The following is a 439,083-nucleotide window of genomic DNA, read 5'->3' on the forward strand; positions in this document are numbered from 1 at the left end:
CTGTTCAGTCAGCACCCCACACCTACTGAGTTGACCCTTTCCTGAACGCTCACCATGAGATGACTTTAAGAAGGAAGCTACATACAAAAAATGGGGGAAAAAGAGAGAGAAAGAGAGACAGAAGGAGCTGGGCCCATAACACCATTGGGTTGCCATTCTGGAGCTAGATCACCAACTTCCTTTCTTCATTTATATTGATAAGATATACACGTTAGTTTAAGCCACTAGTTGTCAGGACTTTTTTACCCACAGTGGAACCTAATTGAAACACCATTGGGCTCTTTTCACAGCTTTAGGCTGTTAAAGCATAAAACACCCTTTTGCTTATGAAAAAAACATTAGAACATTCATTTATTATCAAATCACAATGAAGAGATCTACTGTAAGCACTTCAGAGGACACAATTTTTATTTGTAGTAGTAATTGTTATAGTTAATTCAATAAAAGAATGGCCATTTATAAATTTGGTTTTTCTACATGATACACAACAATGGGAACTGATTAAATGACACAGTTGTTGGGGGATCACCTAACAGCCAGTTTATGTTCTCCTAATCTTTATTTATGCAGCTCCCCAGTCCCCAGGCCCTATTCTGACTCTCTCTTTTTTTCCCCTTTTATCTCCATAGCATTTGTGAATGCTATGCTCCTAATGTTTGTATCTCTGCAAAATTCACACATTGCAATCTTAATGTCCTATGTAACAGTATTAGAAGGTGGGGCCGTTGGGAGATGCTTAAGTCATAATGGTGGAGCCCTCATGAATGGGATTAATGCCTTTATGAAAGAGGCCCCAAAGAGATCCACCATATGAAGACAAAGCAAGGAGGTGCTGGCTATGAACTAGGAAGGGGCTTTGCCCAGAAGGCAGGTACCTTGATCTTGGACTTTACAACTTCCAAAACTGGGAGCACTAAGTCTTTGTTGTTTATAAGCCACCTAGCTTGTGGTGTTTTTTTGTTTTTTGTTTTTTTTTTTTTTTTAATTTTTTTTTTTTCAACGTTTATTTTATTTTTTGGGACAGAGAGAGACAGAGCATGAACGGGGGAGGGACAGAGAGAGAGGGAGACACAGAATCGGAAACAGGCTCCAGGCTCTGAGCCATCAGCCCAGAGCCTGACGCGGGGCTCGAACTCACGGACCGTGAGATCGTGACCTGGCTGAAGTCGGACGCTTAACCGACTGCGCCACCCAGGCGCCCCGCTTGTGGTGTTTTGTTACAGTAGCCCTAACAGACTAAGACAGTGACCAAATGATACATGATCTACCTCACTCATTTATTATATATTGTCTGCCTCACTCCACCAGAATGTGGGCTCCATGAGAGGTAGGAAATTTTGCCTGTTTGTTCACAGGTGTACCCCAGTATTCAGAACAATGCCTTACATATAGTATTCACTCAAAAACATTTATTGAGTGAATGAATATTTGATAAATATTATTTTCCAATTAATAGATAATGTAGGAAGTTAAAAAGAAAGAAGAAATTTTAAGGCTCTGTTTAGTGAGAGATCATCTTAACAAATGCGTTGTAGAATTATGGGTAGCAAATTCACAGAATGCTATCATTTTCCTACTTATCTTTAGAGCTTAAGAAAAGTGTTGATCTTCTCAAAGGCTGAAACAAACTGTTCAGTTCGTGGCATAACACAACTTGGCAAGAAATATCTTGCAATTTTTTTGTTGCATACACTGCCAGGTAATTGAACTAAAATTTTAATTACAAAAAAATGACTTGCAAAAGGTTGAAAACAACATCACTGTGGTTTTTTTTTTAATATATTTGGAAAGCTGATTCTCTCATATAAATTCCATGGTAATGGAATGACTGCAAATTCCAACACGATTTTAAAACGTTTTCCATATTGTTCTTTAATGCTAAAAAAATTTTATCATTCAAGCACTAGGATATCTTGAAAACTGAATACTTTTAACAGAAAGACAAAAATATACTTTTTTTGCAAGAACACCTGTCTTTCTGGTCTAAAAACACTTCATGAAATAATAGGATGAAATGACACAATCAACCGCTTCTACAGTTAACATTTATATCTAAAACACTGTAATATGGTTTCTTTTATTTAGAAAAGTAAAATGCAGTCATACTTTCCAAATTTCTATTCCAGTATCTGAAAAAAAAATAAAATGTGAATATAATTTAAATTTAAGTGAAGCACAAAAGAGAGGATAAATAGTGAAATTGATAGAACTACAGAATGATAAAGTGAGTTGTGTGATGGGAGTAATAAATCCTCCTAGAAGGAAAGAGGAAACAAAAAAGGAATAGAAACTCTATGTTATTTAACTAACTAAAGGTTAAGAGATAATCAAAAGAGAAGTACCATCAGCAGACATTAGCAATCTCAAAAGGAGAAGGGGGAAAAGGGGAAGGTAGTATTTTAAGAAATAATGAAAATATATTTCTAAAAATGAAAGAAAGATGACAGAACTCAAACAGAAAAAACCAATCAATGGTGATAATATTGGATAATGTAGGAATGCCATCGCATGCATAAGAACTACTTTATACTACAAATAGACAAATACACTAGAGAAAGTATATTTGACCAATGAAAGGAAGCTACAAATATAAATGAAGAAGTGTAAGATTAGAATTTTCACTCTTGTATGAAGACCATAATTTATTTCACGGTATTTGCTATTTTTAAAGGCTACCTTCAGACACGTTTTGTATCACTAATAAATCAACACGTTTATGACATTGAAAAATTCTTTCTGACAACCTTCACATTACATGCTTCAAATTCATTCTTCTTTTCCTTGAAGGTTATAAAATTTAAACAAAACAAATAACTGCTATTTTTTCTCTTTCTTTAATTTTTTTTTAATGTTTACCTACTTTTGAGAGACAAAGAGAGAGACAGAGGCGTGAGCAGGGGAGGAGCAAATAGAGAGGGAGACACAGAATCCGAAGCAGGCTCCAGGCTCTGAACTATCAGCACAAAGCCCAACGTGGGGCTTGAACTCACAGACTGCAAGATCATGACCTGAGCTGAAGTTGGACACTTAACTGACTGAGCCACCCAGGAGCCCCAGTCTCTATCTCTCTTTCTCAGTTTGATCTGATTACATGTAACATGTAATCAGCAAGTAGGTTTCATTTCTAGGCTCCGTTAGCTAGCAGGAACTGCAGGCTTAATGCAGTAAAACTCCAATGTCTGCGAAAGACCTAATACCACATTCACCACTCCAATAAAATTATAAAATTTACTTTAAAACTTTCTGTCCACCTCTGGTGGCTTTTTCCCCCCTTCCCCATAGCATAAAAAATTTACAATTCCTCCAATATGAATTTATTCTGCTTTTTTTCTTAATAGCAAAAACATATCATTAAAAAACCCACTGTAAATAAAATTGATTTGATATTTATAAGTGAATAATTTTATTATAAAAATAATACAGGTTAAATGTACATTACTTAAAACTAAAAATAAATTTTAAAAAACTTATATTCTCATCATCCAAACATAACTCTCATTTTGATGTGTTTTTAAACTCTTTTGATTAAAATTAATTTTTAATTACAAAATCTTAAAGTGCTTTTTCTTACTTAAAAATTTAAAACTGAACATTTTTCTTTGTCATCAAATATTCTTCTAGTTAGTTCCTTGTAGAATTTCTGAGAGCTAACACATTTTGTCTGTGTTTGTGCTAATCTTTATCAGTCTGCTGCTTTCCAAAATCATTACCCATATTGTTTTGAAATATCATTTATTATTACTTTCCCTCCTACTAGCATATAATTGTATAATTGAATTCAAAAAATATCTGTCTTAGCCGTCCTTGTATTGTCCATGTTTAGACCACATTAGGAAGATTAAGCCTATTATAGTTATTTGAACTAAACTGTAATATGGTTATATTATAATGATGTCCCTTGATGTAACTATTTCCCCTCTTCTTCTTCTTCTTCTAATAATATTATTATTATTATCATTATTAATATTATTATTATTATTAGCTTGTTATGGAAATTTTCAAATAGATAAAATAATGCCCTCCATGTTCCCTTCACCCCGCTTTACAATTATCAGTTCATGGCAATAATTTTTATCTATGTCCTTCTCCACTACCTGTGCTGATTTTATTTGGAGGCAAATTTCTCAATGATATCATTTCCTCCTCTTTAAATATTTTAGTATAAATTCTTAAATCTTAGAACTCTTAAACACAGCCACAAAACCATTATCACACCAAACATAATTTAATATTTATTCCTTAATATCATTTAATATCCAGCCAGTGAGCAATACACATTAATATTACTATGAATATACCTAGAAGAGACTCTCCATTCTAAGAAAGTTTGAAGTAAAATGTTAAGCATAAAATATCATTAAGATGGAAAATCAAGGTTTAGGGAAAATACATTTTGCTTACTACTTATATGAAAAGGCACTAAGAAAATGGTATTTAAGTTTGAATTCCCATAGTGTCTCTGCTTTTGTTTGTTTAGAAAAGCTAAAACCTTCGCAGCATTATTGCCAAATAACAGATTTCATCGTTGTGCTTACTACTCTAGAGTCAGACTGATTGGGCTTGAATCTGAGCCCTGCGACTTGGTTATAGGACATTAGACAAGTCACAGCCTATTTCTTTAACTATAAAAGGATTAAGGATCACCTTCCTCCCAACACTGTTGTGAAGAGTAAATGAGTTAATGCAAATAAACCATCCAGAAAAGTCCTCAATAAATGATGACTGTTATTTCTGTTTTTTTAAAGAGAAAAGACAAGAGACAGTAAAGATAGTTGAACATTCTTTACTTCATGAATGAAGCACACTGAGCAACATAGTTGGAAAATTCTTATTTGCAGTGGCTTCTTAACAATACACAGAAATTTAAAAACTGATACTGATGGGTAGTCTTTAGATAATTATGCAACACCAGAACTATCCAATAATTTCACATAAATTCCAAGATTATCAAAAAAATTAGCTTTTTGAAGAGCCCTAAGCAACCATCTGACCCATTTTATTGTTATATAAACTTGTTTACTTATTTTTAAATATACTATTACAGAAAGACTTTGGATTTTATCTTGTGGTTAATAGTGTTTCCTTAAAATCTACTTGTGCCACTATAGACTGTGCCTCAACCAAAATAGCTTTCAGAAGTCAAGGGAGGAAAAAATTCGTATTCCCTTGCACTTCCAAGGAGAGAGAAGCAGCGTGATCTATATCACTATAGGTGTAGTACGATTGGAGTAGCTGAATAAGTGGGTAAGATGCAATGGTGCAAATTTCAGCACAAACAAGGGGAGTTCACACTCACACATGAGTTCTTTACCAGGTGCTGTGAAAAAGACTGGGGGCATGAGGAGAGTGAGAGAGTCTTCTCGGTGATACACAAGTATAAAAACCAACCCAATCCTTAGACCCTTCTGCATACAAAGAAAAGCCTGGAAGAGGAGTGCAAATCATCCTACTCTCTGAGTCCAAAGACAAAATGCCTCAGTGTGGAAGAGTACAAAGAAAAGCTATTTGTCCCTGGAGGAGGGGCAGAACATTTACTCAGGTTTGGGACTGGGCACTGATAGAAAGCTGAAATCTGCTAACACTGGGGTGCAGAAGAAAACTCTTTCCGATCCAAGATTCCAAGATCATCCACCCCCAGACACACACACACACACACACACACACGCACACACGCATGCACACAGATAAAAGGATGAATTTAGCCGTTATGAGAGGGAAGGAGAGAAATGCTGAGAAATTCTATACCTGAGTCCCAAGTACACAGGGCCTAGCTAAGACTAAATATGGACTAGGATAGGCAAGAACTCTCCATCCTAACCATGAACCTAACACTGAGTAACAAGCAATAGGAGTCTGTCATTGGAAGTGGGCAAGAGCATGAAGACAACCCCTCATTGTGGCACATGTGTGCAGGGGCTGTTTGGAGGAAAGAGTAGACCAGAAACATAAAGCACCCCACGCAATACTCCACATCCAACATTAAGCACAAGGTCACAGTAGTCCATGTGTAAAAGATTCTGAAGTCTGTTGGGCACTGAATTTGGATATAGCAACAACAAAATCAAAACCCAGTTCAGCTACTGATTAAATGGCTTCAACCCCAAAACTAATGGCCAGAGAAGAAGGGATCACCGTTTCAAGAAGAAATAGTACTCATTATGATACACACAAAAAAAGCAAGAAAAAAAAACAATCAAGTGATAAAATATTTAACAGAAAATGATTCACAAATGACCACAGTGTTACAACTAGTAAATAAAGTCTTTAAAATAACTATGTTCATTATATTAAAACCTCTAATGGTAAAGAGGACAACATTTCCATAAAACAATTGGGAAATTCTGGCAGAAAGATGGAAACAATGAATCAAATGTAAATACTAGAAACAGAAACATTATATTACAGATGAATTCTCTGGATGAGCTTTTCATCAGATTGGACAAAGCTGAGGAAACACTCAGTAAAACTGAAGGCAGGCCATTGGAATTTATCCAAAGATAAAGAAAAAAATTATGCAAAATCATAACAGAGCATCTGGGAGTTGTGGGACAACAGTTGGTACAATATATGTACCATTAGGTACTAGAAGGAGAAAATAGGGAGAATAGGGCAGCAGGAATATTGGAAGACATAATGACCAGGAATTTTCAAAAGTTAATGAAAGACAACAACAAACCACAGATCTAAAAAGCTCAGAGAAATCCAAATAGGATATAATTTTTTAAAAAATAAGACACATGATAGTTAAACTACTGAAAAACAAAGATAAAATGGAAATCATGAAGGTAAACAAATAAAAAAAAAAAAAACATTACCTACAAATAAAGTATTCAATGGACTTCTGGTCAGCAAGAATGTAAAACCAGTCAATAATGGAAGTATTAAAGGAAAAAAAAAAAAAGCACTAATTTGAAAACAGAGATCCTAACCCAGCAAAAACATCTTACAAAAACAAAAACAAAATAAATATTTTTTTAGACAGGCAAAGGTGAGTAAAATGCATTGCCAGATGTGTACTGCAAGAAATATTAAACGAAGTTCTTTAGGCAATGAGTTTGAGGCAATGAGTTTGATCCCACATTAAAATTTTTGTCTATATAATGAAATAAAATGCTATAGAAATGGTAAAAAATGAGGATATGTATTTATATAAAGCCATTTTTATATGATTTTTAAAATTTATTTTAAAAATAATTGAGTGTCTAAAATTAAAATAGTAGCAATGTTTGTGAGATTTATGCATATGTCGACATGAAACCAATGAGAAAATGATCATAAGTGGGGAACACAGAGCAAGGGAAAATGTTATACAATGAATATCTAATAACAAATTATGATAAGTGCAATGAAGGAGACGTTCAGGGTTTTTTTCAGGGGCTGTCATTTATGATTTAATTTTAAACTTTACCTCAAAAGCATGGGAAAGTTATTAAGAAATGATAAGCTAGGAGTACAACAATAAAATTGTCATTTTAAAGGGGTTAGTCTAGTTAGCCCCTAAAAAATTGCTTGATAGGGCAATGAATTCAAGAACAACTGGGAGGCTCTTATATGGATTTATTTTGTTTTCCTTTTCCCAAATACTCTTTAACTTTCTTCTGCTAGGAAATTACCTGTGTGTCACCAGAGGAGTCTTGAATGACCTAGAGAGATAAAGAAACCTCATACCTCTCTCTCCATCACCGGGGACATTGATTTTACCTCTTTAATGTCTTTCAGATAAATCAGTCTACACTGCCCCCTGTCCCCCGCATCCATTCTAGGCCAAAACCTCGTTTGGTTTTAATACTTTTGTTATACGTAGATGTATTTGCTTTGACATTTCTAATGCTCTTTATTTATATTTCCCTCTCTTTGTGGGTTTTTTTTGTCAGACTAGCCAACTTGTTTTTCCTCAGAATATGCAAAGAATCAACCCTTGATATAAGTTATCTCAAAGTCCTGCCAATTTATCCCACTAAGTATTTCTTAAGAACTTGCACTTCTCCTCATCGTCATCATTATCACACTTGTCCAAGCTACCATCACCCTTACAAGGCAGCTATGAAAGCCCCCTGACAGTGCTATGGCGGCATCTCTCCTTGACTTTCCTCCAATCCGTCGTTCACATTACAGGAAGGTGGTCTACACAAGAACACACATTTTACTTTATCTCCACACCAGCTTAAAACCCTTCGGTGAGTTGCAATTATGTACTCATAGGGAAAAGGCAAACCTCTAACATGGCCTACAAAGTTTTGCCTAGTCAACACCCCACTGGTGTCTTTTCTCCAGCCTCATTTCACCCCATGTTCCCCACTTGTTTTCCGTAATTCATCCACATTGGATTTCTTTCAGTCATTTTTACTCACCATGCTTCCTTATCTCATGGAACCTTTGCAAAGTATTTTCCTCTGCCTGGAATGCTCATCTCTGCCCACTTTGGTTAGATAATGCCTACTTTTCATTCATACTGAAGCTCAAATGTTGTTCCTTCAGAGAAATCTCATATTAGGTAAATTCCCTAGAATAGTGTTTTTTGGCACCTTGTACTTCTTCCTACCGTGTGTCATAATCACAATTTTACATTTTTTGGTGGGATGATTTATTTCTGTTTCTCTGCCTCTCTAGAGGGCGAGCTCTAGGAGGACAGGCTTCCACTAATGTGGCTTCCATTTTATTGCCTGGACTTAGTAGAGGACCTGGTACACAGTGGACATGCATTAAATTTTGGTTAAATTAGTGACGATATTGACAAATCTGTGAAATTTTGTGATGAGATGGCACGGGTGATGAACACTTAGAATGTGAAGGTAAATGTTCTTCAGCTCTTGAATATCTTTCTAAATAAATTCCTCTCCCTCTTTTTCCTGATTTCTTTTTCTGATACTCCTAACAACTTGTTACTAAATATCTTGGAATTCATTCTCTAAATTTCTCATCTTTTCCCTACAGTTTTAGATCTCCTTGTATTTTCATTACTTTCTGGGAGATCTCTTTGATTTTATCTTTCTGGAATTTCACAATAGTTAGACTTTTTTAGGTTAGCTATATATTCTAATATGTAGGCATTCTCTGATTATCCCTGTGGGTTTTCTTTAATTTTTTATGAATAAGTATTATCTCTTTTGAAGTTTTCTTCTACTTGCTGCATTGCCTGTTTTCTCTGTGTTCATTTTCTTGTTTTTCATTTTCTAATGTTTATTTTATTTATTTTGAGAGAGAGAGAATGTGTGTGCGAACGAGCAGGGGAGGGGCAGAGAGAGAGGGAGAGAGAGGATCCCAAGCAGGCTCTGTACTGTCAGCACAGAGCCCAGTGTGGGGCTCAAACTCACAAATCCATGAGATCATGACCTGATCTGAAACCAAGAGTCAGCCATTTAACCAACTGAGCCACCCCGGTGTCCCCTGAGTTCATTTTCTACTGATATGGTTTGGATGCTGGATCCATATCTCAAATGTTTATATTTTTATTTATTTATGTCGAAGAGATAATAATGGCCAGATTGGAAGTTCTGTATGCATGAGTGCCTTTTATTTAGTGGAATGCAGCCAGTTTGCTTAGATATATCCAGATGTCAGCAACTATATGTCTCTTCCTGAGGAGCTATATAATTTCTTAAGGGAGGAAATCTGTTGAGTAACTTTAATCTACCAGCCATGTTGTGCCAAGACACATAAGTCCAAAAGGTACAAGAGGTCTAGGTGGTTTCACCATTCAGTATGTGGGGTTTTACATAATCTTCTCTTTTGGGTATGGCATCTCTTGCTTAATTCTGCTGTGTCTGCTCTCCCTAGACTGGAGTCTCTTTGTTCAATTTTCCCAAACAAGAAACCTCCAGATTAAAGCCAAACTCAGTGAGGGACAGGTTTCTCCCTGCATAGGATAGAAGAGGGGATGAGGATGCTTAATTGACCTGTTTGGACTCCAAAGCAATCCCTTGTTTTCAGTCTTCAGTCCCTACCATTGGAAAGTTTAATTACAATCATCATGTTAAATTTTGGAGCAAAGAAAAGAAAAGGAGGGATACCATAATTTTTAAAATTATTTTATTCTGGGGCGCCTGGGTGGCTCAGTCGGTTGGGCGGCCGACTTCGGCTCAGGTCATGATCTCACGGTCTGTGAGTTCGAGCCCTGTGTCGGGCTCTGTGCTGACAGCTCAGAGCCTGGAGCCTGTTTCAGATTCTGTGTCTCCCTCTCTCTGTCCCTCCCCTGTTCATGCTCTGTCTCTCTCTGTCTCAAAAATAAATAAATGTTAAAAAATTTAAAAAAAAAAATAAAAAATAAAATAAAATTATTTTATTCTATCCTGAGATTAAAAGTGCCTTTATGATCAATAATTTCTCTCTAGCCCCATGATCACCAGCTCTATCACAACCAGTGAACATAGAAGACGTGTTCCACATCTTCTATGACAGGACTTTGTGTTATAACTCAGCTACTTCTCTGACAGTAGAAACAATATGTGCAATTAGGTTTGAGGAACTCAAGAATTAAAGCCATTGTAGCTAGGATATTGTTTTCCCCTTAAGACTCCAGGTGGGTCATTGAGAAAAATATCAGACTAGGAAGAAAAATACCTACATATAAGTTCTATCTCTCTCAAACACTACTTCTGTATTTTTAGGCAACTCACTTAACTGCCCTAATATCAGTTTTCTGATCTTCAAAGTAATGAGATTGGATTAGTGATCTCAAAAATTAGTGACCTTTTTCTATTTCTAATATCATTAGGATTGACTGACATGACGTGATTGCACTTCGAATAGAAAAGAATAATAGATAAAAACAACTTCTGTACTTGTAGCAATACTTTAAAGAGCTTTGACTTTCTTACACTTTCAGTAATTAATTGCCAAGATTAATTACGAAGCTACCTAAAAACAAAGATATCACAACATAGTCATATTAACAGACAGAATCAAGGATATTGAACTTGTAAAAATTGAGACTTTTTAATTGCTGACCTTCTTTAAATAATAATTAGTTTAATTTATTTTTTAATACTGACAGGTCAATTGTGAAAAGCAGGGCTGGTTTCCATCTATAAATTTAGGGTAAATAACTTCTTATATTTATACAGTACTTATACCATTTCAAAGCATTTTCCCTCTAATTGCCATAATGACATCAATGACGTCAATAGGACAGGTGCTGGTATTATCCTCCTTTTTTAACATGGCAATATAAAGAGCCCCTTCGTGTTTTAAAGACAGTAAGTAGCAAAACTAGGACTTCTAACTTCAAGCCTGGTTTCCATATCTTGTTCTGCTTTTCCAGAAAGTCTCTAGAAGATAAGCATGCTATCCTTACACAGATATATCTGGGTGGTATATTAAAGACCAAAAGTAAGCAAAGATGATGAACTAGTAATTTTTGGGTCCAGTATCTCACCATCCTCATTCCACTATGACTTTCAGATTTCAGAAGTAATTTTCACTTCACAACCTAACTCACCAAATTCAATTATACTGTTCTGTGTTGGTAGAAGTGAAAATTATGTACATATGTCTAAACTTTGTTCAACCAAAATTGGAATACAAAGTAACATTTAGATGTACTTACTTCATCCATTCACACAAAGCTATGCATCCTCCTTTACAACTTCGCACTGTCTTAAGCCTTTAAAAAGGTCTCTAACCACTTGTTAGGTAGAATACCTCATACAGATCTATAATCCCCTCAAAAGCATTATCACAGCACTGGGTATTGTCCCTCCATGCCATCAACCACTTCCCTTCCTGGAGCTGAAGGATCACACCCCTTTGTTCCCTCAGTTACTTCCATAGGCTTCCTGAACTGTCCATGATGAATGTCAGGTGTGGCATCATCTTCATTCCAAATAGATGTGACCCCTGTATTAAGAAGAGAGCTCTGACTTGTCCTGGGAATGAGTCATTGGGGAATATGTCCTTCCTCAGAGGCTTAAGCTGTCAATGTCACAGGGAATATTTTGATCCAGAATTCACTGAGGCAAGCAATGAATTGAAATGCATCATTTAATCCCACCTCCTGTGAGTAATTTCCAACCACAATTCAGATCCTGGAAAATCAGTCCTTTTATAATCAAATTTACAAATGTAAATTTTCATCCCGTGAGATTGCCTAACAATATGGATACTATACTGGCTTTCATAAACTGAACTGTCTAGAAATATGACTGATAAAGTGGTCTGTTACACCCAGGATCTGTTTCTTTCCAAGTCTCCATTCCGCTTCTGCAGAGAAAGCACCAGCATCAGGCTCCACACAGTGACTGGCCTACAGTGATTGTCTGTGTGCTTCTAAAATGGCTGTGGGTTTATAAAATTCACATCTTCATATCCCAGCAAAAGTTTCCTTCCATTTCACTCACTCTGTCTGGGTTATTTACCTTTCCCTCAGTGAATGTCTATTGCACGTAATTTGGCCACTCCTGAGTTCAATTAAACCAGACTCAAATCATATTGAATTAGATGAGTATTTTTCAAATGGTAGATAATATCTCGTTTGTGGACTATACACTCAACACAAAGGACTGCAAGCAATTTTTTTTTTAAGAATAGACTAATATATGGGCACTTGGGTGGCTCAGTTGGTTAAGTGTCCAACTCCGGCTCAGGTCATGATCCCGTGGTTCGTGGGTTCCAGCCCTGCATTAGGCTCTGTGCTGACAGCTCAGAGCCTGGAGCTGCTTCAGATTCTGTGTTTCCCTCTCTCTCTGCCCCTCCCCCACTCGTGCTCTGTTTCTGTCTCAAAAATAAACAAACATAAATTAAAAAAAACATAGACTAATATAGAATAGAAATGGAAATGCAGACTGCATCACCACTAGTAATATTTGTTCATTGAAACTTGCTTAGTTTTATATAAATATATAGGTGTTTTAGTGGGTAGTAATGTAATTTTTTTCTGTGAACTACAGTGAAAATGTTTGAAAGGTAGTACTTGGAATAAGAGAAATTTGTATCCTTCCCAGGAAAGTCATGATGTTAAATGGAGATGGGAAATGATGCTGAGTAGAAGCCAGAAGATATATATGTACTACATGGTATTTATTTGTTACCCATTGATTTATAATCTTTCCAATATGCAAATTATTTGCTCTTTTTTCCTTTTTTACTAACTATAGTTTCCTAAGTAAGAGCAATAGCTGCTTGACAAATGTTTTCTGTGCATTTGGGAAAGCAATACTTTTTAAAGGCTATTTAAATCTTTCATCTCTGCCACCCTGAACAACAGGTATATTTCTCCATCTAACAAGCTTATTCTACTTGTGCAATGAAGTACCTTTAACTCCAAATGTTTCCTGCATGCTCAAATACCAAGTGGTTTCTTAATAATTCCAGTCTTTTTTTATTCACAATGGGTATTTTAATTTTTAATCTAATGTCTTGCCTACAGCCAATCTGTGTATGGCATCTATGAGTATAAAGAAGGAATAATGTAATCAGGAGGCCCAGATGCCAGCCTCAACCCCCACAACCAGTCCTACCATCTTGGGCTTTCACATTCTCTGTGGCTCTATTTCATGAAATGTTAAAAAGAAGGAAGATGGTGAAGTTCACTCCTAAGAGAACTTCCATTTTTACAAGACTCATTTAGGTAACAGGAAGTTGAACAGGATTTTTCAGTTGTTAAGGAAAAAAAATGTACAGCACCTTTTATTTCTGTGTCACCAGATCATAGCATAGTAGGAGGAAAGAAGTCTCCCAATGGATGAACATATAGGAACCAGCTACATAAGGCAAGGACATATCTGGCAAGAGAAAAGATACAATAGGCCAGTGAAAAAGGAACATACTCTTACCATATACTTGATCTGGGAACATTTGTTTTTCCTGCCCTGCACTGTACTCTTACCTTGATCACAAATTATCCCTCTGTTTTGTTGTTTTTTAATTTTCTAAACTGTTTCTCAGATCTGTCCTTATTTCCTCTTCCCAGGTGGTACTCACGTGGTCTAGGACCTAGAGTCCCAAGAGGTGATGGAGGCAGGCAGATAGAGTATGTCCCCTACTCACCTTATAACATTTGTTGGGTTACTTAAATCCTCAGTTGTAATAAAATAGAGATAATAATAAAAAATCTCGCAATCTCCTAACATAACAATGTTATGTTTATTAAATGAGTTAACAGGTATGGAATAGCTAGCACATTATCTGAGTGTTATTAGGTTCTCAATAAGTGGGAGGGAATATCAATAAATACATGGCAAATAATGTTTAATTTCATCAGTAACAAAGATACAATATAACATGATGATATACTATTTTTCACCAGATTAGTGAAGATGAATGAGGGTGACTATGTCCAAAATTGTTTCGGGTCTGAGATATAAACATGCAAAGCCATGAATATTAAAATCCCTGGAAGAATATATTAGCTATCTCTGTTAGAGATGTGGTAATATATGTGATATGTGCATGTTTAAAATATCTTTGATATTGCACAGAACTTATAAAATAAAATATTTGTAAAACACGCAAAAGTGAGGAGAAAGAAACTTGGAAATAAATTTTTGAAATGATTCAAGGATGGCCATTTCCTGAATAGATTGCCCCAGTGGCTCTATTCTGCTCCCAACATGATATAGTTTTTTGAATCTCATACCCACATTGTTCAAACCATTATTTAGAGCTTAATCTGAGCTTAATTAGAAAATATTTATTAATGTCTCCTCTCTGGCAAGTTCTGAGTTATGTGTTGTGATGGATATAAACCTAACGAATGTAATAGCAACCCTTAGAAAATGCATACATTATTGGGAAGACACGACTCCACAGAAGAGCAGCACAAAGAAGAAATCTAGAGATAAGGGGCAAAAAATGAAGTACAGATTATGTGATGCAGAATTAGGGGAAAAAATCAGTATGGAGTGGGTAATTAGGAAAACATTCATTGTATCAGATGAAATCTATTGTAGACTTCTACAGAGAAATCCCTGTGTCTCCGCTGGATTCTAAATAAAGCAAGGTATAAATTTATCATGTGTTTTCAAAATCCTCAGAAGCTTATGGAGGGAAAATAAATGAGAAAAGGGTCTTTGCAACAGCATTACAAAGCCCCTGCCACTCTAATAATTTCAGGCAGTATTGTCCTCAATTCCCCTCCAACTCTATAGCTAATAGACTATTCCTTGCTAGAACAATCCACATGGGTCACTAGACCATCTGCAGCTGTGAAGTGAGAAGCTCCTTCTGCTCCACTCCATATTGATGGCTGTCACATGTCAGGTTCCCCAGGAAGAAAATGCTGAGACAGAGTTTAGTGTGAAAGAGTTATTTGGAAGTGATCTTAGGTTCAATATCTATGGAAGGAGGGGGAAAAAATCAGAACTCGGCAAAAGGAAAAGTTGAATATTGATGCAATCTCAATGGAGGCCTCAGACAACTCTATGGAAAGTTGTAAAGCATGAATGTAAAGCTTCAGAGTTGTTCTGAGTTAAGGAGATAAAGCCAAAATTTTATCTCTCATGTAGATTAGTCATTGGATACAGGCCACCCCAGATTAAGCATGACCTTAGATGAGTTGCTTCTCAGCAGAAGCATAGAGGGATGACAGCTGAGGTTTTTCTGCTTTCAGCATTCCTAGTAACTGGGGGACTAATCTTTCAATCCTGAAGTGGAAATCTGGGTAGCATATCACAGTGACCACCACAGTAGTCTATGTCATTAATGCTGTATCACCACAATATTCCTGTGGGCCCCCCCGTACAGGGTTTTGCTGTTCATCTCTATGCATATTCCTCCATTTTCTCATTGATCCTTCTGCTTAAAGACCCTAGGATATACCCTGTACTGAAAGAGAGGCAGGGATGTGAGAAGCCTTAGCATAAAAGTCACATTCGGGTCAGAATTCTGTTATCAAGGAATCTTCGGCCATAACTTTGTGTTTCTGAAATTACTTTTTCTCCATACCTATCCACTGGATGATAAAGCATAGCTCCATGTTCCCTTGGAATAACAACATGACTGTTTCTCTTAACCACCTAAGTCCATTCAAGCTACGATAACAAAATACCACAGGCTGAGTAGCTTATAGACAGCAGAACTTTATTTCTCACAGTTATGAAGCTAGGAAGTCCAAGATTAGGGTACCTGTATGGTTGAGTAAGGGCCCTTTTCCTGGTTAGTGGCCAGTGGCCCTTTCATTGTGTTCTTACAAGTTGGAGGGACGAGGGATCTCTGTGGAGTTTCTTTTACAAGAGACTAATCAAAAGTCCCACCTCCTAATACCATTATATTGCACATTCATGTTTCAATATATGAATTTGGAGGGAACATAAACCATGGCATCATCACATCTGACTGAAAGAGAACCCCCAGGAAACAATTAAAATATGCCTTACCACTGCTATGAGGCAGTGCTTCTGCTACTATGTCATATCCTTCTTGGATCTAGAAACTTGAAAGGCCCAAGACCCTCTCCAGAGGGCATGTGGTTTCCTACTAACCCCGTCTCCACATTCCCCACCTACCCTGACAGAGAACACTCAGCAACTAAGGCTTATCCCTCCTATAACACAATCACATTCCCTTACAGCCCACCCAGGTTTCTCACATGGAATGGACAGATTTACTGTCTCTCACTCTGGATCCTGTGAGGAAACATTCCCCACATGTTTCAGCATAAATGACATCACCACAATGTGAAGGCCAACACTGCAGTTGTAAGATATTACAGCCATCCGAAGTGAAACTCCTGTACGTGGGGCTGGAAGTTCACCCCAGGAGCAGTCAAAAAGGATGCATCTCAATCTAGAAACACAACTGGAAATCCTCTTGAAGAAATTAAACATCATTCATTCTGGATTTCAATGTACCAGGAGGGCATGTGGGGAACAGATGTTAAAGAGGTTCACAGTCTAGAGGAAATAGGCCTGTAGCAAAGAAGGGAAAGGCTTAAGCTAATGTTTTTCCCAGTACTGCAAAATAACAAAAGTGACTGCTTCAGAATCAGATCCAGGGTAAAAGCCCAGCCTTTTGATTAATACACTATTGTTAGTTACTTTAACTTTCAAATTCAGTTTCCCAGTTTGCAAATGGGAGAAAATGTCATTACCTTATAGAATTTTTGTAAAGATTTAATGAAAATAAATAAATTTCACTCCAATATAGTAACTGGCAGATGGTAACCTCTCAAAAAACAGGAGCTGGGATTATCACTTCATATCAAATCTGATGGGACCTGTTATCTCCAAGGAACAAGCTATATCTTGCAAACAAGAATGTTTAGATATCATCTATACTGCATCTATTTTTCTTCGTTCTTTCTCACTAATAAGATGTTTGAAAACCACAGGTGTTCTCAGTTGTGTTAAGAAAAAAGTAAAGTCAGGATTCAAGTCGATGCAAGTGGCCCAGGAGGCAAGTGCCCACTAAAAGAGGGGTATGGGGCACCTGGGTGGCAAAACTGGTTAAGCATCTGACTTTGGCTCAGGTCATGATCTCATGGGTTCATAAGCTTGAGACCCACATCAGGCTCACTGCTGTCAGCTCAGAGCCCGCTTTGGATTGTCTATCTCCCTCACTCTGCCTCTCCCTGACTCTCACTCTCTCCAAAATAAATAAATGTAAAAAAAAAAAAAAAAAAGGAGTGGCAGAGTGCCCTGTGGTCAGTCACTGCAATGAGTGTACTAGTCGTGAGAGCATGGAAATATCAAGGAAAAAGCTGGGTCCTTGGGTTTCAGATTCCTCTTCCCAGAAGATTATCAAAGGTTTCATGTTCTAGGTATCATGCATTATATTAAGGATACTGTTGTTTTCTGCAATGCCTGTATTACACAAGTAAAATACACCATAAGGCCTATTTTGAGAGAATGGAAGGCTAACATGATGAAAAGAAGTTGGCTCCCAAATGTCTACAGGGACTTGGAAGGTAACATATAAGTGAAGCAGGCTAGATGTAAGAACAGTTTGAAAGAACCTTCTATTGTTCCAGGACTGTGGTGTTCAGGACAGGAAAGCACACCCTCTGTCCTAAAGGGGGAGCATTAACACCCTGGGAATGTGGACCAGGAACCGCTACAGCTTCCACTTTATTCAAGAGAAGACAAATACCAGAATTTTTATGGGAAATTTTCAGTGTTGGCCATTAAACTCAGTTTCATTCAATTTGTGCAAGCTCTAAATCTTATGTAGGAAGAGGAAAAAGAATGAGGCGATAAAAATCAAAATATCAACACTCTCATAACTTCAGTTATTACTTATTTTTATTAAAACTTTTCAGTATTTTATGCACAGGGAATAATTCCTCACCAATGAAAAACTGGTTTTCTAAATAAGGGAGTTGGAATGGGCCCTGGTCCAGGACCCACCAATCTTGAACCTTTAGCAAAACTCACTGAGTGAACACAAGAAATTCTATTAGGCTTCACAGTTAATAATTTGTAATCATACTAAACTACATGTTTAATTACACAAGTGATCATTTGAAACAAAATCTTACATACTGATGCTTTTTGCTTCTTACAATAGAGTCCTCTTGTATTTCTCCACTTCAAAATCTTTATGGTAAATCATTCATTCTCCAAATAATTGTCATTTTTCCAGAGTCAATGCCATTGAATCATGTATTCCATCTCTTCTAATTATAAACCAGAACCCAAGATCTAGGGACATAAATTTTGTTAAATTCATTGACTCAGCTAAGTACACAACACAATAGTTCACAGTAGATGGGGGTAGGTCTGAGCCTGAAGACCATCTTCCCTACTCAGGAAATAGCAATGCTAAGGATCATGAGTCATCCTCAGGTGGTAAAATTCCAGCCAGAAGGAAATACAATATCCAAAAGAAGATAACAGACTTAAGTGGAGGTCCAAAGAAGGGGTCAGGGCACTTTGCACATGCTATTTCTTAGAGCTGCCACCATGTAAATGCTGAGCTGATTCCCATTAGGACCAATTCACTATTGGATAATTCAATATAATGACTGAAAATGAGCCCCTGGTTGTTTTTCAAGCTCTTTTCAAACAAAGTTCTAAAAATGGCAGAAAATGTTTGGTCTCTGAGAATCAGAGGGAAAGAGCTGTGTGAGAAGGATTTCTATATTTACAGAATGAGTACTACTACTTTGTGGTAATTTCACAGGCAATAATGACACTGGTGGAAAAGCCATCTGCCAGGAGAAAGATGCTGCCGAAAACTTCTTATGGAAGCACACCAGTCCTGGTACCCTAAGGCAAATTTTTGGACCCAACGTAAATGGTTTTAGAGTTTCATCCATTCTGCTGACTAGCTAGATGGAAAACATGGAGTCTTTGGGCAAGTGAAAGAAGGCTCCATGGAAGTTGTAGAAGCCATGGAACACCAGCAATGCCAACAACAGTGAGGAGATCACCATTGTTTTAATGTGGGTCTTTTCCATACCCTCCTAATCTTCCTGAATTTGGAGAATCTATTCTCATACCCTACTATTTTGTGCTCTCACTTGTTGCCTTTCTTTGTGTCCTATTTTCCTCATTCTTTCTGTACGTTTAGCTGAGTTTCAGAATAAAGTTATGGCCACAAAATAGAAACTTTTCTTTAAAAAAGTCAATTATGAGGCTGGGTGCAGCTGGGGTGAGGGTAGCAAAGCGTACCATAAACAGAGACCATCAGAGAGTTCCACGTGGATGTAGAGGAGCTCAGTAGCCAGTATAGAGTTCTAAGGGAGTACAAAGAAACTAAAACACCTGACTAATTATTAAGATAGCATTAAGATTATTAAGACAGAAACCACTTACTAAAACCAGCATCCTCAAGGCATATCTGTTCTTAGAAACAAGACAAGTCTTCTTACCTTATATAGGACAATGCAAGCCTAGCAGAAAGGACCCCAGAATCCTGAACTAAGTACATAGTGTATTTCAGAAACTGTCTAAAAGGATAAATTCTATTAGATTGATGTTTTGGGGTAATGTGGACCATACAATTTTATATTTTCCAACTTCTACAAAGAAAAAAAATTCACATAAAATTACCAAATATTCAATGTTGGACACCAATTCAAACACGAGGCACTACTCATCCTAGAGTTAGAGTCTAAAGGTTGAGCTTTAGAGATTGCACTTCCAGGAGCAGAAAGTAAGGAAAGTTGTTATATCAGAAAAAAAAAAAAAAAAAAAGAACGAAAGAAAGATAGAAAGAAGAAAGAAAATCAGTAAATTATACAGAAATAGTTTACATTCCTAATATGAGGGAAAAATGGCTTTTTAAATTATGATTAAGTAGGGGAAAACACTTATTTCTTCTCGTGGCAATTAAGAATGTATAATTTGGCAAGAAAATCTAAGATATTTATTTTGTTTATAAGTTGATTAAAAATATTTTGGGGGCACTTGGGTGGCTCAGTTGGTTAAGTGTCCAGCTCTTGGTTTTGGCTCAGGTCATGATCTCACGGTTCATGAGTTTGAGTCCCGCATTGGGTTCTGTGCTGACAGTGAGGAACCTGCTTGGGATTCTCTCTCTCTATCACTCTCTCTCCCTCTCTCTACTCCTCCTGCATTATCTCTCTCTCTCTCTCTCTCTCTCTCTCAAAAATAAATTTTAAACAATAAAGAAATAAAAATATTTTTAATAATAGTCATTTTGAGTGAGTGCAGTTAGATACACACAATTGGGCAACTAAAAAGGATATTACCAACTCTTAAATTTCTCAGATTTAAACAAGAAATATACGTGTCAATTCAAAGATAATGCCAGATTTGAAATGTGACAGACTTCCCATAGAACATGATTTATAGATTTCCTGGGGTTAGTTAAATGCACTCTGGGCATAGAATGCCCTAGAACTGAAGAAAAGTTGCACTCTCAGGAGTTCTCATTTGGTGTTAAGTCTGTCACTGTTTCCAGTCAAACGGAAGAAAACGAACATGCTCTTTTGCCCTAAATGTGAAAGACTAATTGAGTTTTCTTTGAAAATGACTGAAGCACCTTGAGATTAATTTTCCCTAATTTTGAATTATTTCCAGTTCCAATATGATATAAATTACACACACCAAGGAAAAGAAATCAGTAGAGCAGAGCATCCCCATAGGAACACCCACTGAGCCCTAGAGAATTTGTTTGTATATCAGACTGTAATCCATTTCTCACTTAGACCTCACAGTCATATACTGCTGATAAAGCAAACTAGATTGTGAAATTCAGAAACTGCCAAGGTTGGCTAGCAATGTTGCTCAACACAAAAGGAAGCAATCTTGGTGCACCTGAGATGCCAAGGGACTTAGAAAACAAAACCTACTTTTTTCACTTGCCATTTATGTCAGGATGGGTTGGTCAAAATCATAAGGAATTTTTGCCAGTTGAACACTCTCTTCTAAAAACACAAATAATTTGTTTGTATTGGGAAACTACCAGATACTACCATGCTTGAAATATATACTTAAAATATATTAAAGAACACATAGGGAGAGGTATGAATACCAGGAACAAAAGGTACAAGCAATAAATAAAATTAAATCCATATCTATTGAGAACTGTGATAGCTACCAAGATTTATAAAACATAATCCCTTCCTTAAAGGAGCTGAAATTTAATATAGTAGGAAAACAATATAAAGACGTGACGTGACAAATAGTTGCACATGCTTAAAATGAAAATATTTTGAGGGCGCCTGGGTGGCTGGCTCAGTCGGTAAAGCAACTGACTTCAGCTCAGGTCATGATCTTGTGGTTTGTGGGTTTGAGCCCCACATCGGGCTCTGTGCTGATAGTTTGGAGCCAGGAGCCTGTTTCGGATTCTGTGTCTCCCTCTCCCCCTCTGCCATTCCCCTGCTCATGCTCTGTCTCTCCCTCAAAAGTAAATAAACATTAAAAAAAATTTTTAATGCAAACACTTTGAGAAGAGAGAAAGGCTTTGAGGTAACACAAAATTAATTACCAAAAGAAAGTGGCAATCATTACAAAGAAGAAATGAATAGCCTTAGCCTGAAGTTGTTAGAGAGAAAAGAAATTTGAGCTCAGTCTTGGAGAATAGGTGGAATAAGTGTGGTTGTAGTGACACGTTACATTTTACTGCCTTGGATATGCAAAAATTGTGAAATTACTTTCTTCAAAATTAAATACAGTCAATGCCTGTGTGTTCTCTTGGTGCAGGGGACTGTTTCTGTGCCAAGTTTGGACAGAAGAGTTATGGTTTATGCCACAGCCCTGACACCTAAGTTTTCTCTTAATTTGGTGAAATAGCAAATTCTTCACTCCTTTTCCCACTTTCCCACCCATGCTAGCATTGCCAAGGAGGTATACGTCCTCAATATTCTTTCATTGCTGAAATGTTTCCATTCCCATCCTTGATAGAATTCTATACAGGGAACTGAATAGTGTCCCTCACCTCCCCCAAAATTCATGTCCACCCAGACCCTCTGAATGTGACTTTATTAGGAAATAGTGTCTTTGCAGGTATAATTAGTTAAGAATCTCAGGATGAGATCATCCTGGGTTTAGGGTGGGCCCTGAATTCAATGTAAATGCTTTTATATGAAGAGGATAGGACACAGAGACAGACAGAAGAATACCATTGGATGATTGATGGAAGACTGGAGTGATATTTCTACAAGCCAAGAAACACCAATGATTGCAGCAACTACCAGAAGCTAGGACAGAGGCATGGACCAGATTCTCCCTGAGAGCCTCCTAAGGGAACCAACCCTACTGACACACTAATTTTGGACCTCTGTAATCCAGCACTGTAGGACAATAAATTTCTGTTGTTGCAATCCACCAAGTTTGTTAATTTTTTGCAGCAGCCCTACAGAACCGATACACTCTCCTTTTCTCTTTTCTCCCTAGCCTCAACACAGTCCTCTTCTTGCTCTCCCCCAATACCAAACATAAGCCCCTCAAGGATTTTGGCTTTCTGAATAAAATAAAATCACAAAAACAGTTTGTCTATCAACAGCTTCTATATTATGATTAGAAGAAACCCCTAGCCCCTCACTCAAAGACCTACAAAAGCCTGAGAACCTGTTTGGACAGGGGAGGGGAAAAGAGATAACAAAACACAAATTAATATCTCAACAAATTATATGGCCACCTGTAGAAAATATATGGACAAAAAATGCAGGTTGGGAAGTAAATATGCAAAGTACTGACCAGATATACAATAATCAAGAGATAATGAATGAACCACTCTAGAGATAATAGAGAATTAAAATAAGGACATGGTCTAATATAAATTAAAAAGAAGGCAACATTTAAACACTGAACACAAGGTTAAAAGGCTTAGCCAAAGATTCCCAAACCTTCTGTATTCATGGCACCCTTTCCATCTCAGTAATTTTTTCATGGCACCTCTAGACCAAAAGAAATTCCTAAGATCTCCATTTATTAAGTAATTAGGATCAAACAACTTAATAAATACTAATAAGGACAAGTCCTTAACAAGTCCTTTTATACCCTAACAAGTTAGTAATCATGTAAATGTAATGATGTGCAAATAAAATCTAGATAGCTGGCTTCTTTTGAACCCTCAGCTTATATTCTCCCTCAGCAAACAGCAAGACCAGAGCCACTGCTGCCCTCTTTGGATGGCTCACACACAGTAAATGAAACCCTTTGTTTTTTGCACCAGTCTGGCCCTTCTAGGATTTGGATTTACAACCCCTGATCTACATGATTGCTAAGCTCCCAATGTACCCTGAACATATACTGAGAAAAGAATAAAATATAATTACTCATGCATGTATGTGTTTGTATGCATTTATTTAATTCCCTAAATAATTTATTTTCTTTGTATATCTTTTTCTTTCTCAAATAATATGCCTTTGCTCTACAACTTTATCACTCTAAAGTTTAATCAACTTTGTGATTATACACATGATTTTGCTATAAGCAACTACAAAGGTGTTTTAGAAAAATAATAAATCACGTTTACATAAGTAGAGGAAAATGTAGAACATTTTTTATCAGCTAAACAAAAAGCAGTGAAGGGCTGGATCACACCTATCTTTATAGCAGATTCACTGAAACCATCAAATGCTGCATATGTTTTAGATAGTGCTATGAATCCCTAATGTTAAATATGAAATGGATGGGGCTTGAACTATGAACTGCAGAAAGGAATTATTTTTTCAAGAATATTTTAATAAATCATCAAGTCACTAAAACACAATACATGCATTTAAAACATTAAGATACATTTTAAAAGAAAAAAATCCATAATTTACATGTCTAAAACCAGTTATTCCCACTTTTTAGCTTTTCTCTCTCCAGTGTATATCCATATGGACTTGGGTTTATAGTTGTAAATGCATAAAATTTTGTTTTTTACTTTTTTGCCATTTAGCTTGATTATTGCAAACACTTTTCCATGTTGAACCATTTTCATAATTTTTTACTTAATGACACCAAAATCTGACATCACTGCCTACACCTTGATTTACTTAATTATTCTCATGTTTATAATGTTAAATTCATTCTCCATTTTTCACCATATTCTTTGGTGTAATGAGCTTCTTTTTGCCTATGGCTCTTTTTTCTTCTTTTGAAGAATTTCTTCAGGATAAATTCTCAAGAGTAGAATTACAGAGTCAAAGAGTATAAACTTTTCTATGGCTTATGATATATACCATCAAATTGTTTTCAAGAGATATATGAATTCACATTGAATGTACCAGCTTTATCGGGAATTTGCCAGCATTAAGCAATTACCAGTTTTAAGGTTTATACTAATTTAGAAGATGTTACAATTGCCTCATTATGGTTTATTTGCATTTCTTTGCATATTAGTAATGCCAAAAATTTTTAACATGGGACTCAATATCCTGGGTCATATCGTTAGATAATTATTTTTTCTTTTAATAAGTAAAAAGTAGAAGTGAGATCCCTTCATCATGAATCTTAACACTATGGGAATGCTGTAAAAAAACAGCTGAGTAGGAACTTTCCTCAGTTTATCCCAACATGCACTGCCATCAACATAATAACCTGTCATGAAATCATCTATCCATTAAGAATTATTTTCCTATAGGTGAAACTGATAACAGGGTATTCTAATATTCTAAATATACTCAATCGTCAAATAAAACTTTGCTCACGATACTTTCATTTAGTTCTGAAATAGTTCTGTATACTTCAATCATAGAAGTAAGATGCATTTAAAGTTCCTTCTTATGGCTGCCTTGAATTAACCATTTTTTTTTAATTGATTGGGCTCACAATAACTGGCAAACAACTCAGGATATTTTAATGCAACTTCAACTTTTCAATTGCAACTTAACACAAAATATTAATTCTAATCACTAAAGATAAGATGTCATTTGCAACCCCTTGCTTTCTGCTTTTTCTTCATATGCTATTGCAGTTAGATGATTTTTTATTAATATGACTTCATTGCAACTATGTAGAATTCCTCTTGACTTCAACAAAACCTGTTTGTCTAATTTTAACTAACAGTAATTTATAAGAGGAGTGTGTTTCCCACCAAAAGGATTAGTCATACTGAAGACTATTTGTAGATGTCCCAAAATTATTTTTCAATGTAGTTTGCCTTAACCAAAATAATAGATAATAAATAATAAATAAATAATAAAGACATGCTTAGGATAATTGTCATGAAATTGAGTTCTACAGTTAAAAAAAAAAAACCAACCTACTCAAGTGTTAATATCAGTTATCTAAATTTATTTCCCATTATTTTTTAAATAGTGTTTTAAAGTGCATTTATAGGGGTGCCTGGGTGGCTCGGTCGGTTAAGCGTCCGACTTTGGCTCAGGTCATGATCTCACGGTCCGTGAGTTCGAGCCCCGCGTGGGGCTCTGTGCTGACAGCTCAGAGCCTGGAGCCTGTTTCAGATTCTGTGTCTCCCTCTCTCTCTGCCCCTCCCCTGTTCATGCTCTGTCTCTCTCTGTCTCAAAAATAAATAAACGTTAAAAAAAATTTTAAAGTGCATTTATATTAAATGTGACTTTATATTGCAGAAAAATAAGGTTGATTTCTGCACTAATATGTGCTTTGTAGAAATTTCTTTATTTTTGTTTGATTAGACTTCCATGTGTCTTGTTAAATAAAGCTTAACTGCATTTTGGGAGAATTACCAGGTACCACAAAGCCAGTTCCTATCTGTACTACAGAATAGAGTTCTTTAAGTAGTTAATAAGTATATCAGTACTTTTTGAAGAATATTCCAAAGAAGTCATTATCCAATGAAAACTCCATTTCATCAACTATTATTTATAGTTAAAAATCTAAAAATTTACATTAAAAGAATAATCCATGACAGGCAGACAATGTATGTTTACTGAAGAAGGAAAGAAAGGAAGGAAGGAAGAAAAGAAGGAAGGAAGGAAGGAAGGAAGGAAGGAAGGAAGGAAGGAAGGAAAGAAGGAAGGAAGGAAGGGAAAAGTGAAAGGAAAGGAGGAATGACTATTCCAGTAAATAAGAGTTATTTATATAATAATTACATTAATAGGTCAAATTTGAAAATATAGTACTATCCCAGATGGTAAAAGGCTTTTGATTTAAAGTAAAGTAAGTTAATCTGGGAATAAAATGAACCATCCTTAATGTGATAAATACAACTTAAAAAATTACCCAATGCCAAATACCAAAGGCATTCCCATTCATACTGCAAACAAGTCAAGGTTGTCACCTATCAACACTAAAATCTTGTCTTGAAATTTGATATAGTGCCAAAAATAAACCAAAAAAGAAACAATGAATATATATTTCAATTGGAAAAGATCAAAATTATAATTTTTTATATTATACGACTGTTTGCCTAGGAAACCTCAAAGAACCAACTTTTATAAAACAGATTTTATGGGGACCCCTGGGTGGCTCAGTCGGTTGGGCGTCTGACTTCGGCTCAGGTCATGATCTCACAGTCAGTGAGTTCGAGCCCATGTCGGGCTCCCAGCTGACAGCTCAGAGCCTGGAGCCTGCTTCGGATTCTGTGTCTCCCTCTCTCTCTGCTCCTCCCCTGCTCATGCTGTTTCAAAAATAAATAAAAACATTAAAAAATTTAAAAAAATAGATTTAATGAAAAAATTCAATAAAGTACCCAAATAAAAATACACAGAAAAATAATTTTGAAATATCTACAAATAGCCTTTAGTGTGACTAATCGTTTTGGTGGTAAACACAGTCCTCTAATAAATTACTGCTAGTCAAAATTAAACAGGTTTTGTTGAAATCAATGGGATATTCTGTATAGCTTCAATGAACCAAAGAAATAGATTTAGAATCACCTAATTGCAATAGCACAAGGCAGACAAAAAGCAGAAACAATGTAAATATTTAGATTACAGTAATCAGTAACAAACTGTTTTATTTATTTTTTTAATGTTTATTTTTCAGACAGAGAGAGAGAGCACAAGCTGGTGAGGACAGAGAGAGAGGGAGACACGGGATCCGAAGTGGGCTCTGAGCTGACAGCAGAGAGCCCTTTGTGGGGCTTGAACTCATGAACCTCAAGATCATGACCTAAAGCTTAAGTTGTTTGCTTAACCAACTGAGCCACCCAGGCACCCTGGTAACAAACCATTTTAAAAGACCCCTATTCACAATAGCAAAATAGATATGAATATGAAAACATAAGTTTAATCTGAAGAGTCTATGGGAAGAAAACATAAAAACCTTTTTGAGAGAGATTTTTTTTTTAAAAGACTAACATAAATGCAGGCATATTCCTGAATGAAAGACAAAGCTCTAAATATATTAATTATCTCCAAATAATATACAGGTTTGAGGAAATTATAATCAATAATTATTGGTAAATATTAACATCAATCAAAATAAGCAGAAAATATTTTAGTTCTTGAAGAAATAATTCTGTAAAAAAACTTACTTGCAATAAAAATTTTTGAATTTAATGCTATTTATTTATTTTAGAACATGAACGTAATTACATAAAGAAGGCAGTCTCTTACCTGTTGTAAACACTTAAGAATTGATAATTTTCCAGAATATATGAAAGTAGTACATAGATTTTTCTAAGCAACTGGATATAAAACTTGTATTGTTATTTTGAATTTGGGAATTATTTCATCTATAAACTTCCTCTCATTTGGGAATTATTTAATCTATAAATTTCCTTTCATTTTTGTGGCTTTTAGACTTTCCTTCCAAGTCAAAACACTTGAATTGTATTATCATTTATTCCTGTAAAATTCAGCAAGTTGGTTCATGCCTCAAATCTTTGGTGACTTCATTATTAAAACAAGATAAGATCTGAATAACAAGTTTAGCAATTGGATCTCTTCCTTTCTGCTACACAAGGAACAAGAACTGTTATAAAAAGAAAATCCAGGTCATCGATCTACAAAAATTTTAGAAGTTTTCTTCTCCTGTTTACATCAGACTACTTTTTGACCTTTTAATTATAGAAACAGATTAAAAGATTTTTTAAGTACTTTAAAATTAAAACTTTGGCTCCTAAATAGATTGGTAATTATATTGCTATATATACAGCTATAATTGTAAAACACTGTAATACAGTCTTATCAGAAAATTTTCTTTTTACACAAATAGGAACAACTGTGTTTTCTATCAATGCAATGTATACTATTTAAGTTTTGGAACAATAAGCCTTTCAGTATCCAAATTACTTAACTGTCTTTCACATTTGACCTTTCAGCACATTGGCAGAATCAAACAACAAAAACAACAACCGCCTTGATGAGCTCATTTTTAAAAGGGCACTTGGAGAAGTTACCTCAACTCTGCTGATTTTTGCTATGTTAGGCATTCATACAAATATTTTGTAATTACTTATCTACTTTCAAAAAAGAATGCTTCTAACATTGGACACTAAGACAATCTAGAGTTTGACAATCCAAAGGAGTTTCGCAATCCTAAATTTAAAAGCATCAGGGAACAGATTGTATGCAAAATGTTTCCCTGAGGCTTAAAGTGAGATCACAAAGCCTTTCTCTGGCTTCTTAAAAACTCTTAATCCTTTGCTTGGCATTTTCTGATAAAATAGCAGTCAGACTATAATGGTAATACTCTATGGAGTGATAGGTTGGAGCAAGCTTGTCCATTAAGCCACAAGATAGTGTGCATTTATGAAGTTAATGACAAATGATCCTTTTCTATATTAATGCATTACTTTATTCACCATAATTATTGATCCTTAAAAGCCATTCTTTGTGCTAAAGTGCTTTAACCAAAGTGCCTTAATAGAAAGTTCATTAGTGACCTCATAAAATGACACACATGCAAAAGGAAAATAGAGACCTAAGTTATATATATCAAAATCTTGAAAATGACATACACTATTGGAAATCTTTCAGTAGAAATCACATATGAACAAGTAATATAAAGAAGAATCTAAACCTTGTATTTGGGTTCCACCCAAAATGGAATCTAACCCCAATTTCCTACAGGAACATTGCAATGATCAATCATATAGCAGACATCAGAAAATGGAAAAACAATGGTATATGTTAAAACACACTTTCAGTAGACCTAAAACCAAACCCTTGAAATCTACAAAATATGAATGGGACGAGGTGGGGAGAAAGTGCCCCTCCATAAAACAGTAATTCATCTTCATTTAATAAGGTATAGGATACACTCAGGTGTGAATGATCATTTTGTGTTTGTTCCATTTGTACAATATGTGGCCATTTGTACATTGTGTGGACATCGTTGATGTCAAAGAGAAGAAATATCACAGCAGTTAGACAAAGAAAGTTTATATTCCTTTGAGAAAGGTACAGAATTTACCTCTACTAATCTATGATCTGTAGTAAATTTCAAATGGCTGTTGGAATTAGAAAAATTACAGATGATATAACTAGAAATCTCATGTTCAAAATATGCCTCATGCTAGCAAATAATATGGCTTAGTAAACATGAAACAAAAATTTCAAATTCTAGCTGTTCTAAATTTACCACAAGTAATATCTTTTATTAGGTAATAAAACCATAGAGACAAATTCAATCAATCAAGCCTTGCAATCCTATCCTGCAGATAAAACATACAATCAGCAGATTGTACATTAATTATTTTCTAATAACTAATAATTTATTTGAAATTGTACTTTAAGTGTCTATCCCCAAGTTCTTTGCATACTTCCATATTTGGGCTAGAAAATTCCTTTCTTATCTGGTTTAAAGCTATTATGAGAAGGATTCAAAGAAAATACATTGCAGAAGAGCATATTGAACAATATCATGTGCCTAATAAAGAGATCACATATTTGATGAGCTCTTTATTTTTAATTTATTTTTAAAGAGAGGCAGACACAGAATCCAAAGTAGGCTCTAGGCTCCAAACTGTCAGCACAGAGCCCAATACGGGGCTTGAGCTCACAAACCATGAGATCATTATCTGAGCTGAAGTCTGTCTGACGCTTAACCAACTGAGCCACCCAGACACCCCTTGATGAGCACTTTTAAAAGGGCACTTGGAGAAGTTACCTCAACTCTGCTGATTTTTGCTATGTTAGGCATTCTTACAGATACTTTGTAATTACTTGTTTATCTACTTTCAAAAAAGAATGCTTCTAACATTGGACACTATGACAACTCTAGAGCTGTGATTTAATTGGTTGTTACAATCCAATATTTAACCAGTGATAAACACACCCTGAGAGGTACCATATATATGTATATGATTCAGATTTAGTTTTTATTGTTTTAACTATGCATTTTAGGAGACAAGAAAACTAAATTCTACTCCTGAAACTGTTATCAATACTGTATGTTAACTGACTGGAATTTAAATAAAAACTTGAAGAGAAAAAAAAAAAAAAAGGAAAGAAAAATCATTACCTCCTTAATTGGAAGCCAATAACTAAAGATAAAAATTTCAACTCTAACCCAAGTTCAGGGTCCAGGTTGTGAGAGTACCGTAATGATAGAGGGAAAAGGAAGATTAATGTTCAGGCAGTGCTTTTTACAAATGGCTAATCTATGTACCTCACATTATTCCCCAAACGAAAGTAATTATATTCTTTCTTCCTGCTTCTGCTAAAGCCATCAAACCGAATGTCCTGTTTTTACTCCTTTCCCATTAATATTATCTTTGATGAAAATTTTTAATATGATCTCTCCAGTGTAAAACTTTCAGCATATGAGCTATGAAGATATTTGGGGCATGGGAACAGGAAAACACAGTGTGATTGGTCCCAGGCCTCAAATATTATCTTAGATAACTGTGTAAAGCATACTTGAGTTTAGGTCTATATACTCCTTTCTTCAACTGCATTAAAAAAATGAATAAATTCATACTGTAGTTTCCTTATTTTTACAAAGGAATTATGTATTTTCCTCCTGCAATTCAGTCTGGATACCATGGGAGGATTAGGAAAAAAAAACATGTTAATAAGGAGCAATATTTTTTTAAAGCTAAAATACTACTCAGATGAATTTAATAAGAATCTCCTGCCTTTATGAAGCTTGTGTTACTTACAGAGGAGTAGAGATTTGTCATCATCTCTGATTTTAGTACCTCACTCAGTAATTTGATTTTATTATTCTGTTCATCCCTCTTCAGAGCCCTTCAATCATTCTAGTTTTATTTTCAGTGCTTTTCTTCAGTACCAAAATCTTGCTGAAATAAAACCTGACTGTGGAATCATTACAGGATTTGTTGGCAGTGCAGTCATTAAAATTGCGTGAGCATCTCCCTCATATAACTTCTTCTAAGGGCATAACATAACACTAATATTATACTTTTTATGGGAAGAAATATTTTTCTTTATGTGCTAAAATCAGAAGCAAGTGAAATCACATAGCACTAAATTCTGAAATTTTAGATAAAACATTTTGCAAATAAGTAAAATAAAAGCTGGCTACAATGTTAAGGTTAATCATTAACTATACTTACAGATTGTAATTTTTTTCATTTATACAGGTGATAATAATTTAAACTAACTACCATGCTCAAAAATATGGTATGTAAGGACTAAAGAAATGAACAGAGCTAGGGAATAAAAGAAACTTAAAATTCTGAAATATTTTATGGTTTCATTTTAAAGATAAGGAAAATTTAGAAAACAGAAGTAGGAACAGAGGATCTTGAACTTTAGATCACGTAAGAATCACTTCAGGTGACTAGTAAAAATACAGTTTCCCAATATATCCCCATCAAAGATTGTAATTTAATAGCTCTGGGCACAATTTGGGGGATCTGCATTTTTGCAAATATTCCCAATGAACCTAATTCAGAGAGTCTGTTTGAGAAACACTTGAATAGATGGGCAGAACTCAGGGCCCTTGACTCCAAGTTGAATATTGTTTCTCCTATACCACAACGTCTTTGACTTTTTTGTAATTTTTAAATTCCATTCTTAAAGGATGTGCAAATATTTGGAATTATAATTCCAAAGTGTCCATTGAGTTTCAACCATGATTTGCAGAAGTTAGTATGAGGAATGTCATTTCTTTCTTGCCAGTAGTAGTTAGCTCTACCTATTTAGCTACATGGATGTCTCTTTGCCTATTTCCATATTATGGCAGTTTTGTCTACAGAGAGGGACAACTAAGATCTGATATGTGTTTTTTGGTCAAAGACACAGATGGGAACTCAAAACATGACCCTTTGGTTAGAACAAAACCACTGACTGGCAGTTAGATTTACAAGGACACCATCACCTTGAAAAAGAACTTCCCTGGGAACACATGAGTGGCAGCATTTGATTTACCGTCGTTAAATGTGCTCTGGTTTAAAAAAAAAAAAAAGTGCTGTATCTCTCTGAAATTGGAAACTATTCTTAAAATGACAAATCACTGGACTATTTACCTTAACATAGAAGCTCAGTAAATAACATTGCAACAAAATAAAATTTGGACTTGTTCATCAAATGTATGAAGTAACTTGCCAAGGAAGAGGAAAAGATACATTTTTCCACTTTTCACCAGCTTTTTACTTTAGCTTCCTAGAGGCAATACCGTCTGCCCATTCTACCTTGATCCAGCAGAGAAGCAACTGTATCTACAATTGCTCCAAATGTAAGAAACATTGTAGAAAATTTCTTCTCTTTTTTCTCTTTTCAGAAAGTGAGAGAGAAAATTGTTGTTTTTTTTTTTTAGAGTAAGCGAGCAGTAGAGGGAGAGAGAGAATTAACAGGTTCTACGCGGGGCTCCATCTCTTCACTATGAGGTCATGACCTGAGCCAAAATCAAGTCTGATGCTTAACCAACTCAGCCAGCTAGGTGTTCTGAAAATAGTTGTTCAATTTAGGATAATTATCGGCTTCTTGAAATTTAAAAAACAAAGCTCTTTCTTTCTTTAACTTAATTACCTGGCATGGATTTAAAACACCAACCACTACAAATAAAAGTTCCATTTCACAAGAATAAGAGAAGTTTAATTTAAAGGACTTAAAGAATCAGAGTTGAAGGTTTCATTCTACTGCTCACTTGAATCCCTTAAAGCCTGTACCTTGAACCTCTGCTTCACTGGTAGATAATATAGTGAATCATCTAAGAATTTAATATAACTGGATTATAAAAGATTTTACAAACTGTAAGTCACAATTATAATCCCATCTATATTATAATTTTCTAGTTAGGAAATCCATTTCAGTGATTTGAAAGTTTCTACAATAGTTATGAGGATTTAATTTGATAAATTAAAAAAATTCCAACTCACTCCATGAAGTACAGTTGACCCATGACCATATGGGGGGGGAGGTAAGGGGCACTGAACCCCCGTATAGTTGAAAATCTGTGTATAACTTCTGACTCCCCAAAAACTTAACTACTAACAGCCTACTACTGATCTTAAGCCTTACTGATAATATAAGCAACTGATCAACAAATATGTTGTATGTTATATATATAAGCTGTAGTCTTACAGTAAAGTAAGCTACAGAAAAGAGGATATTATTAAGAAAATCATAAGAAAACACATTCACAGTATTGTATTCTAAAACAATACAATCTATATATAGATGGACCTGTACAGTTCAAACCCATGTTGTTCAAGAGCCAACTACACACTGGCATTGTGGGATCTTGCCACCAATGCTCCTGTATAGTGTAAAAGCACAGCTAAACATCCTGGGAGCATTTCAGAAGAGGAGCACCTCAATTTGGTTACCTAATTTCTGTGAAGTACTCTTGAACATAAAAGCCTCTGAGTGTTAATTGACACTTTCACCTTGAATTGGAGAGCCTCTGTAAATTATCATCATTTTCTTTTAAATGTCATGTTGTGCTCCTCACATCATTTTATCCAGTTTTCCTCATTTCTAAAGGAAACACAGTAAGATTACATGGACAGATTGCTTCCATCAATGACAATGTACATGAAATGCAATGACAAGAGCCAAGCCATACTTTCTTAACATGACTTTAGTTCAGAAGGTAAGGTTGCTATAAAATTCCAAAATTCGGGCTTTATGTTTCCTCATTTTATATATTGTTCTTAAATCTTTCCCCATGTATGAACTAAGTTGAAAATGATCCTACTTATTTTAATAAGTGGAAAATATAGCTAGTAATAGCATTTGGGCTGTATTTAACAGCTTAACTATCCAACAAAAATGCCTCTAAATCTCTACTCTATGCAGACCAGAAAACCAGAGGTAGCAATAAGAAAGTCTTATTGTAAGAAAGTAGCAGGTGCTTAATGCCATCTGATTAGTGTGGAGAAGGAAAGATCTGGGTGGGGGATGGAGAAAGCACAGAGGTCTAACCTGATCTAAGAGAGATTTCATAAAGAAGCTGAGAGTTCAACTGAACCTTAAAGGAAGGGTCCACTTAAGTGCACAGCAGGTGAGATCAGCACAGCTGGAGAGTTGAGTAAAAGTATGGAGGAGGGAGGGGTGCCTGGGTGGCTCAGTGGGTTAAGCATCCTACTTCGGCTCAGGTCATGATCTCCCAGTTGGTGACTTGGAGCCCCGTGTAGGGCTCTGTGCTGATAGCTCAGGGCCTGGAACCTGCTTTAGATTCTGTGTGTGTGTGTGTGTGTGTGTGTGTGTGTGTGTGTGTGTGTCTGCCCCTCCCCCACTTATGGGCACATGCTCCCTCTCTCTCTCTTTCTCTCTCTCTCAAAATAAATAAATGAATAAACTTAAAAAAAAAGTATGGAGGAGGGAACTATATAAGGATTGTGAAAAGATCAGCAAAAAGCACAACTTATATATGCCCAAAGTTAAGCAATGATCTTATCAATGAATGAAAAAGAAATCTAGATATTTTAGGTACCCAAAATAAACTTCTATATCAACAGACAAGGGCTGGGGATCCAATTTATATGTTTAGTTATTGAGGTAATATTTCTGAACACAAAAATAGATGGCCCAAGTTGACTTTTTTTTTAATAAAAGCTTAAATTTAATGAAAAAAAAAAGGATGGGATATTTTGTCTCTTTCATGCCAAATGCTTGTGTGATTGGATTTTTCACATGGCAAGCAGATGTTTTACAGTGACTTCAGTAAACTTTAATCTTAATGGCAGAGAAGTCATGACATTTAAATGTCACAAATATTTGTAGAGGTCTTCTTTTTCAAAAAGTGAGAAACAAATTCCAGTTAATAATATTTACTGAATCGTTTGGAATAGTTCAGCATTACAAGATAGAAAAGTAGAAAAGACAAAATAATGGCCTAAACAAGATAAATGGTTATGCCCACATAAATTTTCCCCTCCCCCAGGAACCTAAATCTTGTCTAGTTCAAGGCTCCACCATCCCAAAAGTGTGGTCCTCAACCTCCTGGCCCAGTAAAGTTGTAGCTGAGTTTTAGGCAATACAACGGAAGAAGACATGAAAGAGAAAGAGAGAGCAAAGGGTTTGTGCCAGCTGTCTCTGAAGGAGTATATTTATTATCAGATATTTATCATTGTACAGTTTCCTTAGGTCAGGAATACAGACCCAGCTTTGCTAGTTCCTTTGCTTAGGGTCTCATAGTGTTGCTATGAAGATATTGGTTGGATTGCATTCTCATCTGGGGGCTAAGTTGGGGAATAATCCATTTCCAAGATGACTCATGTCATTAGTAGAATTCCTGTCCTGTGATTGTGTAGGTAGGACAGAGGGCCCTGGCTTCTTCCTGGCTATTGGCTGGAGGCTGACTTCAGCACCTAGAGGACACAGCTCCTAAAGGCTGCTCACAGTTTCTTGAGACCACCCACAGTTTCTTAAGGACATCTGCAGTTCCTTAACACATTAGCTTCCCCAAATGTGGCCAGTTATTTCATCAGACCAAATATTTATCTTCCTCTGAATGACTTATTTTGCTTAGCACAATACATTCTAGTTCCATCCACATTGTTGCAAATGGCAAGATTTTGGAGGGGGTTTTTGTTTGTTTGTTTGTTTGTTTATTTTGTTTTGTTTTGTTTTGTTTTTTGATTGTTGAGTAATCATCAAGCCAGAAGAGAGAGCCTCTAGAGTTTGTCTAACAAGATGGAGTCTTATGTAACATAACCTAAATATGAAAATGACATCCTGTCACTTTTGCCATATTTTATTGGTTTGCAACAAATCACTGATCCTGCCCACCCTCATAGGGAGGGAGATTATACAAGGGACCGAACACCAGAAAATAAAGATAATAAGGGCTTCTCTCATATCTGTCTACCACAGGAAGGTTCCCAGAAACCATCACACAATCTACCCTCCTGTATCCCATTAGCTTAAGCTGAGCCACAACTAGTTGAAAAATGTAGCCTTTCTTTCCTCCAGACTGCCATGTGTCCTGATACCAATGTGATTACTGTGGAAGAAGCAGAGAGTGAATATTGGGAGACAACCAGCAGACTGTCTTCCAATCAGAGACCTTCTAGTGAGAACTTCTGCAACAATCCAGTGAAATAAGGAATATGACAGCATCTGGCATACATTAGTAGGTAGTTGGATGATGTTCTCTGATTACATTTACTAATCTGAGTACATTTACATGTTCTCTGAGTACATTTACATTTACTACTACTTGTAGTCTGATTATGAGAATAGAAATTAAGTTCCATTAAAGGTAGAAAAGTGTTTGAATAGAAAATCATGCTCAATTTACTAGTACCCCAAGATTTGGGTCTCAGGTAAATCAATTTGAGATAGCCTTATAGCTTTAATTATTATAAACATGATCAACCTGATAACCCTATTAAAAAAATTTTTATCTGTATAACCTTTTGCAAATTCCATAGTACTTTCTCACATATTGTATTTTATTCTCAATTCTCTCAATGAGTGTCCATTCCTCTCACTTAGCAGGTGAAGTTAAGTGACCAGCCCAAAGTTCAGTAACTGGCAAATAGCACACACAGCTCAAGCTAGTGTGTAGGTCATATACCCCTACATAGATTCTACTACACTGTAATGCCAAAAAACCCAATTTCACTGAAGAATTAAAATGTGAGATATTAAGCATTTGAACAAATGCTAGATGATGGTTAAGCTCTAGATATATGGAAATATCCAGATAATTGACATATTTTTGTTTTGGCCTCTTTGCTGTGTTTGACATAGCCTCAGCCAAAGGACTGATGAAAAGAAGGAAAGAAGAAGAGGAAGGGAAGGGAAGCCAGAGGGAGGGACAAGCGTTTAGTAAAGGGTTCTGTACTACTTAAAGAGCTTTAATATTTGAATAAGTGACTATGAAGAGAAATCCTTTGATTGTTTTTTTTAATTTTTTTAACTTTATTTATTTTGAGAGAGAGAGAAAGAGAGCATGAGCAGGGGAGGGGCAGAGAGAAAGGGAGAGAGAGAATCCAAAGCAGGATATGCACTCTGAGAACAGAGCCCAACATGGGGCTCCAACCCACAAACTGTGGGTTAATGGTCTGAGCCAAAGTCAAGAGCGTGACACTGAAGCCACTGAGCCACCCAGGCACCCCATGAAGAGGATTTGTTAAGTAAACTATTAGTTACAAAAGTGAATCCAATCCTTCAGAAACGTGGTTGCAAACACTGAGACCTTTCCAAAACAAGTTGTTGCTGGATTATAGAAATTAAACTCTTTCATGTACACTCTCCACCCTTCACTCTCTATTACCCTGGACCCTCTGTGGCTGTGACTGTGGTTTTTTGTTTCTTGCTTTTTTTGTTTGTTTGTTTTATTTTGTTTTTCTGGAGAACTAAAGAAAGAAATTAGGCCAAATGTCATGAGTCACTAAAAGTCAGTCCCACAGAGACCAAAACCCTAAAGAGTCAGTTTCTCTGACCCTTTACATGCCCTTACTCCTCCCCAGACTAGGTCAAGTTGCTTGATATTCACTCTCATTGCCCAGTATGTTTCATTGAGGCACTTAATTGTAATAATTATAAGTAATGTAATTAAACTAATTGTGAAATAATAGCTCTGTAATAATAATGTGAAAGTCAGGAGCTCAGGGTCCAGCTCACTACTGTATTTCTGAGCATATTATATACAAGTACATACATACCCCTTACATATTTGTTGATGGTCTAAGCATAACTAATCCATTGGGAAAGCATCACAGTATAATGAAATGAGCCTAAGTTGTAGAATTATATCTCTATCATCACTTTTCTTCTCCCTCTCCTCCCTACCCTACACCTAACCTACTTCAAAGGTCTCCAACAGTGTATAGACTTTCGAACTTAAATTACTTCACTTCCTAAACCTGGTTTTCTACTTGTACACAATGATAATAATACTTTGTTGACCTCTTATACAGGCTACAAGACACACCATATACACAGTTGCAACATGTGGCAAGTGCTCATCATGTTTTCTGACTCATTATCATCTCTGTTGCTATTTTTGTGCAGAGGTTCTATTATTACTATTTGTCCAAATGGTTAAGTTCTTAGGCAAAGGATCTGAAAAACAGCCACAGGTGGATACATCCATAAAATGACTAAGTCTGGCTTCAAGGAATGATAAGATATAGTTTATTATTTGTAAAGTAATATAAATTAAATTGATATGGTTTTCCTGGCTTTGTTTGGTTTAAATTCTATCTTATATTGAAAAACAATAGTTTTTCTATATTGAGTTACAGTTAAGATTCATAAGAGCCAGAAAACTGTTGCTCCCAGAGTAGTGAAGCTTGAATGAAAAATATTCCTGTTACCACTCCAAGCACTTTAACCAAGTTTTAAAAAATCTTTCTTTGCATAAATATGAAGTTATCACAAGGTTTAGAACTCTAGAGAGTCTCTGCTAACCTTATGCCCTGCCCTAATCAACAAGAGGATTAAGTTCTAAATGTATATTTTATATATAAAACTATAAGCATGGGGTGCCTGGGTGGCTCAGTCAGTTGAACATCCAACTCTTGACTTCAGCTCAGGTCATGATCTCATGGTGGTGGGATCGAGCCCACGCAGAGTGTGGAGACTGCTTAAGATCTTCTCTCTCTCTTTCTCTCTCTCTCTCTCTGTCCCCTATGCCCTTTTCCCCTGATCATTCTCTCTCTCACTCTAAAATTAAATTAAATTAAAACTATAGGCACAATTACTAATGGAGTCTTTCAAAAGTTATTCTTTTTTTTTAATGTTTATTTTGAGAAGACCACTAGCATATGTGTGAGTCAGGGGAAGGACAGAGAGAGGAAGAGAGAGAATCCCATGCAGGCTCTGCACTGTCAGTGCAAACGTGGACCCAGGGCCTGAATTCACAAACCAAGAGATCACGATGAGCCAAAATCCAGAGTTGGTCACTTAACCGACTGAACCACCCAGGTGCCCCTCAAAGGTTAATTCTTAAACAAAGTTTACATACACCTTAAGAAAAATAACATTTTAAGATTTGGATTCATTTGTCCAAACAATACTTATCTTTTCCAGAGGGCTGCACGGTATCCTACAGAGGAAAAATAAAATGCTCATGAATCCCCCAACGATTAAAATGAAACTTTGGAGAAAAATACTTTGCACTTAACTATTAGGTGTCTGTAATTTCATTCATCTAAGTGTATGCATTTGATTTTAAGTTTGATTTTAAGAAAAATGAATGACAGCATATACTACCTTTTCTCTCAGAATGCGAAAGATGCTAAGCAACACTTAAATTTAATGCCAGGTGAACAGAGTTTCCATTTTCATTTCTTCTATACTACTGAGGGCACTTGTTCATGTCTGAGGGAGAAAAAGTATATGCATAAATTTTCCCCTTACCAATTAAATTTTCATTTTTTATACCCACAGTTCTCTAATTCAAATGTTTGGTGGAGAAGTCAAAAAGCCTCAAGCCTAAAAATATTGGATTTGTCAATCCATAAGGTACAGGGCATCTCAATTTTCTCTGCTATTTCTCTTTTCTCTAGCAACTTCTCATATCACTATTTCAAAGACATTCTTTCAGAGGAGCAAAACAAAATTAATTCATACAACTCTTACTCCTTGAATATTTATTATTTTCTTCAACCTCTTGAAATCAAAGGATCAGATGTAATGGAGAAACATCATCCTAAAATGGAAGGGAATATATTCTGGGGTCTTTATGAAGCCTGTTTTCACACAATTTGAGAGAAGAATCACCCACTATGCTCTCACAGTGAATCTGTCTTATACTACATGGCATGAGGCCAAACTATAAAATGATGTTTTAATGTTGCAAGCTAGTTCAAAGAAACACCTGAATGATGTTTGGTCCTGCCCGAATATTAAGAGATAGATTTGAAGACTCACATAGCATGTTCTTTAGTTTGATGACTGCTTGTATTTCCCCATGAAGATGGAACAAAAAGCAGTTATTTCAACAGTTTACAGTAAACCTATAGATATGAATATGTTTACACTGCCAAACAGTCATCACCCTGGGCTTGTGATTGACTCTACAAACGTTATAACCAGCACAGAAGAACTTAAACTACTTGCATATAGAGAAAAAACTATTTCTAAGGACAAAGTATTTGAAATTAAACAGAATTGATGGAAAATAATGAGTAGAGGTACTTTTTGGCTACAGAATAAAAAAAATTTAATGACAGGATAAAATTATTTCCTTTATCAAGGACAGTATAAAACATTACCTATTAGACTAAGAAAATAACTTATTTCTCTTCTTTAGTGTATTTTAAATGATCACTGTTGTGCAAGACTCTACCTGGGGCAGTGAAAAACACAAAATGAAATAGTGAGGGAGGCAGCCCTCAAGGAGATAAGAGTGTAGCTGCCATTTGCCTGTTTCTAAACCTTGCTACTTCTTCTTAAAAAAATTTTTTTGATAGTTTACCTAAATGAATGTATGGGGGACCAATTAAAATATTGACTTTATTATATATTTATTATGAGTAACATAAAAACAGGTAGTTTTGAAAACCAAATTAACATATAGAAATAGATGCTCATTGTTACAGACCACATAAAGACAATCAGTGTTCTCAATAATGTTCCAATCCAGGGGGTCATAAAGTGTGGCCTCGGATAAGCAGCATCTGCATCACCTGGGGACTTGTTAAAATGCAGATTCTCAGGACCCACCCACCTTGACAAAATCAGAACCTCTGAGAGTGGGGCCCAGCAACCTGTGATTTATTAGGCCCTCCAGAGGAGAATGCTGTACCACTGAAGTTTGAGAAGCAGCGCTCTAACTTAGTCTACCAAGGTTTAAATCGCTGTTCTATAAAATGAGATCTGTATACCACTAATTCAACCTTGTATACTTTTCACAGGCAGTGTTTGCAAGGAGACCTGGAAGCAGGTAAAATTAATCGTTCTGTGGCTTCCAAGAAGCCTGATACCCCTTCCATTTCCTTTTCTCATAACCAATCATTTTGCTGAGATTTTTGGTTTTGATATATTTTCACTTTAGCATCTCTTGAGATAATAAATAGAGTTGGGGTACACTTCTTTGAGCTGAGTTAGCAGCTACCAGCTAGAATACACTTTCTTTTAAATCTTCATGCCTTGACTTTCCAACAGCTGAACAGTGTCACTAATTACTATAAATCCAAGCTGGATATTTTTCAAGAAAAGTGATATATTTACTAGCTATTTTATGTCAGAAATACTGATGTGCTCTTTATAAACATCTGCATTTTAAAAAACTACTTAGAATAATATATTGCTTTAATTTAGACATTGAAAAATAGAAGACGAATGCAAATTGAAATGACATTCCCAAAATTCTTTTATAATCATCACTTTCCACATAGAAGCATTTAGATGAAGGCCAAAGACCTATCAAAATATACAAATAATTTTTAACCTATTAAAAATTGTTAAATCTCTGTCACTGTGATTCAAAGCCTTATTCCAGAGTCATTAAATACAATAATTATTTCAACTTACAAAAGTGCATAATTTGTTTTTCTCTTCTTTTTAATGGTTTCTATAGGTATTTAGTTTACAGACTCTTTCTTTTGCATTTGAAGCTGTGGGTCTGACAAAAATATTTCATATTGTCTCAAGGCTTCTTGGAGGTTGCTAGAAGCCTGAACTTCCATTTTTTGAGGTCCTTGGTATTCATGTAAATAGTAGTAATAGATAAGCTAAAGGTGGCTACAAAAACTGTGGCATATCCTTAAAGTCTACACTAACACATTTGGCACATTAAAAAATACTGTATCAGCTCAGGGCAGCTGGGTGGCTCAGTTGGTTAGGCCTCTAGCTCTTGGTTTTGGCTCAGGTCATGATCTCACGGTTTGTGGTATTGAGTCCCACATTGGGCTCTGTGCTGGCAGTGTGGAGCCTGCTTGGGATTCTCTCTCTCCCTCTCTCTCTCTGCCCCTTCCCTGCTCTCTCGCTCTCTCTCAAAATAAATAAACTTAAAAAAAATTTTTTTAAAATATGATATCAGCTCATTTGGAGATGATTTGAGTTGCTTCACAAATGTGAGGCTTCGGATCAGACTGCTTTCTTCACCGCTGCCTCATCCACTGTTAGAGAGTCTTTGTTGTCTATAACTAGCATTACACTAAATCGGAAAGTCTCTCTGGAGGAAAAACTGTTTCCTGGCCTTAATGTTCCTGGGTTAGGGAAAGAAGATAGGAAGGAAAGGCTAGAGGGGGCAATGGCTGACACAGCTATCTGTTCCTTCCCTGCCTTTCTGCTGGGCAAGTGAAGAGAAGGGAAATATAGGCTGCATATCGATCTGCTACTACAGTGACCTAAATGTCATATGTGCACAGATGGGAATTTCTGAAATAGGGCTATAAGATTTAACTATCTCATAGGAAAAGATGGCATAACCCTAAAGTATCTGTACTTCCGGATGGATGGTTGGAAGTAGCAGTCACCCATGAAGGTAGCAGTTTTCCCCAAAGCATCGACAAACTTGATTGTGCCTCCATCACATCTAGCTAAAGAAAATGCCAAAATACAAGCATAAAAATACTAAATATCTTATTCTGTAGAAGTTTTCTTGATCTTGTTTTTTTTGTTTGTTTTGTTTTGCTTTGTTTTTGTGCAGGGAAGAAAAAAGAAGAAAGAAGTGAATGACATTTCTGAATTTAACTACATATCTGGAAACATTCAGAATGTATGGAATCATGAGTCATATCTATTTCCTAAAATCTTATAGAAGAGTATGGCCTCCTATCCCCACATCAATACACTGAAAGGCAGGGAAGTTTCCTGCTTTGCTTTTCTTTTATTTTTAAAATACTACTGTACTCCCAGGGTCACTTCATAAATGTTCAATGATTTTTTTGATAACTGAAATGATAAATATATGCTACAGATGAAATATCATATAGATAACAGAGCAGGCTTTTTTGAAAAGGAGTACAAAAAAAATAAATCCACATTCTTAAAATTCCCGAAAGGCACAAAGTGGGGGCACTAATGAAAAAAATTTTAAAAATAAACCAATCTAATACATGTCATATGGCCAAAGAATTTTATCATCTTGACATTTTTGTAAGCTACCAGAACCAGTAAAGGGTTCAGTCATTTCTATAAGCTCTCTGTCATTTAGAGCAAGAAGGATATACAACTTTCCAGCTTTCTAAAATCCCAAACTAACTCGGGGAACCTGGGTGGCTCAGTCGGTTAAGCGCCTGACTTTTGATTTCAGCTCAGGTCATGATCTCACAGTGGTAAGACAGAGTCCCAGGACCACTCCTCTCTGGGTGTGGAGTCTGCTTAAGATTTTCTCTCTCCCTCCCCTGCATGCACATGCTCGCTTGCTCTCTCTTCCTTCTCTCTCTCAAAAACAAAACCAAACAACAAAAATAAATAAATAAAATTCCACTCTGACTCTTTCAGGGCATGGGAATATCTAATCAAAGGTCCAAATGCCCTCATAAAGTTAATAAACAGCCCAAATGTTTAATTTCTGTATCATTTGGGTCTCTCATTTCCAATGGACAGAAATTTCAACTCAAGCTGCCTTAAAGCAAAACTGAATATATTGATTAATATTTGAAAAGTGAAAAACAAGATGCGATCTTGTATCTGGATTCAGAGCTTATATAGCCCTATCTGGGTTTAACTTTTCTCCAACTTCCAGGCATTCCTCATTTAGCTTCATTTTCAAACTTCATTACGGGGGCACAAGAGGTTCCAAGCTCACATATCATTCTGCAAAGTCCAAATAGAAGGCAGTCCACTTCCTTAGGCGGGCGTGGGGGGAGGGATGGCAAAAAAAAAAAGTCCCTGGATGGTGCCTTTACTGTCTCTGATTGGCCTGGCTTGGTCACATACCTTTCTGTAAACTAATCCCAGCTACTAGGAAGACATAACACTTCCAATGATCAGAGCTGAGTAACGGTCACCCAGTGGGTCAGAGTAGGTGTTTACCTGAAGCAGATGGGCTAAAGGGTGAGGCAGTGGTTGGACTCGCCAAAATAAACAGGCTAAATGTTTCCATAAAGAGGTGTGAGTAGCTGGAAAACAAGATCACAGACAGCCACTACAAGTAACCGTTAGAAGACCCCCACCATCCCCACTTAACAAACTCTCACATATGTTGCCACGTTTAGTGGATCAAAATGAGATTTAAAAAATTCATTCGATTGAGGCTCCTAATCAAACTCTAGTTTTGAAGGAGCGTAACCTCACACCTTGTACCCAAAATTTTGTTTCAATTGTTGGTCTTCCACTTGTCTTCAGGAACTGGAACACATGGCCTTTCAGAAAGCTGGCAAACAGAGACAACTCTGGTTTACAACCTGGAAGCCAACCGCCACACGCTGCCAGGTCAGGTCACCAACAGACGCCAAGACCAGAGGGGACGATGCAAGTGCGCCCCCACCTTCCTGGAGACGCCTCAGGGATTCGCACCCACTTCCCAGGAGGCGCGACCAGTCTCATCCTTGGCAGCCTCCACCCTCTGCCACCAGGGGCCGTCGGAACGGGCCGCCAGGGGCGGGACGCCCGGGATCCGCGCGCCTAGAGTGTGGCACACGGATCCGGAGAGTCGACCCCCGGCTTGAGGCGGGCGCACCGAGGCGCCTCCAGCCCGGGGCTCCCGCCCTCGTCCCCACCCCTTCCCCGGGCGGGCGCGCGCGCGGGCCGGGAGCGGGGAGGCGGCGGGAGGACGGCGGCGGCGCGGCCGGGCGGGTCCCGGGGACGCGGTGCGCGTCGGAGCGAGCGCACGAGTCCCCGGCGCGCCCGCCACGCTCGCCCCGCAGCCGCTCCCCTCCCCGCGCCGCCTGCGCTCCGGACCAGCCGAGTCGCCCACCGGCGGCGTCCGCGGGGACCACCCCCCGCCGGGCGAGGGAAGGGCGGTCTGCGTCGCCCCCCTCCACCCCCCGGCCGGCTCCCGCCACCGCGAAGCCTCCGGACGCCGCCCGGACCGCGGGGCCGCCCCGGAGAGTCGCCGAGGCCGAGGACCCCGGGAAGGAGGATCCCGCGGACGGCTGCAGCCCGAGGTAATCGCCAGATGACTGAGGGGGCCGGTCCTCGCCCGGACACCCGACCCGGGCGACTTGCAATGCGGACTCCGGAGGTGGCACCCTCGAGCCGGACAAGTTTCTCGCGGTTTGAAGGGGTCCTGAAACCGTTTACTCGTTTTTATTTAATTAGCCTTTCCTCTTCTGTTTTAAATAAGTGTATTTAGACAATGAAAAAAAAATAGCCTCCTGGATGACTGACTGTAGGTTTATAAATATAATCCCGAAAGTTTTGCAGGGTGTGGTTATTTGCTTATGTATATTTATTAACCTGTTAACTCTTCAGCTAGTCAGAAAATTGACATTTAAAATATTCTTTGAGGAACATTACAAGTTTGCTGTTGCGTTCAGGCATCGTTTTATTTATCAGCTTAGTTAGCATCTGTCTTCCCGAAGTGGTACCAAAGCCTGTCCCTTGGCGACGGGTCTTGCATGTGACACTCTTGCCCTCTAGTGCCTCACCAGCTTGGTAGCAGTTTGATGGCTAATATTAATAAGATGTTACATAACACAAGAGCACTGGGCCAGAACTGGTATTGTTGCCACTTGTGAAGCCCAACAGCCTGAGCCGTTGGTAGTGGATGCTGCTTGTTCAGTTTCCTTTATATCCATTGAAACTTTCGCAAGCATTTTCAGCGCTTTCAACTCTCATTCCAGGTAAGTGCATCTGTTTATTTACACTATCCATTAACGGCTCACCCATAATATGAGGGCTTTTGGTAAGAGATAGCAACTTTGTTTTCAATTAATCTAAGAATTTCAGGATTAAACAAGCGCCTGATTTTATTCTTGTGGAAGAAATAGAGTATTTCAATTAAGTTAAATGAGACACAGAAATATCTTATCATTCTGAGGTAATTTTAAAGCTTCTCTCCCTTAAGTAAAATTGAAGTATCAAGGAGATGATCCTTTATAATTGTTAAAGATCTCCACAAACAAGTTGTAATTATTCTGCATCAAAATTGTTAAACAGAACCCATGTCTATTGCTTGATGGACTAGAGATTTAAACTATAGAGATTTAAACTATAACTACATGTGTAGACAGTAATGATACTCACTCTTTTCTATTTGATGGAATTCATTTTATAAATATTATTTAAAATTACATAGTTAATAAAATTAGATGCAACTGGAAAGAAATTATCAACCTATGTATTGAATATAGAAACCCTAAAAGAAAATACATGTATCTTCCATTTAATATGTCCACTCCCCCCCCCCCCTCCCCCAAAAGAACCCGGTTAAAATTCTTTAAGAGGTTTACTTAAGCTCATCTTCCAACTAGTTCTTCTAATATCTGGAAACTATTTAAGCTTCAAACTCATTTAAAGTTGAAATTTTATTCATATTCTTTATATACACGTTGAAGTACAACATTTGTAATCTGGGAAGAGTTTTGAGGAAATCACTCCTAAGTAAACAGCTACATCTTCATACTAGAGTAAAATAGAAATCAAATATTGAGATACATATGAAACTGATCTCCAACCCACTTTTTCTTTGTGCTTAGATAATATCATATTGTCAACTACAGAACAATGCTATTCAGCGTAGAGGAGAATGATATGGAGGGCAAACTCTCAGACATCTGATATTCAGCTGAAGGGCATTTTCCCCTTTTTCTTCAACTATAGTGTCCTATTAATATTGTATTTGAGAAGGAGATTTCAAAATTAAATTTGAAAGAGACTCTTCTGAAAAATAGTACTGAACATATCAAGAGGCTTGCCCTAACAGAAGCTCTTTTTTTCTTTCTTTCTCCAGTTAACCCAGTATCTACCATCTCTCATATTTTTATTGTTTTTCTTTATGGTTCTAATGGTAAAACAGAAGTCTTCTTTCTTTGTATAAGTAAATATTGCTATTAAATTGGTCACATGAATTGATTTCTTCATAGGTTTTAGAATGAAGGATTCTTAGGTTACTAAAATGTTTTTAGATAAAACTTTTATCTCTTTTTGGAGAGATTTGTTATAGTTTAGTTCAGTTGAGTTTGGTATACCTTCTCTTTCAGTAGATTTTCTTGAGGAAAGTATTATTTCTGAAGATAACAGCAAGTTATTACAGTAATTTGTGGTGTAACTGAAAGGTTTGTTGGAAAAAAAAATACTGTGGAAGAGATAACCAGGCACTTGAGGTTCATTTTTCTGGACCATATATATTCTACTGAAGAAGTTATCATGAGCTAGAATCTAAACATTCAGTGGTCAACTTGCTATTTCAGAATTTCAAAACCATAAAGAAATGACAAATTTTTCTTTCAATTTAGGGAATCTTAAAGTGACTTCCTTGAAACCTGGTTAAGTCTTAACTGTTCTTTAGTGATTAGTGCCAACTTTTAAGCTTAAGTATGTATATGTTGAGGTATAAAATATAGTCAAAGAAAATGATATTTAAATACTTTGTGGTATATATGCACTATAAAAACAGAGAAATAGAATTGGTGATAAAAAACACTATTCTCAACTAAATGAATGTCTTGGATTTATAATTACTTAACAGTTTAGACAACAGGAAAGAACAGTAGAAGTTCGGTCTCCTGTGCTGTGGCTGTTGAGGACGAGCATATTTGCACTGACATGGCTGACCTCTGAGGACCTGTCCAGATTAGAGAATGCTGCCAGGCCACAAAAGTAACAGCTTACATTATAATGATAATTAGTTTGAAAAATGCTCAAAATTGTTTTATAATGGAATTTTTTTTCTTAGAGTGCCCAATAATTGGTTGTAGAAAACCAATTGGTTTCTTTTGTTTGTTTGTTTTCTTGCTTCTTTGTTCTTAATAAAAACTATATCCTTAGGTCTGGGATGTCAAAAGGACCTTCATGTTACTCTAAACATTCTTCATCAATTTTATGTAAGTTGCATAACAAAAAAAAATCAGGCTTCTCTATAATTAATGTGTATAACAAATTATTTCACAAAAATTCCGATACATTACTGAGGGCTGAAACTCTTTTTTTTTTCAAAAAAAAATTTTAATATTTATTTATGTCAGATAGAGAGAGAGAGCAGGGGAGAGGCAGAGAGAGAAGGAGACACAGAATCCAAAGCAAGCTCCCGGCTCTGAGCTGTCAGCACAGAGCCTATATGGGGCTTGAACTCATGAACGACAAGATCATGACCTGAGCCGAAGTCCAACGCTTAACCAACTGAGCCACCTAGGCACCTCTTGAGGGCTATAACTCTTGATTACCTATTGCCAAACATGAGCTTACAAATCAAATATTAAAGTCTTATACTAAAACATTTTAGCTTCTCAATGATGGGTATTCATTTTACATACACTGCGTTTTCAATTTTTTTTTTCCTTAGGTTACAATGTTTCAGAATAACATGAAGCACCATATAAATTCTAGGTCTGGTTCTGCCATGAGAGATGTACAACCCCTCTTGCTAGCTCTGGGCCTTGGTCCCTTACCTGGAAAATTATGTTCTCAGAGATGGTTTTCTGTCTTCTTTGTTGTCCAACACTGTGAAAATTGTTCTGAAAGATAGGACAAACAGACGTGAAAAAAATTAAAGAACAATACAAAACTTGTTGATTAGTACTGTTGTCTAGATATTTAGTAATAGATATGAAACTTTTAAAAATAACAGTTAACACTGCTAGAATGGTTACTTTGTACCAGGTACTGTTCTAAGCACTGACATACTAATTTTTAGCTCATGTAATCTTCACAAAGATTATTTGAGGTAGAAGCTCTAATTATTTCCATGTCATAAATGAGGAACTCAAGACACTGAGAAGTTACCTTTCTAAGATCATATCCTTGCAAATGGTAAAAATGGGATTCAGTTTGCGTCTGGCTCAATGCACATGCTCTTAATCACTATATTATCTCTATGTTTTCAAGTATTTGTGCTTGATATGCCTCTTGATATAACAGAGGCAATTCACATACCACTTCAAATCATTTCTACCACTTCTACCCTTACGTACTCCTACATATGAAATGATCATTTATTCCTTCAAGAGATACTTACTTGGCACCTATTATTGTGTCATGCTTAAACCAGTGCCCAAGACCATTACAGGTGGTGCCTTCCCTAATGGAGTATAGATGGTCCAGTTTAGGTGATTTCTTTCTTCTCCCGTGATATACCAATTGGATTGAGTGTCACTTGTTCTAAAAGATGCCTAGGGTAACAACGGAAGAATTTATCTGACTTCTTTGTTGATGCCTCCATAGGATAGAGGGTAATAGAACCAGGACCTCAGATTTCCTAGGTCTCCCTATTATATTTCTTCATTCCTCTCTGCTCTCTTTGCATTATCCTTTCTGCAGATTGGCTGCCTTTGCTTCTCCAGTTCATATAACCCACCCTAAAACATAGCCAAAAGCTCATCTGTAACTTTACATCTTATGATGCAGGCAAACAAGGAGAGACTTGGTTAATAATCTTGTTCCCATGACTCTGAAGAAGAATAAAAATGACAAAGGTTGTATTAGATCCTGAAAGCTGCATCGGCAGTAGTCATAATGCCCTGCGATTAGGCAGGAATACATTGCTGCATACATTGTAGCTCAATTTAAGGGGATTTGAGAGACATTTTCTCCTTTAAGTCATACAGACAGAACAAAGGGCAAGCAGTAGTGGGGACGTTTTCTTGTGTTACCTCGCTGGATGGCACAGCACTGAGAGAGGGGAACAAAAGTATCCTTTCCTTCATAATTTCTAAATACAAAGAAGGAGGGAAAATGGCAATAGAACAGCACTTTTCCATTTAATGTATCAAACAAAACTAATGCCCCCAAATGCAGCTATTTGCCTATCCATCCTAAAGTAAAACCACAGTTCTAGAGACAGAGTGTATTCTTGGTCGTACTCCATGCAAATCAGCATCTGCCTTGCCTACCACAGCGGGGTTCAATTAACATGACACAATTTCACACATTTTTTTTTCCCAGAGAAGAGCATGTTCTTTGTCAATTTTTAATACTACTAAATTACTTTTAGCAAATTCGTAATGTGTTTGAGGCCTCCCAATGCATTTTTCAACACCATAAAATACAGTTAATTTTGTGAAAAGAGAATGTTGTCAAGATCTTTTAAATATCTTTCATTTATGTTAGAACCTGAAGTTCTTCAGTTATTAATACTCATTTTCCAGATGGCAATCTTTTTCTCACATTTCTTGTACTGCCAACGTCAACGTGATTCTATTTCATTTAGAAATTGATTTTTACTTTGGGATAATGGTGGGTGTTAGTGGAAGAGAAAGGATAGGTTACGGAGTGACAAGTAGGTGTGTCACTGTGCAGATACTGTAATATTTTGCAACATGCATGTGTGCATAGATTCAGTTCTTCAGTATGTATATGGAATTGCTTATAATTCCAAAAAATAATTTCTCCCTCTGCCTTTTGTTAATGGCATATAATTAAAGAATGCCTAAAGTTTCCTTGGTAGAAAACAGGTGTTTTCCTTTTTAAAAACAGATGCATTGCAAAACAACCCCAGACATGCTGAATTCTGAAAAAAATATCAGAATGGGAAAAATAGATATTTGAGTAATATTCAATGAAAGGTGTATTCTGGATGTGACTGATTTATAGCTGTGGACAAAGTGGCTGCTGCCATTCACAGTGTTTATATTATCACCTGACTGAGGCCAATGTGATTGATGGAGGTACCCATTCATGGAAGATGGTTGGACTTACTGACTACTCTAGTTTGTGAATGCAGCTACTATTTGTAAAATTTAGTGCAGGCTCTTTTCTCACTCATTTAACAATTCAGTGGGATGTTCTTACTTCAGTCACTGTATTGATATCAAGAATATAGAGGTGATCAGGACAGGTACTTACAGATGCTTCTAACCTATGGAGAAATGCACACAGTCGCACATGACTAATTTTAAGTATTGGATATGCTGCAGAGGTAAACTAGATGGTGATGTGACAGGGTGTAAAGGGGAGACACAACAGATCTGGGGAATCAAGGAGGCTTTTGCGAGGCAGGAATATTTATGCTTAGAGCTGTGAGCTCTAGAGGATGGAGCCAGATGAGGAAATGGGAGAAAACTTCTAGACAAAGAGAACAGCATGTGAGAAGACGCTGAGTCAGAAAAGAGGCTGTCTCTTCCAATTTACCTGGAACTTGGAGGGAAGCACACCCTTGAATCAGACCTGGGATGTAAGAGTTGGAAGCATTCCTCACAGTGTCTTGTGGGGAATGTATAGAAATTTGCATTTTAATCAGTAAGTGAAATAGGCAGCCATGGATACATTTTCTGCTAGGAAGAATCAGTCAGATTTGTGCTTTGATGCTGGGCTGAGAAAAGTATAAAAGGAGCCAAGAGTGTTTATGATGAGGCTAGCTGTTGTGGTAGTTCAAGTGAGAAGAACATTGCCTCAGAAAGGAGAGAAGTGTACTGAAGAGGCGAGGTGAGTTTTGGGAAATGGAAATGAGAGGACTTGGGTTTATGTAGATGAGCCGAGGTGAGGGAAAAGAAGGTGTCAAGGATAAGGCACTACATGGTTGCAGGGAGATGAAGACAATTTTAGACAGTAGATCATAATTCAATTTTAGATAAGTTGAGTTTTCTTGTGACACAATTCCAGTAGAGCTAAACAGTGGTTGCCATATAATGAGAAAGAATAGAGTTACTGTGAGTTGTTGTTATATCAAGTTGATAGTTCAATTTGCAATCCTAAAGCTCAGAGGAAGGAGGGTGGACTTAAAAATAAACATTTGGAACTTATTGGAGCATGGATGGCAGTGAAAGCCATTGAGTGCGTAAGTTCATCTGGGGTAATGGGGAGGAATGAGAAGAAGCCCAAGGATGAACATGATGCTGGGTTATGCCTCTGACTGAGTCTCTTCCTCTGTTCTGAGACCCATCTAACTTTAGCTTCCTACATCAAAGGTGGACTTCCTATATCTCCCACAACTCTGCTTACACTGGAATGCTTGTAGCTGTCCCTTTAAAATTCTTAGTGAATTCTAATTGGCCATCTTCAGATATTTCACATTTCCTATGTTATTTATGTCATCATCATCATCAATATCATCATCATCATCATCATCAATATCATCATCATCATCATCATCATCATCATTAACATCATCATCATCACAGGTAACATGTAATATATTCATTCTATGTGTCTGACAGTTTTCTAAGAGCTTTCTGTAGTTTATCTCATAATTCTCATTAGAACTCTATTAATAGGTACCTCAAGTACCCCCATTTTCATATGCAGAAACTGCAGCATCTCAAGATAATAACTACCCAGTATCCATTTGCTACATGTTCCCAAACGTGCATGCCGCAGTTGCTTTCCCAGGTGTATGGCATCTTCAATGCAGACTGTCGAGTTCCAATTTCAGTTCAACCTCTATGAGTGGTGGCATCTTGGACAGGTTACTTAACTTTTAAAGGGCCCAACACCATGTTGGCATGTAGTAAGTGTTCACTAGTTTGGCTGTGTTGTTGTTATTAATTCTACCTTCCTATATGATGTGATTTCCTTTGGTGTGCCTCATAGGAAATCCTGATGAAGTGGTGATGTTTCTAACCAGTCCAACCTTTCAGCTTTCCTGTATCTGCTCTATTCCACAATGCCTGCCTAAGTGGTTTGTTGATTTTCTAAATTTAATTTACACTTCCTTGGTCATTCAGCATATTCCCCATCATAGGTTGAATAGGCATCCCAAAGCAACCACAATGGTCAGCTCTGTACTTGTAAAGACAGTTGTGTCCATGGAAACTCTCTGACATGCAAGCTGGTGTGTCTGTTCTTTAGTCATTCAGGGAACTCTTTCAGACCATGCAAGTCTGTAATTTCCAGTGTATTTTTGTGAGAACACTTCAAGAATACAATCATCACTATACTGAAGCACGTCTTGCTCTTTTTTGGCATTTAAAAATGTTGTTTATCCTGTTTCTTGTTTGAAAGATTACTGGGAATGACACAAACCCTATACCCTTGGAAAGAGAGACATTAAGCAAACAATGTTGCTAATAATATTTAGTAAGAGTTGTGATAAAGGCCTCAAACAAAAAGTAATTGTAATTAGATTACATAATCTGGGTATCTGGTCTAAAGGAGGAAGGGTAGAGTTGGTCAGGAAAGGCTTTCCTCAGGAATTGAGTTTGTGTAGCATATCCAGATGTGCCTATGACCCATTAATTTCAAATGTTTCCTTGTCTTTTTTGTCAACATCCAGCTATTTTATAGAACATTGTGATTTTGCTCTCTCTCCCTGTGCATCATTCAGTCACCTGTCTGAACCTTAGTTGCACATCATTAGCTCATGCCAATTTCCACTCTTCGCTTTTGTGTTTCTATTACTGGCACTTTTATTCTTCTAGTCCCCAAGCCTCCCTACTCCCCCAACCATAATTTATCAATAATCCTTTCTTTTTTTTCTCTCCTATCTCTTTTCATTTTCACTCCCCCTGATAACCTCCTTAGTCTGGACATGCACCACTCTCCACCTGGATTGTGCACCAGCCCCTTAGCTGGGGATCTCGACTCCATCCCCTTCTTCACTCTACAATATAGCATATACTCTCTCTGTTCATGTGAGTGCTATCTGTCCATTCTGGATACTACTGCTACACTAATCCTCTGTAAACATGATTTTTATTGTCTCTTTTCTGTTCAGACACATCTAGTGCTATTTCTAAGTTGACACTTTTGTGCTTCACAGCCCTTTCTAAGGACACTCATTAATCTGCAGGACTCCTTGAATGAAGTCTTATTTCTGTTTTCACCCCAACACATAGTATCTTATTATAGTCTCACTCTCAGGTAAACATTGTAACTATTTCATTTCTTCAAACTTGTCAAGTATTTTTTAAGTTTATTTATTTTATTTATATATATGTATTTGTGTGTGTGTGTGTGTGTGTGTGTGTGTGTGTGTATTTATTAGAGAGAGAGAGAGAGCATGTGTGCATGCACCAGTGGGGGAGGGGCAGCGAGAGAGAGAATCCCAAGCAGGCTCTGCACTGTTAGCACAGAGCCTGACTTGGGGCTTGAACCCATGAACTGTGAGATCATGATCTGAGCAGAAGTCAAACACTTAATCGACTGAGGCACCCAGGTGCCCCAACCTTGCCAGGTATTTTAATAAGCTCTACACCCAATGTGGAGCTTGAACTCATGACCCCAAGATTGAGTCCCATGCTCTGCTGATGAGCCAGCCAGGCACACCCTTCACCAGGTATTTTTCCTGACACGTTCATCCCATTCTCATATCCAGATCTTGCTCATCACGCCATGCCCCCCTCAAGCACCATCACTGTTAAAAACTGCTTTCCTAAATTTCATTAATCTTTCTTGCTCTTTGCTTTGAAACTTGTAACAAACATAGTCTGTACAGCATAAATCACTACCTAGTATGTGAAACATAGTGTTGGCTGTTTTTTCACAAGTCATGTTCCCCAATGGAGACCATGCTTCTGCAGACAAGAATAATTCTTAATACTACTTCTGTGGTGTCTCCTGCACCTAATACAGCACTAAGCCCAAAGTGAGTGTTCAACAAATTCCCAATGACTGATTGCAGAATAATCAATTGATCGGTATCTTTGGGCGGGTTCAGATTTAATATCTACCATAGTGGCTTTTTTTATCCTATGTTAGGATGGTATGATTATATTTTCTTAGTATTAAGTAAAAAAGACATTAAATCCAGCTAATGTATAGATAATTATAATCATATTAATAGTAATGTGTAACTTTAAATATAAATTATGACATTAGAATAAAGTAGAAGTGTCGAATTAACTTCTAAGGTTAATATGCCATTGTATTCAACTGATTCTACAAATAGTCATTGGGTGCTTACCCTGTGCCTGGCACTAGGGGCTCAATGATAGACAAAAGAGGCCTTATCTCCACTCTCTTAGGGTCTACAGTTAGACAAGGGAGACTGACTTTAAACAACATTTTAATTACAATAGTTGTCAAGAATTGCAAAGAAGGTATCATTTCTACAATGGCCATGTGTAACTGCTGGTCTTACCAAGTTTGGAGGGTCAGCTCCATCTGAGAAGATTTCACAGGGGAACTGTGTGGAGGGGCTTAGTTTTCCACATGTACCTGTCTTCCCCACCTGGTGATGCCCCACAAGTGAAGGGCTCAGGAGAAGCTGCTACAGCGTCATCCCGTGCAAAAGGAGTGACAGCAACATTGCAGTCCATTCTGAGATTTTCATAGCTAACAGACATACAGAGAATGGGAAGTAGTTGTTGGTGGATGAGGTTGCAGTAAGAACCGTAACTTTTAAGAGTCTGTACTAGAGACCAAATTCGGCCACAGCAAAATGAGATACGCTTACAAAAAGGTTTAGATGAAACTTAGAGAATCTTAATGTATCCATTTAAATATCTTAGACCAAATCCTACCCTCAGAGCCATACACTGGAATACCCTTGGCTTCAGGAGGAAACCTGAAGAGGTTAATGGAAAAGAGATGTCTTTCAGTATTTCCTATTTGCTAATGGAGAAGGTAGCTTTGATAGGTTCCTCATACCCATCCTACATACTGAGAGCAAATACTCCTCACCACTTTGCCTCATCACAGATGAGATTAGTATGAGTTACATGCCTTCACTTCTGACAATAAGAACAAACTAGGAAACACTGCTATCTGAAATGCAAAATGTGGTAATACGTTTTGTATCTATTCAAAAACACTCTGCAGCTAAAATTGAAATGGAGGCATAGAAAGATGTGAGATTTTGTATACTGCTGTTATACTCCAGAATATTATATTATTTATAAGTATGTACGTAACTTTTAAAGTGCAATTACTTTTCAAAATGAAATAACTACAATTACAATGGAAACTCTCAGTTGTCCTGGTAATTTTGATCTGCTTAAATTATACCTACATCTACACTAGAATGTTTAAAAGAGCAGAATGTTATCCTTTATATTAGGCTTATTTTCAAGCATGCCAGATCACTTGATGGCATTTTACTTGGCAGAGTGGTGGTGTACCACAGACCCACATGTTCTGCTCCTTCTTTCTTTGCAGTGTCCCTCAGACTTGTCCCTTCCCACGTTCTTCCTGACCTATGATCACTAACAGTGGCTGGCTTATGAGAAATGAGCCTGCACTGGCTTGCCAGCCTTGACTCTGACAGTGCTCTAGGATATCTTCCATGTATTGATTATCAGTTCATTTTCCTGAAAAATCTCACGCTTCTCATGTTATTCTCCAAATCAGGAAAGTATAAAGGTTCCATGTGGGTTTTCTCAACCATGAATTTCTGCACTATCAAATCTCTGCATAACCTGAGTTACCTATACTCTGTGAAAATTTATTTTTTAGGTATTTCATACCATTGCCTTCCACTCCTCATCAGTATTCCTTGCCCAATATGGTTCTCACTCCTGCCTCTATAAAGTTTCCTCTATCTCAGATGCCTACTTTTATTACCCTCCTCCTTCAAGGCTCTACCCAAATCCTATGTCCCCTTGATATAGCCTTCCCCACTTGCCATGGTCTCTTTTCTTGTCTCATTACAGTCATTTGTCTCTAATCAGCAACCATATATTATTGTCATGCTAGTTACTGTATCTATAATTTTGGACGCTTTAAAAATTCACTATGTTGACCATTTATGTTTTAAATAGAAATATAGTTATCCCATAAATATTTGAATGAATGACATAGGTACCCTAAACATTTGAATGAATAATTACAATATATAATTTACAGGATAAATATCCTACTTATAAGTATCCTATTTATCCTACAAACATCCTACAGTTATACTCCAGAATGTATTATTCATAAAGATAAACATATATTATTCAAAGTACTGTTCGCCGCTAATTTCATGGGTGAATATCACAGGATCTTAGAGCCAGAATGTTCTTGGTGATCATTTATTCTAACCTTATAATTTTACTTAGAAGGTACTGGGGCCAAAGTGACACAATTAATAAGAGGTAGAGGTGCAGTGAACCCTTTCAGCCTGCCTTATGGATAGTACCTTTCTTAATCATTTTTTTTTGTATTCTATGATATTTCCAGGACCATAAGACTCTAATAAACTTCTGCTCTAAGAAGCCCTCATTTTTCTTTCTTGTTATCTTTCAAAAGCTACTACATTTTTCTAAGATTAGTAAGACTTTAAAGGGATTCGAAACTATAGCATGACAAGGTATTTCATGAAGTTTTAGTTATTTTCATTGATTTAAAAAAAACACTTATATAGTACTTTTTTCATGTAATTAATGAGCTCTTTTCCAAAAATCAGAATCTAATGTCTTAATTGGAGCACTTAATGAAATATGTCCAAACTTCTTTGAATTTTCAGTATATGTAGTTAAATACATATGCAGTGTGTGTGCATTACATGATGTGGCAGTGTGTGGCTCCAGTGACCTCTTTGGGGTCTTAGTTATATATTACAGAGTTTGATGCAAAGCTCGACGAATAAAAGGAAATTTCTTGTTAGCCCAGTGTATTTTCTATACAAAGGATAGAGATTTTCCTGTTTCTGTCCCTCCCGTGTCCTCATCCAGATCTGGGCAAAAGAAAAAGAGGTTTTCTTGCTAACCATACACTATGGGAGAAACAAAAAGGCTTTCTTACCAACCATATACACCAGTCCATCTGCCTAACAGCTTGCCATTTGTGCCAATCAGCAGGACAAAACCTTGCTCACTTAATGCTGCAGAATGAATGTATGATATCCTATTCTATTTTATTCTGCTTTTCAGACTATATTTTCTGTGAGTCCTGATCAAGTGATACAAATGCGCTGCAATGGTGACATAAACTATCGACTGAGACTGGAAAAGTAGCTGAACACCATCTTTTCTTCTTTTTTATGGTGCTTCTATTGGAACAGTCTGAGGAAAGCATATACAGCATGAGTTTTATCATGAAGCTTCACAGACACTTTCAAAGGACTGTTATTCTGCTTGCCACATTTTGTATGGTGAGCATTATTATTTCTGCATATTACCTGTACAGTGGCTACAAACAGGAAAATGAACCCTCTGAGCTAATGTCAGAAGTAGACTGTGGGGACTTCCAGCACCCACCATACAGGCTCATGGAAGTCAAGACAATGAAGCTTTCTGATGCCCCGAAGACAGACCCCACAGTCCTGGTGTTTGTGGAGAGCCAATACTCATCACTTGGTCAAGACATAATTATGATTCTAGAATCGAGTAGATTCCAGTATCACATTGAAATTGCTCCTGGAAAGGGGGATCTCCCAGCACTTATAGAAAAAGCTAAAGGCAAATATATTCTCGTTATTTATGAGAATATATTAAAGTATATAAACATGGACTCTTGGAACCGAAGCCTGTTAGATAAATACTGTGTGGAATATGGTGTGGCTGTCATTGGATTCCACAAAACTAGTGAGAAGAGCTCACAGAGCTTTCAGTTAAAAGGTTTCCCTTTTTCCATATACGGAAATCTTGCAGTAAAAGATTGTTGTATTAATCCTCATTCTCCATTGCTTCGTGTGACCAAATCTTCCAAACTTGAAAAAGGTTCTTTACCTGGAACTGACTGGACAGTGTTCCAGATTAATCACTCAGCCTACCAACCGGTAATATTTGCCAAAGTAAAGACCCCAGAAAACCTTTCTCCTCCTATCTCTAAAGGTGCTTTTTATGCCACTGTCATACATGACTTGGGACTTCATGATGGAATTCAAAGAGTTTTTTTTGGCAACAACTTGAACTTTTGGTTGCACAAGCTCATCTTCATAGATGCTGTCTCCTTCTTGTCAGGAAACAGGCTGACACTGTCCTTGGACAGGTATATTCTTGTGGATATTGATGATATTTTTGTGGGAAAGGAGGGGACAAGAATGAACACCAATGACGTTAAGGTAAGGCTTTTTATCTCAAAGTTTCAAAGTTTAGGTTATCTCTCAGTAGGTTTACCAACTGTCTCGGATTTTCTGGGGCTATGGGATTTCCCAGGACGTGGGATTTTCATTTTATTGGAATGTCTTAGGCAAACTGGGATGAATTGGCTACCCTCAGCTATATTTGAGATATAGGGTTATTTCTCTCTGAATTAAGAAAAATGAAAGCTGTGCTAAAGGATTGAGTGTGGCAGGATCCTGAAGTGTTTTTCTATGTGTATGTAAAACTAGAGTAAAAACCAACTTGTTTACTTAACTTTCCAGAAACTATCTACCTTAGAAAACTCTTACTAAGACTTTAGTTCATTTAAATATGAAATCAAAGTGAATTTGTTTTAATGAAAATAAATACTCCCACAAATTTTCAAGAATTAAATATCTCATAAGTAGCAAGTTCAGATATTTTTGGAAGTCAAATGTGCAACTCATTTTCTCTTATATTTTTTTGAAACTGAAAATCAGCACTACTAAATATGGAGAGCTATGAATATACAAGCTTACTTATTCGTATATAAACATAAGGATTTAAATTAAGTTTCAGAATTCATTGAACACTTCTGGTACATATATGAAGCCCATTATGCTTCATTTAAATGCTATTCAATTTTTTTATTGTGTAAAACTACTGCCCTTAAATAGAAAACACTTATTTGAAGATAGTTGATTATTGTGAATGAATTGTGTTATATAAACAATGGGTTGTTTAATGTTAATAAAATTTAAAATGAAAATAATCTACACTTATCTTACTTTCCCACTCAAAATACTATAGGTTTCTATCTTCCTTGTACTGCATAATGATTTCTCATAAAAGTAAAAGGAGAGATTTTGATACATATTTTTTAAAATTCTGTACAGCTTTGACCTTCTGGTAAAATACAAAGGACTAAATCAGATGGAAAAAAAATCATGAAAACTGCATTCTTTTCTATAGACACTATACATCTGGCAAATAATAGTAATGTTCATCACACTAGTTAAATGAGCTAAGAATACCAGAGGGACCATTAAATGTTACAAGAGTGTGTGAAAACTGAAAAGAAAAAAATCCATATTTTTAACAATATTTTAGACTCTTCTTTTTAACTCAATAAAAATGAATTAATAAAGAAGTTGTACCTAATTTTTCATTAAGTCTTATGAAATATGCTTTGAAAATTGTAGCTAAATTAAAACCAAGTTAGTAGTTTAAACATTATGCACTTGAAAATTACAAACAGTATATAATTCTCTTCCAATATTTTCATTTCAAAATATTATGATAAAAATGTTTTTAAAGTTTTATTTCTGAAGTATAATTCTTTAAAACTGGCAAGATATGTTCTTATGCCATTTAAACATGTGCTAGATAAATCTCTGAGTTTTATATGCAAACCTACTATATCCCTAAAGTTATACAAAATATAAAACGCCTTTAGTACTCTCAAGGTTAAGCCATTTTTAAGGGGTATAAAAAATTGAACACATTACAATTGAACACATTTAATAAGAATTCAGCATGTACAAAATATTTAATGAATTTCTCATTTATGTGTGAATATATTTTCTAACCAATCTGAAGGCTTAAAGGAAAGTATATTTAGAATTATTTGAGCTTTTAAACTACTTGTAAGTTATATCTGTGATTGAGCATCAAAACATTAATTCATTGTATGCAGTTACCCTGAGAGTCTAAACATTTTTCCTTTCTTTCTTTCTTTCTTTCTTCCTTTCTTTCATTTATTCATTCTGTAACTAGTTATTAAGCATATACATGTGAAGTATTTTTGATAATATGTAGGTAGAATCATAAGCCATAGCCCCATTCCTTTAGAAGAGAGGGTGGGGGAAGGATAGTAATAAAGCCCAGAAAGCACATAGTTGGTGATTGGGTTGACCATCTACCTGCTCAGTAACTGATTGGGCCATACCACATGCCAGGCACAGAGGCACACACTGGGGATACAAAGGTAAATAAGCATTACTCCTCTCTTAAGAAGTTTATAGTCTTGGGGGTGGGTGTGGGGCGCTGATAAGTAGGTAATAGTTTGCTTGTGGTAAATACAATAGTAAAGGTGTCTACATGGGTTTATATAAGTAATGCTGTGGGAAACACTATACTATGTGCTATGTACCTGAAACTATTAAGTTCTATTAAGTAGGATTTTGAGGCAAGGCTAGAGAAATATGATGATTTGGGAGGCTATAGCAGTGATATTTCAGACAAAAGGAAATTTCTTGAAACTAGGAAATGATAAAGAATGGAGAGAAAAGGACCAATTGAACTATTTAGGAGTTAAAATTGAACAACTTACTGGATCAGTGGAGACGAAAAAGAATATAATCAAGGATAACATTAAAATTTTAGCATAGGTGAATTATAGTTGGTTATTACAGTGACAAAGAGGAGAGAGCAAGAAGATCATAGTGAAGGTAATTAAAAGGCCATATTAAAAATGCTAAATTATCGAAGTGCCTCTGAGATATACAGGTACAGATGTTTAGCAGGTAGTTGGCTCACAAGAGAAGTCTGGATAGCAAGTATAGTTTCTATCTAGGGAAGGGCTCAAAGCATGAAAGTATGTGAGATCATCCAGGGAAAGGGTTTATAGAATAATAAGGGACGAAGACTGAGTATGGAATCTTAAGAAAAAGCATCTTTCAGAAAACAAGTGGAGAGAGATGATCTCATTAATAAGAGTCAAAAAGAATAGTATCAGAGACTAAGAAACCATGATGTTATACAGTAGTCCTCCCTTATCTGTGGTTTTGTTTTCCATAGTTTTAGATACCAGCAGTCAACCATGGTCAGGAAGCAGATGATCCTCCTGACTTAAGGTCATGAGGTCAGTAATAGCCTAACATACATCACAATGCCTACTTCGTTCACCTCACTTCATCTCCTTGCTAGGCATTTTGTCATCTCACATCATCACAAGATGGATGAGGACAGTACAATAAGATATTTTGAGAGCGAGAGAGAGAGAGAGAGAGAGAGAGAGAGAGAGACCACATTCACCTAACTTTTATTGCAGTATATTTTTATAATTATTCTATTGTATTATTGTTGTTAATCTTTTCCTGTGCCTAATTTATAAATTAGATTTTATCATAGGGATGTATGTATACGAAAAAAAATAGATAGGGTTTGGTACTATCTGCAATTTCAGGCATCCACTGTTGGTTTTGGAATGTGTCCCCCATGGGTAAGGCAGACTACTATATAAGCCTTGGGGATAAAGAACTTCAAGGAGGGTGTGATCAGCAGTATAAAATCCAGCAGCAGAGGCCACTGAGGTAAGGACTGGCAAGTCTCCTTGGTAAAAGATGGAGGTTATTGGAGATTCTGGCAAACTCCAGGGGAATGCAACCATTGAGGCAGAGGCATAGTTGCAGCAAGTTCAGGAGTAAATTGGAGCGTTAAGACATGGAGAAGAAGAGTGTGGAATACTCAGTGGAGAAATTTTGATGTGAAGGCAAGAAGAGAAATTAGATGGAGGGAGAACTGGAGTTAGGGTGAGCAACCATCCTGGTTTCCCTGGACTGAGAGCATTCAGTGCTAATACTGAGTCCCAGGCAAACTGGGATGATAGGTCTCCCTAACTAACTCGGGTAAGGGAGACTTTACCATACTTTTTTTCCTACGAAGAGAGATCAAAGAGCATCTGATCTAGGAAAAGGTTGTGGATATGGTAATTAAAAGTATGTAATTAATAGAAATATTTTTAATCAAGTTCTTTTATTTCATTATTACCACTTATGAAAAATATTCAATTTTCCCTATTTGAATTATTAGGAAAATTGAAAGGAATGTGAGAAAATTAAAGGTGACATGGAATGTTTTCTGCAAAATTAGAAGGATGGTGCATAGCACATACATTTTAATTATTATACTAATCATTTCAAAAGTGTTATTTTTTTCGTTATGTGGAACCAAAAACAAAATGTGTTTCCTTATTGAATTGGAAAATTAGAATTAGCAATGTAATATCAGTGTTTACCTATTTACCTGCTAAATAATACAAGCACTTTATAAAGAGCCTCAAAGTGATAAAAGAAACTGAAATGGCACAAACTATATGACTCTTCATGAGGAAGAAAAAAATGCAGACCTAAGGTGTTGTCCTTATTAGTTGCAGAATTGATAAGCTCCAAGCCATAGCCCTTAAAGAATGAAGGAACATATAGTTTAGATAATTAATACGTTCTTCAAAAGTGTCGATACTAATTTCAGTCCCATTGAAGTCAGAAAAAGGGGTGTGTGTGTGTTTTATTGAACTGTGTGGACAAGACTTGTCTCAAATTCACCATGGACTAGTTTTGTGATATTCCTAGCTGCTAGTGTTCTAGGACCTGTCCTTAGACTTCCTGAGACCAAGTATGCAGAAAGGGTTTTGGCGAGGGAAAGTGGTGTATAAATAGATGTTTCTACCATAAAAGCATTTTAAAGCTATAGATGAAAGCACAGCTTGACCAAGTGAACATTAACAATTCACATTCTCCCTTAGAAGAAGAATGAATTCACTCTTGGCCTAAGATCCATTATACCTTTAGACTTAGACCACAGCCTATAACATTTCACCGCTAAGACTGTTGCGAAGTAGAAGAGGGAAGGGGGCCTTTCAAAGTATTACTGAACTCTCTGCAGCTATACTCTCAACAAACCAAAGAGCTATACAGCACTCTCTTCCTCCTGTGTTTCAGCCTCCTCCTATTAAGGTAAGCACACGTTGTCTTTTTGACAAACTTTCTAACATCCATGAGAAAATGAGGAACCAGCCCAGGCATATCAGCACACTAGAGGTGCCTATAGTGTGATTGGAAGCACTCAGCACCCCCTTCCACCTCCACGGTCCCCCAGTCTTTTCCACTAGTCTCTTATGTGTCCAACCTTAATTTGGCTGTTGTAGATTGCCCCTTAAAAAATCTACTAAAAGTGGCCTTAAGAGAGGGCAGTTCTTAAATCTTTAATACGATGTCATCAGTGACTCTATCATTATTTTCCTCAGTAACTAAAGATCCCAGAGTGCCTAGGGAAAAGAAAGTGCTGAAAATAGAAGTAAGAAAAGCCATAAAGGTCTGAGAAATAAGTGGTATCAGGCTCAGAAGACAGACTTGGCTGACTTCTCAGTGTTGCTAGGGGCCGACCCCTGGAGGCTGTAATTGGAGTGTAAAGGTGATCTCTATGCTGTCTGACTTCACTCTCATAAGAATATTCCCTACCCCAGCCAAAGTAAACCCAGAGGCTTCATAAAATCATTGAAAAAGAATCTAACATACCAAATGTCTGGCAACTGCAATCAATTATCCTGTCATACATAAAAATAGAAAGGAAACAAAAATTTCTCCAGATAGTTCACTATTTATAGTGCTCTGAATGGATGTCAGAACCGACATAGCACCAATCCCCCCTCTCCCTGACTCTCATATTTCTCTAATTCCTTTCTTTTTTCTCTTATGTTCCTTATCTTTTATTTGCTGATTTTCATTCTAATTGCAATTTGCTCTGTTGTCTGCTTGAAACTAAAAATACTTTAAATTTGCCAGAATCACTTTATTGGATATAATATTGCTTGTGTACTTGACAAAAACAAATATTTTCCAGTTAAAGTGTATCTATTAGTTCAACCTTGTTACCTGTGTTGTTCAAATCTTCTGTATTCTTACTGTTCTCATCTTTTTCTGGAGGTTGGGGAAGGAACAGGGTGTACTACTTGATGTTACCAAAGGAGGTGTGTTTAATTCTTCAACTCTGATAGTGGATTGTAAATATTTCCTTGTGTTTCTGTCAATTATCACCTTATGTATTTTAAAGCTATGTTATTTAAGTGTATATATACATATATGCACATTTATATTTATATAATATTTATACGTTAGTTTAATATTTTATCATTCTGTCGTTACCTTAATGCTGACATAGCTTTTTGGGGTTTACTATTTGAAAATTATACATTATCTCCTTTTTATATTTGTTCTCTCTTCTCTGTCTTTATATTATAAATTAGTTTAAAAAACAACTTGTCAACTAATTTTCTTTTTATCTATTTTGTCAGTATTTGTCTTTTAGTTAACAAGATCAATCTACATACACTTAATTTGTGTATGGATTAATTTGAGCTATCTTAGTTTGTGCTTTATATTTGTCCCACTTGTTCTGTTTCTTCTTTTTCTCCTCTGTTTTTTATTGCCTTTATTATCAGTTTCCTTCTTTTTTCTACCCACTCCTGATTTGAAATGTATATATTTTATTTCTGTTCTTCTATTAGTTTCTCCAGAAATTTAAACATATGTGCTAAACAAGTGCTAATATTAATCAGTATCTTCACACCTCAGTCAAAAACTACAAAGTACTTTATCTCCAATCATGTCTATCCTACTCTGGCTGATGAGCCATTATTACTTGTTTTGGACATTAACTGTATTGTTGTTGTTTAATCCAAGACTTTAGACATTATTATTTTTACCACCATGGAAATTTTATTAGTTTGGCCTACTCCTTTTCAGCAGAGAAGGCAGAATGGGGCCATTAACATAGAAATTAGATCATGTCCTTCTGCTCAGAACCCTCCAGTGACTTCTAATCTTACCCACACTAAAAGCCTAAATTCTCACAATCTTTTATAGCCTCTCACTTTGCTGTAACTTCTGTAGCCTCCTTGCTGTTCCCAGCTCCTGCTTCGCGGTTTTGCACTCGCTATTCTTTCTGCCTAAAATGGTTTTCTCCAAAATTGGTGCATGGCTCTCTTTATCACTTCCTTGGGTTCTTTACTCAATGTTACTTTCTCAATGAAGTATTCTCTGACCATTCTTTTTAAAATGGCAACCCCTAAACCTCCCCATCTTTTCCTGCTAATTTTTCTCCGTAGAACTTACGATCACACTCGTGTGCTCACCAAGATCTCACACAGGCTCACCAGGACAACTGTGTATCTCTTCCCCTGTGACATAGCCAGCAGTTGGAAATTTGGCATGGAGGTAGCAGTTATACGCAGAAATCGGCAAATGTACAGATTCAGGCTTTTCTTTTCCCCTAAAGAGCCAGTTAGTAAAGGTTTAACAACATACTACTACTACTACTACTGAATATACCGTATATATTTAGTTATTCATGTTGGTTTGTGACTTTGGCTACTAAAATATAAGCTCCATGAGGGTAAGATTTTCTCGTCTGTTCTGTTCACTGAGGTATTCCCTTAATTGTGCCTGGGTCAGTATATATTTGTTGAATGAAGAATCTCATTCTTCTTGAAGCACATCCTTTAGAACTTCTTTTAAGTCAATTTATTTAGATTTAGAGTTGATTCATGGTAAACGCTCTCAGATATTTTTATGGAATGTAAATGCCTTTATTCAGCCTCATCTTTGAAAAATAGTTTTCTTGAGTTTATAATGCTTAGTTAACAGTTCCTTCATATTTGACCCTTATGGCTGATCCTAGGAAGATTAGGGATCCCTAGAAGTCACCTGAATGCATATGCTACTGGAATATGTCAGAATCCACTGGTCCCTAATTATTTTACAATTGTCAAAAACTTAGGCAATTTGGGACTGTTCTTATGAATGTACATGAAGTATTTCTTTCTTTTTTAGTTTGGTGGAAAACATTTATAAATTTGATATAATGTGATTTATCATATACAGGAAAATATATCACTCTCAACATTATTATCGAACTCTAATAGCCATAGTGTGCTAGCAGTTATACAAATAATTATCTGGAAATAGTTTTGGACAATAATTTAACATAAGGAAATAAGATAATAGTTTAGGCAAAGGGAAAAACTATTTCATATCCATTATCAACATACACTTAATACATTTTGTTAAACTTGTTAAATTGTGAGATTGAATATATTTCTATTACTATTAATATTAAGTAGTTATTTGTTGCCCACTAACATTCTAAAGCAATGAGTTCTAAATCATTTAAAGGAGACAAATACTATTGCTGAACACCACATGAATGTATAAACAGAATATTTGGTGACTAGTTACATTTTTAAAGGCCTGATACCATGAGTCCTTTCCAAGCATGACAAAGAGCAGAGCCATCATACATGGTACTAGACGTCAACTGGGCAATGGCAGCTCCACACACTAGACCAGCAGATTAGAAGGTAAAATCTCTGAGTAAAGACCTAGATTCTGGAGAGATTCAATTCAGTTCAGAAAATTATTAACATCTATTCTGTCAAAGTGCTGTGATAGGGATTTCAAGGGCAACATTGATGAATAATGAAAGAAACATTCTTTTATAAAGGAAGTAAGAAAACAAAGAAGATTTTGCTATTTACCAGTTACTGGGTTGTGTCCTTCTCTGGACTGAGAGTTGAGTCATTAGAGTTTTAATTGTTTTAATATTCCATAATTCTAAGAAGTAAATCAAAATATAAAGGGATCTTCTTTTGTATTTCTGTGATGATGGCTTATAATGTTAGGCCTATGAAAGATGCAGTTATTTTATAATGATTTGCTTAGGGTACTTCTCTACTCCCCAGACAGGTAATACTTGTTGAGTTCATACATTGTTTTAAGTATTTTACATTTGTTGTCATTTCACACTCACAAAAATCCTATAAAACAATGACTATAAGTACCATCACTTTATATAAAGAAACAGATTCATATATTATGACTAACTTGCCTAAGATCTTACAATTAGCAAGTGGCGGTTCCAGAATACAAAATGCAGGTCTACCTGGCTCCAAAGGCTGAGCTTTTCCACCTCGTGTTGCTTCCCAGCTGTGTCCTAACACAGTACTGATGTCCATATCAAATCCTTCCTTCCAAATTCTACTTTATAGTAAATTACATCCATGACAAGTCTGTGATAGCCTATGGGCCATATCTGAAACTTTGCTGTGGATTTAATTATAAATGTGGAACAAAACTTAGTATCAACCACTTCTTGGAAGGCCTTGGCCTTTATAACTGCAATAATATGGATAAGGTAGAATTTACTTTAACAACATACTACACAGTTAACAGTATTTCTTTCTAGGTATTTTTGCCTGCAATTCTGGTAACTGTTATCAGTTTAGCAGTTTATAGTGAATTAGGGTGGCATAGTGACAGATATTTTTGGTACTAGATTAATTAAATAACAGAAATTGTCCATAATTTAGATAATTTAACTTTTTTCTATCTGTATGTACTCAGATTTTACAGTCCCTATAATGTTTTAATATGCTTTACACAGGCCTTTTAGCGTTTTTTTAAGTGCACAAAAGAAAAAAGAAAAGAAAAAATGAAGAAAATTCTGGTATATTGTCTCAGTCTCTGAGAAACGTGAACCAATAGCTAAAGCACTTTTTTTATTCTTAACTTTTATAGGCCATTTCTGCATAATGCAACTGTAGCCTGAGATACTAAAGAGATTTTAAAATCATAATGTTGATATAAAATAAATTATTAGATATACTTGACAATTTATGGACTGTTTATAGACAAAGGAAATGTCATCAACTTATTTTATTAAACTTCTAAGTGGACTAAATTTTTAAGAGTATTAAAATTTACTGATTTGGTTCATGTTGGAATTTTACCTTAAAAGATTAGGTACTTTTTCATTTTCATCTTAAATTACAATGATTATAAATAATATTAGTAATTAATTACACCAATAACTAAAAATCTGTGTATTTGTTTTCTATTGCTGCTGTAATGAATTACCACCAACTAGTGGCATAAAACAATCCCCATTTATTATTTTATAGTTCTGAAGGCCAGAAGTCCAACATGGGTCTCACTGGGCTAAGTATAAGATGTGGGCAGGGCAGTGGCCCTTTCTGGAGGCCCTGGGAAAGAATCCCTTGCCTCACCTTTTCCATCTTCTATAGTCCACCCACATTCCTTGGCTCATGTTCCCTTCCTTCATCTTCAAAGTAAGCAGTGTTCTATCTCTCTCTGCGTTTCTTTCATAGCCACATGTCCCTCTGGCTAAAACCGGGAAGGTTTTCCACTTTTAAGGACCCATGTGATTAGATTGGCCCACCCAGATAATCCCCATCTCAAGATTCATCTGCAGAATCCTTCTCACCAAAAAAAAAGTAACATATTTACAGGCTCCAGGAATTAGGACTCAGACGTCTTGGTGAGGGAGAGGAGAGGTTTTTCTTCTGCCTACCACAAGTTATGCTCTTCATGTAATCATGCCAGTAATTCTTATAGCTACTCAGTCCCCCAACTGATTTTACTACTGTTCTCACTGGGACATGAAATTTTCATGACATATATATAATCAAATAATTCATTTAGCTCTCTGAGCCAATAGTAATTGAGCCAATTAATTGAGGACAATTAAATTATTGTGCTTTTAAACTCATCATATCCCTTACACTCTAAAAGTTAACATGGGAGAACAAATAACCCTTTCTTCATTTGGGTAGTTTAAGAAATTTAGCTCCCAAAGATTGCTCAGTAGGAGTCAGTTAGGTGACTATCATCAATTTACTACTTTTTTCTAGAAGTGCATCCATTATTAGACTAATTAAAAAACAAATTTAAAAGTCATTAGGACTACCACACAGTTAACTAAAGCACTGGTCACCTGTTTCATTATGCTTTTTATTTTTTTCTCTTTTCATTTTATCTTATCTTACAATCACCTCAGATTTAGTACTTTTATTTTATCAGCCTTTCTCTCTTTGGAATCCCTACCCTAATTACCCTAATCCAAAAACCATGGAGATCTATTGCATGTGTTTATCCCTTCTCCCTTTTGCTACCCTGCTTTGATTCTCTGGTGTTTGGATTTGTATAGCATTGCTTCTTTTCTCCCAATTTAGATTTACATATTTATTTTTACGTAACTTTCTGTCTCTATTTTTCTTTCTCCAAACTATATATACTGAGTAGGAATAGCTTTCCAAAAAAAGAAAAAGAAAAAAAGAAGAAACATTGTTTGTAGAGATTAAACCAGCTGGTTGGGGCATTAAATCATCTATCCAAAAAAGAGCAGGGGAGGGGGGTGGTTCTTCACTATCTTTATCTTGAATGAAATAATCTAATACACCAAAACAACAGATAGCAGAGCCATTCCTTTCTTAGGAATCCTAAGGGATGAGGTATTTGAGTTCACCTAGAAAGACAACTTACTTGATACTCTCAAGTAATTGAATTGAGTGGTTTAGACAATAAGATGTTCAAAGGTTAGAGTTGCTGTCATCAAGATAGTTAATAGCTGTGCGCTGCCAGACATGGATTTCTGACATACTGAAAAAATACCTTTAAGACATTTTGTGTAACATTTTAACAAAAATTATCTGACAATATTTTCAAAACCAAAAAGGTATTATAATGAAAATTCATTTTAACTCGTATATTTCCTTTGCCAAAAATAGTTTAGGTTAATATTCAAAAGATTTTTGCATAATTTGCTAATCTGCTATAGAAATGTAATAAGCATTTAAAGGGAGTAAAAGAGAGAAAACACTTTCCCAAACTTTATTATTTCTTATCTGAAATAGGGCATTGTCAGTGATCTGACTGAGGGACAAATGAACAATGAAAAAGGAAATCTGTAATTTTCAATCTTGTTAGAACTTCCTCACTGATGCTAGATCTCCAAAATCATTGTCACTTGCAACTTCACAAAAACTAATTTGTATTCAGTCGTCATTCTCAGAGAAGACCCAGTTGTTCATTGTACTCAAAAAAGTTCTGTTTCCCTAAATGGGATCAGTCTCTAATGGATGCCAGTGACAGGAGGCTGTTCATCATCCTTTGGGATAATTCAGAGCAGAAGCAGAGGCCTAGTGTTCAATGCTGTGTACTTAGAAATTGACACAATGTCAATGCAACATCCCCAAGAACAAAGAGAGCCTAGGAAGATAATTAACTGCACATCTTTATTTTTAGGTCAGCAACAGTTTTCAGGCTATTTTAACTGAAAGTCTCTAAGGAGCAAAATCATTATTGGACTAACCCTTCAAGTCACCCACATTTTGTCATATGTGGCATACTCCAATCCATATTCAACAGTTTGTATTTTTATTGTTGATGAGCCTAAAATACAGGTGTATTTAAAGTCATCGGTGATTAGTCAAGTTGTAATTTACAAATGAATAAAAATCAGGGTGCTACAGTATTTGTTTTAAGGAAACAATCCAAGAATTTACCATTAGTTGCATCTTAAATAGTCACTCAGAGATGTTTAGATGTATTTATTCACTTATCAAGATGAGACTATTTTCATGAGTTCCTAATTCACAGAAAGGCAAAATAATCATTTCAAAATGCTTGTTTAAAAAATGCAGATTTCCCATGGGGCGCCTGGGTGGCTCAGTCATTGAGCATCTGATTCTTGATTTTGGCTCAGGTCATGATCCCAGGGTCGTGGGATCAAGCCCCGCATCCAGCTCTGCACTGAGCATAGAGCCTGCTTGAGATTCTCTCTTACTCTCCTCTGCCCCTCTCCCCTGCTCATGCTCTCTCTCTCAAATAAAAAATTTTTAATGCAGATTTTCCAATCCTACACTCATAGATTTTGACTTGGTAGATCTAGGGAGAGCCCAGGAATGGGTATATTTAGTATGCCTACCTAGATGATTCAAATGCAGTTGATAAACATGCCCATTTGGGGAAATACTGATTTAAATAAACTGGATTCAATATTATTGCAAAATACAAAGACATAGGTCCTATTACCTTTTTCTGTAGAGAAAATTATTTTATATAAAAAAATATTTAATTCTACATATATATATGCAAATATATAATGGAAAGAGACCATAACAGAATTAGAATTAATAGTTTTGTGACTAATTTCAACTTGATGCCAGAAGAATTCTTATTTTCACTTATTTTTTAGCCATACCATACAGTAAGACTGCATGACAATATTTTAGCAAATGTGTATACATGTGAAACTTCTTGTGCAGATAGAGTAGATTCTACATGAAGGCACAGAAGCAGAGGATTGAGGAAATGATTCCAACAAATGGATGGCCTAGTATGAGCTAATAAGAAGACTAATGGATAATTTTAACAAAGTAAAGTAATTAAAGATGCATTGCTTCTGTGATCTTTCAGGAACTTGAATATCAGGTCAGTCAGAAGAAAGACTCCAGAGGTAAAGAAGTCCCTGAGCAGGAGGTTTAAGAACTAGGATAGGGAAGTGGTATTTGGGGGGGAGCAAAAGAACAGGGAGGAAAGAAGGACCAGGGTGGGGAGGGGGGATGTGTGGGGGGAGGGGGAGAATGAGAAGGAAGTGTGGGATATATCCTTTTAAGTGTAACTGAATGTGCTTATAATGTGATATCAAAGAAATCACAAAGTTTTGGCTTGAATTATAGGTAGGACAGAGGTACCCCAGCTTGAATTATAGGTAGGATACAGGTTCCTCCAAAAATTGTTAACAAGGGGAATTTTTTTTAATGAAGAAAAGAAATTTTGTGTTAGGAAGCTCTAAACATTTGTCTCCAAGAAACTACAATTAGAGGGGGCTAGGTTTGTTTGTTTTGTCCAAAATGAAAATAAATTTTCATTGTATTCAAATATGTAAAATAATACATGCACTTTTTTCATTAATTTATTATTATTTTATTTTATTTCATTAATTTAAAAATTTTTAGATTTATGTAATTATGACAGTGTTAAGATGATCATATATGTTTATTGCCCGTTTGTTTTTCTCTTTTAAGAATTGCCTTTTGTCCATTTTTCCATTAGGATGTTAATTGTTGTTATTGATCTATACAGTACTATCTTTTCACAAAGAAAAAGACATGTACCAGTTGGAGGTGATGGTCTCTGCACTTTATTCCCCCCAATTTAACATGTCAGAAATTATTTTCATTCATTTAATTAAAGTGAGGATTTAGTTTCCTTATGCTTACAGTCTCTGTAGTCAGTTATCATTTTCCCTTTTATTTCACAGTCCATGAATAGAACAGTATGTTTCTAATTTGATATATAACCTTCATGTATCAATATTCCCAGAAAACCTCATGAAAATTCTTATAATTAAATTAAAAGAAACTTGGGGCACCTGGCTGTCTCGGTCAGTAGAGCATGAGACTCTTGATCTCAGGGTCATGAAGTCATGAGTTCGAGCCCCATATTGGGCATAGAGTTTACTTAAAAAATAAAATAAAATAAAGGGGCACCTGGGTGGCTCAGTTGGTTAAGGGTCTGACTTCAGCTCAGGTCATGATCTCCCAGTTCGTGGGTTTGAACCCCTTGTAGGGCTCTGTGCTGACAGCTCAGAGCCTGTAGCCTGCTTAGTCTCCCTCTCTGCCTGCCTCTCTTTTTCTCTCTCTCTTTCTGTCTCTCAAAAATAAACATTAAAAAAATTAAAAATAAAATATTTTTAAATAAATTAAAATAACCTCATTCATAGATAGGGAGAATGCATATGCAACCTCTTTCAGAAGATACCAAGTCACAGCACCCCACACACTGTCCCTGCAGTGACTGGCTCACTGACATGTAACAACTCAGAACCTCATTCTGCCCTATAAAGATGGGAATGGAAAAAATGCACCACGTTAGTCAGAGGGCCATTGTGAGAATGCAGTGAACCTATGAATGTGGAAACGTTACAAATTATAATTTCTGGGCTTAGTTTCTTTTTCTGAGATAAGGGAGTTGGATTTAATCATTTCTAAGGTTTCTACAAGTTCTAACTATGAATGTCTTCAAAGCACTACTAAGTTCCCAGCACCAACTAATCTGAACAGAGTAACTGTATAGTGAAATAGGGTGAGCAGAACATCCTTTTCCTGAGACTAGAATTCCACCATCGGCCCACCTGGTATGCTTTGCCTGACAGCTCTAATGAAGGGCATGTTGTGAGAAGGTGTGGGTGAGCTTTCTGACTTCAGCACGTCAGATGAGGGATATAATTCCAAGACACTCCGGTTTCCCTAAATAACCTACTATCCATCTATAACATAACTTATTAAATATCTAAAAGATCTTTATGTAATTATTTTCTACCATTTGTTGTTGCGATGCATCCCATAAGCTTACTTTTAATTTGAAATAAATTTCCCCGTCCCTAGCTCTTCCAAAATCTCTGATCATTTTGTTCTACCCTCAAACATTTCTAGACCTCAATCACTCTTCTCTTGGCTCTCACATTTTTATAGACTGAAAAGCTCACTGTCATTTCTGATTATTTCTGATTATTTACTTTTCCTTGCCAGTTACATAGCTGAGCATAATATGTCTGCCGAAAAGAACATGGGAGCTAAAGTCAGATAGATCAACCTGAGTCCAGATCTTAACTCTGCCCTCCCTAGTGGAGTAACTCTGGGCAATTTTCTTAACCTCTCTCACCATCAGTTTCCATATTTGTAAAATGAGAACAATACCAACTTCGTAGCATGTGTGTTACCTGTGAGAGTTACTGTGGCTGTCAAATACTTAGTTCCAATATGCCCTAAGTAAATTTAAGCAGTTCATATTATAAACATACCATGAACTGGGAGAGAATATTTGAGCAGCACTCTGGAAAGAGTTCCAACATGAGTAAAATTAGTTCTTCTAAATAACTTCGAGGTATAAGATAATGAGACCATTTGGCTCATCTACTCCAAAAATATTAATAGGTGTCTACTATGTGCCAGGCATTCTTGCAGGAGCTGGTGATATAGTGGTGGCCCAAACAGACAAGTTCACTGCCAGCATACACCTTACCTCTCTGATGAGAATAAACAGACAATAAACATATAAATGAGTGAACAAATAAAATAATCTTGGGTAGAGATGAGAGAGCTCTGAAAACAATGACTCACATTCAGTGAGGTTAAGAGTGGTGGAAGGTGCTGGGGGTAGGCACAGGGGAGTTCTGATTTGGAGAAGCTGGATAGGAAAATCCTCTTTGATGTGACATTTGAGCTGAGACTTCAAAGAGACCAGCCTACCATGAATACAAAGATCTGGAGTAAAAGAGTTCCATGCAAAGGGACTCTATGGAACAAGCTTAGTGTGGTTAAGGGAGAGAAAAAGGAGGCCAGCATGAATGGAGCACAGTGGATGTGAAAGAGCCTAAGGTGAGATTAGTTCAGAAAGGCAGGCAGGGAGAAACTCTATGGGGTCTGGTAGACCATGGAGAGGAGTTTGGATTTTATCTAATTTCAAGGAGCAGCCATCGGAGATCTTTGACAAAGTAGTGATAAGGTCTGATTTGCATTTTAAAAAAAAATCATACTGGCTATCATATGGAGAATGGACTATAGAGAAAATGGAAGGTGAGCCCCCCAGGTAAGTGGCCATTATAGACCAGCTAAGTACTGATGGTGCTAAGAAAGATGGTGAGAAGGTAACAGGTTTGAGACATATTTTCGAGGTACAGCTGGAAGCACTTGCTAATGGATGGTATGTGAGGAGCTTCAGGAAAGAGTAGAACTAAGGATAACTCTTAAGATTGGCCTGTCAGGGGTGTGTTCCCTGAGTTGGGGAACACAGAAAGGAGAGGAGCATCCTGCCGTGGTTGTGAGAGCATGCACTGTAGACAAAGACTAAGATGTCCCATCTTCACTTACCAGCCTTGGCCAGGCTACTTAGCTTCTGTGCCTCAGTTTCCTTTTATGTAAAACTAGAACCGTCATAGTAGTTACCTCCTAGGTGTGCCTGAAGGATTAAATGATTAAATACAAGTAAAGTACTTAGGACAGTGCCTGTCTCATGGTGTTACTTATTATGAAAGGGGAAAAAAAATCAAGAGTTCTCTTTTACACTTGTTAAGTGTATGATGTCTTTTAGGTGTCCAAGTGGAGATGGGCAGGCAGTTGGATATGCAAGTCTGGAGTTCAGGGAGAAGTCAGGTGGAAAGATATAAATTGAAAACTCATTAGCATATTGATGGTATTTAAAGCCCTAGCACTGGATGAAATCACCTAGGAAAAGACAGTAGAGAAGAGAATATAAGATGACAAGCCCTGGGGCACTTCATCATTAAGGTCATAGCTGAGATATATTTAGATGTCACAGAAATGGCTGAGACTCCGAATGAATTCTTTATCTCATTCTTTATTTTTAGGGAATGTCCTCTTCCTAAATTAATTCATGAAAGTCTCATTTGAAGTTCTGGATCACAAACTGTCCTCCATTTTACATTTCACATTATATATATGCTTTTCCATCAGATTATAGACTCCTCGTGGTAAGATTATGTGGCATTTTTTTATGTCCTTCACTCTGGCTACCACAAAGTAATACACATAGGTTCTCCCAATAAATGTCACTGGATTAATTAATTAAAGGAGTTATGATGGGGGCACCTGAGTGGCTCAGTGGGTTAAGCATGCAACTGGATTTCACTTCAGGTCATGATCTCGTGGTTCATTAGATCAAGCCCCATGTGGGGTTCTGAAGTGACAGCAAGGAGCCTGCTTGGGATTCACTCTCTCCCTCTCTGCTTGCCCCCGCCACACATGCACACACTCTCAAAATAAATAAATGAACTTAATATAAAAGAAGTTATGATGAATAATATGAATCCAGGATAATAAATGAATTTATCTTCCTAGAACCTCTCGTTCTCTATCACACAAGGAATAGTTGTATAGTAAAAAGATAAGGCTTCAGACTTGAGCAAACTTGTGCTCAAATCTCAAGTCCACAGAAGTTGTGAGACCTGAACAAGTTGCTTAATCCATCTGAACCTCAGTCTTCTAATCTTTAATGTAGGCACGATGATAATATCTACCTCATGAAGTCTGAAGAAGTCTAAATGAGTTTGTGCCTGACATTCATTAGATATTTACATGTTGGCCCCCTTTTATCTCCTACAATTTATGGGGCATCTTATGGAAGATTTTTATACTTATACATCCATTATTCTCAGTACATGTCACAATCATGTAGATTGCATTATCTGTAGATATAAAAGTGCATTGAGTTCTAAAATGTGCTGTTTAGTTTTTCACAAATTTACTTATTTCTAAATTAAAATGTCTGTATGACAAGATCTTTTACATATAACAGGATGGATTTGTTACATGTGTAGTAATTTGTTGCTCTTATACAGACTTAGTAAGATCCAGAGGCAAGGGCTGTTATGGTCTCATTATTTCCTGCCCCCCAGAGGACGAACTGTGTTAATTAAGTACATTTAATGGAAGAAAATGCCGCTTTGTTATATCCCCATTAAGACACTATTTCTTTACTTACTGATACTTGTTACAGTTTATTAACTGTGAATTATACCTCACAGTAAATTAACCCTTCTTTCTCCACCCAATTTGCCAGATGCATATAGTTACAAACCACCTTATTGGCTTTGTAAGAATATAGACATGAAAAACATTTCCTGCAGTGTTCAGTCTCAGAAGAATTTAAAAGCTTTTGTGAATATAGTACCGATGTTCATTTTCAAGCCAGAAGCAAACATATAAATCATGTGCAGCACAGTGTACCTGTCTTTAGAAAGCTGTTTACAGCCATGTTTATTTATTAGTTTTCCATGGTTTCAAGCAATATGCCTTCTACTTTTTTTTTCCATGTAGACACACAAATTCCTATCCAAAGCTTCTCTGGTTTATTATAAAGCACAGCCTTTGGGGATGATTTGTTTTCCCACCTGTATCCTTGTGCAGATGCTTTAGATAATACCTTAAATAAATTGGATCTTTTGCTGTCCTTGCATGTTTAATTTTCCTTTTGCCACGTGTTAAGAACTGTGAAGGGTCTGAGATTTCACCCCTACTTGCAAGCTAACTAGTCAGCCTGCCAGTTTCATGGATGATGACAAAAGGTAGTTTATTACTTACAGCAACAGCAGTAGCCAGAGTATCCACATATGAGCTGGTTCTCCAGTCTCAGTTCCTGAAGGGTGATGGGAAGAGTTCCAGATGATTAATATCTGCACAGGCAGTGAGTTGCATAATGGAGAGGAACCCTAATCTAAGGAAATGAATCTTTTATAAGGGGTAGTAAGCTTGCATGACTTTTGCCCCAGAGGTAGACAGTCTTTTTTATACTGGAAAGTAAGCAAACTTGCCCTTTGCTCACAAGGAGGACTGTCTCTGTCTTACAAGGTTGTTTGCTCTACAAACAGCTTTGAGAAGACAGTACAAAGCAAAGGCAGTCAGCGCTTCCTCTCACAAGACATGCAGGAATGAACATGAGAGTACTATGGAGAACTGGCTTCCAAAACCACCACAGCTTTTCTTCATGGAATTGTGTTATAGTTTATGAATGCTTTCAATATAGGCTTTGAAAGTTAATATGGATTTAGTACTTTGGACATGTAATCCCCAAATCACATAGTCTTCTTGCAAAGGAAGTCCCATATTCCCTTTTTTAAACTAAATTAAAATTCAGTTTTGAGGCACCTGGGTGGCTCAGTCAGTTAAACATCTGACTTCAGTTGAGTTCAGATTTTGCAGTTTGTGAGTTCAAGCCCCGCATCAGGCTCTGTGCTGACAGCTTGGAGTCTGGAGCTTGCTTCAGATTCTGTGTCTCCCTCTCTCTCTGTTCCTCCCCAACTTGCACTCTATCTCTCTCTCAAAAATACATGAAGATTTTTTTTAAAAAAATCAGTTTTTAACTTCTGCCAAATGTACTTAACCTCTGTGTGCCTCAGTTTCCTCATCTGTAAAGCCAATTAAACAGTAGTCCTAATTCAGTGAGTGGTTGAATAGATTGAGATAATACGAGTAGTTGAATAGGTTACATGAGATCATCTGTCCTTACCACAAAGCCTAATAAACATTAAATTCCCATTGCTCAATATATGTTAGCTTTAATTAGAATTGGCAATAAATACACTATGATGAGAGTTACTTTAAAAACCCACGTTACTAAACCAACACTACTGGACCCAATTTCAAATATACCTTGCAAGTGCTGGTTTGCCTTTTGTTGCTGTAGGAGCATTCATTAGGAAAGGTAAAGAGAAGAGGAAGTAACATTTGTAAAGACTTACTATGTGTTCTAAGTTGATTACTTGATCTAGTGCTTCCATGGACTATTTCAATCATTCTTCATAGCATTCGCATAAAGAGGTGTCATTCTACAAAAGAGTAGACTGAGACACAGACATACCCAAGGTTGTACAGCTTGTAAATGGAAGAGCATTAACCCAACCCTGTCTGACTCTCTGCCTTTTAAATTTTGAACCACTCAATCTTACTTCCCTCAACTATCTGTCTATCTTTGGGGGCAGTGATACTCACGATATGTTAGGTCTGAGGTGTACTTGTGTCCCAAATGCCACTGTTTGTACCACAGTCTATTGCCAGATCTACAGGCTCGATCAACATGTTTTTCTCCCTCATTTTGAATAGATGATTCCTAGTTTTGGGGACTTTCAGATCTCTGAAATGTTGGCTTTTTCAAGAGCCATTACATTTAACAAATTATAAAAGTAAATTATAGTAAGCCTACAATAGTAACAAAACCCTCATTAAGATAAATCATACAAACTCACTTTTAACTTTAGAAGATACACTCTTAATGCTACACTAACACAAACGAAGGTGAAAATGTGCCTTTTTTTACTTAGTCCCACAGGAATTTTCTTTCCTATCAACTCTGCACAGAAAATTGATTATATATTCTTTAAAGCAACTAATATAAAAATCAGGCTGGGGGAAATAATGATTGCTTCTTAACACTGGAATGAAGTTTGCTTAGATTTGCTACAGATAAGATTCTGCATTTTCTAAAACCTTTATTGACAGTAGCAGACCATGTTAGAAGTATTCTGAAATAATGCTTCTAGCTCTCTCAGAAATCCATCACATCAAGAAAACAAAAACAACAAAAAGTCTAGTAGAAGAGTTCAAACAACAATCCCAGAACTTCCTGGAGACATTTAGCATTCATATAGAATCTTTAAGCAGATATGAAGAGAAAACAGTACTAGTGGAAATTATTTTGGTGCTATAATTGAAAGTAAGCATAGAGTCTTTGAAAATAATAAATTTATATTATAGGGAAGGCCAATAAACCAACATAATCTGCAGAGTAATAGTGCACGAAAAAGTATTGCAATCCTTTGTTGATTCAACACTGTTGAATCCAGGCTCCTTGCTCATGTTGATCACACTTGGGTATAATTAACAGTTTCATATATGCTCCGCCCTTTTTTTGTTTTTGTTCTTGTTTTTTGCTCTGACCCCCTTTAAAATTTTTAGCAGGAAAAAACCCAACAGATATATAAGAATAGGATTAGGAGAAAACCAGAACACAAAGCCATGAAATGAAGAATTTCACTCTGTCAACCTGGTCAGTTTTCCCTGGGAGTTCAATTACTGTATTGGCTTTTATCTGTTCCACTGAGCATTTACTGAGAACATTGGCTATTATGAACTACCACCTAGATACTTGGCCTTTTTGTTACTTCATGTTTGTCTGAAACCATTTCAAGTATTTCAACAGAGATTTTTTTTTCTGTTCCATATCACTACCATTTGTAGGAAAGTTTCGTTATTTTACTTAAATGTGATAGGCACTTTATTTTCTCAGAAACATACTTCTCCACTCCTCCACTGTGTCTATTTCTAAAAAATTTCTGTGACTTCCTCATAACTTTCTCATACCCATAACCCTTTTGTCCCTTTACTACAGTGTACTTAATACTTCAGGTTATCATCTTGAAATCAAGTCTCATTCCTAGAACTTGTTTAAACTCTGGGCTGTTTTTTTAATTTACAAGTAGTTTTGGAAATTTCTCTTTGCACTGAGCTATGAAGTAAGGAGGAGGATTCAAATAATGTAGTAAAATCTTTTCAAAGTTTTCCTTTGATTCATTGACATAATCCTGAGGTTCTCATGTATGCATCTTCCTAGAAACCCTCATTTTTAGTTTTTTTCAGTACCCCTAACATCTTAAAATTTAGTCATTCAGACACCACCCACCCGCCCTCTGACACCTTCTTCCTGATTGAAAGAGGCATTTATGTATATGAGTCATCTCCTGCCAGCTTCACAGAATTACATAAAAGCAATCTGCCAACCAGGTTGGCCTAAGGACAGAAAATCACATTTAGTGTCAACTTGAAAGTCATTGTTGCTTGTGGAGAATCACAATAGGGTACTTTTAAGGCCTTAACTCAGGATATCAAGCCTTAATCTACACTCTCTACTGTAAATGAGTGAAGTTATATATGCTGTAGTTTCATCAGTTTGGCTTAGCTTCCTGGCCTAATAATACTAACTCCATTTTAAATGCTTTAAATGCTTTTTTTTTAACAGAAAAATATAAGGTTAATTCATACCCACAAAGATTGTGTGTGTGTGTGTGTGTGTATAATATGTAATGCATATATATGTGTATATATATATGTATATATATATATACACAAAAGATTTTATATAGAGACAATATAGATTAAGAAATAAACAATATAAGCAAGACACATTATCTTTCGGCACTAATACAAAAATGTTAGTATGAAAAGATTTAAAAGGCATGGTTTGTGGGCAGGAAAGCTGTTTTATATTCTTTAAAAAAAGAATTGAAAGACTTATCTATATCAGATATTATACTTGGAAAGTATATTAGTCAAGATATTTTTAGTTTTCTTGTTTCTAGACAAGACAGCTTAGACCATATGGAGATACGGGTTTAAATCCCCTCTTCTGCCTCTTATTTACTGTGTGGATTTAAGCAAGTCATTTAACCTATCTAAGCTTCAATTTCCTGAAATGGAAAGTGGTATCAGTAGTGTAGGCCCTGCCTCCCTTGTGTTGTGAGGATCAGATGAGATGATCTGTGAAAGCTTTTTGCAAACCGTAAGCAATAATACAAATGTAAAGTGACATTATTTTTATCTCAAAATCAGAATTACAGGATTCTAGGATTGTCATCATTCTCTTGGTAACACAAAATATAGTGCTCCATTAAAGCACATGTGCATGTTTGGAGGGCCAGTGCACCATTTCTCCAAGATCCTCTGTAGCTCCTGCCTTTCTCCTGGGACCCCTGGAGTTGGCTGCTGTTGTGCAAGATTACTTGGAAGGCTTAGGAAGTCATAATTCTTTCTACCTGATAAAGAGAATTCTAGAAAGTCTTTTGTATTCCATATTCCCTTCCCTTTTTACCACCAGTCCCCCACTCATGAGAGTCCCCCACTCATAGATTCATGGAACTGTCACTCTGCCATAATATCTCACAGTGGTAGCGTTTCGCTCAGCCATGAATAGCCCTGATGGGTTCTATCCTCGGAATTCAGTGTCACCCATTAGAATTGGAACTTTGGTTGCCAACCCATACTTGGCCTGTATGATTGGGTGGGGGCGGGTAGAGATAAGAGAATGTGTCTCTGAAAGGCATAAGTTATTGTCTTTCTGAGAAAAATTACTGTAAAAATTTTTTTAATATTTATTTATTTTTTAGAGAGAGAGAGAGACTGAGTGTAAGCAAGCAGGGGAGGAGCAGAGAGAGAGGGAGACACAGAGTCCAAAGCAGGCTCCAGGCTCTGAGCTGTCAGCACAGAGCCAGAAGCAGGGTTCAAACCCACAAACTGCAAGATCATGACCCGAGCAGAAGTCGGACATTTAACCAACTGAGCCACCCAGACGCCCCTAAAGATTACACTTTTTAAAATTATTTTTAAGTTTATGTATTTATTTTGAGAGACAGAGAGAGAGAGAGAGAATACTCAAGCAGAAGAGGGGCAGAGAGAACAGACAGAATTCCAAGCAGGCTGCACCCGCCATCAATGCAGAGCCCAATGCAGGGCTTGAACTCATGAACTGTGAAATCATGACCTGAGCCAGGGTCAAGAGTTGGATGCTTAACCGACTGTGCCACCCAGGCACCCCTAAGAAAGGTTACTTTTTTAGGATACTTTTCCAATTTGTATAGCAGAATCTCTATGTTACAAAGAACAACATACAGAGGACAATAAAAGTGTGCATACTTAAGGCCAAATAGAGACTTACTACACTTCTCCCAAGACACAATTCCAAGTTCTGAAACCTAGACCTTAATGCAAGGCAGGCTGACCTTAACAGTGGTGTACTAGGATAGGATCCCCCAAGTAGAACCTGTAGGAGATTGTTAGATACAATTGGAATATGGGATGTTGTCAGGCACTGGGAAACTCACTCTACTGTAGGGATGTTAGAGAATTATAGTGTTACATCCTTTTTTTTTCCTTTCTTTGGTTTCAGTTCCCACCTTGCCCAGAGTAAAATTGAAAATAAGCAGAACAGTGGGCAAAAACCTTAGTCACCGGTTGGGTTTTCCGTGAAAGTACCAGTCAAATAACAGAAATGACAGACATCTAAGTAAGCCCCAGTGATATCCAGTCTAAAAAGTACTGAGAATAAAAATAATGGCAATAAGTGAATTAAAAATAATATTTTAAACCATTCCTTATCAAAACAATGACTATTCAGAATTTGAGGAAGCAGATTTTTAAGGTTATCAGCAGTTACTAAAACCATGGTCAAAACAGAGTATGAGTTTTTCCCTGTGTTGGTCTTAAGGTATTTAAATGTGAATAACAAGCAAGCTAACACAGAATATAAATAAATATAAAACTCAAAAGTATCTAAACTGAGTGAATATTATTCTTCTCAGCTAACTCAAGTTAGGAGTGGCCAGGGTCTGACTGCTCCAGCTCACGTACTAGGCTGCCTGAAGAAATAACACGCCTACTATCAGTCTCCTTAGTTCCTTTACAGTTTCCTGGAATGTCAATTTTACACAATCCGGAGTAACAAGCTTCAAAAACAAAGAAATTGCAATTTGGTTTTTGTTAATTTTGTATAACTTTATTAATCTCTCTCTGAAATGTTTGCATTCAAATTAACACAAGATTCTACCTCTGTTTTCAAAGAGAGCCTTTCAGAAACCTACTTTTAAAATCCACTGTGCATATTTTCATTCATATTTTCTTTAAAATTTTTTTTTAATATTTATTTATTCCTGAGACAGAGACAGAGCGTGAACAGGGGAGGGGCAGAGAGAGAGGGAGACACAGAATCTGAAACAGGCTCCAGGCTTTGAGCTGTCAGCACAGAGCCCGACGCAGGGCTCGAACCCACGGGCTGTGAGATCATGACCTGAGCCAAAGTTGGACACCCAACTGACTGAGCCACCCAGGCGCCCAATTCATATTTTCAAACAGAGTCATAAAGAACAAAGGTGACTTCCTTGACACTTCAGTTGTGTCTTAGTTGAGAAGTTTAGGTATTAACTCACAGTCTCTATGTCCAGGCTGTGCTGGCTCTCTGATAGTTGCCTCTGTTATGATGTTATTCTTATATTCCACGTAAAACAAAGAGGGAGTACAGGTCACTGTAGATCAGTTCAACAAAGGCAGTTGATTTTCATAAGTTCAGAGAATAATAAGTTTCACTCTTATTTGGAATTTATAATATTGGAACAATTTGTGGGGAAATAATTTTTAAAGCTTTTTGAAAGTTTTTAATCAATCATGTAGAAACAAATCAAATACTCTGATTAGCAAGTCCTTTCTTCCATAGTAATGGGGTATATATGATATATTTTAGTGATGTGCAGACAGTAATGTAGAATATATGGGACCTAGGCAATTCTATGACTGATTATATGTTAATTTTAGCTTTATATTTATAAAGAAAAAAAATTTCCCATTAGGGAACTGAATAGATCGATGTTGCCCTGGACTCCTGGAGTAGTAAGAGGATTCCCATCTAGGTCATTGATTTGCATCTGAACTGGGTCACTGAGTACAAACAACTGTTTGGTGACCTAAATCACATAAAATAACCTCAATAAAGCTGAAAGAAAAAGAGAGTAAATAATAGCATCTTTTCCCAGTTTTAGAATCAACTTACCAATTATAGTTCAAAATTTAAATCAAGCCTCAGATTTATTATTAGAAGAGATGCTGAAAATAGTCTGAAGTCACAATGTTAGCAAATGTGATCTTAGATATTCTGTTTAATGATTTCAAAGACTAAAGCACTGAAGTTTCTATTCTGTGTTTTGCCTGTATACGTGTGAAGCCCACATGCCAATTACACATCAGCATCTGGTGAGTATTTCCACCTTCTTTTCAAACAGGAGGCCCACAACAGAACATTTTAAAACAAGTGATATATTTAAGAATAAATAGGGTTTTACATAACTAGGAGCCCATTATTGATCCTGAGCAATGAAGAGTAAGACATAAACTTTGAGAACAAGGTGGAAGCAGAGTGATAAGTAGGGGGAAAAAATCTAGTCAAAAAAGAAGGGATAGGGGTGCCTGGGTGGCTCAGTTGGTGGAGCATCAGACTTCAGCTCAGGTCATGATTTCACAGTTTGTGGGTTCGAGCCCTGCATTGGGCTCTGTGCTGAAAGTTTGGAGCCTGGAGCCTGCTTCAGACTCTGTGTCTCCCACTCTGCCCCTCTGCTGCTTGCACTCTCTCTCTCTCTCTCTCTCACTCTCTCTCTCTCTCAAAAATAAATATTTAAAAACATTTTTTAAGACTAAAAAAAAAAAGAAGGGACATATCAAGCTAACTCCATTGTGGAAATAAATGTCACCCCCCATTGTAGCTCAAAAGAGCATACCCAAGAAGAAAAAGCATTCAGAGTTAGAGCACCAATGGAGAGAGACCACCTGCCATGAATACAAATTCATAAAACAACTATATGCCTGGCCATAGAGCGATGATGACAAAGGACCATCTGATCCTTATGGCACTGTCTCACCAGTAAGAATAAGAAGCCACCTAAACTACTTTCTCCTTCACTGACTGAAGTAGCTAACACAGCCCTGCTGACAGAACTTGGGAGGGCACTGAGCCATTCTGCATTTGAGTCCACAATTCACAAAGAAGGGATTGTCAAATATTTTCAACAGAAAGCAAAAGTTTGAGAGAAAATCTAATTTAAATTAAAGGGTAGTTCTGCTTTGAGAAATCGTTTTTGAGGCATTTATAAACCACTGAAAGGCTCATTCTAAAATGGAATGGCCTGCCCCATCTTATTAAAACCCATGGGGTGAATATGAAGTCATGAGTCATGGGCTTTTTAACTCTGCATTAATTGGCTCTGGGTTCTTTGACCTTTAATTAATTAAAATAGACAAATGAACTTTCTAGTTTCAAAAGAAGCTTGAAATCATGTAGGCTGGGAGAGCAATACAAACAAGCTACTATTTATTTCATTAGCAAATAAATATTATAAAACAAGATGTTGAAATTTGCAAGCGCTACTTCTGACTGATTCTGATCTTATTATTTCTTTAAAACCTGTATGTTTTCATAACTTTTTCCATTCAGAAGGAAAAAGATATCAGGAAAGGAAGGAAATACTTTTCTTCAGGTAAATTAGTCAGGCATACTTTTCAAATGTCTCGTGACCTTGCTCCATAGTAAAAGAGACATCTTTAGTAGAGAATAATTGCAGGCCAAAATTCTAGAGATTTTATGAGATATAAGAGTTTTGCTAGAGGTATGATTAGATCAGCTATGAAGAGATGAAATTAAAATAATATACATGAGTAGAATTATCTTTTGCAAATTTGACAAAAATGATTTTTTCTTGTTTTGCTTTGGTTGCTTTTATAACTTAACTGAACAATTAAAAATATTCTGTTAAAATCAAGGTAAGTTATTGAAAAATTTCCCAGGATTTTTCAATTAAGCATAGATTCAAAGGCATCATGTTCTTTGTAGGAACCATGTCAATGTATAGAGCAAAGTGTCAGGAATATGAGGGATAGGCAGTAATATGTTTATCCTCCTGTTCAAAGACAGATGCTTCAATGCAACAATTTGAGAAATACCAGGTTTGGCAATCTGTAAAATATCTTCCACCTCTAACATTCTGTGATTCTACTCTGTGATTATCATAATTTATTATGTATTCTTAGCTTGATCCCAAGAAGAGGATTCTCTAGTCAGGTTCTGGTTGCCAAATACCTCTTCTTTCAACCCCTGAGGGAATAGAGGACCATCTCCAGGAAAAAACTCCTAGGGTGCTTCTTCTTTTCCAGTTGTAGTATATGATTTCCCCACCATGTCCACTTCACTACAGCCAACACAGACCCCATATCAGTGCCTAAAGTATTAACTGTTCATTTTTTATATTTGTACTACAGTTGACTCCATTTTATATTTCTATCATTTTTGCCTTTTTTGAAACCACTTATATCCACTGTTCATCACTTTTAATGTTATACATACTTTTTAGAATTAGGATAAGGCAGGGGTGCCTGGGTGGCTCAATCAGTCAGGCATCCAACTTCAGCTTAGGTCATGATCTCATGGTTCATGAGTTTGAGCCCCTCATCAGGCTCACTGCTGTCAGTGCAGAGCCCAGTTCAGATACTCTGTCTCCCTCTCTTTGCCTCTATGCCCCCTCAAAAATAAATAATTTTTTAAAAAATTTTAAAAAAGAATTAGGATAAGGCATTAAAATATTATTGTGATTATCATGTTCTAGGCACTAAACTTTACACAGACTACATCATCCAGAACTTATAACCCTATGAGGTAGGAATTGTCACCCATTTTTTTTTTTTAGAATAAGGGAACTGAGGCTCAGGAAAGGCATTTGCCAAAGTGAAAAGTCACTTAGTGTCCTTGGACCTGGGATTCAAGCCCAGGAACCTTTCCTCCAGAAACCACATTATTATCTTTTTTAATAGCCTTCCAATTAGACTATTGTCAGAAAGTCACAGTAAATTATTCTGGTAGCTTGACTTGACTTGAAGTCTTTGTCAGATGCTAGGCCATTTCTATTTCTGGTCTCTGTAAGTCAGCTGGCCTTTTCTCTCTTCCCATGTTTACAGTCACTGTCCTTTTTGTTTTTACTGCTGTTTCAGAGAAGCCTGACTGGTCTAAAGAAATCATTTTTTCTTAATTTTAGTTACTTCTTTGGTTCTAGAACTGTACTTCAGCTTCAGGCTCAACTACCTGAAATTCCAATTTAGAAGAATCCGTTCATTTGGGGCTCATAGGTGGCTCAGTCAGTTAAGCGTCAGACTTTGGCTCAGGTCATAATCTCACAGATCATAAGTTCAAGCCCCACATTGGGCTCTCTGTTGTCAGCACAGAGCCCACTTCAGCTCCTCTGTCCCCCCTGGCCCCGCCCCTCCCCTGCTTGAGCTCTCTCTCTCCAAAATAAATAAACATTTCAAACAAAATTAAGAGAAGCATCCATTCATCATTTGGCCATTCAACAAATTTTATGAGTGCCTACCACATGCTAGACACTGGGAAAACTTCAGTGAATAAAGCAGGCTAAGTCCCTGCTCTCATATTTTTTATATTCAGTGCGAGTAGACAACAATAAACAAGTATGCAGTATAGCATATTAGGTACTGACAGATGCTGTAGAGAAAATAACATAGGGCAAAGACAGGAAAATCTGGGCTTCAGGAGGTGGAGGTGTATTGTTGCCAAGTTTATAAGGATGGTCTAGGAAAGGCTCTCTGATAAGGTAGTATTTGAGCAGAGACATAAAAGAAATGCAAATTTAAAATGTAATGATCTGGGCAAGAGAGACATAACACTAAGAGCAAAGGCCCAGAAGCAAGAACAATTCTGGAGTGTTTCCCTAACAATAAGAAGGTCTTTGGGCTGGACCTGTGTGAGAAGAGTGAGCTGATGCCTAAAATTGTTTGACTCCTCCATAAGTCATTCAGAATGGCATTTGACTTGAAAGTATAAACCATCTTCCAGAAAATTCATTTTAGACTATATTAATATTTTTACACACTGTTTACCACTTTAGAGAATAAAAAACTTGTGTTAGATATCTCATTTTCTTCTCAAAATAATCTGTCATTGAGTGATGGGTCTAATTTGATTATCCCAACAACTAATAAAGGGCCTGACACATAGTAGGTACACAATGAAGGTGTATTAGTTAACTCAGTGGCACACTTTTAATTTTTCAGCTTTTTCATGTTCACTGTTATTGATCATCTGTGATTGGATTATAGTGCAGTGAAGCTTCTGAGGCTATGGAGGTAGACGGGGCCATTGCCTCCACCCTAATATGTATATATATTTAGTTTTTGTGTTGATGTATATTTTTTCTGCCTAACTCTTCCATTAAGTTCTTCAGCATCTCTTCTCATAGTCCATTTCTGTAGGCTAACTTAACTAATCTGCTGTATTTTTGGAAACCAGATCACAAAGCTTGTAGACCTATATGTAAAATAAAGTGATTGCAAGTGAGAGCATGAAAGCTTTTCTTAAAGTTCAGTAGCTTTCATACTTGCTTCCTGGTAGCTATTCTGATTTCATAGGCATCTTTCTTATTTCTGCACTTACAGTTAGCCTCCAGCAGACTAAGGTTGCTAGTCAAAGTATACACTTGTGCCTTTACCCTAGCTTTCATTATATATATATAGAGAGAGAGCATTTCAGTCCATTCCAAAAAGGATCCATGATCTGATTTAAAGCCACACTAGGAGGCTCTCCATTGCACCAAATTTGGTGTCTTTACCTGAAGCACACAGAGGTTTCTCTGGGCTCCATTTATCCAGCATTGAAGCAAGAGCTCCCATCCAAGGTTGATGATCCATACAGTTTGTGCAACATGATTATAAAAGTGCGTCTTGTAATGGAGCACCCTTAGTATGTCCTCTCCATGGAAGCCATCATCTCTGTTTACTCTTAACTTGTTCTACATAATTTTTAAGTCTTCTCGTCTGGTTGGAAATTATTGTGGCATACCATTCATTCATTTATTCTTTCATTTTTCAATAAGTGGCTATTGGGAGTCCACTATGTGCCAAGCACTTCTTTGGACACTCAAGATCAAGTATTGTAAAGACACAGGTTATATCTACTTTCTTGGAATGCTAAATGAATTTTTCCAGTGGAGTAGAGCTAAATGAATAGTTATAAATAAATAAATGCCAATAGTGATAGTAATGAGTTCTCCAAAGAACAAAATAAACCAAAGAAAAGCAGGAAGTACAAAAACAAAAACAAAAAAAATACACATATCTGTAAAAATCAGTCAAGAAAAGCACAATATAAAAGGATATAAAACATGATACCAAATATCTGAAACATGGAGGGGAAAGGAGTAAAGAATAAGTTCAAAATTAATAAACCATCAGCTTAATATAGACTGGTAACCACAAATCAAAAAACAGTAATAGATATGCAAAAAATAAAGAGTAAGAAATCCAAATATATATCACTAAAGTCACTAAAGACAACCAGAAAACCAATGAAAGAATGTGAAAAAGAACCACAAAACAAGTAACAAATGACAATAAATAAGTATCAGTAATTACTTTGAATGTAAATGGACTAAATGGTCTAATCAAAAGAATAAAGTGACAGAGTGGATAAAAAAAACAAAACAAAAACAAGACCCATCCATTTGCAGCCAAAAAGAGACTCATTTCAGACCTAAAGACACTGGCAGATTGCAAGTAAGGGCATTAAGAAACATTTATCATGCAAATGGATGTCAAAAGAAAGCTGGTGTGGCTGTACTTATATGACACAAAATATACTTAAAAACAAACTCTGTAAAAAGAGACAAAGAAGGACACTGTTTAAGAATAAGGGGGACAATCCAACAAGAAGATGTAACAATTGTGAATATATATGGACCCAACAAGGAGAACCCAAATCATAAAACAGTGAATAACAAATATAAAGGACCTAATCCATAGCAATATAATAATGCTATGGAGACTTTAACACCCCACTTATATCAATGGACAGATCATCTAAAAAGAAAATCAACAAGGAAACAGTGGCTTTGAATGGTAAATGGGAACAGATGGATTTAACAGATATACTCACAATAATCCATCCTAAAACAGCAGAATTCACATTCTTTTCAAGTACACACAGAATATTCCCTAGAATAGATCACATATTAGGCTACCAAGCAAGCCTCAAAAATTCAAAAAGATCAAAGTCATACCATGCATCTTTTCTGCCCACAACACTATGAAATTAGAAATCAAACACATAAACAATTCTGGAAAGACCACAGATCATGGAGGTTAAATAACATGCTATCAGTGAACAGGTCCGGGGCACCTGGGTGGCTCAGTCAATTAAGCGTCCGACTTTGGCTCAAATCATGATCTCACGGTTTGTGATTTAAGCCCATGTTGGGCTCTGCTGACAGCTCAGAGCCTGGAGCCTGCTCTGGTTCTGTGTCTCCCTCTCTCTCTGCCCCTCCTCCACTCGCACTCTATCTGTCTGTCTCTCAAAAACAAATAAACATTAAAAAAAAAAAAAAGAAGAATGGTTCAGCGAAGAAATCAAAAAGTACATGGAAACAAATGAAAATGAAAACACAACGTTCCCAAACCTTTGAGATGCTGCAAAGTGGTTCTAAGAGGGAAGTTTATAGCAATATAGGCCTAGCTCCAGAAGCAAGAAAATCTCTAATAAACAACCTAACCTTGCACCTAAAAGAGCTGGAAAGTATAACAACAAACAAAACCCAAATCCAGAAAAAGGAGGGAAATAATATTAGAACAGAAATAAATGATATAGAAACTAAAAACAAAAACAAAAAACCAACAACAGAACACAATGAAACCAGGAGCTGGTTCTTTGAAAACAAACAACAAAATTGATAAACTAGCCATTCTCAACCAGGAAAAAAAAAAGTTTCAAATAAACAAAATCACCAATGAAAGAGGAGAAATAACATACAACACCACAGACATAAATTCTAAGAAAATATTATGAAGAACTATATGCCAACAAATTAGATGACCTGGAAGATGGATAAATTCCTGGAAATATATAACCTGCCAAAACTGAAACAGGAAGAAATAGAAAATTTTAACAGACCAATTGCCAGCAAGGAAATTGAATCAGTAATCAAAAACTCCCAACAGGCAAAAGTCCAGGAGAAGTCCTGGAATTAACAGGCTAATTCTACCAAACATTAAAGAAGAATTAATACCTATTATACTCAAACTATTTCAAAAGAATAGAAGAGAGAACACTTCCACATTCATTCTATGAGGCAAGTATCACTCTGATATCAAATCCAGATAAAGACAACACTCCAAAGGAGAACTACAGACCAATATCTCTGATGAACATAGATGCAAAAGTCCTCAAAATACTAGCACACTGAATCCAACAATACATTAAAAAAATCATTCACCATGATCAAGTGAGATTTATTCCTGGAATACAAGGGGAGTTCAATATTTGCAAATCAATCAATGTGATACATCAATAAGAGAAAGTATAGGAGCACCTGGATGGCTTAGTCAGTTAAGTGTCCAACTCTTGGTTTGGGCTCAGGTCATGATCTCACAGTTTGTGGGTTTGAGCCCCACATCAGGTCCTACATGGATGGTGCAGAGCCTGCCTGGGATTCTCTCTCTCCCTCTCTCTCTATCTCTCCCCGCCCCGTACCCTCTCTTTCAAATATAAACAAACTTTAAAAAAAAGAAAAAGAATAAAACATGGGATAATAGACACAGAAAAAGAATTTAACAAAGTACAACATATATTCATGATAAAAGCCCTCATTAAAGAAGGTTTAGAGGAAATATACCTCAACATAATAAAGGCCATATATGAAAAACTCACAAATAACATCATACTCAATGGGGGGGAAACTGAAAGCTTTCCCCCTAAGGTGAGGAACATGACAGGGATGTCCACTCTCATCACTGTTATTTAACATAATACTGGAAGTACTAGCCACAGCAATCAGACAACAAAAATAAATAAAAGGCATACAAATTGGCAAAAATGAAGTAAAACTCTCATTCTTCACAGATGATATGATATTTTATGTGGAAAACCCAAAAGAGTCCAACAGAAAACTGCTAGAACTGATACGTGAATTCAGCAAAGTTGCAAGATATAAAATCAATGTACAGATCGGTTGCATTTCTAGACACCAATAATGAAGCAGCAGAAAGAAATATCAAGAAATCGATCCTATTTACAATTGCACCCAAAACTGTCAGATACCAAGGAATAAACCTCACCAAAGAGGTATGCTGAAAACTATAGAAAGCTTAATGAAAGAAATTGAAGAAGACACAAAGAAATAGAAAAGCATGCCATGTTCATGGATTGGAAGAACAAATATTGTTAAAATGTCGACAGTACCCAAAGCAGTCTACACATTCAGTGCAATCCCTATCAAAATAACACCAGCGTTCTTCATAGAGCTAGAACAAACAATTCTAAAATTTGTATGGAACCACAAAAGACCCCGAATAGCCGAGGTAATGTTTAAAAGGAAATCCAAAGATGGAGGCATCACATTTCCAGACTTCAAGCTGTATTACAAAGCTGTAATCATCAAACAAAATGGTACTGGCACAAAACTAGAGACAGAGATCAATGGAACAGAATAGAGAACCCACAAATGGACTCACAAATGTATGGCCAACTAATCTTCATCAAAGCAGGAAAGAATATCCAATGGGAAAGAGTCTTCACAAATGGTATTGGCAAAACGGGACAACAACGTGCAGAAGAATGAAACTGGACCACTTTCTTACACCATACACAAAAATATATTCAAAATGGATGGAAGACCTAAATGTAAGACAGAAAACCATCAAAAATCCTAGAAGAGAACAGAGGCAGTAACTTCTTTGATATTGGCCTTAGCAACTTCTTTCTAGACATGTATCCTGAGGCAAGCAAAACAAACACAAAAATAAACTATTGGGACTACATCAAAACAAAAAGCTTCTGCACAGTGAAAGAAATAATCAACAAAACTAAAAGGCAACTTTTGGAATGATAGAAGATATTTGCAAATGACATTAATGATAAAGGGTTAGTATTCAAAATATATAAAGAACTGATACAACTCAACACCCAAAAAACAAATAATCCAATTAAAAATGGGGAGAAGACATGAACAGACATTTCCAAAGATGACGTACATATAGCCAACAAACATGAAAAGATTTTCAACATCACTTATCATTAGGGAAATGCAAAACAAAACTACAATAAAATATCACCTCACACCTCTCAGAATCGCTAAAATCAACAACACAAGAAACAACGGGTGTTGGTGAGGATGTGGAGAAAGGGGAACCCTCTTGCACTGTTAGTGGAAATGCAAACTAGTGTAGCCACTCTGGAAAACAGTGTGCAGGTTCCTTAAAAAGTTAAAATGGAACTATCCTATGATCCAGCAATTATACTACTAAAAGAATACAAAAATACTAATTCAAAGCCATACATGTGGCCCCAGTGTTTACAGCAGGAGCATTATCTACAATTGTATCCACAATAGCCAAATTGTGGAAACAGCCCAAATGTCCACTGACTGATGAATAAATAAAAATGAGGTGTTATACCTCACGCCAGTCAGAGTGGCTAAAATGAACAAATCAGGAGACTATAGATGCTGGCAAGGATGTGGAGAAACAGGAACCCTCTTGCACTGTTGGTGGGAATGCAAATTGGTGCAGCCGCTCTGGAAAACAGTGTGGAGGTTCCTGAAAAAATTAAATAGATCTACCCTATGACCCAGCAATAGCACTGCTAGAATTTACCCAAGGGATACAGGAGTGCTGATGTATAGGGGCACTTGTACCCCAATGTTTATAGCAGCACTTTCAACAATAGCCAAATTATGGAAAGACCCTAAATGTCCATCAAGTGATGAATGGATAAATAAATTGTGGTTTATATACACAATGGAATACTACGTGGCAATGAGAAAGAATGAAATCTGGCCTTTTGTAGCAACGTGGATGGACCTGGAGAGTGTTATGTTAAGTGAAATAAGTCAGTCGGAGAAAGACAGATACCTTATGTTTTCACTCTTTGGATCCTGAGAAACTTAACAGAAGACCATGAGGGAGGGGAAGGAAAAAAAAAGGTTAGAGAGAGAGGCAGCCAAAACATAAGAGACCCTTAAAAACTGAGAATAAACTGAGGGTTGATGGGGGATGAGAGGAAGGGGAGGGTGGGTGATAGGTATTGAGGAGGGCACCTGTTGGGATGAGCACTGGGTGTTGTATGGAAACCAATTTGACAATAAATTTCATATTAAAAAAAAATGAGGTGGTATAGGGGCACTTGGGTGGCTTAGTAGGCTAAGTGACTCTTGGTTTCATCGCAGGTCATGATCTCACATTTTGTGATTTTGAGACCCACATTGGGCTCTGTGCTGACAGTGTGGAGCCTGCTTGGGATTCTCTCTCTCCTTCTCTCTCTGCCCCTCCCCCACTTGCTCTGTCTCTCTGCCAAAAATAAATAAATAAACTTAAAAAAAATTAAAAATGAGGTGGTATATATGTAAATGGAATATTACTCAGCCACAAAATATAAGAACGAAATCTTGCCATTTTCAATGACATGGATGTAGCTAGAGAGTATTATGCTAAGTGAAATAAGTCAGTCAGAGAAAGACAAATGTCATATGATTTTACTCACATGTGGAATTTAAGAAACAAAACAAGCAAAGGAAAAGAGAGAGAAAGAGAGAGAGAGAGAGAGAGAATTCAAGATACAGACTCTTAACTATAGAGAACAAAGTGATGGTTACCAGAGGGAAGGTTGTTGGGGGGGTGGGTGACATAGGTGATGGGGATTAAAGAGTGCACTTATCATGATGAGCACTGAGTAATGTACAGAAGTGTTGAGTCACTATATTGTACACCTGAAACTAATATAACACTATATGTTAATTATACTGGCATTAAAATTTTTAAAAACTTAATTAAAAAAAAAAGAAAAGCAAATATGGTATTTAAGGGATTTCCAACATACCTCTGCAACAATTAGTGGAAATCTAATTTACTATGAAATAATAGTAAGTGGGTTGACATGCCTCAGTCCCCTCATATGGCATCCTAGAGCTATGCTTCCTTTTCTGCTTTGCTGCTAAAAGCAAGTATTTTAAATTATTAAAGCATCAAAATTATGTTTTTTATAACTCGTAAAAACCTTTTTGTCTATAACTGAATGTGTGAGATATAGCTTACATTTTCCTAAAGATACCATATTGTAAGAAACTGAACTACTTTTAAAAAAAATTTTTTTAATGTTTGTTTTTGAGAGAGGTAGAGAGAGGCAGAGTTTGAGCAGGGGCGGGGCACAGAGAGGGAGACCCAGAATCTGAAGCAGGTTCCAGGCTCCGAGCTGTCAGCAAAGAGCCTGAGGCCAGACTCAAACTCACAAACCATGAGATTGTGACATGAGCCGAAGTTGGGCGCTTAACCGACTGAGCCACCCAGGTGCGCCTAAACTGAACTACTTTTTATGTTTATTTCCTTTTTTAAGTACATTAATATTTTGACTACTTTAGTATATCAACCATAAACTGAATAGAATATGCATAACAATTTCAAGTGAACACTTAGTGAGAATAGCACATACTTAATTGTTCTTTATTTTCCCACTCACATATCATTATTTGCCACTTTTGTGTCAACAAATGTTCTAGCAAAACCATCTCTCATCTGTATAATTTAGAGGTTATGTATAATGTATGCTCTGTACCAGTGTAAGTATGTAACAGAAATAATTTAAGATTACTATGTAACTATTTTCTCCTTGACTTTCACACAAACCTTTGTCCTTAATCTGTTCCGGCAAAACAAACAATAAAATACCTGAACATTGAGTGGGAGAATGAAGAATTCACTCAGAAAGGAATACAAAGCCTTGTAAAAGTTACTGTGATATAGCTACTTGCATCATCTTCCTCTTTTGCTTAAAATCCTCAGTGCTGATTAGACATCCCTGAAAGTACTAAGGTCCAATTTGAAAATACCATTTAAAATTTGGGGCATATGCCTGATTTAGGATAAGGTTCAGAGGAAGGGAGAAATGATTCCATCCACAGAGCTAAAACTCCACCTCCATGTGCTAGGAAAGGTTTTAGGGCCATATATCCATTTTCCCATGTGATCTTTATACCTAACCCATGAGCAGTATATTGTTGTCACTATTTCCCAGAGAAGGAAACTGATCTGAGAGGTTCAAAAACTTGTCCAGACTTGTGCAGTAGTCAAATGGCAGAGTCAGACTCCTACCGCATTCTGATTCCAAACCTGCTGTTTATTAATCATGCCCATGTTCATGAGGCCACACTCAAGGTCTAAACATTCAGCATATGGTGGCCATGACTTAATGTAATGTCAGTAATAAGCAGGATAATCTTTAAAACACCTGACTATACTTAGCAAATTCCCAGCTGAAAGTTCCGTATCCATTTTCCCAAATGTGATGAGGCTCATGTAAAATGTAGAAAACACACTCCCACCTTTGGTATTTATATTTTAAGTTAGCAGGATATAGTTTCCCCCTTTTTGTGTGTAGACTTCAAATTTAGAAAATAGTCAACTAAACACTGAATGATTGATTTACCATTAGGAATGTTACTGTCAGGTAGTACAGCTCTAGGTCTACCAGTTCCTTGTCAAGAGAGTTTAAATACTGTTACAACAAGTGGCCAAATCTTATGTACTCCACTGGCCTACCCAACATGCCTGCATCTCCTTCTGATTTCCAACCTCAGTGTCACTTCATAGGCAGGTCAAGTAATGTAGTTGGTCCCGGCTTTATTGCTCATTGTTTTCCTCTAAAGCTGTCTTCCCTCTAATTGTGCAAGATGCCTTCACTCTAATATTATGCCTAGCTAACTGTTTTCAGCAAATTTCGGTGTTTTTCTGGTCTGAGAACAGGTCTTCTATAGAAAGCCTTTCTAGTTCTATACCGGTAAGGAGACCAAGGTGCCAGCTATGGCGTTAAAGCCCTTCAGCATCCTACTGTCTAGCTCCACACAGGGTGCACTGAGTGACTGTTCTTTAATATGCATGCCAGTAGATAAACAATCCTAGTTTGGCTGGGTATTCACTGACCAATCTAGTCTTCCCATCCCCCTCATTCCTTTAGGATTTGGAAACTAAGAGTGACAATTAGTTGGCTAAAGTGATACAAAAAGCCATCCCTTATTTCCTTCTAGTGGATTTTGTCACCAGTGGCTCTGTATGCCAGTGGTAAGAGTGTTCAGTGTTAGTATCCTTGTTCTTTCTATGGACAACAGAAGCAGTGAGCTTTGCAATCCAAATCCTTGTTTGAATCACTTCTTCAACACTTAATTATGACTAGGGGAAAGTCACTTTATGTAAATCATGTCTATTGTGTCTGAAATGGGAATAATGATCTTTTACATTATATACCTGTGATGCCTGAGTGTGCATGTTTGTGTGTGGATAGATACATAGATAAATACAAGATTTTGCAATTAGCTGCCTAATTGTTCTCATTTACTTTATGAGATACAGATACATTGTATATATTTATATTTAGGAAATGTTTGATTAGGAAAATGTTAACTCTAAAAATTCTGTGCTGAAACACTATCTGTGCCTGCTGCTAAAAAACCACACTCAGCACTAAACTTTCTTCCCCAGTTTTAATTTGGCTCACCCACTCTTTCAGTTACCTTATAAAAGAGGAAACAGGTCAAAATATTATCTGTGAAGCATAGATAAGAAACACAAAATTAGCAAATGTTCCCTCAAAGAATGTCACACTGTAATGAATACTAACATGAATCTCCATATAAAACGTTTTTGCAGTTATTTTTAAACTTCGTCTCATTGATTTACTTTAATTGATATATTCATTCTGTTAAGGGAAGTTGGAGAAAATCCAAAGATATATAAAAGCTCCCATTTTGCTTAGTTCTCAGAGCTCAATGTCTTTAAATTAGATCTTCTTGGCCTTCAACTAGATCTTTTAATGCCTGCACGTGTTTTTGGCTTTGTAGAATGAAGCCTCAAAAAACTAAGTTAGTGGGGTAGCATATAGATTCAAGATTTGAAAGAATCATTTTGAAAATAGTCAAATTTTCATGTTAAACTATATTCATTGTGCAATTCTCTTGTAATTTTAACTGAATATTATGTTCTCTTTTAATGCTTTCATGAGCATCTTCAAATTTGCTGGAAAGTTGTTTTGTTTGCCAAAGAATAAACAGAATTATTCTTATCTTCTTATCTCCTGCAGAAATGGCTACTTCATTGGTATATAAATATGTATTGGTACACAGAGCAGTATTTATATTAGACAAAAAATATAAACAGCCAAAACATACAACAGTAAGATGAAATGGTTAATTATAAGGTACCAATTTGATGCAGTATTCTGCACCCATTAACAAATTTGGTTTGGGGAAGTTAATGTGACCAGAGAAAGCTCAGAATGTACTATTAGATGACAAAAGCAAAATTCAAAACTCTGTATTTTTAGTAATAATAGGTACAGTTCTAATTTTTGCCTCATGGCTCTAATCTCACTTACCTATATATCTATATATCTGTCTATACTTAGGTATATGTAGTTATTGGTAAAATTAGGAAAGAATTCATCATAATATTAATTTGCCTTAAAAGGTGGATTTATTAGTGATTTTAATTTTTTTAACTAGAAAAAGTAATGTGTTATTTTATTTATTTTTTATTTATTTAAATTCAAGTTACTTAATATATAGCGTAGTATTGGTTTCAGGAGTAGAATTTAGTGACTCATCACTTTCATGTAACACCCAGTGCTCATCCCAACAAGTGCCCTCCTTAACGCCCATCTCCCATTTAGCCCATCCCTCCACCCACCGCTTCTCCAGCCACCCTGAGTTTGTTCTCTGTATTTGAGAGTCTTTCATGGTTTGCCTCCCTCTCTCTTTTTATCTTATTTTTCCTTCCCTTCCTCTATGTTTATCTGTTTTGTTTCTTAAGTTCCACATATGAGTGAAATCATGTATTTGTCTTTCCCTGACCTATTTCACTTAGTTTCATCCACAATGTTGCAAATGGTAAGATCTCATTCTTTTTGAGCCAAGTAAAATTCCAATGTGTGTGTGTGTGTATGTGTGTGTGTGTGTGTGTGTGTACATACACACCACATCCTTTTTATCCATCCATCAGTCAAGGGACATTTGGGCTCCTTCCATAATTTGGCTGTTGCTGATAGCATTAGGGTGCATGTGCCCTTCCGAGTCATCATTTTTGTATCTTCTGGATAAATACCTAGTAGTGCAATTGATGGGTCATAGAGTAGTTCTATTTTTAATTTTTTGAGGAACCTCCATACTGTTTTCCAGAGTGGCTGCACCAGTTTGCATTCCCACCAACAGTGCAAGAGGGTTCCTGTTTCTCCACATCCACACCAGCATCTGTTGTTGCCTGCCTTGTTAATTTTAGCCACTCTGACCAGCGTGAGGTGGTATTTCAGTGTGATTTTGATTTCTATTTCCCTGATGATGAGTGATGTTGACCATCTTTTCATGTGTCAGTTAGCCATCTGGATGTCTTTGGAAAAGTGTCTATTCAGGTCTTCTGCCCCTTTCTTCACTGGATTATTTGTCATTTTTGGGTATTGAATTTGGTAATTTCTTTATAGATTTTTGGATACTAACCCTTTATCTGATATGTGATTTGAAAATATCTTCTCCCATTCTAAAAGTTGCCTTTTAGTTTTGTTGATTGTTTCCTTTGCTGTGCAGAAGCTTTTTATCTTGATGAGGTCCCAATAGTTCATTTTTGTTTTTGTTTCCCTTGCCTCCAGAGGCATGTCTAGTAAGAAGCTGCTGCAACCAAAGTCAAAGAGGTTGCTGCCTGTTTTCTCCTCTAGGATTTTGATGGTTTTCTGTCTTACATTTAGGTCTTCCATCCATTTTGAATATATTTTTGTGTATGGTGTAAGAAAGTGGTCCAGTTTCATTCTTCTGCACGTTGTCGTCCCGTTTTGCCAATACCATTTGTGAAGACTCTTTCCCATTGGATATTCTTTCCTGCTTTGTTGAAGATTAGTTGGCCATACATTTGTGAGTCCATTTGTGGGTTCTCTATTCTGTTCCATTGATCTCTGTCTCTAGTTTTGTGCCAGTACCATTTTGTTTGATGATTACAGCTTTGTAATACAGCTTGAAGTCTGGAAATGTGATGCCTCCATGTTTGGATTTCCTTTTAAACATTACCTCGGCTATTCGGGGTCTTTTGTGGTTCCATACAAATTTTAGAATTGTTTGTTCTAGCTCTATGAAGAACGCTGGTGTTATTTTGATAGGGATTGCACTGAATGTGTAGACTGCTTTGGGTACTATCGACATTTTAACGATATTTGTTCTTCCAATCCATGAACATGGCATGCTTTTCTATTTCTTTGTGTCTTCTTCAATTTCTTTCATTAAGCTTTCTATAGTTTTCAGCATACCTCTTTGGTGAGGTTTATTCCTTGGTATCTGACAGTTTTGGGTGCAAATGTAAATAGGATCGATTTCTTGATATCTCTTTCTGCTGCTTCATTATTGGTGTCTAGAAATGCAACCGATCTGTACATTGATTTTATATCTTGCAACGTTGCTGAATTCACGTATCAGTTCTAGCAGTTTTCTGTTGGACTCTTTTGGCTTTTCCACATCAAATATCACGTCATCTGTGAAGAGTGAGAGTTTTACTTCATTTTTTCCAGTTTGTATGCCTTTTATTTATTTTTGTTGTCTGATTGCTGTGGCTAGGACTTCCAGTACTATGTTGAACAACACTGGTGAGGGTGGATACCCCTGTCATGTTCCTGACCACAGAGGAAAAGCTCTCAATTTTTCCCCATTGAGGAAGATATTATCTGTGGGTTTTTCACATATGGCCTTTATGATGTTGAGGTATAGTCTTTCTATCCCTACTTTCTTGAGGATTTTTATCAAGGAACAATGCTGTATTTTGTCAAATGCTTTTTCTTCATCTATTGATAAGATCATATTGTTCTTACCCTTTCTTTTAGTAATGTGGTATATCACATTGATTTGTGAATACTGAGCCAGCCCTGCAGCCCAGGAATAAATCCCACTTGATCATGGTGAATAATTCTTTTAATGTACTAGTGGATTCAATTTGCTAGTATCTTTTTGAGAATTTTTGCATCCAGGTTCATCAGGGATATTGGCCTATAATTCTCCTTTTTAGAGGGGTCTTTGTCTGGTTTTGGAATCAAGGTAATGCTGGCCTCATAGAATGAGGTTGGAAGCTTTCCTTCCATTTCTATTTTTTTGAACAGTTTGAGAATAGATATTAACTCTTGTTTAAATGTCTGGTAGAATTCCCCTGGGAAACCTTTTGGCACAGATTTGTTGGGAGATTTTTGATTACTGAGTCAATTTCTTTGCTGATAATGGGTCTGTCAAATTTTCTATTTTTTTCCTGTTTCAGTTTTGGTAGCTTGTATGTTTCTAGGAATTTGTCCATTTCTTCCAGATTTCCCAGTTTTGTTGGCATATAATATTTCATAGTATTGTCTTATAATTGTATTTCTATGGTGTTGGTTGTGATCTCTTTTTCATTTGTGATTTTATCTGTTTGGTTCCTTTCTCTTTCCTTTTTGATAAGTCTGGCTTGGGGTTTATCAATTTTGTTAAATCTTTCCAAGAACCAGCTCTTAGTTTTGTTGATCTGTTCTACTGTTTGTTTGTTTGTTTGTTTGTTTGTTTGAAGTTTATTCATTTTTGAGAGAGAGAGAGACAAAGTGTGAGCAGGGGAGGGGCAGAGAGAGACAGAGGGAGACACAGAATCTGAAGCAGACTTCAGGCTCTGAGATTTGTCAGCGCAGAGCCCAATGTGGGGCTCAAACTCACAAACTGCAAGGTCATGACCTTAGCCAAAGCCAGGTGCTTAACCAACAGAGCCACCAAGGCGCCCCTCTACTGGTTTTGTTGTTGTTGTTGTTGTTTATATATCGTTCATTTCTGCTCTAATCTTTGTTATTTCCCTTCTTCTGCTGGCATAGGCTTTATTTGCTGTTCTTTTTCTAGCTCCTTTAGGTGTAAGGTTAGTAGTGTTTTATTTTAAAAGTAATTACTGATGCCTGGAATTGTAGATTACCTTGCTAATTATATACAAAGTTTCAGAACAGTTAAAAATACAAGTACCATTTTTCAATAATCAAACTATTTCTGACAATAGAAATCTGTTCCTAGGGTTCTTGGATTGGAGGAGACCACTGAATGGTACCTCTGCAGGTGGTTGTGATTCTTTACCTCCTCCGTGACCAACATACTCTACACATGAGAGGGTTTGCCTGCCCAAAATGCATTTGGTTTTCTGAATTTGATATGAGAACACTGATTTGGCTTATCATGATTATACTTCTAGATATTATCACAGCACTTTTGACATGTTGCACATAGAGAATAAAGCAAAAAATCATTTATATGATTTTTATAATACTTTGTTCATAGTAATAATAGACTAGCTCAGTTTTAAATAGACTAATGCTGAATAAAATCATTCTAGCAATGAAGAGTTCAATGAAAAGGATATAATCTAAGAACATTGCTGGGTGTTCTAGCTTCTAGCACTTCAGAAGCCTATTTTGAAAAGATGGAATAGTGGATGAACATATAACATTGTTTTCATATACCCCCCCCAAATCTGGCTTCTAAAAACAACAGTATAAGAGATAAGAAATATTATAGCTTATCTTAAGTATATAAAATATCCTCTAGAAATAAATTTCCCTCTTCCCCAGATATAAGCATAATGTAGTATCTACTGTCTGTTTCAGTATATCTTTTATGTGTTTTAGTGTTTGTTTCTAGAATGTCAGATAAATGTGTAAAATGCCAACTCAAATCTGCATAATCATGGCTAGTTCAATAATTTGAATCAATGTATTCTAGTTGATTTAGAGGTTAGTTCACAGGTACATTATTTAGCTTCAAAGGCCAAAGAACAAGCTAGGTTTGTTTGTTTGTTTGCTTTCTTATCAAGTATTGTAAAGATTAGTTTTAAAAGGCAATCAAGGGTCATATAGCAAAGCTCAAGGTTAGCTAAAGACTTTTTCAAAGAGACAAAAAGAAAAAACTTCCAACTTTAAGGTTAAAGCATTGAACACATAAGAAATTATTTTAAAATGAATTTCAAATCTATACTTTAACCATTGAATAAAGTGAGTAAAATGAATAAATGAAGTAAGTAAGATGTATAAAGAAGAAGACAAGATCTAACGGGAAGGAACAATAAGAAGAGCTAGCTAGAATATTCAAATGGGGAGAAGAAATTAAAAAGAAGGGAAGAGGGAAGCCTAGAGGAGACTGAAGACAAATAAAATGAGAAATGAGGAAAACAACTTTTAACTAATGAGACAAATAGATGACATAATTATTAGTAATATATAATGATATACATAAAATATATAATTGCTGATAACTATATCAACACCTAATACTTTAGGCCGCTTTTTTAAAAAGCTTGTCAAGCACTCCTACATATATTATCCCTTTTAGAATCCTCATCACAACTTTGTGAGTTAGATAATTATCTTCACTCTAACAAATGAAGAGAAAATTTCAGAGAATATTAATTGTCTAACATCACTAACAATAACAACAATCTTATTAATAGTACTGATAGTAGCAGCAGCAATAAGAGAGGAGCAGGAACTAATCATTGTTGACCACCTATTATATGCCAGTCACTATGTCAAGAGCATAAAAGCATGTAACCCTCACAACTGTGCTTTGAGGTAATTATTATTATTCATACTTTACATGTGATGAGTCTGAGGTCTAAAAATGTTAATAGCATGCCCAATACTGAATAGAGACAGATCCAGAATTTCAGCTGAGGGAATCTGACTCCCAAGTCTTACATGACTTCACGATAAGTCCCTGAGCTGGCATTTAAATCCATACCTTCCGGGGCACCTGGGTGGCTCAGTCAGTTAAGCGTCCAACTCTTGGTTTCAGCTCAGGTCATGATCTCACAGTTCGTGCCCTCTCTCTCTCAAAATAAATAAATAAACTTTAATTAAGTGAATAAATAAATAAATAAATAAATCCATACCTTCCTATTCTATACCTTATGTTCCTTCCATAAGGACAGAATGAGAAAGTCTCACACCCTACATCCAGGCAGCACCACTCCCCACCCCTTTATACAATAAGATTCTGTGTCCCATTACTCACTTTGTCACTGCTGAGCTGGCCAAATTCTCCTTTCCCTGTCCAATCCATGCCCAGGCCTTGCAATGACAGAATCTAACCTGTCCCTAATGACATTGCCATGATTAACCCTTTGTTTCTATACTTAGGTGTGGAAATCCACAAACAAACGTGTCTTCTATCTTTGAGTGCCCTCAGGACCCACATATTTTATGGTTCAGTTGTTCAGTCAAAGTAAGTTGTTCATGTAAACAGAGCAGTGATAGAAAAAGAAGACTTGGATACCTAAATTTTGGAAAATTACCATTGGCCAGACGAATTTAAATAGAGATTCAGAAGTCCTCTTCCTCTGTTTTTACACAATAAGGAGAATCACTTATGTCCACAGATAAGGGATAATCTCTGAATAAAAGGTGTATCTATTTAGCTCCCCAATAAAGACTGAGACCTTGAACATGATGGGGCAAGGCTTCCAGGTGTCAGCTATGCTGCTAAAATAAGAAGATTTTATTGTGGACCCAGTTGTAACTATGGAAAGTGGGAAAAGGGGTACCTAATATGGAATCAGGCAATCTATATCCTTAGTCTACAATTTACCACTAATTTTACCTGTGAAAATGGGCAACTCATTTCTCCTCAGTTTCCTCATGCGTAAAATAAGTTATTAACTAAGATCTTTCACAAATATAGTCTATAGTGTTACTTTCTGCCTAGTTGTCTGTGTAGGGAGGGTGGCAGGGAGAAAAGAAATATAAGAATAGGAATTTAAATAATGAGGAAGAAAAGAAGGAGCAGAAAGAAAATAAGTCCATTAAAAATTCATAGCATGAGGGTGCCTGAGTGGTTCAGTCAGTTAAGCATCCGATTCTCGGTTTCAGTTCAGGTCATGATCTCATGATTTCATGAGTTTGAGTCCCACATCGAGCTCTGTCCTGACAGTTCAGAGCCTGCTTGGGATTTTCCTTCTCTCCCTCTCTTTCTGCTCGTCCCCTGCTCATACTGTCTCTATCTCTCTCAATATAAATAGCCTTAAATTTTTTTTTTTAATTCGTAGCATGGTAAATACTTTATAAGATGTAATAATTAAAACTGTTTTAAAAAGTTTTACCTTCAAAAGTAGGACTGTTTGTTTTTTTAATGTTTATTTATTTTTGAGACAGAGAGAGACAGAGCATGAACGGGGGAGGGTAAGAGAGAGGGAGACACAGAATCCGAAACAGGCTCCAGGCTCTGAGCTGTCAGCACAGAGCCCGATGCGGGGCTCGAACTCACAGACCGCAAGATCGTGACCTGAGCCGAAGTCAGCCGCTCAACCGACTGAGCCACCCAGGCGCCCCTGTTTGTTTGTTTTTTAATGAAAGGCCGAAGTAGAGATTTACTTTATCATGATATCCTCTTTTGAAGAACAATCACTGCCTTGTGGGAATCTAAGACTTAAAGATTGAAAAGTCTTGGATTTTGAAGACCAAAGGCATATCTGAGAAATAACAATGTTTCCTTTCAACATATGTTCTTGCATAGTTTCACTTAAAGAGTGTCCTTCTTTTGACAATTGGTGATATATGTCCCTGAGAAATGAAAGGAGATATATTTTATGTACTAGATAACAGTTCCTTTAATACATGCAGAATAAACTTTTCATGTAACTTCCTTTTTCTAGCTGACACTTTTTGCTAATTTATTGCAAGCTGAAGGATAAATATGTGTATATGTTTATGTTATCTTGAAAGCATCTCTCCGGTTGTAAATTGGTAAAGACAGTACTTTCCATCATTTAATTCTCTCATGTATAAAGGAGTAGTTTTACCCTTTGAATGCAAAAGGAAGATATCTTTTAAAACTTCTCAATGACATTTTCTAACCTGATTTTTGTTTTTTAATTATGTATTTCAGGCCCTGCTTGACACTCAGAATCTTTTGCGTGCACAAATCACAAATTTTACGTTCAACCTTGGATTTTCAGGAAAATTTTACCATACAGGTAAGAAAAAGGCGGTTAATTACTCTCAAAGGCCTCTCTGACCACTGTATTTAAAAATAAGATAAAAACAGAGAGGAAGGCAAACCATAACAAATTCTTAAATACAGGGAACAAACTGAGGGATGCTGGAGGGGAGGTGGGTAGGGAATGGGCTAAATGGATGATGGGCATTAAGGAGGGCACTTGTTGGGATGAGCACTGGGTGTTCTATGTAAGTGATGAATCTCTGGGTTCTACTCCTGAAATCAATACTACACTGCATTTTAACTAATTTGAATTTAATTAAATAAATTTAAAATAATAAATAAATAAATATAAATAAATAAATTTTGTGACACCTTTTCTTACCTCTTCCTACATTCCATGTCTCTGTCCTATTCTATTTTCCTCATATTATTCAATTCAATTTAGCATATCATTTTCTTAATGTTTATTGATTTATTTTTGAGAGAGACAGAGTGCGAGTGGGGGAAGGGCAGAGAGAGAGGGGGAGACAGAATCTGAAGCAGGCTCCAGGCTCTCAGGTGCCAGCGCAGAGTCCGACGTGGGGCTCAAACCCAAGAACTGTGAGATTATAACCTGAGCCAAAGTTGGATGCTTAACCAACTGAGCCACCCAGGCGCCCCTTTAAGATAGCATTTTTTAACCTTTACAAAATGTTTATGGTTTGAACATTTATTCATCATGTTATTATATAATGGCCTTCCTTTTCTACTGAAGTATAACTTACATATATAAAAGTGCAATAAGTAGTAAATGTGGTGCTCAATGAATTTTAAGAAACCAGCGCAAATCAAGAGAGAGAATACTACCAGAATCCCTGCACCCACCTACCTTGTGCTTCCTCACAGTCACTAGCCTCTCTCAAAGAAAACCACTATCCTGGCTTCTAATATCATAAACTATTTTGCATGGCTTTGAGATGTGTGTAAAAGGAATCATACAGTATCAGCTCTTTTGTATCCAGCTTGTTTTATTAAGTGACTGAGCCACCCAGGTGTCCCTGTTCAATATCATTCTGGTTTTACACATATTATTGTATATAGTTGTAATTCTTTCATTTTCATTGCTTTATAGCATTCCATTGTTTGAATATATCAAAATTTCCTTATTCCATTCCTTTCCAATGTAGATGTTGGGGTTTTTTTTCTAGTTTTTGGCTTTTTTTGACTAATCATGTTAAGAACACTTTTGTACCTATCCTTCAGAGATTATAACTATTTTTTTTTCTCTTGGTTATCAACTAGGGGTAGAATTTTTAGTTATATAGCACACTTATGGTCAACTTTAGTAGAAAAATGCCAGGTTTTCAAAATGGTTGTACTGATTTTCATTCCCAACAGTGTATGAGTTTTCTTGTTATTCCACATTCTCACTAACATTTGATATTGTTCGTCTTTTTAAATTTAGCCTTTCTGGTGAGCACATAGAGATATTTTATGGTTTTAATGTACATTTCTTTCATGAGCAGTAACATTGAGCTTATTTCATATATTTATTGGCCATTTGGAGATCCTCTTTTGTGAACTATTTGAGATGTTTTTTCTGTTAGGTTACTTGCTTTTTCTTGTTGATTTGTAGAAATTCTTTGTGTATTATTTTTTTCTTTTTCTTCTTTATACATTCTTAATGAGCCCTTCGTCAGTTACGTGTGTTGCAAATATACATTCTCCTGTTTTTCAGGTTTCTTTTCACATTCCTAATGGTGTTTTTCGATGACCAAAAATACTTAATGTAGCCTAGTTCATCTTTTTGTTCCTGTATGGTCGATTTTTTGTGTCTTTTTAAAGATATTTTTGCATACTATAAAATCATAAAAATATGCTTCTATGTTCTTACAACTTACAAATCTGAAATCCATCTGGAGTTGATTTTTTTGTATGTATGAGATAGAGGTCAAGATACCTTCTTTCTTCCACAAAGATATCTAATTGGCACCAAGTATTAAGTGACCATCCTCTCCCCACTCCACCACAGTGTCATCATTGTCATATATAACCATATATGTGGACTCTACACTCTCCTGTTCATTGGATCTATTTGTGTATGTCACACGATCTTGTTTACTGTACCTTTGTAATTAATACTAATTTCTGCTAATAAATACTAATACTAATATACTTAATACTAATACCCAGTTTTGCTCATCTTCTTCAAGATTGCCTTGGAAATTCTTGGCCCTGTGCATTTTCATATAACTTTTTAGAATCAGCTTACCAATGTCCACAAAGAAATTAGTAGAATTTTTATTAAGATTGCATTAAATCTATTAATTTGTGGTAGAAATGCCATCCTAAATATTGAGTCTTCCAATCTTTGAATGCCTTTAGCTCATCTTTAATTGCACTTGATAAAACTTTTACTGTTTTTAGATTCATTCCTTGGTGGGGCTTTTTGATGCAATATCAAGTGGTGACTTGTTTTTTATTTCATTTTGCATTTCTTTGTTGATGGTGTGTAAAAATACAATTAATTTTGTGTACTGATCTTGTATCCAGAAACCTTGCTATGTTCACTTATTAATTCTGTACTTTGTAGGCTTTTTTAAAATTTTCTATTTATACAATCATATAAAACTTTGGATATAAAACAGTCCTTCCTCCTTTCTGAGCCTTGTGAATTTTTTTCCTTACCTATATTGCACTAGGTTAGCTCTCCAGTACAACATTAAGTAAAAGTGGTGATGATGACACATGTCTTATTCCTGACGTCAGTGGAAATCTTTCAATAGTTTTTTTTTCCCCTATTCTCAAGGGGAATTCTTTCAACAGACTAGTTTGTAGACATTCTTTATTAGCTTAAAGGAGCTCCTTCTATTCCTAGATTGCTAAGAGTTTTATCATGAGTGGGTGTACTTTGTCTTTAAGTTATTTATCTGTTGCATCTCTTCGCTTACTAAAATGAGCACTCCATGAAGTCTTCACTGTTGTAACACCAGCAACTAGAACAATGATTACTGAAAATGAATTAATGAACAAATGATTGACTGAAAGTAAAATCCCATTTAACTATTAGTATTTATATGAAACAAGGTCAGAGAATAAAATTTTACCACATTGCATTGTGAAAGAAATTCACTCTTGGAAACTTTCTTTCCCAAACATAATAGAAATAGAAATAAGAAAACACTTCTGGCAACTTATTTTTTTGCCTAATGCTGAATGTGAAAGATTGACTCTAGCCATTGCTCTCCTTCCTTTTTGTTTCTGAAATATTTGTCCTTTTCCCCTACGTGGGCATTTCCCACAGCTCACAGAAGAATGGCCACTACTTAAGCCAAAGAAAGTAGAACACAGGAGAAAGCTAAGGCCAAGGCTTGAAGGGATCTTGTTATCTGCGTATGATATGAAAGCTTCCACACAACTTAGCTAGGCTTATCTAAAACCAATAAAGTCATTTTTTAGTGGGAACAGATGTAAAGTTTAATACTCCTAATCTTTCAAAAATTAGATATTGTAAAGTTTAATTGAATTATATTGTCTTCCTAAATATGTAATTCCTTATCCTATTAAAAATTCTATTTTATTCAATCTCAAAGGGAAGGAGAAAAATAGCACTATCATAATAGTAAGACTTTCTTTCAGGAAGAGGTTCCATCTTGTTTGATATATATTTAGTTTTCGAAGCATTTGTGGATTTTTTGAGAAGTAAAGAGATTAAGGAAATAAAATCATAGTTCCCTTCTAGTGAGCAGCACCACATTCTAGGTACTTAGCTAATCACTTTTCATGTACCTTCTCAATGAATCCTAGGAGTTAAAGATTATGTTACCCTGTTTCTAGATAAGAACATAGAAACTTAGAGGGGCCTAAGGTCATACAGCTAGTTAAGTGCCAAAAACAGTCTTAACTTTAGATCAGGCAGAGCCCAAGTCTTATGCATTAGATAAATTGCATTTTTAGTATTTAATTGGCAATCCTTGATAAAGGAAGCTGAATGGCAAAAGGTTCCTTCCCCTTATCTATAGATACTTTAGGTTTGTATATTTCCCCAGATCATGGAGAACCAGCAGTCTTGGTAAATTCTAACTATATTACCGAATTAATTAACAATGTGAAGAGCAATATTATATCGAATTCGTAAATGATGATCTTATTTCTAAAATCCAAATTTGGTCAATGAATGATAGTTAAGGGCTCTGAATTTGGAGTTGTTTATCTGGGTTAGAATTTAGAGCCCATTATGGAAAGATCCCAAATTTCCATCAAATGATGAATGGATTAGAAGATGTGAGATATACATATATATACATATACATATATATATATATATATATATATATATATATGTATATGTATATATATATACACACACACAGAAATATATATAACATATATATATACAGAAATATATATATATAATATATATATATATATATATATATATATATATATATATATATATCCAGAATACTACTCAGCGATGGAAAATGAAATCTTGGGGCTCCTGGGTGGCTCAGTCAGTTAAGCGTCTGATTTTGGCTCAGGACATGATCTTGTAGTTCGTGGTTCGAGCCTGCATCAAGCTCTGTGCCGACACTCAGAGCCTGAAGCCTGCTTCAGATTCTGTGTCTCCTTCTCTCTCTGTCCTGCCCACCACTAGCACACTTGCTCACTCACTCTCTCTCAAAAATAAATAAACATTAAAAAAAGAAAAGAAAAATATTGAAATCTTGCCATTTGCAACAATGTGACGGAACTGGAAGGTATTATGCTAAGTGAAATAAGTCAGTCAGAGAAAGACAGATACCATATGTTTTCACTCATATGTGGAATTTGAGAAACTTAACAGAAGACCATAGGGGAAGGGAAGGAAAAATAAGTTACAAACAGAGAGGAAGGCAAACCATAAGAGACTCTTAGATACAGAGAACAAACTGAGGGTTGATCAGGGTTGGGGGGTGGGGGAGAAGGGAAAATGGGTGATGGGCATTGAGGAGGGCACTTGTTGGGATGAGCACTGGGTGTTGTAGGTAAGTGATGGATCACTGGAATCCACCGCTGAAGCCAAAACTACACTGTTAACTAACTTGACAATAAATTATAAAAATAAATAAATAAAATAAATTTCTAAATTAAAACAAAAAGAATTTATAGGTCAGAGACCAAAATTTGACCATGTTTTGTTGTGAAAGAAAATCACTCTAAAATACTAAGAATAATTAAAAGCTTCCTTTCCCAAAACAGAAATTTAAAAAAAAAAAAAAAAAAACTTCTGGCAACTCAATTTTTTGTCCAATGCTGAATGCTAAAGAATGTCTCTAGGCAGTTGCTCTCCTTCCTTTTTGTTTCTGAAATATTTGTCCTCTTTCCTTACTTGAGCACTTCCCACACCTCACAATAAAAATGTCCAGTAAGAAACTGGCTTCTGTACCAACCTTGTCAGTGACTTGGGACAAATTATTTCACCTTTCCAAATATCAGTTTCCTTATTTGAAGAATAGAGTTAGTAGTAGCCCTTACCTCATAAGGTTGTAGTGAGAATTAAATGAGATGGTGCTTATAAAACAGTTAACACAATGCTTGACAAAAGGTAGAGTCTCAATCAATGATGATTTTAAATATCATGGCAGGAAAAATTGAAGATAAAATACTGAAAGATAAGTTATTTAAATATATACAAAATAAATAATAATTTGCGCTAACTTTATTAGATTTCAGCATAGTTTTGTAACAATTTAAGAAATGACACTTAAAATTGGGGAATTTGACTTCTAGTTCTCTCTTCCTCCAGTTCTAACAAAGGTGGGCAAAAGTCAGGAGATAAAAGGGTGGCAAGAGCCCAGGACAGCCCATCACAGCTATGTTTGAACTGCTTTTTATCGTAATGTTTAAAATAATAAGCAATAGACATTTATTCTCAATATAATTCTAATATAAAATATACCCAAAGTAGGATTAAGTGAAATCAGATAAGAAAGAGTTATAAAGAAAAAGGGAAAGGCATATATTTATGCCTACTATGAATTTATATAAATCTATCAAAGGGCAGACATCATTTGTCTAATACCTGCATGATTCAAATGTATAAATATTTTAATAGCAGATTTCACCATGGTATTCAGGAAAGAACAACAAATGCCTGAGCTATCTTTCCAAAGCTACCTTTCCACTGTCTTGATAAATAAACTTTGTGTAAAGTCCAGGTAGAAAAAGGAGCAAAGGAGAGATGACAAGAAAGGTGCAGGAAAGATAGGTTACAGGGGACAGGGAATAGAGATTTAAAGCAGTAGGAGGAGTGACTTTTCATAATCTAGGAACTCTCATCTCCCTCTACCTACATTCACTGTATCCAGAAGAGGTGGAAGCCAGAAACAAACTGATTACTGGGAAACCCCACGAGACTTATGCCTTTTTTCAGTGTGGGACAGTAAAACTGCAATAAGTAACTGATTGTAATCTTCGCTAATATGGTATCCTGAGGACATACAAAATGCTAAGCAAGAGGAGAGTCTCTTGGATGTAAGTAGAGATGTTTAATTGTGGTGAAACTATATGACATCATCCTTGTGTCCAAAAACAAAAACAAAAATGAAACAAACAAACAAAACATGTATTTAAGCATCGCCAGTCCCATGTAACAAATGTTTCTTCACCAGGGCCACCATATTTATCACGTAAAGGTAGCAGTACTCAAAACCCTGCAATGATTGGGGTCATCAGAGATTCTAAACCCTGACTCCATATTCCCATTCCTTTGCATTCCTCTCTAGAAGTCTTCCCCGAGCTGTAAAATAATCACTCAGAAACCCGAAGCTGGTGACTCATTAATCAGGCCAGTCAGTTAATTATGATGCCTTGGTCTTGGCATCTGCCACATAACATGCAGGTGACACCTTCCCCCACACTCTAATGCAGTATCATTGTGAAAAAAATAAAACGAAACTCAAGGAGACCTGAAAAAGACACAAGAAGAACAAGAGTAGGAAATAAAAAAAGAAAGGAAAAAGGCATTTTAGATTATCCAATATGTGCCAGGATTATAGTACCACTTCTTCTCAAAAAGAATAAAATAGGTATTGCGATCCATCTTTTTACCTATATAAATACAGACATTAAGGGGTTATGTGACTTGCCTACAATCACACAATTCAAATGTATTGGAACCTATAAATAAACTAAAGACTTCTCTGACTCTAAAAGCTATCCTTGTTTCACTATATTATGGCAACATGGGTGTGTGATGAAGAGGGAAAAAATTAGGGAAATAAAACATTAAATTTAAAGGTGCCCTTTACATATAAAGAAAAAAAGTTCCTTTATATTAGCAAGTATTTAATCATATGAAAGTGAAACTGAAGTCTGTCCTTGTTGAAGTATTATGTTATTCTATTCATCCTACATTACTAATATTTGTTCTTCCTATATAAATTAGAACAAGGGGCTCCTGGGTGGCTCAGTCAGTCGAGTGTCCAACTTCGGCTCAGGCTCAACTTCTGTGCTGACAGCTCAGAGCCTGGAGCCTGCTTTGGATTCTGTGTCTCCCTCTGTCTCTGCCCCTCCCCCACTCACACCCTGACTCTCTCTCTCTCTCTCTCTCTCTCTCTCTCTCTCTTTCACTTTCTCTCTCTCTCAAAAATAAATTAAAAAAAAATTTTTTAATTAGAATGAGTGTGCAGCCTCATACTACACCTTTATCTTTAGTAAGTCACTTTCTTTGCCCAGTAAATCATAGGACCTGATTCTTTTCCTGCCAATGGACTCTGCCTTCCTTCTCTTGCAAAAATGAATAGAAGAACAGTAGTAACAGGCACAGGGCTTGGTTGGCTGGGTCAGAGCAGCAGTGCACCCTCCATCTTTAGCCTGTAAGGCACCATGGAAACCTGTCATATCAGAAAAATGAAATTTTTGAAAATATGAGAGAAGATTTTCTCCACACAGAGAGGACATCATTTGGAGAACCTACTATTCTATATTCTAGTAGTTTATTAGATTCAGTGTTGTGGCTGAAATTTCAGTGTGGTTGCATAACTTTGTGATGATTAATATCATCTTATGATATGCCGGGAAAGTGGTGAGGCACCTTAAAGTGCTCTCATGTCATGCTTCAGTGAAGAAACAAAGAGAGTCCCATACCCCTCAAGAAAACTGTGGAATTTCCCACACTCAGCTAAACTGCTGGTCAGGGAAAATAGAGGAAATAAAACATGACTAAAAAGGAAGAAATCAGAGGAATAACAACAGGGCTGACTCTCAAGGAAATAGGAGTTTCTTTTTGTTGTTGTTAATGTTTATTTATTTTGAGAGAGAGAGAGCATGTGTGCAAGTGGGGGAGACACAGAGAGAGAAGTAGAGAGAATTCCAAGCATGCTCCACAGGGTCAGCACAGAGCCTGAGATGTGGGACTGATCTCATGAACCCGTGAAATCCTGACCTGAGCTGAAATCAACAGTCTTATGCTTAACCGACTAAGCCACCCATGTGCCCCAGAAATACGAGTTTCTTGATGGAAAGTCTGCTTCCAGGAACTTGAGAAAAAGGTCAAGCATGAGAAACATGAGTCCACCAAGCTTGGCTTGTTTTACTATGACTTCATCACTTCTCAGCCTCTTTCCTTCACTATGAATTCATCCTTTCTCCCTTCTTCCCTTCTGCTTTCTCTAATTTACCCAATAACAATTCCTACATTTCCTTTTTTCCCCGTTTATGCCATATTTTTCATTAAATACTGAGTAGCTTCTTCTCAGAGCTAATGAGGAACCCAAATAAATTATAGAATTATTCCTTTGTGACTATGATGTCACAACCTATATCAGAAAGACCTACTGCTAGAGCTCTGCCACTCATTTCTTTACTCATATTCCCTTAATTCAATTTCCTACTCATCCCTCCATTTCCTCCAAACTACAGGTTAATACAAATACAATAAGAGAGTTCTAATGTCCTTGGGAATGGTTGTGTATTTCCATTTTGCAGTGATTTTATACCTATGTCTTATGTTGAAAAACTTTTAAAAGAGCTTTGTCACAGTCTCTTGTTGTTCCCCAAGTAACAGGTTTTCCTTTGCTACATTCATGTTCAAGCCTTATATGTATCTAAAAGAATATAAATGGTGTCTTCTAAGTACATATATGTGTGTATATAATTGGATGGATGGATGGATGGATGGATGGATGGATGGATGGATAAATAGGCAATTTATATAGATAGGCAGACAATCATTGCAACTGGGATTAACTGAATAATCTTTTTTTCTCCAAAGGAACTGAAGAAGAAGATGAAGGGGATGACCATCTTCTGGGGTCTGTGGATGAGTTTTGGTGGTTTCCTCATATGTGGAGCCATATGCAACCCCACCTCTTCCATAATGAGTCATCTTTGGTGGAGCAAATGATTCTCAACAAAAAATTTGCCTTAGTAAGTAACTCTCAATCAAAAAATTTGCCTTAGTAACTCTTTTGAATATTACATTGAGCTAGTATACACTGACATTAGAACAAGTTGGTATTTTAGCCTTTCAGTACGTGACTTTTGAATTTGTATGGGATGCTCAGTACTATGCCTAATACTTTGAGGGTTCTAATTTAGGAAAAACTTCACAAGACACTCTAAGACTTACCTACTAGACAGTTTAGTCAGAGCTCATAAGACATGGCTCTCTGTCCAGAAGGAGCTTCTTGCTATATCAGGAAGGCAAAATATGCACACAAAACAATTTTCCAACAAAATGAGATATTCCATAACCTACTACTAAACTGTACAGATATAAGAACCCACAGTTCAGAGAAATAAGTGTCATTGGGAGTGGCCAGGAAAATGTACTTGTGGAAACAGGACTCTAGGTACACGTGAAATAAGAATAAAATTTACGTGCCAGGAAGCACTGGAGTGTAATGAGGCTGAGGGAAAAGACCATGTAAGGAGACCATAATGTGGGCACTAGGTAATGAAGACTGAGTCAGAAAGGTAATGGAAATGGGAGGAAAACCATTTAAACACATTGCAAACATATATATTATAGTGATGGAACATTCACTTGACTGGTACACTGTTTTCTACTGAAGGCTTTCTGCTTCCTGACAGGGAAATTTACAGTAGAAGTTCTAATAAGTACAGTGTATGCGAAAATGTGCTGTAAGCAGCAGGGATGGTATATAGTGATTAACAACCCAATATAGCATGTTTGTTTCTGTGAATAATACTAATGGCACACAAACACACGGAGGACTCCAGATAGACATTTGTCTATTTACCCAGCATTCTCACACCGTGGGCAGGGAGTGCCTTGGGGTAGGAACTATATTCAGTTCATCACGGCATGGCAGCTCCTATATCATGAAGGTACTCAATAAGTATTTGTAGCACAAATGATCAAGGCAACAGAAATTATCATTCAAAAAGGATTTGAAATGTAATATATTTTTATCTATTATAGCATTTTTTATTTCCAAACCATAAAGCTGATATTACAAAGTTCATAAATTATTCATATTGAGAATAATTCTAAAACCATCATATCATGTTCCTAAGCAAATCCTACTAATTGTAGACTTATCCCAGTGTGTAAAATGAATTAAAATACACAATGCTGGTTAATTTAAATATGATTTTGAAAAACTTAAAATATAATTGCTCCCTTGACAAACAGAAAATGTTTTACCAGAGATTTAAAGTTCTAACCCCATAACTAGAAATGATCGATTTCAAATACAACTGCTCAACTTTGAGGCTTTTCCACATATATGCCTTTCTCATCATTATAGTCCTTAAACAGTATAGTTCCCAACATTATATGTTCTTAAACATTATAGTTCTATTTCTTAACATATTTCACCCTGAAATGACATAAGAGATTGTGGTTGCCAAGGGTTATGTCTCCCTTTGCCGGCCACCTGACCATACAACTGTTAGCTTTTTGGCCACTTAGAATTTCAGAGTACGGACACTCACTTATCATAGAGCGTATTCTATGTAAACTGCTGAAGCCAGGATGTTCAGGTAATTGATCCACATGGTACCTTACTTAAAGGTGCACAATAAAAAGTAAGAATTTATAAAATATATTTTTCTATTGAGGATATAGAAGGCCAAACACTTTATGGATAGCATTAGAAGCCCATACTTGTCTTTGAACTTCAGTGACTGCCCAAAATAGATATGCAGCTGCAAGTGCACGATGGGCATGCACTGATATTTTGTCAAGAAAATGAGAATAGTGTCCTCCATATTGATATTGTGAAAATGTTCTGATAGAATTTGCAAACTCTTGTGAGATGAAGAGCCTCCTTTATCCCCCTAGAATATAAACAGAAATAGCAAACAGCATGTAAGAGTGTGTAAACATTGTCACACTTTTTAATGGAGAGCACTAAAAATCCTATCGCGATGCAGCAAACATTAATTCTATCATCTTCAAAAGTCTAAGACTTGCTGATATAAGCAACATTAACCAGCATGAGAGGATGTGAAGAAGAAAATTACTTTTATTCTTTAATCTGTGGAGAAAGAAAGGAAATGGTGAAAGAAGAAATACATACAGTAAAAGAAAGTATTAATATAAGATTAAAAAGGAGAAGTAAGCAGGAAGGTTTTTGTTCTTTGTTGTTTTTGGTAGCTTTCAAAAAACTAGTTTATCAAGGCAAATGTGATGAACATGACATTAACTGCTATCTATATTCCTCTGCAGCTACATAGTATCTAAACAATAGTATCCTATTATTACTTGAATGGATGGATCACTGAATGTTATGTTTGTATTAAAACAAGTGTAAATATTGAAAGTACATATAATGAGAACAGACATGCACAGGAATTATATATATTTTTTTAGAATTCTCAACTAAAAAGCATCATGAGTTGAATAATTCAGAACTGAAATTTGGTCATTCTTAACCTCCTCACTCAAGTGCCAAGCAAAGGACATTTTCTTCAAAATTTTTTTCCTAAGTACAGGTTAACAACCCAAATTACAATCCTCAAAGCAGCAGAGAACAGTCATGAAGGATCTTCAGAAATAAGGCCAAATATGTTCTTTAATATTTAATCAATTATAGGACCCATGGATTTTTTTTTGGGGGGGGGGGTGGGGAGTCAGCAAAGGACAGATAAGAAAAAAGACAAATCCAGGACCAGTCCCACCCAGCCATAATCCCAAGAAAGATAGATATATATATATATGTAAAGCAATTGAGAACAGTGATTGGCACCTCACAAACAGTGATGGCAGCTGTTGTTTTGATTATCATTCCATTCACTATCAGAAAACTGCCATCTTCAATTTTTGCCTAGGCTCCTGGGAGGCATTTAGAGTGACAGGTGAGAGGAACCAAAATCCTCAAGTTTAAAAGCTTATTCTGAATTGCTATGACATTTGGCTAATGTGAATTCTACACATTTTCTAAACATGTATTAACTCTTCTACTTCCCATCAAGGCATTAGGGTTACAAAGAAGAGGCTTTGCTGCTAAATTTAAAGAGGTAATGAGAAAAGGGTTTTCGTTTTTTATACATTCCATATTATTTTCTTTAATTCTTATAGCAATCCTGAATTGTAATTATATTCATTCTCACTTTATAGAAAAGGAAACTGAAAATCAGAGAAATACAGTGATTCACTCAGGATTATAAAGCTTCGTGGGGGTAGAATTAAGACAAGAAATCCAGGTCTTCTAAAATGGCATATATTGTAACCACCCAGGCTTTCTCACTAGCCTCTCAACCCAGTTCGAAGGAGTAAGTCTAGATTTCCCTTCTGTCTGGTAATCCAAAAGAATATTTGATAATTCTGATAACATAAAGGAAATTGAAAACTAGAGGTGGAACTCATAGGGCAACTTTTTCCTGAGGTTCCCAGAGGTCCCCTAAACTAAGATAGGCAGAGTTTCTAAAATGTTGGGAAAGGAGACAACTAAATCTGAGGACCTTTCCACGTGAATGAGTTTCTTTTGTCATCTATAGATAGAAAGACTGCTTTAATTCAATGGAAATTATTCTAGAGGAAGTTTTGCCTCAACTACCAACTCACTAGATGAAACAAGGAAAAGCTTAACCTGTGCTAACAGTGCATTTCTAAACTGGATGGCATCCTGCTTTTCTCCACCAGCTTAGAGGCTCTGAATTTAAAAATCAGCATTTGTGTTTCTCCCAGTGAAGGAACTGAAAGAACATACAGAGAAGCAATGTGCTGGCCTGGGAGCAAATGGGTATTCAGACAAGACTGGAGCTCATGGATAAAATTCAATATTCAAATGAACGATTGAGTTAGAAAACATTTAAAGTATGTTTCCAACTAAGAGAATCTGAGACTATGATGTAAAGCCCTTTTGTCTGAGCGTTCTCTATCACCATCTATAACCAAATACCTGTTATTTTCATTGGGTTTTAGCAAATACATCTGATCTATTATCCTTTTGCACAATTGGACACTTCTGTCTCACAAGGGAATTTGATGTCCATTTTAATTTAGCTTTGAAAGCTCTAATAGCTTATTATGGAAGGTCAAGTAAATCCTTTAGGCAAACTTGCATTTGATGATTACAGCCACCAGGAAATACAGCTTTAGAGGCTGATTAGAAAATATTTTTAGTTGTCAAATATGGGCTGCTTCAGGTATTAAAATGAAATGTAAACAAGGGTGGTTTTTTTTTGCACGATACCCATATCTGAAGCAAGGATTAATTATAACATTTGTTAATGACCTACAACACAGTTTGAAATATCTATTGTACAGAAGTGCCTGGGTGGCTTAGTTGGTTAAGTGTCTGACTTCGAATCAGGTCAAGATCTAACCTTTCAAGAGTTCAGGCCCCATGTCAGGCTCAGATCCTCTGTCCTCCTCTCTCTCTCTGCCCCTCTCCTGCCTGTGCTCTCTCTTTCTCTCAAAATAAATAAAATAAACAGTTTTTTAAAATCTGCTATAAAGTATCTATTGTACAGCTTTTAAAATTGGACAAAATTCCATTTAATAAGTAAAATAACATTGCATTTAAGCCTCAAAACAATCATCAATATGTATATACTCTCAATTAAAGAATTAGAGCTAACATTTTTGATAAATTATGGTGGCTTAATTTTTAATGAAAAAATAATTAGTGGAAATTTTCATCAAAGAACTCATTGCCAATATCAGATGACACTTAACACTGTAATAGACAATTGTTATTAAAATTAGTAGTAGTAGAACAATGTTTCTAATCCTGAAAACATAAAATCTTGCCAAGTATTGTACTTTTTGACTGCATTATCATTACTCTTCAAATAGTGTCCTTTGCCTTTGCCCCCTTCTTTTCCAAGTTCAGCAGAACTGCTAATTCACATTAGCTGAAATGTCTATTGTCACAACTTTTTAGATTAGTGAGCACATTAACTTTTGTAATATGGAAATAAAGATTATAGTATCAAAATGTAATTTAAAATATATTTAAAGACTTGCTGGCTTAAGGAATATATGATAATCTTTTAATTAGTTTGCTTGCCAGCTAGAGAATGAATGAATTCTATCATTTTTACTTCAATGAAGCACTTCGTAAAAAGACACATTCGATTTTTACTTTATTGATATTGAAAACAAAGCACAGTTCTTGTGGTCCTAATAGAAATAGAGTTCAAATCAGGATGTGAAAGTCCACTTGGAGCTGGTAACCACTTCTTCAGTTACCCAAGTAGCACAGTTTTAAAAAGACACTAGCCATTATTCAGAGCATGATGACCAATATGGTGAAGTCTGTAATTTACTTCATAAAAAATACTGGCTGAAGGAACTTGGTAAGGCCAAGAGACGGAAGAGGAGACCAAAGGATGTATTATCAGGACAAATATTCAACTTAAAAGTTCGAGGATGGCCATCTCAGTGATTCCAATATCGAAATGTGTCAGTGCTACCACCCTTACCCCCGCTACCACCTCACATCCTCCCCCAGGATCCCCCAAATCTCCCAACTGCTCAACAACTAAAGGGGCCTGGCTCAGAGTCTCCAGCATCTATCTCCAGCTCGACCGCTGACAACAGTTTTCTGAATGATTAGTGGTACAGCATGCCGGCTGGTAAATATTTTGAATATTACTCCTGAGTATAATCAATCAATTATATGATTTAGAAGGAACTTAAATAAGTACATTCAGAAAGGAAGCCATAGGAGAGGGAATACAATCCTATATATTCAGGTAGCGTTTTTCTTCTAATCTAGGTTCTTTACCTAGAATGGTGATTGACACCTCATAGGTGCTCAATGTTTGGTAGATGAAAACATAATAAATTAATATTTCTTCCAGATCTTAAGATTTTATCATTACTGTTTAAAAATGTAGGTTTTATTGTTATTTGGGTATGGTGAGCTCATCAGATCAGGAGACAACCGCAATTGAAAAGCTGGTTTGTTACTCAAAGTTTCCAAAGAGGAGAGAGCACACCACACCATCCACGCCCCATGGTGTAGCACTAGAGTCAGTAGAGAGAGTACGGGGAATCCTGTAGTTCCTACAGGAAAGGCCAGACAAGCCATGGTAAACAGGTTTCTAATTGTGTTATACCTGGTCCTGAGATGATTAGGGAAGGGAGGTAGCTCCTCAGCTTAAGAAGGAAGTGATTGTGGGGCGCCTGGGTGGCTCAGTTGGTTAAGCATCTGACTTCAGCTCAGGTCGAAATCTCACGGTTCATTAGCTAGAGCTAATTAGGTGAGTTAGAGCCCTGCTTTGGGTGAGCCCCTCTTCTCTCTCTCTCTCTCTCTCTCTCTCTGCCCCTCCTGGGATTCTCTCTCTCTTTCTCCCTCTCTCTGCCCCTCGCTCACTTGCACCCTTTCCTCTCAAAGAAAACAAAAAACAAAACAAAAGCCAAAAAAATGGAAGTGGTTGAGAGTAGGGACCCTGAACAGGTTGGTTTACATTTGAAGAGCATGCTCTTGGATAGGTGTTTAACTGTCTCTAGGAACTGGATAGCCCTGGGAGAGGCTGTCTTTCCCGGGTCAGCAAGGTCTCAGATGTCAGAGCATCAGAAATACAGAAAATAAAAAGGCATGATTAATACAGTTACATATACCTCTAAGTTATGTATCTTGAAGCATTCCATAGGTTTTCAAATCCCCTCATCATTCCAGTTGCCATAATTGTACAACATCTAACTTGCCATTCTCCTTCCATATATATGTTGCCCCGTGTGACCATTATCAGAACAGAAAACAGTACAATGTTTTTCCTTTATGTACTTTACTTCTATTTATGTAGCCAAGAGCACATTTTTTGTAAACCATCATATCCCACCTGTGTCTGCCAGACCTTCTGCCCATGAGCTATTTATTAAGCCTTCAGGTAATTGTTTTTGTCCAATAGCTTTTGTAAACTGAATGCTAGCTTTGCGATTAAAACTCCCCCTTTAACATTTCATATTTGTCATGTGTTCAGTGTTTCAGTATATCACCATACTTGTAAAGATTGATTCTGTTATTTAACATCATTACTTCTGTCCTAGTTTTGTGTCATCCATATATTTTACAAGTATACTTTATCAGTATGACTTTTGCATCTTCATCAAGTTGTTGATCAAGTTGAACAGGCTCAGAAGAGCACGTCTTAAAGGAATTAAAAGTCTACAAGTTTTATTATTTCTAATTCCCTTAAGACATGCTCTTCTGAGCCTGGAAAATATTGAAGTACTTTAGTTCATTATAGTTAACAATTTAGTTCCTCATGTCTTTTATTCTAATATTATGTTTATACCATCATACGTATTTTGAAGAGTGGTTCTCTTTGATAGGGAAAGTAGAATCAGAAGAGATATTGGGCATTTCTGCTTTTCTTCCCCAATCATCAAAATTTTTCAGCCTCCTCCTTTCCAACTGTGAACATGGAATTAAATTCTTTGTGTATCTTTTGCTGATTAGAGTTGTTTTTAATTAGCAATTTATGAAAAATAAACTTATTTTGAGCTTTAGCCTCCTTCATTTTTTTTTACCATTTTTATTTATTTTGTTTTGTTAGTTGTTTTTGTCTTTGGTTATTTGCACTTGCTTTCATCTCATGTACCTGTTTTAAGCCTTGGTGAATGTGAGGGCCCTATAAGTAGTTTCTTTAAATAATAGCTAGTATTACTGACCCTTCATTATGTGTCTAGAACTCTTAATTAATAATCTTATTTTTTCTTTTATTAATCATATTTAATTCCTGTCTCAACCCTTGTGACCTCAGCTCTATTTTATAGAACACAAAAAGATGATATTTGAAGGGGTTTATTTAGTAATTACTCCCATCCACAAAGCAAAGCCACAGTTCTGGCACTCGAATTCAGAGATTTCTGACTCTTAATCACGATGGTAAACAGATGTTTTCTTCCTTGTTTTGAATAATTATAATTCTCTAGGACGCATTACATTTTTTGAATCCCCGATCCTTCTTCAGCTATACTCCTTTAATGTATTCCTAGTGTATATTCCTTTAGTGTATCGTTTCACCCGATCCTTCTTCAGCTATACTCCTTTAATGTATTCCTAGTGTATATTCCTTTAGTGTATCGTTTCACCTTTTTCTATCAGAATGTTTTAAAATCTGCTATCCTAAACTGAAATTTCACATCTAATTATTTTCAGAATTACATATTTTAAGCATTTTGAACCCCAAGATGACATTGTCATCTCCTTCCCAGAGTTCAGTCACTTCCACATAGACTGTAGAATCTGAGAATATTAGGGGTGCCTGGGTGGCTCAGTCAGTTGAGCGTCTGACTCTTCATTTCGGCTCAGGTCGTGATCCCAGGGTCATGGGATCAAGCCCTGCATCAGGTTCTGCACTGAGCATAGACCCTGATTAATATTCTCTCTCTCTCCTCCTCTGCCCCTCTCCCCAGCTTGTTCTCTCTCTTTCTCTCTCTCAAACAAACAAAAATCAGAGTATATTAGAGTGGGAATGTTGAGGATGGAGAGAAGCAGAAAGACTGGAGGTAAGTAGACAAATTGGATTACTATGGAAATAATTAAAGAAGAGGACATAAAGAACAGCTTTAAAACTAACAGCAGAAGTGAAATTATAAAGGAGAGAAATGTATAAACTATTTCTGAAATAGAATCAATAGGTCTTCTTATTGGATGGATGATGAGGAAGCCAGAGGAGATAACAAGTCAAAAATAACATCAAGGTTTGAGCCTCCCAATTTTCTATCTGTGTATACTTATTTAAAGTATGTAGGTATGAACTGCTGCTTTTCCTTAGAAGCTCTGTATACCCCCTCCTACCCATTCTACAGATGCACACCTTTTTTTTTTCTTATTTAGATACATCATTACACTTTTGAAAGTGGTTTTGATTACATCAGGAACTTAGAATCCTTTTCGTTGTAAATTCCTTTCCAGATTAATTTTTTCCATTCTATAGGAAGATTTCATGCTCCCTGATAAGCTGGAGAGTATAGAAAACTATTCTTCAATTCCTTTCCTTTATTTCTCTAGAGACAAAAAAAATTCTACACTGCATCTCCAGCACATGTACGGTAATTTAAACTGGTTTTGTAAAAAGAAAGATAAATTTAGTACATGTCCTACATGAAAATAGTCCCGCACTGCCCAAATTTATTTGGGCACAAAATGAACTAAAAGCCTTTATGAAATCTCCAAGAAACTCTTTGTGGTGAGCTGGAGTCAGATGCAGGGATGGAGCTGGGGAAAGGTTTATTTCCAGATCCATGCATGCTGCTACTAAATTTTGACTGCTCCTTCCTTTTTGAGTGCCTTGCATTTAGTTAAAATGGAAGAAGCATTTGTTTTCTGAGAGGTTATCACAAACATGGCAGAGATGGAAGTGATGGCAAAAGAAGACATGACAGTAAGGTCCACACACATGCTAACCCTTCATCCGCTTTGGCCTTTTCACGTCTCCCCCTCCATGTCCACAATCATTCAGCTATTTCCATGAGTTCTTTCTTTGCACCATATCCTGCTCCATTTCAGTGCTTTCGACCCCCACTCCACTTCCACATCTTTCACCCTACACCTAGATCCGTGCAGCAGCATCCAAACTCACCTCCTTAATGCCCCGTTCTGTTCAATTCATGCTCAAATCAGGGAACGTTGTGAAACTTGAAATTCTATTATGCTATTTCCCTACATGAAACAGAACTTTGCATTTCAATTAGAAAGCTTCTGGACTCTCTAGACAAAATGCAGGAAGAGAAATTTGAGTTCCATGTATTTACCAGACATTATGCTTAGTGCTTTTCACATGTCCTCAATATCCTCACAACCACTTGTGAGGCTGATCATCCCCATATTGAAAATGAAGAAAGTGAGGCTCAGAGTGCTTATATAATTTTCCTTAAATCATATAGCCAGTGAAAGCTGAGAAGGGGTTTGACCCCAGGTCTTCCAAGCTCCAAAGCCCATGTAACCAGCATGGCTGGTATAACTGAAAATTGCCATGTAGTTGATACTGTTATTGACTGCTGTTACCAAAATATTACAATCAGAATGTTATTACTTCCCTAAAGAGCTATTTTAAACAAATTCAGAATGTTAAAATCTGATTTTTTACAATGTTTTTCATTTAAATAGATGTTTATATAATTTATGTAATTTCTTGTGTTTGGGCAACCAGCACCACGAGTGTGAACTGTCCTGGTGGCTATTATAAATATCAGAGGGTATGCAGTAGTTATAACAAAGAGCAATATCAACTTTTTTATTCTTTCTGGAATAATAAACTTCAATTAAAACTGGTACTAGGCATAATTAAAGATTCCTACTCTAATCAACCCTGTGTATGTTCAGAAAGATTAAATGTGTTTGCAAGTACCTTGGGAATTTGAGCCTGTCCCTGAATTGTTTATAGCTTTATCACCTCTCAAGGACCCAAAGGTCCACATAAAACTCATCACTTCAAACTCTGAGAAAGCTGGATTAAACTAAACCCTCTGATTCCTCTATTGTGTCTGTAGATCATTTTATTTTTGGTTATTTTGCTACAGCATTAAAAAAAAACTTCATAAATTCATTTTTTTATATTTCTACAAACCCCTCCGTCTGTTTACTTAAAGAAATTGCAGCAGTTCAAAAAACTCCGCCTGGCCTGTGTAAGGTACAAGTGTTTACATCATTCCTTTGAGTATTCTCACAAAAGTACACCCCTTAGTGGCATGTTGACTTATGAAACACTCAACAGTGATATGAGGACACTTCACAAATTCTGAAGGGAACTCAAAGAGAGGAAAGCAGCATGCTCTGTTAAATAGAAACTTACCTGAAATAGATTACACCATTATTAGGGAAGACTAGAAAAAATTCTGTCCCCCCAAATCATTCCTTCTTAGAGGCTACCAGTGAAAATGAAGTTTAAATTTCAGTATTGGTGCTGAATTATTACCTTAAGTTTTGTCACTGGAATTTCTTAATGCATTTGGCATACTAAATTTCATTTCAGTTTTTCAACTAAGTTGTTAACTTGGACTAATGCCTGAAGGGGAGTATGTGATGTCAAGGAGGGTTTTTGCTCATAATGTTATTATAACCTTATCAAATTTATGGTTTGCCAAGAGTATTTTTACCTCCCATTTTATCCATAGTATCAATTACTTTTCCAGAAAAAAATATATAGTTTTTTGTAAAACATTTTTTAGATAAGATTGATAGTGATAGTGTATCTTCTTTAGGAATGTCTCTTCTTAAATAAGAATTCTGAAGAGGTTTTTTAAAGAGTAGAAGTGATGTGGAAGGATTCTTAGTTTACCTCTCTTTCCTTGTCTTTTTGTTGCTTAAAACAGAAAGAGAATATGTGGCTCGGTCAGTTGAGCATCTCACTCTTGATTTTGGCTCAGGTCATACATCAGACTCTGCTGAGTGTGAAGCCTGCTTAAGATTCTGTCTCTCTCCCTCTCTCCCTCTGCCCCTCCCCCTGCCTCTCTCTCTCTCTCTCTCTCTCTCTCTCTCTCTCTCTCTCTCTCCCCCTCTCTCCATCCCAAGGGAAATAAAAGAGAATATTAACAAAATGAAAGGAAATTAAATAGTAATTGACCAATAATATTGTTTATGTTATATCTGTCATTGTATACAACTCTTCGTAATTAATTTTATTACCCCTACTCAGCAAGCAAGGGAAGTGAGGCTTGGTGAGACCTGCCCAAGTTCCTAAAACTAATGAAGGGCAGCACTAAAGTTGAGCCAAGGACTCCTATATCTGTACTTCCTCCAGGATACCATACTTTCCCTATCCCTGAGATTGTCTGGTAGACACCAACCATTTCACTGTCATGGATTTCAGTATCTTTAAATATGAGAAGAATAAGATTATTTTCTCACGATGTAGTTAATGAAACACTATATATTCCTTTCCAGAGCTGAGTAACTTCACAATAATAAGGTCATACTTCCAATTTATTGAGTTACTATAATGTCACTCCATTTCACAAGGTTTCATTATTAACACCTTTAACACTTTAATCCAAAGACTTGTGTTTCTGTAGGCATGCGTCTTTCAGATCCAAACTATGAGACAAAGAATATCACCGTCCTGGGGTTTCTGGACCCAGGGAAGCTCATGTAGGCTTTGGTGTCCAGAGTTTTTATTGGGGTTTCATTTCATAGGCATGATTGATTAAATCACTGGCCATGTGATTGAACTCAATCTCCAGTTCTTCTCCCCTATCTGGAGGTCAGGCCAATATTATCCGGATCAAAGCCCCTCCCCTCTAATTACACGGGTGGCCTTTCTGGTGTGGCCAAACTCCATTCTGAATCATCTTGTCAGCCTAAGCTCAGATAGGGTCTCAGGGGCCCACCATCAATAACAAAGACATTCCTATCACTCAGGAAAATTTTAAGGATTTCAGGCTTATCTCCCAGGAACCAGGGATGATGAAGACCAGCCAAATTCTTTATTATACAACAGCTGACAACAGAGGATAAATTTAAACTCTTAAACCAAATGTATTAAAAACAACATGATGACCACAGCAGAGTTTTCACATACTAACCAGCAAGCAGAAATTTATATGATGAATTTAATAATACCATATAAAAAAAACTTAGAAATAAATTTATTGGCCAAATCTATAAAAATTAACCAAATTTATGTAAATATGCCAATCACTTTTTAGGAGGTTATTCCTAAATTTATAGGTGGAAAATTACACATGTTAGTTTAAGATTAGATCATGGATTAAAAACAGTACATTTATACTTAGCATCTGAATATAAGATCACTTCTAAAACCAAATAGATTATGTCAAAGAAACAGAATTTTAAATCTGAGCTTTAGTGACTACTTGCACAACTGAAAAAAATTAAAATATCACATTCCTATACTAAGGTAATTATTTCTTTCAGAATCTTTTATTTCAAACCATACCAGAGATACTATCATTTATCACAGGAACATATTTTAATATTGACAATGTTATCATTCAATTTCAAACCTTAATTCCCTAACCTAAAGATAAATCCTGACTTGCTTGGTTTCCTTCTAGGTGAAGAAGGAATTCACTTCTTTGAAATGGTAATTTACATCAATTGTAACTGCTACAGAACTCCTTCTCCAGATTGGAGAGAGGCCCCCTGGGCTCCCATAAGCTAAACTTTGTGTGTGGCCTGTTAGTTTCACTTTAGGAAAACAAATTGTCTTTAGAACCTTTAAAATGCTCCTTAATTCAAGGGAATCATTTTCTTCATATATATATTTTTTTTTCTTCATAGATTTAAGATATATATATATACACACACATATATATATGTATATATACATATATATATATATTTATACGTATATAGGTATATATATGTATATATACATATATGTATGTGTGTATATATATATACATATATATACATACGTATATATACACACACATACACTATATAGTGTGTGTGTGTGTACACATACACGTGTGCATGCACTCATATGTCTTTTATGTTAAAAGGTTCTAATTTCATTTTCCAAACATGCACCTATCACATGGAAAAATATATTCTTTTCTATGTGAAAAGCAATAGCTTTTAAAGAAGGCACTTTAAAAATCAAGGCAAAACAGTATTTTTTCTGGAAACAACTGCAAAATATACTACCAAATGTAAACATATAGAAACTGTATCATAAATCCATGTAAATTGTAAATGTAAATTCTCAGTACTATGAGATAGTTAACCAAAGAATGAACTTCTATGTAACTGAGGAAATGGGACATTCTAACCAAAATGAACTGTAGAAAAGCACTTAGAAGTTTTTCCAAATTATGTTGTAATGAACTTTTAGATTTTTTCCACTATAGAATACAGAATGTCTGTTTGGTTGCCTATCATTGTGGGTTTTCTAATTACATTAGTTTTCAAACTTGCTAATCTGAGACATGTGGAAACAGGCAACAAGTCTAGTCCTAAATGGAAATTTAAAAGGTTCTAGATTGAAAGGGAAAAATATTAAAAGTAAGTAAAGTACCATTCCATTATGCTATGTGAAATAAGTCAGACTGAGAGAAAGAAATACCATGTAAGTAAAATCTTAAAAAAAAAAAAAAAGAATAAACAAACAAAAAACCAAATCAGAACTATAAATACAGAGAACAAACTAATGGTTGCCAGAAAGGAGGGAGGTAGGGGGTTGGGCAAAATGGGTGAAGGGGAGAAGGAGATACAGGCCTCTAATTATGGAATGAGTAAGTCTCGGGCATAAAAGGTATAGCATAAGGAATACAGTCAATGATATTGTAATAGTGATATAATGGGACAGATGGTGGCTGTTCTTGTGGTGAACACAGCATAATGTATAAACTTGTCAAATCAGTAAGCTGAACACCTGAAACTAATGTAACATTGTGTGTCAGCTATACTCAAATTTTTAAAAGGTAAAGTACCATTCCTGTACTAACAAGAATTTAAGTAAACATTATCAAAGATTATAATAAACAATGATTCTTCAGTAGTGAAGTTAATTGAGCAGCTCAAATACCTGAATACCAAATTATTTTCTCTTCTTTTAGTTTTTTGGGGAATTTTTCTAAGGAACATAGGATCATTCTTGCTTGATAAAAATGTATTATCTTCACATTCTCTATTTGGAAGTATTTAAATGTATAATTTATGAAAATCTTAAAATTTTTATTCTATACAGTATAATTTAAATATATAAGTTCATAATAACAAATAAATGTGTCTATTTTGCACTTGAATAAAAATTTTTAGCTACAGTCTCAAAAAATGTTTTCATGTATTACTCATGTAAGTGTTAAATTTCCCTGCGAGGTACCATATGTCCATTCTCCAGGCAAGCTGAGAGTTTAACTGAGATCATTGAGAAAATGAAAGTTAAAATGAAGGGAGGTGGTCAGAATCAGTTCACAAACTTGCTCAGTAATATTTATTGAGTGCTTGCTATTGGCAAGATACTGGCCATGTAGCAGTAGACAAAACAGAACCCAGAACTTATGGAGCTTATTGTTTTGTGAAGAAGAGAGACATTAAGAAATAATTATACAGAACAATATTCACTTGCAAACTGTTCAGTGTACTATGAAAAAGAAACGAAGGCTACAAAGAGAAGTCTTAATGCAGACTTAATTTAGATAAGGACTTGTCAGTGAAGGCTTCTTTACAGATATGACAGGATGAATCACCAAAAAGAGGTGGCACATTTATCCCAGTGAAGAGCTGGAGTAGGGACATTCCAGGCTAAGAAAACCGTATATAGGAGGATGCTAAGGTAGGAAAATGCTTGACGGATTTCATGAAAAGATTAATGTGATGGAAATACAGTGAAGGGAGGAGGGTGGTGCAAAATGAGACTAAGGAGAGAAGTGTCATATCGTGCAAGGCTTGAAACTATCCTAAGAGTTTTGTATTTTACCATAAGTCAAGGGTAGATTTTGAATAGGAAGGTATAGGATCATATTTGCGACTTTTAAGTCTTACTTTGGCTGCTATGTAGAAAATTGATTAGGTTCAGCGAGAAAGGAAAAGAGTAGAAGAGTTAGGAGCCTGTGCTAGAAGCCCATGGAATAAAATGGTAGATTATTCTATGTAATGGTGATGACAGAATTAGAGAAAAGTGGATAGATTTAAGATGCAAACTGGAGGTAGTACTGATAGGATATGATAATGGACTGGATTTAAGACAGAATGAGGAAATAGGTGTCAAGAACAACATCTAATTTTTTCTAGATAGCCACTAGTTGGATGATGACCGATAGTGTCATTCAATGACATGGAGGAACCCTGGGGAGAGAGCATATCTGGAAGAGATGGGAGGTGGAGATTCATAGTTCAGCTGTGAGACTAATTAATCCCACTTGTGTTCTAAGTTTTTAACTTACATTTTATAGTAACAGAGCCATATTCCCCAGTCTTTTTGGTCCATGTCCTCCACTAGGAAAATCTTGGTGTGGATTGCCGAGTTCCTGGAACTAAGATGCTACTTTTAATCAAGGATTAATGAAGAAGGAGAATTAACTTTTTAAGCTAAAATGTCTATTATTTTAGACTTTTGGCCCCATATAATAAAATAATATGTGCTTAATTTCACATTAAAAGGTTTAGAAGAGAATATTCACTCGAGAATTAAGCATTATGGCTAAACCTTCTAAAACCTGATAGTCTGCCTTCCAAAATACACCACCTACATCTTAGCCCAAACTTTTCTGTGCAATACCATTTCAAGTGTTCTTTCTGGTATTGAATGCAAACTTGGGAGCCAATTTATGTTGCCCTAATCTAAAGATCTTTTTTTTTTTTTTTTTTTTTTTTTTTTTTTTTTTTTTTTTTTTTTTTTTATTTATTTTTGGGACAGAGAGAGACAGAGCATGAACGGGGGAGGGGCAGAGAGAGAGGGGGACACAGAATCGGAAACAGGCTCCAGGCTCTGAGCCATCAGCCCAGAGCCTGACGTGGGGCTCGAACTCACGGACCGCGAGATCGTGACCTGGCTGAAGTCGGACGCTTAACCGACTGCGCCACCCAGGCGCCCCTCTAAAGATCTTTTAAAGGAGATTTTCTACTAATGAACTGTCAATGATTTATGGGCTGGAGCCACATGGCACTGGTTGAGACAATTTGGACAGATCAGGCTGGGAAGCAGACACAAGAAGAGCTATTAGGATTCAAGTCACAGAATCCTCACAAGAGCGAATCCCAAAATCTGCATTGAAAATAGAAAAGAGGGCCTAGCTCTTTTACTGATAAAAAGGTGGCCCAGTGGTTTCATAATATCCACATTATAGTTGAGTAGTAGAATCATAGCTTACCAAAAAAAAAAAAAAAAAAAAAAAAAATGGAGTCAGATGAATAATGACAACAATAAACAACATACATTGAATGTGTATCATGAACTAAATGCTTTCCCTGTATAATATTATTTAATTTACTCTCAACCCCTTTGAGATAAGTACTCTATGACTAGCATTTTAGAGAATAGAACATGAGGCTTAGAGGTTATAAATCATTTGCCAAAGGCCACGTGGGTGGAGAAGGGGAGAGTGAAATGGCCAGATATGTCTGACTCCAGGAGTGGTGTTCTCTACCATTGTGACACCTGCACCAGCACACAAATAAAAGATGAGACTAAAAAGCCTCAGCATTTCTTCAGTGTTAAAAGTTGGAAATAAAAACAAAAATTGTGTATACAATTGTTCCCCCAGTATTGGGGAATACTCCAAGATAAGGGAAGTGTACTTGGTGTGCAGGACGATCCTTTTCTTACACGGTGTTCCTGAAGACATAGCCAAACACTTATGGGCATTTAAAACTATCTTGAGCTTTCTATTAGCATAATTTCTTACAAATTTGGAGATATTTGAATTTAATAGTACAGTTCCTATCATTGTGAATTTTTATCCTTGCTTCTTAGAAAACTGTCAACCTGTAATTGTTAATTTTTTCTTTAAATTTCTATGATTGAAATTCATTTTCTTTCACCAAGTCCATCATCACTGCACCCCTATTTTTAAACCAATTTAGATGAGTACTTCACTGACCTTTTCTAACACAAAGTATGCCTTGGTAAATTATTTTTAGTTGAAAAAAATTTGCTTTAGTTTGAGTTTTTAAGAAAACAGTAAAAAATGCAGTGAGATGTTTCAATTTAGTTTTTAGTGAAATTCTAAATGATAAAATAATAATTGCATAAACATGGTAATTTCTACAAAAACGCAAATAAGATGAACATGAAACTTTCTCTGTCACTCCTCAGAAACACAGGCATGGGCCACTCCACTCTAATACCACCCATTCTCTTTGTCATGGCACAAATCTGGTAGCTTCCCTTTTCAGCAACTCCAACTATACCTGCCTGAACTCAGCCTTCAATGATGAACAGAATTTACAAGATAAAGGAACGGGGTATTCCAATTGAGAAGAACAGTGTGTACAGTATACAGCAAAGACTTGAAGGGAATCATCAGACATTGGGGGTGGGAAGGATGGATGCTGATAGGAGATAAGGTCATGTAGATAGAATTGGGGCCAAATGTTGAGGGCCTTTTATGTTGTGTAAAGGAGTCTGATACTTAAGGAACTACAAACCATTGACAACCTGTTTTCTTTCTATGTTCAGGGGCTTCATATATGTCATCACCTCCTGTTGTTGTATAAGTTGGAAAAAAAAAAAAAAGCTAGCTATACAAACTAGCCAAACACAGCTAGCCTCTTTTTTCATATCCATTTGTAGCATATTTCTACAATACATTTAGCAGCCTGATACTATGGTTCTCTGTACGTGAAATTTTTCTTTGACATGAAGAAAAGCCATGACTAATTCAAGGAAAGCCTATTTAGGTGGAACTTTTGAAGACTATAAAGCAATTGAAATTATAGCTAGAAAAATAAACTATCTTTCAAGAGAAAAATACACATCTACTGCTGAAGCCATGGGCGATCTTTTTATAAAAGATACGTTTCATCTTTTATGCCTGTGCAATTTTCCTCTATGCCAAAAGATTCCTCTATATATCAGGATTAATGGACCATCTCAAATGAAGAAGAACAATCACATTATACAAGGTTTCCCCAAGCCCCCTGCAATATATCCAGATGTCACATAGCTTTAGTTTTGGAACTTTCTGATGGGGTCAGAATCAACTGAATAGAAGATAGTAGCGTGTGTGCATATATGCGTGTATGTGTGATTTCAAAACAATTTTTTTTAACTGGACTCATTTCATATACAAAATCTTGACTTCAAACCAACTAAACTTCCAGATTATTTGGTTCTTTCAGTACTTTCTACTTTTACCAGGATTTCAGGCTCAAGGAAAATTGCTCTGAAGATTTAATACATTTTCTCATTGAAAGTGCGTGTTTCTTCCAAGGCGGGGAACATAGTCTATTATTGACCCACATGCTGAGGGACCACCAGAAGTGTGGAAAACTTGGTAGAACCTGGGCGACAGACAAAATAAAATCCTATTAGCAGATCTAGCAAACTCAGAATGTGTTCTATTCCTCTAATAAAGGTTGGTCTTATTTTGTGGGGAGTGCTGAGTGTTGTTTGTAAGCAAGTGCTTGTCCTATCACTTATTGAAATTGTGAGAAGGGAGAACAGGTGGTAATGACAAGATGCACTAATGCAGACTCTTTCAAGTTGCTCACTAAAATCATTAGTCCTGTTCCACCCCCTCTTCAGCACAAATGTGTTAACGTCAAGACTGGTGGAATGGTTACCTAGGCTTCATGATGTCTAGAGGCCATCAAATATTAAATATTTGTTACTTTAGTTTTACAATACAATTAAATAATGATGGATTTAAACAAATGCATTTATACCACATTTGAAAGTCCTGGGGTAAAAACGGGATCAAGATAAATCTTCCCACGTTCTAATTCACATATGCTTGGTTTTAGGAGCATGGCATTCCTACGGACATGGGCTATGCGGTGGCTCCTCACCACTCGGGAGTCTACCCTGTACACGTTCAGCTTTATGAAGCCTGGAAGAAGGTTTGGAATATTAGAATCACCAGCACTGAGGAATATCCACATCTGAAACCAGCTCGATATCGGAGGGGCTTCATCCACAAAAACATCATGGTGAGCTTTCTCCGGTATGCATAGGGTACAACTAATTCTTCCAGATTTCCATTCTTCATTTGAAGAAAGAACAAAAGAGGCAAGCGAAATGTTGAAAGCTTAACTATAGCAAAAGCTGCATGTTGCAGGAAGTACATTCATCATATCTATGCAAAGGATGTTTTAATTAAAGTTACCTCTTCTCGATTCTTTAGTATAAAATGTTTTGTTTTGTTTTTACTGACACTACTACTATTAACCAGGAACTGATATTAAAATACTAAGGAAACACTACATCTGGCTTGCAGGTAATTTATAGAAGCCATCATTTCCTCAAAAAGTTATTTAGTATGTAAAACTAAAACCAACTCTCTGCGTATTAACCATGCTGCTCTTGTACAAGTCAGACTGTTCTCTTTACCATGTCAAACCAAACAAATAAACAAAAAATTCAACTACTTACAGCAAGAAGCTATATGTGAAGTCCTGCATAATCACTAACAGATCATAATATAGAGTACAAAAGTAACAGATGATGTTAACTAAGTCATTTACATCCATTGTCAGATTCTCCCCCAAGCTTCTCTGTTTTGTTTGTTTGTTTGTTTTGTTTTTTTTTTACCCTGGTGATAAATGCACACTGTCGAGATATGTTACTGCCTGATGCTTTGTGAGGCCTCCCAAAGTAATTAAATCCTACTTTTTCCCAAATTAGAAAATCCAAAGAGTGCTGGTGAAGTTAGGGATGGGCTTCCTGGGACACGTACTGGGAAGGAATACCACACAGAAGAACACTATGTGGTGAGGCACTAGAACTCTCTGTCAAACTGTGTTTGACCAGATGTCTGCTCTCTAGAATTAGGTGTAACTGACTTCTTTTCAGACAGTTTTCTAATGTCTGCAAAAATTACAGAATGGATAATGACATTTAACCTAGAGCAACTCCCGTCTTGACTTTTTCCTCAACAAAAACTGTCGTAAATGCTAGATGGGGACAAAATGGCTCTATTTTATCCCAGTCTGCCCTTCTTCTTTACTGAAAATAAACTCACTATGCATCAATCTGCTAGCCTTTTGATCAGACAGAGTTTAGGAGACTTGGGTTATATTATCATTTAAAAGTATGGAAGAGTATTTCAAATCATATTCAGGCTTAGTAGAATAGTAAACTTAAGTCTCTAAGGACTTTATTAAATGTTGTTCTCTTTTGTTTCTGTTTCTCTCAGTACTGCCAGAAAATTTTCTTGCATATGTCCCATGAGATATGTTCATTTTTCATTTCTCCTGAAAACATATTTTACCTGTATTATAAATGTACAAATCTTGCAGATAATAAAGGCTGTAACAGATTTCCTGTTTTGACAGAACTGTCCCTATCGCTCCAGTTTTGTACCAATCCATGGAAACCCTCTATATTTGTTTTGTAGGCTCTTGGATGAGAATTTCCAAGTGGGAAATGTTCAGCAGGCAGGTGATTATGCAGTAAAAGAGAGAGGACAGGGCTTGGAGGCATCCAAATAGAGATACAAGTGAAGACCACCAGAGCCAATACCCCCCTCCTAGGGAGAGACTGCAAAGAAAAAAAATCACACCCATATTTTGTTTTATGACATGAGGGAAACTTTTTTTTTAATATTCACAAATCAAATTCCAAAGGCCTTAAATGAAAGTCATTATCTTCCCATCAAACCAGCTTTTATTGATCCTGCTATTCCCAATTCAGTTCTACATTTCAAACATCACACTGGCCACTGCCTGCCCCCCCCCTCCCCCGCCAACTTCCAGTCTCGACATTCCATCAATAATTCCTTTACAATAAGTTTTTTCCCCCTGAGTTTCCTACAGCCTAATTCACTGCCTTGATTTCATGTGTAAACTACGTTGCTTGTTCCTACTTTGTCTGTTTACAACTTCTATCCACCTCCTGCACTGCAACCTAGCCCACAGATAGTGCCAATCTTTTCATTCCTTTTATTTTTATTTTTGAGCACAACCGGTTTTATGAAATAACTTTGAGTCATTTCCTCCCCTGTTCTAGCTTTCCCAGTCTGCCAACACACGTGGGTGGTATACAGTCTATGAAACTTAATACAAATTGACCCTTTGTATGGACTATTTTATAAACATAAAACTCAGTAACCAACCCTAACCCCTTAATCTTAAAAGTGTCCTCTTTGATTAGATGCCTCCCCTTGTCAGTGAAACAGTGTCTACCTGGCTTCCCTTTGCCCAATAGAATTAAATGTTTTCCCTATTCCAAACAATGTTTACAAACTGTTTCCCATTTGGGAATTTCTTCCTACAGGTGAATTTTATTTCCTTCACTTCTCCTTAAATCATCTGGTTTAATTTCTCAGTTTTGTAGCATTCTATTAAGTTGGTGCAGGTTCTAGTATTTTTTATTATTATTTAAACTCAAGTTAGTTAACATACAGCGTGATATTGGTTTCAGGAGTAGAACCCATTGATTCATCACTTACATATAATACCCAGTGCTCATCCCAACTAGTGCCCTCCTTAATGCCCATCACCCATTTAGCTCATTACCCCATGCACATCCACTCCAGCAACCTTCAGTTGGTTCTCTGTCTTTAAGGGTCTCTATAGTTCGCCTCCCTCTCTCTTTTTATCTTATTTTTCCTTCCCTTCCCCTGTGTTCATCTGTTGTATTTCTTAAATTCCACATATGATTGAAATTATATTTGTCTTTTCTGACTGACTTATTTTGCTTAACATAATATCCTCTAGTTCTATCCACGTTGCTGCAAATGGCAAGATTTCATTCTTTTTCATCACCAAGTAGTATTCCATTGTATAGATGTACCACATCTTCCCTACCCATTCATCAATCGATGGACATTTGGACTCCTTCCATAATTTGGCATTGTTGATAGCGCTGCAGTAAACATTGGGGTACATGTGCCCCTTCAAATTAGCATTTTTATGTCCTTTGGATTAATACCTAGTACTGCAATTGCTGTGTTGTAGCGTAATTCTATTTTTATTTTTTGAGAAATCTCCATACTGTTTTCCAGAGTAGCTGCACCAGTTTGCATTCCCACCAGCAGTGCAAAAGGGTTCCTCTTTCTCTACATCCTCACCAACCGCTGTTGTTTCCTGAGTTATTAATTTTAGAAATTCTGATAGGTGTGAGGTGATATTTCATTGTAGCTATGATGTATAGTTCCCTGATGATGAGTGATGTTGAGCAGCTTTTCATGTGTAAAGTTAGTAGCAGACCTGTCCACTGAAATTTGGCAGGCCAGAAGGGAGTGGCAGGAAATATTCAATATGCTGAATAGAAAAAATATGCAGCCAAGAATCCTTTATCCAGCAAAGCTGTTATTCAGAATAGAAGGAGACATAAAGAGTGTCCTAAACAAAAACTAAAGGCATTCATGACCACTAAACCAACCCTCCAATAAATTTTAAGGGGGACTCTCTGAGTGGAGAAAAAAAAAAGACCAAAGCAACAAAGACTACAAAGGACCAGAGAACATCACCAGAAATGCCAGTTCTATAGGTCAGGTAACACAATGACACTAAATTCATCTTTCATAATCACTCTGAATGTAAATGGGCTAAATATTCCACTTAAAAGACACAGGGTAGCAGAATAGGTAAAAATCAATATCCATCTATATGCTGCCTACAAGAGACTCATTTTAGACCTAAAAACACTTGCAGATTGAAAATAAGGGGATGAGAACCATCTATAATGCTAATGAAGGTCAAAAGAAAGCCAAAGTAGCCATACCTATATCAGACAAACTAGATTTTTTAAATGTTTATTTATTTTTCAGACAGAGACAGAGTGTGAGCAGGGGAGGGGCATAGAGAGAGGAAGACACAGAATCTGAAGCGGGCTCCAGGCACAGAGCCCGACACGGGGCTTGAACTCACAAACCACGAGATCATGACCTCAGATGAAGTCTGATGCTTAACCAACTGAGCCATCCAGGTGCCCCCAGACAAACTAGATTTTAAAACAAAGACTGAACAAGAGATGAAGAAGGGCATTATATCATAATTAAGGGGTCTATCCATCAAGAAGATATAACAGTTGTAAATATTTATGCCCCCAACTTGCTAGAACCCAAAGATATAAATCAACTAATAAAAAAAACATAAAGAAACTCATTGATAATAATACAATAATAGTAAGGGGACTTCAACACCCAATTTACAACAATGGACAGATCATCTAAGCAGAAAGTCAACAAGAAAACAATGGCTTTGAATGACACACTGGACCAGATGGACTTAACAGATATATTCAGAACATTTCATCCTAAAGCAGCAGAATACCCATTCTTCTCGAGTACACATGGTACATTCTCCAGAATAGATCACATATTGGGTCACAAATCAGTCCTCAACAAGTACAAAAAGATCGAGATCATACCATGCATATTTTCAGATCACAACACTTTGAAACTTGAAATCAACCACAAGAAAAATTGAGAAAGCCCCCAAATACATGGAGGTTAAAGAACACCCTACTAAAGAATGCATGGGTTAACAAGGAAATTAAAGAACATGGAAGCAAATGAAAACACAACAGTTCAAACCCTTTGGGATGCAACAAAGACAGTCCTAAGAGGAAAGTACATTGTGATTCAGGCCTATCTCAAGAAGCAAGAAAGCTCCCAAATGCACAACCTAACCTTACACTTTTCATACTTTTTAAAATGCTGCCTTCATTTTGGCCTTCCTAACCTTGATACTTCCAGTTTTCTCCATACCCCTTAACTTGCTCTTCAAGTACCTGAAAACAATTTAGACTAAATCTATCTTTCCATCTTCTATTTTCCTGTAGCTAATACAGACTCACTCCAGCCAAAAAGTTCTAAAGCAGTATTGCTGTGTCTACATCTTTGTCATTTTTTTCTACCTTGAAAGACTTTCTGAACACACTGTACCTATTCAAGATATTCAAACTGAATCCTAAAAATGATTCAAAATCATGCACTTTTAAAATATAAAACTAACCTAGCGTTTAATCATGTGGTCATTTTGTTATTTAGCTTTGGAGTATTTCTCATTATCCTGATATACCTTAAATCTTCGAGGGTAGAAAGTATAAATCTTTGTGTTCTCCCACATGGACTTACACAGAGTTTAGAATATGTATTTGTTTAAAAAAATGTATAAATGCTGTATAAAGTTTGGATTTCCAGGAAAAAGATATTTTCATGAATTGTTAGGGAACATATTTAATTCAGTTAGAGTATCTTTGCACTTAGTCCTTTTTTGCCATTGATTTTGTGCATAACATTATAAGAATGTGTAGTATTTTTAAATGTAAACATCACCAGAATGAATACTCCACAATAAATTGAAGTTCCTTTAACTATTTCATCAATATAGAATGGCTTCTGAGGATATTTCACCAATTTTCAAAATATAAATAGGAGATAAAGTTTTGAGTTATACAGCAATATATGATATACAGATTGAGCTAAGAATTATGTTTTCTAAGAAAACTTTCAAGGATAAGATTGAAATTTATTATAATACACAAACTAAAGAAAAAGAAGTATATTTGTAGAGGCTTGCAAAGCATGAAAAGTCCTATAAAGGTAATATTTTGAAAGCACTTACTGAGCCAAATGTGCTTCAAGAAAAAAGGCAGGAAAAAATGAAGATCAGTTTGCTGAGGACAATAAACAGAAGACTCATCTGTGTAAGATTCTGTAAGCTTGTAGTTCTCCAAAGTGTATTCATTAATTTTCTACTACTTCAAGTACACAGTGACAAACACAGGTCATTATGAAGTCATTATATAAGATTTAGCTAAAGATTGTACCATCCTGCACAGCTTTAATTCACACTTTCTTTTATAATTGCACTGTTATTTTACTAGGAAAGCTGTAAGAATTTGAAAAAAAATATCCTTATCACAGATGTGTACAATTGAAGCAAATAATGGTTTTCATGTACAAAGGATGAAAATAAGACTTTTTCCTAAGTGAGCTTGTATCATTTTGTTTGTGACAGTTTATAAAAATTAATAATCAAAAGCATAATCTCTTTTTTACTTTTGAAACTGGCAGGCTTCAGACTTAGAATTCAGGGCAATTTCTAAAGCCTGCAGCAGTCCTTTCAGAGTAAAGAAGATACTATGATTTGTGTCTCAAATATTTATTCTAATTTAAAATATAATTTCTTAAGAATCACATTAAGTTAATAATTGACCTTTTTTCTAGTGCATGTATAGAATTTGGAAGAAAGTATTATCCTTAAAATTTTTGCCTACTACACTACAGGATAACACAGACAATTCCTATATTTTTAAAGTATCATTTTTACTTCATTTTTATTTTTTAAGATGCTGGAACATACTAGGCTTCATAGCAGCAGTACTGACTTGGAGATTTAAAATAGATAAGTGGCTAAAATAATTCAAAGTCTATCTTAGTTTTAAAATATTTCTTCAACTTTCTTCTGTATTCCTTCTGTACTGATGTCATCCTTGCTTTCCCAGAGTGTGAAGGATTTTCTGGGCCTGAGTTAAGAGTTGTATAACGAGGGGTGCCTGGGTGGCTCAGTTGGTTAAGCGTCCGACTTCGGCTCAGGTCATGATCCCATGGTTCGTGGGTTCCAGCCCTGCATTAGGCTCTGTGCTGACAGCTCAGAGCCAGGAGCCTGCTTTGGATTCTGTGTCCCCCTCTCTCTCTGCCCCTCCCCCACTCATGCTCTGTCTCTCTCCGTCTCAGAAATAAACATTAAAAAAAATAATAAAATAAAATTAAAAAGAGTTGTATAATGACACCAGTTTATGCATCAGCTTCCATGAAAAAGAACCCACGGTTCAACAAATTAATTGGTTGAAAGCAATTTTTCCTTACTTGTTTATTCTTCCTTCAGGTTCTTCCAAGACAAACCTGTGGGCTTTTCACTCACACAATTTTCTACAAAGAATATCCAGGAGGTCCTAAAGAGCTGGACAAGAGTATTCAAGGAGGTGAACTTTTCTTCACTGTGGTTCTCAACCCAGTAAGTACTTTGATTTATTTTCAAAAAAAAAAAAAAAGAAAAGAAAAGAAAAGCAAAGAAAAGAAAAGAAAAAGATGAAAAATGACAGGTGACTGAAAATTACCTTGACAAAAAGGCCAGGGTTTGGGTAGTTTCAGCCAAATCAATATGAAGTTCTAGCTCCAACACAGAAAAAGACTAAATGCAACTACATATAGAGATGGGGACAAACTCATTCTACAAGAAGCAGTGACAAGTGGAACTTATGGAAAGCCAGGAAAGTGCTCCAGAACCTCCTTTGCATTCAAAAGTGTTCAGAATTTAGAGATTCTTGCATTTATGGAGAACAAGACCTTTTTTTTAAATTTTTACTTAAACTCCAGTTAGTTAACATACAGTGTAATATTGGTTTCAGGTGTACAATATACTGATTCAACACTTCCAAACAATAGCCAGTGCTCATCCCAAGTGTCCTCCTTAACCCCCAACACCTATTTGATCCATCCCCCCACCCACCTTCCCTCTGGTAACCATTAATTTGTTCTCTGTAGTTAAAAGTCTGTTTCTTGGAATAAAAGACACCTAAAGTTAATCCTAAAAAAAAAAAAAAAAGAGTCTGTTTCTTGGTTTGCCTCTCTATTTTTTACCTTTGCTTGTTTGTTTTGTTTCTTAAATTCCACATATAAGTTAAATCATATTATATTTGTCTTTCTCTGACTGACTTATTTCACTTAGCGTAATACACTCTAGCTCCATTCACGTCATTGCAAATGATAAGATTTCATTCTTTTTGATGGCTGAGTAATATTCCATTGTGTGTATATCCCACCTCTTCTTCATTCATTCATCAGTTGATGGATATTTGGGCTCCTTCTATAATTTGAGTATTGTAGACAATACTGTTATAAACATTGGGGTGCATGTATCCCTCTGAATTAGTATTTTTGTATCCTTTGGGTAAATACCCAGTACTGCAATTGTTGGGTCATAGGGCAGTTCTATTTTTAACTTTTTGAAGAAACTCCATACTGTGGAGTGGCTGCACTAGTTTGCATTCCCACCAACAGCGCAAGAGTGTTCTCCTTTCTCCACAGCCTCACCAACCTTTGTTTTTTCTTGTGTTGTTGATTTTAGCCATTCTGACTGGTGTGAGATGATATCTCATTGTAGTTTTGATTTGTATTTCCCTGGTGATTAGTGATGATAAGAATCTTTTCATGTGTCTGTTAGCCATCTGTATGTCTTCTTTATATCTATATATATGGATACCTATATATATATATATATATATATATATATATATATATATATATATATATATATCTTCTTTATCTCTCTATATATAGATATATATAGAAAGAGAGTGAGATATATATATATATATATACATTTTTTTAATATATTTTATATATATTCAAAACCCAAAAAAAGGAATAATCCAATTAAAAAGGAAAGAAGACATGAATGGATACTTTTCCAAAGAACAAGATTTTTCACCTATAAAACTCTTTTATTCCCACTATGGACCAGTTTTCTCATTTAAATGACCATTAACTCTATTATTCATTTTTTTCCCCCTCCTATTTAAAGTAAAGGTATAAGCGGGGCACCTGGCTGGCTCAGTTGGTAGAGTGTGCAACTCTTGATCTTGGGGTTGTAAGTTCAAACCTCATATTGTGTGAGAGATTACATAAAAATAATTTTTAAAGGGGCACCTGGGTGGTTCAGTCAGTTAAGCATCTGACTTCGGCTCAGGTCATGATCTCACAGTTTGTGGGTTTGAGCCCCACGTTGGGCTCAGTGCTGACAGCTCGGAGCCTAGAGCCTGCTTCGGATTCTGTGTCTCCCTCTCTTTTTCTGCCCCTCCCCTGCTTGCGCTCTGTCTCTCTCTCTTCCAAAAATAAACAAACACTAAAAAAATAATAATTTAAAAACATAGTTTTAAAAATGAAGTAAAGGTATAAGCAAAATGGAAGAAGAATTAGATAAGAAAATATGGTCATTTTGGATACATTTATGTGAGATCTTGTCTTGCTAGGTCTCATGCTGGGCAGAGCAGCCTGTTTAATTGGCTTCTGCCTTTCCTCCTTCACTTCTTGTGTCCCAGCTCCACAATGAATCACTTGCACATATATCTGCTTGAGGCAAGTATTATAAAGTTGTGTAGAGAAAGATGAACCAATTGAAGTAAGGTGTATAAGGAAAAGAAGGAATTTTATTTCCCTTCTGAAAATCACTAACATAAAAAATAAAATTGGGTTTATTAATCAGATAGATGTATGGGTTTGCCCCTGGCATTAGCAATACTCAAGAAGAAAAAGTATAATGTTCCAAATGTGAAAAAATGTCTATCAGCATAAAAATTGAAGAATGTAGAAATAAAGAGAATAAAACTTGAAAGGCCCACTCTGGACCCTAATTTTACAGGTCTTACAAATAAAATTGCAGGTATTTTTCATCTTCTTGTATGTAATGACTCTATTCATTTCTCAGCTTCGATAGGAATAAGGATAAGGAATAAGGAATAATGAGATTAGGAATAAGGATAACTCATCTTTGTGCAAAATCAGCATGTGTATCTAAAAATCAATAAATATAGTTTGGGGTAGTATGGCATCTTGCCTTTTTGAAGTTTATTCATCTTCATACCCCCAAAATATATGTAATTCTGATTTATACATCAGGAAAAAAATCTGAGTTTTCTAACATATCTATTCTCTAATACATTTATAAGAAATTTTTTTTTCACTATTTCAAAACCAAATTATTCTTTTTAATTAGATAAAAACCTTATAGTAAAGCTTGTGTGCATCTTGGATACTAATTTGAGCTAAATTAGCTGAGCAAATGCTTTACATGTTTAGCAAATCTTGCTACTTTTCAGGCCTTTATCGATAATATTTGGCAATATTGTTTGTCTTGATGAGAAGATCTATGGGGAATAAAGGGGAGAAAAAAACTTTCCCACAAAACTTGTGCTTCCTGATTCAGAAAACTTACAGTAGACAATTACTTTCAGATAAATGCTGGAATTCAAAATAAGTGACAGATCCTTGTCAGATACCATAAGATAGGGAAGGAATCCAAATTAATTTCATCTGGCTTGCCAACTCCAATTTTTGGAAGCAGCTATAGTTCCCTGGAGATTTCTGGTTGAGAAGCCCACTTCTAGACTCAGCCCAAGTCTCGCCCAAGGGAAAACTGCTATCATTAGTTAGTGATGTTTGCCTTTCAGAACAGAGTGAGGAGGAGTGACCTGTTTCCCATGAATTCTCCATCCCAAAATTACATGTTTGGGTAAAGCTTGTGTTAAAATTAAGAGAGGTCCAGGTGCAGTGAGGCATGCTACTAATTTGGCAGATGGCGCTCTTTTTTAGGTCAGAATGAGAATGAGAAAACCTTGATGGAATCAAAGTAGATATTAGCTGCAGGAAAGATATGAAATTTAATTATAGTGGATTTGAATGATACCCATTATAAGCTTAAGTAATACCCCAGTCTTTGATTTCTGAGAATGTTGAATGAGTTTGCTGTTTCCGATAAAAAAAGGCAGTTGTGTACTGGAAACATACCTATGTCTCTTAAACATATTCAAATACACTTGAGTTGAAAATGAAAATATAAGCAGGACTTTAATTAATGTATTTTAAAAGTTTTCTTCCTATATGTCAACATAATATCAAGGTGCTCCAGTAAGTTTTACCAGTATTGGGGTAACTCTGCAACAGAGTACCTCTCAGAGTTAAACTAGAGCAGATCACAGTAAAGATAACTAGAATAACTGTCTAGCCTGGAATGTTCTACTGTTACCAAAGTATTTTTTCTTGCTAAAGAAAAAAATGCCAACCAAGTAAATTTTTTTTTAATTTTTTAACATTTATTTATTTTTGAGACAGAGAGAGACAGAGCATGAACAAGGGAGGGGCAGAGAGAGAGAGGGATACACAGAATCTGAAACAGGCTCCAGGCTCTGAGCTGTCAGCACAGAACCCGACACGGGGCTCGAACTCACGGACCGTGAGATCATGACCTGAGCCGAAGTCAGACGCTTAACCGACCAAGCCACCAAGGTGCCCCGCCAACCAAGAAATTTAATATAAAGACAAATATTATCACCGTCTAGAAGAGAGAAAAACTCAGCCATCTCCAAATATATTTCCCATGTCATGGGGCCTAGCCTCCTCTGATGTGGGTTGGATACAGAGATTTTAATTAATAGACTCTGAAGTTCAGGTACAGTTGAGAGGTGGACCCATCAGGCTATTTGAGCCTAGGACCATTAAGAAATTGAGAATTCTTTTCATTTATGGGGCGCCTGGGTGGCTCAGTCAGTTAAGCATCCAACTCTTGATTTTGGCTCAGGTCATGATCTCACAGTTCATGGGATCAAGCCCTATGTCAGGCTTCACGCTGGCAATGTAGCACCTGCTTGGGATTCTCTGTCTCCTTCTCTCTCTGCCCCTGCCCCTCCCCTACTTATGCGCTCACTTGCTCTCTCTCTCTCTCTCTCTCTCACTCTCTCAAAATAAAAAAATAAACTTAAAATAATAGAATTATTTTCATTCTTTTTTCTTTTACGTTCTAAACTCAACCAGTGACTTCTTGATTATAGTTCACTTTCCTATACAGATCCTACTATAGGAAAAGAATATGTTGATCATAAGAATTTGTACTCACTATGACAGTAATTTGTAGCGCAATTTTATAAATCTTCTTTCAATCAGTGAATACTTCCCATGTAACCTATTTACCAGGAGAAGACCCCCTCTAAATTGTACATATTCTAATATTTCAGTTCCTCCATAATTTACAATTTATAGTTTTAAACTAATGATGTTCTATTTTTATTAATTTCATGATCTTCACTAATTTCCTTCTATCCCTAAGAAACGGATGCTCTCTGTTCGTGTAGTGAATCAGGTTCTGGAGCCCATCAGGCTGAGTAACAGATCCTGAAGTGTTTGTTGATTGATTCTGGTAGGTAATAATCATTATTTTATGGATATACCACAGGAGACAGCCACTGGAATGATCCCAGAATCACTGTTATCTATAGACACACAAGCACAAAATTTCTACACAAACGTGTAATATACCCAGACACAAATATTCTTAATCAATTCACAGTGATACAGGCACCTTCATTTATCCTTTAAAAAAGAGTCTACTTATTTTACATACCTATAAGATAATATGCAGAACTGAAACTTAGGAAGATGACAAAAGATATCCATTGACAATAACTGTATGCCCTCAACAAATAGAACCCCATTAATCTATGACATACATACTTATACAAAAGGAGCTAGCAAAAGTATACTGTTCATTTTAACATGAATTTCTGGTTCAACCTATCTTAGGAAAATGTGAAAATACTTAACTAGTGTAACAAATGGAATAGTTCTGGATTAGACATTGTTCCTCTGGGAGCCATATTATCTTCTATGGCTCCAAAAAAAGATGTCACCTTCTTGCTCCAGTGTCCTTATTAAAAATTACCAAATGTTCTAAGTCTTGGTTTACTCTCTTATTCAATAAACAGACTCTAGATATTGAGTCATTAACAATTGTATCTGTGGGATGCTGGGCCTCCCTTAAACCTTCTTGATAATAAAATCAGTGCTTGCTTCACGTATTAATCCAAAAGAGTTGTGGATTGCCATGAGATTCATGCACTTACCACACTCTTGGAATCCAAGTGGAGCAGAACCCTGACAGCACAGCAAAATTATACTTCCTTCATCAAACTGTTAAACATCCCAAACAGTTGATAATCCCTTTATGCCCATATTTTATTAAATATTATTGTCTCTCTGTTTGTCAAGTTGATATAGCATTCATCCACTATACCCTCCCTACCCTCTTACCCAAATTCCTTCAAGATAAATCTACATTGTGTTTCTCTCGTTAAAGAAAAATCATAAACATGGATGTGAAAAGAATGAGTATCTTAAACTGGGAGTAACACATGAGTGGATTACAATGAAAAGTAAAACAACATTTACACAAGATAGCAATATATACAGAAATTAACCCACATTGAGAAAAAAAAAATTAACTATAATTTACAGGTATAGGGGTTATGTGTGCTTATCTATAAAATTCATCTAAAAGGAAGCAACGTTTTTCCCTAATGAGAAATTTTATAATTCTTTCTTTTCTTATTTACTAATCCTGCAAAAAATTATGGTGACAGAAAACCTTATATTAAAAAATAAATAAATGATGGGGCACCTCAGTGGCTCAGTCAGTTAAGCATCCAACTTGGGCTCAAGTCATGATGTCACAGTTTGTAGGTTGGAGCTCTGCGTTGGGCTCTGCACTGAGAACTCAGAGCCTAGAGCCTGTTTTAGATTTTGTGTCTCCTCTCTCTCTGCCCCTCTCCCACTTGTGCTCTCTCTTTCTCTCTCAAAAATAAATAAGTAAACATCAAAACAATAAAAATAAATAAATGATAATAATAACAACTTTGGATAGTAGGAAAATGATTCCTGAACATGCCTAATAATGAATATTACTTGAGACACTGATTTTTAAAAATCCAGACTTTAGTGCATCAGAATCTCCAGGGAACAGTTTTGGGAACCTGAATATTTATCATTTAGGTGATTCCTTTTTTTAAATTAGTTTTTTAATGTTTATTTATTTTTGAGAGAGAGAGAGACAGACTGTGAGCAGGGGAGGAGCAGAGAGAGAGGGAGACACAGAATCCGAAGCAGGCTCCAGGCTCTGAGCTGTCAGAACAGAGCCTGATGAGAGGCTTGAACCCACAAACCCATGAGATCATGACTGAGGCAAAGTCAGATGCTTAACCGACTGAGCCACCCAGGCGCCCCTTGTTTAGGTGATTCTTATGATCAGGCAGACTTGGGAAATACTGCAAAGGAAGAAAATGGAGAAATAATTTTAGCAATCAAAGATTACCAAAAACTGCTCTAGAAATCATGGGCCTATGATTAAGGTATCAGAATTGAAAATGAACCCAAATCTCCAGTAGGGTTTAAAAAGCAATGAGAATAAATGCTTTTTCTTAGGGACCAGAGAACTCTAACTTGAATTGGAGTTTAAAATAAAAATAAAATAGAGATAACTCCTGTTTATCCTTTAAAGCTTTGCTTAGAGATCACCTTCCTCATGAAACCTCCTCGACTCTGGTTTAGAGGCCCCAACTTGTGTATCCATACCATCCCCTGCAGACTCTTTCGAAGTACTTATTACCTTGCTCTTATAATTATGAGTTTGCTATTAGTCTGCTTCTTGTGATAGAGAATGTCTTTCATCTCCAAAGCCATTCCCATGGCCAAACATTATGCCTTGTATCTAAGTTTTATGTAACATATATTGAGGAAGGGGAACTAACTTTTTTAATGACCTGACACCAAAAAAAAAGGGGGGGGGGGGAGAAAGAAAAAAAGGTAATGAATCCAAAAGGAAATCTTGGTCCTGGTAAGACAGCTCTCAAATCAAAAGCATAAGTAAAACCTATTTCATTGGTTGGCTAGGGCTGAATTATGTACTGTTATATACTGTGCTTCACATACATAATTGTCTCTTCTCTACAGAGACTTGTTTTTGTTGAGTTCCTCTGGTTGTAAGGACTAGAGACTCACTCAGGTTACCTCAAGTAATCGGTGTGTTGTTTGTAGAAAGCTGAACATCAGGGCCCATAGGACCTGAAGTGTTCTTCTGAGCCCAAGACATTTCTAGGGTCCATAATAATTAGAATTACTGATCTTGATCTTGTCTTAGTGCTTTAATATAAAAACACAAATGCTTCTTATGTGTCTGAGTATCTCTTTTTTCTACTACAGGCTATATATTCCTTCTCTGCTTCTATGGCTTCCACTAAAAAAAAAAAAAAATCATAAACGAATGAACTTAATTGATGACAAAAAGGGGTATGGGGTACTGGTAAAGCAAATTATGTTCCCCCATAATGGAATACATTCAGCTGTTAAAAATGTTGTTTATGTTATATTATTTATGATCAGGGATAGAATTAATATTTCCTCAGTTCCAGTTGTGTTCTCTATCTGTAAGTTTCATATGTCACCTAACACCTACCTCACCACATGATTGAGTTTATATCTTTTTTCCTATATAAGGGAGCATTCTTGCAGGAATGATCTATGTAGATTTCATTTTTGTGCTTCCCACTGTGTCTAGATCAATCCCTTGACTCAAAAAAGAGGTCACCAATTTTTTTCTTAAATTATTGACTTAATGCATGAATAGTTATGTCTTAGGGGCATCACTTAACTCATGATATATCCATGTGTGAATAATAACAAGACTGGTTTTAATAAAACTACATTCTGGAAGATTCTCTGCTTGGAAGTAGGTGAAATTCAAGATCCAGGAAATTTTTAACTGACCCTTAATGGGGGTAGTTTTCGCAAGTGATGATGAATTAGCTTGACATGGAATAATGTATAATTAAAGCTGGAAAGAACCACAAAGTTTATCTATTCAATCACCTAATTTTAGGCTAAAAGTCATTCCTGTAGTATTCTGTTGAGAACCCTGGCTTGCTTGACTCTGAGTTCAGTGCTTCTAAAACATGCTGCTTCTACATTCTTGGTTAAATTGCCCTTAGGGGCGCCTGGGTGGCTCAGTTGGTTGGGCGTCCGACTTCAGCTCAGGTCACGATCTCCCGGTCTGTGAGTCTGAGCTCCGCATCGGGTTCTGGCCTGATGGCTCAGAGCCTGGAGCCTGCTTCCGATTCTGTGTCTTCCTCTCTCTCTGACCCTCCCCCATGCATGCTCTGTCTCTCTCTGTCTCAAAAATAAATAAATATTAAAAAAAAAAAAAGTAAATTGCCCTTAATATGATACACATTACTCTTAATGTGACTCAGTTACCAGTTACCTGAAAAAAAATGTGTGAATGGTTTAAAATTTCTGGCCATTATCTAGCAAAAAGGAACCCATCACCAAGTTAAGTAAAAAACAAACAAATAAGTGCTTTGGGGGGAGTTGAGTTCAAGATGGTGGCCTAGCAAGATCCTGAACTCAGCTCCTCCTATGGACACAACAAATCTACAACTACATATAGAATAATTCCTTTTGAAAGGGACCTAAAAATAGAATGAACAGAGCCTCCACAGCAAAGGATAAAAGGGCAGCATTGAGAAAGGAAACAGAAGCAGAGACATGGATTCTTGAGGGAATAAAAACACACCCCAGCCACAGCAAATCACAATCAGAAGGGATATCAAGAGTACAGAACTTTTCCCTGAGGAGTTATAGATCAAAGCTCCACATCAGGCATTCCAACCCATAATTCCTGCACAAAAGAGACAAGCCCCCAAAACAACAGGCTTTGAAAAGCAATGGGAATTACATTCAGGAAAACTATAAAACGGTAAAGAATGGAAAATATTTTCTTAAAGGGCTTGTGTGTGAATTCACTTGACCCAGAAACCAGCCCAAAACACGAATTTGAAAAGCACGTAGATGATAGATAAAGGAGACCCATTTACAAACTTTAAATCATCCACTGGAGAGGCAGGACAGCAGGGACTCTCCCCAGGGACTAAGACATTTCTCCAAAAAAGACATACAGATGGCCAACAGGCACATGAAAAGACGTTCAACGTCACTAGTATTAGGGAAATGCAAATTAAAACCACAATGAGCTATCAGCTAATACCTCTTAGAGTGGCTATTATCAGATGGACAAGAAATAACAAGTGTTAGAAAGGATGTAGAGAAAAGGGAACTCTTAAACCCTGTTGGGATTATTGATGCAGTCAGTCTGGAAAACAGTATGGCGATTCCTTTAAAAATTAAGAATAACACTACCATATGACCCAGCTATTCCACTTCTGGGTATTTATCTGGAGAATATGAAAACTAATTTGAAAAGACGTTATGTACCTCTTTGTTCGTTGCAGCATTATTTGCAGTAGCTAAGATATCGAAACAACCTAAGTGTCCAGCAAGAGATGAATGTGTAAAGAAGATGTGGTACATTTATATAATGCAATACTACTTGGCCATAAAAAAGAATGAAAGCTTGCCATTTGTGACAACATGGCTAGATCTTGAGGATATTATGCTAAACGAAATAAATCAGATAGAAACACACAAATACCATATAATTTCCACATCTGGTGGAATCTAAGAAAAATAAACAAATGAATAAACAAAATAAAATAAAAACATATTCATATATACAGAGAACAAACTAGTGGTTACCAGAGGAGAAGGAGGTTCAGGGGTAGGTGAAATGGGCAAAGAGGGCCAACTCTATGGTGATGGATGGTAACTAAATTTGTGGTGCTAATCATTATGTAGTGTGTGCAGCTGTCAGTTATAAAGCTGTGCACCTGAAGTTTATATAATAAAAACAATCTAAGATCAAAAAAAAGTGCTTTTGTAAAAAGTTTTAAGAAGCACAGCTAAGGGAAAATGTTGGATGTACTTTTATTTTTTTTATTTTTTTATTTTTTTTTAACGTTTATTTATTTTTGAGACAGAGAGAGACAGAGCATGAACAGGGGAGGGGCAGAGAGAGGGGGAGACACAGAATCCGAAACAGGCTCCAGGCTCTAAGCTGTCAGCACAGAGCCTGACACAAGGCTTGAACTCACAGACTGCGAGAACATGACCTGAGCCAAAGTTGGACGCTCAACTAACTGAGCCACCCAGGCGCCCCTAGATGTACTTTTAAAGAACTATGAATAATAAACTATGTACTTTTATCTTGTTGATGTTACTTATAAATTGACAAGACTTTTAAATTTGTAAAGCCAAAATATTTTATTTCATTTATTTGCTATCCTCCATATCAGCCCCATTTTTCTATCAGTAATGTTCTTCATGACTAACTGTGGAGTTATGTAATTACTCGCCACTCTGTGAGATCAAGAATACCACAAGAAAGTATAATTAAGTCCCTTTGATTTCCGCAGTTAAGAAAAACAGAAATATGATTAACTCTCAAGTCATTGGACTATAAATTGAGAAATTTAAGAAAATAGGTATTAAGTTAAAGAAATGAATATGTTATTCCTTGTTTAGTCCTTTGATAGTTTCCCATAGCTTTCAGGATAAACAGAAAAGTCCTTCACCTGGAAAAAAAATTAAATCTGGCTCCCACCACTTTTATGGTCTATTCTTTCAATACTCATATATTCATCTTTCACCCCACCCCTAAATAGCACTTATTATTTTATTCTGTGCCTTAAAGAATGCTACTGGGTTCAAGCTGATTCTCTTCAGTAAACCTGAGTTCATATATCATCTTTTTATAGAAGACTTCCCTCAACTTTCCAGTTTCTCCTCTGTATTCTCAGGCATAACCCAGGCATAACTCTAACATAACTTTCCCACAGTACTACATTCAGTTATCTTTCTCATCCAATAAGTTTGTGCATTCCTTGATGTAAAGCATCTTATCTTATTCTATTTTATAATCACAATATATTGCAAAATTTGGGGCACATTATTAATTTTCAATAAATGACGATGGATTAACTTACCCTGCCTACATATGTACTATCCTTTGAATCTGAAGGGAAATCTGGTTGCCTGGAAAGTACATAATCACATAATCACAGAACTGACTCAAGAGCATTTGCATTACTGGGCTTTCATTCTCTCCCAACATGGCATCCAGACACATTCTTTGGAAAAGTCATTAAATCTATGAAAAGATGCTCAATTTCATTCATAGGAAGAAAAGTGCAAGGTTAAATATACTGAGATACCATTTCTTATCTACCATATTGAGCAAAATTCAAATTATTGATAAAATATGTTAACAAGGCTGTGGGAAAACAGGTATTCTCATACATCCTAGTGGTTGTACAAAGTGGTCCCTAATGTGATAATTTAAAATGGTGCAACTGCTATGGAAAACAGTAGGGTATTTCCTCAAACATTAAAAATAAAACTAGCATATGATCCAGAAATCCTATCTCTGGGTATTTGTCCAAAAGAATGGAAAATGGGATCTTTAAGAGATATTTGCTCTCTTATGTTCATGGCAGTATTATTCACGATGGCCAAGAAGTAGAAATAACTTAAATGTCCATTGACAGGTGCATGAATAAAGAAAATACGGTATATATGTACAATGGAATATTATTTAGCCTTAAAAAGAAAGGAAATCCTGTCACATGCTACAACATGGATGAAACTTGAGGACATTATGCTAAGTCACAAAAGGACAAATACTTCACGATTCCACTTGTTTGAGGTATTTAAAGTAGTCAAACTTAGAGAAACAAAGTAGAATGGTGGCTGCCAGGGATTGGGTGAGGGGAAAATGGGGAGTTGCTGTTCTGTAGGTACAGAGTTCCAGTCATCCAGATGAAAAAGTTCTAGAAATCCACTCTACAACAATGCACATATAGTTAACAATACTGTAATGTATATTTAAGATTTGTACATTATGGAATTATGTTATTTATCTTTTACCATAGTTTCAAAAAACTTAAAAAATACCTTTTTGTATTTTTGACAATACTTACTTTTATTCAAGAATAGTTGACACACAATGTTACATTAGTTTCAGGTGTACGACTTCATGATTTGACAAGTTTATTTGACATTATGGTGTATTGACCACAAGTGTAGCTACCATCTGTCCTGATATATTGTTATTACAGAATCATTTACTATATTGTTTATCCTGTGCCTTTTATTCCTGTGACTTATTCAATCCATAACTACGGCCTGTATCTCTCACTCCCCTTTGCCCATTTTGCCCAACCCCCACCCTCTCCCCTCTTGCAACCATCAGTTCTCTGTATTTATAGATCTGATTCTGCTTCTTGTTTATTCATGTGTCTTTGTTTTTCGGGGGTTTTTTTGTTTTTTTTTAGATTCCACATATAAGTGGAATCATATAGTATTTGTCTATCTCAGCCTGACTTACTTCACTTAGCTTGATACCCTCAAGGTCCATCCATGCTACTTCAAATGGTACAATCTCATCCTTTTTATGACTTTGAAATATTCCACTGTATTTATACCACACCTTCCTTATCCATTTGTCTATTGATGGCCACTTAGGTTGCTTCCATATCTTGGCTGTTGTAAATGCTGCTGCAATAAACATAAGGATGCATATATTTTTTTCAAATTAGTGTTTTTACTTCCTTTGGGTAAATACCCAATAGTAGAATTATGGAATCATATGATACTTCTATTTTTAATTTTTTGAGGAACGTCCATACTGTTTTCCACAATGGCTACATTCCTACCAGCGTATGCAGGTTCCTTTTTCTCCACATTCTCACCAACACTTATTTCTTGCCTTTTTGAATTTAACCATTCTAATAAATGTAAGGTGATATTTCATGGTAGATTTAATTTGCATTCTCCTGATGATTAATGATGTTGAGCTGCTGACCATCTGGATGTCTTCTTCAGAAAATGTCTGTTCATGTCCTCTGCCCATTTTTTAACTGTATTATTTGGTTTTTGGGTGTTAAGTTGTATATGGTTTCATTTTTGGTTTTTTGGGGTTTTTTTTTTGGATACTAACCCTTTATCAGAGATGTCATTTGCAAATATCTTCTCCCATTCAGAAAGTTGCCTTTTAGTTTTTTTGATGGTTTCCTTTGCTGTGCACAGGCTTTTTATTTTGACGTAGTCTGCATAGTCCATTTTTGCCTTTGTTACCCTTGCTCAGGAGACATATGTAGAAAATGTTGCTACAGCCAATGTCAACGAGGTTACTGCCTGTATTCTCTTCTAGGGTTTTTATGGTTTCATGTCTCACATTTAAGTCTTTAATCCATTTTGTGTTCATTTTTGTGTATGGTGTAAGAAAGTGGCCTAGTTTCATTCGTTAACAGATAGCTGTCCAGTTTTCCCAGTATCATTTGCTGAAGGGACTATCTTTTCCCCATTGCATATTCTGTCCTCTTTTGCCATAGATTAATTGACCATATAATTGTGGGTTTGTTTCTGTGAGTTTTCTATTCTGTTCTATTGATCTGTGTCCATTTTTGTGCCAGTACCATACTGTTTTGATTACTACAAGTTTGTAATATAACTTGAAGTCTGGAATTGTGATACCTCCAGCTTTGTTTTTCTTTTTCAAGGTTGCTTTGGCTACTCACAGTCTTTTGTGGTTCCATGAAAATTTTAGACTTATTTATTATAGTTCTGTGAAAAATGTTAGTATTTTAATAGAGATTGCATTAAGTCTGTAGATTGCTTAAGCCTTCACTGGATCCTGAATTTTTTTTAAGTAAAAGTCATTTTTCTAGGTGTTATTGCTGGATAACAAAATAATCCAAAATACAATGTCTTAAAAAAAAGTAGTCATTCTACTATCTCTTATGGCTTTTGTAGCTCAGAATTCAGGAAGGGGTAGCCTAGGTGATTCTGGCCTTGAGTATCTCTTGACATTGTAGACAGCTGATAACTAGAACTAGAACAGTAGGCAACTGGAGCAGCAGTGAGCTGACAGAGCATCAGTCTCAGGGCTTTTTCATATGATCTGTACCCATGGGCTTCCTTACCTCAAGATGGCCTCAGGGTAGTCATACAGCTTTAGGGCTCAATCAAGTGTCACAGCAAGCAAAGCAAAAGCACAACTGCCTTGGATTCAGAAGTCACAGCATCATTTCTGCTTCACAAAAGTCTGCCCACATTCAAAGGGAGTAGAATTAGATTCGACGTCTTTACAGGGGAGTGACAAAGTTCTAGAAGAGCAAAAAAATGTGGTGGTCATCTTTGGAAAATACAATTTGCCACAATTTTGGAACAATTGCGGAAATGTAAATATGGACGGTACAACACATGATGTTGAATTAATAATGTTTTTCTGGGTGTGATAATGAGATTTGATTTTATAGTAAGATATACACGTTCCTAGATGATGCAGGCTAAAGGATTTTGTGTTAGTATGTTGGTATCTGCAACTTATTTTCAAATGATTTAGCAAAATAAACCATATTTAAAGAGGGAAAGAAACAAAATATGAAGCAAATTGTAGTGAAATGTTAGCTACTGGAGAATAGGTAAAGGATACACAGATGTTTATTGCCCTAACATTTTGCTTTTCTATAGATTTCAAATAAGCTTCTCAAACAATTGAGGGGAAGCTAAAATATGAATCAGATTACATTATTTCTCCACTTACATCCTCCAAACCGTACTATTCAGAGTGGAAGCCAGACTCCCTACCAAGAGCTCCAGGACTCTGTGTGATGCCCAGTCCCTTACCTCCTGGATTTTATCCCCAGACAGAAAAACCAGCAAGTACAAAAGCCCCATGAGTGTGCTTGCATGTTTTGTAAACAGCAAGTCGTTTATAATACTCTATTTTAATTGATGCCTTTCATACATCTTATGCATAAATCTCTGTGTACAATTCTTTTATATATTTATATAAATATGTATATGTAAATATATAATATATATAAAATATATATATATAAATATGTATAAATATATATAAATATATAATATATAATATATATATAAATATATAATATATATAATATATATAAATATATATTTATATATATATAATTAGAGAAAACAATTAGTTTTCTCTAATTTTTCTTTTTTTTAATATGAAATTTATTGTCAAATTGGTTTCCATACAACACCCAGTGCTCATCCCAACAGGTGCCCTCCTCAATTCCCATCACCCACTTTCCCCACCTTTCCACACCCTATCAAGCCTCAGTTAATTATCAGTTTTTAAGAGTCTCTTATGGTTTGCCTCCCTCCCTCTCTCTTTGTAACTTTTTTTCCGCTTCCCTTCCCCCATGGTCTTCTGTTTACTTTCTCAAGATCCACATATGAGTGAAAACATATGGTATCTGTCTTTCTCTGACTGACTTATTTCACTTAGCATAATACCCTCCAGTTCCATCCACATTGCTGCAAATGGCAGGATTTCATTCTTTCTCATGGCCAAGTAGTATTCCATTGTATATATAAACCACATCTTCTTTATCCATTCATCAGTTGATGGACATTTAGGCTCTTTCCATAATTTGGCTATTGTTGAGAGTGCTGCTATAAACATTGGGGTACAAGTGCCCCTGTGCATCAGCATTCCTGTATCCCTTGGGTAAATTCCTAGCAGTGCTATTGCTGGGCCATAGGGTAGGTCTATTTTTAATTTTTTGAGGAACCTCCACACTGTTTTCCAGAGTGGCTACACCAGTTTGCATTCCCACCAACAGTGCAAGAGGGTTCCCATTTCTCTACATCCTTGCCAGCATCTATAGTCTCCTCGTTTGTTCATTATAGCCACTCTGACTGGCATGAGGTGGTATCTGAGTGTGGTTTTGATTTGTATTTCCCTGATGAGGAGCGACGTTGAGCATCTTTTCATGTGCCTGTTGGCCATCTGGATGTCTTCTTTAAAGAAGTGTCTATTCATGTTTTCTGCCCATTTCTTCACTGGATTATTTGTTTTTCGTGTGTGGAGTTTGGTGAGTTCTTTATAGATTTTGGATACTAGCCCTTTGTCCATCCGATATGTCATTTGCAAATATGTTTTCCCATGGAAAACCCAATAGACTCCACCAAAAGTCTACTAGAACTGATACATGAATTCAGCAAAGTAGCAGGATACAAAATCAATGTACAGAAATCAGTTGCATTCTTATACACTAATAATGTAGCAACAGAAAGACAAATAAAGAAACTGATCCCATTCACAATTGCACCAAGAATCATAAAATACCTAGGAATAAACCTAACCAAAGATGTAAAAGATCTGTATGCTGTAAACTATAGAAAACTTATGAAGGAAATTGAAGAAGATATAAAGAAATGGAAAAACATTCCATGCTCATGGATTGGAAGAATAAATATTGTTAAAATGTCAATATTACCCAAAGCTATCTACACATTCAATGCAATCCCAATCAAAATTGTACCAGTATTCTTCTCGAAGGTAGACCAAGCAATCCTAAAATTTGTATGGAACCACAAAAGACCCCGAATAGCCAAAGTAATATTGAAGAAGACCAAAGCGGGAGGCATCACAATCCCAGACTTTAGCCTCTACTACAAAGTTGTAATCATCAAGACAGCATGGTATTGGCACAAAAACAGACACGTAGACCAATGGAATAGAATAGAGACTCCAAAACTGGACCCACAAAACTATGGCCAACTAATCTTTCACAAAGCAGGAAAGAATATCAAATGGGAAAAAAGACAGTTCCTGTGTACAATTCTTAGAGAGTTTCTGATTTGATGTGAAACCTCAATTCCTGGCCTATTTACTTCTTTCTTGACTGTAAGAACTTCAGCCCTAGAAGAACTCAGTCAAAGCCAGATCATTTCTCCCTACCCCCCAAAAGGCCTGAGAGTTCAGCTTAGGAAAGGGAAATCTGGACCAGCAAGGAAAATTTAAGAATGTTCCTGGTTGGTTTAAAATTGGGATTTCACCAATTTTGTATTCCCCTCAGGATGCGAGATACTCCGTTTCAATCTCACCACCAGACCATATTGTGTTGTATTGTATTGTATTATATCTGAGGTTTAGATTGCCTAAGCATGCCCTGTAATAACTAGTAGGTTCTTAACAAGATTTTACTTTGCAGGATTTAATCTATTGGCTTTTTGCCTGGCTGCCTTTGGCTAATGGTCTGTGTTCTATCAGACTTCATTTGTCTGTAGCTCTAGAGTCTGGTGCCACCTGTTGTAGAAATTAGTAATTTCTGTCTTGGATGGAGGCCCTCACAGGAGCCATATTTGCATTTGAATATATTTGCTTCTAATGTTTTGGCCTTGGGTCTCAGTTGAATTTTGATTCTTTCTGAAGGTCATGTGATGCAGCCTTCAGGGGAGGTGTTAGTCACAGACATAATAGGGCCTTCTGGTTTCTAAGATGAGTGGGATGGCCACATCATTCCTTCCAAACCAGTGAACCTTGTGTTAAGTAGGGCTTATTGGTAAATTCAGTGTGTCAGGAGTTCACAGCCAGATATGAGGCCAATGAGCAGTGTAGGTCCTGGGACAAAAAAGGGAGCACATGCTCACCTTGGCCCTGCAGAGCGTACTCTGTGCTCTTTTATAAATTGTCAATAATACTGGTAATAATAATAATAATAATAATAATAACGCCAGGTCCCTCTTATTAGAAATTAGATATTTAATAGGTATTAGAAATCAGTGTTCAAAAACTATTATCAAGCCATCTGAATACTCATTGCATTGTCATGAGTAAAGTGAGCAAACCTCAGGTGAGATTCTCTATCCACAGTGGAGCAGAAGGCCGAGACATTCATTTGGAGAAAACAGGACAGTTAAATGCCAGAAAGGCTTGGCTAGGTGTCCTCTGTAGTAAAATCATGATTCTGTGATTGCCATTTTCCAACTTGGCAAAAGCTTTAAAAAATCTTTATATTTTCTGATACTGTAATTCCACTTCTAGGAATCTGTCCTAAAGAAAGAGTACTAAATATGGAAAAAGTGCTCATTGTAATGGAGAAATAAAATGGAAACAAATGATGTCCAACTGAGAAGAAATGTTTAAATAAATTATGTCCACTTAAATTATTATGCAGGTTTAAAAATTTATGCCTATGAATAATTTGGCAATAACATGAAAAGCAAAGGATTTATTTTATATAAGTAGTACACAATATTATACATAAAGTAGCAAAACTTTGTTTAAAAAACTACACATAAAAATGCTGAAAAGAAATGCATCTTTGGGCGGCAAGAAATAGGTAAATTTTTCTTTCTGCTTTTCTGTATTTTACATTTTTTCTTTAATGAACTTCCAGTTTCCATCACGTTTTACAAGAGAAGTAAAGCACTGATTTTTAAAGTGCTAATACAAAGGGGTACCTGGCTGGCTCAGTTAGTTGGTGGAGCATGCAACTCTTGATCTTAGGGTCATGAGTTCAAGCCCCACATTGGGCATAGAGCTTTTAAAAGAAAAAGAAAAAGAAAGATAACACAGGAGTTCTTATTAGCAGAAATTTATCAAACCAGTCTAATTATGAATTAATACTTACATAAATATTGTTAATATTTAAACAAATTATTTTAAGACAAAGTATTAAGAGATTCAGTTCAATAATACTTTTTGAGTATCTAAAATATATTTTTGTTTGCACTTTGAAATTAACACCTTCTAAAATTCCATAGGATAAATAATACTTTAATTAACCATGATTCTAATTTTTTCCTTTAACAACTGCAGCAAGAACAAGGAAATAAGCAAGAAGACCCCATGACAGGGAGGGAAGGAGACAAAGGGAACCTACTTTGTGCCAGGAAATGTGCTGCATGCTTTTTACACTTGGCCTTCTTTAATTCCAGCAATAACTCCATGAGATTTTGCATATATTATCTTATTTGATCTTAAAAGAAATTCTACAAGGCATTTTACAGATAAGGAAACTGGGGATCAAAGAGATTCCATAATTTGATCAAAGGGAAATAAATAGTAAGAGAATGGTCCTCATTCTTTCCACTGTCATTGTGCTTTGCTGACAGACTATCCTTGGCCCACACTCATACTCTTGAATGACCTCACTTTTTAACAGAATTAAGCCATGCTTCTATTTAATTTGGTTCCTCATCCTAAGAGATATATGAAAAGAGAGAAAGAATAATAACAATGGGAAATGAAACTTGGCAAGAGTAGACTCCCCACCCCAACAAAATATTTATTAAAAAGCACCCAAGAAATATTACTCTGCCATAAAAAAGAATCCAATCTTGCTATTTGTAGCAACATGGATGGAGCTAGATAGTATTATGCTAATAAGTCAGTCAGAAAAAGTACCATATAATTTCACTCATATGTAGAATTTAAGAAACAAATGAGCAAAAGAAAAAAAAAGAGAAAGAGAGACAAACCAAGAAATGAACTTACTACAGAGAACAAACTGGTGGTTACCAGAGCAGAGGTGGGTGGGGGATGGGTGAAATAGGGGATGGGAAAATAAGGAGTTCACTTGTGATGAGCACTAGGTATTTTATGCAAGTTTTGAAGCACGATACTGTACACCTAAAACTAAAATTACATTCTTAACTAAACTGTTAACTAAAATGTTGATTAACTGAAATTTAAATGAAAAAATTTTTAAAAGCACCCAAGAACTCAAAAGGCATAGCTGTGTGTTAGCATGGAACTATTTTGTGACAAGACCTACAACTCTATGCAATGCTGAGGTAATTATAAGCAATGCTTTATTTTCCATATGCTATGTAACATAGGAGGAATGTAATACCTAAAATTTACTTTGTTCAAAGCTCTCTTCTAAGGGTTCTGGACAGATGAGGTGTTTGTTGGTTAGGTTTGGTTATATTTAAGAATCTAGGAGAAGACCCACAAACACAAGGTGATTATTAAACCAAGGCTCCCTAGACCAGGTAATATCCAGATTCAGAACTTCTTTGCTTACCTAGCTACTAAAAGCTTACTAAAAGCTTAAGAATAGATTTAATAGTTACTTGGTTATCCCTATGCCTTGAAATATTTTGCTAGACAAGTTAAAAATGGAACTGAAGCATCAACTGAAGCTTTCTGTGCTACTGTGGTTTAAACTGAACGCTGCGCTTTGTATAAACATAATTTTTGTGGTTTAACTTTAGGCTGTTCTCTGCGGTCTTCCCATATAATGGGAATGCGTCAGAAGCACAGTTTGCTTCCTGTGTAGGCTGGAAACTGTTAACTGCAAAGTTTAGAGATAGTCTCATAGAGCTTTCTGCCATATGTTAAACTAAACTTGATATGAAAAATCCTATCAGTTTCCAGTTTCCCAGGGCATTAAAAAGAAAAAAAGGAGCTCAAGCTTTATAAATATAAAAAGCATCTGTCTGCACAGGAAATTCTACTCTGTTATTTTACAAATGATCCTTACTTATATTTACAAGAGATATCCAATCTGATGAACTATATAGAAAGTAATGCACCATTTTGTTCAAAATTTTTAAATTTGTATTCATAATTCTGAGCAGCTGACTGGACTGTGAACTAGCCATCATTGTACAAAGATCTCAACAGTGCTGCCAGCATGCTGCTACGCATTTATATTTCCAAGTGAAAGGAGATGAAATATTTCGGTAGCATGCTGCAAACTTAAACAATTCTACTGGATGTGATTTTTGGGTTTAAATGCCCCCACCACTTCAGGAAGACTCATGAGCATTCACAAAATGGCACAATTTTGATTAATTTTTTTAACTTCTCTTTATCTCCCTGAACCTCAAAAGTATTCTCTCCAGAGTCGCTCACCCAGGTGCAAGTATCCTTGAGTTCATCTTCAGTAGCCTTTGTAAGAATCCGTTTCTGTGACTGCCTCCCCACTGCCACCTATAATTTTGTCATTTCTTTTGCTTTGAACCACCTTGCTATGATAAAAGCCATCTTTTCCTTTCACACTGTTCTGTGACCCTCATAAAATTAACAGCTGAAATTCATGACCAGAATCCTGATCATTCATCACAGTCTACAGAGGATTTCATGCTGCCTTTAATAATACCCATATTTTATCAGCAGCCCTCTCTCAGACTTGAATATAAACTCTTTTGCTTACTTCATCAATTCAGAGCTCCAACATGTAGCCTTCATTTCCCTGATTGTTTTCTCACAAAGAGGACTCAAAAAATTTCCTACCAGAATCTGTTTTTTTTATCTAATAGCCTATCCATGCCAATATTTCCAACTAAACTCCCCTTAACCATAAAGCCATGAATTATTTTTTCTTCCAATTTCTTCCTTTCCCCACTTTGATCTTGCTTAGTTTTCACTCATTCATTCTTTTAGTAATTTAAGGCTCCTCTTTCTCTTAGTTCCATCCGTTCTTTTCTCAAGTATCATATTAATAGCATTAATAATTATTACTCATCTATCACCAAGTACTGCTTACATATATTACCTTCTTTGGTGTAAAAGTTGCTGTCTCTTTGACGTTCTTTTCTTTACTAGCCAGAGCTTTGGGATAGTATCTTTTCTCCCTCCATATTATCATAAAAGGATAGGTAAAAATTGTACCCACCCTGTTTTACCCTGCATACTGAAAGATATAAGCTATGGGCCCTCCTTCACACAGGGGGAAGGTGAACCATATCCCTATGGCAACTGGTAAAAACTTGAGTTGTGTAGTTTGCTTCTTCCTGTTCCTAACGATGTACAGATATACCACCCTTCTCTTTCAGCCTGGACTTTTGTGGGAACGGAGCTTGACAACTGTTAAAACAGCATTTCCACTGTGAATTAGAAAGCTTCTGAGGAGGAGGCTCATATAAACTTACGTTGTCAGTGTAGAACTGTTTTCCTATGTTTACAATTATCTGTGTGTCATTTTCTCTGTGGCTATATCTGAGGTGGTCAGAGGCTGATTAGCTGGTCTGTGTTTCCCTCCATTCCTTTTTGGCCAATATATTAGATGTTCTTACCCCAAAGTGAGGCAGAACTAGAAGTGTGTCATTATGTTTTATTAGCTCTAGTAAAAAGTGTGTCATAGAAAAGGCTGAGACTCCTGGAAATTTCTTTTGGCTTACTTCTGAAACACTGCCACTTTTATTTAATTACTCTAGTCATTATTGAATTTAAGATTTGAAAAAAAAAAACTGTGAGAAAACGGATTCCCTGTGTATTTTGTAATACTGTATCCATATATTTAACATTATAAATTCTTTTAAGGGTTTCTTCTTTTTTTTCCTTGAGAGAGAGAGTGTGGGGGGGAGAGTGGGGGAGAGGGGCAGAGGTGGAGGGGGGAGGGAGAGAGAGAGAGGGAGAGAGAGTGTGTGTGTGAAAGAGAGAGAAAGAGAGAGAATCTTAAGCAGGCTCCATGCCCAGCACAGAGCCCAATGTGGGGCTTCATTTCATGACTGTGAGATCATGACTCGAGCTGAAATCAAAATTCAGATGCTTAACTGACTGAGCCACCCAAGTGTCCCTAGTGTTTCTTCTTAAATTACTTTGCATAATTCATTATAAGAAGCATTAATAGCATTTTGTACAAATAGAAAGTTGCATATTATTATGATAAGATAATGATTATAGCAAAAGTCATTTATTATCGAACCTTCCATTTTGGTGCTGATAATGGTCAGTTCATCAAACCATCCTTCTCAACCTGTGATCCTTAAGGCCTAATGTCCTAATGAATCCATTGTATGTGATGAGCTCACTTCTCTCCTACATGTAAGATTGGTACTAGCTATGTACCCATCTTGTGAAAATTAAGAAAAGAGACAGTCAAATCATTTTCTATAGAATGGAAATGTAATACTTATTAAGCCTCTACTATGAGATACCCACTACAAAGAACTAGATAGAACTAGAAAGCTTTAGAAGCCATGATACCTTCCCTTAAAATTTTTACATTTTACTTTAGGAAGCATGAAATAAACAACTGAAAAAAATGAAAAAGTCAGAATAATAAGTAATTGGGGATTGAATTATTCACTATCAACCTGCAGTTTGGAAAGGGAAAAAAATCACTGTGAACTTCATCAGTAATGGAGGTCTTCAAGAAGAAGGTGGGTTTAAATTGAATATGAAAAGCGAAAAAAAGCAAACAAACAGTGAAGTCCCTGAATTGTGGGGAAGCGAGGGAGGATTTAGGACAAGAGGAAAGCCATATAGATGGTACTGAGCAGGTTGAGTGAAAGAGCCAATAAGGAGACCTGCCTGAGTTAGACACAGAGGAAAATCACAAGCACTTATTTTAAATAATCCGAATGTCAAATTTCTTAACTATTAAAAAATGGGATAAATATCATAATCTAAATATTACATATACAAAGGTTTTTGGAAATAAACACTGAAGAATCCTATGAAATCGGATTGGATTCCCAGGATAGAGAGAGATTAGGAAGGATTTCGCCATTTGCCTCTTTTTCACCAAAATGGTGTGCAGATTATTCAGGATCACCTATAATGTGAAACAAGAACCATTTCTGAAAATTAAGGAGTGAATCCAAAAGCATCTTTCTTCTCAGATTTTTTTTATCCTTGATAGAATCATTGGGTTCATTGACTCATTATTAGGTTCATTTTCCATTTTAAGAACATTTAAAACATTCTCTTATTTCTGTCTCAGCATCCTCAATTTACATCAGCCTATCTTCTAGTTTAGTTGAAGATTACAGAAAAACATCACTAATCCATGGGATATTCCATCACAACTATTAGGGACTGCCAAAGCCAGATATATTTTCACACACAAAAAAGAAAATAAATGGGAGTTACCTCTTGAGGTACCAAATAACTTCTAGTTTTCAGATCATGATGGATATTCAGAATAGAAGTAATCTTGGATCAAGATTAGAAAGTGTATCAAAACTATAATACAGAGTGCTGCTGGAATTTTTTAAATAAATAAGAAATAATTCATATGAATTTTATGAAGTCTTAATGAAAAATGGAGGATTTAAATGAATCTCCCTGAATGTGCATGATTCAATTAGGTGAAGAAAGGGAGAGGGCAATAATCTATAGAAAGAATATTTCTCAGGTGTTTAAAAAAAAAGCAGTAGGAACTTTACTGAAGGAGAAATATAATACTGGAGAATAATAAGAAATAAAGTTGGTTGGTTAAAGATGAATGAATACCTCAGCCACTTACAGTCTATTTTAATTTAAAGCATGTCCTGTGGGTCTAAGTTATATCTAAAAGGCATTATTCCCTTTAATAACTGTATCATACACATTATTTGTCTGTATAACAAGGATGAATCAGAATCTAGATGGTTCATGCTACTATTTTTTATTGTGGTAAAATATCCATAACTTTATAAAATTTACCATTTTAACTACTTTTAAGTGTACAGGTCAGTAGTGTTAAGTACATTCACATTGTTGTGTAACTGATCTAAAGAACTCTTTTCATCTTGAAAAACTGAAAATCTATACCCATTAAACAACAGTTCTCTATCCACCTCTCCCCTTGTAGCCCCTGGAAACTATCATTTACTCTCTATAAATGTGATTATTCTAGATACCTCATATAAGTGCACATTCAGTATCTGTCTTTTTGTGACTGGCTTATTGCATTTAACATAATGTCCTCACAGTTCACTGGTGTTGTGTGTCACAATTTCCTTCCTTTTTTAAAAAACAATTTTCATGTTTATTTTTTGAAAGAGAGAGAGAGAGACAGAGTGCAAGTGGGGGAGGGGCAGACAGAGAGACAGAGAGGGAGACACAGAATCTGAAGCAGGCTCCAGGCTCCAAGCTATCAGCACAGAGCCCAACACAGGGCTCAAACCCACAAACTGCGAGATCATGACCTAGGTCAGAGTTGGACATTTAACCAACTGAGTCACTCAGGTGCCCCAGATTTCCTTCCTTTTTAAGGATGAATCATATTCCATACCACGTTTTGTTTACCCATTCATCTGATGGACACTTGGATTGCTTCCACCTTTTGACCGTTGTGAATAATGTTGCTCTGAACATGGGTATACAAATATCTCTTTGAAACCCTGCTTCTAATTCTTTTTAGTATATATCCAGTAGTATAATTCCTGAATCATATGGCAACTCTATTTTCAACTTTTTGAGGAACCCCTGTTTTCCATAACAATTACACCATCTTCCATTTTTACCAAGAGTGCACCAAAGTTCCAGTTTTCCTACAACCTCACCAACACTTATTATTTTCTGGGTTATTTTGGGTTTTTTTTTTTTCATAGTAGTCATCCTAATGGATGTGAGGTGATTTTAATATTATTAAGAACTATGATTTTACCCTACTTGCAAGCTAACAAGTTAGCCTACTACAATTTATGGATTCTGGAAGAAGGTATGTGATTCCTAGATTAAAGAAAAAGGTTTTAATATTTATAGCAGTTGCACTAGCCAGAATGTCAATCAGCATTTGTGCTTGTTCTCCAAGCTCCAAATCTCACAAGAGAAGGAAAAGGGCCAGATGACATCTCCACAGAGTGGGATAGATTATATGAGAGGAACTCAAAGTTTAGGGAACCCTAATCTCATATAGTGAGCAGCAAGCTTGTCTGACTTTTGCCCCAGAAAGAGACATTATCTTTATTATGGTGGATAGTAGACAAACCTTCTGAGACCAAATTAGGAAGAAATAGAAAATCTGAACAGACCAATTACTAGCAATGGAATTTAATCAGTAATCAACAAACTCCCAACAAACAAAAGTCCAGGACCAGATACCTTCACAGGTAAATTCTACCAAACATTTAAAGAAGAGTTAAGACCTATCTTTATCAAACTATTCCAAAAAATAAAAAAGGAAGGAATGCTTCCAAATTCATACTATGAGGCCAGTATTACCATAATATCAAAACCAAAGACACTACAAAAATAGGAAATTACAGATCAATATCCCTGATGAACACAGATGGAAAAATCCTCAACAAAATATTAGCAAACCACATTCAACAATACATTAAAAGGATTATTCACCACTATCAAGTGGGCTTTATTCCAGGGGTTCAAGGATGATTCAGTATCTGCAAATTAATCAGTGTGATACACCACACAAACAAAATGAAGGATAAAAATCATATGATAATCTCAATAAATGCAGAGAAAGCATGTAACAAAATTTAGCATTCATTCATGATAAAAGCTCTTAACAAAGTTAGTATAGAGGGAACATACTTCATAATAAAGGCCATATATGACAGACTCACAGCTAACATCCTAAGATCAGGAACAAGAAAAGGATGTTCACTCTCACCACTTTTATTCAACACAGTACTGGCAGTCCTGGCCAAAGCAGAGAAGAAAAAGAAATAAAAGGTATCCAAATTGGTAAGCAAGATACAGATGACATGATATTGCATGTAGAGAATCCTGAAGATTTTACAAAAACAAAAAACAACAAAACACATTAGAGCTAATAAATGAATTCAGTAACACTGCAGAATACAAAATCAAACACACATAAGTCTGTTTTGTTTCTATACGCAAATAATGAAATAGCAGAAAGAGAAATTGAGAAAACAATCTGCTTTACAATTGCACCAAAAAGGATAAAATATTTAGAAATAAATTTAACCGGGACACCTGGGTGGCTCAGTCGGTTGAACGTCCGACTTTGGCTCAGGTCATGATCTCACAGTTCATTAGTTTGAGCTTCATGTTGGGCTCTGTGCTGACAGCTCAGAGCCTTGAGCCTGCTTCGGATTCTGTGTCTCCCTCTCTCTGCCCCTCCTCCCTTTCACTCTCTCTCTCTCTTTCTCTCTCTCTCTGAAAAATAATTAAACATTAAAAAAAAATTTTTTAAGAAATAAATTTAACCAAAGAGGTGAAAGACTTAAACTCTGAAAACTATAAGACACTGATGAAAGAAATCAAAGACAACACAAATAAATAGAAAGATATACCATGCTTATGGATTGGAAGAACTGATATTGTTAAAATGTCCATACTACCTAAAGCCATCTACAGATTTAATGCAATCCCTGTCAAAATGTCAACAATGTTATTCACATACATAATCCTAAAATTTCTATGGAACAGGAAAGACCCCAAATAGTTAAAGCAATCTTGAGAAAGAAGAACAAAGCTAGAGAGTATCACAATCCCAGATTGCAAGACATACTACAAAGCTGTAGTAATCAAAACAGTATGGTACCGGCACAAAAATAAGATACACAAATCAATGGAATAGAATAGAGAGCCCAGAAGTAAGCCCATGCTTGTATGGTCAATTAATCAACAACAAAGGAAGCAAGAATATGCAATGGGGAAAAGACAGTCTCTTCAACAAATGGTGTTGGGAGAAGTGGACAGCTACATGCAAAAGAATGAAACTGGACCACTTTCCTATACCATACATAAAAATAAACTCAAATGAATGAAAGGCCTAAATGTAAGACCTGAGACCATAAAGCTCCTTTAAAAAATATAAAAAGTAATCTCTTTTTTTAACTTAAAAAATTTTTTAAGTTTATTTTTGAGAGAGAGAGAGAGAACACAAGTCAGGGAGGGGCAGAGCGAGGAGGACAGAAGATCCAAAGCAGGTTCTGTGCTGACATTAGAAGCCAAATGTGGGGCTCAGACTCCAGAACTGCAAGATTGTGATCTGAGCTGAAGTTGCATGCTTACCCGACTGAGTCACCCAGATGCCCCTGAATATCAATCTTAGCAATATTTTTCTGGATATGTTTCCCCAGGCAAGGGAAACAAGCAAAAATAAACAATTGGAACCTACATCAAACTAAAAAGCTTTTGCACAGCAAGAAAACCATCAATAAAATGAAAAGCTAACCTACTGAAGGGGAGAAGGTATTTGTAAATGATATATCCAATAAGGAATTAATGCCCAAAATATATAAAGAATTCATACAGCTCGGCACCCCCCAAAATAATTTTATTAAAAAATAGGTCGAGGACCTGAAGAGGCATTTTTCCATAGAAGACATCCAGATGGCCAACAGACACATGAAAAGATGCTTAATATCACTAATCATCAGGGAAATGCAAATCAAAACCACAGGAGATAGTGGAAACCACCTGGCATAACATCAGACTCCATACGTTTAAGGGCATGGTTCCCAGCACAACTGCCTTGACTTCAGATATCAGCCATAAATGGTTGGGGGACCTGCAGGCCACCTGTACCTCTGACCAACTGGCTACAAATTTCAGATGTTTCCACTATCCCCACAGGTTCAACAATTTGCTAGAACGACCCACAGAACTCAGGAATGTACTACAGTTTTATTACCAAGGATACACATAGGACAAGGTCTGGGAAATAATAGTTTCTATACCTGCTCCTGTGGAATCAAGGCACGTCACCCTCCTGGCATATCAGTGTATTCACCAACCAAGGGGTTCCACTGAACTTTGATGTCCAGACGTTTTTGTTTTTGTTTTTTGGTGTTCAGAGTTTTTATTGGCATTCCATTACATCGGCATGATTGATTAAATCCCTGGCCATGTGACTGAACTCAATCTCCAGCTCTTCCCTTTTTTCTTCTCCTTTAGAGTTCAGCTGATATGCAGCCTACAGCTCCAGCCCTATAATGACATTTTTGGTCTTTCTAGCTTAGCCTATCCCTATCCTCAGTCCTCTCATTAGCATAAACTATTGGGACCCACCATAAATAACAAAGAACTCCTATCATTTGGGAAATTCCAAGGGTTTTGAATTTTCCTCCCAGAAACCAAACACAAAGGCCAGTCACAATCCTCAAGTGGATGAATGGCTAAATGTTCTTTACCACTTCCCTTGTAGGCAAGTGGTTTAAGATCTCACTCTGGAATTTAGGATTCAACGGCTATTGTCTTTGAGCCTCAAATGAAAATCAAACTAAAATAATTGCATTCTCACATCCTCTTGATTGTTCGTTAGTTAAGCCTGCATGGCTTTGTGAAGCCCAGCGGATCTGTGGGTTCTGTGTTTTGTCAGCCTCAGCCTGCACCGATGTCCCACTGATGTCCCATTCACTCAAGTGCAAGGTCCTGCCACTTACCCAGGGTAGTCAGAGGGGTGGCTAAGGCACCCCATCACTCACAAAACCTCTGTCCTATTTTTAGTTTTGCAGAGTCTCACATCTCTCTCCTTCTTCTTTCCTAGCAAAATCTTCTCAAAAAAGTAGGTGTGAGGAAAATGCATATGACACAAAATAATTTAATGAATTGTTTAGTTACACATGGTACTGAAAACCAAAATGAAACTTTTATTTAAAAAAAAAGTATTCATCTTCTCTGTGATGGTTAAGTTTATAAATTCCGTGGTAGGCCACAGTACCCAGATACTTGGTCAGACAGTATTCTAGATGTTTCTGCACACACACACACCCCACTCCACTCCCCACACATACACCACACACACACACACACACACACACACACACACACACACACACACACCACACACATACCCCATTGCTTCTCTTTCTCTGGAGAACCCCTCTTAATACAGTAATACACCCTTATTACTGTGTAATAGTACACAATATCAAGTGTGTGTGATTGATTAATATAAGTGTACTTTTATTTTACATTCCAAAGAAATAATTTATACTTACCTTCTCTAACCATGTGTATATCTATGCTTGTGATCTGAATTCTCACTTGTGCCCTCTGACCATGAAAGCTAAATGTTTATAAACCATCTCTAGGCCTTTACATGTTCCATGAAGTATCTGTTCTCCATCAATTATTTTTCTTTCATTCTTACTCAATTTGCAAAATGAAATGAGGCACAAATAAGATTTTTCTATTTTATTTCAAGGACAGTAAATATTAATTACCAAATTCTGTACAAAATACCCTGTTGGTTTCTTATATTTCTTAGGAAATGATAATGCTAAAGGAACATGTAATAGGAAATAGTTGTTTAACTACAATTTCAAAGAACATTAAAATATAACTGAAATAATATATACACATGCTAAAGTGTATTTTTAATGCCTATTAGATTTCAAAGAAATGAGATGTTTCATCATTACTTAATATCTAGAAAGCACTTTACTTCATTCCATATGTATATGCAAACTAAAACATTTTAAATAAACTTTATTCATTTTAATTATTTTACAAACATAAAAAAAAGCATACCAAATTTAGTTCACCTTAACAAGAAAATAAATCAACTGTACCAAACTTAGCATAATATGTAAGGTTTGGAATGATGATAAATCCCTGTAAATTAAAGTCAATAAGTACAAGATTAAGTCAAAATGGTAAATAATTTTATTATATATTTATTTTAAATTATATAACTTTATAATATATATTTTTATATATGTCTGTATACATGTGTATATATGTGCATATAAATAGATATATTGATATATAGACACAAAAAATCCGAAGATATTGCTCCTTCTTATAAGTGGTTTCTGCATGAGATTTAGAGCTTAAAAGCAATGGATATGATAGGTTTGGAAAACAGAGAAAGTTAGTGGAATTAATTCTTACATGAGACAGTTGTCTCCATCATGTTTAATCTGAAATTGAAGTCAACAAACCTAATGGTTTTTGAGCATTCACTCACTCTGTACCTGTGTACAGTTGTTTGGCTTGCTTATTATATTAAAGTAGCTTTCAACTTTACTTTCTTTTAACTCCAAAAAACTGTTAATTCTAGAAATAACTTCTTAATTTTGTTCAACTTCTTTTTAATTTAATAATATTGTTAATGTTACCATTGCTTCTGTTCTCTATGTGCTTAACATTCCTCTATAGTCCAACAGACCTTATCTCCCAGTTTATAATGATATCAGGCCATTTGTAAATAGGGTAGATTTATGGAGCTGGGCTTCAAGACATACAAACAGAAACTCAAAGACATCATTTTCTGAATACAGTTGACCCATTTACATGTTATTTAAAAGAATGGAAGTCTTGCTAGATATAATAAACCTTTCCCTGCCTTCTAAATCAGAGTATTCTGCACACGATTTACTTATTTCATTGTGCTCTAATACACTGACATCCAGAGTATAGGGCAGTTGCCTCTGCATTAGATAGTTAAAGTCAGTGGTGCTAATGTTCATATAACAGCATTTTGTAGGTTTTTTTCCTCCATCTTCAGAGATACAGTTCAAGATATTAGCCATTTCTTTCTTCCATTCTCTGCCAGATAGGTCAGTATAGTGTCCAGACTTGGCACACAGAGAGACCTGGGTTTAGATCCTAACTCAGCTGTTTACTAACTATATGCCTTCTCTGACTGTAAAATGGAGATCATAATATCTACCTCCACAGGGAGTCTTCTTATTAGTGATGAGATTACAAATTATAGTACCTGCCACATATTGGACAATTCAATACGTACATGTCTCTTGCTACCACCCTCTACAACACTCACATCAGGAACCTTGTACTATCCTGATTCTGACCTCTTCAGAGGTCAACTGTATTCAGAAAATAATGTCTTTGAGTTTCTTACCTCTTCCCCACCGCCATCTGTGAACTAGGCAACTATATAACCAAAAGGGTTTGAATTCTATCTAAACCAAAAGTCAATGATTATCATAGAAATATTTATTTATTACAAGTGTACACTATTAGCAGAATGAAGAACATACTTCCAAGGATTGACCCATTTACCTTTAAGTAGGTAATTAATATTTGAGATGGTCCTTGAAAGGTAGGTAGAATTTAGCCTGAAAGACACATAGGTAGAGAAGCATACTTTACAGAGCAAATGGATATCAGGCCTACAAACATGAGCATTTGAGAAATAGGGAGTAGTTGAATTTACTCCATAGAGAGTATGTGTGGTAGAAGAGAAGACTCAACGAAGAATATGGGCCAGTTTTGGTAAGCAGTCTCAGTGCCAGGTTAAGGAGCTTTATTTATTGGAAAATGAGTTAGTATTTTCTAAACAAAGGAGTGTTGCTTTAGGAAGATTTCTCTCATGTCAGCATTTGGGATATAACAGAGTTGGGAGAATACAAAAGAGAGGAGATCATTTAGGAATCTATTAGAGTGGTTCAGGGAAAAAAAGAACTGAGGCCTAACTCTTACACATTACTACTAGGAACATAAATTGCTACAATTTCTGTGAAAGGCAATTTGGCAGTACTTAATCAATATTATAAAGACACACATGTCAATATACATACATATCAATTACAAAGGCACATATGCCCATCAATATTACAAACAAGAGGAAAAATATATACTTATATATACATATACATACATATGTATACATACATATACATACATATATACATATATATGTATATGTATTTGTTTTTGTATACATAGAATATTTCTGGAAGAACACACACACACCAGTGGTACTGGTGACTTCTTGGTGAAAGAACTGAGTGGCTGAAGGACAGAAGTGAGAATATGTTCCACTGTTTACTTTCTTGCACCTTTAGAATCTTATATGATGCAATATTACATATCCAAAATAAGTTTTTTTATTGTTTTTAATTTTAATTCCAGTGTAGTTAACATAATGTTTTATTATTTTTGGATGTACAATATAATGATTCAACAATTCTGTACATTACTCAGTGCTCATCATAAGTGTACTCTTTAATCTCCATCATCTATTTCACCCATCTCCCCAACATCTCCCCTCTGGTAACCATCAGCTTGTTCTCTATAGTTAAGGGTCTGTATCTTGGTTTGTCTCTCTCTGTCTCTCTCTTTTTGCTTTTTTCATTTGCTTTGTTTCTTAAATTCCACATGAGTGAAATTATATGGTATCTCTCTTTCTTTGATGGACTGATTCATTTAGCATTATCCTTTCTAGTTCCAACCATGTTGTTGCAAATGGCAAGATTTCATTCTTTTTTATGGCTAATATTCCATTGTATGTATATACCACTTCTACTTTATCCATTCATCTATCAGTGAACACTTGGGCTGCTTCCATAAATTGGCTATTGTAAATAATGCTGCAATAAACAGACAGGTGCATGCATCCCTTCAAATTAGTGTTTTATATTTTGGAGGTAATATACCCAGTAATGCAACTACTGGATCATAGGGTAGTTCCATTTTTAACTTTTTTGGGGAGCCTCCACAGTGTTTTCCACAGTGACTGCACCAGTTTGCACTCCCACCAAGAGTGCAAGAGGGTTGTTATTTCACCACATCCTTGCCAACACTTGTTGTGTTTGTGATTTTAGCCATTCTAACAGGTGTGAAATACCTGATTTTAGTTTTGATTTGCATTTCCCTGATGATGAGTGATGTTGAGCATCTTTGTATGTGTCTGCTGGCCATCTGGATGGTCAACATATTCTGGATACTAACCCTTTATCAGAGATATCTTATCCCATTCAGTAGGTTGACTTTAAGTTTTGTTGATTGTTTCCTTTGCTGTGCAGAAGCTTTTTATTTTGATGTAGTCCCAATAGTTTATTTTTGCTTTTGTTTCTTTTGTCTCAGGAGACATATCTAGAAAAAAGTTGCTAAGTCCCATATCAGACCAAAATAGGTTTTAAAAGTAATGACGCCTAAGGTCAATAGTAGCTATAGGGTTGGAGAGATAACTTATCAAAAGTTTGTAGTGAGAGACAAACTTTTATAAAGGAAAAATACAGACATACGAAAACAAATTTGTGGAAAGCTTAGTATTGAATAGTATTGTACCATGGTATAACATAGCATGACGTAGAGAACCATTGGTCTGTGCACATTAAGCAGAAAGAGAATTTAAGAAATCATGAGTTACAACCTGAGCCTTTGGGGAATATAATTATTATCCCAACTTTACAGATGAGGCACCTAAACACCTGGCAGTTTATTGCCTCACCCAAAATAACACAAGTGTGTGTCATATGACAGTTCTAAGTAAAAATTAAATAGAAAATTTCCTCCCTAGCTGGAAGGAGAATCCTGTCCTCCTCTCATCTCCCCATTTACCCTTGTACCCTCTCTAATAGGGTGAATTTTCTTATTCAGCAGGCACTACTCCCTTGACATTGGTATTAAAAGAGATCGTTTATAAAAACCCTTGGAGTTCTTTCAAAAAATCGAATGTGTCCAAGGTTTGCCTTATTGTAATAATAATATCCAAGCAAACATTTTTGGAATTTTCTCTTAAGTCACTATGAAAATGTTTACCTTTAATAGAAGACTGAAACTACACTTCAGACTTCAAAACCTCATGAAGTCGCGTTGAACCTGTTAGGTTCAGTTCTGGGAAGTTGCTATTATCTACAAGGGTTGTAAGTTTTATTAGGGAAACATTTATAAACTCCAGTTCTTTTTATTTTTTTTTAAATAATGTATTTATTTTTAAATTTACATCCAAGTTAGTCAGCATATAGTGAGACAATGATTTCAGGAGTAGATTCCTTAATGCCCCTTACCCATTTACCCCATCCCCCCTCCCTCTACTCCTCCAGCAACCCTCTGTTTGTTCTCTATATTTAAGAGTCTCTTATGTTTTGTCCCCCTCCCTGTTTTTATATTCTTTTTGCTTCCCTTCCCTTATGTTCATCTGTTTTGTATCTTAAAGTCCTCATATGAGTGAAGTCATATGATATTTGTCTTTCACTGACTGACTAATTTCACTTAGCATAATACCCTCCAGTTCCATCCACGTAGTTGCAAATGGTAAGATTTCATTCTTTTTGACTGCCAAGTAATACTCCATTGTGTATATATACCACATCCTCTTTATCCATTCATCCGTTGATTGGCATTTGGGCTCTTTCCATACTTTGGCTATTGTCGATCACACACTATAAACATGGGGGTGCATGTGTCCCTTCGAAACAGCACATCTGTATCCCTTGGGTAAATAGTAGTGCAATTTGCTGGGTCTTAGGGTAGTTCTATTTTTAATTTTTTGAGGAACTTCCATACTGTTTTCTAGAGTGACTGCACCAATTTGCATTCCCACCAGCAGTGAAAAAGAGATCCTCTCTCTCCACATCCTCGCCAACATCTGTTGTTGCCTGAGTTGTTAATGTTAGCCATTCTGATGGGTATAAGGTGGTATTGCATTGTGGTTTTGATTTGTATTTCCCTGATGATGAGTGATGTGGAGCATTTTTCATGTGTCTGTTGGCCATCTGGATGTCTTCTTTGGAGAAGTGTCTATTCATGTCTTTTGCCCATTTCTTCACTGGATTATTTGTGTTTTGGGTATTGAGTTTAAAAGTTCTTTATAGATTTTTAGATACTAACCCTTTATCTGACATGTCATTTGCAAATACTTCTCCCATTCCATCGGTTGCCTTTTAGTTTTGCTGATTGTTCCCTTCACTGTGCAGAAGCTTTTTTATTTTGATGAGGTCCCAAGAATTCATTTTTGTTTTTGTTTCTCTTGCCTCCAGAGACATGTTGAGTAAGAAGTTGCTGCAGCCAAGGTCAAAGAGGTTTTTGCCTGTTTTCTCCTCGAGGGTTTTGATGGCTTCCTGTCTTAGGTCTTTCATCCATTTTGAGTTTATTTTGTGTATGGTGTAAGAAAGTGGTCCAGGTTCATTTTTCTGCATGTCGCTGTCCAGTTTTCACAGCACCACTTGCTGAAAAGAATGTCTTTATTCCATTGGATAGTCTTTCCTGCTTTGTCAAAGATTAGTTGGCCATACGTTTGTGGGTCCATTTCTGGGTTCTCTATTCTACTCCATTGACCTGAGGTCTGTTTTTGTTCCATCCAGTTCTTTTTAAATAAGCTAGTTTATACCCAGTTCCTAAGAAAATTAACTTTTAAAAAAATGTAATTCCTCATTACATAACAGTATTATTTATAGATTGGTTTATCTATAAATGAGGTATTTTAAAGGACTTATAGCTTAAAGCAAGAATAACAAATCATAGACAAAATGTGGGGCTCCTACTACAAAAAACTTTTTGAAATAGATATCTGGTTTAGTTGCAATCTTTGGTGGCCTTTTTTCACCTTTTATCCCTAGCATTAGAAACCTTTATCATGGTCTTGTTCTCACCAGACTGAAATAGCTCCTCCAGCTGCCAGCAGCTTTGGCAATAGGTAGCCTCTAGCTGTGCTGACTCATAAAGGTTTGGAATCTTTTGTATTTCTTGTTTTTCCCATCTCTTTGGAAATGCGTTTCTTAGTATCTTACCTTTAGTTATAATACAGTACCTAAGTTGACCCTTGTATCTGGGTCGGTCTTCTCCTTCTCCCTTCAAAGCCCTGAAAGGACTATTTTGCTAATATTGTCTTGTGCCAAACTTTGTTTCTTAAAATGTCTTTTTTCAACCAAAACAGTCATATATGACTTGTGTAAACTCAGTCAACCTCTATTTTCTCTCTCCTTGAAGGTATAGATACCTCGAGTGACTTTTTAATATCTAGTGACTGTTTACTCTTTGTAGTCTTTGTACTTTGCATCTTTACTCTCTACATAGAATTTCCATACAAAATTGACACACCCCAAATCTTTCAATATTTTACAAATCACTTTATTAAGGGGGCCGTCTTAAATAAATAGAAAATTTTAAATAGTCTTGGATATTTAGTAACTTGACAACAATTAGTCACTAGATTTTAAAACCTAGATTTTCTTTTACCAACCAGGGTAAATTCAGCTTTGTCAGCAAATACAATCATTGAAACCAGTTGATGATGAAGCTGGCATTGTGATTACCTAAATTTAATTCATTCACATCTGAGCCCAAATCAGATTTTCATGTGGGTTCGTTACTTCAAAGAGGTTTTTTTTTTTTTTCCAGTTAAATTAAACACCTTTAGGGAGCTTTAATTTCATTTTCTCTATATATCTTCATTATGCTAAGGAGGCAGTGCTTTAAAACAAAGAAACAATGTTTTCTACCAGAAAAAATATATATGTTTTCATTGCAAAATTGAGTATTACCTTTTTGCAACACTGTTGCTTAAATAAGGTTTTCTCTTAATTAGTCAATTTTAAATCTATCATAAGCTATAACCATATTCGTTATCCTGTCACTTTCTGAGTCTCATAGAACAAGAACAGCTGTTGTCTGGGCTCTAAATAACTGTAACAGGGCTGTTCAGAATAATGTAGAGACAATATCAGAACAGTACGCCTAAGGTACACAATGCAAAATTAATCAAAAATTGGTGGCCTGAGAGTTGCAGGTGCTCTTGTGACATGTAAACATTTGTTCAGCAGCTAAAGTAATGACAATGAATTAAACCAATAGAATTACTTCTCCTGGCACCTAGCAGAAATGTTACTTGATCATCAATCATTAGCTTGTAATAAAAGGGCTGAACTTGCAGTTCTGAATGTATAGCCAGAAAAATTAAGTGAGAGACATAAATGTGATAAAGAAAGACAAATGGTCCACGCTAAATTGCTTTAAATTACATTGACCTCATCAGTGTACCTTTGAAACCTGTTCCTAATTGAGAGCAATTGATTTACCCTTCCAGATTTCCTTTAAAGCCTATCAGATCCCAAATTCAAAATGTTAAGAGCCCTTTGCTAAATTGTTTTACAATTGAGCTTTCCTTTGGGTTCTTAAACGATGACTAAGCTACAAGCCAGGGAGAAAAACAGTACTCAATGAATTTCAGCCTTAGAAATGAAAGTGACATCTTTTTTCTCCCACTAGACAAGGTGATAAAACTAATGAAAGTAATTTTTAACCTAAAGCAGTTGTAATAGCACAAAAATATGAAAGGTATTAGGCACTTAAGTGAGCTGTGAGCAGGACTACTGTGAAAAGTGTCAAATGTTTCACGCACATCCAGGATAAAATGGTCAAGTTCCTTGAAGTTAAGGAGAATTTGTGAAGAGGATTTTTGGAAAGACTTATGCTGTGCAGTGGGCACAATCCCCACCACCCTCTATCTGTGCGAGAGCAGAGAGGTGAATGACGGCTCTGCTGCTCATCTCAGCTCTGGAACAAGGGTCCCTGGAACCATCAAAGAGCTTGGCATGTGTTCCCTGCACAAGAGGGACATATTAGGCTGGTGTCTGCCTCCAGACTGGTAAAGCTGAAGCATGAGACAGAATTTGGCTAAAATGGTCTGCGTCAGAAGAGGAGGGGCCATGTCTGGGAAGTATGTGCCCCCTATTCCCAAGTCAGGTCAAAGGCTCCTAAATCCTAAGCCCAGATGTGGAGTTCTTAGTAGGAATTTTACCCTGGAATCCATTTAAAAGGGGTCCTGCTCGGGGCACTTGGGTGGCTCAGTCAGTTAAGCATCCAACTCTTCAGTTTGGCTCAGGTCATGATCCCAGGGTGATGGGATCATGCTCTGCATTGCACTCTGTGCTGAACATGGAGCCTGCTAAAGATTCTCTCTCCCCTTCTCTCTCTATCTCTGCCCCTTAACCCTGTGTGTGCTCTCTCTCCCTCTCTAAAAATAATAATGATAAGAAGAAGAAGAAGAAGAAGAAGAAGAAGAAGAAGAAGGGGTCCTGCAAAAAAGGATTCCTGAGGAAGGACTGGGGAATATACTAGCCTAGTAAAGGAAATTGCATTGGTGGGGCCTGGAAGGAGTGTCTCCACAGATCCCAGATGGCCTTACACATATGCCATCATATGACCCTATAAGTCAGGGTAATAATTCCCTGTGTTGTCCTTCTTCCTTCACCTCCATGTTCCAAACACTAGGGGATCAGAAACCTCAGTAAGCAAAATGAAGAATGAAATCACCCACTGGAGAAGAATCAATCAGCCTCTCGTCCCATTCTGTCTTACAGAAAAAGAATACCCTCTAGGTGGATGGTTAGCCATGTTTAAAGTGAGATGGCTATGAGATATTCAGGTATAAATGTTAACTAGAAACTTAGATGTTTGTGTATAAAATTTAGGACAAATATATGAATGATAGTTAGAGATTTGGGGATCATTATGGTGCTTCCATCTAGGGGCAGCAAAGAACAAAACCCTAAGAAACACCAGCGATTAAAGGGGAACATAAAAAAAGGACTCGGGGAAGGAAATAGGTAAAGGAGAAATAAGAGAAAACAGTTTCAAAAAAGCCAAGAAAGGAGAAAAACTTAAGTGTCGTCAAAGGGAGCACTGCCAAATGCAGCAGATTGATAAAGACAACCGAGGAGCCATAGGATGATGTAACTTGGAGGACACTGCTCGTCCTTGACAAGGCATTTTCAGTGGAGTGGTGGGGACAAAAGCCAGATTGGAAGAGGAAACTGATAAGTAAAGACAGCACCTATACACTACTGCACTGTAGAACTTGGCTGGGACGGACAGTGGTTGGAAAAGATAAGCACTCAGGAGAGAGCCTAAGATGAGAGGGAATTAAAGCATGTTTTCAGGTATTAGGGAGGGACCAGTAGAGAGAATTAAAAATAGAGGAAAACAGGGGCACCTGACTGAGTTGGTTAAACATCCAACTCTTTCTTTTTAATGTTTATTTATTTTTGAGAGAGAGAGAGCACAAGTGGGGGAGGGGCAGAGAGAGGGGAGACACAAAATCTGAGGCAGGCTACAGGCTGTGAGCTGTCAGCACAGAGCCCGATGAGGGGTTGGAACCCACATACCTTGAGATCATGACCTGAGCTAAAGTTGGATGCTTAACCAACTGAGCCACCCAGGCATGCCTAAGCTGCTTCTGACTCTTGATTTTGACTCAGGTCATGATCTCACAGTTCATGAGTTTGAACCCTGCGTTGGGCTCTGCACTGACAGCACAGAGCCTGCTTGGGATTCTGTCTCTCCCTTTCTCTCTCTCTCTCTCTCTCTCTCTCCCTCTCTCCCTCTCTCCCTCTCCCTCTCCCTCTCCCTCTTTCTCTCTGTCTTTCAAAAATAAATAAATAAGCCTGTATGTGAATGAGATCTCTTGGGAGTTGAAAGTAGATGGGGCAAAAAGTACTGGGAGATATATTAGTCTTAAATTCAAAATAAAGCACCTCTTCCTGACCATGATGGCAACATAGGTCATTCCTGACTTACTCCCCTTCACAAGAACAACTAACATCTATTCAAGAACAAAATACCAGTGAGAGTACCCTAGAACATGGATGGTGGTGAGGCTGAAGCACAGCCTTAACCTCAGAGACCAAGACCGCATTAGAAGGTTAAGAGAAATGACTATATGTTGACCACATTGCCCTTCCCCCAGGACAGCATAGCATCAAAGAGATGTCTTTCCTGACCCTTCTGTTCACCTAATGGGAAAAGAGAACCCGAAGAGGACAACCAACCTCCCCAAGCATTGTGGGTCATTTATGAGAGCCCCTACTCTTATCTCATACCATGGGGATGGCAGGGGAATCTTCAGGGCCCAACCACTGGGAATCTAGTTGTGCTGAAGAAGTGGAAAGGAACTTGCAACCACCAGCACACAAATCTTGGCCAACCAAGTTTATACCTACAGTGCCAAGTAGTAACCCCAACCAGCTTCGCTCATATGCAGAAACAGGTTGGGGGCACTCTGACCAGGGAATATGGCAGGGAGCAGATCTGACTGATTCAGATCTTCAAGTGAGTAGTTCCATCAGCCCTAGAGCCTGGTTTACCCACCTGCAGGCAAAGTGTTGAGTCACAACCTCACTCACTATGAAGGGTGCCTTCCAACCCAATCTGACTAGAAGGCTGGTGACAACTTCTGGAAGCTGGGTGGCCAGCAGCACTGAGCCAAGAGGTGGGAGTGCTGAGCCAGTCACCTCCAGAGCAAAGTCAGAGCCAGACGTGAAGTCTTCTCATGCTATGCACAAGCAAGGGGATTAATTCATAGCCATAGCTGAAGGTGTCTCCTGGCCCCTCCCAACTAGACAGTCTGTTTGGGAAACTGAGAGGCCTGAGTGGCCCAGTCAAGGGGCTCCCACCCAGGCAAGGGGCCCAACACACTGTGGAGAGTATCTTCCAGCCCCATCTGACCAGAAGGGCTGAAATAAATACCCAAAAGCCCTGAGGCCCACTGACACTCAAGCCAAAAGAAGCACAGACAGAGCCAACAGTTCGCAGGGCAAAGCCAGTGGCCCTGTTCAGCCAGGGAACTTGGGATGCAGGTTAGCTTGAGTTATGACAACAAAGAGCTTTACCAGTTTTAGAACTGTTTATTCCACTGCTCCCATTCCAGTAATTTAATTTATAGTTCCACTTATTGCTAAATAAAGCCTTCAGCCTGTCTGACCAGAGAACCTAACCAGAGCACACAGGAAGCTGTATAGCCCATTCAACAGCCCTATGTGCAGTGGGATTGGAACACAGAGCACAGCCTGTGGCTTACCTGGTCTACAGAGCAAAACTGGTAGTTTAACCAGACCAGGGAATTCTATACACACTCAGGCCTGATTTGGGCCCCCAAACAATGAGCTATAGAGGCCCTGGGACCTGGTCTGATGCCCTGCCAGGGCAGAGAAGCTAATTCACAGCCCTGTCCACTACTGAATGTAGTCCCCTGTCCTGACCATCTAGTAAACATGACCAGAGAATTTAGGCAACTGCAAAGCCCATCTTACAGCCTTAATTGGGTATAGAAATAAGCCAGCAGTGGGGTATCTGGGTGGCTCAGTCAGTCGGCTTAGGTCATGATTTCATGGTTGTGAGATCAAGCCCCGTCAAGCTTCACGCTAAGTGTGGAGCCTGCTTAAGATTCTCTCGAAAGAAAGAAAGAAAGAAAGAAAGAAAGAAAGAAAGAAAGAGAAAAGGAAAGGGAAAAAAAAGAAAGAAAAGGAAAGAAAGAATCCAGCAATACTATCCAACTAGTATTGGATATCCAACTAGTATACTATCCCAGCTAGTGGCACAACCCCCTATCCCCATCCTCAGAGATTGAACAGTTGCCTCACCCATAAGTAGATTATAATAACAGGCTCCACCTTCCCAAAGACATTACCGGCAAACATACACAGAAACCCAAACTGAACTGGCTAGTGAAGAACTGTCTCTGCTAGGGCAAACTGTAAAGTCTGCAAGAGGAGTCCTATTACTAAAATGCACAGATAGAGTGTAAGGAATCAAGGATCATGAAAAATCAGGTAAATATGACACCATCACCAAAAAAAAAAAAAAAAAAAAAAGCAATATAAAGTTCCAATAACTTATGAACTGTCAGAAAAAGAATTCAGAATAATCCTTTTATTCCTAGTGAACTATAAGAAAACACAGACAACTTACAAAATTGAGAAAACAACACATGAGAAGTTTGACAAGAAAATAGTAACCATCAAAATAAAAAAGAGAGAGAGAGAAAGAAATCCTAAAGTTGAAAAATACGATAACTGAAGAATTTAATGAAGTTTCAAAAGTAGACTCAACCTCACAGAAGAAAGAATTAGCAACCTGGAATATAGAACATTGGAAATTACCCAGAGAAGCAAAAGAAAAAAGAATAAAAAAGATTGAACAAAACCTATGAAAATTATAGGACACAATAGAAAGAAACAATATTTGTACTATGGGAATTCCAGAAAGAGAAGAGAAAAAGAAAGGAGCAGTAAATATATTTAAAGCAATAATGGCTGAAAACTTCCCAAACCTGGAAAGAGGAATGAATATACAAATCCATGAGGCCCAAGGATCCCAAATAGGTTGAACCTGAATAGGTGTATACCAAAACACATTATAATTAAATTCTTGTCAGAGACAAAGAAAGAATTTTAAGAGCAACAAATTCAAGTGGAATCTATCCCTGTGATGCAAGGATGGTTTGACATATGCAAATCAATTAATGATACATCACATTAATAGAATAAAAGAAATATATGATTATCTCAATAGATGCAGAAAAAGCACTTGACCAAATTCAACATCCTTTCATGTTAAAAACTCTAAATAAATTAGGCAAAAAAGGAACATATCTGAACATAATATCTCAACATAATACATACTAAAGGCATATATGACAGACCTACAGCTAACATCACACTCAGTGGTAAAATGATAAAATCTTTCCTCTAAGATCAGAAACAAGAAAAGGGTGCCCATTCTCACCACTCCAATTCAACACAGTACTAGAAGTCCTTGCTAGAGCAATCAGGCTAGGAAAAGAAATGAAAAGTATCAGAACTGGAAAGAAAGAGGTAAAATTGTCTCTATTTACAGATGACATGATTTTATATGGAGAAAACCCTATAGACTCAATCAACAAACAAACTGTTAGATATAATCAATGAATTCAGTAAAGTTGCAGAATATTAAATGAATATATAAAAATCAGTAGCACTTCTGTACACTAACCACAAAATTTCTGAAAAAGAAATTAAATCAATCATATTTACAATAGTATAAAAAAATAAAATACTTAAAAATAAATTTAACTAATGAGGTGAAAGTTCTCTATGCTGAAAATTCCAAGATATTCATGAAAGAAATCAAAGGTGACACAAATAAGTAAAAAGATTTCCTATGTTCATGGAGTAGAAGAATTAATGTTGGTAAAGTGTTACTACTGAAAGCCATCTATGGATTCAATGCAATCCCTATCAAAATTTCAATGGCAATTTTTACAGAGTTTAAAAAAAAAGAAAAATTCCTAAAATTTATTGGGAATCACAAAGCCCCTAAATAACCAAAGAAATCCTGAAAAGGGAGAACAAAGCAGGAGGTATCACACTTCTTGATTTCAAGCTATAGTATAAAAGCTATGGTCATCAAAACAGTATGGTACTGGCATAAAAACAGGCAAATAGAGCAATAGAACAGAATAGATGGCCCAGAAATAAACCCAAGCATACAGAGTCAACTAATATTTGACAAGGGAGCCAAGAATACTCAATGGAGAAAAGATTGTCTCTTCAAAAAATGATGCTGGGATAATTGAATATTCACATGTAAAAGAATCAAATGGACCTATTTCTTTTTTAACATTCACAACAATTAACCCAAAATGGTTTAAGACTTAAATGTAAGACCTGAAACCATGAAACTCGTGGAAGAAAACATAGGAACAAAGTTCCTTGACATGGGTCATGGTAACTATTTTTTTGGATATGACACCTAAAGCATAAGCAACAAAATAAAAAATAAACTGGTGGGACTGCATCAACTAAAAAGCTTCTGCACAGCAAAAGAAGCAATCAATAAAGAGAAAAGACAACCTACAGAATGGGAAAAAATATTTGCAAAGTATATATCTAATAAGGAGTAAATATTCAAAGCATATAAAGAATTCATACAACTCAATAGAAAACAAAAACAAATTAAATTAAATAAAGATGGGCAAAGGACCTGAATAGGCATTTTTCCAAAGGAGATACATGAAAGGCTAATGCGTACATGAAAAGATGCCAACATCAATAGTTATTAGGGAAATGCAAATCAAAGCCACAATGAGATATCACCTCATGCCTGTCAGTATGGCCATTATCAAAAGAATAACCGATAGAGAATGCTGGCATAGATGTTGAGAAAAGGAAACCTTGTGAACTGTTGGTGGGACTGTAAATTTGTACAACTATTATGGAAAACAGTATGAAGAATCCTCAAAAAATTAAAAACAGAACTGCCATATGATCTAGCAATTCCACTTCTGGGAATATATGAAAAAGTAATTAAACTAACTTGAAAAGTTATCTGTACCCTCATGTGCATAGCAGCATTATTTACAATAGCCAAGGCATGGAAACAACCTAAGTGTACATTGATGGACTAATGGATAATAAGTTGTAATACACACAAATACTGGAATATCATTCAGCCACAAAAAGGGGGAAATCCTACTATTTGTGACAATGTGGATAGATGTTGAAGGGATTATGCTAAGTGAAACAAGTCAGACAAAGACAAATACTGTATAATCTCACTTCTATGTGGAAGCTAAAAACAAAAACAAACTCATAGAAAAAAAAAAAAAAAAAAAGATCAGATTTGTAGTTACCAGAGTACCAGAGGCAGGGAGTAGGCGTAAAGAGACCTGGAGACAGGTGGCCAAAATTACAAACTTCCAGTTATAAAACAAAGAAGTATTAAGCATGTAATGTACAACACAATGACTACAGGTAACACTGCTGTATAAGAAAAAATTGTTAAGAGAGTACATCCTCAGTTTTTCATCATAAGAAAAGTTTTTTTCCATTCAATTCTTTTCCTTTTTATTTTCTTTATAATGTATCTGGAAGAGAAGATGAATGTTAGCCGAACTTACTGTGGTAATCATTTCACAATATATGTAAGTCAATACTCCTCAAACTTACATAATAATGTATACAAATTATTTCTCAATAAAGCTGGAAAAAAAAGAAATATATATATATAAAGAGTTCCTGCCTGATGACCATTACTCCCTGTTAATCATGGGATCATTAACCAGGGGGATTAAGGAGAGTGGAGATTAAGTAGAAGACCTCAAGAGAAGGATGAAAGATTGAAATAGCTGCTGAAGGCAACTGAAGATAATGAATTAAAAGAATATCCAGTAGTACGAATGATTCATTGATGGGGCGCCTGAGTGGTTCAGTCGGTTAAGTGTCCAACTCTTGGTTTTGGCTCAGGTCATGATCTCAGGGTTTCATGAGTTTGAGCCCTGCATCATGCTCTGTGCATGCCCCTGTCTGCTCTCTCTCTCACCCTCTCTCTCTCTCTCAAAAATAAATACTTAAAATATGTAAGAAAGGAAGGAAGGAAGGAAGGAAGGAAGGAAGGAAGGAAGGAAGGAAAGAAGGAAGGAAGGAAGATTCATTGAAATTGAGGACCATGTGCTTATGTGACATTACAAGCTCCCATTATGTGGTTTTTCTCTAGTGTGCTGAGCACTCCATATGTGGAATGAAGAAATTGATAGACATGAATGAAAAACTGATATAAAGTCTTAGATTTGTAGAACACTGAAAGCAAAAAGATGATTTGGGAATCTGAAGGTGATAGTGGGAGAGAAGGTCGAATTGTTAACCACAGAATCTTGATGGCTAGAGGAAGTGATCAGATGGATGTTGACAGAGAAAAAAATGAAAGAATTAAGATACTAGAGGTATAGATAAGGTTGACAAACTGCTGGAAGGAAGCTATAAATGAGAAATAATGTTCCTCCAAAATAATAATAATATATCAATAATAACAACAATAAATAGCTATAATTTATTAAGCAATCACTGTGTATCAAGCAATGCTTTAAATGTTTTGTTTTAAGGGGAAGCTGGGTGGCTCAGTCGGTTAAGCATCCAATTTCCGCTCAGGTCATGATCTCGCGGTGCGTGAATTCCAGCACCGGGTTGGGTTCTGTGCTGACAGCTCAGAGCCTGGAGATTGCTTTGGATTCTGTGTCTCTCTGCCCCTCCCCTGCTCTCTCTCTCTCTCTCTTTCTCTCAATCTCTCTGAAAAATAAATGTTAAAAATAAATAAAATAAATGTTTTATTTTATGACACTTAATTATCACAACACTGTAAGGCAGTTACTATTTTATACCCTTTTTCCCCTCCTTTTAGATAAGTAAGTTAAAGTATTAAGAGTTTAAATGACTTACTGGAATCAAAAAGCCAGTAGGTGGCCAAACCCACTTTCTTAACCACTGTTCAGGCCAAAGTCAAAGACCTAAGAGTTTATTTACAAAGGAAGTTTCACAGGAAACAGAAGCAAGAGGGTGGTAGAATAAGTGAAGACTTGAGGCAGAGTTCAGGGAGAGGACTATAGAGCAAATGCAGATGAAGTTAGAAGAGACAAGCATAAATCATTGATAAGGCCAACAATATGAATGGTGCTAAGGAATCACTAGAATGAACAGCACTTAAAAAATAACTAACCCCAGATTTTCCAATTTTACAACTAAGATGACTGGTACCAACTCAAGGTGCATACATTGGCAGTTCAGAGAATAAGGCTGAAAGAGCCCCCTGTCAGCTCCAAGGAACTTAACAATCTAGATACAAAACAACAACAACAACAACAACAACAAAAAAAACACAAGTATTTTGTTTTTTAACATAATACAAGCCAGAGTAAGAAAAGGTCAGAAAGACTACACGGCAATGCTCTGGAGCTCAAATTTTTATAAGCTTGAATTTGCATAGAGAGATCTGAAAAGGTCGATGTAACAGGCTACATATACAGAACTGAGCTAGGTAGAAAAGTGAGGTTGTATATTCTAGACAGAAGAAACTGTATAAACCAAGCCAGGGAGGGTGGAGTGTCCAGGGAAACACTGGGAAGCAGTAAGCAAGGCAAGCTGACTGGTGCTCTGGGAACAGAGTGAGGACACAAGACAAGATTGAAAAGGTAACCTGGGACCGTGTTGTCACTGAGGATGACATCCTGAATTTTATTTAATGCAGAAGGCAGTGAGGAACTATGTGAGGATTCCAACTGGGAAATTATAGAATAGGAGGTTTAGGCCCAGAGCATGAATGGAATAGCTTTCTAATCAGGATTTTTTTTTACTTATTTTCCAGAAAGAGATGTGCTTACATAATGGAGTGTAATCTTGACAGTGGTGGGACTCATATAGTTTTCATGATAATGAAAATGAAACTTCCAGAGTTTGATCACTACTTTATAAAACTAACCTGTTTTCCTTATTTTTTCCCCTAAAGAAGTTAATTACAGTATGCTTGTCCTCTGCCACAGAACCTTTTAAATGCTATGAAATAAAATAAAATGAATATGAAAGACAGCCTTTTAAGTAGGGAAGTTAAAAGGCAATATGCATCTGAGAGGTACATATGGAAATGGAGAAGAATTTTGCTCAGGTTAAAAAACAATAATAATAAAATAAACACAGGATTGAAGGGGAATTAGGAACCAATTACACATGTCTATGTGGACCAGGTCTTTTTTTTTTTTTTTTTTTTTTTTTTTTTTAGCAATTTTCTGTGCATCCCCACACATATGTCAACATTACAGAAACCATCAAGAGGCCAAGGACACTTAACAATTGTTCTTTGTGCTAGGGATAGTTATGTGTCTAGGATGTTGAAACATATTTATGGACTTAACAGGACATGTTTGTGTTTAAAATGTATTCAAAAGGACCACTACAGAAAAGCCAATCGCTTTTGGTGAATGGACTCTTTCCTACGGGAATAAACAATGGGACTGGCCAGTTTTCCTCAAATTATATTTCAACAATACCTGCATCAAGACAACTAGGGATGATTCTCTAAAATGCAGGTAGCAGGACACCCTCCAGACCTAGCAAATCAGAATCACTGAGTGTAAGTTCTGGTGATCTGAACTTTGATAAACTTCCTGAGTAATCTGTTACATATGTTCAGGCTTTTGAACCTTTGGTCACCTGGAAGGACAGCAAAACAAAACAAAACAAAACTGGTTGACTTAAGAAGAGAAGTGGGAAGACTTTTTTCACTGTAAATTCCTTTGTGCCTTTTGAATTCTTAATTTTTCACAAACAACACTTAACAAGAATGAGCATGATATTTATATTTACACACCCAGAACCAGGCAGAGCATCTGGTAGTAGGATAAGAAAAATGTGGATTTAGTCATAAATGGCATAGTTTATAATAAATATTATAAGTAACACATTTTTTACACCCCTATTTCCTCTCCTCTCCCCCTGACCTTCTCAAAAGAAACATTACTGCATTGCCAACTGCCTTTGCACCGGGACCAATGTTTTGCTCCTTATTCGTCTTAGTAGTGATTCATGTATCTCCAATACCTGGCTGGAACTTACTAGATTCACATGGCTGAGGCTGTAAAGTGTAGATAAAGCCTCCCCCATTTTTCTCTTAGCCACGCTTTTACAAATGATATCTGTTTTCTCTCTCATAAATACCGGTGTATATGATATTTGTCATTTACCTTTTGCCTTTTACAGAAAAATCATCATAGTAAGTATGTTGTTATAGATGTCTGTGTCTATCAGGCTAGAAAGAGTTGTTTTCATCTGTTAGATAAATTTTGTACCTTTGGCAGAGTTTCCAATAAGTTGAGTTTTAAGCAGCTAACTAGTCTTTTTGGTAACACCTAATTACTTATAATATGCATGTAGCAAAAACTGTTGTAGAAATGTAATTGTAACTTCTTTGACATTTTATTTCTTATTGTATCTTGCATGTATAATAAAGATAACTTATTGTGATACATTTATCCTTTTTAAAAAGGCAAACAAATCAAGCCTTAGTTCTGAAGCACTCTTAAAGTTATAAAGGCATCCTCTTTAGGGAAAGACTAATGTCTATTTTCCCTGAACTGGTAACCCTTTCAAGCTTCGTGTCTTTCTATTCCATGCAGAAACAGTTGCCAAAAAATAAAGTGACATTATAGTTGTCTTTGGTTAGAACAGGAATAAGAAAGAAATACTGTCTGGATAGCAAGCAAATTATTTTACCAAAACAGTGTCACTATATGTCCGTTCTCACTAGCCCTGTTGTTTGTTGTGCATACCTTCCTAAGTAAAAATTAATAAAGACAACTTGGAGAGGTTACATGTGCAGCAAGAGATATAGAATATTCCATGTATAGAGAGAGCATTGTAATTCACATACACACCAAAAAAAGCAAAGTTTAAAAATAAATTATTTTATGTCCTGACCAATTATGTTCCCTTTATGGCCTTCTATTTCTTAGAAGAACAAAACAAACCCCAGGCTTGAGTCCAAAGTCTAAATGAGTCGTGAGGTAACACACATTACAAAACCATCACTTTGAAACAGTCGTTTTGCTTATGGTGCACTTTGCATTATGGTAAAGTAGATATACAAAAATAGAATTGAAAACCTGAGGAAGGTTGCATGACTGGTGGCTAAGTGGCTTTTTTTTTTTTTTACAGGATTAAGTTCAACAGCTTATAAATATTACCTTAATTCTTGCCAACTTTCAGGAAAAGCAATGTCATTAACTTGTTCATAACTCATTCTGAAATGCCTCTGTTTTTACCAGAAAGAGTAGCATTTTTTTTCTGGGACACCTGGGTGTTCAGTTGGTTGAGTGTCTGACTTCAGCTCAGGTCATGGTCTCATGGTTGGTGGGTTCAAGTCCCACGTCGGGCTCTGTGCTGACAGCTCAGAGTCTGGAGCCTGCTTCAGATTCTGTGTCTCCCTCATTCTCTGCCCCTCCCCCACACATGTTCTCTCCCCGCCCCCCGCCCTCTCTCTCTCTCAAAAATAAATAAACATTAAAAAAAAAGAGAGAGAAAGAGTAGCATTTTTTTTACCTTCTATACTCATATAGGTAAAAACAATGACACTCTGCTTTAAATGTCACAGAATAAAATGTTTTCTGGGTTGTAAAGTAAATTCAAATGGAGGTCGAATGTATTGGTACCACAAATTCACACAACATCTCCATATTTCCCATTTTATGCCCACTGCAAATGTTATTCAAGTGAAATATAGACACATAGATACATTGACAAATCTCTCATAAATAAAGCAAAAATTTGAACTAGTGGCTGAGTTAATATATATATGTATATTATATGGTATTAAAATTTTTCCTGTAATAGACAACTTGAAGTATCATTTTGCTATTGTTGTTGAGCTATACTGAAAAGTGTAGTTTTTAATATGAATGATGAGAGACTGCCTCTAACAAACATTAGAAAAGAACTTACACATGTAAGCATGATTTTCTTAAGTCTCTCAACAACTGACTTTTGATACATTTTGGAGAAAAGGAAGGGAAACAAAAGTCATAGAATTGAAGCTACTATAAAAATAACCAGAAGGTTAAATTTTAAAAGTCTCATTTTTCAGAAATACCCAAAATGGTAATAAAAGTCTTGCTTATTAATTTCATGACTACATCAGTCTGCTGGTAGCTATTTAAAGTTACCCTCAAAGTATTTTGTTTGTGAAAGTTCTAAGATTTAATATATGTTCAGGCAGAGTGAATAGAAATACAATTAAATATCCTTGATCACAGTTGAAGCTTTTCATATGAAAGCCAGCAGGACTTATTCTATAGAATAAAGGATATCACTGTTTCCTCTTATTCATAGTTGTAAGTAATTAGATTTTTTTCTAATTCATTGTATCCAGTTTTAATATAACCATTCCCTCATCTCTGCTACTTTACCTCAATAAATTTTCTTGAATATTTCTTTCAGTCTCTAATGAATGAACCCATTATATTCATTATTATGATGATTATAATAACTATTATTACTATTCATTCACATGACATTATATATTTTAGGAAAGTACTATTATCACATGAATTATTTTTATGATCTTTTTTATAACAGCATAAATGAGACAATGGTTTCTTTGCCATTGAAAATCTCATGCAGAATTATTTCCGTTTGTCAACACTTCACCAACAAAAACTATTTGTATTCACTTGAAGCAGTGGCTTTTAAAAAGCCCATTCTGCATTCCAGACCAATTTAATCAAACCTACAGAATTTACATTTATTATAAAGAAAATACTGTGATTTTGTTTTCGATGCATGGATTCAATCTAGGTCAGCTGCTTCCATAGGAAGAGTTGATTTTATCTAGCCAAACATTGAAAATTTGTCTTACAGGAGGTATTTGATGCTGGAAATAGTACACTCACTGAATATGGAAAAGGGTTTGACAGTGTTATTGATGGAAAATAGTTAATACTTATTTTAGTAAAAATTTAGTCCCTAGTCCTCTGGAATTATGGCCTTTAATAAATACAAATCAGAGGATATTCACTTAATGCTAATATTGGTGATACATTGATTATTTATATTCTTTAATTTGAAGTACTACATTAAAAGCCAAATTAAGTAGACTCAAATTATAAAATCCCAACCTCCAGAGATTCTGCTGCCACAAAGTATGAATAGGTCGCATAACATGAAGCCATTATGTGTGAGCATCTAGGACATTATTCAGCATCCAACTAATTGCACCAACATGGATATATGGCAGTTGGACTTGTTTTTTATTATGAAATATGTTAAAACCTCAGAAAAAAATGGTCACGTCTTACTAATAACACATCTTCTAATATGCATTAATATAATGAGAGTATCTGGGATATGTCCACAGTTCCAAAACATGTCATGAATTTAAACCCTGTGCAAAGACCACTTAAAAACTAGCATTGCTATGATTGCACTTCCCCCTAGGGTTGAAATAACTTGTGTTTACACTGAAGTTCATTTGCCTTTTTCAGATCAGCATTTTCATGACACATCTGTCCAATTATGGGAATGACCGGCTGGGACTATATACCTTTGTTAATCTGGCCAACTTCATGCAGACCTGGACGAACCTGCGACTTCAGACTCTGCCTCCAGCGCAGCTGGCTCACAAGTATTTTGAGCTCTTTCCTGATCAAAAAGACCCTCTCTGGCAGGTAATATTTGTTCAATAATTAGTATAATTAAGTAATTCCATAAACAAATTTTATATAATCCTATCTGAAAAGTGAAGGCATCTGGGGTGGGGAGGGGGCTACATTTTTGAAATGTTGGTAGATTTGAGAAACTATTTCCTCCTGAATTGCAGTTTTGTATTATTGCTTCGTAGTGGGCCAAATTCTCTGTTCCTATGCCCATTAGAAATTATGAAATTCTACAAGCTCAGTGGGGGGTTCAATGGAGTCATGTTTTCAGTCAAGAGCAGGGGATCAATTTGCAGACTGCAATAGGCTGAAAAGAGTAGAAGAATGGTAAGTAGGTTGTATGCTAAGCAAGTAGCCAGCTAGTCCTCCTAGAGCACATCTTATATCTCTAATGACTAAATAACATCAGAGGGATAGGGGAGAAGAGTTCAGAACTGACGTCTGCTTTCTGAACCACGGGGTACACCAGCAGCTGGAGAATATGGGCAGCCTTCAAAAGTATTAGTTGGGAATTACTTTGGATATGGGAAAAGTGTTGGGTGGCAAAATTACTGAGCTTTTTAAGAAAAAATATCACACACACATGGCATATGCAAACTGTTCTAGGCATAACCCAGATTTCAAAGCATACATGCTCATGTGTCCCAGAATTGCAGAAACATAATTTGAAGTTAAACTGCCTACTCCGTACTCTGGGGAAAGTAATAATCATGGCAAATAATTATTTGGTGCTTATTATGTGTCACATTGGGTTCTTTACATGTTAACTCATTTAATCCTTAAACTACCCTGTGTGGTAGGTATAGTTATGATCCCATTTTATAGATGAAGAAACCGAGGCAGGCAAATGCTAAGACACCTTTACAAGGCCACTGTGTGACAGAGTGGGAATCAGTTCCAGGCCATCCAGCTCCAGAGGCTGTGCTCTTCAGTACTGTTCTAAATGAGAGTTACTGAGCTACTAGAGAGTTGCTAATAGAGCTGATGGCACAGTGATAACAATCATCAGAAGGAGAAGGTTGCAGCAAGATCTGAACTACATACTCAATGCATTCAGCTTTGAACATGAGCTGATTACCACCTGAACATGAACAGGTAACTCCAAGAAGAGACATAACTACACATTTCAGTATGTGAAAGTCAGTGGTTGTGGAATTATCACTATATAGTACTTTGCAGTTACTATAATGCACATCTTTCTTCCTTAACCACTGCATAATATCACCAAATGTTAGCCACTGGAAAGACATGCAATTTTCCTGCTGATTTAACACCTTACTTTTAAACTGAAATCATTATTATTTTAGGTGACAGGTTTGAAACAACTTTTTTTAACAGCAGCCAAAAAGAATTAGTCATACCATCTGTTGCTTATTGTAAATAAGCAGAAAGTTCCTTTAACTGCACACATATGTAGTATTAATTGAATAGAAGTGCTGTCCTGATTGCCTATATCTGAAGTAGTATTAAAGGGAACTTTTAAGTCTTCACATAATGAGCACTTCGCAGTGGAAATTATGGATGTTCTAGATACATCTTGCATGGTGGGTTTGGTTTATGTACTATACACCAAAAGCAGATCCCTAAGATAGTATTTCACCTTCATTTTACCCTTTTGCTGAAATTTAGTGCTTTTTAGAATCATACTCTGCAAAGTTATAGTAATACATATCTGAAAGGAATCTGCTGTCTCTTTAAATAGTATCATTATGGCCAGATCTGTATCTCTTTGAAGCACAGCAAAACAGCTCAAAGTTATTTAGAATAAAAATCTTACACATTGTATTTCAATTACTTATGGAATGCTTAGAGTGTATCTTCTTTTAGGTTAGCAGGAAGCACAGTCCCTGCCCCACACTACATTGGAGCTCACTATTTTAAAACACACACATGTACACACACACACACACACACACACACACACACACACAATTAAGATGTAGAACGGCCAAAAGCAGAAAAAATACTAAATCTCAGTGCTATGAGGCTGTCTCCCCTCCCCCCAACCCCTCAGTAGACACTCAACTTCAGGATGGAAGGGTTGGATGGAAAGGGTTCAGGATGGAAAGGGTTACTTGAAAGCTTCCATGATGCCACTTCAAAGCTTTCATTTAAAAGAAGTCGCATAGCTTTGCTTCCTGGAATATCTTTTCAAGGACAGAAGTTGAAAAACTCTAGCATAGTGGCCACTTATCAAAAAATACATCTCTGTATTCTTCTCCCATTTAGAATCCTTGTGATGACAAACGCCACAGAGACATTTGGTCTAAAGAAAAAACCTGTGATCGTTTACCAAAATTCTTGGTAATAGGACCCCAGAAAACTGGTGAGAGCTTTTTGTTATGATTAACCAAACAGTATAAAATTCCTGATGACTAGACAGTGAGTTCTTGTCATAAACAGTTTTCAAAATTCCTATATATACTGATGGATGAATAACACATTGGTTCTCTGACATAATGTTTGTTTAGCTTGATAATGTATTTAAATGCTTGTCAAGGAATTTTTTAAAGTGAAAAAGATGAAAATAAATGTCACACTGTTTGAATATCCAGCAATTTGGTAGCAAATATTCCTTTTTTGCCAAAGACCTTAATTTAAAAATGTTAACGTTTTTAAATGTTTAACATGTTTAAAAAGTGACTGACAGGATTTCATCAAAAGTCGAGATAAACACATATAAGTATCGATAACTCTTTATAATAAATCCCTTCCAGAAAAACAGCCTCTTCCTGCCATCTTCCTGATACAGTTTATCTCTAAACTATTTCTTGCAGAGATGACTGTTTTCTAAAAATCTAAAGGATGTTTGACAAGCAGAATTCCAGACATAAACAAAACTTTGTGCTAACAAAGGCATTTACTCATACCCAGGAGAAATCTTAAATTGGCATGCAATTTTTGTGCCTTTTCTTAAATTGGCATGCAATTTTTTCTCCCCATAAACTTCTTGTCTCTTTAAGAATCAGTATTAAAATGAAACCCAGTGGAAGCTTTAAAATGCCAAATATCCATGCTCTTTCCTGCATGATAAATTATTTGGGGCTCTTGGATTCTGGCTTCACAGAAAACAGCCATTTCAACCATATCCCCTTCTAAGGGGAATACCTTCCGTCTCCTCATTTCTCTAAAAATAACTGGAGAAAATTTTATGTAATGTACACAGAGAGGTTAGCCTATTCATTTTCTCTTAGTCCCATTTGCCAATATCAATCTGAAAACAATAATGAATATGATAAATACTTTTCTTGTCCTTGTTTATTTCATTTGGCCTTATGTATTTTAAAGTCAAGAGGCAGCTAGAAAAATACCTAAAGTAAAGTCTTTTCAGCGAACTCCCACTGTCATTACTGATCATGTCTCTCTGAAGCGTGGCATATCGAGTTCACTCCAGAAAGCCCTGCAGGAAGGGCTGCCTCTTGTTTCATGCTAGATGTGCAGACATTTAAAAATCATGGTCAGATGGAAGAATCAGTACTTGCCATCTTAAACTCAGTTGTGTTTCCAAATGTTTATGTTACAATTATATATGACATTTACCTTTGGAAGAAAATTTTTTATCTCCTTTTTATGGAAACTAATTTTTTTCCCAGTTCTGTAGTGGTATAATTTACATGCAATAAAAATCACCAATTTTAAATGAAAATTCTGATGAATTTTGACAATTGTACACAGTTGTGTAACCACCACAACATTCTGTCTCAAAAACAAAACCAAAAAAACCCCACTTTGTCTCCCTAAAAAGTTTCTCCACCCATGTGCCTTTGCAGTCAATGCCCCTCCCCCATCCTCAGTCACAGGAAACTACTTTCTGGTACCATAGTTTTGCTTTTCTAGAATTTCATATAAACGGAAGAGTAAAATGTGCAGTCTTGTGCATTTGACTTCTTTCACTTAAGATAATGCTTTTGAGATTCATCCATGTTACTATGTATATCAATATTTTGTGAAGTTGATGTTTTAAAAGGATAAACATATCTTCTCATCAGTTACATAAAAATTAAATAGCTTCATTTTAACTTTAGTTTCATCAGAAGCATTTTTCTGAATAATTTTGCATAGATGTATATTCTTATGCATATTCAAATATTTTTAGTGTTGAAACTGACAAAAAATAAAACTGAAGCTTTATGGATGTTATTTGAATGTGTGTGTCTGTGATTAGGTGGTTGTTTTACATACATACACACATTAAACACATTCAAACACACACACATAGGACAGGTTATTCAGACCCAAGAATAAGTGTAGGTAAAGACAGAGTTCAGAAACCGCAATCTAACAATTTTCTGACCACTGATAAATTATATGATACCTTTTACTGACTATGCAAACAATTACATGTCTATTTTTTCAGTTTGTCTTATTAATGCTGGTCATGCTATTAAAAGCAAACAATATGATTGAATACAATTCTTAAAAATAAAATTCAGAAAAGAATGCTTTCAGTTGATCTAAGAAAGGAACTAATTCTCTTTTCTTTTTTCACATTATAATGGTCATACTTCCTATCCTCACAAAGACTTTTTTTTTCAATTTTTAAATGCATTATTGAATTTTTATCTCATAAAAGCTGTTATTTTAAAAAATACTTTACTAATATTGAGATATGAAGCTATTTAGGTACTTTTATACAGATTGTCTTACTTGACCCTCATAAAACCCTGATAGCTAAGTATTTTTCCCCCACTACACAGATAAGAAAACTAAGTCTCAGCTTAGATATTTTTGTTCACATTCACACAACTGATAAGTGTTAGAAATAGAATCCTGATCCTAGAATTTACCTGACTCTAAACACCATGTTCAAGAAAGCTTTACTCTACTACGGATTTCAAGTAATGGAACATTTTTCCCCCAAATAAGTTTTAGATTTTGTTACACATTTCTTTTAAGTTGTGATTTTCAAAGTGTACTGAATCAGAACCTCTGGGATAGGGTTCGATTCTCTGTGTTTTAACAAGACCTCCAGGTTAGTCTAAGGCATGCTAAAGTGTGAGAACCACTGTTTTAGGTCAAGCTTGTGAAGAGCATTTTTATTTTGTATATCATAGATTACTATGTTTCATTCCTCACAGGTACCCATGGGTATAGATAAAATGTTCATAGTTTGGCTAAGATATAATCTAGAAACACTGCCTCTTTCAATTCATTGTTTTAGACAATTTTGCTATTGACAGAGTTATTTTAACAAATTTTCTGTTGTGTTGATATACTAGATTTAAGTACAATATTAAATAGAGCTTGTCAGAGAGATAAGAAAATTCAAAATTTAATACAGATGGCAACATGACATTATTACTAAGCAAAATCAGAAAGTAATTTCTCCAAGTGAGAGAAATGTTATAAGGCCATGTCTGAAGACCACTGCTAGCTATTATTGACCTAGACTATAATTCACAGGTCCCGCTCCATCAGATTGTATAATGATATAAACCACATTAGAACAGAGAAGTGGAAACTAGAGCCTTAAGAAGACCGAATACATGGACCAGAAATATTTTAATAGTATGATTTTATAAACACAATTACAATTACAGCAAGCATGTGGTTAAATTTTAGGCAAACTGAACTCAGATTGTCTTTTTCTTGTAGCAACCTAATCTGTACCCTTTAGCTCATAATTTAGGCTCTAAAACACTAATTTTACAGTCTATGACATTGCTCATTTTGGAAAAAAAATCATACTCTTGATCCTCAATAGTCACAGATCCATATGGGCACTTGTGATATGCCATTCTCTTTCCAAATTGCAAATTTTATGTTATATCACTAAGAAAGGACACAATTTTTTTCCAAAAACCTATTTTTGATATCACATTTTTAAGTAAGCATATTCAAATTTAAACAAACGTGTTGAAAGTTTAAATTGTGTCTCAAATTTAATCAGCTTTCATAGGCCTTAGGAAGAACTTATAGGAGAACTCAGCTACATGATTTTAGTGATGTAATATCTTCTATTAAATAATGATGTCTTTCATTCATATAATGCCTTATTAATACCAAAATATCTTCAGGTTCAACATATCTTTTCATCCCCAGAGAAAGTCTATGAAATAAGCAAGGCAGGTGACTTCCCACCAAAAAAGCCAAGCTAAAAGCCAAGTCACAGACCAAATCAGTGACTGAGATGAGGTCAAAAACCAGTTCTCCTAGTCCCTGCAACAAGCCTTTTCTCACATCACACTTAACTCCATTTTTCCAACATGCCTCTTTTAAAATGCTGATTACCTATTCAGTTTAATTCAAGGAGTACTAATATGTATCTGTTTGGATCATTACAATACTTAGTATATTAATGACTTTGAAATGCTAATGGTAGGAATCTGTTTTCATTTAATTAATTTCTAAACCTCTATTGTCTTTTCAGGAACCACTGCTTTGTATTTGTTCCTGGTTATGCATCCTTCCATCTTTAGTAACTCCCCCAGCCCAAAAACCTTTGAGGAGGTACAGTTCTTTAATAGAAATAACTACCACAGGGGGATTGATTGGTAAGATGGGTTATTAGTATAAATCTAAAAGTATATATACTATGCACAGTATAAAAATTAGTGCTAATATTTATAAACATAGAAGCTTGTAGCCACAAATAAAAGTTATCCTCTGTACCTTGGAAATGGAGTCAATAAAATGAAGAAGCACAGAAATTATTCACAAGAAATTTTTCTCAGTTTGTTATGGGACTCATTGCTTCAAGAGGCCCACATGTAATCTGAATTTGCATTAATTATCTTTGATGCTTATTACAGATACGAAGTTAGAGAAATACTGTAACACCCAGAAATTTCATTCCTCTCTCTTCTTAAAACACTTTCATAGCTTTCTCTTCCTGTGCACTTTGCATTAAAGTGATGCTACAGTCCCTCTATATATTTTTTTTATTTTGCTTTGGCATTTTAGGTTAAAAAAATAAATAAATAGAACTAGAAATTTGTGTATATTTCATGAATAATGAAATAAATGAAATAAGTGAAATAAAGCTATCAGCAATATTTAATTTTTGGTCTTGAATTGAAATAAGAACTATATCAACCATGCAAGGAAAATAATTAAATTAAAAATAAAAGTTAAAATGTCAAATACATACAAAATATAATAATATAGTAGGAATATATGTTGCAAATTAACATGTTAATCACAAAATATATCTGCAAGTCTTGCTGTTAAGGTAGAAATTCTAGGCAGAAAGTGATATGAAAGAATGGAATTTTTATAATAATTCTAGGGCATGAGCATAAACATTTTGCATGTATTTTAGCATAAAGGGTTGTTATATATTAACTTCTGTTGTCAAATTGCATGATCTCAATTTCATAAGTATCACCCCCCCTCAAGAGTTGCTTGTGTGTGGTCCAAATGGAAAGAAAAGAAATGAGTTGAGGATAATTTGAGCACCTACTAGGAATTACATATATTCTAACTGCAATATATTTCACTGCCAACTCTTCAAACAGGGCTTGATATTGATTAATTGTATTGTGTTAAATAACAACTGTGAGAACCAAGAAAGCATCAACCACTTCAGCTGCTATTTGACCACTGACTCAAATATATATGCCTGTGTACAGTAGAATAAAAATATGTTAACATTAGGACTAAAGGGAGTGATTAAAAGCTGCTTTAAAAGGGGGGGGGGGGGCATGCCTGCATGGCTCAGTCGGTAAAGCTTCCAACTCTTGATCTCAGCTCAGGTCTTGATCCCAGGGTGGTGAGCTCAAGCCCCACACTGGGCTCCACTCTGGGTGTGAGGCCTACTTTAAAAAAAGAAAAAAGTGGAGAGGAATGCAATACTTGAAGTCCCTGGGATTTAAGAATATCTCTAAGAAAAGGGGTGCCTGGGTGGCTGAGTCAGTTAAGTGTCTGACTCTTAGTTTAGGCTCAGGTCATGATCTCACAGTTTGTGAGTTTCAGCCCCACATCTGGCTCCTCGCTGACAGTGCAGAGCCTGCTTGGGATTCTCTCTCTCCCTCTCTCTCTACCCCTCCCCTGCTCACTCTCTCTGTCTCTAAATAAATAAATAAACTTAAAAAAAAGAATATCTGTAAGAATAATCAATTTTTAAAAAGTTGTCCAGAAGTCAGTAATGTATATAAGGCACTATAACAGGACAAAATGTCCCTTAAGCAGTTTACAAAAAGATGACATAAATAAGTAGAAAGCTAATGATTTTAAGTCCAACTCACTAAAAACACCTCAATTGCAAACACTTTTGCATTGACAAATTATATGTTTATAAAAGACAACACAAATAACAAAAGTACCTGCAAATGTCAGTCTATTATCAGTAACTCTGGCTTTGCTGTCAATGATGTCAGATGTATTCACGGTCCTCAGGCTGGCCGTGTCTCTCTGTGAAGTGTCAGCACCTCCATAGTCCCTTTGGGACCACAGAGCCATAAAGTGGAAGAGTTTGATAGTAGGTCTCAGCATGCCAAGGTGGCTTACAGAATTAACACAGGCACAGTGAGTCTGGACCCATGGAACTGCTTTTCCTAGAAAACTGGGGAAAACCAGGGCTGCCTTAACTGACAGGCAACCTAAACACAAGCTGAGGACAAAAGCAAAGTAGGGCAGATGAAAATAAGAACACTCCATCTTTGGTAAAATAGCCAACATTTACAATCAGGAGATCAAGAGAAATGTTTGATTCATACAGACACTTAAATTTTATATTCTGTGGTTTGGTATTATTTTTTATAATTACATGGGGATGAAGTGAAGGCTTGGACTGGTACTTGGGGAGCCCTAAAATCCTGTTAGCACTTAGAACTTCTAAATGTCTTGATCTAGCTGTGAGTTAAATCGCTTAGAAATACTCACAGTCAACCCAAGTAACAAATAAATGTGGAATATTGCAAAAGTCACATCTTTCAGTAAAAAAAGATGGTGAGATATTATGAAAGTAGCCAAGCTTAAACGAGGCAGGCATTCACTTTTAACTAGAGTGGTTTACACTCTAGTTTGTTCACCAGTTCTTTAGATAATCTGAATTCATATTCCCCAGATGTTACCTATTTGTACCCTGAAAATATGAAGCTGAATTCTTATTTACCTGTTCATTCATCAGACATTTTACAAGTGCCTCTAAGTGCCAGCCACTACACTAGAAAAATGTGGGCATACTGGCAAACAAGAACTGGCCCCTGCTTTTTCCATGAGCCTCTGGGGCCAGGCAAAATCAATACATTATAGGTCCAAGATCCAGAACTTCGTGAAGAGGTTTTTAAGGTCTAAACTGTTACAGGTATAGAGAGGACTGCTGGGAAAGTGGGACCATTTTTAGAAACTAAAAGTTACTCAGAATTCAATACCTTCTGCCCTTCTTTTGTGATTTTCTGAGCCTTTCTCAGAATAAGCAAGGCTGAGACAAGCTTGGACCAAATAAGGTATCACTAGACACTTGGGATAACCTTAGCATCTCTGGAACCAGGGTGAGCATCTAACTTAAGAAATATCTTAAAATGTGGCACTTTCTACAAATAGACTATACACCAAAACAGCAGATCAAACTTTCCAGAAATTTTTATATATCTGTTTCCCCCTAAAAGGATGCCAGAATGACATATCACCAAGGCAATTTCCAGAAAACATAAAAGGATTTCTTTACTGCCCTGAGTTTCAAGACATCACTTTGTTGTACCAGCCAAACTTTGCAATATGTTAACAACTGGAATCCTACCAGAAGCTTTATCGTGTGAGATGACTAAAAGAAAACAACGTACTGCATAAAGAAGTCATCACAGAAATGCTAATGACTCTCTTGCTCAGTAACTACTGAACTACCCTATCTTGGTAGCCCAAAGTCATGATGGCTTATGAATTGAAGAGGGTGGGAGTGGAGGATGAAGCCATTATGATCAAATGTAAGAAACCCTAGAAGTTAAATTTGCACGTGCTCTCCAAAAAAGGCTCTTTTTCCTTTAAAAGTTGTCCCTTAGTCCCTCAGAAATATCTGTCATCACATGCTGAATTAGTTTATATTTGACAGCTTTTGTACAGATGAGACATTATACAAATTCTGTTATGTCTTACATTTCTGTGTGTAAGGCTTTAGCTATTCCTATGTTCATTCTGCTGGTGATTTACATTCTCACCCCACTTAAGGATATAGGACCTGACCTTGGGAAATTTGATAGGATTTTATATTTAGAAATATGTACATACTTTTTAAAATTTTATGAATATTCTAAAGAATATAAATGGCTCTAAATGGAAAAAAATGTTAAGCAAATAGGCAATGTTTACACCAGATGTGTTCTGCACTTAAACATTTTATAGTTGAATGCAACCACAGCACCACATTAGCGAGAAGGAAATTATTTCACTTGTGATGAAGTTAAAAACATTTTGTCTAAGTCCTTTTAGAATGTCTTTGAACTGAACATATCATCTGTTTTGATCAAATTTTCCTTTTGGTTCAGCACTCACACATTTTTCTCTGTAAAGTATTTCTGCATTTAGATACATTTTATATAGTTAGGATGATTATTGTTCCAGTTTGATCATTCTGTGTCTACATTTTTGCTATCTCCCGTACCTTTTTTTTTTCTGATAGTAAGCAAAACAAAAAGAAAATGTATTTAGGAAAGCATTCTCAAAATACATTATTAGTATTCTATACACTTTTCCCTTGCAAACTGTATAGAACAGATGTCTTATAGAAAAAGGCTTTTGTTTAGGAAACAAATGATTTGTGGGATACCTGTGACATCTACAGTCACCAGAGTATGAGTATAAACCAGTCTTATTTTGAGAAATATTTCTTTTCTAGGTATATGGATTTCTTCCCAGTCCCATCTAATGTCACCACTGACTTTCTGTTTGAAAAGAGTGCCAATTACTTCCACTCAGAGGAAGCTCCTAAAAGAGCAGCTTCTCTGGTCCCGAAAGCAAAGATCATTACCATCCTCATTGACCCCTCAGACCGAGCATATTCCTGGTATCAGGTAAGAAAAATACAGACAGAATCTAACAGGTAAGAAGGGGACTATGAAGAAGGGGAGATGGTTTGCAGCAATAGCAACCACCTCAGGTCTCAATAAAAGAGTAGATTTGCTAGTTTTATATCTGCATAAAAGTGGATAAAGTTTTCTTTGTTTCTGGAGATACTTTCTCAAGTTTTTTTTTTTTTAATTTTGCACTAATTGAATAAAATATATTAATGAAGTGAAAATATAACAAAATATTACATATTTGGATGTGCATATGTGCTTCTACACATCTGCATTTTGAAAAAAATAGACTAAGGGCCCCATTTCCTTGGAAACTATAAAGTTAAGATAAATGTGAAATGCTGTATTCAGAAACTCCTTACCTGTATTAGACTAGTATTGCTTCTAACCAGAGGTCTACACCAAGACACATAATAATTAAGATGGCAAAAAAGTAGTGATAAAGAGAGAATTTTTAAAGCAGCAAGAGAAAACAGTCATATACAAGGGAAACTCCATAAGTCTATCAGCTGATTTCCAGCAGAAACCTTGTAGGCCAGAAGGGAGTGGCACGATACATTCAGGAAAAAACCTGCAACCAAGGTTATCATTCAGAATAGAAGGAGAGATTGTTTCCCCGACAAAAAAAAAAAAAGTTAAAGGAATTAATCACCACTAAATCAGCCTTCTGAAAAACATCAAAGAGAATTCTTTGAGTGGAAAGAAAAGACTATAATCAAGAGTAAGAAAATTATGAAAAGAAAAAATTTCACAGGTAAATGCAAATGTATAATAAAAATAGTAGATTAATCACTTATAAAACCAGTATACAGGTTAAAGCACAAAAGGACTAAATCAATTACATCCACAAAAATCAGTTAAGGGATTCACAAGATAAAAGGATGTAAAAGTGTGACATCATATACATAAGATGGGGGAAGTAAAAATTTAGTGTTTTAAGATGGGTCCAAACTCAAGCAACCACCAACTTAATATAGACTGCTATATGCATAAGAGGTTATATATGAACCTAATGGTAATCACAAATCAGAAATGTATAGTAGATACCCAAAATGATAAAGAGAAAGGAATCCAAGCATAATAAGAAAGAAAGCCATCAAACCACAAAGGAAGAGGACAAGAGAAGAAAGGAACAGATAAGACCTATAAAAACAATTATAAAACAAGTAACAAAATGGCAATAAGTACATACCTATCAATAATTACTATAAATGTAAATGGACTAAACGCTCCAATCAAAAGACACTGGGTGACTGAATGGATAAAAAAGCAAGACCTATCTATATGCTGCCTGCAAGACACTCACTTCAGACCTAAAGACACATACAGATTGAAAGTGAAGAGATGGAAAAACATTTACCATGCCAAAAGAAGCAAAAAGAAAGCTAGGGTAGCAATGCTTCTTATATCAGACAAAATATACTTTAAAACAAAGACTGTAACAAAAGACAAAGAAGGATACCACATAATGACAAAGGTAATAACCAAAACAAAACAACAAAACCAAAAACTCCTTATCTGAAACCCTGCACCTGGGTTGGAACTAAGTCTGCTTCTCTGTACTAAAGTGAATGCACATAGCTCTGATCTTGCAGGTAAGAGTGGTACATTCCATTTCCACTGATAGGATTTCAAACAGATAATTCATGACAATCTATAATATTAGAGAATAAAGTTTCTCAGCACTGGGTCCTTTTGTTATTTAACAAAAGTAGTTTTTCCATATTCAAAAAAGAAGAACAGATTGTCAGGAAAGGTTTTGTGGCTGAGACAGAGTAGGGGAAAGCTCATAATAAAGCAGATGGAATCTTAGATAGGCAGATTGATAATAATCTGCATAATAGGAAGTGAGACAGCCTGGAAAGGCGAAATCCACAACTCCACACTAAGCATTGACACCAGACTCCTACAGCCATCTTTTAAATCATAGTATACAGCAAATTGTAAATTGACTGATTAGATTTTGTGCCTTTTACCTTTTCTACCAGGTATCTGGAGAAAAGAGAAATAAGCCTTAATTGACTCAAAGAGAAAAGAAAATTGGAACTTGGCAACCACTTATCCCCTGAGAAATTGAGAATTTACCATAAAAGGAGGTTTCAAGGCTGTAAGCTAACAAAATGTCCCAAATATTATAAATAAATCACTCTGTACTGGCAAAATGCAGGCCTTAACAAAGTCTAGTAGTGTTTGTAGTGTAGTAATTTGAATCTCAATTGCAGCAAATTTGCTATTCAACTAGATGTGGTAAACATCCACAAACCTACCACTAAGCCTGAATATTTATTGGTCAATTTAGGGAAAAGGTGATTTCTTCAAACCCATGGGCCTCAGCCTGAGCCATTATGAAACACTTTCCTATTTGGATTGCTGCTTTCTGCATTTCTGTACAATAAATGATTCTGATTCATCACAAAGGAAGGTTACCATTAGGTAAAATAATCTTGGCTTTTAGATGCTAGGTAGTATATGATAAAAGCTGTGCATTTCAGATAATGTACATGTCAGAGTTTTAGGTAGTTTTTCCATTTAAAATAGCCAGTAGGGCTTTTCTAATCTAAAACTGCATTCTAGATGGAGCAAAACTGTGGCAGAACCAGTAGAGTGCTTGTGTATTATGGATACTCAATGGACATAACAAATGGTTTGCTTATGGGCTGAAAGGGGGGCATTAATGCAACTTTCAAAAGTTTACATTCAGAATAAATATATACACTAAGAAAACAAGTCAGTAAAGTTAGTTAAGGAAGCCTATCAATAAGAATTCAGCCTCTGCCAAATAAGTTCTCAAAAATATTCCCTCATCAGTGTCATAAGTTTAAATCCTGATGCTCCAAGCAAACATTTTCATCCCTTATTAATTGCAAAACAAATAACTCTCCAGCAGTGAGTCACTCCTTCCTTTAGCTTCGAGACTTGTCGCAGAGATTGGTTTTTAATTATTCATGCCTATAGTTCAAGTTAGTTTAATTATCCACCTTTTCATCATAGCATCAGCGATCGCATGAAGACCCTGCAGCTCTGAAGTTCAGCTTTTACGAAGTGATCTCAGCTGGTCCCCGTGCACCCTCCGAGCTTAGAGCCTTGCAGAAGAGATGTTTGATCCCAGGGTGGTATGCCAGCCACATCGAGAGATGGCTTGTTTATTTTCCTCCCTTTCAGGTATTGAGCAATAAGAATTTCCATCATGTTACAATCTCATTAAGTTGATGACTTTGCCTCCAGGATAGAGGAAATTTTTACTCATTAAAACATTACTGGCTTTTACTCTTTAGTTGTAAATAATAAGACTGTGGCAAGGAATAATAGTTAGGCAGAGGTAGACACTGTTTAATTTTCTTTCTAAAAGTATTTCAGGATAATTCTCCCTGCTGTATTTTCCAGTGCATACCCTTTTTGATTGTCAAGAGCTTCAAAAGCTTCATATCCCTGATTCTTATTCTGTGAATAAAACTTGAGAACATCTTAACCAAACAAGGCAAATAATGTTTTTCTTAATTAAGTGTCATTATTTCCCTTTGAACCACCTTGCTGAATTTTTCATGAGCTTTGTGTTTTTCTTGCCTTCTTTGCTTCTCTTTTTTGCTAGACATCAACCTAGATTGCAAACTCAGCCCCTCATTTAGATAGCTTAAAGCAGTCCAGTCACATCGGACGTAGTGTATGCTTGTGTATCTAGGACTGTGCTGTCCAGTGTGATAGCTGCTGCCACATCTGGTTATTTAAATTTCTACTAAAAGTATATAAAATTAAAAATTTAGTTTCTCAATGACATTAGCCACATTTTAAATGCTCCATAGCTACCTTTTAGACACCACAGCTATAGAACAATGCCCATAGTCACAGAACATTCTAGGGAACAATGCCAGTCTAGACTGAATAGAAATATTGGAGAAGAGGTATGAGCAGAAGTTGCACTGCACTCTTTGTGGTCTTTCATTATGGTCACCTGTCATTCTATCTTCTGGGCCACACCCCTCCCTCATTAGAGTAACAAGCAAACTCTTCCCCTCAGTCAGTTGAAGAACTTCTGTCCACATTCAGGTTCTCTGGGAGTCTTGTCTTTTTCTCCAAATGGATTATCTAAGTATTTCTTAAAACTTTACAGTGCTACTCCTTTGAATGGACTCATGGAGAATGACATGTCCTCTGTGTCATTACACCTGGTCTTATTACAACTTTTCTTCTTTTCTACAGTGCTCCTTCCAATCTTGAATGATGTAATCATTGTTTTGCCTGTTGTTGGTGGGGTTTTCTTAAGATTTTTTTTAAGTAATCTCTATACCCAACATGGGGCTTGAACTCACAACCCCAAAATCAACAGTCATATGCTCAACTGACTGAGCCAACCAGGCACACCAGTTTTGCCTATTTTAAACTTGGTTTCCATTTGTGATGTGTAATCACATTTCTTAAGCTCATTTGGTCCCCTCAAATGGCTTTTTTGTTTTCATAGTATTTTGGGGACTTCTCAGATTACAAAACCTAAGTACACTTAATCAGTGTGATTTATTTCTTATTCGAAGTCATTAATGAGATTGGTCTGGTTAAGTCTAACAACAATGTATGCAAATGCCCTCAGTAGAATGTCTCTTATTGACTAAATTCAGAGTGCACGAATTTTTAATTATACAGTTACACATCTATCCTCAATGTGCATTGTCTTTTTTTTAATTTCTCTGGTAATTTAGTTGCTAATTATTGATGGGCAACAGCTAAGGATGGATCCTGCTACAGTGATGGATGAAGTACAGAAATTTCTAGGAGTCTCTCCTCATTATAATTACTCAGAAGCTTTAACGTAAGTTTATATTCTAATTAACTTATTGAAGTTTCATTAGAGAACTGGTTTTTTAAAAGTTGCAGTTTGGTGATGCAACTATTATGTTGGCTTCTCCTTATGTAACTTAATTATTTTCTGATTAGTTTGACATTAACTACTTGGGAATGAACTTTTCAGCAGTGTGGCAAAGAAATGTTCTAAATCCTCTGTTGATTTCTAACTATGAAAGATTTCCCCTAGAAGAAAAGCAGAGAAGCAAAATAATTGTAAATCTTAAAACCAAGAATTAACCCACAAAAGTGGCTACTTAAAAAAAGTCAGTAAGTGCTAAACCTGTTTAACAGACAATAGTGGGAACTCTTGCAAGCATGAAGAGGTGATTAACTGGATGGTTTATGAGCCCTGTCTTTTGTGCAATTTTCAAAAATAATGTCATGCAGCAAGAAATCACCCAGTAGGTGACTGAATAGGCAGAGAGATATGCTCTTATTACTCTTACACATACTTCCATGTTTTGCTTTTATGTCTTTTCCCACTGTGTATCTGACCCTGTCACCTCTCCTTTGAAGGCCACAGCAATTACAGCTCTGGTTTGGTTTTCTTTTGCTGCTCTTTTCTGATTTCCTTAGGTAACTAACACCATCTGGGCCAGGACAAGCATAAGGCAAGAGAGGCATTAGTACTGTAAGAAGGCACTCGTTCTCAGGACCCCGCAAATACCTGACAGTGAGTGCCTCCTGAAATTTTGCCCCCTAGGTAGCTCTCTTACCTGACTCTGGACTCCACTTAGCATTTGAAATAAGACCTCCATCTTACTTTGTTCATTATAATAGTCAGCAATAATATTCATGAGGGTTGTGTTTGTTCCTATTTCACGTGCTTAGAGCAACTGGAAGATAGAATTGAATGCGCCATGGACCTGACCTACACTATAATACTTTTTTTTTTAATTTTTAGACTCATAGACTGAGCCTTAAAGAAACTAAAAAACACTGTTACGGAATTCTTCCATTGTATTTCTCAGTATAAAACTCACATCTATAGATAACTGATTTTCTCTTTTCATTGTATACTTTATCTTACAGCAGGTTAGACATTGTGAGTGCCAGGATTCCTTTACCTTTCAGCATCCCTTACAATAAAGATTGGCAGAAAAACATCAAATACTGCTTATGTCTTGCAGAAATCATATGTAGAGACGTATGTAAAAAGGACATTTTGCTTTAGAGGACATAGGAACTTGACTTTTGAACTTCCTTCCCAAGAGCCATTTTCTTTTCTTATTACTGTTAACCTTCTGACCTATGTGTTTTTATACTATGAGTACTATTAGAGCTTTGTGGAGCGTTAGTTCAAGTACTAACACAGACTCTACTAGCCTTAGGTATTTAACTTCCGGCTTGACCTTAAAGAAAGCTGAGTGATTTTAGTTTGCAGTTAGAAATTGAAGTCCACTTTCTGCTTTATATCTTTTTAAGTATCTCTTAGAAAAGAAAGCTTTTATTTTCTAAACAGTTTTCTATTTCAAGTTGGCTTATCTTTGGGTCTTTTTTATACAGCATATAGCAAAGCATTGTATTTCAGAAAAAAAGAAGTGAAGTATTCTATAAAGACATAATTTCTTTTTTTATGGAATGGTCCTTGACCTGCATGCTGTGTATTTGTCCCCTTTGCATCCAGCTCAGCAGCAAGCTTTTTATTCCCCTCTACTGCCTAGAAAAGGGAGTGTAAACCTAAGAGAAGTAATATCAGAGCAACATACTACATACAAAGAACTGTGGATCGCTTTGCACCTGGGATGTACCTGGCTAAAATTGCCCGTTATGTGATTCTCTAGCCTCCTATGGAGCTCAGTGGGTGAAGTAGCAAGATAAGATATGTGTAGTCTCTAAAACCATGGCTTCTCATCTTGCAGGGCTTTCCAAGCTCTTACCCTGCTGATGGAGATAATGTATAGCCATTCAGTTTCTTTTTATATTTTCTTGTCAATCATCAGTTGGCTTTACACATCTTATAAAAATCAGCAGTGTACCTGTTGTAGAATATTTGGAATTTCATGTCGTTGTCTTAGTCTGAATCATCCTTCACCAAGCCTTTTGCAGTTGTTCTGAATCCTGCCCTGATAACTTAATTACTCTTGGTAAAATAACTGTACTGATAGGTTTTTTTCTGTGGTGCTTTGGACATATTGAGGATCACTGGGGGTCAAACAAAATGTATGTTCTCAGGAATGTCATTTATTGCTTCATATTTTTTTCTGCTAGTGATAGTGAAGACTAGATCTTTGGTACTTAAAAAAATAATTAAACTCCTCTAAGAATGTACTGAACTCCAAGCAGATATGAATTCTCAACTAATCACATAAATCCAGTTTTTTGCACATAGTAGAATAAATGAATTAAACCAGGTCTACATAAAGACTTTACTGAACAGGCTTGGCATGAAAGAGTACTCCAATTTAGGCACTCTATAAACTGATTATCTTCAATATAAAAAAGTCCCTATTTCAAAATTATTTTCAAGAAAAATGTCAATCAGCTTCCATTGTCAAGAGTGTTATTTATTCCTTTCCACAATTGCTAACGGAAGTACTCAAGAGTTCCAAATTTCATACACTCATTGGATAGTCTACGATGCCTTAAAATGACATAGTACTGTCATCATGAATTTTAAATGACGTATTGAATATGAAAAAAAATCTGATTTTCTTGGTCAGAATGGATGTGATTTAAATAAACAGTATAAGTTTTAAACAATATAAATAGGAACTTTTCATTCAATTATGGTAATCAGCATTTTACAATTCTAGTTCAACAAAACCTTATGCCTAAATTGTAAATTGGATTGATATACTGACGTCATTTTAGCTTTCATGTAGTGTGTTACATAGTGTTTTAGAGCCAACTAATCATTTGAGAGAAAGCAGTAAAAATAATGTGTAGCATGGAATTTTGCTACTTTGTATAAAGTAAAAGGAAAAGTATAATTTTTTTATTTTTCCATGAATATATGCTCTAATAGTTCTAGCTAGCTATCAATGTTCATGACAAGAGGTTTCACCCTTAGAAATACTAGTTAAGGGGAGCCTGGGTGGCTCAGTGGGTGAGGCGTCTGATTTCGGCTCAGGTCTTGATCTCACAGCTGGTGGGTTCGAGCCCCACATCGGGCTCTGTGCTGACAGCTCAGAGCTGGAGCCTGCTTCGGATTCTGTATCTCCCTCTCTCTCTCGGCCTCTTGCCTGCTCACACACTGTCTCTCTGTCTCTTAAAAATAAATAAATATTTACAAAAAAAAAGAAAGAAAGAAAGAAATACTAGTTAAATACCTGAACCTGATATCTTTATTTCTCAGTTAACCTGTTTGTAAACACAAAAGAGACCAGATTGAGTTATATCAATTTTTAATATTAATTTACTGTAAAAACTTTTATAAATGGACAATAAGAATTTGAAGGCCAGGGGTAAATAAAGACTGTGGGTTTGGTTCGGTTCTGTGGATGGGGCTTGACAGTCATAAAGAATTGAAGCTGCCTCAAAATTCAAGAAGCACTTCAATTGTTTCTTTTTTTTTTTTTTAATGTTTATTTATTTATTTTGAGAGACAGAGCATGAGCAGGGAAAGGGCAGAGAGAGAGAGAGAGAGAGAGAGAGAATTCCAATGTGGGGCATGAGCTTATGAACTGTAAGATAATGACCTGAGCCAAATCAAGAGTCAGACACTTAATAGACTGAGCCACCCAGGGACCCCAAGAAGGACTTCAGTTGTTTCTAATACCATTTCCCTGGCAACCAAATTTATATGCACCAGGAAGTCTTTCCCATCCCATTTTAGATGACTCTTTGTAAAAATGTGCCACATTAAAACCTTTTTTAGTAGCAAAAAAAAAAAAAAAATAGTAGCCACAATAGGGGCTCCAGGGTCATGATCTTGCAGTTAGTTTGAGCCCCATGTTGGGCTCTGTGCAGACGGCTGGGAGCCTGGAGTCTGCTTCAGATTCTGTGACTCCCTCTCTCTCTGCCCCTCCCCCACTCGTGCTTTGTCTCTGTCTCTCAAAAAATAAATAAATGTTAAAAAAAAAATTTTAAGTAGCCATGATGGCCAAAATGTGTTGTTCCCTAGACTACCCATGAAAGAGCATCTAGCAGTGGTTAGTAGTGAAAGAGAAGATAGTCTGCTCCAATTTCCTATGATGAATTTGTTTTTCAGAGTGTTCATAACTTTTCAAAATCAATATGCATGTATATGTTCTACATTTATATGTTTACATATATTGCTTCATACCAACACTAGGTGTGAGAGGTACTATTAGCTCCATTTTTCAGCTAAAAAAAAAAAAAAACAAAAAACAAAAAACAAAAAACAAACAAACAAAAAAAAAACGGGCACAGAAAGCTAAGCCAAAAGTCACTCAGCATATAAATTGAGGAGTCAGGACTGAAACTCAGCCAATCCACTGGAGCCTGCACTTCCAATCTATTAAGCTCTTCGAGTTGGCACGAGACGCTACAACTAGAGAAAAACAATATTATGAATTTTTATTAATGGATAGTACACCAACAGGAAGTACTTTCTTTAAAAGACTGAAACCTTAAAATGAGCGTTTGAAGTTGTCTCAGACTGTATTATAAAAGAATCCATCTTCAGATGCACAATCACTCTGCATAATAAATGTACAATCACAGTGATATGATTAAGTTAAAATCACACTGAAACACCACTAGAATGGTTGTAATCCAAAAGGCAATACCAAATGTTAGCAAGAATGTGGAGAAACTAGAACCCTCATATACTGCTGATAATAATGTATAATAATATGGCAACTTTGGAAAAGCAGTTTTGCAGTTCCTTAAAAATTAAACACAAGCTTACAAATAATCCAATTCTACTCTTAGGAGTCTACCCCAAGAAATGAAAACCTACATCCAACAAAGACTTGTTCACAGAAGCATTATTAATAATAGCCGAAAAATGGAACCAATCCAAATAGTCACCAACCAGTAAATGGATTAACAGAATTTGGCATATCCACACCAGGAAAAAAAAAAAATGGGGTGGAGGAGGATGTCCAGAAAAGACATATTAGAGACTGAAAACAGATCAGTGCTAGCCTGGGGCTGGAGGTGACAGCAGGGATTGTCCCTAGTGGGCTCTAAAGGTTTTGGGGGAATTATAGAAATGTTCTAACACTAGATTGCGGTGATAGCTATACAGCTATATAAACTTGCTACAAATCACTTAATTGAACACTTAAGATAGGTGTTATGATAAGTAAATTAAACCTCGAAAACTGTTAAAAATAAAATGGGCATCAGCAAAATGGTTCATTAAATCATAAAAGCATGTGTGTAGAGAGGAAATTGATTAAGAAAAAAAAAGCTAACAAAAAATAACTTCTGTGTTTGTTCCATAACACCTACATGATGGTGTTTTGGTTTTGAGATTTACCTGCATTGTTTTCAGTTCACTATTCTCCCATGGAAATGTTACTTCAATTTAAAGGCATTTTAAACATGCTTGAACCTTCTAAGTATAATTTGAATATTCCCTAGGATTCACCTGCCCAAGGGTAAAATTAAGGCCACATTATCATTAATATAGGAATGTTGCCAGTTGGAGGCTGAATCGTTGGAGAACTTTGATTGTCCCTACCTACATGTCTCTTCCAGTTATTTCTAGACATCAAGGTGATATTTTATAGATATTTAAGAGCCAATCCATTCTTGTTTTACTCTAATTCAACAAAGTTTTATTGAATGACTACTATGTGCAAGACTCTGGGATACAATGATTAACAAAGTATCTCTTCCTCCAGGAACGGCTAACTGTAGCGGTAAACAACACATAAAACTTATTTACTTCCTGAAATCCTTTAAAGAAGGGTCCTAGCCACGTCTAGTGCCTACACTTTAAAAAAGGATGTTTCTTGCTGTTCCATCAGATATCAGTGCCTGCAGTAACAGGATTAATCTTAAGGGGTTACTGTTGATATTCTAAACAGATGTAGGGAGATCTTTCTCCATTTTCTATCAAGCTTCTTCATGTGAGCTATGAAATTGCATTGTTGATGTCTTCAAACTCATAAGGTCAACATCAATCCCTTCACCTGTAGCTCAAGTCACCTGGAAAATAAACATGATCTCCCTTCTGCATTTCTCTTCCTTTCTTTTCCACTCCAGTACACATATGCCATTGCCTATGAACATATGCATACAGATGCCTGGGCTATATGTCACACACACACACACACACACACACACACACACACACACACAGTTTTTTTTTTTTTCCTCAATAAAGCCAAGCATGACAGCCTGCTGCATAAGATGTAACCAATTAGCAGAGATGAAAGAAAAACCTATTTTTATTTTGATTCTTAATTATATTATGTGTGAAGTTCAGTGTGTCTTTTAAAAACAATGTTCTTTCCTAAGGCATATGTATGTTCCAGACATGTATCTAGAGTTAGGTATATTATTAAAAATAATAATAATGGTCTGGATTCTGAATTTTGATCACTTAAATACTTAAAATGAGTCAGAATTCAATTGTAGAAATTGTTAAGGACAAAATGTTTATGAAAAATACTATATCAATAGCAGATTTCCAGAAATTTTGTTGTATTAGAACTTCCCAGCTTTCCAAGTGCCTGAGTGGCTCAGTCGGTTAGGCATCCGACTTTGGCTCAGGTCATGATCTCATGGTCTGTGAATTTGAGCGCCACTTTGGGCTCTGTGCTGACAGCTCAGAGCCTGGAGGCTGCTTCAGATTCTGTCTCCCTCTCTTTCTGCTCTTCCCCTGCTCACATTCTCTCTTTTTCAAAAAAATAAAGTAGAAATATTAAAAAAAGTAGAACTTCCCAGTTTTCAAATGAATGAATGAATGAATGAATGAATAAAAGAACTTTCCAGATTTCATGTACAGATTATTTAAGTAATAGTCTTTATTAATGCTTTTTTTTTCTTGTGCCTCTGAATATGGGACTACTTTATTCAGTTGTCTTACTGATTCAAACAAGAATATAAATAACATGAAGACATACCATGTTGTGTCCTGATCTCACACAATTGTGTCAGTAATGATGAGAAATAGGCTTTGCATAAGTGGGATGTGAATCATCCTTTAGTGTCTCTAATATCCAAACCAGTACAGAGGCAGAAATCTAGGTTTGCAATCTTTTCACAGGGCTATGTTATAAAAACTCTAGATTAGCTACATAAAGAGTACCTTCCAAATCACATCCATACATATACATACACAATCACAGTATAATTTGAAATAAGATTTATTGATGTAAAATTCATATTTAATAAAATCTACCTATTTTAATGTACAGATTGATGAATTTTGACTTATGCGTACATTGTATACACGACCACAATCAACATATAGAACGCTTCCATTAATCCAAAAAGTTTCCTCGTGCTTCTTTGCAGTCAATCCTTTTCGCCTCACTCCTGGTCCACTAGCAACCAATGACCTACTTTCATTTAGCATAGTGCTTTTGAGATTCCTCCCTGTTGTTACATCTATCAGTAATTAGCTCTTTTTTTAATCATTATTATTAACTTTATGGATATAACACAATTTGTTCATCCTTTCATTAATTGATAGGCATAGGGTTGTTTCCATTTGTGGCTACAACAGACATTTGTGTACAGATCTTTGTATGGACATGTTTCATTTCTCATGGGTAAACACCTTAAAATGGGGTTGGTGGGTCATATAGTAATTATATACTAAGATATATAAGAAGCTTTCCAAAGTAGCTGTAATATTTTAATTTCTACCAAAAAGGTATAGCAATTCTAGAGGTTCCACATCTTTGCCAACACTTCATATTAGTCTTTTTAAACTGTTGTTCTAGTGAGCGTGTAGTGGTATTTCATTTGTGATTTTAATTGGAATTTCCTAAATGACTAATTATGTTAAGCAATAATTCCATTTGTTTATTGGTCATTCACATATGTTTTTTTGATGAAGTATCTGTTCCAAACTTTTACCCAATTTTTATTGGTATTATCATCTTTTTTGTTGAGTTGAATTATATATTGTGATACAAGTCCTTTATTATGTTTTACATATGTAGTCCAGTCCTATGTTTTACAAATACCTTTGTCCAATCCATGGTTTCTCATTTAATTTTCTTAAGTTTTTTAGAAAAAAAGTTTTTAGTTTTGATGTGTCCAAAATTATCATTATTCTTCTTTTAGCATTCACCTTAAGAAATATTTGCCTAAAGGGGTGCCTGGGTGGCTCAGTCGGTTGAGCTTCCGACTTCACCTCAGGTCATGATCTCACAGTCTGTGAGTTTGAGCCCCACATCGGGCTCTGTGATGCCGGCTCAGAGCCTGGAGCCTGCTTCGGATTCTGTGTCCCTCTCTCGCTCTGCTCCTCCCACACTCATGCTCTGTCTCTCTCTCTCTCAAGAATAAATAAAACATTAAAAAAAAAAATCTTTGCCTAAATAAAGGTTACAAAGATTTTCTGTGTTTTGTTTTTTTAATGTTTATTTATTTTTAAGAGAGCGTGAGTGAGGGAAGGGCAGAGAGAGAGGGAGACACAGAACCTGAAGCAGCCTCCAGACTCTGAGCTGTCAGCACAGGGCCTGATGCAGGGCTCGAACTCATGAACCGTGAGATCATGACCTGACCTGAATCCGGATGCTTAACCAACTGAACCACCCTGTGTTTTCCCTATGTGTCTTTCCTGTTTACTTTGAGAATTTTTATAGATTTACCTCTTAAGTTTAGGTCTAGGATTGACTTCAAGTTAATTTTTTTATACAGTGTAAGTAAGTGTCAATATTCATATTTCCCATATAGATATCCAATTTTTCCAGATTAATTCATTTAAAACACTGTTCTTTCCCATCAAATTTACTTGGCACCTATTTTTTAAAATCAACTGATTGTAGATGTGTTGGTCTATTTCTGACCTTTATTTTGTTTGAAGCCCTGCATAGGGCTCCACAATGACCATGTAGAGCCTGCTTGGGATTCTCTCTCTCTCCCTCTCTCTGCCCCTCCCATGCTCTCTCTCTCTCAAAATAAATTAACTTTAAAAAAAATAAAAAGTAAAAACATTTTGGTGAACTAAAACATAAGTTTAGTATGTTAACTAATTGGAATTAAAATAAAAACAAAAAATATACTAAAAATAATAAATAAAATATAAATTTAATGTGCTACTATTATTTTGATTACAATTATGCCATGCAAATCCACATTTATAGGTACAGTTACTTTAATACAGAGCTCATACCGAAATAAGAAAGTGCTCTGGAAGAAAATTAAATGGATTATAGCCAGAAAATGCTAAAATTAGTCACTCCATAGCACACCGAAACCCTTTCTTTTCTATTAGTCTGCAATTGTATGGTACAAGTACTATGTAAGTCCATAAATATGGATGAAACCTGACTTGTCATTTCTAAACCCTACACAGGAAAAGAACTGACTTGAAATTTATAAAACTTTTTCCTTCCAGAGGAATAAGGTAGGCTTATTAATTTCTATTAATAGGAGACCTTCTGCTGACAATTTTTCTATTAGGAATCTGGCAAACTCACAAATATGACAGATGGACTCAGAATTTAGAAGTATGCCAAAAGACTTTATGCAAAATGACTTAGTCAAAAAATATACCAGTTTCTCTGGTTATAGATTAAGATCCAAAAATATATTCATGTTTTTGGTCATTATGTCTTATAAATTGCTTGCAAAATACTTTTTTGTGCTTTGTATTTTGAATTTTTTTTAGGTTTGATTCTCATAAAGGCTTCTGGTGTCAGTTATTGGAAGAAGGTAAAACAAAATGCCTTGGAAAAAGCAAAGGAAGAAAATACCCTCCAATGGATCCTGATGTAAGTACAGAGCTTATAAATGCAAACTAAATAAGCAAACAATAAGTAATATGTATTTTTTTATGAAAGTAGTTATAATAAAAATGTAGCCCCTCCAAAAACTAAAAGTGATATTTGTATTTCAATGTATCCAGGTTGCTTGTTTTGATTTTTCCAGTGATATATTACCTGTCATGCAAGAATAAAGGAAAACAACAGAAGTTTCTATTTTGAAGTAGAATAAAGAAGGCAACATCTCATGACAAAAAGTATGAAACATTCACAAAAATTTTAGCACTAAAAATGTTACCTGAAACCAAGACAGGAAATACATCAACTGGAAATTGAAAGTAGGACCAAAAGATTTCTATTTTTTTCCCACTAAGTTACTCTATAGTAGTAAGTGTGGCCTGCATAATATTTCTTTGGTGGTTTTCTTTGGTTGATTTTAAAATTTACCTTTGGAGTACTATGAGAAAAATCCTTACACATTAATAGGAACTAAAGGGCAATTTCTATGATATTTCAAGAATCTAATATAAAATATATCATTTTCATTTATGTCAAAGCTATGTATTATATTTATTAAAACTAAAATGCTTAAAAGACACTGTAGAACATCTTTCGTAGCATTTTATTTTACTCCTATCATACACAGACATACTGAGACATACTATTAGATTTTGTGGTAAAGAAAGAGAAGAAAAGCCAAACTTTTAGGATATCAATACTTCTATACCTCTCAACAAGGTTTCTGTGTAATAAATTCTGGACTGTTTTTAACTCAGACACTTCTAACACCAAATGTGTAGAGTTTCATAGCAAGCAATGATGCAAATTTATGCAATACAAATAGGTATCCTACAATTTAACTCAATTGTGATACTAATTACCCCAAATTAGTGTAGACACCACAGGTAAACGGCCTACTACCATAAGACTGCCCTCCCTTCAGGCTCCAATAGCAAGTAATGGGTTTCCAGGTTACTGACTTGTGTCCAAAGTGGCCACAAATCAAAGGCTGTCATGACCCCTTCCTCAGGTTTTATAATTTGCCATAACCATTCACAGAACCCAGGAAAACACTTTTACTTTCTATTCTTATAAAGCATATAAATGAATAGCCAGATGAAAAAGTGCATAGAACAAGGTCCAGAAGGGTCGTAAGCACAGGAGCTTCTCTCTGTGGAGTTTGGGGTGTGCCACTCTCCCAGCACATGGGTGCCTTTACCAATCCTGACATTCTCAAGTCCTTCATTGAAGGTTTTTATGGAGCTTCCATTTATGGAGGCGCAATTGATTAAATCACTGGCCATTAGTAATTAACTGGATCCACAGTCCCTTTTCCTTATTTGGAGATCAGAGGGGAGTGCTGAGTTCCAACCCTCTAAGCATGTGTTTGGTTCCTCTAGGAACCATCCCCCGCCTGAAGTCACCTCATTAGCATAAACTTAGGTATGGTTGAAAAGGGCTTATTATGAATAACAAAAGATACTCCTCTCACCCCTATTACTCAGGAAATTGCAAGGGTTTTAGGAGCTCTGTGCCAGGAACCAGAGATGGAAACCCAACACATATATTTCTTATATCACAGTATCATGTATATACTAGGTTTATTTGAAGGAGTAGAAGTGGTTGATTTTATGCAAATAGTGACCAGAGGAAAGAGAAGAGTAAGAAGCCTTCACAGAGATCACGGAAGCACAAATGTGTAGAACGGATGAGAGCAGGCAGTACCGTCACCACACTGCTTCTCTTCCTATTACAGAAAAATGTCAGTACCCAACTGTCACCAAAACATCATAGAAGACATTTAATCCAGGTAAATTAAGAAAGCTGTTGGCCTCCTTCTACTTGTACTTGGTTTGTGAAAATACAGTATAGAAAAAGAATAAAAACTGACATTCTAAATTAATACCACTAAAATCTATTCTCTCTCCAAATCAAAAGTATGTAATAGACTCTTTAATAATAGGCAAATAAAATACCTGATCTTAAATGTATTATATGATTCCTTCTTTTTATTATGGTTTTATATTATATAAGTATATATTATAATCTCCTCATGAGTTTGCATGAAATAGTCAGATTATATTGAGATATATTAGCATATCTCTTATCTGTGATTTTACCATCTAAAAAATTCCCCCTTATGAATGAGTGTCAGATAACAACGTATGTGCAATAAGTCTTGTGTACGACAAAGTTCTGTTCTGGTAACTTTTGGCCTGAATATATTAGATTCCAAAATAGAACATATTGTATTTTGCAAATCTCATAACATTTATCTTGCCATAATGAGGGAGCAGAGCAACAAGAGGAAAGAGTTACTTGATTAAGGTGACAGGATTATGGGGACACACATACACACATAATAGGGCACAGGACTAGGGTTATCTACATAGGCAGCACTGACAGAGGCAGCCAGGGTTAAAAATGATGCCCCAAAGGCCAATAAGTTGAAGTGAGTTTGAGATAATCCTCAGTATCAGACATTCAATCCAAACTCCAAAGGGATGGAGAGTAGAAGTGGATCCTAGGAGATTCAGTTCCAGAGTTAGTTAAGATGTTGGACAATCACTTGCTCTGTGGAAAGTTTAGGGAGCAGGCTGGCAGGAACTGGGTAGCCCCAGGCTGCTGTTGTTCCAAGCAGGACTTCAGTCATAAAGAGAAATAGCACAAAGTGAGCCATTAAGAGAGAACATAATGGGGAAGTTCAGAAACTCAAACTCTGCACAAAGACCTAGGGTTCATCCCTAGATTCCAGGTCTGGCTGGCAGCAAAGGAGGCACAGAATGATCAGGTTCCCAGAGGTAGATATCTGGGAAATATAATTTATCTTTACCTTTTTCGTTTTTTTTTTTTTCTTTTTCATTATTTATTTATTTTGACAAAAAGAGAGCATGAGTGGGGGAGGGGCAGAAAGAGAGAAGGAGAGAGAGAGAGAGAGGGAAAGAGAGAATCCCAAGCAGGCTCCACACTGTCAGTGCAGGCTCCATGCAAGGGGCTTGATCTCATGGACCATGAGATCATGACTTGAGCCAAGACCAAGAGTCAGACGCTTAACCAACTGAGCCACTCAAGAGCCTCTAGCTCTACCTTTTTCTTTTGCCTGAATATGCCAGCTGGGCCTGTTGGTGGTTTTAGAGCCAATGACTGAGGAAAAACAAGAGCAGAAATGAGACAGAGTGACACTTAAATCACACAGTGGTTTGGATTCTCCTTTGATCACAGTAATGGTTAGACTATAGCACAAATATTCTATTTAATTCCAATGAGCATGATTCCCATAAAAATTACGCTTACTTTGAAATTACCAATACAAAATGAGGCTTTTTTTCTATAACATTTAAAATGGAGTACCAGATATGACATTTTAAAAGATAGCACAAGGAATTAAATAAAAACTTTTTAAAGGTTCAGCTCAACCAAAAATCTCAGAATAGTACAAAGCCAGGAGGTACAGATACAGCTGCAGAAATCCTCCCTTTTACAACATTCCTAACAACAGGGGCGCCTGGGTGGCTCAGTCTGACTTCAGCTCAGGTCATGATCTCACAGTCTGTGGGTTTGAGCCCATCATCAGGTTCTGTGCTGACAGCTCTGAGCCTGGAGCCTGCTTCGGATTCTGTGTCTCTCTCCCTGCCCCTCCCCCCACTCATGCTCTGTCTCTCTCTCCCTCAAAACTAAACATTAAAAAAAATTAAAATTAAAAAACATTCCTAACAACAGTAATCCAACCTATTTATGAACCCCGTGAAATGCCATATATAGCATAGCCCTTTCCATTTTTGGCAGTTTCAATTACTAAAATATTTTTTCTTTGTTGAAGCAAAATTTGTCCCCCACTAAGTCAGGATAGTTTGCAAGGCATTCTTTTCCTTCCTTGGGTGAAATCATTCAAATATAGTTAGAGGTTTACCTGGTTTACCTACTGCATTTTTTTTTTTTTTTTGACAGAGAGAGAGAATGAACAGGTGAGGGGCAGAGGAAGAAGGACTGAGGGAGAGAGAGATCTTAAGAAGCCTCTCCTCCCTAGCACAGAGTCTGACATGGGGTTTGATCTCATGACCCATGATGGTGAGATCATAACCTGAGCTGAAATTAAGAGTTGGTCACTTAACTGACTGAGCTACCCAGGTTCTCTTACCTACTGCATTTTTAAGCTTACTTTTAAGCTTTATATGCCTTAAAACATCTTTTAAGACAGTATTATGGGAGTGCCTGGGTAGCTCAGTTGGTTAGGTGACCAACTCTTGATTTTGGCTAAAGTCATGATCTCATGGTTCATGAGTTCAAGCCCTGTGACAGGCTCTGTGCTAACAGCACATAGCCTGCTTGGGATTCTTTCCCTCTCTCTCTCTGTCCCTCCCCCACTCTTGCTCTTTCTCTCTCTCTCAAGATAAATAAACATTAAAAAAAAAAAGGATTGTGTACCTTCCAAATCTAAACGCAAATTAATGATGACAAAGGAGTATTTTATATTATGGATGTACCAAACTAACATTCTCCAAAGCTAGGATGATTTTAATAGAGCATAATATTAAACCCAATCAATTGTTACAGCTATTTTTCAAGCAACACAATTGAGTTAACATTTAATTCTGCACAAAGAAATCACATGCTTAATACAAAAGCTCTTTCCCTTGTAAAAACAGTGGATGTATGGGGCATGCTCTCTCTCTCTTAAAAATGAATAAACGTTAAAAAAAAAAGTGTATGTATGTAGAGTGTCTATTTTGAGGAAGAGAGTCACTGTGTTCATGTTGTGCTAAATAAATAGCCCACATTCTTAATATAAATTTCAACCCGGGTATGGTATACTTGATGCAGATTTAAACATCATCAAAATATATGAAGTATGCTTTAATCAACAAAGTGAAATGTACTTTTATGTCCCACCAGAGCAGAGCATTTCTATCAAGCTACTACAGAGATCACAACGTGGAACTCTCAAAGCTACTGCACAGACTGGGGCAGCCTCTGCCATCCTGGCTCAGACAGGAGCTGCAGAAAGTGAGATAGCACTGAGAAAACTCCTTGAGAATCCATCTTCTATGTGACATTCACCTTTCCCAAAGCTTCCAGAAGCTACCAAAAGGCTGTTTAAAAATATACCTCTTCAAATGAGAAAAAAGAACAAAGTTCCTTCCATGTGCTGGCATGTGGATGATTAGGGGGGGAAAAAAAAGAAAAGACAAAATATCTGTTATGAGCCTTGAGGCCTATGGCCTTTCTCTTAATCCATATCTGAGCCTGTGGGATTATTGTAGACTACTGTGCACACATGTGGAAGTCAACTGCAACCGATATAAGTATCAAACACAAATGCAGAATTGTCCATTTCATAGTAATATTTACTGTTTTATATATCAACTAAGATTGTGTCTCTGTAGGTCTTTAGAACACTGTTTGCCTGTATGATGTTTTCTTATTCTTTGATTCTATAAAGTGTCCTACAAAACGAGAAGCAAAAGAAACATCACGATGTAGCATAAAATGCCAAAGGCATAATACCCATGAAAAATGCTTGCCAAGATATAAATCCACTGAATATTTAGAAAGAATTGTAAATGACCATTTGTGCTAGATCAGAGAGTGGAAAGGTTATGTATGAGGTTTATGTGCATCAAAATAAAAAGGTAAGTGCTATAGCAAAACAAAAGTGATTTTTCATACACATACTCTAGTGCATTTATGTAAAAATTAATGACTCCTCTGTCATAATGTAATTGTTATACTGAGATACATTGTAAAGCCATTGAGAGGTGTATGGAAACACACTGAGTATACCAAAACAGTAAATAATAATGCAAAGTGTACTCACTGAATCCTCTAAAAGGGAGAAATTATAGGGGTCTCAAGATATATTATTGACAGTTTAAATCCTCTTTTTGTGAGCTACAAATCTACTCCAATAGTCCTCACTGGTTCTACAGAAATACTTGCACAGAATGTGAGGGATGTGTCATCTACAGAAACATATTGACTTTTAAAAGTGAATAACTTTTTTTAAAATTTTCCCCAGAACAAAATCTATTAAAGGAAAACTAAGCACAGTGTCTCTAGATGATATGTTATTTATTTACTTTTAAATTATAGAAAAACTACATTTTTCCAGAGAGTTTAAAATGAAATTGTGATATAGAGATTTGTAACAAAAAAAAACCCCACTGACATATGATTTATAATCTGATATTTCCCATGATACTTTCAATATAAGGCAGAAAAAATAAGCAGGGCTAAGTCCCATTTTTTAAAGAATATTTGGTGTATTCTCTTGTGGAGGACAATAAAACATAGTTAAATTTATGGATTATCTACTAAATTAAATAGAGGAGGTACAACGATGAGGTAGACACGATTCCTAAAATATATTTACGCTTAAGTTTTAAATGATCATATGACTAATCTTAAAAAAAAAATAATCATACTTATTGACCTCTGCTTATATTTACTTAATTTTTAAATTCACTATACACATAAAAAAAATCAAGTAGTACATAAATTCCCTGCTCTGATTATATAAGCTTTTAAAAATATTATGAAAAGTATGGTCAGAAGAAAAAAAAAAAGATACCCAAGGAAGAGCTACAACCCAAATATTTTCCTTGTCGTTACAATGTGTAAAACTAAACTCTATCAATTATTTGCTAATTAAAAACAAATTTTGAGATCCTTCCACTTACTACAAATTTGTTAAATTACATTATAATTATTAATTAAATATTTTTTAAAAGTTTTATGTACCCAAATGATACACTCATTTTTTAACAAACAAGCTAATAGCCAAAAGAAATGGAGAAAGAACAAGTTTTTAAGGCCCCTACAGTAAAAGAAAATCAGAGTCATTTGGACAAATACGGTAAACTCAGTCTCCATGCTTACTGCTGCCTTTCTCAAAGCAGCACTTGCCCAGCATGGTAGGGAAATGAGTGTAGTCTTTCAACTCCACTAATTTAAGAAAATTGGCTTGAGAGGGGCATGTGTGGTGAGAACAGGCGCCAGCAGTTACATATGGTATCGTGCTTTTATTTTGACAACATTTCTACTTGATAAAAACAGAAAAAGAAAAACTGATACATTTATGTTTTAATGATGAGATGTGCATTTAAATTTCTAAACAAAGCTGCTAATGGCATGATTTTGTCTAGGTAAACTGAGTTAGCTCTACAGCCCACCCTTTAAGATAAATGTTAAAAAAAGCCCTACTGGATGCTTGTATAATGAAAGAAAAAGGAAGAGGTCATACCAAAATTGACTCATTCACAGTACAGGTATTATGCTGTCCATAGAAGCAAACTTTTGAAAGAATTCTTGACCACTCAATGTATCTTGGAGGCAACATCAAATTCTAGAGGACATACATACTTTCTACATTATATACTCTGGCTGATTATTACACTATTCTAAAAGTAACAAATACATACGAGAAAAGAATGAGAGCTAATGTGATTTAAAACTAGCTTTGTATAGAATTCCTTTTTCATTGCTTAAAATTGGAACTTCCTTAGGAAGAAATGAAATGGTTATTTTAATGTTTATAGCTATGATATTCTTGTCATTCACATTGAATGAAAATTACTGGAAACATTTTTTCTCTGAGTTTTTTAAAATAAAAAACCTGGATATAATTCTGATAGTAGCATGGTACCTCATATATACAACAATAAACTGTGATAAGAAAATGAGGAGCTTGGGCCTGATGATTTTAGGTAATAAGTACATATTTGATTGTTTGTGTTTGCCTGGGACAGAGTGGGAAGTGGTTATAAAACACAGGTGCCACCAATATAACTCAAAATGGAAAGATAGATAAGAAACCTCCAATTAGGAAATAAGTAAGTTTATTTTTAATAATATAACCTCCCACAGATCCTTCTAATCAATATTAGTGATTTTTTTTTTTAGTTCTAATAGAAATAAAGCAACTCCTAGGGACACCCATGGGATCCTAGAGTAAGGGAATAAGAGAAACACACATGAGAACCTGAATGATTGCAACATTTTTTACTCCCAGCACTCTGGTCTGCTTCCGACAAATGGGCTCCTTTCTTTAGAGCTTTAAAAGGTGATAGCTAGTCTCTCTTTTATTAAAAATCTGTCAAAACAAACAATGTCTGGTAAAAAAGAAAGAGAAAGGAAGGAAGGAAGGAAGGAAGGAAGGAAGGAAGGAAGGAAGGAAAGGAAAGGAAAGGAAGGAAGGAAGGAAGAAAGGAAGAAGGATAGGAAGGAAGGAAGGAAGAAGGAAAGAAGGAGAAGGAAGGAAGGAAGGAAAGGAGGGAGGGAGAAAGTGGAGGGAGTTAACCACATTTTCCACAAACATTTTCTTCTCTATTCCAGCCCTTTCTTTTCTAGATATCAGATTTTCTCATGTTGTAACTCACCCTATCACCCCCATCTACATACACCAATTGATTTCTGCATAGGTTTGTCTCCCACACACATAGTTCTCCAGTCTGGAATACATCTGACCTCCCTATTTTCTGTCTATATGTGTCATCCCATGTTCCATCTACTCCAGGCCCAACTAGTGACTGGTTAATAAACCAACCCCATCAACATTAGTGGCTTATAATGAATTATAACTTTATGCTTTCCAGAAATATCAGTACTATAATTTCTAAGACATATGTTTTAACCTGAAGTCTCTAACTAATGGGGAAGCACTGAACTGCTCAAATATTTTGGTACGAAGGTATTTCTCCAATTTCAAATTACACTCTATAGCTGACTTCTATTTTGCGCAAGTGGCTCTGCTTGGTTACCACCCACAACATAGCTGCTGCCTTCTACCTGCCCACCACACCCCGAGCACACACACCGATCCCCAAATAGTTGGCAGTCATGGAAAGAACAATGACTACTTGTGGTGGATAATCCTTAAGAAATTATTTGTATTGGCTAGAAATGTTTACCTTCTCTTCACTTACTTTACCTAAGAGAAGACTAAATTTCAAAAGATCAAGCCATGTCTTGGTCACGCCAACATTTATTCCATTCCCAAGAATACCAAGACTCTACTTTCAGTATACCACTCACCTGTGGCCAAGGGTACCTAACAGAATTTGGGGGCCACTTCCCACCACCCAGTGCTACCACTAGTTCTTGCCATTTTTTTGTCCTCAATTTGTTGTCTATAAGAGTTCTCTATACATTCACTGCTGTTAAGAAATGTCACAAAGAATTTATTCAGTTATTTATTACTATATGAAATTTATTTTTTAACCTCTCCTTGCACCTTCATCCATTGATCCTATATGAATCTTAATCTTTGAGTTTCTATAATTTCTCAGCCTATTCCTAAAAGTTATAAATACAAAGACAGTAAATCACTAAAATTGGAACCCACTATATTTTCACCATCTCCTTTGGAGCATCTCTTAGAGAAAGTGATTTTGACTAGTGTCAATAAGTATTTAAGAAAGACATTTACTTGCCAGATTTAGGCAAATATTCTATTTGCCCAGCAAACCCTTTCAAGGAAATAAAAGCAAATTTTACAAATTCATTACTCGCAGCATAAAGTCTCCAAGATATTGTTAGGAAGAATGTATTTACCCACATTTTATCATACAGAAACTGAATTAAACTTAATGAAATGTGAAACATTTCCAAAACACACAGGATCTGTGACAAACCTTACATAAAACTGTCTACATCAAGCTGCTTCTTGGTTAGGAGGGAATAAATTAAGTACAGGAAATGCCTGCTGTCTACATATCTGATGCCAAAATGCTCTATTTCAAATCAATAACAAATGGATACCAGATCTTGCTTTTAAATATTATGCATAATTTATACAGTTGGACCAGAGAAGACTGGTCTTCTTTTCTCTATTTGGTAAATAATATTCTGAATCTTAATTTTTTTTTTTTAATTTCAACCACTTTAAACAGAAATGGAATTTCAAAACGTTATATATTTCTAGGGCTCTAATGTATCTTTTTAGAACTTAATTAATGTCCTTCAAAGCAAACAAAACTTTTAAAGGTGCACAAAACATACCATCAGAAAATAAAGTCTACATCATATGAAAATGAATATGTTCACAAACTTTTCAGAAGCTAAAGATTATAATTTTAAATATAATAAAAGGCGATGAAAATATAATATTGACAAATTCTCACTCCCATCTGTGATCAACTTGATAAAGCCATATTGTTTCTATCCCGAATTAATTATAGGGATGTCCTTGGTGCGACTAAAATAGCAAAGAAGATAGACTGGATGTAATCCAATATCTGTTCTTAACTAAATAACATTGGATAGGTCACTTTCCCAATTGGGGTCTCAAATTCCCTGTCTGTTAATGGAAGTCAAATGTGATCACTGTAAACCAGTTTTCTCCTTGCTTTGTTTTCTCATCAGTTTTTATAACATTTGACTCTCCCTGTCTCACACATTATGCCACCGTGCAGAAGCCATGAATTATCTAGGTGGTAATATTGCACGCAGAGATTGAGTCTGGGAAGCTCAACTTCTCGTTCCTCACTTTTTTTTGGAGAACACTCTGGTTTGCTTTTGGCCTGTGGTAAGTGCAGCAGAAATCTATGTTTAAGTACATTATTAAAGCCACAAACATAACAAAAAGAGCTTAGAAACAAAAACAAAAATTATGGATTTTGGAATTATAGAATAATGGAGATAATCAACAGAACTTGAACAGAAAAGTAAAAGCGAGTTACCTTTAATAAATGGGACTAGAGACCACCAGGGTGGCTCAGTCGGTTAAGTGTCCAACTTTGGCTTGGGTCATGATCTTCCGGTTAGAGTCTGAGCCCCGCTTTGGGCTCTGCACTGACAGCTCATAAGCTGGAGCCTGCTTGGGATTCTGTGTCTCCCTCTCGCTCTACCCCTCCCCCACTCGCACTCTGTCTTTGTCTCTCTCAAGAATAAATAAGCATTAAAAAAATAATAATAAATAAATAAATAAGACTAGAGTGTGGGATGAGGGAGAGATATTTGAATTTTTATTTCCAAATGTGTATACTATTTTTATCAGAACAATAATAATCTTTCATTAAAAAAAAAAGTCTAATATTCAGGTCCAATAGTGGCCAATTTGCTGGGACCATCACAGAGGAAGAGATCTAAGCAGCAGCTGGCTTCAGCATCAGATACTGGATGATATCCAGGAGATTAATAGTTAAGACCTATGTCATGGTGCATAGCCTTACTTAGTACAGTAGTAAGATGGTTCTTTTTTTTTTTTTTTGTAATTTTTTTTTTTAACGTTTTATTTATTTTTGACACAGAGAGAGACAGAGCATGAACGGGGGAGGGGCAGAGAGAGAGGAGACACAGAATCGGAAGCAGGCTCCAGGCTCTGAGCCATCAGCCCAGAGCCCCATGCGGGGCTCGAACTCAGGGACGTGAGATCGTGACCTGAGCTGAAGTCGGATGCTTAACCGACTGAGCCACCCAGGCGCCCGTAAGATGGTTCTTAAAGTATAGTCTGTGGACCTGTAGGAGAACAAAGTCCCCTTCATGGGGTCTGCAAGACCAAAACTATTTTCATAATAATACTAATTTATTATATTCCTTTGTCATTGTATTGATTTCCCCCCCTAATTTTGCAATAGCAATAATGGGTAAAACTGCTGGTGCTTTAACATAATCCAAGGTAGTGACATCAATCTGTACTTGTAGTCATTTTATTCTTCACCACCACACATTCATTAAAAAAAAAAAAAAGTCAGCTGCACTTAAGAATGCCCTTGAGGAAGAGGTAAGAATTATTAATATTATTAAATTTCAACCTTGAGTACCTGTCTTTTTAATATTTGCTGTGACAAAATGTAGAGTATGCCTAGAGCGTTTCTGTCACATATTGAAGTAGATCGTTGTCACAGAAAAGCACTTGAGCAACTGAGTTGCAAATTGAACTAACTACTTTATTTATTTTTTTTTTTTAATTTTTATTCAGTATATTTAAACTAAAAGAAAACTAGCTACTTTATTTGTGGAGCATCATCTTTACTTGAAAAACTGACTGACAGAGAATTGTGGTTATGTAGACTTGAGTAACTGGCAGACATTTGTTTTGTAAATGAACAAAGTGGGCCTGTCCATTCAAGAAAAACAAATGACCGTATTTATTGCCAATGATAAAAAGTGAGCTTTCAAGTGAAAATTAGAATTCTGTACAACTTGTATCTGCTACTTGTAACAGCAGACTAATATTTAAATAATTTTTCTGATGAGATTGATAGTGATATTAACAAATATTATTTTCTAATATTATATAATGAAATGTATCAACAGTTGAAAGATCTGCATAACTCGGTGAACCAATATTTTCCAAGTGACCATTGCATGAGGTTACAGAATCATTGCATATGGTACATCATTATAACAGTAAAAGATCAATTCTTAGGGTAAGACAAACTAATGGTTTTAAATGTAGCAGAACATGAAAAGTTCATTGATTTGGTTTCAAATTCTACATTACAAATATCCTTTAAGAAAATATCACTTATCAAGTTTTAATGTAGTATCAAGGAAAAATATACACAATATCTGAAAACTCCATAAATATACATTTCCTTTCCCAAGTACATATTTACATAAGGTCAGGTTTTCTTCATATACTGTGGGGAATAAGTTTAGGAATTCCCTGAGCTTGCACCAATGGGTTAACAATGCTTAGTGCAGAAAGCAGCCACAGGGCAAAATTACCCCCAGCTAGAACAAAAGTATAGAGCAGGAAGCCATTTCCACAGGAGGAAAGCACCCAAGAATAGGTAAACAGGTAAACAGGTAAACAGGGTGAAAAACCACTGCAGCAGGGTGAAATTGCCTGGAACTAACTAGCAAAAAAAAAAAAAAAAAATTCCTTATTGACCCTGAGGTAGCATGCTCTATCTATCTTATTCCCTAGGCAAGTTAAGATAAACAGACACAGTGCCTGGTGCCTGCCATAAACAACCACCTTCTCGGTGCCAGGATTTTATTTTATATTGACCCAAACCCCTAACACCGCATACCTTCAAAACCCCCTTTCTCTCACACACTTGAGTTAATAATCACTGTTTCATTGTCTCTTTCAGCATGTCCACCACGTTTGTAAGCCTTCTGATCCTAATAAATACGGAGCAAAGACCCTTACTTGGGGCTCTTGTCTTCTCCCAGACATTACCCTCTCTGGTATTCAATTCTGTGTCCGCTCTCTTGCTGGACAAGAGAGAACTCCAGACACAAAGTCTGGGACAATATACTTCAACAAAAACAATGTATCAAAATGGGTTGAAAGCAAAAATAAATACAAGTATCCAGCTGTATTCTATTAAGCTAAACATTAAAGAGATTTGCAAATGCCACTATTTTTTTGTTGTTGTTGTTTTGGAAAACAGTTATTTTTCTTTGAAACTATGATCTTATTATGGATTTGCTCTTGTTACTTTGAAATTATTAATACTTTTTAATTCCTCAATTTTAATTTCTAATACAATAAATATTGATAGATATAACCCTTATAAATAAAAGCCCTTTGGAGTCCTCATAATATTTTAAAATGTAAAGGGATCCTCAGACCAAAAAGTGTGAGAGCTGCTGGCATAGGAGTTGGAAGTAATTTAAGTAGCAAAGGCCAAGATTTATACCATTAAACAATAAACTAGAAAAAAATAGATGGAAAGCCAGGCTACCTCTCCTATCACCTTCCCATTCCACTACCAGACTGGAAGTTTCCTGGATGGAAATTAAAAAATACTAGAAAGGGGAAAGAGAGATGTGTACGTGAGAATGAGTTTCTTCTCCCCCTGTCGTTTCTCCTTGCCACTAAAGTGAGTTTTGAAAATAAAAGGACGAGAGATCTGAGAATCCAAAAGTAGAGAAAGCTGTGCCCTACTTTCTAAAACTCTGCAAAGCAGCAACCTCCTCTATGTGCTCTGCCCACCAATAATGTGGGAGCAAAATAGTTAAACTAACACATGGTATTCTAAGCATATATGATCTAGGATGGCACAGCTTCCACAGTGGCACAGGAGAACATACAAAAGTTCCCATTCTCTATGGAAGTTGCAGAAATCACTAACAGGCCTTTAGATCCAAAGGGAGTGGGCAGCTATAACCAGGAGGACACCTAACAACCTTCCCAGACTGATGACTGTAGGGATGGGAGGAAACCAGACCATGGAAGCTAGAAGCCACTTACCAAAGACGGAACTCGATAAGGTTCATCCAATGCCAGCATAGGACAGATGACAGCTGAGGCCCAGACATCACCCTCTCACTTCATGTCCATTGTCATGACTACCTTGGGAAGAAAGGGAGAGAAAAATCCTGAATTTGACTGGGCTTTCCTAAAATAGACTTAAAAGTTCCTAGTGATGAAATGTATCTCAAATGGGGACAGTTATTGAAAACTACATTTCTGCACAGGTTGTGGATTATGGGATTTATACCTACTATATAATAATTATATCCCAGGTTCAATTAGCAACAATGGAGACTCGGGGAAAACAGAAGTGACAGCCAGAGTTGAGACTATTGATAGACACAGCCTCAGTTAAGAAGAGTTGGAGTAGGCATAATGATGTAGTAGGTTTGAATCTGCAGACAGAGCACATCTGCAGACTCTGATCTTCCTCCAAAGTAATCTGCTCCATTCTGTGGTGAACACAGAGTAAGAGTCATGCCCTTATATAATATTGCCTTGAGAGTTGGCGGAATCTGTAAATAGGATAGTCACTCTCTCGATTAGCACATCCTACATTCAATCTGTCAAGAAATTCTATTGGCTCTATCTTCAGTTCTATCCAAAACCTACCCTTTCTCAGCATCTCCACTGCTGCCACTCTGTTCTGCGATAACATCATCTTTACCTTGAATATCTTCCCTGCTTCCGTCCCTGTCCCTATAATCTACTGTCACTAAACACCCAAAAGTAACCTTCTTACAAATTAAGTCAGAGCAATCTTCTACTAAAAATCTTGCAATATGGGGCACCTGGGTGGCTCAGTCGGTTGAGTATCCAACTTTGGCTCAGGACATGATCTCATGCTTCATGAGTTCAATTCCTGCATCAGGCTCTGTCATCAGCACAGAGCCTGCTTCAGATTCTCTGTCCCTCTCTCTCTGTGCTCCTCCCCCACTTGCACTCACTCTCTCACAAAAATAAACATTTTTTTAAGAAATCCTGTAATAGCCCACCTTTCCAGTCAGAGTACAAGTTACATAATCTGACATCCATTGCCTTTATGACGTTAGCTCTTCTTCTTCCCCCTCTCTCATTATGCAACAGTTGCACTGACTTCTTTGCTTACTATTTTAAAGCCTTTGTACTGACATGTCCCCAGATATCCACATAGCTAACTCCTGAAATTTATTTGTGTCATTGCTCATATGTCATCTTTTTAATAAGATGACAGCCTTACATGTAAAATTTTCATTCTTTTTCCTCCTTCCCTCTGCACTCCTGATTCCCATTATCCTAATTTTATTTTTTTACCATTATATTTATAATCTTATAACAATATAATTTACTGATTTTATTACATCTTCTAGTTCTACAGTACTCAAAGAAGTTTCTTTAAATTTTTTTTTTTTTACATTTTATTTATTTTTGGGAGAGACAGAGCACAAGGGGGGGAGGGGTAGAGAGAGAGACAGACAGAATCTGAAGCAGGCTCCAGGCTCTGAGCTGTCAGCACAGAGCCCAACACGGGGCTCAAACCCACAAACCATAAGATCATGACCTGAGCCAAAGTCAGACGCTTAATTGACTGAGCCACCCAGGCGCCCCTCAAATAAATTTCTTGAAGGCAGTTGTATTTGTTTTCTTATATCAATGTACCCCCACAATTATGTGTCTAGTCTCTGACACACAATAGGTGTTCAATAAATACTTTGTTGAATGAATTAATTTAGCAATAAAAACTGGGAAAGGAAAAAAGACAAAGGGTAATAATTTAAAATTGCATACTTTCTTACATTTAAGTGTTAGAAAAAAATACAAATCAATAAATTTGATTAAGATATTTCCCTAATCATGCAAAATTTTACAATTCTAGGACTTTCTTCAAAATGACAATAAACTAATTTAGACTTTAAATAATAATGAATTCCTAATAAAGAATTAAAATTAGCAAAATAATGTTTAAACACACACCAAAAAACCCCTAACCTTTTTATTTTATTTTAGAGAGAAAGAAAGAGAAAAAACATGCATGTGAGCTCCGAAGAGGCAGAGAGAGAGATGGAGAGAGAGAATCTCCAGCAGGCTCCATGCTCAGCATGGACTCCAACATGGGGCTCGATCCCATGACCCTGGGATCATGACCTGAGCCAAAATCAATAGTTGGTTGCTTAACCGACTAGGCCACCCAGGCACCCCACCCCTAACCTTTAAATGGTGCTATTTGCCAGATTATTCCTATAAATTTTCTAATAACAATACTAAAAAGGGAAGTACTTTTATAGATGTACTTTTTCTTCCTTTTATAGATGGCTTCCTTTTATAGATGAAGAAACAGGATGGAAAGGTAGATAACTTTCCTAGGGTCACACAGGAAGCAAACTTAAAGATTTGAGCCCAGATTTATATTTATCTTATACCCGGTATCATTCTTCTTCCTTTATAACACAACACTAATTAAGAATGTGGACTCTGAGGGGCGCCTGGGTGGCTCAGTCGATTAAGCGTGGGCTCAGGTCATGATCACATGGTTCATGAATTTGAGCCCCACATTGGGCTCTGTGCTGACAGCCCAGAGCCTGGAGCCTTCTTTGGATTCTTTGTCTCCCTCTCTGTCTGCCCCTCCCCTGCTCGTACTCTGTCTCTCTCTCTCTCTCTCCAAAATAAATAAAACGTTAAAAAAAGAAAAAAGAAAAAAAGAATGTGGACTCTGAGCCAGTCACACTACACTCAATTATTATTTTAGCCATTCTGACAGATGTGAGGTGATATCATTGTGGCTTTAATTTGTATTTTTCTGATGATGAGTGATGTTGAGCACCTTTTCATGTGTCTATCGGCCATCTGTAGGACTTCTTGGACAAATGTCTATTCATGTCCTCTGCCCATTTTTAATGAGATTATTTTTTGGTGTTGAGTTGTATAAGTTCCTGACCTATTTTGAATATTTACTCCTTATTGGATATATCTTTTGCAATTATCTTTTCCCATTCTGTAGGTTGCTTTTTGTTTTGTTGATGGTTTCCTTCACTGTGCAAAAGCTTTTATTTTTGTGTAGTCCCAATAGTTTAATTTTGCTTTTGTTTCCCTTGTCTGAGGAGACATATCTAGAAAAGTATTTCTATGGTCAATGCCAAAGAAATTACTATTGTCTATGTTTTCTTCTAGGCGTTTTATGGTTTCAAGTCTCACATTTAGGTCTCTTACCCATTTTTTAGTTTATTTTTGTGGATGGTGTAAGAAAGTGGTCTAGTTTCATTCTTTTGCATGTAGCTGTTCAGTTTTCCCAATACCGTTTATTGAAAAGACTGCCTTTTTCCTGTTGCATTTTCTTGCCTTTGTCATAGATTAATTGGCCCATAAAAGCATAGGTTTATTTCTGGACTCTTTATTCTGTTCCATTGATCTAGGTGTCTATTTTTTTTTTTAATATTTATTTATTTATTTATTTATTGCCATACCATACTGTTTTGGTTACCACAGCTTTGTAGTATAGGTTGAAATCTGGGATTTTGATACCTTCAATTTTGTTCCTCTTTTTTGACAGTGCTTTGGCTATTTTAGGTCTTGTGTGGTTCCATACAAATTTTAGGATTATTTGTTCTAGTTCTTGGGAAAATGCTGTGGTATTTTGATAGGGGTTGCATTAAATCTGTAGATTGCTTTGGGTTGAAAGTACATTTTAATAATATAGTTTCTCCCATTCCACAAGCATAGAATATCTTTTTATTTTAATTTGTTTGTGTCATCTTCAATTTCTTGTATTATGTTTCAGAGTTTTAGGATTTTATTTTTAAAAAGCAATGTTAAAATTTTTTCTAGATTCAGCCCAAACTGAAATTTTTCCAATATAATCCTATCTCATGAAGAATATAAACTTCTAATACTAAGATTATAAAGATAATGGAGATCCATTCCAATTATAAATATTTACCTATAAAGATCATTTTCAAACTTTGTCATAAAATTTTCTCTGTGAAATGATTTCCATTATAAAATTTAAAATATATCCCCGCATAAGAAAAAAAATAACAACTCAATTTAAAATATTTGGCAAAGACAGAGGTAAGATGTGCCCAGGGCCAAAAACCACTTGTTATTTTTGCTTAAATATACTAACTTACAATTCATTTTTCCTTTTGAACGTTGTGTATAATTTCCCAGAATTTTTTTTCACTTTTATCATGCCAACTTCCTCATTCAACAAACATTTATTGAGCATGAACCATGAACCAAGTACTGCCGTAGGTAAGATGAATATGATTATATCCTTGTCCTCTAGTAGATTGGGCAAAAATATTTTATTCAACAAAATCATTGTCTACTTTGATACACTTCAGATTAAAACATATATCAACTTAAATACTTTAGACAATAGGAAATGAATTAAATCTTCACTTGATTGATCCAATATTTTTAAAAACTTATACATCAAGTTCAAATATTAAAAAAGCTCTGTGGTTTTCAATCATATTCTTAGAATCTGCATCTGGGGGAAAGCTGTTCCTTTCTAGTAGAAACTAAGGTTTATTTCTGGAGTCCAGAGGGTAGCTTGGTAGACTCATTATTATGATGACATTTTCATGTTATTATCTACACATTCATTTATATATTCATGCACAATAATACATGAATGTGTTTAAGTTAAAACCTTATAGGGTTTAAACAGACCTAAATAATAGGGTTATAGAGCCACCTAGTGGCACCTTATAAAAATTGGTTGCTTATAATTTTCACTCCATTAGGTTTAAGGAACATAACCTTATTTAGTGAACATAAGCTTATTTATTTATCTTTTCACTAATACAGACATTTATAATTATTATGGATGATGGATCAAAAAAATGGGGGTCTGAATACTATAGCAAATGTTTGATGTCATGAAACATGTATAAAGTGTATTATAGGAGAATATAAAGAAAAATAGGATTTTAGCAAGTAATTATTAAATTTTCAAATTGCTGGGGTGCCTGGGTGGCTCAGTCAGTTAAGCACCAGACTCTTGATTTCAGCTCAGGTCATGATCTCATGGTCATGGCTCATGGTCATCGAGCCCCGTGTTGGGCTCCACACTGAGTGTGGAACCTGCTTGGGATTCTCTCTCTCCCTCTTTGCCCCTTACTCCTCCCCGCCCCCCGTCTCAAAATAAATTTTAAAATGTCAAATTTCTGTATGTGTAGTATAAAAGAATTATATATTTTACAAATATAGTTTATAAATACTCTATAACAGTAATAAGACCTTCCATTTTAATGCACTATATTGCTGTATTAAGTATTATATAATCATCTTTTGCACAAAGGCATGAAAGCCCTCCAAAAAAAGCCTCATTAATAAACAGATTAAACCAAAGATCAAGGATCACAAGCCATCCGAGAATGGAAGAAAGAAAAAGTAGAGCTTTTGAGATGTTAAATATTTAATGAAGTATGAGTGCAACATCTCACTGACATGTGCATTTCTACAACCAAGTCAAGCAATCACTCTTGAAGTGATGAAAGCCAGTTTAAGATCACAGAACAACTGGGCAACTCCAATATTTGTCATGCTAAACAATAAAGGGCTCAGTATGTTGCTTGCTAAACTTCCCCAAAAATTTATACATTATAGATGTTTCATGGAGTCATTACTCTAGTACCCAAGTTCCAAAATTACTTTGACCCACTATCTGCTCAAAATTCATTAATCCTACTCATATTTTCAGTGTCCCTCACTATTCTAATGTGTTATCATCCCTCCTTAACTAGTTTAAATTCCATGGCAAATCAATACAACGACTCCCTGCATACATTCCCTTTCCCACCACTCACTTTGTTTACTTTCCTGGCAAAGTCAGTTAGTTCCAGTTCTTTGTCAGCTTTACACCTATACCTATGTAGCTGAGCTTGGTGTGGAGAAAATACACAATCATGCTGATATTTTAATTTAAGTGAACTTAAATTAATTATAAGAACCTTAGTGGGTCCCTATATGTCCCAGGAATCCTACTACATTTCCTAGTCTATTCACATTGTCACCTAACTATATTCTCCTCTCTCCTAAAATATACAACACTCCCTCCCCCAACTTCTCAGTTGATGAGTTTGCTATTACTGTGGGGAGAAAAGAGAAGAAATTAATAAAAAAGAATATTCAAAAGTTCACAACACATCACTCACCTACTAGCATCTATATCCATACACTTCTGTTTCCATAGATTACCATCTTAGGCTCACTCATACTTTGTGCACAAGATACCACAAGCAATTACACAAGAAATTCGTCAAATCTCTCTTGCGTCATCAATTTTCCATTTCTACTGAATCTTTCCCCATTAGAATATAAACATGCTTTATACTCTCCCATGCTTAAAAAATAATACATTTTTTTTTCCATTTTTAAAAAATTCAAGTATAATTAACATACAATGTTATATTAGTTTCAGGTGTAAAATATAATGATTAAACAATTCTACACATTTCTCAGTGCTTATCAAGATAAGTGTACACTTATCCCCTTTATTTATTTCACCCACCCAACCCCAACCTCCCCTCTGGCAAACACCAGTTTGCTCTCCGTATTTGAGTCTGTTTTACTGTTTGTCTCTTTTTTGTTTGTTTGCTTATTTTCTTAAATTCAGCATATGAGTAAAATCATATGGTATTTGACTTACTTCACTTAGCATTACACACTCCAGATCCATCCATATTGTCGAAAATGGCAAGGTTTCATTCTTCTTTATGACTGGGTAATACTCCATTATATGTATGTATATATGTACGTATGTATGCATGTATATGTGTGTGTATGTGTATATATATACACGTATCTATTGTAAATAATGCTGCAATAAATATAGGGGTGCATATTATCTCTTTGAATTAGTGTTTTTATTTTCTTTGAGTTAATGCCCAGTATTAGAATTACAGGATCATCTGGTAATTCTATGTTCAATTTTTTGAGGAACTTCCATACTGTTTTCTGCAGTGGCTGCACCAATTAGCCTTCCCACCAACAGTGCATGAGTGTTCCTTTTTCTCCACATCCTTGCCAACACTTGTTATTTCCTGCATTTTTATTTTGGCCATTCTGACAGGTGTGTGGTGATATACCATTGTGGTTTTAATTTGCATTTCTCTGATGATGAGTGATGGTTAGCATCTTTTCATTACTGTTGGCCATCTGTAGGTCTTCTTTGGACAAATGTCTATTCATGTCTTCTGCCTATTTTTAATGAGATTATTTTTTGGTGTTGAGTTGTATAAGTTCCTGACATATTTTGGATATTAACCTCTTATCAGATATATCATTTTCAAAGATCCTTTCCTGTTCAGTATGTTGTCTTTTTGTTTTGTTGATAATTTCCTTCACTGTGTAGAAGGTTTTTATTTTGTTGTAGTCCCAACAGTTTAATTATGCTTTTATCTTGCCTGAGGAGACACATTTAGAAAAATGTTTCTATGGCCAGTATCAAAGAAATTACTGTCCGTGTTTTCTTCTAAGAGTTTTATGGTTTCAGGTCTCACATTTAGGTCTTTAATCCATTTTGAATTTATTTTTGTGTATAGTGTAAGAAAGTGGCCCAGTATTCCCAGCACTGTCTGTTGAAGAGAGTGTCTTTCTCCCATTGTATATCTTGCTTCCTTTGTCTAAGATTAATTGACCATATAAGTGTGGGATGATTTCTGGACTGTTTTTCTATTGATCTATGTGTCTATTTTAATGCCAGTACCATACTATTTTGATTACTATAGCTTTGTAGGACACCTTGAAATCTGGGATTGTGGTATCTCCTGAAGAAAAATAATCCACTCTTGGTCCCACATCCCTCTCCAGATACTGTCCCATTTTTCTTCTCCTTTCTAGCATAACTCCACAAATTTATGGTCTTCAATTCTCCCATTCTCTGTGAAGCTGTCCTCAACAAGGTCTCAAATGACCTCCATATTGCTATATCCAACTGTCATTTCTCAACTTCCATCTTACTTGTACCATGAACAACCTTTTATTTGAAAAACTTTCTTCTTGACATTCAGGATACCACTCTCCAATGGCTTTCCTCTGTTCCTCACTTCTCAGTCTCCTTTACTGGTTCCTGCTACGTTTCCTGGTAGATAGATGTTGAGAATGCACAAGAGCTCAGTCTTTGATCCCTTTTTCTATCTATCCTTTGTTCTTTGTTATTAGCATTCAATCTCGTGGCTTTAAGTGGCTTCCACACTTTGAGAGCTCCCAGACCAGATCTCTCCCCAGAACTCCATACTCATATATTTAACTCTCTACTCAAAAATTCTACTTAGATGTCTAAAACATATCTCAAACTTTACATGTACAAAACTGTGCTCCTAAGTACTCCTTCCCCAAAACCTACTCCTGCAGTCATCCCCATCACAAGAAATAATCAAAAACCCTTTGAGCTATTTTTTTTCATATTCTGTATCCATTTCTCTTACAACCTATATTCAATTATCAGATTCTGTCAGCTCTATCATAAAAATATATCCAGAATTTAATCATTTATTTCCTCTACTGGGATCCCTCTCTCTCATCACCATTCTCTCATCTGCATTATTACACTAGCCTAACTGGTTTCCCTGCTCAAACCCTATCCCCTGTATGTCTTCTCAATAGAGCTTTGAGAAAAAAAACGTATAAATCCTGTCAGATAATGTCACTCCTCTACTCAGTACTCTCCAACAGCTACCAAGTTCACTCAAAACAAACAAACAAAAAGACAAAAACTAAAAATCATTTAATGACTCATAAAGATCTAGAAATCCTATTGTCTCTTTAACTTTACTTGCTGCTTGCTTATCCCACCCCAAACTGGTCTCATTTTTGTTCCTTGAACATGCCATGTATATGAGTTATCAGTTGCTAAATAACAAACTATTCCTAAATGTACTGATTTAAAACAATATTGTCTGGTTTAGCTGGATTCTCTACTTCAGTGTCTCACAGACTACAATCAGCATCTAGGACTGTGGTCATCTTAAGGCTCAACTGGTTAAAGATCCACTTCCAATCTCACTTATGTGGTTGTTGACAGGATTCAGGTCCTCAGGGGCTATTGGTCTTATAGCCACAGTTCCTTACTGGATGTTGGCCAGAGACCACTCTCTGTTCCTTGCCACATAGGCCTCTCCAATATACCAGCTTACTTCATCAGAGCAAGCAATCCAAAAAGACAAGAGAAGGAATGGGAGCAAGAAACAAGTCAGTCTTTTATAACCTAATCTCAGAAGTGACATATCACTTTGCCATGCAAAGGAAGGAAATTACATAAAGCAGGGAGTAACATGAGGTGGGGATCATTGGGACTCTTATAAAAGGCTGTCTACCACACCAGGTATGGTGCCACTTAGGGAGCATCTAATACTTAGAATATTCTTCTTCCAGATATTAGCATGTTTCATTCCCTCACCTTCAAGTCTTTGACCCAGTGTCACCTTCTCAAGGAGATCTACCCTGAACACTTTTTTTTTTTTAATTATTTCTATCCTCACTGCAAACATTTCTCATCCCCTTCATTTTTCTCCATAGCACTCACTGACTTTAAATTTTCATATAAGTTACTTATTGTGGTTCTATTTTGTCAACTTAGCTAAGCCAGTACTACATTTCCATTTCTTTTCCTGAAAAGTTCCAGGTTAGCATGGGCCACAGAGACATTTTGCATAGTAGATGGAGGTGAAACAGCCATCATATAATTTCACACTTGGAAGGTCAGTATAGGGCATAAGGCAATATTGCTAATTATGTAAGTTGTCACTTATCTGCTAGCTCATTTTGTAGGTTGGGGCAGAAGCCAGGTCTGTATCTTCTTTAACCCTTGCAGGATCCTCTATTTCAATGTCAGCAACTCAGGTCTGTAACAAAAGACCAACTCCTCCTGCAGATCAACTCCATCATCAAAGTTGAACCCTTGGAACCAGGGAGAAATCAATGCAGATTCCACTCCATTCTCATGGATTTCAGTTCATTCTTGCAATTGCCAGTTTACCTTGCTTCCTCCACTTGACAGCTGTGATTTACCTTACACTCGATATATAAATATCTATATCCTAGTAGTTCTGCTCCTCTGATATAACTCTAATACTCTTATTTACATGTCTTGTACCACAAAAATATAAACTCCATGCATAAGAAATTTTGTCTGTTTTGTTTACTGCTCTTGCCCCAGCACTAAGAACAGGGCCCAGTGTATAGTAGAAAACCATATAGCAGGCACATTAAATATTTATTGATGAACAATTTTTAAAAACAAAGGCAATAAAGGGAAGAGACCAATATTCACTAATATTTTGGATAAAGATTCATGTAAAAAATAATTAAGAACTGAGATGTGTCTTAATGGATGGGTAGAAAAAATGGGAAATATAGTCTATGCTATGAAATAGAATGAATGAAACTAGGAATGAGCATGGTAAGTGTACCATACATTGCAATATGTCCAGAGATTAGAAACTTGACCTGATGATAATCAGTGGAGAAGCCATTACAGTTTCTGTAGCAAGTGACAAACAAGGAGAAAATAGTATTTCAGGAAATTTAATATTTCAAAAATATCCTGTTGAGTGGAAATGGGAAATTAGAAAAGTAGGGAGCCAATTCAGACATGTTGTCCTAGATTAGTAGTATGACAATAGAGAAAAGGAAAGGAAAAGTTGATCTTAAAATAATTGACAAAAAGGTTATAACACGGCAACTGCAGAAATCACTAATGCTGTTTACTAATATTTCTGATTCTTATCCTTAGAAGCACATAGTAGGGTTCCATATCCCCACCCTTTTGAAGTTTGGTATAGCCATGCAACTTGCTTTTGTCCATGGGATATGAAGCAATGTGAGGATTGTCACTTCAGAATGGAAGCCTTTAAAAGCAAGTATGTGATTCTCTACCTTCTCATCTCCCTTCCTGTTGCCTAGAAACATCACAAATGGTAAAGGCCTCATTAGTCTAAGTCACTAAAATGGAAAAGAATATGACAAGAAACAAACACTTGTTGTTTTAAGCAACAAAGATTTTGGACTGTTTGTAACACCAACACAACCTCACCCATTCTTACTGAGGCAGCTTGAACTTGAGTCAACAAATTTTTATATTCCCTCAAGAGATAGAGTTTAATTTCTCTCCCTTTTTGTGTGAGCTGGAATTAATAACTTGCTTCTAACAAGTGATAGCGAGTAACTTCTCAGACTAGGTCATAACATCATTGGTACTTCCTCTCCTGATCACTTACTTTGGGAGAAGCCAGCCGCCATCTCATGAGGACACTCCAGCAGCCCAGTGGAGATCCACATGCTGGGGAATTGAGGCCTCCTACCAACAATTAGCCTTAACTTGCTAAGCTTGTAACTGAGCAACCCTGGAAGAGGATCCTGCAGTCTCAGTCTATATCCTGATTACAACCTCATGAGTGAGATACACTGAGACAGTTAGGCTGTACTTGGACTCCTGATTCACAGAAATTATGTGAGATAATAAATGCTTATTGTTTTAATCCACTATGCTTAGGCTAATTTGAAACATAACAATAGATAAAAAGTACATTGACTAATACAGAAATACACTAAAAACTGAAAATGGAGGATAGGGAGAAATCAAAGCTGACTCCTAGGCTTTGAGCTTTGAATAGTCTGGAAAAAGTGTGACATCATTGATTGTAAGTTATTCAATTCCATTGGAGTTTTGAGGCAAGGGTCACATATACTCAATAAACATTGGACAGAGTCTTGTAAATGTTTAACAACTGAGCAAAGTGTTCAGAACCAAAAAGAATATTCCAGCAGAGATAAGGGAGAACTCTCATCTGCTCTCTTCTAGACACTATACTTGTATTTTAATTTTCTTACCAGCACTATCACGCTGCTAGTACATACCAACTGCAAGTTTAGGTACCCTAAGTATCTTAAAATGTAAATAAGCCCACAGGCCATTTCCTGATATTTTCTCCCACTTATTTCAACATTCATGAGAGCTGTGCTGTTGTGTTAATTTTGCTTCTCTGATGATCACTGTAGTTTCTACATTAAAACCACAAAAGGAAAAAGGAAATAGAGTAGGGAGAAGTAGCATAGTTGAAGAATGAATATCCTATAATGAACTGTTCCAGTTAGTATATCAAATGCAGAATTAAGTATTGTCCAGCCATCATTTTATCAGTTCTAACAACTTCACTTTGCATTCTACCTTTAAAATCCTTAAACCAACCTTTATTTACAATAAAATTTTAATTCTATCTATTACCACATAATCTCTACCTAGTATTCTAAGTCTCAAAGATTTGGCTTGAACAGCCACTGAATTCATTAGGTTTGATCTCAAATTCCCACAAATTTAGAAATATCGCCATCTCAGCCACAAATTTCACACTAAGAGTATACAGAAACCATCACTAAAGCACAACTTGTCTTAAAACAAAAATAATAGACTATAAACTTATAACTGCTTTTTTATTAAGCTTTATTTTAAAATAGTTTTAGGTTTACAGAAAAGTTGAAAAAATAGTACAGGGAGTTCCCACATATCCCCCATCCAATTTCTACGATTGATGTTAACAATCTTACAATACCATATACATCTGTCACAACTAAGAAACCAACATTGGCACATTACTATTAACTAAATTTCACACTTTATTCAGATTTCACTAGTTTGACATTAATGTCCTTTTTCTGCTTGAGGTTCCCAGACAGGGTATCACATTTAGTCATCATGTATCATCTCCTCTGGTGTGACAGTTTCACAGACTTTTCTTGTTTTTCAAGATCATGACAATATTAAATACTGATATATAATTTGTAGATTGTCCATCAACTTGATTTTGTCTGATATTTTTTCTCATGGTTTGACTAGGGTTAGGGCTTTGGAGAAGAATAACACAAAGGAGGTGAAATGTTTTCATTACATCTTATCAAGGTACACATTATCAATATGACTTCTTGCTCACGTTACTATTGATCACTTCGTCCAGGCAGTGTTTGCTATATTTCTCCACTGTACAGTTATACTTTCCCCTTCTTTCCTTACCCACCCTTTGAAAGCAAGTCACTAAGTACAGCCAATACTCATCTTGGTGTTGGGGGAGAGTGGGGGGATCAAACTCTACCTCCTGGAGAAAAATCACTTTTTAAGATAAATGCAAAACTTTCTCAACTCCTATAAAATATATATTAACTGCCTCAAAGCATTCAATAATCCAACTGAGTGTTTCTTTAATATGAGTCACTCTGATAGACACTTCAAATGAGAGGTGACGCAGTCCCTTCACAAGAATTTTATAATATAATAAAGATACCACATGAAAAATCCAAGTACTATAGTATGTCAAAAAGGGAAATCAAATTCAGTTAGAGTAATGAAAAATTTCACATAACAAGTGATGTTCAAGCAAAGCATTCAAAGCTGAGTAGTATTCTGACACATGAAGATTTATGCAAATTCAACATTCATTTATGATTACAAACTGAACAAAGTGGGAAGTAGGTATAGAAGGAACATACTTCAACATAGTAAAGGTCATACATGACAGGCCCACAGCTAATATCATATTCAATGGTAAAAAGGTAAAAGCTCTTCCTCTAAGATCAGGAACAAGAAAGGATGCTCTTACCACGTTTATTCAACACAGTACTGGAAGTGTTAGCCAAAGCAATTAGGTAACAAAAAGAAATAAAAGGCATCCAAACTGTAAAGGAAAAAGTAAAACTGTCACTATTTGCATATGACACGATATTACATATAGAAAACCAAGTGACTCCACCAAAAACTGTTAGAATGAATGAATTTCAGTAAAGTAGCAGGATACAAAACCACTATATGAACTCTAATGCACTTCTATTCATTAATAATAAACTATCAGAAAGAAATTAAGAAAACAATTCCATTTACAATTGGAATAAAAAAATACTTAGAAACAAATTTTAATGAGGAAGGTGAAAAACTTGTATACTGAAAACTATAAAACAATGATGAAAGAAATTGAAGATTAATATTTTTCCATTATATAAATAGTGGACAAATATTCTGTGCTCATCACCTGGAAGAATATTGTTTAAATGTCCATACTATACAAAGCAATCTACAGATTCAAAACAACCTCTGTCAAATTCCAATGGCATTTTTCACAGAAATAAAGCAAACAATACTAAAATTTGTATGAAACGACAAAAGACCCCAAACAGCCAAAGCAATCTTGAGACAGAAGAATGTAGGGGCACCAAGGTGGCTCAGTCACTTAAGTGTCCAACTCAGGTCATTATCTCAGTTTGTGGATCAGGCTCTGGGCTGACAGTGAGGAGCCTGCTTAGGATTCTCTCTCTCTCTCCCTCTCCCCCTGCCCCTCCCATACTCACTCTCAAAATAAATAAATAAACTTTAAAAAAAAGAGAGAGAAAGAAAAACAAAGCTGGAGCTATCGTGCTTCCTGGTTGATAACTATATTATGAAGCGATAGTAATTATGTTTTTAGAGTTTATTTGAGAGAGACAGAAAGAGAGATAGCAAACTAGGGAAGGGCAGAGAGAGAGAGAAAGAGAATCCCAAGCCCCAACGTGGGGCTCAATCTCATGAACTTGAGATCATGACTTGAGCTGAAATCAAAAATCGGATGCAGGGGCGCCTGGGTGGCTCGGTCGGTTAAGCGTCCGACTTTGGCTCAGGTCATGATCTCGCGGTCCGTGAGTTCGAGCCCCGCGTCGGGCTCTGTGCCGACAGCTCAGAGCCTGGAGCCTGTTTCAGATTCTGTGTCTCCCTCTCTCTCTGCCCCTCCCCTGTTCATGCTCTGTCTCTCTCTGTCTCAAAAATAATAAATAAACGTTAAAAAAAATTTAAAAAAAAAATCGGATGCCTAACCGACTGAGCCACCCAGGTGCCCCACAAAGTTATGATATTGTATGATACTTAAAACAGTTTGATACTGGCATAAAAACAGACACATTGATCAATGGTACAGAATAGTGAGCCCAGAAATAAACCCATGCATATATGGTCAATTAATTTACAACAAAGGAGCCAAGAATATACAATGGGGAGAGGACAGACTCTTCAAGAAATGGTGCTGGGAAAACTGGACAGCCACATGCAAAAGAATGACACTGGACTACTATCTTACACCATACACAAAAAATGAACTCAAACTACATCAAACTAAAAAGCTTCTTCACAGCAAAGGAAATTTTCAACAAAATGAAAGTCAAACTACTCAACAGGAGAAAAATATTTGTAAATCATGTTCTAATAATGGGTCAATATCCAAAATACATAAAGAACTCATACAACTCAACAGCAAAACACTAAACAACCCAATTTAAAAAATGGGCAGAGTATGTGAATAGACATTTTTCCAATGAAGACATCTAGATGGCCAACAGACACATGAAAAGATACTCAACATCACTAATCATCAGAGAAATGCTAATCAAAATCGCAATGAGATATCATCTCATGCCAGTCAGAATGTCTAGTATCAAATAAATAAGAAATAACAAGTGTTGGCAAGGATGTGGAGAAAAGAAAACCCTTGTGCACTGTTAATGAGAATGTAAATTGGTCTATCCGCTGTAGAAAACAGTATGGAGGTTGGTCAAAAAACTAAAAATTGAATTACCATATGATATGGCAGTTCTACTTCTGGGTATTTATCTGAAGAAAACAAAAACACTAATTCAAAAAGATGTAAGTACCCCCATGTTCATTACAGCATTATTTTCAGCCAAGATATGGAAACAACTTAAGTATTCATCAATGAATGAATGGATAAAGATGTCGATGTACATACACAATGGAATACTACTCATCCATGAAAACAAATGACATCTTGCCATTTGCGACATAATGGATGGACCCTGAAGACATCACGTTAAGCGAAATGAGTCAGAAAAAGACAAATACTATATGATCTCACTTATATATGGAATATAAAAACAAAAACAAAAAACACCAAGTTAATTGATACAGAAAACAGATTGGTGCTTGCCAGAGGCAGTGGGTTGAAGGGGTAGCTAAAATGGGGCAAAAGACACAAAATACTAGTTATAAAATAAGTAAGTCAAGAGAATGTAATGTACAGCATGGTGAGTACAGTCAATAATACTTTTACATATTTTAAAGTTGCTACATATTTTTTTCTTTTAATATTTTGAAGTAATCTCTATACCAACATGGGGCTTGAACTTAAAACCCTGAGATCAAGAGTCCCACATTTCACCAAATGAGCCAGCCAGGCTCCCCTAAGACAGTAAATCTTAAAAATCTTCAGCACAAGAAAAAACTTAATTCACTATGTATGGGGGATAGGGGTTAATTAGACTTAATGTGGTGATCATTTAGCAACATACACAAATATCCAATCATTATGTTGTATACCTGAAGCTAATGTTAATTATACCTCAATTTTAAAGAAAGGAAGAAAAAGATGGGAAATAGATGGGAAAAAATTTAAGATGGAGAAAAGAACCTAAAATATGGGAGCAGAGACTCTTCACTCTGTCTCAGGTGTTTCTACACCTTAGCCCAATGGAAATATATATTTAAAAATCTTCAGTGTGTCTTTATAACTTACCATAAATGGATGGTCATATGGGCTGGATTGTGTCACCCAAAATTCATATGTCAAAATCCTAACAGCCAATATCTCAGAATATTACAGGATTTGGAGATAGGATCTTTAAAGTGACAAGTAAGGTTAAATTCGGTCATTAGCACAGGCCCTAATCCAGTATGACTGGTGTCCTTTTCAAAGAGATTGGGATACAGACAGGTACAGAGGTTAAAGGATGTGAAGTTACTGGGAAAGGAGGGCCATCTACAGGCCACAGAAGGTCTAAAAACAAACCGGTGAGTGCCCTGATCTCAGAGTTTGTCTCCAGAATTGTGAGAAAATAAATTTCTGTTGCTTAAACCACCCAATCGGTGGCATTTTCTTAGGACAGCATTTGCAAAGTAACACAGATGGCTACAGGTTCTAAATGAAATCTAATTTAGCAAAACTCTCCACTGTGATTTGGTATTTAAGCCTTGTTACAGAATAGTACTTTTCGTTCATTAGTGAGATGGAGTAAAGTAAAATGAAGTGAAAAAAATGTAGGGTGAAAGGTGAGCCTCAGAAACTTTAGTTCTAATTAAAATTCATTTCCTATAAATTGAATGTTTGCTCTTACTAATTAAACTATTTCTCCCAGAATAGTATGTAAGGATTTCAGGAAGCTTCTGTAGATCCCTACTGTGGCACTTTATTCCCCAACTTAGTCTGGGGAATACATTTTGATACCGTTTTTCCTGGCAGCAATTGCCACAACATACCTTCCCAATGGTCCACTACTAAGTAAAACCTCCCTTTTGTTTCATATCAGAGGGGAAACAGAAAATAAATTTAATGGCATTTAATAAGCACTTGACTAGAACTAAATGTATTCCTAAATATTTTTAATTCCACTTTACAAGGGTTAGTTCTATTATTTCTATAATTGCACCCTCAACAAAAGGTACAGCAGGGAGGTAAGAGGCAGACATCTGCTTTTAAGAGTCAACGAAATCCAGCTGCGGCCAAACACGTACAGCAAACTGTGGGTGAGTCTGCAACACGGGAAATGTTCAGACACACTCGTTAAGTGGGTCTCCCATACTCTTCCGGCTAACGTCCTTTACTTTTTTTAGTCTTGTGTTTAGTCTTTTGGCTAGGTTTTCAGTAATGAGTGTAAATACTCTTAAGAGATTTAACAACCCCCCCCCCCCCGGCCCTGACCCCGCCAAAAAAAACCTCAAAACAAAATTAAAAAACCGCAAATCACTGACAACTACGCTTGAGGAACAGCAACGCCAGCGGAAAACGTAAGTCCCAGATCATTAATGGACCAAAAAAATCAGTTAGTTCCATGTATATTTACCTAAAGGTTTAAAAGCAGAGGACTATATAACCTGGCGTTTCGGTAACAATGGCAACTTCTAAGTAACTGTCCTTTATGGAAACGGAAAACAAAAACTTTTCACCTCCCGGGTCAGGAAGACAAACCCAGCGTCAGGATTTCCTCATCTCGCGACAACTTTCTGACTCTCCCTGTAGGCGCGTGCGTCAGAATCGAGGGCCCGGGGAGCCGCCCAGCCCAGAGGGTGGAGCAAACCGTGTAAGGAGGGAGGGGCCATCAGGAAGGGGTGGAACGGAGGAGGGGCTGGAAAGGGCAGAGCGGAGGGAAAACTCGTGTGGGCCCCGCCCCTCGCGGCACTTCCCCGGAATAGCGTCAGCCGCTCTATAAGAAAGCGTGCGCTGAAGTGCTCGGCCTTTTACATCCGGGAAGCGCCAGGCTTAGGTTACGAGGTTGAGGTACGTTGTATTTTGTGCACTAAGGTGATAATTGAGGCAGAAGTTTTTGGCCTAGTTAAGATGCAGGAGTTTCAGGGATCTTGTAGTGGCCGGTCTACGACAGCTTTGGAAACCTCTAGGTTCGAAAACCTGAGGTATTCTTTTGATCACGCGGCGGCCACGTGCCACCCTGGCGCTGAGTCAAAAGTCGAGCGCGCACGGGTCACGGACCCTCCGACAAAGGATCGGTGCACCTGATGACCGGCAAAGGTCGCGAATTCCGCTGTCGGTGTCAAGTGGCCATCTTGAAGCTACTCCGCCACTGTTAAATAAATAGTAACACCGAATCCTGATACCCGCCACATTTAGATCCAGAAAGTGAGTAATCTCTGTAGTTGTGCTTGCTTGGGAGTTCTGGGATTGTGAATCTCCATGTATCTTTGGGACCTGTCAGCTGTGGCAGTCTCCCTTCCTAGCCATGGAAGAGCATATTCTTGTTTATTGGCAAAGCTGTCACCATTTAATTGGTATCAGATTCTGACTTGCACAAGTAACATTAATCACTTGAAAACCTGAAGGGTGCCGGGTTATTGGGCACATATCTAACTATTGCTTAAATGTTTTTAGGAAGCTGAACTAATCGTTCCAATGGATGACAGGAAACATGACAAGGTATGTTCCTTTTTATTCATATTTCGTCGTTAGTCCGGAATCCTTAGTGCTAAGTAATGGGAAGGCCAGAATAGGCCCAATTTGCTGCTACTTTGTAATTTGAAAGAGTAAATAGCCAACTAAGTAGAAAGTAACTGAAGTTGTTAAGATTTCAGCACTGTGACTTAGGACACGGAGTTTACAAAACTGGTTTTCTTCTCTTGCAGATAATCAAGAAATTCAAAATGTATGGGTGAAGTCCTGTTTATTTAGAATCTTGTGGTGCACTGCCAAACGTGATTTTTTTTAATCGCAACATGTTGCATATTGAGTGGTGAATAATCTGTAAGATATCAAGTTGGTGGTCTCCGTATAGGCCAGAATATTACTTTGGCGTAAGTATGACATTTAGTAGAGAATAAGTGAGTGCTTGCTTGCTATAATTAAATAAAATGCTTGATTTCATCTGGAAAAAGTCGTGTTCTAAGTCACTACAGTATTTGGGTGGGAACTACACGTGAAGCCACCTTACCCCTAAGGGACAACAGTCATTTTTATACCGTACAAAAGATTAAGGCTACTATACAAGGTGAGCAGCTAAGCACTTTATTCACACAGATGTGCACTGAACACTTGTGTCTTTTAAAGGTCACACTTAACATTTAACAAGAAAAAAAAATTAGCTATTATCAAGGCATATTTTATGAGCCAAGTAGTTTCCCGATCCAGTCTATTAAAATTTCAGTATAAATGTTGCTTGCATCAGCACTATACTTTAGTTATAAAGGTGGCCTGTGCGAAGTTTCATTTTCTCTCCTGTATTGCACATTTTCTCAGCCCTTGTGCAAGTGTGCACTGTCTGTACCACTATCATCACTAGTTGTAAATGCTTGAAAAGTTCTGCCTTTATCAAAACCTTGAGCTTTGGGGCGCCTGGGTGGCGCAGTCGGTTGAGCGTCCGACTTCAGCCAGGTCGCGATCTCGCGGTCTGTGAGTTCGAGCCCCGCGTCAGGCTCTGGGCTGATGGCTCGGAGCCTGGAGCCTGTTTCCGATTCTGTGTCTCCCTCTCTCTCTGCCCCTCCCCCGTTCATGCTCTGTCTCTCTCTGTCCCAAAAATACATAAAAAACGTTGGAAAAAAAAAAATTTAAAAAAAAAACAATTAAAAAAAAAAAAAAACCTTGAGCTTTTACAAAAGGTTTAACGTTATTCTGCCTGACATAGCATTGCAGTTCTGCAAAATCGTAAACTATAAAGCACCTTTACGTTAGCACCAGTTTTTTACAAAGCTGAGGATTTACAAAAAGGATACAAGTAGATGCAGTAGGGAAAGGGGTGAAGTCCCCTCCATGTTAATACAGCCATTGAAAAGGATTACTTAACATGATCTAATCCTAAAGTTCACACTGATTTTCTTCACCTGTTTTTATGCATCTATTTCTTGGATGGATCTACAAAAACTTTAAAACACTGAAGGGCCCTTGATATTAGCAATCATTGTGATTAAGTAGCCTGAGAGGCAAGCCTTTTTTGTTTGGCCTAAGATTTTGCATTGCTAATCAAGAATGTCCTGAAAGGGTGCATAGTAAAGCACCCTTAATTGTCCCTTAATTGTGTTGAGAAATAGTCAGAGGGAAAATTTGCCTTTACTCAGCAGTGGAGGCTGAAAATGACCTGGTCAGCACTGGGGCTCCTGAAGTTTGGATCCTACTGTCTCACCTTGGCCTCTGGGCCTGTTTGAAAGCTAGGGATACTATAAAACATTACCAGCCTTTTAAAAACGGTCATTGAAGGCCATAGCCACTTACAGCAGTGCCTAGCATATAGCTGGTGCGTTAATTAAAGCGGTTGAAACAGTTAAATTATTTTAGAGCTTTTTCTCACTAAGCAGAGAAAGCATTTTTAACAGTATTTTTATTAGCTGGGACTATCAGGATAGTGGAAGTCTACAGATTTTAGTCATTACAAGAAAGTTGCAATAGATGGCACTCTTAAATCATGGTCCAGCAAACCACATGATGGCAAGGAAAAGTTTTATCAAGTTGTAAATTTGAAGTAGCTGAAAGTAATTGCTAGAGGATGTTAACAAATAAGGTGGATAAATTAGGTTGTACATCCAACAACTTGAAGGCATTCATCAGGAATTCTTCCAAATTTTTCTGGGTAGTAGAATGTGTTGCCATAATGCATAGTACAAAGGCTTCATTCAGGAATGTATGATCACTGATCCTAGTCTAGGTTTATAATGGAATTCCTTCACTTTTTTGGCCCTTGATTTCCTCAGTTGTTAAAGGCTACAGAGATTCAATGTGTGAAGATGTCTTAGCCTTTTGAAGAAAATCTGAGCTTAATTAAACAATGCCACTCCTTGACTCTAGTGTAAACAGTATTGATTGAGTTATAAGCTCTAAATCCAAATGAATGTAAAAACAGCCTTACTGCACTATTGATACACAGTAATCTCTGGAGAATGCTAATAAAGACTCCAGAGTAGTTTTGGGGTGGGCCACAATGCTAGTTAAGGGTAATTAGTAGTACTACACTGAGGTATCTAACAGAATATTCACATCACAAATTCTCAAGCAGCAATGGTGCACATGATTTAATCACAACACAAAAGAAGGAACATAGCTCTCATCTCCGTTGGCTGGCATCTCTGGCTGAGTGCTAATGTGGATGTTGAACATTTTCCAGTATTTTCTCTTGAAGCTTCCATGTGAAGAATTACAATTTGGTGACACTTTTTATCCAAGGTACAAAGGCTGAGACTTTGGTATAGACACCAGGTGAATCCTTGACTCCACAGCCATACCCCCAGGAGGTCACCCCGTACACGACCCAACTCTCTCCTGACCGAACACACATGAGTGGTCCTCCGCTGTCTCCCTGGCAGCTGTCAACACGTTTGTGTTCATGTAGATTTCCAGCGCAAAGCATCCTTCCTGTAAACCGACCCTTGTAACGTTCTTCACAAAACCTCTTGGGAAGTAAGGGGATGGCTGCTTGTTGTAGAGTTCTTGAATAGGCTCGTCCTAGTCAGACCAAATAATCTGAGTTAGATGCCAGCCAAAGATCTTACACAAAAGCACTACATTTAACAGTCCAATGAACATTTAATTGAAAATAAAACCCTATTGTGGCATAGTGTAGTTTGAGTGAGTGGTAACTATAAATGGTATAGAAGGACCTGAGTGGCAAGAACTCCAAATATGGCATCTGATAAAAGATTGAGAAGCTAAACATTCCTGTATACTAACCATTTGATGTTGGTGTACTCCCTGGCAAGACATTAACTGTTCAGTGGCTAATATGTATAATTGATGATGTCCTCTACAATAGTCCTTTCTTGGATCTAAATTCCACCTTTTTTTCTTGCATCCTATTTACTCAATTGAAATAATTCATAATAGAACATTCTGTAAAACTGACATTGTCATTTCTGTTAACTTGTATCTAAAGGTGAATGAACCTTCCCTCCTGCAGTAATTGAGAATGGATACACTTAAGTATTCTCAGACACTTGATTTGCCTCATGGTTCCACATAGTGTACGGAAAAGGCATTTACTCTGATCTGATTTTACTGTTTCATTCAGCAAATGTTTTCTTTGTGGTTTATCTAAGGAGTGGTCAGTATGTGCTTCTTCAGTATTCTATATCTGCAACAGCTATTCTACCTTTTTTCAGCTATGAAATAATACAAATATAAAGCCCAGATTTAATGCAGTGTGTGATGAACACAAATACTCTGTAAATAAAACACTGAAATTATCACCTGTAGACATACTTACTTGATGCTCTTTTCAAGAGTATAATTAGCAGTATTGATCATATTTAGTGGAGAGGGGTCAACCTGTCCTTTCTCCTTATTTAGTAGCCATTTGGGAATCAAGTACCCAATCCAGGTGAGCCCCACATCTGTTGTTTCAAGGACCATTCTGAACAAGCACTAGCTGATACACACTGATAAAATTCTATAGCAAAATGATACGGGAAGTTGTCATTCAGCCGGCCAGGCCCAAGTGTTGAAGTAGGATCTTAAAATCATTTATTTCTTCTGTCTCCTTACTAGTGTGGGCAACTCAAAGTAAGGAAGGTTTCTCTACCAGCCCTTAAGGTGATTGAGTTCTGTCAATTTGTACTAAACTGAATGATAACCAATAGTACCCTTGGGATACAAATCCAAATTGCATGCATGCATCACAGGCTTGGCAGAATTTCCAAACTACTAAGCCTGAACCCATGTAAGATTTTACTACCCATTGTACACCCAAAAGTACTGATAATCCCAGACACAAGAAAGGTGCCCAGATGTCATTTGTATTATCTACATTACCCGTGTCTCCCCATCCTGTTATGTAACAATTGGAGGCGGTTTTCTGTGGCCTCTCTCTCCGGAGTGGCAAACAGGCCGGCAAAACATGGCTGCTAAATCTGACACACTGCTCTTCTGGTCCTTCTAATCTAACCAGGGCGATGTCGTAGTCACTGCTGTCAGGTCGATACTCCCGATGAATCACAATCTGCTGAACTCCAATTTCTTCTTCAAACTCTTCTGGCACCAGAGTATGATAATCCCCAACCCGAACAGCATAGCTCCTTGTACTGTTACCGTACCTGGGAGGCAGAGAGCTAGTAAGAGGCTAGAGATTGTTAAACTGGCAGCAAGGAAGGTTAACATACTGTAGGCCTTTCCTCCTATTCCTTATCCCTTTCTGTAAGTTTACTTTTTGCATTTCTCTGATCCCAGTGCTCTCAGTCCTGTACTCCAAACCCACTTCGTTCATATCACTGTTTAATCCAGGTTCCTGGCCTGGTTTTCTGAGAAGGAGCAAATATGCAGCATGAGTGGAAAATAACAGCTAACCATTAACCTGTTATCTCCCTACCATGAAAAAGGATCAAAACAGGAACAGATAGAATAGGGCAAAATTACTGTCTTGTTATTTGCTGTCTTCATTTTTCTATCATTTCCATGATAGTAGCTCATCACAAAGCTCTCTGAGGGCAGAAACCATGGCTGGTCTAACTTTGTATCCGTCAAAGCACTTAACACATACCTACTTTACTCCCCTTTCCTGTAAACAATGCAAACCAAAACTGTATTTTCAGGGCAACATACATTTATTATATTCTCACATCTCTTAAATCCTTCTCCAGATGTCACCTCAGTGAGATGACTGCAGCCCACCTTTTGCCCTCCTATACCCCAGCACTCCCAATATCCTTAATCACTTTTTTAACACCACTTTCTAACAGATTAATTTATTATGTCTCTTGTCCCCTGTCTCCCCTGCTTAAACAAGAAGTAACTAAGGACACAGGGATCTTTATGTTCACTGATGACTCTAAAACACCTATAATAGTGATGCCCATTAAGTGAGAATGCAGCATATATATGTCTTTTAGTGAATGAATGAATGGATGGATATTTTTAATGTGTATGTCTTTTTTCCTTAAAGTATTCAGTTAAAGTAGAAATATTTACTAGATTGATAGTTCTCAGCCTGTTTTTTCAACCAACATACCTTGATTCTGGTGCATCCCCCTAAAGCAGAGTTTCTCAACCTTAGCACTGTTTTCACATTTGGAACCAGAGCAATCTTTGTTGTGAGAGGCTGTTATGTGCATTGTAGGATGTTTAGAAGCATCCCTGGCCTCTCTTCACAAGGTAGTGAAGGTATACACACATCCAGACACATAAACACACACCCCAGTTGTGACAACCAAAAATGTCTCCAGACATCTCCATATGTCCTCTATGGTGCAAATTAGCCACAGTTGAGAACTACAGACACAATATATGATCCAACCCACTTCCAGGTTACTCTTTCTCACTTAAGATTATATAGCACCTTGCTCACTTACCCCCTACCAGTACTTAAAACATCTTAAAGGCTTAACTTTCAATACCATGTCCATTTACTTCCTTAACTTCCTCACTTGCATTGAGCCTATTCTCCATCTCAGCCACCTGCTCCCATCATGAGACTTAGACAGACCTTGTATTCACCAAATACTACACATTTCTGAAGTCTTGATTTAAAGCATCTCCTACTTTCTACCTCCTATCCTTACAGTTTTATAGCTCTACCATTCTTCAACCCCATTACGCTTCAATCCTTTGACCCCGCTAGTTTTTTCATTTCAATCTCACTTTGCCTATGACTTCCCTTCTTACCAGGCTTGGATTCCACAATCACTCCTTTGCAAAAAACTCAGTCCCTCATTCCTTTTATCTGCCAAACTCTAGCTATGGTTTCATCAACTTAGCACCTAGTTTGTGCTAGCGTCTGACTGTTGAGATAGAAATATGTACATTTTACAGCTCTCACCTTAATTTTCTTTTTATGAAAACTTGAAAGTCTTACACTAGATATGAGACCTGTACTTGAATGTGAATTTACAGAAGTCTGTATTGAAAACTTGAGTTTTCTAATGACTGCCTATTTAAATACAGCCTTCCATTTCCTCCTGTAAAATTACTGGAAGTTCTAAGCTGTTCAAACACTCTAACACCCCTAAGTGGGGCTTGCAATATATAGAGTAAGTTTCTTAACTATGTCAGCTCAAAAAACTGAACAGTGCTACAAAGATGATTTAGCTTATACATCCACCTGTTCTTGATCTATAATACTAATAATTCCCTGTGCTTCCTTGATTCCCCTTTTCCAACCATAAGTCATCACAGACCTTTTAAATTCAGAAAGCTTCTTATATATTGTTCCCAGAGAAGATCCTCTTGTGGGTTCTACTTCAAAATTTAAGTAAAGTTTGGGATTATTTCACATCTTAAAACAGTGAAAAGTAATAGTCATGGAGAAAGATCAGATTTACTTCTCACTCCCACTTTCTGGGTACTGATACTATATTATAAAAATTCAGTTTGTCTAGGGGCCCCTGGGTGGCTCAGTTGGTTAAGCACCCAACTTCAGCTCAGGTCATGATCTCCTGGTTTGTGAGTTCAAGCCCCACATTGGGCTTGCTGCTATCAGTGCAGAGGCTGCTTCAGATCCTCTGTCCCCCCTCTTTCCATCCCTCCCCCACTCACGCACTTGCTCTCTCTCAAAAATAAACTTTTTTTTTAATTCACTATGACTAATTAATGTATTCAGGTTTTAAAGTAAAACCTCAAGTGATTTAACGCCTTTCTAAAAAGAATAATTGTGAATGCATCCTTGAAAGTGGTGCTGAAATGTTTCCATATTATCTTTAGAATGGAATTGAAGAAATTCTCTTGAGCTTCATTGTCCAGTGCAGTAGCCAGTAGCCCAATGTGGCTACTGGAGTACTTGAAATGTGGTTGGTCTGAAGTAAAATGTGCTAAAAGTATAAAATATGCACTGGATTTTGAATACTTGGTATGAAAAAGAATACTAAATATACTGTCTCTATAGATAATAAGCATTAAATATCCCGATTTTATATTATATTTTGCAATGCTATTTTGGATATACCAAGTTAAATAAAATATTAAAATTAATTCCACCTGTTTGGATTTTTTTATCTTTTAATGTGGCTACTAGAAAAAGTCACATTTGTTGCTCACATTGTATTTCTGCTAGACAGTACTGGTCTAGAGAAATAGTTTGGCATAAACTAGGCATCCTATTTTATTATATCTCTTTAATACAGTCTCTCACATTGTTTATTACATTGTTTATAAATTTTAAGCTTGGATTATGAGACATTCCCTTCATACGTGAACTTTTTATATCCTTTCACATAATTACAGTACTGTTCAACCTGAAAAAAAAAAGTCACTACAACAATATTTTCCACTCTTTGAAAGAGCTGTGTCACTTCACTAAAATGATCCTTGTATCTAAACTAACTGTATAAATATATTCTACATTATCTGAAAATTGGGTCTTCAGCGAGTAAACAAAGAAACAACATTTCTACAACAAGGAAATTTCGTTTTAAAATACCCAAGTGTTAAAGTCTTGTGCAGTCTTGCCTTTAATGTGCCCCTTCATTCCTGGACTACTGCAATAGTCTTGTCCAATGGCCTTGCTGCTTCAGGTTTTAACTTTTTCAGTCCCTCCTTCACACTGCAGCCAGAGTGAGGTTTCTATCTGACAATATAACTACTCTTCTATATACCCTTCAAGAGTTCTCCACTATCTACACAATAAAGTTCAAATTCCTTAAATGATATGCAAATTCATCCAAGAATGGCTCTTGCCTACCTGACCTCAGCCTGGTCTCCATGCCCCTGTCATTTTAGCTGCTTGAAGAGGTATCCCACACACCTGCCTTTATTCGAACTATTTGCAGTATCATCCCCCACCTCCCATCTTAACATGACAACTGATTTTATCACTCAAGTCTCAAGTCCAGAACCTCCTAGGAAGCTCTTGCTGCCCTGCCCGAAAACTGACCAATCCTGCCTCTGACACTCTCACTAGCACTGTCAGAGCATTTATAACAATTTCTAAGACAAATTAAGATGTCAGGTCTCCCCAGGTAAAGGCTCCTTAAGTGTAAGGACCATGCTATACTCACTTTCGTATCTTCAGCACTAAGCAAAGTGCTTGGCACAGATAAAAAAGTCTTAGTGTATGTCAAATAACTTCTTTTCAAAGGCATCCACGTGCACATATATAATACTGTCATCCCTAACTTACTGAAATCAGAGTCAGCTTCTCACCAGTTCTCATAACAATACCATCACTAAAGTTTCTGTTACACTTGTTGAAATCCTCCAAATATCTAATGTTCTTGTTAAATGCTGGCTGTTTACTAGAAGCACCTGTACCACTTTTAAAAATATAAATGCCTAGGGTGTCCTGGGTGGCTCAGTCGGTTAAGCGTCCAACTTCAGCTCAGGTCATGATCTCAGTTTGTGGATTCGAGCCTGTGTCAGACTCTGTACTGACAGCTCAGAGGCTGGAGCCTGCTTAGGATTGTGTCTCCCTCTCTCTCTACCCCTCACCTTCTCACACTCTCTCTCTCTCTCTCAAAAATAAACATAAAAAAGAATTTTTTTTAATATATAAATGTCTAGGTCACAAATCTCTGAAAATATTAAATTAATAGGGCTGATGTAGAACGATAGGTGATTCCAATTCACAGTCAGGCTTGAGAACCACTGCAACCAACACTTAAAGGCATAGTGATAACTCCTGCCCCTGCATGTCTAGAATCTCTCCAAGTGAAGTGAGCATCGTAAGAGATTACATAAAGGTATCAAAACCCAAAACTCATACACGTTACAAACATATTCTGTGTTCTCCAATCAAGCAGATTTCAGCCAGTAGATTTAAGTCTACTCCAAACTTAGCATGCTCACCAATCAGGAGTTGATATTAAACTGAAAATAAAAATAATATATATACCTGACTAGAAGGGGGAAAAAAACACTATTCTTGTCAAATGAATCTCTTTATTGGTACCTACACTTTTAAACTTGTCCTGATTTAAGGAAATGGACCAGTAAACCTAAGCAGTGATTCCCACGCTCCTTTCACTCCAATTATTTTTAGACATAATCACATGCTTGGAATTTGAAGAGCATCCAACAGAAGACTGGATTAGTTTGCTAACCAAATATTTGTCTTCTACTGTCACCTCTCTTATACTTCAGGGATAATACTTTGGCTGAGGTTCCCAATATGACTGCAGATTTTGAAAACATTTACTGTAGTTCTAGGCTTCTCAAGAAAACATATCAAGGAAACTTTTTTTTTTTAACATAAAAACTAGTCCAGCTTTTGTTACTTAGACAAACTTTATTGTATTCAAAAATGCTTCTAAACCAAACATTTCAGGTTTCGGCTGACACACCATTCAGTTGTTTGCTTTGCTGAAATGCCTTCGACTACCCCTCAAATAAATAGTGGATGAAATTACCAGACAGGCTTCAGCAAGAAAGGATCTGAAACACAGCAGCTTAGTAAGATCCAATGTCCTCATTTTTCTGAGATTCTGAACAATAAAGAACAAAAAATTACTGGAATTAAAAATAGAAGAGTTGGGGCACCTCGGTGGCTGTCGGTTAAGCATCTGACTCTTGATTTTGGCTCAGTTCGTGATCTCACGGTTCATAAGATCAAGCCCCAGGTCGAGCTCTGTGCTGGCAGCATGGAGCTTGCTTGGGATTCTCTTTCCCTCTCTCTGCCCCTTCCCTGCATGTGTGTGCATGCATGCACACACATACATGCGCACACGTGTTCTCTCGCTCTCTCAAATAAACATAAAAAAAGTGATTGACTAAAGTTACTTGTATAAATGATTACAGTTGCTTAGAAGCCTCCGTAGAACCTTGCACTGTCATATGTGTGTGTGTGTGTGTGTGTGTGTGTGTGTGTGTGTGTGTATTCAGGAAATGGTTTTAGCATGATTGACAGTATTAGGTATACCACCAAAGAGCATGTTCTTAATGAACTCTACTAGATACTAGGTCATGATGAAGCATATGCTAAGCATCTGATACTCTGTGTCTTTAAAACGTGACTCCATTATCTCTGTGCCTCATCTTTGTAATTACAAAGACCTAGACATTTCTGATTTTCAGAGCAACAACCTTTAACAATTTCCAGCTGCTATGGTGTTTCTAGGAAAAAAATGAAACATAAAATCAGGTAAAGCTATATTTTTGATCAAATCAAATTTGCAGTAGAATCACAGAAATCAGAGAGTCCTTGATTTGGGTACATTCTTCCCTCCAATACGATGTCTGTTACCAGAACAAACAACTAAAAGGAATTAGTGTAACATTCAGGAATTTTTCTCTCACTTATATTGCTGCAGCACCATAGAGAGAGGGTCATATCATGATACTCATAATTTAGAGTATCAAAGGCAAGCAATTTATGTCATATAAGAATCATAGGAACTCCAAAAACACTTGATTTATCCCAAGTTTCCACTTCAAAATGCCAACAGGATATTGCATTCATTCCAACGTCTGTATTGCATTAACACTAGGGAAAAATGTGAAGAATGAGATAGAAGACCTTTAAATGGTGATTCACCAACTATCTCAGTTTTTGTGCTGGCATTAAAATAAGTGTTTAGAACATATCACAACATGTGAAAGTTATAAACAAATTAGAATTTGATTACTAGAACTGTCGGCCTTACAATAAAGTATCCTTATCATGCAAAGAGACTATATAAAATGAAGGTAACAGCATAGTGGATCTGAAGTAACTGCATTGTGATCTCAACCTCCCAGGCCATCATTCTTAGATCGTTCAGATATGAGGATTATATAAAAGAATGACTACAAAGGCAAAAAAAATTAACATAAAGAGCTGTCATCCCATAGTATAAAATAACACAGATGGGAATAGCAATCTAGGCCTTATTCAGAAATAGGTGTTCAAAAGCACCAGCCTATATCATCACTGCAAGAATTAGGCACCAAAAAAGGCCTGATGAACAAGAACCCATTATATGGAATATGCAGAAGTCCACTAGTTAAAGCAGTAGAGATACAAATAAAAAACAGGAGTGAAAGCTCATTCCAAAATATACCCAGGGTGCCTGGGTGGTTCAGTCGGTTAAGCGTCTGACTTCAGCTCAGGTCATGATCTCACAGTTCTTGAGTTCAAGTCCTGCATCAGGCTCTGTGCTGACAGCTCAGAGCCTGGAGCCTGCTTTGGATTCTGTGTCTCCCTCTCTCTCTGTGCCCCCTGCTCGCTCACTTGCTCTCTCTCAAAAATAAATAAACATTTAAAAAAAAACAAATTTCCCCTACCAGTAGACCTTAAATTACACTCCCAAGAAATCTAAAAGGAAGGTAACCTCTCAGAACATGACAATATTGCTTCTACGTTGCAGTCTCTGCAATTCCAGAGGAAATCTGTTTTTGCAAATTTAAGAGTTTCTGATGATTAAAGGAGGGTTGTTTTAATCCAAAGTCCTTGAACCCAGAAAAGAAACAAAATTTGGAGCTTATTCTAATCACTAGTAACTGTCCTTATGCCTTTTAATGAGCTTACTGCAATAAAGATGTGAGCTGTAGCTCCTTAGGCACTTCAAAACAGGAAGTCTATGAAATCTGGTAAAGGTTACAGACCAAGGCAGATGGATATAAAACACATTTGCAAAATAATTTTCTCCCTACACGCATTAAAAGAATCTTGCATTATATCTAAAATACATCAAAATGCTGCATATCATAATCTGCTCCTCTGCTTTTTAATCAACTGTCTTTATCTTCTGTGCAGATAAAGGGAAGAAGTTCAGAAATGACATATGGAAGGAATTATCTGTTGATCCAGGTTTAAAATACCACCATTCTCTAAAGAGTCAAACATTCTTAAATATATCCACTATCTGGCAACTAAGCCCTCACTTTCATCATGCAACAACCATTTAGGAGTATATCCTATGTGCCAAGTAATATATTAGACACTAGGTTTATAAACAGAAAGGAGATGATTACTGACTTTAAGCAATCATCTAGAAGGAGCAGGCCAGAGGAGGAATAATGACATGTACACAAACAAACCCAAACCCAAACATGTAGCAAAAAAACAAAAACAAAAAACAAAAAGAAGAAGAAGAAAGAAAGAAAGAAAGAAGGAAAGAAAGAAAGAAAACAAAAAAGACCTTCCAAAAGTCAGATCAAAGTGTTCAACTCAAGTGGAATTTTTGGGTAATTTCCCTACTTAATACTTTAAGCCTTGAACCCTGAAGTCTATAACTTTTAGCAGAGACTTAAAAGATGAAGCATTTAGAAAACAGGATAATCTAAACTGAACCTACTGAATTATTTTGCCTAACCTCTAAACCCTAAGACAGGCTTCTCCAGGTTCCTTGTAGTTTCCTACCTTATTCTTCTCCAGTGGTCAGTGGAATAAAATCACCCAGAATTTTCTACTGTTGAAAATAATAATCTTTGATTCTCTTTTTGGAACCCTAACATATAACAACCAACATTTGTTTTGAATTTCACATTTTATAAAATACTTTCAGACATGTAGCAGGTCATTTGTTCTTCACTGTGGAATATTATTGCCTTCATTTCATGAGTGGGAAAACTGAGGCTCCAAGAGGCAAAATAATTTTCACAAAAGTGAATAGTTAAAATTGGAGAACTGTGACCTTGGTCTCAATGGCCAGATCCAAGTCTCTTGTTACACAGTACCAAGTTCTACTGACTTTTGTCACCATGACTCTACCTTCTCTCCCTCCTTTTCTTTTCCATCTTCTATTTCTATTACAATAGTCCCCCTCCAGTTCCTACCATACTGAGTCTTAATCACTTGGTAACACGGACCAACTGGAGTCACTCCAGTAGCATGTGTGCAAAGATTCTTCATCTAATTTGAAGCTCATTCACAGACTCCTGGATTAATAATTTTGCTTTACATCCTCAGATCAATCCTATATATCTCCCAATGACTTGTCTTAAAACCCCTCTTAGATCACATTTCAAGGCTCAAAACCTTTAGTTGTTTCCCACCACCTAGTGAATGAAACAAAAATTCACTATTCCGGCATTTCAGACCTTTCCTGCTTCTCTCCCTCTCTCTCTTTAAAGTTTACTTATTTATTTTTGAGAGAGAGTGTGTGAGAGTGAGGGGAGGGTCAGACAGAGAGAGAGAGAGAGAGAGAAAGAGAATCCCAAGCAGGCTCTTCGCTGTCAGTGCAGAGCCCAATGTGGGGCTCAATCTCATGAAACATGAGATTGTGACATGAGATAAAATAAAGAGTTGGACATTTAACTGACTAAGCCACCCAGGCACCCCTGGGTCTTTCCTGCTTCTCTACTGTAAGTCCACTACCAAAACTCCAGATCACTATCTTAACTAATAACTCCCATTGTTCAAATATGTCTCATGCTTCTTTCACCACTATTCTCTCAACATTAGATGGTTACCCAGCTCCAGTCTCTATCAATCCATGAATACAACCTCTTGTGCTTGGACACACTTCATAACAGAACTTAGTCTTCCTCCCACATACAGCCCATTCCATCTTTGAATTGTCCTAGTGTTAAGTAAATAAAAAATAAACAACTCTTTGGTTAAAATGAAAATTATATTTTCTCCCATTAACATCTGAAGTATCTGTAGCAACAAGTAACAAATCTAATCTGATTCCACACAATCTCCCCTGTCTGTTTGCCTTCCCTGGTGTACCATGTCATTTTTTTCATGATGTGGCCCCCAGAACTGAGCCAAGTTCTCTCTGTTTGATAGTGAAAGTGCTTTTGTCTCTGACAATAGCTTGAGCATAGTAAGAATAGCTAGGCTCATCACTGCTTTGCCTTGACAATATTCTTTCAGTGCTGCTCAAAACTGATAAACTTTGTGAGCAGCTGCATTACATCACTGACTTGTATTAAGGCTGCAGGACTCTAAAACCCATGCGGTCATTTTCATGTGTGCTACATTTAAGCCACATTTCCTGGAACTAAAGTCAGCATTTTACTTCCTTCTTATTCTGCACTGCTTGTTAGGATCAAACTATCAAGACCTTTTCCCATCATGTATCCTATCTTCCAATATGTGTCTCTCCCAATCTTCTGGCATCCAAAAATATATTAATTTACCATCAGTGTCCTTTTTTAGTTTTGTGATTAATATGTTGAATAGGACATGGATAAGTATCCTACGAGCTCTATTACATTCTTCCTCATCATCATTCTTCAAACATATCCAGATCATATTCTGTTTTATCCACTAGGCAAGTGGGTCTTAACCTTTAGTGTTGAGAAGGATCATCAGAGATGCTTGATAAAAATGCCAACTCCTGAGGCTTGGCTCTAAAGATTCAGTAGATCTGGAGGAGGGGCCCAGGAATCTGAATTTTTAACAAGCTAAATGTATCTAATATTGTGGTGGAAAGACCACACTTTAAAAATTGTGCCCTGAATTTTTTTTTGATACTATTTTATCAGCAATATCAATATCTCCCTCTTCTGGGTTCCTATAGCTACACTGAAAATTCTTATCATAGCAATGATCCTTATCTGTCTTCTCTCCACTATATCCTATAGCATATTCCTGGGAATATTAAATTTTTGTTAAGTCAATGAATGAATATAATCTTTATTGTGTGTGCCGTTGATGTAACACATGAATGTATTAAACCCACTGATATATAGGTGAACTCTCAAACTCAATTATTATCCCAGAAATGACAAAGGCTATGTAAAATACAGATATGTGTCTTCTGCACACTTTACAAATGGAAGATTACTTCATAAATATTTACCAAAATAGATAAGAGGAAATGAATAGAGATCCTAGAAACAAAGATATATGAGAACTGAGCATACAAGATAATTGACATAAATCTTTGGGTAAAGAATGTAACGTTCATAACTAAGATTTAACTTAAAAAAAAGAAGAAGAAAAGAAAAAATAAAGCTCCATCATTAGATACAAAAAAATATTTAAAAATTTTTTTTTAATTTTTTCTTAACGTTTATTTATTTTTGAGACATAGAGAGACAGAGCATGAACGGGGGAGGGTCACAGAGAGAGGGAGACACAGAATCTGAAACAGGCTCCAGGCTCTGAGCTGTCAGCACAGAGCCCGACGCGGGCTCGAACCCACGGACCGTGAGATCATGACCTGAGCCGAAGTCGGACGCTTAACCGACCGAGCCACCCAGGCGCCCCTAAAATTTTTTTAAAAAGAATGTAATGTTCAATACAAAGTGCTGGTAAACTAACTATCCCTGAAAGTAGAAAATGAGGCTCCTTTCTCATACTATGTATACAAAAAATAAACAGTAAACAGATTAAAAACCTAAACATGAACAAAATTATACATTTTCTTAGTGAAGAAGTAAGATAAAATCTTCATCATGTGGGGCTAGGAAAGGATATTTTAAATTTTTTTTTAATATTTATTTTTGATAGAGACAGAACACAAGTGGGGGAGGGGCAGAAAGAGAAGGAGACACAGAATCGGAAGCAGGCTCCAGGCTCCGAGCTCCCAGCTGTCAGCACAGAGCCTGACGGGGTGGGGGGGGGCTCGAACTCACAAACTGTGAGATCATGACTTGAGCCAAAGTCGGACAGTTAACCGACTGAGCCACCCAGGTGCCCGTAGGAAAGGATATTTTAAATAAATATAAAAAATTTTATCAAACTTAAAAAATTGACACATATTAAACATATTAAATGAAGATATTAAAATATCTTCATAAGAAAAAGATTTTAAACAAGTGGACAGGACATAACCCCAGACTGAGAAAAGGTATTTGTAACACATAACAACAAAGACTCTGTACACAGAACAAATTTTTTAAATCAATTTCAAAAAGACAATCCAATAGAAAGATAAGCAAAGAATATGAACAAAGAAATTCATGAAAGAGGAAGACACTAATCAGGGAAGTGGAACTGAAAAGAAATCCAAAAAGTCTAAGATTGACAAAAACTAAAAATGTTGATAGATAATATCAAGTTGAAGTGGGGACTTGAGGAAATGGACTTACCTACTGCCATGATATAAATGGATGCAATTACTTTAGAAAATAAATTAATAGTGCTGAGTAAAACTGAATTGTGCCCATACTCTAGCAAAATGCTCCCACATATGTGTACCCAATGAGACATACAATAGATGTCTATTACAGCATTGTTTTTTCATAGTGAAAGAATTGAAACCAACTAACTATCCATTAGTAGGGAACTAAATAAATTGTGATTTAGCCTTACAATAGGAGTTAAAATTCACATGGTGGTTAAAGTGAACAAAATCTATATGGATAAATTGTAAATATATAGTGAAGCCTTGTATCACATATGGAAAAATATAAAACAAATTCTTGCTTGTAAGAATTTTTCAATGACATGTTATACATTTTATATAAGACTTTTTATTATGACCATTTTCAAATATACACAATTAGAATAACACAGTGAAACTCCTGTACCATCACCTTGCTTCACTAATTATCAATATTTTGCCAAGGATTGGTATACATTTTTAAATCCCAAAATTCATGCTGAGGAAATGGCCATTAGTCAGGCCCACAAAAGAACACAGGACAAGAACAAAGGAGAGCCAGGTCCTAGTGCAGACACTGCCACCATGAGCAGTGTGACTCTGGCACACCATTTTTCTCTGTATGGCCTCCCCTCTCAACTGGGAAGACTTCAGACTGAAGTGATAAAATGTTTGGGAGATGAGGAAATAATCAGGATGCAACCTGGACTTTCTAGAAGGTACAAATAGAGAAATCTAAAAGACACAAAACACCAAGATCCAAAGGATCAAAAAACAATAAAAACTTCACTCCCTACTCTTAGTATCCACTACTGGGTCATCTGAGATCTCCTCTAGGTCTACTGGGATATGATTTCACCCTCAGATAAGTTCTTGAGGGAAGCACTAACATAGCTACCTCCCCTCCCAAAATGCATCTTCTCTTCCCCCAAATACAGAGTTTGCTTTAACACTGGCGTAGCAAGTGGCTTCCAGAGGGCTCTCGTTGCTCCTTCTGTTACCTCCCCCACTTCCACAGTGCCGTGGGCACAGGTAAAGAAGACTGGTAGCCTGGCTCTGTCACCCCAAGTTTCTAGTATGCTATGGAGCAGGAAGGAATTGGAAGCACTGTCAAATAAGAACCCAACGGACTTGTTTGGAAAGGTGGACACATACCTCTTGAAGCAGTGTGCTGCTGTAAGGACCCAGCAGCTACTCAAGAGTGTGGCCCCACAAAGGAGCCTGCCATCTCCATGGGATGACTTAAGCCGGAGGGACACTTGCCAAGGCCAACCACCCCTAAGAAGAAAGTAAGCCACTTGAGTCCGTATAAGGGAGAAAAGCAAAGAAAAGCATCCATTAAGACAATGAGTTGGAAGGCTTGCAGGTGGGAGGAAAGCCACATAAAAGGGACCCTAGCAGGTAAGATATCTCCCTACTTTGAAAATGGTACCCCTACAACCTGGAGCAGACCACACTGAAGATCTGCTTATGGACATTTGTATGCATCCCACCCACCTCTGACACTCATGGAAAAAACTCAGTCTTCTCGATATTTCATTGCTTGAAGTGTATTTTCTCTCCTCACAACCTCACCTAAGCAGCCCGAAGAAGTATTTCATTAAGCAAAGTACTGGGTTTCCATTAGTAAACGCAACAAAAAAAAAAAAAAAAAAAACAAAAAACAAAAAAAAAAAAACACATTTAAAAGAGTCAAGTCTAAAACAAATATATTCTAAATTAAATGAATTTTGTAGTTACATATTTTTCAGACCTCCTCTTAGTGAGATTCAACAACATAACTTTTCAGCAACGTACTTATTGTATAAATCAGGAGGTAGTGATCTAAGAACACAGTCTACATAAAGTAAGTGTAGATTAAAAGAAAAAAAAACATGTAATCTGGATTTAATTTAGGAAATTAAGTAAGTAAAATAAATCCCTTATATCATAGTAGAAAAACCCCCAAATTGTAACACTGTATGTACATAAATAGTTTTGTAATATGTAAAATCTCTGAAGGACCTTTTACCTTAAAGAATTTTTCCCACCAATGATCCGCTTCTGCCGACGGTGCAGTAATCTCAAACCACAAACAGATGAGAGGGATTCTGAAGCAGACAGAGGTTATTAATCAGACTGTCGTATTGCTGACAGTGTGACAAAGACACAAGTGACACAGTCTCCTGCCGTTTCTTTCTCTATTTTAAAACATCTTTTCTCCTCAAATTATAGGATACCTTCTCTTATAATAAAAATTAAAAGTTGGGGTGCCTGGGTGGCTCAGTTGGTTAAGCGACTAACTTTGGCTCAGGTCATGATCTCACAGTTCATGAGTTGGAGCCCCGTGTTGGGCTCTGCGCTGACAGCTCAGAGCCTGCAACTTGCTTTGGATTCTGTGTCTCCCTGTCTTTCTGCCCCTCCCCCGCTTGTGCTCTGTCTCTCAAAAATAAATAAACATTAAAAAATTAAAAAAAAAAAAAAAAAAAAGAAAGAAAAGTCTTCTCATTTAGCCAAGGCAACAAGAATTCACAAGCAGACAAGGAACTTTATGAGGTTTCCCACATTCAGCTGTGACCCTGTCCGGCATGTCATCCCACGGGCGCCTACAGCTGATTACAGAGACTGTTTTGGAGTGCAGGAACATTAAACAAAACAAGAGAATTGCAAAGGTATTACAGGTCTAAGTAATTTGCTTTTCATATACAACACTTTCCAGGCCACTTATACAAAATGTAACTTAGAATGGGATTCTGATCTATATCTACATTTATATTTACTCATATAGCATATTATTATATGGAAAGGGTTTACTAAACAAAGTGGCATTTTAGGAAATACAGTCAAATTTCCCAAGATAACAGACTCTCACAAGAGCATAAAAAAAGAATTAAGAACGAAAATATATGAAAAGGTGGTATACAAAAGAAAGTAAATAAAATAAAGTATAGCTATTTAAAAAAAAATTTTTTTAATGTTTTTATTTATTTTTTGAGACAGAGAGAGACCGAGCATGAGCAGGGAAGGGGCAGAGAGAGAGGGAGACACAGAATCTGAAGCAGGCTCCAGGCTCTGAGCTGTCAGCACAGAGCCCAACGCGGGGCTCGAACTCACAGACTGCGAGATCATGACCTGAACCAAAGTCGGATGCTCAACCAACTGAGCCACCCAGGTGCCCCAAAGTATAGCTATTTTAAAAATAATTTTAGAAGGAGGGGAATCTCTACAGGGGTATTTTGTTTCTTTGGTTAAGTACATATGTACCAAGTATAGATTGACACTTTTTCTATCTGTGTACGAAGAGAAGGTGGGGAATTGTGCCAAGAGCATGAAAATCTAGTCTGCACTAATATTCCCCCATAATAACCAGGTAGAAGTGAGCTCAGTAGGGGATCAACACTAGTTATTTTTTCATGGAGAAAAAGGTTAAACAATGTTTACCAAGATCACCAATTTGCCAAGTGATCTCAGAGGCATGCTGTCAAACTTTAATTCTCATCTCTTAGGATATGAATCCTCTAGATGACACAGCAAATTATAAGATATTAGAAAAACATAAGTTTCAAATAATGGTCCAAGTCAGGTCAATGTATATAAGGCCAAGATAAAGAATGATGTAATACTGAGCAAGCAAAACTGAAAGTTTACATCATTCCAGGGCAAAGCACCAGATCGCAAAAGTGTAAAATCTAGTAAGGCGTAAAATCCACGGCTACAAAAAAAAATTTTTTAAGCAAAATGAAATTCATTTATAAAAGGATCCCATCAGATGACCAATAACCAATGCCTTGAGTTTCAGTCCCCTTATAGAAGTCACTAGGTCTTGAGCCTCAATACAAAATCAGTAGGTTAACAAACCAAATTATGTAATCCAGCTTGTCTAAGAGGAAATATTTTTTTTAAGTTTACTTATTTATTTTGAGAGAAATAGTGTGCGGGAGAGGCAGAGAGAGAGAATCCAAAGCAAAAACATTTTACAATTATTGAATTTTTATGTTTTTCTACCACTTAAGAAATTTGACATAATCCAAAGAATTATATTCAATTTTTAACTATAGTTTAAATTACTGAAGGCACTTTAATAAGCTATAATTACTACTTGTATATAAGTATACTATTTAATAATATTAAATATATGATTTAGTAAGCCGATTATGTGTGTATGTGTGTGTGTGTGTGTGTGTGTGTATAAAACAAAGCACAAAAGGTTGTAAGTACTCTTCATACTCAAAAGCTCCTCAGACAGTGAAGAATCATATTAACAACATCCAGTTCATTTTTGCATTGTCTTTAGCAATTAAAAGATGTTAGAGGAAGATAATGTTTAAATACAGATACACCTACTTTTCAGAAAATCCAATGATCAAAACTCTGAGCTTTCAAAACACATAAAGAGATCATTGTTCTATTCATAAAATGTAACCACAGTTTTCTACAAAATAGCTACTTCTTTATTCTAAAGCAGTATTTGTTTCATAAAAGTTACACTCAGCTTTCAATGACCTTTCTATTTAAGTATAAAACACCTATTACTGTGTTGTACTGAAAGATTATTTCTCATTTCCCTTACATTTTTTAATTTCAGAGAATAAAATCTACAAAAGATAACCTTTTTGAGAGTGGAAGAAGAAGTTCCTTTCTATGCCATATCTTTAAATTGTCATTTCTGGCCTTGTTTTTGTGAAGTAATTATCAGTTCTAAATCTTCAAGGATACCGACAAGTTTGACAGTTTTATTACATCCAGAGAAGGAATGGTACAGAAATGACTGAGAACCTGGAAAGGGCCGAATGCCAGAGATTACAAATCCTGTAAATCCACTCTTGCCCCTGAGCTCTGCTCGCCCTGTAAGCCCCATCCAGTCAGATTTGTCAGGAAACCACTGCCTCTTAATACAAGCACAAGGAACCAGGGATTATATACAGTCTTATGAAGGAGACTTTTGTTATCAAAGTACTGCTGATACTAATCAAGTGAAGAACACTCTTTGACTTGTACAGGCCCTGGAAAATGACTTACCTTTATTACTGTTACCTGTTGCCTTCTTGCCAAAATAATCACAAATGACTCCTGCATCTTCACTGTGGCGGCAGTTATGTCTTCCAATATCTTGTTTGATACAGTCAGCTAGGGACCGCTCATTTCCTGTGCACTTCACATTATCCACATGGATGGGGCCTTTCCCTTCCCCAAAGTAAGCCATGGTTCTTGCTCTGGCAGGGCCCCTGGAAACAGAGCGTTCTTGAGGATGTGGAGAACCAGTCACTCATACGTTTTAACACATCACAACATATACTCTCATTCAATTAATTTTAGTGTATTAAACTTAGCATCTATGTATGCTAAAAAAATTTTTATTTCATGACTATCAAAAACAAGCTTAAAAGAGGTAATAACTCTACCTTCTTTGTTTTGCTAGCTCACAGTTTCTTTACTGCCCTGGGTGCCTCTAATTTAAGTTCTGCTAAGAAAGTCACATTTAATGGCATGTCAAAAATTAATGATAGTCTTCGACTCTAGTTTTTGTTTTTGTTTTTAATTTCAATTTTTTATTTTTTATTATTTTTTAATTTTTAAAAAATATTTTATTTTTGAGAGAGAGAGACAGAGTGTGAGCAGGCAAGGGGTAGAGAGAGAGGGAGACACAGAATCTGAAGGAGGCTCCAGGCTCTGAGCTGTTAGCACAGAGCCCCACACAGGGCTCGAACTCAGGAACCACGAGATCGTGACCTGAGCCAAAGTCAGATGCTTAACCGACTGAGCCACCCAGGCACCCCTAATTTCAACTATTTAACATTTTTTTATTTCATTTTTATTCTGTTTTGAGAGAGAGAGAGAGAGAGAGAGCGAGAGAGCACACATGCATGACGGGGGAGAGAGGTAGAGACAGAGAGAGAATCTTAAGCAGACTACACGCTCTGTTTTTTGAGACAGAGAGAGAGAGCACATGATGGGGGAGAGAGGCAGAGAGAGAGAATCTTAAGCAGGCTACATGCTCAATACCATGATTGGGGTTCAATCCCACAACCCTGTAAGATCACGGCCTGAGCAGAAATCAAGACTAAGACGCTCAACCAACTGAGCCACCCAGGCACCCCTTTATTTTATTTTTTATGAGGGGGGAGGGGCTAAAGGAGAGGGAGAGAGAATCTTAAGCAGGCTCCAACACCCAGCCTGGAGCCCAAAGTGGGGCTAAATCTCACAACTATGAGGTCATTTTTTTTTTTTAATAATAAAGTTTATTTATTTACTTTGAGAGAGAGAGATTGAACACATGCACATGAGCAGGGGAGGGACAAAGAGAGAGGGGAGAGAGAGAATCCCAAGCAGGCTCCACGCTGTCAGCACAGAGCCCGACCCAGGACTCAATCTTGCATAAAATGTGACCTGGGCTGAAACCAAGAGTTGGACACTTAACCCACTGAGTGACCCAGGTGCCCCTTAAACTCTAGTTTAAGCAGGAAAAAAAATCATCTCAAAATTTTCTTAAAGAACGTAACAGTGTTTTTAAAATTGGTTAAAATTGCTAAGAAAATTATGAGGTTAGATAATAACCCAGGGAACATTTTAAAGACTAAACATTTTAAAGACTACTTTAAAAGTAAAAACATCTGATTTTTAGAGGAAAAAGAAAACCAGGAATCACAAATAGAAGGAACATTTACTTTGGTATGTTACTTTTTTGTTGTTTGTTCTTAATTACACAGTACTTCTTTTTAAATATCCAAATATAAAAGCTGAAAGTGAAATATTTCAAACTAACACCACATTCAAAACTCAATTCCTGATAAATAGATGGCAAAATTACGAAAGCAAAGTTTTATTTTGAGTTATCCTTACAACTTCAAATAGGGAAAGATTTATTCAACAAGACACAGATGGTATACTTTAAATTAAAGGACTAGTATATTCAATAAAAATTAAGAATGCTACTTTACTAAAAACCACCCTAAGGAAAGTTAAAAGATAAATTAAAAAGTTGATGCATATATTGTATTACATATTCACAAATATATTTGTTGGTGAATCTATCCAATAGAATTGATTCTCATACAAAATAAAAAGAATTCTCAAAATTCATTAAAAAAAGTTTTAAAACCTTAACAACCCAAGAGAAAAACCGGCAAAAGGCAGGTGTCAAATCAAAAGAAACTGACTCATTAAAAATGACAATTTGGCCCAGATTTCTGACATCAAAATATATTCTACTTAACTAAGATAAAATTATTATACTTTCCTTATAATTATGCAAGAAACTTAGCAAAGTTTATTGATACAAATCATCTGAGAAATTAATTTGAATGACCCTCTTCAGCAATGAGAACTGGTCTCACATGCTTGTGGTTGGCAACACATTCACTTCAAAACTGACACAGGGCACCTGGGTGGCTGAGTTGGTTAAGCACCTGATTCTTTATTTCGGCTCAAGTCATGATCTCATGGTTGTGAGATTGAGCCCCACATCAGGCTCAGTGTGGGGTGCGAAGCCTGCTTGAGAGTCTCTCTCTCCCTCTCTCTCTGCCCCTCCCCTGCTTGTGCTCTCTCTCAAAATAAATAAATTAATTAAAAAAGAAAAGAAAACGAAAAAAACTGATACAGCTACTAGTAAGTTGTAAAAAACCCCTATGCCCAAACAGATGATTCTCACAGTACTCTTAGAGTAAATCTTTTTTAATATAAAACTTATTTAATAACTATAGAAGTTAATGCTCACTGTATCAAATTTACAAATAAAAATATAAAAATTCCCAACAACACACTGTTAGCATCCGGGTACATTCCCTTCCTGTACATATTTATGGGGAAAAAACTAACTATAATTTTTAATGGTTAAAAAAATTCATTGTACACATTAGTGTAGTGGATCTCAAACTTCAGAGTACTTAAAAGACCACTTGGGTTGATTCTGAGTGAGTGTATCACCAGTGGGACTTAGAAATCTATTTTTTCATAAGCTCTAGGTGAATCCTATTCAGGGAGTTCTACATCAAACTTTAACATAGAAAAATTAGAGTTTATTTCCCCGCTGCTGCACATTTACTTTTAAAATTCAAGACTTTTTATAATTATACACACACACATACTTTCTTTTTTTCTAAATGTAATTTTATTTTAAATTCCAGTATAGTTAACATACAGTGTTATATTAGTTTCACATCTACAATATCATGATTTCAGTTCCATCACCTGGTGCTTATCCCAAGTGCACTCCTTAATCCCCATCACCTATTTCACCCACCTCCCCTCTGGTAACTATCAGTTTGCTTTCTTTCTTTCTTTTTTTTTTTTAATTTTATTTTTTTAAATTTACATCCAAATTAGTTAGCATGTAGTGCAACAATGATTTCAGGAGTAGATTCCCTAATGCCCCTTACCCATTTAGCCCATCCCCCCTCCCACAACCCCTCCAGTAACCCTCTGTTTGTTCTTATTTAAGAGTCTGTTACACACACACACTCTTAAACAGAAGTTTTTGTAGACAGCTTAGATTTCTTCCCAGAAGTAGTATTTTTGTTCAACAGATATAAACATTTTTTAAGGTTCTGGATATATATTGCTGAATACAGGGCAAGTCTTTGGGAAGCAACTTATTCATTTGAAATATGTATAATTAAAATGTGATTATTCAAAGAAAAGTTTTTCTGCTTTATTTTGTGCATCATAGTTCTGATCTATCTGGAATTTATTTCTGCTTAGTGTTAGTATGGGATATAGTTTTATTTTTGTCCCTAAGGTCATTTTCCCAATAACTTTTCCCACTGATTTGAAAGGCTTTTTAAAAAATGTTTTTTAAATGTTTTTATATATTTTAGAGACAGAGAGAGACAGAGCGTGAGTAGGGAAGGGGCAGAGAGAGAGGGAGACACAGAATCCGAAGCAGCCTCCAGGCTCTGAGCTGTCAGCACAGAGTCTGACGCTGGGCTCGAACCCATGAGCCATGAGATCATGACCTGAGCTGAAGCCAGCCACTTAATCGATTAAGCTACCCAGGAGCCTCTAAAAGTCTTTATAATTTAACATTTATCATGCGTACATGTACATAAGTCATTTTTTGGTCTTTACGATACAGTAATCCCCAATCTTGGCTACACATTAAAATTACCTTTGGAAGCTTTTATATTATAGCAAAACCTGAACCCCACCTGACATCAATTAAAGTAAAATCCATGGGAATGGGGCTGGTCATGGGGGTAATATTCTTTTAACTCTCAATGTGATCTTAGTGTACACCCGAGGTTGATAATCACTGCTGTAGTTAGTATCGTTTGATAATCACTGCTGTAGTTAGTATCGTTGACTTCTTGCCTATTCCTGTGCCAGTACCACATGGATTTGATTCCAGATGACTTTTGAAGTCAAGTTCCTCTCCCCACCCCTACCCTCAGCCACACCAAGAAAAATAAAAAGATTTTTATAAGGGCAGCATTTAATGAATAGATTAATCTCTATTCTGTCTTCCCATTCAGGATTGTTGTATATCACTTATTAACTTTTCTACCTTTGTAAAGATTTACTTTTTTTCAATATAGGTCTCAATTCTTGTGATTATTCCTAGTTGGGTAGTGTTTGGGTTTTTTGTTTGGTTTTTGGTTTTTGTACCTTCTAAATGATCTTTTTTTCTTTTTATTTTCTACTTAGCTTATAGGAACTATTGCCTTTTAAAAAATAACACTAGTTCTAGTGTCTTTCCCATTGATTCTCTTGGGTTTTTTAGTTGGACAATCACATTATTCATGTAACAATTCTGACTTCCTTTTCAATACTGGTATCTCAATGCTTAATGATAGTGGGACTTTCAGATAATACTGAGTCACTGAAGTAATAGCAGGCATGCTTGCTTTGTTCCTGTTTGATGAATGTGATATAAAGGTAAGGTAGTTTTATTTTATCCTAAGCTTCCTAAGAGACATAAGGAAGAAATGGTGATTTTTAACATATAAAGTTTTGCCATTATTAGTTGATCATATTTGTTTTAATTTATAGACAATACACTGAAATACATTAATTGAATGCCTCACTTTGAACCATTTTTATATTCTTGCAATAGACTCCCATTTCTTCAAATCTGTCTAAATACACCATTGGATTAAATGTGCTAATATTTTGTTTGAATTTTTGTATGTAGATTAATGAGATGGAATATAGTTTTCTTGATGTGTGTGTGAGTATACTTGGATTATCTAGTCATGAAATAAATTTATATTAGCCTCATAAAATGAATGGAAAGATTTCCATCTTTTTTCCCACTCTGCATCAATTTATATAACTAGGGAATTACCTGAATTGAAGACCAGTCAAAACTCCTCAGCAAAAAAATCAGAGTCATTGCTTCCATGATCATTAATCTATTTAGGTTTTCTATCAATTTTCATAATTATATTTTTGTTGAAAATGTGGTTTCCTACATAATTGTTCATTTCATCTAGATTTCCAAATTTATTAGCTAAAAGTAGTTCACAGTATTCTATAATTTTTTAACCTGATATGTGTATCTGCTCATATTCCTTTTCTTTTCTCTAATGTATATTTGTATTTTTGTATACTTGTATTTTCTCTCCTTTTTCTGAGTTGGAATCGCCAAATATTGCTTATTTTATTAATCTTTTTTTTAAAAAAACAGAAATAATTGTTGACAATGTGGTTGTATAATGTTAAGCCTTTTGAAATTCAAATAGGCATCATTCAAAGAAAATAAAAAATTAATAGCATTCTGAAATTAAAATCCCAGGTGATTCCCATCAGTGTGGGAAGTGCGGATGAGTGGAGGTAGGAAGTAAATAATAGCATGCTAAGGGAAACTTACAGATAATTTCTGAAATTGGTAAGAAAATATGCCAGCATGTTTGCTAAAATTTTAACAGAACTTCCAGTAAAACAATAAGAATGCTGAGTGTCCAACCACTAAAGAAAGGAAAGAATGAAAGTAGAAAATAGGGTTGCTTGCATATAAAAAAACAGAAGAGTACACAAAGAACAGACAAAAAATCATCATAAATACCATAGAAGTAGATGATAGGTAGAGATAAACGCATAGAAAATAAAATTAGACCCATTAAATAAAATGAAGGATGATTTCTTAGAAATTTATCAACTTACAGACTAAAAGAATGCACCATTTTAGATACATTAGAAATAGAAGTTAGGGAACATTTTAACTAATAACAGTGCATAATTAAATAAAGAGATTCTCAGCAATGTAGTGGAATTTAAAAAAAACTTTGTTGATTTTTTTTTTTTTTTTATCAACTAAGGACTGTGTCATCTATAGAAAAAAGGGAAGGGACTTCCCACTAGGCTACAGCCAGGCAGTAATTCACAGCAGACAATTTCAATACATTAGACAGTCTTTAAACTGGGATGTAAGTGCTCCTGGGAGTAGCAGATGACTTTCTAAGGATGCATGGCTTTATGGGAATCAGTATTTAGATCCTCAAATGACATGTGTATTTTCGCCTAAAACTGGTTTGGCTGAAATGAAAATCAACTCTTCAAAATTTTCCTCTCCTACTACACAAAAGAAAGACATATTTTTCACTCATCCCAAATCCTACCACAATGCATTACCCCAAGATTTAAAAGCCTCTGAAGTGGTCAAAAGAACAATTCAAAATATATGATAGCAATGAAGTCTCCTTTAACCAAGCACCATAAACCCAACTCATCAAAGTTAGAAATGGGACCTTTCTTCAGTTTTTATTTCCTATATTTAATACTTACCAAATTTTTGTTTGTGTTGTCTTTAATCGGTTGTATACTAGAAATCATAAACTCTAAAGAGGAACTTTTTAGAAGGATTTAATTTCTCTCTCTTTCTCTTGCTCTCTCCATATACATATACACATGCACATACACACAGGCACACACACATTTGCATAAGTATGTATATATGTATATACTCATATACACGTGTTTTTTAAAGCATTGCAACTTTAGGATACTATGGAGAAGGAAAATTTTAAATACAATTTCAAGAGAAGGAACTATGTAAAATTTCTCAAGGTCAAAGAAGAGCTTGTTCATGTATTTTTTTTAATTTTTTTAAAAGTTTATATATTTTTGAGAGAAAGAGAGAGAGAAAGACAGAGTGCAAGCAGAGCAGGGGCAGAGAGAGGGAGACACAGAATCAGAAGCAGGCTCCAGGCTCTGAGCTGTCAGCACAGAGCCCAACACAGGGCTCAAACTCACAAACCACAAGATCACGACCTGAGCCAAAGTCGGACGCTCAACCGACTGAGCCACCTAGGTGCCCCTCATGTATGTTTAAATAGATTACAGACAGTATCAAGTCACTATTATACTGATATTCCATTGGATTATAATTAAGAGTGATATAACTGTTCTATTTTTAAATATCATACACAAATATGCCAGAAACTAAATTATATCCTTTGCAGCTATTTAATTATAAGGTAAAAACTAGATATACTTAATTTTAGGTCTCTACTAATTCTCTAGGGACACACAATTTTGCAAATTCTTTTGAGGGGTACTAAAACAAATATGCAGTACAAGAACAATGTCATCTTGAGAACATATGCTAATGGATTCACACAAAGTTCAAATAGAATGGAATTTCCATCAGAGCTATTTAGTCTATCTTGACGAGTGTAACTGATATCAACACATTCTCTCTGAGCCCTCTAAAAATAATATGCTCATATGCTAGACTTTGTCAGACATTATGTAACATGTAATACATAATTAAATAATCCCTTTTACTTTCTGTTCACTCTAAGTATATCTACATTAGTTACCATTCTTGTTTCCTGGTTTTGTTACTTCATTTTGTTTCTCTCATTGTGGAAATACTGTCTAATGCTATTTGGATTCTCAGTATTTCCAAGGAGTATTTCCTCAGTATTTCCAAAGCCTCACATATAATATAGTTGGCTGGGGTACAGATCTCTGAAACTTCTATTTCTAACACCCAAGCCTTTTGACAGCTTAAAAGTCTTCTGGATTGATTTCTACAAAGACATGCCTTATTAAAGAATTTTTAACAATTCCAAGTAGACCTAGGGGAAAAAATATTCTCTAGTCACATACTTGTTTACAATTATATATATGTTCTTACATGAAATCCATTTCCCCTGAGTGGAAAATTATAAAAACATTCAAGTGTATTTAGATTGATCAAATAGCCACATGATTCTCATGTAAATATTATTTGATGGTAAATTATACCCTGTGCACTAGAAGATGATTATCCAATTTGTTATAACGTTTAATTACTGATTTACTTATTAGGAGACTTTATTTTAAAGAAACAATTACACAGTAAGCTCTTCTTTCAATGCTTTTCTTGATAATTCTTACAGAACCATTATTGAAAATTGCTACAAACTTTGTTCACTTAACCTATATTATTTCTTACCGAAATTCACCATTTAAGTTAAATGCAAAATAGGGGCACCTGGTGGCTCAGTCAGTTAAGTGTACAACTCTTGATTTTGGCTCAGGTCATGATTCACAGTTGTGAGATCCAGCCCCGCATCGGGCTCTGCACTGACAATGCAGAGCCTGCTTTGGAGTCTCTCTCTCTCCCTCTTTCTCTACCCTCTTTGACTCTTTCTCTCAAAATAAATAAACTTTAAGTTAAATGTAAAATGGGCTAACCAGTAAGTTAAAAGCAATAAAAAATGTAGAAAGAAATTAAAGTGAAAATGTATTGATGGATATGCTTATGAACTTTTCCTCTCATTGATTAGACACACAATTCAAGGATCAATTTGATCTTTCCCTTCCTATTTCCAAAGATAACACTAGGTTTCCTGGATTATTCTGATAAAAAATAAAAGTTAGCCAAGTAACCAGTCTCAAACAGCAATATACAGTAAAACCTTGGATTGCAAGTAACTTGTTCTGCGAGTGTTCCACGAAATGAACAACATTTCTAATAAATTTTAACTTGAGAAACGAGCGATGTCCTGCAACACGAGTAGTACGTGATGCTAAATGTCACATGATCATGACTGAGTCAGTGGTTCTCTCTCACTGGAGGATTGTGGGTGATCATCTCCCATGCTCCCATGCTTGGTCTCAGGATGCGGTGTTTGGCAGAAATCAGTGATTTTTTAGAACATTGGAAGGTGCCCACAACGGGACTAGTGTATTTTTTGTCACTTCAAAGTACCTATGGACAGTCCTTTACTTTTCCATACAAGAGTAAGCTTAGGAATGCTTTGCTTCATTCAAGGTCATTGGATAGGTTCCAACTTGGTAAAGTTGCACAAAAAGAAGAAGATTCCATCGAGCCAATAGGTAGCAGTTAGTGACAGTGAAAGTAGTCCTACACAATAATCCTCCTCTTGTCTCCCTCACACCAGCCACAAAGATTTCCAAAGGTAAGTGTAGGTTAGTTTATTTTTCTTTATATTTTGTAGTTTCTTTATTATTTTGTATTATATTACAGTACTGTAATAATTTTCATATGAGTATTTTTGGGTTGTGGAACGAATCATCTGAGTTTCCATTATTTCTTATGGGGAAATTCTCTCTGACATACAAGTGCTTTGGATTATAAGCATGTTTCCTGAACGAATTATGCTCACAAACCAAGGTTTTGCTGTACTTTAATGGCTGATTTTGGATAAATTCACTCTGAATGCAATGTAAGAAAAATAATATATTTTTTTCAAATAAAGGAAGGAGTGTTAGAAAAGTAGTTAGCAAAGGAAATAAATCATTGACAGAGTTCACCGAGGCATCTAACATAAACTCTTCCTATCTTACTTCTATCCCTCATAATTTGAAAGCTGAAAATCTATGTCATATACCTATTTGAATACTGAAAATCTAGATCCCAAATAATGGACCCATTTACCATAAGACAATTGGAATTACAACTAGGTCCAAAACTGAGCAGGAAATTGAAGTTGTTTCTGGGTAACCAAAAACAACTTTGAATTAAAAATTAAGAAAAAACATTTGAATTTTTATTAAATTAGAAATACTTTTAAAATAAAAATGTATTGGGGCGCCTGGGTGGCTCAGTCAGTTGGGCGTCTGACTCTTGGTTTCGGCTCATGTCATCATCTCACAGTTTCGTGGGTTTAAGCCCCTCATCAGGCTCTAAGCTGGCAGTGTGGAGCCTGCTTGGGATTCGCTGTCTCCCTCTCTCTGCCCCTCCCCCACTTGCACTATCTCTGTCTCTCTCAAAATAAATAAATAAATGTAAAAAAAATTTTTTTAAAGAAAAATGTATTCTGCATAGAATAACCAGTTAAATTTATCAATATTTAAGATATGCATAGATGTATAATTAAAGATTTTTTAAAAATCCAAACCAATATTAGTAATCTGAGTTCATCAATTCATTTCAATTTCAATATTCATTTCAATTTTATATCCTCTATACTGTAACATGTTACATATATTTGTAGCTGCCAAATCAATACTCACGGTGCTTTCAGTCATTTGCAGACATGCACAAAGCCTCAAAAAATGTGCATTGCCCAGCTGAGGCGTCAGAAGAAGATAATGTGCTTGTTTATTTCAGCTCTCAAACTGAAACAAGTGTCCTTTCCCCAGTCTATTTAGTGCCATGTTTATTGCACTATTACTCATGCTTCAGTGAAACTTATCCAACACCTGTATTTTCTCCATAAGGCACATCACAATCATAGCCTTCTTCCACTTAATGATGTTAGGTAGCACTAGATAGCACTTCAGCACTGTGCTCAGGGGGCATTTTAAACAGTGAAATGATTAACAAAAAAAGCATAAAAATGCAAAATAAATTTTAAAAAAAGTACTAACAGACCACAAAATTCTTAATTGTTTCCAAGATTGAGAGCTAAAATGAGAAGGCAGAGCACTGCCTTGTTCAACCTTAACTCTAGAAGCCATGGCTGAGCATTAGCTAATGCAGTGTTTTACTGTAATTTTAGAGAGTGGAACTACTGTGAATAAGGAGAACTAAGTACAATTTCAGAACCCCAGAGTCTCTTAAAAGGCTAGAGTATTGAAACCTAAATCATAGAGAAAAGGTTAACACCTCTGCCTGACACAAGCAGTATTATGAATATTAGATTATTTGCTATTATATAAAAGCTACATTTTTTTTTAAGTAAGCTCTAAGCCCAGGGCACCTGGGTGGCTCAGTTGGTTGAGTGTCCAACTCTTGATTTCAGCTCAAGTCATGATCCCCCGGTCATGGGATTGAGTCCCACGTTAGGCTCTGCACTGAGTGTAGAGCCTGCGTAAGTCTCCTTCTCTCTCTCTCTCTCTCTCTCTCTCTCTCTCTCTCTCTCTCTCTGCCTCTGTCTCTCTGCCCCTCTCCCCTGCTCAAACACCCTCTCTCTAAAATAAAATAAAAAATAAAATATAAAATATGTATTTCTAAAAAATAAAACAATTACATTCTAGGCCCAACGTGAGGCTTGAACTCAGGACCTTAAGATCAGGAGTTGCATGCTCTATGGACTGAGCCTGCCAGGCACTCCAAAAGCTACATTTCTTATATAACAGTGTATATGGCTTATAGGAGAATAGAAAATTTTAAATAGACTCTTAATTAGTATCTCTTCACAATTCTGAATCAAGTCAGCATGCTGCCAGTATTTTCAATTGATTCATAGAAATTAATTTTAGGTAAGAAATAACTCATTAGAACAAACCTGAATAGTTAGAAATGTTCATCAAGTAACCATTCCAAATAATTAGGTTTTTCTTACTTGTAGCCAAGCTGGCGACAAATCACAGTTGCGTCCTTATCAGTCCACCCATCATCACAAATTGTTCCCCACTGGCCATTGATGAAAACCTCCACTCGTCCTTCTTTCTTATTTTCTCCATCCATCAGTCTGATAGGAAAACCTAAGTCATGATTCAAAAGTATTAGAAAAGCCAAAACAGCAAACTGATGTCAAAGTATGAAAGACTTTGTAAAACACAAATCATTTTTTTAAATTAACTATAAAATTAGCTGGGTAATATGAAAGAGTGAATGAGAGAGAAGTGTTAATAAAAAACCATATCCACTTTTGCAATATCTTTTGAAGTCTTTGGGTCAGAGTACTCACTTGCTCAACTATGAATTCCCAAGCACTTGGAACAGTGCCTCACATATAGAGGACATGCCATAGCTGTTTGTTGTATGAATGAATAAATGAATGAATGAATAATTAGCACTGTAATTTGTGAATGGTTTTATTACCACTAACTTCTTTTTTTTTTAATTTAGGTTCAATTTATAGTGTAGTATTGGTTTAAGGAGTAGAATTTAGTGATTCATCATTTACACATTAACACCCAGTGCTCATCCCAACAAGTGCCCTCCTTAATGCCATCACCCATTTAGCCCATTCCCCTGCGCACCTACCCTCCAGCAACCCTTAGTTTTCTATCATTAAGAGTCTCTTATTATTTCCACTACCTTCTAAATAGTAAAAGATATTGCCTTGGAGTTGTTTTTGTTTCATGTCTGGTCATTTATCCTTGAACACAGCTAAAAATTTATACTCCAAAGCTGAGATTTTTAAGAAGGCATAAACATATATACCCTTGACATGTAACTTGAATGCATGGGGAGAAAAAAAACGAAGGCAGCTAACAAGGACAATTTCCATCTCAGGCTTCTCATTTACTATTGCTTTCAAAAGAAGGGCTTAAATCATAAAAATTACTAAGATAACTAAAGTTGAATGTAAATGTTATGCACAGCATGGTGAGTATAGTTAATAATACTGTATTTCATATTTGAAAGTTGCTGAGATTAGATCTTAAAAGTTCTCAACACAGGAAAAATAATTTTTTGTAACAATGTAAGGTGATGGGTGTTAATTAGACTTGTGTTGATCATTTTACAACGTATACAAGTACTGAACCATTATGCTGTATACCGGACACTAATATAGTATGTCCATTATGCCTCAAGACTTTAAAAAATGTTGAAGCTTGGGGCGCCTGGGTGGCGCAGTCGGTTAAGCGTCCGACTTCAGCCAGGTCACGATCTCGCGGTCCGTGAGTTCGAGCCCCGCGTCAGGCTCTGGGCTGATGGCTCGGAGCCTGGAGCCTGTTTCCGATTCTATGTCTCCCTCTCTCTCTGCCCCTCCTCCGTTCGTGCTCTGTCTCTCTCTGTCCCAAAAATAAATAAAAAATAAAAAAAAAAATGTTGAAGCTAGAAAATAAAAATAATAAAAATTTAAAATAAATAGAAGACATTCCTTTTTTTTTAAAGTTGAGAAACTGATCTCTAGCAAACTGAGGTTTATCTAAGTTATGTAAATGATTTATAGAATTTCATGTATCTCTATTGACACCATTAAAGATGGTGCTATTTACCAAGAAGCATAAAATACCTAGGGATAAATCTAACCAAAGATGTAAAAGATCTGTATGCTGAAAACCATAGAAAGCTTATGAAGGAAATTGAGGAAGATATAAAGAAATGGAAAAACATTCCCGGCTCATGGATTGGAAGAATAAATATTGTCAAAATGTCAATACTACCCAAAGCTATCTACACATTCAATGCAATCCCAATCAAAATGGCACCAGCATTCTTCTCGAAGCTAGAACAAGCAATCCTAAAATTCATATGGAACCACAAAAGGCCCCGAATAGCCAAAGTAGTTTTGAAGAAGAAGACCAAAGCAGGAGGCATCACAATCCCAGACTTTAACCTCTACTACAGAGCTGTCATCATCAAGACAGCATGGTATTGGCACAAAAACAGACACATAGACCAATGGAATAGAATAGAAACCCCAGAACTAGACCCACAAACGTATGGCCAACTCATCTTTGACAAAGCAGGAAAGAACATCCAATGGAAAAAAGACAGTCTCTTTAACAAATGGTGCTGGGAGAACTGGACAGCAACATGCAGAAGATTGAAACTAGACCACTTTCTCACACCATTCACAAAAATAAATTCAAAATGGATAAAGGACCTGAATGTGAGACAGGAAACCATCAAAACCCTAGAGGAGAAAGCAGGAAAAGACCTCTCTGACCTCAGCCGCAGCAATTTCTTACTTGACACATCCCCAAAGACAAGGGAATTAAAAGCAAAAATGAACTACTGGGACCTTATGAAGATAAAAAGCCTCTGCACAGCAAAGGAAACAACCAACAAAACTAAAAGGCAACCAACGGAATGGGAAAAGTTATTTGCAAATGACATATCGGACAAAGGGCTAGTATCCAAAATCTATAAAGAGCTCATCAAACTTCACACCCGAAAAACAAATAACCCAGTGAAGAAATGGGCAGAAAACATGAATAGACACTTCTCTAAAGAAGACATCCAGATGGCCAACAGGCACATGAAAGATGCTCAACGTCGCTTCTTATCAGGGAAATACAAATCAAAACCACACTCAGATATCACCTCACGCTAGTCAGAGGGGCCAAAATGAACAAATCAGGAGACTATAGATGCTGGAGAGGATGTGGAGAAACGGGAAGCCTCTTGCACTGTTGGTGGGAATGCAAACTGGTGCAGCCACTCTGGAAAACAGTGTGGAGGTTCCTCAAAAAATTAAATATAGACCTACCCTATGACCCAGCAATAGCACTGCTAAGAATTTACCCAAGGGATACAGGAGTACTGATGCATAGGGGCACTTGTACCCCAATGTTTATAGCAGCACTCTCAACAATAGCCAAATTATGGAAAGAGCCTAAATGTCCATCAACTGATGAATGGATAAAGAAATTGTGGTTTATATACACAATGGAGTAGTACGTGGCAATGAGAAAGAATGAAATATGGCCCTTTGTAGCAACGTGGATGGAACTGGAGAGTGTGATGCTAAGTGAAATAAGCCATACAGAGAAAGACAGATACCATATGTTTTCACTCTTATGTGGATCCTGAAAAACTTAACAGAAACCCATGGGGGAGGGGAAGGAAAAAAAAAAAAGAGGTTAGAGTGGGAGAGAGCCAAAGCATAAAAGACTCTTAAAAACAGAACAAACTGAGGGTTGATGGGGGGTGGGAGGGAGGGGAGGGTGGGTGATGGGTATTGAGGAGGGCATCTTTTGAGATGAGCACTGGGTGTTGTATGGAAACCAATTTGACAATAAATTTCATATATTGGAAAAAAAAAAAAAGATGGTGCTATTTAACTGAAAGTGCCCTCACTGCACCTTGCATACTGTCATGGGTTGAACTGTGAAGTCGTCACGGTGGGCCCTAATCCAGTATGACTGATGTCCTTATAGAAAGGACAGATTTGAAGAGTGAGATACACAGAGGGAAGACTAGTGAGGAGGCACAGGGAGAAGATGGCCATCTATAAGACAAGGAGAGTGACCTGGAACACAGCTTCCCTCTTAGCCCTGAGAAGCAATCAATCCTGATGACACCTGGATTTTGGACCCGGGAAATGTGAGACAACACATACCTGTTGTTTAAGCCATCCACTGCATGGTACTTTGTTACAGCAGCCCAAGCAAACCAATACACTTTAGATCACCTAGTTACTGAAAGGGTCTTCAGCTTTGGGGCCCCTAAGATTTACTGGTACGGATTTAGGGAATACCATGAAGCATGTGGAACTGATTAGAGCTAAAGAGGTGAAGTAAGCAGCTAAAGAAAAAATATCATTTCTCTTTAAAACAACATATGACATTGCTAGATTGGCCTTTGTTTACTGACAGAAAATACTGTTGGCAAGATGAACATACCCTACTTTGATCCTTCTGATCCATTTTTATTTCTCCATCCTTCTTTGTTTTATCCCCAGAGTTGTTGGCACTTTGGTTTCCGTACCTGTCATACTCACTTCGTGGGGCGGGCATCATAGCAGAATCAAGATAGCAAAATCAAAATCAACAAATGTTTATGAAGTGCCTACCCTATGCATGGCTTATGTTGGGGTTTTAGCCATGTCACAAAACACAGTATATTTGAAACATTACATTTCTTATTAACGCATCTGAAAGTTTGGAGTTTTTTCTAAAAGGAATAAGGTAGAAAAGTGATCCTCAAAGAAAAAAAATCCAAAAAGGTGAAGTTCTTTTCTTAAAGTTCTTAATTTTTAAATTTTGGGATGTTTGGTCCAAAATTAAGTAAACATATGTACATGGAATTAGATTTCCACATTCCATTCTAGTCATTTTATGGGCAGTTTTTCATATACCATAAAAATAAAAATGAGAAAGTGTTTTTAAAGCCTCAGTTGCATGCTTTGTATAAATAATGCATGCAGTATTTCTGAACCTAACTTTAGCCCTTCATTTTACAAAATCATTGGATTTTCAATGCTTGAAGGGCAAACTGGATGACAAAAGCCATTCTATCAACACCATCTTACTGTTTAAGTTCTTTTCATTATGGTAGCAATAATATACATGTTTTATTTCTAAAATCTTAAATATAAAATGCTCAGGAAAACTAAATAGTCCTCTGGGCATCTAAGTATCTTTAATATATAATTTAATTATATATTTCAAACTTGGACCTCCAAAAGTTTTAATTTTCCTGTAACACTGATATAATACATTATTTTTAGAAAATAATATTTTTATTAGAAGATAAAATTTAGCTTATGTTAAAAGTCAAATTTTTATATTGTAAAATTAGGCAAGAGACCAGCTCACTGTGGATAAAATCTCTCTAGGATATAATATTCTGAAATACAGAATTGGTGCAATATTGAGGCACCTGGTTAGCTCAGTCAGAAGAGTATGAGATTCTTGATTTTGGGATCATGAGTTCGAGCCCCACATTGTGTGTAGGGATTACTTAAGTAAATAAAACTTAAAAAAATGATCAGTGCAATATTAAAATGAGAAATCCATATATTTACCATTCTGCATATTTCCCCCAATTCACATAAGTATTAACTACATTCTTATTAGAATTACTTTTATTGAATTAGAATATTACTTTTCAACATTCCACCTACATGTCTACTGAACAAGTATTAATTTTGAGAACACTTTCATTCACATTCAGAGTTAAGGTACACAAGTTATCCTTTAAATACTTGAAAATAGTAATAGTCCAACAGCTCATTATTACAGTGTCAAAGGAGTAAAAAAATCTCAATTGTTTTTAAAAATGCTGCTTTGTATATCACTATTCCATGATTTCCTTCTCTAAGCTTCTGTTTTAAATATGTAGTCCTTTTTGATAAGTGGGAAAATAATAATCTCTTTGGATGGATAAATGGTAATATGATTCTATTCTAAAAGTATATTTGGCTCAGACATAATGCTCTTCAGACAAATGAATAGTTAATAAATGTATTACTGAAATTAGGACTCAAGACATTTACAATAATGATCACATATTTTATTAATAATTATCATCCTCAGCTTTTTAAATTTTTAAAAAATATGTCTAGAATCCTAGAATTAAAGATTTTCAGGGTAACTGAAGAGATTAGCTGCCTAACCATATGCATGTATTTAACCACACGGTCCTTCAGATAACTCAGATTATCATATTTTGTATAATATTTATAGTAGTTCATCGCCTGGAATACTGATGAATAACGTGCCTGAATACATCACTCCATAATCGAAATACCTGCTATCTAGGGCTAAGGGTATACATTTCTAGCAAATGTTTTTGTTTTTTTTTTTTAATTAAAAAAATTTTTATGTTTATTTTTGTGAGAGAGCACACAAGCAGGGGAGGGTCAGAGAGAGAGGGAGACAGAGAATCCAGAGCATGCTCTGCTGTGCTTTCCACTGTCAGCACAAAGCCTGAATCCACAAATCCTGATATCATGACCTGAGCTGAAGTTGGACATTCAACTGACTGAGCCACCCAGGCACCCCTTTAGCAAATAGGTTCTATCTCCCCAACCACATACAATCTTTCATCACATAATCCTGGGAGGATTACAATCCCCCAGAAGAAGAAAGGATTAAGAGAAGAGGACAAATGAAACGCAAAGTTGGAAGTATGGCTTGTAAGGGATAGAGTAGAATATTGTATTTCTACTTGGTATAATGCTAGATTAGTGCAGTGAGTTCTCACAGTTTAGAATACAAGGAGGAATCAACTATGTACTTTGACAAACTTAAATATACAATACAGTTAATACTGTGAGATTCAACAAGTTATGTTATTTTATAATGTGAAGACTTAGGCTTCACAGTCTCAAAACAGAAGGATACAAAAGGGGTTGATTCAACTCTAAGGTGAAAAGTAAAGACCACTTGGGATTATTTTAACATCTATTCATCAAAAAATATGTGTTTGGATATATAATAGAGCCATGGTAGTGTCTTGACAAGTCTTTTTAATATCTCCCTGTGTCTTATCCATTCATATTTATTCTGCCATCCTCAAAAGATGTTAAGATGTTAAGAATAGTCAGATGTTAATTAAATCTGTCAAGGACATGTACGTGCTCTCTGCTCACAAAAGGATCTTTATCCATAAATATTTCCAGACTATTAGATGAGCTACTTACCTTTTATCCAATCAGAAGTCTAGAGAAATTTGGAACTGGGGAACAGTATAAGACACTGATGGGTTTCTAGAGTAACAGGGTACCTTAAAAAGATGGATTGACTATTTTCTTCAGTGAATCCACTTAGGAACCCACTGAGAAATTTGAAAGATCTAGGTTAGGACACAGCAATGAATGGCTGGTGACCAATGACTGACAAGACCTTGGAACTAAAGAAGAAATAAATCATAGGAGAGAGAGCTATTGTTTTGTTCCGATTTTTTAAAATCCTGTCCCCAATTTTTCCTTAGAATTCAAGATGAATGAGAATCAGAATAGGGGACCGATGAATAGGGCAACAGACATTATAGCTTCTTCACTCAATATTTCAGATCCATGTGACTATAAAGATTTTTAGTGAGAAATGTAAGCTTCTAGGTAAAGAACAGTAACTTTAGGAGCAAAAATTTTATAACATTGGTGGAGAGACTCAAAAGTTGATTTAGAGCATTATTAGAAAACTGACTTAAAAAAGCCAAAGCTGAGAAATGTTTCACATGCCGGACCAGTGGATAGAGGTGCATGGGCTATTGAATTATGGATACTCAAAAGCTGTGGCCAGTCCTCACCCAGTGATAGTCTGTGTCCATTGCCACCAGGGTAGCAGGTGATACCAACATCTTCCCGATGGCTGCAGTCATGCTTTCCCCACTGCCTCCGGGAACACTGAGTGAAACTTGTTTCCTTTCCGGAGCAGCTGACATCATCCAACCATATGGGCCCTGTGCTTTCTTCAAAGTGGTTTGCAGAGGCTTGTTTGCCATATCTGTGGCAATAAAATAAACGCTGTGCATGGAACTGCTGTCTCTTGTGTCAAGGAACCACAAAACATAAACACAAACAACCTAATTAAGCATCACAACTCGAGGATATTTGTTCTTTCTCCTATCTTAAGGACACAGTTCTTAGAGCAGTGTTCACTCCAGCACACATTTTGATCACGTGAAAATTTCTGATAGATTCAACAGTCACCTAATGGATAATTAACTCATGAGAGAGAATGCAAAACAAGATAGAACTCCAATTTCTGACAATGGAAATAATATCATGAACCATAAAACCAGAACAGTTGTCTTGTCTCAGCTCTGAAGAGCCACCTGATTTCATCACCTTCTCTAGACCTCTTTGGTATCATCCCTTCCAAAATAAAACTGTGTATATTAGTTCAGTGATTCCTCAAACACTACACCCAGTCCATCATGAGACTTGCTTGGATTTCGGCCATAAAAATCAAATAACAGCAATGTTCTTAGCTTTTCATAAGGTTACATAAATCTGATTTTTAAATTTTTTAGAAATTATCTTTGTGTTCCAATTGACCTTAATTATAACAATGCACTACAAAAAATTATAATAAATATATACATTATAGAACTCGGTAAAATCTACAAAAAAAAAAATTGGTAACTAAGTCATTCATCCTTCACCAATTTTACTTTCTTTGTTCTGTAAAATCCAAATCTCCAGAAATCACTGAGCTAAAAACTATTTAAGGTGCCTTTCAGGCCTAAGAGTCTATGTAATTAAACTCTTACTCTTAAAATTTTATGTCAATCACTTCCCTCACTGAATGCTTTCATTATTTCTGTACAAAGAATATAAAGAGATCTTTCTGGCATGAAGTTTCCCAATTATTTTCCTTTGCACATATTTGATACATTTATCTAAGAAGATGAACATTTTAATAGATTAAAACAGTGCAGCTTTTAATTAATTATTCTAAGATTTCCCCTATTTTGCTGACTAATCAAATCTGAGCTAGAAAAAAAATTATCCTAAATCTCATATTGCTACCACTTTCAACTTATACCATTTATCCAAATAATGCATCATTCTGATTGCTGTCTGTCCATATCAACTATAGAACAGATGACAAGAGGTCATTTTACTTTGGGATTTTATTTGTGCAAAGAAACTTAAGAGTTCACCCATTCCTCATTCCAAAATGGTATTCTGCTTTAGAAATTCTCCTGTAAACCAAAAGTACATGTGGTACATGCCTATTTTACCTTCCAACACAATCTTATAGAACTGTTAACAAATATTAGTGAGAATACTTTTTGAACCATTAAATTCTGATTCTCTGTATATACAAGAAAAATTGAATATATTTGTAAAACAAAATTAATAAAATAGAAACACTAAGTCTCATTCTGTTGTTTTTATTAATAAGGAAAAATATGAAGATAGTGACTAATAATATTTATGAATCTTTCTAAATCTGTGAAAATAGAATGCAGTTCTCAGGTCTAACATTCACTTAAAGATGAAATAGTATTTATTAAATAATTCTTATTAATTAAGCATTAATATTTATTTGGTTTGTACATCATACCCCTCAACCCAATAATTATAACTGCACTGTCCATGAAAATTCAAAATATTGGGCAATAATATGTATTTATATCTTCATGATATCATTAGTTATAACAGGAAAAATTAAACTAACCTAAATATTAAGTAAATTATGACATGAATATTCAATGGACATTATGTTATCATTAAAAATTATGACTGTAGTACTATAAAGGTAAGAAATATGGATAGAAAATGCATGTACTTACTATTAAAGTTGTTATAAAATTATACACACAAATATAATAATAATGGCTTAAGAATGGAAAAATTAGGGGTAGTTTTTAATTTTTATTTTCTAAAATCTAATATTTTACATTACTTTGACAAATTTAAAAAATATGTTTAAACACGATCATACCTAGCTTGGATGAAAGTATATTTTTAAGGTTTAATGAGTATATGCAATTAGCTCTGTCTCAAGCATGAAATAATTTTGCCAATTTTTCCAAGCCTGAGAATTAATTCAAGCATGACCCAGAAATATGAAAAACAAGAAAGAATGGGCATTCATAAGCTTCATTCAAATATTAGCTAAAAGGCATCATTTGCAGACCAACTGAAATCTTTACTCTGGAATGCATTATGTGTGTGACATGAAATATATTGCCCAAAGTGTGATACTAGCTTTTAAGAGAGTAAGGTCAAGGGTGAGTTCTAAAGGTCATCTCATGACAAGAAGGCTGTTTTTCTCAAATAAAAGTGATAATTATCATCACATTTAAGCAAGGGATTGACACTGGGCTTGCCTGCAATTTTAGACACAATGATGTCAGAACTAAGGACATCTAGTAGCAGTGATGCGTCAGAAGAAAGTTGAGCATACAGTCTTACTTGAATGGACACAAAGAAAACCTAAAAGTCACCGATGGCTCCAATCAATTACTCAAGAAGAGGGGTGGTGACAGGAAAGGTAATGAGATAAAAACAAGGCATGGTTATTTGTCATCACAGAAAATGTTATTTTTTTTAATTTTTATTTTTTATAGTTACTCCATATATAGATAGGTGAATAGGCAGGTAGGTAGGTAGACAGATGATAGAGAACATGCACTTTTAGTATGATAGAAATTATAAGTAAGGATTGTAAAATGAGAATTTAAAAAATGTAACTTGCATTGAGCTGCATCATATCAATGGACCTTACTTAAATCCCAGTTGTCGGCAAACCACATATGTATTCAGCTCAGTCCAGCCATCATCGCAGACAGTCCCCCACCGTCCCCTATAATACACCTCCAGGCGACCCTCATGGCTGCCTTTACCACCTCCAAGTCTGATGACCCCATCTGTGGTAAGAAGGAGACACAGAGACTTAGCAAACCACTTATCAAAAAAGGAACAACATTTTAATTTCACTAAAATTATCACCTCTCTCTCTAGGCCTTTTGTTTAACTTATTTCAAGACTGCTCAGTGATCTGTCATTGGACTGTTTCTGAAGTATGACATAACATATATTTGTCCTAACAAAATATTCTTTTCTCCTTATTTGCACTTCTAATTTCTGATCAGAAAAATATACTCTGATATAATTCGAAAATAGTTATTTAGATTTCTCCAGATTAAATAATATTTGGGAAATTTCCTATAGCTTCAATCTCCAGAAGTATGAGAAAATTAGTCATTTAAACTTAAAAAATAAGAAAACATCGAAACTTGGAAATGGTTCAAAATTTTAACTGCAAATGAAAAAAGTACTGAAATACGAAGACAGAAAAAGCTATTCTGGTTAAAGTGTGGTCTATCATGTCAATGCATTTATTATTCCTTAGGCATTCATAAATTATAAAAACTGGGGTACACGTCTCACTTGTGTTCTTTTATTGATAATACAGATCTGAATTTGAAGCTTATGAATTCAATGAATAATTAATTCCCAGAAAACCCTGTTAAGAGCTGCATAGCAGATATATAATACATTTATCCCCCCAAAAGTAGATTTAAAAGCCATTTCCATGCAAGATAATCCAAACATCCCCAAATGAAACATATAAATAATCCTGGGGAAAGGTGATACTTTTCATGAATCTCTGGGATCTGTAAAGTAAATGGTCTCTTAGCAACATAATCACTTATTAATGTAATACTTTACAGTCTGCAAAACACTGCTACACATTTTACCTCATTTGACCATCACAGTAACACTACAAAATTACACTCATTTGAAAGAGGAGGAAATGGAGACCCAAAAAGATGATGTTCTCTGGCTTAAAATCTGGTATAAATTTTATATTTGTATTGTATATAAACATGTTATTCTGCTAATAAAAACAACAGCATGTATAGAACTATATAAATAAAAAGGTATAGGGGTGCCTGGGTGGCTCAGTCGGTTAAGTGTCCGACTTCAGCTCAGGTCATGATCTCACGGTCCGTGAGTTCAAGCCCCACATTGGGCTCTGTGCTGACCGCTCAGAGCCTGGAGCCTGTTTCAGATTCTGTGTCTCCCTCTCTCTGACCCTCCCCCATTCATGCTCTGTCTCTCTCTGTCTCAAAAATAAATAAACGTTAAAAAAAAAATTAAAAAAAAATAAAAAGGTATAACTTCAGCACTTCATGGGCCCTCCAAAGTTTTTATTTTCATTTTTTAAAGAAAGATTACAAACCCCACTTATTTTCTTCAAGTTCTTTTTACCATAGAAACAATGGATTTGTGATGACCCAACTTCTTGTCTGTCCCTTTCCCCCTTCTTCCCACAAAACATGTAAGTACATATGCAAACGCACTTATTTGTACTCAGACATGCCCTTCTTTTAACACATCCTGACCAGCATGCTGCGATTTGGAACAGTTGGAGAGGTGAGCGCTGGCAAGTTAAGTTGGTTCCTTTACTAGTGTGCTTTACCCGACAATCCCATCAATATGGTTTCACCAGTTAGGAACGTATTCGGAGTCAAGGCAGGTCAATAGATAAAAGAACTAAATATATACCTAGTATATGAAATTTATCATTGCACACTGATTTTGATTATTGGATTTGATTATTTCATTATATATTGCAACAAAATTGTATTTTTAGGACTGTATAGCTTTAGGGTGACAAATTCAGAAATATTTATGGATAAGAACATACCATTTTAATACACAGCTTGTGTTCATTTGGGTTTTTGTTTTTGTTTTTTAGTTTTATTTGTAGGATTTATTTGCATGCTCATTTATATTATCTTAAATTGAAGAGAAAAAAAGGTAAGCCCAGATGGTGGTGCGGGCAAGAGTTGGTAGATTAATGGGGTGAAATTCTTACCTGTCAGAGGGGTACAGGACACTCCAGCATCTTCTTTATGGTCACAGTTATGCTCTCCCCAGGAACTCTTTGGACATTGTTCAATAGAAAGCTCATTCCCAGTACAGCGTACCTCATCCAACATTATTGGACCAGAGCCTTCCCCAAAATATGCCTGGTTCCATGCTTTGGCAATGCCACTGAACAAACATAAGAATTCTGGATTAGACATTAAAAGTTAGTCTGACATAATTTCTTTTACCCCAGTAAAGGCATATTTATGATTAATCCATACTTCCCCTTACCAATTCACTCCCATAGCTCATATATGACTAGCTGTATTTCTTTCTTGTTCATTTGTTACTCTTTATATTTTTGGCCATCACAAATGTTTTAAATTTTTTTTTAAATGTTTGTTTGTTTTTGAGAAAGGGAGACAAAACATGAGCAGGGGAAGGGCAAAGAGACAGGGAGACACAGATTCCTGAAGCAGGCTTCAGGCTCTGAGCTGTCAGCACAGAGCCCAACATGGGCTGACCTGAGCCGAAGTTGGAAGCTTAACCAACTGAGCCACCCAGGCGTCCCGGCCATCACAAATGTTTTAGACTGCTAGTTATCCCCCAATATTTACTCTCCTTTTCTTCATTAGAAATGGAACCACAGATTTTTAGGAGGGCAATGGCTATCCTGAGTAAAGACCACATTTCCCAGCCTCTTCTCCTTCCAGATAACTGTTTGTTTTAAAATACACAGAGCATAACATTTACCACTTTAACCATTTTTAAGTGTACTAAGCACATTCTCATTCTTGTGCAACTATTACCACTACCACCACCCATGTCCAGAACTCTTTAATCATCCCAAACTCAAACTCTGTACCCATCTTAGATGACTAAGTTTTGACCAATGATATTTAAGTAGAAGTGTTGTCCTATATCACTTCCAGGAAGTATTTTTGTTCCACTCTCTCCTTTCTGCTGACTGCAAGGCAGAGGTGATGGCTAGAGCTTGAGAAGCTATATTGGTCCATGAGGTGCTATGTTAAGAATGACAGAACTACAAGCAAGAAAGAGCCTGGGCCCTGATGATTGTGGAACCACCATACTAGCCTTGAGCTGGCTACCTCTGTTCTCTTGAGAGAGAAGTAAACTCTTATCTTGCTTAAGCCACTGTTATTTTCAGTTCTCTGTTACTCACAACCAAACATATTTCTAACTAAAACATCTCTTGACCAAATTTATTTGTACTAAATTTACTTCTGCCACAATTCAAAGTGATACCACATTCTAGAATGTCAGATTTCACTCAAGATGATCATGATTGACTGTCAAAATGATTAATAACTTCAGAAATTGCAATTTCAACACCTTTTAGCCTTTTAATTTTTAGAGTAGAGCATTTATATTTGTGGTTATTCCCCATTATTTTAGTTGCCTTTTTCTCACATCATTATAACTACCTTGAGAATTTAAACCAAAATATATTGAAGGGGAAAAAAAGTTTGCTAAATGTGTATAATACCCCAGCAATGGCAAAGTTTTAGATAATCAACTTCATGGTTAAAGAAGAGCTTATTTGACTAATCTAGATACCATGGAAGTTTCTTCTAAGAGAACGTGCCTAAAACAAACCCGAGGGGTGGCTAGGTGGCTCAGTTGGTTAAGTGTCCAACTCTTGGTTTCTGCTCAGGTCGTGATCTCATGATTCGTGAGATCAAGCCCCGCACTGGGCTCCACTCTGACAGTGCAGAGCCTGCTTGGGATTCTCTCTCTTTCCTCTCTCTGCCCCCTGCCCTGCTCATGCTCTCTCTCTCTCTCTCTCAAAATAAATAAATAAACTTAAAATTAATTAATTAATTAATTAATTAATTAAACAATAAGGAAAACCCCCAAACATCTGAAAGTTAAACCCTTTAATACCCTTTATTAAAGGTATTAATAAAGTTAAACTTTTTAAATACCATTAAAGCAAATACTTCTTCCATTATCACTTGACCCACTTCCTCTTTAATATCCAGAGATTCTGCAAGGGGAAAGATAAAGGAATGTTTATAGGAAGAGGTGTGAAGAAAGCTGGAGGAAAGGAAAAATAGGTAGCTTATGCAGCATATTTTGGTGGAGTTAAAATTTTTAAATTTAGAATCCTGACACTTGAGTCATTACCTGATATTTGTCATACAGTAGCCTCTAAGAAGACTGCCCCAACAAATATTAAAGATTAATATCTAGAGCTAATCAGACAAATGTGAAAGGAAAAAAAATAATCCTAACACAAATGAAATTACCAAATGATACAACTTGGTGAGTGAATTTGTTTTGCTAAGGGATACATATGGCAGAACAAAAAGCCATTTCTACTCTTCTGGAAAGAAGGAATAAATGCTCAATTAATAGGATTTTTTTAAATGAAGTTTTCAGTTGTTTCAATGTATGTCTATGTACCCACAGAAGAGTGTAATATGGACACACATATACATGTTCATATATTACTGACCATGTCCAAAAGCTTATTCTTTCCAAGCTGAATCTTTGAAGAAGAAAAGCAGATGTGGAGACAGGCCTTCAGATTCAAATCTGGGCTCTATTTTTACCAACGTAAGCTGCCCCGGAGAAGTTACAAAAACCTTCCAGGCCTGAAATGCTTCTTTTGAACATAGGGATGATAAATGTTCCCTTGCAGGGTTATAAGAATTAAACTGATGCAAAGTAGGAACTGAATAAATGTTGGTACCTTTCCCAATCTGGCACTTTCAAGAAGCTTCCCCTTCATGGTTGATGAAGAGCATATTTTTCACTGCTAAGCAATTTATTTAAAAACCATTTGGCATTTGGTTTAAACAAACAGCATAGTTTTTGTTCTCCCTGCTCCCCAAAGGTAGAGTCAGGCAAGTGGTGGGCAGGGTTGAATCAATGAAAATCTTAACATTTTCTGGTTTTAAGGTTGCAAACATGGTTTAATTAATTAATTAATTAATTTGTTTTGAAATCATTTAAAAAAATTACTTATGGAAGTAATCTGTAGCCTGTAAGATATTGGACAAGTCTACGTTGTTTTTTTTTAAGGACCGTAAGATGACGGCCCAAAAGATCATTAAGCTATGACTTACATCACTCAACTTGGGATTCTTGCGGCAGAGACACAGATAATCGGAGGCCAAAAATTTCAAGCCTTTTAGTGCACGTAAGGCATTTTACCAAAACAATTGTAGTAACCAAAAAAAATTTTTTTTCTAAAGATAGCATTTATGCTCCTAGAAAAATATATTCTATACCCAAATGATCTTGTAATAGTAGTCTCTAAGGCTGTGAATAAATTAAAATGTTTTAAGTTGCCCATAGTAGAATAGATATCGCCTTCCAAAAGAAAGATTTTCATATAACATTCACACGAAATTGAACATGGGAACAGTGTAATACCCACTGAAAATAACTCTAAAGTCATGTACTGATGGTGAGTTAGTCCAGAATTTGGAAGCCCGAATAACTGAAATGTATTATTTTAAATATGTTAATATATTTACTAAGTTTGGTTCAAAGAAGGGAGGTGCTTGGAGATGCATTCCTGAGACCTGCGGCACCTTTTTTAACAGGACAGTCCAGGATGAAAGCAAAGAATCTGATCCCTTGCTGTGGCTCCTAAGCAGAGATCAGCAAACTCCCACCCAAGGGGTAAATTCAGCACACCACCTGTTTTTATATGGCCAGGAGTGAAGAGTGGTTTTTACACTTTATAAATGGTTGAGGAAAAATCAAATCAAGAATACAGTTTTTGACACGGGAAGGCCATATGAAATTCAAATTGGACTGTCCAGAAATAAGGTTTTTTGGAACAAAGCCACACTCATTCCCAACTTACTATCTATGGCTGCCTTTGTACTACAAAGGCACAGTTGAGTAGTTGCAAAGTCTAAAGTACTTACTATCTGGCCCTTCACAGGAAAAGTTTGTTGACCCTTGCTCTAAAGGAAAGAGATTAATGAAAGCAAATATGAAAGCTGATGTAGAGAACACTGAAAGTTGGAGAACACAGGCAGAGGAGACAGGATGACTGATGAAGGTCATGGGGAAGCCAGATAGGAAAGCTTTGGAGAAAGGAAGATTAACAGCCTCCTTGGATCATTGCCCTGGGATAAATGCCAGGAAAGAAAAAGATCTACTGAAGAAAATTTCAATGGGTACAATTCACTGAGCCAGGATTAGGTGCTATAAGGAATATGGAAGAATATAAAATTTGATCCCAACTCAGAAGCAAAACGTAAATTTCAGAGGGTTTAAAGAGGTAAATATTGAAAGAAAGAAAGAAAGAAAGAAAGAAAGAAAGAAAGAAAGAACAGGAAGGAAGGAAGGGAGGAAGGAAGGAGGCATCTGGGTGGTTCAGTCATTTAAGTGTCTGATTTGGCTCAGGCCATGATCTCATGGTTCATGAGTTAGAGCCCCATATCGGGCTTTCTGCTGTCAGCACAGAGCCCACTTCAGATCCTCTGTCCCCCTCTCTCTCTGCCTCTCCCCAACTCATTCTCTCTCTCTCTCTCTCTCTCTCTCTCTCTCTCTCTCTCAAAAAAAGAAACACTAAAAGGAAAGAAAGAAAGATAGGAGAAAGGAAGGTTAAGAAGTCACTAGAATAAAATAAAGACCATAGTATAAGAATAACATCACCTTGGGACAAAGAGGATTTCCTGAGCAAGATAAGAAACCCAAAAGTCAGAAAAACTAAAAAAAGTGTAATTTAACCACATATAAATTTAAATACTGTATAGCAAAACACACCATAATCATAGTCAAAAGGCAAACCAACAAGCAGGAAGAAATATTTGTAATATATAACAGCAATCAAAGAAAAGAACTCCTAGAAATTAATAATAATGTTATAATTACATTATAATGAAAGACAAAACAACCAACATAAAGTAGGGGAAGGGAGAAGATCAGGCTATTCACAGAAGAAATATTCATGGCTATTGAACAAATGACAGGTCAAATGGTCAGGTAATGGTCAAATTAAGACAATAGGAATGCATTCTTAGCTAACATATATTTTTAGAGATTTAAAAGATTAGTATCATTTTTTGTACAATATTTAGGCTAAAAGGTTACAGACTAAAGTCTTTTTATTCCCTACCCACCCCACTCCAAAACCAACCCTAAATTAATGATTAGCTGGGAGTGATTCAAGATAGGCTGGGCAGAGTAACTGAAATATACTGTGTTTCAAATATGTTAAAGATTATGTGATAGAGGTCCTAGGGAAAAACGAAAGGCCTGATTAGTTGCCTCTGAACTGCGTCCCTTCCTTAAGGGAGAACACAAGATACAGAGGAATAACCCCCTAGTCGTGACTCTGGGGAAAGTCATCTATGATAAAATGCTCTTAAAACACTACTTGGGTGTTTTATGATCTTCCTTATATATTTCCATATTTTCCATTATTTATAAATATTATTTTAATGATCACAAAATGTTTAATTGAAATAAACTAGTCAGAAAAAATTGAATAAATCTGATGACAACAACAAAAATGTGAACCAGGAAACTATAATGCAACACACACTAGGTTTTTCTGGCTCATTTTCGAGTTTATTAAAATTAAGAAGAATTTTACATATACACATATTCCTTCAGAGCCCATAGTATTTCCTGGTATCCTCGACTGTGCTGGCTTTTAGGGAACATCAAAGAAGCTGATGACTCTGCTTTTACAGAGATTGGGCAATACTGGGAAAAGCAACATAAAACTCATGGACTGTTAAAGTCAAATAATTGCCACGTGAATTCGATAAAGCTGTGTGTTCTTTGTCCTTCCCTTATGGAAATTATTCCCACACCAACCCCCAGCAGTTCATTTGTAGTAAAATTTCCAGTGTGGCCCACTTTCTTACCCTCTGACCACAGAATAAATTTGTGGAATAGGGGTGCTCTAATATAATACACTGATTTAATAAATCAAGGTTGTTGTTTTTTCTGTAAAGCTATTTGACCTACATAACAGCAATGCCCAATAAACACTAAATTGATTCTACCTCTGATCCTTATCCAAAACATTCTTAAATCTATTTAGCTAATCTGATTGTATTTGTGTGAAGTTTGTTTTCATAGAAAAAGACCAAATAAATAGCACCATCTAATTCAATCCCCAGGCTTAGTTACTACTTTGAGTAGATGCAAAATAGAGTCGGGCAATTCTATTGTGCAAGATTATTGTTTGTTAGGTTATGAAAAATTAGTCCTTTCACTTCAAATATCAGTGTGTGACACTTATAACCTATGAGTGAAAAACCTCGTCTTTAATGATCAATATCCTAGGTTTCTCTCTGGAGAACAAATCCCCTGCCTTTCCAATAGTGATATTTGATGTACACTGAATGATTACTGCATGCCAGGCACTGGTCTAACAGCTTTATATGTATTAACTCATTTAATCCTCCCTACAACCCCATATTATGATCCCCATATACAGATGAGGAAACTGAGGCCCAGAAATTAAGTGATTTGCCCAGCGTTATACCACCACTGGATAGTAAAACTTGTCTGGCAAAAACAGAGCTAACTCTGAAACATTTTGCTATTTTACAGCCTCTTGGGGCATTCTCAATGAGGTATCTATGGCACCTCAAATGTAGTCTATCTAAAATGTGTCATCATCATTTTCTCCCTACAATTTACCTTTATCTCTTGACTTCCCTATTTCTTTCAGGTCTATATTGCTATTTATTCTTAATAACACCTGGCTATTTTGCAAATACTATAACATGAAAGAAAAAAATTCTACAGTGGGAACCATAAGTCTCAAGATTCTAGTTCTCATTTAACAGTATGACTTTGGGGCTTCAGGTAATCACAGAGGGACTAATTTCCTCTTCTGCTAGACAAGGTCTCTCTCCTGCTCAATAACTCCCTGTACCAAGTTTATCTTTATGGTAAAATCTATAAAATGTGAAAAAATTAATGAACAGTAAAATAAAAAAAAGGAAAGAAGTATTTTTTAAAAGCAATTTGTACCAGATTTTTATTCTGATCACTCAATAAAATTGTTCTGTAGATAATTTCATAGCCAAAAATAAATAAATAAATAAAACCCTAAGAAAGATGTGTTCACAATTTTTAAATTCCTATGTAAATTATGGCATATCCACACAATAAAATATGATGTCATAGTTCTAAGATATGCTTTTAAGGGTTTTGAAAGACACAGGAAATGTTTTAACTTTAACTGCACAAAAGGAATTCTGATTAAAATGTCTCCACCTGAAACTTCACTGTGTACATATGCATTCTCAAGTCAACTTTCTGACATCTGGCTGCCTCTTTTCCTGTTCCTCATCTTTCTCCAAGCTGTGAGTTAATCAAATTGAAGTATCAAAAGTACAGTAATTTCTTTTGTATTTAGGAAGCTTGCCAGCTCCAAAAACTCTACAGACACCATTAAAAGATGAAAGTCAACAAAAACAGCGTCTCGCAAAGAAATTGTAACTACCACTCCAGGGAGGCATGATGTAGTTTCCCTCTGGGAATTCAACAAACAAATAAGACTGAGATGAAATTTGCTTAGGAAAAAATCATAAATCCAGACAAGCAACAATTACGCTGTTATCAACCATGTGCCATTAAAAACTATTTCATCTGAGAGGGCTGTGCCATTAAGTAAGCAAAACAGATTCTAAAGGAAGCACAGTTGCAGAATACTGCTTTAATGCAAGCTTATGAGGTAATTATTAAATCAAGTGAAAGAAATCCAGCAAACAATATCAGCTCAGGGCCTCAGAGTACTTACAATAAAAACAAATGTCTACCAAGCTGAATTGTTGCTTGTTGCCTAGGCTCGTGGAGGAGTTCTGCTGCCTTGTATATTGGGACATATTTTTCCTTTCTTTTACTTTTCTAAACATGAATCTCCTCATACAAAACAAAGCAATAAGGGGCACCTGGCTCAGTGGGTTAAACATCCGACTCTTGATTTCGGTTCAGGTCATGACCTCAAGGTTGTGGGATCAAGGCCCACGTTGGGCTCTGCACTGACAGCAGGGAGTCTGCTTCAGATTCTCTTTCTCCCTCTTCTCTGCTCCTCCCTCGCTTGCACTCTCTCTCTCAAAATAAATAAATCAACATTTTTTTTTTAAATATAGCAATAAGCTAATGCTCAAGAAAGATATAAACACATGACCCTCACATGCGTTCAATGCTAATATAGTCTTCCTGGTGATTCCATCTCTACATTCTTTCTATGCAATAGACTATTGTTTGTCAAAATGGTCCCTGTTTAATGTAATGTGAAAAAATGTAAGTGAAAAAACTTTTTGGCTCTCAAGAAAATTGTACATTTCAACATAAATTTTTAGGGTCATTTCTATGACTGTAAATATAATTAACATTCACAGTGTGTCTGTGAAATTTTTTTGCATTTTTCTATGCAATAAAACCTGCCTCTTCCCCAGAGAAATATATTAATAATTAAAAAGCTTTATAGCTTAAATACAGAGTAATCCATACTGCAACTGGTAATGTTAAATATGCTACTACTATACCCTTAACGTTCTTAAAATTTTTTGCAAAGATGTAAGTTTTTAGTAACTAACATGAAAATCAATTAGTACACCAATGATTACACAAGCGATAGCCCAGTAAATATACACATACAGACCCTAGAATGTTTTAAAATATGAAATTCATATTTTAATTCATAAAACAGCTAACTAAATAGAAGTTCTGCATAGAAAAATAGTGTTTGATAATCTTGCCACCAAATACTTGGTTCACTTTGAATGTTAATAATATCTTTCAACTAGGGGCGCCTGGGTGGCTCAGTCCAGTCGAGCATCCAATCATGATCTCACAGTTAGTGAGTTCGAGCCCTGTGTCGGGCTCGGTGCTGACAGCTCAGAGCCAGGAGCCTGCTTTGGCTTCTGGGTCTCCCTCTCTCTCTGCCCCGCCCCACTCGTACTCTGTCTCTCTCTCTCAAAAATAAATAAACATTTTTAAAAATAATGATAATATCTTTCAACTATAACGGTCCCTAATTTGACTGACCTTGATAGCTGATGTATATTATATACTTGTTACATGTGCTAACTGCTCTAGTACCTGTGTTAGACAACAGCCCCAATATGTTAGGAGATATGTTATAGATGAGGGAATCTGACCAAGAGATATTCTATAACTCTTCTCATCTCCAGAAGTAGGACTCAAATCCAGGTTGTTTTGAGAACAGGGCACATGCTGATAATTTTATGCTGGGTTGACTCCAACAACACCTGGACACTTTTAAAACCTAGTCTCAAAATTTAATGATTAATAGCAGTTTTCTCAAAGGGAACTAGTTGGTCCTATTTCTGACCCGCCCAAGGAAAAGGATCATACCAGTAAACTTAACACCAGTAAACTTAACAGTAAATGGATCATTATAAGACCCAGAGACACAGGATTTGCCATGCTGTTCCCTTCCCACACATAAACGGTGAAATAGCGGATAGGTCCCAGAATTGGTTACAGGGGGACTATGTATCTTCACAGTGAAGGACTGGGCCAATGACACCTTAACCAAGTGCTCGTGCTCAAGCTTAGCCTCAGCAGTGGGGAAGACCCCTGGTTGTTCTGTGATGCAAGAGGAGAACACATCCCTTTTGATGGTTCCTGGCCAAAATACTTGCTTTGATCTAATCAAGCATTTGGATCTAGCCTCCTATTTCAGGAATTACAAGAGCCAGAGGAGTAAACTAAATGACACCAGCAAGAAGAAATGAGACAAATCCAGAAGGTAGGACATTCCCCAGAACAACTGGTTCTGTCTCTTCCGCAAGTCAGTGTCATGAATAACAAGAGGCTGTTCTAGATTCAAAGAGACTTCAGGTACACAACATCCAGATGCACTGCATGATCGTGGACTAAATTCTGCTTAAGATAAACTGTTGGTCAAGGACATTGTGAGAGAACCACGGGAAACTGAATGTGTGAGGTATTAGGCAATGTTAAGAATGATTACCAATTATATTAGTTGTGATAATGTTGATTTGGCCATGTAGCACAGTGGTCTTACTTTTAAGAGATACATACTGAAGTATCTAGAAGGGAAAATGTTAAGATGTCAATATTTTCCTTTAAATTGCTCCAGTATAAACACAGAGTTTTGAAAAAGAGGGGATCAATTGCAAAACAAATGAGTATAAATGGTTTAAGTTTCAAAAATCATGCTTCACTGTCAAGGATTATGCTTAATTGAAAAAAAAAATGATACATGAACAGAGAAGCTTTGATCTCAAGAGGCCTCTCCCATCACTACCACCCACAAAGTGCGAAATGAAATTTACAAACTTGAAGTAAAGTATCAATTTTGAAATTTTTAGGCTTGTGAAACCAATGTTCAGAATCACTAAAGAAAAACAGATTAAAAATCCAAAATTACAGCATGCTATTGCAGAATAATCACAATTTGGGCAACATGGTATGTTGATTTTCATACTGCTGTTTTTATTGTATATGCTTCATTCATTTCCACACCTTCTGTGGGAATTATTTTCCTTGCACATTAATAAACATCCTTTGTCCTAAGCACATACCTAACAAATAAGAAAGCAAAGTCAAAAGTTTAGATAATATTTGGGGAGAAGAACCGAACTTCAGTCAAAGCCTAACAACCAGTTTCATGAGATGACTTCGGTAAGTTGCTGTGACTGAGGATGCTGGTTATTACCTAGGAGCAATGTAAAGGCTACTAATGAACAGTAGTAAAAGGCTGAGATTCTTAGGGTATAAAATCAATTGGATTCAGACACAGACAGGGAGACCTATAAGTACACATAAATTTTCTTCAGGGAGCCTACAGCCTAGTACAAAGATCACCAGGTGGCTTTTTCTATTCCTCTGAGGAAATGTGCAATTTAAATACATGGCACCTGCCTCTGGGTATGGAAATAACAGATTCCAAAATTTAAAAACAAGAATAAAAACAAACCTCAGGCCCAGCTGCCTGCAGATCACTTCTGCATCTGCTTCATCCCACTGGTCATCACAGACAGTCCCCCACTGACCAGCATGGTAGAGCTCCACTCGGCCTTCCCGGGCGCTGCTCCCACCCACGAGGCGTATGACGGGAAATGCCGGGCCTGTTCCGCGTGAGATTAGAAACAAATTAATTAGGCCAACATATTAACATTGACTGATAAGATTAGATATATTCTATTTATTTGCCATTCTCAGTAATTAAATCATACTTATTAAGCCATGTATTTGGACATACACATGCACGTGTATTATGTATTATGGTATTCTTGACCAATTAAAATATTCCAAACTGGGGCACCTAGCATGCAACTCTTGATCTCAGGGTTGTGAGTTCACAAAAAAAGTACTCCAAATTGAATTATGTTCATTTAAATAGCTCTTAAGAGGAAGTAGTCTAGGGGTGCCCAGCTGACTCAGTCAGAAGAGCCAGCAACTCTCGATCTCGGAGTTGTGAGTTTGAGCTCCACGCTTAGTGTAGAGATTACTTTAAAAAAAAATATTTAAAAGAAAAGAGGAAGTAGTCTAAATTCACTTTTCCCCCAACAACCTCAGAAACCAGAAAAAAACACGCTCAAAACTGTAGTTTACTGGAAACACATTTGATTTTAATGATATTGTAGTAGTGACACTGATTTTTTAATTTACAGTGACTTGAGCATTATCAACATGTAATTTTTTAAATTATTTTAGAAAGAGAGAACAAGGGGCAGAGGGAGAGAGAGAATCTCAAGCAGGCTCCACACTCAGTGCAGAGCCCAACATGGGGCTCAATCCCATGATCCCGCGATCTGGGGTCATGACCTGAGCTGAAATCAAGAGTCAGGTTGCTTAACTGACTGAGCCACCCAGGTCCCTTTTTTTATATTTGCAGAAATCAAGTTGAAGTTAACACCTAACTCATTATAGCAAGGTAGTGAACATTATGGCCAATACCTGTAAAAAACAATATTGAGAATTCATTTGGATATGAATCAGTTCATATTCATTTTCTAAGAACTACCAAAGGTTTCTCATTGCAAATTCCTTATTATGGTCCACAGTGCCCTGATCTAGCCCTTGTCATTATCCTGAATATCTCTCTCTACTCCTGGCCTCCTTCACCAGGGTATATGTATGATGCCCTCATCCTTCTATCCTCAAAATACTCGAAGTTGACTTCCACCTTAGGGTTTGTACACTTCCTGATTCTTCTGCTTGAAATAATGTTCCCACAGATCCTCCCCTGGCTGTGTCCCTCAGTTTTCAGCTCTGAATTGTCCTTTGCTTAGAAGGCCTGCCCTGGCTACCCTAGCTAATGAAGTACCTTAAGGTATTTTTCACTGTATTGCCTTCTGAGTATTTACTTTATCTAAAATTATCATTGATTTATTGGTTTACATGTCAATTGTCTGCCTCCTAACAGCTAGAACTGAGGACAGAGATAGTGCCTTTCTCTTTCACCTGGGTATCTCAGGTTCCGGGCATACAGAAGGCACATAATGAATATCTGTGGGCTGACTGGCTGACAAGTGATAGCTAAAAACCTAGAAAGAATATCCCAAACATGGAAAAATAATTAGCAATATTCATTCACTCAGTTCTGTTTAACAAACAGATATTAGGCACCTGCAGGGCTGCAGGGCATTCACAGGAGCACTAGACAGACCCCACCTTCACGAAGTTCACTACCTAAGGACATGAACAAAGTGAGTACAGAGAAGAGATCATCAGGAACCTCCAGGGATTCAGAAGCAAGGTAGTCTGGGAATCTCTTCTGAAGAAGCTGTTATCTGAAGAGGGCCAAGGTGGATGGATGGGATTTCAAAAGTCAGAGATGGGGTAAGTGCATTTCAGGAAAAATGAACAGGATGAGCAAAAGCACAAAGAAGCACAAAGGTGAATGTGTTTGGGAAATAGTAAGCCAGGATAATTTTTCCAGAATAAAGGATGTAATATGGTAAAAGGTTCAGAATAGGCTGGGCCCCTATTCAGAAATTTAATTGCAGCTTTTGCCAAATGCTAATCATTTATCCACATGAAATAGTCTTCTAATTCCTCCATAGTGTAAGCAGCTGTCTGTAAACGGTATTGGGATATTCATATTTATATTCAAATATCATACTTGAGTTTTGCAGCACAGATTCAGACCAGTGAATATTTGTATTTACTCATTCTGATCTTTAGAATATAGCTCATTTATATAAATCAACTAGTACTTATAATTTGTAAAAGGATAAAGATAGTTTTAATAAATATACATGTTCTCAATATTGTATACTAGCTTCTTATAATTAACTGATGGCTGACTGGTGGTAAGAAACTTAAATTTGCATATTATGTTTATTTTTCCCTTAAAAAGCTTGGAAAACATAGAAAAAAATGATGGAAAAATGTGTAAGTTTTTTAAGTTATTATATTCTCCCCTGCCTCCCCTCCCCCTGCCACTGTGGTAAGCTTGGAGATAACAGAAAAACAAAAATTTTTAAGAGGAAACTTAAAATCACCTACAACCCAGAACCATATGGCATATTACCTTATTTTGTGTGTGTGTGTCATGTTTTATTTTAAAACATGTGGGCATTTTTCTGGCTGTATAAGTAATTGTGAAAATATTAAAAAAGCTCAAAGACCAAATGACATCAACATCCCACATCCTCCCGACAAGCACACAGAAAATCATTTGAAAGAGAATTCAATGAGGTAGTTGACTCATGTTTAACTTATGGATAAATAAAACTCCCAGACATGTTCATTAAGATTACTACTTCCTATACCCAATACTGCTACCCAATCTCCTACTTAGGAAGTGTTGGAAAAGCAACAAAGACTAGGTGACAAAACACTAAATGTAATTTGCAAACTAAAAAAAGTGTATTTATGATCTATCACTGTGCCTTGAAGTAGACTCAGCATTTGCTGATTTGAGCCTTTCTCATTCTCATTGGATCTTTTTTCACTCTCATTGCTAATTTATCTCAACCTCCTACATTTTTATAGATGCTTATAAATGACCTTAAATTTATCTTTGCAGTCTGAGTATAAACAGGTGGATAGATGACAGAGAGAAGAAGGAATTCTCTTAAGTAGATAGATATCCTGAAAGAAAAATAATTAGTTTTCAACATATTATTTACTTCACTATTTGAAAAATGTTAAACATTTTACCAATCAGGTTGAACATAAAGTACAAGTAATAATCTACAAAAAGCAGTGCATTATTGAGCCCAATTTACATCATCCTTGAGGCAGCAATGCATAAACATGCACTGCCCAAAGCAGCATTACCCAAAAGTGGAGAATCAAAGGAAGAAAAGGAAAAATTTACAAAACACCAAGATTTAACACGCACCTGGCCCACTCAAAAAAGAACTGTGGTTCTCTGAGCACATACCTGTCCCCTATCTTCCAACTAGTTCTCCCAGCCAATTCATAGGAATTACTTTAAATTGAGACTGTGGTTTTTTTTTTGTGGTGAGAAATTTTTCCATTCTTCCCCTGATATTTGTACTCCAACAGAAACCAATGCCCTGGGCTGGCTGCTAGCTTTTTAGGACCTGGGATATCTGATCATGCTTCCGTCTCCAAGGAGAATGCAAGAAGGGATGCTGTGACAGTGTGCTGTGACAGTCAACTACCTCACTGAATTCTCTTTCAAATGATTTTCTGTGTGCTTGTCAGATCATTAAAACATGATCCCCAGGGGCACGTGGGTGGCTCAGTTGGTTAACTATCCAACATCGGCTCAGGTCATGATCTCACGGTTTGTGAGTTCAAGCCCCGCATCCAGTTCTGTGCAGACACGTTGGAACCTGGAGCCTGCTTCAGATTGTCTCCCTCTTTCTCTGCCCTTCCCTTGCTCACACTCTGTATCTCTTTCAAAAATAAACATTAAAAAAAATTAAAATATGATCCCCAGAAAACCCATCAGCCGTCATGAAAAGCAGCTAGTCCGTCCTTTACTTATGTTCATATGAATATATGCATATTTTTGTGCACTGAAACCATACAGTTCATCATCTCATGACGAGGGTGTGGTGCATGGAAGGAGCCTTTATCCAAGGCAGTTATCCATATTATGGAATGTGCTGTCTACAACTCAAAGGAGAATAATGGTACCATGATGATATTCTATCCTATAAATATAGTGACAATATTTTGTTGTAGTTTCTGTATTCTATATTTGATTTCAAGATGATTTTCCATCTTGATTCTATCATGACTTTCCATTAGCAAAATAAATGTTTCATATATAATATTTCTGTAAACAAATTAGAGAAAATAGAAAACACATTAAAAGTGAGATACCATTTGAAAGTCAAATGGAATTCAGAATGTTAGACGCACTCCTAACTGAAGACTATTTGACTGTAAAATATGATGATTCAGGCTTATGTCTGTATTTAAACCCTTTTACGAAATGGTTTAACGAAGACAATTTTATCATCTGGAATTTTGTTGAAAACATAATGAAAGTAAAAAAAAGAGGCTTTTTTTTTTTTTACCATGGGAAAAGCTACATGTGACAGCAGCTGCCATCTTCTGAGGACACACCCCACCCTGCCAGATGTCTTTTTCACAAAGCAGTATATTTTCTTCATCTCCTCGGCAACGGACATTGCTCCAATAAATGGGAATAAGGCCCAGTCCAGAAAACGGGGTTTGTTTTGCTACTCCTTTTCCTCTGGAAATACAATGATTGAGGTTAGGTTTATCAAATACAGGTCAATTTTTTTTGTCAAAGTATTTAGATTTTTAAAAATTGAAGAAATCAATAAAGATGGATGTGGAAGGAAAAGAAAAACAAAGAAAAAAAAACTACATAGGTTTCAAGCAAATCAAAACTCAGGAGATCAAAATTTGGGTTGATTACTTATGAGTCTTTTTAATCAATCTTACAGGACTAATGGTATGCATGTGCCTTTACTACCTATAGCTAATTTTAGGGGGAAATGGGTAAATACTACAGATATTAAGGAAAAGCCTGGTGATTTTGTAGAAGTGTGTCGTGTGGCTCTGTGAGACTTGGATTCTAGTCTGGACTCAGCTGCAAATTACTCTAAGCTGCAAGTTTCTGTAAGCTCTGCTTTCTGATGTATAAAAGGAGGGGTCTGGATGCTTAAAGATTCTTTCCTACTCTAATATTTTAGGCCAGCATTTTCAAAATGATTATTATTACTACATGTAAGCAAGATAATATCAAGAGAGGTGATCATTCATAATTTTTAAAGCCTTATATATAGTATTTGCTAGCAAGACTTTGAAACCAATGAATAAAATAATAACATGCAGATGGGCTCTGCTTTAACTCACCTAATCTACATCTTTTATAAGTGACTTCTAATATTTACAAATTGATATTAAATTTTAAAAAGATTAAATGCTTATCTGATTAACAGGGTAATCTCTAGAACTGTCTCCATACAACAGCTTCCATCAACCCAAACAGTAAACATTCGGGATATATCAAAAATACGAATATGTCTTAGGGCACCTGGGTGGCTCAGTTAGTTAAGTGACTGACTCTTGGTTTCAGCACAGGTCATGATCTCACAGTTCGTGGGATCAAGCCCCCACTTTGGACTCTGTGCTGACAGCATGGAGCCTGCTTGGGATTCTCTCTCTCCCTTTCTGTCTGCCCCTCTCCTGCTCACGGGCACTTGTGCTCTCTCTCTCTCTCTCAAATAAACATTTAAGAAAAATATGAACATGTCTTAATAGCAATAATTCTGAGCTGCTCTGATCTAATTGTACAATTCTTTTTTACAAAATGGACTACTGAGGGGCACCTGGCTGGCTCAGTTAGAAGAGCATGCAACTCTTGATCTCAGGGTCGTGAATTCAAGCCTTATTTTGGGTGTAGAGATTATTAATAATAATAATCAAATAAAAGGACAACTAAGAGATAATATAAGTAATCAGAGTAATCAGATCCCCTTACCTGAAGTTCTGTTTGCAAAGCTTCCTAGTGGGAAGACAGGAGGAGGCGGGCAGATTAAATTTCTTACTGATCTGACTGCAGTTGATTAACCTTTTCATTTCTATCATCATATTAGATATTACCACTCACTGATTATTAGTCCAAAATATTTGTAAACTGCAAAATTTTCTTTCAGTCTTTTGGACCTGTCTATTCAAAACAAGATATTTTCCACACTTTCTAAAGATCTCTAGAGATAAAGGCCAAGAAAAACATCTGGCATGTGTACTTAGAAAAAAAATAAATGAGACACAAAAACAGAACAATAAGAGCAACCACAAAAGCAAAACCTTGTGTTCCGAAATGGAGCCTTCTGCTCCTGGTGAAATCCCCTGGCAATTGGCATAAAGGTGCCAGGGCTGTTGGAAGTTGGAATGTACAGACTGTTTCACAGAGAGCGCTTGGAGCAGCCAAGAAGCCCACGGTCACCAGGGCACTGCTGGGGCTGATGAAAGCAGCCATTCTCTAGCAGGACCTCCTCAGCACAGAACCCCCAGGCCTGGACATCACCCCTTACCCATTTCGGGATGGAAGCACAGGTAAACACCGCCTTCTTCACGCACAAAAAGATGTAAGCTGTGGATGGCTAAAAGTAGACAGTTAAATGCAAATGACAGCAGTCTAGGGCTGCATGAGCTACTGAGAAATTACAATTCTCAGAATCAAATTCTTTATTTCCTAGGACTAAACAATTAATGTTAAAGACAAAGAGCAAAAGACGCTTTTGACTTTTGACCACTTAGCATTTGCATATTTCCTGGTTAGCATTCCTTCCACATGCGGCCCTTTCTTTATAACTCTTGTGAAAAGGGAGAATAAGGGACATGAGAAGGAAGGAAGACGTCATCTTTCCACAGCAGTGACGGGTGCCCACCATTATTTGCAAATATTAGCGGCCTGATGGGGTCAAGGATGGGCGAACTCACCCCTGCTGCAGCTGGTGACAAATGACTGATGCATCGGAATCATCCCAGTGGCTGCTACACACTGTGCCCCAAACTCCATTCGCATAGATTTCCACTGTGCCTTCAAACTCATTTTTGCCACCTCGAAGTCGTACTGACCCTGAAGCGGAAAAGAATCCCAAAATCCCTTAATAGCAAATCAGCATCTGAACATTATTACTTCACCATTCTTTAGTTAACATGATTTTCCCACATAAGTGGTGAGAGATCCAGTCAGAACAATTCAGTGTCCATGTTAATGGCATGCGCTTCTTTCTTTAAATGAGGGTTTAGCAGATTCTTTTTTATTTAGTTTATTTTTTTTTTGATAATTAACTTCATGGTGTCAATACTACTTCTGTTTTCTTCTTTAGCTAAGCAAACAGAAAGTCCAATTACATTTTAAAAGGGGACAATGTGGAAGAGTATGACTAATGTCTGATGTTACATCCCAAATATTGGATTATATCCCATACAAAATGCTTATCATTTGTGTATCATCTTCCACTTCACATGAGGTCATAGATAAGAAGCAGAGAAACAAAATTCAGTGCTCTATTTACAAATTAGTTGTAACTGACTGTGTTATATATTCCTTCTATGGGATTTGTTCATCACTAAAGAGCAAAATGCTGCTGCCCCTTTTAACTTCAAGCAGTAGTCATGAAATTCTAAAGATTATGTCTATAATTTCAAAAAGGTGGTGGTGCTAAAAACATTGCCTAATGTCAATCTTAGGAAAACTGCCACTAGGTAGAATTGTTTGGTATAATGAGTGTCCCTGGAAATTTGCCTTCCCTTACACACCATCTTCACTCAGCTGCTGCAGAGATCACGACTTGAGTCATTCTTTTCAGTCTTGAGAAGAGTCAAAATTAAAATGCGAGCACCCTCATGGGGCACCAGGGTGGCTCAACTGGTTAAGCAACCAACTTTGCTCAGGTCATGATCTCACAGTTCATGAGTTCGAGCCCTGCATGGGGCTCCGTGCTGACAGCTCAGGGCCTGAAGCCTGTTTGAGATTCTGTGTCTTCCTCTCTCTGCCCGTCCCCTGCTTGTGCTTTGTCTCTCTCTCTCTCTCTCTCTCTGTCTCTCTCTCTCTCTCTCTCTCACAAATAAACATTAAGAAAAAATTTTAAAAAAAACAAATGCAAGCACCCAGGAAAAATAACATCCCATAAAAGTGAGGATGGATCAGGGTGCCTGGGGGGCTCAGTTGGTTGAGCGTCTGACTCTTGGTTTCAGCTCAGGTCATGATCTCACGGTCTCAGTCTCATGAGTTCGAGCCCAGCATAGGTGTCTGGGCTGACAGCTGGGAACCTGCTTGGAATTCTCTGTCTCTCCTCTCTGCCCCTCCCCCGCTCGCACTGTCTCTGTGTCCTCAGAATAAATAAGTAAACTTAAACAAAAAAAGTGTAGATGAATTCAGGTTTCTCTTCTAATTGCCATTGGTTTGCAAAGTGGCTACTGGGAGGCCACAAGTTGGGCACTTAAGCAGAGATAGAAGCACTTATCATTTCACAGATAAAGAAATCAAGAAATTAAGTTCTATCAAAAAACTGTCATATTTTGCATATTTCAAAGTTGTTTCAAAGTCTGACTTCAAAATAATTTTTCCAAAATATTAGATTCACAAATTACCCATTGACTTCATTTGGAGGGGCCCAGGCATCTCCCACTATTATTTTCCAAGTCATCATCATTTAAAAATATAACTATTTAAGAAACACATATTGTATTTCTCATGATAAATACAAAGTGTCATTTAATTCAAACAATATTAAGACAATATTAAATGGAAGGAACACATTACACTGCCAAATCCTGATTATTCAGGAGAGAGCATGGGCGTGGATCATTCACATGGCAGATAAATCTTAATCACTCACACATTCCAAACCTCTTTAGTTCACTAAGCAGGAGGAAGCCCTGTTTGGCTCAATGAAGAGTGTGAACTGCACAACATTTTTAAAGAAATATGTCTGAAGAGTTTAACTGAGCTTTAATGATTTTTTAATCACAAAATCTCTTCCATAGAGACCTACATAATATTATGCATATTGCAAATGCCAGCATTTTATTTCAACTCAAAGAATTCACTTGCTCACCTCAAACATTATTTGAAATGATATTTAAATTAATCTATTATCTATTAATCCTCCTCCACTAGATTACTCGAGTCAAAGGGTTGGAAGAAAGTTCTAGCAATGAAAACACAACTGGAATACTACTTGTGCGTGTTAAAAAAAATCATAAAAAATGTAATATACTGCCTAAATCACCAAAAAGCTACCAATAAGAAATGATGCATACATAACATCTAAAGATTAAGGCATCTGGAGATAAGGCACAGAAAACTCTGCATAAAGTATATCACATCATTAGAATGCAGTGACGGAGCTGGAAACAGCTTCCAGGTCAACTATCAGTTCCTCCATCACTCCTCAGATTCTCCAAACATGCTGTGAAAGCCTGGATTCATTTAGCTGTATCTGCATCATGGCAAGAAATGTGGAGTGTTCATCCAATTTCTCTTTAACAAGTGAATACAAATATTTGCAATTCTGGAAAGTCAATTTGCATGTCAATGGCTAATGACCTCTCCATTGGAATCCATTCCCAACACCAAACATTTGCAAGGCACACACCTTTCCAGTAGTGCTTCCATCCCCCAGCCCTCAAAGTAGTTTATCCTTTTCTTAAGGCCATAACAATTTCTAAAATGTTCTGAGAAATTATCTACTTTGGAATTAGAGTGAGTAGTTGTTAATGGTACATAATTCCATGCAGTTCATAATTCTTCAAATAATTATTTGAAAGAGCACTTTAAAAACTATCAGTATAATACATGCTCCAAAATAATAAAAGATTGACATACATTTAAGATAAGTAGTTTTTATTGGGTTTTGGTTTTACTCTGTTCTTGCTTCATTTATTTTCTTAGAATGGTTAAGGTGGTCAAAATCTTTAAAAATGTATGTAACACATTTCCCTCAATTTATGGATGATAAGGATTTGGACCAAATCAACTGACAGGACCATTTCCTCAGTTCCCATCCTTCCTACTGTTCCTCTGTTTCCAACTATCTCCTAGATTCCTGTCATTTCTACCATCTCTGAACCTGAGCAAAGACCCTGCCTTGTTTTTGCATCTTATGTCTTTTTCATGTCTGTGCATTTATGTTCTTTGCATAATGCACTTTATGCATTATGTCATGTTGGCTTTCACCATTCTATTTGAAATATTCTATTCTAATTTGAAATACTGCAACTAATCTACCAAACATTTTATGGGAATAAATTAGCCAGGCAGAAGTGTAAGACAGCCTGAGGAAGTTTTATACACTGCCAACAGGAGAGAAGTGACTTTCCAGGGATCTACATCTGAGGCTGGCCCTCCAGTGGAGGACCCACTTCATGGGTTGTGCAAATTTGCAGGACTATACATCTGCACAAATTCATAGGTGAACAATTACAAAGTGAAGAAAGGGAAATATCCTTAGCTCAACAAAAAAAAAAAAAAGATAGGATGGAACAATGAAGCACTCCACAAAGGTCAAAGCCTGGTAAACTCATTTATACTGCTGTCCTAATAATAAAGTTCTTTTATTACCTAAAATTGATCCCTCCTCCTTCCCTCACACTCCCCTTCCTCCAGCCAACTACTTTGCCATGTTCCTCACAGTCTCAGCTAAAGTCTCTGTACAACATGGGCTGCCCAGTCTTAAAGCCCCTCAAGTGACAATTTGATGGAAACTATTCTATTCTAAATATTCCTACTTTTAAAATGTGTTAATAATAATTTAAATTTTGAAGTCTTAACCGAGGTTTTAGGTCAACTATAACAGGCACTACGAAATTATAAACTGAACCAGTACTAGAAGGAAGTCTGGAACTGTAAAGCTGTGTGTGATATCATGTCATGGAGAGGTGTCCCTGGAGTTCATGAAATGGATTGCCCACTCCTCAAAAAAAGTTAAGTGTCTGTTGGTATTACAATCACCTAAAGGCGAAATGTGCCAATGTACAACAATGCTCAGAATTCTACTATCTTAATTCCCTGCTAAAACTGTTGAAACTATTGTCATTTCAGTTTACTCTTATTTTTCTTCTATGTAGTTATACCTCTAGTTTTGTAAAAGAAAGGGAGCATAAAAGATGCATGTTGCTCAAATTTGCTTTATGGGAAAATTTGCTAAAAACCAGGAATTCCTTGGGTGCCTGGTTGGCTCAGTCAGCACAGCATGAGACTCTGAATCTCAGAGGGTCATGAATTTGAGCCTCACTTGTGGAATAGAGTTTACTTAAAATAAAATTAAAAAAAAAAATTTTTTAAACACAAGAATTCCCCAAATGGAAAGACATTAAAGAAGGATTCTCTTTAACCATTTTATCAGTCTCAATGGACACAAGAAAATCTTCCAGAAAACAGGTGACTAGATTAAAATTCCCTTCATACGTTTCATTGGTTTGTCAATTTTTAAGGCTATTATGATGGGTTGAATTCTATTCCCCCCCAAAAACTTCCACTACCTACAGATGTGACCTTATTTGTAAATAAGGTCTTTGTTGATGACAAAGTTAACATGAGGGCATAAGGGTGGTCTCTAATCTAGTATGACTGTGTTCTTATAAAAAGGAGGAATTTGGACACAGAGACCCACACAGCAGGAGAATAACAGCTGAAGATGGGGTTTACAGTATGACAAGCCATGGAACTCTCAGAAGCTAAGAGAGCCCTGGAAAAGATCCTTCCCTGATGTCTTCAGAGGAAAGGTGGCCCTGCTGATACCTTGACCTCAGACTTTAAGCATCCAGAACTGTGAAACAATACATTTCTATTGTTTAACCCACTCAGTTGTGGTACTCATCATAGCAGCTCTAGCAAACTAATAGAGCCCTTAAGGTATTACCCCTCCTTGGACAGCTAGCAAAACCACCCTTTTCATACTCCATGCTTCAAGGACACCTAAAAGAAATATTAGGAAAGGAACCAAGTGGGTCAGTGATCTTTGTTCTGTAAGTCCAGCTCATTCCAAAATAAACCAAATGACAAGATATGCTTATTTAGTTAACTAACATGTACTTAGAGAATGGCATTCGCTTGTTTGAAGAGAAAGAAAAAACAGCAAAAAAAAAAGGAAGTAGTGTTTTCTGAATAGAATTAATAATAAATATTTTTACATCTCTTAAAATCACAACTCAAAAAATGAACAAAATAAAATTACTATTATCATACAAATCCTTTCTCATCTATTACTGAACTTCACAGAAGCACAAAATAATTCATTTTAGTCATTGCTATTGTTCTGGTGGAATCAGAAAGAATGCATGCTGATGACATCAAGTTATTGCTCAGATCTTTGACACAAAGTATACTTAATGCTGAAGTCATAGAGAAAGTTCAGTTAATGAACCATTCAGAAGAAAAAAGCCCCATTACATGTTGGATGGTTTAGTACATGTATTTCACAAATGAATTAAACATAATCCTATGTCTTATACCAAATGCAACCCTTGGGAAATACACTAAATGATCATTTCCTATCTTAATTATAAAATATACAAAAAAATCCACATTGCCTAGAAACAACTGAATTGGGAGGTTGTTAGTTGCATTTTTCAAGTACAGTACAGGAGGCAAGTTTAATTTTGATGTTATTTTCATCCTATACCCTATTTGATAGTACTAAGGTATACTATTTTTGCTTATACTTGTATTCACCCATAACTGGCTTTAGCATTGTGAAATAGATTTTATTCAAATCATGCCATGTCAAAATGAAATCAAATCCATCTTTTAACATATGAAACATTCCCCTGGACTGAGATCCAACTGAACTATATCTACCTCCATTAGATCACATCTATAATTCATATTAGTTGTTCATTTATTATTCATGTAGATACCTTCAGTGCTGAGAAAAAAAAATCTGGTCTAATTCAAAACGAGATAGTATCAAAACAATGAGAGTATCCTTTCAATAAGCAATTCTACTCACTTACATTGAGATTATCAGAAATTCAATTATTCCTTCATTTAAAATATTACACAGTATTATGCAAAAGAAGACTCTATCCATGGTTTAATTATGACATACTAACAATATATAGATAACCCTAGAGGGAAATTTCACCAACTGTGTGTCTCTGAACTATTCATATATAAGCAATGGTGTGGGTATTAGCATTTTATTGTTCAGTTCTGAGTGATGAAATTAAACTACTCCTGGTAGTAATCCTCTTATCTGTCTCCCAGAATAGGTATCACAGGAAAGGTAAAGAAAATGCTTAGTATTCTTCTGACATCTCAACCAGAGAGTGGGTGTCCTCAACCAGAGGATACAGGTGATTTCTTATTCATCGTTGTAATTGCTGCTCCTACTGTGAACTCACAAAACATTTAATGAAATCTACTTTTGCCTTGTTAGAAGGATTGGCATTTTCCATTCTTTGTGTCCTTCTGGTAAGCCTAATAAAAAGTACTGAGGTTGTATCTTGTAGTGGGGCGGAGGGGGGGGGGGAGGGGGGAATCTCACTACTTTAGTGTTCTGCATATAATAAATTTTTTATTAATATTGTTGTGCTGACTTGCAGGAAGAAAAGGGAGGAGGGGTGAGGGGGGATGGCTCTAGAAAAGTAAGATAATAAGAGGCAAAAAATAAACATTTCCTGATTTTCTAGACAACAGGGCGTCAATCACATACAAGGCAGTCTAAATCAATTGCTAATATAGATGCACTGAATGCCTGTTTACAATGCAGACCAAAGGAAGAGACTTCAGAGAACAGCTTTCTTTACAAGTTAATTCAGGGATGGGGGAGGCTTAAAAATTAGAATTAAAAGTGTTTACCAAGCAACTGAGTTAACTTCCATATTCTTAACAATTATGGGATTACTCATTTCAGACATAAATTTACTAGACCTGCAAACTGCATCTTAAAATATGCAAAAAAGAAAATACGCTTTTTCAATCAAATCAGGGTCTAAATGTGATTCATCTAGATACAGCTGAAAAATGAATGTAACATTTCACAGCACAATTTTTAAAATTACTACTACTTTTTTAACGTTTATTTTTGAAAGAGATTGCACAAGCACAAGTGAGGGAGAGGCAAAGAGAAACGGAGACAGAGAATCCAAAGCAGGCTCTGTACTGTCAGCGCAGAGCCCAATGTGGGGTTTGAACTCATGAACGGTGAGATCATAACCCAAGCAGAAATCAAGAGTCAGATGCTTTACCTAATAAGCCACCCAGGCACTCCTACTTACTACTATTTTTTTTTTAACAGTGTCAAGTTTCCCAAATGGAGGGACAAACTCCAACCATACTTCTTAGCAGACCCTGTTGGTTCTCCTCAACAACCATCTCACTTTGTCTTGGTAGGAGAGTCCCCAGGTGTTCAGAGGTAAATCTTGATTAAACTATGCAATTGTGTTAACTGAATTTCCCCTTCTAGAGAGTGCCAGAGGAACATGTGATCCAGTCTTAGCCAATGAAACACAGGAGGAAGTCTGTGGGGGAATTCTAGGAAGGTTTCCTTGCTCTTTCAACGGGACCTACATGAGGAGGGGCCCTCTCTTTCTACTGCAGGCTATCCTATCTCAACATGAAGCCTGGAATAACCACTAGCCTAACAATAAAAGCCACATTTAGAGAACAGAGGAGGCAAGAGAACAACAGAAACAGAGTTGTACAATGTTGGAGCCCAACTTTTTGTAATATGAACAATTAATCTCCTTATTGCTTCAGTCATTTTGAATTGGGCTTTCTATTCTTTGCCATCAAAACCACCCTTACTGATCCAAGCCACATTCATACCCAAGTTTGTAATTATAATTTGTTTTCTCTTCTAAAGGCATATTTATTTTCATAGTCATAATATATATAAATTTGGTATCCATCTTTTCCCATTAACGTTATCATCAGCATTTTTCCAGTTTTTATATGTAATCTTTACAATTAGCACTTTAGAAACTACCTAGTATCTATTAAATGAAGGGACCTCTCTGTAGTATCTTATTGCTGGATATTTAGGTCTGCCTCCACAATTTTGAACCAAATCACTTTTACAAATATTACCTTAACACACACACACACGCACACTCAAAGACAGTGACCACATGTGTATATACACTTCGAGATAATCATTCATAAAAGGCAATAGCAATGGATGTCTTATTTTCTTCTTAAAAAAAAAAATCTTCACTCTAATAGTCAGATAATGCCCCAAATCAAAGCATTTTATATCTGCCTTATCCTGAAGAACAGACTGAGCTCAAAATTTAAAATCCAGCCAGGAAATGTATCAAATTTGGTATTGCTAATGTTTTTCAGAACCTGTTACATAGAATCAAGATGCAGCATTTTTTTTTTAAATGCAAGGGACAGCTTTCAGCCAACTTTTTAATTAACAATCATTTCAAACACCAGATGGACTTCAAAGAGTACAGCCTGTAAACAATTGTCCCGCAAGTCTGCTGCCTCCGTTTCAATCAGGAGACTGGAGTGGGTACGTGCATATGAACAGCTTAGCATGATGACATGACAAAAAGTCAGATCTACGCATCATTCTTTCTGGTAAAATCTCAATTATTAGAGCATTATCATTATATACAGTACCTGTTTTACCCAACGGCCATCGGTCACCTATGGGTGAGTTCCACTCAGCTGCTTGTAACAGAGAGTATTAGCACAGCATCAAGTTTCCCCATCTGCCATGCCAACCAATGACTAGAAAGTGATTTTGCCTTCCTAGTCAGGAAGCTCTAAATTACTGCAGGGTACTGGGAGGAATCAGTTGCCTGTTAATTCTTTCTCTTGAAACAAAAATAGGGGCGCCTGGGTGGCTCAGTCAGTTGAGTGTCCGACTTCCACTCAGGTCATGATCGCGGGGTTCGTGGGTTCGAACAGCTCAGAGCCTGGAGCTTGCTTCAGATTCTGTGTCTCCCTCTCTCTCTGCCCCTTCCCCACTCGCACTTTATCTCTTCCTCTCTCTCAAAGATAAACATTTTTTTAAAATTTTAAATAAATAAATAAATAAAATAAACTGAAAAAGAAACATAAAAGCAACCTAGTTCACATGCAGTTAATACTCATATTCTGGTGAACTAGGTTGTTATTACCCCCACACTAGTCAAATGAAAAAGCGTGGTGCTATTTCCTAGAATGACACAAAATTACCATAGATAGGCATGGCGTCTGCTTGATCCCATGCCTGGCAGAATTAAGTCACAGAATGATGGACTCAGTCTACATAATCACCCACCACTCCATTCTAGATGGGTTCTGATGTCCTCCTCTGGTTTTCCCAAGTGTGACAAAGGGTCTTCAGCATCCAAACCACCTTGACCTGACCATTCAGTAGAAAAAGCACATCCCTGAGACAGATGTAAGGATTGCTCAATCAGGGTTTCTGAAGGCTAGAGCCTAGGTATCTGCATTTTAACAAGTCCCTTAGGTACTCATTACGAGAACAAACTCCCTGGGCTGATTCAGGGTATTCCAATTCACCAAACGATTCTTTACTACTAATTCATACAATTAGGGCCCAGGCATCATCTTTCTCACTCCAGACATTTGAGCCACTGGTATTTCCACACCCTGCCCTAGCTCACCTGCGATCCCCCCAGCGCCCCTTCAACTAGGCTTAGACCAACTTTCTACCTTGAAGGCACCAACTTCCTCATTTCTCTCAATGCAACTGGATACGTGACTCTGGCCTCCAGTTTATTTTTTAAAGGAGGGATCTCACTACTATAAATTTTCTTTCCTTTTGTTCTAGTTTTTTTTTTTTTTTTTTAAGAAAAAGAAAAAAACTTTGGACATCTTAAAATCATAAGATACAGGAAATCATGTGCATTGAACCAAAAATAATTCACTTTTTCTTTCCTTTTAGACTAGTCCTTAAGCTACAAAAATGGGGTCATCAGACAGCACATATATTTCTACATGTTTATATAATTAAAGAACCAGAGCAAAATGAGCTGTGACATGAAAATGGACACTACCTTCTAATGTTGTTATGAGAATTAAATGAGAAAACTAATATATAACCTGCTTAGCCCAGCATCCAACACGGAGTGAATGCTCAATAAATTCTAGCTGTTACCAGGCCAGGTCATTTTGGTACAGGCTCAGAACTGGAAAAGTTCTTTGAATTAATCTATTCAAAAACTGCTTTTCTGCAGCTAAGGAAACCAAAACTCTGGGAATTAAGAGTCTTACTCAACACTACACAACTACTGCCAGAGCCAAAACAGACACAAGTGTTTTTTAAAGCACAAATCCATATTCTTTTCACTACTTCATGACAGCTTTGTTCACCCTCTGAAGGGTATTGTAGGACCAAGACCAGAAAGCCATAAAGTTCAGAAGATGCCAGTCATTTTGAAGGTATGGATCATGCCTAATCAGAACGTAAGGGGTAAAGGACAGGATGGGAAGCTTCAGTTATCAAGACTGGGTCTGTGAAAGTAATTAATTATTACATAGACAGCCAATTGTTTTCCTGTACTTTTTTGCATGGGGCATTTATCTCCCATCTTGGGTGGTTTCTTTTGTTTCTCTTGTGTTCAATTGCTTTGCCCCAGGAAGTACTACACATACAACTATGCAGTGTTTGGGATTCTGTCTGGTGAGAATTAGCTATGAACATAAAAACATCGCAGAGTCTGTGCTGCTGTTAGATTTAAATTTCTATTCAACACAAGATGGGAAACAAAGAACAACCTACTGTCCTCATTTGGAATATAAAGTTAAAGGAGTTACGTGTCAGAGAGCAATTTACCACTATAGTGTTTTCACTTTAAATTCCACTTTTCTTTCAGTATATATATATATATAGAGAGAGAGAGAGAGAGAGAGACAGAGAGAGAGAGAGAGAGAGAGAGAAAGAGAGGTTTCAGTATATACGTATACACACATATTTCCTAAATATACATTTAAAGATATGAAATATAGTACAATAGCAGGAAAGCAAAAAAATTTCCAAGGTTTACTAAACACGATATTTTACTACAAATAATCTTACAGTAAATAATGAGACAATGCTGGGGCTCTTTGCCTGATATCACCTCAATTTTTTTTATAGCCACATTGGCATTCTGTCCATGAAACACGAGTATAGCAATGACTTCATTCTCTAGGATGAAGGATAATTGATCTTAACCTTCCTATCACTTTCCTTTAACTCAAAGCTAATGCAATTCAGATAAATAAAAATGTCTGCAGGAAAAGAATGGCACTATGAAAGCTAACCTCCAAATCACCTCCAAAAGGTACCAAGTACAACATATTTCAGAATCCCAATTCATGAAATCCCTGCCCCATAGCTGAGATGGAGAGCTGCCAAAAAGATGTTTGAAGGGAAATTCGAACTTTGAAGGACATGAAGTTTTTCTTTCCAGCTATTAATGGGGGGGGGGGGGGGGGGGGTGCGAGCTAATATTAAACAAAGCCTCAACAATTCAAAATGAAGCACTGTTCAAAGGCAGATCATTCACTTACATTAAACCTATTAATATGTTATCATTATACCATAAAACCAAAACATCTTACCAACTTTATCTCTTGATGTCACCAACTAATCCCAAATGCCCACAAATAACATATGGAGCTAAAAAAATGGCATTCTTGAAAACTTAATTTGACTATGTCACGTTGCTTCTTTCCTAAGATAGTTACTATTCCTATCTCTTTTTCCTTTCTTTTCTCTTCTCTCACTAATCATATTTACCATATTGTGCCCCAGAACTGAACATCACTTTGGCAAGTTGTATTCTGGCCAGGAGACTTTGCCATACTTTTTCAAACAGAGGCCAATGGTGAGAATAAAGGCAAAAAGATATATCACATTCTTCCAAATCGGAGTCTATGGGGTGGGGGGAAAGTTATTGGTTGTATATTAGATTTAATATTTCCCTTTCCAAAACGAATAATTAGAAACTTTATCTCCGCCCTTACTTTGCCTCTTTCTTGTAAATATGGTAACGCCCTCACGGCAAACTACCCTAGAGAACACACATCCACCTGACGAACACGCACACACAAACACACACAGTGGCCAGAGACGGGATCCAGGAACCCAGAGTGCAGCACCTCTCACGAAAACTACCCTCACGACAACCTTCACACACAAAGCTCGCCTCGCTAATTTAAAGTCACGGTACCAGGGCGCTTTGCCGGTGCCTCCGCGGCAGCCAGCCATCCCGCCGGGCAATACAAACGCGAACTCTCTCACACACTCTCTCACTCGCTCTCTTCAAGGAATACCTAAAGCCCTCAGCACGCCAGGCTGGCTCCCCGCCAGTCCCGAGCTGCCGCCGCCGCTGCCCCGGGGCCACTCACCGTGTCTGCAGTCGCAGTAGCCCCAGTCCACCTTGCCGTGGGCGTTCCCATAGAAGCACCAGGGTCTGCCCGCACCGTCCGGGCTCCGGCAGAAGTTGTGGCGCTGCCCTCGCAGCTGAGCCCAGCTCGCCGGGGGCGACCGTTCGAGGAAGGGTGGCACCTCTGCCCAGAGCAGACACGGGGCGCCGAAGTCCGTCACGTTGACCCAGGGCTCGCCGGCCGGGCAGTCCCCGGGGTGCGGCCCGGGCGTGCGCCCGGCATGGAGGGCGTGCAGGCGCTGGGCATGGGGCGCGGGCGGGGGGCGCGGGACGCGCGGGACGCGCGGGAGAGAGGGCGACGGAGGCGTTCTCTGTTGCCGCTGCTGGGTGGGAAGGTAGTAAGGGTGCGGGGGACCCGGAGGGAGCGAATGGCGATGACGGTGGTGGAGGGGATACCTGAGGACTAGATCAAAGCCGACCACTTCGGGGAGCGCCCCTAAAACCAGAGCCACCACGAAGCGGGCGAGCGTCATGGTGCCAGAGCAGCAGGGTTTGGTCCATGCTCCCCCGCTCCTCCGGTTCTGAAGAGGAGGAGAGGAGGGGGCGGAGGCGGGGCTGCAGCGTCCCTCGAATCCCCCACTCGAGTCCCCTCCCGCCCCCCGCGTGCCGACCGCCTTTCCCTCCCCACCTCGCCTCCCGCCACGGGTCCCGCGACGCGCCTCCGCTCCTGCCCCTCGGAAGCAACAGTGGGCCGTGAAATTTTGAGCTCGCTGAGACCAGGCTAGTGCAAAAGACTCGCAAAGAGAAGGCGCGGACTCCGCCGGGAGTGGTGGGGCCTGAGCCCCAGGTAGCCAGCGGTGGCTAGAGCCCGGGAACTCTGCCCCCTGGCTGCGGGCGCGGGACGCGCAGTCTCGCCCAGGAGCCGGACCTCTCCGCTTGGCCCCTACCGGGCTCCCGGCTGTCGCCGTCTCGCCGTCCGGGCCAGACCAGCTGCTGGCACCGCCGCAGCCTCGCTGTGCCGGAGCCAAGCCCGAGGGTGCCAATGCGGGGGAAGGTCTTGGCTGCCCCTGGCCGGCAGGCAACACGACCAGAGCCCCGCGTCTGGCGACTCCCAAGCTTGGCACCAGTCCCTGTAGCCGTCTCTCCTCCACCCCCATGCCCCCATGCCCTTCTCTAGTTTTCCTGGTTTTTAAATCTTCAGAAGTGTGGATGGATTTAGCTACAACTCTCCCCTGACAAGTCCCAGTATAAAAGTTAACAAAGCACGAGGAATGTTGAAGACATTTTACTGAAGTGTGAGCTCCTCAAGGACAAGACCACGTTTGATTTAGCCTTATATCCCGGTGCTTAACACTGTGCCCAACACTTATTAGACTCCAATAAACATTTGTTGAAATTAAATTCCTGAACTGACCCAGGGAAAGGAGCTTGAGCCTTTCTACTTCCTGCCTCCCACTTTCCACCGGGTGCCCTGGACAACACCAGTTGTTTGGTTATTACTGGGATTCAGTGAGGCCCTCTTAATACCAAATTTCCTTTCTAACCAGAGAAGACTTCATCCGTCCGGGTCTCCATCCTATCCAAAAGTCCATCCCTCTAACACCTGCCTCGTTTTTACAGGCCAAGCTACTTAAGCCTACACATTTGCCTCTCCAAAGTGGCCCCACTGCTGGCAATTTTGAAGCTGCAGTATTGGCTTGGCCTGACCTTAGTAGAGCCTTTCAACAGCCCCTCTCCCCCTCCCCAAAGAAGTTGGTTTGGAATTTTTTTTTTTTAATTACTGGAGCTGGATATTTTAGGATTTCTCCTTTCAGTTGTTCCTGACCATGCCCCTGAAGGTAAACAAGGAACAGGAAGGCCAAAGAGATGGTAATATTTTACTTTCTGGTAACCATTTGCAGGACCATATTGCCCCATAATATAATGTACCTCGAAGAAAATGTGAGCGTAACTTAAACATTTATTGTTAAAACCTAGGTTTCAATTAGAAACTGATTTAATTCCCTAACCTCGCTCAAATAATCCATTTTAACTTTCATGAATCATTTTATTGATTTTTTTCTCCACTCCTATTTAACAAAATATTTGATTTCATTTCACAATGAATTGGGTAAAAAGAATCTTAGGAATCCCAGACTGTATTTGTCAAATCTTTATTCAAAATGTTTTCAGGGGCGCCTGGGCAGGTCAGTCTGTTAAGACTCTTGATTGCTGCTCAGGTCATGATCTCATGGTTCATGAAACTGAGCCCTGTGTCGGGCTCTGTGCTGACAGAATGGAGCCTGCTTGGGACTCTCCCTCTCCCTCTCCCTCTCTCTCTCTCTCTCTCTCTCCCTCCCACTGCTTACTCTCTAACTCTCAAAATAAATAAATAAACAATTTTTAAAAAGATGTTTTTATCCAAGATGCTTTTATGCATTATTTTGGTTTTTTTTACTGATACTTTCCTGGCTCCAAAACCATAGTTAAAAATGGTACTTGTGAAAGATGAAATAGATCTCTGGAAGAGTTTGATTTACTTATTTAGGGTTCACCAATCACAGATTCTTGATATAATAGGGGACAATTCCAATAGAAGTTGTCCACTTGCTTCTCCACCTTCTGCCACCCGATTGGGCAGGGAAAGCTCATTGTGGGATTCTGGCTGGCCTGCTTAGATCCTGCCGCACTCCCTCACCTATATGGCTCCTCAACCAATTGTTTTCACACTTTGTGGGGGGTCTACTGGCAAACCTAGTTCTCACACATTTGTGTACCTTGAAGAGAGGGAAATAATGAAAGAGAAGATAGTAAAAGGGAAGATTGTTGGAACTCAATTCCAGAGAGGAGAGATGCTTGGGCAGGCTGGCCTCTCCTCCAGCGCCTGTATGACTTAAGAGGAGCTTGAGATTTCCCAAGGCCTACTTACATTTAACAGATTATAAAGCTGACATGTACAAAGTGGACTTACCCACAGAAAATTCCACATCTGGATTTAATCATCTACATTTTAAAATATCTTTCCTACACAATAAACTGGCATTCAGGCAGTTGGACTGTGAATTTAGGGGCCTCCATTTGGGCTTTGTCCTCTATTTTACAGGCAAAGTATGACCTAAACAGACCTGTGCTCTACATATTACTTCCCTCTTCTGTTAATATCTTCCTTTTCTCTCTTCTGTCATTCCTCTTTGCTGCTACCAACATGCAGATGTTTAGGATTTCCAATTCCCAATCCAATCCCTGAAATGCATTTCTTTCTCCCACCTCCACCACAGCACAGTGTGTGTTTGTGGGGAGGAGGGGTGTTTGCAAGGAGAAATTCTCTCCTTCTGCCTGGATTAGGCACTACCTAGCCACAGCACTCTCCTCAGATTCTCATTACCTCTATCAAAGCCAAAGGAAAGGGGGAGGCAACTCCATCTGGTAACAACTACAAAAACCCCACTGCTGATATTTTTTTTTTTTTTCCTGTCTTGCAATCCCTTCAGCAGAAACAAAGGAGCAACAAAAAGGAACTGACAGAAACAAGTATTTGACACCTTGCAGGCATTCCCCACCACAACACTTAGGAGGCCCCAGGAGGTCCCCAAAATACCCCTTGTCAGTTCTGCGACCTCACTGATTTCAGTCCCCAGAGCTCCACTACCCACAGCCTCAAACCCTAAAACCTAGAAGAGTGAACAGGGGAGTCTGCCTGCTCATATCACAGCAGGAAGGGTGGGCAGTCTTGGGGGGTAGGGGTGGGATACATGTATATCTGCATATCTGTATTTCCTATGCCAACTATGTTTTATGTATATAAACATTTGGTTTTATGGTTGTTTAGGAGATGATTTTACTGCACATATGTGATGGGTTGAAGAGCTCTTGTGTTGTTCTATTTGGAAATACAACCACTATGCATATTATTTTTACAGACTTCCAAAAACCAGTATACAAAATAACTTTTGGGAAAGTTCCATTTGCAATTTGGGTACTGCCTGTATTGGAAAAGCTAGGAGTTTTTGAACTTACGGCATAAAATCAGCATTTACTTGTACAATACCAAGTGCAAGAAATGTGTTAGAAGAACACTGAGCATTGCTCTTTCATATAAAAGGGGGGTGGGGATCAAATATGAAAGCCTGTGTAGGAACTGTTGGAGATTTGAAATTATAAGACATTATCAGGCTGATCTTTTAAAAATATTTTATGTTTAGTAATCTCTACACCCAGCGTGGGGCTTGAACTCACAACCCCAAGATTAAGAGCCGCATGCTCCACTGACTGAGCCAGCCAGGCACCCCAAAATTTTTATTTATTTATTTATTTTTAAATTTTTTTTTTAACGTTTATTTATTTTTGGGACAGAAAGAGACAGAGCATGAATGGGGGAGGGGCAGAGAGAGGGAGACACGGAATCTGAAACAGGCTCCAGGCTCCGAGCTGTCAGCACAGAGCCCGACGCGGGGCTCGAACTCACGGACTGCGAGATCATGACCTGAGCTGAAGTCTGCCGCTCAACCGACTGAGCCACCCAGGTGCCCCTTTATTTATTTATTTTTTTTTTAATTTTTTTTTTAACGTTTTATTTATTTTTGAGACAGAGAGAGACACAGCATGAACGGGGGAGGGGCAGAGAGAGAGGGAGACACAGAATCGGAAGCAGGCTCCAGGCTCTGAGCCGTCAGCCCAGAGCCTGACGCGGGGCTCGAACTCACGGACCGCGAGATCGTGACCTGAGCTGAAGTCGGACGCTTAACCGACTGAGCCACCCAGGCGCCCCTATTTATTTTTTAATGTTTATTTATTTTGAGAGAGAGAGAGCCCGAGTGAAGCAGGGGCAGGGAGAGATTAGAATCCCTTCACGCTATCAGTGCAAAGCACAACTCGGGGCTTGATCTCACGAACCTTGAGATCATGAGCTGAACTGAAATCAAGAGTTGTAAGCTTAACCAACTGAGCCATTCAGGCGCCTCTCTAACCTTGGTATAAAATTTATCTAACCTTGGTAATAAAAACCCTATATGGAAACTAATTCTATGGATTCATTTTCAGGACTACTCAAATAATACACACTAGTAGATAAGGAATATATATATATATATATATATATATATCATGAATTTCATATATATCTCAAAAAAATAGTTCCTTCAGCCTTGGAATCAAACTGATGCTCAGTCTGGCTCTAGCTCTAACTGTAGGATCTTAGATGAGTTCCCTTACTTCCCTAAGCCAAACGCTTGACAAAAGGGACAGTAATGGTACTGTAATGATAAATCCCTGTGTGGAATAATTGAGATAATGCACATAAACTGTTGAACACAGTACTCAATAAATGCCAACTATAGTATGGTAGTATATTATCAGTAACTGCCTTTGAATTCTTAACCCCTCAGATTTAGCCACCCCATGAAAACCTATGAACAAAGCAGGAAAATTTATTCAGAGCTCCCGTCCCACCAAGCTTGTGCCTCTTAGTATACCTCAGTAATTCCCCTCTTGGATCAGGGACAATCATGAGCATGCTCTAAGCTCCACTCACCTGAGAGTTTGTCCTCTCAGAGGTCTCTCTACCTCTCAACAAGTTTGGTCCCCAAAAGTCAATGAAACACTAAGTATTTTGGGTTAAAACACTTTTCCGGGGTGCCTGGGTGGCTCTGTCGGTTAGGTGGCCGACTTCGGCTCAGGTCATGATCTCGCGGTCCGTGAGTTCAAGCCCCGCGTTGGGCTCTGTGCTGACAGCTCAGAGCCTGGAGCCTGTTTCAGATTCTGTGTCTCCCTCTCTCTGACCCTCCCCTGTTCATGCTCTGTCTCTCTCTGTCTCAAAAATAAATAAACGTTAAAAAAAAAAATTAAAACACTTTTCCTGAGGAGTTTGCCAAAGTACGAGTGATTTTCAATTCCTCAGTTGCAAGTGGGAATAAACAGATTGGAGGAAAAGCAACACTAGAACTGCTCGTGAGTGATCTGGGAATCACAGAACCCAGTGCTGAAAAAGACTTAGAGCTCCAATTTTCTGTCAAATGCAGAAATCTTTGCCCAAAACCTCCTGATGAGTGGACTTCCAGCTATTTCTTGAAAACTACTGATGGGGAAAATTCTTACTTGGGAGCCAGCATACTCCATCTCTAGAAAGTCCAAATTGTTGGAAAAATCTCTGCTATTGAGTCGGAAACCTACTTTACCTAGCTGTGATTCTGTTTCTGTTCTACTGATTTAGTATTAGACCTGGGTTCAAATCCCTATTAAGTTTTTTGTTTCTTGGCCTCCAGGGGGCACAAAAGACTCTCCCTCACTTCTCTTAAAGGACCTTCAAGATAGAGATTTGCTGAAGGGGCAGATCCAAGAATAGTAATTAGTATACACTACTAGAGTCCTATTATCATTTAAGATGTAAATACGTCTGTATTCACATAAATAATCAATGCCCTATTTTCCTTCCTTATGCTTAGTGATTTTCCTCACTTCATCTTTGGATTCTTAACCATAATGTTGAGATTTGATTATGGGTTGAGGTTGAAAGGGAGAGACCGAAACTGGTTACCTGTTTGGCCTAGCTACTAGGAAAATATTTTGGGGTTTGGGGCCAAACCCCAGCTAATTGTAAAGAGCCTGCATTTGCCTGGATTGTCCTCAATGCAAAAATGTCCTCTGGGGAATGAACTGCCTGAGGCAATGCATGTGGGTAGGGGTGGAGATAGGATAAAGGGATCCTGGCTCCTAGTCATCCATCATTCACTACTAACCTTTCTAAATACAGTTTGCTTCTCTGTGATATAGAGAGAACAATTCCACTTAACAAAGTTGTGAGAATTAGAAACTGTTAATTAAGTGCTGGACAATGAGCAAATGACTAACATTTGAGTGTGTGAAGACAATTATCAGGACCCTCCTGTTTCTTCTAGCAGCCAAAATGGCAGGCAATAAACAGTCATTGAACAAATGAGACCTTCAGATAAAATGCAAATGAGCTTATAAATTTTTTTATAATATGGTAGCATGGCGACAACAAGAGAGATCACAAACCAGCAGCCAGCAAGATGGATGTGCCATCCCAATATATTTTATTTGGTACAGAATTATTTTTAAATTAATTTTCATGCATTTTAAAAATCAGTCGTTTGGGGTGCCTGGGTGGCTCAGTCGGTTAAGCGTCCGACTTCGGCTCAGGTCATGATCTTCTGGTACGTGAGTTCGAGCCCCACGTCGGGCTCTGTGCTGACAGCTCAGAGCCTGGAGCCTGTTTCAGATTCTTTGTCTCCCTCTCTCTCTGACCTTCACCCGTTCAAGCTCAGTCTCTCTCTGTCTCAAAAATAAATAAACGTGGGGTGCCTGGGTGGCTCAGTCGGTTAAGCGGCCGACTTCGGCTCAGGTCATGATCTCGCGGTCAGTGAGTTCAAGCCCTGCGTGGAGCTCTGTGCTGACAGCTCAGAGCCTGGAGCCTGTTTCAGATTCTGTGTCTCCCTCTCTCTGACCCTCCCCCATTCATGCTCTGTCTCTCTCTGTCTCAAAAATAAATAAACATTAAAAAAAAATTTTTTAAATAAATAAATAAACATTAAAACAAAATGTTTAAAAATCAGTTGTTTATCCATAAAATTATGGATCACCAGCTTCCCTAGTGTATCTGTTAGAATGCTTTTGGCTTCAAGTAAAAGAAACCTCAAATCCAACTGCCATAAAAGAAGGCATTTTAACAGATTTTATGACATCTTACAATAGGAAATACCAATTTCTCCAGGGTTGATGGCTTCAGTGCCTTACTGTGTCCTTGAAGCCCTAGGCTCTTTATCTCTCTGCTTGTTCATCTTCGTGTTGGCTGCATCTTAAACTCTCAACAAATAACAAGATGTTACAACTAGATAGAAAAAGGCTTGTTCTTTCTGTGCCTCTTTTCTTGAAGCAAAGAAATCTTTCCCAAAAGCTTCCTAAGAGATTTCTCCTCACACTCTTTTTATTACTAGATCACATGCCCATTCTTGAGCTGGCAGATAAGATAGACTTACTGTGATTAGCCTGGTCGAATTATCTGGAGTGTATTGGGTGCTTGGGAAGAGACTGAGCTATATATACTATACCTTGAAAAATGAAAAGATCTAGCAACATGGCAACCTAAATTCCCACAATTCCCAACAAATATCTATAACTGTCTCCATCCTTAGGCCTCGGGAACAGTCTTCAGTTTGTCATGGCCACGACCTGCCTGGATTTTCTAAGCATTTATGTTTATTCATCTAGTTTATACTTTGTTATTTGGCAGAAATTTCATGCTATAAACTATGATGTTTCACAGGCATTTCAGCTGACAGATTCTGGTGACTAATGAATGGGCAATTGTTCAGTATCTATAGCAAGATAACACATTTTTTGTCCCATAACTTAACAGCTTAAAAACAATAAGCATTTATTATTATCTCACAGTTTCTGAAAATCAGGAATCTGAGACTGGGTAAGCAGGGTGGTTCTGGTTCAAGGTCTCTCATGAAGTCACAGTCAAGATGTGGATGGGACTATAATCATCTGAAGGCTTACTAGCCTAGAGGATTGGCTTCCAAGCTCACTCATGAAATTGTTGGCTGAAGGCCTCAGTTCCTTACATATGAACTTCTCCATAGGGCCACTCACAACATGGCACTGGCTTACCCTAGTGCCAGTGACCCAGGAGAGCAAGAAAATGACCAAGACAGAGGCTGCAAAGACTTTTATGATCTAATCTCAGAAGCGACACATATTCTATCGTTCACGTAGTAAACTAACCCCAGAACAGTGTGGGAGACAACTACACAAGAGTGTGAATTCTGGGAGGTGGGGTCATTGGGTACCATCTCTAAGGCTGGTTACCATAGTTATATTCTGCATAATTGCTCTAACAGAAAATTTAAACCGATACTGTATTTGTAGGGTGGCTCTATGTATTTTACAAGTACTAAATATCTTAGGGAGTGCATTGTCGATTAAACAAATGTTTTACATAAAATACAGGGTCAGCTGCAAACAAAAGTGTCTGAATTTCCCCACAATTGCATCTCCCATGCTACTTTATGAGCAGATTCATTCTCGTTCCTCGTCTGGTTGCAAGAAAATAAAAGATTTTATCAATGAGTTCAAGTATCCAGCCTCCTAGTTAAAAGACTCCCAAGTGTATTAGCTACCTGATAAGACTACCTGTGTCAACCAGTCTGGAGTTATTAACATTTTAATGGGACAAAAGAATGCATGGAATGGACAAAGGAATTATGGGATTTCAGATATCCCTGAACTAAGTCCAGGAGAGCAGTAATTTGGATAAGGAAGATGCCTTTTGAAACTGTGTCATTTATAAGGCTGTCCATATTAGAATACATACAAAGAAACATAAAGCAAAACACAAATAGCCATGGTTTAATTTGATGAGAAGACTATAATCCTTTTCAGTTAAATTGTATTCACTATCTATAAAACAAACAAATCCCAGCTTTTGTAATGCAACAAAGTTTCTTGTTCAAGAAATTAAGCTACATGAGGGTGCCTGGGTGGCTCAGTTGGTTAAGCGTCCGATTTTGGCGCAAGTCATGATCTCACAGTCTGTGAGTTCGAGCCCTGCATCAGGCCCTGTGCTGACAGCTTGGAGCCTGGAGCCTGCTTCTGATTCTGTGTCTCCCTCTTTCTCTGCCCCTCCCCCGCTTATGCTCTGTCTCTCTCACTCTCAAAAATGAATAAATGTTAAAAAAAAATTTTTTTTAAAGAAATTAAGCTACACGCATTTCTGTTGTTTTCTATACACCCTCATCTGAACAAAAAACTCAAGGCATCAATAGGCCTATATTTATGCATAATGCTGCTGTAACAACTAGAAACAAAATTTGCTGGTAGAGCTGAAACTGAAATCAGAAAGAATTTTTTTCCCTCTCCTTTCATAAAACAGTTATATTGTGAAGGACATATGCCTTCATTTTTGTACTGAAAGATAGATACAGTTTTGAAACAGAGACTCATTGGCAGTATTTATAGCTAAGTTATGTAATAAAACCAACTCAGGGCATTAAAAATATGACGTTACTCCAGACTTGTCTTTATTTTTAGAAGGCTTAGAAACTTCTACCCAGTGTAGAAAGGCTCTACATATGACTCAATGTTCTTTGCTATCAAATGGTCATTAGAAAGATGAAATGTGGCCCGTCAGTCAACACGCAAAACAATACTTGGCACGTAGCATCACTTATGTTGGAGCTCACAGCTGAGTCTAAGCAGAGACAACTTTATGAAGATCTAAGATCCTAAAATAAGAAATATTAACTAGGAAGGTTTTGTTCAGTGATAGAATGGCTGTTAATGCAATGCGTATGTCTTGTGGAATGCCTGTCTTCAGAAATATTTTAAGTATATTATTTCAAAAAATCAAAAATAACTTTGAATGATGTTAACCTTTGGAACATAACTAGCTCAACAGGGCATATAATGATTAAAGCAGAAGGAAGAAACCTTCCAGAAACAGACCTTTTGAAGCGAAGAGTTTAAAATGTTTAAACATTGAAAACCAACAAAAAAACCTGCACAATAACATCAGTTTTAAGAAGATAAACAATGCCATGATTTCCAGTTTTTATCGTAATATGTAATAGTTTTTGAAAGCTATGATTTTGTACCTTATAGTTTTCTATAGTCTTTTTATTCTCAAAAGGTGTTTGACAAAGATTCAGAAAGAGAGCACAAAGACTAAAAAATACCTTTAATGTACACTCATTTAGTAACATCCGATCAATCACTTAAAGATATATTGACTGCTTCATAATGAAGGATAATTCTTCTCCAGTGGTTGGATGAATTTGTGTTGGTTGTAAGTAGGACCTTGAGTGAGGTATTAGATATTATTCATTTCTGGATCTTCACTATCTAGTACAAGCTTCTCAATAAATATTTTCCACCGACTACCTCCAGTCTCTTACCTAGTTCTCTTAGTGGTCAATGGCTTACCTTTGTGATATGGCTGGTTGGAGTTAAGTATATGAAACACAGTGGAATGCAGAGGGTTTTGTGGTTTTCCCCCCCACAAATTTGATGATTTTTATGAGAAATGTTAATAAAAACAAAGAAAATTTACTTTGTTTAGACTATTTTATTTTGCTACAAATATGCATTTTCCTGTTACATTTTAACTCCCTCACAAGATGAAATGGAACAATAATTCTAGAGGGATTATAACCTATACAATTTAAAGTTGTCTGGAGGGGCACCTGGGTGGCTCAGTCAGTTCAGCATTGGACTCTTGAATTTTGCTCAGGTCATCATCTCACATTTATGAGATAAGGTCCCACATCAGGCTCTGCGCTGGCAGTGCAGGGCCTGCTTGGGATTCTCTCTCCCCCTCTCTGTGCCCCTCCCCCACTCTTTCTCTCGCTCAAAACAAACAAATAACCATTAAAAAAATAAAATAAAATTGTCTGGAGACGCATTTGGGGCAACTTCAACACTTTTTTAAAAAGTGCTTTTTGTGAGGAGAATAAGTCATACAAATGGAAAATCATCAGGGAACTTATACAATCACAATGCATTTCTCTCTTATGAATGTAGAGAATTCTGAGATTTCACTATTTTTATTTTTGTTTTTATTATTCTTTTTAATATTTACTTATTCTTGAGGGAGAGAGACAGAGTGCAAGCAAGGGAGAGGCAGAGAGAGGGAGACACAGAATCTGAAACAAGCTCCAGGCTCCGAGCTGTCAGCACAGAGCCCAACATGGGGCTTGAACTCATGAGCCATGAGATCATGACCTGAACCAAAGTCAGATGCCTAACCAACTGAGCCACCCAGGCACCTCAAGATTTCACTGTATTTATATAGCTTCACTATAGCCCACTGTAGCTCGTGAAGCTGCAAGATTGTAAACAGTCTTACAAATAATTTTGAATGAAAAGTAAATTATTATGTTTAAATCAGCAAAAATGAACACATGCTATGTTCAAGAAAAACAAATAAATTGATCCAAGATTTTTGGAAGTTATAAAGTTGAAAAAAGATGTTATTAACAACATTGCTATATTTAAAAAAGAAAGAAATGGCATTAATAATGGAAAACCTCTCATTCTACCTCTCAAAGGAAAACCCTCATTCTCTACACTTGATTATTCATAAACCTAGGTAACTTTAAAGGGGTTGAGAATTTTTATGGTTGCTTGCTTTTTATTTGCCAGTAATGGAGCCATGACTTTTCTCTTTTTGTTTACCTCCTTATCTACCATGATGTGCTCTAAACTGAACAATGTTGCAAATGCCAAATCAAACTTTAGATAACCTAACACAGGAGCAAACTATAAGAAAGAGTTATAAATAATAAACCTGATATGTAAATATCAGATTTTAAAATACATCTTTATTTTTTCTGATTTGTCAGCTAGTTGAACTCTAGCTCATTTTCAAAGCTTACTTTAGCAGCGTAAAACATTTTTTTTATTAAAAAAAATATTTTTTACATTTATTTACTGTTGAGAGACAGAGTGAGACAAAGCACAAGCCGGGGAGGGACAGAGAAAGAAGGAGACACAGAATCTGAAGCAGGCTTCAGGCTCCGAGCAAGCATTCAGCATAGAGCCCGACGCGGGGCTAGAACCCATGAACCGTGATATCATGGCCTGAGCCTAAGTCGGTCACTTAACCAACTGAGCCACTCAGGCACCCCAGCAGCATAAAAGTTATAACAGGGGAACAGTCAAAGTACTTTCTTGACAATTTAGGCAATAATAAGGGTTGATATTTATTGAACACATTCTGTTCAAGTTCCTGCACTAACCACATTATGAATCATTTATTTTATATATATTAATGCTTTCCATATTCTGTAATATAGCTGTTATTATCCTACTGAAAAAAGAAAAGAAAAGAAAATGGAGGCATAGAGGGTTTCATCACCTTGCCCAAATCTACACAGGCACTAAGTGACTAGCATGAGACGCCTCGGCAGGCCTGTAACCACTACATTATAGAACAGAAAATAAGTTTTATTTTTAAGTGACTTCTCCTAATTGTTATCTTCAACTATAAATTTCAGTACATACATTCAATTCACCATTTCGCAAAGGCAAAGATCCTGGTAGACCTCACTAACCTACGAAGCTGTGTAAAGCTGACAGCTACAATCAGGCTCTAGTGACTGCAGCTATGCAGCCATACAACTCAGAAAAGCAGATCTGAGGGACTTGAATTCTTCGGGCCTAGTGACTGAGTTTATCAGGCAGGTTTCCACACTTGAGCACCAGCTGAATATATATACGGTATATGGCCTGTTGAAAAGAGGGACCACTAACTGCCACTGAGCTGAACACCTGACCTGGTTACGATTTTTATCACATAGTTCCAATGGCTAGTTCTAATGGCAGAAGTTGGCACTTATCAACGCAGCCTCTGGCCTCAGGATAGCTTGGGTTCAATTCATCTCAGCAGCCTGATATCAATTTGATCATTTGGGCAAGTTACATAACCTCTCTAAGTGTCCTAAAATTATTATGAGAATTAAGTGGGATAATTTTTGTACAGCACTTACTTGGGACCTGGCCTTTTTTGTTTGTTTGTTTGTTTGTTTGTTTGAGGGGGGATCAAAACAGTATTAATTAAAGAGAAATTGAGGAGGGTTTAGTTCATAAATTATTATTATTGAAAATAATAAATGGCTATTTGAAAACTGCTGGCCACTAACAGAAACACTTTCAAAGAAATTGTGTATTTATTATGCCATATTATGCAATGCAGTTATTAAGGGTTAAGCTGTTCACCCTGATTCTGCTTCTTACTACTCAAGTGGCATCAGGCAAGTTGCTTACTTGTAACTTTTAGCTCGGTTTACTCATGTATAAAATGAGGATAATTCTAATACCTATCTCAGAGATGATCATTGTTTGATGATTAAACAAACTAACACAATAACAACATGGTACCTGGCATATAGTAAGTTCTGTATAAATGATGGCTATTGGCATTATTTACTATTATTATTATTATTAAAAAAACAAGTACAGAATAAGAAATCTCAAGTTCTGGTGAGGGGAGATGAATATTGGCTTTTCTTTACCACTTTTAACTGAATATGGCCACTCACTAGGTCATTAGGCTGTCTTTTAAGAAAGGGGCAGGAGATGTTCTGGATGTGGTTTATGAAACCACAAGTTCACTTAACAAAGTTGGCCTGCTTAGGAGCTGGGTAAACACTAGGTTCTCTGGCCTCAACTCATTGATATGCTCATTAAGAGCAAGCATAACAATTTTCTGCCAAAGGAAAATATTGATCCATTAACATAAATGTTACCTGAAAGAGCTCCAATCTATCTGTGCTTACTTTCTTGTTAAGAAAGGAAAAACAAAGATTGCTTGTTTCTGAACATTTTAAGATACTCACTCTAGGCTTCTGCATGAATTACTGGGTATTAACACCAAAGGAATTAAACTCCCTTTGCTCAACCCTGGATGGATAATGCTTTCAATGCTTCCTTGCAGGGTATAGTTAGCTGCAAACTATTTTATTCCCCCCCCCCCCCCCCTTCCTGGGCCTCCTTCATCACAAACACTCTTTGAAAAGTATCTCTATCCTAGTTTCTACTAGTTAACTTTATCAATGGAAGAAGGGAGTGTTACAATTAATGTGACCATTGATAGGCTGAATTACTAATTTTTTCCTAACATTAGTAATTAAAATTGTTCTTTGTATTGTCACCATTCCATCTAAATAAGAGGATACTATGCTGTCTGGTGGACAGCACATAGATTGATGACCAATGGTCATTATGTCCAATTCTATGCAGCTATGTGACAGCTCAGATCTTTGCTAGCTCCTCTCTGAGTTACAACTGTGGTAACAACATCACCTCAGAGTGATATTTTGCAGAGACATGAAAAGTGCTGTGTGGACTATTTCATTGGCACTCTACAGATGGTATGTCTTATGCTCCACTTTTTTTCACCTTTGTAAATTTTGGGGTTTCTTTTTTAATGTTTAATTATTTTTGAGAGAGAGACAGAGCATGAGTAGGGGAGACGCAAAGAGAGAAGGAGACACAGAATCTGAAGTAGGCTCCAGGCTCTGAGCTCCAGCCCCCTGACGCAGGGCTCAAACCCAAGGACCGTGAGATCATGACCTGAGACGAAGTCTGATGCTTAACCAACTAAGCCACCCAGGCACCCCCATTTTTTCCCCTTTGTATAAGCTCAATGTTTGCTCAATATTATTAGAAGTCTCATGGTTTTTTCCCTACCAAATCACGTGTCAAGAAACATTTTCATAAACAGTTCAGGAAAAGTCGTTTGAAGCCCCTTGAGAACACACTAACTTAAAAACAAACAAACAAAAACAAAAAACAAAAACAAAAACAAAAACAAAAACCCCTCACCCAGTGTGTTTTTGGAGTTCTGAAGTTTAGTAAATACTATGTACTTAACTAAAATCTTAGCTTCTTTGGGAAAGAAATGAACTTTGTCTTTTAGATTGGTAGACAAAGGAATTAAAATTTTTTTAATGCTTATTTATTTATTTTGAGAGAGAGCATGAGCAGGAGAGGGGCAGAGAGAGAGGGAGAGAGAGAATCCCAAGCAGGCACCACCCTGTCAGTGCAGAGCCTGACACAGGGTTCAAGCTCACGAACCTGAGAACTGAGCTAAGACCAGATCAAGTCTGACATTTAACCGACAGAGCCACCCAGATACCCCTGGACAAAGGAATTTAGACCAAATTAAAATGTTACAAAGCCTTTGAAACATAAAACAAATAAAGTATTTGTAAGTGGTAAGTTCTATGAAGAAAAAAGAAAAGTTTAAAGGGACAGATAGTGACTTGGCGGGGGGTGGGGGGGTAGGTTTGATGATGAGTGTTTTAGGTAAGGAATGGAAAGACCTATCTGTGGAGGTGATATTTGATTGAAGTCTAAGACAGGAAGAGCTGGCCTTGTGAAGACCCATGCAAGGGCATTCTTAGAAGAGGGAGCAGCAAGTGTAAGAGGCCTGAAATAGCAATGAACTTGATGAATTTAGTCCTCTAAGGACTAAATTATGCATTGGTACTTTTTTTGCTTCCCACACAGGAATTTTACATTTTTAAAAAATTTATTAAAAATATAAAACAGGCCATTGAATTTTATATTAGGTGGTGTGTGTGTGTATGTTTGTGTATATATATATGTGTGTGTGTGTGTGTGTGTGTGTGTGTATACACACAATGAATATTGTATACATGAATACAATGAATATATACATATGTATGTATATGTATACATATGTGTGTGTGTGTGTATATATATATATATATATATATATATATATACACACACACACACAATGAAGAAATCAGTGGTCATCATCTCCATTTCCCTCTGGATTTCAAGTACTAACTGTGGCAAGTACAACATCATAGTTGGGGTGGATCACTGGGATTCCTAACCTACTGGCAAGAGAAGCAGTGAGGGTTTTGTTTTTTTTTTTCTGGGGCACAAATCTCTAAATCGAACTTTACTGACATTGGCTGTCACCCAGGTTTTAGCTCTTATTTTCACTGTTATATGGGCTCTATACCCCAGCTACCCTCTTTTCTCCATATCAGCATAGAATAATGCTAGTTTAAGGGACTTTGGCCTTTTCTGATTCTTCCCCGGGCCACAGCTGTCCTCTACTTTAATTTTCCCTTTAAGTTCTTTGTGATTAAAAGAAACTGTTTCTGTGTGGCCTACCATGATGACTTTGTCTTAGACATTTTGTCCTTTGTTTACTTTCTTTGGCTATGCTGTGTTTTTACTGTTGCTGTTTTTGTTGATTTTGTCCTTCAAATTCATCAAGTTCATTGCTATTTCAGGCCTCTTACACTTGATGCTCCCTCTTCTAAGAAGGCCCTTGCATGGGTCTTCACAGGGTCAACTCTTCATATCTTAGACCTCAATCAAATATCACCTCCACAGATAGGTCTCTCCATTCCTTACCTAAAACACCCATCATCAAACCTCCCCCCAAGTCACTCTCTGTCCCTTTAGACTTTTCTATTTTCTTCATAGTACTTACCACTATCTGAAATAATGCTTGCCTTTTACTATGTTTAATATCTGACTCCACACTCTGGATGGTAAGCTCCATTAGGGCAGGGATCTTGTCACTTTTGCTTTTACAGAATCTCTGTTGTTTGGTACAAGGGCCATAGATATTTCACAAATGTTTCTCAAAGGAATAAATGAATGAATGAATCAATAACTGTCTTCTACCTCTTCTCTATCTTAATCTTACCAATTAGTCAAAGTCCATTTTTCCCCCTATAAATATCCTTCCAGAGGATTCTAGCACACAATGTTGATTGAAACAGTGGCTATCATTTAAAAAAAATTTTGTTAATGTTTATTTATTTTTGACAGAGAGAGACAGAGCATGAGTGGGGGAGGGGTAGAGAGAGAGAGAGAGACAGTATCTGAAACAGGTTCCAAGCTGTCAGCACAGAGCCTGATGTGGGGCTTGAACTCATGGACAACAAGATCATGACCTGAGCTGAAGTCAGATGCTCAACCGACTGAGCCACCCAGGGACCCCTCTCATTTTTAAGAGTACTAGATTACCTGTTAGAAATCCTCACCACTCTGCCGCAAGTTTTAGTTGCTGGTCAACTCTGACCCAAATGACCCCCTTGGTTTAGGTTGGAACCAATCAGTTATGATCCCCATCAGTTCTCAGAGACTATTCAGCAAGTATGTAATCCTTCAAGGCATTTTGCCCCACAATGTAGCTCAGAACTCTCAAGAGTGCCACCAGCCTATTCTAGACAAGTGACTCTGAAGAACAAGAGCAGTATAATTAATCTCTAACTTTGTTTGTTTTTTAAGTAATCTCTACACCCAACGGGAGGCTTGAACTCACAACCCTGAGATCAAGAGTCACATGCTTTACCAACTGAGGCAGCCAGACTCCCCTAATCTCTAACTTTTCAACCAGACTGCTCAAGACAGTGAGGAACCCCATCCAGGCCCATTCTAGTCTTGGCTATCAACAGGCACCAAACCAAGTATGTAAAATAGGTAAGTTAAAAAAAAAAAAAACAAACCTCTATACTTCTTGCTTTTCCACATTCTTCACTTTGGGTACCCTCTGGATCCCAGGCTTGCTTTCTTAGGTCTGGTGCTTTCCTGCTATTTAGAAGGTAGCTTCAGTACAACCATTAGGCTACAAGCTTTCCTCTCGGGCAATTCCCTAAGCACTTTTTGATGAACAATATCAAACGCTTAGTGTTTGCAAGTGGTTAATTTGATAAATTCCTTTGTGCTAGACTAAAAGAACCCTCAGGGCCTCTTCTCCATTTCCAACAGTCTTAATTGTAGCTTTTTAAGATAACCATCCACTTTGGTGTGTCACCCAAAGGAATGAGAAAAGAGGTTAAAATTCTAGACCAGGTAAGAGGTGAAGGCGAAAAACAGGTTGAGACAGCTACTTCTGATGAGTAGCTTGTTGAGTAGCTCAAATTCTTCTGGGTATATAGCCAACAACTTTCACAGATTTCCAGAACTTCAAAAAGAATCGACTTGAACATGTTCTTTGGGGGAAAAAATAAAGTTATCCACTTAATGCTTTTGATTTTTATGGTGATTTCTAAACATCTTTACTCCCAATTGTTCTCTCCTAATTTCTTCAGCATTTTTCCCCCTGAATGCTTTTGTTGTCTCTTCCCACGCCCATTTCAGTGATATTTTTTCTACGCAGATTACTCAGCCTGAAATTGTTCTCCCTCTGCACCGTCTGTATTTTCTCCTTTCACATAAATGCCCTTCATTTATAAAAATCCCTCTTTTGAAATCTGTTACTTGTATATTGGACACACCAGCTCTGAAATTTTCCCCTCAGGAATGAAATAAAGAGAAATACAGGAAGAATAAAGATGAAAGAAGCATTGGATCTGTTTCTCATCTTCCTCTATGGAGCTAAGGGAAAGGCAGAAATAGAAACCAGGCCCTCCCACTCTATGAAAAACCTACTAACCTTTCCTCATCCCTCTTGATGGACTGGAACCTTAATTATCTGTCTCAAGTCATTAGACTATTAAAGAAATAATTTGCCTTTTATTTATGCTCTACTCTATTAATATTAACATTACTGATATTGATCGTAATAAAGAAAAAATAATGAAATCACCTATATTCTTTGCCATTTACTTTCTTTAATCTGGTCATCATTTTTTGCTATCATAAAAACAGGGTAGTATAAAATATCAACAACATTAAAATAAGAAAACTATTGCCTCTTTTAGTTAGGCATGCAATGAATATTTTCACATATTAATAAAACTGTTTACTACAACATAACTTTTCACATAAACTTAAAATGAAATTTATAAGTTCAGCTTTTTTTGACTGAGACAAAACCACTTTGAGATTTAAATTATAAAATATGTGTGGTGTGATTGTGAGATGTTATCTCAACTTTTCTAGAAAGCATGAAAAATGCAGCTCATTTTTACCACAGTGACATTACAATTACTTGGTCTGCTGAAATTACAATCAAGAAGAGCCTTTTGTCTCTGTCTATAAACAGCTCTGTAGGACAGCAGTGTATTTCTTCAAGCTATTGAGGATGGGCTTGTTACTAAAGAGATTTAGGTTGCTATCTAGTGAGGCTTAGTTAGTGTGATAATGAGGGCACAAGGGAATTTTCAAAAACCAGTTGGTTTTAAATAGACAGTGGGAATTTAGCTGGGAAGAGGCACAGACTGCAAACATCAAAAGACAAGAGGTGTGTTTTAATAGCACAGTGGCCAAAGGTAGTAGTAAGTGAATAATGAACACTAATGTGAACGAATTCAATGCAGAGTGCCAAAACAGTACTCAAATTTCTCCATTTAATTAAGGTGTCAAATACAAAGATAAGAAATCACTTGTTTTTTAGAAAAATACTGACTATAAATACATTAATAAATAAATTTTAGTGGAGAAATCATATAAGCACTATTCTGGCCAACAGCACTATTTATTTATTTATTTATTTATTTATTTAATTTTTTATTAAAAAAAATTTTTTTTATTTTACAGAGAGAACAGGAAAGCAGGGAGAGGGGTGGAGGGAGGGAGAGAGAGAATCTTAAGCAGGCTCCATGCTCAGCATGGAGCCTGATGCAGGGCTGGATCCCACGACCCCTGGGATCATGACCCGAGCTGAAACCAAGAGTGGTAAGTTCAACCAACTGAGGCACCCAGGAACCCCCTAAAGATTTTATTTTTAAGTAATCTTTACACCCAAGGTGGGGCTCGAACTTACAACCCCAAGATCAAGCAAGAGTCACATGCTCTACTGACTGCACCAGCCAGGTGCCCCTAATAAGCACTATTTTGACTAACAATCTTAAAAGTCTGCTTTACGTGTTGTGCTATTTAAATAATAAGTCCTGATCACTTGATTAATTCCTGGTAATGATAAATATATATTATCTTATTTAATCAACTCCGTAACCCTTTCAAGACAGACATTTTGTATGAGATACTGAAGTTTGGTGAGATTAAATAATGTACTTAGACCTTAAGAGGTGAAACTGGGACACAAAGCCAAGCCTTATTAGATGCTGAAGCACTTGCACTTCACCGCTGCCCTGTGTTGCCCTGCCCCATATGTGGGTAGCTTGCAGGCAGCTTATAGGCAGTAAGAAGGGCACAGGATTTCTTCTTTTGAACAGATATGTTCAGGGGCGGCTGAGTGGCTCAGTAGGTTAAGTGGCCGACTTTGGCTCAGGTCAAGATCTCATGGCTCGTGAGTTCAAGGCTTGTGTGGAGCTCTGTGCTGACAGCTCAGAGCCTGGGGTCTGCTTTGGATTCTGTGTGTCCTTCTTTCTCTGCCCCTCCCCTGCTCTTGCTCTATCTCTCTCTCAAAAAAAAATAAAAATAAAAATGTGAAAAAACAAAACAAAACAGATATGTACAGTACTTTGTGAGCTCACCAGTAAAAAACTAACCAAAGCAAAGTATAAAGCATTAAAGTTAAAAAAAAAACAAAACAAAACAAAACCTAAACAAAGCCAATGGATTTCAGAGTCTGAGCTTCGTCTGGTTTCTCTGGTGATGAAACATAGTTGCACTTGTGAGCCTCATGGAAAAATGGAGACATGCATGGGAGAAGGTATGCAAAACATGATAATCCTTAGATGGTTGTGCTTATAAAATATAGCCATCTCTTTCAGACAGCAACATTAGTTGTAACTTATACATTCTTTTTAAAATATATCACTAAGTCCATTTAAAGTTCCAAGATGTATTACTCAGCACAGAAATAGAGTAGCAGTTGTTATAACCAAATTAAGGGCTCCCTTCAGATGTCTTTTATTGACATTATGTTGGTACACAGGAATGTTAAAAAGCCTTTACATAAAGTGGTGCATTCTCAACCTAGAGGATTTGGTGAGAAATAACTGATGTTTCAGTTTCAGTTATTCAATTCCAATGAATGTCTCACGCAAGTGGTTTTCTAGTTAATGAATATATTTATACATACTTTAGTTCTTGCTTAATGCGGTGTTTGTACTCTATTCTAGAATTTATTACAGTCCTGCAATTATTTGCTTCTCTATCATTCCCTCACTAAACTGTAAGCCATAGTGGTGCAAGAGCTGTGTGTGTGATCCCTCTTTGTGCAGCCATGGTCTTGGCAATGCCTACTAACTAGTAGGCACTTAAATTCTTATTTTTTGGAATATGTACATAGAATAGTTTCTCAACCTCAGCTTTGTTGGCATTTTGTACATCGTAGGTACATAGCAGCATCCCTGACATTTACTCACTTAATGCCAATAGTTCCTATCCACTCAACCCAAAATATCTCCAGACACTGCCAAATGTTCCCTGGGGGAAAAACCACCCCCACTTGAGAGCCATTGACATAAAAGGATGCAAACACAGAGAGATCAAAACACAAATAAAGTCTATAGGATCAATAGTGATGTCCCTCTTTAAAAAGAAAAATAATAAAGTCTATAGGATCAATAGTGATGTCCCCTCTTTAAAAAACAAAACAGGGGGCACCTGGGTGGCTCAGTGGGTTAAGGGTCTGACTCTTGGTTTCGGCTCAGGTCATGATCTCACGGTTCGTGAGATGTGAGGATCGAGCCTCACATCTGGCTCTGAGCTAAAAGCACAAAGCCTGCATGGAGCCTGCTTGGGATTCTCTCCTCCCCTCTCTTTACCCCTCCCTGCTCGTGCTCTCTCTCTCACTCAAAACTAAATAAATAAACATTAAAAAATTTTTTTAAACAAAACAGGGGCACCTGGGTGGCTCATTTGGTTAAGCATCTGACTCTTGGTTTCAGCTCAGGTACTGATCTCATGGTTCCTGAATTCAAGCCCCATGTTGGGCTCTAGCTGACAGTACAGAGCCTGCTTGGGATCCTCTCTCCCCCTCTCTCTGCCCCTCCCCTGCTCTCTCTCAAAAAAAAAAAAAAAAAAAAAAAAACTTAAAAAACACAAAAACAAAAACAAAAACAAAAAACCCAAAGTACAAAAAATATATAGTAAAAGTAAAACTCTCCCTCCCTTGTCTCCTAAGCAGCTTCATGTATATTATTCTAGACCTGAGATATTCAACACAGTTGCCACTAGCTATACATGTGGCTATTGTGCACTTGAGATGTAGTCTGTTCTGAGATGTGCTAAGTATAAAATACACAATGAATTTTGAAGACTTAAATGAAATAAAGAGACTTAAATGAAATAAAATATGTCATTAATAATTGCTTTACATTTACATGTAAGAATGATAGTTTTTGATAATATTTTGGATATTTGGATAAAATAAAATATACAATTAAAATTGATTTCACCTTTAAAAAATCATTTTACTATGGCTATTAAAAAATTTAAAATTACATACGTGACTTACATTGTATTACTATTATAAAGCACCCTGTTCGAGAAATTTTCTTTGGGGTTCTAAACACACAAATATGTGCATTTAATGTTGTTAAACTTAATATTTTTATATACATTTATATGTATGTTTTATTTTTTGTTTTATTTTATACTTAGCATAAACATAGCATATGGTACTTAGTAGATACTTAATAGATGTTTGTTGATCAAGTCAGTAAACAATTGAATGATTACATGTATACATACATAAATATGTGCATACCTATTCATACACATGTATAGCGTTTTTTTTTTTACATAGGACTTTCACATACTTCATTTTGATTCCTATAACCTTGAATATAAATATTTTATTATCACCCTCATTTATCTTGTGTGTAAACTGGGTATAATAACAATATTGTTGTGAAGATTATATGTGTATTTATATAAGTACTCAGTTTTTTTTGTTTTTTTTTGTTTTTTAAGTAGATTCCACATCCAATATGGGGCGCAAACTCATGCATGAGCCTGAGATCTAGAGTTGCATGTTCTATCAACTGAGCCAGCCAGGTGCCTGTAAGTACCACCTTACAAAAACTATGTATCATCATCCTTCTCTTCTTTGTTTATTGCTTTTTTTTTTTTAAGTTTATTCATTTTGAGAAAGGGAGAAAGCAGGGTGGGGGAAGAGAGCAAGGGAGAGAGAGAGAATCCCAAGTAGGTTCTGCATTGTTAGCACAGAGCCCTACACCAGGCTAGAACCCACGAACTGTGAGATCATGACCTGAGACAAAATCAAGAGTTGGTCACTTAGCCGACTGAGCCACCCAGGCGCCCCTCATTACTGTATTTCTGTTAACTACTTTTTTCAAATGATGACACCATGCTGTCACCCTCATCCTTGTACTCTCATCTTGGACTTTCTAGCTTTCAGAACTGTGAGTAATAAATTTCTGCTGTTCAGTCTACGGTATTTCATTACAGCAGCCCGAATGAACTAAAACACATGTTCTTATTCTTACAGTTTTCAAAACATACATAGGGAACTTTCAATTGTCCTTGGGAGACAGATAACGATATAGATAATGAAAACATTAAGGTCCACTGATTTACACAAAAGCTTGAATCCCCTCACTCATTTAAGATTTTATTAAATCTTTTAAGAAATAGCAAAATGATGGACAATGTGATCCTCTGCTTTACTATCCCCAAACCACTCTTGGCAGATGTGCTAATGATTAGTGAAATGGCTGAACAGTCAGCAAAAGTAAGGCAGAGTAGAAACAAAATGCTTGTATAATTCCCAAACAGGATAATCAGCCACTAAATAATTAAGGTTTGACTATGTAATAGATGTAAATTATGTCTAACAAATCCCTTCTGCTCAGCCCTTTCATTATAACATGCAAAATGGATTGTATAGGGCAAGTCTTCCCACAAATGGTTCACAGTAGAGGATGTGCTGGGGTTTCAATGGGGACTCTATATGAATTAAATGACCTAACTACAGAGAAGAGAAAAAAGATAATTTGAAATGTGTGAAATGATTGGCCAGTACTGAAATCTCTAATACCTCTTCAGAGATTGCCTTTATGTTAATATCATTCTTATAAGGAAATGATAACAAATCAAATAGATTAATTACATCCACAGAAGGCATTTTACAATCACACAAGTGTCCTTAAATGGCAACTTAAATGAAATAAATCAAGGCTTTTTACCTCAGAGAGTCACAACCCACGGTTTTCTTAATGAGCAGAACTGCTATTGGGTCTTTACAGCTAGTCTTCCCACTTTGAATCTCTAAAGACATGAATGTGTATTGTTAGGCCAGTAACAATTTCCTAATACATTTCCTAATTTTTTTACTTAAAATATATCTAAAATATGTTCACTTGTGTGTGTGTGTGTGTGTGTGTGTGGGTATTGCGTGTATATCTCAAAAGAGGTGTGACAGTCCAGAGATAGGTCAGGAAGTTGAGAAAATAAAGTTATCCTTTAAGATCCATATCCTCTAATGAATAACAGTTGTTTACATTCAAGATCCCAAAAGTTTATGAGAAGAAATCAACATTGACCTTTTGATGTTACTCTCTCTATATATCTGGATCCATGTCTTTTTTGTTTAAATGCAATTACCAATTTAGATAAAATTTATTTTGTAAATATCATAGGGTCTGAAAGCATTTTCTTTTCTCCTTAAGCTATTATGTAATTTATGATTTTAGCTGTAATTTTAATGTGAGACCTCTTGATTTAAAGTGTTATATACTTTTGGAATGTAACCAATTACATCCAAACTGAGCAGCAGCAGGATTATTGACAACATTCAGCACAATGAGGCTGATTTATAGATTTAGACATTTGGTTTACTTCTAATTGAATATAGCAGTTTTAAATTTACCAAATTATTTACCTTTGAAAATATTTTCCTTTTACTCTACTAGATCTAGTTCTATTCATTTTTTTAGTATTGGTCATTGCTACATTATCTTTCCTTTCCCTTAAGGTGATGCATTAAAAATTAAGCAAACATTTAATAAGAGTCAACCACACAACTTGCTTAGGGTAGGAAAAAGTCCATATGATTGAGTTCTGGAAACTTCATTATAAAGTGGAAATCTTGTAAAGGAATCTGCATGTTCAAATTTGGAGGTATAATATTACAAGTGAATTAAAGAGTTTGTCATTTTAAAAAGTATAGAAAAATGTATTATGAATATCTAGCAATTAAAAACATCCTGGGGTACCGGGGTGGCTCAGTCGGTTAAGCTTCCGACTTCAGCTCAGGTCATGATCTCACAGTTCATGAGGTCAGGGTCCCACGTCAGGCTCTGTGCTGACAGCTCAGAGCCTGGAATCTGCTTTAGATTCTATGTCTCCATCTCTCTTTTCCCCTACCCCACTCACACTCTGTCTCTCTCTCAAAAATAAATAAACATTAAAAAGAATAAAAACATCCCAAACCAGGGGTGCCTGGATGGCTCAGTCAGTTGGACATCTGACTCAATCTCAGCTCAGGTCTTGATCTCAGGGTCATGGGTTCGACCCTGTGTTGGGCTCCACATCAGGCATAAAGCTTACTCAAAAAAAAAAAAAAAAAAAAAATCTAAAATCAGTAAAATTGGGCTCTAAATTTATGAAATTATAGATTTGATGCTAGAGGAACTTTGTTAACCTATCTAATTTAATCCCCTCATTTTACAAATGAAGAAACTGAAGTGCAAATAAGTGATTTTTTGCAAAGCTATACAATTACATTGTAGTGAAGATGGGACTAGAAACCAAGACACCAGACTCCCAGTTTGATGCTCATTTTAGTGCCACTTACTGACTCCCTGGTATCAGTAGTGTATATTTATATACCAAAAATCCATTAGGCTCAAAAGTAAATGTAATAATAAGTAAATAGATGCTGATATGTTATATTATAAAGAGCACTTCTAAAAACAGAATTATTTATGTAGTCAAACAAAATATATTAAGAAAGTATATAATAACTTTAGTAATGGCTATCTTAAAATTAACTACTTTATGCATTTCTCAACTCTCAATAATCTTTCAGGAGCAAGATAAACTTTTCAGTCAATCATTCCTTTTCAAAAGACTAGACTTTGCAATATCTTAGAGGAATCAATAATATGTATTGAGCATCTATTATTGGGCCAGAGACTATTCTAGGCAGTGGTTAGACAAGGCAAAGAGGGTTCTTTTTTTTTTTTTTTTTAATTTTTTTTAACGTTTATTTATTTCTGAGAGACAGAGACAGCAAGAGTGGGGGAGGAGCAGAGAGAGAGGGAGACACAGAATCCGAAGCAGGCTCCAGGCTCTGAGCTGTCAGCACAGAGCCCGACGTGGGGCTCGAACTCACAAACCATGAGATCATGACCTGAGCCAAAGTCGGAGGCTTAACTGACTGAGCCACCCAGGCGCCCCTAGGGTTCTTGTTCTCATACAAGAGAATGTTCATATTCTTCATACAATATGGAGCTTGTATTCTAATAAGTGTGTATGCGTGTGTGTGTGTGTGTGTGTGTGTGTGTGTGTGTGTAAGCAAGCATGTGTATATTGGGGGGAGAGTCAAACAAACAAAAAAATAAGTATCACAGAATGCATTTCACAGAGGGCTGTGAAGAATAAAGAATGCATAACAGAGAATAGCAATAGGCTACTTAGATTGAGTGGTCAATAAGGTTTCCAGAGAAATTAAGACCTAAAAACAAGAAAGGGCTAGTCAGGAAATACTGGGTAAAGAGTATCCTAACCAAAAGGAAAAGCTAGAGCAAAGGATTTAAACTTGGGATAAGGTTGATCCACTCAAGAAACAGTGAAAGAAGTAAATTCTAAAGATTAAATAAAATAGAGAATAGGAAAACAATAGAGAAAATCAGCAAAACCAAAAGTTGGTTCTTTGAAAAGAACAAAATTGACAATGTGAGTCTTCTTTCTTCTTTCCCATTGTCAATCTAGTTAAAGATTAAGACTCACATACTAAAATCAGAAATAAAAATGGGAACATTACAACCAAGTCTGCAGAAATAAGAATTCTGAGAGTATTATAAACAATTGTATGCCAACAAATTGGATAACCTATACAAAAAAAACCACAAAAAACAACATAATAACATAAAACCTACAAAGACTGAAACACAAAGAAATAGAAAATCTGAATAGACCCACAATAATTAAGGAGATTGAATTAGTAATCAAAAACATCCTGACAAAGAAAAGCCCTGGACCTAATGGCTTCACTGGAGAATTCTACAAAGTATTTAAAGAAGAGGGGCACCTGGGTGGCTCAGTCGGTTAAGCATCCGACTTCGGCTGAGGTCATGATATCACAGTCAGTGAGTTCAAGCCCCACATCAGGCTCTGTGCTGACAGCTCAGAGCGTTGAGCCTGCTTCAGATTCTGTGTCTCCCTCTCTCTCTGCCCCTTCCCTGCTTGCACTCTGTCTCTCTCTCAAAAATAAAATAAAAACCTTAAAAAAAATTTTTTTAATGAAGAAATAACATCCAATCTTTTTCAAACTTCAAGACAATTGAAGTAGAGGAAATACTTCCTAACTCCTTCCATGAGGCCAGAATGGCCCTGATACTAAAGTCAAAGATCTTATAAGAAAAAACTACATACCAATATCCCTTAGGAAAATTGATGCAAAAATCCTCAACAAAATATAAGCAAACATAATTCAGCAGCATATGAAAAGGATTACACACCATGACCAAGTGGGACTTATTGCTAGAATGCAAGGCTGATTCAACATATGGAAATTGATCAATGTAATATACCACATTAACAAAACAAAGGAAAAACACCACATGATCATCTCAATTGATGCGGAAAAAGCATTGACAAAATTCAATACTCTTTCATGATAAAAACACCCAACAAACTAGAAATAGTAGGAGACTACCTCAGCATAAAAGCCATATATTAAAAACCCATAGTTATTATCATACTCAGTGGTAAAAGACTGAAAGCTTTTCCTCTAAGAGCAGGAATAAAACAAGGATGCCCACTTTTACCACTTGTATTCAACATAGTACTGGAAGTTCTAGGTAGAGCAATTAGGCAAGAAAAAGAAATAAATTCATTCAAACTGGAAAGAAATAAAATTATGTTTGTAGATGACATGATCTTATATGTAGATAACCCTACAGATTCCACACAAAACCTGTTAGAACTAATAAACAAATTTAACAAAATGTAGGATACAAAATCAACATGTAAAAATCAGTTGCATTTCTATTAAAAATGAAGAATTGAAAAAGAAATTGAGAAAACAATTTCATTTACAATAACATAAAAAGGAATATTTAAGAGGCACCTGGCTGGCTCAATTGGTGGAGCATGCAATTCTTGATCTTGGGGTTGTTGAGTTTGAGCCCTATATTGGGTGTAGAGATTATTTAAAAATAAAATCTTAAAAAAAAAAAAAGAATACTTAAAAGTTAACCATGGAGGTGAAAGACTTGTATAGTGAAAACTACAAAACTGCTGAAAGAAATTAAAGATAGAAATGGAAAGATATCCCATTTTCATGGATTGGAGGACTTAATATTGTTAAGATGTTGATATCACCCAAACTGATATATAGCTTCAATGCAATCTCTATCAAAATCCCAAGGACATTCTTTGCAGAAATAGAAAAAGCCATCCTAAAACTCAGATGGAATTTCAAGGGACCCCAGATAGTCAAAACAATTTTGATAAATAAGAACAAGTTGGAAGACTCACACTTTCTGATTTCAAAACTTACTGCAAAGCTACAGTGATCAAAAGTGTGGTGTTGGAATAAAGACAGATATATAGACCTATGGGACTGAATGAAAATACTGAATATAAACCCTCATATATATGTTCAAATGATTTTCAGCAAGTATGCCAAGATCATGCAATGGTGACAGCATAGTCTCTTCAACATGTAGTATTGGAAAAACTGGATATCCATATGCAAAAGAATGAAATTGGACCCTTACTTAACAGTGTATACAAAAATTAGTTAAAAATGTATCAAAGACCTAAAAATAAGGGCTAAAACTATAAATTCTTAGAAGAAAATTTAGGGGGAAAGCTTGATGACATTAGATTTGGTAATGATTTCTTGGATATGACACCAAAAACACAGGCAACAGTAGAAAAAATAGACAAATTAGACTTCATCAAAACCAAAAACTCTTGAGCATCAAAGGATACTATCAACAGAGTAAAAAAAGCAATCTCCCAAAATATTTGGAAGTCACATTACCTGGTGAAAGATCAATAGTCACAATACATAGAGAATTCCTAAAACTCAACAGAAAAAAATTTTTTACATGGATAAAGGACTAGAATAGACATTTCCCAAAGAAGATATTCAAATGGTCAATTACCACATGAAAATATACTCAACATCACTAATCATTAAAGAAATGCAAATCAAAACCACAATGAGATACTACCTCATGCCCATTAGGATGGTCACCATCAGAAAAACAGCAACAAAAAGAAATACACGTGCCCATGAGGATGTGGAAAACTGGAACCCATGTGCATAGCTGGTGGTTAAATGGTACAGCTCCTACGGAAAACAACATAGTGGATTCTCCCAAAATTAAAGATAGAATTACCATATGATCCAACAATTCCACTTCTTTATATATGCCCAAAATAATGGAAAGTAAGATCTTGAATAGATAGATATTTGTACACCCATGGTCAAAGTATTATTCATAATAGGCAAAAAGTGGAACTAACCCAAGTGTCCATCAGTGGATGAATGAATACACAAAATAAACAAAGAAATCCTGCTACAACATTGATGAATCCTAAAGACATTATATTAAGTGAAATAAGCCAGTCACAAAAAGACAAATACTATATGATTCCATTTATCTGAGGTACCCAGAGTAGTCAAATACATAGAGACAGAACTAAAATGATGACTGCCAGGGGCGCCTGGGTGGCGCAGTTGGTTAAGCGTCCGACTTCAGCCAGGTCACGATCTCGCGGTCTGTGAGTTCGAGCCCCGCGTCAGGCTCTGGGCTGATGGCTCGGAGCCTGGAGCCTGTTTCCGATTCTGTGTCTCCCTCTCTCTCTGCCCCTCCCCCGTTCATGCTCTGTCTCTCTCTGTCCCAAAAATAAATAAAAAACGTTGAAAAAAAAAAAATTAAAAAAAAAAATAAAATAAAATAAAATGATGACTGCCAGAGGCTACAAGGGGAGAGGTGAATAGGGTATAGAATTTCAGTTCTGCAAGATAAAAAGAGTTTTAGAGACAGGGTGCAGAACAATGTGAATGTACATAATGTTATGTAACTGTACACTTAAAAATGGTTAAGATAGTAAATTTTATGTTATATGCTTTTACCAAATTTTTTTAAATTTGTATTTTTAAATTTTTTAAGTAACCTCTATGCCCAACATGGAGCTCGAACTCACAACCCTGAGATCAAGAGTTGCATGCTCCACTTACTGAGCAAGCAGGTGTCCCACCAAATCTTCTTTTAAGAGACTATACATACTTTTAAGAAAAGAGACATCAGATAAATATTCTGTTATTTTTTGTTATTACCAAGTCTGATGACTTTGTGCATATTATTTACTCACTTTGCTCTCCATTTCTTCATGTGTAAAATGAGGGAGTTAGATTCAATTATTGGTAAGACCCTGAAACTTGTGTAATTCTGGCCCTAGTTGTATGATATGATTCTCTTGTTCGTCTTCTTTTTTGAGTTCAAGAAATATATAGAGAAGACATAATACAAGATACTCAAGAGATACAAAGATGAATATGAGTGGGTTCCTACCTTTAAGGAGGTTTCAATCTAGTATGGTTGGAGGAGGTAGGACCATAAAAGACACACTTGGTTTTTGTATTAAACATTTGTTTCCTAATCTCCACTAGGCCAGTCCAAAATCAAACTCTTTTGTCCTGTTCCCCACGCAATTTCTAAATCCTAATTAACATGCTTTTCTTATGCACAGCAATTTAGAATCCTCAAGGCAAGCTCAATAGTAAATCTCAGGGGACCCACAGGTCAGGGAGATGCCATCTCAGATGAGATTTACAAAGCATTCAGCCATCTAGTGGGTATCTTATTATAGGGGGATTCATATGACCCGTTAAAGCAAGTAAGATTTTTCCAATATTGTTCTACATAAAAGAAGTAACAATGGAGTGCAGAATGAGTTAAGTGCAAAATAAAGACATAAAAAACATGCTATAAAAATGTAGATAAAAAATGTTTGAATCCTGGCTGGGGAATTAAGAAACGTTAGGTAGAAATGTGGCATTACTGGGGCTTGAGTAGCTGTAAATTTATTGAAAGCAGTTTTATTTCATCTTTACATCTCTGGAACCCTACTGAGTGACTGGTACATTGTACATAAAAAAACTCCATAAATAAAAGATATGTAAGATATCAAGAGTTGGAAAAGAGAAAAGACATCGTAGGCAGAGGGTTCAGCATGAAAAGTAGAACAATCTCCCACGCATGGCATTTTTGGAGCAGTAAATAGTCTAGGACCCCCTTAGTATGGAGATATTTAGTAGATCAGACTAGAAAAGGAAGGCCAGACATTTATACCATAAGCTCTTAGAGAGCAGAGAGAACTTAATCTCCCACCTACTGCAGAGACTACCATGTGTCAGGTACTTAACAGAACTATTAAGTCAATGAGTAAAGATTATGGAGTGAAATTTCCATATCCACTAACATGTCACACTATAACCACAGAACCTTCACATTACAAAAATTAAGACAACCTGGATAAATATAATAAATGCCCTTTTAATACACAGATGAGCTCAGAAGAAAAAAACCTCCAAGGATCAAAAATTACAGAAGAAATTGCAAACCAGAGGAATAAACACATGAATTTTTGAAACTGCTGTTCTGAAAGTTTTGCTGGATTCAGTAATGAAGGAGCTTGAGTTTTAACACTTAGGTAGGATCATAAGACAAGATTTTAGGTAGGTGCTGCAATTCCTGTCCAAAGCTGAGGTTTCATCTCAATAAAAGGATAAATTAGGAAAAGCTACCCTGCCAGCTCAGGAAGAACAAAATCTACCCTGGGAATTCATAAAAGCTCATGAAAAGGGAATCTGAGATTGTGTGAAGAAAGTGGAGAAGGAAAACAACTTCCCCTTTTTGTCCTGATCATGGTCAGCATGATTACAGGGTAACTTCATGAGAATAGCTTTAGGGTTAGGTTATAAAATATTCCTACAAGGAAATGTGGGGTAATTTATTTAAACAATTTATTACCACTATTTAGGTTGCTTCTACTTTCTTGTTAGGATAATATAGCAATGAATGACTCTGTGTTAATTAACTATTGCTGCCTAATACACTACCCCAAAATTTATTGGTGAAACAACCATTTAACACAAGTCTATTGATCAGCTAGGTCATTTTTTTTTTTTTTTTAAGATTTTATTTTTAAGTAATCTCTCCTCTCCCAACGTGGAACACAAACCCACAAGCCCAAGATCAAGATTTGCATCCTCTACCAACTGAGCCAGCCAGACACCCCTAGCTGGGTCATTCTTTTGGCTCAGGCCAGATTGAACTGATTTTAGCTGGACACATTCATGAGTCTACCCTCATGAAAGCTGTTGGGCAAACAGCTTTGCTGACATCTCTCATATCACATGAGCAAACTAGCCTCTGGTCCATGGGGTCGTTCACTTTGTAGCAGGCTAGCCCATTTGTTTACATGGCACCTAGAGAGGATTCCCACAGCCAGCACAGACATGTGCAAATGCTCTTGAGGCCTAGGCTCAGAACTGGCTAGCACACCCTCACTTTCCTTGCATTCTGTTTAAAACTTATCATAAATACAATCTTAATTCAAGGAGAGGTTAAAATAGATTCCACCTCTTACTGGAGGGAGTTGCAAATTTACATGAAAAAGAATGAGGATATAGGGGTACGAAAAGCTGTGAGAATTTTGCAATATATTGTAGCCATCTTCATGTTTGTAAGGAACATTTATCTTTTTCCGGTCAGCTACTGTATATTTGTTCTACTTTCACCAATAATATTCTACTTTCTTTTAGGTAAATATTTCCTGCCCAATGTGTGTACTCTTGGTAGGACTGTAAATTAAGGTGTCCTATGCTCCTATATAATTTCACTAGATGTGACAGAGACTACTAATTATCCCCAGCATGGTCAGAACTAGGTACAAAATTTAAGGAACACATGCATCTGCACAACACTGAGTGTCTCTTTACATTTTGCACCTAGAGCAACTTACTTGCCTCTTCCTAGTCTGTATTCTGGTCCCCAGCATCCATTCTCTTCTTCCTTCTTTAAGAGAGTATTTCCAAGTTTTAGTGTGGCACAAGGGACCACATTTCTTAACCTCACTTCCAGTTCTGTGTATTTGTGGCTAACTTCCAATAAATGGTGGGAGATGAACAGAATCATTATATATAATTTCTGGGTCATATCTTTTAGAAAAGGAAGCTTCTTGTCCCCATCCTCTCTATCCACCTTTCTGCAGGCTTGGATGCAAGGGTGTGACCAACCTATGACCCTGTGGATAATGTCAATTCTTCCTAGGGATCTGTGGAACAATAAAACACAAGGAACTGGAGTCCTTGACTGGTGTGAAACAGACTGCTAATCTGCCTTGAACTGTTACATGAGAGATTTCTTTCAATTTCCAACCCATTATATTTTGGGGTGTTGACTGCTCTAGTACACAAAGACAATGAGATGCCCTTCCCACCCACCTCGCCCTGCTTCCATGGATTTTGATCTTAAGTCCACTGAAACCAAGATAGGAAAAGCAGTTGGAATTGGCTAATTCTAACAGTAACACACTGGAAATTCTTGTAGCTTGGACCACCTACCCTAAAGCTGTTTTTTTGTTTTTGTTTTTGTTTTTTTAGCTCCTGTCCATTCCTGAACTGATTTTACACATTTTCCATTAATTTTGTCACTTTCCTGTTACCTTTAAAATAAATTTTCCTATTTGCTTAATTTTGCCAGAACTTATTTTGTTATTTGCAGCAATGCTTTCCATATTTTGGAAATATTTTTTAGGATAGATTTGTTACCATTGGGATTATTGAGTAAAAATTCTTGATGGTTTTTTGGCCTTTGATGTAGATAACTATCTATGTGATTTCAGAGGCCAGACTGAACAGAAAAATTATTCTTTCTGCTCCTGCAGTAATATGAATGGTATGATACCTGTAGGAAATGACAAAAGCAATTGCTGTCTTCACTAGGTAGCCATTTTATAATAAGAAAAGAGAATTACTTTTTTATTCATATGCCTTTCTGTGGTAATGAGCAGTTATTGCAACTGTTCTAATAAAGTAATTGTGACTAGGTCCTTCACTAAAGATAACCTGCCAACAATAAACTTAAGACAACAGCTTTATACCAAAGACACACTAGTGCATGTGTATGAGTATGCGATGTGCTGTGTTGGGAGAGGTAAGAAGGGATCTAAAAAGGGAAGGCTAGAGTGGAAAAGAGAGACAAAAAAGAGATATAATGGAAATGTGCAGGGCATTGGTATATGAATTGGTTTACCTCTCAAGGATGAATAAAGACTTTGTTTATAAGACTTATTGATGTTGATGAATCTTTTTCTATTATTTCCAACCTAACTTGTAGTTCCTTTTATAAGTTACAATGAAAAGTTATTGCTGCTATTGTGTATTTAAATTAATTACTCTGGGGGCGCCTGGGTGGCTCAGTCGGTTGAGTGTCCAACTTCAGCTCAGGTCATGATCTCACAGTCTGTGAGTTCAAGCCCCACGTCAGGCTCTGTGCTGACAGCTCAGAGCCTGGCGCCTGCTTCAGATTCTGTGTCTCCCTTTCTGTCTGCCCCCTGCCCTGCTCACACTCTGTCTCTCAAAAAGTGAATAAACATTAAAAAAAAAGAAAATTTAAATTAATTACTCTGCTTTGGAGGTCCAGTTACCACAATGAATACAGTTGTGGATTTTAATAAACATTTGTTTAATAAACATTTGTTTAATAAATATTTAATAAACTGTTTAATAAGCATTTATTAAACAGTTGTTTAATATAATTAAATTTTAATAAACATTTGTTTAAACATTCCACTTCCTCATTTAACTTTGGGAACTTCTGGTAAACACTGTGACCAATGCATTCCTATGACTAACAGTTGTGGGAAAATAAAACCAGAGTAGGTTTGGCCCTGGCTATCTTATTATTTCTTTGTAGCTTTGTCTCTCCAAAAAAAGACCAAAGAGTTTATTTTTGAATTAAGAATTCTTACTTTCAGAAGATTTGAGTTATATATCACTCATTTATAAGGGCAATTTTTTAAGGTGTTAGAGGTTTAACTTATTTATTAGGAATATAGCAAATGAAGTCTATAATAAATGAAAAACATATTTATGACTTTTCCACGAAGGTCAAGGAAACCACATTCTACAACCATTAACAATGCTGCTTGGTTGAAAGAGTTATGTCTTGAGGCACCTGGGTGGCTCAGTTGGTTAAGCATCTGACTTTGGCTCCAGTCATGATCTCAGGGTTTGTGGGTTTGAGCCCCGTGTTGGGTTCTGTGCTGACAGTTTAGAGCCTGGAGCCTTCTTTGGATTATGGGTCTTCCTCTCTCACTGACCTTCTCCCACTTGTGCTCTATCTCTCTCTATCTCTCAAAGATAATAAACATTAAAAAAAAAATAAAGAGTTATGTCTCTGTCATATCTTTTTTGAAGTAAGCATTATGCCCAAGGGCATAATTCACAACGCCGAGATCAAGGGTTGCATGTTCTATTGACTGAGCCAGCCAGGCACCCCTCTCTGTCATATTTTTAAGGCAAAATTCTTTAATTTACTTAGAAAGAAAAAAAAATGTCATATGAGGCTTTGACATTCATATTTTTTTCCTCTACAGATTTAGGCAAGATTTGGCTAACAAACACTTGTACTTAGAAAGAAAAAGAAAAAAAAAACATGTCATATGAGGCTTTGAAATTCATATTTCTTTCCTCTACAGATTTAGGCAAGATTTGGCTAACAAACACTTGGAAGTGTTTTTAAAAGTTGGGTTTATTTACAGAATTTTCAATATTATATATTATTTCTATTATATCAAATCTAAAAACAAAGAATCTTCACTGTTTATTCATTCAATTTTCATTCATTCAAGTAAGACATTTATTGAGCATCTATTCTGTACTAAATGGTAAATAAACAGAGAATAAAAGAAATGTCCGGGGCACCTGGTGGCTCAGTCGGTTGAGCATCCGACTTCGGCTCAGGTCATGATCTCATGGTCTGTGAGTTCAAGTGCCGCATCAGGCTATGTGCTGACAGCTCAGAGCCTGAAGCCTGTTTCCGATTCTGTGTTTCACCCTCTCTCTACCCCTCCACCACTCATGCTCTGTCTCTCTCAAAAACTAAATAAACATAAAAAAGAAAAAGAAAAAAAAAATGTCCTTTTCTCATGGTGTTTAAAATCTAGTGGAGGATGGCATACAATAAATATAAAAACATTTAAATATATTATAAGCCAGATGGTGATAAATGTCATAAAAAATTAAATAAGGAGACAGTCACAACAGAGCTGACAATACTATTTTATATAGTTTGCTCATAATCTTCACTGTTATGATTTATAACCTTTTTTGAAGATCAACATAATTTAAGGGTTTTACTAATTCCAACGCTCAGGTCCTTCAAAGAATCTGCCATATCTAATATCTGATGTGCACACACACACATACACACACATCTCTTAGAAAGATACTATGAATTGTATATCTAAGCCCAATGTTATCCAGTAATATATGGATTATCAATATGAGGTTAACTAAGTATAGTTTACTTTTTAAACTTGAAGTCCTTTAATTATAAGCAAATTGTGTTGTCAAAAGTTCACTTGTAAGTACACATTTAGATCTTTGAAGTTTCCCCACAGAAAACAATATTAAGTATAAGAATATATAGCCAAGTTTGTTATTTAGCTGAAATGCAATTTATTAAAATTAAAGATGTAGAAAATAATATTGCCTCAGAATACAGTATTAAATAAAGTGGAACATTTATACAAAAGAATCAGATTTTCTTCTTGAAGGATGATATTCATGAAAACTGGGTTCATTGAAAGGAGAACAGAAAATGAAGAGAACACTCAGGAGGAGAACACTCTTCAGAGGTTGCTTGAATTGACTGTATTTTAATATTACAAAATAATTATATTTTAGGGAGGTTATAAAAAGGGTTTCTTAATGAAATATAAAAGAAAACATCACATTGTTTAGGTAAATATAGCTCTGTGAATTTTTTTCAGTTAGATATGTGTTTGTATTTGATTATTATTTTAAATTCCAGTACAATTAATTTTTTTAATATTTATTTTTGAGAGAGACAGAGCATGAGCGGGGGAGGGGCAAAGAGGAAGCGGCACAGAATCCAAAACAGGCTCCAGGCTCTGTCAGCACAGAGCCTGACACGTGGGGCTTGAACCCACAAACCATGAGATCATGACCTGGGCTGAAGTTGGATGCTTAACAAACTGAGCCACCCAGAGGCCCCTAAATTCCAGTATAATTAACATAGTGTTATATTATTCAGGTGTACAATATAATGATTCAGCAATTCTGATACATTTCTCAGTGCTCATCAAGATTAAGTGTACTCTTAACTTCCTTTATTTCACCCATCTCCCTAACAACCTTCCCTCTAGCAACAACTACCAGTTTGTTCTCTGTATTTAAGAGTCTGTTTTTTGTTGTTGTTTTTGTTTCATTTTGTTTATTCACTTGTTTTGTTTCTTAAATACCACATATGAGTAAAATCATATGGTATTTGTCTTTCTTTGACTGACTTATTGCACTCAGCATTATACCCTCTATGTCCATTCATGTTGTTGCAAATGGCAAGATTTCATTCATTTCAAATAACTGGATTTTAAAGTTCTAGTTTTCCATTATTTTTAAGAAGCCATGTCTTTAGCACTACTCATATTAAGTCATGCTTAAAACTGATCCCCCCCCCCGCTCCCCCCCCCCCCCCCAGCCAACCAATCTAATTAAGTAAGTAGAGACAAAAAGGGGGTAAGAAGACTTTGCTTGAGTTTGGAAACAAAGAGGCAGGAAAAGCTTATTTATAAGACTTAACATTTATTTGAAATAGCAGAGTTGGTATAGACTCAATGTCCAATAGTACATAAATGGGAAAGAAATTTAGACTTGAAAAACATTAAAACCACCAAAGGGACAGTTTCTGAAGAATATTTAATGAACTATGAAGAAAACAAAATATATTCAATGGTATTAAAACAAAACAAAACTATTGACAAGACTATGAACCCATACAGGTTTTTCTGTAAGCTTTTCAACTAAAAATTCGAAAGAATTATTTCTGGCTGGTAGAATAAGTCATAAGTTTTCTCTTTGTGTTCTTTATTTCTAAAATGTGCAATGTTAATTTTATTACTTAAGGTTGTTTTCTTTTTTTTTTGTTTTTTTTTAGTATGCCTTGCCTAATAGGAAAAGTAAATAAGAGTTTTACTGTATCACATACATCTTAAATAATGTAGGTGGAAAATAATATTCTTAAGAAAGAAGCAACTGTCAAAGACCTGTTTACTTCATTATTCCATAAATGAAAGAAACAGCTTGATGATAAAGACACTATGGACAGGGCCGCCTGGGTGGCTCAGTTGGTTAAGCATCCGACTTTGGCTCAGGTCATGATCTCATGGATAGTGGGTTTGGCCTGCATGGGGCTCTGTGCAGGGCCTGGAGCCTGCTTCAGATTCTGTGTCTCCCTCTCTCTCTGCCCCTCCCCAGCTTGTGCTCTCTCTCTCTCTCTCTCTCTCTCTCTCTCTCTCTCTCTCAAAAATAAATAAACATTAAAGAAAAAAAAAAGACACTATGGACAGGAACTAGTGGCGGCCCCAGATTTCAGGACCTTTGTAACAAATTCCTATATTAAATTCCATCTATTGTACTACCTCGTGTGGGTACTATTTACCTGACTGGATCCTAATAGGGGTACTTTTTTTCTAAAAAGCAGTACTCCCTCAATAACAAAACTGAGATGTGCAAACATCCACAATTGTATATTGAGCATTTGTCTGTCTCTCTTCCCCTGTACACACCCTGTACTCTCCTTTGTGCAATGTGTCTTTGAAGCATCTGCCACCTGCTGTCTTCAGCCAGCAACCAGTGGCCCTGGACCAAAAGTAAAATCTGGAGTGGAATCAAAAAGAGTTTCAATCTAACTCAGAAAGAAGATTATGGAGGAAGAACACTCACTTAAAAGTTGTCCAAAAATTCAAAATGGGAGCAGCAGTTTCCAGAATGCAATGCCTGTTCCTACACACTGTTGCCAGTATAATAGGTTATCAGGACCAGCCGATCTAGGCTCATGTTTCTGTTTGGCAGCAAAATTTTCTCTGGCACCCTCACCTTAAATGAGTCCCCCAAATTTTAGGAAACATAAGATAACTGTCATATATTTCCTTGTATTTTCAAGTTTCTTTCAATGCATCTTAAGAAGCAGCAAACTTTTTTTTTAAATTCATGTCAGTGGTTTCTTTAAAAAAAATTTTTTTTTAATATTTATTTTTGAGACAGAGAGAGGGAGAGAGAGGGAGAGAGAGGGAGAGAGAGAGAGAAAGAGAGAGAGACAGACAGACAGAGCACAAGCAGGGGAGGGGCAAAGAGAGAGGAAGACACAGAATCTGAAGCAGGCTCCAGGCTCTGAGCTGTCGGCACAGAGACTGACATGGGGCTTAAACCCAAGGAGATCGACACCGTGACCTGGACCTAAGTCAGACGCTTAACCAACCGAGCCACCCAGGAGCCCCCATGTGGGTGGTTTCTAAAACATGTCAAAGCTTCAATGGATTTCTTTGTTCAAAATATTGAAATAGAGGGGCGCCTGGGTGGCGCAGTCGGTTAAGCATCAGACTTCAGCCAGGTCACGATCTCGCGGTCTGTGAGTTCGAGCCCCGCGTCAGGCTCTGGGCTGATGGCTCGGAGCCTGGAGCCTGTTTCCGATTCTGTGTCTCCCTCTCTCTGCCCCTCCCCCGTTCATGCTCTGTCTCTCTCTGCCCCAAAAATAAATAAAAAACGTTGAAAAAAAAAAATTAAAAAAAAAAAAATTGAAATAGAAATATAGTTTCCTCTGTAGTTTTTTTTTCTTTTTATCTTTCTAAACTGAAAAGAAAGGCAATACAATAGTAAAAATTAGTTACATTAAAGATAAAAGTTTTAAAGCACTGTCCTCCATTTTGTTCCATCAATACACAGAAAACTAAATGTTTCACTTGGTGGACTAATGTAAGAGAGGTGGGATCAAAAACCACCCTTCCATCTAAAATATTGCTGCCTCAATGCTGTGTATTTCTTTTTACACTCCTGGTAGTGGAACTTAGAAACTACACCAACATTAAAATGGTGTAGAAGCAGAATAATTTCTAGAACCAAAAACCAAAAAAGCAGCATGCATAGCAGCCTTGCATCTTTGAACTAAAGTGGAACAACAGTAGGCCTTGTCTCTGCGGATGCAAACTCATCGCCACAGTCACAGATTGTTGATCTATGTAAAATGCAGATAGATGTTAGAAAGAGACAGATTGGACATCCATCATCTCATCAGAGCTGCTCTAGATTCTTAGAATTTTCACTCTTTACAATTTCTTTCAAGTTTCCCAAATTTTAATTCACTGAAAATTGATCAGTTGTGTCATTACTTTATTACATACATATGTGTGTGTGTGTGTGTGTGTGTGTGTGTAATTTATTATAATTACATTATAAATTTGGGGGGTTTCAAAGAATTTTAGTTTTTGTAGAGAAAGTCACATCTTGAGCCATTCAGAAAGCAGCATTTCCTTATTTTAAATTCCTGTGAGGTAGGCCCATTCCCATTCTAATTTTGCAGAAGTTTGGAGTGGGCCAGTGTTAACAACCCGTGATGAAGTGAAAGAGACAGGATCTGGCCCAGAACTGACTCCAGGACTCTTGGAGTCTTAACACCTATAATTTGCTGCCTCACTTTGGAGACTTATAATTTTTTACCACACAATCCAGATTGTAATAAAAATATTTTTAGAAATATATTTGATTATGTACCCTTGGAATAAATTCATAAAATGACAAATATAATTTAGAGGGCTTTGTCTACAGCCGTACTACCCTGAATAGGTCCAATCTCATCAGAGAGTTCTTACCTCTTACTACACACAGAGATCAATGTAGGGGTTGCAAGCCTGGCCTCCAAAGCTAAACTACCTGCATTTATTTTTTTTTTTTAATTTTTTTTCAACGTTTTTTATTTATTTTTGGGACAGAGAGAGACAGAGCATGAACTGGGGAGGGGCAGAGAGAGAGGGAGACACAGAATCAGAAACAGGCTCCAGGCTCCGAGCCATCAGCCCAGAGCCTGACGCGGGGCTCGAACTCACAGACCGCGAGATCGTGACCTGGCTGAAGTCGGACGCTTAACCGACTGCGCCACCCAGGCGCCCCAACTACCTGCATTTAAAGACTGCACTGCTACTCACGGCTGTATGTTCTTGGATGAGTTACTTCATCCCAACAGTCCCCATCTGTATGATGAAGTTAAAATTAGGACCTAACTCAGGACTATTGAGAGAAGCAAAGGAATTAATTCTTTTAAGTCCTGGCACATAGTTGGTTGTTAGCACATTACCAAATTACCCTCAAAACAGTGCATATGAATTTGCACTCCCTAGCAGCAAATATTCTTAGTATATTAAGCCACTAGAATTTTGGGTTTGAATTTAGTTCTCTGACTCATACAACCTCATGAGTGCATACCTAATTCCTGACCCATTTTTGGTTCTCAAGTTCCTCATTGTCCCTGTCCTCTCCTTTTAATGTTCTCACAGTAAATCACCACCCACCTTTCCAAAACTGCCACCTTCACCATAGCATTCTATCACACTTGTACAGATTGTTTATACTAAGGATGCAAATGATTTGCAAGCTTTTGATCAGCTCCCACCCTTTGAAGACACCTTCAAGCAGTCCTCGGGATCTCTTTAGTTTTAGCCTCGTCATGGAGAGTTTACTGATTTCCCAAATCAGCAATGCCTTCTGAGTGTTCCATATATAACCGCATGGACAAGGCTTCACTTGGCATTTATTCAGCATGTGTTTACTGAGCACCACTATGTTTACTGAGCAGCACTATGCTGAGATAGGGATGGAAAATGAGGCAGGCATAGTCCCAGCCTTCCAGAAGCTTGCAATGCAGTCTTCTAATCGTGTCCCACCACTGTCTCCAATTTATCAATTAATTCTAGGGAGGAAGTTGTATTTGGAGTGCATAACAATGCACTAGGATATCATAGTCTTTCACGAGCCTCCAAGATGGACCTAGATTCCTTCAAGCGGTTTCAGTCCGGAAGTAGAAGGACAGGTTCACAATATTCCTCTATCCTCGAAGGTGAGGACTACCATTCCCCTTTCAAAAGGCCCTGAACACTTCTGCACATTCTCAGAGGTCATCTCATGTGTGCTCAAGAATTTAATCATCGCACTGATCATTTCATGCCCTTTGTTGTTCTTTCTTTCCTGTGTTACTACCCTAGGAGGCTGTGCCCAAGCCAAATGGAGGGGTCCCACCACATTCACTGCTGACATTGTGAGAATCACTCCTCTCACTTTAGCAATAAATTCTAGTATCTAGGTCTCAAACAGTAATGAAATTGGGTTTTTCTTTGCCAGTTGGTTGGTTAGTTGGTTGGTTGGTAGGTTGGTTGGTGAGAAGGGTTTTTGATATCTAGTCACCGTCCTCTCTCCCTAGAATTCATCTGTGGGTGAGTGGGACTGGAGGGAATCCTACCTCAGAGTCCCACCTTATGATTCTCTCTCCTAGCAGCTTCAGCAGGACCTAGAGATGTGCCCTGACATGTCTGAGTTCTGTTGTACTCACAGATTACTCTGAAATTGGAAGTTTTGCTCTACATGCTTATAAAAACAACTACGTACACAAAACTTGATAGGAACAATTATACCAAATGTCTTCAAAAGACTGAATTAGGGTAATGGTATTGTGTATAAAATGTGTCATTATTTCCTAAATCTTCTAAGGTTCTATCATGTAATTATATGGCTTTTATAATGAAAAAAAAAGGTATAGCTATATTGAGGAAAGGCATGGTAGTTCTAGAAAATTGTACCCTCCATGGCATGGCTTCAGCTGTCCTGGACATATCTGATTCAGTGTTCTAGGGTTGGTGCTGGTATAGTGTTGCTGATCCAGCCCATTTGTGATAGACTGAGGTTCTGGGTAGAACTCTAATTATAGTTGGGAAAGGAGTGTTAAATACAAAAAATTGAGGCAGAAAATGAATTTTCCAGGTCCTGGGAACATATCCCTAGCATGCTAAGTTCCAGACCAATTGTCAGAAGAACTAATCCCAAGTGTCACCAGCCAGTGAGGTATATTTCTTGCTGGGTTAGGAGCGGCTCAGCACTTGCAGGTGGGGCCTTTCAGTGACCCTAGCCCACAAGCAGAAGCGGAATGGAGCACCTTGAAAAGCTCTGCTGGCTACCTCCCAATCCCTTCACAACTCAACCCAGTAGAGACAGAAATACAAGGAAGCTTGGTGTTTGCTGAGTTTTATTCCTATCCTCTGAACATATTTTAAGCTGTCTTTCATCAATTTCTTTATCAAAAAAATAATTCTTATTTACTATTTTTTTTAAAACCTATTTTGATGCCTTTTTATGATACATTTACTTGTATTAGAAATTCAGAAAAGAAATAGGATGCTACTAATAACTCATGCCAAGTGTAATGGGATGACTTGATAATTTTACCCTATTTTAAAATGTGACCCAGAATTAAGTGTGGCTAGTTTATCTATTAGCTTACTTATGTTGAGTTTGTGGTCATTATGTATATTTAGACTTTGTCATTTATATCAACTTTATATGTATGACTTCACTTATTTCTTTTCTGTTTATAACTTTCACAGTCTATGGAGATTGCTTGGAAATTTTGAAAAATTAATTATTTTTATTATAAAAGCAAAACCTGCTTATTGCAGGAAACTTAACAAGTAGCACAACATGAAGAAGAAAATTTAAATAATCCATAATCTTACCACAAGAGATAATCATATCAATATATTCATGCATCTTTCAATTTAGTGGTATTTTTAAAAATCACAATGCAATTTCTAGATTTACTAGATAAGCAAGACTCAGCATGCTTGCTGTGTTTATAACATCCTTCTAACTAGTTTCTTTCACCTAAATTACTCTGGTGCTACAATACAACCTTGACCCCTAGCTAGGTCTGATGGATCAGAATGGGCACTTCTCTAAAGGGCAGTATGCTATGCATAACAAGCCCCCTCCCCTCAAATATGTACACATCCTAGTCTCTGGAACCTGCTGGTACATGTTACATGGCAAACGGGAATTAAGGTTGCAGACAGAATTAAGGTTGCTAATCCCCTGACTGATTACCCTACATTATCCACATGGGCCAAATTTCACAATTCCAAATATACATCACAGATGTTGCTGCTGCTGCTACTACTACTACTAAGTCATGAGAAAAATCTCCAGAGATCTTCCTGAGTTATCCCCACTCTTTGAAGGACTATACTACTTTACCATCTTTTATTCCTTCTAAATCCTTTAGAAAAGAGGAAATCTCACTATGTTCTAGAACTAATCTTCCTCTAGGGGCTAGAAAAGTTCTGTCTTTCAAAAAATCCCAGAGAATTAAATCAGAGCTTCCCAATTGGGTTGCTGGAGCACATATAGTTGTCAAAAGTGTGTGTGTAGGAGGTACCCCCTTCAGCCACAGAGGGGCAGGACCACAGGGCAGGTGGTTGCCTTGGCTACAGCATTTTCACAGGGTTTTCCATGGGTGGCCTACAATATTACCATATTTTGTATTGCCAGGACGTGAAAAACACTGGAAAGAAGAACATTAGTATTCTCAAAATACTCATATACTGGCCCTTTTCCATGGGATAGAAAAGAATATGAACATTGAATAAAGAAATCACATTAAAAAACACTAACATATATATAACATTTTTAGAAACATTTTTGACAAGCTGTCAGATATTTTAGTAGAGATATTTAACTATGATTAAGGGATATTATTTAAAATATTAATAATGAAAATCATATTATTCCTAAAATATTAATGGGTCATAGAAAAAGGTGATTATATTGAACACTTACTTTCTTTTTAAACCAAGAGAAACATCCATGAAAACTTCTAAATGAGATTGGGGTATTGAAAAGTAATGCCCTGGGGCGCCTGGGTGGCTCAGTTGGTTAAGCATCTGACTTCAGCTCAGGTCACGATCTCGCGGTCCGTGAGTTCGAGCCCCGCGTCGGGCTCTGGGCTGATGGCTCAGAACCTGGAGCCTGCTTCCGATTCTGTGTCCCCCTCTCTCTCTGCCCCTCCCCCGTTCATGCTCTGTCTCTCTCTGCCTGAAAAATAAATAAACATTAAAAAAAAAAAAAAAAAGAAAGAAAAGTAATGCCCTGGGCACCTGGGTGGCTCAGTCGGTTAAGCGTCCGACTTCAGCTCAGGTCACGATCTCGCAGTCCGTGAGTTGGAGCCCCACGTCGGGCTCTGGGCTAATGGCTCAGAGCCTGGAGCCTGCTTCCGATTCTGTCTTCCTCTCTCTCTGCCCCTCCCCCGTTCATGCTCTGTCTCTCTGTGTCTCAAAAATAAATAAACATTAAAAAAAAAAAAAAGAAAAGTAATGCCCTTTGAGTATTTCAGTCCACTGACTTCAATCTTTGATTAATTCAAACTATTAATTAATCAATTAATTATTCACACTATTGATTAATTAAGTATGGCATTGATAGAAATGACATAATACATAAGAGACATTATTAAAGAGCCTAAGATTAATACCAAAAACACCAAAGCTATTGAATAACGCAGTGTGTTAAGCATGACAAAGCAGAGTCTGCAAGCTATAATTTGTAGTATATTGTTCACACAAGAGGTAATGATGGGGGGGATTTTATTAATGAATAACTGTCTTAGTCAGATGAATAACTGACCTAGTCAGAAGTCATGTGCAATGAGGTAATACTATAAGAACAAAACAAACTGATGCATTTTAAACTATTGCCTGATAGATTACATGGAAACCTAACAGAAGGCAAACTTTTGACAGAGTACCTTTGTATTTTCTAGATTTACAGAGCAATTCTCTTTGAATATTAAATAACCACATTTTTCAAATTTGTACTCCTTTCTTAGACTGATTGCTGGAGGCAAATTTCAGATTACTTTCTAACACTTCTGCTGGAGGAATGTATTTAAAGCAAAGAATTTATACTAATCAAATATCCATCTGTCTTCTACATTAAGGTCATTCAAACCCTCCAGAATCTGTTTTAAAACATGTGCATCCTTTTACTGGGAACATTAATTATTCCTCCTCCAAATTAGGACAAACATGCTAATTATCCAGGAGTCAAATGGGTCTCAAACACACAGATTTCATATTCCACTATCATTAAAAGCCCATGAAATGTCCCTCTCATTTTATTTCATTATTCTTTCCCCTTTGTCTTACCCATTCTCATTTACATTGTCCTTCCCATCAGAGATGTTCACACCAGCATATTCAGTATATGGCCTTAGGCATCTGAAAATATATCCCTGAGAAATCATAGATGGTTTTCTATGTGTATATGTGTTTTGAATGTACATAAATTGTTTTTCCCTACAGAATTCATAATTGTATTTCTAAGATCTATTACCTTTGCTATATATAAAGATGGTTAATTACTTTTTATGGCTGTATTGCATTCCATTGCATGTACACACAACACATCGTGATTATCCATTTTTCTAGGGACAGAGAGTAAGGCTTCCTGTAACTTCTTGCTAATACAAATAATGTTCTGCTTTTATCCTCATAAATATCCCCTTAAAGACTTGTACACAGTATAAACCCAGATGGGGGAATGATACATATATAGAAAATACTGATAATTTCACTAAATAGTAAAAGTTTATTCTCCCACAAATAGTGCATGAGATTTCTCATTTCAGCTCCTTCTAGTCAGCACTTGGTATTAGCTGACTTTTTAAATTTTTACCAATTCTATGTTGCCTTATTTTGAATTTCTCTGATTTCAAGTGAAGTTAAGCATTTCTTCACATACATATTAGCTGTTTAGGGTTCCTCTTCCATGAATTATCTATTTTTATTCCCTGTCCAATTTTTGTTTATTTCCTTGCAGATGTGAATGGGTCCTTAGTATATTCTATCTGTTAATCACTTTTCAGTTTTACATTTTGAAAACATCTTCTAATCTGCCACCAGTCTGTTATGTTTATCTATCATGTTTTCTTTGTATAGAAATAACTAATATGATCACATCCATTGATCTCCACCACCTACCCTTAAGTTCTGTACTTTTAAAATCTTATTTGGGGTGCCTGGGTGGCTCAGGCAGTTGAGTGTCTGACTTCGACTCAGGTCATAATCTCATGGTTCATGAGTTTGAGCCCCGTGTTGGGCTCTGTGCTGACAGCTCGGAGCCCAAAGCCTGCTTCAGATTCTGTGCTTCCCTCTCTCTCTTCCCTTCCCCTGCTCGTGCTCTGTTTCTGTCTCTCTTTCTTTCAAAATAATATAGGGGTGCCTGGGTGGCTCAGTTGGTTAAGCATCTGACTTCAGCTCTGGTCATGATTTCATGATCTCATGGTTCATGGGTTCGAGCCCCGTGTCAGCCTCTGTGCTGACAGCTCAGGGCCTGGAGCCTGCTTTGGATTCTGTGTCTCCCTTCTCTCTCTCTCTCTCTCTCTCTCTCTCTCTCCCCCTCCCCCCATTCATGCTCTGTCTCTCTCTCTCTCCTTAAAAATAAACACTAAAAATAACAAACATTAAAAAATTTTTTAAATGTTTTAAATTTTATTTAAACATCCTTTCCCACCCCAAGTTCACAAAGATAGTTCACAAAGATATATTTTAATAACTTTATATGTTACCTTTTATAGTTGGGTTTTTAATCTATTTGGAGTTCATTTTTGAATTTGTTGTGAGGGTGGAATGTAAATTTACTTTCCCTATCTACTGAACCATATACTAAATAATCCCTCTTTCCCCCTCTGATTTGTAATGCTAATTTCTGCTACATTACACATTCTCATATATAACATGGGCTTGTTCGTTTTTGTTTTTGTTTTTTTATTGTTGCATCAATTTTTATCTGTGCCTATACCAGAACCATCCTGTTTTCACTGCTGTGCTTTTATAAAATGTCTTAATACATCCAATAGGACAATTTCTCTTTCTTTGGCCCATTATCCTTCCAGTTCCTATTGGTCCAGTTCCTGAAATTTTCACTAAAACTGCACTGAATTTATAGATGAACTTATGAAGAATGGTATTTTCACAGTGTTAATTTTTTCCTACCCAAGAACTTGGTATTCTTCTCTTTTTACCTAGATCTCGTTTTATGTCATTTAATACAACTTGAAAAGGTCTTTGCGAAGTACATTCTTCATTAGGTTATACCCTATGTACTTAGCAGTTTTTGTTGCGATTGTGAGTGAAGTCATTTTCCATACTAATTTCTAGGTCGTTGCTGCTGACATTAAACAATGTTTGAACACTTACATGAAATTTAAATATATATAAAATATTTATAAAGTTTCTTATCTAGTACTTAGTATTCACTATTATTATAGTTGTTGTTGCCTATTATTGGTCTTGCATCTCCACAGTATTTCTGAACTCTCCTATTAGTTCTAATAGTTTGTCTGTTGATTCAACAGGGTCTTCTCATAGAAGATCTAATAATCTGCAAACAGGGACCGTTATCCATTCCATTCAATGCTTATACCTCCTATTTTTTCTTTTCTTGTTTTATTAATAACCCCTTACTAAACTGAATGGCATCTGTGCTAACAAGGCTTTCTTTCCTATTCCTAATCATAATGTGTCACATATTTGCCCCACTACATTTGCCAGGAGGTTTTTGCTAAAAGCTTTTATCAAATTAAAGAAATCATCTTTTATTTCTATTTTTTCTAACACTTTAAAAATGTCATAAATGGATGTTAAACTTTATCAAATGCCTGTTCTGTATATATTCAGGTAATTTTGTTCCTCTTTAGGGCATTAATGTGCTAAAAGATATCTTTTCTGGTGATGACCTTCCTTACATTTCTGAAATGAAACTTATATTACCATGTTTTGTTTATTAAAACATCATTGAACTCAGCTAATATGTATTCAGGATCTCACATTGTATGCATAAGGGAAATGGGCTAATAATATATTTCTTGTATTGTCCTCATCCACTGTTGGTCTGAAGATTATAATTAATGAAATAATTTGAATTGAGACTCAAAATGAGTTGCATAGCTTTTCCATGTTTTTTTTCTGGAATACTTCATATCAGCTGGAATTATCTTTACCTTGAGAGTTTTAAAGAACTCAAAACTTTAAAACTATCTGAGCCTGTGGAATAATTTTTTCAAACTCATTCTAACCCGTTTGTAACATGTAGAAACTGAAAGTAAAATCTACATATTTCAGATTCCCTGGCAGTTAGGATTTCTCAATGTGATTTAAGTTCTGACAGTAAGATTCATGTGGGAAATTCTGATTGAAGATTGGGTCATGTGAAAACAGGGTACAGTGCATTCATTTTTATGGTACAGATCGTGGAGGTAGAGGTGTTAGACTAAAGCCAGTAGTGCTGGCAGCAAATTCCTGATCAGAGTAGTCATCATGGTTCTTTTAGTTACCAAGTTCTGCTGGGTTTTTGAGATCATTTTTGAAAGTTCAGCCAGAGTCTATTATGTCAGTCTTTCCAATAATTCTGTGGTTTATATACATTCCTTAATAAACCCTTTTCAGATTATATTAGAGTGGATTTGCTTAGCTAAAATTAAGAACCTTAACCATAATTAAAAAAAAAAGAATTGACCATAAAAATTGCACTTAGACTGGAGGCCTGGTGAATGATTAAAAATCTCTTTCATGGTTAATGGGTGATCCAAGTTTTCTATTTCTTCTCAGGCAAAGTTTTCTGGGAAATTAATTTTTTTCATTTAGATTTTCTTTCTTTCTTTTTTTTTTTTTTTTAATATTTTATATTTAAGTAATCTCCACACCCAACATGGGGCTCAAACTCATAACCCCAGGATCAAAAGTCACAGGTTCCACCAACTGAGTCAGCCAGGTGCCACTCATTTAGATTTTCAATATTATTGCTATACAGTTCATAGTTTCCCCTTCCCCTTCCCTTTCCTTTACTTTCCAAGTTTATTTATTTGGGGGGTGGGCACAGTGAGGGAGAGAGAGAGAATCCCAAGCAGGCTCCACGCTGTCAGCACAGAGCTCAACATGGGGAATCTATCTCACAAACTATGAGATCACAACCTGAGCAGAAATCAAGAGTCAGATAGACGCTTAACCAACTGAGACACCCAGGCACCCTTAACTTACAGTCTCTTTTATTTCATTAATCACCTTTATCAGATATTTTATTTTTTTGTTTGTGTTTTGTAAAATTTTTTTTTTGAGTAAACTCTACCCCCAACATGGAGCTTGAACTCATGACCCCAAATTCAAGAGTCCTATGCTCTCCTGCCTGAGCCAGCCAGGCACCCTGATGTTTTACTTTTTAAAATCTCTTTAAAGAAATAAGGTTTTGATTGTTAATCATCTCTATTTATTTCTTTCTTTCCTACTGACTTTTCCTTATTTGTATTATCTTTTCCCTTCTGACTTGTATATGTTCATTCCACTGTTTCCTTTTCTAGTTCTTTGGGTTTAATGCATGCTTTATTTTCCTCAATCTTTCTTTTTTTCTGATAAGTGTATTTAAAGTCAGTCATTCAGCTTAAAGAATTTCCTGATTTCCCTTACAATTTTTTCCTCTTCTTTTTAATGCAAGGGTTGTTAGTTATTTTTAGTTTCTAGACTTATGGGATTTTTTATCCAGCCACTTTTTTTAGTGTTTAGTTTTAAATTGTTAAATGATGAAAGAACATAATCTACATTACATGGATTTTTTGAAATACATAGAGCTTTCTTTATGACTTAATTTTTGGTTAATTTTTGTGGATATTCTATCTGTGTTTGAAAACGCAGCTGACCCTTGAACAATGCAGGGGTTAGAAGCATTGACCCTTCATGCAATCAAAAATCTGCATTTAGGGGCACCTGGCTGGCTCAATAAAAAGAGCATGTGACTTCTGATCTCGGGGTCATGAGTTCAAGCCCCATGTAGAGATTACTAAAAATAATAAATAAATAAACTTTTAAAATTCCATATACAAATTCTGACTCCCTAAAAACTCAATAGCCTACTATTGTCCTGAAGTTTGACTGATAACAGTCAATAAAAACATTTTATATATTATATTTATTATATATTGTACTCTTACAATAAAAGTAAGCTATAAAAAAATGTTACAAAGAAAATCATAAGGAAAATAAAATATATAGTACTATACATGTTGTTTTGAAAAAATTCACTTATAAGTGGAACTGTGCAGGTCAGACCTGTGTTGCATGGGTCAACTGTAATATATGTTGTCTGTTGAGTGTAAGATTCTATATCTTCATTACTTCATTTCAATTTATTAATGTTATAATTTTATATAATTTTGATTTCGTTGTTGGCTTGTTCTATTAGTTTTTAGAGGGATGACTCAAAACCTCCAGCTTCAATTGACTTACTGATTTCTCCCATACTTTTTTATATATTTCAAACATACATTGTTCCTAATACATTCATATCATTATTTTATTGGTATATTGCTGTTTAAGGGGAGCCTGAGTGGCTCAGTTGGTTAAGCATCCAACTCTTGATTTCAGCTCAGGTCATGAGATTGAGCCCTGCGTCAGGCTCTACACTGACAGCATGGACCCTGCTTGGAATTCTCTCTCTCTCTCTCTCTCTCTCTCTCACTCTCTCTCTCTCTTTCTCTGCCCCTCCCCTACCTCTCTCTCTCACAGTAAATAAATAAGCTTTAAAAATTTATTTTTAACTTTAATTTTATTTATATTTTTATTTTACAGAGAGGGAGAGCAAAAGCTGGGGAGAGGGGCAGAGGGAGAGAGAAAGAATATTAAGCAGGCTCCATGCTCGGTGCAAAACCTGACATGGGGCTTGATTCCACAACCCCAGAATCATGACCTCAGCCAAAATCAAGAGTCAGAGGCTCAACTGAGCCACCCAGGCACCCCCGAAAATTATTTTTAACTTCAAATTCTATTTTGCTATCATGGATTTTTTTTTTAAGGGGGATTGGTTCTTATATGTCTGCTACATCTTTTTCTATCCTTTAACACATGATCTTTATAAATATATTTGAGGTAGGTTACTGAAATTTTTCCCCCCACATAAAGTCACAGGGTGGCTCAGTCAGTTGAGCATACAACGTCAGTCTAGGTCATGATCTCGTGGTTTGTGGGTTCGAGCTCCATGTTGGGCTTTGTGCTGACAGTGCAGAGCCTGCTTCCAATTCTCTGTCGCCCTCTCTCTCTGCCCATCCCCTGCTCACATGTGCATGTGCTCTCTCTCTCTCTCTAAGAAAAAAAAAATAATAATAATAAAATAAACTTTAAAAAAAAAAAAAAAGAAAGGACGCCTGGGTGGATCAGTCGGTTAAGCATCTGACTTCAGCTCAGGTCTTATCTCATGGTTTGTGTGTTTGAGCCCCATATCAGGCTCTGTGCTGACAGCTCAGAGCCTGGAGCCTACTTCATATTCTTTGTCTCCCTCTCTCTCTGCCTCTCCCTCGCTCTCGCTCTCCCACTCTCTCTCAAAAATAAACATTAAAAAAAAAAAAAAAAGAAAAGGTAAATGGGCAAAAGGGTAGTTAATAGTACCTTGGGCTGTGGCCAACTAATCTTTGACAAAGCAGGAAAGAATATCCAATGGAATAAAGACAGTCTCTTCAGCAAGTGGTGCTGGGAAAACTGGACAGCGACATGCAGAAAAATGAACCTGGACCACTTTATTACACCATACACAAAAATAAACTCAAAATGCATGAGAGACCTAAATGTAAGACAGGAAGCCATCAAAATCCTCAAGGAGAAAACAGGCAAAAACCTCTTTGACCTTGGCCACAGCAACTCTTACTCAACACTTCCCGAAGGCAAGGGAAACAAAAGCAAAAATGAACTATTGGGACCTCATCAAAATAAAAAGCTTCTGTACAGAGAAGGAAACAATCAGCAAAACTAAAAGGCAACCAACAGAATGGGAGAAGATATTTGCAAATGACATAACAGATACAGGGTTAGTATCCAAAATCTATAAAGAATTTATCAAACTCAACAGCCAAAACACAATTCAGTGAAGAAATGGGCAAAAGACATGAATAGACACTTCTCCAAGAAGACATCCAGATGGCCAACCGACACATGAAAAAATGTTCAACATCACTCATCATCAGTGAAATACAAATCAAAACCACAATGAGATACCACCTTCACCTGTCAGAATGGCTAACATTAACAACTCAGGCAACAACAGATGTTGGCGAGGATGCAGAGAGAGAGGATCTCTTTTTCACTGCTGGTGGAAATGCAAACTGGTGCAGCCACTCTGGAAAACAGTATGGAGGTTCCTCAAAAAACTAAAAATAGAACTACCCTACGACCCAGCAACTGCACTACTAGGCATTTATCCAAGGGATACCGGTGTGTTGTTTCAAAGGGGCACATGCACCCCAATGTTTATAGCAGCACTATCAACAATAGCCAAAGTATGGAAAGAGCCCACATGTCCATTGACAGGTGAATAGATAAAGAAGATGTGGAGTATTACTCGGCAATCAAAAAGAATGGAGTCTTGCCATTTGCAACTATGTGGATAGAACTAGAGGGTATTATGTTAAGCGAAATTAGTCAGAGACAGACATGTATATTACTTCACTCATATGAGGACTTCAAGATACAAAACAGATGAACATAAGGGAAGGGAAGCAAAAAGAATATAAAAACAGGGAGGGGGACAAACATGAGACTCTCAAATATAGAGAACAAACAGAGGGTTGCTGGAGGGGCTGTAGGAGGGGGGATGGGCTAAATGGGTAAGGGGCATTAAGGAATCTATTCCTGAAATCATTGTTGCACTATATGCTAACTTGGATGTAAATTAAAAAGTAAGTTAATTAAGAAAAATAGTACCTTGGGCTGTCTGTTTTTAGAACACTTACATAGGTCTTACTCAGCTCAATAATGATTTGTCTAGGGAATTTTTGGTTTCTTTCTTTTCCAGTTGTACTTGGCCAAGCACTAAGATTGGAACAGAAAACATCTCGTTTTGTCCATGTTGACAATGATATCTCAGTATCTACAGAATAATGGGAAACCATTAGAACTCTCCTTTTGGACTGAACCAAATAACACACCTAAAAGGACTCAGTCACAAAGCTGATCTGGTTCACTATGAGCAGAAGGTAAGGGCATAATTTCTCATCACAGCTTTGGAAATTTGCTTAAGAGTTGGTCACTGTGACCAACTTCTACCATCAACTCCTATCATCTAGAAACTGTATTCTCGGGAACTTCTTTCAAGTTTCCCAGTCATCTTCATCAAAAGGATGTTAAACAGACAACTATGCCACTGAGCCAATCTTAATGAAAAACTTAAGCAGGTCTGAAAGCTAGTCAGATGTCATATATCAACTGGAGTTAACAGAGGCATTGAAATCCAGGTCATATGTCCAACACTGGAAGAATTAGAGGTACTTTCATCTATGTCAGCAATGTTATCTATGTACACAGTCTTTCTAATAATATTCCTTGGCAGCTTGACACTTCATTATTCCCTAGGATATTTAGATGAAAGTCCCTCATGCTCCTATTGATAGCATCTTTCCTTATTCCTCTTGATGACATTCTTTTGATTTTGTTAGACTTTGGCTCTAGTGCATGTGGCTTCCCTGAAGTCTGCAGCACTGATAGGGAAGGATTGGAAATGGTGCATAGTGAGCTTGTTGCTGTTGTAAGATCTATCCTTGATCACACTGAGAACTGGAATTAGCTCGAAGACCTCTGAATGGCCAGTCAGTAATGAGATGGGAGAGGGAGCTCCCCTTTTAGCAGTTTTGGCTTTGACAGCAAGGGGCATGCTCGGTCTGACAATTACTGTATTTAAATTCCTTCTCAGTGCCAATTTGTCATCAGCTTGCAGTCTCCTATTTTTGTGTTTTTTTGTTTTTATTCTTTTTGTTTTGTTCTTTTTGAATGCATACATGCATGTGCTCTGGAGGGGGAGAGGGGCAGAGGGACAAGGAGAGAGAATCTTAAGCAGGCTCCATGCTCTGCACAGAGTCTGATTCGGGGTTTGATCTCACAACTGTGAGATCATAACCTGAACTGAAATCAAGAGTTGGAAGCTTAACCAACTGAGCCACCTAGGCACCCTGTCAATCTCTTGTTCATAACACTGTCTTTTTATTCAGGCAGTCCCAATAGTTTTATTGATGTGTTCAACAGACTTTGAGGCACTTTTCCATGTAAATCATTGTTTCTCAGAGTTTGAGGGCCTTATATATACCAATTGATGTGCTTCTAGGAGTGGGAGCTCTGAAGAGAACTTTTCTGATGTAGAGTTCAACCTCAATATTGAGGTTTCCAGAAAGCTTTGGTAATCATCTTGACAACAAATATGGTTAAATTGAGCTTGACAGCAAATACAGTTAAATCGAGCTGTAGGTTCCAAATGCTCAGTAAAGGTGCAGAGAAGTGCTGTGTACTCTAGTGGGGATACAAAGCTCACCCATGTACCTCTCTGGGAAAGAAAACAGTCTCTTTTAGGAAATGTGTTTCATAAATTGTTGTATTTTTTAATCCAATTTGAAAATTTCTGTCTTATAATCTGTGCATTTAACTCACTGATATTAATTGAAATTACTGTAATTGAAATCTTTTCTGACACACCTTATTTACTGTTTTGCAATTACCATATTCTTTTCTTCCTTTTCTACTTCCCATAGGATAATGCAAAGATTATCTTATCTTTCCATAGGATAATGCAAAGATTATTATCTTCTGCTGATTGGAAAGTTACATATTGTGTTATTTTTGTTTCTTTTATCTCTTCCTAAAACCTACATGGTTAGACTCAATTTTCCCTACCAATTAATTAAGCTTACCAATATGTATGTCTTGTCCCAAACAATATGAAACCTTAAATTAGCATATGCCCATTTCTTTCTGTTCTGCCTCAGCCCTTCACTTGGCCACATTGGTGTCATCTAGCATTTTTGTTCAAAATTGATATGGATATATTTAAAATTTTTCTTTCCCATTCTTTTTTCTTGAATCAATGCTTAATTAACTGCTCACCTTTTAAAAAAGTATTTTGCTGTTGGGGCATGTGGGTGGCTCAGTTGGTTAAGCAGCAGACACCTGATTTTGGCTCAGGTCACAATCTCACACATCATGGGATTGAGCCTCACAATTCTCTCTCCTTCTCTCTCTGCCCCTCCCCCACGTGCTCTCATTCTCTCTTTCTCTCAAAATAAATATTAAGAAAATATTTTGTTGTTTTCTTTAGGATTTATTTCTCTCTTGATTCCTCCAGGAGTACTTTCAAGAAAGATTTTTGAGTGATGAACTGTTTGTCTCCTGGTACTGTTAAGCTCTCACATGTGAATGTAGTTTATCTAGAAGTAAAAATCTAGGTTAAAAGTTATTTTGCTAAAATCCTTTGAAATTAGTACTCCATTATTTTCTTGCATCAAGGTCCTGGGCAGTACTCTTTCCTGAAACTGTTTCCTTCAGCTTCAATTATCTAGCCAAAGAGTTGAGGTGAAGGGAATGGAGGGGAAGAATAAATGCTCAGAACATGGCCACCCTGCCTGCATTTGTTGCTATATGCTATCATGTCATTGCCCTGGCTGGCACTGAGCTGATGCCACTGTTTTTCTGCCCTGCAGAGGCACTGAGATGGGAAATGATTGGCCAGAACAATGTAGGAGAGGGAAAAGGGCAACTCTTCCTCCAACCAAATCTCTATTCCTGATGCCTAGCCCTTTTCACCTATAAGCTGTCATTCCTTGTTATCACTTCCTTCCTTTCACTCCCCTCTCCCCTCTCCCATACACACACATGCTTTTGTATTTCAAAACAGGTACATACAGCCTTAGAATAAAAATTTTTTAAAAATATCCTCAGATGATTCTGAGACACTGAGAGGTATTTAAATGTTTGGAGCACAGATTAAGTTTATTTGCTCATGACTGAGCAGGCAATAATTGGACAAGAGAAAATGAGAGAAAGCAGCCACAGGAATATCTGAGACTGAGAAAGAATGAAATAAACAGCGAGAACAAGGCGGACCAAAAATCTGAGTAGGAAGGTTCCCAGAATGAGGTCCAAAGCATGTACCTGTTGTGCATTCACCATTTATCTTTATTATGAAAGTAGGTGGACTTGCTGGGTCTACGTCCATGAAGAACTGTAAAATCAACTGGATGGTCTAGCTACTTTTGATAGCTATTCTCTGGCTCAAATATAAGGTCTTTAAATCATCAGAGAACATGATCCAATCTTTGACCCTTTAACTAGATTTTAACTAGATTACTAGATTGAAAAGATGGATTGAAACTAGATTGAAACTCTCAACATGGAGAATGGAATACAGCCTTTTTGAGGAGTATGTCTGTCCTAATGGCATAGATGGATGAGGAGCAAGGTGTGTCTTTAAATCAAGGAAGAACAAATGATCAGAGATTTTGTAATAGAGGACCCAGGAAGCCATTATTATCAGGAGGAGGGAGGCTGCTAAGAGGGGACGAATAATACTTAGAAGGTGAAAAGATCTACAAGATATATTGGGTGCTTCTTGGTTCTGAAAAATCTAGAAGCTAGGTTCCCATGATTCTGCTGATAGGATTTAATCAGAGCATTATTCTATTTTTACTATTACTGTGACTGTATCTAACCACCGTTATTGTTCTACTCTCTCCCTTCCCCCACCAATCTCCTTATATCTTTCAGTTTGGAGACACTTACAGAATTTCACAGACTAAATTAGTTACCATTTTACGATAATATCTAACTACTTATCCAATTTTCTATCTACATAGAGACTGTCTTATTATTTTTTCTACCCTTGAGAAAATTCACCAAAAATAAATATTTTTATTTATTTATTTTGAGACAGAAAGAAAGGAAGGAAGGGGCAGAGAGGGAGAAAGAGAATCCCAAACAGGCTTTGCGCCATCAGCATAGAGCCCAACATGGGGCTGGATTTCATGAACTGTGAGATTATGACCTGAGACGAAAACAAGAGTGGAACACCTAACTGACTGAGCCACCTAGGCACCCCCTAAATAAATATCTTTTAAAAGTAAAAGAATATTCAGTGATGAAAAGTAGCTAAATAAAGATAAAGGGGAAAAATGTCCTTATCACATCACACTGCAGTGGTATACTGAAGGTGGCACAATCTCTGTAAGTTTTTTCAAGCCACTCCCCATTTTCTTTAATGTGAAAAATTCATTACTATGGTTTTAGGTTTCACATAGCAACTAGGCTTTGAGAAATTACCCATGTCAAGTTTCCATGTAATACAAAGAAGAACATCCATAATTATCTGAAAAGAATATTAAAGTTTTAAAGGCTTAAATTTCTTTCCAAATATCTGCATGAGGCCAGATTTTCTTCATATAATTCAACTAAAACAAACATACCACAGCAAAATGGATGCAGAAAAAATATGAGAATCCAACCAACCTTTAATCCAGACATTAAGCAGATTTGGAAAAAATGTAAACAATGCCACTCTTCAAATTTTTTTTGTTTTGTTTTGGAAAATAGTTATTCTTCATAAAAATTACTTATGCTAATATAAAATGGGATAGTTATTTTTAGATGAGTAAGTAAATATCTCAAATTTTTCTCAGTTTTACTTTCTAATGTTGTAAAAAATGATTAATATAATCTTCACAAACATATATTGAGCTCTTTGAGGTCCCCAGTTTTTAAGAATGTAAAGGGGTCCTTGACCAAAATGTTTGAAAACTACTTAATTATTTCATTCCTTTTGAATTGCAGTTGAGGAACCTGGAATACAAAATGGTTAGATGACTTGATCCAAGTCACAGAGCTAAGTCATTTACATGGTTTTAAATATTTGTTAACATTTACATGTGTACGTGTGTGTGTGTGTGTGTGTGTGTGTGTGTTTGTATATATACATTTTTTAACTGTTTATTTATTTACTTAGAAAGAGTGTGTGCACAAGCTGGGGAGAGGCAGAGAGGGAGGGAGAGACTCCCAACAGGCCCCACTCAGAGCAGAGCCTAAAGCCGGACTTGATCCCACAACCCTGAGATTGTGACCTGAGCCAAAATCAAGAGTCAGACACCTAACTGACTGAGTCACCCAGGCACCCCTAAAATTTTTTGTATTTTTATATTTTTATAAATATTTTTACAACTATTTCACAAAATACATTTTTTATTTAGCTTAATTCTCTCTTCCACAATAGTGCTCCTAGTTATAGTAAGATAAGTATAAGGCTCTTCTGACATTTTTTAACTCTTTCAAAAATTCCATAAAGGCACCTTATGAAACTAAGTATTTGAAGTTCCAGTTTCTTTGATGAAGATTAATAGTATTATATTTTCAGAATCAGAGTTACATCTTGGAAAAGTTGACAATTCTTTTTCCAGTTCTATTATTTTGCTGAGTTCCACAGGATCTCAAGTAAATGAGTACTAAAAATATCAGGAAGTTTTTTAAATTTCAAATAAGGAATGTGTCTGCAAAGTTCTATTTATATATTCATATACATACAAAACCGTATATAAGTTTATGAGGCATATTTCATTGATTTTTCTACTAAAGTTTGGAGCCTATCCTGAGTTATCTAAGAGTCCTATTCTAAAAACACAATTAAAAATTATTTGAGACAATTTTTCAGTCTAGCTAAATTCCAAATTCATCTTCATTATAACCACAACACAATCCCCAAAATTAATTTGTCACATGCAGTATAATCCCTCTAGTATCTCTAAGAATGTGGCATCCTTCATGGCATGGTCTTTTGATACCATCAAATAATAAATGTGTGCTCCACACTAATAGAGACACAAAATCACACAGTACTTGCAATAAATAGAAACTGTAACATAGCATCTTGATGAGGTAAGCTTGTGTTATAGTCTTCTAACAGAACAAGAAACTAAGCTATAAAGGCCTGTTCAGACTTGCCTAGGGTAAATCATAGAATTACTGGTGAGGCCAAAGGATAGGAATTTCTACAGTTTTTGGAGCTTGCGACAACACAATGATGGTATCCTCTCTTATAGTTAGAATCAAGATATAGTTGAGATAATATTTTGCTCTACGTTATATCTGTGCACTTCACTCAACAACAAATAAAGGGCATGACTTGGTGGCAGCATGAGTTGGATTTATCAGAAATCAGAACTCACTTTTCTTTATTCCCCTAATTAATTAGCAATATTATAAATAGTCCCTTCTGAGGACATATTGACTCTACTAGCAGTTGAATAGTCCAAAGGCAATTTGCTTTTTGGAAAATAAATGGAAGTGTTCAACATTTAATAAATTTTTTTTTTTTAATTTTTTTATTTTTTTATTTTTTTTTTATTTTTTAATATATGAAATTTACTGTCAAATTGGTTTCCATACAACACCCAGTGCTCATCCCAAAAGGTGCCCTCCTCAATACCCATCACCCACCCTGCCCTCCCTGCCCTCCCTCCCACCCTGCCCTCCCTCCCACCCCCCATCAACCCTCAGTTTGTTCTCAGTTTTTAACAGTCTCTTATGCTTTGGCTCTCTCCCACTCTAACCTCTTTTTTTTTTTTTTTTTTTTTCCTTCCCCTCCCCCATGTGTTTCTGTTATGTTTCTCAGGATCCACATAAGAGTGAAACCATATGGTATCTGTCTTTCTCTGTATGGCTTATTTCACTTAGCATCACACTCTCCAGTTCCATCCATGTTGCTACAAAAGGCCATATTTCATTTTTTCTCATTGCCACGTAGTAACATTTAATAAATATTAATTGACTGACCCCTATGTGTTAGGTATTTGAGATGTGATGAATATGATAGGCAAGGCCTCTGCTCTGGTAGATTACCTCTGAATGGGGGAAAAGTAAACACATAACTTCAGCCAGTAAAGTACAAGATAATAAAACAGAGTGATGACACAAAAAGACAAGAGAAAAGCAAACTTCTTTATATAGGGCCATCAGTGAAGGCGTCTTATAGCAGCTAACCTCTGAATTGTGGAGTGACTTGAATGAGGAGAAGTAAGGCCTACAAACAGTGGTGGGGGCAAGGCCAAAAGTGTGAAGGAGCTTGTTGGTGTTTGAGAGGCACACAAAAGGGAGCATGCGTGTAGTTCACAGCACCAAGGTGAGATGAAGGGAGGTCAGAAGTTAGTGCCCAGGATGAGGTCAGAGAAGCTAGGCAGGCCAGATGTGGCAGGTTCTCATAGGCTGTGGTAGAGTTCAGATTTTGTTCTTTGTTCTAAGCCTAATGGAAAACTTTGAAGGATTTTAAGTTAACGAGCTACATAGTATAATTTATAGTTTTAAATTAAGGGCAGGGGAGCACATGGCTGGCTCAGTCAGTGGAATGTGTGACTCTGGATCTCGGGATTGTGAGTTTGAGCCCCATATTGGGTGTAGAGGTTATTTAAAAAAATAAAATCTTTTAAATAAGTAAATAAATAAATAAATAAATGGGAGGAAGAAGGAAGGGGAACCAGTTAAGTGAATGATGATGGTGATCTGAACCTGAGAGACAGCTGTAAAAATGGAGAAAAGTAGACACATTTAGGTTCTATTTTAGAAGTGCTTCTTACAGGAAATAATGTTTGGACATGGGAGGTGAAGGAAAGAGTGAATGTATTTATTTCTACACATAAAATGTTAACTACTACTTTACACCAAAAGTATAACCCATAAAAACAAAACTTAGATTTTATCAAAATTAAAACCTTCACTCTGTAAAAGGCTCTGCTAAGAGAGGAAAAACAAAGTATAAATTGGTAAAAAATATTTGAAAGACATATATGTAACAAAAGACTGATACCTAGAATAGATACAGAACTCCCAAAACTGAACAGTAAAAAACAAACAATCCAGTTAGTACATGGGCAAGAGACATGAGGAGACATTTCACCAAAAAAGATACACAGATGGCAAATAATCATGTGATGTTCAACATCATTATTCACAAAGGAAATGCAAAATATTTTTTTTTAATGTTTATTTATTTTTGAGACAGAGAGAGACAGAGCATGAATGGGGGAGGGTCAGAGAGAGAGGGAGACACAGAATCCGAAGCAGGCTCCAGGCTCTGAGCTGTCAGCACAGAGCCTGACGCGGGGCTCGAACTCACGGACAGCGAGATCATGACCTGAGCCGAAGTCGGACGCTCAACCGACTGAGCCACCCAGGCACCCCAGGAAATGCAAATTAAAACCACTGTATGTGTATGTGTGTGGGTGTCTCGGAACGGGTAAAATAATAAAGAGTGACACTGTCAAATGCCAGCAAGGATGTGGAGAAACTGGAGTACTCATACAATTCTGGTGGGAATATAAACTGATACAGATGCTCTGGAAAACAGTTGGCAGTTTCTTTAAAAATTAAACATGCAACTACCATACAATGCAGTAACTGCACTCCAGGCATTTATCACAAAGAAATGAAGACACGCATTCATATAAAAACCTCATATGAATGTTTATAGTCAGTTTTTCTTTTAAAGTTTACTTATTATTTATTTTTGAAAGAGAGAAATCATGTGTGCACAAGCAGGAGAGGGACAGAGAGAAAGAGAATCCCAAGTAGGCTCCACACTGTCAGCATGGAGCCCGCTGTGGGGCTCAAACTCACAAACCATGAGATCATGACCTAAGCCAAAATCAAAAGTCAGACACTTAACCAACTGAGCCATCCAGGTGCACCCCCTCATCATCATTTTAATGCACAATAACAAAAACTGGAAACAAACTATATGTCCTTCATCAATCATATCATCAGACATGTTACCGCACATGAATGATTGAACAGATTACGGTACATCCAATTCATGGAATACTGCTCAGCAATAAAAAAGGAACACACTATTGACACACACAACAATCTGGATGAATCTCCAGAGAATCATGTTGAGTGTAAAAAGATAATCTCAAAAGGTTACACACTGTACTATTCCACTTATATAATATTCTTGAAATGACAAAATTATAGAAATGGATAACAGATTAGTGGTTTCCAGGGGTTGAGGAGAAGGTGTGAGTGGGAGAGAAGTGAGTATTGCTATAAAGGAACAACATGAGGGAATGTGGAAAGTGATGATGGAAATGCTCTATCAATGTCAACATCCTGGTTGTGATACTATATTACAGTTTTAAAAAATGTTACCTCTTGGGGGAAATGGATAAAGGATCACTGGATCTCTCTGTATTATTTCTTACAACTGCATGAGAATCTATAACTATCTCAAAAACAAAGTGTTTAATATATATAAAAAGTTTAATTTAGATACACAGAAGGACATCTTCCACTTAATGTAAAACAGGACTTGTGGAAGTTTTGGCTAAGACCCCAAAAGAGTAAATACTACATTCCAAAGTGAAGATCATAACCACCCTGTAAAGATTTGTACAAAAAAGTTGAAGATAATTGGATGTAAGACTCTGAATGACTTCACCCACTTCAAAGGTCTCAAATGACTGAGAATTAAAGATTGGAGGAGAAGGTTTTCAAGAATCACTGTTGTTATGCTGTAATAGCATCCTTCCTCTCAAGAAGAGAAGTAGATGGTAGTCCCTCTTCATCCTAAATGAAGAGAGAAGCTTTAAGGAGGCCATTAGCAGAACTTAAGGTCTGGGGGACATGGGTGTGTTTACTTCCCATTTGGAAAATCCAGAAAGCTAGAGAATGGCTGGGTAGTCCTCAGAGGCCAGAGACATGCAGGGGTAACATGGCTGTTGTCGAGTGGTAACTCTGTAACAGGATTTCTACTTTTCCTGAATTCCAGGAATAAAATCCTATTCCCAGAGTTTGTTGGGGCAAACAATGTGATTTCCCAGTGAACCAAATGTGTACCACTCACTTAAGAAAGCCAGCATGGAGTTTTCGTAGGTCCTGCCCACACATGGCTAAGATGGGTAAATAGTTCTCTGCAAAAAGGGGGAGCCTGGGTGGCTCAGTCGATTAAGCATCCGACTCTTGATCTCAGCTCAGGTCATGATCTCACGGGTTTGTGAGTTTGAGCCCCACATTGAGCTACACGCTGTCAGTGCAGAGCCTGCTTGGGATTCTCTCTCTCCCTCTCTCTCTGTCCCTCCCTTGATCGCTCTCTCTCTCAGAATAAATAAATAAACTTAAAAAAAAAAAATAGTCTTCTGCAAAAAGAAGCTAAGTAAATAATAAAGCCAAGGACCAGAAGGACAACATGCATTAGCTCTTGTTATCAGAACCCACAGGGAGAGTGGAGTGGGTCTTGGAAGAACCCATGAAAATGCTCATGAGAACAAGAGTCTATTTTAAACATCTGCCAAGTCCAGAAAGTGGCAATGCTAGATCAAGAAGACAGTACTAGTTTAGCAGGAAATTTTCCTGTAAGCTGCTTCCAATAAAACTCCTCTGTCCCCACACTCCAACCTTGGGAGGGCCTGTAGGCCTAACCAAGATGGAGTTGGAGTATCCTTGTGGAGAAAGAGAAGCAGCAGACTGTACTTTCCTTTCTCTACCTCATGGACTGATAGCTTTAGGCCTGCAACTCGCCTGGAGGTGGGCAAGGAGAGAAGCCTTAAACTCAAAAGCCAGAATTAGATTTTGACCTTATACTGTTATTGTTAAATGGAGACTGAAGCTTTAACATATAACTCTTCCTAATACCTAAGAATGACGAGAAAAAAACATGAAAACTGCTTAAATTTTCATCCAGGGATAGGGGAAGAACCAGCCTCCCAGAAAGGCTAGCAGAAGAAAATAATTAATTTGTTTGATGAATGAATCCTTATTCAGTATTCTAAATACAAAAGTACTGTTCCTATACATTTTAACATTTTTTTTTCCAAATTGTCCTATTACCACATATACATATGTGCATATATGTGTATACACATGAGTACAGAATTATGTACTTTTTCCTCCTACTATGAATATCTGTTTTCAGCAAAAACCAATCTAGACTTAGAAATAGATGTGGGAGAGTTGCTTCTTCATAATATGATTTCCAGTTTTTCTGAATTATTTGACTTACTGAACAGTAAATACAGTACTACAAAAGTGAAACTGTACATTTTGGCTTGAGATAAGTCTTACCATATGCAAGGTTCAGTTTTTAGAAGAATACCAAACCATTTTAGTTGGAAATTTAAGTTAGAAAATAGCTACTATCCAGTGTGAGAAAATGTCCATGTTTTTCCCCTGAGTAAAGATTTTCAAATTTTTGTGGCCAATGGCCAAAGCTGTATTTCTTTGCTAAATTTCACCAGGATCAACATGCTTTGATTTATTGTATATGTGACCCATAAATGGATGGGAGAAAAACATTAGAGATAATTCAAATCAGAGTGAATTCTGAATAACCAATGACTGGCCAGTAAACACTAATTCTGCACATTCCTAGGTCATCTGACATAAATGCCCAGAGGAGAATCCTGGGAATGGAGAATGAAGGGTGACTCTAACGATTTCTTTTTCATGCACTCCTTTATAATACGAAACAGATTTGGCATGTTAGCCATAATTTGCTTTCAATATCTTCATTAGGATTGCCTTTTAATATTCATCTGAAACAATTCTTTGCAATTCAGAAATTTAATTCTAAATTTTATAAAAACTACAGTATTTGCATTGGCTACAAAAATATGCCACATGCTTTAAAGAATGTATACCACTAAATCTATTTTTACGGTAGTTTAGTATAAAGTTACAAAAATAATTTTTAGTATTTTTCTAATCCAAATTTCTACACTAGTACCTTTCTTTATAATAATATTTTTTTTAACATTTATTTATTATTGAGAGACAGAGAGACACAGAGCGTGAGCAGGGGAGGGGTAGAGAAAGGGGGAGACACAGAATCTGAAGCAGGCTCCAGGTTCTGAGCTGTCCACACAGAGCCTGACGTGGGGCTTGAACTCACAAACTCCAAGATCATGACCTAAGCCGAAGTCGGTCGCTCAACCAACTGAGCCACCCAGGTGCCCCAATAATAATTTTCTTTAATGGTATAAAGTTCAATAGTACTTTGTAAATTCTGAGAAGAGATCTTCTACCTTTTCTTTTTTTAGTTATAAAATAATAGAAATATCTTAAATCCCAAATAGATCATGAAAAAAATAATCAGTATTTCATGATGATATTATACCATTAATCTCTCTTTATATGTGGGTATTATTTTTGACTCATCACAGAGTACACTTTCTTTTTCTAATTGTTTTTACCATTTCAAATTCTGGAGGGAGAGAATACTCAATTTCAAAGTAAGAATTAAGTTGTAAAAACAAACAAATTAAAAACAGCATAAGGCTATTAATAAGTCATAAAATTTCATATTCTTTTAAGAACTACAGAATAAGAATATGATGTGTTTGTTTCATAAACAATTTCATCTATGTAAATAATTTTATAGTAATCTTCTTAGAGAAAAATCGTACATGCTCTTATATATTGTATTTCACTTAGACAAGTTTTTAACTCAACATTTTCTATAATACTAACAGATACAGCAACCTATTAAAGAAAATAAATTATAAAAGAGATAAATTAGGAAAAAACTACTTTAATTACAAAGGGATATTTACTTACTTAGTCTTCTATCTCACAGATCTTTAAAATAGTTGTAATTTTAGTGTATTTAAATAAGAATTGATTTACAGGAAATGTTTCAGAAAATGTGCACAAATAATAAAAACTTTTATAGAAACTAGTGTTCTATATGCATTCCTTCCTAATTATAAGTAGTTTTAAAGCCTCTTTCTTTTCTTGACACTTTAAATGCTTTAAAATGTAATGAGCATTAAAAAAAACCTATTGCAATACTATGTAGAGTGAATTAAAAAGAATTTCTAGGATTAGTCCACTTGTTGGAAGAGCATTTCCCTTCATTTGGATTTTGTTGTATTTACCTCTGATACAGTTATTTTGGTCACAGCAATAAATAAAGTATAATTGGTATCAAAGATATATATGCAACACTGTCAAAACTCTGAGTCTTTCCTTTGTCTTTTTCCCTTTTCCATTAATCAATTTAGAAAAAAAGAAATATTTTCCACATTTTACCTTTTGGTTTGCTCTTTACTTGCCTATTTTTGTCTTTTAGTATCTAATGGATACAATTTATGACTTCCTTCCTTTCCCCTTCTCATACAACATTAGCTTATGCTCCACAGTTCTATGTTGTTATTTTTCTAAGTTTCTCCTAGTTGTCATGGGGAATTACCTTGATGCAATGGTGGCCTCCAAGTACAATGCAAGCCAAGCTATCCCAGGGGTCACAGAACAGACAGGCTCAAAGACCAAATGGAGATTCTCAAATCACACATCCCTGTAAAGCAAAGAGGAAAGAGATGGGGTAAGTTACCACACTTAGGTTGCAAGTGGGAAGGACTACACTCCATGAATCCCAAGGTATGCAATGTTTATATGTGTACGCTCTCCCTGTGTGTGTGTGCATGCATGCTATATCAGCCTTCCTCACTGATGAGCTGGGGACAGACTGACATTTAGGCAGGGAGGTCAACAGAGAGAAGGTGCGTGGGGCCAGTGATAGACACTTGTTCTGTAGAGAAGCAGTGACAAATATTCTTGTCCATAGCTGCAGTTTGCCAGTTAGCCTGCCAACATTATAGGTATCATTAGCAATTCTTAGGCAGAGTACATTTGGGTCCAGAATATAACCATGGATGGACCACATAAGGGTAACACTGATAAGGGATAGAAGCAGAAAAATGTTCACCTTTAGCCCAGTTGGCTAACCTATAGGCTGCATAATTTCGATAAGGATCAAATACATGCTGGTTGATACATCCTTAAAGGGTCTCATGACTACCTGTAAATCTTACCCATAGTTAATATTGAACTGAATGATAAGTACCACAGAAATCTTGCAAGAGCAATGTTATGATTCAAAATTTGAAGACATTTTATGATCCAATATGCTCTGCAAGTGCCCCCACCCCTTGAGCACTAAGCATATAACCACCAGCTTCATACAGCAAAAATGCAGCTCTTCCTGCCCACGGGTCCTATCCCAAAGCTACTTAAATTAGAGACTGTAAAACGTCTTAAAAATTCTTTCTGGACCATGATGCTCAAAGATCCCACAACAACATGGCTGTCAGCCTAGAAATGGCATGATCATAATTTGGTCTTTCCATCCCTTTCTATCTATAAATAACACTTTTGCTTGTTCCATCATATAGTCATTTAGTCTATCTGGCTTTATATCTATCAGTTACTTAACATCTATTTTTAGCACATCTTATGAATCCTGCCTATGTCTCACGACTACTTGCTTATTATCGATACTTACCACATCCTATGGGATTCATCCATTCCATTCTGTGCTCTCTAGCAGAACTGATTTTCTCCAATAACACAGTAAATTAACATTTCAATAACCAAAATTTAAAGTTTTCTTCATCTATTCAGTGAAATGTATTGACATTATAAAGTCTGTATTATTTTACTCTTTTCACCTTGCCTTTTCTCACTTTCCTGTCAGTTTTGGTCATTTTGAACAAAACAATTGGGTGTTTTGTGCAAATTCCCCAAATAAATCAAGCTTATTCAATTCTCCATACATTTCCATTTGATAATGACATATAGTTTCTGAAATGTATCTCTTCTTACTTTATACTCCAGGAAATCAATGCTTTAAGATGTTTTTATGTAATCACAATACTCTTAAAAAAAAATCTATTGACAAGTGATAAGAAAAACAATCTTCACTCCTGTTTCTTACGTAGTCCATGTATTTGACAAACAAGGCTTGTAAAATATTCTCTTGTGCCACAGATGCACTGGATCTTAGCAACTGAGCACAAAAAAATACACAGACTTGGAAAATTTCTGCACCTAATGGCAATAAATGAATTTCCAACAATGATGTAGACACAGAATGCTAACTGGCAGTCTCCTATCCCTCCCTAACACAGCTACTCACAACCAATCTATCCAACAAAGCTCAGGTAAGTTAGAGAGAGTTAGCCCTAATCAACAGGTTCATCAATAAGCATCTATTGAGTGTGTTCTTTACAAGGCACCGGGAGAAAGCAGAAGTTATCACCAGATTCTGACATTCATTTTACCGTTAGTGCTTTTCTAAGAAGTTCTACTTACCAAATATTGTAGTTTTTAAAGTCATTTTGGAGCCTCTCTAATTTAGGAGAATTTTTCTCTTATTCAATTATAAATTCATAAAAAGGACAAGAAAGAGGCATGTTTGGGGAAAAAAGACAAAACTTTATATGCCTGAAAGACTGGGTTCATACAGAACAGAATGAAGCTGGGCAGGGTGGCAGAGGATTGCTTAGCATGTAATGCCATGTGGTTTAGATTTTGAACCCCTTGAACCTAAACCTGTGCTGTCCAATATGGTAGTCATAGTCAAATATGATTAATTAAACTTAGTCAAAATCAAATAAAAAGTCAGTACCTTGGGTACACTAGCCAGGTTTTAAATGCTCAGTGGATACATATGGCTAGCAGCAACTAAATTGGTTATGAGGTCAAATATGATTAATTAAACTTAATTAGTCAAAATCAAATAAAAAGTCAGTATCTTGAGTATACTAGCTAGGTTTCAAATGCACAGTGGATGAATATGGCTAGTAGCAACTAAATTGGTTATGAGGTAGCACATTTCTATTATTATAGAAAGTTCTATTGGACAAGTGCTGCCCTAGACATTGAGGAAACATGTAAAAATTTTGAGCAGAGTTGGAAATGATAAAATCATAGTTTTCCAAAAATCTCTGGGAAGAATTTGATAAACTGGAAAATGGTAGGGCAATTAGGATATGAACCAGGACACATATTATTCATAGGTTATGGTTGACTATTATGTGTGTTGGTGTTAGGGCTGGCGTCAGGGAGAATGCTACAGTCACAGAGTAGATATGGAGGGTAAAGGAGAGGCACAGTGCTTCTTATTAGGGAAAATGGGTGGAGATATGTATACAAACATATATACATACATATATATATATATATATATATATTTTTTTTTTTTTTTTTTTTTTTTTTTTTTTTGAGAGGACAGGGGTGGATGATAAATTTAGGCTATATCCCTGTGAAGTTTGAGATTGTGAAGGACATTCTAGTAAGATATACAATAGGACGTTGGATATACAGGTTTTGAAGATTCATTCTCAAGGAGTTGAGGAGGATATACAGAAATTGTTACATCAATTTCTCATTACTTCCTTAAAATAAGTATCTAGAAGTAATTTTTTTTTCAAAAAGTATAAATTATATGTGGAGACTTTCCAAATTTCTTCTTCCTCCTTTCCCCACAACACACACTCCCTGGAGACCTTTAGGTTGCCGTGATGAACAGATATTACTGATAGGCATGTACAGTACTCTACGGGTGAGCTGATGTGGTCTGGAGTTTTAAAGTTCATTGGTAGGGAGAAAGATTTCAGAGTCATATCCCTTTATTTGTAAAAGCTACAACAATCCTCCACTGGATTCCAACGGCTGTGTAAATACTATAAAGTAGAACATATTTGCATCTTTATAAGTCTGAGTGCCAGGCAAGAATACAGAAATCATTTTTAAAATTCTAAACAGACAGCATTTGTTATGGGGAAGCGTTAACATGGGAGCTGAAGGCTAGAAGAGCAAAAAGGGGAAAGTGAGATTAAATTAGAAATTCTTAACTGCTGCAAGTGACTACCACTTCTAAAGTTGGTAGAACAGAGGGTGGGGGTGGTGTTATCAAAGTAGAGAGCAAACTCAGTGCTGGGGATGCCACATGAGGATGGGAAAAGGGAAGACAGACCCACCAAGGAGGGGCTGCTACAATTGGCTCTGGGACTTTTTAAGGGCAGAGATATTCCCCTGGAGACCAGAAGCAGAGAGTGAGAGGAAATGAAGAATAACAGCTTTCCGTGTTCCACCTTTTGCTTTTCTGCCTATGCTTCCTCTTGGAAGAATCTTACAGAAAGCCATTTGACAAGGCTGAGAAATGTAGTTTGCAGACTCACACTCAGGTCAACTATGACCACAGAGCAGAGTTTAGGTGCATATGGGGCTCAAGGACCACGGGCAAATGACCTACACTGCACTTTGCCAGAAAAAAAAAAATAGTAAATTCTACAAAAACAAACAAACAGCAACAACAACAAAACAGACTTATTTGGTTTCTAGTCTTTGATAGACTTTATAGACTCTAGGCTGTATCACAGTTAAGTGCAACTTAAAATGCTCAGTAAATATGGATAAATATTTGAATGAACAGATGCCTATTCCTATCCTGTTAAATAATTCAAATCAGTACTCAAATGATTGGCAGGAGATGCAACTGATTTTAAAGAAACACTTTAATTCATATGTACAAATTAGTACTGTCTTTTAAAGTACTGGCCACTTGAAAGTTAATATACTTTCAAACAGTGTTGCTATTACCCAAGGGATTTTCAGAACACGTCTGAAATTGCCATTCAGAGCTAGTTCTTGAGAAACACATGATAATTAGTAGAATCTAGTCCTGCCCACTTTTGGCCTCGTCTGAGTCACCTGGTTCTAATCTGGAGGATTTAATAAATTTCCAAAAGAAAATTCACTCTCACAGAATAAAGACTTGTTACTAATGGTGGTAAGTACTTGCCACCATTTCCAATTAAACTTGAGGCAACATGATGTCTTAGTCTACTTCTGCTACTTTGAATTTGGAATAAGACGACAAATGTGGTGGATAATAATAGTAATAATTTAAGACTTTGGCCTTTGTTGCTGTTCTAGGGAGAATCCCCACTGTGCCCTGCCCACCCTCACCCTCCCTAATTCCAGTAGGGTGTTTCTATATCCCAGGGTTATTTCCAGCTAAGACAAATGTATAAGCACAAAAGTGGTCCCCTAGTCTCTGACGTCTAGGACATGAACCAAGACCACATTTTACTATGCTCCACCTACTTCCCTAAAGGGAAGAAACCATGTAGTTTTCCATACGCCGTATCCATACGGCATTATGATGAAATAGGAAACTTCTCAAGAGCTAGTGAGGTAAGGATCACAGGTTGTTCCCAGCTTGAAGGGAAACATAAGTAATAATAAAAATCTTAAACATCTCCATGGTGCTACGTGCCAGGCCCTTTTTATGCTTTCAATCTTCACAGTTTTGTGAGATAGGCATTTATTATTCCCATTTGGCAAATGACAAAGCTGGGACTCAGGAGGCGATTAACTAGACAAGGCTATTCATCTAGTAAAGGATCGTCCAGGGTTCAAACTTCGCACTCTGCTTCGAGTTTGTGCTTCCAGTGAAAAACTGCTATCTGGCAATTTTTAAACCGTCAGTACTGGCAACTGGAGAATTAATGGAAAAAAGAATTACGAAACGCCCCACACCTCGTAAACAGTGCTGATACACCACAGAAGAGAACGCAACCGAGAGGTGGGCTGATGGGCCCACACGGTACCACCTCAGAGAGACGCGGCGCCTAACCTCCGGGTGCCTTCCGAGACTCCTCCGCCGCCACAACATCCCTCATTGGGCCCCTTCCTGGCGGCGCCAAATCGCGGGTGTCCAGAAAGAGGTGGGACTTCCGGCTAAGTCGAGCCAATCCTGGCCGCGCCGGAAATACCTATTGAGAAAGGGCTAAGGGACATCCTGCTGCTTGAAGGTCCTGGTGAATCTTGTTCCACAGACTCCGGTGAAAAATTGGGAGGGTACTCATCTGCTAATTGTCAAGTTTTCGGGGCAGTGGGAAACAAGAGTTGGGATATGGACAGCCGCTTGCAGGAGATCCGGGAGCGGCAGAAGTTACGGCGGCAGCTCCTGGCGCAGCAGGTCCGCGGCCCAGGGAGGGATCGCGAATGCGCGTGCGCGGTTTCCGCTTCTCTCCCCTGCCCTCCGCCCGGCTGTCTTTCCCTATCTACTGCGGAACCTGCCTTTCTGGTCCCGCGACCGTGATCCTAGGGCCTACCTACCCTTGTTCTCATCTAACGCAGTACCCGGAATAGTCTCCATTTTGTGCAGCGATTGTGGTGTTGCTAAACCGAATGCCACTCTTGGTCTTCAGCAACATTATGGAATCGCCTAGTGTCTGGCGCAGGGCTCAATGATGGGGATACAAAGATTTGGTCTTTGTAAATAAATTACCGTAGTTCACGCAAGGAGTGACTTGTTATCCACTAAGTTTCTTTTCACTGTTCACATCGTATTCTGTGTTTTGCCTTTCTTCTTAGCACCTCATTGTTGAGATTGTGGCTTCCTTGTGAAATAGATTCATAGTATTTTCTTTGGGATCATGTCTAAAGACTGCATCGGAAGTAGCCTGAACGTAAATTTTAGATTGTGCATCTTTTGTGTTGCAGTCCACTGTGCTATGTATGGTGTCTTCGTCATCACCCACCGATCGTGTATGAGTTCGTAACTCCTATCAGTTGTAGCAAATCCTTGAAACAGGTAGTATTATGTTCACTTACCGAATAACGAAAGAAAGGCCAGAGAGGTTAAGTAATTTTTGCTTCATGTCACTCATCGCTAGGCCAGAAAATTGACCCCAGGTTTGTCTCTCCAAAGCGTGTTTCACCGCTTCTTGTGTATAAGCTAACACTTGATTAGGAGAGTACACATGCAGAAAATGCAGATGTACACTTCTACTCTTAAGAGGCTGTGTTTCCCATTCTGTCATTCATATTAGTAAAAGTGATGGAGGAAATGCTAAGAGGCTGTAATGAAACATCTTAATGTTATTTTTTTTCAGTAATGAGACTTAGTTTTAGTAAATGGAAATCTGAAACCTATACTCTTTTATGATCCAATGAAAAGGTTTATGGTATAGTGTTTAAAATGTGGGAATTTGGAATCAGATCTGTTCTGTCCCTCTGGCATGATCTAGGACAAATCCGGTATCTTTTCCAGGCCTTCTTTTTCCCAATTTGTTTTAGCATGTTGTCTTCAAAATGTTTAATAGCTTTGTTACCACGGAAAAAGGTTCTTATTCTTTAGTTTTCAATTCAAACTTCTATTTGAGTCAAAATGCATCCATAAACAATTATTTTTTTAGTGTCTTACTATGTGCCAGGGGATCTAGTAGTCATTGGCAATTCAACTGTGAATAAAAAGTAGTCGCTACCCTAAAAGAGCTTACATAGTGCATAAAATTTAATAATGGGTGCTGTTTATTCTATGTATCCCTTCTATGTATCAAGACTCTGCTAAGCTTTTTATATACATTATCTTATTCATACAAGTCAGATACTATTTGCATCTTATAGATGCAGAAAACAGAGCTCAAAGAATTTAAGTTGCATGACTAACGGTTGCCTGAATGACCCAGTCAGTAGAGCATGGGACTTTTGATTTTGGGGTTGTAACTTCGAGCCCCATATTGGGTGTGGAGATTACTTAAACAAATATTAAAGAAAAATTAAGTTACATACTGAAGTCCACAAAACTGGTAAGTTTACAAGCTGCAGTTTTAGGCCTTTCTAGCTCTCTCTAGTACACTAGCTGCCTCCTACTCTTCTTGTTGGATAGGAACCATTTCACTTAAGTAAAAATGTCCAATATCATTGACAGACTTCCACTTTACCAGCTAATTTCAGCCTTTCTTTCAGTTGCCCTTCTCCAGATGAACAATACAGAATGGTTTGTTACTCTCCAGAATGTGATTTGTGCAATAAATACTTTATGATTTTTGTAAAAATTGTCCTCCTAACTTTCTGATTCTGTCCATCCTCTATAGCACAGCTCAGGTCAGAACTTTGTAATGAAAGCTATTGTGATCTCTCTCTGGCTTATTAGGCTCTTCCATGGAGCTTATGTTGTCCTTACTGTTAAGTACGTTATTTATGTTACTTGTTACTTGTTGTTACTTGTTAAACATCAGCCATTTATGCCTGCTTTTTACTTAGCTGTACCTACCTTTATTTTAAAAAATCATACAAGGGTGCCTGGGTGGCTCAGTTGGTTGAGCATCAGACTCTTGATTTGGCTGAGGTCATGATCCCAGGGTCATGGGGTTGAGGCCTGGGTCAGGCTCCATGCTGAGGGTGGAGCCTGCCTAAGATTCGCCCATTCTCTCTCTCCCTCTCCCTCTCCCTCTGCACCCTGAAATTTTTAAAAAAAATTTTAAATCCTATATACTTTTTAACGTTTATTTATTTTTGAGATAGAGAGAGACACAGCATGAACGGGGAGGGGCAGAGAGAGAGGGAGACACAGAATCGGAAGCAAGCTCCGGGCTCTGAGCCATCAGCCCAGAGCCCGACGCGGGGCTCGAACTCGCGGACTGCGAGATCGTGACCTGAGCTGAAGTCGGACGCTTAACCGACTGAGCCACCCAGGCGCCCCTAAATCCTATATGCTTTTAAATGATACCAAATTTTCCTAATTATTCAAATAATATATTTAGTGCTTCCATAATGGAAAATCTATGATTTACCTATTCCAGTCATTCCATGATTTTGGAGGGGGGGGGCATGAGATAACAATTATATATGAACAGAATTTTGACTTAAGGCATTTCTATTGTAATACATTGTATTCTAATGTAGGCTCTAGTAGGAAATCTAGGTTCATTCAAATATTGAGCATCTACTATGAGTCAGGCATTATACAAGGTGCTAAACATACAAATACAAAGAAGACAGAGTTCATCCCTTTAGGGAGCTTACATGTCACTTGGGGAGAAGTAAACAAAAGTAAAGATAAAATAATTGAAGTATAAAAATACTTGGAAGTTGTGATAGACGATGAAACAATATAAATAGGGAATAAACAAAAGTAAAACGTAAAATCATTGAAAGCTGTATTAAGTGCTATGATCTGAATAGGAAATAAGATAAAAAGGAGAAAAGTGGAAGCAGGCTATTCTATGTACTCTTTAAGGAGCTAACTTGTACTCATCCAAACAGAGAGAGGAGTCCGTCATGGGAAAAAAGTTAACATTTAACTATGGAAAGTAGATGTGTCTTCTAACTAATGAGAATAGGGTTCAGGAAGATTTTATGGAAGAATTAAAATTTCAGCAATAGTTATAATTGGAAGAGATTTAGTATTGGAGAAACCTTAGGGAGGTCATGAAGTGGGCAGACTAAAAAGGCAGTGACAATTATTTAAGATCAAGGCTGGGGACTAGAAGCTCAGATATTTTAGTGTGTCTTCTTCCCTTTCCTGAGCTAAAAGGCTATTTAGTGCAGATTTCCTCCTGTCCTTCTTGTACTTAAAAGTATTAAATGGTTCTTCATGGCCTGCAAATTGCATTCTGCACTTGTTGGTTTTGTATTTATTTATTTACTTATTTAAGGTTTATTTATGTATTTAGAGAGAGAGAGCACAAGTGGGAGAGGGGCAGAGAGAGAGGGAGAGACAGAATCCCCAAGCAGGCTCTGCACTTTCAGCACAAGCCCAAAGCAGGGCTTGAACCCATGAACTGTGAGATTATGACCTGAGCTCAAGTTGGACGCTTAATCAACTGAACCACTCAGGTGCCCCTGTTGGTTTGGCTTTTAAAGTTTTCCATGAACCGATCCTATGTAGCCAGCCTATCTCAACTAGTAATTTGTTGTATTTTGCAAAATTTCCCCAACTGCTAAACATAATTTTCATACCCATTTTTTAGGTATTAAAATTCAGTATTGTGCCTGTAAATCACTATATAAAGACTTGGCTTGAATAAAACTGGATAGATATTTATTACAGCATGGGATAAATAAGGTATAATATGTGAGCTGATGGACGCAAAGTGTTTAACATAGTGCCTACCACCCTATGTATACTATATGTTAGTTGCTTTTTTGTTGTTATTGCTCCTACTACCAAATTATGTTTTATTATTTACTTAAAAAGTAGAGGATTGGCTAGAACGGTCTTAATTTCAAATATAATGAAAGTATAAAATGCTTGCCAACTCTCAGATTTGTTCTTAATTAACATAGTTTTGTTCCAAGGTATTTCCTGTTTTTCCTGCAAGGTAATTAAGCCATTTGCTTGCTGAGGTAGTTAGGGTTTTTGGTTGTTTTTTTTTTAAATACTTGATATATTAAATGTTGCTACAAATGTCTGGAAAGGCAATCCAATGCATTATGATCTAATTTTTCATTTTGCCTTTTCTCAGTTGGGAGCTGAAAGTGCTGACAGCATTGGTGCTGTGTTAAATAGCAAAGATGAGCAGAGAGAAATTGCTGAAACAAGAGAAACTTGCAGGTCAGTTGAATAGTTTTTGTTTGGGTTTTTTTAGTGATGTTACTGTTGTGAAAGGCTTATTGTTTTAATAAACAGATAATCCTAGGTATGAAGGTAAGTAAATCATAGATTTTCCATTATGGAAGCATTAATGCTTGTTGTGACAAGCATCAAAATAAAGATTTCAGGGGTGCCTGGGTGGCTCAGTCAGTTAAGCTGATTTCAGCTCAGGTCATGCTCTCATGGTTTGTGAGTTTGAGCCCCACGTCAGGCTCTCTGCTGTCAGCACAGAGCCCACTTCAGATCCTCTGCCCCCCTCTCTTGCTCTGCCCCTCACCTGCATGCGTGTGTGCTCTCTCTCTCTCAAAAATAAATAAACATTTAAAAAAACAAAAAAATAAAGATTTCAGAAACATGGGTTTTTATTATTCATGAATTAAGAAATACTTATTTTTCTGAATATGTTAAGTTCCCATTCATAAAGTAGTTAGAAAATGGAATGTTAGACTAAGGGTTAGCTTAAAAACCATAAATAAATAATTATATTTATAAGTTTCTTATAAAAGAAAACACACTTTACCCTAAAAATGGTATTCATTTGGTAGTTCATAAAACACTTCAGAGTTTTTCAGTATTCAAGTTCTTAATTTGAACATCAATTTTGCTTAAGACAAATTATATGATACGTAATATGGAAGTTTATTTTTGCCATACATTCCTTATAAAAGCTTAGTTTCTGATTGGGTTGCTTTCTCATAAAAGTAAAATACAGAATTATCAGTCAGGTTGTGTGACTTTTTAAATTTATAAACCAGATGGATAGATTCTATTTAATCAGGAAAAATGTAGTTTACTCTGTTTTTATAAACTGTTATTTAATATTAATAGCTGCACTGGTACATCTTTCTGTATCTGTGTATGATACTTCAGTTTTAATTTTCAGGGCTTCCTATGATACCTCTGCTCCAAATGCAAAACGGAAGTATCAGGATGAAGGGGAGACAGACGAAGACAAGATGGAAGAATACAAGGCAAGTAGAGAACAGGGAAGTTTTATAGTCAGGAAAAAATAAGTCCTTACAATAATAGATTGTTATCCAGGAAAACAAATTTTATTAAAAACTTAATTTTAAATTTTCTAAAATAATCGTCAGTAGCATATGTATACAGGCATACCCCAGAGATATTGCAGATTTGGTTCCGGACCATCACAATGAAGTGAGTATCACAATAAAGCAAGTTAAATGAAATTTTTTATCTCCCAGTGCATATAAAACTTAGGTGTATACTATCTTACAGCCTATTAAGTGTGCAATAGCATTATGTCTGATAAAACAAGGTATATACCTTAATTTAAAAATACTTTATTGCTAAAAAATGCTAGCCATCATTTCAGCTTTCAGCAAGTCATAATCTGTTTTTGTTGGTGAGGGTCTTGCCTCAATATTGCTACAGCTTCTGCATCAGCACCTGCTGCTTCACCTTACACTTTTATGTTACTGAGACGGCTTCTTTCCTTAAACTTCATGAACCAACCTCTGTTAGCTTCAGACTTTTCTTCTGTAGCTTCCTCACCTCTCAGCCTTCATAGAATTGATGGGAGTGAGGGCCTTGCTCTGCATTAGGCTTTGGTTTAAGGGAATGTTGTGGCTGATTTGATCTTCTGTCCATATTATAGCTTTTTCCATATCAGCAATACTAACTGTTGCCCTTTCTTACCATTTGTGTGTTCACTTTCTTATCATTTGTGCATTCACTGGAGTAGCACTTTTTAATTTCCTTCAAAAACATTTCCTTTGCATTTACAACTTAGCTGTTTAGTACAAGGGACATAGGTTTTGGTCTTTCTCAGATTCTGCATGCCTTTCCTCATTAAGGAAAATTAAGCTAGTAATTTCTAGCTTTTGACTTAAAATGAGAAATGTGCAATTCTTCCTTTTACTTGAATACTTAAAGGATGTTGGAGGGTTGTTAATTGGCCTAGTTTCAGTATTGTGTCTCAGGAAATAGGGAAGCCCAAGGAGAAGGAGAGAGGGGAACAGCCAGTTGGTGGAGCAATCAAAACACAACATTTATTAAGTTCACCATCTTGTATGGACTCGGTTCATGGTGCCCCAAAACAATTACAATAGTAACATCAGAGATCACTGATCACAGATAACCATAACAAATATAGTAATGAAGTTAGAAATATTGTGAGAATTACTAAAATAAGATACAGAGACATGAAATGAGCAGATACTGTCAGAAAAGTGGTGTCAATAGACTTGCTCAATGCACGGTTGCCACAAACCTTCAATTTGTAAAAATTGTAATGTCTGAAAAGTACAATAAATTGAAGCACGATAAAATGAGGTATGCCAGTAATCGATTAAATTAAGATCTTTATTTCAGTTTCCTCATTTTAATGTAAGAGATGACATATAAAGCATAAGGCCTAGTAGCCATTGACAGTAATATTCTTTAGTAAGAGTAAGGAAGTGTGTGTATCAGAAACTTTGGATAATTGGATCAGGTTTCAAGTGGCTAGAATATGGTCTTTTTTGAGAGTTGCGTGATTCCATGTTTATTATATTGGGTAGTACAGTTAAGATGTTTTGACATCTCATGCGCTAGACAGCAATGTAGAATTGTCTCTGAAAGAGGCTGAAGGAAAAAAACCCAACTTCTAAACCTATAATTGCAATATTTAGTTGAAAAGAAAGTATTATGGGGGCACCAGGGTGGCTCAGTGAGTTGGGGTTCCAGATCTTATTCTCAGCTCAGGTTGTGAGTCCAAGTCCTGTGCTGGGCGTGAAGCCTACTTTAAAAAAAGAAAGGGGGCGCCTGGGTGGCGCAGTCGGTTAAGCGTCCGACTTCAGCCAGGTCACAATCTCGCGGTCCGTGAGTTCGAGCCCCGCGTCGGGCTCTGGGCTGATGGCTCGGAGCCTGGAGCCTGTTTCCGATTCTGTGTCTCCCTCTCTCTCTCTGCCCCTCCCCCGTTCATGCTCTGTCTCTCTCTGTCCCAAAAATAAATAAAAAACATTGAAAAAAAAAAAGAAAAGAAAAGGGGCCCCTGGTGGCTCAGTCGGTTAAAGCATCAACTTTGGCTCAGGTCATGATCTCATGGTTCTGTGAACTCGAGCCCTACATCAGACTCTGCGTTGGCAGTGTGGAGCCTGCTTGGGATTCTGTCTCTCTCCCTCTCTCTCTCTGCATCTCCTCTGCTAGTGCATGTTGCTCTCTTTTTCTGTTTCAAAATAAATAATGTCTTGAAGTTATAAGGTGTCTTGATATTTTGAAGATATAAAATATAGATATAAAGATATTTTGAAGATATATAAAATATTTTGAAAATATAAAATAATAATATTTTGAAGATTTTAAAGAAAAGGATTATGTTTAAAAAGCCTATCTCCATTTTTTAAAGTTGATTGTTGTACAGCTATATTTAATAGAGAAGGGAATAAATAGTTTCAGTAAATCTCTAGGAATTTCAGTGATATAATTGGCCAATCTCATGAATACAGTTTTGTGCATTGCATTTTGGTATATGTTAATATGCAACTTAAAATTAGTGATTATTTTATTGTGATCGTTTTATTTACTTACTAAATATTGTGATTGTATAAATATGTATATTTTACCATATACAGTTCCTTATATTTTAACATTTTTGATTTATAAAAAGAGTTTCATATGGTTTTTAATAGAAATAAAATTGCCCCATTGGTGGTCATATCTTTCATGATTTGAACTAAATTCTAATGTTAATAGTATGATATATGAGATAATTCTAGACAATTCAGTCAACAAAATTAGTAGTTATATTGATTTATCATTTATTGATAAGATGAAAATTTTTACTTATTATAAACATAACTAATTGGATGATGATGAGAATGCAGTCTTCAGTGTTTGACTGTAATGATAATTTGAAAAACTTATTGTATCTCAGGAAAAGAAAATATTTATATTGAGTCTTAATACTCAAGATATCATAAATATATAAAATATTCCTCATATACATAAAATGTCTACTTAATCTTCCTTTTCCAAGGATGAATTAGAAATGCAGCAGGAAGAAGAGAATTTGCCATATGAAGAAGAGATTTATAAAGATTCTAGTACTTTTCTGAAGGTAAATTTTCAAATCATAACCCTTCACATTTCATCTCTGCATGAAAAGATTTTAAGTGCTTATTTTCAATATTTTTTCAGTTATTGAGGGATCATTATTTTAGAATAATCATTTAAAATTATTCTTGAAATAGTCTGATATTTGGCTATTTGGGATGAGATAATGCTGTATTAATGTCTGTAGCTACTGAAGAGTAATGCTGTCAGTTACTGTGTTTTCAAATATTACTAAATTTTTTTAATCTATCAATTTTGATTTTGTATGGTCTCATAATAAAAAATAAAGTACAGAGTTAGTGCATCTGCCATTAGAGTAAATGCTCTTAATTTAATTTTGACTTTTTCTTTAGGGAACGCAGAGTTTAAATCCCCATAATGATTACTGCCAACATTTTGTAGACACTGGACATAGACCTCAGAATTTCATCAGGGATGTAGGTACGTTAGATTTGTTGGGAATATGCTATTGCTAACCCTTGATTACGTGATTTATCCATTTTGTGGATTATTTCTAACAAAATTATTTTTCCTGGCTTGGCTTCCCGTTTCCAATCTCAGTACTTCTAGTATCCCTCCTTTCCCATCTAGCAGTGTTACTCTCTCCCTTCCCTTCCGTCCCTCCTTCCTCCTACCTTCTTTCCTTCTCCAGTTTGGTTCTGTGACTATACTTGCATTTTTATTTTATCTTCGTTGATTCCCTCTTCATTGCTTTTCCTTTCTTTCTGTAGATCTGATTTTCTCATCTATATTATTTTTTTTTTCATCTCTCTGAAGAATTTCTTTTAACACTTCTTGCAAGTCAGGTCTGTTGGCAACAAATTCCCTTAATTTTTGTTTTTCCAAGAAAGTCTATTTTTCTTTTGCTTTTGAAGAATAATTTCACAGAGTATAGAATTCTTGGTTGGTGTTTAATTTCTTTCAACACTTTAAATATTTCACTCCAATCTTTTCTTGCTTGCATGTTTCTGAGAAGTTGGATAATTGTTATCTTTGTTCCTCCATAGGTATGGTGTCTTTTTCCTCTGGTTTCTTTGGGATTTTTTTCCTTTATATTTGATTTTCTGTAGTTTGAAAATGATATGCCTTAGGTTTAGGGGTTTTTTTTGGCATTATCCTGCTTGGTGTTCTCTAAGCTTCTTGAATCTGGTTTGATGACATTAATTTGGGGAAATACTATTATTTCAACTATTTCTTCTGTTCCTTTCTTTTTTCTGGTATTTCTGTTATACATCTTAGATTTTTTGTAGTTGTCCCACAGTCCTTGGATAATCTATTTCGCTTTTTTCTTTTTTTCTTTTTTTTTTTTTTAGGTTTTGTTCTCTTTGCTTTTCAGTTTTTGAGGTGGCTGTTAAGATATCCTCAAGCCCAGAGATTCTTCCCTCAGCCCCTGTTCAGTCTACTAATAAGCCCATCAAATGCATTATCCCTGCATTTACAAAAACAGCTTTATTGAGAGAATTCATAGAACTCACCCATTTAAAGGATATAATTCAATTTTTTTTTTTTTAGTAAATCGAGTTTGTGCAATCATTACCACAATCTAATTTTCATCTCTCCTAAAGAAACTCAGTACTCATTAGCATTCGGTTCCCATTCCCTCCCCTGCTACTCCCCCCAGCCTTAAGTAACCATTAATTAACTTTCTGTCTCTATCAATTTGCCTATTCTAAACATTTCATATAAATGGAATTAGACAATATGTGGTATCTTGGGACTGGCTTCTTTCACTTGTCACCTTGTTTCTGGGATCACTGATGTTGTGGCATGTGTCCGTACTTCATTTGTTTTTACTGCCAGATAATATTCCATTGTATGTATATACCACATTTTATTCATTAATTTGGACTGTTTGTACTTTTTGGCTGTTATAAACAGTGCTGCATGAGTATTCACACAAGTTCTTGTGTGAACATATGCTTTCATTTCTCCTAGGTATATACCTAGGAGTGGAATTCTTGGGTCATGTGTTAATTCTGTGTTTAACTTTTAGAGAAACTACACAACTGTTTTTCAAAACAGTTTATATTCTTGCCAGTTTCTTCCTGTGCTTGACATTTACTATTATATATCTTTTTGATTATAGCCATCCTAGTGAGTATGAAATGATATTTCATTGTGATTTTGACTTGCATTTTCCTAGCGACTAATGATATTAGGCATCTTGTCACATGCTTGTTGGCTATTTAAATACCTACTTTGGAGAAATATCCAAACCCTTTGCTTATTATTTTTTTTTAATGTTTATTATTTTTGAGAGAGAGAGAGACAGAGACAGAGAGCAAGCAGGGAAGGGGCAGAGAGAGAGGGAGACACAGAATCGGAAGCAGGCTCCAGGCTCTGAGCTCTCAGCGCAGAGCTCGACGCGGGGCTCGAACTCACAGACCGCGAGATCATGACCTGAGCTGTAGTCGGCCGCCCAACCGACTGAGCACCCAGGTGCCCCCCTTAGCTTATTTTTTAATTGGTTATTTGTCTTTTTTTTTATTACATTATAAGAGTTCCTCATATATTCTCAGTATAACTCTTTTCTCAGACCTATGGTTTGGAAATATTTTCTCCCATTCTGTGTAGTGTCTTTTCATTTATCTGATGGTATGATTTGCAGCACAAAAAAAAATTTTAATTTGATGTAGTCTGATTTTTGTTGCTTATAGGCACTGTTACTTTTGAAGTAGAAACTGATTTTAGTGTTTTCATGAGTAAAATTTAGATGCAGCATAAAAAGTCATGATAATGCTAAGTGAAATAAGCCAGTCACAGAACAAATATGCAAGTACTTACAGAAGTACCTAAAATAGTATATGTAATATGATAAATACCTACACTTTCATGAGTACCTACATAGATTTCTAGAAGCAGAAAATAGAACAGTGGTTGTCAGAGACTGGAGGAAGGGGAAAATAGGGAGTTGTTAATTGGTGTAAAGTTTCGGTTATACAAGACGAATTAGTTCTAGAGACTTGCTGTATAGCATAGTGCTTATAGTCAACAATGTTATTGACTCTAGTCAATAAAATTTTTAAAATTTGTGAAGGGTAGATCTCATCTTAAGTATTCTTACTACACGCGCATGCACATGCGCACCCTCACACACACACACACACATACACACACCAAGAGGAATACAAGAAAACTTTTAGAGATGATGGATATGTCTGTTACACCTATGAACGTGGTAATTCATAGGTGAATGCATATATCTAAATTCATCACATTGTGTACATTAAATATGTTTGGTTTTTATATATCAATTATACTTTAGGAAAGCTGTTTTTTAAAGACACCTGACTCTACTGTGATTCAAACCTGACTATAATAACATCTTCAAACTTGCTTTATTTGAAATTTGTTTTATAACCACTGATTGAGGAGGCTTTACAAAATCTTTCATTTTTACTCTTTGATGTTAAAGTTATTAATGTCTGTACTTTTGGTTTTTAAATTAAGTTGCTTATATGATTTATACTGTTAGGAATATGTTTCATGTGGGGGGGAAAGAAAACCAAATAAGAGCTTTTAGGAATCCTTGATATTCGAGTGCACTTATCCCTACAGTTTTTTTTTTTTTTTTTTTTTTTTTAATTTTTTTTCAACATTTTTTATTTATTTTTGGGACAGAGAGAGACAGAGCATGAACGGGGGAGGGGCAGAGAGAGAGGGAGACACAGAATCGGAAACAGGCTCCAGGCTCCGAGCCATCAGCCCAGAGCCTGACGCGGGGCTCGAACTCACGGACCGCGAGATCGTGACCTGGCTGAAGTCGGACGCTTAACCGACTGCGCCACCCAGGCGCCCCTCCCTACAGTTTTTTAAATAGGCAATATGCTGTTTTACCTAAAATCTTTTCTGAGCTCAAAGATCTAAAATATTTTTGAGGACATGGGAACAGAGACTCTCCTGTTTTTAAGTACTCTTTGCAGTACTTATACATGTTTTTTTTTAAGATCTTAAGCCTGAAAATACATGTGAAGATTTGGTTTATAATATGGAGATGTGAAATCTTTACAGTTATAAATATTCATAGGAAAACAATTTGTCTTGGAGGTGAGAGCTGATCGACTACTAGGGACTCATTATCTTCTTTACTAGATTTGTTCCAGGATTGTGTCCATGAGCCATAGCCAACTAATTTAAGATCATCAGCAGGGTTTCTCTTACCTGTAACTATTCTTTGTTTCTCCTTGTATGTAATCACAAAAAAGAAAAGAAATATTGTCTATGCTTTTAATAACTATTTAAGAAGCTAACTACCAACCTCAATAATCACTAGATTTTTAAGGGAAAAGAATTCTTCTAGCTAAAAAAAAGGGGGAAAAACTTGATAGAAGGCAGTGTTTTTTCTTTTCCTTAGAACAGAATGGTGAAACTTAATGCTGTGTATGAGCAGATTTAACTTAAATATGAGAAATTAAATGGTGTATTGATTTGAACTGGGCTTTAGAACATCTGGACCTTTGCCTGCATATGGGATTAGGGTCATTAGATATGAACTGTTTTAAAAATACTCAAAATAGGGGTGCCTGGTTGGCTCAGATCATGATCTCACTGTTCATGAGTTTGAGCCCACATCAATTAGCTGCTGTCAGCGCAGGATCTGCTTCGGATCCTCTGACACCCTCTGTCTTTCTGCCCCCCCCCCTCCCCCACTTGTGCTCCCCCTCTCAAAAAATCAACAAACATTTTTAAAAAATCAGTGCAAAAAAATATTTAAAATTAATTTTTTTTTAAAAGGACAGGAGACTAAAGTGGTCGTTGTCTATTGTTTTGTTTCTTGAGAGGGCCCGTAACCCTTTGAATTCACTGATATTAACTTAAAGAGTATTAAAATTTAGCATTTACTACTTTTTCTCCTCAGGTTTGGCTGACAGATTTGAAGAATACCCTAAACTGAGGGAGCTCATCAGGCTCAAGGATGAGTTAATAGCTAAATCTAACACTCCTCCTATGTAAGTGTGTTTTCTCAATTGTTTTTTATTCCCAACTCAGCCTTAAAATAGCAGTCTTTTTATCCTGTAACCTTTCTATTTGAAAAAAGTTCAGCACCTATATGGGGTTAACACACTGTGGTTTTCAGTTTGGTAAAATAGATGTGTTTGAAACTCCAGTGCTGAGTACACTAGTAGGTTCTCATTTCTTTTTTTTTTTTTTTTTTTTTTTTTTTTCAGTTAATTTCCTGAAAATGTCTTTAAATGTTTTCTTCTTAGAAAAATCATTCATATTTGTTGTATTCTTGAGTTTCCTAAAATGTTTTCAAGTGATTTTTTCTCTCAAAAAGTAATTTATTTATTGAAGGAAGTTTAGAAAACTTAGATGAAGGAAAAGAATAAAAATTAATTATAACTCAGCATTCAGGGATACTATTCATAGCATTTTGGAATATGAAAATTCATGTTAACCTTTGCTAACCAGAACGTTTTTCTCAGAAGTGTATAAAAAGTCTTTGAAATTGGAGAATCTGCCTATTTCACATTTAGCTTACTTCGAACAGTTTGCTAAAATGTGTACTGTTAGTGATGAAGAGCCGCAAAGAAGTCTGTGTGAAGAAAAATATTAGCAGACTCTAATATCTAATTTAAAAATAGTCTTACATTTAAAGTAGTTTATATTTAAATTACTTTCATACTATGTGGAAATAACTTTTCAGTAATGACTAGTTGTAACATACTAGTTAGCCATATAAGACTATTAATAGAGAAATAATTTTACTAATAAACAATAAAAGAAAATTACATCCATCTCTAGAAACAGTGTTTCTAAATTTTAAAGCTTACAAATAGTTTTTCTAACTTAATTAAGAAAGAAATAATGTGATATTCCTTAGAGAATTCAGATGATGATGGAATGGGGCTCAGAGACTTACATAGTAGTATGAGTTTTCACTGTAAAAATGAGAGAAGTACATTCTGGATATACATGGGGGAATATGCTATTGGCTGGTAGTGTGATTATATCCATCTTCTAGGGAAGAGTGTTGGTAGATGGTTTACTATCTATACTGAAGAAAGATAGTCCTGCATAAAAAAGGTATTCAGTAACTAGTTTATGATTACTTTGTAAATAGTGTTTAGTAATATTTACGAAATTCCTTTCTTTATTATCTGTAAGGTATTTGAAAACTCTTAGTCACTTTTTATGCCTTAATCAAATAGGTACTTACAAGCAGATATAGAAGCCTTTGACATCAGAGAACTGACACCTAAATTTGATGTGATTCTTCTGGAACCCCCTTTAGAAGAATATTACAGAGAAACTGGCATCACTGCTAATGAAAAATGCTGGACTTGGGATGATGTATGATGAAACTTTCTACATTGTAATTAATTATTTATTTTTCAAATGAATATATATTATTTGGTGAGAAGATTATAAATATTCTTACATTTTTAGGAATCATAATTGCAGATTTATAGCGTATAAAGTGACAGAAGATCCAGGGTACATTAACAAATACTATAATATCTTTGGTCTGATTCTTCTTTTTGGGGCTGAAGTTGAGCCGGCAGTGAGTTAGTAGTCTGTAGAAGACTCACAATTCCAGTCTTAGAGTCCTAGCTAGAAAAGTCTAAAAACTAAATGATTGATAACTCTTTCTGCATTTGCCTAGTTTTAGTAAACATTAGAGTATAATACAGAGATAGATAGGTAGATATAAAACGATTTCTACTTTTCAAGGAACTTATAATGGATAAAAAAGATACGTAATTTCAGTATAATTGTGATAAAGTTACATTTTCCTAAATAAAATTAAGCAAGCTGATAACTACAGTTAGTTACGTAAAGTCATCTGTTTTTACTGATCAGTAACAAAAATAACAAATATTTGTTGAGTACCACTCTGTACTAGGCAATGTGGTAGGTATTGGAGATTCGAAGATGAATAAGACTTGGTACTTGGACTAAAGGAGCACATAGTTAAATGGGATAAATATTGATCTAAACAGATAATTGCATTATTATTTTGTTCGATAATAGAGGATTGCATAAGATGATCTGAGACAAACTGACCAAGCCTTGGAGGATGGGTCCCATGAACAAAGAGGAGGTGACATGTTAACAATATAAATAGACTAGTTGGAATTGGCCAGATGAAGAAAGGGATGGGCTAGTGATTCCAAGTGAAAGGAACAGCAAGAGCAGAAGGGATGGTGGGAAAGAATATCTGGTTTGTAGGTTGATGTTGTTAGAACACAAGTTGGAACTCTTCTTGAGATGATGTCTTCTTAGAAGCTTAGACTTTTTTCCTGAAGACACTAAGTTGTCTTTGAAGGGCTTTAAACAGCTTAGTTAAAGTGTCATATTAGTGTGTGGAGAATGGACTAGAGGAAAAGTATGGAAAAGAGAGAGCAGTTAAAAGACTGTTGCAGTAGCCCAGTTAGGAGATGAAGGGACCTTGAATTAGAGTGATGGTAGTAAGAATAGAAAGGTGATAAATTTAGTAATGTTTTGTAGATACTTGGGTGAGATCTAGTGATTGGACTGAGGGGGAGAGTTAAGGATGATGCAGAGGTTTGAGTCTTGGGATAAGTGGGTTGAGTTTTCACCAGCTGAGAAAGAGTGGATTTAAGAGTTGGATTAGAGGGGTACCTTGTGGCTCAGTCAGTTAAGCGTCCGACTCTGGACTTGAGCTCAGGTCACAGTTTGTGAGTTCAAGTCCCGCATGGGACTCTGTGCTGACAGTGTGGAGCCTGCTTGGGATTCTCTCTCTCTCTGCCCCTCCCTGCTTATGTTCTCTCTCTGTCTCTCAAAATAAATAACAATTAAAAAAGCTGGATTAAAGGGATTAGATCATATTGAATATGTTGATTTTGACGTGTATGTGAGACATCCGTGTGGAGTCGTGATAGAAATATGTAATTCAAAGGACAGACAGATCTGGTCTCAAAATACAGATTTAGAAGATTAGCACATAAAACCCATGAGAATGGATGAATTTGTCCAGAGATAGTGTCTCAATTAAGATAAAATGTGGATTAACAGTAAGGCCTCAGGAAACTTTTACATTTAAGAGGCACATGTAAAAGAAGATCAAAAGCATGGATCAAAAATGAATAAGGAAAACCAAGAATATGAATGTCCTAGGTGCCAAGGGAATAGGGAATTTCAAGGAGAGAGTAGGCAAGAGTGTTAAGCACAGAAGGGAAGCAGGGAAAGGAAAGGACTGACACTGTAAGGCTGCTGTTTCATAGGAAACCATGCTGAATCCTTGCATGTCCTCTCTGAGTTAATGATAGTTACTATTATTAATATTATTTAATCTTCAAGATACACCTCCAGTTTTTCCTCCTGGAAGCTTTTCCTTTTATCTTTGATCCCACTGACATTTTTATTTGTATTTTTATGGCTCTTACCACTTTGAAAAAATCTCATCCTCTGATGATGAATGTAATTGTGCTTATTGTTGAAATTCAGAAAGTTATACAGTATATTATATTCCCAAGACTTAAGGTAAAAGACCTACTGCTCTTGATGCTTATTGCTGAGAAGTTTTCCAGATAGGTTGCACAAATTTACATTCCTTCCAGCAGTGTTTAAGAAATACCTATTTAACCATTTCCTCATCAAAATTGATTAATACATAAAAACAATCTTTGTGAGTTTAGTCAGAAAAAAAAAAAAAAATTGAAAAAAATAAATCTTTATGTCTTTGATTAGTATAGTTGATCCTTGAACAAAGTGGGCTTGAACTGCATGATTCCTTTTTTGTGTGGATTATTTACAGTAGTGTAAATGTATTTTCCTTATGATCTTCTAAGTTACATTTTATTTTTTCTAGCTTACTTTAAGTATAGATTATACAATACATATAACATACAAAATGTGTTAATTGACTCTTTATGTTATCAGTAAGGCTTCCAGTCAACAGTAGGTTATTAGTCGTTAAGTTTTGGGAAGTCAGAAGTTACCCTTGCATTTTCTATGGGCGGTAGGGGTTGGTGCCACCAGCCCTTGTGTTATTCAGGGGTCGGCTGTAATTAGGTTGAACTTTTTTCTCTGGCCAGTCTCTGAGGTTTGGTCACTGAAGGCACAGGAGCTTTAATTATATGTGACAGAACAGACCAATAGGATTTCTGAAATAAAGGAATTCCATTTTATATGCATATTCTTGATTTCAGTCTAATTTCACTGAACAACTCGGGCTAGCATATTGAAAAGTATTGTCTGGCCCAAGACCCTAAGTTCTTAACTTTTATATGATAATATCCTAAAGAAAGTGCCAGTAGTTAAAATAATAAATAGAATATAAATAAAGAATATGAATAAGAAAAGTGTTTGGAGGGGCGCCTGGGTGGCGCAGTCGGTTAAGCGTCCGACTTCAGCCAGGTCACGATCTCGCGGTCCGTGAGTTCGAGCCCCGCGTCAGGCTCTGGGCTGATGGCTCGGAGCCTGGTGCCTGTTTCCGATTCTGTGTCTCCCTCTCTCTCTGCCCCTCCCCCGTTCATGCTCTGTCTCTCTCTGTCCCAAAAATAAAAAAAAATTAAAAAAAAAAAAAAACGTTGAAAAAAAAAAGAAAAGTGTTTGGATTTCACAAGGCATTCTCTTTCACATTAGAGAGTCAGTAGTGATCAATGGATTTTGGTAAAGGATATTAAAATACCAACTTTTTAAAATACTAGCACTTAGCATTTAGAACTGCAGTGTTGAGAGAGTAATTTGCTTGATGCTCTTCACTGTTGTGTGTCATCACTTATTTTAGCTCTTTCATGTATAAATATGTAGGAATATGTGTATGTGTGTATTACATATTTACTTATTCATATTCCTATGAGAATATTAGATGAGAGATTTCAAGATTTTAAAAGAAGTATAAAACTCAGTAGGTTAATACATATTGTAACTTATTTCCATTATTATTGCCAAATAATGTTTTTCTATTTAGATTAAGTTAGAGATGATACGGTTATAACTCAAATGGATGTTACTAAAGTTAAAATTTTTTAAATAAATGAAATATAAGTATCTGCTTGAACCATGGTCTGTCTCTGAAATGTGGCAGAAAGCTAGAAGAAAAAGAATGTCATAAAATGATTGGTTTTATAGTCTTTTATATGAGTATGTATTATCCCAAAATTTACAGAATTATTGAGGAACTTTTTTTTTTTAATGTGAATACTCAACACATAAAAGGCAAACAAAATTATAGACTGTAATTTTTTTCTTAGTTTTTTATTTAAATTCCAGTTAGTTAACATACAGTGTAATATTAGTTTCAGGAGTAGAATTTAGTGATTCATCACTCATATACAACACCCAGTGAGCGTCACAAGTGCCCTCCTTACTGCCCATTTCCCATTTAGCCCATCCCACCACCCACCCCTCCTCCAGCAACCCTCAGTTTGTTCTCTGTAGTTGAGTCTGTTTTATGGTTTGCTTCTCTCCTTTTTCCCCCTATGTTCATCTGTTTTGCTTCTTAAATTCCACACATGAGTGAAATCATATGGTATTTGTCTTTCACTATTTCACTTAGCATAATACACTCTAGCTCCATCCACATCGTTGCAAATGGCAAGATTTCATTCTTTTTGATTGCTGGGTAATATTCCATTCTGAATACATATCCCATCTTCTTTATCCATTCATCAGTTTATGGACATTTGGGCTCTTTTCATAGTTTGGTTGTTGTCAATAATGCTGCTATAAACATTGGGGTGCATGTATCCCTTTAAATCAGTATTTTTGTATCTTTTGGGTAAATACATAGTAGTGTAATTGCTGGATCCTAGTCTATTTTTAACATTTTGAGGAACCTCCATACTGTTTTCCAGAGTGGCTGCACCAGTTTACATTCCCACCAACAGTGTAGGAGGGTTCCCCTTTCTCTGCCTTCTCACCAACACCTGTTGTTTCCTGTGTTGTTAATTTTAGCCATTCTGACACGTGGGATGTGATATCTCATTGTAGTTTTGATTTGTATTTCCCTGATGATGAGTGATGAGCATCTTTTCATGTGTCTGTTAGCGATCTGTAGATATTCTTTGGAAAAATTGGGCTGTATTTTTTTTGGCATTTTAGAACTAAAATGGTCATTATAATAAAATGTGCATATTGATTTATTTTTATCTAGAATTTCTGTAGATGCTGGAAACTAAATATTCCCCAAATATTTACTATATTTCATTTTAATTTTGCCCCTCACTTTGGGATAATTTAACCTAACCTCTTTTTTCAGTTTCTTTTTCTGTAAATCATAAAGTATTGCACTCAAATTACATCTTACAAAAGTCCATAATTCTATAAATATGGTTCCCTGTAACCTCTTTCTGTATAAAGTCAAGTGTATGTATATGTGTGTGCATGTGTGTGTGTTTTCTTAATATAGAATAAGAAAACAGTAGAATAAGTTCTAAGGATAAAATTTATTTTCTAATGAAAATTAGTACATCTAAAAATAGATCTACTGAAAGTCTTGATAAATCTCAGGGGTTATTCTTTTGGATTTAGAATGACTGGGAAACAAAATACTTTTATGCAATATTGTTTTGGTTTCCTACAGATTATGAAGTTAGAAATTGATGAGATTGCAGCTCCACGATCATTTATTTTTCTCTGGTGTGGTTCTGGGGAGGGATTGGACCTTGGAAGAGTGGTAAGATCATTTTTTTAAAGTGGATTTTTAGTCATAAGAAAAAATATAAAAAGTTTGAAGATAGATGTTATTTTGTCCTTTGTTTCTTGAATATTGCTAAAATACTCAGAAGGAAAAAAATGTGATTAGAAAAGAATGTACAAAAGGCAGTAGTACCCTTTGGTTAGCTAGCATTAGGGTTCAAGAAGTCAAAATATGATTTATTACAACTTCAAGAGAACAGTTTAGGCATTTGATACTGCAACTCAAAAACAAGCTGCTTAGTGTCATTTACTGCTCATTATGAATAGCTAAAAAGTATTCTGAATAACATTAACTCCTGAATTCCACATAGAAGCCAAATCAAATTGGAAAAATAACAGAGCATCCGGAACACATAGTTTGAATAATTGAGTAAGAGTGACAGGGAAGTTACATAACACCTCTTTTTTAAGCGCCTTATGTTTACTGTATTTCAGAACTCTTTTTTATTGCAATATTTTGAATTTCTAAATGGAAACAAAATAGTGTATGCTTTTTTACCTAAGAATAATGGGAGCATTGTAGCTAAGTATTAGAAGGCTTCATTCAGTTTTGGTCTCAGTTCTGCTGTCCAGCAGTAAAACTTTGGGTAAAGAGATATTTACACTTGTGGGTTTCAGTTTCCTCACTTGTTAATAGATGATACCTTCCATTTTTAGGACATATTACTTGTTATACAGCACACGATCTCATTTAATCTTGGCAATTTTAGGAAGTATCCATTTGACAGGTGAAGAATTTAAGTAGGATTATATTGAGATAAATTTGTTCTAAAATCCTGAAATTTTACAGTTACTTTGTATTTATAAAATAGCAAGTTTGAGACTGTTGAATAATATTATTGCTTGTGTCATTTATTAACTCCCAAGGTAAGACTATAACTATTCTGATTGGGAATAGTTATTTTTTTGCTGACGCCTTTCCAAGATGTTCTGGAAAAGCTAAGAAAATAGAAACATACTATATGTTTTTACAGCTATGTTGGTATTTACCTTTTGTAGCTCTAATGCCTGGCTTGGGGCTTGCCTTCTGCCTCCCGAATTAGTTTGAAAATGATTAGGAGGTTTTATCGTTTTATTCATGCAGCAGTCTGTCATATTGGTAAAAGCAGATTTGGGCCAAAAACGATTACAAAAATAATTAAGCATAAGAAATCCTGGTGAGCTTTTGTTAATTGATTAGGGCACGAAGATATAGACCCTTGTGATGTATAAGGAATTTCCAGTGCAAAACAGATAATTGTCAACAGGAACAGATACTGATCTTGATTTTTAGATTTTAAAATAAAAATCCAGGTTTTCGTTTTGAGGTGTTTCTCATGATAAGAGTTTACACAATAAGAGCATTCCTGACATGAACAATACCAACATTATCGTCTTGCACTATATGCTTATTTCCCCCTACTTTACTCTTAAATCAATGAGGGGGTAAGGACATATCTTGTTTTTATTCCCACCAGCTACTCAGCACCTATATATGGTAGTAGCCCTCAGTATTAGCAAGTAATAAGGTACGTAATTTTAAGTATTTTAGTTTTTTGAAGTTGTTAGTATTAAGTATATAAAAATAACATAAGACTCATTTGAAAACAAGCTATCAATTAGAATATGTTCAATAGTTTTTAGCTTTGTCAGGATAGGAAATTGAGGTGCTAGGAATCAAATCATCTGTTGAATTATTTTATGATTAAAGAGGGACTGAGTGCTTTATGATTTAAAACCCACTTTCTGTTGATGACAATGGAAGGTAGTATTAAAGAATTGGAGTACTATGTAATCCTTTCTATGTTTTGATACTTAACTATATAGATTATATTAATATCTGAAAGGTATTTATGCTTTCTATATAATGGCCATATATTTAAAGACTTTAGTATTTCCTTTTTTCTATTTCTGCACTAAAAATTACTATAACATCTTGGATTTAGTGTCTCAAACCTCTAGGAAGTTTTTTTAATACTGGTTGGTTATTTTAAGTACTGTTTATTTCTTTTAGTTAAGGATTTTTTTTTTTTAATTCTTTCATTTCTAGTGTTTACGCAAATGGGGTTACAGAAGATGTGAAGATATTTGTTGGATTAAAACCAATAAAAACAATCCTGGAAAGACTAAGACTTTAGATCCAAAGGCTGTCTTCCAGAGAACAAAGGTATTGCCTTTACTGTTTTGTTTTCTTTATTTTCATTATTTTTCCTCAAGCTTTTCCAAATGACTGTATACTGTTTAATTTTGGTAGAAAGATTTTCTTAGATTTGCACAAATGGCATTGAACAGTATAGAATTACATCAAGTTTAATTTTTCAGTTCACTATGTTTTGTTCACTGTGTTTTATTCACTATGTTAAATTCAACCTTCACTGTGCGGGAGAAGGTAGTATATATTTTTGTATGTCCTAAACTGCTGTTAATTCTAAATCACTTTATGTATGGGCTTTTGGTACCTCTGAGCCCCACCAGACTTTTTCCCTTTCTCTGAGCCCACAAAAAAGAGGCAGTAGCAAGACTCATAGCTGGCTGCCTTGGAAGCATATTTTTCTCCTTCCCTTTTTCCTATATAAGAACCCTGAGAACCTACACAAGAACCTTGAGAACCTCTGCTCTATACAACTTCCCTGTTACTTCAGGCTTTAAAAGTTTGTCCCCCCAGTCTTTTACTCTTTAGGGAGCCATTCGTGGGAGTCTTTCATATTAAGTCTTTCTTAAACTGGAAAATTCAAAATTCTTTTGAAAATTCTTTGAAGGGAGCCTAAGCTACTCTTGCCATGGTTCATGGAGTCAAGTGAGAGATTAATTTAACCCATACTCCTGCCAGATTAAATAGAGAAGGTCAAAAAACAAATGAAAAAAAAAAAAAAACTGTTTGATTTTCACATTTTCTTATGTTATTAGAAGTCTGTATCCATGTTAAAAGGCCCTTCTCCATATAAAAAGGCATCTTGTATATAGTTTTGATCTTGGATTATTTGAGGCCCAGTATAACACCCTTTTAAGATTCCAAGGTCAAGTGCCATGTTTCCATAACTGGTAGAAACAAGTTATTATCTAGTATTGCAGAAAGAAAGACTCTATGGTCATTGATGCAGTTCTAAAATGTGATGGCCCCAAGTTTAACACTGTTGTCTCTAGCTTCCCTGGCAATCTTCCCACATCCAGAAATCCAGGCTTTCCTATAGTGTTTTTGCCCATAGAACTATATCCCAAAGATTTGAAGAAATGAAGTCTGTTTTAGAATTGGGGACATCAGAAATGTAAAATGTTGTGAAATATGACTGTTGATGAAGAGATTAATTGGCCTGCTCTTATTGTTTTTTAGGAACACTGCCTTATGGGGATCAAAGGAACTGTTAAGCGTAGCACAGATGGGGACTTCATCCATGCTAATGTTGACATTGACTTGATTATCACAGAAGAACCTGAAATTGGCAATATAGAAAAGCCTGTAGAAATTTTTCATATTATTGAACATTTTTGTCTTGGTAGAAGACGCCTTCATCTATTTGGAAGAGATAGTACAATTCGACCAGGTAGGACCTCAGAAAAACTCAAAAAAATCTTTTTGGTCCCTTGGGATATAGGTGTCAAGAAATGGTACAGAGTACTCTGTAATATAAAATTCTTACGATGTATTTGATTCCTCTTGCTGTACTTCACATATGCCGAGTTCGTTCTTGTCTCTTCATGGTCCTCTCCTTTCAAATACCTGACAGACCTTTTCTCACACCTCTGTCTAAACTGGCCAACTTCCTGCTCCATTCCCCTCCTTCCACTCCTGTCTTTCCCCTTACTCTGTTTTCTTTTTCTTCATAGCACCTACCATTAGATGAATTACACATTCATTTGGGCTTACGTTTATAATCCGTTTCGCCAACATGCAGTCTCATAGAAGGCAAAGATTGTCTTCCTCACTTCTTTATACCCCACATTCAGATTATTCAGTAAATAATATGATGAAGAAATGCATAAATGAATGAATCATCCTGAAGAAAATAACCATATATTTGTGAAATACAGACCTTTGTTTTATTAGTAACTAAAATACCTGGCTTGTTTGCTTACATGTATAGTGGTGGTGTCTTTTCAAAATTTTAACTTTTAATAGTGTTCTTTTAATATTTATTTATTATTGAGAGACAGAGAAACACAGAGCATGAGCAGGGGAGGGGTAGAGAGAGGGGGAGACATAGAATCCGAAGCAGGCTCCAGGCTCTGAACTGTCAAAACAGCCCGACGCGGGGCTCGAACTCACAGACTGCGAGATCATGACCTGAGCCGAAGTTGGTCGCCTAGCCAACTGAGCCACCCAGGCGCCCCCAAAATTTTAACTTTTTGTGAAATCAGTGTAATGTGAATTTACTATTTTGAAAAAAAGAAAAAGACTTATGTTTGAGGGTGGTGGTAGAGATGGAAAAATGGGATTGAATAGGAGCAACATGGAGGTTAGTGGTTGAATTTCTAGCACCTATCATCTGGGGTAATATTGTTGAGAGTAGAGGCAAAAGTTGGCTCCAGGATTTTAACCAGAAAACTAATGGTATCATTTCCCCAATTAGGAAGGTGAATAAAGTTTATTACATTTACACTGAGCCCAAACTCAGTGTAGTGTGTAATTTTTTTCTAAGTGCTACTCTCACAGAATGTGAAACAAGGATGGAGATGAGGAAGATAAGTTACAGTCATGCAGGTGAAATAAAGATACATATCTATGAAGTCTGTATGACCATTATTAAATACCATGTTTTCTATAAAAAGATGAATATCAGGTGATAGGGGCATCTTTAAAAATGCATTAGAGATTTGAAATAGGTCCTAAGGGACCAGTAAGAAAGAACTGGAAACAAAAAAGATAATCTTTCTTTCCCCCTATTTCAGGCTGGCTTACAGTTGGACCGACTCTTACAAATAGCAACTATAATGCAGAAACATATGCATCCTACTTTAGTGCTCCTAATTCCTACTTGACTGGATGTACAGAAGAAATTGAGAGACTTCGACCAAAATCACCTCCTCCCAAGTCTAAATCTGATCGGGGAGGTGGAGCTCCCAGGGGTGGAGGAAGGGGTGGAACTTCTGCTGGCCGTGGTCGAGAAAGAAATCGATCTAACTTCCGAGGAGAAAGAGGTGGCTTTCGCGGGGGCCGCGGAGGAGCACACAGAGGTGGCTTTCCACCTCGGTAACTTTGTTAAGACACTGGTCTATTAATGCCCCTCCACCTTCTTTACTGTAGTTTGAGTTCTCATTGGGAGACTTAGTGTAGTACTCACTTCCACCTGGCACTCTGCTATAGTTTCTCTAAGCTGCAGGAACACCTTAGCCAATCTCCCGTGCAGTTGTCACACACACTGTTGTGTGTCACACACACTGTTGTCCAGGATCAACATCATCCTGCCTTTGGTCGTGTGCATGTAACTGAACGATGCAACAAATACCTTCCTTTCAGAGACCAGTTTATTCTGATAGATTCCAAGTAATTACAAAGGCTTTTGCTTTTTAGAAGTAGTTTAAGTGAACAGTGAAAAAGAGCCATCTGTAGTATCACACCAGTGCCAAGACAGATGATAGTAGCCATCCTGCCACTGCTGTCACAGCAAATGGAAAGCTCTTTGGGAGCTTTGATGGAATGGATTTGGGACAGATGGTTAACTTCTGTCAGGGTTTTAACATTTTCTTGATGAAACAATAAAAAGAAACTTTTTTTTTTCTTTTTTAAGAATCTTGAACTCATACGATTTGACTGCTACTCAGACATTGAGAGACTCTGAACAAAATCACCTCCTCCCAAATCTAAATCTGCTGGGGGAGGTTGGTGCGCCCAGCGGTGGGCAGAGGGAAAGGTAGAATTGAGTAGGCAGACAAAAAAAAGAGAAAAAGCTCATTATAATTTCAGTTGCATTGCTACAGATGGCTGTTAATCACACTTCTTAAGCAAAGAAGGACAAATCTCCAGGTGTTAGAACTTTGGTGTAGACTTGAACTTGGATTGACCTTGAAAGCAGCTTCATATCCCTTAGCAGAATAAAGAAAATGGAGGCAACAACAGAGAGACCTGGTTATCAGGTGTTTTGGGGAATAAAGTAATTGGTGATGAGGAAATAACATCTTTAAAATTGTTATGGAGAAAACTTAATATAAAAACTAATTACAGAAAACCCTTAAGACACCTTAGAAAATGGAACTGTAGTTGCCTTTTATTAAAACCATATGGTGTGTTGTTTTTAAGACACTGGTTTTGCAGATCAGTTGGTTGTATACAACTATGCTGTCATTTCTCTTCCTGTACTGTAACTCATGTTTTAAATGAATTTGATGAATGAAATAATACCATTATTCTTGAAAAATATATTTTTTATTCTGTGTATAATTTTTCTAATGAAACTTTAAACCTTTGAAATGTGGTAGTATGTTTTCTGTAAGTGGAATTGCCTTTGTTACCAAATGAATAAGGACTGACCTAAGATCAGACTTTTGTTTTGGTCTGTGATGCATGTTAGTAGCCATTCTGAGCTTTTCATTGGCTCGGATCATATGTAAAATAAGGTTATGTTACACACACTAAAGACTCAGTTTGAAGATAAGGACTGAAAATAGATACAGGGTTGAGATCCTAAAAAGCCTGCTGAATTTAACTTGTTCAACCTGTTAGTACTTTCTAGTACAACTATTGCCTTTGACTAATGCCTTTCTTGATGTAGATATGATGATATGAATCACAGTTGGTTAGGCTTTTTACTGAAATGATAGTTAATTTTCAACTTATAAAGTATCTATAGAGAACTGTATTTGTCAAAGTTGATGTGAGAATAAAGAAGATAGATGTTCTAATTGCCCAATTTGGATCTTTAGAAATACTAGTTAGGAGGTGACCCTGTCCTGTAAATGAGACTCCCTAGTGTGATCCACACCCCAGGCCTAGCCAAGGGAAGGCAACATTCTTAGTGCTTATATGGCATGTTACCTGTGAGATGTGTATCACAAAGTCATCTTAGAGTTAGGAATGGCTGCTTTGTAGGTTGCAAGTTAAAGAGAACCACTTCCTACCTATTTAGAGCAAATAAGAAAGGAGTAGGTGATGGGAAAAAATGCAAGGCCTAGAATTATCTCTTTGACAATGTATTGTGGAATTTTTATAGCATAAAATGGTTTTGGCTCACTAGTTTTGCTACCCTTCACTTTCAATAAAGGTTAGGGTATCATTTTTATCATAGAATCTTTATTCATTGAGGAAAAGTTTCCAATGAAAACTCATTAATCTGACCTCTTCTGACTTCTGATCATCTATACTTACATGTCTTACATTTTCAACAAATTATCTAGGAATTACCCCAATAATTTATAGTTGCTTCACTTACTGATTCCTAATTGGGGACACAAGCTAATAACTGTGAAATAACCCTACACTTTTTTTTGTTAAATTTTTTTTTTTTTTTTTTTTTTTTTAAAGTTTGAGAACAAGCAAGCAGGAGAGGGACAGAGAGAAAGGGAGAGAGAGAATCCCAAGCAGGTTCTGCACTGTCAGTGCAGAGCCCGACGCAGGGCTCACACCCACAAATTGTGACATTGTGACCTGAGCCGAAGTCAAGAGTCAGACGTTTAACCAGCTGAGCCACCCAGGAGCCCCAATTGAGTTTAAAAATTCTAAGATCAGCATACCTATTATATATAATTACAATTCTAAGTATGCCAGTCCAAATGTTGATGTTTATTTTCATTGGCAACAATTCTCTCGCTGTTAACCTATTTCCCTTCAAAGGATGAAGATTAGGGGGCCTAAAGTACCGCAGTTCTTTTTGACTTTTCTTAACTGTGTAGAATAGAAAAGGGGAAGAGGTTGATGCTGTCAGCGACAACAGATTTTGTGGTGGAGAATATTCTACCCAAACACTGCTGAACCAGATTAGACCAAGGAATTATGGAGATGTCAAAGAGTAGAACGGTTACCATGACACTGCACAACTGGGGAGGAGGGATCAAGCATGGAGGAGAGTCTAGTATGGCAGCCAGCTCACATATCCAGAGTTGGAATGGGTCAGCCCTGCAGCAGCAACGTACTGTTCTAAGGCTTTGGTAAGTCAAAGAGCCACCTGAGCCCTTAGCCCATAAATCTGGAAATTTAAACTACAAATCTCTGTGTTCTAAAGCTGAGTAAGTGTCATACCATAGTTTGATTTTAAGTTGATGGAGCTGTAATGGCAAGGTGCCTGTGGGTTAGTGTGCTGTCCATAGCTGAGATCCTGTCTTGGCTGTTACTAGGAACGATTCCTTTTCGTGTCTTCCAAAATACTTCCTACTCATTTTAGTTCCTAAATTACAACTTTCTGATTAGTTTCAGCCGCTTATTTTAAAAGCTGTACTGCTTTCATCCTGAATTTAACTACCAAGATTTGGTCTTTGCAGTATAGTTCCAGATTTTACTGATTTGTTTAATCTTTACTACCTTGACTGAATGATGGCCCAGTGGGACTCATTCTAAATAGTTTTTGATCTAAAAGTGTCTTTTATTTTTGTGACCTATTAAAAACATAAACCCTTACTTATAAGAAGGGCCTTCCTTAAAACAATCCAGTAATCTTGGGGTCCACATAGGACTTTTAGCATTATCCTGTCTTTGATATTTGGCCATAAGGACTGAACTTTAGCTTGGGTCTTAAGTATATGTAGTCAGTTCTGAAGCTATAAATCTAGGACTTCAGAGCCATGGAAGACTCCATTTCTGGGAAAGCCACCTTGCTTCTGTTCAAAAGGCCTTCATCATTTACTCAGATATAAACACTGCTAGCTATAGTGAACACAGAGAAAACTACCTCATTTAATCTAGATAATTCTTTTCCAGCAAACCCTCTTTCCAGTATTAGATAAAATGTTAAAATAATCAGTTTGTATATGTGTTACACTTCTTGTCTCTGAAACTTGAGGTGCTAATAGTGAAATTCGGTAAGGTAGGTTTTTTCTAGATCATGGAGAATCTAGAGGTCAACAATGTAAAATGTATATAGGAACCAAGCATATACAGACTGGTGAAGCAAGCCATGAGTTTGTTTATAGTGGAATAGTTATCTTTTTAGACATATTTTGTTTGCATATTAAACATGGAAATATTTACTTTCATTTACTTTCTCACATTTATCTCGTCTGTGCTGTTTTCCCAATTTGATGTTTTTTTCAACTCCTCTCTAAGAAAAGCAGAGCAGCACAGAGTACTCTAATAAATAGCCACTGACTTGATCTCAGGCCCGTGGAGACTAGAGAGAAAGGTAGGGACGGGAGAGCTCCCACCCTGAGTAAGGTGGACATCACTACTCAGCTCTCCATAGGTGTCAGCACACAGGGAAGACAGTTTGAGAGATTTGTGTGAAATCAACCTAATTTTTAGACAGTGTTGGCAATTAAATTTGTGTCCTTTGCTACTTTTCATGGAACTAAAATTTTGTTAAAATTAGCTTGGCTAGCTAAATCTTGTGTGCATATTTTAAATTTTGGCCTCTAAACACCAGTGACCAAATTTCTTAAAAGAAGAGGTAAAAAAGTTACTCAATTGGGACAGGACACCATCAGCTTTGGAAGCATGTGATACAGTCAATGTACTTTGGAGCGTACATAAAAGACTGCAGACGTGGACTAATTACTTTCAAGTTGCACACAGTGATGTGACTGCAAGCCATTTGTCCAGTGGGAGAAAATACAGAGCTCTAAGCCCCTGTTGTCGCAAAAACACACCTTTTATAGAATCCCATACCTATTCAAGATTTTAGTTTACAATTACAGTTGTGAATATCATAAAAGAATAACTACATTATTTTTTGTCGTAAAGCAGAGGACAAAAAATCAGTTTTGTTCAGAAATACAGTTTAGTAGTTTATGCTAGTTGAATTACTAAGGTAATTGCCTAAATATCTTAGGGAATTTGCTGTCATTTCATTTCATAGGTTTATGCTTCTCAAGACAACTTCTGGGTAAGTACATACTTTAATATTTAGTAAAGGAGAGGTAATAATATTGGCTGTAATTCATATGAACTACACAGGTGGATGGATTATTTGGCCTTGTCCAAAAAGCTAGCCTTATAAGGCATGGTGAATAGGAGCTCAAGCCTACTTTTCTACTGCTCTGTCTTATTGAACAACAATGTGTAAGCATATAGCAGTCCCCCCCCCTTATCCATGGGGGATATGTTCCAAGACCCCAGTGGATACCTGAAACCAGGAATAGTCCCAAACCCTATATATACTAAGTTTTTTCCTATGCATACATACCTAAAGTTCAATTTATAAATTAGGTATAGTAAGAGAGGAACAATAATAGAACGATTATAATAATATACTGTAATAAAAGTTACATGAATGTGGTCTCCCTCAAAATATCTTCTTGTACTGTACTCTCCCCTTCTTGTAATGATGTGAGATGTTAAAATGCCTATGTGATGAAGTGGAGTGAGTGATCCAGGCATTGTGATGTAGTGTTAGGCTTTTGCTGACCTCTGACAATATGTCAGAGGATCATCCGCTTCTGGACCATGACTGACCTCAAGTAACTGAAACCATGGAAAACAAAACCACAGATAAGGGAGGGATACAGCAGCATCATGATTAAGAATACTGTATAGGAGCACCTGGGTGGCTCAGTCAGTTAAGCGTCTGACTTCGGCTCAGGTCATTACCTCGCAGTTTGTGAATTTGAGCTCTGCATCGGGGTCTCTGCTGTCAGCACAGAGCCCACTTCAGATCCTACATCCCCCCCCCCCTCTCTCTCTCCCACTTGTACTCTCTCAAAAATGAACATTAAAAAAAAAAAAAGAATACCATAATTATAGAAACAATTCCAAAGGAAATTTTCAGCAAATACAAGCACAAATGTAAGCTCACCAGCCACAAACTTCCTGAATCTTGAAACCCATCTCTGTGAGGTGATGCTAACGAGAACTGAATCAAGACGGCATCAGGACCTCTTTGGGGATCATGCCCACTTCTGATTGCTTTCACTTCTCCCAGATCAGGTGAAAGATGGTCACCATTCCAAAGATTGCCTTTGTCTACTCATTTAGACCTTACAACTCTGCTGCCTGTGCTCTCAGAAATGAGTCTTTGTCATTCATAAAAAGGCAACAGTGTGCTTTCTCAGCTTTTAATATATGGCTCATAGTGCCTAATAAATAGTCCCATACTCCTTTGCTTGCTTAATAATTGGAAGTAAGGCCCAGAGGATTTTTAATATTCTTCTCTTGCCACTTCCTTTTCCTTCTACTGGTGCTTTCTTGGCCACGTAAGAGGACTGTGTTTTTCTAATAAGGATTTTTTTTTCTCTCAACATTATTTTTGAGACTGAAGAAATAGTAATTTCCACTGACTTACCGCTTAGCAGATTTATAGAATGAATTTCCCCTCATCTGACTTTAAAGACACCTGATTCTTTCCTCAGATAATAATTTTTTTCTCTACCAAATGCAACCTACAAAGTAAAGAGTAAGGGAAATGGTTTAACTCCATCTGTATCACCTTGTTGATTATAGCTTAAGTAAAAAGTTACACTACCTTCCTCCCATAAATAATAGTGGAACTAAGAATAGGTTGCCCAAGAGTGGGAGGACAGGATAGTTGAGGACTGGCTTAGGGTGACACTCAGAAGTCTTGGGAAACTGCTGCTGGCAGTTAACACTGCCTCAGAGAGGGAGGGCCTCACTGGGAAATAGCTGAATGGTGTACTTAGGAAAGTGATGGTCCCTAGACTACACATACATTTCCCAGAAGCACACTATGGAAGCAGAGAAGTCCTGAAATTCAGGAGCTGTGGAGAGGCTTTGACACAAGTCATCAGTGTGAGCCAAAGATAGTAAACCTTCCCTGCCAGTCCTGTGAAAAAGAGATTCAGATAAAAGATTCATTTTTAAAACGTGACACCTTTTTGCACACTAGAGTTTACTGCTGTAAATTCATATCTGCTATATCTGCTTTCCCGTAATTCATAATGTAGTAACCTCTTTTTCCAAATAGGCATATTGGGCCCTAAAACATTGATTGGGTAACATTAAACCCCATGGGATATCCTAAAACTGTATTTTTCAAACATGAGTAATATGTATTTAAAGAAAGTGTTTTGTGGACTCACGAAATAACCTGTTTGAAAAATACGGACTTAAGAAACTGAAGTCTTATATAAAATATCTTAAAATGGGAAATTCTTATTGCAAAAGAGTTTTGTATGTGTAATTGGTAAAAACTTTATAATGCTCTCAAAATAAAAAGCACACCCTGAAAGTTTTCGCATAACCATGTACTTGAGACCATCTGCAGTCAATATTATTGAATGATAGTTTCCTTAACTAGACACTGGCCATTTTGCTTTCCCAAATTGACTTTGTTCTTTATGTGAGTTAAAACTGGATTTTCATGTATTAAGTTGGGATGACAATGGCTCTGGAAATCATGTTTACAAGGAAATGCTTTGGGAATTGGGAGGGTTTGGCCTGGAAGGGACACAATAGTAATATATGTTAGCTTTAAACTGAGAACTACTATCAAGTGAAGGAAGACTTCACCTGTGGCCTTAAAACACAGCTAGCACCAAAAAGAAAAATTTAAGGAAAACAATGTGCTAAATATAATTTTCTTACAGAGTTGTTCATAAATGGCTGTTTGGGAGTAAGCAGTAGTAAGCTTCTTATCAGTGTCTTAAGAGGCCAGGAAATACCCATTAAAGATGATGACTAAGGGATTTCTGTTGCCTCTTTCCTTGGAGATTTTCTTTCTTTTTATCTGGTATGGTCAGCATTACCTCTTGTGTTTTCAGCAATTAAAATTCTCTGCAAAGAATTACCTTTTCTGGAAGATTATTGAGTAACCTTTCTGGAAGGTTTCAGACACTTTAGTATATAACGCCTCCTAGTGGAGCTAATACACAATTTCAGAATATCTTGCCCTATTCCAGAACATGATCTAAAATTTGATCCTTACTCTTTATTGGTTTATTAATAGGAAACATGTCCCCATGTGGCTGAACATTAAAAAAATACATTAATATATCATTCCTAATGATGCTCAGTCTCCTGTTATCCGGTTACTTCTAGGAACTGAAGGTAATGCCATTTAGTAACTTCCTCAAAGATATGCTTTCTTGAGGGAGTAAACTCTTATTTTTCATAATAGTTCCTCAAAACACAAAATACAAATTCTTGTCTTTGGTTTATATTTTACAAGTTTGGGTTTTTAACACTTAAAGCAGCTTAAGTAGTTTTCTCATTGATAAATTTATTTTAATTTCTGAAACCGTCATTTAATTGGACATTTCTACAGCATTTAAAGATAGCTTGCTTTCGAGGATACCAGTTAATATACTCATGGCATCAAGAGCAAATACAATTAGGAATCAGAGTAGTCCTAGTTTTCGTGATCCTTAGCAGGTTTAACAAAAATAAAAAATACTAATAAAATAACAGCAATGAACACTTAAATAGCATTGTGTATCAGGGACTATTCTAAACCTTTAACACTTATTAACAAATGAGTAGGAAACCAAGGCAGAAAGGTTTCTAACATGCCCTGACGTTCAATTTCAGGGTGGGGTTGGTATGGAAACCTATGTCATTGGTTCCAGAAACCATGATGCTCTATTGCAGAACACCTTAGAACAGCACTCAACATTTTTGGCAAGTTGTCCTTCAGGATTTATTGGAGCACCTCCATTATGTATTGGGTTTCTCTTCCCATTGAAAGCTAATCTATTTGTACTCTGCATTATATTTTCTTCTGCCTTCTAAGAATCTTGTTCTTTTAAACCTTTTTTTGTCTTTAGTCTTCAACATTTTTCGAACTGTTGATGAAACAGTACTGCCGCTATTCACTTTTCCAACATAATACTGGCTTCTTTCCACCAGCATTTAAATGTCAAATCCCTGTCTTAAAATAAAAAAATCCTGTCCTTCCTCTGTGACTCTCTCATCTCTTTCTTGAGTTGCCTCCACTCTGACTCCCATTGTTCAACATATTCCAATGTAGCATTCAAGTTCACTGACCCTGTAAAACTGCTCTCACCAAACTCAGCCATGACCTTTTTTTTTTTTTTTTTTTTTTTTTACTAATTCCAACAACCGTTTTAGTCTTTAAGTTCCCTCTAGGAAGGCTGTTAATTTGGCTGCCCCACTCTCTGCATGCACCCCTCTTACCTTAGCTTTGTAACATCCTCTTGCCAAGTTTTCCTTTTTACCTCTCTGGCCCTTCTCCCAGTCTTGTCAGAGGTTTTTTCATCTTGTGCCATTTCTTTTCCTCTGTACGTAGATGATTTGCAAATTTCCAGCCCAGAGTTTTTGCTTGAGCTTCAGGCCTTTACTTTTAGGTATAGTTTATCCCACCTGCATAGGTTGCAAGCTACCTCAGCATAGACAGCTGTAAACTACTGCCTCTTGTGCAAACAGAGACTCACACATACATACAGTCCGCATCTACTCCGGTGTTTCCTTTCTGAGGGAAACACTTCTCCTTCACTAACTTCATCTCCTTATCTCCCTCTGTCAAAACCCTCTGTTATTTTAGTGCAGGCCGCCATATACTCCAGTAGACTACTCAACCTCCTAAGTGGTGTTTCTGCTTCTAGTTCTACCACTTTACAACCCCAGAGTGATCTTCCTAAAGAGAGTCCTGTCACTTACTGAAATCAGTTTGAATGTCTTCATTTTGCCTTTAGGATTAAATCTAAACTCCCCCTTGACTAGGACTCACTCTTACTATCCCTTGGGCTTTATCTTTTGCCACTTTGTCTCTCCCTAGTAAGTTCCAGCTAAGTTTAAGTTCTGCAAGTTTCTTGAAAGGGTGATACGTGCTCTCTCCCGCTCTGAGCCTTCATACATATTTACCAATACTCTCATTTACCTGGCTAATGTCTACTAATTCTTTCAGGTCCCAGCTTTAATGTAACTAATGGGAAATCTTTACTGACTATACGTGCCCGCTAGCTAGACTAGGTCATATCACATATACCTGATTTTATTTCTATGTTACATATGTAAATATATATTATAAATTTATATATATATATATACACATAAAATGTATAATATAAAATTTATATATGAAATAACAAAATACTATGGCATGTCACAGCATTTATGAAAACTACTGTAATTATAGAGATGGAGAGGATTTTGTTTGTGCTGCTCACTGTTGTCTGTCTCTCCAGTAGAGGGCATAGCATCTGGCACATAGAAGATGTGCAAAAATAAATATGTAGAACACACTACCTCCCAGAATGGCACACTCTTTGAGCATCTAATTACTTAGTAGGTTCTTCTTTCAACTGAGTGGCACCTTGTCACTTCTACATATTGTTTCTGGTCTTCTACCCTAGGGAACATACAGAGCAATAAGAGACTTATCTTCGAGTGAATCAAAGAATGTGCTCTGGGCTTCTAGTTCACATGGAGCATGGTGCCTAGAACTGAACACGCATCTCAATGTGGTTTCACCTCAGAGTAGCTCTACTCATCTGAGAGGTTATTCTGGTAATAGAGTAACTTGAGATCACATTTGCTTTCATCTCACTACAGATTCATGCTGACAAACTCCCTCGGTTCTGTTTTAAATACCGTTGTTTCCAAGGAGCATCTGCATGTTCATTTTTCTGGACACAAGTTCAGGATCATACATTTCTTCTTGTTAAACTCATCCGAGTCAGTCTGAAACATCATGCCGGTTAACATGGGAAGAGATTTTAATTCTGTCAGTGTATTTGTTATCCTACTCAATTTCATGACATCTACTGATTTATAAATAAACCTTACTAGCCATGCAATCGTAGACAAGGTCCTGATTTATTCACTTCAAGTCTATCTCTTCATCTGTGAATGGGGCTGGTAATAAGATTAGGGTTGCTGTGAGGAATAAATGTTCTCAAAACATATAGTGCACTTCTTACAACATTATATGTACTCAGTATACTTAACTCATTATTTATTCATATCACTAGTATCAGAGTTGAATTAGGGCAGATACAGGACAGATGCCTGTGTCATACCACTCAAAACCACTCTCCTAGGTT

General features: G+C 36.6%; 3 protein-coding genes, 2 long non-coding RNA genes and 1 other non-coding gene across 13 annotated transcripts; 3 read left to right on the plus strand and 3 right to left on the minus strand.

The window, feature by feature from the left end:
* Positions 1-46,086: 46,086 nt before the first annotated feature.
* Positions 46,087-228,737, plus strand: LOC132692157 (bifunctional heparan sulfate N-deacetylase/N-sulfotransferase 3). Its single transcript, XM_060654300.3, has 14 exons — positions 46,087-46,245; positions 58,288-59,420; positions 107,101-107,188; positions 116,390-116,544; positions 135,918-136,103; positions 142,953-143,081; positions 195,292-195,474; positions 197,692-197,788; positions 201,833-201,956; positions 206,237-206,411; positions 209,409-209,579; positions 211,109-211,218; positions 220,960-221,062; positions 225,947-228,737. The coding sequence occupies exons 2-14, from the start codon at positions 58,398-58,400 to the stop codon at positions 226,064-226,066; spliced, it is 2,664 nt and encodes an 887-aa protein (XP_060510283.3). The 5' UTR covers positions 46,087-46,245; positions 58,288-58,397; the 3' UTR covers positions 226,067-228,737.
* Positions 151,594-402,702, minus strand: LOC144616145 (uncharacterized). Of its 2 annotated transcripts, none has more exons than XR_013555173.1 (3): positions 402,558-402,702; positions 397,423-397,527; positions 151,594-151,838 (listed from the first exon to the last, which is right to left on the minus strand). It is a non-coding gene; the product is annotated as an uncharacterized LOC144616145 (long non-coding RNA). The 2 variants fall into 2 exon arrangements; XR_013555172.1 differs by lacking the exon at positions 151,594-151,838 and adding an exon at positions 376,554-376,639.
* Positions 247,610-253,307, minus strand: LOC144616146 (uncharacterized). Its single transcript, XR_013555174.2, has 2 exons — positions 253,050-253,307; positions 247,610-248,851 (listed from the first exon to the last, which is right to left on the minus strand). It is a non-coding gene; the product is annotated as an uncharacterized LOC144616146 (long non-coding RNA).
* On the plus strand, positions 253,891-254,021 carry LOC132693485 (small nucleolar RNA SNORA24). Its single transcript, XR_009616852.1, has one exon. It is a non-coding gene; the product is annotated as a small nucleolar RNA SNORA24 (small nucleolar RNA).
* PRSS12 (serine protease 12) lies at positions 254,704-330,531 on the minus strand. Of its 4 annotated transcripts, XM_060654302.3 has the most exons (15): positions 330,421-330,523; positions 329,755-330,313; positions 317,388-317,526; positions 314,987-315,165; positions 310,456-310,606; positions 299,536-299,714; positions 297,436-297,577; positions 294,503-294,699; positions 287,190-287,331; positions 275,533-275,738; positions 272,546-272,624; positions 271,690-271,812; positions 258,446-258,726; positions 255,292-257,143; positions 254,704-255,029 (listed from the first exon to the last, which is right to left on the minus strand). In XM_060654302.3, the coding sequence occupies exons 2-14, from the start codon at positions 330,263-330,265 to the stop codon at positions 256,836-256,838; spliced, it is 2,637 nt and encodes an 878-aa protein (XP_060510285.1). In that variant the 5' UTR covers positions 330,266-330,313; positions 330,421-330,523; the 3' UTR covers positions 254,704-255,029; positions 255,292-256,835. The 4 variants fall into 4 exon arrangements, with proteins under 4 accessions (XP_060510285.1, XP_081651692.1, XP_060510287.1 ...); XM_081795566.1 differs by lacking the exons at positions 314,987-315,165; positions 317,388-317,526 and having other exon boundaries at positions 330,421-330,524; XM_060654304.3 differs by lacking the exons at positions 254,704-255,029; positions 258,446-258,726 and having other exon boundaries at positions 256,963-257,143; positions 330,421-330,531.
* On the plus strand, positions 402,694-430,262 carry METTL14 (methyltransferase 14, N6-adenosine-methyltransferase non-catalytic subunit). 4 transcript variants are annotated; one of them, XM_078445796.2, is made up of 11 exons: positions 402,694-402,999; positions 407,276-407,364; positions 408,287-408,374; positions 411,383-411,463; positions 411,813-411,900; positions 416,318-416,408; positions 417,612-417,753; positions 422,954-423,046; positions 425,099-425,215; positions 426,380-426,590; positions 427,936-430,262. In XM_078445796.2, exons 1-11 carry the CDS (start codon positions 402,934-402,936, stop codon positions 428,238-428,240), a joined length of 1,371 nt encoding a protein of 456 aa, XP_078301922.1. In that variant the 5' UTR covers positions 402,694-402,933; the 3' UTR covers positions 428,241-430,262. The 4 variants fall into 4 exon arrangements, with proteins under 4 accessions (XP_078301922.1, XP_078301923.1, XP_078301924.1 ...); XM_078445797.2 differs by having other exon boundaries at positions 402,694-402,862; XM_078445798.2 differs by lacking the exon at positions 407,276-407,364.
* Positions 430,263-439,083: the final 8,821 nt, after the last annotated feature.

This window comes from Panthera onca, chromosome B1, assembly GCF_046562875.1.
Source record: "Panthera onca isolate mPanOnc1 chromosome B1, mPanOnc1 haplotype 2, whole genome shotgun sequence".
Classification (NCBI taxonomy): Eukaryota; Metazoa; Chordata; class Mammalia; order Carnivora; family Felidae; genus Panthera; species Panthera onca.

What these genes read in the sequence shown, in the direction of transcription:
- LOC132692157 (XM_060654300.3), top strand. Translation starts at nt 58,398, where the DNA reads ATGGTGCTTCTATTGGAACAGTCTGAGGAAAGCATATACAGCATGAGT. An exon ending in AATAGGACCCCAGAAAACTG is followed by an intron (nt 197,789 to 201,832) that starts GTGAGAGCTTTT and finishes TTGTCTTTTCAG; the next exon opens with GAACCACTGCTTTGTATTTG. An exon ending in AATTACTCAGAAGCTTTAAC is followed by an intron (nt 211,219 to 220,959) that starts GTAAGTTTATAT and finishes AATTTTTTTTAG; the next exon opens with GTTTGATTCTCATAAAGGCT.
- PRSS12 (XM_060654302.3), bottom strand. Translation starts at nt 330,265, where the DNA reads ATGACGCTCGCCCGCTTCGTGGTGGCTCTGGTTTTAGGGGCGCTCCCC. An exon ending in TGCAGGCAGCTGGGCCTGAG is followed by an intron (nt 299,715 to 310,455) that starts GTTTGTTTTTAT and finishes ATGTTTGTTCAG; the next exon opens with TGGCATTGCCAAAGCATGGA. An exon ending in GGTGGGAAAAATTCTTTAAG is followed by an intron (nt 271,813 to 272,545) that starts GTAAAAGGTCCT and finishes CTTTCTTCTTAG; the next exon opens with GGGTGGTTGGCCTTGGCAAG.
- METTL14 (XM_078445796.2), top strand. Translation starts at nt 402,934, where the DNA reads ATGGACAGCCGCTTGCAGGAGATCCGGGAGCGGCAGAAGTTACGGCGG. An exon ending in ACAAGATGGAAGAATACAAG is followed by an intron (nt 408,375 to 411,382) that starts GCAAGTAGAGAA and finishes TCCTTTTCCAAG; the next exon opens with GATGAATTAGAAATGCAGCA. An exon ending in GATTGGACCTTGGAAGAGTG is followed by an intron (nt 423,047 to 425,098) that starts GTAAGATCATTT and finishes TTTCATTTCTAG; the next exon opens with TGTTTACGCAAATGGGGTTA.